The sequence below is a fragment of the Onychostoma macrolepis genome, chromosome 18 (assembly GCF_012432095.1).
Source record: "Onychostoma macrolepis isolate SWU-2019 chromosome 18, ASM1243209v1, whole genome shotgun sequence".
Classification (NCBI taxonomy): domain Eukaryota; kingdom Metazoa; phylum Chordata; class Actinopteri; order Cypriniformes; family Cyprinidae; genus Onychostoma; species Onychostoma macrolepis.
In genome coordinates this window covers 10,432,528-10,915,189 of record NC_081172.1, presented here as the reverse complement: position 1 = coordinate 10,915,189, position 482,662 = coordinate 10,432,528, and the positions used below count along the sequence as shown (strand labels likewise).

General features: G+C 37.2%; 32 protein-coding genes across 57 annotated transcripts; 15 read left to right on the top strand and 17 right to left on the bottom strand.

Moving 5' to 3' along the window:
* Window positions 1-6,642: 6,642 nt before the first annotated feature.
* On the bottom strand, window positions 6,643-16,591 carry si:ch211-216l23.2 (uncharacterized protein LOC565061 homolog). 2 transcript variants are annotated; one of them, XM_058752211.1, is made up of 11 exons: window positions 16,358-16,591; window positions 16,061-16,135; window positions 15,811-15,894; window positions 15,569-15,642; window positions 15,329-15,461; window positions 13,349-13,548; window positions 11,571-11,846; window positions 7,890-8,063; window positions 7,280-7,720; window positions 7,078-7,138; window positions 6,643-6,979 (listed from the first exon to the last, which is right to left on the bottom strand). In XM_058752211.1, the coding sequence occupies exons 2-10, from the start codon at window positions 16,123-16,125 to the stop codon at window positions 7,107-7,109; spliced, it is 1,479 nt and encodes a 492-aa protein (XP_058608194.1). In that variant the 5' UTR covers window positions 16,126-16,135; window positions 16,358-16,591; the 3' UTR covers window positions 6,643-6,979; window positions 7,078-7,106. The 2 variants fall into 2 exon arrangements, with proteins under 2 accessions (XP_058608194.1, XP_058608193.1); XM_058752210.1 differs by having other exon boundaries at window positions 6,643-7,138.
* A 6,223-nt stretch (window positions 16,592-22,814) lies between these two features.
* rspry1 (ring finger and SPRY domain containing 1) lies at window positions 22,815-37,240 on the bottom strand. Of its 2 annotated transcripts, none has more exons than XM_058751712.1 (15): window positions 36,760-37,240; window positions 34,848-35,359; window positions 32,710-32,762; window positions 30,158-30,270; window positions 27,478-27,604; window positions 26,978-27,036; window positions 26,674-26,740; window positions 26,460-26,591; window positions 26,229-26,344; window positions 25,597-25,740; window positions 25,356-25,467; window positions 25,131-25,233; window positions 24,892-25,044; window positions 24,641-24,745; window positions 22,815-23,870 (listed from the first exon to the last, which is right to left on the bottom strand). In XM_058751712.1, exons 2-15 carry the CDS (start codon window positions 35,207-35,209, stop codon window positions 23,774-23,776), a joined length of 1,743 nt encoding a protein of 580 aa, XP_058607695.1. In that variant the 5' UTR covers window positions 35,210-35,359; window positions 36,760-37,240; the 3' UTR covers window positions 22,815-23,773. The 2 variants fall into 2 exon arrangements, with proteins under 2 accessions (XP_058607695.1, XP_058607696.1); XM_058751713.1 differs by lacking the exon at window positions 36,760-37,240 and adding an exon at window positions 36,152-36,260.
* A 988-nt stretch (window positions 37,241-38,228) lies between these two features.
* On the top strand, window positions 38,229-44,643 carry psme3ip1 (proteasome activator subunit 3 interacting protein 1). Its single transcript, XM_058751714.1, has 9 exons — window positions 38,229-38,309; window positions 39,211-39,276; window positions 39,360-39,482; window positions 39,601-39,699; window positions 40,207-40,329; window positions 42,777-42,912; window positions 43,046-43,119; window positions 43,788-43,940; window positions 44,273-44,643. Exons 3-9 carry the CDS (start codon window positions 39,368-39,370, stop codon window positions 44,275-44,277), a joined length of 705 nt encoding a protein of 234 aa, XP_058607697.1. The 5' UTR covers window positions 38,229-38,309; window positions 39,211-39,276; window positions 39,360-39,367; the 3' UTR covers window positions 44,278-44,643.
* A 4,427-nt stretch (window positions 44,644-49,070) lies between these two features.
* On the bottom strand, window positions 49,071-76,999 carry cpne2 (copine II). 3 transcript variants are annotated; one of them, XM_058751794.1, is made up of 16 exons: window positions 76,454-76,999; window positions 71,622-71,824; window positions 69,900-70,079; window positions 69,642-69,716; window positions 69,484-69,555; window positions 69,307-69,390; window positions 69,084-69,173; window positions 68,158-68,256; window positions 67,140-67,223; window positions 66,633-66,692; window positions 58,822-58,955; window positions 58,661-58,715; window positions 57,642-57,693; window positions 57,428-57,561; window positions 50,170-50,406; window positions 49,071-49,597 (listed from the first exon to the last, which is right to left on the bottom strand). In XM_058751794.1, the coding sequence occupies exons 2-16, from the start codon at window positions 71,793-71,795 to the stop codon at window positions 49,490-49,492; spliced, it is 1,638 nt and encodes a 545-aa protein (XP_058607777.1). In that variant the 5' UTR covers window positions 71,796-71,824; window positions 76,454-76,999; the 3' UTR covers window positions 49,071-49,489. The 3 variants fall into 3 exon arrangements, with proteins under 3 accessions (XP_058607777.1, XP_058607776.1, XP_058607778.1); XM_058751793.1 differs by lacking the exon at window positions 76,454-76,999 and adding an exon at window positions 74,043-74,192; XM_058751795.1 differs by lacking the exon at window positions 76,454-76,999 and adding an exon at window positions 73,154-73,237.
* A 538-nt stretch (window positions 77,000-77,537) lies between these two features.
* nlrc5 (NLR family, CARD domain containing 5) lies at window positions 77,538-98,572 on the bottom strand. Its single transcript, XM_058752205.1, has 44 exons — window positions 98,113-98,572; window positions 97,087-97,409; window positions 96,707-96,772; window positions 92,888-94,613; window positions 92,222-92,305; window positions 92,031-92,114; window positions 91,767-91,850; window positions 91,530-91,619; window positions 91,164-91,214; window positions 90,545-90,589; window positions 89,490-89,573; window positions 89,274-89,357; window positions 89,035-89,124; window positions 88,907-88,954; window positions 88,766-88,813; window positions 87,948-88,031; window positions 87,766-87,849; window positions 87,564-87,653; window positions 87,404-87,463; window positions 86,972-87,055; window positions 86,777-86,860; window positions 86,607-86,696; window positions 86,443-86,508; window positions 86,228-86,311; window positions 85,888-85,971; window positions 85,681-85,764; window positions 84,808-84,894; window positions 82,959-83,021; window positions 82,812-82,853; window positions 82,610-82,693; window positions 82,428-82,511; window positions 81,190-81,273; window positions 80,955-81,038; window positions 80,795-80,881; window positions 80,609-80,692; window positions 80,382-80,486; window positions 80,214-80,294; window positions 79,893-79,976; window positions 79,724-79,807; window positions 79,533-79,616; window positions 78,846-78,923; window positions 78,620-78,703; window positions 78,453-78,536; window positions 77,538-78,339 (listed from the first exon to the last, which is right to left on the bottom strand). Exons 2-44 carry the CDS (start codon window positions 97,394-97,396, stop codon window positions 78,267-78,269), a joined length of 5,244 nt encoding a protein of 1,747 aa, XP_058608188.1. The 5' UTR covers window positions 97,397-97,409; window positions 98,113-98,572; the 3' UTR covers window positions 77,538-78,266.
* A 147-nt stretch (window positions 98,573-98,719) lies between these two features.
* Window positions 98,720-104,144, bottom strand: cetp (cholesteryl ester transfer protein, plasma). Its single transcript, XM_058751636.1, has 16 exons — window positions 103,827-104,144; window positions 103,273-103,384; window positions 103,047-103,178; window positions 102,109-102,179; window positions 101,918-102,005; window positions 101,651-101,720; window positions 101,449-101,509; window positions 101,239-101,330; window positions 100,958-101,137; window positions 100,421-100,471; window positions 100,096-100,245; window positions 99,928-99,995; window positions 99,763-99,805; window positions 99,600-99,669; window positions 99,436-99,521; window positions 98,720-99,259 (listed from the first exon to the last, which is right to left on the bottom strand). The coding sequence occupies exons 1-16, from the start codon at window positions 103,954-103,956 to the stop codon at window positions 99,182-99,184; spliced, it is 1,482 nt and encodes a 493-aa protein (XP_058607619.1). The 5' UTR covers window positions 103,957-104,144; the 3' UTR covers window positions 98,720-99,181.
* An 898-nt stretch (window positions 104,145-105,042) lies between these two features.
* herpud1 (homocysteine-inducible, endoplasmic reticulum stress-inducible, ubiquitin-like domain member 1) lies at window positions 105,043-112,658 on the bottom strand. Its single transcript, XM_058751307.1, has 8 exons — window positions 112,293-112,658; window positions 111,843-111,920; window positions 110,730-110,813; window positions 110,200-110,351; window positions 109,976-110,086; window positions 108,751-109,110; window positions 106,198-106,315; window positions 105,043-106,086 (listed from the first exon to the last, which is right to left on the bottom strand). Exons 1-8 carry the CDS (start codon window positions 112,446-112,448, stop codon window positions 105,922-105,924), a joined length of 1,224 nt encoding a protein of 407 aa, XP_058607290.1. The 5' UTR covers window positions 112,449-112,658; the 3' UTR covers window positions 105,043-105,921.
* Window positions 112,659-113,186: 528 nt separating this feature from the next.
* slc12a3 (solute carrier family 12 member 3) lies at window positions 113,187-123,971 on the bottom strand. Its single transcript, XM_058751305.1, has 26 exons — window positions 123,666-123,971; window positions 123,330-123,452; window positions 122,964-123,039; window positions 122,686-122,781; window positions 122,391-122,530; window positions 119,592-119,702; window positions 119,398-119,509; window positions 119,137-119,267; window positions 118,931-119,015; window positions 118,578-118,732; window positions 117,941-118,048; window positions 117,694-117,817; window positions 117,513-117,614; window positions 117,077-117,232; window positions 116,806-116,905; window positions 116,536-116,650; window positions 116,042-116,179; window positions 115,825-115,931; window positions 115,662-115,744; window positions 115,492-115,578; window positions 115,307-115,408; window positions 115,105-115,216; window positions 114,289-114,375; window positions 114,027-114,162; window positions 113,867-113,934; window positions 113,187-113,731 (listed from the first exon to the last, which is right to left on the bottom strand). Exons 1-26 carry the CDS (start codon window positions 123,912-123,914, stop codon window positions 113,590-113,592), a joined length of 3,045 nt encoding a protein of 1,014 aa, XP_058607288.1. The 5' UTR covers window positions 123,915-123,971; the 3' UTR covers window positions 113,187-113,589.
* Window positions 123,972-127,198: 3,227 nt separating this feature from the next.
* On the bottom strand, window positions 127,199-149,417 carry nup93 (nucleoporin 93). 3 transcript variants are annotated; one of them, XM_058752060.1, is made up of 22 exons: window positions 149,281-149,417; window positions 148,545-148,741; window positions 148,314-148,431; window positions 138,886-138,948; window positions 136,977-137,105; window positions 135,122-135,196; window positions 134,192-134,284; window positions 133,938-134,077; window positions 132,741-132,873; window positions 132,334-132,491; window positions 131,953-132,118; window positions 131,775-131,868; window positions 130,524-130,715; window positions 130,322-130,448; window positions 129,758-129,830; window positions 129,614-129,658; window positions 129,250-129,366; window positions 129,050-129,168; window positions 128,095-128,212; window positions 127,930-128,013; window positions 127,568-127,696; window positions 127,199-127,430 (listed from the first exon to the last, which is right to left on the bottom strand). In XM_058752060.1, the coding sequence occupies exons 2-22, from the start codon at window positions 148,721-148,723 to the stop codon at window positions 127,320-127,322; spliced, it is 2,463 nt and encodes an 820-aa protein (XP_058608043.1). In that variant the 5' UTR covers window positions 148,724-148,741; window positions 149,281-149,417; the 3' UTR covers window positions 127,199-127,319. The 3 variants fall into 3 exon arrangements, with proteins under 3 accessions (XP_058608043.1, XP_058608044.1, XP_058608045.1); XM_058752061.1 differs by lacking the exon at window positions 149,281-149,417 and adding an exon at window positions 149,046-149,199; XM_058752062.1 differs by lacking the exon at window positions 149,281-149,417 and adding an exon at window positions 148,834-148,856.
* Window positions 149,418-152,467: 3,050 nt separating this feature from the next.
* mt2 (metallothionein 2) lies at window positions 152,468-153,319 on the bottom strand. Its single transcript, XM_058752434.1, has 3 exons — window positions 153,160-153,319; window positions 152,938-153,003; window positions 152,468-152,859 (listed from the first exon to the last, which is right to left on the bottom strand). The coding sequence occupies exons 1-3, from the start codon at window positions 153,182-153,184 to the stop codon at window positions 152,768-152,770; spliced, it is 183 nt and encodes a 60-aa protein (XP_058608417.1). The 5' UTR covers window positions 153,185-153,319; the 3' UTR covers window positions 152,468-152,767.
* A 3,592-nt stretch (window positions 153,320-156,911) lies between these two features.
* bbs2 (Bardet-Biedl syndrome 2) lies at window positions 156,912-163,519 on the top strand. The gene is made up of 18 exons (XM_058750937.1): window positions 156,912-157,169; window positions 158,288-158,450; window positions 159,024-159,251; window positions 159,433-159,558; window positions 159,641-159,703; window positions 159,808-159,885; window positions 159,982-160,086; window positions 160,306-160,392; window positions 160,475-160,610; window positions 160,688-160,827; window positions 160,913-161,051; window positions 161,652-161,823; window positions 161,987-162,116; window positions 162,223-162,342; window positions 162,434-162,571; window positions 162,640-162,752; window positions 162,834-162,982; window positions 163,129-163,519. Exons 2-18 carry the CDS (start codon window positions 158,334-158,336, stop codon window positions 163,233-163,235), a joined length of 2,148 nt encoding a protein of 715 aa, XP_058606920.1. The 5' UTR covers window positions 156,912-157,169; window positions 158,288-158,333; the 3' UTR covers window positions 163,236-163,519.
* Window positions 163,520-163,677: 158 nt separating this feature from the next.
* Window positions 163,678-168,371, top strand: b3gnt9 (UDP-GlcNAc:betaGal beta-1,3-N-acetylglucosaminyltransferase 9). Its single transcript, XM_058750938.1, is given in 4 exon segments — window positions 163,678-164,036; window positions 165,557-165,647; window positions 165,779-165,992; window positions 165,995-168,371. Coding segments are annotated over 2 exon segments (1,353 nt in total). The 5' UTR covers window positions 163,678-164,036; window positions 165,557-165,647; window positions 165,779-165,874; the 3' UTR covers window positions 167,230-168,371.
* Window positions 168,372-168,425: 54 nt separating this feature from the next.
* On the bottom strand, window positions 168,426-180,055 carry phaf1 (phagosome assembly factor 1). Of its 5 annotated transcripts, XM_058750940.1 has the most exons (18): window positions 179,759-180,055; window positions 179,046-179,182; window positions 178,114-178,196; window positions 177,913-177,996; window positions 177,760-177,803; window positions 177,511-177,590; window positions 177,325-177,419; window positions 176,919-176,945; window positions 175,730-175,827; window positions 175,308-175,420; window positions 174,091-174,224; window positions 173,863-173,946; window positions 173,641-173,723; window positions 173,362-173,405; window positions 173,226-173,275; window positions 173,074-173,132; window positions 172,630-172,702; window positions 168,426-171,757 (listed from the first exon to the last, which is right to left on the bottom strand). In XM_058750940.1, the coding sequence occupies exons 2-18, from the start codon at window positions 179,107-179,109 to the stop codon at window positions 171,668-171,670; spliced, it is 1,305 nt and encodes a 434-aa protein (XP_058606923.1). In that variant the 5' UTR covers window positions 179,110-179,182; window positions 179,759-180,055; the 3' UTR covers window positions 168,426-171,667. The 5 variants fall into 5 exon arrangements, with proteins under 5 accessions (XP_058606923.1, XP_058606922.1, XP_058606925.1 ...); XM_058750939.1 differs by having other exon boundaries at window positions 179,046-180,055; XM_058750942.1 differs by having other exon boundaries at window positions 175,730-175,794; window positions 179,046-180,055.
* A 3,063-nt stretch (window positions 180,056-183,118) lies between these two features.
* foxl1 (forkhead box L1) lies at window positions 183,119-186,278 on the top strand. Its single transcript, XM_058751273.1, has one exon. It carries the CDS (start codon window positions 183,897-183,899, stop codon window positions 185,004-185,006), a length of 1,110 nt encoding a protein of 369 aa, XP_058607256.1. The 5' UTR covers window positions 183,119-183,896; the 3' UTR covers window positions 185,007-186,278.
* A 7,195-nt stretch (window positions 186,279-193,473) lies between these two features.
* Window positions 193,474-212,123, bottom strand: kiaa0513 (KIAA0513 ortholog). Of its 2 annotated transcripts, XM_058751270.1 has the most exons (13): window positions 212,019-212,123; window positions 203,884-204,371; window positions 203,102-203,201; window positions 201,905-201,978; window positions 201,668-201,738; window positions 200,292-200,496; window positions 200,156-200,196; window positions 199,802-199,880; window positions 198,787-198,864; window positions 198,259-198,288; window positions 195,787-195,867; window positions 195,571-195,665; window positions 193,474-195,163 (listed from the first exon to the last, which is right to left on the bottom strand). In XM_058751270.1, exons 2-13 carry the CDS (start codon window positions 204,252-204,254, stop codon window positions 195,114-195,116), a joined length of 1,275 nt encoding a protein of 424 aa, XP_058607253.1. In that variant the 5' UTR covers window positions 204,255-204,371; window positions 212,019-212,123; the 3' UTR covers window positions 193,474-195,113. The 2 variants fall into 2 exon arrangements, with proteins under 2 accessions (XP_058607253.1, XP_058607254.1); XM_058751271.1 differs by lacking the exon at window positions 198,259-198,288 and having other exon boundaries at window positions 193,479-195,163.
* Window positions 212,124-212,902: 779 nt separating this feature from the next.
* ces3 (carboxylesterase 3) lies at window positions 212,903-219,546 on the bottom strand. The gene is made up of 13 exons (XM_058751565.1): window positions 219,384-219,546; window positions 219,007-219,202; window positions 216,706-216,844; window positions 216,430-216,563; window positions 215,569-215,722; window positions 215,153-215,257; window positions 214,760-214,861; window positions 214,491-214,631; window positions 214,292-214,372; window positions 213,830-213,971; window positions 213,593-213,739; window positions 213,355-213,427; window positions 212,903-213,281 (listed from the first exon to the last, which is right to left on the bottom strand). Exons 1-13 carry the CDS (start codon window positions 219,451-219,453, stop codon window positions 213,116-213,118), a joined length of 1,650 nt encoding a protein of 549 aa, XP_058607548.1. The 5' UTR covers window positions 219,454-219,546; the 3' UTR covers window positions 212,903-213,115.
* Window positions 219,547-222,274: 2,728 nt separating this feature from the next.
* Window positions 222,275-301,755, top strand: zfpm1 (zinc finger protein, FOG family member 1). The gene is made up of 9 exons (XM_058750752.1): window positions 222,275-222,744; window positions 259,192-259,335; window positions 267,427-267,558; window positions 281,533-281,666; window positions 293,745-293,847; window positions 293,935-294,153; window positions 295,965-296,195; window positions 296,318-296,545; window positions 296,952-301,755. Exons 1-9 carry the CDS (start codon window positions 222,705-222,707, stop codon window positions 299,318-299,320), a joined length of 3,600 nt encoding a protein of 1,199 aa, XP_058606735.1. The 5' UTR covers window positions 222,275-222,704; the 3' UTR covers window positions 299,321-301,755.
* Window positions 301,756-332,434: 30,679 nt separating this feature from the next.
* Window positions 332,435-344,764, bottom strand: trhr2 (thyrotropin releasing hormone receptor 2). The gene is made up of 4 exons (XM_058751111.1): window positions 344,592-344,764; window positions 341,828-342,557; window positions 339,936-340,362; window positions 332,435-336,130 (listed from the first exon to the last, which is right to left on the bottom strand). The coding sequence occupies exons 2-4, from the start codon at window positions 342,211-342,213 to the stop codon at window positions 335,438-335,440; spliced, it is 1,506 nt and encodes a 501-aa protein (XP_058607094.1). The 5' UTR covers window positions 342,214-342,557; window positions 344,592-344,764; the 3' UTR covers window positions 332,435-335,437.
* A 391-nt stretch (window positions 344,765-345,155) lies between these two features.
* On the top strand, window positions 345,156-374,417 carry zc3h18 (zinc finger CCCH-type containing 18). Of its 5 annotated transcripts, none has more exons than XM_058751109.1 (19): window positions 345,156-345,334; window positions 346,871-347,751; window positions 348,631-348,715; window positions 349,059-349,219; window positions 349,317-349,412; window positions 350,729-350,886; window positions 351,320-351,349; window positions 351,439-351,550; window positions 351,855-352,141; window positions 365,305-365,490; window positions 367,421-367,546; window positions 367,697-367,792; window positions 368,934-369,134; window positions 371,560-371,676; window positions 371,793-371,989; window positions 372,304-372,494; window positions 372,580-372,679; window positions 372,836-372,932; window positions 373,359-374,417. In XM_058751109.1, the coding sequence occupies exons 2-19, from the start codon at window positions 346,882-346,884 to the stop codon at window positions 373,582-373,584; spliced, it is 3,336 nt and encodes a 1,111-aa protein (XP_058607092.1). In that variant the 5' UTR covers window positions 345,156-345,334; window positions 346,871-346,881; the 3' UTR covers window positions 373,585-374,417. The 5 variants fall into 5 exon arrangements, with proteins under 5 accessions (XP_058607092.1, XP_058607093.1, XP_058607091.1 ...); XM_058751110.1 differs by having other exon boundaries at window positions 368,895-369,134; window positions 371,841-371,989; XM_058751108.1 differs by having other exon boundaries at window positions 368,895-369,134; window positions 372,583-372,679; window positions 373,359-374,416.
* A 1,435-nt stretch (window positions 374,418-375,852) lies between these two features.
* il17c (interleukin 17c) lies at window positions 375,853-377,686 on the top strand. Its single transcript, XM_058751925.1, has 3 exons — window positions 375,853-375,983; window positions 376,108-376,358; window positions 376,990-377,686. The coding sequence occupies exons 1-3, from the start codon at window positions 375,978-375,980 to the stop codon at window positions 377,231-377,233; spliced, it is 501 nt and encodes a 166-aa protein (XP_058607908.1). The 5' UTR covers window positions 375,853-375,977; the 3' UTR covers window positions 377,234-377,686.
* A 410-nt stretch (window positions 377,687-378,096) lies between these two features.
* On the top strand, window positions 378,097-395,279 carry tango6 (transport and golgi organization 6 homolog (Drosophila)). 2 transcript variants are annotated; one of them, XM_058751512.1, is made up of 18 exons: window positions 378,097-378,237; window positions 378,666-379,315; window positions 380,161-380,277; window positions 380,377-380,524; window positions 381,236-381,342; window positions 381,503-381,665; window positions 381,852-381,919; window positions 382,032-382,144; window positions 382,225-382,401; window positions 382,981-383,107; window positions 383,451-383,645; window positions 384,003-384,137; window positions 385,530-386,030; window positions 387,014-387,071; window positions 388,475-388,633; window positions 389,901-390,052; window positions 391,852-391,965; window positions 394,501-395,279. In XM_058751512.1, the coding sequence occupies exons 1-18, from the start codon at window positions 378,180-378,182 to the stop codon at window positions 394,675-394,677; spliced, it is 3,219 nt and encodes a 1,072-aa protein (XP_058607495.1). In that variant the 5' UTR covers window positions 378,097-378,179; the 3' UTR covers window positions 394,678-395,279. The 2 variants fall into 2 exon arrangements, with proteins under 2 accessions (XP_058607495.1, XP_058607494.1); XM_058751511.1 differs by having other exon boundaries at window positions 381,233-381,342.
* Window positions 395,280-395,939: 660 nt separating this feature from the next.
* Window positions 395,940-405,777, top strand: has3 (hyaluronan synthase 3). Of its 2 annotated transcripts, XM_058751513.1 has the most exons (6): window positions 395,940-397,278; window positions 397,407-397,602; window positions 399,192-399,611; window positions 401,014-401,643; window positions 402,727-402,828; window positions 402,932-405,777. In XM_058751513.1, the coding sequence occupies exons 3-6, from the start codon at window positions 399,603-399,605 to the stop codon at window positions 403,859-403,861; spliced, it is 1,671 nt and encodes a 556-aa protein (XP_058607496.1). In that variant the 5' UTR covers window positions 395,940-397,278; window positions 397,407-397,602; window positions 399,192-399,602; the 3' UTR covers window positions 403,862-405,777. The 2 variants fall into 2 exon arrangements, with proteins under 2 accessions (XP_058607496.1, XP_058607497.1); XM_058751514.1 differs by lacking the exon at window positions 399,192-399,611.
* A 186-nt stretch (window positions 405,778-405,963) lies between these two features.
* On the bottom strand, window positions 405,964-407,514 carry chtf8 (CTF8, chromosome transmission fidelity factor 8 homolog (S. cerevisiae)). Its single transcript, XM_058751515.1, has 4 exons — window positions 407,388-407,514; window positions 407,204-407,284; window positions 407,003-407,120; window positions 405,964-406,816 (listed from the first exon to the last, which is right to left on the bottom strand). Exons 2-4 carry the CDS (start codon window positions 407,224-407,226, stop codon window positions 406,583-406,585), a joined length of 375 nt encoding a protein of 124 aa, XP_058607498.1. The 5' UTR covers window positions 407,227-407,284; window positions 407,388-407,514; the 3' UTR covers window positions 405,964-406,582.
* A 947-nt stretch (window positions 407,515-408,461) lies between these two features.
* Window positions 408,462-418,075, top strand: tbc1d15 (TBC1 domain family, member 15). The gene is made up of 17 exons (XM_058751449.1): window positions 408,462-408,587; window positions 409,578-409,673; window positions 410,168-410,239; window positions 410,420-410,561; window positions 410,776-410,980; window positions 412,382-412,484; window positions 412,589-412,786; window positions 413,111-413,239; window positions 414,386-414,489; window positions 414,577-414,671; window positions 414,797-414,913; window positions 415,150-415,250; window positions 415,463-415,562; window positions 415,680-415,777; window positions 416,567-416,683; window positions 417,284-417,370; window positions 417,509-418,075. The coding sequence occupies exons 1-17, from the start codon at window positions 408,564-408,566 to the stop codon at window positions 417,713-417,715; spliced, it is 1,995 nt and encodes a 664-aa protein (XP_058607432.1). The 5' UTR covers window positions 408,462-408,563; the 3' UTR covers window positions 417,716-418,075.
* A 146-nt stretch (window positions 418,076-418,221) lies between these two features.
* On the top strand, window positions 418,222-423,149 carry tph2 (tryptophan hydroxylase 2 (tryptophan 5-monooxygenase)). Its single transcript, XM_058751450.1, has 11 exons — window positions 418,222-419,455; window positions 419,881-420,024; window positions 420,168-420,351; window positions 420,436-420,575; window positions 420,812-420,879; window positions 421,067-421,263; window positions 421,383-421,518; window positions 421,607-421,733; window positions 422,038-422,133; window positions 422,225-422,358; window positions 422,441-423,149. Exons 1-11 carry the CDS (start codon window positions 419,219-419,221, stop codon window positions 422,613-422,615), a joined length of 1,638 nt encoding a protein of 545 aa, XP_058607433.1. The 5' UTR covers window positions 418,222-419,218; the 3' UTR covers window positions 422,616-423,149.
* A 61-nt stretch (window positions 423,150-423,210) lies between these two features.
* si:ch211-218c6.8 (apoptosis facilitator Bcl-2-like protein 14) lies at window positions 423,211-425,251 on the bottom strand. Its single transcript, XM_058751451.1, has 6 exons — window positions 425,051-425,251; window positions 424,537-424,685; window positions 424,348-424,440; window positions 424,151-424,230; window positions 423,542-423,805; window positions 423,211-423,405 (listed from the first exon to the last, which is right to left on the bottom strand). The coding sequence occupies exons 2-6, from the start codon at window positions 424,661-424,663 to the stop codon at window positions 423,364-423,366; spliced, it is 606 nt and encodes a 201-aa protein (XP_058607434.1). The 5' UTR covers window positions 424,664-424,685; window positions 425,051-425,251; the 3' UTR covers window positions 423,211-423,363.
* Window positions 425,252-430,509: 5,258 nt separating this feature from the next.
* On the bottom strand, window positions 430,510-435,459 carry si:ch211-242e8.1 (uncharacterized). 2 transcript variants are annotated; one of them, XM_058751894.1, is made up of 8 exons: window positions 435,311-435,459; window positions 434,030-434,735; window positions 433,768-433,881; window positions 433,554-433,667; window positions 432,626-432,817; window positions 432,305-432,461; window positions 431,576-431,764; window positions 430,510-431,182 (listed from the first exon to the last, which is right to left on the bottom strand). In XM_058751894.1, the coding sequence occupies exons 2-8, from the start codon at window positions 434,208-434,210 to the stop codon at window positions 430,981-430,983; spliced, it is 1,149 nt and encodes a 382-aa protein (XP_058607877.1). In that variant the 5' UTR covers window positions 434,211-434,735; window positions 435,311-435,459; the 3' UTR covers window positions 430,510-430,980. The 2 variants fall into 2 exon arrangements, with proteins under 2 accessions (XP_058607877.1, XP_058607876.1); XM_058751893.1 differs by lacking the exon at window positions 435,311-435,459 and having other exon boundaries at window positions 433,554-433,670; window positions 434,030-434,717.
* A 922-nt stretch (window positions 435,460-436,381) lies between these two features.
* Window positions 436,382-438,040, top strand: akip1 (A kinase (PRKA) interacting protein 1). 3 transcript variants are annotated; one of them, XM_058751287.1, is made up of 5 exons: window positions 436,382-436,538; window positions 436,779-436,945; window positions 437,036-437,116; window positions 437,193-437,321; window positions 437,755-438,040. In XM_058751287.1, exons 2-5 carry the CDS (start codon window positions 436,802-436,804, stop codon window positions 437,896-437,898), a joined length of 498 nt encoding a protein of 165 aa, XP_058607270.1. In that variant the 5' UTR covers window positions 436,382-436,538; window positions 436,779-436,801; the 3' UTR covers window positions 437,899-438,040. The 3 variants fall into 3 exon arrangements, with proteins under 3 accessions (XP_058607270.1, XP_058607271.1, XP_058607269.1); XM_058751288.1 differs by having other exon boundaries at window positions 436,394-436,552; window positions 437,193-437,294; XM_058751286.1 differs by having other exon boundaries at window positions 436,395-436,552.
* A 146-nt stretch (window positions 438,041-438,186) lies between these two features.
* Window positions 438,187-455,298, bottom strand: c18h11orf16 (chromosome 18 C11orf16 homolog). 4 transcript variants are annotated; one of them, XM_058751281.1, is made up of 8 exons: window positions 455,222-455,252; window positions 443,167-443,391; window positions 442,478-442,834; window positions 442,230-442,372; window positions 440,399-440,540; window positions 439,793-440,030; window positions 439,123-439,698; window positions 438,187-438,573 (listed from the first exon to the last, which is right to left on the bottom strand). In XM_058751281.1, exons 2-8 carry the CDS (start codon window positions 443,368-443,370, stop codon window positions 438,314-438,316), a joined length of 1,920 nt encoding a protein of 639 aa, XP_058607264.1. In that variant the 5' UTR covers window positions 443,371-443,391; window positions 455,222-455,252; the 3' UTR covers window positions 438,187-438,313. The 4 variants fall into 4 exon arrangements, with proteins under 4 accessions (XP_058607264.1, XP_058607263.1, XP_058607265.1 ...); XM_058751280.1 differs by lacking the exon at window positions 455,222-455,252 and adding an exon at window positions 443,834-444,164; XM_058751282.1 differs by lacking the exon at window positions 455,222-455,252 and adding an exon at window positions 443,834-444,164 and having other exon boundaries at window positions 443,167-443,352.
* znf143b (zinc finger protein 143b) lies at window positions 445,806-452,660 on the top strand. 2 transcript variants are annotated; one of them, XM_058751278.1, is made up of 16 exons: window positions 445,806-445,932; window positions 447,449-447,566; window positions 447,662-447,751; window positions 447,988-448,083; window positions 448,223-448,303; window positions 448,412-448,596; window positions 448,818-448,883; window positions 448,988-449,101; window positions 449,238-449,313; window positions 449,401-449,526; window positions 449,660-449,839; window positions 449,997-450,224; window positions 450,310-450,443; window positions 450,621-450,776; window positions 451,210-451,353; window positions 452,247-452,660. In XM_058751278.1, the coding sequence occupies exons 1-16, from the start codon at window positions 445,822-445,824 to the stop codon at window positions 452,328-452,330; spliced, it is 1,989 nt and encodes a 662-aa protein (XP_058607261.1). In that variant the 5' UTR covers window positions 445,806-445,821; the 3' UTR covers window positions 452,331-452,660. The 2 variants fall into 2 exon arrangements, with proteins under 2 accessions (XP_058607261.1, XP_058607262.1); XM_058751279.1 differs by lacking the exon at window positions 445,806-445,932 and adding an exon at window positions 445,977-446,282.
* Window positions 453,262-458,404, top strand: wee1 (WEE1 G2 checkpoint kinase). The gene is made up of 10 exons (XM_058751284.1): window positions 453,262-454,337; window positions 454,790-454,995; window positions 455,311-455,377; window positions 455,623-455,795; window positions 455,898-456,166; window positions 456,263-456,355; window positions 456,470-456,555; window positions 456,655-456,825; window positions 456,947-457,092; window positions 457,222-458,404. Exons 1-10 carry the CDS (start codon window positions 453,867-453,869, stop codon window positions 457,376-457,378), a joined length of 1,839 nt encoding a protein of 612 aa, XP_058607267.1. The 5' UTR covers window positions 453,262-453,866; the 3' UTR covers window positions 457,379-458,404.
* Window positions 458,405-458,884: 480 nt separating this feature from the next.
* On the top strand, window positions 458,885-477,630 carry swap70b (switching B cell complex subunit SWAP70b). Of its 2 annotated transcripts, XM_058751926.1 has the most exons (12): window positions 458,885-459,108; window positions 459,741-459,881; window positions 463,299-463,472; window positions 464,232-464,459; window positions 465,953-466,099; window positions 466,265-466,373; window positions 467,152-467,333; window positions 469,900-470,007; window positions 471,017-471,183; window positions 474,775-474,973; window positions 475,129-475,225; window positions 475,745-477,629. In XM_058751926.1, exons 1-12 carry the CDS (start codon window positions 458,950-458,952, stop codon window positions 475,861-475,863), a joined length of 1,830 nt encoding a protein of 609 aa, XP_058607909.1. In that variant the 5' UTR covers window positions 458,885-458,949; the 3' UTR covers window positions 475,864-477,629. The 2 variants fall into 2 exon arrangements, with proteins under 2 accessions (XP_058607909.1, XP_058607911.1); XM_058751928.1 differs by lacking the exon at window positions 463,299-463,472 and having other exon boundaries at window positions 475,745-477,630.
* Window positions 477,631-482,662: the final 5,032 nt, after the last annotated feature.

Below are 482,662 nucleotides of genomic sequence, written 5' to 3'. Positions count from 1 at the left end.
AATGAGGCATGCCTTTGCCTCCGTAACAGCGAAAGCTGGTTTCACTCCGTTTGACTGGTAATCCTTCCGTCTCCTATTGCATTTATCAGCTTTAGTGGAGCCGTTTTTTGCTCACTTACCCAAAAAAGGCCCAATCAACACCTCCCAGCTGGTGAAATGAAGCAGAACCGGGCCTCCATTACTTTGAGACGTGATGGATACTTCACAGCTGCGGTCGAGTGTCTGTGATCAGAGAGTGGAGAGACAAACAGCTGTAAAACATGCCCTACTAAAGACACACATTTGCTGGCAATGTTTGCCATTAGGATTTACATGCCGTGTATACTGTATACATACATGACAGTGCAGATGCATCCACAACTAGTGTTGTTCTCACGCAAGGCCTAAGAAACATTTATGTGAAATCTTAGCAATTTGAAGGAGACTGAGGACAAGAATCAGTCCATGTATTTTGTGAGAGTTGCTTTGAAAAGTGACAATAAAACGTTGTGTGACATTAAAATATATCATTTAAAACGGGCATTAATTCTCTTGAAAAAAAAATATAAATCTCACTTGAGTAGCATTTACTGTTCTACCGTGATTATGTCTTTAAAATATCTAGTCTTGTATCTATATTTGGTTTGTAATTTACATTTATCTATACTTGTCCTCAAACACAAACATTATGTCGTCTGAAAGCAATATTATCTCGCCCAAATTGGAGGATGTGCGCAATCTAAACACTTCACAAATACAGATTCCTATTATTATGAAATTGCACTAGGAACAGTAGCTACACTCTGCAAGCCTTCGATTTATCTCCCAATGGTTTATATTATTTTGCGTGAGAAAATGATATATTCTGTTATTGAGGAAAAATACATTCACGCTAGCAATGTGTTCCAGAGAACGAAAACAATTTGTAGGGTTCATTCTGTATTTAAATCGTATTAAACGATGCATTTCAGTGTTTCCTCTATTCAAATGAAATATTCAAATAAAATATAACCAAATCTAATCTGAGAAGAAAATGTCTGTAATAGAAAAGCAATGGATGTTTTGAGGTTTGATAAGCAGAAGGACCATAAATGAAACATTGAACTGCTACGTTGAACGTATGTTCCGTAGGTCTACAGCGCCATCTAGTGGTTAAAATGAGCTCACACTCAGATTAGCGTCGTGTCTCGTAGTTTGTTACTGTTTAATTTTCGCCTCTGTGGTGATTAAACAGTCAAACATATAGCAAAAGCACAAAATGTTAAACATTTATATTTAATTGTGGCATTATCAAGACTCTACCCTTATTTAAAATGACAGGTCACCTAGAAATGTAAATTCTGTCATTGTACTCACCCTCATGTTTCAAAGCTGTATTTCTTGCTTTCCTAGGCGAAATACAAGGAAAAGTTAGCCAAAATGTCCTTTTCCATTCAATAAAATAAATGGTGACTGAGACTTTCTGAACTGTCATTTCTGGAAATTGCTTTCTTTAAACAACGGTGATGTAATAGGTTTTTATATAGCATTGTAGACTACTGTTTTTAAAAGTTCTACTAAAATATTTCCATAAAAAATATATATTTTTCCTCTGTCCATTTATTTTGACTATGCAAGCTGATTTCCGCTCCATAAGAAAAAAAAATCATGGTTTGGTAAATTTGAATTCTGGGGGAATAATAATAATAACGGCATAAAAAGGTAGACATTTAAACGAAAAATAGTAATTATCATGTAAAGTGTTGAAACTATAAGAAGTCAATCGTGACATAAGTCGAAATTTCATCTCATACTTATGATTTACCAAGGGATAATTTTTTTCCTTCTTATGAGGCAGAAATTGACTTTCATAGTTTACTGGCCCTGTTTAGATTTATAAAGTTACTTATTTTTTCCAAACCAAATTACTCCATTCTCATGTTATGTCTCAAGTAGCATTAAATTTGTGATGTTGGGATAAAGAGGAGTCTTTCATTTCCATCCACCAATTGTTAAAAGGAGTTCATATAAGCAGAGTTAGTTACATATCCCCTTTGTTAAATCACCCATAAGAAGAAACTCATAGGCTAAGCATTGTGATGAATTTTTCAACCTCACTATAATACTGAGGAAATTTTCTGATTGTTTTAATGCTGTACAGGTGCATCTCAAAAAATTTGAATATTGTGAAAAAAGTTCATTTTTCCTAGATTCATTACATTTAAAGTAAAACATTTCAAAAGTTTTTTTGTTTTTAAATTTTGATGATTAGAGCTTACAGCTCATGAAAGTCAAAAATCCAGTATCTCAAAATATTAGAATATTTCCTAAGATCAATAAAAAAAAAAGGAATTGCAAAACAGAAAAGTTCAAGTTCTTTAAAGTATGTTCATTTATGCACTCAATACTTGGTTGAGGCTTCTTTAGCACAAACTTCAGCATCAGTGAGGTGAGGAAGCGATCAGCCTGTGGCACTGCTGAGGCACTATTGAGCCTTCAGCTCATCTGTATTGTTGGATCGACTGTTTCTCATCTTTCTCTTGAAAATATCCCATAGATTCCATATGTGGGGTTCAGGTCAGGCATGTTGGCTGGCCAATCAAGTACAATAATATCATGGTCAGCAAACCACTTGGAAGTGGGGTTGGCACTGTGGGCAGGTGCTAAAGTCCTGCTGGAAAAGGAAATCAGCATCTCCATAAAGCTTGTCAGCAGATGGAAGGATAAAGTGCTCCAAAATCTCCTGGGAGACAGCTGCATTGACTTGGGACTTGATAAAACACAATGGACCAACACCAGCAGACGTCACGGCACCCCAAATCATCACTGACTTCAGAAACTTCACACTGGACTTCAAGCAGCTTGGATTCTGTGCCTCTCTAGTCTTCCTCCAGACTCCAGTCCTTGATTTCCAAATGAAATGCAAAATTTACTTTTATCTGAAAAGAGGACTTTGGACCACTGAGCAACAGTCCAGTTCTTTTTCTCCTTAGCCCAGGTGAGATGCTTCTGATGTTGTTTCTGTTTCAGAAGTGGCTTGGTTGCCCTTTTCCTGAAGACGTCTGAGTGTGGTGACTCTTGATGCACTGACTCCAGCTTCAGTTCTCTCCTTGTGAAGCTCTCACAAGTGTTTGAACCGGCTTTGCTTGACACTATTCTCAAGCTTGCGGTCATCCCTGTTGCTTGTGCACCTTTTCCTACCCAATTTCTTCCTTCCAGTCAACTTTGCATTTAATATGCTTTGCTACAGCACTCTGTGAACAGCCACCCCTTTCAGTAATGACCTTCTGTCACTTACCCTCTTTGTGGAGGTGTCAATTATTGTCTTCTGGACCATTACCAAGTCGACGGTCTTCCCCATTATTGTGTTTATAAAGAACAAGAGATACCTGGAATTTATATTGTAGAGATGGTCATTTAATGAAACCCAAATGTAAATATTCTAATATTTTGAGAGACTGGATTTTTGACTTTCATGAGCTGTATCTCTAATCATCCAAATTAAAACAAAGAAACTTTTGAAATGTTTTACTTTACATGTGATGAATCTAGAATATATGAACGTTTGCCTTTTTGAAATGAGTTACAAAAAAATTAACTTTTTCACGATATGAATTTTTTTTTTAGACGCACCTGTAGGCTGGGCTACTTAAGTAACACACCTGTGGCTACGTTCACACTGTCAGTTTTTGGGATTGACAACCGCATTTACTTACAGGTGTGAGTCTCGAAATGTCCCGCTCACACAGCAGCTTCAGTTGCTTTGGAATACTGTCTGTATGAACGTGCAACAAGTCCGTATTCCTCATAGATATGTATACATATGGTAGGCTATTCCTTACCAGTAACCATAGCGACAGTGACCAAAGTAAAATCAAAGATGGCGAATTTGGGTAGAGAGCAGAGCATATTTGAGTCGTTGGGGAGGGTATGGGGGATAAAAAATTCAATAATTTAACAACACTGCGTAGTTAGCCTTGGTATTGTATCAGACACTTGCACTTAACATTATATGAAAATCAAGCTCAAAGGGAGTTAATAATGTTTTTGACCAGAGAATGACGGAGATGGAGTGTTTTGTCTGTCATTAGAACAGCTGTAACTGTTATCTGAAGCAGCAAGTGCATTGCATTATATGCTTTCATCAACTTTTACAGTTTATATAACTTTGATTGTAGCTATATGGGCGCTTAGTTTTTTTTCTTGTTGTTTAATACACTTGGCCAAAATCTCAAATTAAGCGCTTATGCACAGGATATTTAAAACGTAGCCTACACAAGTATATAGACGGCAAATAACTAATTCTTCTCCACTCTTCAAACACACAAAAACATTATCCTTTACAGTCATAGTGTTTGAGTAAAAAAAACGCTGTACTATTCAAACATCAATTATTTATTTACCCTTGCATTGCGAAAAAGCAGAGATCTGTCTCCTCCAGGCTGTGCGCGGCGCGTCAATCTGAATGAAGGCGGGGTGAAATTACGAGGTCTTGCTGAGAGATTGATGATCCAATGGCGTTACGACGTTTTACTGACAAGTTATTTTAGTGCTTGTCATTGGTTTACTATTTTTAAAACTCTCTGATTTAAAATAATAAAAACGAATTATAATCGACTCAATTTTAATAATTTTTCACAACACCTGACTGGGCTAGGGTATGGCAACTGCCATACGCAAACGCCGCCCCTGATTGGGACCCCCATGAAACTAGTGAAAATGAAAATTAAATGAAAGGATTCGATTTTTGTATTAAATTTAGCTCGTTACGTCATATTTTGTTTTTACAGTGTTGCTCATTATAACCAATCACATACAATTCTGTTGAGTTTAGGAATGCAGTGGCCAATCAGAGGCGTTCGGATTAATCATCGCTGAATTTAGTATAGACTGAAACTCGCGAATTCCCTCATCATAAGCAACAAAAGTGCAGATGTACGTACGATAAAAGTAAGAGATTAATTTATCATAAAGATTATAAGAGGAGTTATGAGTGCTTAACTAGACTAACTGTCCTCATTTAGAGTGTGTTCTTTCACTGCATGATTCAGTCTAATAAAATGCATTTAGAATGCTGCCAAAATTCAAGACATGGGGGCAGAAAATGTATATTTAAGCTATATAATTTCATATAGTTAATATCATACAAAGAGTGACATTTTTCACAAATGTGATACACTGATTTTAGCCTATACAACAGTTCAATAAACAAGATTGCCTATTTTGCCAACAAAAATGGTTCCAAACACAGACACAACACTGTTTTGCGTCTCTGAGCAACATACCGGTGTTTAGTTCCTGAATGAATCAACCATTTAAATGGCTCACTAATTAACAATGACTTACTGACACCTACTGGAGGTTTTAATTTCACATTTAAAGTACCTTTTCATTTATTTATTTTTTTAAATAATTTCAAAAATCTGTATTCAACGTTTTAGGATTAAAATATCAAAACATAAGTCCTGAAATTTTACAGGTGTGCGTTTTTACACTTTACAGAATGCGGTTATCACACTCGTAAATAACAGTGCTGTGTGTGAAAGTAACCGTATTAAGGACTCAAATACAGGACTGTTGTCAACTATATTCTGCTGTGTGAACGTGGCCTAACATCAAAGGAATAATTCATCTAATACCCGTTTCTTATATAGGCTACTCGCCCTCACTTTCTTCCGTGGACGCAAAAGGTCAATTTTTGCGTAATATCTTGGTTATTCAAACTCCGCAATAATAAAAAAAAAAATGAATAAAATAAAATTATCATAAATATCCGTATGACTTGTGCACTAAAGCCATTTTTTTTTTTTTTTTTTTTTTGAAGATTTCTGAAGCCATGGGGTGCATTTAAGAAAAATTGTGATGTCCGATTTTAGAATGAATAATTATTTTGAGTCAGATCTTTTCAATGAATCAATTGATCCAGTTAACAAAACTGGTCTGAATGATTTATTTCTGAATGTTACCGATTTGGTTCTGGAGTTTGGAGTTCAGCTCACCAACTTATGGATCCAGTCACAGTGGTTAAAAGCTCATTGGTGGAGAAAATTATCAATAAATTATAATTAAAAATTTAGATATATGTTTGGTACTGATCAACCTTATGATCTATGAAACCTCAACCATATTGTCAAGCATGGTGGTGGCAGCATCTTGCTCTGGTGTTACTTTCCTGGCAAAGAGAAGCAAAAAAGCTTGTAGCCATCAAGGGTAACACATGGAGCCAAAATCCACGAAGGGTGCCAGTATCAGCCAGCCAAAGACGTGTTCAGAGCAGCAACCCCTTTGTTCCAGTACAACAATGTTCCAAAGAATTAAGACTTGAATCCAATCAAAAATTTGTGGCATGACCTGAAAATTGTAGTCAGATGGCACAATCCAATTTGAATCTATAGCAAATTTGCATTCATAAACATGGAATTGTACACAGAATTGTGTCCGGTCAAAATGTACAGTCCAAAAAAAAAAAAAAAAACATTGATGGGTGGTGTCTATCTGAAAAAGTTATTATTAAGCTATTAAGAGTATTCATTCAGTGTAACAGGGAGGGAAAGCTTTCTTAAAGTTTAGGGGCTGGATTCACTTTAGAAATTAAAAAAATCTAAGAACAAATATTTCTAAATTCTAAAAATAAAAAAAATGAGGGGGGAAAAAAACAAAAAATTAAATTGTTCTTCAAAAAGATTAAATGAATTGTATTTCAAAACATTATGCACTTTAATAATCTTTAAAAAAAATAAAATAAAATAAAAATTATATACACACACATTTAATCTCTGGCTCCTGGAGATGAAGAACCTTCTACAATCTACCAAAAATTCAGAAGAGTCTCATATTATTGCCTCTCACCAAAAACTGTATTTTAAATATATTCAATCACTGTACAAAGACACCTCTCACAGATTTATGCCACTGAAAATTTTCATATTTATTCTAAAAATTAGCTTACACATGTGGAAATAAAGAGAACACAACTGAGGCTTTTTCCATACCAGTACATCTTTAAACATCACATAGGATCCTGAAAGAAAACACAGAAGTCAAATTCCTAAAAAAATGTAAAACATAAAACTGACTAAGTCCAAAATGTTAACAAATGTCCCACGTGGCAATACTGGCCTATGATTTAATCAGGTGTCCTGAGAGAATCAAGGAAGCAGGCGTCGTGGTGGGCGAGGACCTGAACATGGACAAAAAAAAAAAAAAAAAGTTCAACAAGAGGAACCAAAAAAAATAAATAAATAAATCTGTGACAGATCCTTCCATAACAATAGTTCTCTAAATAGCCATTATAACAAGAACTTCATGAGAAGATGCTGACCTGTTGGGGCTCCCATATGAAGGCTCCTGAGTGAAGGTGGAGGTGCTCTAGGACCCCGGGGGCCATTCTGCGGAGGTGGTCCACACATCAATGGTGGCCCTCGTGACAAATGAGACCCCGGATGCTGCAATAGTCCTCTAGAGGACGGGAAACCAAGAGGCGTATCAAGCAGAGGAGCACGGTCAAGAAGAGGGGCACGATCAAGCAGAGGGGCACGGGTGGAGGATGGCCCATGTGTAGGGGCTGGGCCTAGAAGAGGTTGTGGCTTGTCAAGACTATGAGGGGCTGCTGGCCCTCTAGATGGAGAACTAAATGAAGAACCGTGTGAGACTGAAGAGGCCCGAGAAGGTAAAAGACTATGGGGGGCAGCTGATCTGTGGGAAGGTGGCTTTAGATTTTGCATTGAAAGCAAAGGAGGTGGTTTCGTCTTGGGATATGAGCCTGGAAACACAGAGAATACGGCATTTAAATATATTAATGAGCATCATAAACAGGTTAAACAAATGAACATATTAAATCATTTTTCCTTAAAGTACAAAAATGATACCCCCAGTACATACATATGTATATATATTTTTTTTGTATTTTATCCTGTGCCCCAAAAACAAACCTAGCAATCCCCTGTGATGGCCCGGGGATGTATCTCCAGACCCTGAGGGTGGGTTTGCCTGCTCTCTCGGTGGTGGTCCAGATCCAGCAGGCAGAAGTGGTGGGGGTTTTCCTAACCCTGGAGGCAGGCTGTTTATTACAGGAGTAACATCACTGCCCACCTCTGCGGAAGTTACTGGAGAGAAAAGGAACAGAGTGGTGGTAAAAAGATAATGTTATAATGTTTAGAAATTATATATTTTATATTTATACAGATTTTATATTTATATATTTTTAAATACTACATATTTTATAACTTACATTTTAATTCTATATATTTACAAAATCTAAATAAATTGTAAGTTTTATATATATACACTGAACAAAATTATAAACGCAACACGTTTGTTTTTGCCCCCATTTTTCATGAGCTGAACTCAAAGATTTAAGACTTTTTCTATGTAATCAAAAGGCCTATTTCTCTCAAATATTGTTCACAAATCTGTCTAAATCTGTGTTAGTGAGCACTTCTCCTTTGCCGAGATAATCCATCCACCTCACAGGTGTGGCATATCAAGATGCTGATTAGAGAGCATGATTATTGCACAGGTGTGCCTTAGGCTGGCCACAATAAAAGGCCACTCTAAAATGTGCAGTTTTACTGTATTGGGGGGGTCCGAAAAGCAGTCAGTATCTCGTGTGAGCAACATTTGCCTCACGCAGTGCAACACATCCCCTTCGCACAGAGTTGATCTGGTTGTTGATTGTGGCCTGTGGAATGTTGGTCCACTCCTCTTCAATGGCTGTGCGAAGTTGCTGGATACTGGCAGGATCCTATACGCCGATCCAGAGCATCCCAAACATGCTCAATGGGTGAGTATGCTGGCCATGCAAGAACTGGGATGTTTTCAGCTTTCAGGAATTGTGTACAGATCCTTGCAACATGGGGCCATGCATTATCATGCTGCAACATGAGGTGATGGTCGGGGATGAATGGCACAACAATGGGCCTCAAGATCTCATCACGGTATCTCTGTGCATTCAAAATGCCATCAATAAAATGCACCTGTGTTCATTGTCCATAACATACGCCTGCCCATACCATAACCCCACCGCCACCATGGGCCACTCGATCCTCAACGTTGACATCAGCAAACCGCTCACCCACACGACGCCATACACGCTGTCTGCCATCTGCCCTGTACAGTGAAAACCGGGATTCATCCGTGAAGAGAACATCTCTCCAAAGTGCCAGATGCCATCAAATGTGAGCATTTGCCCACTCAAGTCGGTTACGACGACGAACTGCAGTCAGGTCGAGACCCCGATGAGGACGACGAGCATGTAGATGAGCTTCCCTGAGACGGTTTCTGACAGTTTGTGCAGAAATTCTTTGGTTATGCAAACCGATTGTTGCAGCAGCTGTCAGGGTGGCTGGTCTCAGACGAACTTGGAGGTGAAGATGCTGGATGTGGAGGTCCTGGGCTGGTGTGGTTACACGTGGTCTGCGGTTGTGAGGCCTGTTGGATGTACTGCCAAATTCTCTGAAACGCCTTTGGAGACGGCTTATGGTAGAGAAATCAACATTCAATTCACGGGCAACAGCTCTGGTGGACATTCCTGCAGTAAGCATGCCAACTGCACGCTCCCTTAAAACTTGCGACATCTGTGGCATTGTGCTGTGTGATAAATCTGCACATTTTAGAGTGGCCTTTTATTGTGGCCAGCCTAAGGCACACCTGTGCAATAATCATGCTCTCTAATCAGCATCTTGATATGCCACACCTGTGAGGTGGATGGATTATCTCGGCGAAGGAGAAGTGCTCACTAACACAGATTTAAACAGATTTGTGAACAATATTTGAGAGAAATAGGCCTTTTGTTTACATAGAAAAAGTCTTAAATCTTTGAGTTCAGCTCATTAAAAATGGGGGCAAAAACAAACGTGTTGCGTTTATAATTTTGTTCAGTGTGTGTGTGTATATATTATATATATATATATATATATATACACACACACACTGAACAAAATATATATATGCATTTATTTATTTATAAAATATAAATAAATTGTAATTATATTTATTTTTGAAGAGGAAGATTTTTAATGTTTTTTGAAGTCTCTTCTGCTCACTAAGCCTGCATTTATTTGATCCAAAATACATCAAAAACAGTAATATTGTGAAATATTTTTACTATTTAAAATAACTGCTTTCTATTTGGATATATTTTAAAATGTAGTTTATTGCTGTGATCAAAGCTGATTTTTCAGCATCATTACTTTCCTGTATAGAAAAGTACAGCTTTCCTGTAGCTCAAATAGTAGAGCATAGCGCTAGCAACGCCAGGATCATGGGTTCGATTCCCAGGGAAAGCAAGAGCTGATAAAATGTAAAAACTGTAACTTGAATGCAATGTAAGTCGCTTTGGATAAAAGCGTCTGCTAAATGTAAATGTACTAAATGTATTACTCCAGTGTTCAGTGTCACATCATCCTTCAGAAATCAGTCTAATATGCTGATCTGTCATTCAAGAAACATTTTATATTATTATCATTATTATCAATATTTAAAACAGTTGAGTACATTTTCAGGATTCTTTGATGAATAGAAAGATCAGCATTCATCTGAAATAAAAAGCTTTTGTAACATTATCATCCAAAAGCTTGGAGTCAGTATAATTTGGGGTATAGAATTGAATACTTTTATTCAGCAAGGATGCATTAAATTGATCAAAAGTTATGGTAAAGACATTTATAATGTTACAAAACATTTCTATTTCAGATAAATGCTGTTCTTCTGAACTTTCTATTCATCAAAGAAACCTGAAAAAAATTCTACTCAGCTGTTTTCAACATAATATTAATAAATGTTTTTTTTAGCAGCATATCAGAATATGATGATGCTAAAATATAATATGAATGATGATGCTAAAAATTCAGCTTTGAAATCATAGGAATAAATTACATTTTAAAATACATTCAAATAGAAAGTTAGTTATTTTAAATAGCAAAAATATTTCCCAATATTACTGCTTTTGCTGTATTTTGGATTAAATAAATGCAGGCTTGGCGAGCAAAAGAGAACGGTTCAAAAACTTTTGACTGGTATAGTAATTTAATATATATTAGTGCTGTCAAACGATTAATCGCATCCAAAATAAAGGTTTTTGTTTACATAATATGTGTTTGTGTGTACTGTGTATATTTGTTATGTCTATATAAATACACACACATACATGTATATATTTAAGAAAAATATGTTATGTTTATACATTAATTATATTTATCTGTAATATAAATATATACATGTAAATATTTTCAAAATATATACTGTATGTGTGTGTATTTATACATAATAAATATACAGTACACACATGTAAACAAACTTATTTTGGATGCGATTAATCGTTTGACAGCACTAATATATATGTGTGTGTGTGTGTGTGTGTGTGAGTGATAATTTAAATAATTGTTCATATAATTATATATATATATATATAATTAACAGATTTGATAATAAATAAACAAAATAAATCGATCAATCAATGTACAATGTGCACTGACTGCATTTTATCAATCATATATGCATCTAACTTCTAAATTATATCACATATTAAAATGTATAATGAGGAGAATTAAGACACACTTATAAAGACAACACAATATGAATGTAACTAGGCCAGGACATGGAAGCATATTCACCTTGCAGATGGTCTTGGCGGTTTTGAAGATACTCAGCCAGTGTGTTGAGTTCCTCTGGGTACAGGTGCAAACCTTCGGCCAGGAGAAAGAGCAGGTGGCGGGTGGCAGAGGGAACAGTGTGGCGCTCCAGCTTGCTGCGTTCCAGGTAGTCCTCCGTCAGCTCAGCCGCCCGTGCCGCAACCTCCGTGGGGTCCAGCACCCGCTGCGAACCGCTCAAGCGCCTGAACTCCACCAACACAAACTCCATGGCCTGTTCTTTGGGCATATTTCGATGAACTGTGGAGAGGCAGAGGAAGGGTCAGCCAGAGGAGGGAAGGGGCTTACATATGGTGCTCAGTGTGAGCTGCTGCAGTCTAAGCAGTGCGCACAAGAGTTCTACCTCATCAGCAACACGCTGCAGTCTGGCAATCACTGCTTAACCCAATTACCACATTAAAATTCAGTATGCACTCAAAAGGACAGATTCATGAGCACACTTGAATATTGGGAGAAGGGACATTTAGCAGAGTAGAAGTTAATATAAGATTGCTTTTAAAGGTTTTTAATATGAGGAAGGCATTGCGCATGATATAACTCATATGCATTTTTCTGAATTCAGTTTTGACATTTGACACTGCGTAATAGCAAATTACTACATTCAGAAAATGCGAGTTCATTTAACATGTTTAAAAATGACTTGTTTGTTTTGTTGTTGTTTTGCTTGTTTGTTTTTTAGATGTGAAAGTCTGGTAGTGTGTGATCCTCAGTCGTTTAGTGTGTGTTCAGTTTTTCTGTGTTTAACAAAGTCGGAAACTGAAACTATTTAATGCCTCGTGTTATAAAATGTATAAAAAGTGTATTCCAGCTTTAAAAATAAAATTAAAAAAACTTACCAGAAAGGTGATGTTTTATAGGAATAAAAGCTTGAGTAATTATATTAAACATTAAACTATTTTAATATTAACAATGTTTTTGTTTTTTTTATTAAGTGGTGGGCATTCATTAAAATAATGGATTTAAAAAAAAAAGAAAGCATGTCTGTTGTTTGAGGGCATTTCATCTATTTTAATGTTATGCTGAGGGTCAAACCCACCATCTTTTTGGGGTTTTTTTTGTTTGTTTGTTTGTTTGTTTTCTTGCATTTTGTGTCGAGCACTACAACTGATACATTTTTGCTTGGCTTTAATGGTGCAAACATTTTTAAATATGTGGATTTGTACCCAAATCTATTATAATAATGTAATTTTTTGTATTTGAAAGTATGCCTAATTTATTCCGACCACTCAAAACTGTTTGTTTATGGAAAAAAAGTGTAAAAAAAAAAAAATTGTTGGAAAATTACAAGCTATTATACGGTTTAATTTGGAGGTATGTCAATTTTGAGATTTGGGAAACTTGTGAAACTGAGATGTGCCCACAATGCAGTAAGAAAGTTGTTTTTCTTTCCTTTTTCGTAAATGTCAGTACATAAATCCCAGACAAAGCGTTTCATAACCATTTCATGACAAAGTATGTTTCTACACAAACATAAAGGTTGTATGCTTTATGTTTTTCAGTTAATATAAATGAACTTTCTTTTTATACTTATATGAGAGATTTTAAAGTGTATTTTCAGAATAGATAAATGCATGTCTTTTAGTGTAGTCACAGAATACTGATTAATGTTTTGTTGTTCATTATGGCAAAGAGTGTAAAAATGCCCACCACCAAGTCAAGGTTGTTTAAGGTTATTTAACTGTTGTTTGAAGTAAATTTAAACTGGTTTTATTGGGAGATAGACTGTGGGAGTCGGAACTTACTTTTGAGGGACTCTGAAAATATGATTACTGTGCACGAGGAGAGTGTTACATTAGTCTGCTCGACGAGAATACATAAGGGGGAACCGTCGGAGCGGACATCTTGGAGGGCCCGCGTCAGGCCTGATTCCACCTGCAGGTAAAGCATTTCCACCGAGAGGCCACGTTCCTGCAAACACTGGCCTATCGATTTGGGGTAATCCCTTTGAAAGAAGAAGAAGAGATCTGGTTATTGAGCACCATGCTTCAGGGCATGAGGTGAGGGTCTTGGGTGTGGCCTCGTTTATATATGCAGAAATTAAAGGGTAAAGTTTTAATGTGCCACACAAATCAATAAACCAACATAAATAGCATTTTAAAACTGTATTAAATATTAGAAAATAGTTGACAATTAAGTTGTTTCATTTGTTTTAGCCAAAAAAAAGCTTGTGTGTGAGAGTCATCAGACTTTGAAGGACATATTAAGCTTAAACAGAATGCAAACGTTACAGTTTAATATTAATAACATAACTTTACACAAATTTAACAGCGTAGAGATATTATAAAAAAAACTTATATTAATGTTTTAACAAAAACTTTGTAAAATGGATCTTAATAAAATGTGAAACACTTCTATCAAACACCTTTATGACAAGATTGATTAATTGGATGGCAAAAATGGGACTGTCTGTTTTGTTTGTGTCATATTCATTGTGTATTAATAAAAACAGAAGTATGCGTTTCCAGTCAAGGAATTTCAAAACTTTCAATTTCAAAGTTGCAGTCACTTTTTGATAATAGCATTGTTTGTGTTTTTCATGTTTTTATAGATTGTGTTTGTGTTTCATTTAGAAATATGGCTTAGATTACTGAACATTTTGAATATCACCACTTCTTAAAGAAGCTCTTATTATTTGGCTAAATAAACAAGGAATGTGATTAAAATTTCAGTTTTTTAAATTTCTGGACATATTTATTCTTTAGGTGAACGTTTTTGTAGGAGGGTGAAAATGTACGGAATAAAAATAAATCAAAAACACTCTTTTATGCTTGAGACCTAATTTTGACCTAATGTGTATTCAACATTTAGGGTAACATTTTAAATGTCTTTTTATTATCTCTCTTTTTTTAGATACGTGGAATAGAAAATTTAGATTATAAAAATCAAATGAAAATGTTTCAAATTAAACTTTAGATCATTAGAGGCAGATCTCTAAAGACCACAATGTTGTATGCAACATAACACACAGTAATAATATGATTCAAGGTTAGGATAAACATTTTTCTTTAAGCAAGGCCACAGGGCATAAACATTTGTGTTTGATTTGTTGGATAAATATAATTTACACAACATACATAGACTTTTTTTTTTCTAGATTAGAACTATTCTTTTTAAATGTTTTATTAATTTATAGACAACATTTAGAGTAAGCCAAAATATTACATTCAAATATTAATTTGAACAGTTATTGATGGATGTTTCATGTTTAGTGTTTTTGTTGTTTGTTGTTGTTTTTGTATTAGCAGTGTAAAATAGTAAATTTAAATTATTAATTTATAACAAAAAATTAAAAAATTTAAAGACTGACAGTGAAATGAAAAGAATAAGAGCATTCCAGAGACTTTTGTTAAATAGTAGTGAACATTTCGAATACTGTAAGTTTGTTGTTGTTGTTTTACTTGAAGGCACAATTAATTCCTTTTTAAGATTTTGGATGATTTATAATAATAAATTATACATCAGAATTTTTTTAATAACCATCAAGAATGATTCTGGATACATATGGATTCCGGATCTTAAACCTAAAGAATCCCATCAGCCTAACATTTAACAATAACAAAGAACATTCACACATTTTCAATAATGTAAGTAAACAAGTCCCATATTTTCACTAAGTGCAAACTCTGGGGGGGGAAAAAAAGGTTTAAAACAGAAAGCAAGTTTCACACAATAAAAACATTTACTGCAACAGAATTTTACTACTACCTGCAGAGTATACTCACACATTCTGGTTGTTCACAGACAGGACAACACAGTCTGCAGGCTGTCTAGCACCATCTCCATGCAGCTGCTGGAAGAACCTCTCGTATATGGCATTACGTTGAACTGTTGCCTCATATTCTTCAGGTGAAACAGCTGTTACAAACACATTTACATGAAAAAGTTGCTCCGAAAAGATGTCTCATAATGGACACAACAGCAGCAGTGAGAAATCATGTTGTTTATTACATTAAAAATCATACCAGTTGACTGATGTGGTGAATGCTCATAGTCTGCAGTGCCAGAGTAGTCAATCCCTTCGCCTAAGCTTTCAAAGCTGAAAATTAAAGGAAATATTGGTGGGAAAAGGTGTTTAGATTTTAGAAGAAGAAGAAGAGAGAAAACAAATGTGAAAATAGAGACTTAAAGCCAGGAAAAGATCAGTAGCATTCCACCGTGTCAACTACAAAAATAACATTCTTCTCTTCTGTCATATTTAACGTGCCTCTCAGATTCTGGATGATCATCTTTTCTGTCCTCCCTCATTGTATATGGTGTTACTCGAAAAGGTCTGGGAGGTTTTGAGACACTGCATGAAGCAAATCAACATGATTATGATAAACATAACACCAGAAATATAAAACGTAGGTTGTGTGTGTAAATCTAGTGAGTTGCCTAGCATGAAAGCGTCATATTAATTCTGAACATATTTATGCAGTAGTTCACAGCAGCCACTATACAGATGTCTCGCATACCTTCCTCCACTGTGTTTTGTTGGTGGTCGTCTTATTCCCCCGGCTTTCTTCGACCACGACGACATTTTATTTCTTCTAAATGAACGGCGTAACAAACATTATCTAAAATATCTTAAATTATAATATCGCAGGACACAAGGCAATTGAGTTTTATGGCCCAGAAAATCTTGCATGTAACGCTACTCAACCATTATTTAAAAAAAAATATATGGTCTATTGTTAAAACAGCGTTTAATATTTGTGACATGTCAAATTATTGTTATGAAAACACTAAATCTGATGCGAAGCCCATCTTACCCGCGTAGATATTCAGTTATAGTCCTGCTGCTCTATAAATCGCGATATTGATGAATTTGCTGATATGTTATTTCATCTCTGACTAGATCAGTACAGACTAAGACTACTTTTAGATTTAAAAATAAATAAATATGTATAATAGTGATTAATTAGAGTTACTGCTAAAGGATTCCTGCAACACACTCGATCGGACTTCCTTTCGAAGAACAAGTGTATTATTTGAGGAAGCGTGTGGCGCCTCCTGACGGACAGGAAGACAAACGACGACACCAATGACTTAACTACCCACCCTCCTCAGTCCTGAGGCTGGAGATCCAACACATCAAATATTTAAGTCACCTATATATATATATATATATATATATATATATATATATATGGCACGGTAACAGGAAAAAATTAATAAATCTACTATGCTCGGTTTCTTTTCATTTATTTTGACAGTAATAAATGTAATAAACAACAGACAGTAGTACAAATGGCTATTTTTTCTAGATGTGAAAATACTAAATATTATTACATTATGTTGTATATATAAAATCTGCAGTAGGCTACATATATATATATATATACATACAAGGAATAAATTCTTGAAATATATTTGATTTAGTTTACAGATAAACGGGGGGCAGTGCGACATGTAACAGCCTATATATGCTGAGTTTCAGTTCATTTTTGTGACACGCTTAATTTGTTCACAGAAAGGAAACTCAAATGACAGAAAGCGACATCTTATTTGTTTTCTTTTTCATTGTGAGTGTACACAAATAAAAGCAGACCTTTACACAGTGATGCATTATTAATAAGACAATAATTGTTTGAAATTGATTCTGCTGGTATAAGGAAACAGTTGAAGTGATCTCGCCGGTGCGCACGCGCGCGGACACACACACACAAAACACATCAGTTTATCAAAATAAAATACAGTGAACCAAAAATCAGCGCGCCCTCCTCTGTCACCGTTTGAACGCGACTGAAGTACAAAGCCTATCATTTAACTTACACAATAAATAATAGTTTCGCATTCAGATACGTTACATCGCAAATATGGAAATATTATGGAATATTTGGATTTGTGCCGAATGAGAGAGGTATGATACACGAGCACAAAGCTCCATTTGAGTGCGCAAGCCTTTAAAGTATACTCCTTTGTCAGTGAGAGATGCGTTCAGAATCAGCACATGGTCACTGTCTAGTTTTTGTTTTTTTTTCAAGCGCGCAACTCGGCATTAGCTGTTCTTCTGCTGGCGGTTATCAAACAGCGTTGCATTACTGCGGGCGCCCCCTTCTGGATTGAGGGTGAATTGCCTGTATTCGTTGTAATAAGGCCTCATGCACCGACCGAGATGTCCCACCGAACACATGTATCGTGCCACTCCTAATATATATATTATATTATATTTATAAATGCTAAATGTAAATATATATAGTAATATAATATAATAAAGTAAATAATTTCTAAAGTTTTTGTTTGTTTGTTTTAATTTTGATGATTTGAGCTTACTACTCATGAAAGTCAAAAATCCAGTATCTCAAAATATTAGAATATTTACATTTGAGTTTCATTAAATGACCATCTCTACAATATAAATTCAGAGTGTCTCTTGTTCTTTATAAACACAATAATGGGGAAGACTGTCGACTTGGCAATGGTCCAGAAAACAATAATTGACAACCTCCACAAAGAGGGTAAGTGACAGAAGGTCATTACTGAAAGGTGGCTGTTCACAGAGTGCTGTAGCAAAACATATTAAATGCAAAGTTGACTGGAAGGAAGAAATTGGGTAGAAAAAGGTGCACAAGCAACAGGGATGACCGCAAGCTTGAGAATACTGTCAAGCAAAGCCGGTTCAAACACTTGTGAGAGCTTCACAAGGAGAGAACTGAAGCTGGAGTCAGTGCATCAAGAGTCACCACACTCAGACGTCTTCAGGAAAAGGGCAACCAAGCCACTTCTGAAACAGAAACAACATCAGAAGCATCTCACCTGGGCTAAGGAGAAAAAGAACTGGACTGTTGCTCAGTGGTCCAAAGTCCTCTTTTCAGATAAAAGTAAATTTTGCATTTCATTTGGAAATCAAGGACTGGAGTCTGGAGGAAGACTAGAGAGGCACAGAATCCAAGCTGCTTGAAGTCCAGTGTGAAGTTTCTGAAGTCAGTGATGATTTGGGGTGCCGTGACGTCTGCTGGTGTTGGTCCATTGTGTTTTATCAAGTCCCAAGTCAATGCAGCTGTCTCCCAGGAGATTTTGGAGCACTTTATGCTTCCATCTGCTGACAAGCTTTATGGAGATGCTGATTTCCTTTTCCAGCAGGACTTTAGCACCTGCCCACAGTGCCAACCCCACTTCCAAGTGGTTTGCTGACCATGATATTATTGTACTTGATTGGCCAGCCAACATGCCTGACCTGAACCCCACATATGGAATCTATGGGATATTTTCAAGAGAAAGATGAGAAACAGTCGATCCAACAATACAGATGAGCTGAAGGCTCAATAGTGCCTCAGCAGTGCCACAGGCTGATCGCTTCCTCACCTCACTGATGCTGAAGTTTGTGCTAAAGAAGCCTCAACCAAGTATTGAGTGCATAAATGAACATACTTTTTTTGATTGATCTTAGGAAATATTCTAATATTTTGAGATACTGGATTTTTGACTTTCATGAGCTGTAAACTCTAATCATCAAAATTAAATTATTACTAAAACTAAAAAACTTTTGAAATGTTTTACTTTACATGTAATGAATGTAGAATATAAAGTTTCACTTTTTGAGATAAGTAAAAAAAATATATATATATATTTTTTTAGATGCACCTGTATATACAGTGGGGCAAAAAAGTATTTAGTCAGCCACCAATTGTGCAAGTTCTCCCACTTAAAAAGATGAGAGAGGCCTGTAATTTTCATCATAGGTATACCTCAACTATGAGAGACAAAATGAGGGAAAAAAAATCCAGAAAATCACATTGTAGGATTTTTAAAGAATTAATTGCTAAATTCCTCAGTAAAATAAGTATTTGGTCACCTACAAACAAGCAAGATTTCTGGCTCTCACAGACCTTTAACTTCTTCTTTAAGAGGCTCCTCTGTCCTCCACTCGTTACCTGTATTAATGGCACCTGTTTGAACTCGTTATCAGTATAAAAGACACCTGTCCACAACCTCAAACAGTCCAACTCCAAACTCCACCATGGTCAAGACCAAAGATCTGTCAAAGGACACCAGAAACAAAATTGTAGACCTGCACCAGGCTGGGAAGACTGAATCTGCAATAGGTAAGCAGCTTGGTGTGAAGAAATCAACTGTGGGAGCAATTATTAGAAAATGGAAGACATACAAGACCACTGATAATCTCCTCGATCTGGGGCTCCACGAAGATCTCACCCGTGGGGTCAAAATGATCACAAGAACTGTGAGCAAAATCCCAGAACCACACGGGGGACCTAGTGAATGACCTGCAGAGAGCTGGGACCAAAGTAACAAAGGCTACCATCAGTAACACACTGCGCCGCCAGGGACTCCAATCCTGCAGTGCCAGACGTGTGCCCCTGCTTAAGCCAGTACATGTCCGGGCCTGTCTGAAGTTTGCTAGAGAGCATTTGGATGATCATATGGTCAGATGAAACCAAAATAGAACTTTTTGGTAAAAACTCAAAATACCAGCAACAGTGTGTGAAAACCTTGTGAAGACTTACAGAAAACGTTTGACCTCTGTCATTGCCAACAAAGGGTATATAACAAAGTATTGAGATGAAATTTTATTGACCAAATACTTATTTTCCACCATAATTTGCAAATAAATTCTTTAAAAATCCTACAATGTGATTTTCTGGATTTTTATTTCCTCATTTTGTCTGTCATAGTTGAGGTATACCTATGATGAAAATTACAGGCCTCTCTCATCTTTTTAAGTGGGAGAACTTGCACAATTGGTGGCTGACTAAATACTTTTTTGCCCCACTGTATATATACAGTATATATATATATATATATAGCAGTGCTGTCAAATGACTAATCGCATCCAAAACAAATATTTTTGTTTACGTAATGTGTACTGTGTATATTTATTATGTATATATAAAGACACACACACAGCATATATTTTGAAAATATTTACATGTATATAAGTTACATCATATATAAATATACCATATTTTTCTTAAATATATACACATGCATGTGTATATACACAAAATAAATATACACAGTACACATGTAAACAAACTTATTTTGGATGTGATTAATCGTTTGAAAGCACTAATTTAATATATACATACACTGGGGAAAAAATTCTTTGATCCCCTGCTGATTTTGTACATTTGCCCACTGACAAATAAATGATCAGTCTATGAGTTTAAATGGTAGGTTTATTTGCACAATAGTGACAGAATAACAACAAAAATCCATAAAAACGCATTTAAAAAATAAAAAATAAATTGACTTGCATTTTAATGAGTGAAATAAGTATTTGACCCTTTCGCAAAACATGACTCAGTACTTGGTGGCAAAACCCTTGTTGGCAATCACAGAGGTCAGACGTTTCTTGTAGTTGGCCACCAGGTTTGCACACATCTCAGGAGGGATTTTGTCCCACTCCTCTTTGCAGATCCTCTCCAAGTCATTAAGGTTTCGAGGCTGACGTTTGGCAACTCGAACCTTCAGCTAGGGCTGTGCAATTAATCATATTTGATTATCATGCGCATCTCGTCAGTAAAGCCGGTTTCGTGATTAGCAGTAAATCGCCATCACCTGCTTTCAGATGGAGCGGCAGTTAATACACAGAGCCATAGTTCACTGACAAGCTAGGCAAGATCGCGTTCAATTATTCAGCCCTACCTTCAGCTCCCTCCACAGATTTTCTATGGGATTAAGGTCTGGAGACTGGCTAGGCCACTCCAGGGCCTTAATGTGCTGCTTCTTGAGCCACTTTGTTGCTTTGGCCGTGTGTTTTGGGTCATTGTCATGCTAGAATACCCATCGACAACCCATTTTCAATGCCCTGGCTGGCTTCAATGCCCTGGCGGTACATGGCTCCGTCCACCGTCCCTTTGATGCGGTGCAGTTGTCCTGTCCCCTTAGCAGAAAAACACCCCCAAAGCATAATGTTTCCACTTCCATGTTTGACAGTGGGGATGGTGTTCTTGGGGTCATAGTATTCCTCCTCCTCCAAACACGGTGAGTTGAGTTGATGCCAAAGAGCTCGATTTTGGTCTCAACTCTTTCACCCAGTTCTCCTCTGAATCATTGGCAAACTTCAGACGGGCTGTACATGTGCTTTCTTGAGCAGGGGGACCTTGCGGGCGCTGCAGGATTTCAGTCCTTCACGGCGTGGTGTGTTATCAATTGTTTTCTTGGTGACTATGGTCCCAGCTCCCTTGAGATCATCCCATGTAGTTCTGGGCTGATTCCTCACCGTTCTCATGATCATTGAAACTCCACGAGGTGAGATCTTGCATGGAGCCCCAGACCGAGGGAGATTGACAGTTATTTTGTTTCTTCCATTTGCGAATAATCGCACCAACTGTTGTCACCTTCTCGCCAAGCTGCCTGCTTGGCGATGGTCTTGTAGCCCATTCCAACCTTGTGTAGGTCTACAATCTTGTCCCTGACATCCTTGGACAGCTCTCTGGTCTTGGCCATGGTGGAGAGTTTGGAATCTGATTGATTGATTGCTTCTGTGGACAGGTGTCTTTTATACAGATAACAAACTGAGATTAGGAGCACTCCCTTTAAGAGAGTGCTCCTAATCTCAGCTCGTTACCTGTATAAAAGACACCTGGGAGCCAGAAATCTTGCTGATTGATAAGGGATCAAATACTTATTTCACTCATTAAAATGCAAATCAATTTATAACTTTTTTGAAATGCATTTTTTCTGGAATTTTTTGTTATTCTGTCTCTTACTGTTCAAATAAACCTACCATTAAAATTATAGACTGATAATTTCTTTGTTAGCAGGCACATGTACAAAATCAGCAGGGGATCAAATCACACACATTATATATATACATACTGTATATAACTAAATATGACTGTGACTAACATTTTCGTTATTGTTCCCCATTTGTATCTGCCTCAGAGTGGGAAAAAAATCTTATTTTGAGAGTTTACAATAACCTTTATTGAACCAGAAAGTCACAATTGTGGGATATAGATATATTCTGTAACTGCAACTTTATCTCACAGTTGTGGCTTTAAAGTCTCACAAGGATGTATAAAAAGAAGTCGTCATTACCTTATTTTTACAGTCTTGAGGTTATGAGGTTAAATTATGTGAATAAGGTAGTCTCAAGTTGTTATGTGAGCATGCTATGGGCTATGAGGCATTATTCAGTCAAAAACGCAATTCTCAACAGATCACTATAGTTTCCATTTAGCTCTTGGGCGCATTTGGATTTTGGAATTCATGCAAATCAGAGTTGAAAGGAATAAATAATGTTAAAGATAACAAAGCCTGTGCAACACATAAAACAGACATTTATTACAAACATCACAATTCAGAAAATGAAAGATTCTTAATTCAATCATACTCTCTTATCTTTGGGAGCGTTGGAGATTTTAGTCTCTGTAACTGCTTCAGAAAGTTCACATTTAGCGTCAGCAGCATTAGGACACTGATATGTGCATTAACCATGGCAGAAAACACATGACATTTCCCCAAACCTCATTTAAGGGATTCTCACTCAATTCTATCATTTTACCTAACGTAATTTGGCTTCATTTATTTCTAAATGGACTTGCATCATATATCAATAAAAAAATACTATTTAACAATAAAAAAAAAAAAAATCACAGTGTCTTGATTCATCAAGACGTTTTGCAATCATATTTATAATGTGGGGCAATCAACCCAGAACAGATTCAAGTACAATCAAGTTGAGGGAGCCGAATAATGGGTTTTCTGAGGCAGGCATGAACATTTAGAGGAAACAAAGTGGTTAAGACATTGCTGCCTTTCTTGCTGAGACTTTAACTCGGAATAAAAAAAAAAAAAATCACATATATATTTAACACATCTGAACAGAGACACACAGCAGACCAGAGCTTGAGGGGAGAGACTCAAAGACAGATCAGTATGTAATGGATGCATTTGCTCCATATTTTATCGGTTCCTGGAAATGCCAATTAAAAATTCCCAGAAGCCATTAAACCTCCTGGCTTCTTCTAAAGCCCTCGGATTGGGGCATCCTTGGAGTGCAACAGTGTAGTTTATTCTCTCTCTTTCTCTACTTTCTCTCTCTTCTTCCCTCCAGTTGTAAGGAGGTTCTACTCCATCCGCCAAAGGTCCACGCTGCCATGTCCAATCCTGAGACAGCATCATGATTTGATTGGTCAGGTTGATCTCTCAGACAGAGGGGACTGGACAGGATGGAAGCTTGAAGGGGATAGTCCACATCTAGGGTTGGTAAGCTGATGTCAGGACACATGGGAAATGAGTCTGACTCTTGTCTGGATGTCTTGGCGACACAGTGGGCACGTTTCCAGCTGTAAGGCACACTCCATGCAAATCCCACTGAAGACATGACAGAGAAGCAGAAGATGACTAAATTGTTCAGCACAAAGAGATGATGTAACCGTAATCAACAATAGGTTTAAATACCCCATGGAGGGACATATTATTAGGGATGCACAGTACCATTATTTCATTGCACATGCTCACTTCTTTTATTTTTAGATTTTTCCCATTCATTTTTTCAACAGGGATTTAAAAAGTCTTTGTTAAAAGATTTATACAGTAAGCCATGAACCAAAATCAATTCCCCTAAAGAAAATGAATGGGATTTTTACTTCCAGAACCCAACTGTTGCACTTTGTAGGCTTCTTATGTCACAGTTAATGAACAATGATTTGCTACTTGCCACTGTGAAATACAATATAACAATAAATATAATGTTACTATGAGATTAATTCATAACACACTGCAATGAAATTCTTAACAGTTGTATTATCTTACTTTGCACATTTTGGCTTAATACATAAGAGTGAAATATAGTATAAAAATGTCAATTGTGTTTCAAATGTCTTAATGCTCAAAGCATATTGAAAATGCAAAGTCGGCAACACCGAAGCTCCAAAAATATCAAAGAAAAATTTATTTATAAAAAATTCGCATAGAGTGTATTGCTGTTGCTTGCTCTTTCTGTTAATGCTCAAAGCAGCAATTGTTATTATGTACTCCAATTCATCCAAGCACATCAATCCTGCTTTCTCGAGCCTCCATCACATCCCTTTCCCCATAAACCCAGTGTTGTAAACACTGACTCTCTATGTTGAACTTTGTACCTGTGCAAACAGGGTCTCAGTTCAGTGTCTGCCATCTGGTCACAACAGAGGGTGCAGCAGTTATCTCTGATGCTAACCTGCTTGAGCAAAGCCAGGCGCCTGTGTCTGAAATAATAGACAGAGAAAGAACAATTTTATGTGCATGAATGGTATGAATCACTTGCTTTAGGATAACTAATGCATTACTCACATCCACATAAGTCACTGATGCTTGGATACATTGGTACAGAAATCTAATAAACGGTGCAAACCTGGGCAGAATGATTTTCTCGTCTGATGCAAGTGAGGCAAACTCATTAAATGTGTTGAATTTGATGGAGGGGGGATGGCGGAAGGGCTTGGCTCCGAAGTTGAACTCACACTGTTGGTAGGACATAAAACTGGCTGCAGCAAAGAAGCCAGACCTAAGACAAGGAACAGCATGTGTCAAAAAGCTCCATAAACATTTTTTTGCATTTGTTTTATGGTGGAGGAAGTGAGCTTTGCTTACGTGGCGGAGGAGAACACCTGCTTCTCAGGAGGCAGCTGGTGTCCGTTTAGATAGAAAATCATCTGCTTTTTACTGAGGTCCAGCAGGAAGCCTATGGCATCACCTTGAAAGCCCAGTGAACACTTATTACAAAACGTTTTTCCCAAAATGATGAAATACACTAAATGTAGGACATCATCACATAACTGAAGAACTTGGGTGCTGAACAGGATGCTCTGCACAAACCTTCTTTCCAGCAGGGGTGGGAGTGAGGTTTACTGCGAGCGTTGTACCAGATCAGCTGCCTGCAGCCATCATACGCACATGAGTACTCATCATCTCCAATCCCATAACCCTCCTGTACAAACAAACATGTTCTCACTACTGAAATTCAAGTTGCTTCATATAAACACTGTACACTTCGTGCAAATATAAGAACATACAACTAAAATAAAACAAAGCCTAATTATCCAAACCAGAAACACACATGGTTAAGAAACTTGCTGTCCTTGGTTGCCCAGCCAATTTGCATGACGCCAGAGGTGATGACTGTGACTTCATAGTACCAAACCCCCGAATCCACACAGAACGTACAGCGGACGCTCTCAAATGATGACGCGTCACATCGTGCCTAATGAGAAAAAAGACCGATCACATTAGACATCACTTTGTAAGATTGAGGGATACACTAATCACAATTTGTTTGTTAATGATAGTTACAATCAGCTATTTTTCCACAATAGATAAAAATGTTAAGGCATGCTTAGAGCTTCATGAGTTGCATGTGAACCATTCACAGAAGTATGAAAAGATGTTTTGTTTATAGAGTGGCCTAACTGGAAGTGAAACTGGTCCTTATCAGTAAGCCTACACAGAATACTGTAGATTTCCACAGAATCAGAACCGTCATCTTTCATATCTCTACAACATTCCTTGTGCCTTGTGTGTATATTTATTTGGTTTTCATTTATTTCCTTATTCGCATTTTGAAAGAGCTTTAAATAAATGTCTTCTATCTTCCAATAAGAGTGTAGTTCAGTTCTGTTGAATACGTCTTGCAGTATATAAACCCAATTAGCAGAATTTTACCCAGAGTTACAATAATGCTTTGTCTCTCACCTCCAGTCCAGTAGGAGAGATCTTGAGATATTCGCTGACATCATTACTGTTCAGCATGGCGTTGATGTTGCTTAAATTGACCTTCTCATAGGTAAACTGGCGCCCCTCTTTAATGACTACAGGCCAAAGAGTGACCAAAGATAAAATTATCAGTGAGACACAACGTACAAGTTTAAATATTAAATACTAAATATTAATACTACATGCTCCAATGCAGTGAAAGATACTCACAGAGGTTATCAAGACTCCACTGGGCACAAAAGCCCACTTGACGCTTCAGGTAGTCTGGATGATCTGCCCAGCACTCCAGAACAGACAGACGGTCACTAATACACGATTCCGACACTGTTAACTTGTTCTCACCTGAGATAAAGACAGGTTCATTAAAGTACCTTTCTGAGAAGCTCCTGATTGAACATTTTGAACTGAGACCAGTTAGACTTACTTGTTTGAGAGAACTTCTCTAAAGCGATGAGAGCAAACAACATTACAGTGGGATGGGCCTCAGAACTCTAGAAGAACAACAAGACTGCTTTAATGCAATTGCTCTTGCAAACCCAAAGGCTATTTCACAGCTTAGTTTCCATAAAGGGGAGGAAGCTTTGTATTATGAATGTTAGAGTATATCTATGTAGCAATTTGAACAATCACTTCAAACGAGGAAGAAAAATCCTGTTTTCCAATATGTGACCCCTTTAAGAACTAATGAGTTAGTCAGTATGTTTAATAAAACCACTCAACATTCTTACCAAACTCTCAAGTAAATACTCCAGAGTTCCAGGGCTGAGAAGCGCAATGCTCGCTGGACCTGTAGACAAGAGTAAAAAGATGAAGTACTCCAGTATTAACCAAATGATTCCTTTGGGCAATGTATTTGACCTTAAAAACAGAAGCACGTATCTTAAAACTGAGAGAACTGGACAGTGAGTGTGTGTGTGTGTGTGTGTGTGTGTGTGTTGCAGCCTCAGCAGAGCTGTCAAATCACAGGTCACTGTGGGAGCCTGCAGCATGCTCAGGCATGACAGGCCTTCACAGACAGCAAACTCAGCTCTCTAGCTTTGGAGGAAAAGACTAGTGCAAATATGATGTAAAATGAGATGCAACAGATCTCAGATTGATTTAAAAAAATAATACAAATCCTAAAATGTAATGCTGCAAGCCTTTTACCCACACTGACACTGTCACTATGGGTAAAAGGCTTGCAGCATTGCTTCAATAAATGCAGTGCGCGTGTGTGCATATCCCTTACCAGCCAGTTTCTCAGCCAGACAGCCCAGGACTGCTGTGGTGTTGCGGTGTTTGGCTGGGATGAGGGCATCCTGACGCGCCACAGCAGCACTCAGATTCAACATGTCTGACAACTTCTGCAGAGCATCCTGACAATACAAACTCTTCATCAATGATTGAATTTTTTAATGGGTCTGAAAATAAATGCACTCAACCAGAAACTAACACACACAGAACAACTGCTCTTTCACCTTAGTATCAGCTGCACTTCCTCAAAATGCAAACAAGGCAATAATATCCTTTTACTCATACCAATATATATTTTTGTTACAAGGTTGTTACTGTCACTTTTGATCAATTTATTGTATACTTACTGAAAAAAAGAATTAATTTCTAAGTATAAAAAATCTTAATGACTTTAAACTTCAGTGTATTTTAAAGTAACAATTAGTGCTGTCAAAATTAGTGCGTTAAAGCAGGCGATACATTTTTTCAGTTTAACGCATTAAAATTAGGCAGCAGCTATTTGCACTAAGTGCAAATAGCAATGGATTCTATTTACAACAAGTGAAAATAGCAGTATTTTTTAAAGATATGCTATTTACACTATGTTAAAATAGCAAGATTTTCTGCTATTTATACTACTTATTGCAAATAGTGGCAATTATCTGCACCTCAGTATTGTAGTACATTATAAAACAGTTTGCAATAATAACGTATTGAGTGTAAATTCTAGTTTTAATTCAAATTATTAAATGGATGCCACCTTATTGGGACAATAAAGCCCTGCCTACCCCTACCCTAACCCTAACCCTACCCGATAGTCTTATTTTCATTTTCATTCATTTTTATTTCAAATAAATGCCTTTCTGATGCAATATGAGATTTGAAAAGGGAGAAAAAAAGTTCGGCAAAAGGCGGCTCGAACTCTGGTCGATCGCGTCAAAAAGCATGCGACTTACCATCTAGACCACTGAAACTGATCCTAGACTACCGTCTTTTTTTAGTGTTGACTAACTCAATCACACGTTAGTGGACGGAGTTAGTATAAATAGCCTTTGCCAACAAGATGGGCTATTTGCACTTTGTGTAAATAGACACTCCGTTAAAATTATTTAACGCCGTTGATGCAGGGGCGGAGCCTGGGGTTGGCCACCCCACTCATAATTGCTACTTCGGTCTCTTTTTTTCTTGACAAGAAGTGCATTTATTCAGTTGCAGAACGTCTTTATGACTACATCAAACCGGAGACGTTTCAGACGTGCACTCCAGCTTCACTTCAGCCCCAGGCGCGAGTCAAACAAACGGGGAAACGGTACTGTACTCGTAACTCACGCTCTTCAACTGCATGCACAAAGGCGCTGGCGCGCGCTGTACCCTTTATCATATCAAATCGTTAAAGAAACTACAACCATGCAATGTCGTGGTCAGTTGTATGTAATGTAATATGTTATGAGTCACATTTAAGAACATGTCTCTGAAATGGTTTTCAAAACTGTCCTGGAGCAGCCCAGCACTGTCTCCCTCCTCTAACACACCCGATTCAACTCGTCAGTTCATTAGTAGAGACTGAAATGGGTCAGGAAAGGTAAAGAGAGTTGTGAGAAAATATGATGGGTGTCAGTTCCCCGTCACGTTCAGCAGCGGCAGCTCTTAAAGAAATAGTAGCCAAAAACAACCTAAAATCCAGCTGCTGTGATGTTTGTTCATCAGGAACAAAAGAAAAAAAAGAGGAAATCAATAACTTTTATAGCTTTAAGGATTCATTTAGAATTTAGTGTTTGCTAACTTTATTCAATTTCTGTTTACTTCTGCTGAGGGGCACAGGTAGCTAAATATGACATTTATTATAGGTTAATGGGTTTGTGTGAAGATTGTTATAAGTTCACTTAAATTAGAAGTTATCTTTAAAGTCTAATAAATGTTAAAACTGATAGCTCTTAATTATAATCTAATGTTGAATAGCTATAGTCAATGGTTACATATTAGGGGAAAAAATTTTTTATAGGGAAATCAGGCTTTCAATCATTAAAAAAAAGATGCCATTAAACAAATATTAAAAAAATATACTGTCTTTATGTTGTTTGTACATTAATTTGAAGATTGAATGTGAAATTATTGCAATATAAAAGTATATTTAAAAACTTTAATGTTAGGTGGGATTAATCGCGATTAATTAAAAAAATGTGCGATTAATTAGTTCTTTTTTTTATCGATTGACAGCACTAGTAACATAGTTACTTCATGGATAATTTAGTGAATTAAATGCTTTACAAAACAAAAATACTTCATATAATTTTTCTATATTTGGAATGTGATGGACCCAAACTAAAAGAGGACATAAGAAATGAACAATAGATCTTGCATCAGTACAAAAAGTCGACGCAGTTGCATAACATCATAAAACCTTAACCTTGAATCTTAATGCTCAGTTAAGCACGATGCTGTCTGAAGTTATAAACTATAAACAGAAATGTTAAACCATTTTTTCCCTTATCAACATAAAATGGAAAAAATAACTGTTTCAGTTATTTGAGGGGGATATCACTCAAAAGCAGCATAAATCCAAATACTGGGGAAATGTTGTGGTCTCATTTTCAAAGTGCTAGCAAAAATGCAGCTGCATTACTGTCCATTAGCAAAAACAGGGGTGGAAAAATAATTTGGTAGTCAATGTTGTGTGGTAATGTACGTGAACTCACTTTGGTGGGCAAAGGGCATTCATCCAGTAAGAGGGTTATTACGGCCGGTCCTAGTGGGTCATCTAGAGGAATTACCCTAATTAAAGACTGCACCACTTCCAACCAGCCATCATCTACAGCGTGAGAAAAAGAGGGACAGAGGCAAAAGAGGATGGGGGAAGAACAAACACAAGTTCAGTCTATGGGACATTAGGAAATGCAGAGCCATTATTATGACAATTCATTCAAACAACATTGAAAATTATTGGTTAAACAATATGGGTTCTTCCAATGGCTAATACTAACATCTCAAGAGCAGATGGTCTATAAAAAAAGTCAATATTATATATGATGATAAACATGAACAAATTAGAAAAAAAAAAACACATTTATTTTACAGAAAACACTCAAAAACGCACATAAGTTGACGCAAACATGATTTACTAAACTCATATGCTCTTCAGGGGGTTTTGATCTCAATCTTGAAGCCAAGAGTAGTTTCCACCTGTTTACTCCTGCATGAAGCTCTTAGCAGCCACCTGACGCCACAGAGTCTCAAACCACAACATGCAGGCTCAGCTCGGAGCAACAGATGCACGTATAAATAAAATCAACAGTCACAGAGGCTTTGGCAATGGCATAAGAAGAGAGGCAGGCTGGCGACCTGCACATGACCTTGCTAAATTATGACCCCTGATTAGAGTCCAGTCCATATACAGACCCAAACAACCCCTCAACATTACAATGGATTTGCTGCAGGTAACATCCATGAGTAATTAAAAAGATATAAAGTAAATTTGTATGCAAAAAGGGCATGTAAACAAACAGCAGCGCACTGCCCTTGCAAACTGGCAAAAGCAGTGTAGCTTTTACTCACTATCATACACAGTGTTTGTTCCTGCAGTCTTGAGGCTCTGAGGGACTTTAAAGCTGCAGCTGAGCCGCAACCCACTCACTTCAGTCACTGCAACAGAACGGAGTGACGGCATGACAATGGCAGCGCAGGGCACGAGCCAAACTTCAAAAGCAGCCGTCACTAATACCCACAGAGCTTCCACAGCTTCCGCTGTTAGATTAACATCCTAATAACTTAATCAGTAGCCAGGGGGTCACAACAAGCTGCACTTGTTCCCCTGATGGAAAAAACAAGCCTGGAACTAGAGAGTCAAGGTTTGGCTGGTTCACTTTGGATAATAACTACATTGTTTCTCCACTGACAGACATTCAAAAGTAGCTACTCATTCTGACTAAATAAAACTCAACAATGAATGTTCTGTGCTTTATATTCGAGTAGATGAAGACGACACCATTTAATGTCACAGCTCATGCACACGCCTGGAGCAAGGAGAAAGTAATAAAGCTGGTGTGAGCTTGTTGTGACTGCACACATTCTCGTCGTGCCATCAGTATTGTCATTCTCCTGTGGTTCCAGATCATTTGGGTCATATTTACGACTCAAGTGATCCATTCAAAACAAATCTATATGGCTCATTTATACGAAGCAAAAATGGCAACATCCAAGCCAGTTAGTTTCAAGCATCTGTGATTTCAAACATTGAGATGAAATTTCATCCCAATCATGAAAAGACCAACCATAAGATGAATAGCGATCCAATCACCTCAGGAGGTGGTAGAGATGCACAATTTGAGGAAAAAAAAATCTAATTACCATTTTTATGATAAAAATTGTGATTGCAATTTAAAATGCAATAAAAAACAAAAGAATTAAAAAAAATAAAAAACTTCAGGTTTGCTGTTCTTGTTTGCAGGGATGCAAGAATTTGCCAAAAATGCTAAGATTGTATCTCAATATGACTATAAAATAATTAGTTAAAAAAAAAATATTTTCATATTAAATACAAATACTAAACAAAATAAGATATACTACTGTTGTAATATTTCACTGTAAAATAAAAAAAAAATAGTATTTAAGAAAAAAGCAGCAATAATAAATTTATTTTACAGTTAGCATTCTTTACAATACTAATATTTGTGGCTGTCTTTAAGGCTGTCTCGAAGTTCTTCATTTTCTAATGTTAAAACAAGTGTTTATTTTAGCAGAAAACCGCAGGGAGCACTTTAGCTTCTCTTTTGTTGACAACAGCAGGTATATAAGTGCTTCTCATAACAAGTTTGGGGTGATGGTTGCCCCATATGGCATTCTCAAATTAATATTATGAGTGAGCCAGTAGATGCATAGATGAGTTTGTGTGGTGCAGAATTTACTGCAAACCAAGCAGCAGCTTGCATGTTAAAGAACACAACGGCGCACTTCACTCCGAAACACACAGTGCATATATTTATTAAATCAAAACAGACTTCGCGATTTGGTAATCCCATTATCCATTTAAACAATCACAAATAAGCCATACAAGACGTGACCTGGGTAAGTGTATATGAATCTGCATGTGCATATACTTTACTTCTTCCAATCAGAATGCCAGCATTTGAATGTTTGTGAGTCCCACAACCCAAATGTGAACAATGGAACACATGGATGACAAAAGCTTTAGAACTCTTTTATATTGGCATATAGCGCAATAGCAAATTTAAACCTTATGGAAATCACTCACCTGTCTCTGCCATCTCGTGCAGTGTGATCATGGAGTACGGAGGTTCTTGGTCACTGAAACACAAAAAGAACAAAAACAAAAGTTAAATGGCAAAAAGTAGAGCAACCTAATAGAGAAAATGTTTGCTGTGTGCCTCATAGCCAGGGTGTAAGCATCTTATTTAGTCCTTGGCTGCTCTAAACATTAGTTATGAAAGCCTAATGGTATAATGGGTGATTGTGTGACACATGACGGATTGCTATTGGAGTGCAGATTGCCGCCACCACTGCTGCTGGGGCTGTTTTGGCTTTAGGGTGTATGCATTCATTTTGCAGACTGGGTCTGCAACAGTAAATCTAAGCAGCGATAGCAAAATCCCTTGAGGTGCTCCTAGAGGGAGCCGGGCCCGATCAAAACACCACCAGAGACATTTAAGCATGGAAAATAAATTTGCCTCTATTCTGCAGTAACGCCGGTGTAGTTCATTTGTCAGTCATAAATCAGTGGTTGGTGGGTAATAGGGGTGATGTTTTTAAACCTCAGACGAGGCCAAGGAAAAGACAGCTATGAGGGTGGTCGAAAAAGAAAAAGAGAGAGTCTGAGAGGTCTAATGCCCCCAGCCATGGGTATCTGACTGCTCTGTGATTGTTGTGTAATGGTCACACAGGGATATGTTCTAGTTAAAAACACTGATTTTCTGCTCTGTACAGAACAGACCCCCCTAATATAAGGTTCTCAACCTTTTTGACTCAAAGGCCCCCCATACTGGCTAAAACATTTGCTCTAGCATAGCAATTGTGACAATATTGCTTGCCTTCAAACTTTATTAACAGAAACTGGGTGTTGATATTAAATTAAAGACAGATTGAATCTTTCATTAAAATCTTTGGTCCCACTTTATATTAGGTCGCCTAAAAAGTAAGTACAATGTACTTATTGTGATAATTTCGTATTGCAAAACACTTCTACTGCTATTGAGGTGGGATACGGGTAAGGTTAGGGACAAGTTTGGTGGTATTGGTAGGTTTAAGGGTGGGTTAAGGTGTAAGGGATGGGTCAACAATGCAATTATAAATTTAATTACAGAAATTAATTTTTTAAATATAAGTACAATGTAAAACATGTACGTACACATTAAGTGCATTGTATCAAATTATTAATTTAAATGTAAGTAGTACACCATAGGTAAGGCCACCTAATATAAAGTGTGGGGGTTAGATTTCAGTGTTTTTTATTTTATTTTATAATATGATCAAATAAGAATTACTGCCCTAACACATTAACACAATCAAGGACAAAGCTGTGTGTGTGTGTGTGTTTCATCAAAACTAGGGTTTCAGGTGAATAAAAAACGGCTGTCAAAGGATGTGGTTGAGCAACCAAAATATATTCCAGCTGTAAAAGAAAAGAAAAGAAAAGAAAAGAAAAGAAAAGAAATGCTGACACTCCCCCTTGTGCCCTTTAGATATTTTTCTTTGGAATCAAAACAAGAACAGAATATTTCATTTTCCTGTAAAACTGCATAATCTGAGATTCTTTTCAGGGATGACTATAAACTATTAAAATATACTGCAGGCCTTGCAAAGAAGACAGTGGGTTCAGAGCCACCAAATGCGATGTACACATAGAACAACTTTTCGTCCAAAGTGAACATCCATCATTAGATAGCAGTAGGCCGGCTGTGTGGGAAGGTGTAAGAACATGTGACAAAGAGGAAGAGTGACTGGCGACTCTGATATCCAGCCAAAATGTTAAAAGAAACATGAAGCTCTCTGTTATCTCAAGCTGCTGTCTTGGGCAATACATTAAGATTAAATGTGGTGCTGTGCGAACGAATGAATAAATAAATAATGGCATGCTCATTACAGAGCTCTGCCAGGCTTCGCCATAAGCTCTGCACATTTAAAGCTGCTTTATTTTAAAAGTAAAAGCTTTTGCAGACAGAGTGGCATCACTGTGGTAGACAACAATACTGGAAAAAAAAACCACAATGCAAATGGATGTTCAATAGCAAACCAATGCTTTTAGCCAAAGATGGAGAGATGTTATTGCTGACGCACAAGTAAACGGGGAACTGAAATTTATATGACGTGCATGATTCATTCCTACAGATTTAATGACAAATCTCTGCAGATCCTCATCATTAAATGTTCACTCACTTGTCAACAAGAGTCCTGATGACAGCCAGCGTGTCCAGTACCAAACCATCCACGTTTTGTTTTTTCCGACGTGGCTCGTGCGGTCCTCGACCTCGCCGGGGCGGTCGAACCGGGTCCCTGGGCCGGCTGCCTCTGGCCTCTGGGGGATCAGACACGGAGTTATCCACTCGCCTGAGCTGCCTGCGAGGGGCTGATCCCTCCTCCACGTCACTGTCCTCTCTGCACACGCAGCTGTTCCCCATGGCTCTGCCGGACGAGAGGCTGGGCCAAAACTGCACTGACTGCAGCTGTTCTACGGTGAGTCGTAGAACCCGCACGAGGCTCCTGCTGGCACAGAATGCAATCCAGGTGGCTACTATCATATCATTGGAAGGACTTTAGAGGGTGTCTTGGTACGGGTCGGGTATATGCGTCGGTCATTGTGCTACTGCAAGCCATCAGCAGCCAGACGCAGACGAGCAAAGCTGATGGTGCAGTCAACACGCATCCTACAGCCTGGGAGGTTTTCACTCCTAAAAAAACATTACGCATCAAATTATTTTCAGTGTGGACAGAAAACACGACAATGCGAACATGCAAATTGTAAATAAAATGCTAAACTAATAAATTCTTGCATGTAGCTTGTTAAAGAATCACTCAAACAGTGATATTAGTCACTGATCTTGGATTATATGCTCTAATAACACCACATGTAATATATTAGTGTTATTAATTAATATTATTGATTTAAAAGTGCATTGCTGATGTTACAATAATATCCAGGTCTTGTCTCCTGAACAATGTTTTGCTTTAAGGTATACAGCAAGGCCTTAAAAAAATTAAACATGTTTTTTTTTTGTAGTAAATTAACATTTTTTTTTTTTTGCCTGCTGGTTACCATCTGTATAAATCACAATTTCACTACAAATACCATGGTTAAACTATAGTTAGTGTAGGCAAACCATGGTTAATTTGTGGTTACCATAGTTTAACTACAGTAACCATGGTTTTTGTTTTATTTGTAGCAAAATTCTAAAACCTAACCTGAAAAAATGTGACATTAACCTAAATATAAATTCAGTTAATACTGACGTTCAATAACTTTATAAAAAGAACATGCAGTACGTATTTAAATATACATAAACTATACAAATATTATTGCGATAGGATATGCGATTCAGTAGTTGTCAGTGTTAGCAGTGGCTAACTAACAGCTAGCAAGCCAAACAACTTTGCAAAACCCCCATTTAAAACACAACAACCCACTCACACATGAATGAACACTGACTAGTGTACGCTTAACACAATCATTGACATTTACAAACCCGCTGAAAGCTTATAAACAGCACGCTGTCATTTCAGTAAATTAGCGTCAATAAACTTGACTCTCTATGGTTGCGTCTCAAACCATAGTGAGCTGCCTACGTAGGCAACATTTAAAGGGCTAGATCATCTATAAATGAAAACTCTGTCACTAAGATTTAAAACTTTAAAACTATTTTTTCTGTTAAACACAAAAAGGAGATGTTAGGTAGATGGCTGGAGACTGACAGCGTAAGCCACCGCGTACTTTCAATTTATGAATGATATTATAACTGGCTCATATAATGAAAGTCAATAGTGACTCAGGCTGTCATTTTGTCTAACGTCTCCCTATTCAAATTTTTGATACGTAAAACGCCGACTGAACCTATACCCAAAAATGCTGTTAATATAATTCCGGTAATGTTGTTTTAAAAGGTAGCACACTAGGTCTTGAAACACAGTCTCTTTTATAATTTCAGAAATTAACGTTAGCAACCATATAACTAGCCACACCTCCAAACAGATGAACAAAACGTCAGTTTAAAACCCTTCTTTAACGTGACACATACACTGACACGTCTTTTATCATTAAATAATGTGGATATACCAGACACAAGTATTTACTCACCCGGTAAAGCGGAGGATTTTAGGTAAATGCAACAGCACTGATCCGTAGGCCGAACACAAAGACTAACGTTAACGTTACACGGGAAGTGTGTGTGTGTGTGTGCTTTACTTCTCAGCGATATGATTCGTATTCTCACACACAACCACTTCAGTAATCAACATTTTGCCGATTCACACACAAAAGCAGATCCAGCCGATGTTTGACAATAAAAGTAAACGGTTGGCTGAGAGGTAAAAGCATAACGACCGGCAGGAATCAGTGTGAGATAGCTGGAGATCAATGAAAGCTCTGTGTGATGTTAGTAATGGGAAGTCCGACTCATTTCCGCGAAACGGTTCTTTTGAACAACTCGTTTCAAAGAACCGGTTCAACTAATGATTCAGCTGTTCCTTTTCGTCAGAACGTAATTGCGTCATTACGCGGTGCGTAATCCGTATCATACCGCGTGACATACACACTGAAATAGTTGTATGCACATATTACTGTTTATCACGTTTTCACATTATGTTCGATTAATAATGAAGTCTGCTGTAGACGAATTTGTTGCGTCCATGTTCAGTTTGTTGTAAACATCAGCTCATAAAAATAAAGTAATTTAGGAACGAAATATAATGTAAACAATACCAAATACTCTTTGACAATACTAAAATTCAATCGCATCACTTCGCTGAAAATGTTTTTTTCCATGTTTTAATAAAATGCTACGCATTAATACCACGTTGATATATTAATAATCAATTATGCTATTACATTAACTAAATTAAGGTATTAAATTAACATTTTTCGATTCTCTCGGCTCACTCATGCCCTAAAGATCCGATCGATCGCTTCCAACCGACTCAGTCCTATTCACGAACAACCATTCAATCGGTTTTTGTGAACCGGTTCAGTCGGTTCATTAAAAAAAAAAAAAAGATATGATTCAAAAAGAACGATTCGTTGTGTGTCGTCCCATATTTCCCTCCAGCACATGATGCTGGACCCAACCCCTCCTAGCAACCAGTAAAACAAAACAAATTCTCCTCAAGAGAGGACGTTGTGTAAACAAATTGCAAATTTTCAAGTAATAAATCCCTTGTATAACATGTCATACAGTTTTTGCTTTCGTTTTGTTTGTGCATGTGACTGGTATCTAAGGAGTCCGCTTTTGTTTTACCGATACAAATCTAGGCATTTCAGATATTGTAACTCTAATAACTTATTCATACAAGCGGGTTCAACACAAAGAAATACTCCAAACATATCCATTTGCTTTTCTATACCATATTACTTAACTGGAAATACTAAATAACTTGAATTACTAAAATTGACTGACAGAACATTGACATTACATAAAATTAACAACTAATTTAAATGTGCATTCGGCTATTACTGTCCCCCTCACTGAAAAGTTTACCCGTAAAGACATGAATTGTACTTTTGAGGAAAAAAATAAACTTTCCCATGAAAACTACATTTCCCATGAGCCAATAGTTCGTGCATAGGAACTACGTGCCTTTAGCAGCTTGTTGCTGAGGGGATCCTTTTACAGGAACACAAAACCGGACTAGGTAAATATCTGAGCGCATTTCCTTCTTGAAAGAATGATTTATTCCTCGTCTCTTTTTTCACTTCGAGCATTATTTGTCTGACATGTAAAACAAACCGATTTTAAGCTTAAATAATGTGTTTTAAACCAGTCGCCGTATAAATACCGCTGCTTTCTGATCCAATGAGTGCGATCAAAGCCTCGCACGCTCTACTTCAGATCAATATCTGAAGCTGCGTTGCTGTCTGTTGCAGAGTAGTATTGCAGTGTTTCTTGCATATATATAAAATAAAGTAACTGAACCGAGTCTCTAACCTTTCTCATCCATATTGCACATATATCATATGTGTCGTTCTATGTGTTTGTTTTGATGTTTATCACAATACTACTTCATGATTTATGTTTTTTATCCTCCACATTCCACACTGACAGTGAAAGTGTTGATAAACTATGGTTGGAGCCAGATTGATTTTTCTTTTATTAATATATTTTGCCATCTCATAGTGTTTCTAGCACCATTTATATGTAGTAAATGCATTATGTCGGATAAACATTTTTCAAATATGTCTTCGGTTTCAATAAGTTTGCTGTTTAAATAGCTAATAGGCAAGAAAATAAGCGACTTGGTTCACTGTTCAAATCCAGCACTAGGGGGCAGTGTTTACCTTTTCTTGTCAAATCTGTCAACATTGCTTAGACAAAAATTTAATTATATTCTGGATCCATTATATATCTCTTGGACTTAGAGCTTAAGTAATATTGTGCTTCACATTTACATTGGCTAGTTAGATGCATGTGTATTTCTGTTTGAAAAGGCATTGATCTTAAAGAGTTTTATGAGTCAGCGTTCATTACTTCTACTTGAATGATGGGTAAAAACTTTTTTTTAATTATTACATATTTTTATTTCTATCTCTGAACAGAATCTACTGCAGATTACTTCATGATCTACCTAAATTGTTTATCCTGATTAAATAAACAGCATTTAGGTAAGTTTTGATGTGTTAAATATATTTTTGTACATATGTGATGATTGCCACATAATAACATAAAATATGCATGCTTTATGTAGGTTCTGCCATGGCAGATGGTGTGGACCTCAGCCGAAAGTTTGTGACAGAGTCTGAATTAGACGAGAAAAGGAAAAAAAGGCAGGAAGAATGGGAGAAGGTCCGCAAGCCAGATGACCCGGAGGGTGAGACGTTCACTTTGTCTGCACCAATCAGACAAATTAACAGCAGGCTTAATGACAGACAATAGTTCCCTGATGCATTTGCCAAGTTTTGACTGTGTTTATTCTCACTCCACCACAGAGGCCCCCGAGGAGGAGTACGACTCCCGATCTCTGTACGACAGGCTACAAGAGCAGAAAGACAAGAAACAGGGAGAATATGAGGAGCAGTTCAAATTCAGTAAGCCCTCATGCTGCTTTCCTCCCATATTCATCACTTTATTTTTGTCAAAAACAGATCTTTCAGATGACACACATCGCACGGTCTCAGGGGGCTTACCTCTCCTGTCTAAATGTGACCTCATTTTGGGGTTTATCTGTCACTGTTTGCGCAAAAACATTCGTGTGCATGCACACACATGCGCTGGTGTGTGTTTGAGCATGTTGGTGGGTGTCTATGAGTGTGAACAGATGGGAGTGGTGGAGATCAAGAGCAGGTCTGTTCTTGCGGGTGCTGATGGGAGACTGGCATGATCTTAGCATCTCGGCTTCGTCTCCGTATCCCTGGTGACAAACCCACTCTCGGTCTCCCTAGCGACCATTGCTGCTCCTATTGCCGCTGATTCCAAGGGCCACATCTCTTGATCCGCAAGCATGGTGGTCATCATTTTCATGATGCTTGGTTCTGTTAGCAGTTCTTGAATCACTAATGGAGTCTTTATAATTCTGTTGTTGTGTTCCTCCACAGAGAACATGGTTAAAGGCCTGGATGAAGATGAGACCAGCTTTCTTGACGAGGTCTCCCGGAAGCAGTCTCTAATAGAGAAACACAGACGGGACGAGGAAGCTCAGGAGATAAAGGAATACAGGATATCCTTTTGCACCTTAAAGCGCACACGATATTACTGTCATGGTTCTTAAAGAATTGACAGAGAGTTTTGCTTTACGCCTGAGTCTGTCTCCACTTTCACCTTCGTTAAGCTGGTGGTGGAAGCTTCAGCTGTCAGGCGCAGTGATGGCTGGTGAAAAGTAAAGTAGAGTTCTTGTACCTTGTTAGTGTACATGTTCTCAAACAAGACAGCCCCTAGAGGAACCCGACGCACTGACGATCCATTGCTGCTTCGACAGAAATTCATGCAGGCTTGGCGAATGGCTTAGAGGTTTAGAAAACAGTCAGTCTGAATGCGTACAGTTTAAAGCAGTTTTGTAGCTAGACATTTTTGCAATGATACCTTGTCAGGCAAAACCTTTCACGTAAATAAGTTTTACTTGATAAAACAATAGAAATATTGTTCAAAATTACTGTGGAATGAATAGGAAATGAGTCAAGGTTGAACTTGAACTTCTTTAACCCTCTGGTGTTGTTCGGTCATTTTAGACCAAAAAAAAAAATGTTTGGAAAGTTTAAAAATCACTACTTCATTATAACGGTACAAAACTCAGAGATACCCCCAAAACCCAGTGGAGTTTATTCGAAAAAGCTAAATGTTCATTTAAAAAATAGCCACACTTCTGTTGTTCGCGGTCAAAAATGACTGCCAAAGAAAATGAATGGGAAATACATGTTTTTGTGTGTACAAAAAATATGTTTTTGTGTGTACAATCTGCAAATAAGCCACAATGCAGAAAAAAGTGCACAACAATGAAGGGGTGACAAACGCAATTATGCCTGAAAACACTGCTCAGTAACTAAGGAATACACAGCACTGAATATTAATGGCTATAAAGACATCTAATGGCTACACCATTGTATTAAAGATGATTTTCTTAATTTTTTTCCACAAGGTGGAATAAATCTGCCTCAATTCAGTGGACTTTAAATACTCTATTTTTAACTTAAATACTGCATTCACTGAAAAACTATATAAAATTATTTTATTTATTTGCATTTTATACAGAAAATAGTACTTAATTTATTTATGAATATAAGTTATATCTATTGAAATACACTCAAAATATTAAAGAAAATACATTATTGAAATGAAATACAGTATATTCATTTCACAAAAATAAAATGATAGCGGCAAGGCCCGTTCACACCGGGAACGCGTTCTGTGTATCATGTCAGTGTTTCCCGCGTTGAGTTGAGCGGTGGAATGCGGCAGCGCGCTGCTGAATCTCCAGCGCCACAGAAAAGAAAACATACTTAACCTGAGTTGTGATTGTGAGTTTGCAGTCTGTTCAATGTGATGCAATGTAGCCCAAAATAACGGCAAGGCACGTCGTTCTGACGAGTTGTCCTCGCGGTGTGCACGCAAACACACAGCACTACATAAAACGATTCCCGAACAAACGACTCTTTTTAGCTCGTTCTTGGATTGAATAGTTCTAAAAGATTGTTTGAACAGTCTTATGAATCCATAGATTAATTGAATCATGTTTTGTATCAGTATCATTGTGTGTGTGTGTGGTCTTGTTTTTCTATCCCTGTGGGGACTTAAACACCAACTAATGGGGACTTGTGTCAGGGTGGGGACCTAATTATAAATCATACAAAATTAGTTTTTTTAAGAATGAAAATTTTCTGTGAGGGGTAGATTTAGTTGTAGGGAGATAGAATATACAGTTTGTACAGTATAAAAACCATCACACCTATTGAGAGTCCCCACAAGGATATCCCTATGTGTGTGTGTGTGCATTATATACAATGAACTATGAAGTCAACAGGTTATACCTCATTAGCTCGATTTTGTTGCATTAAACTATGTCAAACGCTCTGCTTTTATCCATATCATAAAATTGATTTTTCATCATGGAACAGCTGACATAATCAGCAGTGGCATTTATCTTCTGCCAATCAGGTATGACTGTAGATAGAAGGTTGGAGGATGCGTTGTCGTGGCAACTGAAACCTTTCTCAGGGTTTGATAACTGCATCTAAAAGCACTGCCGAGAGCCATGATCTGCAGCATAATAGAGTAATGTGCCCTAATTCTACTGAATTTGCCTCTCGCGGAGGCACTAAACTGTCTTACCTGCAAGTGTGTCACCTTTTTAGGCCATCTGTAAGTGAAAGGAAGTAGGTTTGATTTCTGCGGTGGCTTTGGCTTTTAAGAGCGGTTGCCCTCTTTATCTGATCTTCCTCATCCGTCTGTGGGTTTTGTTCTGTTTGCATGCTGTTGAAGTTGAGGTCATATATGTTCTACCAGAAGTTACTTTAGGTTTATGAGAAAGATTCCGTTTAAAGGGAAAAACCGCATTTGTCAAGTGGCTTACCACAACAGCAGTGGCAGAAAGTTGGTTGTCATGTGTTGCTGTGAAGTTTTCTCATGGTTTAATTGTATGTCCGTGATTTCTCCTTAACCGATGAACCTCACAGCGCTCTGCAGAAACTAGCAACCACTGAGAACCAGAAGAAGGAGGCAGAGAAAAAGGCAGGACCCAAACCCTCAGAGCACAGGACCAGTCACCTGTCTCAGGCCCACCTGCTGGCTGGGGCAGTCAAACGACGCAGGTACAAAAAGCACAAACTCGCCACAATGTGTTTATTTAAATGACTATATTTGATGTATTTAAACCTATAGAAATCCAAGGCTGCATAATCTTTGTTTATAATAATTTTTGGATTCATTTTTGTCTTTGTACAGCTCGTCTCAGTCCTCAGAGGGGAGTAAAAAGCAAAAAGCAGAGGAGTCTGTCGCCGGCAATGGCAGTCAGACAGGTGAGCAGTGTAGTATAATGCTGGCTTTACATAAAGTAATTATGTAAAGTGATTTTCAGAGCATTATTAGAAATGTAATTATATGTCGTACTGTTTTAATTGCTTTTAAAATGTATCAGATTATAGTTGTTAAAAAAAAGGTAGGGAAGTGTTCATAAAAATCCCAGTGTGAAACTAATTTTTAAAAATGTTTTAGGAGTTTAATAACTAATTACAAGTTAAGACACAATGCTGTCTTTTATAGTAGAAATTTATAACTCGACTGTTTGTTAAAAAAACAAAAACACACTATGTTTTATGTACACTACACTAGTTTGGGGTTAGTAATTTTTAAGAATTTAATACTTCAGAGTTTTTTTTAATTCAACATTAATGATAAATAAATGCTGTTCTTTTAAACTTATTAAAATCCTAAAAAAATATATAATTTTATACAAAAATATTTAGCAGCACAAATGCTTTTAAAATTGATAATAACATACAGATTAAAATTGAAAACAGTCGCATATTTCTATACTTAACCAGAGAAAATGTAAAAGTAGTGTAATAGTTACCGTTAGAAACCAGGAGAAATTGCTTGGCCTTGTCATATTAACCTGCCACGTTAGATGTGAAATGCACCAGAGACTGCGTGCGCTCTATGTGCGTGTATTGTTTTGTGTTCTCAGATCAGGAGGCGGTGGAGCCCAAATCCCCCGGTGCGGGCGTGACTCGCTCGGGCGTCCTCCACCTGCCCTCCGCCGCTGTATGCGTGGGCATCCTGCCAGGGCTCGGCGCTTACTCGGGCAGCAGCGACTCAGAATCCAGCAGCGACAGCGAAGGTAGCGTGGACGAGATTGGCTCTCCCATAAAGCGCCACAGGCTCTTCAGATAGACACACTGACAGATCACACTCACTCACTATCACTCTCTCCCTCACCTGTGCTGCCCAAGGCTTGGGTGCCGCCCCCTCGCCTTCTCAGCGGTGCATTACCTAAAACGATTTAGCTCTAGGTATCCGTTATTTAAGTGTTTCACTTTTGGATAAGTCTCTTTGGTTACTTGCTTGACGTTTATTAAAGGCTATAATGTTAACTTCTATTGTGGTTGTTGATGTCTTGTGCTCTCAAAACATGACACTTCCCCCATCCTCCTCATATTACGTTCCATACAGTTTAAACCCCTGGCAGCTTAACCTGGTGACGCACCTTCCCATCTACCCACCCTTGCGGTTTCTGCAGAGCTCTAGTGGCCAAGGGGACACTGACTGACTGACTGACAGCTGTGGATCAAGAAGACATGAAACATTTAGTCCAAATCTCAGACACCATCACAGGACAAAGCAGACATTACGGGCTTGTTTCAATAAGATTAAATGCCTTGATTGAGTTTTTGTTTGTTTGACGTTTATTTTTTAAGACAAAATGCTGCAGTGCTGCTGAATGCTGGAATTTTCATGAACTCTGTCCTATAAGGATATGTGTGACTGTTCGCTGGAAAATAACCAGTGATGACAGAATGGAAAATAAAGGTGTTTCTCATGAAGTTGTGCTTTTTCTTTCTTTTTATCAGTTCTTATTAACATGAAACTGCATTTGAAACGAGTTTTAGTTCAGTAATGTGAGTTTCTGAGTGAAACTGAATATTCAGTGAATAAAAATTAATGGATTGTGAAAAATTTCCATATGAGAATGGAGCCAGGCCTGAATAATTTTGTAGTTAATTGTGGAGAATTACTCCCCTCTTAAAACGCTGAGGTTTTTTTTTTTTTTTGAGGCTGAAGGTTAATTTTGACCCTCAAAGGCATCTCTGTGTATTTTAGTCATGATTATTTTTTAAATTTAGCATTGTTTTATTTTTTAATGTATGAAGAACATTTTTTTTTTTTTTTAATAATTATGTTAATCAGCATTAATAGTTAGATTTTTAAAAGGCTGCAGTAACCTAAAACAATGCCTAAATTGTTATTTGGCTGCTGGTTAAAGGGATTCCAAAAAAAAAAAAAATCTGTCATTGCTTATTTATTCTCATGTCATTCTAAAAGCCATAAGACTTTCAATAATCTTCAAAAGAGAATTTTTTTTTAATTTATTCTCTCGGTTGTTTTTTGTACATCCATTGAAAGCCCAACCGCCCAATATTTTCACGCAGTTTATAGAGATTGAAAATATCAATCGGTTTTATTCCATGTTTTCTGAAGAGGCACGGCCGCTTTATAAGATGAACAGATTTAATTCAGATTTTATTCAACTATAAACATTGATCAATGCATGTATGCCAAACTCAGAAGCTCAGATGTCTTGCTTGATGAGCAAGAATGACATGAGGGTCAGTAAATGATGACAGATTTTTATTTTTGGGTGAACCATCCCTTTAACACTGCAAAAAAGAAGGGGGAAAAGGATTTCATGAATATTTTGTCTTGTTTTCCGTTACAAATGTCTAAAAATTCTTAAATCGAGATACATTTACTTAAGAAGGAAAATTATTTAAAGGGACCATGAACTGCCTTTTTTATTTTGTACTGTTCTGTGAGATCCACTTATACTTTTATAAAGATTTTTACATCAAAAAACATAATTTAGAAGTAAGTTATAGGCTATTTTCTGTCCTGTTTTGACCCCCTCATCAGAACGCTGTTTGAATAGGCATGGCGGATTGTAGACTCAGAAGTAAACACCCACTGCTAGGATTGGCTAACACTTGTGTACGTTTGACAGCCTACATCCTTCATAGAAGGACACTGCTGTGTTTTAGGTTAAAATGCACAAACACTGATATCAAATTATCTGTAATAACAGACAATTCAATAATGATCACGTAATGTAAACAGTTACTCACACATTAGCCCTATTCGGACGGGACTAGTTTTCTAAACTACGTTTGAGTTTCGATTCTTATCACCTGACGTCTGCGATTTTCTTGTACCAATTCGGACGGGACTAACATCTCTGTGTTTATTACAGAGGTGGGAGGGTCTGTTTTGTACATCTGGGCATTTCAGAGGTCACGCGCTCTTTATACGTGCATTGCGTGTCATTCGGATTGATTACCATTAGTATAACAGTTTTACTACAAATACCATGGTGAAGCTATATGGCTATATGGATTAGTTTTCTCAGAGGATCACCGAGTTTGCTGAAAAACAGTAGGTAATTTGCTCTGGAATTATTACAGAGGTTGTGTGAGAAAAACACAGACATGGCAGATTCGGACAGGATTAAAATCACCAAGTGCGCGTGTGAAACACACATTTCTCTGACGACCCCCTGTAAAACTAGTCCCGTCCGAATAGTGTCAGGTCCAATATTGCCGGTACATCATCATCTTTTAGTTTCAATCTTTCTGAAAATCCTGCATCAAATTGTGCCTTGTTTGTAAACGAATCCGCTGTAAAATGAAGTGAACAAAGGACCAAGTGCTTAATTAAAAATAAAGGTGATCAAATAAAGTTTATCGTTTGGTTTCTGCGTAGAACTGCGTTTGCTGCTCTCTTGTTATTTACCTACTACATGCGCGAATCGGTGGGCGGGGCTAAACAGGCAGCGATGTTGAAGCAGGCATTGATCATCTTCTGCAGAGACAGTGTTTAGCCGCACTATTACATCATAAAGTGGCACATTCAATAACCTGTCATTCTGGCAGATTGGCTTCAATATAAACTGTTTTTAGATTAAAGAGAAAGTTTTGAGTTCTGAAACTTACGGAATGTTTTTTATAGCACAATGACCTCCTATATATCAAAAGTCAAGGGAATTTTGATTTCTCGGTTTCCCTAATAAAGTGATTCTATGCTTAAAAAAGTCAAAAATAGAAAATAAAAAAAAAATATATATATATATATATATACATACAGGGGTGCACATAAGTTTTTCAGCCTGGTTCCTGGAGATTTGGTTTGGTCCTCAGAATTACATACAAATGCAATTATTTTATAGTAAACTTAAAAATAAAATGTTAATATTTTTATTATTAACATCATTATTTTTATTTTTATTTTCATCATCTTCAAACGTAAAATCAGCATGCTTTTATTTTGGCGGGTTGCCAACAAGTAAGTATTATGTGCTTCCAGGTTTAGCGCTGCTGATGGAATTGCGTCAGTGAATGAAATGTCACAGACAGTTTTGCTTTGAAAAGGGCAGCGGGTAGCCTAGATTATGCTTTCAGTTTGAATAGAAATCTTATACAGTACAGTTTAAAGTGGTAATTGTGCATTAACAGCTGTCAACCATGTCGGTACGCAAATGCGGTCAACTTATTTGCACAGGGCATTTTTAATTTTTGTCACGCATGCGGACTTGCGGACCACTTATGTGCACCCCTATATATATATATATATATATATATACAGTATCTCACAGAAGTGAGTACACCCCTCACATTTTTGTAAATATTTTATTATATCTTTTCATGTGACAACACTGAAGAAATGACACTTTGCTACAATGTAAAGTAGTGAGTGTACAGCTTGTATAACAGTGTATAGGGTTTAGGTCTGGAGACATGCTTGGCCAGTCCATCACCTTTACCCTCAGCTACTTTAGCAAGGCAGTGGTCGTCTTGGAGGTGTGTTTGGGGTCGTTATCATGTTGGAATACTGCCCTGCGGCCCAGTCTCCGAAGGGAGAGGATCATGCTCTGCTTCAGTATGTCACAGTACATGTTGGCATTCATGGTTCCCTCAATGAACTGAAGCTCCCCAGTGCCGGCAGCACTCATGACCATGATCAGACCATGACACTCCCACCACCATGCTTGAATGTAAGCAAGACACACTTGTCTTTGTACTCCTCACCTGGTTGCCGCCACACACACTTGACACCATCTGAACCAAATAAGTTTATCTTGGTCTCATCAGACCACAGGACATGGTTCCAGTAATCCATGTCCTTAGTCTGCTTGTCTTCAGCAAACTGTTTGCGGGCTTTCTTGTGCATCATCTTTAGAAGAGGCTTCCGTCTGGGACGACAGCCATGCAGACCAATTTGATGCAGTATGCGGCGTATGGTCTGAGCACTGACAGGCTGACCCCTCACCCCTTCAACCTCTGCAGCAATGATGGCAGCACTCATACGTCCATTTCCCAAACACAACCTCTGGATATGACGCTGAGCACGTGCACTCAACTTCTTTGTTCGACCATGGCGAGGCCTGTTCTGAGTGGAACCTGTCCTGTTAAACTGCTGTATGGTCTTGGCCTCCGTGCTGCAGTTCAGTTTCAGGGTCTTGGCAATCTTCTTACAGCCTACACCATCTTTATGTAGAGCAACAATTCTTTTTTTCAGATCCTCAGAGAGTTCTTTGCCATGAAGTGCCATGTTGAACTTCCAGTGACCAGTATGAGAGAGTGAGAGCGATAACACCAAATTTAACACACCTGCTCCCCATTCACACCTGAGACCTTGTAACACTAACGAGTCACATGACACCGGGGAGAGAAAATGGCTAATTGGGCCCAATTTGGACATTTTCACTTAGGGGTGTACTCACTTTTGTGGCCAATGGTTTGGACATTAATGGCTGTGTGTTGAGTTATTTTGAGGTGACAGCAAATTTACACTGTTATACAAACTGTAATCTCACTACTTAACATTGTAGCAAATTGTCATTTCTTCAGTGTTGTCACATGAAAAGATATAATAAAATATTTATAAAAATGTGAGGGATGTACTCACTTCTGTGAGATACTGTATATATATATATATATATATATATATATATATATATATATATATTTCCTTCAGTTTTCCTTATGACTTAAAATCAAAATCAAATGTAGCAAACTGCTCAAAGTGATCAATGCAAAGTGTTCTAAAAGCACAGCGTTGCTTGATCACTTGTTATTTGAAGGTGTTGTTTGTGACTCACTACCAACCTGCAGCAATTTTCACAAGTAAAGCGCTAATCAGATCTAGAGCCTCAGTTCCCAAATCAGTTTGTTTTTGCGGTGTGCAATGCGTGTGCCAGTCATGATTTTCTCAAATGAAATTTATTGACCTGAGTGGAACATAAACAACCGATAAAACTGTACAAAATCAACAACACCACCTTGACCATGGCACCATACAATTAGCACTAAATACAAATCACTACATAAAGTACTCTTTAGCTTTCACTTCTCTTAAAACACAGAAAATGGTAGTATAAAGTTACATTCAGCCCGAATACTGTTACATATTTTGTGACAGACAAACAAATGGCCGTTGCATTTAGATCGATAAGTCATTATATATACTATCTATATATAAACCAATAAATAAAAACATTTACTAAAAACACTTCTGTACAGAAAAAAACATGCACTATGTTCATTGAATTGGTCAAGGGGGGGTCTGTAAACAGTTAGCAGGTTTTTGCAACATGCAGTGTGAACTCCAGGCCTCCAGCGCTTATTCCGGCATTGTGTTGCTAGGCGACAGGCTCCTCTGTTTGAAATACTGTGTGACCTGTTGCGGCAGCTCTGCCAATACGGATTTGGCTAAAGTTTCCTTCGGAGCCTGCAAGAACAACAAACACACGCAATAACATCATTGAGGATGCACATGTTGGCAATAGCCACTTGTTAGATTGTTAAATCCACTTCCATGTAATGAAAACGAAGAAATGGCAGACACGTTCGCTGGCGCGGCAGTGAAAATTGGCACAGTTTCCTTCCACATTCTCTCTAAGCTAAATGAATTTTAATTTCCTCTGAATGGAGCCCAAATGAGGGAGCGCTGCCCGTTCCCTCCTGCTGTTGAGGAAATCACATGGCCCACAGACTGCCCACTCGCACTCCTACTTAAGATTCTGTTTACATATGTGATCCAGGATTGGATTCACTTCAGAACAACAAGAAACTATCCAGAAGTCTGTGGCAACAGAAATATTGATTATATGCGTAAGCTAAAGCCTCTGGGTCAATTCATCTGCATAATATCGAGAGTTTAATGCTGCTCAGGAAAGACTTTTTGACCTGGCACTGAAATTACCATTTTAAAAGAACAGCATCATGTACCCTATGACAACACCCTTACATAACTGAAGCAGTGCAGAATCGAGAGAGGAAATCAGGATGAGAAACACTCACGTTGCGAAAGTCCCTGAATGGGACAAACTGCACGATGTCTCGGACCGCCTCCTCTCCCGTGTAGGATCTGAGCACACTGCTGTCTCCATCCAGAAACTCCATGGCGGTGAAGTCAGCGTTGCCTACCCCGATGATAATGATGGACATGGGCAGCTTGGCGGCTTGAACTATAGCGTGACGTGTCTCGTCCATGTCACTGATCACACCGTCAGTAATGATCAGTAGCGTGAAGTATTGCTGCAGAAGAGGAAAGAGAAACTATAAAAGGAGTCTATGGAACATATATAGCTTTATTACTGTGTTAAACTGTTTAAATATTGCATATACTAAATTTGGTGCCATTCCTGAAAACATCTTGTTAAAACAAAGCAGAGAAAATTATTTTTATTTTTCTGAGAAAATTTAGTTTGTCCATGTAAAATCCACCAACGCAATGCTAGGGTGCTCTGGGTGGTTGCTAGGGCATTGCTAAGGTTATTAGGTAGTTGTTATACAATTGGGGTAGTAGCTAGGGTGTCGCTAAGGCACACTGAGTGGTTGCTAGGGCATTGCTATGCAGTTGCTAGGGTGTGTCTTGGGTTTACGTTAGAGGCCTTAGATATGGAGTCCACAATGCTAGCGTGCTCTGGGTGGTTGCTAGGGTGTTGCTAAAGTATTTGGTTGTCAGCGAGTAGTTAAGGTGTTCTGGGAGGTTCCTAGGGTCTTGCTACATGGTTGATTGGGGTTTTTGGGGGTTTAATTACCCAAGTCCCAACCAAAAAATAGCAATTTCTGTTATTTTATAGGCATTAGATATGGAGTCTGCAATGCAAGGGTGTTGTGGATGGTTGCTAGGGCATTGCTAAAGTTGTTAGGGTGTTGTTATACAATTGAGGTAGCTGCTAGGGCAGCGCTAAGGTATTCTGGGTGGTTTCTAGGGCATTGCTATGTGGTTGCTAGAGTTTAATTTCCCAAGTCAGAAGAGCCATTTCTATGATTTTCTAGGCCTTAGATGTGTGGTCAACAATGTTAGGGTATTCTGGGTGGTCGCTAGGGTGTTGCTATGCACTTGCTCTTCTTTTGGTAAAGTGTTCCAGATGGTTGCTAGGGCATTGCTAAAGTATTCCGGTGGTTGCTAGGACATAGCTAAGATTTTATAAGATGTTGCTAGGGTGTTGCTATGCAGTTGCAAAGATGTTGCCCTTTTCATCATCCACCTAGTGAAAATTGTACATATAATCACTTAGAAAAACACAAGCTTCACGATTTGACGTTTTGAAAAAACCTCTAACCCTTAATTATGAACAACAGTATTTAGCAAGTGCTGCTAATGACAGATATTTCATCTAGCTCCAAATCCGACGGTTTACTCGAGATACAAAGACAGAGAGAAGGAAAATAAGACACAGTGATGTGCTGAATTTCTTGTTAAAGCAGCCACACTGCCTTCCCCCCACACACAACAGGCAGACAGACGGGGAGCTGGAGTAAATGTGTGGAGGGATTTACGCTGTCACTTTCCCTTCCTCCTTCTCTCCGTGGCAGCTCCTCTCTGACAGTAACACTTAGCATGGAGCGCTGCCTGTCTCTCCAGCCCTAATTCATAGACACCATACTTCAATACTTCCTCCAGGAGTCCAGCCCTACTGCTCACACGGAAAGAAGAAAGTTGGATCTGCCACAGCAGAAATTAGACATAAGAACTGGGCTTTAGAGGCTGGTACAAAAGATAATTGGCCTTAAATTTAGCTGGTGATGTGACCTAAATAGGCAAACAGCAGAAGAAACTGTTCTTTATTTTTTCCACTCTGGTGAGATGAGACAGAAATCAAGTATTTACCACAGTATACACTCTCGTGGACAACTAATCTTTGAGTCAAGTGCCTCCAAACAGCGTTGCATAATGAAACACCATTCTAAAGTGTTCCCTCGCCTGCTCTACAAAAATATTTTATCACTTATGCAGTCTATGACTTATTAGTGGCGCTTGCAAGCACTTTAGAACTTTTCTAAGGGATCAGACTTACAGTTTTTAGATAAAACAGGCAAAAAAAAATCCCATAGACTTTTATTAAAAGAGGGACCTGATTCAAATCTAGGCATTTTTGATTTTTTGTTTAACAACTCTGAAGACCATAGCAATCACTTTTTTAAACAACTGGATGTACAATTTTCACCTGGTGAGCAATAAAAGGGCAAAAAACATTTACACAATCATTCAAAAGTTTGGGGTTGGTAAGATTTTTTTAAATGTTTTTGAAAGAAGTCTCCTATTCTCAAAAAGGCTGCATTTATTTAATAAAAATACAGCAAAATCAGTATAACTGCGAAACATTATTACAATTTAAAAGTTTTCTATTTTAATATATTTTAAAATGTAATTTATTCCTGTGATGGCAAAGCTGAATTATCAGCAGTCATTACTCCAGTCTTCAATGTCACATGATCCTTTAGAAATCATTCTAATATGCTGATTTGGTACCCAAACATTTCTTATTATTATCAATGTTTAAAAAAAACAAAAAAAAAAAACATTTGTGTTGCTTAATAACATTTTTTTCAGGATTCTTTGAATAGAAAGTTCAAAACAACAGCTTTTATTTGGATTAGATATTTTGTAACATTATAAATGTCTTCTGTATTGTTTTTGATCAATTTTACGCATCCTCATTAAATAAAAATATTTATAAAAAGAAAATTCTGAACAGATTTTGAATAGTAGTGTATATCAAGAGACACCAAGTCATTTCTAGAGATCAAAATATCATAGAAACTATTTTGAACACCCTAGCAAGCATGCAGCAATGACCCAGAGCATATTAGCATCATAGTGGCAATTTTTGCAGAGGCAAGAATGACTCGTCTTTTCTTGAAAGTGCCAAAATGGATTATGCAAGAGATCACTGGAAATTATTATTAAAAAGGGAACATAAACAGTAGACATTTATTTGGAACAGAAATAAACACAAACCAAGGCCGTGCCCTCTTCCCTTAGGTGTATTATGACCAAATGAACAGTACAGCCATGCGTGACGGAACAAGGAACGAGGCTGTGCCCCCTGCCCTAACCGCCATACTGTATTGCTGAGACACTGTAGGCAACACTTCCTGTAGGCACTGTGTTAGCCTTCCTAAATATACACACTCAGAACATAACGAAGTCACACAAGCTGTCTTATCACTTACCATCCAAATAACCAACATATAACAAACCCAAACCCACAAGATACTGCAGAAGCATGTTGAAAAACAACCCCAATTCGTTTGGATTCCCTAACCTTTACAAAGACACTGTTTGGACAGGCTTAAACGTAGTTAGTATCTGCCAGCTGCTGGGTTTCTTGCGGTACCTGCCCAGGGTCACTAACGGTGGGCTGTGTTTGACAGCGACCTCTTCCTCCCTGCTGTGGCCTCTGAAGTCTGGGCTTTTGATGTGCTAACAGACAGGCTCATTAGTGTCTCATTATCCAGAGCAGAGACACATACTCTGCTAAACTGAATATTTACAGACACATAAAACTGATTGATTACCTCATCAAGTGTTCTCTAGCACTAAATTCACACACCCATAATGCAGCTCTTATGAAACCACATTTCTCCATCTGAAAACCTTTCCCAGCTCAGTTTTTTCCTCAGCTTCAAATGGTCTGTATAAATACGTATAAAATATTTCCGGTGACCTCATGGCCATTCAGTTGTAGTGGAAACAAATAATGACTATAGCACACTTGAGGAGTTCACAAAACCCCTTCTGCTTTAAGAGAAGCTGTGAGCCCGCAGCACTGTCTTCCTCCTACTGCATTAAGGCTCTATTCTTCTCTATCTCTCTTCACTACCCATTTTTATCTTTTAGAGGTGACAGGGTGCAATTAGGGATAGAAAGCGCTCTAGGCTCTCCTGAAGGAGGTTAAATAATAACTACTATTAAGTTTTACTTCCAGGCCTAGTGTGTTTATGAAGTGTGAGTTCAACACTGTGTTCGTCTCATGATCCGGCACCAGAGGAACTGCTTGCGCTCATACAGTTTTGATTGACATGAAATTTTTAATGCATACCAGAAGAGATTGAGCTATGTAAATTATGCATTCATTGTCTTTCCTTTCATTGTTTTATTTTCAGTTATTTTAATAATTTAAGCAGCAGAATCAAATAAGGTGCTCAGTCAAATGTAATTCTTTACAGAACACATTTTGGATAAATTCCAAAAAACATGCCCAGGTCTTAATTCGCCCCAAACTCAAATGAGAAAAATAATTGATTTGCCAAAAGACAATGAAGCATTTTTTTGAAGACAGTAAATTTTTCCTCAAATTCTCAGTGTTTGGACAATCTACTTCTTTTTAAATATATGTATTTTATCATTTACGCTAATACACAGATAAAGTTTTTATCTTTTTTTTAATTGATTTTTGATTTCAGATCATGAATTTATTATTTATTTATGTATAGTATTTCAGAATAGTAATTATATTAATATTTTAATATGAATATTACATTATTAAATGATTATATAATTAATTTAATTACATATATAATACACATATTACATTATATCAAATTAGATAATTTATTTATGTAATATTAATTTTTATTTACATTCTTAAGTGTTCATATATCATGGTTACACATTATACATATTTGTTGTAGAATATTATATAAGGATACATTAATCACAATGCAAAAATACTTTTTATAAAAAAGAGGCTTAATTTTCTTTATACACTATATAATTTATTTGGGCTGCAATATGACCTGGACATGTACTTAACAGGCTTCATGCAACTCACCTTTTAATATTATATAATATCTAATTTCAACTTATTTAGAGATTTCAATTCAATGTAAAAAATTTTCTAATCAGACCATGTCTTGCAAGCTGTCTGTATGATGACTGCACTGGCATTCTGTGTAGCCTTGTTCCCTCGCAACCACAAAAAAGCGTCGCTCCGTTCTCCTTCTCCTCTGAAGCTGGCCTTGCTGCTGGCCTGTACACAGAGCAGACCTGAGGGCGCAGCCTCATTAGTCATTAAAACCCAAGAACAACTGGGAGAAAAGAGAGAACATTTGTTCGCTGAATCAACTTCTATAAATAGCTATAATTGAAAAGGGATTTTAATGGTTGTTTTCCACTGGGCTGATAATAAGAGCAGGAGAAATTGTGCGCACTGTGCTGTTCAAAGCCCCTCAGCAGACTTTGAACTAACAACCGGAGGTACATTTTGTGAGTGGCTTATGGAGCAATTAAGCTCTGCTGAGCCAGGGTCAGTCCTGTTGTCTATTACAAGAGCAAACAACCACACAGGCACACCCATCCTACACACACAACACCAGCAAGACTGATCACTGACTTCTCTTCCATCTGTATACACAACCTCTCTATACATGTAAATGCAGAAAAATATGTCATCTAAAGATGACACCATGATCCAACTTCCTCCTGGAAAGCAATAGTTCCAGTTCACTCAAAATGTAATACTCTGTCATTATTTTCTCAATAATTCTTAATTACACAAAATGAGATGACCTGGCTGCTTTTTTAACACTGTTCAAAAGTTTGGGGTTGATTTTTTTTTTGAAGAAGTCTCTTATGCTCAGCAAGGCTTCATTTACTTGGTCAAAAATACAGTAAAAACCATAATATTTATGAAATATTATAATTCAGAATAACTGTTTCCTATTTTAATGCATCATAAAATGCTATTTATTCCTGTCATGACAGTTGAATCTTCAGCAGCCATTACTCCAGTCTTCAGGGTCAAATAATCTTTCAGAAATCATTCTAATATGCAGATTCGGTGCTCTAAAACATTTCTTCTTATTATTAATGTTGAAACAGTTGTTGAAACCGTGCTACATTTTTTTGGATCCATTTATGAACAGAGGCTGTCAAACTCCTGAAAGCACATAAAACATACCTTAAAAGTAGTCTATGTGATTCCAATTTGGCATATCAGAAACAAAACTTGCTGAGATGGAGGGTTTGCGTTTCTAAATTTGTGTTCCTCCCACAAAACTACTATAGCATTAAAAACTACAGCACATAAGTAATATACTGTAGATTATTTTTATGGTACTTCTATGATGCATGTTTTGAACTTGACACTCACCACCCCCTTTATTTCACTATATGGAAAAAACAGCTAGTACATTCAGCTTAACTTCTCCTTTTGTGCTCCACAGAATAAAGAAAGTCATCATTTTGGAAAGACATGAGGGGGAGTAAATGATGGTGACAGAATTTTTATTATTGTATGAACTTCTCCTTGAATACAGTGAAGCCAACAGTCAGTTTAATAGTAATAGAAAGTGTCTGTTCTACAAATAAACTGAGAGAAAATTCAAAGTATGTGAATGTAAAACATTTTACAAAGTAAGAAATCAGTCTACAGTTGATTAGGTTAGCAATTCCTTCAAAATTGCCATCTTAGAATCAGCTAAAGCCAAGAGGCACTAACAGAGCCACAGTTGAGAGTGCTGAGTTTTTTTTTTTAAAGCAAATTTCGCACACGCTTACAGGAAGTTAACAGAGTGGGCTAAACTTCACAAGTGGAAAGCTGCAGGAACACCCAGCCTGATGAAACACAGACACATTGTGCTATCACGGAAGAGAGTGAGCCCCGGTCTGCCCGCATGTGCCTCGCTCAAATGTTGCACATATCTAGGAAACCGAGGAGCTTTTACAGTTTCCACTCAGCATCTGAGGGGAACACAGAGTAATACTGTTCCTCTCTCAGCGGAGAGATTTGCGTAAAGTGGGTGTGGATCCACTCCAGCCTTTCCTCCTAGTCTTACAGACCAAGTTGACAAAAGTAATGGGATGTAATAAGACTAATAAGGCTTTTAGATGGAGACTTGCTATCTGGTATTGTGCTGAGACACACATACCAATCTGTAACTTGAGGACGAGGCTTTCTGTCCATTTAATGAGTGGCCATTAACTGTTAAACTGCTAAATAGTGACAGGAGGCAAAATGCATGAGACAGTCATTTGCTTTTGCATTTAAAACATTTAGCAGATGCTCTCATCCAGAGGGACTTCCAAAGTGCCTTAGCTTCACATGTGAGACTGCCATGGCCAACAGATGGCAAGCGTTTCAGCTAAATCCATCAATTTATCAGTGTACAAGCTATCATTCAATCCGAACAAGCTAAATTCACTTCCGAAACAGGTTTGGCTTACTATCCCAAGCATTAGATTGCTCCTAGATTAACCAGCTAGACTTCTTTCCTACTTTTCCTCAAGAAAACCCATGATCCTCTCAAATGTTTTGACACTTACTGCTGCAGTGTCCTGTTGGAGGGCCTGGGTAGCGAAGCGGGCCACGTGGTTGATGATGGGGGCAAAGTTAGTTGGTCCATAGAAGCGGATGTGAGGCAGGCAGTTGGAATAAGCTTGAACGATCCCCTCCACACCTGCATGCACATAAAACACCATGAAAGGTACTAACTTAACTTTATCTGTGGATGCCACAGAAAATGTTTGTGTGCCTCACCTGAGCAAAAAGGGTTGGTGGGGTTAAAGTTGATTGCAAATTCATGGGATACCTGGAATATAAAGAGAAAAAAACATCAACAATAACACGTCAGTAGCTAAAAAAACAAAAAGACAACATAAATGGGACTAATACATTTTTAATGTCACAATTAACAGCTGGAGTGCCCTTGATGACCAGCTGGTGATTGTGACATTTAATATTTTTATGACACATACAGTACTACAGTTCAAAAGTTTGGGATCTGGTTTATGTCTTATTGCTGTGCTACTTAATTTTTTGTAGAAACTGTGATACATTTTTTCAGATTTCTTTGATTTATAGAAAGTCTGAACAGCATTTATTTATAAAAGAAATCCATAATTTTGCTCTATTTAATGCATCCTTGCTAAAGTATTAACTTCTTTTGGACTAGAAACTATTGAACAGTAGTGTATATTTCATACAGTATATAAGTCAATGCAATTACTAACAGCACAAAGATGTCTTATTCACAAAACTCCACAGGTGCATTTTCTGGCACAAGTGCTATTTTTCATGTTTCATAGTTTAAGATGTTTGTGTACAATTTCTATTGATCATAGCAGCAGTTATTCATCAATTGATATAGAAGAACACTATAACTGAGCAAATATAGCAAGCAGCAGAGATAAGTGCTAAAAGAAACGCAATGCATGCAAATAAACAGCACTAAAGGCGGGTGCAATTCTTTCCTTGTGAAATCCCCCCCTTAGACTTCCTTGTATTCACTCCAGTGCCATGGCAACGCAGATGGGATGACAGTTGCATAATCATTGGGATATGTGAGTATTATTCATTTTCTTTATCTGCATCTTCTCTGTCTTGCACTTCAAATTCTCGTTTCCATTTCACACTTCCGAAAGCTTTAGCAGCCTTTCGCATTCAATTCCATTTGATTATTTCAAAGGACAATTAGTATGAGATGCACAAAAATAAACACACAAAAATAAATTTACGTGGACACAAATGCACGCACAGTTATGGACACTTTTTCTCACCTTCCAGTCGGGTGGGAGTTGAGCCCCAAATCCAAGTGCAGGAAACATTTTGTCCCTGTGGACATGAAGTGTGAACAAGAAGTGTGATTTTATCAGACACTGCTTTTGTGGCCATATGCAGACCTTTAAATTGTGTTTTTATTAAAAACACTGTTACATACGTATCATAGTCTTGGATGATCTGGCCTACAGCCCAGATGGCAGACAGATATTCGTTGCTGCCCATTGGGTTGATATAATGCAGAGACGACGGCTCCCTGGGGTTGCCATTGGACGCAGTGAAATCGATGCCAACCTGGAGAAACACACATTCACAATGAAATACGCTAATGCGTGCCAACTGGACTGGTGTATAAAAAAAAAAAAATACAAGCAGCTGTTAGTACGATGCATTTCATAAGCTTTTCCCTCAGTTAGTGGGGCATCAAAGCTCATAGCTAAAGGCGATGTTGTTAACACCCAGGGAGGTTGTACCGTCAGATCTGCTCAAGCTGAGATCTGATAGCTCTTGTCCTATGGCAGTCATGAACTAGGAAACATGTTCTCCGACTACATCCTTACAATAAAACATGTTTACCAGTGCAGGGGAGACCCTGTGTCTAACCTTCACACTAGCTAGAGCACACCTAAACACTGGATGATCACTCCCCTGAGGCAGAAAACAGATTAATGATGGGAATGGAAAGGGAATAGGGTGGAAATGATAGGACGAGGGGAATAGGAGGTGACAGAATGAGGGTGCCCTTTATTGTAGTTGTCCTCACATTGCCTGTCATGGCCTCCGGGTGACCAAGCTGTGAAGTTTAGCGCATGAGTATAAACCGAAGTGATGTCTACTATATTTTCTCTGGTGTGGTTCTTACAACTGTTTCTTTGCGGGAGTATCTGTCTTGCAGTAGATAAATACGGAGTCATGGAATATACAATACGCCCTTCACACCGTATTAAAGAGAGAGTTCAGCTATAAATTTAAATTCTGTCATTATTTACTGCCCTCTTAAACTTTAAACTTTTGTTCTTCCGTTGAACAAAAAAGGAGATATTTAGCTTTCCCTTCCATCATAAATGATGGCAGAATTTTCATTTTAGGTGTACTGTTTCTTTAAGAAATACAGCTTAAAAGGAGACAACACAGCTGAAGATTACAATTTGGGTTTTTACCTCAAAAAAAAAAAAAAAAAACCTACAGACCTTGCCCAATTCTCCTCTCCAGAATTTTGCAATATCCTTTGCTACAGCGAGTATAATCCTAAAAGCCCTTTCTCCATCTTCAGTATAAAGAGAAAACATCTCTTCTGAATGCTCCATTCATGAGTCTGTTTGCCCACTGTTGAACCCTGAGCTTGACTGGCTTTATAAAGATGCAGTGGGTACTTGGTAAACAGCTGCACTGAAGCTGCACGAGGACTGAGAACTGAGATCACAGCTGCAGCGCTGAAGAAGATACTAGAAGAAGAAGAATTACCAGCACACTGGATCTTCTAAGAATGATGGCGTGAAAGCAGGAAAGCAGTAAATGACCTAAACCATTAATCTTTGGAGGAAGAAATTGAGGACAATGTCTTCACAAATACCGTCAATAACTGTCAAGTTTAAAGGGACAGTTCACCCAAAAATGAGAATGCTAATATAGGGAGTTAATTGGTTAGCTGAAGTTCGGGAACAGGGCCACGCCCCAAATCCATCGTGCACATTCCTAGCATCCTACCTCAGACTCATCTCAAGAAAACTCTGAGCGGTCCCCAAGATCCGTCCTCTCCGCCAGCAAGATCTACGAACCGAGATCATCATTCGCATAGCAGACGCGGAAACGGAATCCTCGCGAACCTTCTCCTCCAGCACTCAACTCCCGATAGCCCTCCTTCCAGAGCCGAGGTCAACATCAGAAACTAAACCACGGCTCGCCTTCAACGCGCACTTAAATCCAAAGGTATCCAATTCAATCGTGCAGATAACAAGTAAGATTATTCCAACTATATTCAGTATCAATCAAAACTTCTATCAACAAACTTCGAGCCCTCAATACTTCCGGCAACTCCTAGCGAGTCACTGTCCGTCACAGGGGACGTCACGAGGAATTACCCTCCTCAGCCTCGGACAGCAGCTCCCCCTAGCGGCAGGCAGGCCGTATGTCCACCCGCACTCGCTCAATCGATATCTCCCAAATTATCTCAACCTTCTCTTTTCCATACTCACAGTTACTGGGAAAAAAAAAAAAAAAAACATCCTTTCATTCCAACATCTGTTTCTCTACCCTTCCCTTCAGCTGTTTACAGCAATACGGCTCTCAGCTATTTCTACAGATGCCTCATCCAGTGCCCCTAGAGACACTACCTCACGCGGGTCAGTCTGGACTCCTTCAACCTCCAATTCTTCTTTGAAAATTTGCAATTTTCAAATGGTCTATCCATTTCTCCCTCAGCAATACCCTCTCATCCTACCATCTAGCAGCTAGTTTGCTCAAAACCCCACTCACAAACATCCTTTCATCCCAACATCCATTCTTCAATCCTTCTTTCAGCAGTAAGGCTGTCAGCTGCTTCTACAGTCCAGATGCCTCATCCAGCGCCCCTAGAGACACTACCTCATGCGGGTCAGTTTGGACTCCTTCAAACTCCAATTCTATTTCCAAATGGTTCTCCCGCATCAATAGCCTCTAGCAACAAGCTTGCTCAAAACCCACTCACAAACATCCTTTCATCCCAACATCCATTCTTCCAACCTTCCTTCAGCCGTTTACAGCAATATGGCTCTCAGCTATTTCTACAGATGCCTCATCCAGCGCCCTTAGAGACTTGACCTCACACGGGGCAGTCTGGACTCCTTCAACCTCCAATTCTATTTTCAAATGGTCTATCCATTTCTCCCTCATTAATGCCCTGTCATCCTGCCATCTAGCAACAGTTTGCTAAAAACCCCACTCACAATCATCCTTTCATCCCAACATCCATTCTTCCAACCTTCCTTCAGCCGTTTACAGCAATATGGCTCTCAGCTATTTCTACAGATGCCTCATCCAGCACCCTTAGAGACTTGACCTCACACGGGGCAGTCTGGACTTCTTCAACCTCCGATTCTATTTTCAAATGGTCTATCCATTTCTCCCTCATTAATACCCTGTCATCCTGCCATCTAGCAACAGTTTGCTAAAAACCCCCACTCACAATCATCCTTTCATCCCAACATCCATTCTTCCACCCTTCCTTCGGCCATTTACAGCAATACGGCTCCCAGTTTTCTAATGATTCAGATAGTTGCTTCTGCAGTCCAGATTCCTCATCCAGTGCCCCAAGGGACCCTACCTCACGTGGGCCAGCCAGGACTCCTCCAACCTCCAATTCCATTTCCACTGGTCTACCATTTCCCCCTTCCTCCCTCCATCAATACCTTCATATCCTGTCATCTAGCAACAGCTACAAACTTAGCCACAGTGACGCCATCTACTTGGCCAGCTTCAACAGTCCATCACCTTCTGTCTCAGTAGCTCTACGCTCACAAATAATTCAGCCGCAGGTCGTCTACAGCAGTTCAATTTAGGGTCATACAGGAACATTCAATCCTGAACTCTACTGCCGGATATTCGCAGTTTAAACATCCCTTCATGTGAACTTGTGGAGACCCCTCACATCCAGCTTCAGCATTCTCAATTACAGCCCCCCCCCTTAAACCTCAACACTTCTCCACGCAAACTACAGCTTTCTGCTGCAGCTCCATCCTCTCCAGTTATTCCAATGCCAATAGAAATGCCCCTCAGTAAACATTAACCTTTCCTTAAATCATTGACATAGAGGCCGACCAGCATCAGGGAGGCAGGACAGCACGCAACAACCTCAATCATCTGGGCTGCCCCCGTCTAACTGCAGGCTCCTTCACACCTGCTCGTTCTGTGACTGAGCCAATGAGAAACTCCTGCCCTCATAACCCTACGACACCAGCAGACTGACTTGCAAAGCACCTCCGCACTCCTGTCAAGAACCTGATATAGTTGACAGACTACTAGCAGAAGAGGTTAAAAACAGATTCACGAAAGGTCCTTTCAACAAACTTTTTCCCATCATACATATCAGCCCTATAGGTATAACTTATAATCAACTTATCTTCTCCCCATGGCACATACATTCCTACCATTAACAGTATCATCCCAGCCCCAGAATACTCCATGCAATACACTACTGTCGACCATGCCATCAAACTCATTCACTTAGCAGGCCACGGAGCTTGGCTCGCCAAAGCCGATACAACTAATGCCTTCAAGTCTTGCTTATCCATCAAGAATCCGGCAAGTCTTCTGGGAAGGTGCCTATTACTTCACTGTAAGCCACATTCGATTGCAGAAGCAGCCCTAGGATTTTCGACTCTCTTTCGGAAGCTACGATGGATTCTTACCAACAACCACAGACTCCTTATGTCCTTCACCTCCTCGACGACTTCCAATCGTTGTACCTTCATCTGCACCACCATAATAAGGATTTTCACATTAATCTACGTTTTCACCGAACTCTGCGTTCCATTATCAAAGCAGAAACCTCAGGGCCTCGTACTTTCTCTGAGCTAGATAGATGCACAAAGCATCAGCTACAGGACTTCCAGGCCACCTTAACAATGCCATCCGGATAATTCCTCAAGGGAAATCCTTTGCGTCAGATATTCTGTCAAAAGCAGCAACCATCCCTTCTTCTATGACAGAATCACATTAGATAAACATGCAATGGAAATGCGACTCTGATAACAACACCCCTCATCATGGAACAACATTTCTTTATCCATAATGACTACTACATCTCTCATCCCAGCTACATCCAACGATACACTGATGCAACACCCTCAGAAGGCTTCAGCTGTTAATATGGTGGGCACTGGGTTGCTTCTGAACGGCCTCTGAACGGAGTTCAGTCCCCTCAATCCACAGTCAAGAGCAGTCTCCACAGCATTATGAAATATATCCCATAGTCATAGCAGCCATCCTTTGGAAGTAGAAATGGTCCGAATCTACTCATCTGCTCGGACTATGCAGCAGTAGTCAAAACTATAAACAAGGGATACTCACATACCAGGACTCCTCAATCTCATAGCCGACTCTTTGTCTCATTTCTCATTCCAGAAACTTAGACTTGGCTCCAGAATAAACATTCATCCCACTCTGGTCTCACAATAGATCAGAAATCAAACATGCTTCTCAAGAAGCCATTCTTAATTGCCTTGCCCCAAGCACGGTTTCCAGCGTACTTCTCTGGCTGGAACTGTCTCAAAGCTTCCCATTCCTTCTATAAGCTTACTTTCCCATCAACCGACCCGTCCATTCACAACTTAATATCTTACGCTCATTCCTTCATAAGATCCACATGGGCGTTTCTAAACTTACTTGTCAGGGATCAACTTCTCCTATAAACAACCACTGGCTATGATTGCCCTGCTATCTCTCATTGTCACACATTTATGCTAATAAAGGCTTACGAAAACAAGAACCTGCATTAACCATTAAATGCCTGGACTATCTAGCCTCTGCATCCTCTACGTACGATTTACATCTACATCCCGAGCTCGTGCTTAACTCAGCTCTTCCAACTTTGGGGGTCATAAATATATGATTGAGACGGTACCCCCACCCTGAGTCTCTCTGAGCCATCAATTCTAGATGCCCTGATCAACCTGACCATCATCCCATTCCCTCTACCCCTTCATCCTCTTTCTACTCTTCCCTAACACTCTGTTCAACTAACTATTCCAACTATGCTCCAACTTCTATCTATGCTCGTTTGTGCCGTGGTCCTAGTTAGTGAACATTTATTCACTCTCACGCCGTTTTTTTGGTGCATTGACAAGAGAAGTATTGATGTCAGATTCATGAATGAATCATTCTTTTCAGTCAATTTTTTTAGTAAATCATGTTCATAAGACCTGAATGGTTCTGAATGATTCATTCATAAATCAAACCGATCGGGTTCTTAAGTTCAACTCAATGACTCAATTATCCAGTCACAGCAGTTAAAGGAGTAATTCACTCACCCCCAAGACATCCAAGATGTTCATGTCTTTCTTTCTTCAGTCAAAGAAAAGAAATTAAGTTTTTTGAGGAAAACTTTCTAGGAATTTTCTCCATGTAATGGACTTCAATGGCGGCCAATGGGTTGAAGGTCCAAACTTCAGTTTCAATGCAGCTTAAAAGGGCTCTACACAATCCCAGCCAAGGAAGAAGGGTCTTATCTAGCGAAACAATCTGTCTTTTTTTTTTTTTTTTAAATATATAAATTTATATACTTTTTTACCACAAATGGTCATCTTAACCACAAATGGTCGCACTAGCTCTGCGATGCGCATGCACGTCAGCATGCATTGTGTAATCACTTTGGAAAAGTCACGCATGGTTAGCTCTTCGTCTCTGTATTTCGGTTCAAAAAGGTAAGGTAGGGCGAAAAACTCAATCTCATTTTCTCCTCGAACTTCAAAATCATCCGACATCGTTGTTTTACAACAAGGGCATTTGACTTTCATTGCACGTTCGCTTTGTAAACACTGGGTCGATACTTCTGCCTATGTCACGCATACATGATTATGTAACGCGTGAGGTCCAGCTAGTGCAAGACGAGCATTTGTGGTTAAAAATTATATACATTTGTATTTGTATACATATGACCTTCGCTCATCTGAAACTGGTCTTCTAATTGTTCCATTAACCCGTTTAAGATTGATGGGCGATAGGGCTTTTTCTTCATTAGCTCCAAAACTGTGGAATTTTTTACCAATTGAGATAAGGCAAGCTAAAACTCTTAGCATTTTTAAATCTCGCCTTAAAACTCATTTTTTTAGGGTAGCTTTTAATTAAAAAATTTAGTTTTATTTGTTGTGTTTTTGATTGTTATTGTGTATGGTTTTATTTGTTTTTGTAAAGCGCTTTGAGATCTCCATTTAAAGGCGCTATAGAAAATAAAGTTTATTATTATTATTATTATTATTTGTTTTAGAAAATGACCAATCGTTTCGGTAGATAAATTCCTTAAATAAAAAGGAAGTGAACTACTTTAACAACTCACTGGAAGGCTGAGTGAGCTAACAAAACTCTTATGGCTTCAGAAGTTCACTTCTAGGATACTTTTATGATTCATTGGCTTCCTTTTTGAAGCTTAAAATGACCAGTACTTGTTTAATACAACTGAATGGAAAACAGCATGGACAACAGTCAACAAATTTCTTCTTGTGTGTTTTTACAGAAGACAGAAAATCATTCAGGTTTATAACAAAAACTGAGTTAATAGAATGTTCTTTTTGGATGAACTAATCCTTTAATAGATAGGAAAATATTTAAATATAATATTAATCTATAAAGAAAAACTGCACTGGTGAAATCTGTGAGGGTTTATCATAATCTGCAGAACAACAAACAAGCATGCATCATAAGGTGGCGTCATGCAAACAAGATATCAAAATCACTCTCCTTTGTTCAGAGGCTCACACAGCTTCTCTCGCTTTCTCTCCCTCTCTCTTTTTTACATGCCTGTGTCTCTCTCTGTCTTTAGTTTCAAATGAGAGACATGGACCTCTACACTGCAGCACATTGTAACTATAGCAACCTGTGAATTTCACTCACTTTCTGTATCATTTCTTACCAATCACACTGGTGAACGCAATTGAGTCACATAATGGAACCATATATAGAGCCTGCTCAACTGGACAGTGTATGGAAAGAAAGCTTTTAGAGTACTGGATTCAACAAATTTGACTTTAACCATCATTTGCGCTCAGCGATGTAAACCATCAAAAAGACACTTCAAATCTGACACTTTACAACCCTCTTGATTGCATTCTGCCATTGTGTTTTTCAGCTAAAGTTTTTCTCAGTGACAATATATTTTCAAAATCATCTGCATACAAATGATGTTTTTGCATTTTGCATGCATGAACCCCCCTTCCCTCAAATCACTGACAAAAAAACAAAACAGACATTCAATTCAAAAGGTGACGTTATCATACTCACAGTAAACATGAGCTGACAGCCACCCAGAATGTAGTCCAGGAAGGAGTAGTCTCTCGTAATCTAACAAAGGAACGGCACAGCAAAACGTTTTATATTCACATATAAAGATCACGTAACCACCCTTTCACATTCCCTCAAGCTAAAGATTGTAAAAAGGCTGGTAAATGTGAGTTCAAATGGAGATTTAGTGAGAATAACTGAGTCATGTTCTGTTTTAATGCCTGAATTCATCAGTAGAGGTGATTAAATGGTGACGGTGCAAGAGTGACAGGTGTTTTGTGCTGATATTAATACATGTTATTTAAAGAGGATTTAGCACTATTAAACTAATCTGTCCTTACAGCGAAGCCACAATTAAAGGCCTTTATTTGTAATATAAATTTAATTAAATAAGCCGGAACATGGAAGGTGCTTTAATGGGCAAGCAGAATGTATTTATTACTGCTCTTTTGTTGCCTGTGAACAGCGAATGTGTCAACATTTTCATTCCCTTTTTTATTTCCTTACCTTGCATGACTTCATTATTATGACTCCAGAGTTTTTGTAGCTCTTTTTCTTCTGTTTTTTAGGATTAATGCATTCAAACTCAACCTGTTAACAGAGAGCACGGTGTTATTGTCCACTTTAATTAATTCTATATTTATTATAATCAATCTTAATTTATTGTGAATTCAGACAAAAAATATTAATCAAAATACTGTAAAATTGTATTATTTAATAATAACAATATTAATTTTATTTCAGCAATCTTGAATATTTGCATATACTTTGCAGTGATTTATTCAGATTATATCCTGGTCTCTTGATATTAGTAGCTGCAATTCTGCTAATATAATAAATCTGCTAACTCAGAATCAGCTTTTTTTATTTGAACCAATGATAACATTATTTTAAGTTCTCTTGTAAGCAAATTCAAGCTTGAGACAGATATTTCTGTATAAAAGCTAACATACTGCCACAGTGCCTATTCTGAAAAGATAATACAAGTATCAGCATCATCTGTGAATTCTAGTGTGAGCATTCGAGTGAAATGTGAACACAGAGGGGTGACAATCACTGCAGGAGCTCAATTCGTTTACAACATGGCACAAAACACATCATATCTCCTAGCTAAGTTTGTGCAAAAGAATGTCAGTACGTGAAAGGAGCAAAAGGGCGTTTATTAGTACACTAACTCTTTCTCCAGGAGAATATTTACACATGCTCTGCCTAAGTGTGACTGGCGACACACAATGCTTGTTCTGGTAAACAAGGCAACGGTAAAATAAGAGCGATTTGCATCTCAAAAGAGCCAGTTACTCTCTCTGTTTCTCCCTCCCACCTCTTTTCTCCTTTCTGTCTCTCCCTCTCTCACTCACTAATTCTCAGCTTCATTATGCCAGATAATGAGGCATAGCTAGTACTCACATAGTATTCTGGCGCAAGAGTGGCAGGCATTAATGTGAGCCAAGCTATACTTCACGCATTTAGTTCCTACATTCTGGAAATTATGAATCTCTACAGTGTTAATTGAAGGCAAGCCCACCTCCACTCCGTTCTGTGCTTCACTCATCTTGTTAACAGTGGTCTGAAACTCGCCGATGAAGTCATGGCCTCCATCATTGTCGTAATCGTAGCACAGCACCTGTGAAATCACACATTTACTGTGAGTATTGACATGTATGAACATGTTAAAGGAAATGGATGCTGATAAAATATTATAGAATTTATTCTGGGTCATCAGGACGAGATGACATATGAGCAAAAGAAAAATTGAAACTGCTTAGTAGTTCTTTGAATAGGTGAAAAATGGGATAAAGTAATGATACAGTTTTTGTTTAGCATGAAAGAGTTTGAATCTGGTCCAAATATATAGTTTTGGTTTTTTTTCTTCCACAAACCAAGCGAATTTTCAACTGAACAGCAAGTGATCATGCTTTTTTGTTGTATGAATAAGAGACTCAGAGCGACAGAATTTTAAAACAAATGGTCTTTAGAAGCTGCAACCTGATTGGACGTAATGCATTTGGACGTATGCTACCATTCTTCAAAAATCATCCTAATATGTTGCTCAAGAAACATTTATGATTATTATCAATGTTGAAAACAGTTGTGAAAACATATTGTTTCAGGATAGAAGATTCAAAAGAACAATTTGTTTGAAATAAAAATCTTTTGTAGCATTATAAATGTCTTTAAATTATCAATTTGATGCATTCTTGTTCAATAAAAGTATTCCTATCTTTATCAAAATCTTATTTTGAATGGTAATAAAAATGCATGATTTTTGCCAAAGACAAATAGCTTTTTTCACCTAAAATAATCTAATTTCTAAAGCTAAAAATCTTTATTTCATGAATATATTTTCATGTTTATATATTAAATGTTATATTAAATAACCTAGACAAAATTCTACTGGTAATATTCACACACAAAGACTACTAGATAAAGACACACAATATAGAGGCACACCTTGATGTTTCTGTCCACATCTCCATTACAAAGTGAGATTAGAGGCACTGTGAAAGGCTTCCATACAGGATCCAAAGTGTTCTTAATAACCTGAAGTCACACAGACAAAAGGCTATTATTCTCTTTCAGTCTGAAACACAAGCTTATCATCTGATAAAACTGTAGGAACAAAACCGTACATAAATGAGAATATCAGCAACATAGTTTCTATTTAGCATCTCACCTCTGTTCTGTGAACCATCATCCATTTCCCATCATCCCCTTGTTTGTGGAATTCTAAATAGGGATCTGATTTACCGAAAAAGTCCTGAAAAACAGCCACAAACAAAAACATCATCATCCTCTATCACCGAGCGCTTTTTTAAAGTACTTGAATGGTTTTCACAACCTCTTAACTCACCTTTTTATCCAGCTTCCTCCCACACATGTTTAGGGTGATTATTCTGTTGTCTGATAACTCCTGGGCTGCTATCTAGACCAAACGGAGCACATTGTGATGCTCTGCTACAAACTCCATCAATGCATATGTCTGTTATAGTGCATTATCTGGTATCTTACTGTGATGGCCCCCTTCCCTGCTGGCTTGCCATTAGCCAGAATCAGTGGTCGATGTAGCTTCTTATTTGACACAATCTAAAACAGAACAGATGGCCTGATAAACGCACAAATAGAGGCAATACAGAGAGCTAATTTATCATAACTAAGATCATAAAAGCTTACGTTAATTATTTAAGATTATCTCATTACAGTGGTGTGAAACAGCTTATAGCAAATTGATCTGGAAGTGAAAATATGAATATGAAAGTGCTACCATACCACTCCCAGTGTGCAGGTGAATTCGCCCAAAAAGTCGTGTTCGTAAAGCTGGCTGCTGCATTTGTCCTCATCAAACATGGCAAACTTGAGCTTCTGGACCTCTTCAAAGTGGTAATCCACTTGGAATTTTACTCCAAATACTGGATTCAGGTTGTTCACGGCAGTCTCTGTTCGAGCCAGCTGTAATGAAATATAAACGTGTGATTAACAGGATTTACACCCGCTTATGGTGCAAATTCATGCACTCATTATATGTCTTTCAGTAGTGTAATATAAAGTACAAAAATAACTTTTGCAAATTTTGTGAAAAGTGAAATACTAAAAGTTAAGATAAAAGATAGCCCAATATATCAGGCTGGCAAATTAATTTACCAATATTCTCAGGTCTCATGATCTCACTGTAAAATCAAATCAAGAGTAAATAAATCTGAAATTATATTTTTGCATAAAAAATAAAACATATTTTTAGGAAAATAATGATTCTTTGGCATTGTGGCATTATTTTTATGGCACAAAATCCCCCAAAAAGTTCTAGACTTTAGGTTAAACACCATACTGAATTTAATGTGGATGAAAACGAGGCTGTCAGGGATAGACTTGCAGTCTTTAACATGGCATCCATTGTAAAGGTCCAACGTCACATCATTTTTGAAAACTTTTAAAACTGTTTAATGGAGCTTTTGTGTACTGAATTTTTTTTGGCGCTCAGCAATCTGTATGTTGATAAATGCATAAATGTTAAACAACAGTACAATCCATTGAACGCTATATATTTTTATCCCTCCTAGCCTCATTTTCATTCCTGCCAAAATTTAAATACAACACTACTCTGATTAAGGCTGTAATCATTTGTAAAGTTTTTTTTGTTGTTGTCATTTTGTAATTTGTTATTTCTATTACTCAATATTTTCTTATTACTGTAATAAAGTAATTATTAGTGCAATAAAAAAAAGCGTAACTTCAAGGTTTCCCAAATGAAAGGCAGCACAACAGTAAATTTTTATATACAAAATATTCATATTATTAATTATTACAGTAATGAGAATGAGATTATTTTGCATTACTCACAATCAGTACCATACTGGTGGTGTAACAATCATGAACATTAATAACAGCTAGAGCAGAATCTTTGTTTATTATTTATGTAAATCTGTATGTAAATCTATTCATTTATTATTAGCGTTCTTATTTCCTAAACACATCATGTTCTAAAATGCATTTAACCATACATTTTTATACTACAAACACATTCCTTTGTTTGTCCCTTGGTGTTTCCATGGTTACAGTGTGCTGTGGAAGAGTGATTTCATATGCCGGCTTGCCCTACTGACCAGCAGCACTGGCCTGTGATGATTGGACCGCTGAGGGCACAGTCCCATAGAGACTGTACAGACACACGTGTGCTCGCACTGCAACCTATTTTGATCCTCGGTTCATTTTTTTATTCAGCATATGAAGAGATTAAAACCTGTTTTCCTCTGATTTTGCTTCCTACATGCCAGCTATTGCAGCTTTCTATGCTTCCAACTTGTTCTTATGTCCCCAAAGATATCTCTACATATCTGTTTTGTTACAATCCCAATTCCATCTTCTTTTCTTTCATATTCACATGTCAGTCTGCTTTCTATCTCTAACTATCCGCAGATTTTATTAAAGGTTTTGTTATCCAAAATAAATCTGTGAAGGTAAAGTGAAAAGTGAACAATTTTTATCACTTCTTACCTCCACCCAGTTGCCATCCACATCATGGAAAAGAACACAGAAGGGGTCAGACTTGGATGCCACGTCGCGGTCTAGCAGGTTGGAGCCGCAAACGGAGAGCTCTACCTTTGTTACACAGTGCTGGGGCCCAATGGCAGGACCCACGTCAGGGCCCGAGGCCAGAGTATAGGCCATGGAGATGGGAGTACCTCGTCTCCCACACCCTGCGGGCAACAAAAGAGTATTTCTCCACTCAGTATAACTTCTTATATGCTCAAAAAATCATTCATTCAGTAAAAACAGAATCTAATTTGAACCTGAAATAAACAGAACATTTTGAACATTTTAAAGGGGTCATGAACTGAGAAATCAAAATTCCCTTGATCTTTTAATATATAAGAGGTCATTGTGCTAAGTTTCAGAACTCATAACTTTCTCAGTCTAAAAACAGCTTATATTGAAGCCAATCTGCCAGAACGTCAGGTTATGGAATGTGCCACTTTATGACATAATAATGTGGCTAAACACCGCCTCTTCAGAAGAGCAACACCCGGTTCCACATCACTGCCTGTTTAGCCCTGCCCAGCAAATGCAGGTCTACACATAAACCAAACGTTATTTGATGGACTTAATGAACTTTTGTTTATAAACAAAGCACAATTCGACATGGGATTTTCAGAAAGATTGAAGCTAAAAGACATATTGTGATGCCAATATTGGATCCGACAGTAATGTCGCAGACTCGCAACACAATGTAATGTGTGAGTAACTGTTTTTATTAGGTGACCACTATTGCAGATCGTTTGATATGAATGTATATGTGTTTTTAACCTAAATCACTGCAGCATCCATCTGTGAAGGATGTAGGCTGTCAAACATACATACTGTTAGCCAATCATAACAGTGGGCGTTTACTTTCGAGTCTACAATCCGCCATGCCTATTCAAATGGAGCGTTCTGATAAGTGGGGTTAAAACAGGACAGAAAATAGACTATTACTTCTAAATTATTATGTTTTTTGATGTAAAAATCTTGATAACATTATAAGTGGACCTCGGAGAACTGTACAAAATAATAAAAAAGGCAGTTCGTTACCCCTTTAAAACAAAGACTATGACAAAATTAAGTATTTTCAAATTACTTTAATTAAATAATATTAATTTAATTATATCATATTGAAATTCTGCATTTTTAGATTTCTAAGACACTCAAATAAGCACAATTATAATGCTGAGCATGTAAATTGCTTCTTTTTTTTTTTTTTATAAAAGGTCAGGTCTTCCCGCCAGGATAAACAATTTAAAAAAAAAATTTCCCTAAAATTGTTATTATTCTACTATAATTTTAATGCAAAATTGAAGCATTTTCACCAATTGTCTCAGATTTTGGACCCCATTGTATGTCTTAATGTCTGATTCTTTTAAGCAGCAATATCCAAGCAATATTAACACTATAAAACCTACTGTATGATATTTTATGCACATTTCTAAGGCCTCTAAATTACCAACATGTAACAACATTTTAAAGAAATGAATTAGACATCATTGTTTGACCTTTTCTCACAAAAATGACTTGCCCACATGTCTGAGACCGGGATGCTTGGGTTCATTGTCCCCTGGCAAATAACTCCTCAAAAACACTAAACATAAAAACACACTATGATTTCCACACGCATCAGTGCTCGCAGACACGCGCACACAGAACACGAGCATCACACCAGGACATGAGGAATACAGTGAGGGCTCTTGTTGCTTAGATACTGATGTACCACTGTCACTTTCCGTGTTAATGTCACAAATCACAATTAGGCTGTGACCACCATAGACAAAGCATGATGGAAAATGGCTTTACAATCATGTTACATAGAATCCCAGTACATCAACATTAGCACAACTTCTCATGTTAACAAGAGGAAGTTGAACCGATTAAGAACTGTATATAATTTCCAGTGGTGCTGATAACAACTTGTCAACTTTAAAAAAATAATAATAATTACAGTACTTACTGTACAATGGAAGTAAATAGGGTAAATTCTCAAACACTAAAATACACAATAGCAAACAATGTGTGTAAATATGCTTACTAACCTTTTCTCTCTAAAGTTATATTAATTTTTATTTTGACATCTTTGACATGACATCACAAAGACATAAAACTCTACAATGACTGTAAAAATGGTGATTTAAACCTAAAAACCTGAATAATACACAAATTGTGACAGGAGAATTAAAGTTTGTGTTTTTCTAAATTTATATTTACATTTAAGCTTTTAAGTCCTAAAAAAATTGTACCCCATATCTACACTGTAAATGCCTCACTGTAACCTCAACGTTTGATTTTGAGAGAATGAGGGCCAAAAATTATTTCGGACAAACTTGTTACATTACATTATAAACAACAGAATCTTTTCCTGATCAGTTAGCAAATGAGACGAAAACTCACCTGAGTTTCCATCCCAAAACGGCATCTTTATGGCTTGTTCGGATTCTAAATGACCTCTGTATTTAAATTAGCATTATATAGTGCGGTGTTGGTAACCATTCCCAGAATAATGACATGTTCCACATGACTGTGATGTCATGGAAAACGGGATACACAGTCTCAACAGTGTGCGCTTAAATCTCACACCCAGATGAGACACTTGTAATTCCACAAATGAATAATCCTCCACCTAACCTTGCTTCCTAGTTTAATCATTGTTGTCTGGGAATAATGTCCATAAAATCATTCAGAGTCTTATCCTGCCCATTTGAGGTCAAAATGTCAACACTTTGACTTAACCTAAGTGATCATCAACTCAACACTTCATTACTTATCTATCTCCAAGGTTCAGTGCCAGATAGCACACAGCTAGACATTAAAGAGTGGAAAACAAGTGTAAGGCTGTAATCAAATATGGAGTAAATTGTTATGATTTTATTAACCGTTTAAATTAAAGTATTGCTAAAGTGTAATCATAAAGAACAATGCAGACTGTAGTCATAAAAAATTGCAATCATATTTCATTGTTGTACCATGAAAAACTATCCATATTATCTGATATGTATATACGTGTATAAATCTGTTATATTATAACTATTGTCTTGAACTGAACATACAAAATGCACAATACCTAAAAAGTATGTGACAATTATTTACATAGAACTGTTTACATGGAAATATATTGTTCATTATATAGACGTTCAATTTTTTTTCTTCTATAGAATAATTAATAGAAATATTTTAATAAAAATATGAGCTTCACTTCTGCCTAGCCACAGAGATTCCACATAGACTAGTTTGTTTTTGTGAACTGATGTGCTAATCGCAAGTTTAACTTGTATTAAACCCTGAACATTCCCTTAAAGGAAAAAAGATGTTACCTAATAGATAACTTGCAATACTCCACAATAACTGAGATTTAATCTGACTTCCTGTGTTTGTGTGCCAACCCTCCAGACATGGAACATAAACTACCAAAAATCAAACATCTAGACACTTTCCATTTAAGGGACTTTAACAATTACAACATAATTACATAATTTACCTATCATACTGTTGTGAGTCATCTTCATGGTACAACAGATTTAAAAAGTGTAAAACTAGCAGCAAAGGGGAAGATCTAAAGTACCTGATATCAATTTGCTCTTTAATACCAAAAGGTGCAGTAAATAATCTCTTATTAATACTGACAGTAAATTTGCTTTTTGTGATTAATTTGTTTACTAAAACTCTGGGTTAGCTATAGGTTACATGTTCAACTACACATATTTTTGAGAATGTCAACATTGTGGGCTCAAAGACCATTATTCAAGCATCTTTGTGAGTTGAGTTAGTGCTGCAGTTTGAGCATCACCTTTTTGCTCAAGTGTCAAACCACATCTACACTTAAATATTACAAAGCGCAACATCCTGTTGACTTTATGATAAGGTGTTGAGCCATACAGTGTCGAAAAAAGTTTATAATGACTAACTATAAAACAATATGAATGGAGGTTGTGGCATTCTACGTGCAGTTAAAAATTCTCTAACTTGAAAAAAAAGCAAGTGGGTCAATGAAGTGGCGCTCTTTTTGCCTTAATCTATTAAATTATTCAAAATTACATTAAAAATGAAATCATACAAAGAAATGCGTGCACACGTCTCTTCTATGATGAGCATATTTTCAATTTCTGAATTAAAACTCACATTGATTTTTTTTTTTTTTTTTTTCTGTAGCATGAAGTCAACATTTTTTAGGCAGTCTAATTTTCCAGATTAAAAAAAAATAAAATCCCAATGCTTATTTCTTAACTGCAATTAAGTTTGTTTTAAAATATGATTAGTATTTTAAAAATATATACACCAACATGTCTTCAAGGTGCAATGAAAGTACCAACTTTATACTTGGTTACACCACTTGACAGTTTTTAATTCATTAAATCTATATATTTGTTTACATAAATGTTTCAAAACATGTACCTTACAGGGATAGAGTGAATTTAGGTAAACTGGGCAACACTTCTTGGCATTGGTATGACCCATTTTACCTGAATTCATCCTTCAAATATGGCATTTCTAAGAACTTAGCACGTATGGCAACTGTATTTATGAAATATTTCACATTTTTATCATCTTGGACATAATTTCATGACGTAGTCATCTTAAAACGTGCAGAGGTCTTGTTGGTTGTTGTGATGATTTGGTTAAAGCAAAATTATACTAAGCTTTTTTTGTGTGTGTGTGGCTTTTCAGAATGTTTCTTAACCGTGCACACCGGAACTCTTTAGGTTCATGTAACTTCCTTTCAGACGTTAACGTGTAACAAACCCTGCATGTTTGTGAATGGAAATGATTACTTCAGAAAGTCACTGTATAACTCAATAATAACTCACCTCTCGAAGCTCTCGCGCAAAAAGCAGCCTACTTTTCCTCAGAGTCTTCTGTCGTTATTTCTAATGCTGGTGGCAGCAACTCTGCGTTTCAAAAAGATTATGGGTTGTTTGCATTATCCAGCAAAAAAAGATGCCAGTGTATGATATATAAGAAGGCAAACGCCGTTTAAGAAGAAAGCGCTTCACTGTGGTTAAAGCGCGTGCAGACTCGAGAATCGAGACTCGAGCTAACAGTTGTGTAGTTTTCACAGCTCTGAACTCCGCCCGTGTCCACATCTGTCATTACCATGAGCTAGTCTCTTCTGAGCTATGCCACCATCGAAAAGAGGTTAAAAAGAATGGGAAGAAGAAAAGGAATGAAAGTAACAAGCTTGTGGTTTATACGTTTATACATCTTGGTTCTTTTTGCAGAAGAGCACCGGAACGCGCACGCATTGTTCTGAAGATCTTGTGAGGGAAATATTTTATAGATAATTAAATCAAACATATGCACTGTCTACTGTTTCATGCCAGCAAATTAAACAAATTTTGATGAAAAAAAAAAGTCACAGACCATTTCTAGGGGGGATCTTTGATATACGCTTTGAATTGATGTGCTCTTCATTGTCATCATTAGCCTACTGTTGACAGCTATAAACTGGGCGTATGGACGTAAAATGTGTTTTTCTTTCCCTTTTTCTTGATTTTGCTGTACATTGTGTCATCATAGTTACGGGAATGTGTGATTTAATCCAGGTGAACAGTTCTTCCTGATAAAACACAGCAGTCCACATTTACCGTGGTTAAGATTTACCGTGTTGCTTTACTGCCATCTAGCAAAAATACTGCACCTTGCAAGTGTTTGAAAAAAGGGCCCATTTTTAAAATATTTTCCCTTACAAATGACAGACTACCACAATCTACCTGCCATTCTGAAATATGTTTTAATTAAATAATAATAATAATTATTATTATTATTATTATTGACACTATAACTCACTATATTGGACTAAATGTTACATTTTGTGTCTCTATCTATATTCTATTTTGAGATGTGATTAAATAACGGAATAAATAACTATTGTCCAAAATATCATTAAAAAAGAACTTTGATGAATTACCTTTATTTAAATTTAAAGAGCACATAAAAAAAACACAGTAGATAAATAGAATACAAATTTATCAGTGCAGCTATCAGAGAGAATGTTTGTGCGTTTACCATAAGAACTGAGTAATTTCACCTTACCACAGAGTAAACCACATTAAAAAAATAAAATAAATAAATAAATCAAATAAAACAATTTATAGGTGAAAGTTGAATAGATCAAGTAAAATACAGATATAAATACGTAATTTTAAGGAGAACACAACATGGTGTTTTGTGTCCAGGGTTGATAAGTGCATGAATGTCCCTAATGGAGGTCTCTTATGACAGTGTATAAGCAAAGAGCATGACTATGCTGAACATTACAAGAGAGCTGCCTACATGCTTCACTGTGCTAATTAGTCACATTTTCATTGTTTCCAATTCTTGCAAATTAGAAAATCCACAGAAAATGTAAATCTCTTGTAAAGGTAATGCAATTGATTTTTTTTGGGATAGTATGTGTTACCTGCTCTTTCTCTTTATTTATCAGAGCCTACTGTTTCCATTAGATGGACATTAAATGATTCAAGTCCCTGAACAGCTAGAAACTGTGTTGTTGTTTTTTGTGTAATGAATTGCTCTAATGAGGTAATGTGTTCCCCGATGAAATAACTCAATCTTAAAATGTGGTAATAAGACTACAACAATATTATTTACAATATTTAAAAAAAAAACACACACAAGCGGTTAAACTGATGAAAAATTCAGTCTCTGATCTTTCAGATTCTCATCTTCTTTGGAAATTGGGTTCCTCCAGAGTCTGTGTGTAAAATGCAGAGAAGCTCAGCTTTTTATTTGCATGTCAAGCAGTTCTACTAGTTGATCCTTATTAATTACAAATTGTCTGATCAAGAGTGTATGTGCAAGTCATACCTTATTACTTCAATGGAGGGGCATGATGGGAGGCATTTGGCTATCACTGTGGCTCCTGCTGTGGTTATATTATTGGCCTCCAGGCTGCAATCATTAGTATTAATGACATCAGCATATTGTGATCACACTAATAGCTAAACCTTCACAGCAAGCACTCAAGTACTTACTCAAGTCTTTTCAGCTTCGTACACAGGGGTAGAATCTCAGCCAGTGTCCGTGCCAGGCTGTCATCACATGAATTCCATGACAAGCTGAGGAAGACATTAATTCATAAACTAATGGCAGCTTTGCAAACACACACAAATACAAGGACCGGGACAATGCAATGTCTGGGTCCATGCATTTATCAGTCAAACTGCAGCATTAAAAGAAGTCTGAAATGACTTATCCTACCTGACGTCCTCTATGGATGGACAGTGTTTGAGGGATGAGGCTACACCAACCAGATCTGAACTCCCAATCGAAGTCAAACTGAGAGACAAGTAGTGATACTGGTTTACAGCATGCAGCAGTATCTAATATATAATCATGTTACATACCATTCAAAATTTGGGGTCAATAAGATTTTTAAATGTTTCCTAAAATGTATCTTACGCTTACTAAGGCTGCATTTATTTAAACAAAAATAAAATAAAACATTAATATTGTGAAATATTATTACAATATTATATATATTAAAATAGCTGTTTATTTTAATATATTTTTAAATGCAATTTACTCCTGTGATGGCAAAGATGAATTTTCAGCAGTGATTACTTCAGTCCTCAGTGTCACATGATCCTTCAGAAATCATTCTAATCTGCTAATTTGGTGTTCAAAAAACATTAATTATTATCAATGTTGAAAGCGGTTGTGCTGCTTAATATTTATTTATTTATTTATTGGAAACCTTAATATGAATGAATAGAAATTTCAAAATAACATATGAATGTCTTTACTGTAATTTCTTGCTGAATAGAATTATGAATGTCTTTTAAAAAAAATCATACTGACCTCAAACTTTTGAACGGTAGTGCATGTGATGTAAAAATGTATTCATTCCACTTCATATATGTGGCTCTAATGTATTTAGTGTCTTACTGTAGTATCTTTAGTGCCTTCATGCTCATCAGTCCTTCACAAAGAGATATGGATCCTTGCTGGCCAAACTGATTCTCTGACAAACTAAATAAAAACAAAAATGTTATTCCCGTCAGTGACATCTTTTTAAACCAATAGTTTCATCTAAAATTAATTCTTTAATTTTTCACCGTCAAGACCACGGGACTTACTTGAGTTCTGAAAGCTGAGTCAGTAACGGAGCGACTTGTGCTAGTTTAGCAGCACTGGCCTGGCCAAGCTGGTTTTTGGACAGCCTGTGAATACAAAATAATTAAAAATGATCACTTACTTATTTTCCAAGTAATATCACACATTAATAAAATAAAATAAATGTTTTACTGTAGTTTCTGAAGAACTCTGCAGTGGGATAGTGCTGCCAAGAGCTTCTCTCCAGCCTGGTCAGTCACATTGTTGTCTGACAGACTACAAAGAGTTCATCAAGGAAAATTAATTATGATGCAATGAATCCTTTCTTGCATTAAATTCATTTTTTTTTTTTTTAAACTGAACGTTGCTGAATATTTTAAACATTGACAAGTTGGCTTATATATTTCCACCATATTTAATTGTTTTAATTGTGTCCACTAGAGGGCACACTACTATAATATAAATTGTTAAGGCACAGGAAAGGAATAATCTTACTCAGTGCAGTTACCATACCTTAGTTTTACTAATTCAGTCCATGAAGGAATGCATTTCACAAGCTCATAAGTACCATCTCCCATTCGCCAACTTTCCAACCTGTAAACATCAAAAAATGTTATTTTCATATCACCAAACACTGTGGGCATTTGTGTGCATGTGCTTTTTACTGACCACAATACTTACTCAATCTCTTCCATCTGTCTAAAACCTTTAAAAGAAGCCAGTAGACAGAGTATGCCAGTGCCATTCACAAACGTCTCTGATGTCACCACTCTGATTTTGTTCAAGCTGAGGAGAACAACCAACCAAAGTAGAGAAGAAAAAACAGGATGTGCTCTCAGGTGAGTACAGCAGATTACTGAGTACTTTGCTAAATATTCTATGAACATTTCAGGGTGTAAAAGCCTTACCTGAGCCTCCTAAGTGAGGTCAAACGGCTGAAGCCTTGAGCTAGAATGGTTATACCCTTCTCATCGAGTATCAAAGAGTCAAGTCTATGATTGAGAACAGAATATTGAATATAGTATATCTTGTCAGTCATTATGAATGCATTACAAACTAGCCACATTTCTTAAATTCAAGAGTGCATGAGTTACCGTATCTCTGCCAGTGAGACACACTGCACCAGACCACTAACCAGGTCAAACCCTCGAGGTGCTGTCCAACCAGAGCACTGGGACAGACTGGACAAAAAGATATTGGCCAATCAGCAATGTTGCACTCTTTATCGCTGAGAAAAGAATATCAGACACTTACTTGATCGACTTTAGATTTGGCACACTTTGAAGTGCTCTTCCAAGTACTGCAGCTCCATGGTCACCTAAAACAAGCTGGGACAAACTGGAAGACCAGAGGCAAAGGGAAATATTGAAACATGGGAAGTAAAAGGTAAATAAGCTCACAGAATGAAATTACACATAAATAATAATAATAAATAAATACACATAAATAATCTGTGTAAAGATCACTTTAAACTTTAAAAACAACACACCTCAGACTCTCAAATGATGCCGTTTTTGGTAATACTTCAGCAAGTGTTGCCACCTCATCCTCAGCTGCTCCTTTCAAATCAAGACTGTAAAAAAACAGTACTTATTATACTACCAACAGGGTTGCATGCACTGTATATAGGTGTTTCTACATCTTCAAAGACCCAGGGGCTGATTTTTTAAACTGATTTAAAATTATTTTATTTCAGAATTTCTTTACGATGCAGTTATTTTTAGTGTAGATTTTATGAATGAAAATCAATAGTAAAAATTAAATTATAAAATGTTAAATTATAATTATTAAATGTTTCAAAATTATTTTATTAATTTTAAAAAAGTAGTTGCGGCATCATTTCAATAAAAATAAATCAATATCACTCGTGAGCATAATATTTTTATTGTACTTAATTTCCTATTAAGCTTTATTTTTGTTAAATTTTGCAAATAGTATGAAAAAAAATATTTAATTTAGTATATTTAGAATCCTTAGATGCAATGAAATTAGCCCCCACCAAAAATTATTATTACAAAAATTTCCACCACTGTTATTTCTATCACAGAATGGTGGCAAAATTACATAAAGGTCCTGTGATGCATGTATGTTAGATATTATGTAAAAAGTATGTTTTAAAACACCTACATATACAGTATGGGTCATTCTTCAAGTGGGGTGTCAAAATGTAGTGCTATGCATTTAAAATCAGTTTAATATGCTATATCCATTAAAATAAAAGCTTAAGAACATTTTGATTTTTAAATAATTTCAATCAAACACTGGTGACACAGCCACTTATGTGTATGTCATTTTGAAGTAACACCACAGACTATATTGCAAGTTAGTATAGGCTCTGTGGTTTTACCAGGAAAGACTGTAACACCACAGTCAAATCAGCCTAAATTCAGACTTTTCTAAAATGATGATTTTATTAGCATGATGATGATTTCAAGATCAGGGGACATTTAGGAAATATTTATTTATCAAAATTTTGATCAAAATATGTCAGATCTGCAAGTTATCAACATAACACCACAGACACTAATAAAGTACGACACATGAAATTGTCAGAAATTTAGCTAACTTAGAAAATTACTATGCATGCATGGCAGTAACATGCAAACATTTTATGATTTATTGGTATTTCAAGTTTATTTCAACTGTTGTAAAGTAGAGGGACACTTGCCACCGCAAATGAAGAATGACCCGTATAAAATAAAGATGACTGATCTTTGGAACACTTACGTAAGGTTCCTGAGATTCCGTAAGAACGGAATGACAGCAGAAAAAAATTCTGCACCTTTTCGGTCCACTTTGAGCTGAGAGAATCTGGACATAAAATAAAGTAGAATTTATACTAAGGGGGAAAAAAAAACATCTAATAGACAAAAAAAAAAAAAAAATAGTATCAACTCTCATTGGCTTACCTTAAATCCTGCAAGGCATGACATTTCTGAATGGGAAGTGTCAGAAGAGCGAGATGCTGTCCTTCTATGTCGCAGTTATCAAAGCTAAATAATGTGACAAAAGTGGAGTTGTACATTAAATACGGAAAATATAACAAAAATAAGAGAGTGAATAAAAGCATAAAACACAACAAGCTGACAATCAAACAAAAAACCAACACACCTGATGGACTGCAGAGCAGGTGAGAATTGTTCAGGATAATCTCTGTCAGAAGGAAAAAGGGCCAAATTAGTTTTGCATATTTATTTACAATATTTATAGCACTCCATATTCTATGAGCATAAAAATATATAGAATTATCAAACTTACACAAAAATGGATCTAGGACTGGAATTTCCCTCTGTAATGACGCTCATGGATGCACGGTTGACGCTGCAAATATTGGTTAAAAGATGTTTTTAATTTCACCTCTTCATATTTTGACCTAAATGTTTTACCTAATCACTTGGCAATAAATTATTAAGTTCGGATAATTTGCAAATTTTCTAATTTAAATCTGTTGTGCCATTGAACATGAATGTTTGAGTTGGGATGAAATAAGAGTAACATCGCCACACAGGAAACCATTAACCCACATACACCCACAACCGACTCACAATTAAATAAATAAATACATTTGGTTAATTCAAGGGACTTCAAAGAAAGTACCCAGAAAAGCGCTATATAAATGTAACGAATTAATTACATGTAAAGGAATTACGTAATTTAATTACAAAATAAAAGTAATTGTAATTAGTTACAGTTACTAAGAAGAAATGTGTAATTAAATTACAGTTACTTATGAAAATGTCAAGGTTTACAAAGGGGGTTACATCTGATTTTTTTCACACACACTTCCACATACAGATTTAATTGATTTCTTTCATAAATTACAGTGACTGCTCTAAAATATGAAACACCAATGTTTCAGAAGTTTATAACATGCTTGTCTGATAACTGATTATATTTCCTATATGGGTTTATGTATATGCTTTTTTTTTTTTTTTTTTAAGATTAACTGTTTTTTTTTTCTAAGATATTGTTAGATTCTAGTGTTTCCTGTCATAGCTATGCAAAGATTTGATTTCAAAAACAGTATCATAGCTATTAAACTATTTCTTGTTATGATTTTAAATCTGTATTTAACCTCAGAATGATTTTAAAGTAAGTCTGATTTTGTGGTGGCTATGCTTCAAAGGGGACATCGGATGCCCATTTTCACAAGCTGATATGATTCTTTAGGGTTTTCTTGAAATGGTCTCAGTGGTCATGAAAAACAACACCCTTTTTACCTTGTCAAAAACAGCTCTGTTCACAGCAACTCGTTTCGCTGCATAACTCTTTACATGCTAATGAGCTCTGCTCACCCTGCCCCTCACTTTGCAATTTGCAAATAATCATAAAAAATATAAAGTCCTAGACTGGATTCACCCTTGAGTTTTAACTTTTGAACAAAACCTGCCTGGAGTCTGGAGTAAAATGATTTGCGCAGCCAGACATAAACGAATTTAGTGAAAGTGAAGTAAAGTGACGAGTGGCCAAGTATGTTGACCCATACTCGGAATTTGTGCTCTGCATTTAACCCATCCAAGTGCACACACGCACAGTAGTGAACAAACCGTGAATACAGCAGTGGGCAGCCAATGCTGCGGTGCCCGGGGAGCAGTTGGGGGTTCGGTGCCTTGCTTAAGGGTCTCACCTTTTCATGGTATTGAAGGTGGAAGAGAGCGTTGGTTATTCACTCCAAAATCAAAATGGCTTGATAATTGAGACTGACTTTAGGTTTTTGGGGGATTAAAAAAAAAGGAGTGAATTTTTATCATTGTAGGGTGGTTGTGTCCACACACTGCCAAGACACATTTATATGCAAATGAAGATATTTGGCATCCAATGTCTCCTTTAAAATTAAAATATTATAACCTGTAATTATAGTCTGACAGTAATCAGTGTTGAGTACTACTGTAAGGTTAACCCTGCCTGGTTTACATGTTTGAAAATGATTAACAGTTGAAAACATTAGAAATTTAGAAACGTAATCAGTTACATTACTTTAATAAAGTAATTGAAAAGTTACACTACTTATTACATTTTAAGTAGGGTAACTTGTAATCTGTAACCTATTACATTTCCAAAGTAACCTTCCCAACATTGATTGTGGGTTACTGCTTCAGAACCGCACCTGATTTCTTTGATGTGTGGCTGCAAATTTAGGCATCTGGCAATGAGACTGGCAACAGCATTTCCTGTCAGCCACGGCTCTTCAATCCTAGTAAAGACATTCCAAACACATTGTCATCCTCACAATGCATCTGCTATATATTGCATCTGTTCTTTGTTGTTTCTTCAACTTAAGGCACTTAGGATTTTAAGATATGTGGAAAATAAACTCATTAAAACAAATTTCCCACACTCACAAGTTTGTACACTAACAACAGTTCATATACATGTCTTATCGGGGAATTGTCATTTTTCCCCCACATATTCACCATAGTGTAGTTTCCAACAAATTTTTTGTTTTGTGTTTAACATTTTGTGTTGGAATAAATGGAATATGTCTTGCTAAGGCTAATTTAATAGGTAGCATTTTATATATATTAAATAAACACAATTACATTCAATTACACTATTTACCAGACCTTGATTTTTACTTTCGATTCCATATGTTTTATATTTCATATCACTGTTGTCTCAGACACAGCTGTTTTTTGGTAAACAAGTGCAATAACCTTTGAAAATCATTTAACAGGGCAGCATTGTTAGTCATGATGAAAATGATGCATAAGGGTGGCCATAATTTGTGTAAAACTGATGTAAATAAATTCACATAAATACTAAAATTGTTTATTACACTCTTTGTGTAGGCTGTCATTTTATTAGTTATATTTTTTGCAAATATTAATTATATTTTTACAGTGGAATTTCATATTTTTAAATTGATAGTATGGGTCTGAGACAAGGGTAGAAAAAAAGAAATACATAATAAAAATTTTCAAAATTCCAGAAGTTGAAGAAACACATTTTCAAATAAACAGATGTTTTGTTCATTTCTTACCTGATGTCTCTGTGTTGGTGACAGCTACTGAAATTTTTAACAAAATACTCAATCTGCTCAGAACTCAGACCATTATTTCTTAATCTGAGAGGAACAGAAAAAAGCACATTAAAAATGTGCCAAATATGCCGATAAACGCCAAATATCCAAGAAAAGCATCAATGTGAGATCAATCCATAACAATCAACAATCTTTGTAAAATCTTACTTCACAGTTTGGATCGTGGACAGCTCAACCAGGCTGTCCAGTAGAGGGAAAAGGCCTTGACTGTGCAGTGAATTAGAAGACAATCTAAAGAACAGAGGAGCAATCAATGTTTATTTAAATGGTCATGAAACCTTTTTAGATATTAACAGATATGTACAGTTTGCACATCTCTGAAAACACTGATAGTACACAATTAATGGAATAAGGGGATTAATAAGAGGAAGAATCTATAAAACAAAGCACTTTTCTGAGAGGACAAATAAGGAACATCAAGTTTCATTAGTTAAGAAATGTGCAAAACACACACATTACGGTAACATAACTGTGCTCAAATACTCACTCTAATGTAAGTAGTCTAGGGCATCTGTTCACTATTTCCACAAGCTTCTTCAAGTGTCTGACCTCAAAACTGCATTCCCTTAGCCTGCAGTTAAGACAACAGTAAGAGGAAGCTAAACATCAAACCACTTTCACTTTTGACTTGAGTGAATAAATCATACTATTCTCGTGACTCTCTGATTGTGTTTTTATCACACATGTATTCTGGGAAATTACCTAAGAGTTTTGCCGTTGACATGTTCCTGCACAAACTTAATCAGAGACTGATCTTCCACTCCAAGACTAAAGATGAGAAACACACATATAATACGTAAGCCAATTATTGTTCGTGTCAATGAAAAGTAAGGAAACAATGGAAGTGATAGAGTGTTAGCCTTTACCTGACTTCAACTGCAACAACTTTCTCACAGGTGTTCATTGAGTTGACCAAATGCAGTGCCCCGACTTGAGTTATTTGGTTGCCGGTGAGGCTGCGAAGGAGTGCAATAAGTCAACTTTACAAGGTAAATTCAATTACAAGCAAACTCTACATCTGTCACTGAACTCTTACCTCACTGAGCTGGAGATCTTTAGTTTGGGCAAATAGTCAACAAAACATTTCACCCCTTCATCATGGAGAAGGTTATGAGACAAACTACAGTGGAGAAAGAAATAAAAATGAACTGTTTGTGATTACAGGACAGTAAAATACACCAACTTCTATTAAGATGAGAAGATGGAGGTAAAAGAACAGAGGAACACTTACTCCAATTCAGATAGGCGAGGACAGTTCTCCAGTATCCCTGAGAGCTTCTCAACATTGCTTTTGCAAAGTTTATACTCTGTGAGCCTGTTAACATCATAGAGAGAGTCAAAACCTTCAGTTTCCAAAAGTGCAAAGGCCACAAAACAATCAAGAAATAATCTATTACAGTGATTCAGCATTACATTACGGTATCCAGTTTACATCAAAGGCAGTGTAATTTTAGCATTATTTACTATATATACTGTTACAGTATTTATTAATTAATAAAATGAATAATTAATTTTAGTATTTTATTAAGTTTTTCATCTAATATTGAAAATAAATTGGGCAGAGTACTTTGTTTGGGCACTTCTCCAGGAAGACGTGTGCACACATCAGCCAGAGCGAGAGCAAGCACACGCCCAGCAATGGTGGTAAGCTGGCATTACTTACTTGCAAATTGCTGCCTCTGCTTTTTCAGGAACAAACTTGATGAATGCTTCTGCCTGGTGCCTGAGAATCATGTTAAAACCAATCAAGATTTGTGATTTTAAAAGTATATTTAAGAAAGTTAACCCTGGTTTAATATATGTCATGAACTGAAGTAAGATACCTCAGTTCTACAGCTGTGACACGCTGACAGTCAGCAAGAGATCTGATCAATAACAAAGCCCCATTTGTAGACAGGTCAACATGACTTAGGCTGAAAAACAAGAATGATCATCATGAATGATTAGTCATATCAGGTCATTTATGTTAGAGATAAACCACAGTTGTGCTGGAGGAACCAGACTGTTATATACCCAACCACTTACTTCAGTAGTTGAAGAGAAGACATTTCAGGAAGAATTAACATCAACTTCTCAACAGACTCATTTGATAATTTTAGATGGGAGAACCTGTAACACAAATAAACAATGAGGACTAGCTCAATACAGATGATACATGCATCTGGTAAGTCTTGTTTACACTAAATATTTGCAGAAGAGCTACTCACGCAATTTCCAGTAGGTTTTCACATTCTACCAGTTGTTTACACAGCTTGGCCATGTAGACAGGTTTGATATCACTATGGTTTATGCTGAGAAGACAAATGCACTTAAACCACTCTTAATTGTAATGTAGAAACATTCAATTTCTATGAAGCAGCTTTGCAACAATTTGCATCGTAATAAATAAACGTGAATAACAAATTATTAAATAATCACTGCAAAATCAATGTATAGTCAAGTCAAGTCACCTTTATTTATATAGCGCTTTTAACAGTACAGATTGTGTCAAAGCACTTAACAGTATCAAATTGGAGGACAGAGTGTCAGTAATGTATAATGATAAGATTAAACACTCAATTTTCTCAATTTTCAGTTAAAGGCATTTCATTATTGAATTCAGAGATGCCATTGTCTAGCTCAGTTTAGTTTAAATAGTATCGGTGCAATCAAATCGACGATAATCGCTAGAAATTAAGTGTCCCCAACTAGGCAAGCCAGAGGCGACAGCGGCAAGGAACCAAAGCTCCCTCTGTGACAGAATGGAGAAAAAAAGCCTTGGGAGAAACCAGGCTCAGTCGGAGGGCCAGTTCTCCTCTGGCCAGACGAAACCCGCAGTTCAATTCCAACCGCAGCCATGTCAGATTGTGTAAAGGGCTTATCTGATTCCCGTGGTCTTGTCCCGATGAAGCATTTTAATTTATAATTTAATGTATTTGTTATATTTGTGTTTTATTCATTATTTGAATACTCTATTTTTATAATATTATATATATATAGAGAAAGAGAGAGAGAGAGAGAGAGAGAATACAATTGAGAGATGTACCTGAGTTTTTTATGCAGATGTATCCCGGTTACATTTTGGGTCAGCTGTCTTGAATTTATAAAGAACATTTGTTATTCAAAACCAACATTTACATATGCACTATTTTATATTAAGCAGAAATGTCTGCAACTGTTTCAGTACCGTCTGCTGGTGTCAAACCAAAGAACCAACTTTTTCTTTCCATTTTCACTGGTGAGAAAAAGCACAGCATTTTCAGACAGGCAGTAAAATGGTCAATAACTCCATGCTGATTTTGACAAGGTAGTTACCTCGCATCCACCCTCCTCAGGTTCTTCTGGTTACAGAGGGCAGAAGCAAGCATCACCACTCCATCCATATCAACACCATTTTCACTGACACTGTGTGAGCATTCAGAAAAAACATACACGCTTGTGAAAACAGAAATGCACTACAAGTAAATGGAGAAGTTATTTTGCACATGCAAAAAAAATGAGTGTCTGGCTAACTGTCAAGACCAAATGATGTTGCCAAGGAAACATTGGCCTACTTGATCTCCTGAATGATTCCTAGTTTAGGCAGAAGGTCCAAAATCTTCTTCAGCCCCTTGTTACCCAGTGAGTTGTTGGACAAACTGAGAGATGAGAAAAACATATTTCATTTGCACCCTACTTACATGAAGAATTGTGGGGGTATCAACTCAATCTGCTGCTGTAAAGTTATTGACTTTGTAAGTGTAGAAAGTGAGATGCATTTTGATACTTACTCTACAAGGGTTATGTAGGAAAAGCCCCCGAGTTTATTACAAAGGCTGACTACATTGGATACATTGATGTTACACTGCTTTAACCTATAAAGAAACAATTAAATGGGTCATTCCTGTCAGTTCAGAATGTTTGGTTTGGAAAATATTACCCACTGAAACAATGGTAGTGACATGGCAGTCAATTTCATTTTTAATTATAAAAAAAAAGCTACTGCTGCAGCAAAAAGTGTTTGAATGAAATTGTGGTACTTTCACATGCTGACAGAATGTCTGTGAATGGCCTTTCACAGTTTATTCCTGATTAAAATAACTTTTGGTTACACTTTATATTAGGTGGCCTTAACTACTATGTACTTACATCAAAAAATAAGTACAATGTACTTATTGTGTTCATATTGTACTGCAAAACACTTTTGCTGCTATTGAGGTGGGATATGGGTAAGGTTAGGGACAGGTTTGGTGGTATGGGTAGGTTTAAGTGTGGGTTAAGGTGTAAGGGATGGGTCAACAGTGTAATTATATATGTAATTACAGAAATTAATTACAGATGTAAGTACATATAGGTATTTTTAAAAATATAAGTACAATGTAAAAACATGTATGTACACAATAAGTGCATTGTATCAAATGATTAATTTAAATGTAAGTACATAGTAGTTAAGGCCACCTAATATAAAGTGGGACCTAACTTTTTGATAAATAAATATTCAAGTTCGCTCTTTATTTGTGTTTTGCATCACATTTGTCTGTTTTCCATATAAGGAATGATTTGCCTGTAATTGCATAACATCAGCCAACCCTACTACCCTTTTCCACCAAATCTCTGACTCTGTCCTCTAATTCTCCTGAAATATTGCCCAGTGGTGGACAATTGGACTTTATAGACACAATACACCACCTTATCAAACAAAATAAGATGAAAACAATCAGTATTTTATAATGAATCCATAAAGTCTAAAGTTCATTGTTAACTTTAAGGACTTTGTAACTAAGGATTAATTTGTTTTCCTTTATCTAAAAAGAAATAACAACATATTAAAGAATTCAGTACTTACGTTACATTCTTTGGCTCTTCTGTGTTATTCAAATCTGTGTTTTCACTAAGGAAGAGAAAGGGAGAAATAATATTTTGTTGCTTCTTTAGCAGTATTCAAATGTTTTATTGCATTTTAGTTATTGCTTTGAGTGATCACTAAATTGTGCAGTCATTTTAGACCAGGGGTGTCAAACTCAGTTCCTGGAGGGCCGGAGCCCTGCAGAGTTTATCTCCAACCCTAATTAAACACACCTGATCCAGCTAATCAAGTCCTTCAGGCTTATTTGAAAACTACATGGTTTGTGTGTTGGAGCAGGGTTGGAACAAAACTCTGCGTTTGACACCCCTGTTTTAGACTGTACTCAATCAGGTTAAAACAATAAACTTACTACCAAATTAAAAAAGCCCGTGCACATTTTCTATCGTCTAACATCTATGATACTTGATCACTTTGAAGGCAATGCATTACACAGCAGTACTTGGCCAACTGCACATTGCACAGACAAATCGACCACAATAGATGTGCAAACAGGAAATGTGAAATATAAAATACATGATTTGGAGTTCTGGGGTTTTACCCACCCTTTGATAATAACCCAGCTAATAGCATTTTAAGTAACACATCAGTCTGCACTCACCAGAGTTTGTCAGAGCTTTGTGAGAATAAAAGGCTGATGTCTTTATTGGCCCTGTATAGAATGAAACAACTGTGAACATCCTATGGAAATGGACCTAAATGGGCAGGTCATGTGACATGTTCACATCTTTTAGATGTAGAAGAAAATACAACTCAGACTACAATAAATACAGGTCAAAATGTGGAAAGATTAATCTTCTTTTTACTTCATAGTATAGTAACATTACCATTTTAAAGACATATTTAGGGTCACAGCTTGTATGTAAAACATAAAATCAGTCAAGTCAAGGATCTAAACTGCATGGCAAATGTTTTTCATTTTCCATTTTCATTAAAATGTCTTTGACAAGCCAACAAAACAACATACTCAACATGGATTTTCTGAACAGAGGTGCAGGCAGACATTCCCTCAACGAGTGTGAAGATTCCATCTGTGGAGATGCTGTTCTTCCCCATCCTAAATAAAAGTGTAAGAAAAATGAACCAGACTTACTTTATACTAATATTGAGTTTTTAAAGAAGCAAATATCTAAATAAACACAAGAAAGCCAAATCAGTTAACATACTATAGCCAGGTTTTTGAAATGTAAAACACACTACTTACAAGACAGAGACAATGTTGGGCAGTCTGCATAGTGTTTCCGCAATCTCTGTTATACCTTCATCTTTCAAAGAGTTATCACTAATACTGTCAGATAAACAGAAAACATTGACTGACACAAACAGACATGCATGACATATCATCAAGACCACCTAAAGTAACCTTTTTGGAAACAAACTGTGTCCAACTTTGTGATTTCAAAAATAAGCAGAAACATACACCAGGAATGTATTTGAATATTTAAAGCAATCATGTCAGGCCAATTACTTTAGGTGAGTGATGTGTGGACAATCCTTCAAAGCCCTGGCAAGTTTAGCAGCTCCAATATCAGTGAGACCACCACTGATAAAACTGTAAATCAGAGACAAACATAAGCCAGTGCAAAACACACTGCAAGGCAATAATGTGACAAAATGCATAAAGGACACAACGGATACTTTGTTGGATGAAAGACTTACTCTAGTTTCTGCAAAGCCTGGAGTTTACACAGGATACCACACAAAGCCTCTGCAAACTTGTCATCATATTTTCGGCTACGGAAACTTAAATGGATAATATATTTAACAAGCTGAGTACATCAACATGACCAGATTAGAGACTACAAACTACAATGTAAACCATGTACTTTCAACAAAATCATGTATTAGTGTTACAATTCTGGCAGAAACCCACAAGCTGATAATTATTTTGATGTTATGGCTGATGTTTGAAAAATGGTTGATATTAAAAGTCCATACTATTTTGTTTAAATAAATGTAAAATAAAACACCATCGCTTTAAAATGCAAGTTTAGGCAGCAGTATGAAAAATGGATATTAAATTCGAGATTTGCTAAAGATCACATTTAACAGCGTTGTTAAAATATTAGTGTTTTTAAAGATGAACTTCCGCACACATTAGAGGACGGCAAAGGTAATCAAAATGCAAAAATAGGAGAAATTAGCACACATGATTAAAAATCCAATATCAGCCAGTATGAACCGATACAGATAAATTAACATTCAGCTATCAGCTAAGAACCAATATGGTACCACTATATCAGCTGCTATACGGGCTCCAATTTACTACACATATCACGACATACATAAAGCATTTGTTCATAAAAGAATTTTATAGAAACTTACATGAGATGATCAACATTCTTGAAACTAGGGAGGATTTCCAAACAATCCAGATCAATTGAACAGCCACCAATGTCCAAACATACATTCCGATCAGCAGCCGCTGTCACAAATGCTAAAGAATCCATGTCAACTGCATTGAGTCTGATATTTCGCAGTTCAAACCGTGGTCTCGAACCAATAGCTCTTGCCAACTTAACATCTTGAGTCTCATGAGCACATCGACACAGCTCCACAATTTTGGGGCCTGTTTGACTGGTACTTCCTGCGAAACCCATCAAAACTTTACGGACGGTAGCTTGCCGCTTTTGTACCCAAGCCATAGTGCCCTCAGTCCCTTTAAGCTGGACCAAACTGGACTTGCAGGCCTCCGCCGCAAGCCCACATACATAAACATGGAGAGAGTCTGTAAAAACGGATTTTGGATCGATCTTGGTGGTCCAGCGGGTTTTCAAGTTAAGCCTCTTCTTAAGTTGACTCTCGGTGATGTTCTGGCTGGTCATGAGGTGGAGAGCAGCGAGAAACTCCTGCATTGTAAGGTGCATGAAGATGAAACCATATCCTGAAGATCCATCCTCACGAGTCAGTTTCACATGAGACAGTATACCGCTTTTAACACCAAAATCCTGGAGTTCTGGAGACACATCTGTGTCCATGAAGACTATAGTACTTTCCTCCAGTCCTCTGAGGGCTAAGTGACTCATCTCAACAATTTTAGATCTGTATCTCTGCAGCAGAGATGTACCAGACACCACACCACCATTGATGCGTTTGAGGAACGCCAAGAGGATCTGCATGTAGATTTGGGTTAAGGACGTTGGTAGTCGCAGATCAGTTCCATCACTGGAGAACAGATGTTCCATACATACACAGCATATATGACAGAGTCCAGGTACGTGAGACATTGACAAGAGGTGTCGGTTGTTCATCAACAAGTTTACAGCTTTCTTTTTGAGTTCATCTCCTTTTTTATGGAAGTATTGCTCAGCGTATTCCTTCACACCCAATCGGTCAAACCCTTGAAGCTCACAGGTTATGAAGCCAGGGCTTCCAAACATGTCAGTCACATCTCGTGGTCTACAGGTGACCAACACGGTGCAATCTGAAAGGAATTTACGACTGCACAGTCCTGAGAGGAGATCTGTCATTGGAAGAGGTTTGTTTGGGTCATTGATGCTCTCCAGCTTTTTAGGATGCGTAAGCTTGGCACGAAACTCATCATACCCGTCAAATATGAAGCAGACCTTCTCAGGGTTGGAGAGGATGAATTCAAACACTGCATCACTTTGTTCCTCATCATCGTCACAAGCAGGATAGAAGAGAAAGAGTAGTTCTTTCAAGGACAAATCACGTGAGATAAGATTGAGCTGCCGGAACTCCAGCAGGAACAGCAGGTGAATGGATGGGAAGGAGCCTTCAGCCCAGTCTCGACCGAGGCAGTGAACCAGCAGTGTCTTACCAGATCCAGCCTGGCCCAACAGCATGACAACCCTGCTGGTGGTTTTCAAAAGAGACTCAACAGACACTTTATGCTCTGACTCTTCTCCTTCATGATTGTCTAGAGAGGCTTGAGGCTGGATGGTCCTGTCTTTCCCTCGTGGAGGGTTCCTGTGTTTTAAATACACCCATGTGTCTTCCAAACAGATGTCCTTTACTACAGCTTGTGCCACTGACTCATGTTTTTGCAGTACCATGGATTTAAGAGCATCCGTGTAGCTCTGTAAATGATCTAGGTAAGAAAATCAAAGCATTATTACACTCTAAAAAATCCTGGGGTATTTTTTCAGTGTTTAGGTAGTTTTTGTGTTACCCAGCTTATGGTTCAGACATAACAACCCATTGTTAGGTAGTTTTTGTGATACCCAGATCCTGGGTCAGACGTAACATAATAAGTATCTGTGCAATCAAGTCGACAATATCGCTGGATATTAAGTGTCCCCATCTAAGCAAGCAAGAGAGAGCAGCCATCGAATTGATGCATTTCTTCGGTAAAATACAAGTTTGTGTACATTTTTAATACGTCTATAAAATCGTTACTGTACTGTATATCATTTAATTTTATGCAAAGCAACATACAGGAGTGCAGTGTGAGTTACCTAAGCAAGTATCGCATCTGTCTTTTCACGTGATGGAAATGTCTGACGCCTTGCATAAAATAAATTATTTTATTCATAAAGATATAAAGAATATAAATACTTTAAATGTTAGATATGTCCTCAGAGATGTATACTGTTTGTTTATGGGCAGGTTAGAGTCAGTCACAGCATATGAGTAAAACGCAGGGCAGCAATCTAATGTTAGCAGTTCCCCACTGAAAATTAATCAAACCATATGCTGGGTTAAATCAACCCATTATGCTGGGTCAAATAAACAACCCAATTTGCTGGGGAAAATTATTCCAACATGTGTTCTGTCCTATATTTACCCAGCCCTTGGGTTAAAAATAACCCAAATTGGGTCGTTTTAACTCACTGTTTTTTAGAGTGTAGGTATCATGAATTTAAATTGCAGTTCATACAAAAGCCTTAAAAAGACTTTAATCACATTTAAAAATCTATTAATGTTATTGCTTTAGAAATAAAATATTAAACCATGTGCCATCTGCAAACAAATAATGCTAGACATTACCTAAAAACTAATTTTCCTTTTCTGATTTTGCCTTTCCATTTCCTTAACACAGCTTGAAACCTAACTGATTTCTTTGAAAAGTGTTTATGCTATATTTCTTGTGCCACTTGGTATGATATTTTGTTATATATGTTTATATGATTAAATATATGTACAGTATATGTTTTGGGGATGACTAAGTATTATAATGCTGTCAATGACAATGTTAACATTAATAACAAGGTTCAGTTTTAAAATAATCTTTTGATAGTACTGTTCCTGTTAGGTTTATGGACCAACCCTGCAGCGAATGTTTTTCTTTTGATTAATCAGCTCAAAGTAATGCTACAGTTAAAGTAATTTTTGCAACAGATCTTTACAATAGATCAACTGGATTTTGTAACAGAAAAAATTCTACAAAAATAAAATATAACTTATATTATATATATATATATATATATACAGAGCTGGGTAGTAACTGATTACATGTAATCTGGATTATGTAATCAGATTCCAAAAATTAAGTACTTGTAATTAGAGTAAGTTACATTTTAAAATACTCGTAATCAGACTACAGTTACCTTTTTATGGATTACATGATTACATATTATTCACACAATAGCAATAAATTATTCATAATTCATTGATTCTTCCTAATTTCTCTTTTTTATTTTCCTTTCTAAAATAGCCTACCGATTATATACATATTATATATGTATATATAGTGCAGTTTTGTGGACATTCACACAAAGATCAGTCATTAGTCAGGTGGCGATAAGTACACTATATACACTATAAGAAGAACACAAAGAATAGCCTTCTCAGCTGCCATAGTTGCAACTCTTGTTTGTTCAACGCACCACCTTTTCCGTTTAAAAAAACGTTTTGCAATGTTTAGTTGGGGCTGAACGCAGCCCTGACTAGATCAGCCAATGTGCATGCGCGGTATAAGCACGTTATGACTCCAAGTAATATAATATATATATCCAAGTAATAATTTATTGATTTAGTAAAGTAAAAATACAGGAAATATGTTAATTATTTTTGTTTGGATTAACATAAGAAAGTGTACAAATGCAGCTCTTCTCATTGAATAGCTAATGAGTTGCTGTCAGCCGAGTCAAAGTAAATTTAACAGTTGAGTTGCTCAGAGCGACTGCTTTCACAATTAATCAAAATTCAAAATGGGTGTGTGTCTTTAAGAATAAAACATACCTAGCCGTGGACGTTTCACGTGTGGTGAAAGAGAAGAATCAACAGTCTCACATTTGTAGTTTGTTCCTTAAAAGCATAGAAAACAAAAAATGGCTTGAATAATTATAACCCAGAATTTCATATTCATATTTTACATAATAGCTTCTTTTTTTAACATCTACATGATACTTTCACTTTCACTTCGGAGCTTATTTGTAAAAAATTATGCGTTGAGAAGAAATTGTAAAACTATCATAGTATAAACTGTATAGAATATGTTGTTAAATTAAATTATGATTAATATTAAAATTATGCTTTAATTTTAATTGTAAATAAGTACAGTATGGTATGAAGAGGGAAAAGCTTTTAGCATAACTAAAAAAGTACTGAACATTACTCACCAGGTGTGTATCCAGCTATGGACACCAGTGTGGTTTCAAGAAGAAATGGAATGTTTTCACTGTACTGATATACAGTGGCGAGAAACTGTGTACATAAGTTTCGGTCTGAAGTCTTGAAGTAATCTACAACGGCCGAGACACGGTCTCTGGTGTTGGTCAATGACTGTATCTGATCCAGTGTTTTAGATTCCACTAATGCAAAGATCTGATCCAGAACACCTCTGTTTTGTTCGCATAGCAATTCCACCAGTGCACTAGCCTCCTGGGCCACCAGTGCCAGGATGTCTCCTGACCACTCCACCCTCTCCATGCTCAGCCATTAGCTGCGGAGAAAAAATCCTCAATTTTACTTTATAGAACTTTATAGTTTAAACAAAACTTATTCACCACAATATATTTAATGGTGTTGAGTGCTGATCTACACAACATTTAACAAAGCACAGCAGGTTTGTGATGTCGGTGCATGTGGTCCAACACTACATGCTTTGTTTGGCAAAGCTAAAGGCATGTGCATTTCTACAAGTCAGTTCAATAATTAAATGCTGCAAATACTGATATAAATTGATTACTCTTAATATTGACAAGATAAAATTACACAATTTACTAGAGAAAATAGATAGATGTGTTTGCAACAGAGGAGCCATGACAAATTATTGTTCACTATTTATTCTGTAGTAGGCTAAATGCTTTCAGGATGGCACATGTGTTATATTATGTTTCAAAGTAATGTTCCCCATATAAAGAATATCATGCAAAAGCTTTGTTAAGAAGGTTTCTGTCTATGCAATTAATTACTAAAATATAGTCAAATAAATAGCTGTTTTAAAAAATACGTAGCAGCTTGTGTCCATTTAGTAACCTGCACCTAACGACAGCTCCACTGTAGCCACTGGACGCTTTGCGTGAAGGCTGAGCTAATGAATGGCAATGTTAATCAACAACGTGCTTTGATCAAAATGTGAACTCAGAAGAAGCATTTAAAAATGTTCTCTATGTTTATAATATGAACTAGCTAACGTTACTCACCGCTGGTGGCATAACGCATCGGGTCCAGCTTAAGGGAAGAAAATGAAACTAAACTATCCCTCTGGTTTGGTTTCGATTTCTTTTATATGCGTAATAAAAAATACGGATCCTGTACAGTGCGAGACGTTGGAGCGACACTATTAAACCAAACCCGCCAAACTGCGTTAGTGCGTCATTTAAGTGTGTTTTAATATAAAATTGTATAATTTTATCTAACGACGACTGAGCATGTTGAAAAGGTTATTTTTCGGATCCTGTCTATGCAATCACAACCAAAAGCACTTTATAACGAATTAACAGATTTTAGTAATAAATTAACATGTGAATTCAATCAATTTAGCATTTTTGTTATTAATTAAAACTATCTTTGTTATACTGATTCGATGAGCAGCACAATCGATTTCAAAGTGTATGTGACGCGTCAAAAGCACCTTTACATAAAGTTATTCATTGAAGTTCGTCGTTACTATACATTTCATGTCGTGAGAGAGTGCATTTGAGGACAGCAGTGTTGATATGTATAGAATGTTGTAGTCTGCACTCTAGTGGTGATATAAAATCATTGCACCCCTTATAAGGACATCAAGATGTAGTCGGGGAAAATTGCTTTGTATACAATATAATTTAATTTAATTTAATAAAACAGAACAACATAAAAAAGACTCGATGCTTAGTTTTCATGAGTTTAAAAATGTAACTTTAAAAAATCCAAAAGGAAGACTGTAACAGCCCATTTCATTCAGAAGCAAAACAAGTTTAACCAGAAACGTGCAACACATAATTATGTGTGACAGCACCAGGAAATGTTTAATAATGGTAATACAATCTCCACATTGCATTATAGAGGTCATGAGATCATATTACGGTCATAAAACTAGATCATTGTGATTCACACTTTCATATTTACAAAAATTTGAACACTGAACAGCTACACAAAGCATTAAAGTTCTTTACAAGCCATAATGGCTGAAAGGCAGTTATATACTTTTTGTTTATGTGATATATGTGTGCACGTCTGTATGTGTGTTTGCATGAGAAAGACAAAATACAGTCAATTGAGACAAGACTGTCAATTCAGCGTCCTTTTGAGGAATTCCACCAGCAGATGTTGTGGAAAACCAAAATCCAGCCGGACTATCACATACCCCTGTACATGCACAATTAAAGAAATAAAACAACAATGTAACCATTCAAAGTGTTGAAATTATTTTTTGGTACTCTGCTGTATCATATAATGTGATGCATGTGGCCACTGTTAAATACAGATTGACAGTTACCATTGATAACATATTCATGGTATATCTAAAAGTGTCATATACTCACATCCTGAGGTAAAACTTCAGGATTGATGACATCAAAGAGATTGAGTCCCTGTTCATCCATCAAAGCAGTTAATTCTGGCTCCAGGTCTGAGGACAGAGATCAAATATGAAGAAAGGAACACATGATTGACATGCTGACTGCTTGGCTATGGTGGTCAGACTTACATGATATGACTTTGGGGATTCCCATTTTTTCCACAGCCTCCTGAAGATAACTTCTCAAGTTCTCCTCCATCTTTAAGGAGATCATATAACATTTATGCATAACAATAAATTAATAACTAATAAAAAAACATCATAATATAATATAATATTTATTTACTCTCACCTCAGTGGGTCCTTCTGATGTGGAAATGTTTGTTATAGAAATACTATGATGGTCACAAAACAGAAAAAAAAAGTTTAAATCAGGCACTGAAATTTGAAATAATAATAAAAAAAATGTTTTATGTCATTTTGTAGAATTCATCTTCAAGTATCCTTTATAACTTACCGCTCTGCATTGGCCTTCAGAATTAGTTTCTTCTCTGCATATGAGGCATTTGCAACAACTGTCACATCCTGTAATCACAGATCCAATAAATCCATAAATGAATTTTGTTATCTATCTATCTTTCATTTGCTTATGTTAGGGCGTGGCTCATAATGTGTTTTAGATTACTGTCTCAAAATAAAGTGTTGGCATGTCTTGACTGTTCAGTAAGAGCTCGACTCCAGCCACAGTTCTGACAGATGTGCCCTCTGTGGTGGTCCACAAGTGTGGAACTGACACACTCCTCGCTATTAACATCGGACCCTCAGAGGACAGCCACTGAAGAGAAAGTGAAAAGCCATCACACTCCCACAAACACACAGGTGCTGTTTGAAATGACAGTTGGTGTGCTTCAAATGGAAAACATTTATTTGCATGTTCCTATGGCAGTATAAAATGTGACAGTCATTTCCTCCCCCTTGCGGTTTGAATATTGTAATGAGTGTTTTAGTACCTTGTTCAACAATTCAGGCCTGGCTGAGGACAGCTCTGTCTGAAACAGATCCTGCAACAGACAGACACAAGAAAGAGAATATGCCTCAAAACACTTCTTAGTTTTATATGAGGGTTTTTATAGTTATATTAATATAAAACTGCATGGGCAACTCTAGCTCACAAGATTTTTAACTCCCAAACATGTTTATTATGAAAGTTCAAATATAGTAATAATAAAGTAGCAAATATTTATGTATGTATGTATGTGTGTGTGTGTGTGTGTGTGTGTGTATATATATATATATATATATATATATATATATATAATACAGGGGATTTCAATGCAAAAAAAAAAAAAGTTATTTTATTTATTTGTTTGTTTGTTTGTTTCTTCACTTTTGCATATAGATGCACAAACAATTTGCTCACTGTATGCTCAAATGCAAAATATGCAAAAATATATTACACCTAGGCACATAATACACATAAAAGAGGGCGTTAAAAATACCTTTCATAATATAAATGGCTCCGTCCAAGACATCTAATTATTTCATACCATGAGTTCTGTTCCAGAGATATTGCGAATAAATCGTCCATCATGGTGTACAGCGGCCATTAGCGGGTCAAGAAGCCCATCAGAAAACCAGAAGTACAGCATGCGGTTCTCGGTCAGTTGTGACGGGTTAAATATCGAGGTGGTGAGTTCTGATTTCGTATTATTGTAAATAACCAAACCCTGTTCATGAAAAAACAACAGTAACCACATCAAAGGATTTTAAAAATAGATTTGCATTTGTTTGAATGCAGTTTTTAAATATAATATCTTTGTAGTCAGACCTTATGGTATGATTCAATATAATTAGATTTGATGATTGGGGAAGAAGTCACAGAGATATCCACACCAATGTCACCATCACTAAGAAACTGTTCTGTTCAGAGGGAGAGCGAGAGAAGTAGCATAATAGCAGAAACAACCACAAAACCACATAACTGGTTTTGACTGCTAGGCTACATAAAGGAATAGAATATGAGAGCTCTGCGTTTTACCTGCTTGCTCCTGTATGAAGTCTGCTAGTATGTTAGCCACATTGTTTATTTCCTTACAGATCTGTTAGAGAAAGGAAACCCAATCATTTTGTTAAATGACAAGACAGTCTACTAATGGAGTCTAAGACACATAAAATTGAGTACCATTTGAAAAATAAGAGCAGACTTACAGTATATAGAACAACACGCTAGACACACTCACCTGTGACTTCACTACTAACTTCACTGTGAAAGTCACAATATCTGTGAACATTCTTTTCAGCCAGCCAGGCCTGCACAAAGTCAAAATAAAAGCCTTTTTAGTGCTCTTGCAAATGAGCATCACGTACGGATGGAAAATATGACAACTGATCTCCAGGAAGTGTTCTTTACTCATAGGCAAAGACAATTAACTTTGACCTAGATATAAATCAAAAGATATAAATAGTCACTTCTAGTGTGTCTGAGTAATTTGAAATGTTGAACTCACTCTCTGTCTCCCTGCAGGAGCAGCTTCAGTTTGTGAAACGTGAGGTAACAGTCTGATGTGTCTGCAGCCACTTTGCCCTTTCCACAGTCTAACACACAAACACAACTTTTTTCTGAGAAAAGTAGAGCCAATTTCAAGATTAAGTATTTAATGTCAAACAGAGCTATCTAAACAGAATGGGATTCACTCACATAGTTTTGGATTGATGACCAGGTCGATTTGTGACTCTACTTCAAAATCCACTGACTGTTTTAGGTCGAGTCTGTATAATAAAGAATATGGCTATGTTACTTTGATGCAAAGTGACATTCGTTTTACTATTGCGGTAGGAAAAATATGGTACACATTGGTAATTTTTCCTTAAGGTCATAATTTGGACACTTACAACATAAATAGTCTCATTACATTTTCTCATTTTTTATTCAACATAGTTACCTAAACAGATCAAACATATTTAAACAGATCAAATATTTTCTTTAACTTGTGAAAAATTTAGTTTACATTACATAAATATTTAATCTACGTTTTTAAATGCAATATTCTTTAAAAAGCTCATCATTCGATCCCTTTCTACAACAGAAATTCTCACATTACATTTGATCAAATTTTTAAAATGTTGTTTTGTTCAACCTATGTTACCTAAACAGATAAATATTTTTTACTAATGAAAAATAAATAACAATATTTACAAATTAACATTTGGTCTCAACAAGGTAGTTTATATTGAGTGACAGCTACTGTAAATCTAGTGACAATTAGATATTCTGCCAGAGTTTCTTTTTTATGATTTTTGGAAAATAGTTTTATTTTGGACAATAGTGTATTTAATGCTTATTTATTGAAAATAACAAAAATAAATAAATAAATAAATAAAACTAAAACCGAAGGCCAAGAGCCTTCTTTCAAAGATCATTTGTTGAAAAATGTTCATCATTTTGACAAAAAAAGAAAAAAGAAAAATTGTGATGCTGTAACTGGCTGACCATAAGAAACCTTAAAGTTCATACTATATAAACAAAAGATCATAATTTCATTGAATACATACTGTATGTAGAGCACGGGGTTAAACCACAGCTGTGGTATTAAAGAAACCTGACCCTGATGTGTGGTAATAAATAGAAACACTCACAGCCAGCTGCCATAACCATAGTTGATGGTCCCTTTGAATGCAGCAGAAACATTTGAAATGGAGATCCCTATTCCTTCATTCTCCTTCAGCTCAAACTCACTCTTTCCAATGGAAAGGTTATGGATCTCTAAGCTGCGGGCGATGTGGGAAGAAGAGCTTCATAAGATACAAGATATAACACAGACATGGACCACATAATATGTAAACAATTTCAGGAATCTCTTACTTGTGGAATCCATATTTCACCGTCCCAAAGCCTATTGATCGTTGTCCCTCTACGCTGGGATATTTGGCATGTTGAAAAGCGGCCTGTATGACTTCAGTAGTTTTCTCATTCACTGAGGAATCAAGGAAGGGAGATATTTATTCTCAAATCCAGGGTTTTCCAAGAACTACAGGGGGTTTGTGAGTTGATGAGAATAATTAATCTAATTATTTAAAATTTTAATATTTTTAAACGAAAAACAATCAAAATAAAACTTACTAAAAAAGATTAAATATTTTATTTGTTTACCTGAATATTTTATTCATTAATCAGCATCATACAACTATGAACACGTGACTGTGTTGTTAAAATATTAAAATATTAGATTAAAATCTCAGGGGACACTTCAAGTAAATATTTTCTCTTTTTTTGTTGTTGTTGTTATTTTATACCAACAATTTGCAACAGTTTAGTTGCTTTGAATGAATTATGTTGCAAAGTAATGAAAATCAAATCATAATCATATACTTACAAAAATCTGGCTATAGTACATAAATCAATGAGAGTGTACTTACGAACTGCAGCGGCAGGATATGTAAGCCTGCAAACTGCTCCTGTAAACCTGTAGGCAGCGGGAGGATCCAGACAACAACAACTAATTTTGACCAGAGCAAGAACCAGGAGCAGCGCAGCACTCCTCTCCATCTTAACAAATCTGAAAAAACACAGATGAGCTCCTGTCTTTTACAGATATTCAGGCTTCTCTTTCAAAAGAGCTCTGTTTCCATTCAGCAAGTATCTGAGGAGGAGGGACAGATCCAGAGGTAGCCTCAAAGGAAGAGGGGGGTGGACAGGCCTTGTAATGTCTGATTTGCCATGTCCCTCTTCTGGAGAACAAGAGAGAACATGCAGCTGCCCCTGGGGTCGACTAGCACATGTTGCTCAACATTATTGGAGGACAGTCAACAGTGCACAGGGACTTTTTTGTGTTTTTCCGAGCATTCTGTTGTACAAAACAAATAAAAGATATGGACAGTGTGGACAGGAGAAAGCCAAAGTTCATGTAGGTGGACAAGCTCATGAGGAGGTGTAATGTGCAGACAGAATACCCTTTATTTACCTCACCGTTTTAGAGTAGTCCAGTAATTTCTGAAAATGGACACTTATGTAAATAAACAATAGAAATCCACTGGGAAATCATTACCACAGGAAATGGCTTTGGAAAGGAACATGTTAACAAGCCACACGAAACCAGCTCTGATGCTTACCAGATGAGAACCAACAGTCACATTTAGATAAGAATTTTAGCAGGTTGCGATGGGTTTTTGTGTAGTCGAGCTACAATATTCATCAGAATGTCAGTGTATATGCAATACAATGCGTTATTGAATAGTTAAGAAAATTAAAAACACTTCGCGCAACGCCATGTTTACGGATCACGCGCTCATATACATCACAATGCAGACTCAATTTGTAACGCGATGTGTTAATGCTAAACAAAAACGACCTACAGTTGTATTACTTAGGTCTGTGATGTTGCAGAAATCTCACTGATATGATTTCAGGTGGACTATGGTATGTATTTACATGACATTTTAAAATCTAAAATTTCAAGAAGTGTTTTTAAACGAACTGGCAGTTTACGGTTCAAGATTTAAATAAATAAATAAAAATCGACAAATTAATAAGAACAAGCCTTAACTAAAATTAAATCGGGAGAGAAAACAAAAGCTACCCAAACAGAATTCAACACATTTATATTAGACTTTTCAAAGAATTTCAAAGTGAAACTGAAACAAAGAAAATGTGTTTATTTGTTCATTTCCAGGTACAAAGAGGGTTATCTTAATAATGTTAATAACAAAGCTATTTTATATATGAAATGAAATGACAGTAATGCTACAGTGCTTGATAAATACCAGATTAAAGACATTTTTAAGTCTCTCAGAACTATTACTCTCTTAATTTCTGTTCTTTTTGCAGGTACCAAAATGCAGCTCCTTCATGTAAAGAAAATGCTAAATTTAAAGTGAGGTTCACTCGGCTTCTTTTCATCCAGAGGTCAACAACAAACTCTTTGCTGCTCATTGAATTGCAAATTCTGCTCACAAATACTTGAATGCATACCAAACCTCCTTCATAAATATTAACATTACTCATTTCACAGGTGGAACACAATTAAGAATAGAACGTGTAAGCATATTTTACTTGCATAAACACCATTAGCTTCAAAGTGCCACAAATGCATTCTCCCAAGCACACTCCTTCTAGTCATGCACTTAGAACAAAATCAATATATGGCCTTCGTTGTCCATTATACTAGAACCTTAATAAGATAATCCCATGAGTTTAATCCTTGGATCACTCATCGTAGAGCACTTCAAGAAAATTAAGCCCTGTTGACAGGAGCCTATATAAGAGGATCAGGCCAGGAGACCGATATCATTGATTCTAGCCGTTACGGTTATCTAAAGTGCTGTGCAAAAAAATGTCCAGCAATATTTACAACTCCATGTCCAAAAGCTTGTCTATACAGATTGTGAAACCGTTGGTCACATAGCCAAAGGACTGGAAAGTGCTACCGCTTCTAGGACTTGTAGCCTTCGTTTATAATGTCCAGTCTAAATGGTCAAGGACTCTGGAGTCCACTTTTGTCCGACTTTTTCTGGATCAGTTTGCAACACCCTGTGGAGCCTCAGGTATCAGAGAAGCAAAAAAGGCTTTGAAAAACACCCAGGTTGTCCATAGGATGGGTGGTCTAACTGGGGGAACAGGCATTGCCGTCATGGCGGGTTCAGCAACACCAGCATCCTCCACTTCAGCAGGGGGCGGCACCTTCATGACAAAATGAGAATAAATAAGCACATTCACGCCTGCACACTCCACTTATTGAAGTAAAACTAATTATTTTCTAATTTGCTTTCTTAAACAGAAACTTTGACTCACAGGTCCTGGATGTCTGTCCTCATTTTGGTTTTGTTGGTTCTGAATGACCTCTGGTGCTGGCAGATTGTGAGGCCTATCTTGGGGTCTCCGTCTAAAAGGAAACCAGCCTGCTGTGTGTCTGAAAGAGAGAAAAAAGAACCATTAGAAAAGCTACAAAAAGGCATTCAGGCCTCCATGAACTCCATTTCCATTAAAATGACACCATTTATTTAAAAAAAAAAGACAACCAACTCTGCTCATTTATACATTACTAACTCACTAGAGGTGGCTCAGACTGTTTTTATGGCAGGTTGGGTCAAGTTTGTAACATGGAGGAGATAAGATCATCATACTGAACACCCTCAGATCAAGCTAATGCTTGCTGGAGTGCCACGCTACGGTGCCCGGGAGGGGACGTCTTCGGTTAACTTAGTTTTGTCATGGCCACGACATATTAAGTAGTGGGAACGTGATAATATGTCGTGGCCACAAGATATTAATTTGTGGGAACATCATATTAACTCGTGGGAACGTGATATGTCGTGGCCACGAGATCATTTTGTTGAGGTAACGAGATCCTTATGTTGACTTCTTATGTTGAGGGAAGGACATATTTTTCTCGAGTTTAATGTGTAAACAAACCTACGTGACCATAGCAACCCGGGATTATCAGAGATGGATAAAACATTTTTATTAACATTAAACATTTCATTTAATATTTGTATATTATTATTAGGTTATATTAACTTGTTAGGGCTATATTTTTATATGCATTTCATATAAATATAATATTTTATTATTTCCCCTTTCAATTCATGTCATCGCTTTACCTAATTAACGTTATGTATAATTATGCTATTTGCTACCATATATTTTGCAAATACTGTAAACGCCTGACAATTATGCAAATACTTCATGATTATAGGCTATTTATGCCAGTGCGTGATGATAAATGAGTGTGTTGTGTTTTCATTTACAAATAAAACCACGTGAATGATTCATTCCCCAACAAAACACTAGGCAGTAGGCTATAATATTAATAATTATTAATTCGCAGAAAAAAAAAAAAGAAATATGTTAAATTCAACCTTTAAACTGCATTTCCAATAGGCTATAAATTCCAGTCAGCATAATCAAAGCTTTATGTAGAGCATTTACAGTAGGCTTATTTACAAAACTAGTCAGAACGTTATGTAAAGAGATCGAAATGAAGGGAATATAAAAATATAATAATAGGCTAATGATAATAATGATGATGATGATAATAATAGCTAATAATAATAATAATATACAAATATTACGGAAAAAGACGATCAGTTAATGGACACACACAGCTAGCAAGATTGTGGGATGGATAAAAATGTTTTCTTGTAGGTCTATTTTATTTTATGTACTTTATGTAACATTTAGCCTATTCATGATAAACTTAATTCGAATGCTGTTTACGTCGCGTGCAATTGCCTACAGTCCGGTAGCCTATGGTCAATATAATAATTTAATTATGTAATAATTTCTATAATAGTTTCTTAATTCAAAATAAAATATTAATGAATCCCTGATAATCCCGGGTTGCTATGGTTTGTTTACACATTAAACTCGTGGCCACGAGAAAACTAAGTGAACCGAATACGTCCCCTCCCGGGCACCGTACCAAGCACTATTCTGCAGAGCAGTCAAACTGCCACATTTGCAGAGATTCGTTTTTAGCAGTCTGAAACCCTCAGTTATAATAGCTGGAGTTTAACCAAATTAATTCCAGAATGCCCCCAACCGATCTGCAGTCATATACAGGCAGATGTTTTCTTTCTTATCAGAGAAAACCCCATCTACTTCTTCTCACATAAACTACTCATTCCTTTCATATTGCTCAGGAATGCATGTGTGTGAGTTTGTCTGCTGACAAATGGCTCAGAGCTCGAAGTTACATAACTGAGGGTGTAACTGTGTTTACGGACTCCATCGAGAACCTGATTACAGATCCCAAAGATCTGATTGCAGATGACATGGACTATGTAAAACTATGTATTAAAACACTCATACAGAGATACCTGATCTATAATTCAGAGGCATCACAACACAAATGATACAGCAAAACCAAATAGTCTGATTCCTGAACAAATTACTTTTAAGAGGTGCAGCACAACCAGTGTCATCCAATTCCCCAAACAAATGACTCTTATGAACTGATTCTTTTTAGTGAATCAAAACCATACAGCACAACCAGTGTCGTCCAATTCCCCAAACAAATGACTCAAGTTCTTTTTAGGAAATCACAAACATACAGCATAACCAGGGGTGCGTTTCCCAAAAGCATCGTTAGCTAACTATGGTCGTTAGTTCTGTTGAACTCTATTGGTAACGATGGAACTTGTGACCATGGTTGCTTTTGAGAAACGCACCCCAGTTTATTTCAATTTCCAAACAAATGACTCTAATGAACTAGTTCTTTTTTTTTTGTGAACCAAAAACATACAGCACAACCAGTGTAGTCCAAACTCCCAAAAAATGACTCAAAAACACTAACCACAAGTTACTAAATATAATAAAAACATTTGGTGTTAAGCTTAAACTTACAGGTACATAATAACCAGGCTGCTCATGACCAGGATGAAGCGGCTCACGCTGGAATAGAAGTACACGATGCTCAGGAAGACACCCAACCGGGATGCGGTGTACACCCAATCCAGCCAATCGCGGTTCATGTCCTCCTCGTCTTCCATCACAGGCCCACCCTGGGCATTCATTCGCAGATTCTGATTGGCTCCCTCTGGGTTGATGAATGCAGGACCTGGGGCATTCTGATTAGCTGGCAGGTCGTTGATAGGGCCTTGATTGGGTAAGGCCGCAGGTACAGCAGCTTGATGAGGGCCAACAGGGAGTGAGGAAGCAGGGGCGGTCATTGGAGCGGAGGCGGCGGCTGCCATGGCAGCATGACTGAAAGACACATCACAGCATTTAACACAGTTAGACGGTTCATTCGCAGAGTGAACACCAGTTTAATGCTATAGTAGAACTGCACTATTAATCGTAAACCAAAATCATGATATGGCTTTTTAATTCTGCAAAGGTTGTGATTTAATTAAATATATTCGCTGTGTAATTCAGAAACAACACGGCACTGTGTTCTTTTACACGTGATCAATTCATAGTCCAGTGTTTTCAGTTTCTCAGAACAACTTGTTTTACAGTAAATGCTGCGAAAATAACTTGAAGAATAAAGTGCAGTAAGCAATAAAGATATTTATGCTACAAACCAGTGTGTTTATAATTAAATATTCAAGTAACGTGATAAGAAATACCAGTTTGCAATATCAAGGACCATAACGAGCTGTTTTGTAAAGCTAAAAATAACTGGAAGCTATAAATAGTAGTATTGTAATTTTACAGTTGTTATGTACAATCAACTTATTTTATTATCTAATATTTTTTAAATAGTCTTTTTTTATTTTACAGAGAAATACCAGTTTGGAATGATTAAATATTAAACTAATATGATAAGAAATACAAGTTTGCAGTATCAAGCAGTATAACGAGCTGTTTTGTACAGCTAAAAATAACTGGAAGAAATAAATATTAGTACTGTAATTTTACAGTTGTTATGTATAATCAAGTTATTTTATTATATAATATTTCTTAATAATCTTTTTTTATTTTACAGGGAAATATTAGAATAGTAAAATATTTATTTAAAACTGGCCAAATTGTGAAGCCCTACAAACAAGTATTTAAAAATGTTAATCAGAAAAATTGCAGTTTGTGCAGTCCTATAATTTAGTATGTCTATGTAGAGTGTACTTACTATTGCATGTAGTACTGGCGGGCATACATCTGCTGCAACCACAGGAGCTGTTGCGGACTGTAAAGGGAGTACGTGGGGAAAGCTGGGTGGGTCATTGCTGCGGTTACAGACCTGTGAATGAAGGCGAACGTTTAATTAACTAATTTACACATTAACATTCATACATTTTTTTAATACTCATTGCACTGAAATTTAATTTGAAGGATAAAAAAAAAAAAACTCACGTAGATGTGTTAGTGCCAGGCCAGTCGGCATGACCTCGCTGTCTAAGGCCGTCCATGGAGGGTACAGAGGTCACGGATGGTCCTGGAGACTCTGAGCTTTGGCTAGCAGTTAGTGGGGAGGGCTGGGAACTCTGCTGCTGTGTAGATGTCACCTACACCAAACATTTGAGAAAGAACATATTTGATTTTTGAGTCGGAAGACCAGAGCAGGTGCAAGAGACACTATGAATCTTCATTTGAAAATTGCTACAGCATTTGGTTTATGCAAACAAGGATGCAGAAAGGAACAGGAAGTAAGCAGCTGTGTGGTGATATCTCCACCCAACTAAAACAAGCACAACCCTCCCTTGAGAGACAGAAGACCGACACATCTCAGTTCCACTGAACACACTGTAAGCTGATCAAATATACTGCCTTGAAGCTAAATTCAGGACGTGAAAATTATAAACTGAATGTCTGTTTTTACATGTACCACTAAATAAAGTCTTGCCACACAGTTAAAGCCTAAAATAAATAGCAGGAAAAAATACCTTGGGTCTTGCTCCAAGTTGGGCAGCAGGCTGGGGTCTCACAGCACACACCAGGTGAAGAACGGGCTTGGGTTCTGAAGGAACCTGTAAAAAAAAGAAGTTGAGTTTTTCAGTTCTTTTGAAAGAAGCATGTGGTAACGGGCTTTTTGAGGTGGCAAAGACATTCACCAAGGGAGCTATCATTTTGTGAAAGAGAAAGCTTTGGCAGATTGGTAAACCATGTGACTGTCATATTGTTTTGATCTGGAATATATGCGTCTGCTCTGATGGCATGCAAGTCTATCAGATGTCAGGTTTTCAGCATGTAACAATAAATGTCCTACTTTCAAATAAACATCTCACAAGAGGCTGCCAAGTGTGGCTTCTATAAACGGCTTTGAAATAGAACTGACTACAGCACATGGACAGAACAAGATGTGTCTGCGGGTCCACCTATTTAACTTTTATTTAGCTTTGACATATGCAAAGAAAAAACAGCAGTGTTTTGCCAACCCCCTGCCTTTCAGGACAACTGAATTCATTTGCTGAATCTTTTTTTTACCCTGAATTATGTTTCAGGGACACACACAAAAATGCTTTATTTCTACTCTAAATCCAGCCATAAGTGATAAATCAAAATAAAACTATTTACGATTACTTTTGGTAGTAATTTCTGGATGCTGCTACTGGTTATAAAGAGTATTATTTATTTACATTTTTAATAACCTACATAAAATACATATGTATAGGCCTAATAATTAAGTTAAAATATAATTTTTAATGATAAAATAATATATTATTATAACCTCCATAATCTAACAACAAATTATATATAAAAATGTATATGATATTATATATAACATGTATACTTTTAATCATTTAAAAATACTATTTCTAATAAAATTAAAATAATAAGTTTCAAGATCCAGTTTGTTTCTGAGAAATCTATTAAACCTCATTAAAATAAATTAATAATAAAACTAAAAATGCAAATAAAAATAAACTATTAGCTGGAATTCATATTTCACTGTTGGAAGCAGGTAAAGATAAAATACCGTAGCAACCTAAAAATGTTTTGAAATCACTTGTCAACCCTGAAATGAAAGCATCCCCACAGATGGTAAAGTCCCTCACCTTTGAGAAAACATCGTTGAGAAGCAGGTTGTCCTGAAGCAGCTTGCCTGAGTAAATGAGTCTTTGGTCTTTCTCAGCCTGTGAAAATGAGTCCAAATGTCAAACATGGCCTAGAACGTCAGTATACACCATTATATTTATCTTATGTTTGTGAGAAGTGAAAACATTTTTAGAGGAAATACATTCAGTGTATCATCTCTTCACAAAGTTTACCTACTGAATATGCGTCCATGTAATGCAAATAGCTAACTTACACAGTAGAGGAATAATGTGATAAATGATTAATTAACTAACAATATGTAAGCAGTGGAAATTCATCTTGTTTATAGAGGGCAAATGACTGACAGTCAGTTGTTTCCTGCAGCGTTCAGCCATAGTGGAGGAATGCTGACGACTCGCTGGATGTAATCCGATATCTATAGGAAGCATAAGAAACCAATCCAAACCTACCGGGTTGGTGGGATAAACCTTGGAGAGGTGACATTTGAGGTCTTTCACAGTCCAGTCCACGCGAACTCCCTCGATCAGCTGATCGCCGTGAAACTGATTGGGCGTTTTAATGACCAGCGAGATCGTCTCTTTATCCGAGACCTTACAATCTTCCATTTTCGTTCTTAGTCAAACCAACTAGAAATCTATTAAGAAACGCATAAAATATCTGCGATAATTGTCGAAGACTTCGTCACTCGATCAGGCAATAAGGACACGATAGTGAAAGGTAGAAAGGTTCCTTCCTGATTCAAGAAGTTTCAGTCTGCTCATAAGCCATGAAGTATTTGCGTGTGTTGTTTCCAAACACTGTGGCCGCCTGTGATTGGCTGAGACGAGCTCGTGTTCAGACGTGGAGCCTGTCCTGGAGCCCCACGCACTGCGCATGCGCACTGAGAAAAAGCTGTTGGAATTTTTTTTGTTGTTTGCTGTAAATGTTGTGATTGCATCAGATGGGTATTATGACAGCGTCCTATGATTCTATCTACAATTTTACAGAAATATGAGGGTATAATTCATGATTTTAATGTGTTAAGGCACTTTACAGGAATACACAAGGCTCAAATACCATGTTTTTTTTGTTTTGTTTTTTGAATAAATAAGCTTTAGATAAACTGTTATCAACCAGAAAATTAACTTAACCTTAAATTAGCTAGTTTAGACACATAAAATGTCTGCTTTCCAATTAAAATGATGATTTTGGTCTGTCCCATGTTGTACTTGACATGACTAAACTTTATAAATAATTGAAATAGTTCATTTTGATTAATTGCAGATGAAACATTTCATTTCAATGACTAAACAAATTATTTAGGTTTGCCTTAGTGCCATAAAGTAAAATAATAGTCTGAGAATGAACAGATTTAATACATAAGTAGCAATTTATTAAATATATTCAGTAATATTAGAGTTGCCATTAAAAAGAAAAAGAAAAATCTATACATATGCAAATTGTTCAATCACTGAATTAAGAATAAACAGATTCTTGTAACTTAATTTGTGGTTTGGAGAGGAAATTGTTTGAATTATTACTTCTGGAGAAAGTACATAAGATCTAAATCAGCAAACATTTATATTTTTGAATATATACTGAAAAAAAGGTTAAACCATTGAAAACAAACACCCTATTAACATCAAAACAAGTATGAAGCACAATATGAAAGTATGTAAATCTGTCATAATTTTAACATGTCTTTAACAAGAGTTTCTATTCATCTGATGCACGTGTGTGAACAGTTATGTCAGGAAAAGGTGGTGTTCACTGGCAGTACATCGTCAGCACATTCTCCTGATTGCCTCGGACAAGAAGAACTGGAGGTCGAAGGTCACGGGACACAATCTCTAGCCAAGCCATGTAAAGGGAACTGGGACACGCCCCTCTTCGCCCCACAGGCATCGTTCTGCCAAAATAAAATAACAGGTGATTTTAGAACCTCACACAACTTATAGTTAAACTGGTCGATCAAAGTTTTCTTTTTGTGCAGGCCTAATCGAAATGATATCATGGCACCACATCCTGTATGAATAACACTTACACAATGATCAGTGCAGCATCTCTTGAGTAATCTTGAATAACTTCATTCAGGCGTATTTGCCGGAGGGACTGCACAAACATGGGAGAAACATTTTTTAAAATATGATGCATGGCTTACAAGGAAATTAGGCTACGTATCTGAACACCATCATTTGAAATACCTTAGCTCTGAACGTTTCCATTTCTTCATCAGACACCATCCAGGAGAAATCCTTTGTTGTCTCATCGACTTCTTGACCATCCTTTTGGACTGAACTTACTCTGTACGGAGCTATGAGGTCTTCAAATCTTTTAATGCTGTTTCAGTCATTTGGGGACACAAATACAACATTTGTTTTCATAAAAATATACATTCTATTAGTTTAATAGGTAAGTGCAGAAAGTTGTAACAGGAATTGAATAAATTGAAAAAAAAATCTGTACTGCTCAGACTGTGGTTTTCCATTGATGTCCGGAAGGACTTGAATATCTTGGAAACCCAGACGGAACCTGCTGATCAGAGCTTTGAGCCTGTAAATAGACAAATGCAAGCTCTTAATCAACTTTGAAATTTTGAGGACCAATTAAATACATGCTGTTAAAATTAATGAATTCATTAAGATATATCTTTTTAAGTATATATTAATAAATAAATTATATTATTAATATATTGTATGTATTATATGATTAAATATTATTATAATTTTTTTTAGAAATTATGCATTAAATTAGCATTAAATTGATCAAAACTGAGAGTAAAGACTTTTACATTGTAAAAAAAATTTGTTCATCAGAGAATCCAAAAAATACATTATAGTTTTGACAAAAATATTAAACAGCACTACTGGTTTCAATACTGATAATAATAAGAAATGCTTCTTGAGCACCAAATCAGCTTATTAGAATGATTAATATGATTTCTAAAAATTCAGCTTTGCCATCACATGAATAAATTACATTTCATTACATTTAAAATAATACATTTTAAAATAGATTCAAATACAAAAGAGTTATTTTAAATTTGATTATTTTTGAACAATATTACTGTTTTACCTTTTTTTTTTTTAATCCACAATATTACTGGTTTTACTTTATTTTTAATAAAAGAAATGCAGCCTTAGTGAACATAAGAGACTTCTTTCAAAAACATTAAAAAAATTTAACTTTTGGTAGTATATATTTACATGTAATATGTGTAATACAGACATGGGTATTATAAATTGTTACCACTAAAAGTATCACAATTAAGGTTATGCATACTCTTGTTTCTGCTCATCAACCTGTTGAGCTTCACCTCCAACAAACAACCTCACTTTGCATCTGCCCCAGCGCTTCTTACGGGTCAGGAGATAAGGCACTAATAGTGTCAGACCTGACAACACAATGAATTGTTAAAAGACATGTTTTTCCACTATAAAATCTCTAAAAATGAACACATTATTTGTATATCAGTGTAACTCACCCCCATCATCAGAGAGCCAATACACATCAATGGTCTTCTTTCCTTGTCTAGTCTGAAATGCAGTGGTTGGCTGGGATGTGGCCATTAGTTCCTCAGGGTCCACTGCAACACAGGATATACAAATGTTTTGGCTAAAAGATCAACAGCCATGAATAAATTCAGTATTAAAGAGCTTGAATACACACGTGATGTGTCAATTGTGGGTGATGTAGTAGCAGTTGAGCTCCTTGTGTCAAGTGCTTGCTCAGTAGAAATCTCAAACCCTAAATTCACTACAGTGAAAGGAAATTTCAGAAAGAAAAGCGATAAAAACTATAGAAATTTTTTAGAAAGTTAGTTTTGAAATATTCCATACCATGTGCTTGCATTGTTCGACTTATGTCAAGACCCTCCTTCATCCGAAGAACACACAGACCATATTGCAGATCGAATGCATCGCTAAAAACATATGAAATGGTCACATGCCTTGACGTTTCTTATCGGAATTTAACACTGAGGTAACCATATGATATACATACTGCAAAATTCCAATATAGTTTTCAATGTTGCTTGGTTGAGCTTTACGCCAATTCTTCTTAAATCCCATCACTAGGACATTAGGCTTCATCCGACCCAAACCCGTACTCTGAAATAGAACCATCACAAACAGACATTACCAGACTCATTTTGGTGGTACATATTCATCAAATAAATGGTTAGAATATGAAGCGTGGTGTATTATGGGAGATGGGTGACCTGCAGCAACATCTGTACACCGACACGAAGGTCATCAGCCACTACAGTGTGGTAGAAGGACTTAATGCGACGCTTGTCTAGCCATTTTAAATGAGTACTGATTTTGGCCGAGTCCACAGCGCCAGGTGAAGGTCCACCCTGTCAATAACACACAGTCAGTCAGAGACAGCAATTGCAATTTCTAGCCAATGAAATACTATAGCTAAAAAATGTCTCACTTTTTTTAAACTTTTAAATCTGACTTATTTTTCATATATATAATTTCCATATTTAATATTATTTTTAATTTAGGTATAGGTTTTCTATGACTGTGAGAATCCACAATCATAAATGTATTTTAATTTTACATTTATATATTTAAAATATGGTCAAATAAATAAAAAAAATATTGCTTTTTTGTTCTTTAGGTTAATAACATACTTTAAACCACCAAACCACTATTTAGACCATCATCTCTTTTCATAACCATTTAATGTTTCTATTCGTAGACTCACTGTTGGCATGACATTTGCACATATCATCAGGCTCTGGTTCTTGGTGAAGGTGCTGATGAAATCCACTAGGGAAGGACGCATACAGGGAGGCCCACTGAGGACCAAACACTGTGGCCTGAGAAAAAGAACAGATGGAAAAAGTAGGACACAGGAAGAAATGACGAAAATGAACAAGCCAGAATAGAAAAACAGAGAAGATAAACATAAATGGAACATTTTCAAGGGGGCTATTATTGGTATATATGATTGGTGGACATTAATGTTATTCACCTGTAATTTTTAATATGGTCTTCCACATGGTTAAGACCTACACATTGAGACAATGCCATGCTATATGAGCTGGCTTGCATTGATGAACCCCAGTTGACATCTGAAATGTTCAGAACACAAACAATAGTTAAGCACTAAGCGCATGATTAAAGCTTGGCAATAATATACGGGTCAAGCTGAAATGCTCGATGGAATAATATGAGCTTTGCAAGACAAATGATTTCTGACAAAGACTCGTGTCCACAAGCTATAAAGAGTGTAGGTGTCTAACCGGGTTTCTTATACAGCACATATCCCAGCAGGAAGATGACTATGCCGATGGCTATAAGAGCAGCCCACCAGGTTAGGAGAAACATGATGATCACAGACACTACTGCTCCGAGCAAAGACAACCACTTGCTATAAAATCGAAAAGTTGGACGCCAGCCTGCTCACACACACACAAGGAAAATGAGAAAAGCTTCAGTGAGCATCAACATGCATATGGCTATTTTGAGACCTGTGAATTTACAGTAGCATGCAGCTTAATGAGAATACAAATGGCTGAAATAGAATATAAAATTATTTCCGCAAAACCTATTTTGTTTGCATTTGTCACGTTATCAGACATTATCTCAAGAAAACAGCCCTGCAGAGGTTACAGTATGCACCATTAAACCGATTAGCAAAACTGTTAGCTTAACCCATTGTGGCTTGATGTAACTCACCTGGTGAGTTGGTGATGGAGGCATGGAAGCAGCTGAAGTTGATGAGGGCGTAGGAGCAGAGGAAAAAGTTGGAGATGATGGGAGCAATGGTGTTCAACTCAGCTGAAATATATGTTAGAACATTTGTATTTTGAGAGCATTCAAAACTTGCATGGGTACATTTCGATGTTTGGTGGATTACCAATAAGAATGAAGCATATAGCGATGATGTAGGCTAGCAGATAGCTTCTCAGTGGTTCATTATTCTTCCCATAACCCTTCCCGAAAAATCCAATGCCTGGATACAGCTTGTCCTTGCAAAGGCACTATAAAGAAACAAGTGATGGGGAAGGAAAAGTAAGAAGAGTGTTTAAATTAGTAAATAACACTGAAGATTGTTTTGCACTCGACAATGGAGGTATGAAGATGTTTATGGGCTCATTCATTACCTGGAAAACCTTAGGAGCAGATACCAGACAGGCCAGGGCTGAGGAAAGAGTGGCTCCAAAAATGCCAGCACTGATCAGAGGAGCAAACGCAGACACCAAGCTCATACTCTAAAGTGATATATGACAGAAGAACATATCATTTCTGCTAACCCACCAGAGAAATTTCTGAAAATGCCTCACTCGTTGTTTGATGAACGATGCATAAATAAAGTTTTTGTACTAACAATTTCTGAGAACATTATTGAAGACCAGATTTAGAATGAACTTTGAACGAACATTCCATTAACATTACTGCAAGAACGTTTGTTCATAACTTGGGGTGAACCTTGCCAGAACATTCTGAGAACATTCCCTATTAGATGGGTACATACAGTATACATTATCAAAGACTACTTCACTATAACTGATTTGTAGATTGTCTCTGAAAAATCGCTTAGTATTTTCATATGTTTTTGTATTTCCTTTTGTATTTCATATTATTTTTACAACAATGACAACCAGATGGTTAATATTGGGCTGATGGGAACATTTCATGTTTAGGGACTGGATTATACAATATTTGGGTGACATTTTTACATGTTTTCAGTGATATGTTGTTGACAACACCACTCAATGACCATTTAGACATAATGGTCACCTGGTAATAATTGCTGAGTCCATAGGGGCAGGTCTTGTTGGTCATACAGTCAGTGAAGTTCCAACCATAGTTGCAGCCCACTCCCAAACACTCCCCAGACAAAGATGACACAGTGTCATTTATATCACCAGAAGCATCACGCAAAACACAGGAGCCTGGAGGGCATTTAAAGAAAACAACAGGGAAATAACACAGTTGTAAGTGTATGATACAATGGGCCTCATTTGCAAATTTGGTACAATTTGACAATTTTAACAAGACATACATAAAAGACCAACAGAAATGAATAGAAAGAAATAAAATGATAATCAGCAGACATTATCATGGACTTGTTAGGCATTTCTGATACTCACCAATAGTAGCTGAGATAATGAGATATGACACAGTAGTCCAAAAAATGGCCAACATTGTACCACGGGGTATAGCAATATTTGGATCCTATGGGAGGTGGTGTGTTTGAAAACAATAGACAGAAAAACAAGCTTTTAGAGGCTTGAGTTCCCACAAATAAAAATATTTTATTGGAAGATACATCACTAAGACTGGGAGCTCAACTTGCCTTGAGATCTCCAGAGATATTAGCCCCCGCAAGGATGCCTGTAGCTGAGGGGAAGAAGATGGAAAACATGCCAAAGAAACTGCCCTCTGGTCCACGCCAGCCGGGCACAAAGTTTGCCGCAAAAATATCAGCTATTGGGCACAAATTGAGACACTTTATGAGGAACATATGGCAGTGTAATCTGACTAGCAGTGAGAAAATTAGGATGAAGTATTATTATTAGCACATTTGTGGAACATATTGACTGCATTGCTCTCTGACCTCGGTAGCTGAAAAATCCTTTGGCTTGCTTCTGTGGAGTGGCTGGTATGATGGTTCCCACAATGTAACTGGCGAAGGAGACCATGATGACAAAGAAGAACAAGACCTGGGCCTGGGAGAAGAACAAAACCAGTGCAACTATTAGGAGATGAATTAGACAAACTCGATTGAAGTCGCTCTGCTGAGAAACGTACCTTTGACTCCCATTCCATTCCAGCCATTGAGATGGCCAGCAGACAGGTGACAGTAATCACTCCAATGATACGGATATCATTTAGTTTGTCCACCATGCTAACATCACTCTCCTGATGAGCATCAGAAAAAATATGTATCAAAATCATGGTTCAAACATGGAAAGCAGTTACAGTAATTAAAGGAACAGTTTAACCAAATATGAAAAGCCTGTCATCATTTACTTCTGTGGGACATAAAAGGTAATTCTTTTAGGTAACAATTTCTAAGGTAACAATTTCTCTTTCTCTCACACTCCACGTCAAGTTGGGGCACTGGTCTGCTCATTTCAAACAATTGGAAATACTCTACCCACTCTCCCCTATGCAATTACAACTCATTTGAATCTCATGCCATTACTGTAACAGCTCCTATAAAACTCCAGATTGTGGTAATTTACCGCCCCCCTGGCCAAATTCTAGGCACCTTCCTAGAGGAGCTGGACGGGACTGCTGTCCTCCTTCATGAAGGATGGCACTCCACTCTTAGTCTTTGGCAAATTCAACATTCATCTAGACAAGCCTTGTGCTGCAGACTTCCATTCACTCCTAGCTTCATTTGATCTCAAATGCCTTACCACTACTAGCACGCACAAATCAGGCAACCAACTTGATTTAATTTACACACTGCAGATAATATTTTGGTTCAACCACTACATATCTCTGACCATTTCTTCATTACATTTACATTACACTTTGCCACCCGTGTGCCACCAACCCCTTTACCGGTTACTTTTAGACGAAACCTACGCTCCCTTTCTCCCTCCCATCTTTCCTCTGTAGTATCCTCCTCTCTTCCCTCACCTACCCATTTCTCATCTTTGGATGTGAATACAGCTACTGACACTGCATGCTCTACTCTAACCTCTTGTCTAGACGACATTTGTCCTCTCTCCTCCAGGCCAGCATGGGCTGCCCCTTCTAACCCCTGATTATCCGATGTTCTTCGTGAGCATCGGACCAAACTCAGAGTGGCAGAGAGAAAATGGTACAAATCAAATGCTCCGTCGGACCTGAGTAGGTATCAGTCTTTGCTCTCATCTTTCTCTGCTGAAGTCCACATTGCCAAATCCTCACATTTCCACAAGAAGATCAACAGCGCTCCAGACACGCGTAATCTCTTCAGAACATTTAATTCTCTCCTCTGTCCACCACCTCCCACCACTTCTATAACAGCAGACGACTTTGCCACTTTTTTCACAGACAAAACTAGAACAATCAGTAGTCAGTTCTCAGCTCCACACACACAGGACCTCCAACCAACCACATCCACTGCTAATGCTCCCATCTTCTCCTTCTGTCCCCTTACTGAGGCGGAAGTATCCAAACTTCTCCTCTCCAGCCATCCAACAACATGTCCTCTAGACCCAATCCCCTCACACCTTCTCCAAGCAATCTCTCCCACACTCTTACCGGCACATCATCAACACATCCCTCCTCACAGGCATTTTCCCCACTGTGTTCAAGCAGGCTCGGGTAACCCCACTGCTCAAAAAACCTACATTAAACACTTCTCTGATAGAAAACTACAGACCTGTCTCTCTCCTTCCATTCATAGCAAAAACACTCAAACAAGTTGTCTTCAACCAGGTATCATTGTTTCTTTCACAGAACAACAAACTGGACGCTAAACAGTCAGGTTTCAGGAGTGGCCATTCAGCTGAGACTGCGCTACTCTCGGTCACTGAAGCCCTGCGAATTGCAAAAGCCGATTCCAAATCATCAGTCCTCATTCTGCTGGATCTATATGCCTCTTTTGACGCTGTCAATCATCAGATCCTCCTGTCCACCCTCTCATCACTGGGCATCAATGGGATTCCACTTCACTGGTTTGAATCCTATCTCACTGGTAGGTCTTTCAGGGTGGCCTGGGGAGGAGAGGTATCCAAAGCACATCAACTGGTCACTGTGTTCCTCAGGGATCGGTTCTTGGACCCCTCCTCTTCTCCACATACACTACATCACTGGGTCCCATCATACAGGCACATGGCTTCTCCTACCATTGCTACGCTGATGACATAAACATAATCAAACCTCTACAAATAATTCAGAATGCAGCAGTACGACTGGTCTTCAACGAGCCCTAAAGAGCCCATGTTACACCTCTCTTTATCTCCTTGCACTGGCTACCGGTTGCAGCTCACATCAAGTTCAAGTCATTGATGCTTGCATATAGAACAACCACTGGCTCAGCACCCGCCTACTTCCACTCAGCATTACGAATCTACATCCCCTCCAGAAGTCTGAGATCTGCTAGTGAGCAACTCCTCGTGGTACCATCACAGAGAGGCTCAAAATCACTCTCCAGAACATTCTTATTCACCATTCCTGGCTGGTGGAATGATCTTCCCACCCCTATTCGGAATGCTGGATCCTTTCAATCTTCAAGCAACATCTGAAAACTCATCTCTTTCGACACTACTTGACTTCATCCTAAACTTAAAAAAAAAAAAAACTTTATCTTTCCCTTTATTTATTCATCCCCTTGCTAGCTTGTACTTATTTGAACAATGCCTGAGACTTGGCCTCTTCAAGATGAATCGCTTTATGTATTCCCCAATTGTAAGTCACTTTAGATAAAAGCGTCTGCAAAATGACTAAATGTAAATTTAACCAGATAACCAGTAAATACCATTCAAAATTTCTCCTTTTGTGTTCCATGGAAGAAAAATGATTGGAACAGTAAATTATGGCAGTACAATAACAATTTTTAACATCTTTAATTTTCAGTGTATTCTGGTATACTAGTCCATAATCACCCACCTGCATGAGCACCTGTACTGTTTCAGCAAAGCCAACAGTGTGCATGGCTACAGCTACCGCATTAGCAAAAGCAAATATAAGCCCAATCGAGCCTCCTAGTTCTGGACCCAAACTACGAGAGATCAGAAAATATGTTCCACCTGGAGAGAGAAATACAAAGAATACAAAATATCACTGCCAATATCTGATGGTGATTAAATAACAAGACTAGGCAATGTTGCATCCTGAAAACATAATGGCTTCATGTTAGTCAAATCTACTCAGCATACTGTATACATGTATCGTTTATCTTTACCTCCTTTAACCTTTCCATTAGTGGCAATGGCCGATGTGGACAAGCCAGTGATGCCCGTTATAGAGGAGGAGACCAAGATTATAATCCAAGTCAGTCCTTTAAAGCAAAGAAGAACATGTTAATTTTAATAGAAAGCACTGACACACCAAAATACATCACAATGATTTGTAACTTAATAGCCCCAAGGGGTTTTACAAAAATCAAGTCGGGATTTAGCAGTAAAATACACACATGAAAAATAAAGAGATCAAGACATATAACAACAGAGACTGACATACCAATCCCTGCCTGAGCTGTGATCCAGGGAAGCCTCAGGTACAGAATAACACCCCAGATATTCAGCATACAGCGGATCTACAGGGAGTAATAGAATACAGCGCTGCTCAAACAGAATCCATTCAGAGGAACACTTTCTGCTTGACTTTGAGATGTTTGGAGTATATTTTTACCCATATGCAGAAACATACATACTTTAAAACATTTAAAAGAATGCCTTCTCAATATAATAAAATATTCCTCTACTTTTAAAATGTTATTATATGATATGTGTATCAAGTGTGGCCCCAAATACATTTTGGGGTCACTGTTTTTTAATAACATTTACACATCTGGCGTATTTTTTGTGTAATCTAAAATGTTCTTACCAGGACTCCCTGAGCCCATCCAAAACGGGCCGGTTCTGGAGGAGGTTCTGTGGGTTCATCTTCATCTGGACTCTGTTTGTCCACACTCGACTCCTCATAGAGAGGAGGTGGAGAAGGGTCGTCCTAAGAGAAAACTTATATGAGCTAGTGGAAAACATGACTATTTCTTTATGGATTCATGGATTGAAGATTTATTTATTTGAATATATTTACAATACATCCTGAACTATTAAATCCTAATGAGGCTCAGTGGAGAACTCAGTGACATTCTTCAGCATTGTTAATAAGTTTATTTGTGAAATCTAAGGAAAAAGTTTAGTTTTATGTCGTTCCTACCTGTGGGTTGGAGTGTAGCTGAAAGAGAGAAGGTCTTGACTTCTTTGCTCTCCCAAAAATCTCAGTGTTGGTATAAAAGTCATAACTCGGCGGAGTATCCAACGTGTCATATCCAGAAAAGACTCCAGAGCTGCGGGAGGCCACGCTGTCGGTATCATAACTGCTACATCCCCCCAAACTGAACTTACGGTCATCTCCATTGCTCAATGAAGAGACTGAGAAAGGGCTTCTGGCAGTTGTGAGGTTCATCCCTTCATTGACCTGCAGTACTTCCAACACAACTGAATCAACAGCCGTCTGAGTAAAGCGGGGGCTTGATTTGAAGGGTTATATTATACCTGAGCCGGAAGGAACCACTTATGGATATATGATTAGTGTGAGAACATATTCAGAAGCTTTTGTAATGGTCATTAATTCTTAATTGTTGCTGCAGGGCCTTTTGCTTGTACTGGGGCTTGTAAACATCATCAGTACATGTAATGACTCAGATCTCAAGTCAGATATCCTTGACACTGGTTCTCAAGGACAACTGCAGGTTTTGAGAGTCCTGTGGCATGCATAAGAAACAATACATTACAAATTTGGGGAAAACATAGTCAGCTTATTTAACTAAGACAATTATTTATTTATTTTCATATTTTAAAATTTGTTGTGTTTGTTTTTTCACCTCTGATAGTTTGGTAGTGTTTTTTTCTGATAGCAATCAGGACAAATTACAATACCAGGAAAACTTTCTTAAAAATGAACTCTTTATTTTACAGTGTCCTTGTTACATGTCACATGTACTTACTATAATAATAACAGTAAATTATGCATAATTAGGCTACATGCAACCCCATGTTAATTAATATTACTCAGTGCTTAAATGTATAGTTACAGTGCAACAAGACAGCTTAAAATAAAGTGTGACCAAGAAACGATATTGAGTGAGACAGTGTATTTGTCTTGATCAGAGAATTTTCCAACCCGTAGTGACCTTCATTTTAGCCACTTTAACCTGCCAGCAGCTCACAGTCGTTCCAGCTGATAGCCTTTTGCCTTAAGCGTTGACTGATCATTGCAGAAACAGTTCCTCATTAACTAAAAGACCCATGTCCGCCAATGCATGTGACCCAGGGAGCAGCATTGGGTTAAGTAATTATTTCTGCAGAAATTGGTCTGGAAGCCCCAAAGGTGGAGCTTTTTCAGTGTAATTAGTGCAGTTCCTGCAAATGTACCCACAGGTGCTCTCCTTTGAAGCAGATTTTTGATTAAATTTCTATTATTAGACACTGAGAGCTTAAGCAGAAAACCAGCTACTAAATGGTCATTTTGAAATCCTCATGCTGCCTGAGGGGAGCTGTCAGAACAAGGAAGACTGTATAAAGTGGTTTAAATTGAAATTACAATGAGTCTACTGTAGGAAACACAGACAAATTTTCATATTACATAAAATCGTTCTAATAACATTAGAACATTCATTAATAACATTTGAAAGAAATTAATACTTTTTATTCAGCAAGGATGCATTAAACTGATCAAAAGTGACAGTAACAACTTATTTTTTTGAAAAATAATTCTATTTTAAATAAATGCTATTCTTTTGATCTTACTACACATGTAAGGATCTTAAAAAAAAGTATAATTGTTATAAATAAATAAATAAGCAAGCAGCACAATTGTTTTCAACATTAATAATAACTTTTTCTTGATCACCAATTCAGCATATTAGAATGATTTCTGAAGGATCGTGTGAAGACTGGAGTAATGAGGCTGAAAAATCAGCTTTGCCATCACAGGAATTACATTTAAAATATATTAAAATAGAAAACGGTTACTTTAAACAGAAATAATATTTCACACATACTAAAAATGAGAATCTTCATTTTAGTTGTAAAAAGTTTTATTTCAAAGAACCACTGTATTTTTAGTGAGGATAATACATGACTGTACATACAGTATGTACACAGAGGTAAGTTCTGTGAAGGGGATGGATGATTTGTTAGGTAGAGCTCCTTTGTTGGCAGCGGTGTGGTGCCACCCTGGTGTTGTGAAATAGCCGGGTTATCGCGGACGTGTGACATCGGCCTGATTCACAACACCAGCTGCAGCACACACACCTCACACACCAGTCCAGGAGGTGTGAAGATGAATCTTTGTCCTCCAGATCTTCTTCTCCAGGCTCCTAAGCAAAATGAGTTCCTATTTGACACGTATGATGTACTGATGCTGCAAGATTTAATAAAAAAAGGACCAGATTTGTCTTTGAAGAAGAGCTTTTGTTCAAAGGGTGAAATAAAGTTGAACAGCCTGATTGTTGTGCATCCAGTACCTTGAATTTGGGAAAGTGCACTCTAATATTAATGCAGCAGCTCCAGATGCTAACGGTTAAAAATGCAAAGCAGAGCTTAGAGGGAGCTGGAGCAGACACTGCAGCCGGCCGTGACAAAGCCAACACGTCCATCTGTGTGCTCTACGGGCATTTCCTCCATAACCCACCATCTGCTGAGAGAATCAATGTCACACAGACACATTCCTGCTCTCGTAACTCTCTGAAAGGGCTCTAAACACTCCCTGTCCGGCCTCTTGTTTGTGTTACACAACATACATTTTAATGAATAAAGTATGAGCCAACCAAAACAGAGGCAAAAAATATAAAGGCTTCCCTCATGTTTTGATCAATTCATGCCCATGATTGATTCAGACTGATTTGTGAATGAATTGACCTTGTGAAGCAATTTGAATGATTTAATATAAAAGGCTTTAGTAAATTACATTTAGTTACCATACACTGAAGATGAACAATGAAGAATACTTCAAAAGCATTTATTAATCTTAATGTTAATTTCATTATTAAAATCAAAAGTTGTCTGTTAATATTTAATGGACCTGAACTAATAACGAAGAGTTGTATTTTTATTAACTAACGTTAACAGATGAATAAATACTGTAACAAATGTATCGCTCAGTGTTAGTTAATGCATCGGCTAATGGGGACAAACTGTAAAGTGCTTATCTTAAAAGAAACACTTGCTCACAAATCACTAGTTTGTGTTTTACACTACACAAGCTCTATCAACAACAATGTGTAGTCAATAAAATATTTCAGAACAACTCATAACTAGTAAAATGTATAGGTCACTAAAGCAAGCTCTGACTTTTATTAAATTTCCATGCTTTTTCTGGCCACAGAAAGTTTTTCTGTGAGAACCCTGTATATACAGTACACAGATAGTTGATCGCAACCAAATCCACCAAAGTGACTAATCTTACTGTTAATAACATAATAAAGTATACTATTGTCATGAGATGTGCACATTGTTTGCACTGGATTTCATATTGGATTGATATTAGATTTCATGAGTGATAAGCTGTAATAGTGTATTTGATTAGTGTCATATAGCTTTTATATGAGACTATGGCTTTTAAAATGAAATTGATATGCAAGTGAAAAAAGACAGAAAATGCAGGACAAAACAATGTCACATCAAATTAAAAAAACTGGAAAAAAAGAGGTTTATAACATAAGAAATGAAATCGAAACAAAACTGAACTGAATGAAAAAAAAATTTTTTTATTTCAAATAATGGAAAAAAATACAAATATAAGTTGACAAAAGTAATGATGGAATGAGGACAATGAAAGAGAGCTGCTGGAGAAGAGTGAAGGTGGGTTTCAGTTCATTAGGACCTCCATCTGAACCAGTCTGGCATTGGTATCTCCAGCCATGCGATACGGAATCATTCCCGCAAACGTGATCAGAGCCCGGGCTTGACTGCGCAGCAGCTGCAGAGAAAGTAGACAAATGCAGCCGCCGGTGGTCACACACACTTGAGAAGAGCTAATCACAATTAACATGTATCATCACAGTGCGTGTCCAATGTCCAGTTGAATATGTATTTTAATTAGGAAATATGTTTTACCATGTCTCTGTCCTCTAGGGTACGCTGAGGTCTTCCTGGCGTCCCTGCTGCAGCCCCCTTTAGACGCTTGTATTGTGTGAACAGGATATTCATTGTGGCCAACAGAACCTCTGACAAATTGTGTCTTATCTGTGAAAAGATTAAAACACAATGGAGAGAATGTCATGTTAATAAAGGCCTCCATTCTGGTCATTAAAAAAAAGAATAGTTTTTCAAAATTATAGACTAGTTTTGTCAACTCAACCAAAAAGCAAAGATTTGAAAAGACGTATTAATTTGGGGTCACCTGAAACGACACAACAACTTAGCATTTGAAATAACAGCAATTAGGTGATTTATGCTAATGCTTTCAGATCTTTTACCTCGTCGCTGAAGTTTCTGAATGCCGCAACCCGCTCCTCCACACTGTCCTGACTTAAGGGAACCAGCTTTAGCCTCTCAATCACCTGACACAGAATGGCACAAAAATAAAGATTAATACCTGGCAGAATGTGCCGAAGCTCGACAGGGGTCTTCAGGTGACTTACATCGTAGGCTCGGTCTATGTGGCCGGCGTGGTACTCATCAAAGAACGTCATGAGGTCCAGGAGCAGGTAGAAGGTGCTGTCCACAGACTTCTCCCCAGCTATACCGTTAGTACGGTACCTGTGCTCAAGAAATACAAGAAACCATTTGGTGTTCATTGAAACTACAATCTAGACCAAAAAGACATGATGGAGGTTCATTATGGAAGCCTGTTTCTGCCTCAAAATTAAGTAATTGTGACATTAAAAAAAAGAAAAAAGAAAAGAAATAAAGCTGCATTAAAAAAAAGAAAAAAGATAAGAAATAAAGCTGCATTAGCGATAATGTCACAATTGCAAAAAAACAGTCAGTCACTTTGCAAGAAATAAAATCACATTTGGAAAATAGAAATCACTATTATGAGAAACAGTTTAAATCGCAAGATATAAAGTCACAATTGTGAGATTCTGTATAAAGATGCAATTAGGAGACAAAGAAGTAATCGAGAAACAAAGTTGTAATAATGCAAAATAGTCATAATTGACAAACTGCAACTGAGAAATAAATACATTGTGATATGTGAAATTGCAATTGGTAGATATAGTTTCAATTGTCAGTTGCAACTGCAAGAAGTAAAATTGCAACAGTTACAAAGTTGCAACTGGGAGATATAAAGTTGCAGCAGTTGTATAATCACAACAGCAAGATATAAAGTCACAATTGTGAGATGTAAAGTTGCAATTAGAAGAGGCCAAGTCATAATTGAGAGATAATTGAGAGATATACATAAGTCGCATTTGGGAGATATAAAGGCACAATTTGGGGAATATAAAAAAAAACACTGAAATATAAAGTTGCAATAATGAGATGAAGTTCTGTAGTGAGATATAAAGTTGGGATTATGATTTTTTTTTTTTTTGTACTTTAGGCAAAAAAGGGCTTTTATAGTTTATAGAGGTCTGTGTACAGAATGCTCACCGTTCAGCAATAGCCACTGCCATGTTTTTGAGTCGCTCTTTGTTGGACTGGGGCTCGCTGACTTGAGCGATAACTGGACTCAACAATTTGTTCATCAGCTCCAGAACCTTGTCAGCATTCTGATGCAGGAAACAAAAGATGCTTTAGGCACAATCAACATGAGACTAATCAACCCAACGGCACGTCACACCTCATCTTACCTTGGCTAACTCGTACAGTTTGACGGCCTCCTCAAACAACCCCTTGTTCTCTGCCTCCGAGGCTACCTTGGTAATGATGGCTCTCGTGTCTCCGGCAAACTTGTCGATCACGCCGGGCTGAAGGGATTCAAACAAACACTGCTTAGAGCTGAGGAAGACTGAATGCACAATGGTGCTGTCAAATTGCTTTGAGAGCATGAAAGGCCAGAGTGTGCTGCAAAGGCCTTTGAGACAATAGCACATTCTACACAACCCTGTAAGGCCGAGCAAACAAAATAACGAACGAGTCAGTTACCATGAAAGAACAGTGGCATGTTCACTATCTGCAAGTCAGGTGATATTACAACAAAAGCCTCCAACATACCTTTCTGCTTCCATCTTTTTCAAGTCTTCCAAGAAGCATATCGAACTACAGGAAGAGAGTTAGTTATTGACAGATATTATGTAATAATAATAGCAATTAGTATGCAGAAACGCTTCCTCCAACGAGCTCACACACGTTTCTTACCTCCCGACTCTCGATGACTAGCTCGCTGACACAGCGCATGAACATGTTTTCTCCTTGACTGTCCTTCTCATTCCTGTGGCCAATCAGAGAACAGTGATTGTGAGTTTTCACTCAGTGATGTACAGCAATTATGCCATTTGTAGCACGAAAGCAGTTGGGCCTGCATAGGAACGTGTTCGCTTTGTGATACGCGTGCAAACCCCAGAGATAAAAGACCTTTAGAAGATCAACCGTTTCTTTTTGTAACGGTGCCTGTGAGGTCACTTAAAACAATGGGTCGAGTTAGCATCAAATTCAGTGTGCATGGAACAGGTTTAATTATTCATGGATCATTCGTGGAAGGTTCTGAGTTATTCATGACACATTAATCTCTTCTCAGAGAGGGATTCGCTCAGTATTTTCAGAGAAAAAGACATGACTTACAGTTCAGCCACTGATCAAACAGGAAACAAGCTGATTTTAGAACAGTTCTGGTGTGTTGAAGTATAGATTTGCTCCACAGCTCTTTTAGTATGTTACCCTAAATGACCCAATAGCATCAGCTGGGGTAAGGACGACCATTACCGGAGAAAGTAGAAGTACTGCAGGGCCTCTCGTGGGTCTGTGGACTCAAACTTGCGGGTGTAGAGCATAAGCAGCCTGATGAAGTTGAGCCTTCGCACCATTGGAGGATCTCCAGCCTCTTGACTCACTGAGAAAAGACCAGAAACCTCTTTAGAACAGAGACCAGATACAATTGAGTTATCACTTATTGATCAGAACTTACAGAGTTGTGCACTCTGGCCCGATGATTTGAGCAGCAGTTTGAGTTCATACAGCACCAGAGCTACATGAACGGCATGGCTGCGCAGACGCTCCACTCGGAAAAGGAACGCTATGGCCGCCTCAAACTGTGCAGTCAGGAAAAGCACCTGGAAGTACAGGAATGGCTGGTGGCTGGCCGAGAAATGGGACTCACCTGCAGAAAACAATTTAAATAATGCCACACACCTTTATGAGCATTTGGGATAATCCAAAAACCACTTACAGAACATTATCAACCACATATTGGGAATGTGCACATGCAAATGCAGCCAGTAAGGATTTGTAACTTAAGGAATTTGAATGCTTCTTTAAGCGAGTAATAGGTTCCATATAAATCTTCCTCAGCTGTGAAGTGCTTAAATAGGCTGTTTCATTTCCATTTGCATGAGTTGAAATAATCCCCTCTCATTTAAATTGCCGTTAAAACTGACGTCTTAAGGCAGCATTGAAAAGACCTGCTGCGACTTTGCATGGAGCGTAATGGCAGTGCAGCTGGGAGTGAAGGAGTCTTATCAGCAATAGAGGGAGTCTTTAATGTGGTGTACTGCAGGAGCGCCGGCGAGATAAGACTGACTCATCAGGCAGGTGGAAGAAACTAAGCGGATGCCTTTTTAAAACTGGGCGAGGAGAAGTTTAAGCCATGAGAAAACAGCACAATGACATACACTTTTATCTGGGTTAGGCACACTGGCAGAGACTCAATGGGGGAGGGGGGTGCATACTGACTAACTTCCTAGTCTTTCAAATGCCCATTTAAATCTCTTCCTTTAGGACTGGAGTGAATCTAAAGATAAGTGGGCTGATTTCTTGGCTGTATGGAATAATTTGATCTGAGTTTCACGCATTCAGAGAGACCACTTGTTTTAAAGAGCTGAGATTAAGATATACTGCCTGAATTTTGTAACTGTAATATTATTTAATAGTGTAGTCATCTTAATCCAGTTTAACAGAAGCGGCTAGGATTCCCTTGTGACACAGTACATTTTTTTTCTCCAAAATATTCACAATGTGTTTTCTCTGAATCTGATTGAATCCAGCTGAAACCTGTCTGCCACAGAACAGCTCACAATCTTATTTTTTTATAACCCAGTTTTGACTGAGTATGTGATAAATGTTGGAATTTAGTTTAAACGTGAATGTTTCAATTAAATAAAAGTATATAGTATATCATATATATATATATATATATATATATGGTGACTGTGAGTCTCACCATAGTCCTCCAGTAGCTGTTTCTGAAGTTGGGCTAGAGTCATTCTGTCCTGAGGGGAACTGCTGCCATCCTCATCAAAACACACTTGATTTAGCTGGACACAGAACATGGCTCAAAACATTAGTAAAAAAATATTAACTATAACAAACTTTGATATACAATTATGTCTATATCTGACCTTTAGCCACAGGTAGTCCTCCGTCTTATCGGCCACCTCTCCATGATTGTCACCGATGTCGCATTTGCCGATGAGGCAGTAGACCGCACGCTTGTAGGGGTCAGCGCTGTTCCTCAGCACACGTCGGTAATGAAGTCGTAGTTTATTCTCCGTGGCAGGAGACAAACTGAGAAGAACAGTGCAGTTGAATAAATATACACTGAATCCTAAAACAGATTTACTGAATTATTCAGTTTTAAGATTCAAACTTATGCATGAGAGACGAAAAGGGAGCAAGCTGGGTCAAACGCACAAGAGAGAGAAGTAGTTACCAAAAACAGAGGAGAAATAGTCCTCTTAGGATGTGATCTAGTTTTGGGATGAGTGTATGTGCGTTCTCACCGTCGGTCGGGGCTGTTCATGAATTCCTGAAACCAAATCTTAAAGTCGCCCAGCTGATGCTGTGCCCTGTTCACCACCTGCATGGCGGCAGACAGGTCTCCGCAACGCAGGCAGAAATAGATCAGAGCCCACACTGGATGTCCCTCCACCTCGCCGTCCTGTTACACACATACACACGCAGCAGTGTTTATCCTTGGGTCACACTGCGTCCATTTACCCCCTTTTTACTTTCAAGTCTAAAATAAGCAGCTTATTGGCCCATGCAGGGAGAATCCACTGCTGTTATCTAAACTACGGCAAGCCACACTCTGCGCAGTTCACTCGAGAGTATCTGCAGTGAAGGCATCTAGTCTGTATGATGTAGTGCTGCCTGTGCTGTGTGGTGTGGACACGTTCTGCTGCAGTACCTGCATGCCTGGCAACGGGGTCGGCAGCTTGATGTTCAGAAAGCTGCATACGAGCTGATAAGTGCCAGGTACTCCACCCAGCTGAGCCTGGTGCAGATTCCCAAATACAGTGACCATAGTGTAATTTTTATAGCTGTAGAAGAGAGACACAAGCAGTCCATTTTTCTAGTGGATAAAAGTACATACTGGGTTCACTAACTTTTTGACCACTGAATTTAAATGCTTTTCCCATTATCCTGTTAGAACTAAATGTTTTAAAAAATAATATTTTTGATTCAGACTGACTCACTAATGAGTCATTCAGACTGATTTGTGAAGCTGTTTGACAGACTGACTGAAATAAATTGACAAAAAAAAAAATGGCTAGTTCACAAACCTGAACTCCTGTAAACAAGATTTAATCAACCTAAGAGCAAAATCTAACCCATTACTTATTTTGGAGGGGAGCATATAATTGATATTCACAAATTTGAAATCAACTTTATTATTTTTCATGATATTTCCAGGTTTTCCAACAACCATGGGATCCCTAAACATACACTACCATTCAAAAATGTGGAGTCAGTAAGATTTTTTGGCAAGAAATTACTACTTTTATTTAGCAAGGATGCATTAAATAGTTCAAGTTACAAAATATTTTTATTTCAAATAGAAGGCTGTTCTTTTGAACTTTCTATTAAAAATATATCAGTTTTCACAAACATATTAAGCAGCACAACTGTTTTCAACATTAATAATAATTATAAAATTGATAATATTAAGAAATGTTTATTAAGCAACAAATTAGTATTTTAGAATAATTTCTGAAAGAATTATGTGACACTAAAGAAAGTTGTAATGGCTGCCGATAATCCTGCTTTGCCATTTCAGTATTTATCATTTTAAAATACATTAAAATTGTTATTAAACTGTATTTTAAAATTATTTAAAACAAATACATGCAGCTTTGGTTAGCAGAAGAGACTTCTTTCAAAAACATTTTTAAAGATCTTTCTGAGCTTTTCAATGGTAGTGTAACAAATGTCCACAATAAACTGGAAGTCTCTAAACAAAGAATAAATTGTACAACTCTACACTGAAGCTTTATTGTTTTTATTACTTCTTAATTTATAATTAAATTTATTTAAAATCACTTAAAACTAATTCATGTCAATATTATCTCTCTAAACAAAGAGCAAGCTGAAATTTCTTTCTCACCTGTTCTCCAGGAACTGCAGGGCTTGTCTGACAAAGGCCATCTGCATGCCCACAGACACTCGGCACTTCAGCGTGTCCTTTGCTGGCACCAACAGAACGTCTGTCATCTGTTTCACCATGAGCCACATGTCTGACACGTTCTGCAAACACATGCACAGACAACTTTACAGAATCACTATTAAAGCAATCACTCCCCTATATTTCTGAGACAGAAAGCACAGATACACAGTGAAGCCAGGCCGAATGTGACATACCTTATCATCCAGGCTTTCGGCTACTGCGGCACAGAGATCTCCCAGGTTGGGTTGAAGATGCCCATTTACTATCTTCTCATTGAAGATATAGATCTAAATGAAAGAGGGAAAATGCAAATTGAGAATGAAGGTCAAAGACTGACTGCCGTCTAAGGCCGAGCTCTCCATAGCTGAATCTGCTATTATCTGGAGGTGAAGTGTAGGATGATGAAAAACAAAACAAACAGGATGAAAATGTTTAGAAGGTCTTCAAAAAAGAGCACAAAGATCAGGAAGATGACTCCACAGGCGATGTGGCGACACATGATTCGAAAAAAAAAAGGACAAAGGGAATAAAAGAGAGAGATCTGACAAAAAAAAAAGACAAAAAAAAGAGAGAACAAAGGAGGAGAGAGTGAGAGATGGCCCTCCCCTTTATGGATAGATTGGGAGCTTACCCATCATGCTCCGTTCCAGCCAATCAATCTTTTCAATCAATCAAGCTAGGCTTGCAAAACACGACACATTTATTCTCGTGTCTAGTTAAGAGAAAAGCTAAGCTTAACTAACTGAAAAGGTATTCTGATTAACTATGAGCCAGTCTTTTTTTAATTTCATTTAATTTTTTTTTTTAAGATATCTTATAACTAGGATTGCATGATTTATTAGCGTCCAGTTTGATGTTGTCCAATTTCTATGTGATGTTTTAAAAGTACTTTCTACTGGAAATTATAGCATTTTGATGATTGAATTCATGCATGCATAATTGTGTAATAAAGCTTTAATTGACTTTTTAATTATTAAGTTCATTTTTATACTTCATTATACACACACAAATAAATGAATGAAATATACATATCTTTATAAAACATTATGTACAACTATTTTTATTTATTTATTTTTTTTCTTTGTGTGTGTGCTTATGTTGTATATGTATGGCTTTCTACAAACCTGTCGGCTGTAGGCAGCTTCCACACTATCCAGTGCACTGCGTCCTGGAACTCCGACCTCACTCACAAAACTGGGCTGTGGGGCACATAGCAACAGCCGTTAAGGCACAAACAAGGACGTCTACACAACAAGCCCATATTAATATTCTCTACGTGTGTAGGTGTGCATATGTGCGCCTGTAAAAGCGTGGGTTTGACAAGTGCACAAGCTGCGTTTATCTTGGAGAGTTGTTTTAATCTAAATGCAGCGACCAATGTAGCGTGAAGCCATTGTGAAGAACATAACTCACGCTCGAGAGCACACAGCTCAGTGTTGTGAATACACAGAGAAAGAGAGACAGAAAAACCTTAAATTGTATATGTGGACATGAATTTCTCTTCTAAAGAAAAATTGTCACATGTACTGAGAAAGATTTGACATAGATAAAGCATATGGTGCTTTAATTGAAATAAATTTCAACACACAATCTCTCTCTCTCACACACACTCCACAGTAGCAAATTCCATGAACAGCCTGGCAAGAAAGCCACTGAGGCATTGCAGTTTGTGTGACTATGTAGTGGGGAGGGGGCGACCCAGGCTGGTGGTACAAGGAAGAGTGAGCTCCTGGCATAGGAAGTGAACAGCAGGTCACACATGGAAAATTTAACTGCTGTTTAATAATTAAAGCAGCAGGACAGCAGTCAAAAATCTCCTAGAGCACACAAACATACGTGCATTTGTGTCCAAATTTGCACAAACACTACATTCTTCTTGAATCCTTTATAGGAAGATAAAAGGAAAAACAAAAGCATATTCCAAGGTTTCGCCTTCTCAAAAAGACCATCATTGTTTGCCGTACACAGACTATTGTTCCACTTGAGGACATAAAAGTGAGACATGCGTTTTTTTTTGTTATATATTATTTAGAAGAGTAGTGCTTGTCATCTTCAATGTTTGATGTTTCCTACATCCTTCCCTCTTACTCACCTCTCCATTTTGTGACAGCAGCGATGTGAGCGATGCTGCCAAAAGAGCCTTTATTTTATGAATAATACCCACTAAAAGCAGCCAATGTCATCCCATCTTATGGTCACATGACTGATTTTTTTTTTTACTTTTATATGAAGTGAGCATATGAATATAACAATAAATTTAAAGCTAAAAATATATAATTGAATTTTTTTTAAAGTATCAAAGTAAATACGTATATATTAAAATGCTCACAGCATACAAGATAGTATGTCATGTAATATGTATGAAATATAAAATTAAATCTAATATTTTATACACACATTTAGCTTTATAGCTAAATAGCCTAAAATATAGTCTAAATATCTGTATATATACACACACACAAACATAAAACTAAATCTACATATATATGTGTGTGTGTGTATATAGATAGATAGACAGATATTTATAATATATAACCTAGATTTAGTTTATATCAATATATTTTTATTAATACTTTTGGTGATGCTTGTAGTGCATAAATTATTTTAAGGCCCACTAGATGTTATTTTTACATAATGATTTGTCTTTTTTATATATATATAAAAAAATAAATAAAATTACTACAAAAAAAAAAAAAATCAGGTCTAAATGTCCTATTCTGAAAAGAACTACAAAAAAAGCTTTTGCCAGATAAGATTTCACTGACAAACAGATCCAGGACAAATGTAGCCACAGGCTGGGTGTATCACGCCAACAGATCTGAACAAGCTCCTTAGATGCTAAATGAGAACATTTGTACTTCACGGATACGCCACGTGTGAAGTGAGGTGAGTGTGTGCTATTACATATCTTACAAGGGAGTTATATCACATCTATCCTGCGTGTGTATTGTGTTTCATGTGTCGTGTTGTTCCTCAGACCTCCACTTCCTGGCTGAAGTCCAGTGCATCCTCTCCAGCTCCCAGCAGGGTGTGCAACACTCTCTGTTTCACCTGCTCCCACTGCACCAACATAGAGTCTCTGTGGTACTCCTCCGCCAGCAGAAATGTCTGCAAGAAAGACAGAACGAGTGAAAAAGAGGGGACAAGGTACAAATCACACATAAAAGATGTGATAAACGAGAGTAAAACGAGTTGAAACTACAAAGCCTTCAGTGAATATATAGGTTACCCAACATGTGACGCATTAAAAATAGCTAGCGGAGTAAGAAGGGAGCAGCCTGGATCTGGGAAGCATGCTGTGCACAATAAGCGCTAACGGGCACCACTATCTTCACCCCTCCCCCAATTCCACCTCCGAGGGACAAGGAACGAGAGCTGGGCCTGGGGAGACTCAAACTGGGTCTGGACCGCTAAAGCCTGGATGTGTGGAGGCCTCGCTAATGGAACTGTGCCGCTATCTGGGTCTGTCTTCACGCCTACCACCGATTTAGCCCATACCCTGATTGAATCCGAAGACCTTTCGTCTATTTTACTCCGTCCCGGCGGATCAACGTGTGATAATTGCAAGCGTTCTAATTAAAAAGGCTTCTGAACTCTGGAGGAAGAGATTTTAGAATCGAGCGTAATGATGGAGGCAGTGAGATATAATCAGTACGGCGTGCTGAAGTTAATGGCAATCAGGTAAAATTTCAAGAGGAGAAAACGCTCAGGAGGGTTTTGTTTTTACATTTAAATTTAGCAGATGCTTTATCTTATTAAGCGACTTCCAAATGAGGAGAATGGAACAAATTCAAAAGGGGTACTCTGTACTCCAGATGATTTTGCTGGGTCAAAAAAGCCATTAATCATCCAGCAGTTTACTTCATTCTCACTTGGGGTCCAAAATTAACGCTCAAAATGCCCAAATGCAAGTAAAAATTGTCTTTGGAGAGTAGAGTGAATACATTACTCTTCAGTTGGATGGTAATTTTATTAGAAACTGCAGTTGCACATGGTTTATGTCAAATTTTAAGAACGATTGTTTGACACATGCTGATGTAAGTGACGTGCAAGATTTACATAAAAATGGTCTGCTAAAGTAAACTGTAGGATGTTAAGCCTAGTTTTTGCCCATCTCTTCATGTGGTGTCAGATATAAGTGGAATATTCCTCAAAACACCGCAAAAATAAAAATATGAGGAAATAAATCATGATGAGTTGTCACTTTTTTTCTGACAGGTACCATTATAAATGGAGACTGGCTTTTTGTCACACCTATGACAACTAAATAATTGTGCTGTTATAATATATAGTTACAAATCTGTATAATACAAAATAGTCAGTTAATTAAAAAAGGATTTTGGGCCTGCCTGTGAGTGACACAAATTTTACTGCAGCGCCTAAGGACCCAAAACTTTCACTTTTCACTTGTCACATACAGGCCATCTGTGTTGTGAGGGTAACACCTCTTCTTTGGTGAGCAAATTATCCTCTGTCCATCTCTTTGCTGACTTTCCTCCTCCTGAGAGGGTTTGATGACTAGACTGAGAGGATAGATAGATGGGATATTGACCTGGCAGAGAGCAGCTCTCTGCTGAGAGATGGATAATAACAGGTGAAAGGGCCTGTTTTTACCTCACTGACAGTGGCTGAGGAGACAACAAGGGGAAAAGGGGATTTGACCTAAAACCAAAAGAGCTACAACCTCTGGCAATTATCGGAAAGAAACTGTTTTAAAGGAGCTGTCAGATGAATTGCGTAGATTTGAAATGTCTGGGCAATGCGCTGAAGTTTAGCGTTGTTAAAAATCCCATTCCTTTTCTCTACACTGGACAAAAAGACATGGTTTGATCGACTGAGCAAATAAATGTTCGCAAAAGGATATAGAGAGGTAAAGGAAGATGCTCACCCTGCGGCGTGATTCCTCGATGGCTGACAGCAGTGCATTGTCTCTCTCGTTCTTCAGAAAGCCCTGGAACAAGAGACACGGCATGGAGGTTAAACGTACTGCAACCTACTTTCCCCTTTTCTGCATGCAGAGCACACGCCCTCTCTCCCTTTCTCTCTCCTTCCCTCCATACTTCCTCCAAGACGCAAACGCCACAGGCCAGAGATGGAGAATTGCCATCATTATCGATATCGCTGCTAAAAATGTGCTTAGAATCGACCCTGTGCGAGATCGCTCGCCCAAAATGGCCGCTCTCGACTGGTCAGAGCTGGATCAGCAAAGCTTTGGTTCACTACATTTTCGAGTGTACTAAAAGTACTGCGCATTTAAGAAACCCCGCATTCATGCGAACACGTGAACCACGTTCCTACACAAAGAAGTCAATGGACGGGTGTGGAAAATGTGCTTCAAACTGCTTGGTTTCCACCCATCTCCCACTCTCAGACTACTCTCTAGGACACTGACAGTTTAAAAATCACACTAAACCCTGACTAGAATGTTACCAACTGGAAATCATAAAGCACACAGCTGCTTATATCTAATTATGGGCCATCATCATCTAAAACGTCATCTTTGTTCGATCACAGATGGAAAACGCACACATCAGTAGCCTCCAAGGATACACGAGCTACATTTTCTGACTGGATGCCGAGTGTGCAGCTCGAGCAACCTGTATGGATGCACTAGAATGATTGTACTTGATGTACAGCTGGGTAACGAACACTCACACACACCCGCATTCGTTTTGATTAAACAGAGAACAGAAAGATCCAGCAGCTGATCCTGAGGACAGAGAAGTCACTGGAATGACGTGCAACTCACACACACACATTGAGTGGGGGTTGGGATAGGGAGTGGTACTGATGGAAGGGGAAGCTGGTTCTGATGGGTTTGGAGGACCATCAGACCATTGAAAAGCCAATTTTCGAAGAATGGAGAGAAATGCCACCTCTGAACTGGAACCTGCAACCATTGGCTTTTATTATTACAACAAGGATGGAGTCAAAAAAGCATCAGGCACATTTTCCAGGTTTGATTTTTACTGAATATGGTCGTGTCATGAAAAGCACACCGAATAATCGTAAAAGAATGAACACTGTTTTGAGATGTTTCTTTTTAATTCATCAATAAATTCGTTCGATTTTAGAAATTTAGGCACCGATCACCATTCACACCCTTTTTTTTTATCCAAGTCCTCAGGAACGAGTTGAAGTCTGTCCTCCCTTCCCCCCGATGACTCTTTTCCTCCCCCCTCCGAGATTGCACGACCCCCATCACCCCATCCACACTCTGACTGACAGCTGTAAATGAGGATTGATTTATTCTGATTTGGGGAACGCAACATCTAAATGACGCATCCGAACGAAAGAGCCGAGCTGTTGGATATGGAGATGGAAAGTGGGTGGGGGGGAAGTTTAAGGTGTGGGAGCAGCCAACATTTCATACTTAGCAGCGCTATTTCTTGCTCAGTCACCATGCCTCCAACCGCTAGCTACAGAATAGCGCCCCCTTCAGGCATTCACGCTCTGCATCAAGTACCCATGAGCCACTAGCTGACAAAAGGAACACATTTTACATGGATGCATTTGGGTCATGCCTTATCCAACATCATGCTTACTACATACTGTGAAGCGTGTCATCACATATGGCATTTTTAGACATTATTAGTCACATCAAAAAAATACAAAATAAATAAATAAAAAATATATAAACTTCAATAAGAGATCAGATGTGCAATTCATACCAAACTACATGTATGTCTTTTCTGATGCACATTTTAAATCATCTGACCACAGCAAAATAAATGCGTGACTAAAGGCTGCCAGTAAAGCAGCTAGACAAAGTACAGATCACATAGGTTGAAAGGGGAGGTTACCGTACGCCATACAATTAAGCACCATGTATTTCTGGAAGATTGAAGGCGCAGCAAATATTGAGCGAGTTTGATTTGGATAAAAACGGTGCATCACGACAAGCAGAAGACGTCATTACTATATGAAGCACATACATGTTCATTAAAGACACTGTAATGAATGCTACATATAGAATTCATACGTTCATGGTGCACACACCTTGTGGATGTGTATACATTTTGAAATCAGGTATAATGCATTTTAAACAACACATAGCAGGAAATATGACATGGATTGACATCGAATGCTTGCTGTATCGAATGCAAGCTGTATAAAAGACATACATACATGCGCTAACTGAACCCACAGCATTTGATTTAAACTCAAACACCCCTTTCTAGATCTATACATCCATCTCTTTTTCCTTTCTTTCACTTCTGAACAATGAGAAGGAGTGAAGGAACCCCACCCTAACCCCACCACTTCCTGTGTGACAGACAAGTCTTCATCCTCCTCCTCCTCCTCGCCATCTTCATCATCCCTTCGGAGAAGGCGACAGTCTCGTCTTTTGGGCTAAACCGACTGACCGAGGCGTACATACTATAGCAAGCCTGTCGAATGCATGTGCGTGTAGGTGATACTCACTTATGCTCTGGTTTAACCTGCTGGGAAAGTGCTGCTGAGAGGTGAAAGTGTCTAGAAGCAGAGTGCCCGTCCCCTGCCCATACCATCTCCATCTTCCTTGTCCTGCAGAAGCGGGCCAGTGCATTTTTAGGGCGTTTCTGACCTCCTTCACCAGAGGCCCACACTGTCTCTGCCACATGCACTCTTCTTTACCTCAAGGCGGCCCAGTGGTCTGAACCTAGATATGAGCCACGAGCAGGGTTACTGTGGGCTGCTTTATTGTCGGAGGCGGAGCGTACCAAGTCGGCCCAGAGACAAGGGGGGGAATCTGAGGAGAAGTCATTATTCAACCTGATCCATGTGCTTGTTCACCATCAGTCGTCCACCCCTCCTCCTCATCTCTCCTCCAGCATCCCTGCCAGCCTCCTCTTTCACTCTCACTCTCACTCATTTCTTCCTTTTTTTAAACATCTCTGCAGCCTTCCTTTTTCCTCTTCTGCTAGCGCAATGCAATTATGGTAATGGATTCCCCCCCCACACACTCTCCTGATGGCTTTCGACATCCTGTCCAGAAACTGGGCTAATAATCCTCTTAAGAGTCATGTTTAGTTAATGAGCAGAGTGCACTGACCAGAGATCAGACTCTACATGTAGAGCTATTCACGCTCATCCTGCACCTACCGTTGTGTGCGCTTAGATAACACACTCTGGTGCGAAGGCATGGTGCGGGAAAGTAAGTGGAAGTGAGAGTTAAAGAAAAAGAGGAGATGCATCGCCCGATTCTGCGCCATTTTGCTTGGGTAGTGAATCTCCTTCTTGCAGTCCATCATTAAAGCGTTCACCTTTTCATTTACATGATATAAGCTCCTAAGGCATTCCTGCCTTTGTTTGTCTTACTGTTGTGATGTTAAAATAAAATTTTTATTTAGCTTTTATAAAGGAAACACGTGGGTTGCAGAAGGCTGCAAGCTTTCCCACACACGCAAATGCAGAAGGCGAAAGAAAGGCAGCAGACTACGCCTCATCAGCAGCGTGCATTTCCTTTGTCTTCAGGCAGGCAGGCAGCTCGGCAGCCTTATGGAGCATGCACAATATACAATTTACACACACTCTGCCACCAGCTCGCAGAGTCGATGCACATCTGGATGTCTCGGCGCAATTGTAATAGTGCAATTCTGAGCATGGCACCTGCAGCATCTTTGTTTTATTCAGCAGCGGGTTTAATGCGATTCTAAACATCTTTTCAATAGGTGATTTAGACGGCGGAGATACATAACGAGAAGGAAGATGATAAATGGAAGAGCAGTTACACAAGTTCAACAAAATGGAGATATTAAATCTCATAGCCCTTAGAGTCAATCAGAGTTGTTCTGAAAATGCTAGAGATTTTCAGCCACACACACACACACACACATATTCAGACAGGGAGGGAGGTGAGGAAAGTGCCAGGCAGTAAGTGCACTTCCAGTAAGAGCCGAGCCACACTCTGGCAGGCCCACCACAAAAATATGTCTGACAAAAAGACGATGGAGAGGAGGGGGAGGGATAGAGACAGTGAGAAAGAGAAGGACAGAAGAGATAAGCACAGAAAAAGATGGGTGGGGGTAGACGGTTTCGAACCTTCAAGAAGCGAAAACCAAGTGGATCATTACACGACTTGATGAGTCAACAGCCAATTCTCTATCCGCATTGATAACTTTCAAACAAATGAAAAATACATCTATCTTTTGATGGTAAGAAGACACATTCTGTTAAACATTGTCTGTACATTTCGATGGGTGTGGCTGTGTGATTGCCCAGAATCATTAAACTTCTCTAAAATACCTTTTGATTCTGAAAACAGCAAACAATGGTGTGAAAAAGACAACTGATGTGGTGGGCAACGCTTCGACACAGTTCCCAGATTGAGCCCCAACTTGTGGTCCTTTCTGATCCTGATCCTCTCCCACATTGCTTCCTGTCTGCTCTATACTGTTTTACCCAAATAAAGCCAAAATAAAAAAATCAAAATAATAATCTTTTTGTTTTTCTCATACAGGCAACAGAAATGTTCTTGTCTTTGACAGCACTAAAAACACAGATTTGGATAATCACCAGATGAGATCAATGTGTCCCATCCTTATATACCCCACAGCCCTTCAGTAAGACATAAAATGGCCCTTCAGTAAGAGTCATAGTACTTCTTCATCGACACAAAACCACAAAAGTGCTCCTTTTATCTCATATTATTCTGGACATCATTTAGCATTATCATTAATATTGTTAAAGTGGCATTTACTACAATGACTCACTTTAAAACAATCGATACGGTGCCTAAAAAACTCATCAAGTGGTTTCCTTTCAAACTAAAGCATGCTGAAAATAAAGAATATCATATTTTATAACTAAGAAAAGTACAGAGCACTGCTGCAAATATCTGTCCAGAGTCTTTATTTAAGACAGATTAACTGATGAATATTTGACAGTTTTATTTCCAAAATGTGTCATTCTTTTATCAAACTGAAGTAAAATGAGTATCTTCCCCAATACTGTTTAAACTGTACCAAAAGTCGCGCATAACAAATGGCTTAAATGTATATATAAAAATCACTTTGTTGATCAAAATAGTCCCATAGAAATCATTAAAGACCATGTTTGTCATGATCTTATGACATCTGATGATGGACGAGGCTACAGACCACAATAAATGGCATGACAAGAGCAGTTAAGCCAAAAGACTTTAGTTTATAACATTCAAGTGATATAATACTTCCTGTGATTCTGTGTAAATACATTTAGGTCACTACTTTACAGCATTAAAATGTATACATATGGAAATTATAAACATATTTGCCACTTAGGCAGTAAAATCTAATTTGAGCATAGTACAATCGGCTCACAATGCTGTGAGGTGCAAACATGGACAAAAAGCCAGAAGATGACTCCAGCTTTAATTTCATGTGGTTTGTTGACTTCACTGCTGATTCCTGGCTCTAGTGAGCTCACTGTAATTCACTAAACCTATGGTATCATAATGCAGTCACCATAAACACCACCTTTCTGTCCCTCTCTGAACCCACATGTTTTTTGGTGCTTTGTGTATCAAAACAGTTGCAACAAGGCATTAGCAATGCCTCTAAAAATCATCTGGTATCAGCAGCATCCACAGGGGGGCGCAGTAACCACTGTTATTGTTACTGTTTCACAAAGGCATGAACATCATTCAGTTCAAATGTCAATTTTCATATCAGGTTCTTTTCATTTACAATGGCAGCTGTCAGCAAAAACACTAAACTCTTAAGCTGTAATGATCTTTACTGTGTAATTAAAATTTTAAGAATAACATAATGCTTCGCCTGATTCACGTTTTGTCACGTCACGTCTCGTCTCTTGGCCTACAGGCCTGTATTACTCTTACAGAAGCACTTAGAACTGAATTCAATAGTAACCCATTGCCACAGCAAAGTCACACCTTAGCAGACTTACATACTATAATCCAATTCACAGCATGCACTATATCATTTCTAAAAGCTGTGTACTCAGCCTGCCTTCACAAATGCCCAAATCAAAATCAAAACAACAGGAAATACATATGTATGGTACACACAAGAAAGGTTGCACTAAGAAGCAATGATAATATACAAAAACATGAATAGCAGAAAAACCTGTTGCCATTAAGATAAATGCATAGACAGGGATTGAGAGCCATTAGACCCACCCTGTCTCTTAAGCTCTAAAGGCAACAGCATAGTGCTAATTATAAATGGGCTGAGTGTGGAGATTGTTTAAATGTTTATTTGGCTTCTACTGAGGCTGTAATGCAGGATGTCTCATCAAATTATTAAGAAGACACTGCAGAGTACATCACTAACAGGGAAAAGCATTAACTTTAATTGTGCAAAGATGCATTAATTATTAAATTACAGCAACACATTTATAAAATTCTATTTCCAATAAATTCGATTCTATTAATCGAAGGATACTGAAAAATTATCACGGTTTCCATAAAAACATTAAGGAGCACAACAGTTTCAACAATCACAGTAATAAGAAATGTTTTGAGCACCAAATCAGCAAACTAGAATGATTTCTGAAGGATCATGTAACACTGAATTCTGAAGTAATGACTTGAAATTCCTTCACAGGAATAAATTACATTTTGAAGTATATTAAAAGAGAAAACAGTTATTTTAAACTGTAATAATATTAGCAGTATTTTTGATCAAATAAATGCAGCCTTGGTGAACATGAGAAAAAAGTAAATATTACCAAACCCAAACCAAACTTTTGAATAGTAGTGTATGTTTCTGCAATGAAAATTGACTTGTATACCATTAGCATCAAATCTGAACTTGTTTTTAAAAATGTTGCAAACAAAAATAATGAAGATAATATAATGAATAAATAATGAAGATTAAGTATTAGGATTTACTTTTCAAAAATAGTATCTTTTACATGTACTTTGCAAATGATTTCCAATTGAATAGACTTAGGGCACAAATAAAGGGCACATATTATATTAATTTCAGACTGAAGTTTAAAAATACATTTCAAAGCACTTCACAAAAACAAAATTGCAGAGAATACAGCAAAGAAATGAGTCAACTTTTTAAAAAATATTTAAAATTTGATGGATTAGATGAGCAAATTTGTATTAAAATGGTGGCGTAATGCTCCATTTTGCTCTCAGTTTACATGTAAAGGGAGGACAATAATAGACAGCGACTCTAAAAATGTAAAAATAAAAGATGTAACTCGCTTTTCTATTTAAGAAACTCCATCACAACACAATATTTAAGTAAATGTGCTTTGCAAGGCATTTTCGTGAAATGGCTTGTTTCTGTTTATTTCAGATTCAATCATTTACGGGTGGATTTTTACCAGAGGAAGATCAGTTCTGAGTTATGCCAAACAATTAAAATTAAACCACGAGTATTCCAAATATACACTACCAGTCAAACGTTTTTGAACAGTAAAATTTTTAATGTTTTTAAAGAATTATCTTCTGCTCACCAAGCCTGACTTATTTGATCCAAAATACAGCAAAAGCAGCAATATTGTGAAGCAAATCAGAATATTAGAATGATTTCTGAAGGATTTTGTGACTGGAGTAATGATGATAAAAATTCAGCTTCGAAATCACAGGAATAAACAACAATTTTACTGTTTTTGATTGTACTTTGGATCAAATAAATGCAGGCTTGGTGAGCAGAAGAAACTTCTTAATAAAACATTAAATCTTACTGTTCAAAAACTTTTTATCAAAAACATTTAGGTAGGGTTGGGTATCGTTTGGGTTTTTTTCGATACTGGTGCCAAATCGATACTTTTAAAACGGTACCGGTGCCTAAACGGTGCCTGAACTGATACTTAAAAATAATAAAAAATAAATAAAAATGACCAATTAATAATTGGATTGGCCATTAGCACTAAACACATGATGTCTTTTTCATTCATACTGGATGCCAGAGGGCGCCCTCACACATATCCAGTCACAGAAGTAGCGGAACTCATGAAGCTCCAGGAAATCCCCAATATGGACAAATGCATTGCTATGGATGTAACGGAGTAAACAAGATATAAACGTTTTGAATGATGAAACAAATACAATAAACACTCGACTACAACAATGTATAGTTTATCTGTGTTATTCAAGCCATCTCTGGTATTTCCATAATAATTAAGTATATTTATAATCCATTGCCAATCGATGTATTAGTAGTCAATGGGTCATTTTCTGCCTCATTCTGTGACAAGAAGCTACATCAGATCACAAAAGGAAGCATTTAACTGGTGTTGTGGACTAAAAAGGTAATGCTCTCTTTTGTTGGACAACAGGTTTAAAAACATGAATACAAGAGAATTTTAGCTTTAGGCATTTTAATTTAAGAATGTTTAGCTTAGCTAGTTAATGGAAGGTTACCTGCTGCAGTCAGAGCAAGTGTAATTTCTGCATTCACACGCTCCTCGGATGCTCTCATTTCCAGAGTTGTGCTTTTAAGGCGGAATGTGAAAACAGCACGCTCGCGTTACTACAAAGATTTGTTGGACTTGTATTATTAGAGCTTTGGACTTGAGTTCACGTGCATTTTCTCAGTCGGGAAATTATTTTTCACATGAGGTTCTGGTGATGATGCTTCTTACGTTCGTTTTGGAGAAACAAAGGACAAATATTTCAATCGATCGCTCAGGCATGTCACCGAAATGAGGCACCGAAATCTGCGTTCTGATTCGGTTCTAGTACATGCCGGTTACATAGGTACTGGTGCCATATTGGTACCGGGTTTCGGTACCCAACCCTACATTTAGGACTTCACATTGTTACAAAAGATTTCCATTTGAAATTAAGGCTGGATAAGAAAAGTGCCTATCCATCAAAGAAGAAAACTGAAAATAATAATAAATGTTACTTGAGCATAAAAAATCAGCATATTAGAATGATTTCTGAAAGATTATGTGACACTGAAGACTGGAGTAATGATGCTGAAAATTCAGCTTTGCCTTGACATGAATAAATTACATTTAATCAATAAATAAAATAGAAAAGTTATTTTATATTGTAATATTTCACAATATTGTTCTAAATGTAATATGTTTAATAATATAGTGTTATATAATGTTTAACTGTATTTTTGTATTTCTCTATTTTATTCTGCATGAGATCATGATTTTAATACTATTTAAATACTTACAAATCCTACCAACCCCAAACTTTTGAACTTACTGTACATACTTTTTAATGGTAGTGTCCATCCAGATAATTAGAGCCTTTTGATATCAACAGATACCACAGTTCAAAAAACTACTGCAGTGGCTAAATATATGACATTAAACAGCTGCATCTCAATGCATGCAGTAGTGAGATATAAAGTATGAAAATTATCAAATTCAACTAGGAATAAAAACACCCACCCAAGTAAAACATGCACTAACCTGAATATCAGTGTCCTTGACTGGCTCAAGAGGCTCAAATGTAGTGGCAGCACTGAGACTCTCAAGACGCTGAGAGATATGGAAGATGTCAAGACCCCGAGAGCCCAAGAGGATGGAGCTGAAGTTTTAAAAAAAAAATGACAGTACATAAATAATATGCTTACCCAAATGACTTCAAATAAATTTAAGTGTCACGCCAATTTACATACAGATGCCAAACTAAAAACTCACGCTTTTACGTCAGCTGTGTCCTGAGAGGTTCTGGTGAGAGTTCGGGAACGTAGTCGCTCTCCTGCCTGTTGGATCTCCTGTAGGTTTCGCTCAACATGGGGCAGCTCGGACACGGCCTCAGTCTCTGCTGCAAGCTGTTCTGCCTGCTGCAGGAGTTCCCCGAAGCCCTCAGTATCCATGTGCAGCTCCTGTTCCACCTGACAGCAACACAAGAGCATGTCTACGTTACATGGCGATATGCACATAATTTGTAATGAGTATGGTAGTTACCATAGTAACTGTAACTCACAGCAAATTATCACTTCCTCTTGCCTTTACAATAAAACCGAAAGAAACACACTGATTACACTGATAAACCTACAGTTTGAAGGACATTCCATGTTAATTTATTATGACTGTGCAGTAGTAACTGTGTGATTTTTACTGAACTTATTTATTATTCTTAACAGAGTCATGATTAGCTACAATTAATAAAGTCAAATAAACTGTATCATTACATACCCATTTCTATTTTTATTCAATGGAACATATAGAAACACACATAATTAGTACTACATTGAATAAATGATAGCTTGTGAAACAACAGTAGTGACTAGAAACGACTGTTACTTGCTAGCAAGCTAACTTGACATGAGGAGCTGTCGGCAAACGCGTCCCAGACAGACACCTGTCAAATGAGACTTCAATTAACTAGCTATTAACTAGGTAATTAATTAACGCATATGTAACAACCCACCTCCCAGAATGTGAATCCTTAGAGAGGCTATAATAGGGTAATTTCCACTTTAGCCGCTATGCTAAACACAACCCCCTCGTGAACTCCCGGGTTCCATTGAGCGCGCGCTGATTGGTTCAAACTGTTTTTTCCCAGAAGCACGCGCGGCTCGACAGAACTTTATTCAGATGTTTCTGTTTACAGTAATTTATATATATGAGATCAGGGTCCGTATTCGCAAAACATTTTACCTTACTACTAAAAGTTCTCCTAAATAGCAGTAAAAGATTTTAGCTAAGAGTTTTCTCTTAAAACCTATTCACAAAGCTGCTGAGACAAACTTTTACTAAGGAATAGAGAGAAGTCTGAGTAAGTGCGGGGTTGACCTCGTTGCTATGGATGATGTCAGCATGCTTACTAACTATGCACACAGTAGTGATTGGCTGATAAATTAACCAAGATGATCATTTTAATGGAATTTCAGTATTTGACAGAGAGATCAAAATTGCGCAGCTAGCTGATGACACTACGCTGTTTTTGGAGGACAAAAACCAGTTACTAAAAGCTCTGGAATTGGTTGAACAATTTTCTTGTGCCTCAGGTCTAAAACTTAATACTTCGAAATGTGAATTTATGTCAATTCATGATATGGATGATATATTCTTAGGAAGTATCCCAGTTAAAAAAAAAGTGTAAAATATTTAGGAATTCATATCACTAAAAATTCAATCAGTAGACATAATTTAAACTTTTTTGATCAAATGAAAAAAACCAAACAGATCTTTAACATCTGGCTTCAGAGAGATCTCTCATTATTTGGTAGAGTTCTTTTATCTAAGGTTGAAGGGCTCTCTCACTTTGTATATTCTGCTCTTTCTTTATTTGTCAACGATAAAGCTATAAAGGAAATTCATAAAATATTTTTGGATTTTATCTGGAAAAATAGACCTTACAAATTAAAAAGAGAAGTTCTTGCTAATTCCTTTGAAATACTTTGAAGAGATCCATCCCAGTAGGCTTAACCCAGTTAATTAAAAGTCACCTCAAATTCAGTAAAGGCAACAGTGTTTATCCGGCTTTACGTTTGGGTGGCATTGATATTTTAGATCGTAAATGCAATAACAAACATATTTGCAAAATATTTCAGACAAAGAGAAAGATTACTCCAAGAGGGAAATTCTACTGGGGTTCCTTTATAACAAATATAAATTGGAGAACGGCCTGGCTTTTGCCAAGTAAATTTTGTATATCTAACAAAGTTAAGGAGGTTCATTATAAAATCCTTCATAAAATTCATCCCGTTAATTTGTCTATTTATAAATATTCTGATGTTGATGAGTCTTGCTCGTTTTGTGGTTTTGTTGAAGAAACAGCTTCCCATTTGTTTTTTGATTGTGGTGTTACCAACAAATTATGGGTTGACTTAAGCACCTATGTTTCTAACCTTATAAATGTGACCCATACCTTCGTCCTCAAAGAATTTATTTTTTATTATGAAAATCCAAAGCTACTGTTGAATATGTTGTTAATTTTCTTATACTGAATGCAAAATTCTTCATTCATAAGCAAAAGTGGCTTAATTCTCCTTTGTCTCTCCCCCTCTTTCTTTCTGAATTTGATTCTCTTGTTTCATCTCTAAGACTGACAAATAACAAAAAGAGTGCCAAATTTTTTATGCACTATGACAGCTTTTCTAAAATGATGTAATTTTATTTTTACACTTTTCTGTATAGATAATTCCATAATTTGATGTACGCAAATCCAGAATATTCGTTTTTTTGTGTGTTTATTTTTATGTTTGTTCTTTGTAGGAATACATTCATGTCTTGTTTCCCTGTTCTTGTATATTTCTACAATTTTTGCAATAAAAAAAAAAAAAGTAGTGATTGGCTGATAGGAGAGGGGAGGTGTCTCTGACAGAGATTTAATCATAGAAATATTGTAGAGTGCAATATGTTGCTGTATTCAAATACAGGTTTCAAAATAAAATGTCAATTGCCACATTCAAACAAATATTTTAAAATGCAGGATAAATGTCACTACTTAAACAAGTATGTTCAGCTAATTGTCAGCCTCTTACATGTGTGCTTCTCAAAAACAATTAGTGTAAATGCATATAAACCATAGACTGTAAAAAATACGGGCCCAGGTCAGATACAATTTCTGTAAGGTTGTTTGGAAAACCATTTGACTGAACCCTGACGGTGATACACAATACACTTGATCTATGATGGTGAAATTTAATATAGGCTATTACTTACACCGTGAGATCATGCAGCCTGTCAAAGTTGGCATCTGCTTCTTTTAACTAACAAATGAATTGTACCAAAATACGGACGTCATCAGCAAATATATGCCGAGTTCTTTCCCCCCTCTGGTCTAAAGTTTAATTGGCTAGAATTTTTTCTTTTTAAGTGCAAGCTCCATTAATTGTTGAAAGTCGTTGAAATTCATTGGTCACACCCAGGTATTGAAAGAGTTTATTCTATTTTAATAGGCCTTTAGCAGTTGATAAAATCCATTCTGTCATTTTAACCATAATTATAATATGGTCATCATTATTCTTTGCATTTTCCCCCAGCTATCTGCAACCCATCAATTGAATACCATTTTATTTTCTCTCATCACTGTGGTGGTATTTTTCAAATTAAAACAACTGGTCATTATGAAATCAGTTAGAAACACCAAGGATTCGAGATGGTCCTCATTGCAGAACACAAGATCCAGATCCAACTCACATATACCTAAATCTACCTACCCTGATCCCTAAATTCACCCATTTCCACCCCCGTCCCCTGGATCTTTGTTCTGCGGTGAGGAGCTACTGAAGGATTCACTCAAAACAAGGTGAGCCACTTTTTTTTTTTAGCCATTATGCCACTCACAGTTGGAACTAGCTTCCAGTAGAGATCAGATACACCAATGCCCACATTTACATCTAGACTGAAAACACCCATTTAGCTCTGCATTCATTGAATGAGTACAGCATTACATCCTTACTGCTCTATTATTGTTTGCATTCATCTCAGATAACTTTCTCCCTTCACTAAGTTTCTTGTAAAACACTTGTGTATTAAATGTTCTTTACAGATAAACTTGCATCATTAAGATAACACTTTGCAAGATCCAACCCTCTGCTTAAGTTCAAAACACATGTAGGAGTGCACAAATATAAGAAAGCTGTGAAATAAAGCCCCAAACACACCAATAAATGCTGACATTTATATTGTAGACAAAATACATTGCAGAAGAATTTACAGTTGTTCTTTTATAGAGAGCAGACATCTTGTGATAGTCTTAATTTATAGCAGTACAAATCAGTGCGCTGTTTTCCCTCTTTAGCCTTTGTTAAACGATTTTGAAACATTAAACAATCAAAAGATTTGAGAACAACTGGAGGCCATTTATTATGTTGTAAATAGACAACATTCATGCGATGCAAAAACGAAGACGCGTAGAACAGACGAACAAGTTCACATTGTTGTAACCAAACATCACGTCGACCTCCTCACTGACAGCAGCTGGAGCCGCAGGAGTTGCCCTTACACACGCAGCCAGAGGCGCACTTGCTGCAACCAGACGGGCAGCAGGGACAGCAGCCTGTGAGAGAGAGAACAGTTTAGACACCCGATTTAAAAATAAATAAATGAACTCATCGGCCTGTAAGGGTTTACGTACTCTTCTTGCAGGTTGTACACTGGCAATTAGTGCACTTGCAGGTGGTACCACAGTTGCAAGTTCCAGCTATACACAGGAAAAAAAAAATAATTTCACAGCAAATATTAATTGAAAGTGGCATGTTGTTGACACTGATTGCAATTCTATAAGTAACTGGATTTCAAAGTAGGCTACAAAAATTAAATTCAGCATCATTGTAAAGTCAAGATCTAAAACACTTACTCTTGGCGCAATCGCAAGGATCCATTTTTCCTCAAGAGTATCCTTAAAGAGCTCGAAAGTCCGTTAGAAGTCTCGCTTCACTCGGTGTGTGAATGAGTTGATGTGGAAGGTACTGGAGAACTGATCGTGCGCTGGTTTTATACAGCTCTGACTGCACACAGCCGAGCGCAAAAGCCCGCCCGCTCCAGCCTGCACACGGTGCAAACTATCAAACAATCAGGAATCACCATTCCCACCCTATCACATCAATGTGGTATTTATACAATTATATAATAACCATTTCCACTCCACTGGTTGAATATTGATAGCGGAATGCTTATGTGATTAGAGAATTCGATGCTTTTGTATGTTATTTTCTTTTTTGGGAGGTGAAAGATATTCTTCTTTTTAATAACAACTAAGAAACTATTTTGTTAGAATCAAAGAGAACTGTAAAAGACCATATTTTGTCATACTTTTCCGTTTTGGGCTTCTTAAAAGGTTTTAGATTGCTGTAAGAAGGCAAAGTGATACTACCCATATTAAATATTAAAATAAACACGTATTTGAGCATAAATTAGTTATCATTTAAGCAGATACAGGCACATCGAGGGCATCTTTAGAAGCTGTTCTCGGAGAGGCACATTTTGAATTTATGAAAGCTTTATTCTCTCCCGTGTATTTGTTTGTTAACAGTTTGTCAACAATTTTTCACTTTGCACACGGCACTAAAGTGAAACTAACTGTGACGTGTCTGTGTGAAACTGCACGTGCTCCCCCTGTCTGCACTCGGCGAGGATGCTGGCGACACGACAGTAAACAGAAGAATTGATTTGCACTCGTTTGCACTGTCGCTGTTGACCGGGAGTGTTTTTCCATTACCCATCACTTCTGAAAAGTAACGAGTGCAGAGTGTCTTTGGATTTTGGGGGTGAAGATAAATCATTCAAGCATTAAAATACCAAACAAACGCGCATTCAGAACACAATTAGTCTAACTATGCTCACTCAACAAGTGGACGTTTTACATTCTGTGAAATACCCTATTTATAAATAATCTGTCATTTTAATGATTTGTTACATCCAGTGTTGAGGACGTTATTAAAATATAGCTAGCTAAGCAAAACAACCACTGTAGCCTACCGAAAAGGAATGAAAATATACGGAATGTAATTTAAAAAGGAATATATTTCAATATATTGTTATTAAATACCCACTTCAAAAAATAATTCATTCACGAACCAGACATTGATAGAACAGACCGCTGCTAAAAATATTTAACACACTGCTTGTTGAGATAGCGCCAGAAAAGTGTAAGGTAGTAGCTATTGTAAATCAAGTTAATTTACCTCAGTATTGGTGTAATTAAAGTACTAACTGCTATTTTATAATCTGTCATGTCGTTACAAACTTGCATGACTTTATTTTGTAGAAACAAAAAGAAGATATTTTGAATTTTGATAACCAGTTTTCAATGACCTCCAATACATGCAATAATAATAATAATAATAATAAAAACCTTAGACAGTTTTCAAAATATCTTCCTTTACCTTCCACAGAAGGAAAAAAAGTAATGCAGGTTTGGATTGACATGAGTGAGTAAATGATAACAGAGTTTTAATTTTTAGGCAAACTAAATCATAGGATCAGAAGCAGGAAAGTGACTTTGATTGGACTTTTATTTACATTCGACAAACTATTCCACATTTCCACCATTCCATTGGGAAGGTTACAGATTACAAGTTACCCTATTTGAAATGTAATAAGTAATGTAACTATTTCAATTACTGTATTAAAGTAATGTAACTGATCACATTTGTTACATTTTGATTATTTTCTAAAGTTCTAACAAATGTTTTCAGCTATTCATTATTTTTAAACATTTAAACCAGGCAGGTTTAACCAGTAGGACTCAACACTGATTACTGTCAGACTTTCAAAATCTGTCATCACATGAATTAAGATTATAAAAATTTTATTTTAAAGCACAGGCACCACAAATTAGACTTTAACACCTCTTTTTATTTTGAGATTGTTCTGAGGTTAAATACAGATTTAAAATCATAACAAGATATACAGTCATGCCCAAAAATATCGGCACCCTTGGTAAATATGATTAAAGAAGGCTGTGAAAATTAATCTGCATTGTTAATCCTTTTGATCTTTTTTTTTTTTTTTTAAATCACAAAAATCTAACCTTTCATTGGATAATAAGAATTTAAAATGAGGGGAAATATCATTATGAAATAAATGTTTTTCTCTAATACACATTGGCCACAATTAACGGCACCCTTTTATTCAATACTTTTTGAAACCTCCATTTGCCAGTTTAACAGCTCTAAATTTTCTCCTATAATGCCTGATAGATAGGTTAGAGAACACCTGACAAGAGATCAGAGACCATTCCTTCATCCAGAATCACTCCAGACCCTTTAGATTCACAGCTCCATGTTGGTGCTTCTCTTCAGTTCACCCACTCATTTTCTATAGGGTTCAGGTCAGAGGACTGGAATGGCCAGCAGAAGCTTGGTTTTGTGCTCAGTGACCCATTTTTGTGTTGTTTTTGAGGTTTGTGTTTGGATTATTGTACGGTTGGAAGATCCAAACATGGCCCATTATACGATTTCTAACAGAGTCAGTCACTTACTAATTTTTTATCTGTTGGTATTTGATAGAATCAGTGATGTCATGTGTCTAAACAAGATGTCCAGGACCTCCAGCAGAAATATAGGCCCACAACATCAAAAATACAGCAGTATATTTCAATGTACACATGGGGTACTTTTTATCCCTGTGTTCACCAAACACATCTTGAGTGTTTGCTGCTAAAAAGCTAATTTTTTAGTTACATCTGACCATAGAAGCCAGTGCCATTTGAAGTTCCAGTCGTGTCTGATAACTGAATATGCTGGAGTTTGTTTTTGGATGAGCGAGGAGAATTTTTCTTGAAACCCTCCCAAACAACATGTGGTGATGTAGGTGCTGTTTGACAATTTTTTAAAGGTTTTCTGACCCTATTTATATTTCTGTGAAACAGGAAGCCATGGCTGGATAATTTCATGTTCATAATCACCCTGGAGTGCTCAAAATTGTGAATATGAATGGGAATATACTTCAGAGATATTTTACTCATAAGAATTTCTTGGGGTGCCAATAATTGTGTCCAATGTGTATTTGAGAAAAATATTTATTTCATAATGATATTTCCCCTCATTTTAAATTCTTATTATCCAATGAAAGGTTAGATTTTTGTGATTTTTAAAAATAAAAGATCAAAAGGATTAACAATACAGTTTAATTTACCAAGGGTGCCGATATTTTTGGCCATGACTGTAATTTAATAGCTATGATACTGTTTTTAAAATCAAATCTTTGCATAGCTATGTCAGGAAACACTGGCATCTAACAATGTTTTGGGGAAAAAAACAGTTAATATTAAAAAATGATGCATATACATAAACCCAAATAGGGAATAAATCAGTTATCAAATAAGCATGTGTCCTATTCTGTGTCCTAAACTCCTGAAACATTGGTGTCTCATATTTTAGAGCAGTCAATGCAATTTGGGAAATCAATCATAAAATCTGTTTGTGTGAAAAAATTCAGATAACCCCCTTTGTAATCGTTAACATTTTCATAAGTAACTGTGATTTAATTACACGTTTTACCCAGTAACTGTAACAGATTACAGTTACATTTATTTTGTAATTAAATTACGTAATTCCCAACACTGCCCGTCAATGTCTGTGAATGTTTAAAAAAAAATCCAGGTCTTTTCTCATTTGTTGAACAAATTTGTCTAGAATACAGGTGCTTCAGAAAACTACAAACTATTACACATATGATTCGAGTAGCTCATTCTTCATCCCAAACTGTCAGCTGTTATTATGGCCGTTCTGTTAAGTTCTCAAATCAGGACCCCTGCGCGTGCTCACTGCACATCTTGAAAACAATCCTCTCCAAGTTATGGGCATCAGTCTGTCCTGCTAGATAGCAGCCTGAATACACAACCTGGCAGGGCGAACGGCTGCGGTAAGACAATTTTCCATTTAATACAACTCATAAGGCTATTAAAGTGAATGCAATATCAATACGAACATATTCTCCAGCGCAATATAAAATGGTTCTGCACGATTCTGTATAGCTACGCAGAGTTAGCACCCCTAGCTAGCGCATAGAGAATACACTGAGTTGCATGTAGCATGAATCTGGCTAACACATTGATAGCATTTAAATTGTTCGTTTTAAATCCAAACGGCGTGGCATAATTAATGTTAAAGTAGAAAAACAATGTAAAAATTAATGAAAAAAAAAAAAAAAACCCTGGTGAGCAGACGAGTATACTAAAAGGATTAGCAAGAATAGCATGCTAGCAAAAGTGGCTTCATAATGCCGTGACAAGCTGCCCACTGTTGCTAGGCAACGGGAGCCCCATAGGGCGAGAGGCACAGTAAGCTGTTTATTCTATTACCCAAAGAAGGGGTAGTTAGATGGGCTACAGAAAGCCCTAATGAAGCCTGAATGTAGTCTGCTGGTTGGATGTCTCATCCTGATTTAGACAGATAGGCTCTTTAATTAAAAAATTTTTTTAATGCTTTCTAATTATGTGAATGATTATTTGTTTATTTCTTTGTTAATTTGAAAGTGTTGAGCAGCAGATGCTCTAATTTATGCTTCTTGCCAATAGCTAATTTGAAGCACTTGTCTGTCCCTGGTTAGGCTTTTAGTGTGGACCTATGAAATACAACAATCAGCAGCCAATCAAAATTTCAAGTTAATAATATATGTGGGTGAAAAAAATCAACAAATGACCAGTTATGTAAACCCTAATAAAATAATTAATGATCACATGAATCACTCTGTTTAAGCCAGTTTTATTAGCTGTATTAAATTGTTTCAATTCTGTTTGTCATTGGAATTCTATTGCTAAATAACTTCAGGACTGTACTCACAAAGTACATTTCAAATAGCGAGAGGGGCAAACAATTTACCCAGAAAAACTGAATATTAGAAATGAAAAATTTTGATTAAATGTTCAAAACTCTGTAAACTCTATATTCATGTAGGAGACAGTTGATTGTGATTTTCTAGTCTATGCTGTGAATGTTCGTCTAGCCATTATTTTAACATCTGTTTACATTTTTACAAAGGACTTTTTTAGTAACAGATTTGATCTTGCCGTTGAGCTGTGCCACCATGTTAGTGCCCATCTTCACCCTTAAACTGAACCATAAAATTAACCCTCGCATGGTTGCCATTGGAAAATATGATGGTATACACCCATGCCTCACAGCCGCCACACAAGCAGGGAAGGTAAGATAAAAGTATTATATATTGTGTAACAATATATTATATTGCGTTACTCATTGTAATAGTTTTTTCCCCTTGGCGTTGCAAATTTACAAAGAGCATGTTATGTTCAAGAATATTCATGCAGAAAGCTTGTTTTCTTCTATGACGTGCCATTTTTTTTTTTCTCTGACAATATTTGCTCACCTTGGCAGCACAGCCTGATCTTAGCAGTGCCTTGGTTGATGTATTAAATTACAATGGACTTCATGGTGCTCTTAACCATGCCAGTGTTTATAAGGCCTTCCGCTTTCCCCCCAACAATGTTGTTTTCCTTTTTGACAGGCAGCTCCTGTGGATGATTTTATATTTCACAATTCTGAGTTTATATTTCACAATTTTGGGTTGTATAACTTGCAATTTTGAAAAAAGTCAGAATTGTGAGATGTGAGATATATATACTGCTAAATCGCAATTACCTTTTTATATATTTTTTTATCCTGTTGCCTAAACAAGCTTTCGTAGTGTCTTCTTCATATTTATCTATTTGTGTGTTTCCATACATTCCTATTAAGTCTAACTTCTAAACCCATGCAGGTTTTTATCCATAACCCTCACACTCGAGGCCAGAGGCCAACAGCCCACCGGCTGAGTCAGAGTACCCAGGACTCCGATATCTCACTCCTCAATATCAACCAGGCAGTGAGCTGTCTGACGGCTGGTACTCTGGGGCCCAACACCACAGGACACACGCTGCTCGTCGGCTCTCAAACCAACCTGTTGGCCTATGATGTTCATGACAACACTGACATCTTCTACAAGGAGGTAAGGCAAGGTTTATATGGCATGTCTCATATACAATATACAGCTAAGTTTAAAAAAAAAAATCCTTAATTTAGAGTGGATTTCTTAGGTTACTTATATCAGAAGATTAATAGAAAGATTATATGAGTGGTTCTTGTCCAAGCAAAACAGAAATATTTGTTACATGCTTATTGTATAACAGGTGACTGATGGGGCCAACGCCATTGTTTTGGGAAAGCTAGGAGATATCCAGCAGCCCCTCGCCATCATTGGAGGAAATTGTGCTCTGCAAGGTTTTGACTTTGAGGGAAATGACCAGTTCTGGACAGTAAGATCATTTTTATCTCGGTTTTCAAAATATATTTGAAAAAAGAAATTATTTATAGATATACCTTTCTTTTTTTTTAAAGGTCACTGGAGATAATGTGCGATCACTTGTGCTTTGTGACTTCACTGCAGATGGCAAGAATGAGGTGAGGCATTATACTTTTCTTTTTTGCTTAATAATGACAAAATATATTTGTTTTGATTATAAAATAGTGCTTTTATGAATTCACTATACATCACATCTTTTCAGCTTCTCGTTGGCTCAGAGGACTTTGACATCAGGGTGTTTAGAGAGGATGAACTAGTGACTGAAATGGCAGAAAATGAGGTATGGATTATGAAAATAGTCTTGAGACAACGCTGGTTGATAATTGGGCAATTTTGGGGATTTATTTATACAGTTGTTGCTTTCTGTTCCTTTCAGACAGTCACGTCGCTTTGTCACATGCACGGCAGCAGGTTTGGTTATGCTCTGGCCAATGGAACAGTAGGAGTGTATGACCGCACTGCCCGCTACTGGAGGATAAAGGTAGTGTATAGTGTTCTATTCAAACTAAACCCCTTATATTATTTCTTTTTTCATTTTCATTTTGAGAGCTATTGTAATTATGGTTTAAAACCCAGAATATTCTGAAGAAAAAAAACTAAACCTTAATCACTCTTTTTTTTTCTAGAAAAGCATGATTATGCATCAACATAAATGAATCAAAAATCAATTATATTGATATAACTTTTTTTTTTCTCACAGTCTAAAAATCACGCTATGAGTATCCATGCCTTTGATCTTAATGCTGATGGTGTTGTTGAGCTCATAACTGGGTGGTCCAATGGAAAGGTCAGTCTTTTAGCAATGACACTCACAGTTTCCTTTGCAAGGTTTTTGAAGTACTGTTCAAATGAGACGATTTCCTGTCTAGATTGATGCTCGCAGTGATCGCACTGGTGAGGTGATCTTCAAGGATAATTTCTCATCCTCTGTGGCTGGGGTTGTTGAGGGAGATTACCGCATGGATGGACAGATCCAGCTTATATGCACCTCTGTGGAGGGAGAAGGTAAGATGACAGAACTTAATTGTAAATGCATGTTGCCTTTGAAAATTGGCTCATCAAATTTATGTGTCGTCCTACAGTACGTGGCTATCTGCCTGCAAGTAAGGAGATGAAGGGAAACCTAATGGATGCAAGTGTAGAACAAGACCTGGTCAGGGAGCTGAGCCAGCGTAAACAGAACTTGATGCTTGAATTACGAAACTATGAGGAAAATGCTAAGGTTATACATGCTATAGTTCAAATGTTTTTGATGGACATTGATGTACCAGAGACAGTTTTTGGTCAGAGAGATTTGTTTGATTTAGGCTCTTCCTGGTGTTTCTGAGGGAGAATCTAAGATGGGAGTAATTCCAGCCAACACGCAGCTCCAGACAGCCTTGTCTGTACGAAGAGCCACAGAGAGCCAGAGAGCACACATAGAGCTCAACATCTCCACTCCGAATGGTACGGTTAATCCACCTTAACTCTGTTGCACCACTATTCACCCGCACTAACTGATCTTATTATAGTTTTTTTTGTGAAAACATGTTTTAAAAGACACATTAAAATATGTCAGCTCTGATTGACATGTACAAAGCCCCACAAAAAAAAACAAGATATTGTGGTCATGAATAAAGAATTAATTCCTTGTTTTAGATATATTGTGGCCATGATTCAATAGAATTAAAATGAGGAAATAGATTAGTGTAATATAGCCTATAACTAAAACAAAGTAACAAATTAAAAAAACATGGCCATGATTAACTAAAATGAGGCAACAATTAACATAACAAAATATGGCCACGATTTAACAAAAATGAGGAAACAAATGAACAAAACGTGGCCGTGATTTAACTACAGTGAGGGAATGAATTAGTACACTGGCCACAATTTAACTGAAATGAGGAAACAAATTAGTCCAGTTAAAATAAGAGAATGAATTCTTAATTGTCACTGGATCTATTTTTTGTCCTGCATGTCATGAGCTGGGCTCCATAGATGTGAAGTTTTAAATTATGTTCTAAATGATGTTTAAGTGAAATTCTTTGTGCTGCCCTCCTTTAGAAACCATCATCAGAGCCGTGCTGATATTTGCTGAAGGGATTTTTGAAGGCGAGAGTCATGTGGTTCATCCTAGCGCTCAAAATCTCTCCGGCTGTGTCCGTGTCCCCATCATTCCTCCAAAAGACATTCCAGTGGACCTTCATATTAAAGCCTTTGTGGGAGGGAAGACAAGGTACACACACATGTGGAATATCATCATGACGATTGACAAACTCAAAAAATGAGGAGTCATTCAATGTCCAAACATGCTTGAAAATCGGTGGTTATTTTAAGTTTAAGGTGAAGGTATCATAAATCGCTTCTCCTTTTTCTCTCTTCTTCCCCATTTACTTCAGTACACAGTTCCACGTATTTGAGATCACACGTCAGCTGCCTCGCTTCTCCATGTATGACCTTAACGTTGACCCTTCAGCCGCACAACCCACAGGAAAAGTCACATTCAGCATCAATGACAGACCACAGAGGGTAAAAGGACACACTCATAATGGAACTGTGTTGCATGACATCACAAAAAAAATCCTGTATATTGATGAAATAATGTGAAATATGAGGCATGCATTTATGTCTGCAGGTGGTCATGTGGCTAAACCAGAACTTTCTGCTGCCCGAGGGCATTGACAGTCCAGACATTACATTCACCGCACTACGTGGAGGAGGTCTACTGAAAATCAACATGCAGCCTAGTGGAGAGGTAATTTTAATGTTTGTGTGTGTGTGTCAGTATTTGTGAGCTAATTTCTCTTCATGTTTCAAAAATCTCTAACTTATTTTTGCCTCATCAGATCAATCTGAGAACAGATGACATTGATCTGGCAGGAGATCTGGTCCAGTCTCTTGCCACTTTTCTGGCTATAGAAGACTTACAGGCTGAAGCTGACTTTTCTGTCTACTTCAAAGAGCTACGAGCCACTCTCACTGAGGTTAGGAATAGCCATAAAGGTTTTCGAATTTTTTTTTAGCTGTAAATAATGTTTTATGTTCATGTTAGGTGGATGAGTTTCATTCAGTGCATCAAAAGCTCACAGCAGCTATGGCAGATCATTCCAACTACATAAGAAATATGCTGGTGCAGGCAGAAGATGCCAGACTCATGGGTGATTGGTAAGCATCTCTAGTTCGATTAATCAGTTCTCTTGCTTTCTCAGACAAATGTACACACATGAATGATACTCTGTTTTCTAGGAGAAACATGAAGAAACGCTACATTGAGCTGTATGACCTCAACAGAGATCTGATTAATGAATATAAAATCAGATCTAATAATCACAACGCCCTCATTGCCCGGCTAAAATCAGTTAACCAGGCCATCCAAAGGGCAGGGAGATTGAGAGGTGAGTGGATTTTTCTAAGAAGACACATCTGTGGTAGTCAGTGAGTATTCATAGTTTTCACATCACACATATAGGAACATGCTTTCCTCTGCTGTTTGCTAGTTTTTCGTGCCAGATTTATTTACTATATATTATATATTTTTCAGTGGGAAAACCCAAAACTCAGGTTATCACTGCATGTCGGGATGCCATCAAGAACAACAACATCAATGCACTTTTCAAGATCATGAAAGCAGGGACTGCCTCGTCCTGAGGAAAATCTGGTCCTAAATGGCCTTCAAGCACAAAAGTCTGGAATATCAGACCACAGAGCCCTCAAAACTGGCTTGGAAAGTGCCCGGTAACCTGGTGGGAAATGAAAAAGCCTGCATGAGGGGATATATTTGGATTCCAGCCCTCCCTGGCAGCAGTTTTGTGTTAGAGGAATAACTGGGTTGGTCTGTCAGTACTGTAAAGTCTTAGACAAATTGGTAGCCAAAGATACTGTATTTTGTGTACCAAGGCAATGTGTGTGTGGATAAAACCATTGCTATTTTATCTGTATACAAGCAACTTCTGAATTAAATTATTATATAAATGTATCTGTTTTCTTCCTCTGTGCTGTTTAAACATTGAAGCTGAAGCTGATTTGTTTTCCATTATGGAGAACAGAAAAGGGCTGTTATGGGACAAGAGTCTACAAAATTTATGATTGTGCTGCGCGTTCCCGATTCCTGTCCTCGCTCCCAAAAGCGCCTCCAGTTGCTGCGCTGGCATCTGGCGCGCGACGCTTCCAACAATCTCGGAGCTGTCACGTGATCAACGAAAGAGCTTTTCTTTGAAAATGTGTATTTAGAAAAGTCCTGCGCTTATGACTGCTCTACAGTCCTCCGAAAATGGCTGATATGAAGAAAGTTTATGCATTTAGTAACATAGCGCCTTTCAGCGAGCTGGAAAAGTTTGTCTGAAATATGCACGCAACAGTGGATTGCAGCAGCTTTAATAGTGGAAGCAGATGTTTGGATCTTGTTGCAGTGCTGTCTTGTCATTGCTGTGTTGGTACACCTTCATCTGGGTAAGTCTTGTAAATGAAAGTTTGAGACACTGTAAGACAGTTCTAAACAAGACTGAACGCGAAAATGAATGCACTTGAAAAAAAAAGCATGCGCACTTTCATATGTATGCCTTAAGGGTTTAAGCATAAGTTTGCATATTCAACTTTATGAGGTAGCCTAGTGTTTAGTACTTTTAAAAAGATTTTATCCAAAAGTGTAATTATATGTTTAAAGTGAATTGAAGCTGTTTTGAGTTTCGAGGCTCAGAGTTCCAAATAATTACTAGTGTCGTTCGAACTGAACCAGATTTTGTTCATTCAAAGCATGTTAAAAGTCAGTTATATAGCAAATACAGTAAACGTGTTTCTATGTTGTAATCAGTGTTGGGCTAGTTACTCAAAGAATGTAATATATTACTCATGACTAGTTACTCCTTTCAAAAGTAATATTGTTACTTCTTACTTTCTGGCAACAGTAATTAGTTACACTACTAGTCACATTACTTTCTCTTCACGCCCCACAGAAGTTGTAACTGTGTTTCTCCGTTACCCATATACGATTATATTTCATTATGTATTTTATCAAATCACATAAGTTTGTAAGAAACTATTTAATTTTCCAAAAAGATTTTTAATTATAGTAATATAATGTACCACATGCTGATCAGATCAGAGGGATGTGGGTGGGATGTAATGCCAGAGTAAAGCCACAACAGTGTTCAGATCATCTTTTTCAATACAATGCAATACTTCTATCTGCTGAATGTAAGCTTTTCCATATCCCAAGCTTGCCTGCTGCACTGGGGACATCACATGCATGTGCGAGTCATGAATATTATGAAAATAAATCTAGGAATTATTTCATTGTTGGATTTTAAATCAGCGGTGTTGAGGCATCAAAAGTAACTAAGCTGTTTTATGGATGGTAACTAATCTTATTACTGAAATCTTATTAGTAGTTATACTACTAGTTACTGCCCATCACTGGTTGTAATTTATGTGGAAATAATGCTTTAAACTGTTTCGGGGGGTGTTTTAGTACATTTATAGACAGGCAATGACTCACAAAAAAGAAACTCACCGCCTACTTGTGTAATGATGTTAATTTACAGAATGGAACGAATCAAAATTTCCAAGAGCAGGCTTTAACATCAGACTGCAGGACAAATGTCTGACAAACTTAAGGGGAAATGTTTCAAAATAGCCTCTCACAATACTCAGAATCCCTCTCAATCATTTAAGAGAGGATTTGAGCAATGAAGCATTATTTACATCTGTAAAAATAAAGAGGTATTTTGTGGTGTTGACACATTGAATTTTGTTGTGATAGGCATCTTTTTAAAAACTGACTGAGAACTTGGAAAGCAACTTCAACTTTTCTGTGGATATCACTCATGAAAGAGAGACCAGTTTAAGCTCTTTCAACAGTATCAACATTTATTTTACTTTGAAGTGCCAGAAAAGATTTTTAAGTTTGCAAGTTTGTCACAGATATCAGATGTGGATCCTGTTATAAATTGTTTTCGTATCCTGTTTTATAGAAGTATGCGGTCCAGGCGGTTTATGGAGCATAACTTTGGTCAAGTAATATCCTGTGTCTTCTGTTGTTTCGTGACATCCAGGATGACTGTGGTAAGTCATACTCGGACATATCTTACACAATAGGAAATTGACTTTAACAACTGCAAATTTTACTTTAAAAAGACATTTTATGGTTTTATTTTTAGGAGGAAAAACTAGTGCTGTTCCTTTATTTTCTACAGAATCTACTATGGCTGTGAGAAAATCCAAATACTTTAGGAGGAATATGAGACTTCAACAGAATTTCATAGGAAGATAACACTGAAACGTGTCACACCATGAGAAGGGTCTATATAAAGGGAGATGTGTTTTGCTCCCTGATTCTGCTGGTGCTTCTCTTTCTGCTGTTATATGCACATCAAAGAATAACGCCTGTATGGGGGACTTTGCACATTGAACAGGGGCCACCAGCTCAAGACCCCTCCTCAGTGGAGCATCAGTGGGACAGCAAACAAAGCCGATCCCTTCAAAATCTCCAGACATACCTCTTTGCAAACCTGAGGTTCAGATCAAGCCTAAAGCACAAGGACTATCAAAGGTCAAATCTCAAAAAGCACGTAGCAAAGCAAAGTCTAAATTTCGCCAGCCCTCAACGACAGCAAGTCTGCAACCAACACATGCTTCCTTTGACTTTGACGATTACCTTCGAAAGAAAGACCAACGGGACTTCAAGCTGCTAATCGATCAACCAACAAAATGTTCTGGGCCAGAAGGAGCCCCTTACATGCTGATCGCCATAAAATCAGTAGCAACGGATTTTGACAAACGTCAGGTCGTTCGACGCACATGGGGACGAGAAGGTGTGTCCCAGAAAAGCGTGAACGTCAAGAGAGTTTTTCTTCTTGGTGTGCCCCAAAATCAAACAGCGCTCCCCTTATGGGACAAACTGTTGGGATATGAGAGTCACACTTTTCGCGATATCCTCCTGTGGGACTTTGAAGACACCTTCTTCAACTTGACACTAAAAGAAATCCACTTCCTACAATGGATCAATGTGAGCTGTCCCAAAGTGAAGTTTATTTTTAAGGGTGATGCAGATGTGTATGTGAACATTGACAATATCCTGGAGATGCTTGAGGGTCAAGAGATCAGTAAGGATCTTTTTGTTGGCGACATCATTGTCAATGCGAAACCAATTCGCAGACGCAACAGTAAGTACTTTGTCCCAGAGTATATTTACGGCCAGGGGATCTACCCGTCTTATGCGGGTGGAGGAGGCTTTGTCATGTCAGGACACACCGCATTGAAGCTCCACCTCGCCTGTCAAGAGGTGGAACTTTTCCCCATTGATGATGTCTTCCTAGGCATGTGTCTACTGAGGATCGGCCTTCAGCCGACTCGTCACGAGGGCTTCCGCACCTTCGGAATTGTAAGACCGTCTGCTGCACCCCACCTCCAGGTCTTCGACCCCTGTTTCTACAGAGAGCTGATGGTGGTGCACAGCTTGACGGTCCCACAGATCTGGCTCATGTGGAACCTTCTTCATGACCCTAACCTTCAGTGTCACAGCAGTCAGGATCCCACGGTTTTTCCCTTTCTGTGGAGCGACAAGATTGGGAAGAAAGCTAAGAACAAGGCAAAGGAGAAGCTTAGGAACAACGACTATGGGATGAAAGTGTTTGTGGAACATTAACTCCAAGATTATGAATGCACTGTGACTACAATTTAACAAATACAATGAGGGAATGAATTAGTACAACTTGGCCATGATTTATTTAAAATGAAGGAGCAAGTTGTTGGAACTATTTCTTAATTCATGGCCACAATATATTGTTTTTTCCCCACATATCATGTGTGGACTTCCTTAGATGATTGTTTAAGGATGTTGGACTGCTCTTTTCTATACCATTATATCTAATGGTCCTTAATTGTCATACTCTAAAAAGTGATTTGTGCAACTCTTACGCTATATTCCATGTTATTTGAAGCAATATAGTAGCTTTGTGTGAGATATTTAAGTCTTTATTCACTGAAAATCTCTTTCAAGCCAGGACTTGGCTTCAAACCTGGGAGTGATCTGTGTTGACACACGCAATATCTGAATGTATACGAACATTTCAGGTTTGGAACAACATGAAGATGAGTAAATGATTATTTTAGGGTGAACTATCTAAAAGACTGTTGGCAAAATGAAAAAAAAAAAAAACTTGCAAAGGTTCTGTAGATAGTTCTTTAAAAATGTACTTCGTAAACAAATAGTTTCACTGCTGCATCATTCACTCAAACTATTTCTCTATTACTGTAGACCGGGGGTCACCGCACTCGGTCCTGGAGGGCCGGTGTCTTGCAGAGTTTAATTTCAACTTGCCTCAACAAACCTGCCTTGAAGTTTCAAGTATACCAAGCAAGACCTTGATTAGCTGGTTCAGGTGTGTTTGATTAGGGTTGGAGCTAAACTCTGCAGGACACCAGCCCTCCAGGAACAAGTTTGGTGATCCCTGCTGTAGACTTAAGCAAAATGATAAAGATGTTGTTGTATAGGAATCCCAAGGGAGTCGGACACATTTTGTATGCACAAAATGGACACTAATGTTGTGTTGATACTGATATTCTCATGCAAAAAAGTACTGGGTTATGTATCATAGAACAGACTATTACTGTATATATTCTTTAGAAAAATGGCACTATTTATCAAACTGAACAATTTTTCTTTGATTAGTGTGCTGTATTGTTTTGGATGATCTGCTGTCTTTTGGATTAGATTAAAGTGAATTGAATGATTGAATTTGGCAAGTAGCCTGCTGTGAACATGAACATACTACTACACTTTGAGCTTGTTTTAAAGTGAATAAAAAACATGTTTTAAACAAAAGACAAAGGATGCGTAAATTCTTTCCCTCCATATTTATTACATCCATTCTTTAAATATTATTGTTGAACACACTGTAACAGTTTATATGAACAAAATGCAAAATTAGCAGTTAAAAAAATGTATAATGCTTTCAGTAGATTCAACGAGGAAACTAAAATCCAATGGTCACAGCATTGACAAACATATACCAGACCATTCTGATTTATTATCCATCAACGAAACGATTATTGCTTTAAAAACAAAACAACAACAAAAAAATGCCTGATAATGTTGATCTTCCGCGTACATGTTCCTTAAATCTACAGAAGTAAAAATATCTGAGATACAAAACACCACATTGCAATCAATTTAGATACACACTTTTTTTAATCGAGGATAAATCCCATTTCCAGAAATGGGTTAAATGTACTGAATCCACAAAAAATAATCACTTTGGAGGATGAGGAAGAACATACAATATAGAGGGATACAATACATAGCATTAATATGCGCATTACACTGTATGGAGGTTGTCCATTTCTAATTACAATCCTCAGGACGATCATTCATTCATTCATTCCGATGCAAAAATAGGATAAAGTCTGAAGAGGAAACAATACAGCCAAAATCCATTTGATGAAAATTAAGCATTCACTTGCTCCTGGCATTAAAAAAAAACATCCACCTGAGATTGGGCAGGCAATCAGCCCATCAGACCACACTCCTCCTGTAGTAACTCCCTAAATGACACTAAAACAGCGGCCGTGTTATTCCTTATTGACAACGGAGGTTCCAATTGTGCATTTTAAATCTGAAACGGTTTTCAAATCTAACCATATTTCACTTTAAACTCATTAAAGTGGAACTTCACACCGTTTTCAAAAAGTACAGGCTGTATTTTGATAGAAACACCACAACCACTTAGTCAACCCCAAATCATGAAGGGCCATCTACATGTTCTGATATATTTTTTGACCCATAACATTATTTTTTCATATGCTGCATTTTGAACAGAGTAAATTATGGAAGCTTATTTCCACCATGGAATAAAAAAAAAAAGAAAAAGGTAAATGCGACTTTTTTTGAGTTTATCTCTCACAATTCAAACTTTTTCTCCTCAGCATTGCAAGTTTACATCTCACAATTGACTTTTTCACAGAAATGAGAGGAAAAAGTCAAAATTGTGAAATTAAAACGTCACAATTTTTGTTGTGTTTCCATGGCGGAAATAAACTTGCATAGTACTAGCCTTTCATGACAAGAGTTCAATACTCAACGAGTCCGTTTTTCCTTAGTTCCTCTAATATTCAGGTACGATTTTCAAAACAAAAGGACTATAACTATCAATTTAGCTTTACATGCTCAGACATACACAAAGCAGTTTTTTAAACGATTTCATTTACAGAGAAAAAGTCAAGACAGGCTCGGTGGGAGATGAGGCACAATGTTAATAGCATCTTCCTTTTAAATGACCAAAAGCTACAGGTAAAATATATTAAAAACACCACTGACGGCCTTCCAGCGCAGTTAATGTAACAGAAAGCTAAAAACGTCCGAATTAGCCTGAACCACACACTGCAGAAGCCTGAAGGGAGGTGGGAATGACACCAGAGAACTGGAGCTTGACAGCTATGGGTGGTTACGCTGCCAGGCAGCACAGCAATGAACAGTAGTTAGAGGTGAACAAACCATCTACTAAAGTTAAAACGCTCTAGTCATTATCATCAAATCCTCCTGAAAGTGGTCAAATGTAGTCGATTTCATCCAGGACAACAGTGGAGGGAAGCTGCTATAGTGTCCTTCAAGGGATGGCAAAGAAATCCAGAAACGCTCAGTATGTTAGCAGTGTAGGGGAGTTCCAGATGTCAGCTGATCTGTTACGGTACCATTAGGCCGATGAAACAATGAAAACGGTGTACGTTATTTACAGATCTGTACAGACATGGACATGGCTACAGAAAACATCACGTCTACTTACTACGCAAACAACAGCAACAAATCCGTAGAGCAAAAAGCAAGAACGAATGCTTTAAAGAATTAAAAACCAATCAATCGATTGAGCTGCTATGCTAAAAACAATTCAGGGACTGTATGGATCAAATCAAAAGGGAATGTTCTTACGATGTGAATTTAAAATGACAGAGAGCTAACTGTTTCTTCTTTGGCTAACTTTTTGGCAATCAGGCGACAGAAGACAATTCTGCAGTTAAGACTTTAAGATACTGAATAAGGTAAAAGAACTTCACATCTTTGTACTGTGGACAAAAAAAAAAAAAAGACGCCAACAGAATTGACGGCATTCAGCGGGAAGGAGAAACAGCGATGGGTGGATGGCTTTTCTCGCCAGTCAGGGTCGCAACTAGCTTTGAAATCCAGATTGCACATCGTCGTTCCCTCCCCCGCCGTCCTTTCTCTCCGAGACTCGGCAATTAAAACGTTCCTCAGTGGACAGGAGACAATTATCAAGTAAATTAGGTGTATTTTAGTGCAAATGTTCAAAACGAATGCGCTCACGAACAACAAAACAATAACAGAATCAACCATAAAGCGCATGTACGCTATTGAAATGGGAGGTAATCTGTGCTGCTGACTTGGTATGAAATGAGTTTATGAATAGTAATGTATGTATGGGAGCCTGCTCATGTGCCACAAAAACATTTTCATAGCACAGGATCCATACTGTGCTAGCTTGTGCTTGGAACCTCACGTAAATGCATACAAAACACACTCGTCGTTGAATTTTGCTGCGAAAGTTTGTCCTCATTTGACTTTGCTCTCATCCTCTGCTTGTCGGAAAGCAAATGAAGTTGAATTCATGTGCATTTTTGTTAAAGTGTTTAGTGTGCAGAGGAGAAATCGCTTCACTGTTTGCCCTTTGGTGCATCTGGTATGGAAATTTTGGAAATAGAAGGTTAGGCAAAAAAACAAAACACAAATATGTTTGTGTGGAAATGGATCACTGTGCATCCACAGGTATTATAACGATTCTGACGTTGATGCATGTCTGGGTTAAAGCTTTGGGGGCAAAGCCAGGTTTGCACAGTTATCTGGGATCATTAGCAGGCTGAAGGCAGCCTCCACGCTATTATCGGAGGAGACCAAATTGGGGCTTCTATTAAAATGTGAAGGGGGGGAGGGGATGGGTCAGTTCAACTCCAGAGAAACTCCCAGCATGTCTTGCTTTAGCTTGTGTGATGCCAGCAGTGAGTGAAGGCACACTCTGCTGGTCAGTTCAGAGGCTCTGCAGGGCTGGACGGGCACCGTGGGCATGGCGGCTTCCTCAGTGAGTGCTCGGCTCAGCACGGGCCAGGCTACTTGGACGAGGCGCTCCGTAGAGAGTCACAGAAGCTATGTGATTATTCTGCATGACCTGCAACCACAACAACAACATGGAGATGAGATCCAATAGTTAATTAAGCGCTTAGTTGTGTATGAGCTAGGGGTGCATAATATATCAGTACCATACTGGTTATCTGCCAATAATAGGGACTTTTTTCATTTGGAAATTGATAAATCCATTTATATTAAATACTGCAATATTCCCTTAAAAAAAGAAAGTTCATAGTAACTTTAATAGTCTATGCCTATTTCCCCTACTTTTACATTAAAAATACCTTTGCAGTTATCTAATGCTCTCTTATAAATAATATTATCTTGAATAGCAATTTTTTCATACCGTACATTAAAATGTTGTGTGATGCCTAAATTCACTTACAGCACTTAAAACAACTCATTTTAAATGTTTTATTTTTTAAAATGTATTAAAATAAAATAGTGGCCATTTATTGGTTACTGGCCCAAACATGACAATAATTATCTGCTTAACTATATCACCCAGAATTTTGATTGCACTTTATTTTACAGTACGTGTACTTACCTAAGAAAGTACTGTGTAATATAAGGTAACTACATGGGTTTTTAGGTTAGATTTAAGGGTAAGTTCAAGATAAGTATTACCCAGTTATTATAATTACTTTTATAAGCACATAGTATGTACATGTGGAATAGGACTGTAAAATAAAGTGCTACCAGAATTTTAATATCAGGACATCCCCAGTAACAGACAATGATATTTCCACTCAACCGTGCACATAGCACAGCTGCAATACCAAATCTGCCATTTATAGATATTTATTTATTTTTAAAATTAATATATTTATTTTTATTTTAAAAAGCAACTTTTTATACAGGCTGGCTAAGTAAAACAAACAGGACACACACACAGTTGACCCAGTCACATACCTCAAATATCATCCGCTGTAGTCCAAAGCAAAATGTGGAACCAAAAGGGTTGGTGTTGTTTGCAGATGATGACCTGCAGAGCAGTGCACAACTAATCAGTTAATTACATATTTTAAGTATGTTTTCATATGCAGAGGTGTCTGTATGCTGTAGTTTGAATTAAACCATGTGAAAAACCACAGACTTTTTTTTTTATTTAGGCAGTGTTGTTATTTTTAATTAAAACTATTAAAAATCTTTCATCAATTGAAATAAAGCCGAATTAACAACTAAAACTAATAAAAATGACAACAGCAAATACAACTAACTAAAACATAAATAAAAAAAATTAAATATACAAATAAAAGCTCATATAAAATATTAATAAATACTATACTTCTACATTAATAATACTAAAATTACGCTGCATTCATGTGGCCAAATCTCTACCCCTATGGCTCTCACCTGTGTAGCACAACTGGTTTTTCCATGGGGTGTCCTAGCAGCTCCTGAATCTGATCCCACTGAGTGCAAAAGTTGAAAACATAATTAGTACTCACTTAAAAACTGTGTATATAAAGTATGTGTTGACTATACAATGAAGTCCATGAACTCACTTTGCTGTAGGTGGTCAAAATACAGTCCTCACTCTGAGCATCTGCCCCATCTGAAACACAATTTAAAGAATGAAACAACAAAACACCACAGAGACAGGACACAAAAATGATCTAGTCCAGAGAATGTGATACAGACCTTTTTTAATGATGAGAGGAATCTTGAAATCACACCGATGATATCTGAGATGGGAATAAAGGGCAGTTATTCTGATATTCTTGTGGAATATGATACTCAAACCACACATTGCTAAACACTGCAAGCATTATGAAATGAAAATCAATTTTCAATCAATATGCCCAGACTGCAAAACCTCCAGAATGACCTTCCCAACAGCATTGACCAATTGAAACTGATATTCAACCAAACAATGCTACAATACATAATGCAATAAAAGCAGAGAAATGAGAGACTCACATGTTGAAGTTGTAATGGCCAGGGTAGTTGGTGTGAAGGACAAATTTTTTGACCAGGTGGGTTGTAGAGTCAAACAGTATATCCTGAAAGACAGAGAGAGAATAATCGCTCAAAGTTTAAGGGTTCATGTGAACGGAACAAACAAAATCTACACTAACAGCATGTTGTGCAGTAATTAGAAGTAATGTAACTAATGGAGTAATTTAGAATAATAATACTCACCACTCCCAGAATATAATAGTTAAAGAAGTAGTCATTACACTTGGACGGAACTTGCTTGTGAGGGGAGGGTGAATGGATCTTCATCTGAGACGTACAAAAAAGGAAAAGACATTTCAAGACAAACAGAATAAATGTGGAGAGGGAATGTGATGGCTTATTTTTGAGAATGCGGCTTTGCTCATCTTTAGAATACTGTGCAGTGTTTTGTATAAATAGGCTGGTCATTACCTTATCCTCTGACTTGTAGAAGACCTTATGTGGAGAGCCAAGAGCACTCAAAACATCCTGACAAGAATCTCCAAAGTAGATGTTTCTCTCAACGGCTCGCACTTTCGAATCAGCCAACACTCCCGGGCCACATCCTGAGAAAGTAAAAACACAAACAATGTGAAAAAGCAGGGTTCCAAATAGCATATTTGTTTACTTATTTCATTTTTTAATTATTACTGGATCACTAGATATCACTTATAATCTGGATTACAGCACCAAGATTTCACTGTGGACAATTTGTTACTAAACACACGCTGTATTCAAATCTTTGGAATCAGTAAGATTTTTTAAATGTCTTATTCTCGCCAAGGCTACATTTCTTGAACAAAAATACTGTAAAAACAGTAATATTGGAAAATATTATTACAATTTTCTATTTTAATATATTTTAAAATGAAATTTATTCCTGATAGCAAAGTTGAATTTTCAGCAGCCATTACTCCAGTCTTCAGTGTCACATGATTTTTTTTCTTACTGACCCCAAACTTTGAATAGTAAATGAATGTCCTTAAAAATTTTGTTTTTAAAGACATTTTGTTTCCTTTTTATGATAAATGATCTTAATAAGTTAATTTTCAAAAGAATATTATTTATTAACAGTAAAATATTGTTGATAAGCCTATGAATTTTGCTATCCTAAAATGCATGATTACATAGTTGGAGTTTATGATTTGTTTTTCTCTACTGTCAGCAACCCCTATCATAACAGACCTGCAATCCATTTTTGGGTCACAGCCCTCCAGTTGGAAAACACTGAACTATACAGTTAAACTCACACAATACTGATTACCAAGAACATTTCAAAAGAATGGATAATAGAATCTCTATAAACATCTTTGTTAAGATCAATACATCTATGATTATGCCAGCTTTATGGTTTATGCTATAGTGATAAAATAAACCTATGCTGTTTGTTTATGTTGGTGATGACTAACAATCAAACAATATTCAGCACAAATGTTTATTTATCCCAGAAGCACACATTACTTCTGCTGGTTTGCTAAGCACTGCTTAACTTTGGGAATAACATGTCACGATATGCCTTTAAACACAGAAGCTTGCCAGAAAACAGGAAACTGTTGCTCTCATCAACATGCTTAAAATGAATTTAGTCATATGCATGTTTATTGAAAAAATTGCATAATGATGTCTGACATTAGTTTTATGGATAATACCTGCAGTGAGCAGGCGAAGTTTGAGACCTAGCGGTCCCACCCCATCTCTCAACACCTCCACACTCTCTGCATACACATTACCAAGGTAACAGCCCAGAGGCATCACCGGAGCCCTGTGAAGAAATATATAATTTACAATGTTCGCTGCTTGAGGGAATGCAACCCACAGCGTTCTTAACAAGTGCTTAAACTGAACAATCAAAATTAGAGGCCCAAGGTCTCAGACTAAATGCAGATTAATGCGCCCCTGGGCCACATAAAAAAGACAAATAGTCATAATAAGACAATGACTTTGAACTTCTGGGTAGGTAAGTAAACACATCCAATCCATGCTCAATAGTATGCAGCTGTAATCATTCATTAGTGGTGATATAGTGATTTTACTTACACATAAACACCACAAATATCCAAACGGCTCTTACTTGGTTTCTTGAAGGTTGTTTCCAGAGTAAATGTACATCCGTTTGACAGTGGCCCCATGGGGAATCTGCAGGGAGGCCAAGCCATGGGCAAAGTTAGGCTGTCAAGGCAAAACAGCTAGGAGTAGAACACGGTGTCTGTGCAGGTGTCTCTTTTGGAGAAAAGATGCTCACATCATCACAGTAACGTATTTTAGATGGATTCATACACGGGACAGGGTTATTATCATTATCTAAAACTATTGAAACTTTTTGAATTGAAATAAAGCTAATTAAACATTAATAAATTATAGTATAACTATAATAGCATAGAAATAAATCTAGTATAACACTGATATAAGTGCCATTCGTTTACATGCAATAATCTGTATTTATCTGTATGTATCTTACTTTACTTCATAAATAATAAAGTACACTCTAAAAAATGCTGGGTTAAATACAACCCAGCACTGGGTAAAATCTGGACAAACCCAGCGGTTGGGATAAACATTTAACCCAACTGTTGGTTGAAAACAACCCAATCGCTGGGTTTGTCCGTATTTAACCCAGCATTTTTTAAGAGTGTACTTCATGTTATTATTAATATTGTCAATATTTAACTTTATAAGTAATACATACCTAAATTTTATTTTAATGTATTATTTACTTTTACTTCACTACTAATACGGTAGTACTTTATTTTTTGCAATTATTCTACATAGTGCGTGCATAATTATTATGCAAGTTGATATTCTGATCATATTTTTTTCCAAGCACATTTGACCAATTCCAAACCACATCAATCTTAATAGCTACTATTAATTTTGTATTTAATCATTTATAAGTGATATATAATTGTTTTTGGAAGTGAAAAACTTCTTATGTTCAGGTGTGCATAATTATTAAGCAGGTTTTATTTTACAGATAAAATGAGCCAAAACAGAGATTTAACTCAGACTGAAAAGTCAAAAATTATTAAATGCCCATTAGAAATATTAAAAACTAATGCAATACATAAATTGCAATGTTAAGGCATGACCATCGGACAGCAAAATGCTCATTGGGTCAGCATTGTCAGAAAAAAAAAAAACAGGTGGAGAAGAAAAGACACGTTAACTGCAAAAGAATTAAGAATTAAGGTGAAGAATTTGGTGTGAAACCACCAGGAACCCTTTAATCTCCAGTGCCACCATTTTCCAAAACTGCAACTTACCTGGAGTCTCCAGAAGCGCAAAGAATCCTAAAAAAACGACCCTCATTTAATAAGAATAACATGCTGAAGGTTTGGAATTGGTAAAATATGCTTGGAAAAAAAATATGCTCAGAATAACAACTTGCATAATAATTATGCACACACTGTACAGTACTTAGCTTTATATGTCTTTTATTATAAAGCAATCACATATAACAATAGAATAAGCCACATTTTTTCGGCAGTGGGCAGTGAAAGGAAGAGTACACACTAACAAAAAAGTTGAAAATACCATGGAAATACCATATTTATACATCATGCCAAATGCAATACAATGGTTTTACCTGTATTCTTTGAAGTTCCATCTAAATACCATGCACATGGTATCATTCAGTAGCATGAACACAGGGAACGAACCTAGTCTCACCTCATATTTAGGAGCTTCGCTCCATGAGTCCAGCTGGAAAGAGAAGGAAAGCCCTCGGAAGTTCAGGTGGAAGAGCTGCTCGGCAGCATTGTAGACTGGACAGAGAAAACATGAAGCCCACAATAAATACACAGACACTGCAAAAAGGAGTCTGGACAAATAACTGACACATACAACAAATCTCACCTCCTGGATGAGTAGCGCCAAAAGACTGATCAATCTGCTCAATAGTAGGTGCTATTGCCTGAGAGTTAAAATGTACTCCACTGTAATGAACAGAGGAATGCGTCATTTTACATTTCTGTGTCTGACAAAGAAGTTATTAGTAGAAGTCTATATCTATAATATCTAGATTCTATAATATCTTAAAAAGCTTAATTCTGGGTGAAACACTAATGTAAACGATAACTACTGTGGCTAAACAAGATAACTTACCAGTATTTCAGTTTCACTTTGCTCAAATCGTACACTTCAATTACCTGCAAAAACGACACTGACTCAATGGAGATATATTTGCAACGTAGTGTAAGAAATAAACACATTTTAGCCCAAAATCTCTCTCTCACACACACACACGTCATCTCCCACCTTCAGTCTCTGATTGCAGGCGTCAAACAGCAGTTTAATTCCATCCTGAGTCAAGTTGAGAATGAGGTCGTGGCTGAGTGGCATCTGTTTGAGGGAGAGAAATGGGTCAGATAAGGATACAAATAATCCATATACTTTAGTGCTTTAGATAAAAACCTCACAACATAGACATTCATAGACATAATAATGGCAGATCCGTACTTGTTCGCTGTAGAGCACCTGGACATTTTTGATGATTCGGCAGTGTTTCTGTAATATTGAAATGGCCTGGGCCAATGGCATCCCTGGAAACAAATCCAGACAAACAGTTCAACAGCTGTGCAAGGTGTGTAGTAAAAACATGACATATTATTATAATGACATAGGGTAAATAACTTGTCAACGTTTATAATAATTTATTATTGCACGGCACAGCCCAAAAGTAATTTTTTTTTTTACCCAAAAGTAATTTTTTAATAATTTTTTAAAGTTTAATGGTCCAGTCACACCAATAACAACAACGATAACTAACCATAAAGCCTGTCTAATAATAAAAATAAAAAAACCCATAGAGGAATTTCAGTTTAGGAGCGATAAAAACACTGACAGTCAAACAAAATTATTCACATTTTAAAGCGCGCGTAAAGTAGACGCAAATATCGTTAGTCTCGTTATAGTTCTTGAAACGAACTGGCCCAAGTAGTATATTAAAGTTGTTTTTTAATAGACTGTTTTTTTTTTGGCACAGGGTTTAAGATAAATAATTATTAAAACAATACATATATAATCAGAAAACAAACATAATAAGTATGTAGAAAGGAAATAAACTGGATAATATCGGTATCAAATGTCAAAACAAACGCATTCAATGTGATGCAAGATCGCGATAATGCTGATACCATTCATCATGAGGAGTTAAATATATTCCTATTTAATTGGAAATATATTTAATAACTGTAAGATTCCTGTATCAGCCCTAGTGAAACAAAATAGAGGGTGAAGTGAACGTGTCGCAAAGAACGTGATGCAATTATGAAATCCAGATGGCAACTGACTGTAATGTCAAATAAATCAGCTCGTTTTTAAAACGGTCTAGCACTTGCTAATTCAACATGCAATGTTTACTTCAGCTTCTGAACTAGTCTCACACTCACCTAATGCGAATTCCCATTGTTCATTTCCCAAAGATCGCTCAGGAACGACCTCCAGATCCAGCATTGGCGGGGAGAAATTGGGAATATCAACGAGGATCTCTGACTGTGCCAGATCTGAGTCTTCCCTCTCGAAATATCTTGAATAATCCACCGTTAAATCACCAAATCAGTCCAAATATAACGAAGTCGTGTTTAAAAAGCTCCTACACACTTTAAACACAGTTTGAGTGACACACGACACCCCTGACGTCAGATATGTCAAAACACAAGTGATGCAATCCAGCTATCAACGCATTCTTCTGTCACCATGTTTATAAATAACACTATAAAACGAACAACAGATACACACTTATAAAAGGTTAAATAAAGTAAACAAGTAAACCGTATGTCAGTCACAGCGAGCCGATGTCAAGAATAACTGGTTACAGGTTGCTGCTCTTTTACCAACTTCCATAAGCATGAATTCATTCAAGACGTTATTTATCTTATAACAAATATATTGGCGAACAAATGATATAAAACTGCTGTCTGGTGTAAAAAAGAAAACAGAAACACTTTGATCTGACCTTTGACTTACTCCTGAATCACGTAAAACACATAAGCTACTAATTATTACATCGAGCGAAGAAAATTTCGTGTCCGACCAGTTAAATTACATGCATTTAGGCTATTTATGGCAACGATCACAGGCCGAGGTAAGTCACCATACACACATCAGACTATCAGTGCCTCGCACGAGCCTCGCCTGACGTTGTTTTCTTTCTTTCCGATGATTCAACGGCAAGCAAACAGATCACCACTTATGACCATCATCTGTTCATAATAACGCGGACTTCTCCGGGTGCCGCCGTTTCGGTTGTTGGAGATGGCGCACTGTTACATGCAGCTTTATTTTCCAGTGTCTCTGGCGTTGAAGATTCGCTTAGGATGATAAAGAAAGAGCCCCTCCGTGCCAAAAGCAACTTCCATCCAAAACACCATGATCAGCTGATAATTCAACTTCCTATGCGAACGAGATGCATTTCCTGGCGGCAATTTACAAAATAAAAGTCAAAGAGGGAGCGCAGTCCGTAGACTGCAGACCACAAAAAGCCAAGGGGTGAAACACACAGCTAAAAAATAACATAAATAAATAAATAAATAAATAAAAAAGAAAGTTCGACTCGATAGTTCAATCCTGTTGACGTTTCTATGTTGATGGATCACTGGCCAGATTTTATGTGCCATAGTTTGGTGCTTAAAGCAAAATATTAATGTCGGAAGTACTATAAACTGTTTATAGTATTACATTTTTGAACATCGATTCATATCAATTTGCTTTAAATAAATAAAATAATAAATGTAGTGGACCTTAGTCAGAGTACCGTCATATGTAAGTGTTGACAAGCACCAAAATGAGGCTTTTATGTGTCAAGTGTGGTGTGTTTTGCACAGTACTAGGCTACTGTTGAACTTGTCGATTGTTGTTCAGCTGACAAAACATATTACAAAAGACTTTCAGTAAACACTCCATAAAACAGTGCATACCATTGAGTATACTGTAAACCTTCACGGCCTTATTTTCATCAGCATAAAACTCAGTATGGCGTCTAAGGTCTATTAGGCCTACTGTGTTTGTCACAGAGAAAGATAAGGAGTAACTGTTATGGGCAGGGACGAATATGAAACTCTTTACTTTTTCTTGTTCATTCCAGCCTAAGGCTAGATCTGACAGCTAAATCAATAAATTGAGCTTGTGGTCACATACAGGAAAAGCCACACCAATGAACACAGTAATTTGAAAAGGTTATAGATTGAGAAAACTGATAAAAAGCCACCAGATGGCGTCATTTATTGAAAGCCCGGAGTGACTGGCGAGTGCTTTAATAACAGTGCAGGTGAAGATAATACAAAGAGACAAAGTGGTGAATGTCGAGATTAAACAAACTGTGTATTATTATTTATACTCAAAACATGACATAAAATGTTCAAATGATATGTTCCTCTGGAGTCTGACTATATCATTTTAATTTAATTTACGTTTGTCTGTGAGTAGGCCTACTTTGTTCAGTTTTGTTCGTCACCTGCTCATCTGGTACAAATGTACAGTATAGCATACATACAAGGATTCATACAAACACAAAAGTTTGTATGAATCCTTGTGTGTACATAATACATTAAACAAAAATAAAAGAGCCAAAAATATTTGTTGGCCAGATGCATAAAGAGACAATAGAATAGAATAGAATAGAATAGAAGCAACGTTCAAAAGCTGAAGAGTAAGTGGTCTAAGAATTGCATAATAAAATGTTTGGATGAAAATATATATGTGTATACAGTACATTTAAGACACGTTTATAGCTCCTCTTGAACCTTGTCTTGATCATAAGCCAGTATATGTGCGGTACAGTGTGTGCATGTTCTTTGAGAGTTTGTATATACAAACCATGTTTGTTTATTATATGAAACATGCTTTTGTGTGTCTGAGCAAACCCCATTTAACCCCGTATGTGTCCCATTGGGCCTTTTTCCGTAATTAAGTAGCTTTGTAAGTAGTTTTGGATAAAAAGGCCTGGTAAACAACAACTATCCAAATAGAATGAAAGATAAATTTTTCGGAAAACCCTTTAAAAGAGTATGCAATATATTCACATTTGACACAAATTGATTGAAAAGACAGAACGAGACACTGTGAATGATTTGCAAAGCTCTGTGAATAATTTGACTTTCTCTGCACCAATAGCCCAGATCAAAACTCCAATTACATTGTTTGTGGAAAAATTGTTGGCCCTGATTTTATTTATTGTGTTTAGTAACAAACCTTGCCAGTCTGTTTCACAGGGTTTTTTGTTTGTTTTCATCCTTCAGATGGGAACATGATGAATAAAACAAAGAGTAAGGAATTTTAACACATGTTCCTAACGGTTAAAAATAACAGAAAAATCTGTGTCTACTTATACAAACAATCTAAAACCACATTTCTGTCCTTGTTTTGAGTTCTGAAGACAGATTCACTGATGAAAGATTCATGTTGAATGAAGACAACAGATAAAATGTTAATCGTTTTAAGAGCTATCAATAATGAAGTATAGTGTATGAAAAACAAAGGCAATTCATTAACTGTTTGATCAAACACAAAAAAGGCAATGCTTTTGTCAGTTAAAAGCTGAATAAAACAATATTGAAAGTTTAGACGCTCAAATGGCAACACATCTGCGGCATTAAACAATCTCTGTACGTTGAAACCTACATTATCATAGTGGCATGCTGTCGGTGTGTCTGGATTTTTAGTCTAAAACTTTATGAATCACCATCTTCAGAGGGATAGTACAAACTCAGGAAAAACTTTCAAGTTTATCCACAGAAACCTCCAAATGCGTAATGTAATCACAGGCCAGCTGTGTGCACTTGTAAAGTTGTTATAATCCCTCTCTGTCCTATAAACAGGAAAATACATAATATAAAGCATCATGCGTGCATCCACAAATAATACAGTTTATCCTAACGTCCTGCCAAGTTTTCCTTTTTTGGATATCACTGCTCTTTCATCTATTGTTAGCAAACTGATGAAAATTTTATGTGAGGAGAAGCTATATACCATTAAAAATGGTTTTGTACTATACCAGCTGTGGTTGCCAGAACTAAATCATAAACAATTCAGTGCACTGCATATATTACAAGCATACGTGATGCCATTTTCATGTCATTAAAATCATCACTAAATCTTTGTAGTTAGTTATTGTAAAATGCATTGATAACACAGGTGGTTGGTAGACCACATGCTGTGCTAAAGTTAAGAAAAGGTGCACATTTGTACCTTATTTATCCCTAAAGGGTGCATATCAGTACCTTAAAAGTACACATTAGTACCTAAATGGTACATTTTAGTACTTAAAAGGTGCAATTTAGTACCTGTTGAAAGGGTACTGTCCCACAACTCTTGTATCCTTTTTACCTTAGACACACAATGCTAAAATTATAAAATAAAGATATAAACAACAACATAAAACACTCCTGTGCAATGAGGAAAAACTTTTTTTTAAAGATTTTTTAATAAAATCTAAATAAATTAGATGATTTGTGCATGGAATTAGCCTACAATTTTTGTCAAGATATTTCTGTGAAAGTGCATATCATCCTGTAAATTAAGATACAATTATAAAATATGTAAATTATAAGATCATTTCTATTTTTCACTTTTAACATTTTATAGTGCAGAATTCCACAAAATACCGCTCCATTGCGTTACAAACAACCTATCCCCTTACAGATTCATCTGATACAAAAATGTCAAATTAGGCTAAATGGATTTAGTAAATGAATGTCAACTGCGGTGTCCACAATCTGAGTTACAATGAAATGAAGTTATTTTCCTTTACATAGCCTGCTTTGTTTTCTTTTCTAGCAACCCAAAGCAACTCCCAGAAAGAGCTCTGTCATGTTTGCTTGTTCTCTCTGTGCGAGCAACTTTCAGCGTTAAGGGTGGACGTGATATTTCAAACATCAGATCAGTGCGTTTATGTATTGGGTGCCCGGAAATTTTTCCAAATAAACACAGCTTGATTCAACTTGGGTGGGCAGACTTATCAACAGACTAATTCTATAAACAAATGAAGGAATAACCGAGCACACCATTGGCTGGTAGGCTGGGGACACGCGGGGAGAGAGAGAGACTCGAGGCTTTCGGCAATGAAAATTTAATTAATGTGGGTGGGCTGAGGGAACACAACGAGTGTTTATCATAGACAATTTATTTTCCAGCGCTAAGTCAACATAAAACAGCAAAACGGACAACAATTATTTAACATTTTAGACTCATGAAGCGGACACACCGGTGGCGATCTCCCCAGACTGAGACTGTCCTCCGAAGTCATGAGTTTATACCACAGCCCTGTGCCACAGTCCGGCGTGGCTGCGTCGGCTCTCACTCTCTCGAATTCCTCCCTAATCTATGTTTATGGTGGCGAAGTTGGAGGCATCATTCCCGCTTTGGGATTCGCGTCCAGCCGGCAGGAACCTCCGCAGAAACCTCCCTACAGCTACATCGCGCTCATCGCAATGGCAATTAAGAACTCACCGGACAAGCGCGCAACGTTGAGCGGCATCTATCAGTTCATCATGGACCGCTTCCCCTATTACCATGACAACAAGCAAGGCTGGCAGAACTCGATCCGCCACAACCTTTCGCTGAACGACTGCTTCATCAAAGTGCCCAGAGAAAAAGGGCGACCGGGGAAGGGCAGCTACTGGATGCTGGACACCAAATGCCTGGACATGTTTGAGAACGGAAACTACCGGCGACGCAAGAGAAAGTGCAGGACTCAGGAGCCGGGAGAGACTAAAATGGGACATAAAAGAGCCAGAGCGACGACCCTGAGCTCGAAACTTCATCAAAGTGCCCTTTTAGAGAAAGAGTCGCCGCTTAAGGACTCCGATATGAGCAAACGGCAACACGAAAAACATCCCGAAAGAGATCTAAACGTCCAACCACAAAATAACGAGCACGCCTCAAACCCCACGAAAGACTGGTGTTTGGCACCCTCGACCACAGCGGGCGCTAACCCAAGATGCCCGACGCCTGAACAGACCGGCACAGTGTCTCTAAACAATCTCAATGGCACAAACACTGCGCCCTTAAACGCGCAACAAACGCCGGTAGCCGTGATGAATGACACAGGAAGCGCTCAAACTGGAGACGCCAAATCCAAAGAGACGAATGCTCAGACGCACCCACGAAAACCAACAGACAAATCAAAGGAGTTTAGCATAGACAGTATTCTGTCAAAAAAGGAGAACCAGTTCCAGCGAAGGTGCGGCGTTGCCGGAGGAGCGCCGGTCGCGTGCTTGGAGTCGCGCGGTTACGCGCTCTCGTCCTCTCTGCTGTACCCTCACGGATTCCCGCTCTGCTCCTACCTGTCTCTCACCTGTCCTGACAAAATGCTGAACTTCAGAGAGAAAACAGATGAGAAAATATTCTTTTGACGACTCTTTTTTTTTTTTTGAATGACTTGTCGAATCCCAGACTGTAGCAAATAAATTTATGTCTAGAAAATTTCAGTGAATTCAGTAACAGTAACATTCTTATTTTCTGTGTTTTGTAATTATTAATTGCAAACAAAAACAATTTTAAACACATCTATCAAGCATTCAGGCTAAAACTTTTATTATTATTTCTATTACTATTATTGTTGTCGTTATGGAATTCAACATGGGTGGCCACTCTAAAGAACAGTATACTGTACAGTACACTAACAGTAGTTAATTCTAATGATGTGTGTACTATGATCAAGAACGCACTCTTGAGCACAGATGTCTTTGTAAAATGATAATGTTTATATGAGCAAGGGTTTTATGTTCCTCTCAGAGCTTATGACAGATACTTGACAAACTGCAGTGTGCTTGTTCTTGTCCTTTCCTCTACAACTATATATATATATATATATACACACAAAAACTCAAACTTGATTGACTGCTTAAAGATACATTTGTGGAAAAAACTAAAAATCAATTGGGTTGTACCTTGTGCTTTCAATGTAAGGTTCATATTGAGTAAGGGAACTCAATTCTTTAAATAAACAGAGTAAAACCTTGAAATAAACATCTTCAGTTTCCTACACAAAAGAACCTGATATACTATAGCCTATATAAAAAATATCGACTCAAACTGAAACTGAAACAACCCCAAAGAAACCATTTTTATGACGGTGAAATACCAGTAATAGGAACTTACATTTGTGTTTTCATTAATATGTTTTACTTAACGAACAACTGCTTTGTGTGTGTGTGTGTGTGTGTGTGTATTCATGAATGTATGAATGAATGAAAGACCATATGTCATTCATATACAGCAAACTTGTTGCTAGGACTATGCATAATCCTGAACTGTGAAACTAGTCTACCACATGTATTCCTTGCCACCATATATAGCCATAAGTGTTTTTTGAACTCAAAGGTCTAAGCCTCACTGAGTGCAAATCAGGAATGCTTGTGGAAATAAATAAGCTTCCCCACATTCAAGCAGAGGAACTCACATCCACAAGCATTTCCTGTGTATAGGATTCTTTTGGTCAGAAGTGTAAATAGAGCGTCATCCATCTGAAGGTTTGTAGAGAGAAAGAGACTACATCTCTCAATCTGCTGCCTCCATCTGTCCTCCTCTTCACAGATGGGCTCCTTAGATGGAGCAGTCTGCAGGACTCTGCTGGATCGCAGCCCTGAATTTGCCATCCATGATCATTATGAAACATTGCTATCTCTGAGGTGATCTGTAAGATTATGAAAAAAATCTTCTTTAATACTCAGCAGAATTTCTTGTTGTAACTTATATACTGGATGAATTGCATGACTTTTAAGCATATGCCTTTTAGTACTGATGCCACTTTATAAGTAAGAGGTGCAGGTTGTTTAATGTTTATTTTGCTATTTTACTTTTTCTTAATAAGCAGTCAAATGCATACCAAAATAATATCTCATTCTTTTTTTATATTGCTAAAGATAATTGTGCCCTCTATTGTTATAATGTAGTTGCAATGCTCATCTCAATTAACACACTTAGATATTTTATAGGAATAGTTCAACCAAAAATGAAAATTTTCTTAAAATGTAGTCTACTCACCCTCAGGCCATCCATGACGCAGATTACTTTATTTCATCATCAGAACAGATTTGGAGAAATGTAGCATTTCATCTCTTTTTCACCACCAGTGGATGCTCTGCAGTGAATGGGTGCCGTCAGAATGAGAGTCCGAACAGCTGATAAAAGCATGACAATAATCCACAAGTAACGCAAGTAATCCACAAACTGCGTCTAAGTCTATCATTAAAACATATTTTTATTAAGTCCGCTCTTTTCCCGTCTGAATCAGGAGAGAAATATGCACAGATCACACACTCTTTACAAGTGAAAACAGTCCAGAAGAGTGAATTCTGATGTAAGCAGACAACAGGGGATAGACTTTTTTTTTTTTTTTACTGGAGGAAGAACATTATGAATTATGGAATCATATGAGTTAAAATGCCTTAATATTCTTCAGCTCCACAAGATGTTAAATCATAAACTGGAGTCGTGTGAATTACTTGTGATTATTGTGATGCTTTTATCAGCTGTTTGGCACCCATTCACTGCAGAGAATCCATGTAACGCTGAGTACATTTTCAGCAGATTTTCATTCATTTTTGCATGAACTTTTCCTTTAAGATACCAGTCTATGTTTTAGCAACACATTTTCATTTCCATCTCTGCAAAGATCCAGTTATGTAATACAGATGGATTGCTAAATGTCTAACTGCTGGATATCTGGCTAGACCGGTATTTTTTTTAGATCTTTTGGTAACCACAAAAACACTATCACAGAAGGCAAATGTTGCCTCAACAGCTTGAAGTTGATGGACCACAGAGCTGGATGTGAATTTTAATGACAACATTCTCAGTTTGTGTTCTGTCCTTCTCAAGCATTATATTAAAATAAACACGAGAAGAAAGATTATCTTCCTAAGTGTTTAAAGTTAAAAAAAATTCACACCCGAGAGCGGATCGCCGCCTCATTTTCATTTATTTTGACTGGAAATAGAGCACACTTTCTGTGGCCGTAACCACAAGTGCTCTGTGTGAGAGGTGCCAAATGAAAGCATATTGACTATAAAGCAGAATTTGATAAACAGCAGTCGCCTAATTAAAAAACAAAAACATATCTCTGTCACACAAACACAAACATATTGTTTGGCTGACTTGAGGCAATTACTTACTTCTTTTTTGTTTACTGAAAATGACAAAAACCATAATTGAATCAAATCCACAAACAGTTGTTTCAGACCACAAGCAAGTAAAATGCAAAATGCTTTGACAGACCGCCTCGCAATGATTTCAAAATAATTTAAAGGATCATGAAATCAGTAGCCTACCTTTCAGTTTGATACATTTAAGGGTAATACTAAAAGATTGTACATTTTTATGATCTTAAACATTATATCAATTTATTTATTAGAATAATAAGAGAATGATTATATTAGAATAATAGTGGTAATAGTTTACTGTAAAATGTAACAATACTTAGTTATATATAGATAAAGTGATAAAATAGAAAGAAACATTACACATTCATTCATTCACCCACCCACAAGCTGAGAATACACCTTACTTTTTAATAATACATATAAATGTCAGCATGATCTATATAGCTATACAAAAACATTTATAAAGACTGCTAATGTTTATCATTTTTTTTCCAAATAAATTTGACACATGAAGTTATCTGGTGGTTATCACAACAAACCATTTACCCTGAATCCAGTCATGAAGAGGTCAATGAGCCATGGTTCAAAGCTTGGATCTCATTTGAGACAGAACTGACAAGGCCTGATAGATCAGACGGGGGTCAAATCAAGAAAGAGAGAAAAGAAGCCATACTGCAGAAGCGTCATCACCCTTGTTTCATGTGCAATCACGTCTCCAGGCAGCATTAACTCATACCATTTCAAACCGCCGGCATCAAAAGAGTTTTAATCTGTGTGTTTATTATATATTTTCACTCCTAGCGTAAACCAAACTCAGTTGTCCAAATATGCTCTCAACGCCGAGGGAGGGGTGGGGCTCTGATGAAGATTGATGGTCTCTCTGGGAGGAACATTAGCTGCTAATCAAGTTATGTTTCCTGGCTCCGTTTTATACATCGCTATTTGCATGCGAAAAGCACAAGATCCGTGTTTGCTATCAGGCTTGCGGCTTGCGCATGAAACACACTCATACATCCAAGTCAGTGCTGCCCATCAAGATAGCAATGTTAGGAGACACCTTCATGCATTAACTAATCTCTGTTTAATATGAAAAACACTTCCACTACCAACCAAACTTCACAACACTGCACAGTTTAGTCATGTCAAATATAGCAAATTTAAAAGCGATTCAAGACGACACAAAATGTTGCAAAATGTAAGAAAATCGGAAAAAATATTGAAATATTCTCAAATAAATAAAATAAAGCAATAATAACTTATTATTAGCATTAGTTTTTATTATTAATAATGATAATAATAACTAATACATGATCATTTAAGACATTATAAATAAGAATAAAACCAGTTAAATGGAAGAAAAACAACAACAAAAAAAACTACAAATTATATTGAGTTTAAGGCCTAAACATAATATTTCTGCCAAACACCAACATCCACACCACATGCAAGTAATCTTAACTTGAGGTAAACCAGGCTACCTATGATTCCACATGTCCTTTTTTTTTTTTTTAATCCACAAGTGCTCTTTTTATCATAATGTAAATGTTTGACGCTTATTTTAGGAATCTGGGGTTTATTTGACTTTTATGCCCTCATCCAGCAGAGATTCAGCAGTGCACTAAATGCAAGCTTGGTGAGACAAACTTGACGCACGAGTGATCCTCATATCAACCAAATTTGCAAATGACACATGAAAAACACAGATGGACACCTGGTGCTTTGGAGTCAAATGTAAAATTTGCTCTTTGATTTGGAATGACGTCATGAAGTATTCGCTGATGATTGTGTGTTTACATATCTTTTCAGATGCCTGACTGAGAAGCTGTAATAGGAGGTTAGCACAATAAATATCTCTCTCACCCGCACATATGGTCGCACAAAGTAATTGACATGATTACTCATGTGACTCATACCGTGAAAATACAATTTTTGAGGGAATAACAAAGAGCCATTTAGAAATAAACTTTCAAGTGTTGCTCTATGCGCCAAACTAAATATTACACATATAACCATCATCTCAGTGGATTATGCACCAGCTGGCTTGGACATGGTCATTTTCCTCCAGTTTAGCTCACACAAACCAAGGAATTTAAATTGACCAACAGCTGCTGAATGAACACTTTTTATCTCGATTTTCGCAATATTGTCCTTGCGCATTCCCATCTTTAAACCTAAACTAAATCAGTAACGTATATACATTACTGAAGACCAGCAGTCCAACTACAGTCTTTCAGGTGTTTCCTTGTTTAAGCACACCTGCATTTTTCAACTGAGTGGATTTTCTGTTGATTTCAAACAATTCTTTATTTATTGCTTTGGCACCGAGGCGCTTGGAAGGAAGGGGGAAGTCGTGGCCTAATGGTTAGAGAGTCGGACTCGTAAACCAAAGGTCTCGGGCCGGCAGGGATTGTAGGTGGGGGGAGTGAATGTACAGCGCTCTCTCCACCCTCAGTACCACGACTGAGGTGCCCTTGAGCAAGGCACCGAACCCCTAACTCCTCCCCGGGCGCCGCAACATAAATGGCTGCTCACTGCTCCGGGTGTGTGTTCATGGTGTGTGTGTGTTCACTGCTGTGTGTGTGCACTTTGGATGGGTTAATTGCAGAGCACAAATTCTGAGTATGGGTCACCATACTTGGCCGTCTGTCACGTCACTTTCACTTTGCTAACTATGCCAACCTATCATAGTTAGGATACTAAATATTTACTACCAGTCATACAACTTTTCTCACAGCATGCGTTTTTGCTGATTTTATTATGATTTATTACACCGCTCCCTGAAATACTTGATTCTGTCTGATCAATCTCACAACTATTTCCTAACATTCGCCATCGTCCAGCAAACGCAGTCAGCTCAAGCGGCACTACTTTCGCTCGTATCACACCGTGGAGTTAATCTCGTTTTATACAAATTCAACTGGTACCATCGCGCATCTCAAAAATCATAATTATTGTAGTGAAAATCATCAGAGGACTTAAGTATTAACATTACAGTATCATGTTCTAATGTTCGTTTTGTTGCTAGTGCGATTGTTTTGTATGTCATAATGGACTATTTTGTTTTTTTAGCGGAAGCTTAAACATTTTGTGACAAAGTTGTAATTTCCACACACACATCTTAACTATATTACACGGTGAAGGTACACCCCGATATGAATAATATAAAAAAGCTAAACAGTTACACTTGCTATATTACATTTAGCAGAAAACACATCATTTGTGCTCAAATGAGCCTAAAAAGCTAAATAATACGCCTATAAGGATATTAAGAGTAATTTTTAAGCACAATAAATGAGGATTTTATGTTGCATTTATTATATCATGGACCACTGTGTAACTCTAAGAAAGCGGACCTTACAGACAAAAGACAAATAAATCTGCCATTCTGTCTGCTAGTGGGATTATCATGAAGACCTACATGTGTTTCACACACTGCTCATAATGAGGAAACTTTGAGCAACATAAGCCATCCTGAAAACAATCGCTTCAAGCTCTAAGAGCCAGATGTGCCGGCCAAATGTCGTCTGAATGAAAGTGTCTATGCATGTCTACACATACCTTTACAGTTGTGTGTGTACGTGTCTATGAAAGCTCCGAAGACCCATTAGTGTGTGCTTGTGGCCCCTGTCACAGACCACCCGGCTGTCTGGTTCACACTTAACCGGGAGAAACTTGACTCCAGTTTAGCCTCCCAAAGAGGGTTTGAAAAGTGCACTGGCCTCAGAGGTCCACTCCAACTGACCCGACTACATCAAACTGTCTGTAGCCGGCCAGCCAAACATCACACCAACAGAGTAAATAGCATAGGGGTTCAAACAGAGAAGCTCTTTATGAATGCATGAGAGGATGTATATGTGTGTTTATGAAATTCTGTGCTTAAAAGTGGGAAGACCGAGATATTATGGATAAACATAGGACTTACCATCAGGAAACAGAGCCATTTGTGTTCCATTTTAGATTTCAACCCCAGAACATTTTCAGTTTGACGGTTTTTTTTGCAAGAAAAATGTCATGGGTAATTAATATTTTGATATTAATATTAGAACATTTCAACTTATGTGATTTATTTCATATAAGATTTTCTGCTCAGTTCTCTATTAAAAATGATGTAGCACTCTATGGTTAGTAACAATAAATAACTTCTAACCCCATAGTTAGGATAGGGAGTAATAGTTAGCCATTTGAACCCATATTTCTTATCCTATTATTAATTATTAAATGGAATATTGATATATATGGAAGTTACAGCCCTGGTACTGTTAGTCTGTGGTTGAAAATATGATTTCTTAAGTGTATACAGCCCCTAAAGTCCTGTTCACACCAAGAATCGTAGTAAAAAACAATAAAGGTAATATTACTGCCCACAAAAATGCACAATAATGTTCTATTTATAACAATGTTGTCTGCCACTTTAAACGCTCAAGCTTGTTAAAGTCTGGTGGATTTATGACTTCAATGACCTAAATGAACGTCAATGTTTTTAGCATTCATCAGCTGAATTTTTTTCCTTAAATTGATTCCAACAATATCATTCCTCCATCACGTGTCATTATTGTTATAGTTGTGGAATTCCCTATTCTAAAATAATTGTAAGCTTTAAATAAACTATAAATGAAGTTTATTACAGTTGGTGGGAGCAAACAGCCCAAAAATGAAATGAAATGAATGAAAAGTCTGTCATCCTTTACTCACCCTCATGTCGTTCCAAACCTGTATGACTTACTTTCTTCTGGGGAACGTGAAAATTATTCTGAAGAATGATGATAACCAAACAGTTTTGGTGCCTATTGACTTCCATTGTAAAAATGTAAACATTGTAAAAATGCAAACTGTTTGGTTATCAACATTCTTCAGAATATCTTGCAAAAGTTTGGTATTTTCCGAGAAACTCTGCTGACAAAACTTTTGCTGGTAATAGAAATAATAAACGATTGGTGGAAAGCTTTCAATACTTTTGAAATATTAAAAGAGTAAATGCAAAAGTACAAAGACACAAAGTTTCTTGGGGGAGCACAAAACATTTGTGAGGGAACACCAAAATTTTAAAATACAAATGATAAAATATCACATCCTCTTATCTCGTGTTTCCCCCCCATCACCAGGTTCCCTTGGGGGCTCCATATAAATTAATTAAATTACCCATAGACAGAATAAGAGAGAGAAGAAAAAAATTAGTCAAAAAAGACCAAAAGAAAGAAAGAAATAAAGAGTAGAAGGATGTGATCAATCACTAACCGTTCAAGATAAGGAGAGTTTGTCCATTGTTTGATGGGGTCTGGGATTAATTAGCAGTAGTAGAGCTCACATTGTGTGACACCAGTGCTTGGCCTTTCACAGCTCATTACTGTGCGTCCAATCAGTGCAGGCCAGTGTGACCGCTGTTTATTTATACATACAGCCAGCCGTGGCAGCCATTTGGCAGTTTTCTTCACTGGAGAACCTTAAACACTCCCACATTGAGCTGAATCTGCACAGACATATTCAGCAACACGTTATCAGGCACAGAGCGCCATCCTATAACCATCTCTTAATGTTTTCTCAACTGTTTTCAACATTGCTAATAATAAGAAATGTTTCTTGAGCACCAAATCAGCATATTAGAATGATTTCTGAAGGATCATGTGACAAGCCTAAGGCTGCTGAAAATTCAGCTTTGCCATCACAGGAATTAATTACGTTTTTAAATAAATTACAATCGAAAACATTTCTTTTAAATTGTAATAATGTTCACAACATTACTGCATTTTTAATCAAATAAACACAGCCTTGGTGACCATAAGAGACATGTTTTTGCTGTTAAGGATGCTTTCATACTCCACAGTTGAATCTACAATGAGGACTTATAAGATAATAAAAGTAACAAGAAAAGAGAATTATATATATATATATATTTAATAATAAACACTTCACACATTAGAGACAGCTCAACACCTCTCTTGTTGGTTTCCAGGTACGTTCCAACAGGAAATTCAGGGCACTTGGGAAAATACAATGCAGACCACTGAGCTTACTATGAACATAAATTTACATAGACAACACAATATTAACAACATCATATGAAATGCAAAGACCATACTGGATCCAGCACATTCCTGATACAACCGTGCGCTCACGTACAACACATACAGACGCTGAATAAATAAATATCCAACAATCTGACGATCCCTTTAAACCAGCCCATATTTGGCATTCAATTCCTCATTATTCTGTGAACAAAACAATCTGTATTTACAAACCAAATATATTAACTTTAGTTTTTCCTCAGATGGAGGACATATGACTCAATGCAAGCTCTTGTAGACCCCACTCAGGGGTTGACATTCACCTCCACCGATCTACAGTCGAAGCGGAGGGTTATGATTGCCCTCTACTGGCTTGAAATGTAATTGCACAACAGTGTAAGTAGATGGTAAACAATGTGCATGCACATCATGCGCTAAAGACACACAACAACACTGTACGACATCGAAACAGCTGCAGCATGATACTTTCCTTTAACTGACCTGAATACCAACCGCAAGCATTATCCATACAACACTAACACATCTACTGGCAGGGTACACAAACTTATGAGCGCTCCCCCAGAGAGTCATGGGAGGATAACAGCATGCTGACCACACAGGTTTGTTCGCACTAAAATGGGAAGATCACCGCTTACATAAATGACTAAAGGCACTTTAAACCGGGGAAGAGACATAGTTCCAGTCTCCATATATTTTGAGGATGTCACCAACACAATTAATACTCAATTTATCAATACAGGAAGAAGACAACATCAGAAAAGTGCAATAAATGGGAACATACATCAAGAACAGACCAGTAGAGACTTCTGGAGAGCAGATGGACTTATTGATTTTGTTGATACTGATATTATATAGTGAAATACTGATATTGTTAAGACTGTATTTTTTGTTCGTTATTTGTCATTGTATTTGCTCAAAGGCCCCTTTTAGTACTATAGTTCTGTACATAAAAGTAGCAGGAAAGATATATGGAATATTTTAAATGGTGATTTGCATTGTGTTCACCTCATACAATATAAACTCCATATTATATATTATGATGCCTGAAGACTCAGAGCCATATTGCTATTCCAGAGAGTATGTGCATATTTGTTTTTCACATTGTCAAAAATAAACCGTTTTTATATTACAGCTGGACACTTGAAGGATAATGGGATGTGGCTGATCTATGCCAACTATTTTAGTTGCGTTATTCTGTACTGGTGTAAGGATAGTGGTAGGACCTTGGGGTGATAATAGAGGCGAAACTGTGTTGGCATTTGTGGAATACTGATCATCAGAGCTTGAATGGATGTGCTGATGTGGATGGTAGAGTTTAGATGGTTTTGGATATTCACTCTGCAGCCATCTGCTCAATGTGGTCACACAGCAGCTTGTATTGTTCTGAAAAAAGGATAATAAAAAGTGTGAATCATATTTACACATCGACTATTTAATTTTTTTTTGTTGAAAGAATACTTTTACTTAGCAGAGATGTATTAAACTGAACAAAAGTGACGGTAAAGACATTTATAAATAACAAAAGATTTCTGTTTCAAGTAATTCTGTTCTTTTTAACTTTATATTCATCAAAATCCACCAGTTTCCACAAACATATTAAGTAGCACAGCTGTTTTTAAGATTAATAATAATAAAAATGTTTCTTGAATATCTCACAATAGAAACTGTTTTGATTATATTTTTAACAAATTATTATTTTTTTTTTTTTGGAACGGTTCTGTAATTAATGTCACAAATGTCATAATGTTTTTTTTGCAAATTTGGAACAGAAAGCTGAAAAGTGGCATTACCTTCATTCAGATTTCCAATGACTGCCTGTTTCTTCAGGAAGTCATTGCAGAGTTTTTTGCTCAATCCAAAAGCCACCATGTTATGGGTGAATGTTCTGGATAAACAGAAGCAATTATTTATGAGCATATGAGCATACAAAACAATGCCCAAAAATATGCAATGAACATTGTTTTTGTCAATATTGTGTAAAATTAGACCAATGCCATGCGACTCACCCCAGCTGACCGAAAGTGATGTTCTCATTAAATCTGGAGCTATCCTCTTTCTCTTCCTGGGTCATATGACACCACTTTTCTCTGAAGGTACAAAAACAAGGGGTCAAGGTCAGAGGTCACTGATATTTCTCTCATCAAGCATGAGAGACCATCAACACAATATCTTTAATAATGTTAAAGTTCACTCATAAATGTTTAAACACATCACAATAAATACTGGGAGGTTAGAGAGTTAAAAGGTGTAAAAACAATCATATAAAAGAACAAATGTGTATAAGCCATTCATTGGTGCTCATGCAAAATCCAACAAACATTTTAGAATAAGCTCTAGTGAGCAGTCAGCTGTAGCCATGATTCACAATGAATCAAAACAAAAACAAGACAAAGTTTAACTAATAAAAAGCATATGAGCAACACGGAACCACGACATAATTCAGCTCACGAAACAGGAAAAAATGCTCAGGCAACAAATTAATGCATTTTTCCATGTGCAAAATGTTCCTTTCCTAAAAAAATAAATTAAGATCTTACTGGGAAAACATTTTTTTGCCCCTTTCTTACACTAATACACAACTGTATTCTGGTCCAATGCATTTTTATGTTAGTTTTTAGCCAGTTTTATTACCTACCAGGTGAAAATTGTCTGAACACTTAGCAAAGTGATAGTAAAAGTCTCTTCAAGAAGAGATTTGATGATTTGATGAATGTTTTATTTGTAGCACAAACAGAAATACATGTCAAAGCTTAATACTTACGGCTGGGGATTTGAAAGGACCCCTAACGGCAAGTATGAGCACTAATAATAGTTATGCCTGCCACCTCTATTAGTTCACGCTGGTTACAGTTGACATAGCAATGAATAGGCACTTGGATACAATACATTCTGACTGCATGCAATGATACAGCACATAATGCAGGAAAAGTCAAAGAGTGAATAGTGTGATCTCACTGCCCTCTTCTCATTTCGTATAATGTAGATCAGTGGTTCCCAACTGGTTCCAGAACACATTTTTTTACACTGACCCCAAAACAGTCCCAAAATTGTTTATCGTACAAAAGTAAACAAAAATGTCCTCGGTTAAACATTGAAATGTATTAATATTATGGTTTTCAATAATGAGGGCATGTCATGCAACCTGTCCATGCAGGCCAGATGAATCTGATATACCATGCCAATACTGTGTTTGATTGGATGCAAGACTTTTGAAATCAACAACAAAAGCGTGTTCTCTTTCCGTTTTAAAATTACCGTATTAAGTCTATTTATTTTACTATACTACCTGGATGAGTGTATGGTTGTTTTTATTTATTAATGTTTTCCCTGCTGTCAGAATAGATATGCTACTCACTTTTATAACACAACTATTAGTATTTTAGTATTAATAAATATTTTATCTGTTTTTAAGGTCCACAATTTCAACAAAGTTAAAGTTGTGCAATGTAGACAGCGGGATAAAAAAGACAAAGCATTATGCCTAAGGCAAATGTGACCAATATGAGTCGGTGCTTTTTTTGGAGGACCTAGTTTCCTTTGAGTGCTAGTGAAAATGTTATCAGAATGTTACACAACTTCCTGACTGGATCCTGTGCTGAAATATAGAAATATATAGAGGGTTTCACAGGGGTTCCCACTTTTTTTGACCCGAGAATTTTCCAGTCAGTGAATTGCATTAAAAACGATAGCATTTAAATTTCTAGTTAATTAAATATCTTAGAGTGGAGCTAGGAAAAAATTTATATATAATATATACTGTGTATATATAATGTATATATACATATACATATTTATTTTATTTTATTTTTTAAAGAAATTAATCCTTTTATTCAAAAAAGCAACAAAGACATTAAATTGAACAAAAGTGGCTGTAAAAAATTATACTTGTAAGAACTTTATACTTATACAAAAAAACCTATACTTCTGAACTTTTTTATATTTATAAACGAATCCTGAAAAAAATATATCAAGGATTTTACAAAAATTAAGCAGAAAAAACATTTTCATTGATAATAAGAAATAAGAAAAATTAACAATGACTGTTGAAAATAAAGCTTTACCATCAAAGGAATACATTATATTTTATTAGTTATTTTAAATTGTAAAAATATTTCACAAATTACTCTTTTTATTGTTTTTTTTTTATCAAATAAATGCAGCCTCAGTGAGTATAAGAGACATTTAAATATCTTGCCGAGTGTATATTTTGAGATTTTATTATTATATTTGTTATTCATTTCAATTCTTTTGATATTTCCAAGTTTTCTGTGCAGAGTGTAAGTAAAAGGTGGCCTAATTCTGTCAGAGTTACATCTTTATCCTAAACTCTCTCCACTTTCTCCTAAATTTATGCTGTCCTTTCACTCTTTAACTCTCAGTTCATTCTAACTGATCTAACTTTCCCCTCTCCATTTTAATCCTCCTTTTCTGTCTCTATCTTGCAATGTCCAGGGCAGCAGACGGAATGAAGGACAGACCTTTCATCTTTCTCTTCCTCAGCCGTCCGCCTGCGTGAGGCAGCAAGGCACAGGGAGATAAAGGGTTAAAGTCACATGCAGAGAGAGAGAGAGAGAGAGAGAGAGAGAGCCACAGAGAGAAAGAAAGGAAAGAGAGGATGATGAGCAGATGAGCAGTGTGGAAGAGTAAACCATAAGGGCACAGAGAAAGGCTGCAGGACTCATCCAGACTGCAAATACACTGTAAGACTGTCATATGCACCGGGCACTCAGTCACGCACCTCGGCTGAAACTTCTGGGCAGTTTATTTCAACATCACTAACAATCTATCAAACACAAAGTAAACTCTCAATCTCTCCCTCTGGCTTTAACAGACACACAAACAAACACCCAGTCTAAACAAACACGCAATCTAACATGTGCATTAGGTGCCGTGCAAAGTCTGTTTTGTTTAATAGCACGATATATCAGGAGAAAGAGACAAGAAGCACTCTATAAATAGTAATAAGAATTACAGAGTATACTGTGAAAAACCCTGCGATCTCTCACCTCGTGGTAGGGGATCTTTTATTTCTCTCACAGTGGACGGCATCGAAAAATGCTGCGTTCCAAAACCTCAATGTGTGCCTTTTAAAGAAGACAAAGAGAAACAGATGCAACCAAATTAACATCAGCATCTATATGTGGCAAATGATCGGATGTAGTGCCTGAACTATGTTAAAACTGCTTTGGAGATCTTTCAAAATGTCAACAGACAAGTAGATTAATGTGGATTAAACCCACCAGCCTCCTTTCTTGCTTCAGTTTGTCTTATTGCAAACAGATTTTTTTCTTTTGTTTTACAAAAAAATACTTTCTGTGGTAATCTGACAACATTACTGTAATGCAAAAAATACTGATATATTATTTATATAGTGTAAAATATTTTAATCATTATGGTACTATTTGTTTTAGTAAATTGAATTGTTTCCATAACACTGTTACAACTCTTTTCAACATTGATAATAAAAAGAAAGTTTCTTGAGCAGCAAATCAGCATATTAGAATGATTTCTGAAGGATCATGTGACACTGAAGACTGGAGAAAATCCAGCTTTTCCATCACAGAAATTAATTATATTTTAAAATACATTGCATTGCCTTAGATTAGGACCATTTTAAAGATTTAACATCCTGTCATTATCTTCATGACAACTATTTTTCTTCCTATATTTCTATTACCGTTCTATTATATTTCTACTACCGTAAAAAAAAAAAAAAAAAATCATAAGATATATCATAGACATATTATTTAAATTGTAAAATATTTAAATAAAGTATTTTTTGTTGTAGTAAATAATAATAATAATTTTACAAAATCCAATTTAATTTTTTATTCTGGCATGAAATATGTTTAAACCAACTCGAGACACTGACAGGATGCCACAAATGCGGTCCATGAAAAAATTTAAATAACACAAATGTTTCATTAAAATGTTGATTATATGAAAGGATACTTTTCAGAAGCAACTTAAACTGTTAATTTGAATAATTATGTAGGGAAAAAAAGATTACTGACAACCTACCAAATGGGCTGCTGTTTTAGGTGTGTGTACAGGTATATTTTCTCCTCTTCTTTTCTAACCGGGGAGAGAGGGGGGGAAACTACAGGGTACGCAAACAGAGAGGAGCACAGTTAATAACTCAAACACCTACACATGTCTACAGAGACAATCTCTGTGGGTTAAGGGTCTTGCTCAGCAGCAGAGTGGTGGAAGCTAATGAATGGTTTGGGTAACCAACGCAGATTCTTAACCACTAAGTCACATCACCAATATACATAGAGAAAACCTTATGTGAGACATCTAAAAACTGGACGAGATTACCAAAGGTGAGAAAAGACCTGATTAAAAACACAGTTGTGGTACATCGTGAACTACCTGGAGTTTTGGTTTTCTGTTCGGCAGGTTTGTCTGTGTCTCTGAAGAGGACCGAATGAGAACAGAAGAGTTTGTGAGCAGCAGAAGCATCACTAAATAAAAGGGTGAATAAAAGCAATGACAGAAAATCACCCACTCATTCTTTAGGCCCAAGGGTCCTCTCAGTTTGCTCTCCAGACCCCCAAAGAATCCTTTAACATCAGTCTTAGCGGAGGTGTTTTTGAGCAGTCGCTCTGCAATATCTTTCTTCCCAGAGAGCCAGACCTTTCCAGTGCGCAGGTACGAGTCGATCCCCCCGCTGGGCCTCTCTAGCAGCTCTGTGGGAGACAGCTGGGACTTACCTGTCACACACACACATATATATTCATTAGAAACTCAAATGAATTTAATTAAAAAGGCATACTAGGCAGTCACACACTGTGTATATTAGGAGTGGGCACTTTACCATTAGATTTTAATTTAAAGAGTTATGATTTGATTCCAAAACAATGACAACAAAAGGGTTCCAAATCATTAGCAGTGATGCACCACATGATACATAATGCATCTTTGTATACTATTCAATACGAAAAATTGGTCACACTTTATTTTAAGGTCTCGCTATTAACAAACAATTAACTACAACTTTTGCCTCAATAAACTCCTAATTTGTTGCTAATACATATTTAGTAAGGTAGTTGTTAAGTTTAGGTATTGTGTAGGATTAGGGATGTAGACTATGGTCATGCTGCAGAATATGCGCTTTATAAGTACTAATAAACAGCCAATATGTTAATAACAGGCATGCTAATAAGCAACAAGTTAATAGTGAGAATTGGTCCCTATACTAAAGTGTTACTGAAAAATTAATAAACAATTGCATTTTTTTGGTGAATTTATTCAGTGAATCACACTAACGTTCAAAATTTGCATTGTGTGAGATTTTAAATCATTTTTGAAAGAAGACATATATGCTAACCAAGGCTGCAATTACTTGAACAAAAATACAGTAAATACAGTAATATGGTGAAATATTTTTACAATTTAAGGTACTCTTTTCAATTTAGGTATATTTTTTAAAATGCAATTTATTTCTGTAATGGCAAAGCTGAATTTTCTGTAAAAGAACTGAATCTATTTAATAAATATAAATATTCTGTAATGCTATATGTCTTTACTGTCACTTTTGAACACTTAACTGTATCCTTGATGAATAATATATATATATATATATATATATATATATATATATATATATATATATTTTTTTACCCCAAACTTATGAATGGTAGTGTATATGTATCTTTTCCCACATCGCTAGTTTTTATACTAGGTCATAACCAACCTCCCTTGAAAACACATTAAAATAGCACTGTTAAATTTTTCCAAAACAATAAGAGGCAGTGCCAGTAATGTCTGAGTCATTGGCTGTAACAGGAAGTGAGAGGAGGTCTGGGCGTTTCTTTATCAGATTCTAACATTCTACACAAATTCTCAGTATGTTTGCTTAATATTAACGATGAACTCTCTTACCCATGTAGTAATATGTGAAGCACATGGTCATGAGGTGTTTGGCTGGGCCATAATCATCCACCTGGTGACATCTGTCAATCAATCAAATATTGGTCACATGTGAGTCACACACTTGCCACACAATGACTTGCCAAGAGTTCTACAGAAAATGGGTAACTTAGCTTTTAACAGTTGGGTTTGGCTTCCATGTAATGTCAACCATTCAATGTCAAGTGACAATATCACTGATATACTTACTCAAATAAAACAACAGCGAAGGACTGCACCAGCCTGTAGAACGTCTGTTCACTCACACATTTTGAGTGGCAGCGCTGCAAACACAAGACATGGTTATCATCACAACTGTGTTTGTTTCTACACATTCTATTGCATGAGTTCTCTTATCTTTGAGAAAGACTTGAGAATGCGAATGGTACGTTTAGTCAAAATAGACTGAGCTTGATGCTTATAGCGATGTGCATTTTAGGATAACCATGGCGATACTTATTTTTATGTTATGGCAGACAACCAAGAAATGGCAATTATTAAAATAATAGAAAAAATCTAGACTAAATAAATTAAAACACACAAACACACAAAAAAAGCAATGATTTTAAAAGCATCTCAACATTATAATGTACAGTATGAAAAATGGATAATAATTTTAAGATTTCCTAAAGATAACATTTAACAGCGTTATTAAATTATTCTTGTTATTAAAGATGATTTTTTTTTTTTTAATATTGGCAAACATTTTGGTAATTTTGACTGCCAAGTAGTCAAAGAATTTTCAACACATTTTTCAAACAATGGGTGTGTAGTTCAGTGCTTCATAAAATCTTATGTTGCAAAAACTGCATTGCTAAATACATTTGCAACATGTTTTTGCTATATTTAGTATGTGACAGGAAAAATAGGCTTTACTGCTGCTGTTCACAAGTATGGTGCACAAGTATGGTCACACTCTAACCTGTTAAATAGAGGTGAAGAAATATATATGCTTGTTCTCACACAGAGTGGTTTTAGTGTTACTTATATGCTATTAAAGTATTTATTAATATTTTGAATTAGCTTATATTTGTATATTTTTAATATTCATTTTCATTTTAGTATTTTATGTGCTTTTGTCATTTTTATTATGTTTGAAGTTTTTATTTTTTATTTCAGTTTTAGTCACTTGAGTACTTCAACTTAGTTCTTCAACAAACACAATCAACAATGGCAATCATTCTAATTTTCAATTATGTTGTTAGTTTGTTTTTTCACCTCAATATTTATATTTTATTTCAATTATCAAAACTTATTTTAATAGTACTAGACACTGTTTACACACCTCAGGTGCAAAATGTGTGAAAAAGGTCTAACCATCGCCCAAAATGACTATAACTCACAATTAAAAATCAAATGTTTTGAAATTGGAATAGAGTGATGCAGTGATTGTGTTTTCATGAATACCTGCGCACTGACATATTTGGCGAACCACTCCCTGCCTTTGCCGTTCTCTCCAGTGCACAGCTCTCCAAAGTGAGCCTTCTCCTCCTGATCAAAGTCCTCCCTGAGAGAGGAAAAGAGAATTAAAGGAACCAGGAGTAGTAGCCGGAAGAGAAAGACAAAGAGAATGGGATAGGGAGAGCGAGAGAGTACTTGAAACAACAGGAGCAAATGCAAACATACACATCAGTTGACATGTGACTATAATTCTGTCTGAAGCTTCTTCCTCATTCAAGAGAATAGTTCACCTAAAAAATTTTAAATTCTGTCATCGTTTACTCGTTTCAAACCCCTATGACTTTTTTACTTCCATGGAGAACAAAAGTATATTTTCAATACCACAAAAGCTCCAGCAAGGACAAAAAAAGCCTCATAAAAGTAGTCTATATGACTCATACACTATATTCTAAGGCTTCTGAAGCTATACAGGAACAGACTGTAATTTAAGTGCATCTTATCAGTAGCATTGCATCTGTTCTTGTGTGAATGAGATTTGTGAGCTATGGCGGAAATTGTCAAAAGATAAAAACTTACATTTGCTTTGTTCCTCAAGCAAAATTATCATATGGCTTCAGAAGACTTGGAATATAGCACATAAGTCACATTTATGGTGCTTTTTTGTCCTCTCTGGAGTTTCACATCCACTCTAGTTATGAAAGAGAGCAGCATGAACATTCTACGAAACATCTCTTTTTGTGTTCATGGCTGATGCATTCCTTTAAGGTGTAGATTGTGGAGCAAATCACCTTCCGTGGAAGAGCTTTGCCACGTAGGTTTTCATGAACGCTCTTATCTCTGTCTCCTCTGCGTCCTCAGCGCTGTGACTGGAGCAGGATGAGGACCGTCGTGTGCTCGACGGGTGCGATGGGGATTCTGTGTCCTCGTTGTCGCTGTCGGCAGATTCTGTGGCATCACTATCTTCTTCTCTGTGGGGAGTGTGTGTGGGGGCCATTGGCTCTGGTAGAAGGGGCTCCATTGTGGCGTTGCTCGCAGGCTCAGGGACGAGAGGCTCAGATGAGAAAAATCCCACCCCACTGGGAGGTCCAAGAACAGAGGCAGCTGTCCCTTCTGGGGGCGAGTCAAAGTCTATGAGGTTGTTCACCACGGCCCCCTCCATACTTTGTTACGGGGGTAATTCAGTCACTAGGTGAGATATGATGATGTCAGCTAAAAAAAAAAACTCAGAGAGGAAACAGCTGTTTGTAGCTCCACAATTTTTTCACAGCAGCTGGACCTAAAAAAATAACAATTTTAATTTGTGGTTAAACGTATTGTTTTTATTTAATCAAAGATACAGTAAAAACAGTAATACTGTAATATAATATTAAAATTTTAAATAAAATTAAATATTTTAATATCTCATTTGTTTCTGCGATACACAGATGAATTTTAGCAGCCATTTGTATAGCAGCCATTTGTATATTCAAATATTTAGAAATCATTCTAATATGCTGATTTGGTGCTAAGAACAAATTCCTTATAGTTATTGTTGAAAACAGTTGTTCCCATTAATATTTTTGTGGAATCCTTTTTTCAAGATTCTTTGATAACTAGAAGATTTAGAAGAAATATTTCTATTTCAGCATTTTTGAAAATTTTTGATATCATAAATGCATCCTGCAAAAAAATGCTAAATAAAAGTACAAAAAGTACAAATTAACTTTTGAATAGTAGTATATAAAATATAATATTTTTAACATTTTTTAAAATGTATTATATATAATTATAAGACATATACAATTATTTTTTTTATATCAAGCATTCCAAACATTTTCATGAAGTGTAACATTATGGTTGAGTACTTTAATGTCCTCTTTTGTGGTAAACTTCCTTGCAGCTGTGTTTATACAGACTGACCACAGCATGAAGCAACACAGAGTCTGTCAGAGCCTGTTAAAACTGAAACCCATTGCACAGAATCTCAGTGCAAAAGCATGTGTTACTATGAAGCACTGGACATAATATACAAACTCAATCTGTATAATGCAGTGAGTGTTTTTCCCTCTCAGACATCTAGATATCAAATATGGTAATGCTTATTGATTTGACATCATGGATACAATATAATATATTTAATCCTGCCTGTGTGAAAATGCCATCTGCTCCTCATAGAATTCTAAAGAAGAATGACACGTTTCCTTCTCAAACGAAAGGCTAGTTCACTTTGCCCCGACTGTCGCCAGTGGTTTTGTTGGATCAGAGTGTTAAAGGGATAGTTCACCCAAAACAGAAAATTCTGTCATCATTTACTCGCCCTCATTTTGTTCCAAACCTATATGAATTTCTTTGTTCTGCTGAACACAAAATAAGACATTTTGTGGAATGTGGGTTACCAAACAGGTCCCCATAGCATGGGGGGAGAAAATAATACTATGGAAGTCAGTGGGGTCCACAAACAGTTTGGTTGCCCACATTCTTCGAACATCTTTTTTGTGTTCGGCAGATGAAAGTAAAACTGGTTTGGAACAACATGAAGGTGAGTAAATGATGACAGAATTTTCATTTTTGAGTGAACTATCCCTTTAACCTGCTATTTGCAAACCACTTGACTTTACTGTTTTGTCTCAGTATAACTTTTTTTCAGATTTCTTTTTTTTTTTTTTTTGAAATTCATTTGATCTATTATCAGATTTTTTTTTTTTTTTTTTGGCTATTGGTTAAAATTATCCATAAGTGATAACTTGAGTGTTACTACCAACCTAAACCTTCAATGAAAACAATATTTGAATTCTGCATGCAGAAGAACAATCATTCATGCTATACCTGAATAATTTTTACAAGACTCAAAAAGGCCAGAAACTACCCCCTTAGGCTTTTGACAAAACCCTGAGAAATGCATTAGGACTGAGAGGACAGTTACATAATGCAGAGCTGGAGAAGCGTGACTTGGCTGGCATACGCACTCACAAGTGCACACACACACAAACAGTGACCAGAGTCAGAGAAAGTGTCAATTGCTCCCGCCTCTTTTCACACTTATCTTTGAGAAGCACAAGGCAGACAAAACAGCTGTATAGTTAGGGTGAGCGTTAAGACCAATACCAAACTCCTACACATGGCTGCTTCTCTTGCACTTTATAAGTCTGAGCATTCAAGAGGGTAAATGCACATGCTGCAATATTCCTGCCTCCCTGCACTGAAGCACTGCCCCCTCTTTCTACTCCATCCATCCATCCATGCAACAAAATGCCCCTTCATCGTGAGCCTAAGGTCCAGCATTGAGGATCTGCTGTCAGAGGGATGGGACACAGATGAGTTGGTCCACTGGTTTAAGGGACTGAATGGGTTAGGGTTACCAAAGCGGTGCAGTGATATCGGAGTCAGCAGAGCAGAGAGAAAGATAATTACATGTGTGATGAATGTCTCAGGGAGGGAGATATTGGGTTGGCTTGTGTGCAAGGTCAAGTCGGTCAAAAAACTAGAAAACTGGTAAACTAGAACAGTGGCTTTCAATTAGTTTTGTGTCAAGGCCCAGATATTACATTGAATGTCAAGACCCAACACTACTAAACTTTTTATCACACAAAACATCCACAAATGTTAATAAAAGCAAACACTGAAATTAAATTAATAATAAATATAATAATAATAATATAAAAACAATAAATTATAATTGTGTGTGTGTGTATATATATATATATATATGATAGATAGATAGATAATATTAGAAATAATCAATTATATTTACATTTATATGTGGGTCATTTACGTATAATTTACGTATATTTCGACAGGCCCATTTTAAAATACAAAAAATAATAATATCTATTGTAATTGTTTAAACATTAAGAATGTTGTGTACACATAAATTCATATTAAAATTTAAAATTAAGTAATTTTAGTGTTTCATCTAGATGAATTGGCCATAGTCTTAAAAAATGTCATGTGGTGCGACCATGATTTATATTAAAATTAAATAAATTCCTTAACATGCTTAACATTTAAAAGTAAAAAAATGTTCTCAGTAATTAAAGTGTTTAGAAAAAGTATTTGCATTTAATTTGAGTTTTTGTAAATAATGACCTCTTATTTTTGTTCTATAATTTCAGAGTTGCCTTCTCAAATGTAGTTAACAGACTTATTTTTCCTGTAAATTGCATAAAACTGATAAAAATGTTTTAAAAATACCATTCACTTAAGCATACTGTAGCAGTGATTTATATTTCAACCACAGAAATGTGTTATTTTATTTTTAATTTATTACAGTTATTGCTATTATTGGTTGCACCACATGACGAGTGGTTACTCCAAATGACACAAAGACCTTATATCATTAAAAATCTATTTAAAGAGACATGTGTGAAAAGTGCAGCAAGTGGCATTAACTGCAGGCATTTCTTTAGCCCCAGTTATCAATTAGTAATTGACCCTTTGCCGGACTTTGATTAACAAGCAATCTGACATATTACAACGCCGAATCCGTCATTTTTGTCCGACAAACAAACTAGACAGGAGAGTAGATTAACGTCGGTGGACTTGAACTTGAAAAATGGTGTGTATTGACATCTTTTCATGGTTGAAACAAGATACCTTCTGATGTTCATTCATGTTTATTTTGTGCTATAACTAGTAAAGATGAAGAGATGATCGGTTCATGTGGTGCTTGAACTGAAGCGCTACAGCAATCTGTCATGACACGTTCAAGAGCCACAAAACAGTATTTGTTGTTTGAATTTCTTTTAAAAATAACAAAATTTGAACACTGAGACTTTGTTTCATACCAAAAGTAACCAGCTCTGTCTTGTATGTCGGTACATTGTCAGTGTCCTCTTTGCTCCGTGATGTATTTTTCACACCGTGAGAACATGATGCGTGTCATAAAAGTGCCATGGTTTGTCAGACGTAGCAACAGTAACTAAGGGGGGACAGGTCTTTGCAAAGGGTCAATTTAGACTAGTGTGAGGTTGCTGGCTCAGGTTCTGAGATGACAACATGGACATATTTCTTATAGTAGAAAATGACATCTGGAGTTTGTGCTAGACTGCAAGGTCAGAATTAACATGCTGCCTATGGTGAGCATTTATTTGAATTTGCTTGGCAGTGCAATCTGGTAGAATAGATTAAAATACTTATTAATAAATAAATAATACAATACTAATAAATGCAAAATTACCAAACTAAAATTACATGCTCTGAATTTTTTTTGTTTTTGCATTTTTTCTCATATTGTACAAATATTAAACATAAACCGTCTGAAATGACCCAAATTGCATAAAAATCTATTCCAAATCATACTAAAATAAGGTATTTTATGTATATAAACCATAGATTGAATATAAAAGCACAAAAACTGCCAATCTGGGGCATATATCTACAATGGAAAACACTCTGCAGTGGTCACACCACAAGATTCAAATTCAGTCAAAATTTACAAGCACCGAATTGGTCACCTAAACAAAACAAGCTAGCTTCCCACAAAAGGTGACTATGAAATTTATAATGAAAATAAATACTTGCAGAAATAACTTAATATGCATTGTTTTTTTGAGGTCATACCACATGATATCCAAATGTGGTAACTACATATTAGCCGTTAAAAAGGCAATTTTTTTCCTAATTTGAAAGAGACTTACAAACCTGCTTGATGCTTCCATGGGTCCTTAGCAACTTGGTATATGATGCAAAGTCCTATCTTTGAATGGATTTCAACATAAAAGTCCCAAAATGGTAGTTTCTTGATGGTCGCACCACATGATATTTCATAAAATGGAAATCGTCTGACAAAGTTTGTTTGTATATTATGGTGGAAATATAAATACAAATGGAATCAGGCCAAATAGTAAAGAAAATTAATCGGAATAAATTTATGTTTACAAAAAAAAAGAAAAGTTATGGCCGGACGGTCGCACCACATGATATTTTCACACTTTCAATAACAGAAAAATTACAAATAACTAATGTTTTTAAAAAAGTTAAAGTGAGTTCATACATGGGAAAGGTCCTTCATATATATGGCATCTTTTTTATGCATTTAAACCAATTTTTAACTGAAAAAATGCAATCAGACAGAAAATTTAGGTGTCACGTCATTGACCCATGTATTACTATTTAATATTATATTTATTTATATATTCTATATTATTATTATTAACATTTAAAAATATATTATTATTATATTAATAATTGATTACAATTGAAAACACTATGGTAAGCACAAACCAAGATAATCCTTGATGCAAGACAAGTAAACTCAGATTTAACATAGTATGGGTTGTATTTTCATTATTTTCATGAATTTTAAAATTTAGTTTTAAATGGCAACCCATTTGTCTTGTCATTTGCCTAATTTGCGTAGCATCTAATAAGCAAGCAACAGATGCCAAAATACTGTCAATTTTGAGTAGGCACACTACCTTTGACAACAAAAGACACAGAAAAGATATCTCCTCCCTTTATTAATTTATTTTCCCATCATATATATATACACAATTAGACGGTTAGCTGCGTTTAATTATTTTCATTTGGCATTGTTTTTTCCTGCTGTCTCTGCTGTCAGAACTGACCTGTAACCGACCCTTTGAGAACCACTGAACTAGATTACTTGTTTATGCATAACAAGCAAAATGCAAATATAGACTGATTCAGATTACATGCTGGTATAGAAACAAGAAGTAAAATTGAGGATCTGTGGTATAGGGAACAAAATAATTACTAACCATGCAGGATAGTGACATGTTACCAGACAAAAACAGATCAGATTTCGTCTGGATTTAAAAATCATGCAAAAGCTTGCAGAAATCTATATTGGGTGTGAAAAGTTTCTGTATTAATTGTGTGAGAGAGTCTGTCTCTGATGTGAAAATAAGGTCACAGTGAGGTTAATTTGAGGCTGTTTCATTTGCACCATTATGCAAGATGTCCTTCTATTTCCTCAAGGGAAACCTCACTCGTATCTGTCACGGTATCAGATGCTGTGAACTTAAGACTGCCATCTTGTACGATCAAATGCACAGGGCTTGATCAGCTAGCCGCTGACTGATGCCGCACAATCAGACACATAAACAAAGCCTAAATGGATCAATGCTTCTAACCAGAGAGCATCAGATTCAATAAAAGTCACATAAGATTACTCTTTTCCTGAGACACTGCACAGAACACGCAGACTGAGAATTGCTTCTAACAGTGAGCTTTTCATCATTGGCCTGCACTTCAATAGGACAAGAAAAAATGATCCTCGGCTTGGCTGGAAACAAGAGCACTCTTATCTCCAGCCACTAGAGTTTAAAAATATGTAGCAATGTTTATGAGGCCTGCAGTCAAGCTTGGATGCCAGGTTTATCTGACTAACGCTGTTTAATAAGACTCAGTGACCAAAATGCAAAGCACAATGTCTTGCCATATTAAATCACTGGGCTGTGATTGAAAAAAAATAAGGAAACCCCTAACAAATGCTTGCATCTAATTAACAATAACTATCATAGCATTTCATTTTTTATCATATCATGACTTAGGCTACAGGTGACAGTTTAAATACAGGGTTATTGTGGTGAACTAAAACTAAAACCACTATTAAAAAGATTTAATTAAAAGAAAGCTGAGATAAAATAAAATACAACCATTAGATGAAAACCTTAAAGAAAATGAGAAATGTTGCTTTAGCATAAAATAAAATAAAATAAAAAGTTGAAGCACTAAAATTACTAACTAGAAACAAATTAAATTAAAAAACCTAAATAGTAATATTAAAAAAATAATAATAATAAATTACAAAAACCCAAGACAACTAAAAATGAAACTAAAATTACAATATAAAAATAAAATGTAATATAAAATTGTAATAAAACATAATAAATTATGGTATACAAAAATAACACTGGAAATATACAGGTGTTTATATCATAAGCAAACCAGAATGGGGAAAGTGCACTTTTTATTTTGCCAGATAATACATGCCCTGATAGATATTTATTATTTTTCATAACGCTTGTAGATACCTCCAAGTATAAATCAAGCACTGATCCAATCAGAGTCTTTTTTCACAGCACACAAAGCAATTATTCACAACTCATTGAAACACTGTGTGAGTCAGGTGGCATACCTGCAAATGCAGTTCCAGACAGTAAGCAGAAATAGAAAGCTTAATAAACTGAGAAGAAACTAGACTCCCTGTAGCTGCCGGTAATAACATGGATTTCTCTATTGAAAACATCTCACTTCTGCTCCACTGCTTCAGACCTTTTATTGTCTTAAAATAGCACCTGTCAAAATACCATCTTATCAAAAGACAATTCACAGGGTCCATCAGAAACCTTTCCTACAGTCATACTGGTCCAATTTTTAGCCTCCATAACAAATGTATATTTTCATTTGCACTAATTTAATAACCCAAAATGCATCTCTGGTTGCTTGAAACACTGATGAAATAAAATAAGCACAGTCACATCTTTTTGATAACAACTGATGTGAGCATTATTTGGAAATTAGGCATTATAGGCACGCACTACGAAAATGCTGTCTAGATAGGCAGCTCACTAGGTTTTGAGCCATATTCTCAAAGCTCTAATCATTCATACTTTCTTCACACTAGCACTCTGATCAGTTTACTCTTGAAAAATGAAACCTCCCCCTCCACCTTCTTATTGTAAACAACACTGTGCAATCATATGGCACACTTTCATACGGAAAGGAAGGCGGAAAATGCTGGAAGTCCGTGAGTCTCGTTCATTTCGTCGCAAACTGCATTTATGAAACGTTAATAGCTCGCGCATATATTTATACAGGTATCTGCCTGCAGCGAATATCAATAATGATACTTATTTATTGGCACGTCGTATTCATTCGCGCTTCGTACGTACGAAAATTGCAAGATGGACATGACAACTCCTATGTTCTAACTGTTAACGTCAAGTCCCCTGATAAAGTGTTGTCAGATGATACTTACCCTGGATGTTCCAGCTGGAGCTCCGTCTTCCCAGCGCGTGAGATGTACAAGCGGCTCTGAACTAGTCTGAGTGTGCGCATGCGCAACGTTATCAGTAGCGGATGGGGGAATCCAGTGACGTAACCTAAATGACACGTGACTGCACACTGCGTATTTTTTTACTGTTCACGTTTGATGTTGTCAATTGCAAACACCTTCGCATTCGTTTTTATTTGTACTATTGCATCAAACTTTTAAATAACACAAATGGCGATATGGGATAATGTTTTTATATTAATACACACTGTTTATATATAATAATATAACACACACACAAATAAATAAATATATATATATATATATATATATATGTGTGTGTGTGTGTGTGTGTGTGTGTGTTATATATATATATATATATAAAACAACAAAATTTAATAAAGTTTATAGAGCATAAATATAATAAATATTAATATAGGCCTATTCTTTATTTATTATTGTTATGTTTTAAAAATACATGTATGTATTATAGATATTTACATTACATAAAAAATGAATAAATAGTAAATAATATAGTATATAAGTATATTATAAAAAAATCTGAAACTCAGTCTGTACTGAAATACAAAATCACAAGATTTATTATTTATTTACAACAAAATTATGGATTATTTATTGGTAATACTTACTATTTGATATGTAAATAGTAATATAAATTTTACTTTCTAATAAAGCAATCTCAAATTACTTTTGATACTATATTTCGCTATAAAAATAAAGATCAGATTTTGGCTGGATTTGAGAAAAATAGAAAAGTGTGCAGAAATCTTGTTGCAAATCAAGTTGCAAAAGGTTTCCTGGGAACAATTTCACTGCATGGAGACAAAAAATAACTATTTACACACATATGTGCAAATTAGATTTTATTTAGGCTATAGGAGAACCATTGAGTAAGTTCCTGTGGCTCAGTGGTAGAGCATTGCCTTATAGCAGCGCAAAAGGCCATGGGTTCAATTCCCAGGGAACATGAAAAAGAAAACAAAAATGCATAGCCTGAACACACTGTAAGTTGCTTTAAAGTGTCTGCTAAATGCATCAATGTTTGTTAGAGAAATAACTAATTAGGCTTTGTGGAGTGCTGCAAGCTTTTTAGGCAATTCTTCAGTGAAAAAGAGTAGCTTGTCCATCTTCAGACCCTGTCCCTCAGTTTGCTGCAATCCCAGGTTCATGTATTTATTAGTCTTGTCGTACACAGGCCATTGTACCAGATTGGGACCATTTGGTGATCTGTGGAAATGAAATAATGATTTAAGGAGGAGCATCATTAACTAATGCTCTGTCCAGTAACTGATGTACTTACCCAGTGCGAATAAAGTTCGCCCAGTATCCCATGACGGTTCTGCATAGTTGGTTTTCCTCCTCAGTGAGCGTCCCTGTAGATGATAAAGAGTTGATATCCATAACCACTTCATCATTAACATTTTCATTTTCATTTTAACCATTTGCAGTTTCAAACCCCTGTCATAGTAAATTGTCCAGTATAAATGTCCTGTACCATAATAATTTGCCAGGACAAGCAAGTTCTTAGATCTGCATACCCACTTTGATATGGCCATCCCAAAAGCATGCCCCAAACACAAATCCAAGATCATCACCATGGTCAGCTTTCACAAAGCTGGGTCTGAGATCTTTAAATATACTTGGCCGCTGCTGGAACTCATACATATACACAGGCACTCCAGCATCTGTGAAGTTAGGATAAGGGAAAATAATAAAGCAAACCAACAATAAAACATCACTGATGGTGAAATATTGCCAATGAAATCATAACCAACCTCTGTGGTAAGATGCAACCTTAATGGAAGGAATCACCATAAAAAGATCTCCCAGCATCTCAGTAAATGCGTCGCGAACGTCCTCTGGAGTTTTAGCATTTTTTAGGTATTCTTCTGCTATGATTTCATTGACTCCTGACTTCTACGATGACAGAATGAAGGATTACATATACAGCAGGTCTAGTACTGATGGCATTTATATGCAAAGTTGTATTTCTCTTGTTGTTATATACTGTATGTTCATATGCAATAAAAAATAATACAAAAAAATTAATATATACAGCAGGTCTATTCTACCGAGTCTCCGCAATGCTGTTTTGTACTTTATTCACTAGAGGGAGACAAATACTAACAAATTAGTCAGACTGCGTTAATTCAAGTAAATTTATTTGGAGTTTATCTGTTTTAGTTTCTAAATCACTGCAAATGATCTGGAAAGAAAGAAGAAAAGTTGAGTTTTACTCCATCTTTGTTAAAAATGTCCATCGATTGTTTCACTAATTTTGCGTCCATTCCTTTTACCCAGTCTTCTGAGACTAAGGCCTGAAATAAAAAAAAAATAAAAAAATCAGCACATGCATTACTACTTAAAAATAGTCATAAAGTTTAATAGATCTTTTGTTTCATTTTACCATTCCATACAAAAATGTCCGATACTTGCCTGAGTGAGCATCCATCCAAATTCATGGTTTGTTACTCCGACAAGAATTGGAACTTTATGAAAGTCTTTGCTCTTTAGTAACTCCTCTGGTTGAGCTTTAAGGAATTCCCCATCAATTGTTGCTCCAGGGAAAATGTGTTTCTAAGGAAGTCATTTGGTCTAAGAAATTGTTTCATTTTCTTTTCAAGATATATAGAGAATATCACCAGTATTGCATTTTTTTTCATGAACTACTGAAAAGCATCTCCTTTCAACTTCTCTGCTCCTACCTTTTTAGCTGCATCGATGATTTGTTCCTCAGTCAGTTCTTTTATGCATTTGGTCAGCACTTCATTAGAGCTGAAGTCACATTCAGTAACATTTGCTACCACCTGGTCAAACAGATCACAGACAATCAGCGTTTTCTAAACACTGACAATGATTATCTTACATTAGGTATTGTCAATATGCATTTTCAAATTAGGCTGAGCTGAAGCGCTTTTTTTTGTAAAGCTTTAACTTTTTGGGAGGATGTTAAATTAGACAGTTAAGGGTTTATGTATTATGTGCTTTTGTATTTTTTGGTTTATGTGTAAAATTCTTGGCATCTGACATAATTATACAGATTCCCTATAAGGAACTATTGAGCAGTACACATTTATTGTTGTATTTTGGATAAATACCGTGGCAAGCATCAAAGGGTCTTTGACGGCGTAGCCTATCACAGTTGCTACCCCACTCTGAAAGATGGCCCGCTGAAACAGACCCTTGGTCATGGGTGACAATGTCTAAAAGAACATAAGTATACATCTTTAGAACACACTTGATCCTTGCGCTGAATTGTACAGAGAATCTATTAATGGATAAGATCTTATGTTGTTTTAACAACTTGTCTTTCAGCTATTCACTTATTATCATATTTCCAGGGGAAGCCCAATGAGACCGCAAGGAACTTACTTGGAACTTATCTTGTTTTTTAAAGACTCATCAGAAATCATTAGATTACTCGTTGTTAATCATATCAGGCACATAAAAAATTAATATGCAACAATACAGAAAGATAATGAAGATAATGCTGTTTTTAAAAACATTTACTGACCAGAAAAGAGGCACTGATTCCTCCTGCAGACTCCCCAGCTATAGTGACAGACTGGGGGTCTCCTCCAAAACCCTCAATGTTTTGCTGGACCCACTGTAACGCAGCAATCTGGTCTAGGAAACCCCAGTTACCTTGAGCGTTCTTATCTCCTGTGCTAAAACCAGAAGCATGTGTTATAAACCATTGCAGAAGCAGCTTTAATATGAATGAATGAATGATGCATTTATATAGCGCTTTATTGTGTATTGCTGTACACCCAAAGCGCTTTACAATCATGTGGGGGGTCTCTCCTCAACCACCACCAGTGTGCAGCATCCACTAGGATGATGCGACGGCAGCCACAGGACAACAGCGCCAGTGCGCTCACCACACACCAGCTACAGGTGGAGAGGAGAGAGTGTCATAGAGCCAATCAAGTTCATGGGGATTATTAGGAGGCCATGATTGATAAGGGCCAGTGGAGGGAATCTGGCCAGGACACCGGGGTTACACCCCTACTCTTTACGAGAAGTGCCATGGGATTTTTAATGACCACAGAGAGTCAGGACCTCGGTTTAACGTCTCATCCAAAAGACAGTGCTTTTTTTGCCAGTATAGTGTCCCCGTCACTATACTGGGGCATTAGGACCCACATAGACCATAGGGTGAGCACCCCCTGCTGGTCTCACTAACACCTCTTCCAGCAGCAACCTAGCTTTCCCAGGAGGTCTCCCATCCAGGTACTGACCAGGCTCAACCCCACTTAGCTTCAGTGGGCAACCAGTCTTGGGCTGCAGGGTGATATGATACAAGAAATCTGATGTCATTCTCAGGGGACAGACTGCGTGAGTGGTGCCCACTTTCTCCACCATAAATGAATACCTGAAGTATCCTAACATTCCAAGTCGGTACTGAATGACAACCACAACTATGTTCTCATAGGCTGCTAACGGGGATCCATCAAACGTGCAAGCGCCGCCCATGACCAGACCTCCTCCGTGAATCCAGACCATTACCTGTTGGTTTGCATAAATTTCTTTTGTCAGAGGGGTTGGGGAAATCATCAATAAAGCATAATATAATTATTTCTACGGTGAATTTGTAAGTCAAAGTGCTGTCCTCTAGTTTAGATGCGAGAAGCCGTTGTTTAGTACTCACTGGAAGTTTATCTGATTCTGATCTTTGAGACGGAGCGTAAACATTCAGATACAAACAGTCTTCTGAGACTCCTGTTGGTGTGAAATCCAACGCCATTGATTTTGCTACTATAGGCAGAATATCTGGGTTTTGAAGGCATCTAGAATACAGCAAGAGAAGGTACATTGTAAAAAATGTTTGTAATTTTAATGGTAAAAGACTGTAAAACTGATATGGTTAGTATGGCAAATTCCTTAATCATATACAGCGAAATACTGTTATAGATCTATAGCGGGACATTACAGTAAATAAAAAAAGTAAAATACTGTTAAATGTACATATTTTGGAAGTGAAAATGAACAGTCATGTAAAAAACATAAATAGACATGTATTTGTGTGCATGACACTGTATGCACCTCTTACTGTATATTAGTATACCTCAGCTTGTGGAAAGGCTCATTTTGTCTCTTTTACGACCTGTATTATTATGGTGGTTATTAGTAAATTATACAGTTACAAAACAGATTTTATTTCTTTAGATGTAATATTAACATTGCATCAGTTCATGAAAAGTACAGTTCATTTCAGTCCTATATATCCAAAAATGGAATTGAATTGTTTTTACCATAAATTTCACAGGTCTAGTTTTTACTGTGTATATATACTGTATAGGTGGAGTAAATACAGGTGCTGGTCATATAATTAGAATATCATCAAAAAGTTGATTTATTTCACTAATTCCATTCAAAAAGTGAAACTTGTATATTATATTCATTCATTCATTCATTCACACAGACTGATATATTTCAAATGTTTATTTCTTTTAATTTTGATGATTAGAGCTTACAGCTCATGAAAGTCAAAAATCAGTATCTCAGAATATTAGAATATTTACATTTGAGTTTGAATAAATGACCATCCCTACAGTATAAATTCTGGGTATCTCTTGTTCTTTGAAACCACAATAATGGAGAAGACTGCTGACTTGGCAATGATCCAGAAGACGAACACTGACACCCTCCACAAAGAGGGTAAGTCACAGAAGGTCATTACTGAAAGGTGTGGCTGTTTACAGAGTGCTGTATCAAAGCATATTAAATGCAAAGTTGACTGGAAGGAAGAATTTGGGTAGGAAAAGGTGCACAAGCAACAGGGATGACTGCAAGCTTGAGAATACAGTCAAGCAAAGCCGATTCAAACACTTAGGAGAGCTTCACAAGGAGTGAACTGAAGCTGGAGCCAGTGCATCAAGACACTCAGACGTGTTCAGGAAAAGGGCTACCAAGCCACTTCTGAACCAGAGACAACGTCAGAAGCATCTTACCTGGGCTGTGGAGAAAAAGAACTGGACTGCTGCTCAGTGGTCCAAAGTCCTCTTTTCAGATGAAAGTAAATTTTACATTTCATTTGGAAATCAAGGTCCCAGAGTCTGAAGGAAGAGTGGAGAGGCACAGAATCCATGTTGCTTGAAGTCCAGTGTGAAGTTTCCACAGTCAGTGATGATTTGGGCTGCCATGTCATCTGCTGGTGTTGGTCCACTGTGTTTTCTGAAGTCCACAGTCAACGCAGCCATCTACCAGGAAATTTTAGAGCACTTCATGCTTCCTTCTGTTGACAAGCTTTATGGAGATGCTGATTTCATTTTCCAGCAGGACTGGGCACCTGCCCACACTGCCAAAGGTACCAAAAGCTGGTTCAATGACCATAGTGTTACTGTGCTTGATTGGCCAGAAAACTCGCCTGACCTGAACCCCATAGAGAATGTATGGGGTATTGTCAAGAGGAAGATGAGAGACACCAGACCCAACAATGCAGATGAGCTGAAGGCCACTATCAGAGCAACCTGGGCTCTCATAACACCTGAGCAGTGCCAGAGACTGATCGACTCCATGCCACGCCGCATTGCTGCAGTAATTCAGGCAAAAGGAGCCCCAACTAAGTATTGAGTGCTGTACATGCTCATACTTTTCATTTTCATACTTTTCAGTTGGCCAAGATTTCTAAAAATCCTTTCCTTGTATTGGTCTTAAGTAATATTCTAATATTTTGAGATACTGATTTTTGACTTTCATGAGCTGTAAGCTCTAATCATCAAAATTAAAAGAAATAAACATTTGAAATATATCAGTCTGTGTGTAATGAATGAATATAATATACAAGTTTCACTTTTTGAATGGAATTAGTGAAATAAATCAACTTTTTGATGATATTCTAATTATATGACCAGCATCTGTATATAGTAATATAGTGGTAAATAAGGAATTTAGTACAGATATGTTGCATAAATTACAGTTACTTTTATGAATATAGCCATATACTCACATGGATGGGTGCTGAGTGGCATTTCTTATGCCCTCCCATCCCTGTACAGGACCAGGTGCAGCCAGGCGGAGAGGGCCAACAGGTGGCTGGGCAAAAGGAATACCCAAAAACTGCTCCACCACCTTTTCTGAGCCTTTAACTTTCATATATTCTCCACGGACACTGCCATGCTTCAGAACAACCACCGGCCCAGAGTCTGTACAAAAACAAACAGGAATCTGACATCTAACAGCAATTCTTTAATACATATTATTAATTATTTTATATTCCTGTCAAATAACAATACTCCTTCAAAAATGTATAAAATAGATAATTAAATAAAATATTATTTCACTGTATAATGTTCAATATGATTTAAAAAGCAATATAATACTTGCCTGTCTGTACAGGGGCTGTCCAAACAGGTGCTAGGGTCAAGCACAGGCAGAGCAAAACTTCTTTTATCATAGCTGTTCTTTCGTTAAAGACTTATACAGACTAAAGCCTCTCGTGTAATGAAGAGCTCACAAAATCAATCACTCACACAGGCTCAATTACAAAACACTGGCCCTTTAACCTGATCCTATACTTTAACCCCTCAAAAAACAAATACTAACTTCATGAGTACAAAGTGGAATCCCTGTACGAACTGTACAGAAAAAAGAGCCAGAAAAATCCATTCTGTGCATTAATAATCATGATTAGTTTAGAATTTGATCTCTGTATCTCTGTGGTTTGAACTGACATGCTTGCTAGATTAAGAAGATTGGTGAAGTGAACCAAACATATCAAATAAATCAAAATATCAAAGAAAAATTCTCAGCCATTCCCCCATATGGATAATTTAATTTGCCACCACAGTAAATTCTTCTGTCAAAGCAGCTCATGCTGTACCCAGTGATAAAGTGTGTGCTACTGCAGATGGTAAAAGACTGTCACAGAGGCTCAGATTCTTTACAGGTAGGTTAATAATTCATGTCTTATGTCGGTTTTATTGAACAAAGCTACCAGGAAAGCTTGAAGGTTACAAAGCTGAGAAGTTAAAAGCTGTATCCAATGACACTCACTTAGAAGTCAATTTCGTGGTAGTTTTTTTAATAAGCACTTGTTTGACTATCTGTGGTGGCATAACGGTTATCAACCCTCAACCCAAGATCTGGGTTGCTCACGCAAAGATTGCAAGTTCAAGCTCGAGAGTCATTGGTCTAGAAATAGGGGAGGTACCGAGAAGTGGTTGCAAAATAACAAAGAAGGTAAAATGTGGCTGCTGCTTTTGTCTTTGAAATTCATCATAATTTCCAACATAAATTCCATTTAACTTTAGTTTAGATTAGGCCTAATTATTATTTTTTACATGTAAAGTACCCTATAAATCATTACAATATTAATTTATAACTTGTGTTTTTTTTATTATTATTTTATAGGATTTAGAATTAAAAACTCAGACCAAATCAATTCAAGTCAAGACTTGTTTCTTCAAATCTATGTACAGTGCTTATTTGGTCAAATGATTTATTCTATTTTTTTTTTTAAATTGCCTTTATTTCTACATGTCTTTTTATTCTTTAAATTGTTTTATGTGGTAATATATATATATATATATATATATATATATATATATATATATATATATATTAATAAATATAATTTAGGGTAAGGATGGTTTGGACTATGCCCAGCATCCAAAAGACAATTTTATTACTAACCTTTTTTTTTTTTTTACCGGATTAACTTCTATTAAGGCAGAGTGTTCTCCACATTGTAAACAGGTTTGAAATAAATTCATTTTAAATAGGGTGTTCAAAACATAGACTTGTAGTTCATTTTGATTTAGTTTATTGTATTGTGTCATCATTAATTGTCATTATGCATAATAATTTTTCAGATTAAATGTTGAATTCATCATGTTTAATCATAAAAGATGTGATGAACAATGTTCCTCCAACATCAAGATTAACAAGGTCAAACTATTGATCTTGTAAATAGTACTTAATAGTCCACCCAAATTAGCTCTGAACCTTTTAAAAAATCTTAATAAATCATGACACAACACATTTTATTATTTTTTTCTTTGCTATTATTTGTGGTTGCCTCACAGGTTCCAGGTTGTTAACATATGACAAGGTTGATGTACAGTATTTGACTCATATTCAAATGTTGTGGCCTGAGAGGAATGTGTCTACTAAAAGTCAGCTCATTACAACCATGCTGTGAGGCATAAACTAAGCTTTTTCATTGGTCACTAGATGGAAGCAGTGAGTTTTTGAGGAGGCCACAGTGCCAACATCTGTACTAAGGAAACAGTAATAGCATTCTCACTTTTTTTTTTGGTAATTATACTATAATTGAGAGCTATAAATGTAAGAGTTTTGTATTTCACTAATCACCACACAACATTTATTTGGCGATATTGGTCATGACCCCATTTAATGTACACAAATAGAATAGAATAATATTTATGGATTCCTGTGTGAGGGGCTCTGCATTGTTAAGGCAGCAAAAGAGAGTAGAACAATACAAATATAATCAAAAATAATGAAGAATGCAGAATTATATAAAATGTAGGCTATACAAATTATATAAAAAGGAAGAATAATAAAACCTAAGTAAAAAATAGATTTTTGCCACAAAATATTTATTATATAAATGATTTTTTACATAAAAGTACAACAATGACAGTTCATTACTAATACTAATAATAATTCATATCAATAAAATATATTATTAATATTACATAGAATTGTGTTGTTTTTATTATTTATAAATGCTATAATTCTTAAATATTTTAAATTATTTATTTTTATTACAATTATTTTTGATAATATCATTATTATTATTATATATTTTAAATTATTAAAAGGTCCTGTTTTATAATAATCTAATCTATCTATCTATCTATCTATCTATCTATCTATCTATCTATCTATCTATCTATCTATCTATATTCATTCAATAAATGATTCAATAATATTATTTAATTTGATTAGAATGTATTTTATAATAATTATTATTTATAATAATAATAAAAATAAAAATAATATATTATAATAAAGTATAATTATTATGTATATATAATCGTTTATACATTATTTATGCAATAAAAAATTATAATACTGATTTTAAAACGAGTAGTGGTAAATAACCACATTATTTTTTGAATTGCCCATCAAGCTTTTCCGTATATGCTCGCTCATCCTAAAGAAAATTGTTCTGCATGCAAACGAGGCACACATTGCATGCCTTGCACTGATGGAAGTGTGATGTTAGGGGCATCAAGAGCTTGCTGGGAGCGGCGTGCGGCATGGCATCATACGCAAGGGGCGTGACGGAGGCGTGTCATAACATATCAGCGCCACTGTTTCATGTGTCGATCGAGCCCGAGAACTGAGCTCTCTCTGTGCTTCACCGGAGTAGACATAAACAAATCATTAAAAGCTAAAGGTGTAGTTTTCTCCAGCAGCACACGCGCTGTCAAGGCTACATCGGAAGAGTTTATTGTGGCTAACGGAGAGGATAGATCGCTCCTCTGGGAAGACGTCGAAAAGTAACTAAGCCTCACTCGGCCACAGGTAGCTCTTTCGGCTCTGAATATCAAAGTACAGGTCATGCGGGTGTCTTCGGAGGGGCAGAGAGCTGTGATCCAGTGCTGCTATTACTGCTAGTGACCCCGGTGGACTGATCGCTTTTGCCGCAAGCTGAGCAGGAACGACGGAATAAACATGTCCCGAAGAAAGCAGAGCAAACCCCGGCAGATCAAACGTAAGCGTTTAAAGTTTCACTAGTACCGGTGCTGCTGTTGTGAATGGTGACTCGTTGTAAAAAGTGTGTGATATTATTCACATGACTGGATAGCGTTGTTTTTTTTTTTTGGAGCACAGCGTTGTCATGCGTTTAAACAATTTCGTGGAAACTGACAAGATCTTTCTATTAACTCGAGACAAATGGCACGCTCTAGATGTGTGAGCGGTGTGTTCAAACAATCCTGGTGTTTAAATGGATTTAAGACACTCGAAAATTAGAAATGGCTAACGTTACATTTATTTACAACTGCCATAGTAACCAACGGCTTTTAGGACTCGCAGCTCATTTTGTAAAAGCGCGCGGCACATGTCAACGCAGCTGAACAAACTCGCGCTTCATTTTTCAAATCCAACGAGGATAATTGTGTGTAATAAACGCGTTTTATTTTACTTTTTAATTCGTAAAAGTGCTTTCGTCTGCTCCTACCGAAGTGTAACCCTGGCTTCCTGTTTAATACTGTTGTGGAAACGTCACTGTTCTCTGAAAAAGACGATATGAGTTCAGATAAACAGCGATCCGATCCCAGGCGAGATAAGGATTAAAATTGGATCTTTTATTTGTTTTCTGTCTGTGGCTGCACGGAGGCTGCTGTTGCATTTTCCTCCGGCTTTTCAGTTCTCTTTCCAGAGATGAGACGTCAGATAGCGCGCCCAGCTGATCTCTCCACATGATAGTGGATTACAATTGGATCTTTTTTTCATCTATCCATTTTAACCCTATAATGTTCAGTCACCATTAGCTGGTCGTACATTTTTACGATTGCATTCAAGATATTATGTTTTGTCATTGTTTGCATGCTGCAAACTTGTGTGTCTTACACACAAAATGAGACATTTTGAAGAATATCTTGATTGCTGTTTTCCATTTAATGACAATGAGTGGTGACCTAAGACATACAGCCTTGAAAATGATGCAATATAATCATAAAAGTGACTAGCGCTATATCAAGCAAGAGGAGAAACTATATCTTGTCGCTTTCCTGAAAAGTAGCAATGTTTCATTCATTTGATACAATTCACAAAACCAATCAGAATTATTCGTTCATGACTAAAACTGACTTGGTTCTTGAGTTCAGCTGAACTTGTGGCAGCTGTTAACAGCTCACTGGAGTGAAAGATTATTAGTGAATAACACTGTTAGTGAAAAACAATCATGTGACTTGGAATATAGTGCGCTAGTCTTATCAGCCACTTTTATTATACTATTGAGATGATCATGCCATCCGTTTCGAGACTTGACATCTTCGTTCATCATTAATTGTGATTGGCAAAAAGCAAGCAGGAGATTCTTTTGACTTCCAGTGATGAAAGAAAGTCATACAGGTTTGGAACATCGTGAAGGTGAAATAAATTCATTTTTGATTGAAGTAACCCTTAACATTTTGTGGTCGATAAATTCCTAAAGTAAAAATCAAATTCATTGACCCCTGCCTCTCCCTCTCTTTCTGTGAAAGGAACCAACAGTGCTGAAAAGTCGTTTTGCTCTGGTGCCAGGCGCTGTTTCAGTTCTTCATCCAGAAGAGATGCTTTCAGGCGATAAGCACAGTAGCAATATCTTGGAGGTTGAGTTTGAAAGGGCTGCTCAAAAAAAATAAATATTAATGCGATTCAAAGGCAGAAAGCGACTCTTGAATAGGAAAGAAAAATGGTCTGATAAGGCAGCATTAGCATATACCACTGAGTGTAAACGGACGGTATCAAGGTTTGTTTAAGTGACTGGAGAGTTATACGAGCACGTTGGCCAGTAATGCCAATGACCTGCTGACCCATGAAGGCGTTCTCTTAATTGAGATGTCTTATCTGATATAAAGCTATCTCTGGTTGGTTTCTGCAGAACTCATTTTCTTACCTAGAGGCAGCTGCAAACAGCAGAACCAGCGTTACTACTTTAGGCCAGTCATAGCTGATGTTTTGAACAATTCAGTATAAACATTCCTTATCTTTCCTGAAACGTTGAACCCTGTGAAGATTTCATATCTGGTGGCTTTTGAAGTACACATCGCCATCTCCACGAGTCCCCTGTTGACGTCCCATTAGGAGTAATGAAGGTGGAAAAGTATCTTAGATTTGGCGCCAGATCGCCCCAAAGGTGAGTTCCCCCATTACCAAACTCGGGAGCTTGTATGGATGTCACATCGCCCCTCTTATCTCACCTTTTGCGTATGTAAACGTGAAGACGAGTGTGCGATTGCATTGTTTTGTTACACTCTTATTGGAAGGATTACAATCCTGGCCTCTCTAAAAGAGGTATCCGGTATCATGGAAGAATGTGTTGAGAGGAAATATTTTTGTGTGTCTTTTGTGCGTCACTCTCCCAATGGTGAAGATCTCGCTGATAGATTATCCATCCCTCCCTGATGGCGAGATTAGCTCACGGCCTTAGTGGGGCCACATCCCAGGGCTTATATTTTGGCGGTTGAGATGGGAGACAAGATAGGCGAGGCGGCGATCTCTGTGGAGATAGTCCCAACGTCGAGGGGGGTGGGGGAGATTGGGATTATAATTACATTTGGCTGAAGCATTCTCATCTTTGTCATGTTTGTGTTGTTGTTGTTTGGGACTGGCTGGGTGTATCTCTAGATAAGTTAAAAAAAGAGAGAGAGAAAAGCAGATAAGGGGAGAGTAGGATGGCAGGGCTGATAAGGGCTGGGGGAGAGAGAGGCAGGAATACAGAAATGGTAGATGGATGTATACTGCGTTTTAAAAGCAGCTGCCTCAGTGAGATCGCAGGGGCTGATAAGCGAGCCGTTGAGATGATTGGGAGATAACAGAGAGGAGATTCTCACAGATAGCAGCTGAGTGACATCATTCAAACGACTCGGAGGTCGGCGTGAATTATTCATGAGCTCTCAGAATTTGGCGTCAGCGGCTGGAGGATGTTTGAGAAGCTGGGGCCAGACAATGCACTTGTTTGAGTTACCACCTCCTGTACCTTGGGCTTGCACTTTTGAAAGTGTGGACAACTGATGGGATCTCTTCCTGTTTTTGTTGAAAGCGCTCTCAGAGCTTTTGCTGCTGTCAGGTTCAGCAACTCTGGGTCATTTGACCCTGAGGTCTAGTTTAATACTCGGCCAAAAATATTGAAAAGAATGAGAGATCACAGGCTTTCGCACACATATTTTCACACACACACACACACAACGTTGCGTCTTGGTGGTTTTGCTTGTGTGTTTTCCTTCTTTGTTCTGCTTTTAGCTCGATGTGAACTTTTGATAAAGCCTGGGGCCTGATCTCCGGTATAGATAGAGATCGCCAAGTGTGATAAGAGTTGTTATCAGCGCAGAGCAGGCAGGAGCTGAGGCTCTGCTGCAATAACAAAGCTACACGTAAGAACAGCAGGGCCCTGGACCCTGGCAATCAGTTCCAGCCCTAATGTGATTAATGTTGTTGTATAATTAGATGATAGGTGTGAATGCATTTTTTTTCTTCCCCCTTAGTTACTCCCCCACTCTCTTGGTTCCCACCCTTGTGTTTTTCTCCTAACAACCATTGTAGTTGATTAATTTAATTAAAACTAATTCCACATATTACTCACTGTAGATCTTGTGTTAGATAGCATTGAGATGCAAGGTTTTTTTTTGTTCATCGATGTTAATCTGCAGGGTTCATTTTGGTGAAAAACAGTGAAAAAAAAAAAAGTATTCAGCTCTACGCCTTGTGAAAGGAAACAAGAATGTGGCGTCAGCAGTATGGCTGAAACGTTGATTTGCAACGAGATATTAGATACTGAGTGATAGTGGGTGCAATGAACACTGTGAGAAAGTTATAAAGCCTTTATAATGTTTTGCAAAGCCAAGGACGTCTTTCATGATTTTGATAAAACATGATTATCAATGATTTCTGATATCTGATAATCTTTAAAGCAGGTTGTTAAGATCTTCAAAGTCCTGCTTTTAATGATTATTACTTAATAATGCATCTTGTGTTTGAACTGCATGTGCTTATAAGATACTAATATTGTGGTAAAATGAAGACAATGCCAATTATTTATATTTACACAACCCTTTAAAACTTTGGGGACTGTAAGACTTTTAATGTTTTTGAACTGATACGATTAAAACCACACTGAAACCAGTAATAATGTGTTCCTGTGATATAAGCTGATTTTTCACCAGTCAGTCAGAAATCATTCTAATGTGCTGATTTGGTGCTCATGAAACATTTCTTATTATTATCAATGGTGAAAACAGTTGTGCTGCTTAATATTTCTGTAGAAACACTGATGTTATTTCAGGATTCTTTGATGAATTAACAACATAAATGTTATTGTTATGTATATTGGTTTAACACAGATGTTTCTAGTGAGCCAAATATTTTTTATATGTCTCTTTGTTGCTTTCTGCTGACAGATCTTGGTCACTCAGGCCACATCCACATGAAGCCAGAGCTTTCCCTATTCAATCTTTTTTCCCCTTGTCTCAAGAAATATCTGCGTTACTGTTTGTACTGATTGATGCAGCCCATGAGCTCTCCTGATTGGGTGAGAGAGTTTGATCTGTATGGACTGAAAATAATGTCAAAAAGCTGTAACTGTGGATTAGAATTTACCGTTTCGGAAGTGTGTGTTGGTTGCCACAGTGAAAGGAAAAGCTTTTAGGTGTTTTGATGAATTATTGCTCTTTGCTAATGTTTGCGCAAGGGGAAGTAGAGTGAGTTATGTTAACTGAACCCTCAATGACCCATTAGCACTCCTAAATCCTCACTTCTTCCTTTGTTATGTAGAGTCATAAAAAGCTTGAGCTAAAAACTAAATAAAGCAGAAAGTTAAACATTCCAGTGGGTGTATTTAAACTGTCATAAACACCAATTTTTTCTTTTGTGCAGTGTAATATTTGCAAAAGAATGACTATCTAATCAACCACATTTTTTTGTTTTGTTTGTTTAGGATATTTTATGTAAATATATGTAAATTACACTTGATGTCATCTTATACAGTGCTGGCGGATGTGTCATCTTTCTCATCAGCGTACAGTAACTCAGACGAGTGCCATAGAAGTTGTACAACACCCCACCAAATGCAGACATAGCATAAAGTCTTAAACGCATCTGCAGTTGCGTGTGATTGTGGAGCGGCGGATGAGAATAAAATATTAATGTGTTATTAAGGATCCCGTAGCCTCTGGCCCCAATGCAATTAAAAACAAGATGGGAACAGGGCAGTAATCTTTTAATGCACTGTTATCACATAGCATCTTATGGAGAGGACTTATTTTTATGTGCCGTTTTGATAGGAACGGCGGAGGTGAGATTTGCCATCGCAGGAGGGAGATTTTTTTTTTTTTTTTCTCCAGAAGGCTGGTGTAATAGAGTTTTCTGTGCTTTTTGGTTGGAGTTAATGAGTTGCGTCTTAAGGAGAATGGAGATATGATAATTTGTCCGATGTGGAGGAGCTATATTTGATGTGGATCACGGCTAACAGGGTTGATTAGATTGGCTGATTTCCACGCTGAGGTTTGATGTCATGTTCTTTATTTGATGTGCTTAATTGGCATGGTTGGGGGTGTGGGCCATCAATTTGACGTAGTGCTAAGGACATAAAGTTCAAGAGTGACACTATATACTGTTCCCTCCTTTAAAAGGATCAGTACGGATATCTCAAGGGGGCTTTATGCAAACAGTTCAGCTGGGTGTATTTGTCTGAACCATAAGGCCGTAGATTACATCTGTAGGTCACATCCCAATGGCATTCAGGTGAGTTTCTGTCCCAGAGTGTAAAATATAACACTCTGGGATAGTAACAGTCCTCACTGACTTGCTTGTTATGGCTGCCAAGAGCCAAATGTTATCAAATGCAAATGTTAAAAAATGCTTTTCTTACTTAGATTTTTTGTCTTGTTTCCAGCCAAAATATCTAAACATTCTTAAATCAAGAAGAATTTTCTAGACAAAAATTGCCTTGTTCTCATAAAAACAAGTCAAAATTAAGTGAGTTTTTGCTTTAAACGAGCAAAATAATCTGCCAATGGGGTAAGCAAAATAGTCTTGTTTTCTTAGTATCACCGCCAACACAGTCTATCGCAGCAAGCCTAGCTGACAGACTTTTTGTGAGTTATATAAATGTATATACTGGCTAAAATGTTGTCTTTATCTTTATCTGTTATCTTATTACAATTTCTTTTATTATTATAATTGTTATATAAAATTCAGTATTTATGTGTGTGTGTTTTGAAAGAGGTTTCTTATGCTCAGAAATAATTACAATAATATTTTAAAATAATTTTCTATTTTAATTCTATTTTCTATTTTAAAATGTAATATGCCTTTGAATAAATAAATTAAATATTATAAAATGAAATTAAATATAAAATAGTACATAATTAAAAATGATAGTTTTTAGAGTATACATAGTTGTACTTGCTTCTTTCTTGAGACAGAATGGTTGATTATATATCGATTATGGTCAACAATCAATTGAGTGGTCGGTTTTGAAAATGTATAGTTTTGCACATCTCTACTATAAACTACCACTGACTTGTTGTACAATGTGAAAGATAAATGCTGTTTTGAGTATCCCTATTGCTCACGGTGCAGAGAGCTCAGGCTTGGGTGTTATATGCCAGGCAGGAGGTTCTTGTGGGAAGGGAACACCGGGCATGTTTCATAAGGAGAGGCGGAAAGAGAAGAGATAAGCACAGAAGGGCAGCTGGGACAAAGGCCCTAGAAAGAGGAGAGGTTAGACCGCCTCCAGGGAGCCACCCCTGAACAGAGGTGGTCTAGACCAGAGTGGCTCCTCTTTCTGCTCTCACACACTCCACTTGGCCTGCTCTAGAAAGAGAGGGAAGACCGCCAGAGATCAGCCTCAGACCTCTTCCAGTTTCTGTTTGAGAAGTGTAGGCTATGTGTATGTGAGGTGTGAATCAGATCGGTTTGGTCAGTTTTGTGTAAAGCCACATGAAATGTTGCAAATGTTCTGACAATCATGTATTCAGACACAACAATTTCATAGGCGAACTCCCAACAGTACATGTGAATTTAGCAGATTTATAAAGTGTTTTAGCCTTTTGTGTCCTTTTTAATTGGCATAAAACAGTGACATGAAAGACTATATTGTGGATGTCTTGAGGCGATAGTTGACTAGCCTTTGCAATCTATGTTGTTTCTTCTTCTGTGCTATTTCTGTTCATGTTTTTCTTTTCTCACTTACTCTTCTTTCACTTTTGCCCTTTCGTTGATTCTATTGTGAGCCCTTTAGTTGCAAACATTTACTTTACATTAGATTATTTGTTTAACACTAGGGATGCACCGATATTTGCATTGCATTTGTACATTTTTAAAAATATTGGGTACAGAAACCAAAAGAGCATGTATAATGTTAGTTGGTTAACTTCATTTATCAAATAGATACAGTCAAACAAAAATTTATTCAGACATTTCTCACATTATCACAGTTTATTCGCTATAGCTTAGAAATGGTAATAAAATATGACAAGAACTCAGAGTTAAACTGTGTCAGAACAAATTCAGCTTGATAATGTCAGATAACTTTGATAGAAAGGTATATAATGGATTACAATCAACCAAAAATTATTCAGACAGCTGTTAGATGACAATATTTACACAGCTATCAATACTTTGTCGGGCCACCCTTAGCCTTAATGACAGCCGGTAGTCTCCTGGGCATGCTGTCAACAGGTTCATGCAAACCTGAACTTCAATTTTTTTTCCCCAGACTCGGTCTGAATAATTTTTGATCCCAAATTTGTATCAATTTTACTGGTAGTCCACTGTAAGAAGAATTTTTGGTTATAATATGTCACAGTTTGCTTTATTTTGCTATCCTCACTTACTTAAATGAACTATAGTGTCCTGCACCCACTAGCAAAAAAAATTTCTAAATTAAATCTGGTGTCTGAAAGATATTTGGTTTGACTGTATATAATTGTTACTTGCAGTGTTAATTTTTTTGCTCTATGGTAAATCATCTTTAAATTAATAGCATTAGAGCTTCTCCATTGCAGCGGCTCAGTACTGTAATCACGCATTTTGCTGTAATAATGCAGGGAACCACTCGTTATAAATCTCCTAAATATGATATTTTCAGAAATAAAAGTCGCGTTTTTTTCATCTGAAACGTGCTGCGATTTATATTCCAAAGCCACTCTTATAATGCAGAATCACTCATGAAGCAAGCAAAACACGCGTAACACGCTCACGTATTTGTACTGGTGCAGAATGAAACAAGTACAGAACAGCCTAGCGCATTTCAAACAGGCTGTTAGTTTCATTTTCGCCAGAAAGACGTGTATGTTTAAGGTTGAAAATAAATGATGTTTATAGTGAATGCCCCTATAAATTGTCTTATATTTACGATTTAGTTTTAAGCCAAATGATGCGTGTGCTAAGTGAGCGAACATCAATAAAGATCACACAACAGAAGTGCGTGCACGCTCTCTCTCCCTCACTCCCTACCGTTAAGTAACTTGTGCATTGCTTTTGACATGTTCTTCCGACCGAACTACAAACTATCCAGTGATGTGAGAAAGGGATATTCACCCGACGAGCTCGCGCATCTGCGCCGCAGCACGCTCAATCCACTCAGCATGCTTTGCTTAGCACATCAGCTATACAGGCATTAATACTGAATGTTTAACATTAAATTCATTGCATATATATATAATATACTTTGTAGACATCCTTAATCTCTAATAACTCTATTCTGTTGTCGGTGTTTCTTTGTCTGAATATGGCACTTATCACATGCTATGTAGTATCGGCGTTTGGCATCAGGGCATTTTAATGAGTACGGGTACAGGAGCTCAGTATCGGGCCCGATATTGGTATCGGTGCATCCCTATTTAACACCCTTTCTGCAAAGCAATTGGAAAATACCTATAGCACCAAGTTCTAGTAGTTCTTTTAATAATGTTTCCTATTTTAAGCACTTTAACATATCCTGTTTAAACCAGTCAAATACCTAGGGATGCAGAATATATTTGTACCATGGTTATTTATTTATTTATTTTTATTTTGTATTTTTTTTTATCTGTCTCAGTTGACGCGCATTTGCTCTGTTTTTACATTTAAATTGCCTTTGCCTTCATCGAACATTAAAACAAAATTAATCTAATCTAAAATTAATCACAAAATTAAACAATACCTGTTATATTATGTTATGTTTAAATGCCATTTAAAATAGTATAATTTATTTCAAAGTATAGAATATAAAGTATAGAATTGTAATATTGGCCAAAAAGTGAAAATAATTTGTGGCATCTGCATTCCTAGAGATAGCATTGCTTCCAATAAGTAGGTGAGCATTGTCATACTAACATGAAGGTTAGGAGCAGGGCTCGCAAAATTTCAAAATCCCTGGTAGCCCTTCGGGCAGGTACTCTTCAGATTTTGGTAGCCCGAAAATTTATTTAACTAGCCCGAATTACAAAATTACTATTTTATTTTATTATTATTACTATTATTTTAAATATAGAAAATCAGATAGGAGTTTAAATGTCAATCAAAAATATTTTCAATACACACATATCAACAAATATGAAGGAAGGAATTTGATTTCACTATTTACAGGGTATCTGCAGAATTTTAAAAAATATATTTAAAAATAAAAAATAAAAATAAAAAACTAGCTACGTCTACTATGCTGGACTAACTGAGACTTGTCATGGCACTTGTATACTGCTGCACTCTCGATGGTCTGACTGCTTCTGTTGTTCTCATTTGTACGTCGCTTTGGATAAAAGCGTCTGCTAAATGATTAAATGTTAAGGCAATTTATGACCCATTTTAAGAGCTGCACGAGTAAAATGAACACAGAATGAGCGGGGTTGGACAATGTCTATGGTAACATACAGTTTTGAGCCATGAAATTACATGATTTACAGTTCAGATGCAGGTTTTCACAAAAACAAATATCTTATGCAACAGCGTTTCAGGCTATAGACCGTTTTTATGAAAAGGGATCAATCAAGCATATCAATTATTATGTTAAATTTAAAATGTATAAATATTACTGTCTTAATTGTTTAGATTTTTAGAAGGCACATTGACTTTCTCATTTACAACTCTACGTGTTTGCTGCGTAAAAACATGAGTTGATATTTGCATTGATCTGAGCATAAACAGCAAGAAAGGCTTATTGGAAATGCAAATTCATTCTCTGCCACGAAGTGGCGCTTTGAAGTTTAATCCTGCCGTATCACGACTCTTGTCTTTCCGTCCCCAACTGTAAGACCTCTTGAAATTATAATTAAGACATTTCTTATACCATTTAACGTACTTAAAAACTCTGAAAGTGAGTTGTATCAAAATTAAGGCCATAAAAAGTTTTAAGGACCCACGGGAGATCTGTATTGAAGGTAGCCCGCCGGGCAGGCAGTGATACATTTTGGTAGCCCGACTGGAAAACACAATAGCCCCGGGATGTCGGGCTAGCGATTTTGCGAGCCCTGAGGAGGATTGTGTTTTATAAACCTGCAGAGTTGAAATGGGTCATGTAGTACTCCACTGTGCTGTTTAGGAATTTATTGTTTGGTCTGTGTCTTCTATTGAATCCATTTATTGTGCAATCCTGGTCCCATTCCAAAGAACGTTATCTCAACAGTATCTAAAATGAAATCTTACCTGTCAAAGGTCATCATCCATAGGGTCTTATCATTTTGGACAATCACAGAGAAAATATTATCATTATTATGATGATTATATCATGACTTGTTAGTAAGTTACAGGCGGTAATCATTGAGATTTCATGATTGTGGACTTTTGGACGTCACCCGTTCTGTTACGTACCCAGAAAGCACTCTAAAAGTCAAGGATACCTCCTCTCAGCCTGTCAACCAAAGTCCTGTAGACGATCACAATGAAAATATTATCATTACAGAGATGATTATATGATAGGACTGCCGGTATTAAAGCGATAGTCCACCCAAAAATGAAATTATGTATGACTTTTGAATGGTGGCTCCCATTGACTTCCATAGTATTTTTTTCTCAACAGGAACCGAAATTGTTTGGTTCCTCTGTAAGTTCCACAGAGAAAAGTAAGTCATGCAGGTTTGGACCGGCATGAGTAAACAATGACAGAATTTTCATTTTTGGATGTACTGTCCCTTTAAATCATCATTCAGAATGGACTTTAGTCCTCTAGGCCTTCCCCGACCTCACCTTTTCAAGTTTCATTCCGTCAGTCAAAGTCTTGACTTACCAACCCTTTCACGTAAGCCCCTCCTCCATCTCTCCCCCTTCATTTCTGGCCCGCTTTCCATTACCCCAGCTCTCTCCCATCCCCAATATATCTGCCCCCCCCCCCACCCCCAACAACTGTCTCTCTGTAACCCCCCCCGTCCCCTTTTCTCCCGCCTCTTCTCCCCCTGTCTCCAGTCAGACCTCTAGCCTCACTGAACCAGGTCTTAGCGGTATGATAATGTGGAAAGTTGAACTGGCCCCATTACAGCTTGGCTGATGGCAGCGCCGATAAGGTCCTTGATAATGGGTGCAGATAGAGCTGACACAGCGGTCCAATAGCCAGCCCTCTCTCTCCCATTATCATTCCTGCCCACCGATGGGCTCCCAGCGCACTATCTGCTCTCCATTTCCACTCCTGCAACAGATAAGAATGGAAATACTGACTTCATAGCTGACTGATTAAAGTGTCTGCCTTTCTTGATAATACACAGATAAATTATGTTTTTTTTTCTCCCTCTTTCTCTTTTGCTCCTTTCCTCCGTCTCTATCGCTTTCTCTCTCCCCCTCTCCTTCTGTTTCTCTCACTCCTTCCTGCGCTATCTAGAAAGGAGAGGGGCGGCAGGGAGAAAAACGTCTCCTCTGTTAATTTCTCTTTCTTTGTAGGTTTATTTGAGAAGGAGAGAGGAGGAATGGGTGGAAAGGAGGGGTATGTGGGAGAGATGGCGAGATGGTGCGGTTAATAAGAAAGTTTTGCAGGGCGGGGGAGTGTGATGGGGGAATGACTCCATTCAAGTGCCTCTCAGGGACTATTACATTTGGAATCTTGTCGACTGACACTCACGACGCGCAATCACATCGCCATCTGCATAAACAAGCGCTGCCTAAACGCTCGCGCTTGGAAAGACTGGGTCACCCGACCGCTTTGAATATTCGCGCAGGTTTGGCGTTGCTGGAAACGGGCTAGTAGCCGGCTGACCGCTGATTTCTCACGGGCGACCGGAGGAAGTAGCCAGGCAGCGCGTGGGCAGCCCTATCGCTGCTGATGACCCCATCTGTAATAACACGCTCTTCCATGGTGCTTTTTTTATCACCGGTTGCTTCACTGAGATACCGTGCTGATCTAACTGATTACATCCTTTTGTGTACAGTAAACCATGTCCATTCTGTCTCTCCGTTCTTGCTTCTGTGTTTTCCACCCATCCAGCTGTGGATTTTCCTCTCAAGCTTCCTGGATCACATTGCTGATGTCAGAGGTGTGCCATTAATGATGCAATCTAGTGGCGGACCTGAAATATAGGGGGTCCTCCTGCTTTGCCCATAAGTGGTGATGTCATGCACATGTGTTCTTATCTGGGTGGAATCATGGATCTAGAATATAACAGATGTAATCATTTTCTTGATGCCAATGAGTGACGTTGCCTCTTCTTAGTAATTTTATTATTTTTTTCAGGCACCGCCTGATTATCTTTAGATAAAATGTGGCAGAACAGTTCAGAGAAAAAAAAATCAGAGCAATTATTTAAAGTTAGAAAGTGTAATGAAATGATAATGACGTCTAATTTAAACTTAAATATTAAATACATTTAAATTACTATGTAAAGTGTGTGTGTGTGTATGTGTCCCTTCCTTCAGAAATCATTCCAATATGCTGATTTTGTGCTTCAGAAGCTTTCTTACTATTATTAATGCTGAAAACATTTTTTTCAGCATTCTTCGATGAATATAAAGTTTGATGAATAGAATATTATTTGTATGTTGTAATAGAAATGTTTTGTAATAAAAAAACTCGTTACTGTCACTTTTGATCAATGTAATGCATCCTTGTGGAATAAAAGTATTAGCCCCAATCCTTTGAGGAGTAGTGCACATCTGATGACACAATGAACATATTATCTACTTTATCCACCTGTTGAGACTTCACTGAAAATTTGCTAACATGTTTAGCAAAGCGTTACCCCAACAGAATATTTCTGCTGTCCTTCACTGCATTTACTGTCGCTTTTCAATAACTTTAATACCGGAAATTTGGGCCGATTGGCGTTGAAATTCTGTCTGTTGTGCTGTCTAACTCACTATCTGTCCTTCTATCTTCCTGTCTTTCTGTCTAAGCGTCTGTTCTCTGCTTACATAGAGAGCTCACTTAAACTGCTCTCTTAAACAACGCAGTATTTGTTCAGGGCACTGTAACTGACCTTGATAGATTAGAAAGGGTTTTTACTTTCTGTGGGAGTATGAGTGTGTTTGAAATTATTAGTATACGTCTGAACGTGTTGGTTTTTTCCCGCAGCATTTGGTCTACGAAACGGATCAATAGATTTGAACAGGATTTTAAAAAAATGTTTGAAAGCGAATGTTTTGTTTTTGCTCCCAAAATCTTGACGCTCCCTCTGACACGGCTGCGCTCGCACAATCTCTCCAGCCGTGTGTCCCTGTGTGCTGAATTATTCACATTAGCGAGCCTGTAAAAAGCCTGCATAAGGTTAATTTGATACCAAAACCTTGCCTAGATTTTTAAGGGCAGTAGACCTTTTTTTCAGTTGGACTACAAAGAACAGGGAGTGGAGGCGAAGAAGAAGAAAAAAATAACGAAAGCATGATAAAAAGCTCTGATAAGGGAATGACTGCGTTGTGTAGGAGTTGATATCAATGTTATCTATCTGTCTTTTTCACTCTCTTAGCCCTTCTGTTGTTTTTTATGCCTTATCTCTCTCTACCAAAATGCCAGGAACAAAAAGGGAGAAAGAAAAGAAATTACCGTACGGATTATTCATGGGGCCTGCTGATAAAGCGGGTGATGCAAAAATTAAGAATATACGGGGCTATTAGGCTTTTTTTGTTTTGCAGGATTATTTTTTTTTTTTAGGAGGGAAGCATGAAAAGATCAGTTTGTGTGGCTGTATCTCTCTGTATCTGTCAAAGAGTGAGCGATTGGGCCTGAGTTAACCCTTTCTGAGCTGTTTCTCAGTAGACACACACACCTTCATAACACACACACACACCTCAGCGTTTTTAGAGCTGCTGGCCTCTGATAAGGCTAACCTCAGTCTGACCCAAATAAAGAGGCCGAACACAGTGGACAGGCGTGTTGCAGTGGGCGACAGACGTCTGCTGTTGTCGAGGACTGCTCATTGGGTGATCGTTAGGGTGCAGTGCAGTTCACTTCCAGCAAAAAGAGAAGGAAGGGGATGTTCCATGTAACTGACCCTGCTTTACACTTAGAAATGTATTTTGGCAGGCTCAGTTCAATGGCTAATAATCATCTAAAAATGTTTCATTTTGACAGTTGCATTATGACTAAATGTGTCTTAAAGGGATAGTTCATCCAAAAATGAAATGGAAATATGATAGAATAATAGTTATGCAGCCCCTGCCTTATAGCTATAGTTTATAGTGACCAGAAGGTTTCATGCTCTCAAGCTCTAGGAAAAACACACACACCATAAAAGTGATCCATATCATTTGTATAATAAAGTTGTCTAATGAAATATTTATTTTTATTTTTATTTTTTTTTTCTCAGGTTTGTTTCATAAGTTTTGGATCGGTTAGATTTTTTTAATTCAAAATAACTGTTTTCTATTTTAATGTATTTTAAAATGTTATTTATTCCTGTCATGGAAAATCTGAATTTTCAGCAGCCATTACTCTAGTCTTTAGTGTCATATGATAAAGAAATCATTCTAACATGCAGATTTTTTTTTTTTTTTTTTTTTTTCTCAAGAAACATTTCTTATTATTAAAAGTGTTGAAAACTATTAATATATTTTATGGAAACCAAGATTTTTTATTTATTTTTATTTTTAAGATTTCTTTGGTGAATAAAAAATAGAAATCTTTCTTAACTTTATAAAAGTCTTTATTTTTGATCAATTTAATGTGTGATGCTGGAAAGTAGCCTACTGATTTAAATATTGAAAAAAAAAAATCTGTCTGACCCTATACTCATGAACAACAGTGTGTGTTTGAAATGAAGGGTCGTTAATAACAGAATAACATTTTTGGGTGAACTGTCCCTATTATGGATTATTTCTGTTATTCTGATTGGCTGTTTACTGTATTGCAGTTTGTTTGGATTATTAAGTCATATTCAGAACCTTCAATTTATTACCATTTTGGAAGAAATAAAAACAGTAACTTCTGCATTTATCCCTTGGGTACAATAATGTTGTCTCACATCTGAGTGTGGTCCAGTCAGGAGTCTTTCTGTAGAATCCATGTGATCTACACTTGACCCTTTTTAAAAAAAAATTTATTTGAAGGTCAGGTGGTACTCCAGTCCTGCGCCTGCCCGGACGCTTCAGATTTCCTCTTGTCTTTGTGCCTCAGGCTGTTGTTTGTGAGAGCAGCCTGTGTGTGAGAAGATTCAAGTGTATATTTTGGTTGTGTTTAAGCATGTACGTGTATGATAAAATGTACTTTTCCACAAACGTGCATTTTTGTTGGCTTTTAAACAAGTCTGTTTTTTTACATTCTTGATGGTTTGCTTGTTCTGAGAACTGCCCACTTTAACAGGAAGAGACTAAATGATATGTTAAGTAACCAATCACAGTTTTGTTTTTACAAATGAGTGAAACAGCACATTGTGGGGAAAAACACATTCAAATAATGGTGCGACAGATGATGGTGGAAACATTGGTGGAAAATGTGCATCGACATTCTGTCATCTAAGATTCAATTGGATCTGGCCATTTCAGGCAGCCATTGCTTTTTCTATGTGCAATACATATCAGATGCATTATGGCTGGCCTGTACATGTCATTTAAGGCTTTCATACATTTGTTTCTCATATTCATCATGCTGCTTAGCTGGAGACGTTTAACTGCATGTAACTGTAATTTTAGTCTTTGCCTAATGCCTTACTTATTGTATGTACTTTCTATATTATGCTTATGAGTCTGAAACATACTTCAGCACTTTTTAATGTTGAGAAGTCGCACACAAAGGCAATATGCAGCATTTGAGTTTCTGTGATACTGAGCATTATTAAATCAGATTGTGGAGTGAAAGGAATGTATAATCTCTACAAAAACTGTCATTTTAAACCTGTGCTACTGTTAGAGCCCATTTTGATCACAATCGCCTCGTGAATATCCCTTACTTGCGCACACACACATGCGTACGTGCGCACACTTGGCTCCTTTGCCCTTTCCTCTTTGTGCCGTCTATCCCTCCCTCTCTCTGTTCTCCCTCCGTAAGCAGTGAGTCTTGTCTAAGTATTAGTATTAGAGGCAGCAGTGTCCCCTGAAGTAAAACAATCTGCTGTAATCTATCAGTGTGTTATCGGCCCTATCTGAGAGCTGGAGCGAGCCGGGCCGGGGCCATGGCGCCGTGCTCCGGAGCTGATAAAGTTTCAGAGTTCAGCGATGATGAATGTTAAGAAACTACACCCTCGTTAGAGAGGATGTGGACTTGGCAGGGACCATGAAGGGGGCCGCACATGAAAGGAGGGAGAGAAAGGAAAATGTTGGCACCCCGCGCCAGTCGGCAGGTTAGAGGTCAAGACCCTTTTATTACACAGACATTCCTGATTTCCACTTTATATCGCTCCTTCACCATTTCTTAGTCTCTTTTATTTAAAAAAAAAAATCTGAATTTTATGCGTAGACACATAGAGTGTGACAATACACTCATGTCACTATTCGGTTCAATACACTGATCTCACGATATGATGCTCCCACAATACTTTAAACTAAGCCAAAATGTAGTTAAAATAGCATATGATAAACAGTTAACAAAAATGTTCATTTAACCAGAATAGAAATATTTGTGATTCTCCTTATTTAAAAATACAGAATTATGCTAGATAAATATTCTTGCTCGCTGTCCCTGACTACATACATTTAAAAAGTTGTAATTATTGTATGTCATTAAAAATATATTTTATTTTTAATTTATTAATGATAATAAACAATGTGCAATCTCTATTTTTATGTGAATAAACACCTAAAATTAAATCTGCCTAAACTTTCTTTTTTTTTATATATTATTATTATTTTTTATATTATATTAAAATATTTTCCTTTTGTTTAAATTTACTATATTTTTAGAGTGAAGTGTAACTTGACAGTACATATGTAGCTAAATAAATTTTTATTTTTTTAAATAAAAAAAAACTTTCTAAATCTACTGGGAAAAATAGTGATTTAGTTGAAATGATGGTTCGTCTGATTGATTATATAAACCATTTTTAAAATAGGTTTTAATATAAAAATATATAGGGAGAATTGTTTTACAATGTCAAGTGAAAGCTGAAAAAAAAAATTGAATGAATTGTTTTAGCTATATGATCCAGCTCTAATTTTAATTCCACATATATCACTATATCTTGATGATAAAGTTGCTGTCTTAGCATGGCTGTCTTAGCTGGAGATTGAAAGTGCTTATCTCTGCCTCTAATAAACTAGTACAGTCGCTTCCCTCATGAGAAAGTTTACAGAGGACAGCTGGATGTCATCTGGAGTGACTGCTTTGTTGTCCACTGTCATTAACTAACTAATTATTTTGTGCTTGTGAAGAACCAGCTTCTCATATCCAGACTCCAATCCCACAAACAACTGCAGAACTGGACCCAGACCAAGCGCACAGCGTGTCCTGCCCCAGCACTGTCCTCTGGCCCATCATTTCACTGACCTCTCTCCCTAAAGCCAGCACATCAGCTGCTCCCATCTATCAGTCCTTGTGTCATGCCTCAAAGTCCCCTGATGACGATGCATTTGATAAGAGCGAGTACTTAGAAGTGCACAGTGCAAATAGCCGATAAAGCATTATTTTCCTGACAGATATTAAGTGCTTAGAGTTCAAATTTCAGGCTAATAGCTTTTCTGAGTCTTTACTCAAGATTTGTTGTGTGGTGTAACAAAAATAGCTCAGCTCAGTCTTGGGAGAGATGTGCGACGTTTCGTCAATGCAAAAACCTTCAATCTAGTTTAACTAGGTGATAATAGTGGCATATTAGTTATTATCAGCCTATATATGGAGTTTTGTTATTAATTTATCAATATTGGAAATTTAATTGTGACGCTCATTTCTTCAATTTCTAAATTTTAGATTACTTTGTAGCCATCTACCGATCACTTAAAATTAATCATTAAGAAAGCTAAAAATATATCAGTGCAATATTTATTGATTATTAGCCTATATCAGTATTTGATATTTATTTGTGCATGTGCATTTTCCCTATTTTTACAATTAGATGACCTTTGTTTTCGCCAGTATTTGCGTCCTAATTTCTTTTGTGAAGCGTGCATTAAAACAACCAAAAAGTGGGCGCAAATAAACAATGCTAAAAGTGTATACAGTTCATTCTTAGTGAATATTCCCACTCTCATCTGAATTTGACCACGACTGACCTTTTTAAGAGCATGCCTTTCGTTCCCTCCTCGTGAGAAGTCATCTTTGAGTCTCCTGATAAACAGAAAGGAATTCTCAGTCTTAAAAGCTCTTAAAAGACGGGTATACCATTGTGATCATGACAAAGTTCATGAGCGTATAATGGAAGCTAATGTGACGCAGGGCGCGGGTAGCTTTGTTCGCAGAAGTGCAGAGCGTTTAATAGAATCTGATAGGCGTCAGTCCCCGGGCCCAGAGGACAGAGGGGGGACTGCGCGCTCATCAAGGAAGTCTTTGCTCATCAAGGGAGTCAGGCACGCTCTGAAGGAATAATTTGTCAATAATTGGCCGTGTCAGTCTCGTTAGACATTTGATAATGTCCCGTTTCTTTAGGGTCGGCCTGGCAAATATCTCCAATGAAAAGCAGCGCATGGCAGCAGATCCCGGCTCCCGATAGCACCATTAAGGGCTTTAGAAGTATTTTAGCTGAATTCACACAAAGCAAAAATAGATAAATAAATAATGAAAAAGAAAAGTGGAACATCAACTGTCAGGGAAGTGATATGGACTATAAAAATCAGTGGGGAGGGTTGTGAGATAAAAGATTATCCCTTTTTTTTGTCGCCTTATTGCCTCCTCAGCCATCGCTAAGGCTAATTCGCTTACTCAAGCAATAGAGCAGACTTACAGTGCAGATGTGTGTGTGTGCAAGTGTGTGCCCTGTGGCCCTGTTTTAAGAACGCTTACTCTAGCACTGCAGCATCAAATCCACATTTACTCTAAAAGTGTTCAGCACAGGTGTCTGTTTCTGTCATATTTGTAAAGTGCTGGATTTATTGGGGATCTTACAGTAGTTTGAACGTGGGCGTTCTTCTGTCAGATCTCAAATCACTTGAAAAAGCATGGGATCCATTATCCGTTCGGAGAGGCCAGGCATTCCTTTCTGCAGATATGGCGGGAGGTCTATCTCTGAAATATCTTGCAATGGCTAACCTTCATCAGATTGCCCAAAATCCTTGATGACAGCCACATTCCAGAGAACCGCTCTGGTCAGTGGTTGTAGAGATGTCAGTATAGTCACACAGGCTTGTGTACGACCGAATGCATGTTATCGTATGAATCTACGGCAGTGTCGTCAGAGTTTGTGTGAGGTCTGTGAGCTCTCCCCTGGCCGTAGTTTGGGAAGGTGTCCCTATCAGAACAGAGATCAACCTGATATGAGCTGTCAAGCCCTGCTCTTGTTCGCCCTGTGACCTTTCAGTCAACTGGGCCCGGTTTGCATGCACGGTTGCTCTTTCCTTTTTATGCAAATGTACTCTCAGAGGTTGCAGAGAGAAGTCTCGGCCCTGCCTGAAAACTGAAGTGTGTATATTGGTTTTAGTGTGGGCAATATATGAGGCATTGTGTTTGTTCTGTTACTTTGTTGTTGTTGTTTCTATTATATTTAAGGGCCTGGAAAGTTTTTCATAAAGTTTGATCGGTATCTTTTAACTGACCAGAAAATCAGTTAGATTTCAATCTGATATTTGTCTTGATTATTTGCATAGACTTTTACCACAAAATAACTTTTTTTTTTTTTTTTTTTTTTTTAATATATATATATATTTTGTAAATGCTTTAATTGGGTATGCCCTATATTAAAGTCTAAAAAATGTAATGTAAAAAAAAAAAATAATAAAAAGTTATCGGTCATAAGCAAATCTCAAAATTATTATTGATTTTTTAAAAATCTGTACATTATAATGTATTATGATGCCTAAATTCACTTGTATCATTTTAAAAGTTGATTTTGATCTTTTTAAAATTTTATTACTAACTTATTCTAATTACAATATTTTAAGAACAGGCATTTATCGGGTCATAGCAGCAAAAAAATAACTACTGGCTTATCAGTATTGGCCAGAATGTTTATAACGTTGCATCCTTTGCATTTATATTCAATGTTTTTGAAGTCTTTGGAAAGGAATTCAATGCACTCATCCTGCTGCCTTCATGCAAATGTTTCCCAAACCTAGTTATCATGTGGAACGAATTTCATACATATATGTGCCGAACCGCTGTTATGGATTATGGCATTTTCTCGCATTAATAGGAAAAACTATTACAGTCAGTGGGGTACTGAAGTGCAGGAGTTCTTATTAATCAGGAGAGCGATAAGTCTTAAGAGTTGAATGATGAGAATGAGAGGATTGTGGGTAAAGGGTGGGTAGGGAGGAAAGAGACAGACGCATTAATATTCTCTTCCCCGTGAAAGTGTTTCGCAGAAAAAAAAAAGGAAAAGAAAGAAACGAGACATCTATCGCTCTCACCCCATGCTTTTATTTCCTATTGCCTCATCTTAAATTTCCATTATTCACAGCAAAAAAGCCAAGCCAAGCCTATTCACACTCCTCTCTGACACCGGCGGCCCCCCTCACGCACACCCTCACATACATTCACTTCAACCAAACACCATTATTAATCATCCCTATCGGTTTCTTCCATCTCCCTGCTATTTGCTGTTTAATCACTAAAATAATATCAAGAGGGGGGGGTAGAGGGCCCGTTACCATGGCGACCAAATGGAAAAGGTCAGGGTGAGTTTATCTTATCAGCGATAGAGAATGGTTACTAATTACAGATAGGTACTACCAGTGCTCAGTCCACAGGGCCCTGCCTTAAAACACTATCAGCAATCCACACCAGCCTGATATTAAAATTATCTACAGTCATCCACATACACACGCAGACACACCTCATCCTGGCACACATCGTACGAGACAGGCCTCGGCTCTCTGTAATGTCCGTTAACCCCGCTAATTCACAAATTGCGCTTTAAAACTACTGATAAACAGCGTCTATGCTAGTTGTTGAGAGCTGTACTGCTAGCTGTGATTTATGACAAGGCCTAGCATGGATACCATTAATGTTTCACACTAATGGTGCAACCTTTATCAGTTTGAGTAAGTCATCTTCAAATATTTGCTGTATTAGTCTACGTTAATTGTCGTGAAACTAATACCTAACATCCTGACAACAGAATCCTGTTCGCGGGTGACGAGACGTTCTGTTCCCCTGCTAAGAGCCACTGAACTGGCTTTGTAACCACTGAACTATTGACCCAAACTGAAGTGGCTGTTTCATTTAGTTGGTTTACCAGTGTTCTTCTGAAGCGAGTCGCTCTCATTAATGTTTCCTTACCATCATTCGCGGTTAATGACAAACCAGTTGTAATTAGATTTAGTGAGGCTGTGGAGATAACGACGCTAATTAATGGTAGGTGTTTGTGTACGTGCATCCGCACACATAATGTTAAAGCAGTAGGTCCCCCAAACATGAGGATTCTGTCATTATTTACTTTTTCGTCCAGTGAGTACTGAAAATGAACATCGTGGATGTTCATTTTAATATAATGAAAGCACATTAGGGCTGATTGGTGAATAAGTTGTTTGTTTTTGTCAGATCTTTTTGATGAATCTATTGATCCAGATCACACAACCGTTCTGAATGATTTGTTCATGAATCAATGATTCAGTGATTCAGCAGTCAGCTGTCAACAGCTCAATAGCTCAATCGCTATGTCTAAACGGTATAATTTTTTTCTTTTGTTGAGTATTACAAGTAAATTATGGACCCTCTTTTTAATATAATGAAGGTAAATTAGGACTGATTAGTCAAGGAAATGTTTGTTTGAGTCAGATCTTTTTGATGAATCTTTTGATCCAGTTCACAAAACTGGTTTGAGTGATTGGTTTACTCAGTCTAGTTGTATCTGTTAAAAGCTCACTAGAAGGAGAAGGTCCTGTCATTTATTTATTCAAATACTGAATGACTTCCTCCTATTGAATACAAAAATTGAATTTTGTAAATAAATGTAAAATAAATGAATTCTTTTTTGGAGTCTGATATTTTTTATGAATCTATTAGTTCAGTTCACAGACTTCAGTAACCTTTTCTTATTAAAAATACTTGATACTACTTTTATTTAATATTTGAATGATTTTGTGTCTTTTTTTAATTTTGAAAGCTCTAGTTCCAGTTTTTTGTAATGGCATAAAGTTTTTTTTTTTTTTTTAGATGAATTTCATCTCAAGGAAATTCATTGAGAACTTTAACAACTTATTTATGGGTGAGAAATTATGACAACACGTTCCCTTTAAATCTCTGTATCTCTTTGCTGTTCTTTTTGTGTAACTTTTATCATTGTACGTTTTTGTTAAAGAGAGCAAACAGACATGGTCTGTTTGTTCGCGTCTTAGACATGCACATCAGAGTATGCTGGTGTTTCCGTGCACTCCTTCATTTATCATCTTTGACATTTGGCTGTGCTCTCTTTATCTTCCTCTCATCTGAAAAGAACACATTTTTCCCATCAGAAATCCCGTTGTGACTTTTGCGTTCGAGGGGTGGTGATACTTCCTTTCGCAAACGGCATCTCTGTACGTATCTTTCCCGGGCTGCGTTCCCTCGTCTCCCCCCATCTCTTCGTCCCCCTTCTGTACTGCTCTCTCTTTCTCTCAACATGGATGTTATCGGAGGCACTGAGGGCTCCAGTGATGCCCTGCCTCTTGAAAATACCCCCTTTCTTTCCTGCTGCCAGCTGTGAGCTGGTTTTTATTTAACATACCTACTTCATCTACCCTTACCACCCCCACCTTACGTTCTCCATACTTATCTCTGGCACCCTCACACATCGCTGTATTTTTATTTACTTTTTTATTTTGTGCCTGTGCGACAATGGTGAAAGATAACATTTCAACAGCAAATCCTGCCTCTTTCCCTCTCTACTATTCTGCAGATACGTTTTTGTGTGTTTGTACCTCAGATGTGGCACATACGTACATGTACATCTGACCACAGCTGAATAATGTGAATGCATGTGAACAAAAGTCTTTTGTATGGCTTGTGAATTCTTTCAGACGAGGTTCCTTTGCAACGGGTTTGGTGGGTTTAAACGGCCTTAGGTGGTGCTTTATTTTAAAAGGATCATTCACCCAAAGTGAAAATTTTGTCATCATTTACTCACCCTCATGTTGTTCCAAACCTCTGTGATTTACTTTCTTCTGCAGAACACAAAGAATGAAATTTTGATGAATGTTGGTAATCGAACACTTCCATTTCTATGGACCAAAAAAAAAAAATCCCCAAACTTTTCTCAGAATATTTTTTGCTTGCGAGGGTGCTACCATATCATTTGATGTCCCTCATGTGCATCTCATTTTAAGAAAATGTTTAAACCAGTAAATAATCGTTGACATTTTACATGACAGTGAGAGGAGTGAATGGTGCAGTTCTGGCTGATGAAGACTGCTGAAGTGTTTTAGTATGTGTGTGTATAACGAGCCAGTAGCTCACTGTGTTGTCTGTTTTTATGTGCTTTTATGGTGATTAAGTCATAACAATCATATAAGAGCCATAAAGGGCTTTTCTCTGCCTCTTGACAAGAAGTACAAAAGAAATATACACATACACCCACTCACACTACCAAAGTATTCATATAGAAAACACTTAACGTAAGTTTAAATGTAAACTACTATACCATTCAAAAGACTGGGTGTTTTTGAAAGGCATCTCTTATGCTCACAAGTGCTGCATTTATTTGGTCAAAATTCAGTAAAAGCTGTAATGAAAGTCAAATATTGCTTCAATTTAAAATAATTGTTCTAATATATTTTAAAATATAATTTATTTCTGTCATAGCAAATGTTCAGCAGCAATTACTCCAGTCTTCAGTGTCGCATGATCCTAGAGAAATTATTCTAAGATGCTGATTTTGCTGATCAAGAAACATATTTCTTATTATGATCAATTTTGAAAACAGTTTTGCTGAATAATTTCAAGGTACTTTGATGGTAAAATTTTCTGATGAACAGCATTTATTTGAAATGGAAATCTTTTGTGACATTATACAGTAAATGTCTTTATAGTCACTTTTGATAAATTTAATGCATACTTGTGGAATAAAAGTATTAATTTCTTTAAAAAGAATCTTACTGGCCTCAAGCTTTTAAATGGTAGTGTACACATGTTTGTAATGTCCAAATTGTGTTTTATTATAATAAAACGTTGTGAATTATTTTGCTTAATTTGTCGTGTTTTATCGGCAATTCTTACATCTTATTAGCGCATAACTTAGTTCAAGATCACTTGCACATTTGCGTCTTTTTGTGCATATATAAGTTAAAATATAATATTACGTTTATGTTGTATAAATAATAAGCGCTTCAGTTTACTGGTGTTCATTCAGCTCTTCAGCAGCGCACACAGCTAAAACTGCATGCTGCTATTTGAAATGGTATTTATTTTACGATGCTACTTTTTCAAAATCATTATTTTAATAATAATAACCACCACTTTTATTTTGATCAACAATATGGTTTAAATAAAATAATTTAATTGTCGGTGCGGAGGCTATTCCGTTGAATTTATCTATGGCACATTATTTATTTTTTATTTCTTGCCTTGTTTTTATCCAGTAAATTGCTCTACGTGCTTTCATCTCGCTTGTGATTCTTTTGATGTTTGAGAGTGTGCTCTTATTTATTTATTTTTTTTAACATGTTGTCCAGTGACTTGTTTGCATTAAGCATTGTTTTATTTATTTGTAAGGCTGCTTTATGTTTGATTTATGTTGAAGTGTTTAATGTTTTTAATGCTGAGACATTTTGTAAGCTAATCAGGCTCAAAAATTATATAAAAATTTGGATTTAGATTTATCGGCCAACATATCGGTTTTCGGCTTTCATTTATAAAGAATTATCGGTATCGGCCAAAATGTTCATATCGGTGCATCCTTAGTAAAATAAACATACTTGTACTTCAGATGACAAAGTATTTTTCACAAATAAATAAATATTTAATAAAAATATAATTAAAAAGGAAGTAAACACTGTAACTAACAGGACACTCGGTATTCTGGGATGTTTATGTGCATTGGGAATCATATTGTTCAAATAAAGCCAAGGTAACAGTTATTTTACGTACAGCACACAGTGAAAATGAAATGAATATGACAGTGGGAAAATGCATAAAGCGCAGCATAGTTTGAAATCACGAGTTTAAAGTTTGTTGATCGCGCCTTTCCTCGTGTCCGCATTCAATTCTGATGGACCGACCGTCACGCAGAGAACATGCGATCATGCAGGATACAAATGCACACTTCACAAGATCTCACAACTGGATATATAAATGCGTATTTGCTGAATGCTGACGGCAAACGAGAAAGTATTATATTGTTTGCCTTTCTGTTACTAATAATATAAAAGCAATCGTTATAATATTTTTGTATACATTTAATTATTTTGTTTAACAGTTCTGTCTGATTATTAGACAGACTTCTATCTGTATTAGACAGAGCTGTTAACGACGACATTGAACTAGAGGGAGAATGTGAGCAGTGTGTGCTCAGGCGCTGCCGCTCTCATCGCCGTCAAAATAAAAGTCCCGCCTCGAACGCATCGGCCAAACAGAAAAACTTAGCGGCCAATGCCGATATTTGAAAAATACCAAATATCGGCCTTGGTGATATGTCGGTCGACCACTACTCTACTATCTTTGTCAATAATAACTGCCCAGCAACTATTGCTATATATTTACTTGCTTAATGCGTATTCTTTATTCATCAGTGCACAATTACAAATCTTAAAATATTTGATCAAAATCGAATAAATGTGAAACACCTTTGCTTTTGTATTGATATCACTTAAACTCTGCAGGTTGTTGTATGGCCTCATCCTAGTGTAGATCTGTTAATTACAGAAGTAAAGTGTCGTAAACTTTAAACGTCTGTAACATCATATTTTCTTTCTGGCTGCTGTAGTCACCACTCTCTGCTGCTCTTCTTTGGGAAATCTTGTGGTCTTGTGCCTCAGTCTTCACATCCGCGGTGTGTTTGTGTGATCTACCATGTTTAGTCTTTAGTCAGGACTGGAGCAGCTGGGTATGTGTCTGTACGGGGGAGCTGGAAGATCTGCACAACCCTTTGTCTTCTTGAAGCTCAGACTTCAGGGTCAGAGTCTGGATAAACGGTGAAGGCCGTGCGCACGTCTGTGTGTGTGAAGAGTGAGAATCATCATCTCTAGTAGGGGGATGACGATGGATCTGCTGTGTTCTGTCAGAAGAGAAAGTGAATGGCATGATGGAATGGTGAAAAGAGGGAGGGAGAGGAGGATGAGAGGCATCTCCTACACATACCGTCGCGATGGCTGCCTCTCCCTTTTTCTCTGAAGAGTCTCAGAAGCGTTCTGGGTGAAGATGAGTCTTAAGAGGGATCGCTCTCATCCTCCCTCTACTCTTTCAACCCATCCGCCTCACTGACGCATTCTCTCTGACACATTCACTCTTAGATATAGTATAAAACACACACATAAGCGTGCAAACATGCAAAGTGTCTTGGAAGTTACGGCGTCTGATATTAATGTATACTTGTGATATTAGTTTAATCTGCGCTTGTTTCTTTTGTTGGCTCACGCTGCTTTAATTGAAGAAGTTTTCATGGGAAAAGAATGTGTCTGAATATTGCCTCAAGCTTATCCAAGGACAGCTCCTATCAATCAAGTTAGGGTCTGATAACAAATGCAACAATGTCTTTGAGAGGCCATTCACCAGTACTATGAGAGTCTCTTTTACCTTGTTCAGTATTTGATGAGGTGAGTGTCATTAAATAAAATGATATCAATATCTTTTGTCTTTAGACCTCCTTAAAAAGGATAATTCACTCAAAATTAAAATTCTGTCATCTACTTTACGCATCTACTCACCCTCAAGTCTCTCAACACATTTTTTTCTGTGGAACACAAAAAGGAATATTTTATTCTTTTCAGCTAGAACGTGTCCAGTATAGGTTTTCCCTCCTTTTTGTGTGAAGAAATTTTTATTGAACTGTAAGTTATTTATTACAATTTACCAATGTTTTATAATGATAGAAATCCCACCTCAACCCACCTATTATTGTTGTTATTATTATTATTATTGTTATTGTTATTGTTATTGTTATTGTTATTATTGTTATTGTTATTATTATTGTAGCTTAGCAAATAATATATAAGCAGAAATCAGAACATTCCAGCCATCCTATCACAAATAATAAATAAATAAAAATAAAAAAAAACGAAGAAAAATATAATAATATATTATTTATATTATTTACTCATGTATCTTAAAAAAATTAAAATATAATAATAATAATAATTATAATCCAATTGTTTTTTCGCATTTTTAAGTGTTTGGGGTGGGTTGAATGGGATATTTTGCTTGTACATTTACAAAAAAAAAAAGGTAAAAATACACTGTAAATTGCGCATCTGATTTAGTATATGATGCTAAAATTTACATTTTCAGGAGACCTGAATTTTTCATGTGTTGGCAGAAGTGCACTTAAAAATAAAAGTCTATTGGATTGTTGTTGTTATTTAATGTATATAGTGCCCCATAGACTTCTATTGTAAGTGCATAAGTGTTAACACCTATTTTTTCTTTGGCTGACAGATAAGTCAAGATAAAGCTTGTGTTTAATGTAGAATTTGGAAACAATCTGCAGCTAAAACATGAATGTAAGCAAACATACACAGGGCAATGTGTGTGCCTTCCTGTATTACACTTGTATGTGTGTTAACAGGTTGTGACCCCTGCGTAACCCCACAGCTCTGTTTTCACCGATGCTCATTATTCCATTAGACGCGTCCTAGCAGCTGTTGCCCTGACCTCTTGAATAGACAGAGAGCTTGATGCGGCTTAGAGACTCTTTAGCTAAACGTACACGTATGTATGTTTATGTATTGATCTGAACCTCCATTTGGGTGGTGGGGAGGTGGAGAAGTAGGGGTACTTCATACAAAAGAGCTGTTAAATTGTGTGCCAGATAAATGAGCATGATAATGTGATGTCCATATGCTTGTCAGATTCTTTTTATGCTGATTGCACAGTTTCATCTCTCTAGCTCTGTTCTAATCCTAGTGAGCTGCCTATTGCTAACTATTGTTAGCATGTTGTTCAGCTAATAAGTTATACGAAAATAAGTGTAAAACTAAACAGCATGAACACATAATGGGTCAATTTTTAATTGGAGAACTATTTTTTTTTAAATCAGTATTTGTGGTATTGAATTAATTATTAGTACATTAAAGCCCAAAATAGGCCATGCTTTGGTTTTTAAGCATACACAAAGGTACCGTACATGCTAACTAGATTTTTTTTCGTGCATGCACCTTGTTTTTTTTTTTTAATGCTAATTAGTTTGCCCAATTAGTGGTAATACTGCCTCAGCCCATTGTTTCGCTGTCGAAAATAAATGGATAAAACTGAACAACAACAAACTACTTAAAAAGACGACAACAACAACAACAGATTTCTGCATTAAGATATCCGCAACTCTAGTTAAACCGCTACAAAGACTGACTTTTATTGGTCATAAAAGTTGGAATAGAACTACAGGATAGAAATATTGCAAACACTGGACAAGGATGAATCTCAAATGGAGTATACTTTGGAAGCTATGCGATCAGCTATACACGTAGGCATTTGCATCAGAAATTAAGTTTACTTTGGGCTTTACACTCCGTGGCCGCGTATTCAACTTTTTACAATAACAATTTGTTGTTTAAATATACAAATTGAAATGGTTCATCTGCACTGGTGCTTGAACTGTGGCTACAATGATCTGTCACGCCACATTAAAGAGTGTCAATACAACATTTATTGTCTGAATTTCATTTGAGTGATTTACTGGATGGGAGACGCACTACAAATAATGTTTGAAGCTTTGTTCACGTATCAACTGAAAACAGCATAGATTAAATTAATTAATATTGTCAATCTAACCCGAATTTCTCTCAGCTCATCGGCCATCCTGGCCCTATAATGCTGTTTTGGTAGTCAGCTATCTAGGCTTTGTAACATCTTTGTCCTCTCCTCAATTCTTAAGAACATTTCCGCTTTAAATCGTAAACAGAAATTTTCCGCTTGGCTCCTCCTGCACTTGTGTAAGGTGGGGTGAGCGTGGCGCAAGGAGAGAGGAGGAGAGATTGAACTGGGGGGAGTGAAGTTGCCAGGCAGCCAGAGTGGAGACCCTGGACTATCGAAGCCAGGCACGCAGACAAGAGCCAGAAGATAAGCTGCCTGATAAAAGATAGAAAATAGCAGCAGATTTCAACTTTCCCACCATCCAAGATTCGCGGGGAGGAGGGGCGGCTGAATCAACTACTTATTTCATCCATCCGTATCTGTCTTTCCCCACGAACAACTTGCAAGTCTATTGAGAAGGCACGCACACACACACACACACACACACACACACACACGCATTCAGTCTTAGCATTTCACAAATAATATGCACACACTCTTTTCCAGTCCTCCAACATATATCCTGACCTTCAGAAGAAAAGGTTCCTCTGCATCACATGATTTTCATATAACTTGTCCGTTTCTCTCACTCACTCTTAGCTATTCCTTTTCAGTCATTCTCTCATAAATACTCACACACCCCCTCTTTCCTATCGTATCTTTCTCACTCGGCAAACAAACACAGGCACACATGCTCTGATATGAGTTCGTTTACTTGCACGTATAATCTGTTTAGTCTATTTCTGCTGTTCTAGCGATGGGAGGAAGGTTGGAGGGGTGAAGCAGAGATGTGGCTTGGTGCAAGACGTGTGTGTGTGTGGTGAACTACCAGTTGTGGGGTGTTTAGCGTTATCTCTGAAGAGGGAAAATGTGCCTTCTCACCTCTCCAGGAAATGGGACCTCAGCGAGTGTTATGGGCTTTTTTTTTTTTTTGTCATTTGTCTAGATTATTTACAATTATATAGTAAACATACATTACCATTACCAGTTTGGTAAACATTCCTTGCTGAATAAAACTATTTATTTATTATTATTTTATTTATTTATTTAGTCAAAGTCTCACTGACCCCAGGCCTTTCAGTGGTATTGTAAATTTTTCTGATTCTATATTCCATATTTCCGCATATGAATGAAAGTGGTTAAAAAAAAAAAAAAAGAATCTGACTTTGTCATACCAGTTTCCCATACCAATCAGGGAACATTAAAATCATGATTTAAAGGCCTGGAAAAGCCATATAAATTTAATACAATCATAAGAAGTCATGGTAATTTCTATAGTGGATATATTTATGCTCAGCTCTAAAATATCTAATTGGGTGAAAATTCCTCTTTGTGAGCAAAATCTCTATTAAAGGATTTTTTTCCTGTTCATTAAAGGATGGAAAAGTCTCGGAAATTGGCTTTTTTCACTCCTTTCATCCATGTGAATGTGAGTTTTTTTTTTTTTTTTTTTTTTTGTAAAACCACAATCTTATGTAATGACTTGAAATATAATTTTTTCCCTCCCGAAAAAGTTTATACGTGTTGTGACAGAAATAGTAAGACTGTGCTCGCAAGTGTTTCAACAGGGAAAATAGATGTCAGTAGTATTTTTTTTTTTCCTCTACAGGAAGGCTCTGATAAATTGGTGAGAGCAGGTTTGTTGATCTGTACTTGCAGGGGTAGTTTTTCTCTCAAAGGGGCATGAGAAATACCCTCAGATGCACCATTCATCTGTATGGCGAGCCGACCGGCTTGTAACCTTAGAGATATCGTTGCAGACAATCGCACCTGCCCTCTGTGGACACAAAGAACAATTTCCAGAGGAGGGGTAAAATCTGATTTCTCCCCTGTTTGGTGAATCCATCTCTCTGTTTTTATTCCTCCATTCTTTCTCTCTCTTTCAGTCTCCAGCCCTATCACCTCTCCTTGACCATTATCTGGCAGACAGCTCCTGCTCATTAAGGAGTTAATTTTCTTCTCTCTATCTCTGATTAGTATAGTTGAACCTAAAGCACTGTGAATTCTTTAAATTTTCCCTCCCCGTTATCAAAAAGAGAAAAAGGGGAATGGGGGATATTTAATCGTTTAAGTAGTCTTCCTGGGGAACCGCTGCTGCAGTTTCTGTATTTTTTTTTTTTTTCTTCCCAGCAATGTAAAGAAATCCTGCCGAAGCCGCCCAGCTCAGTAATTCAGTTTTTAAAGCATGAAAAAAACGACTTGATGAAATTCCACTATCAGCTCCGAACCAATATGCAAAATATCTCGCTGGAAATCAAATAGCTATTATGTTTTCATTTCCACGTCGGCGTATTTGCTTAATGAAGAGGAGACAGATCAGACCGGTAGAGTCTGCAGGAGGCGATAACCGGGAACGGCTCGCAGCTATCCACACAGAGTGACGCTCCCAGTCAGAGAGAGAGAGAGAGAGAGAGAGAGAGATGAAGAGTGAAAGAAAGGAGAGAGTAATGGGGAAAGGAAAGAGCTTGCACAGGCGAGAGAGAGGCAGAGAAAAGGTACAGACAGTAACGTGATGGAGGGATGTAAAAAGCAGAGAAGGAAGCGTAGAGTGAGAGAAGAAGATAAGGAAATCTAGGGATGTCTTTAAAATGTGCCTCTTTGCAGTGTCCTGGGCTCACGGCTGTTTGATGTTTGACAACCTGCTGACAAATCCACGGCGAGGATCAGTCAGGCCCGTTTGAAGTGCTCCGATGCCCAGCGCACATGAATATCATCACCACACATTATCACCTTACAATAATCAGTCATTATCATAAGTATTATAATCACTCACTCGTGTTATTTGACTGATGGAAATGAGAACAGTATCTTCCTGCGCTGTTTACTCTTTTTATTTCATTATTAACAAGCCTCGTCAAGTATAACTATATTATTTGTTCTGTGCTCGTGCTCGGTCTTAAGAGTTTTTGGTTAATTATTCTTCTTTGTTCTTACACTTTATGTTCATGCTTTGGCAAATACAAAAGATATTGTGTAAATATACAGTAGTTCTTGCAGTGTTTTATTTATGAGCCCCTCTCTTTCTCTTTCTCTCTCTCTTTCTTTTAAATTTTAGTTCAGATTTTAAAGACATTTTACAGATATTGTTTACTTACCTTCATGTCTTTCGAAACCTGTATAACTCCTATCCGTTTATTGTAAAAGGAGTTATTTACAGAAGAATATCCAAGCTTTGTAAATTGAATGATGACCATGTATGGTGAGTATGACTTAAAAATTGGTCTGTTTTTCTCATGTAACTATTGTACGACCTCAAAAAAAGGGTATTTAGATTCTGTGATACTTTTATCCACTTTCATTGTATGTAAAAGAGCAGCATGAACATTCATCCAAACATCTCCTTTTTGTATTGCACAGAATAAGAAGTCAGACTGTCTTTCTTTTATATATGTTTTTTTTTTTAATTGTCCTGTATTGTGATGAAAAATATTCCATGTATGATAAAGGTAAACAATTGACCGTTCGCAAACCACTGATCTGATCTGTCACTGATCTGTCGCGACACATTAAAGAGCCACAAAACGGTATTTATTGTTTGAATTTCTTAAAAAAATGACAATACCAGAAATAACCTGCTCTGTCTTGTCTGTTGGCACGTTGTCAGCTTCCTCTTTGCTCCACGATGTATTTTTTGCTGTGTGAGAATGTGATGTGTAGTGTGAGAGCGGCATGGCTTGTCGGACATAGCAACAGTAACTAAGGAGGGTGGGTTTTTGCGAAAGGTCAGTTGCATGCATAATTCATTAAAAATAACCAGTAATATGCTGTTTACAATAATTTTAGATGTAATATAGCAGGGGTCTGCAACCAACGGCACGCGTGCCAACTGTGGCAAGCAGAGGGATAATCGCTGGCACGCGAGCAATCGGGAAAACTGCATACTGACGTACATTTTGATGTAATAACTTCTCATAGTCACACAGCCTGTTAGGAGCTACAAATACTATTAAAGTGTGGTTATTGGCACAGTGGTTAACCAGAAAAATAAAAAATGACACATGATGCCGAAAAGGTTTCCGACCCCTGTAATATAGCATGTCACACTATGAGACATTAAAAAAAATTTTTTTATAGATACCACCCCACGTACCAAAAAACAATGTATGTTTTTGTGGCAGGCTTGCTCTGTAGCCTTCAATTGTAAATGTATGACTGTGTAAATAATAACACAACATGTATAGAAACACAATATTCATTTAGATTTTGCAGGTTCTAGAGACTCCACTGTGCAAGCTGTTAATTTAGTACAATGATTAATAATATTGCACCGTTGCCTCGCTTTACTCCATTGTGTAAGTGCCTTTTTCTAATTGTAAGTGTTGTCTTGTAAGTGACGAGACACTTATGCCCTGTATGTCTGAAGTTTTACTGAATGAACACACGAGTGCCATTCACTACCTCATTTCACACCGCATGCTGTGTTGGCAGAAACGGAGATGGCACGAGGCTTGGCAAAGCAAGTAAAAGTCCACTCCTGTACGTCAGCGTGTCCGCAGAGGTCCTGCCAGTGCTGCGCAAGCCCCGAGGCTCCCAGCTTATCTACAGCTCCAGCGATGCTGGTGACACGAGTCCCGTCCAGCCAGGCCTCTGTCTCAGCACTCGACTAGCTCATCAATCATTTCAGCACATTTTCAGCTCGCAGATCAATAGCTCCTTTTACCTGTCTGTATATAAACTGATCAGTCTTCTCATCAGCTGTTTTAGTACTGAGAGATCAGTTCGAAATGATACATTTGTGAAGTCTCCTTTTGATTTATGCGGGATGCTGTGCTTTCAAGTGCCCGGTCTAACCCTGAGATCCGTCTAATTAATATTACTAAGAGTGTTTTAATGCCCTTGGCTATGATCAATGTGTGTAGCCACTTGTGCTTGAAATTATAAGTCAGGTACCGCAGTACTTCCCTGAATCCTCTCTCTCTCTCACACACACACACACACACACAGACTCTCACCATAGGCTCCCAGTTCTCCTCGAAGTGTCTTTCCTCGCAAGTCCCTGATTTCCCGATACAAGCGGTGTTCTTTTTTCCGCTGTGTTTGGGCTGTTTGGTAATGTGGTGATTAACGTGAGGGTGAGGAAGTTTGCTCGTTTAATCAGGGCTCAGGTTTGATGTGTTGTCTCTTAGTTTAATCACTGCCGCTAAGCACACTGGTTTGATGTGGACGGAGCCGCTTAATAAAGCACTATCTCCTCCGCCTTCATCAGCTTTCTCACTTTGTTCTGCCTGTTCGAGTGCCAGTTAGAACTCAAAAGTGAATTTCTTTCAGTTCATCTTTTTTCTTTGACAGAATGGGGACTTTTACAGTTTAAGGTTTAGTCCTTAAACATGGACAGAAAGCAAAAAGTTTTTTTTTGTATTATAATATATTATAATTTATATTTTACATCATAACATTTATTATTATTATTATTCTACATATGTTAAATGTTCCAGAGTGCCATATTTTTTTCCTTTTTTTTTTTTTTTTTTTTTTTTCATTAAATTTACTACAAATGAAATTGTCTGCTGACATTTTGCCGATTTAGGCAATCCTTTTTCTGTGTTCAGTTCTGTGAAAGATACATATTATTCCTCGTATAAGATGAAGAGGTTGAGCAGAAACTTTTTCCACACCATTTGATGTCTGCAAGCAGTGATGCGGCGATTTATTCATTTAACCAGAGCAGTAATAGGAAAGAAAATCATAATTCAGACTTACATTTAAACACGAAATGTAATTGGAATTTTAAACAGAGGAGCCCCTTTGTACAATTATGATTAAAGGAAAATTAATTGTATGAAAATGTCGCCACAGATATAGAAAATTAGATCTAGCAAGGCCCGGACTACATTCTAAAAATATGGCGTATGGGATCGATCTTTTTTACTTTTCTCTCTCACACGTCCTTTATTACTAAGGTCCAAATCTAAGTGTGTTAATTTTATCTGAAATTACAGTGAACCATGCAGGCGTGGAAGTCGAAATTAGCCTAAAGATGTTTCATTTACAAAGACAGAAACACTTTGTCAGGGAGCGATTGTTTCCAAGCATTATCTCCGCCTCGTTTTAATTGCTTTGGAAGTGAAATTAACAGAATTAGAAAAATTGCCTTTGCCTTTTTCTACAAGGCTCTTTATTCACGGGTATTGTTGTGTGCTTTGTATAGATTATAGGCCTCTTTGTTCTAGGAAGTGTAAATATATACGCCTCCAGTCACGGCTTTAGCTCCGAACAATCCCCTCTCTGTTCATCACAACTTAATGAAAATTAATTTACCAAAAACTGTGGTAAAATCCAATTTTCCAAGCCCTGGTAATTTTGCGTTAGATGCAGATGCGTCAAATAGTGGGTGTCCTGGTTGAGTTAAGTGCAGTGAGAATGTGCTTTGGTGAATTTATGTGATTTTTCTCAGCTATAGTTTTTCTCATCTTAAACCTCATTAGAATAACAATACGGCTGGCAATGGTTGAATTAACATGCAAACCGCTGTGGTGTCCACTACAGCAGCCCTTGTCTATCACGTATCGCATTATAATATTCTTAGAGAGCTCCTTTTATTTTATGGCTTGTTCTCTCTAAAAATAAAATTAATTTAAACTGATTTTATGTTAAAAAAATGTTTTACACAATTAGTGTTATCACCAAACTTAACCTCCTGGAAAGGTTTTTTTTTTGAAGATCAGCTAATTAAATAGTTTTTTTTTTTTAAAAACACCAACGTTTGGTTATCTCGTCATGGTTGGAAAATGTAAGGTTTTGTTCAACTGCTGCCAACTGGGAGTGTATCGAGTTATACAAATGAGTTAATCATCCTGGCTAGTGATACAACACACACACTCGCACACTGTGTTCATTTACTTCCTTGTGGTCTGAGGCTCTGGGATTTCCAACCAATTAAAGCTGTAAAAGGCATGTAGCAAGAAGGTTTGAAATGAATCAGAATTTTCTTTCTTAGTCATTTACTTTATCACTTTTTATTTACAGAACACCCTACTTCCTTTAAGACATTAACAGGGTATATTCGCATTATCTAAAGCCTCTCAGTTGAGGCTTTGGCATGATATGGGATCTTTTAAAAGGCCTTTTAATGTCAGACGACTTTTATTTTATATTGCTCTTCTCTCTCTCTGTTTTTCTTTGCAGGCTCTATTGGGGATCTTAATGGAGGTGAGGATCCATCTGATGATGTAAGCATGTCAGGAGAGGAGGGCGGAGCTTCAGACCAGGAGGACTCTGCAGAGTGTGACGGTTCAAGTCCACCTTCATTTACACCACTTTATAACGAAGGTGAAATGACGCATGCTAAACCAGCTGTTGTATGAAAACCATCAGAAGCTGCCCAAATGTTCTCAACAGTGTGTTTATGGTCTGACATAACCTGTGTTGTTTTGTGATGAAACAGTTTTAACACTGATGTTTATTGATAACAGTATTACATATCTCGCTTTCATCTGATCACCTGAAAAATGGGTACATTTTTTTTTTAAAGAGTCTTCATGCTCCTTTTTTCTGTACATCAAGCTTCAAAAAGGACAAAAAAATACCATCAAAGCACCCTCCATGAACTTCTGGAGCCATGTGATAGATTCTTTGAAGTACAGACTGAAATTTTTCACTGAAAATCTGCTGTAGCTTTCAAATAAATGTCATTGGACATGCCATTAACGTTTGATGCTGCTGTCCATTCTGGCACAATGCATCTCAAGTAACTGACTACAGAGTTATAGTGTGGAATGAGTCATTATATTAGGTAAGGCATTAGGGCTGGGCAATATGAGCAAAAATTCATATCTCGGTATTTTTTGGCTGATGTGCGGTATACGGTATATATCTAGGTATTTTGTATTTGGATTAAACAAATAAAGTGAATGTAAGCATGAAGGCATATATTATGTGCAAAAAGGGTTAAAATCACATTACATTCTAACATTGTAACATTGCAATCTAAAAACAAAAATAATGCTTTTAAAGCAGAAGTTAAATTTACTAAACTAAAAGTGAAAATAATAAAAAAGCACAGACTAATTGAGTAAAAAGGCTATTTTGATTACCCCATTACACTTTACAGTTAGTGCTATCATACACATACACTTACTTGTCGGTTTAAAATTCTACATATGTCACATTTATTTTCCAACTACAAATATTTCAGCAAAATGTATATTTTAGTCAGAGTTATTGCGCTCTGTCTGTTTGGCGCGCATGTGCGTGGCGGCGCTCGTTCTGAATGGTCTGTGAAGTTTAGCGGAGAATCGCAAATCAAAAACTCACGCACTTCTGACTGCTTTCTAACATTTACAGATGGAGAATATACCTGTGAAATGTAAGTTATGCTTTAAGGAAAACAGCACGTCTCTTGTCAGCGGCACACGCAGCCTTTCTGTCAGAGCCGCTTTAAACTGAAACTATAGGCTACTATATCTTACGATTTTTTTTTTAAAAGCCCTTCATATAAAGCCTGATACATGTAGAGCAAATTGTGTATTATGCACTTTCTCCGCAGCAGTTCAGTCTGTGTCCTCCCTAGATATTTTTTTTCAGATGCGCTCGTATCAAACTACTTATATCAATATTAACGGTATTGCTTCATACCGTATCGCTTATAAAGAATATATCGATATATCGTACAAACTCGATATACCGTCCAGCTCTACAAGGCGTTATATTATACTATTTTTATGCTATTTTTTTTAGCAATAACATTTATATTTGTGTAGTGTTTTTATATTTTTAAACTATATATATTTGACCCTGGACCACAAAACCAGTCTTAAGTCGCTGGGATATATTTGTAGCAATAGCCAAAAATACATTGTATGGGTCGAAATTATCGATTTTTCTTTTATGACAAAAATCATTAGGATATTAAGTAAAGATCATGTTCCATGAAGATATTTTTTACATTTCTTACTGTAAATGTATCAAAACTTAATTTTTGATTAGTAATATGCATTGCTAAGAACTTCATTTGGACAACTTTAAAGACGTTTTTCTCAATATTTTGATTTTTTTTTTTAACCCTCAGATTCCAGATATTCAAATAGTTGTCTCTCAGCCAAATATTGTCAGATTGTCCTAACAAACCATACATCAACGGAAAGCTTATTTATTCAGCTTTCATATGATGTATAAATCTCAATTTCGAAAAATTGACACTTAAGACTGGTTTTGTCGTCCAGGGTCACATATATACATACATACATACATACATGCATACATACAGTGTTTCCCACAGGATTTTGTGAGACTGTGGTGGGTGGACCTCGGTCCCTCTAAGGGGGTTTTAGAGAGAGAAAATTTAGAGTTTTAAAGTTAAATTCATCTATGTGGTGCACTTTGAGAGTTCAAAATTAAGAACTCCAACACAGGTTCACTGTGCAAACTTAAAGAAAAAGCTGGTGAATTGACATGCACTTGAGGTTTAAAGGGGGACTCAATCCTCTTTTTAGTTGTGATATAGTGTCTCAGTCTAAATTACACTCACACCGGTGAATTTGGAAGCCAAACAAATTAGAATATAATGATAATAATAATAATTTTATATTATTATTCCTATGACAGTAATAGCCATATATTGGAAAACAATTAAAGTGTAAAATAAATGAAAGTGAATATTTCACAGGTATATTATTTTACCTTATTCTACAGTAGGGAAATTACAATACTTTTGTCCTAATTTCTACATGTGCAAGCAGGGCCTAAAACTAACTTTTTGCCACATCTGCCATTTTAATCACGATACAAACAAAATTTTCTAGTGACTTGAGAAAATCTACCAGCCACAAATATTTTTTCCTGGCCATTAAAATGTTTTTGCAGTTGCTGCTACCACAACTACTAAAATTATTTAAAAAGAAAATGCCATTTGAAATTAGAACCAACCACTGCATTTTAATCGCAATACAAACAATGATGCTACATGTAGATGTAGCATGAGTAGTTTTTTTATTTATTTAAATTTGATTGTATCATGTCAACATTTGAAGCAAAAACAGAATTGACTGACTTCAGCTTTGTGAAATTATGCTAAAACCTGCATAAAACAAAAGCAGAAGACATTTCACTCTCTGACAGCATTACGCTTATGGAAGAGCGGTGATAAGAGAGAAAAATGCCATCAAAACTTCTCTTAAGTCAGTTCAGAAATAGATTCATATAAACCACCACCGCAATATTTATATTTTTCATCCATCCAAGAGTGAGCTTGCTCTGCCTGTACAATATTTTCTTTGTTTGTGTCTGTTAATTTTAGTCCTTGCTTGCAAGAGATAAAACTATTAACTTTTATTTTGGCGGAAACTAGTTGTGCTTTTATTTTGGCGGAAAATTCCAGCTTCTGTGAAAAGAGGTTTACAAACACGTCTCATTTAAAATCTAATTAAATCTCATTAAAATGTTGCAAATTATGCTGATGTGAAAACAAAACGTAACTGGTGCCTGTTGCGTTCTCAGATGCACGCTAAACTCACAGCACATTCAAAAACAGACTTCACTGTGAACGGAGCCGCTCTGAGAGAAAAAAACGATTACGATCTGATCGCGTGCGCAAAGTGCGCACTTGGCTTTGAAATACACAGCGCAAGCAGGCTAAAGCACAAATAAATTAATGTTCACCTTTTATTTGTATTTAGCCTTCATACAAACAAGAAATGTGAAATCACTGTCAAATAAACATCTCAGACTCACCTTATTAATATTAATATCTTTAACTTCAAACTATAGGCTAACATACACTACCAGTCAAAAGTTTTTGAACAGTAAGATTTTTGTTTTTTAAAGAATTCTCTTCTGCTCACCAAGCCTGCATTTATTTGATCAAAAATACAGCAAAAACAGTAACATTTTGAAAAATATTTACCATTTAAAACAACTGTTTTCTATTTGAAAATATTTAAAAATGCAAGTTATTCCTGTGATTTCAAAGCTGAATTTTTAGCATCATTACTCCAGTCACATGATCCTTCAGAAATCATTCTAATATTCTGATTTGCTGCTCAAAAAACTATTCTTTGAATAGAAAGTTCAGAAGAACAGCATCTATCTGAAATAGAAATCTTTTGTAACATTATAAATGACTTTATTATCACTTCTGATAAATTTAAAGCATCCTTGCTAAATAAAAGTATTAATTTCTATCATTTCTCTCCCCCCCCCACACAAAAACAAAAACATGTTGCTGGAGACGGATTATTATTGAAAATGCAATCTGAATCTCTGCCAGTAGGAGGCGCTTGAGGGCGGTAGAACTAGCGGTTTTCCCCAGTGATGGCTGTAATCTAAGCAGCTCTGCTCCTGAACGCTACTTTATCAGATAAAATGAAAATGCGATCAAAACTATTCTGAAGACAGTCGGTTCCCTTCAGAGATACATTCATATAAATCACCCACGCCGCATTTTGATTTTGAAACTTGCAGTGCTCATGTTTATTCAACGAAGTCAAACGCCACAAATAAATCAATGTATTGCACATTAGTAATGTATATCGAAATATCAGAAATGTGTTTAAAAATCATATCACCGTTATTGAAAAAAAATATATCGCGATACATATTCGTCGCAAGGACAGTCTGGCACTTCTGACTCACAGCCTGTAAGTATGTTTTCATGTTTAAAGAATTTGCCACTGACTATTCAAACGAGAGTTTTGAGCAGTATAGAGTAGCGCTTGTTGTTTGTCATTTCTCCGAACACAAATGCAGCCATGGTAATGTTTACGCGGCACAATGCAACGCGACGTGTAAAAAGGCAGTATAAGTTATTATAATCAGTAATTATGTCCCCACTGAATGCAACAAATGCCTCATTTATAATGGATTTTATTGTTTTTGTCTCGTCGCGCCGGCACACGGCAACACAATTTGGTAAGGGGCGTAACATTTCCGTTACACGCTTGAGGTATTGGGCCAATCACAACGCACTGGATAGCTGGCCAATCAGAACACCCCTCGCTTCTCAGAATGATGAGCTTTGTAAAAATCAACACGTTTCAGAAAGGCGGGGCATAGAGGAGCAACAATAATGTACAGTATGTGGGAAATAATGTGTTTTTTTTTTTTTTTACCTTAAACCACATAAACGCATTGCATTACACCAAATACACAAAATAATGTTCTTTTTAGCAACGTCATATGACCCCTTTAAAATTATTTAAAATAATTCAGACATTGATGTATTTGGTTTGGTTGACTTGTTGCATTTTCTATCTGTTTTTCCAGCCGCACGACATTTAAGTCACATTTTTAGTTAAGATTTCTGTTTTTCCTCTTCTTTTTTTTTTTCCTTCCTTCTTTTAATCTGGAAAATTCCTGTTCTTGTGAAATTGGGGACTGAGGAGATAAGAGCCGGTTCGTTGGCTGCTTTTGATAAACGCATGGAAATTCTGTCAGGTGCTAATCGTGACTAGTTTAGAGATTGCCCTGTTTTGTTTGTGCGCGTGTGTGTGTGCATTTAGACATACGAGTATGTGGTATTCGCAAGTTTGCATTCGAGGTGCTATTTGTCATCCTCCTATTTTCCGGTGTGAAAAGAGGGTCTATGTTAACGTGTTTCTTTAGCTCTTTTTTTTTTTTTCCCTCTATCAATCTCTCGCCCCCACCCCTCGGGGCTCCACTGTTGCCCGGTGCTGCTATTATCAGCCTCTGTAAATCAGCCGTGTTTGACGAACCTGCTCTTTCAACCTGCGATCAATACCAGGTCTTTATCAGGCCAGCAGTGGCTAATAAAGGCAAGCTCCCTTATCCACCATCTGGGAGAGAAAGAGACAGGCGATAACCAACTGATAACTGCTTCAGAAAAACACTCAGCCAGTCACAGGACACACAGTGCCGATAACCACCTGTAAAACATAAATATAAACGAAAATACCACCTTTTAATAATCATTAATGGCAGGGCGGCTGCTGGTCTCCACGTAAAAGGGTTGGTCTGAAGCGATCCGAAGAAAGATCTGATGAAGTCCTCGTCCGTATCAGCAGAGAAGCTGATAAACCTTAAGCAAAGATGGCTCCGTGTTCCCGAACACCTTTTGTTATCTCAAACCCAGTGAGGCGGTTTGATCGCGGGCCTGATCTGGCTTATGTTTTCGCCGAGGCTGAAATAGTTAACTGGATGGAAACATCTTAGCTAGCCCCACTTTGGGGCACCATGTTGGCCTCAGAGATGATACAGTCGAGCCCTTTGTAACTTACAAGAAAAGAACTTGACCCTGCCACGATGATCTGTTTGGGAAAAAGAACTCTCAGAAAATTGACTCTAAAAAATGAGGCCAGCCAGAAAGAATGGAGCAAGTTGGGTGACTTTGCCCTCCAGGTGTGACGAGGGAAGTTGCTGTTATCAGATGAAAGGAGGTTGTTGGGTTGGGGATGCGGTGTGTGTGTGTGTGTGTGTGTGTGTGTGTGTGTTTGCATGTGCTGGTAGACTAAGGAGACTGTCGAGGAGCCAGGATGGTGGCAGCACCCATCCACCCCACCCTCTTTTCCTGATACCTGCCGTCTCTGCTCAGATGATATGGGAGATTATATTGATAATATTAAATGCAATAACTGTGGCTCCAGCTCCTCTCCCCACGCTGAGCGCTGCTGGATAAAATCAATGTGCCATTCAATGTGATTTATAGCTGAAAATAATAGGGCTTCTTAGGCAGGGAGGGAGGCGCGTCACGGGACGGCATGTGCCGGGACAGGCTGAGAATGGCGGTTGGGCCTGGGTGGAATTGTCGGGGTTGACGAGAAGGGCGTGTGTCTGTGTGATTTATTTAATGATGAAGATCTAATCTTCAGCCTGTTGCATTAATAACGGCAGCTCTGACCTGCGTCACACAGACGGACATTTATGGCCGGTATCGATCGGCAGCTATCGCTGTTTATCGCCACGGGAATGCAAGGGTAAACATGCCCTTTGTGCACCACAGATGAGCTGTAATCGAGGTGGGGTGAAGGGGGAGGGAGTTGGGGAAGGGGAGAAGATGAAAAGTGGAGTGTGGGAGAGAAGAGGACAAGAAGTCATGACCGTTTACCCGTATACATGCAACAGTGGCACTCAACCAACTGAAAGAGAGGAGAGACTGCTATCAGCAAGGTGATCGCTTTGATCAAAGAGAATAACTAATCATTGGCATCAATGTCTGGGAGATCTGTACTCTGTCTTTCACACTGATGAAAAAGATCGGACTTAATAAAAGGAAGACGCTGGCCGTCTGTTGGCAGGGGTTTCCAGTTCTCGCTTGGTAAATCAAAAGGGCTCGGGTGTATACTGAGATGTTGTGTTGCTGAATGACACAGGCCTCTCTTTCAGCCACCTTTGATCATCAGAGCAAGACCACCACGCTCATTTGTTGAGTATTGGAGAACTGTACAACATAAAACATGAAACATCACACTCATGATCCAAAAATGACCAATCGTTTATATAAATAATAATTAAAAGGAAAAATATTGATATTATGTTTAAGGTTTTTATCATTTCATGTTTTATGATTTAAAATGATTAACTACCATTTGGAAGTTTTGGACAGTAACATTTTTTGCTTTGAAAGAAGTTAATACTCAAGTTAATAAAGTGATAGATTTTACAATATTTATTTTTTAAATAAATTCAGTTAGAATGCAATGATCAAAACTATTTTAAACACTGATCATAATTCTTAATAAAGTTTCTTGGATCACCAAATCAGCATATTAGAATGATTTCTGAAGGACCATCTGACAGTGAAGATTGGAGACCGCTTTGCCATCACAGGAAAAAATGTTTTAAAATATATTAAAATAGAAAACAGATATTTTTAAATTGTAATAATATTTCACAATATTGCAGTTTGTACTGATTTTTTTTTTTTGCTTTGGTGAGCAATAAGAGACTTCTTTCTTTGATCAGTAGTGTGCTGTTATATGACACATGATAATATTGCTTTAAAAAAAAAAATAATTAAACCAAAATAATTTTTATGGTTAGTAGTAAACCTTTTCTCGCAATCACACACCATTGGCAGCTGTGACAAATGTTATTGTGAAAGTCATGGAAACAGTTTGTGATTAAACAAGTAATAACACAATCATAAAATAAGTAACATACAAAATAATCTCTAAAAAGGGTGACTGGGACTCTCAGCATGAAGCAGATCACTCTAAAGTGGACTAATTTGCAATGACTAACTAATTATTAAATTTTTTCATATATATATATATATATATTTTTTCATATGTATTTTAGCGATCATAATACAAAAACTTTTGTCTGCAGAATGCTGTGATTGACCAAACAGAACAAGTACCCCAGATAATATAGCACAAATTAAATTGCACAAACAAACTTTTTAGAACTGGACTAATAAGTATGTGTGATGCTGTTTCCCTTACAAATTGTTCCATTGGCTTTCCACAGAGCCAAGAACCCACGAGTCCCTGGCGGTGCCGGATGAGAGTGAGGAAGATGAGAAAGGACCAAAACACTGTACAGAAGATGAGGAGGAGGAAGAGGCAGATGGGGAAGGGGAATCCCAGTGGAACGGCCCAGGTCAGTCTCTGTTTAACTGACGCATGACTCACTGGCTCCTCAGGAAGGGCCAGCTGTACTCATACTGTCAGCTTGGCGGCCATGAGACAATATAGGCCAGGACTTTATCAAGTTTCACATTCAAAATAGAAATGATTCAGTCTGAACTGCCTGTAAATTATGGAGTAACTACTGTCATTCTCGTATCACTTTGGTGAACCAACCGTACACTTCCCAACACTTAGTCACTTTTTCTCAGTGCTGCAAAGGTTTACCACAATCCCGTGACATCACAGGCACATCTGAGAATTCAGCCAGTTCAGATAATCTTTCGATGTGCGTTCCATGGAGCCTCATTAAACAATGCTTTAACTGCAGGGTCAGATTACAATGTTATCATCTAAATACTTGACTGGTTAGCTTAGGAAAAACTGGAGTTTCATTTATTGACCACACAATGTATCAGAAATGTAGTAATTGTCCTGTTTTGCTGTAAGATAACCAGTGCAAATGAATCATACTAAGCTGTTTTACCATTGAACACTTTATTTTCTCTGTTTGTGGTACAAAGCAGCTGAAAAAAACAAGAATGTAATATAATAATTATTTATAATAAATAACATTGTATAACAAAATTTGAACTGATGGCATTTTTAAATTGATCCTGTTTGGTTGCCACTGCATGTTCAATCTGGGTCCTGACTAGTCTTTGCTACTGGAAATAAAGAAGACATCTTAGACCAGTCTAAGGTGATTTGTTGGTCTTACCTGGTCTGTTTTGGCCACTTTAAACAAGTTTTCAGTTCAGGTTTTCAACCTTGGTGGGCCTTATTCTTTGCAACAATGTTCCTAGTTGTTCGCCAATGCCAATCACTCTGTTAAAGACTCAAAATTGCAAAAGCATGATAATAAGTATGCATCAACCTCTAGGATGTTTTGTGTGTTATATTCTTGCCCTCAAACCGGTTGTATAAAATCTAAAACATCCTTAGAACTTCAAGACTTTACTGTACTCGCTGTAAAAACAAACTGGGAATCTTTAATATCGGCCTGGATAACGTAAAACGGCTTTTTCTATCGTTTTTCTCCATCTTTTTCTCTCAGGACCACACGGCTGAGCAGTACAGCTTATAGCGATAGTGGGGATCTAGTAGAGTATGACATGATTCAATATGCAAGGCATTTTCTTTATCTCGAATATTTAGAAATCGCCTAAATATGTGTGTCTCCCTGTGTGTATGTGTGTTTTAATTTTTCACGTCAAGGATGTGTTTATTATCGTCCTGTTCCAGCCTGTCCTTTTAACAGTAATTGGAGTGATATTAATTGCTGTGCGGTTGCCGCTTGATGACAGCGCTGGTGATCTGAGCGCGATAGGCTTTTTTTTTTTTTCTTCGCAAACTAACTGCCAGGAGAATGAGGAAGAGGGGGAGAGAGAGAGAGAGAGAGAGAGAAAGAGAGAAAGAGGGGGGAGCAGGAGAGAGATAGGCCTTCTATCAGTACTGGAGCAGGCGCTGCCTTTATCAGGAGCACGATTGGCAAAAGGGAAACTTTGACCGGTCTGAATTTTTCCCTTATCGTCATGACCCCCCCTCACACCACCCCACATCCCACCACTGGTCTCTCCATCACCACTAACACCCCCTGACGAATGCAGACATGCACTTCTTCCTTGTTTCTTGTTGTTTTGGCCCCTCAGCATCAGGAGTGTGTTTGTTCTTGCATTCGTTTAGTGTATGTCACCTCTTTCTTTCCTCTGGGAAGTGAATGTTGGGTTGTATGGAAAAAACATTTTATCTGGGACTGTTTGCGCTCCTCCCATTTTTCACTGTAATTAGTGTAGTTCTGGTGTTAACGACCAGACTGATTCCATTTAGAGAGGACTGAGCCTTGTTTGATGATGTCACCTCCTGTTTTACCTCTTTCTCTAGGGTTTTAGGTGATGGTCTGAACTGAGCTGGACGATGACATCATTGAATTCAATAATGAAATGCCTTTAACTGAAAATCGAGTGTTTAATCTTGTCATTTTACATTATTGACACTATTTTCCTATTCTAATATTGGAAAGTTGCTTTGACACAATCTGTATTGTTAAAAGCGCTATATAAATAAAGGTGACTTGACTATGAAGGTGTAGTGGCAGGCAAACCCATCATTTCTGCATATTTTTTTCAGTGTCTTTGTCATTCTGAATACATACTGAATATATCTCTGAAAGTGTTTTCCTATTTCTGTTTAACCTTTCGTATGTTGGCCTTATGCTTCCTGAAAGTTCTCAGCTGGCAGGTTCTCATCCAATGTCATTCTTATCAGTTTGCATAAAGCTTTATTGTATACGCATAGACAAACACATAGATAAAAAGATAGAGATAGAACATGGGCCATAAATAAACAAGTATGCTTATTTATATGTTCCTTATCAGCTGTAAAACTCACATCTTTAAGAAATGCCAGTATATTGGGCATTTCTTATACAGTTTGAATTCTGTATAAAAAGGAACAGCATTTGAAATATATTAGTCTTTTAGCGTATTATACAACTATTTAGAAGTGTCACTCGAATATATTTTTTGAATGCTTAAAAAAATGTTATCAAAGGATAACGCATATCACAATTCGACGACTTCCGCAATTTAATTTGCACGGGTGGTCTATCCGTCCTTTAAAGCATCCGTACGCAACGTCCGTGGAGAACTCTTGCTTGTTGTTTGTTAATTGCTTCTGTATCTTTATAGAATATTTTTCAGGGTGGGGTTCTGTTGAATGAATTGATAGGCAGTGGTGAGGCAGAAGTGTCAGGAATGGGTTGATATGGCAAAGCAGCTTTTTAATCTATAACGTGTCCTGCTGCATGATATGCAAAATAAATTATGAAGAAAAAAATTATCTTCAAAATGACCTTGCTGGCTGGAGGGTTTGATATTTTCCTCTCTGCTTAAAATTCTTGATATGCAAATGGCCGTCACAGTAATCCCTTCTAGCTGGCGGACCGTTGCTCCTTTTTCCCCTTCTCCCCCTCTTTCTTTCTCTCTCTCCATCTCGCTTTCTCTTTTAGAGTTTCACAGGATGGAATTAGACCTTGACTAAACTAGCTTCGCGTATAACGGTCCTGCTTGCCCAGCATTCTCTCCCCAGCAGCATTCCTTATCCACACAAGTTATTCAAATTACTCCAATAAAGCATTATAATGGCAATGATAATAATGATTATTATTATTTACCCGGTGTGGTGGGATTTTATCATATTTAATTATAAAGGATCGGAGGGAGCAGCGTGTGCATATTATCAGTGGCATTTAAATGCTGATAAATTATTTGCGGGTGCTGGAACTGGCATTGATGAGAGGGCTGCAGGGACGCTGATAGGTGCGGAGGTGTTGGCCAGGTTTTACAGCGTCAGCAGAGAAGCAGGAAAATCTGCATAGACCTCCTGAAGAGTCCTGAGCGCTGGAAAATTAAAAACATATCAGCACAGCTCAGAAAGGGGGAGAGAGTGGAACTAAATTTAAAAAGAAATGTATTTGCAGATGTCAGTCCAATGTCATGAAATGTTCCTGCAAATACATGCACACACATATTGGAGGTGTTGCTGCAAATATATATTTTTTTTATTGTATTATATATATTTGTGAGTGTTTATATTATATATTCAAGTTTTTAAAAATTTAACAGTAAAAGTCATTGCACACCGAGTCCGAAATGTTTGCATGCGTTTTTTCATTTTTTCGTATTCCTCATCCTTTCCTATCCAAATGCTTGCTACGGATGCGAAAACGCAGAAAATCGAACCTGATCCAAATTTTTTTATGATGGACGAACGTTTCGGAGGCAGTGTGTAAACCTGATTGACACACCGTGAGGTCGTTAAAAAAATTATTTTTTAACGTGCGAAAATTTCTGACTAAAATTTCTGACTCCATGTGTAATGACCTTAACTTTTAAAAAGTATGTTAAGTTGGCACCGATAGCCTTGGGGGCAGCGTGGCGACATATAGACCAATTTGGAGTAGACACCACAGTTACGTCACTTGCAGCTGTGCGCGTATAGCGGTGGCAGAAAAACACTGGTAACAAGTGAAAATCCATGGTATAAGAGAAAAAATTATTTTTGTGCCTTTGGGTGTCAGAATCGGAATGCAAATAATTTGTATAGAATACTGTCGTCCAAGACGCCATTTGTAACTAAATGCAACATTTTACGTGACATTTGTAACTAAACGCGACAATTTAAACGGACTATGGATGAAAACGGCTATGATTACTCTACTTTTAAAGTATAAATTTGATTTAAACAATAGCTGTACATAATATTCACATATGCAGTTCATAGGGAATGTATTGTATTAGCCCTACAGTTACAGCATGAAATAATTTTTAAACCTATTACTATTAACAATTTACATAACATTTATGTATTTTATATCATAATTCTGACTTTTTTTCTTGCAAATGCAAGTTTGTCTTTTATAACTTTTTTTTTTTTTTTAACTCAAAAATAGCCAGTTTGTCAATTCTGAGGAAAAAAATGCCAGAAGGGTTATAAACTCATGATTCTGAGCTGAGGGGAAAAGAGAGAATGATGAGTTGTTTTTACTTATCAGAATTCTGAGATAGAATCTCGGAATTGCGAGGAAAAAAGTCAGAATTTTGAATTTGCCTTTTTTAAAATTATTTTATTCCGTGGCTTCCATAGACTGCTATTTGAAAACCACATAGGCTCCGCCCACAAAAACGTCATCACCGTTTGCACACACCGAATTGGTCTATAGCGCCGTTGTGCTACGATCCCGCACCCCCCCACTTCGCTTCCTGTCACTTCTACACTGTCCTATAATAATAAAGTAAAAAAAAAAAAAATGCCAAAAATAAATCTAAAAAAACTACATTTAATTTTAATAAATCTATTAAATATTTTTATTTATTTATTAAGATTATTAATTATTATAATTAGCTATATTACTATTATTATTTACTAATATTTCATTAATACTTGTTTGTCTAAATAGAATCATTTTAGACATTGAACTTGGATTTTTCTTATTTTAGCATTTCAATTTTTTCTTTATACTTTTTGTAAATATTGTATACTAATTTTTTGGCCATTTTAAGGTGAAGTGTGTTTTTGAGTTCTTGCAAAAATAGTGATTGTTATTAAACGGGTTTCTCGAACACTTCCATTGGTTGGACAAAGAGCCCTGTCCCAAACCAGTATTGCTGTGTCAGGCTGATTGTGATTCTTAAACTAATAAGAGTATCAAAGTTTAGATATGTCACACTGGTTACACTTTTCACTGTAAAAAAAAAATCACACTTCAGCTTTAGATAAAATGAACCTAAAAACAATATTACTGTTCAAAGGAGTGAGCAAAATTTAATTATACAGTGTAGCACGTGGTAGTCCTTGTTAAACATATTTATATTGTTCTCAGGGAGACAAAAGCGCCTGCAGTCTGAGGTTTTATCAGACGTGTCTACAACACCCGACTGCAGGAGTGAAATTCACTGGCGAGTCATTCAATCTCATCCCTGGACCCATTGTTTCGCTGCTGAATGAGGAAGCTTAGATCAGAGCGCCGGAGTGTATGGATATAATATCCAATTGTGCTCCGCATTTCAAAGTTAATTCAAAAGATCATTCACAAGTTTATTTTGATCTGCTGTCACTCTCAATGGAAGGGCATTGGTGGCACTGATGCTTTGCTAGACCTTTGATGATCTATATCCTGCTGAACAAAGCTGAATTTCTTTCTTTTTTATTTTTCTTTTCTTTCCTTATAATTTCTTGTATGCCTTTGGGGCATAATTTAGTGGAAACCTGAAACCACTATGTTGGTCTCTGTTCAGACAAATTCAGCTCAGCCTAAACATGCTAATAATCTTGACATGCTGTCAGACTCATAAATTATGTGGTTAGTGTGGTTAAGCGGATTTGGGTTACACATAACAGTTCAAAATAAATACTAACCAAAAAAAGACTCGTACATAAACTTAAAACAAGATTATGATATTATATACACACAGATCTGTAATTGTGTACTGATCATGAATCTTCTGCCTGCTGTAAGAGCTCTTTTGGTTCTTTAGAAAAATAAATTTAGAGAGAAAACTGGAAAGTTTAATGCTGCAACAGGTTCATGGGAAAAAAAGGAGCATGATAGCAGGTGTTTTCAGAGAGCTACATAAAGTGCCATTGTACTGTACAACAGCACCTGGTATTTTGCCAAGGTACCAAACTTAATGTATTTTTTCTTCATTCCTGTGTCGGCGAGAATGTTTTGGCAGCACAGATATGCCAGAATGACAGCCTGGGAAGTTGATGGTTTTCAGTTATTCTGATTATCTTGCCGCCTTCTGCGAACGTTCATTATTTCTTCCTGAGATCCGGCTGTGGTCGTGCTGCACTATGAGGGTCTCGGGCGAAGCTTGTTATCTGAGACTGAGCAGAGCGGGACCAGCGTCAGACCGTTAACTTCCATTCTCAGTCGCTCTCACTTCCCCACGTTCCCCTCTTATCCCAGCACAGCGTGTTCCCCAGATTCCTGACCTGACATGTGGGAATTGTAATTTGTCTGTATCTGTTAATATTGGTTGTATATTGAATATTTAATTTGTGCATGCTCATTTCTTGTTTTTACATTTAGATAATCTTTGCTGCCATCTAACGCTCACTTAAAGTTAATCTTTAACAACACTAATAATTAATAAAAAAAAAAACACATTTAAATCTAATCTTCAGCAAATCACAACATTAATTTCCATATGTTGCATTATAATACTGCATATTAAAAAGTAAAGTCAATCATTTGGAATGTTAAAAGTAAATTTGGGTGATTTTATTTTTGAAAATATAGTATGGTATTTTACTATCTGCAGTTTATCAGTTATTAGCCATATCTATTGGTAACTATTAGCTAATGGTACGCTGTAAAAAAAAAAAAAAAAAAAAAAATGTGTGATTAAAACAGAGAAAATACTATTTCAGTTTTTCTACTTAAATTCCACATTTAATTTGCTGTGTTACCTGCTGTTTCTTTGTAATCAATAGTGAAATTTACTAGCAATTTCTGAGTTAAAACTGTTTCTACATTGATTCTTTTCAGTGTATTGTCCCAAAATGTAATATTGGCATCCCTGCTGCTAGACTAACATGTCTTAAATGCATTAAGAAGTTTGTTTTTGGTTTTTTAGCCACTTTTGGTCATGGTGGGCCAGCACAGCCACTGGTACATGCTTTTTTTCAACATCTGAAAGAAAGTGAAATAAGAAATCAAAATCGGTAATATCATAAATTAACAGTAACCGATGTCTTGAGTTTATCAGGTTATATTTTTACACCGATGAGAGTGGTTTTTTTTTTTTTTGCTCTTGGCATGCATCCTAAACACCTGCAGAATGCTGGAACTTTATTGTGCACGGTGGGCTGTGGGACAATCGTCCCACACTTGTGGTTAAACGGAGCTCAACGGCAACCTAATACACGTCACACGAAACTCTCAGACTGAAACAATTTATATTTAGAAGCATTGTGTGTGAATTACGCGTATGGCTCACACAATGATGATTGACTGTGAAGGAAGGGGCATTTATCTGTAATTAAGAACATACTCTTCCCTCTCTGTCTGTCACTCACTTCCCCTGTTGTTGATTGAGAGGTGTGGGCTTTAATCTAGAGGAACATTTCTCACTGCCGTCCCCTGCTGCTATCTCTCCAGCTGCTCCATGTGGCCCACGAACTGGCGGCAGCAGCCGGGACACTGCCATGCCGATTACCAGCCCTATCAGATGCCTGCGCTTTCCTGCAGTTTCCTGTTTCTTTCTCTGTGCCCCGCATTTCAGTTTGTCTTTTCTCCCTCCTGCCCTATATCTTCCCTCCACCAGGCCTCGACTTCTCTGTGTGCCACTTGCATCTGTCATTCGTAACTTGAAAACAGTTGAGCATTTTTAAATATGTGAGAAATATCTGGAGACATTTTATTTTGTTGAAATGGAGACCTTTGCCACATCTGCGTGGTTGTTTTGCATTGATATAATACCGATGGTTGGATTAAATCCAGTTAAATTAAATATTTGAATAGTTTCAAGTTTATTTCCCTCAGACATTTAGGCATAGACGGTTTCTGATTTCAGTTTGTTTTATGGAGTACAACAAACACATTTTTAAATGGGCAGTGGACTCAAACCATACTTAAAAAATGTAAGCATTTATTGTAAAGAAAGAAACCACAAGGACACTTTTAAAGTAAAACATACAAAAATACTTTATTACCTTGGGACTGGCTGGATTAAAGCAATTAGAAAAATGTTTTGAGAAAAGGTCTAGTATCATTTGTTTGCAGATTCCACTTGGTTTTATATTTTGTTATATAATGCAGTGATATGCATGCATTTTTTAAATGCGTGTTTGCGCCCACCAAAGTCGTGTTTTTGGCATTTAAATTCTCTCAGCCCTGTATTTCAGTGTAATTTCCCATATTTTCTTTTCAGAACTTAAATCCTTACACCGCTATCATCAAAATGTCCTTTTTTTCCAGCCAGAAGGAGTTGCTAAAGTAGACATGAAATAATTATTGAATTAATTATCAAAGTCACATACCGTACAATTAATTTGATGGCTTTTCCCGGAGTCTTTTCCCCTGTCTATGCAGCGAGAATGTCAAGAAACATTTTCTAATTAATTTATGTGTGATTATCAGGACGAGTTTCTGGAAGGTCCTCACTTTCAATTTGTGAAAGGGTAACGGTGGTGGAAGACAAGGAAAAAAACGCACACACACAAGATCAGGCCTGCAGTCATACAGAAGATTATAGAGCATCTATATGGTCTCTTAACCAGAAGACATTCAAATATATAAATTAATTAAATTGCAGCATTAAGGGTGAGAATTAAACACAAAATTATTATCCCAAAGCAATGTATTACCTGTTAAATATCATTTAAAGCCCCCATGAAATCAAAACTGGAGTTTTGTGGAATTTAGTTCATGTGCATTTGCTTTAAAGCTAATTATGTAGGCTAAAATCCTTTTAGAACATATATTTGCATTTAAAATGCACAATGTTTCTCATGTAGGATGACATTTTGGATCCAGTCAAAAGCTACCTAGAAACTAATTTCCCTGTAGAAAACATTTATGGCTGTGATGCAACTAAAGCCTACTGACCCCTTAAAATAAAGAGGAAGCATAAAGTTTATGTTCCTTTTCTGTAGATATCACCCTGTAAAGACTAACAGCACCTTTTTACTTGTCGCCCCCTGTTGGTTTGGGTGAGTGGACACTTTAGTGAGGCTAAAGTTAAACGATCTAGTATGATTCATCATACACCAATTTGTTTTGCTGTGTGTTACAGTCGTTATTCTCTTGATTCCTTGATACATTATCCTGGTCAAACATTATTTATACCGAAATATATTTCTATCAGACCTGCATTTCTGCTATAAACTCGCTTCAACACTTGGTCTCTATGGTGGAATTTAACATATAGCTCAAAGTCTTTATTTGTTTCTCCAGGCGTATGTCTTCAAAGCCACATCTTTGCAGGAGTGTGGAACGCTTTCTGTTTGAGCATAGTTCATCTTCCCTACCCCTTTGCATATTTTATGTTTGGCATCGGCTCTTCTCCAGGCCTTGTGTTGGTCAGATAAAAGTTCAGAAGTACAGTTAAGAGAAATTAGTTGTGTAAACAGTAGTAAATGTCAATGATAAAGTTCTGTTGAAGCTCATCTGATGAGAGTGGCAAGGCAGGTGTCTTATCTCCACCCAGCAAAAGAAGGGTAAAATGGAAATATACGATGCCTATCCCAGAAATTTGTATCTTCTCAACTGAACTCTTTGACCCACGGACGCTTGGGTGAGTTATCAGGGACTGTTTGTTTGAGTGAGTGAGTGAGTGAGTGTGTGTGTGTGTGTGTGTGTGTGTGTGTGGGTTGTTGATCACTCCTGTTGAACTACAGAATAACCACTCCTTTACACACATGCTTGCTGGCAAACACACTTAAACACTCTATTTCCACTCTGTATGGGTTAGGAAAGTGTGGGATTTGTCATTCAGCAGAGGTTAAACCCCACCTATTAGCGTAGGGTCGGAGTGTGGCTCCGATAAAGATTTCCTGTTGTACTGTGTCAAAAAATCAATGGCCGCGGAGCGATCTGCTCATTTGATATCAACAATAGTCTTTTTAAAAATCAATTAGTCCTGATAGAGAAGCCCAAGGAGCCACGGAAACCTGAATGGGGCGACTGGATAACTACATGCTCTTTTTAGCCAATAAAGAGGAGTCACTGGGGCTTTAAAAAGATGAAGTGACACAATATTGTTGTTATGAGAATATGAAGATCTTTGTTTGTGTTGGACTGATATTGAGTGTTTTTCAGGAACATCTCTAAGGTTAAAGCTAAAAGGGAAATTAAGTATCAGACCGTTACTTGTCAAATATCAAAATATATTGAGGGGAGAATTTACTAGGAGTGAATTGTGTTGTTTAATTGAATGCATTGTTTTTAGGGATTCGTTGATATTCAAATTCTGGCTGATACGGTTAATATTTAATAGCCTATAATTGTTTTTGTGGATATTATGGTGACAGACTCATATTTAACTGATAACGGATTACTTCCTGATTGTGCCGTTGAAACATTTTTTGTGAAGCTGCTTGGAAACAACATGTATTCTGAAATGCATTGGAATTGAATTGAATGTTGTGTGTAATAACTGATAAATGGTTGATATCAAAGTTCTATGCTGTTTGTCTAAATGAATAAAAAAAAAATCTAAAATCTGTCATTTTAAATGCTACAAGTGAAATTAGGTATCACAGCGTTATAATGTACAGTATGGAAAATAGATTTTTATTGATTTTGTGATTTTGTTTTTTAAAGATCAACTTTAAAGGAATAGTTCACCCAGAAATTAAAATTTTCTAATTTACTCATCCTCATCCAAGATGGATTTGTTTCTTCATCAGAACAAATTTAGCATTACATCACATGCTCCACAATGGATCCTCTTCAGTGAATGGGTGCCGTCAGAATGAGAGTCCAAACAGCTGATAAAAACATTACAATAATCCACACGACTCCAGTCCATGAAATTATGTCTTGTTAAGTGCTTTATGCAGTCGCCTCTGGCCAAAATATGTGTCCATAATTATCAAATATTGACTGATAACTAGTATGGTATCAATTTATCGGTATCTTTAGTTGTATTGACGTAAGATTTGCTAAAATAATAATACAACAGGTATCGACAGAGACATAATTGCAAAATCGGGGATGTTTGTGTTATGTAATTCTTCAACTGTTTATTGAATTCTTTATGTGCATGTGTGTGTTCACAATTCCTAGTGCCACAGGCCATCCTTTCACTGGATGTTGTGCGTAATAATTACTGTTTTCTCTTCTGGAAGTTTTATTGTTGTACATTGGCTTTTATAACTAACAGTCCGACTAACCATAACAATGGTTACAGAGTAACCCAAAATATCTTTGAAAAACAACCCTGTCATGCATACAAGAAGCACAAATATATTCGTTAAAAAAATTGGTCATTAAATGAGACTGTTGGAAATTTTGGATGCCGCTGATTTTTTTGGTTGGGTTCAGCTGAGTTGAGGTGAATCCTCCTTCAAAGGAAGTGTGTGGCTGTGATAACTCTGAGTATGACTGGTCGCACAAGAACACCCACCGTGGAGTGATTTGTGTTGCCTTCAGGGTGTTTACCACACTGCTGCTGCTCCAGAATTGCTCTTTTGTAGACCGTTTCCCTCTAGTACGTTATTATAGCTGAATTCAGCTTTCTGTTTCTTTCTTTCTTGTTTTGTATGATGGTGTTGCGTTAATGATAGGGTGATTTTCTTTTTTTTATATAGCACACTGGCTGCTTTGGTGTCTGTGGAGGCAGGCGTATTGATAAGGCTTGTGTGGACACTGCCAGTGTGTAGAGCTATTGATAAGAGCTGTGTGGACTCATCGCTATCGATAAGGGTGGCGTACATTTTTGGGAACCGGTCACGCAGAGCTATCGATAAGGTTGATGGGGTTATTGTAGGGGAGTTGCTATGGCCCAACACAAGGGCAGCGTCACGAGTGTGTCAATGTATTGTGTGGGAAAATGGTAGGGTTTTAAAGATAAGACTTCTTGGTCTTTAGAGAGGAGGTGTTTGGGTTGTTCATGAGGGTTATGGTTGTGAATTGTCAAGCAGAAGCCCTCGAAACAATTTAGCTTGATGGAAGCGTGCATCAGCATTGTGTACTTTAACACTTCCCTCTTGTTAAGAATGACCACAGGGTTATACAGTAGTTCTTTTTATTATTTACTATTAGCAAAATTATTTTAATAGATATGCTTAGATTAGAAGACATACAGTAGATAGGAGCTTGGGCTGTGGACGTAGGACACTGGACTTTAGACTGCTGATAGAGGCCCAGCCTGTCATTAATAACACCCCAGCCCAACCCAACCCACCACTGACTGATTTATAACTAATCATTTAATACTACCTTTTAGACAATTGCAGTTATATTTTCTGGTAAGTCTCACTCTGTGCCGTGTTTCTGTCCAGAATCTGTCCCATTCCACCCATGTACCCTTCTCTCTCGCTCCTGTTGCCCTCTCTCTCTCCCTCACGCCCTCCCCCGCTCCACGTCTTGGCTGTGGGAAAGCCATTTTATCAGCGTCTGTCTGTTGTTCTCTGGTGGGGATAGATACAGAGAAGATAGATGAGTGTTTTGACATGGAGAGTGTTAGACAAACACTCTTATCGGACCCAGCACTTTAGCCCGACCCCCAAAAGCGAGACTGGTGGGGGGGCTAAAGGGAGGGGGGTAGTTAAACAGAGCTACACTGGGATGAAGATGCTGGAACGGACTGGAGCACCAACACAGGTTGACCTCCTCCTACTGAAGAAGTTACCAACTGTAGTGAGGACATTTTGAGCTATTTCAATAAATGTATGTAAAATTTAAATATGTAAAATACTAGGTTGAGTGAACGGTTGGCTTTTGTGTCAGCTGCTCCATATCTCTATTTGTGGAGTCTGTGTTTGTTCCTGTGTGAGGCCTGCGTTTGTGACTCACCAAAGCCTTGACTCCCATCACACTGCACTTATCTCTTATAGGAAGTACAGAAGTTGTGTCCAGTGTCACAGCTCGGTGAGCGCCAAACTCCCCCTAGTGGTACTAGACATAGTAGTCCATTTTTGAATTGATGCTCAATAATGCTAAAGACTGAAATAGATATGGTTTTCTGTGGTGTTCAGAGTGGTTTTAACACATTACTGTGTGGTTGCTACAGTAGGTTGTTGCATACTGGCCCAACCAAGTCAAAAGAGCCTCAAAGTAACTATGGCATTCTGGCTCCTAGAAAAGGTCCCTTTGTGGGATTTTTTTTTTTTTCTTTCTTTTACCATTATTATTACTTTTTTCTTCATTTAACCATGTATCAGTCTAATATATATAATATTAAAGTATCTGATGTTATTGGATTTTATTTATTTATTTTTTACATTTAGATTTAATTTTGGCATTACCTAATTCCACATGATCAATTCACCCCTTTTTATTTTTTTATTTAATGTATATTTACAATTCGCACGGAATTCACACAAATGACTTATTATTTTAAATTCATTTTCATTTTTTTATTCACCAGCATCAGTAATAATATTGTAATATGTTATGTCAGAGGTGATGCCTGATTTCACCTCTAACATTGAAAATGATTGGTTTTGGTGTTTTAGTATTATTGTTTTATTTAGACAAAATTGTATAGACTTTTAACAGCGTCCATTTATCAGTTATCGGCCATAACTTGAAAATAATTATCAGCTTATTGGCTTATCAGCTTGAACTGTAATATTGGTGCTTCCCTACTTAAATATAAACAATAGCAGTCACCTTAGCAAACACCACTAAAAAACAAACTAACACTCCTGCTCTACCTGCTTTTAATTATTGTTCTGATGTATTTAAAATCTTTCTTGCTCTGTGTGTAAACAGATGATCTTATGTTAAGCGGCGGTGCTGATGACTTCAAGGTCCTGGCCCTCAGGGACTTGTCAGATGACACCGTGTGGGGTCCGTTTTCTGGCAGCATCCAATCAGAGGAGACCACAGATGGACCTGCCAATGAGGTAAGAGGGATATGTAGGGGTCAGCGATCTATTTGTATATTTGGTTAAGATTCCTATCTCAGCTCTGTTGTGTCATAGCATTAGTTATAATATCCCTGGTAAAAAATATAATTGGTAATATCAGTGGACACGTTACCATATACCATAGACTTGAATTGTATTAGAGTATCAGTCATATTTTGGAAGTGTATCTGATCATGTGATGTCAGCTCTGGGAGAGGTTTCCTGGCTCAGACCATGTCCTCAAACGTTTCGGAGATAACACAGGCCCGTACACACTCTTACACACAGGCGAAGTTCCTCGCTTGGCTGATTTCCATAGAAGATGGATGCATACAAAAATTGCATATGAAGTCGTTTTCCAAACTGGTTTGATTCAAGTGTGTTTAGGCAACGAAATACAAGCATCGTGTGTAGTGTTAAGTAAAACCGGAATGAATTTATCATTCACCTCCTTGGCTAACCTATTAAATTGAGGATGAATGGGCAGACGTCTGCGTTGCACTGATTCAAAGTGAGGAGTATTCCATGGGAGTATGGGTGTATGCAAATGGCAATGCATGTCTTGAGCGAGTGTCATCTTTTTTCCCCCTGAACTGCGCTCGGCCGTTCCTGCACGAGATTGGCTAGACCCCCCCCACACCCCCCAGACGGACGCTTCTCTTTTATCTCAGCGTGGCGCCATCCTCTTGGACAACAAACCCCAGTGATTGATTTCTACTTGATAGGCTCTCATTTCTAAGATTTCATTTATTATGAGAATTTCTAAGGCCGTGCACCCAGCGCTCCCTCCCCTCCCTGCACCTTTCCTTCACCTCCTCCTAATCTCTCTCCCTTCCTCTTTCTCTCTCTTTTTTTTTTTTTAAATCTCGTTATCGAGGCAGGGCTTTGTTGATGATTTTCAGCTCAGAACTTTCACATTCGCATTCTATCGCATTTGCTCTCGCTCCGCTATCTCTTCGTTGAAGGAGTGTGTATCTGGCAGAGATAGTGTGTCGAATCTCACATTCCTACGGCATCTCTCGCCGTCCCTCCACATCCTCCTGAGTCTGGAGCTGCTGGGGTCACTGGGCGTCAGGGTCCGTCCTGTCACGGCTGTGCTTGTGTATTTCTCTGTCTCTCTGTTATAGAGTTTCATCTGAGACATAACGTGTTGGGTTAAAGCAAAGTGGGCTATTTGTAAACACTGAAGTCAAGTATGACATTGTATTTTTTGTATCATAGTTTTCTATTATATTGTATTTTTGTATTGTAGTTTGTAATGTTCAAGATGTTAAGAGAGAAGCTGAATGCGTCATCCATGAAAAACAGATCCTTTTGTATTGATTATCACTTTCAGCTGGCTGTTTTATGTAAATCTTATTATTTGCATCTTTATTGAAACCACCATAACATATTTTATCTATTTGAATGTGTTTTTGATTACTCAAAGACTGAAAAAGATTACATAAACTGTCATTTCGTTGTTTCCAGGAAGTTTTTTTTTTTTTTTTTTTTTTCCTTTTCTATTTTGGTTAAATGATTCTGAACAGATCCATTATCACTGTCACAAAGGTTTTAGCTCCAAAATCTGATTGGATGAGCCACGTTTGAAGCTGTTGTGAAATAACTGTTATGAACACACCTGTTGTTTTTTTTACTTTTTTTTTTTTTTTTTTTTTTTTATAGACTTCTAAAAAAAACAGTTAATGAACTACAGTGTGCCCAAAGCTTATTTGGACAAATAACACACATTTAAAAATATATGAAAGTCTTTGGATTATAGAACAAACCAGGAGACTGTGTGAATTTGAGGGAAACTTATGTACACTTACATCCAGTTCTAACATCCATTATAATCTCAAACCAGTTTGAAGTAATTGCAAGAATTATTAGGAAAAGTGAATTTAGCTCTAGCTGTTTGCTATGGATATTTGTAAGTGTGACTGAACTGTCCAAAAGTATTCACACATTTTTACTAAATATAATTAGGTTTATGATTATTATATTATGTAATTTTGTAATATTATGCTTATGATATTGTGTTAAAATATTGTATACCTTCAAGTAATATTACCTTCAAAGTAACAGTAATATTATGCAAATATTACTCCAGTCTTCAGAAATCATTCTAATATGCAGATAGGGTGCTCAAGAAACATTTCTTAGCATTATTAATACTGAGAACAGTTGAGCTTCTTAATAGTTTTTTTCAGGATTATTTGATAGAAAATTCAAAAGAACAGCATTTATTTGCATTAAATGAACAGCATATATTAAACGTTTTTACTGTTTCCTTCAAATTAATTGCATTCCTGTTGAATAAAAGTAATATTTATTTCTTGAAAAAAAAATCTTTTGAACGTAGAATATTATATTTAATATATTTTGCATGTTTCTATCCTTATTCATATGTATTCATTGTACTGTAAACATGTAAGGACTTGCCATTGATGCCATGATTAGCCTAGTTTTGATGTTTACACGAGCAGAAATGTCAGTCAGACTTTTGGTGTTCAAAAAAACATTCGCTAGTTGCGAGTGCAGAACGACTCCCACTTCCACGTCGCCATTGTTCTTTCCACTTCGCATCTCCTGTTATTTCGTGGAACATCGCCTGAAGGCACGATGGTAGCGGGTGGGGAGTTCAAAGCGTTATCATGCACCGAGCGCCTTTTCATCATGTTTTAGAAACAAGCGTCCCAACTAATCCCCCAATAATCTCTCCAGGAGAACTGCTCCGATAAGCCCCGCCACCCACTGCTCTCCAGCCCACTTTTTTAGGGGAGCCCCGCTCCCCCCTCTCTGCCACCCCACAAAGGACACGTGAAGGTGAGCGCTCTTCATCTTCTCTCTCTTTTCCTCTCTCACCCAACCTTCTTTTTCGCACCACCAGGGTTTGTTTACCCTCATCCCAATCTCTGGTTTATCTACATCTGTCAGTAGAGTGATCTCAGAGAGTCACCCCTCGCTACACATGCTTTTCCCTGAAAGGAATGCATGAATACCCTTAATTATTGCCCCTCTCAATTATCTACATAATGATAAAAGGGGAAGCAAGTCAGGCTTCAAATGGGAGTCCAATTGAGAGCATCACACGTTGGCACCTGTGGACCTCTTGGAGGACTTTTCCCTTCTCTTCGCCCTTAGAAGTTCAGAAATGTAGAGGACTAGGTTGGAACATCAGAAGGCGATGTTCAATGTAGAGAGATTGATCAAAAAATGTACAGAAAATGAGATTTTAACAAAACATGGATGAAGTGTAAAGAGACACGGGGGGCAAGTAATTTAAGTATTTTTTGTCTTTTTCGTTAAAAATATCTTAATATTCATTATTTGATTAATAGTTATTTCATTAATTATTAAAAATTAATCCAAGAAATTTTTTTTAGAATTAAAATTTAAATAAATGTAATTTTTTATTACCTTAATGGCAAATAGGCAAATACCTCCCTTTCTTTTGTATACAGTATTTACAATATATACAGTATATTCTATTGAAACAACAAATCTTACACAATTTTTCTTTTTTGAAAAGTCTTTTATGCAGATTGAATTTATTTGATCAAAAATACAGTAAAAACTGTAATACTGTAAAATATTATTACATTTTAAAATAACAGTTTTCTTATTTAATATATTTAAAAAGTTAATTTCTTCCTGTGATGGTAAAGCTGAATTTTAGTAGCCGTTACTTCAGTCTTCAGTGTCACCTGATCCTTCAGAAATCATTCTAGTGAGATTTAGTGCTCAAGCATAATTTCTTATTATTATCAATGTTGAAAACAGTTGTGCTGCTTAATAGTTTTGTGGTTAATATTTAATATTTTTTCAGGATGTTTTGTTAAATAGAAAGTTCAAAATAACTGCATTTATTTGAATAGAAATCTTCAAGTTTTGAATGTAATTTTTGATCAATTTAAAGCATCCTTGCTTTTTTGGGGAAGCAGCAACACACCTCACTTGAGATATGTGTAAAGACGTTCAGTTAACGTTTGATCGTCATGTACTTAGATTTGCATGCTTTACGGTGGAGAAAACGACAGAGAGAGATATGATGGGTGGGGAGTGGAGAGAGGAAACCTTCCTCTATCTCCAAACCCGATCGCTGGCGGATCAGGAGCCCGCTTTCCAAGAGTGCCTCATTTTCAAATCTCTTATCACACCTTTTTAAGTATCACAGTTTCCCATTTTTACATGTCATTTGCATGCTGCTCATAACACCTGGATGCTGTTTTCTTTGGAGGGATGTGTATGTGGAGATGTGCTGCTATTTGCTTTGGGTTCATACATGTGCGTAAGTGCATTCGTTTGGATGTGTGTGAACGAGGCCTGAAAAAAAGAAAAAGATGGAGAAAAGGAGAGGGGAAAAAAGGATATGTGTGTGAGAGAGGCGGATGAGAGAAGGTTTCTGATTGTTATCGCCCTTCCTTTTCTTCTCTGTATTTTTGGAGGATTCACACACTGACCTCTTTGTTTGGGACAGTATGAACCCCTTTTCTACCCCCCCCTTTTGGGAAAGAAACCATTTCCTGTGGAAAGGAGATAGAGAGAGGGGTAGACAGAGGGATAGGATTGGTAGAAGGGAGAAAGCAAGGGGGATGGAAAAGTGAGAAAGGGATGTGTGGAGAGATATGGAGAGGAATAGATAGCGAGAAGGAGATGGAGACAAAGAGTGTGGCGGAGCATGAAAAGAGGGATATGGACAGATGAGGAGAGGGATAAAGGTGGAGATAGTGGAGAAACAGGAACAGAAGAAGATAACGCTGGAGTAAAAAGCAGAAAAATGAGAAAGAAAGGGAAAGAGGACACTGTTTCTGAAGAAACATACTGTACAGTGGGCGCAGAGTTAGTTTTCGTTTTAGTCATAGTTCTTCTTATGACAAAAATATGTTAAATGAAGTCAATATTGCACTCTGATTGAAGTGTTGTATAATTTTATAACTCAATTGGCCTGCAACAATTCCAGCAGAATTCACGAAGGATCCAGTATAATGAATTCAATGTAATTTATGTCAGAATAGGGGCCAAGATTTCCTGATTATGGTCCTGTTGATTATGTGCAAAATGACAAAACCGTATCAGACTGTCTGAGACCAAATTCTTTGTCCTGTGCTAAAGACTTATTAATTTTCTGTTTTAGAGACCGTTTAGGATGTTACACTACATACAGTGCATTGTAATTGCACATTCTGACTAGCATGTAACGTAGTTCAAGTTCATTGTCTGCACAAATGTAAGTTGTAATAGTAAGTTAATATTGTGGATATCACTTATTCTCATACATGCGCTACCATTCAAAAGTTTTACTTAATACTTTTATTCCACATGGATGCATCAAACCAATGGATGCATGAATGGGGCCTAATGGATAGAGAGTCGGACTTGTTACCCGACGGTCGTGGGTTCAAGTCTCTGGTTCTCTCCACCTTCAATACCACGACTGAGGTGAGACCCTTAAGCAAGGCACCGAACCCCCAATTGCTCCCCGGGTGCCGCAGCATTGGCTGCCTACTGCTCCGGGTGTGTGATCACGGGGTGTGTGTGTTCACTGCTGTGGTGTGCACTTGGATGGGTTAAATGTATAGCACAAATTCCGAGTATGGGTCACCATACTTGGCCACACGTCACTTTACTTTCACTTTCACTTTCTTTTTTCACTTTCAAACTGATCAAAAGTGACCGTACATTAAGTTAGAGTTCAAGTTGAAATAAATGCAGTTCTTAAGAACTTTGTATTCACCAAAGTATCCTGAAACTATTTCTTACACGTTTTCAAAATTGATCATAATGAGAAATGTTACTTGAGCAGCAAATCAGCATATTAGAATGATTACTGAAGGATCATGTGACACTAAAGACTGGAGTAATGATGGCTGAAAATTCACAAAAATAAACTTTAAAATATGTTAAAGTAAAAAAAAAAAAAAAAATGGAAAAAAGAAAGAAAAATGGCAAACTTTTAAACTGTGTATGTACAACAGTATATGTTTAACAGTATATGTTTAAATGATCTAGTCAGCCTACTAGCAAAACAGTTCTGAAAATTAATCATGGTTTTACTACAAATAAAACCAAAAAAAACAATGGCTACTATTAGGGATGCTCCGATCGACCGGCCGGATATCGGTATCGGCCGATAATCACATTTTATGACTCGATCGGTACTTATACATTTGGCCGATCTCACGTACCGTACCGAAATTTGATGACGTCAATGCGTGAGGACTTACATGATGCATGGGGACATAAATGATTTGGCTCCGCAGTCATGTCATTGCCAGTTCTTTGGCCATATTAACCCACTCAATAGCATTAACACAGGCTTTACGCCTTTCAAACTTTATCTGGAATGTCACGGTTTCTGTCACTGCAACTTCCCGATCAGGCGAAAACACACAAATTAAATCGTTTAATCGTGAAAGTGATCTATAATTTTTTGCTGCTGTTGTTGTTAGAATAACTGCATAATTGCAGCTCTTAAACTTGGCACCGGCGCGTCCGGAGAGAGAGAGAAACGGCACGGTTGAATAAAGCGTGTTTGGCTTTAGATAAAAATATTAGAGGATATAGCATATGTTATGCATAAACACCATTTTAAATTAATATTAAAATGTTCACTGTATAAGGAATAATTTTTGTGATTATTTATATAACATTATTACATATGTTATATAAAGCTTGAAGCATCAGAATCGGCATCGGCATCGGCCGATCACCATGACAAGAAATCTGTACTCTGTATCGGCTGCAAAAATCCTGAACGGTGCATCCCTAGTTACTACAGTTAAACCATTGTAACCACAGATTAAACATGGTTTTGCTACATTTAACCATAGTTTAATCGTGGTATTTGTAGTAAAACTGTGGTTATACAAATGGTAATCAATACTCCAAAAAAAACATGGTTAATTTTCGTAAGGGCCGGGGCTTAGCTTTTTCAGTTAGAGCAGATAAATCCCCTGTATTTTTTTTTTTTCTTGGTTATATTTTTGTCAAATTAAAGCTGTGATTCATCTTTTCCATCTCATATTCATTATCGCAGTCAACAAACATTTTTCTTCAGTAATTCCAGTGAATTGAGACAATTAACACTGAGTGGGCGTCTGTTAACTAAGGCTATTTTATGACACACCAGAGCTTTTTTTCCACTTCTTGCAAGTGTTGCATCACAGACAGCTGCAGGATTACACATTATGAGATGCATACTGTCATATCTTGAGCAAACATCTTTTAAAAACTTGTTCCACGGTATCATAATGAGCATTGGGTTTAATGTATTTGCATACTGTTTAATGCGTTAAACATTCACATGTGAAGCATATAGAGTGTGCGTTCCAGAGACGCATAAATGTTTTCTAAGAATGTCAGAAAGACCGGCCTGTTCTTTGACTGCCGGCAGATGAGTTCAGTCAATTTGATGGGTTTTAATTGGCTCCTTAAACCTGGATGGATTTGACTCGAGGGGTCATACTGTAGGGTCACTGAGATATACGGTCATGTTTCTCTCTTTAAAGGAGACGGTGAAAGATTTTTTCCCCGCCGAAATGAGACGTGCAAAATGAGAAACGAAAATCGTCCAAGAATCATTTGCATTCAACTTTTATCAGAACGAGAGGTGGGTGTTTTTAAGAACGATAACGCTGCGAGCTGCACACACCAGGCTTGACTGTGGGAGTGTGTTTAAGGTGTTGTGGTTGTGGTATGATGGTGGTGCACAAGTGTGTGTAGAAAGGTGCATCTACCTCTTTTCCTGATGCCATGCGTGCGTAAGGAGGGAGGGAGGGAGGGAGGGAAGGGGGCTGGTTAATATCAGACCAAATAATTAGATTCGCTATCAGGGCGGCGGCAGCAGTGCGGGGATCAGGCAGATTAAAGCACGGCCGTCGTCATTAATATTCATGAGGGAGCAGGGCTCGGACGAGGGGGCTTAGACTGTTCCTCAAAGCTCCATACTCGGTGGGGCTTAAAGCGCCGCTCTCAAAGTACCCTAGTTCCTTGTGCGTCAGGGGGTGGGGGGTATATTCACCAACGCCAGGGTTATACTCTAAAACATGTGGCGCTCTTCCTTTAGGATAGTCTTCAGTGTATTTTTCACGCTGTTTTTCAGCCACCCACGCAAAGGTGGCATGATGACACATTGCCTGCATTTTCAGATTTGTTACAACAAGAATGCATCTTGTTTTCAAACTGTCAGTCATTTGGCATCTTTGACGCTTGGTTTCAACTCAAGCATGATTTACAAGTAGTGTTATATGATGTTCAGATACATTTAAGCAGGATCCAAAATTGACACTCACAAAGTGTCATATATTCTTCATTTAGCTGGTAACTTTGTCTATTAATCACATTACATGGTGTAAATTGAATTGTAAGAATGATGGTCTGACCCTCATGAATGTGGCGTGTGTAACTGAGGCTGACTATGAAAAAAAAATTCCATTGTAATTTGGATACTGTTCCAAATTATTGGATACTGAAGTTTGTTTTTTTCCCCTCCAGAACAGTTTTTTTTTTTTTTTTTTTTGCATTAAGACACTATTTATTTATTTATGTTTTTAAATACTGAAAAATGCATTGAGATTTTCCCAATTTACCTGCCTTTGGCCGGTGCACTGCAAAAATTGTTTTTAATTAGTCTGTTTTCCAGTTCAATGCCTTAAAATGCATGAAACAAGATAAATTTCTTCAAGCAACACTTGTTTTTAGACTCTTTATTTTATTTTATTTTTTTTAGAGAATGTATATTATATATGTATGGAAGACCGTTTCCGCCACTGAATAAAAAATATAAAAGGTTATTGTGACTTTTTATCTCACAATTCTGACTTTTTTTTCCCTCATAATTGCGTGATACAAACTCGCAATTCTGACTTTTTTTCTCAAAATTGCTTGATATAAATTGCGAGTTTATATTGCGACTTTTTTTCTCGCAATTCTGACTTTTTTTCTCACAATTGCAAGTTTATATCTCGCAATTCTAAGAAATAAGTCAGATTTGCGAGATATAAACTCGCAATTGCGAGAAAAAAAGTCAGAATTGAGAGTTTATATCTCACAATTCTGTGAAGAAAAAAAAGTCAGAATTCGCAATAACCTTTTTTTTTTTTTATTCAGGGGGGGGAAACAGGCTTCCATAGATATGTCTGTTTTGTCTTACTGTACTAATAGATTTTTTCAACACAGAATGCATTTGTTTTCAAAAATAAAATATATGAAGTCTTAATATTTTTATTCAATGTTGTTTAAAATGTTCAACTTCAAGGATGTTTAGAAGATTTAACTGTTGAATTAAACAAAAATACTGATGAATGGACTTTTTTGAAGTGCAAAGCTAAAAGTTAATTTTGCACCATTCATTTATGTCGTTTTCTTTGTTGTTCTTGAGTAAAAAGTGATTCATGTTGTCAAAAAATCTTGAAATGAACAGAAGCTCCCAAGAGCGTCCATGATACTGCACAAGACTGCATGGGCCTGGATTGTACACAAGGAATGTACAATTTTCCACTTGTCACCACATGGAGTTCTGAAGCAAAAACGTTTGCTTTCAAAGATAAACTTCCGATTATGAAATTTCCACTGATGTAAGGTGCCGTTGTGTAAGATGTGCAAGTCACAACAGATGTTACATTTTATAGTCTGGAATCACTTGTGCCACTTAATTCATTGTCAGATGATCATTCTTACAATTCTTTAAAAAGTTATAATTGGAAAAAACATTGTATTAATGATTTGGAAGAAAGTCCTATGCTGTGATGTGACCAAAACTTTGGGCCTCGTGAAATATTGGTCTTTTTCTGCTAGATCTTGTGGTCCTTTTTGCCCAAGTGATGTATCTAGTCACCTGGCCACTTAAAGACTTCTTTTATTTAGACATATTAAAATAAAGACCCGCTCTGATCGTCTTGATTGTTTTGAATCGGTCCTTGTTCGCTATTGATAGTGGGTCATAACCATTTACATCTTCACTTACTCTCCGTGTGCATCTGCACATGCGGATCTATCTGTGTGTCAATATGTGTGTGTGTTTAATTAGAGAGCGCGTTTGTCTGGAAGTGTTTTGTCAAAGGCGAGGGCTGACCAGGCTGCCCTCTCCTTTTGTGAAGCTTAAAGTCGAGTCGTGTTAAATGAGTCTGAAACAAATTAGCAGAAGCACGCAGCACTTATGCCACAGACGGCTCCAGCATTGGGTTTCAAATTAAAACAAAAGGAGCCCTATCTCCTTATCAGCACTAGTTCCCCATGAAATACAATACGGACTGTATCTTCAGGCAAGAACAGACAGAATTAGAAAGAAACCCTTCAGCTGTCCTCCTCTGCGGCCCATCTCTTCCCCTCATCCTCTCGACTGGTGGCTTTTTATCCTCCTTTACACAGTTGAACTAATGTCTTTTCATTTTCTCCTGTCTTTAAAGTTGATTTGGTAGCATGTCAGGGATAGAAGGACTAGTCTCCCCAAGGGCAAGTCTTTAAGTTCGTGTAGCTGAGTGAATGAACGAGTGGGAAGCTTTTCTTAAATATGAGACTGTTGTTGAACTGGCCCTGCAGAAATGCTGCCACCTAGTGGAATGGATCAGTCAATCAATTCTGTGAATTTGAACCTAAAAAAATCAATAGTTTAGTTTATATACAGACAGTTATCAGCTCCATACAATGCCTTTATTGTGGTTTGATTGGGACAGAGTTTGTCAGTTGTTCTGCTGGTTATTGTGAGTGAGAATTTCTGTTAAATCTGACGTTGAATCAGGTGTGTTTCCCATTTAAGCCTATTAACGTATGCTTCAGCTAAACAATGAAATGCTTGTGTGGAAAATTCCAGGTGTGTTTATTCGGATATTTGCCAGCTTGCCTTTGCATACTTCGGTAAGTTTACAGAAAATGGATCCGCTATACCCAAATGATAAACCCCTTTTCAACACTCAGGGTTTCTTGGCGGTTTTCTGGGGGGTTTTCCCCCATCCCCCAACTTCTACCCAGTCCTCCTATACTAGGATGTACTAGGATGTTTTTTTCCTTTTAATGTCTGTGGTTAGAAGCTAAATTATTCAAAACTATTTACTGGTCAGGAAGTCTAGTTCTGGTTATATGATATTGAAAGTTAAAAGAGACATGCTGGATGCTGAATTTTAATGGCATGATATCAGGAAGAAGGGATTAAATGTGAATGTGCTATTTGTATTTCTTTGAACATAATATAAAGCCATTTCTTAAGCTGAAAAAAAAAATGTCACCATGTCTCTCGCAGATAAACAGGTGGTTGTCTCTTGAAAAGTGCAATTCAAAAGCAGTTTTGTAGTGTATAGACAGCGGAAAATTTATGGGAACTGAGGACAGTTAGTTATGTTCAACCAATAAGGGTTTTTCAGTGGCTAAAGTCTTTAACAGACATTAGAAAGCCAGAAATGATTGTATACTATGCTGTAGAATAAGTATTGTTATTTAAAAAATAACAACAATTAAAAAAGCTAAGGTTATTCTATATATATATATATTCTTAAGCTAATATTCATTTAAACATAAAACTACTTCTAATAATAGTATAATTATTTATCTCACAGAAGCTTATTTTATGTCTGCTTTAATGGCAAATGTCAAAATAAAAAAGTTATAACAGAAAACATATTTTAGATTTTTAAATTAAAATGTGGTTTTTATTTTGAAAGATGTTTATTTACCACGTTCTGTGAATGTGAAATTGAATTTTATAACTGAACTTGCATCTTAAAAATAGCGCTCAGGCAATTTTGAAATGAACTACTTGAATATATTTGTAGAGAAATTTTTACATATAATGGATTTGACTTCAGTTAAAGATTTTAAAGCCAATCATTTTAGGAAAGAACTGCATTAAATATATTCCAGCATATTGACAGGTAATTTCATATTTACAAAGATCTTTCATATGTACAAAGGACATAAATTATCCAACTTAAACAGGAAATGATAAATCTTAACCATAAATAGCTTTCGTTTTAATATAACAGTGTCTTTTGTATAACCTCTGTGTTAAATCTGCTGGAAGTGTTGCTCTAAATCCGTCTGTGTTCTTTTAAAATTGCACGGCTGACCTTGTTTCTCTTTCCCTTTGTGTGTGTTTAGAGGCCTGTAATGTCTCTGGAGTGTGAGGAGGCAGACTGCTGGCTCAAAAAGATTCCTGTGACCTCAAGCCCCACAGAGTCAAACTGCACCATCTACAATCAGGGTACAACACCAAAACACTCCCACATGCACCTTTCACATTCACTACGGTATTAGATGGAGACTCTAACAGTGACTGTGTGTTTTACAGGAGGAGAGTTATTCTGTAAGCTGACGCAGGAGCTGTCCAGTGGAGATGCACTTCTTGCAACGCTGTCCTGCTCCGTCGCGGATCAGTCTTCGGGGACTCAGACCCAGAGCGTGCGAGTGAAGGAGGAGCCTGCGTACCCCGCTGCTCTGCACTCTGAGATCCAGCTCCTCCCTCAACAGGCTGGCATGGCTGCCATCTTAGCAACTGCTGTCGTTAATAGTGAGTCACTGCTTGCTAATAAACACAACATGTCTATACAGTTTCTTGCATTTTTATGAGTGTGTTTACATCTGTGATTAGGGATGGTGGGCCGTGTTTGTGCATATGTGCGAAAATCATGACGCATAGCATTTAATAGAGTAAAATGAATTTTTTTTGGACATTAAAAGTTCTTCCCCAAAAAGTACCATGATTATATATATCTTACATGACAATATTATTTTAACACTGTTATAATGGACATGTACCATGATCATAACATATTTATGATCCATAAACATATTTATGAACCATTTATATACCATGGTATATGAATATGGTAATCTTTCAGTGCCACAATGTACATATTTAAAATACTTTGGTATTCATAAGTTTGGGGTCAGTAAGATTATTTTCTTTTTTGTAAGAAGAAATGAATAGTTTTATTCAGCAAGGATGCATTAAATTGATCAGAAATGACAAATCTTTTGTAGCAATGTAAAAGTCTTTAATATTTTGAACTTTCTATTCATCAAATAATCACTGTCCAAAAAAATATTAAGCAGCACAACTCTTTTCAATGTTTTTTTTTTCATTATTATTAAAACAGCAGTTATTTTAAATTATAATATTTCACAATATTACAGTTTTTACTGTATTTTTAATGCATCCTTGGTGAGCATAAGAGACTTATTTTAGAAATGTTTAAAAAAAGCATGCCAACCCCAAACTTATGAACGATTGTGTGTATTAACGTTTTTAAGATTTTATTTTAAAATAAGTAAATACATTTTATACACAATCACTGACCAATATAGTTTTGTATGTTTCTTACATGTTAATTAAAAGAATCACTATACATTTGATTTGGGAACGAGACAAAATTTGAAATTGTGTAGGATACATATTTGTTTGCATTTTTTAAGTTGCTAGATGTTGCAAAAAGGATTTAGAATGAAAAAGACCTTAGTTCAGCCATCAAACAGAACAGGAAAATGTTTTTTTTTTTTTTCAAGTTTGCAATGCCTTAGTATTTTAATATGGAAAAAATGACACACCTTTCACCTTTAAGTTGCTTGTCATTCATGCCCATCGTCAGTAGGTGGCAGTGTTGTGTCAGTTCCAACAGCTGCAGAGTTAATTGGCTGGTACACCCCTCTCTGCTGCTAAACTGCATGAAGAGTGGGAGTGGACATGGACATGCCATGATGAAGACATGAATAATCACTGTAAATAAGGCTAAAGGGTAAAACATGATCAGCCCAACTTTGTGCTTCCCACTGCATTAGCTGGGCTGCAAATAGACAGATAATTGGGATGTGACGGTCGTTGTCAAATATAGTCTGTTCAACATGTGCCCTGACACCAGATCGTCCCGATTACGTGCACACACACTCTTGCGCACATCACAAACTCACTGTGCCCGTTGCCGTGGAGATGATAGAACAATTCTGATTGCTTTTTTCTGATTTATAATTGTGTGTATTGTTTGCGTGTGGTTATATATGCAGTGAGTGCATTACTAAACATTGAACATCCCACTTATGATTAAATTCCTGAAGTGTGTCAGTTAGAATAAATGGGATAAATAGCATATCAGAAAAAAAGCATTACTGTTGTCTGTTAAGTATGAGTTTTCTAACTGAAGTTTTTATTTGTCTAAATTTTATTTGTATTATCTGCACACACAAAGCACAAAAATATGCAACACCAAGAAATGAGTGGATATCCTTCTCTAAACCATCTCTCTGTGATTAACTGATTATCCTTTCAAGATATAAATAGTTTGCTAGCTTTGTTCTTACTTGTATTTTGTGTGTTTATGTGTGCAGAAGACATTTTCCCTTGCAAAGACTGTGGGATTTGGTACAGGAGTGAGAGAAATCTCCAGGCCCATCTTATGTACTACTGTGCAAGCCGACAGAAGCAGCCGACCTCGGCCTCTCCTCCACAGGACAAGCCTAAAGATTCATATCCTAACGAGAGGCTGTGTCCATTCCCACAGTGCAACAAAAGCTGCCCCAGTGCCAGCTCTCTGGAGATTCACATGAGAACGCACAGTGGTGACTTTCTTTTTTTTTCTTCTTGAAATGGGCACGCTTGCATTAGTAACCGTGTGATAGCAAATTATCCGTTATGACTGATTTGTAAGTAAGCGTGTCTTTGTCTCTTAATGTGTCTCCAGGAGAGCGTCCATTTGTGTGTTTGATTTGCCTGTCGGCTTTCACCACTAAGGCGAACTGTGAGCGGCACTTGAAGGTTCACACAGACTCGCTGAATGGTGTGTGTCACGGCTGTGGTTTCATCTCCACAACGCGAGACATCCTGTATAGCCACCTGGTTACCAGTCACATGGTTTGCCAGCCTGGCTCTCACAGTGAGGTGTACTCACCCAAACTGCCTCTGGCTGCAGGTAACAGCTCTAATATCTGAAGTCTGCAGATCACAAACAAATCCAGTGCAAACTTAGTCTCAGTGCTGCATATTGTTACCTCATACTTTTTAGTAATTCTTTAAATTTAAATTTTTTTTAAATGAAATTTCTAAAGCATGTTTAGAAAAATGTATTTAGAAAGAACTATCAAAATAAGTGAATACATTTTATTCATTCAAAGGTTTGTTCAAATCATGTCAAAAACTCAAATACATGTTTACACAGTATACTCACACATGAAATCCTGCCCTTAAAACTTTGTCAGAACTATTCATCAGATCTGCTGACCTTTTAAAAAATATTTTAGACATAAGTATTCTTAATAATACAATTTAAAGGAGTTGTCCTGTATCTGAATGTCTGCCATTTCTTTTTTTTGTGACAGGTTTGAGTCCAGGAGACTCTGGCATTGTTCTGAAATGTCAAGTGTGTGGCTACTCTGCCGACACACCTGCCCTACTTCAGCAGCATGTCCACACACACCTGGAAGTGAGGGTTCCAGCTGAGAGGAGCCCTGTGCCTCGCCAGAGCAGTCCTCCTTCCTCTGAGCTTCCAGAGCTGCAAGAGACGGAGCCTGCTGCCTGTGTGCCCCGACCAGACTCCTCCAGCCCAGGAGCCAATGGCAGCTCGGCCTCTCAAGGCTGCAGTCCCCTCAACCAACTTAATATCAAAGAGGAGCCACATTCAGACTACGAAAATGACTCAAAGGAAGAAGAACAGGCGGGCAGTCCTCAAGGAAATGCTGTGGAGGCAAGCTCATCTCATTCTGCTTCACCTAAGAGCCCCACGGTGGTGGCGGTTAAGACGGAGCCAGCCAGTCCCACTCCAGGTTCCAGTCCCGTACACCCTGGAACTGGCGGTTCAGTTCTCCCTGGAGGTGCAGTGTTCTTACCGCAGTACATGTTCAATTCTGAGGCTGCCATAATGCCACAAGCGTCTGAGATCCTAGCAAAGATGTCTGAGATGGTACACAGTAGGCTTAAACAGGGACAAGGACCAGCAGCCGGACAGCAGAGCTTCTACCCACCAGGCTCTCCTGCTAGCGTTCACAAAGGAGCCACTTGCTTTGAATGTGACATTACATTCAACAACATCAACAACTTCTACGTCCACAAGAGGCTTTACTGCTCCAGCAGGCATCAGCAAGGTGAGGCAGCGGGTCTAATGAAGGAAGGGGCGGTCACATCAGCTGCTCCTCCTGCCGCTCACGCTGCTTCACCCCAGGCCAGACCGGTCAGCCGCGCGGCTTCGGCCTCTCCTAGCTACCCTGACCCTGCCCCAGGAGGCACGGCCTCGGAGCCCAAGTTAGTGGAGGTGAAAACTGAGGATCCAGGGCTGAAAGAGGCCACTTGCTCGTCGTCCTCAGAGGGAGAGGGACCTGGGGCTGGGCAGGCCAGCGAGGGTAGCCAAAGTCCTAGTGGCTCCGCTGAAGACCAAGACGATGATCCCACTCGCACCTTCTGCCAGGCCTGCAACATTCGATTCAGCCGCCATGATAACTACATTGTCCACAAGCGATTCTACTGCGCCTCGAGACATGATCCCTCCAACCAGCGGGCCAATTCTGGTAAGGCCGCCTTCCTTCCCCAACCTATCCGCACACGCAAGCGCAAGAAGATGTATGAGATCCACATGGCTCAAACTGAGGCTTTGGCCAATGCCACTGCGTTGCCGGCAGCAACGAGTCTGGGGGTGAAACAAGAGGGCCCTTCCGTTCCTCCATTGCCCCAAGTATCCACCCCAACACGCAGCTCAAGTCCTGAAGGTGATGGACCCATCGACTTGAGTAAAAGACCCAGACTAAGAGAAAGCCAGAGAGGGGGCAGCATTCCCGCTCTGCCCCTTACTGATTACCACAAGTGCACCGCCTGCAGCATTAGCTTCAACAGCATCGAGAACTACCTAGCCCACAAGACCTACTACTGCCCTGCAACAACCCTGCAACCGCACACTATGGAACAGCTTACCCGGTTGAAGAGACCTGCTTCCACTTCCCCAAAGAACCGAGCAGTGGACGTGCACCCTGATGCCAAAGGGCTTCAGACGGGCAAAACCGCAGCGGTTCTGCATCCATCTGCCCTACCTGGCTCTGAATCCACTCCTCCACATGTGCAGGGACCAAAGACCCCCAGCACCTCCCCAGTGGTGTGTCCTTATTGCCCTCCCAACAGACCGCTGACCTGTGATCTGATGGAGCATTTTAAAACGACTCATGGTCTGGTGCTCACACTACAACAACATCCCGAGTCAACACAGTCCTCTGGAGTCAGTCCTAGTCCTAGCCTTAGCCCACGGGAAGGAGCTCCTCTCACCCCTCCTAAAAAACCAAGCCCTCGGCACCGTAAGGACAGCGTGAATGGCCGGAGCATTAAGGTGGAAGCAACATCTCCTTCCTCACCTGTGCTTAATGGAAGTCCGTTAGAACCCCAGTCTGTGGGGTCTGGTTCTCCGAAAACCGCACCCCCTGCCCTCTCCCCTACAGGAGTAACTGTGTCACCTGTGCCTGAAGCGCTAAGAGAGGTGGGGCAGCTAGGCCACACCCCATTACCCACACTCCTCCCTGAAAAGGCAGGCCTTGCTGTAAGCCACGTCCACACAACTCTGTCCACACCTAAAACACCCCTCGCCTCTCCTCTGCAGAACGGGAACACCCGCTACTGCCGGCTGTGCAACATCAAATTCAGCAGCCTCTCCACTTTCATTGCACACAAAAAATACTACTGTTCCTCTCACAGTGCCGAACATGTCAAGTGAGCCCTCTACCCAGTTAATTCTGCCATTCCTCTCATGCATAGAAGTGCCAATCACGGCACTGCCCGATCAGAGCATGATAGCGGGACTGTTACTAGCCAGATACGGATGTCTTCACGCCGACCGCGTTATCTGGTGTTGTTACTATCGTAACTTATTACACGTTATGGGTCAAGTTTGTATTACACTAAGAGATGAGACTACCTGCACAGAATGTGCCCCACTGACCTATTCCCTCATCCACGCAGATTCTTCTTTCATCTGTAAGTTTAAAAATCTGCTGATGGAAATAACATCTTGCCCTTTTGAAAAAGCTTTTAATCAGTCCTAAGTTTTGATGTTCATTTTAATCAACAATGGCATTGTATATTGATAAAAGATTGTTTGACTGAGCCATTTTTGTTTTGTTTTAAATCGCTGATTTGGGGTTAATTCTGACCCCTAGTGGAGGTCTTTATAGAACCCGGTCTGCAGATTTTTGTCAATACACTGACTCAGAAAAAAAAAAATGGAGTAAAATCTTGAGTAACCCAGTTGAAATTGGTGTCATCTAGTTACCAGTTCAAGTTGAAAGTTTTTGAATGATAAAAAATGTGAAGAAACTATTTATCATCGATCATCCTCATACATTTCATGTGAGTTAAATACTACCTATTTTCTTTTGAAAGAAAGACTTTGTTTTTGTTTTCATACTGTCAAAAGGAACCATTTCAATCTACAGTGTGGTGTTTTTCTTGGTTCTTGCATATGAAAATGTGTCATATTTGAATTTTTTGCATTGATCATTTGGACTTGAGAGGAAATTCTGTAAGTGTTGGTCTAGTAAGGGAGAAGACGGCACACACTGTACTGTCTCAGTATTTGGTCGTTGCTTCCAGACAGACATTTTCCATCAGATGGATGTGCATTACGGATCTAAGGACTGTCTTGGGGTTTTAGGGTTTGGATTTGTCTGGAACAGTGTAAGATGTTTGTTGTCTCTAGTCACCAGCTCACCTTGCCGAATGCAAAACTCACTGATTCAAATCCATAACCCTTTTGACCTGCTGAAAAAGTGCCATCTGTACTCTAGACGAACCGTCATGGACATGCAAAGAAAAGCATGTTTGTTTGGTCTTTGTTTCGTTTTCTTTTTAACCTTGAAATGAAGTATAGCATAGAATAGATTCACATCAATGTCTTGCACACTGCTGAATGATGTTGAAGGCCACTGAAAGCAAGAGAATTTGAAACTGACTCATTGCTCGTATTGCTTCTTTCTTAAACTGGCAACCCAGTGTCGCTCTTGTCCTTCTCTCGTTCGCTCTGTTTCTCTCTCCCTTTCAATTTTGCATTCTCAATGATGACTCAGTGATGTTTTATGCTCATTTACATGTGCGTGTATGTTGAAAAGAACAGCGTCATGCAATCTATCCTCCTGTGCAGGCTACCTTGGCAAAGCCTTAACAAAGACTCTTGTCAATATGTCTGAAACAACGGGTCACTTTCTTCCACAATGCTCGTCACTCTCCTCCACTAAGTGGACTTTGTGTATGTTACCAGTGGTGTTTCCCATTTCCTGTGTTACAAAAAAGCAACCTCAGTCGTCTCTGTGGTAAGAACAGAAACGAGTGCAAACGAGAACAGTTTAAATTTCTCTATGCTGTTGTGGGTTTGAAACGGTGCTGCACCCGTCGTGAACTCGCACAGAGGCGTTTACAATTCCATTGTTTTATCATTTAGCGACTGTCGCAAGTCCAAAAGACCAGTGCTGAAAACCTTTGACCTTTCCAGATCCCTTTTCTATTGCACTGTGTTGTACAAAAAATGCTGAATGTTTTAGTTTTAGAAGCTTTTTTTGTATGTATTTATGTTTTTACAGCACTTTTCCTTGTCCAAACCTATCCCCGAAGGACTTAATCGTGAATTTAGAACATTCTAAAACAAATGAAAGGTAATTATAATACTTTGTGAATAATTAAAAATGTTGATGGAAAAATAATGAATGTCAACCTTTTTCTTTGTTTTTTGTTTTTCTGTTTTTTTGTTTTGTTTTGTTTTTTTCAGCTACAAAAAGTTCCACTACACACTTGTCCAAACTATGCATGGGAAATAAAGAGTCCAGAAGGACATTCAAAGTGCAAGAGAACTTGTCGTACTCTTCTCTCTCTAAGTAGTTTGTAGACTGTGATGCAATACACATTCTGCGTTCTGGGAACTTTGCATAACATTGTTTTTTTATGAAGTGATTTATTTATTTTTCTCTTTGGCTCAACCATTTGACACAGTGTTTGTATTGGTGGCGTATTTTACTTTTATGTGTATGAGAATAATAATCAAAGGGATAGTTTGCACAAAAAATTGAGCCATTTTAATTTTTTTTAGTAAAAATATTTATTTAGAAGGATATCCAGACTGCTTTTTCTAGAGTGTTTTTTGTTTTGTTTTTTTACACTGTGAAGTTCCACAAAAGCAAATAAAAGCTCATTACAAATCTTCTGAAACCATATTTTTAATGTATAGTGCAATGTATAATTTTGAGTCATTATTAACTGACTGTCTTGCTGTTGAATTTGCTTTATTGTGCTTTTTAGAACTGGACAGTATAGAAAAATCTCCATCCACAGTCCAAAGATCAGCCCTTGAATAATTTTTTTTAAAGAATACTTGAACAGTTTTGAGGGATCTTTCTAATACAGTTTTTGTGTCTGCTAACAAGAAGCGCATATCAGTGTTGAAATAATGTTCTGTTCTACACTACAGACAGCTTATAAGCAAGTTCACATCAATATTTACGTTCACAGACTGAAGGTTGTTGGACAAGTAAATTATTACTCATTTCCCCCCACTCTTTGGCCAATATTGTGTTTCGTCAAGCCTTCTTGATTTAAAAGTACTGCTCACGCAGCCATTCCAGAGGCAGCATGCTTTTACAGCACACTCACTAAACCCGAGCTGTAATTATCTGAATAAAGCAAAGCTTTCTTGACTTAAGTATCAAGGCTATTCCGCCCCTGCTCTTTAAAAAGACTGTACCTGTGGATTATTCGTCATTGTGACTTCATGGCTCACTCTTGTAAACAAAAAAAGTATCTTGTTTTTTTGGGGGTTTTTTGTATCTCTTCCTGACATCTCATATTTATTCAAGGCTCTGTGCTTTTATTTTGTCATCAATGAGCCTAGGGAAAGATCTCTGAGGTATTTTTATGATACAAATTTATTGGTGAAACTGTGTGGAGAAAGAAAGAAAGGCATGATGTTTCACAAAATGAGCTTTAGGGAATAAACTGTTTCTTTAAGATTTGAATAATGAATAACTTGTTGTCCTGAGGGAGCAGAGGGCAATTTTACCTTTCAGCTTTCATGGTCAGAATGAATGATATTTAATGAAAAGGTTTTGTTGAATGGTATTTAAAATCCATTAGGTGTTCTAATGGGCGTAATACCTCACAAATTGTATGGTGAATTCTTAAATTTTCCATTTCTGCATAATGATGCACAAATCCTGCTAGAATTGAGTTATTTAGCATATCCCTGAATTGCAGAAGTAGACAGGTAACAAGACAAGAGCTCATTTGTAGTATAAAAACCTTGCTCCTTAGCTCATTGTGAATGTACAAAGCGGCTTTATTGTTCATAATCCAATAGTAGAATACAACTGTTGATCTACAAACACTCATTTTCAAGGGTTAAAATATTCTGATGTCTGAAACCTTTTAGTAAAGAGTGTACAAGTATTTGTTGCACTCTGAAATGATTAATTCAACCGTTTTCAACTGCATTTACCAGGTCATAAAACATACTGAGCTTGATTAATTCACAGTCAAGCGTGTCTATAAAACTGAATAAAAGGGTTAGAGAATCATGACCCAGAGGTCTCCTCTTTAGGGACAATTACAAGAACCTGACATGTTTTTCCTTGCACCAGTTTTTAAAATCTCATTTAAGATTCAGTTAACGTATTTCCCATTTATCATAGTTGTGACCCACATAGATCTCCCTTAGAACAGAGACAAAGAGTGAAAATAGAGTCTGTCTGTGCAAAATACACTAATCAATAAAGAAATATGAAAACAAAGCTCACCTGTAGTGCAAGAATGCAATTTAGCACAGCATGTAACAGACAGTGATGATTATAATCAAGTGGCACATATAATCAAGTGCATGTTCATGAAGGTCAGATTATCTTTAGGTGGTCATAATTCACGCTTTTAGTATCTGGTGGCGCTTCTTTTTTCCTTTTAGTCATCTGGATGCTGTAAAATGGCACAGCCTTTAGTGTGACAGCTGGCAACGCAGATAAAGTCGATGAATGCAATTTCAGATGCTGTGTATTCTCGAGCCGGTTTCGAATTTTCCAAATGGCTTTTCAATCATGTGTCGTGATGTTGCTGTACCTGTGTCTGCCACCTGTCTGTCTGCACGGGTTAAACCTTCCAAAAAAATGACATTAAAATGGAGGTGCTGTTTTGAGTGGCTTTGGTAACGGCAATCCAAGTCAGGTGGTCTATTATTCTGAAGTACCCAAAGCAGATAGCTGTCCACTTCGGCATCCTCAATACACATCAAGCGTCAGATCTTCTGCAACCTCCCCTGGCCTTTGCTGAGCTCATCTCCGAATATGCTTTGGCACCACTTTATTTCATCAGTGTTTTTCATGACTTCAGGGCTGACAGCAATAGTGGAGATGAACAGTCATATCCTTGCCCGTGGAAATGCTCTTTAACGTTTGTTACAGCATGTTTAACAATAAAAACAACAACAAAATATCATAATTCAGCCTTTCTTGCACTTCTTCACTTTTTATTTTCGCACTCATTCTCTAACCCTTCTAGGCTGGAAGTTTAGTGATGGGGTCAGTGACCTTTTTATTTACAGCATTGCACTATTTTCTTCCTTCACTTCCCTTTTCAAAGCAGCATGACACATCAGAGCTTGCACTGAAAAGCACTGAAGAAACTGGGATGAGCGTGTTTGAACAAGTGGGGCGTGCAGATCTCAAGATAAATGGTAAATTGTCCCGCAATGTTAGGGAGTAACTAACGAAAATCTAACCACGTTTTTCAACAGTCACGGTAGTTGTACATTGTATATGCAACATGCTGTCTTAAAGTCGAGCGAACTGAACTGAAGTAATAATTAAACACATTGGACTAAAATGTTTATGCTTTTTTAGCGCTGGAAACTTCGATGAATTTTAGTGAATCGGTTCGTTCGGACGATTCATTTAAATGAAGCGGTTTAAAATACGATTCACTGAGCAATGACGCCACAGCCGCATTTTACGCCTTCTCTTGTTAAACCAAATATCATTATAGAACAATTTGACAAAAGAATAGGCCTAAAATATTGAATTAAATGCTGTAATTTATTAACTCATAAAATTATCGTCCTTTCTAATGTTAATCATACTGAGTGTAAACAGTCGTTTTCAAGGATCTTTGACTTTGGTGTAACTTGATGTTCCCTAATTGGGATTTGTCAGTTTTGTGTCCCAATGCTTGCTGGCTTTTACTTAAAGGGTTAGTCCACCCAAAAAATCGTTCCAAACCCATAAGACCTCCATTCATCTTCGGAATACAAATTAAGATATTTTTGATCAAATCGGAGAGCTATCATAATCAGACCCTGCATGGACAGCATGGTTACTACCAAGATCAAGGTCCAGAAACGTAGCAAGGACATTGGTAAAATAGTCCATGTGACATCAGGGGTTCAACCATAATTTTACGAAGCTATGAGAATATTTTTGTGCGCAAAGAAAACCAAAATAATGACTTTATTCAACAATTCTTGAATTAGAATTGTTGAATGAAGTCTTATTTTGGTTTATTGTGTACAGCAATACCTTGGGTGATGTTATTTGTAACAATGCATCATTGAGCTACAATACTCATTGCTGATAAGATGATTAATTGGTATCAAGAGTGAATAATTGTGAAAGACTGTTTTGAGGTAGAGACTAATGGTGTTAAAGACACACCACCAGACAGTCAGCTCCTTAACAACCAATCGTCAACAATCCTAATGAGTTGTAGCCTACTTTATCAGAGGCACATAACTGACGAACCTTTCTCATGAATCCTTTCAAGCAGCATTCAAAGAGCTGTTATAATGAGCATTATGGATGAAAATGTTATACTACAAAGGTGCTATCAGCTTCTAAGGTGTCTTACCTCTTGACATTGATAAACTAATGAACTGAGCATCACGCCAGGTGTGCACAAGTGATCTGAATGTACTGTCTACATAGTTCTTCTGACCTCTCTTCTTGTTATCTTTCTTCTGTTCTAGATGTATTCTCTGCAGGCAGACATAAAAGTCAGTGATGCAGAGGAATGAAAAAAGCTATTAAAACAGTAAAACCGACCACGCAGTCGGCAGGAGAGGTGAGTAGTCCTTTCTTGCAGTCATCTTAAATTGCTGGTTTTAATGATGGTCTCTACAGGAGTCACCACCCTGATCAGATGATTCATCTACCCGAAAAATAGGTAGAACCAATAGTGTATAGACCCCCTAGAAGTACACCATTTGCAAGGCCAAACCTTGTCCTCTTGGTCTCACAGCAATTGACAAAGTGTGAAAGAAGAGGTAAAATCAGGTGCAATTATATACAACATATTGTGATCAAATGGATACTGGCAAGGTCAAGGTATCTGACCACCGTCTGAGGCGCTTGTGAGTCACTCTTTCCTCACAGCATCTCTCATTAGTCCAAACACACATTTCTAAAAACACCTTTGATTCTCTCACTCAGCTAGAGATCTTTTACTGTCACACTATGACCATTCAAGTCCTTTATCGCCATGTGATACCATATCTCTCAGGTACAAGAGCTGAGGGCTAAGTTAACAGAGCTCAAGTTTAAGTTCAACTTATATTGACATTTATGAATTTAGCAGATACTTTTATTCAAAGCAACCTACAATGAGCAACAAATAGAATGCCAACACTGTAAAAATTATTTTTCAGAGTTGTAAATAAAGATTATTGGATTATATGCTTTTCAAAAAAATAATACTTGAGTCTTTCTACTTCAAAATTTGATGTTGAATTCAATTTGTTACTTGCCGGTTTTTTATTTACTATAATTCTTAGCAAAATATTGAAGTGTTTTTGACCACATGGACTTTTCTCAGTACATTTTAGTTATGGGAAAAATCAGTGATAATTTTTTGCAGAAAATACAGGTGCATCTCAATAAATTAGAATGTCGTGGAAAAGTTAATTTATTTCAGTAATTCAACTCAAATTGTGAAACTCGTGTATTAAATAAATTCAGTGCACACAGACTGAAGTAGTTTAAGTCTTTGGTTCTTTTAATTGTGATGATTTTGGCTCACATTTAACAAAAACCCACCAATTCACTATCTCAACAAATTAGAATATGGTGACACGCCAATCAGCTAATCGACTCAAAACACCTGCAAAGGTTTCCTGGGCTTTCAAAATGGTCTCTCAGTTTGGTTCACTAGGCTACACAATCATGGGGAAGACTGCTGATCTGACAGTTGTCCAGAAGACAATCATTGACACCCTTCACAAGGAGGGTAAGTCACAAACATTCATTGCCAAAGAAACTGGCTGTTCACAGAGTGCTGTATCCAAGCATGTTAACAGAAAGTTGAGTGGAAGGAAAAAGTGTGGAAGAAAAAGATGCACAACCAACCGAGAGAACCGCAGCCTTATGAGGATTGTCAAGCAAAATCGATTCAAGAATTTGGGTGAACATCACAAGGAATGGACTGAGGCTGGGGTCAAGGCATCAAGAGCCACCACACACAGACGTGTCAAGGAATTTGGCTACAGTTGTCGTATTCCTCTTGTTAAGCCACTCCTGATCCACAGGCAACGTCAGAGGTGTCTGTACCTGGGATAAGGAGAAGAAGAACTGGACTGTTGCCCAGTGGTGCAAAGTCCTCTTTTCAAATGAGAGCAAGTTTTGTATTTCATTTGGAAACCAAGGTCCTAGAGTCTGGAGGAAGGGTGGAGAAGCTCATAGCCCAAGTTGCTTGAGGTCCAGTGTTAAGTTTCCAGAGTCTGTGATGATTTGGGGTGCAATGTCATCTGCTGGTGTTGGTCCATTGTGTTTTTTGAAAACCAAAGTCACTGCACCCGTTTACCAAGGAATTTTGGAGCACTTCATGCTTCCTTCTGCTGACCAGCTTTTTAAAGATGCTGATTTCATTTTCCAGCAGGATTTGGCACCTGCCCACACTGCCAAAAGCACCAAAAGTTGGTTAAATGACTATGGTGTTGGTGTGCTTGACTGGCCAGCAAACTCACCAGACCTTGTCAAGAGGAAAATGAGAAACAAGAGACCAAAAAATGCAGATGAGCTGAAGGCCACTGTCAAAGAAACCTGGGCTTCCATACCACCTCAGCAGTGCCACAAACTGATCACCTCCATGCCACGCCGAATTGAGGCAGTAATTAAAGCAAAAGGAGCCCCTACCAAGTATTGAGTACATATACAGTAAATGAACATACTTTCCAGAAGGCCAACAATTCACTAAAAATGTTTTTTTTTTTTTTTTTTTTTTTTTATTGGTCTTATGAAGTATTCTAATTTGTTGAGATAGTGAATTGGTGGGTTTTTGTTAAATGTGAGCCAAAATCATCACAATTAAAAGAACCAAAGACTTAAACAACTTCAGTCTGTGTGCACTGAATTTACGAGTTTCACAATTTGAGTTGAATTACTGAAATAAATGAACTTTTCCACGACATTCTAATTTATTAAGATGCACCTGTATATTGTTCGTGGCACAAGAGCGGTGCAATGATATTTGTTAGTTATGGACGTCATCAGCCATATATCCAGTGACTTTCAACCCTGTAACATTACACCTCAAAATATTAGTAAATGGGCTTCCATAAAACTTGTTTTGAAACAGAAGTTTTATGTCAAACTCAATTTGGATGATTTAAGCATTAGCAGAATAACTGAAAACTATTTATTTATTTACTTATATACTGTATGTGTGTGTGTGTGTGTGTATATATATATATATATATATATATATATATATATATATATATATATACTTTTATGATTATTTGACTAGTTCAGCTGGCCTCCCAATCTGGCTTGGGTTGTTTTATTTTAGTTTGATTTTAGCATTAGCAAACTGATTGATTGATTTGATTTGATTGGTTCGTTCTCTTTCTTTCTTTCTTTCTTACTTTCGTCAAAAAGTGCTTTAGACATATTACTGGAGTTTTACAAGAGATTGATTATTTTCAACGTGAATCCTGCTCTCATGTACGTTCTCAGACAGCTGTGACTCATAGTCCTGTCATGTCTCATTATTGTGTGTACAGTGCATAAACCCTCACTCCTACACAGGGCACCTGCAGTTATTACCTGGTTTGCCTGCTTTCATTAACCAGTACCTGCTTTAATCCCCTCAATGCTGAAATTGATGAAATCATCAGCGCTAATGTCAGTAAGTTGCCCTTTTCTCTTACAGAAAATGCGGAAATATATATATACTTTTATGATTATTTGACTAGTTCAGCTGGCCTCCCAATCTGGCTTGGGTTGTTTTATTTTAGTTTGATTTTAGCATTAGCAAACTGATTGATTGATTTGATTTGATTGGTTCCTTCTCTTTCTTTTTCTTCCTTCCTTCCTTCCTTCCTAACCTTCCTTCCTTCCTTCCTTCCTTTCTTTCTTTCTTTCTTTCTTTCTTTCTTTTAAAAAAGTTTTACTTTAATGGTAAAAACAAAAATACAATTTGCTGGTTAAACTGGTTCAACTGGCCTCCCAATCTGGCTTAGTTTGTTTTTAGCTGGGCAGCTAAAAGTGCCCAAAACTCCTTAAAAACACAGACCTGCTGAACCAACGTAAACCAGCAAAGACCAGCAACATGCAGTTAGCTGTTTTTTGTTTTTTTTTCAGCAGGGTCTACGGACCTTAAGAGGTAGTTTATTTTATGAAAGGCCTCCAGTGATGTTCAAAATCAATCGCCAAGAAGCGATTGGCTTCAACTGTTTTTTCTGATGATTTTTACTTGCATGCTTTACTTTGCATCTTGTGTTACTAAATGTCATTACATTTACATAACATTTACAATGTAAATTACATTTACTAAATGTAAATGTAAATGCTACAAATGTGGGATTTTACAGCGTATCAGACGTATCATTAGTTGGTTAATGAAAATAGCAGATGTGTAAGGACGAGAACACTTGACAAACAAGATGCTAAATTAGAACAGCCAGACCCCAGTGACGGGAGATGTTATGTTGCACTCACTCCATATTGCACTTAAGTGGACATTAACTGATCATGAGTGGTGATGTTAAGTGCAACTAAAATATCAAATTGCCCATTGGTGAGGTGCTTGATGCTGTGCCTTGCTTACTGGAGTGATGTGTTTTGACATGATGTGTTCTTGTGCTTGACACATTAACCTGGATCGGACAACTCAGACACAAATCTACCTTCAGCATTTCAGGCGTTGAAGAAAAGACCTTGTTATTCAAGAACTTTATACAGAGCAGGCTTGAATCTCAAATGATGGAGCAATTAGAGGAACAGTGTTGCTATATTTGTCAGATCACAGAGCCTTGATCTCACCTCTGAAAGGATGGATGGTTGCTGTTCATAAATACAGCTGAACTTTACCCTCAGAGTCCATGGCTATAACAACTAATAAGGATAAACCGAATATGTAATTTTATGTGATTTGGGTTGAATAGTACTACAGCCAATAAGCATGTAAATCGGGTGTGAGGCTTTGACAGCGCTGCCCTTTTCTGCTTAAAATGCACAGCTCTTTCAATCTGTGAGATATTTATGTATTCATTTGGCAGATGTGATATCTTTTATGGAATTGAGGAAATGAGGAAAACACAAGCCAATTACCTCATAAATGACCTCAACATCCTTGAAAATTGTATATCATTTGCTAGATTCTTCTCAAATGTTATCATCAGTCAAATTGTATGTTTATCTATAATATAGTAGCTTATATTCCAGTGGTTTTCAAATTTTTATGCCAGAGACCCCAAATATGATGATGACCTTCCTCAAATATAAAAGGCAGTTTTATGAAAACTCAATTTATAAAATTTTTCTATCAAGTTAAGTAATAATAGAATTAATTGGTTATTTATTTGCTTGCTTACATTTAATTATTCTGAAAAGAACAAAAAGGCTTTTTGGGTTAAATGATGCAGGGTACTGCACTGCTAATTTGCTGTCTAATGTATGCAGATCTGCCTGTTCCTTCCAAAACTGAGGATGGATGGCTGGATGATTTTTGAAAGGTTAACTAATCATTCACACTTATTCTTTTTCTTCATGAATATCATTAGTGACTAATAATTTCACATAAATTATGTCATGGCAGCCGCACCAGTGAGAGCTAGTAGACTGACTATTGACAGATGTCTATTAAGGCTTTTATTGTATTCTCTAAAAGAGAATGTTAAACAAAATGTGTTCATAATGTTGTAGAAGGAAGGAAGACATGTTTAAAGCAGTCACGGTACTGTTGGTTGTAAAATGCCTCCGTAGAAACGTGGGAAAATGAGAGGGGAGATAGAAAAAAACTCTGAACTATTGTTATAGCCTGAGCCAAATCGAGTTGCGAGCTACAGTAGATGCTTTACTTTGAACTGCTTGATTGGAAAATTATCAGCCTTAAGCAAGGCCCGCTGAGCTCCCAGGGCTCTGAAGACCTCGGGGTCTACACATTACATCTTCTAGCGAGGAAGTCTCTTCAGAGCGAGTAGTCAGGGTCAGATGTGAACTCGCAGGCTGGAGAGACTCTAGCACTTAAATACATCTGGCTGTGATTAAAAATGAATGATACAATTAACATGAACAATGCAATTAACTCCCTTTTATCTTATATTCTTACTTTATATTTACTGATGCTTTATTCAGTAATAGATTACTTAGAAGGATGATTATGATTACAGTCTTTGAATTCTTTTTTCAATCGTCACTTATAATTGCATTTTGATGCTTGATCCTCGCCATCTCGTATATCTGTGCCACCCTTATATACTGCTCCAAAATGAAAACTACTGTGTTTTAAAAATGTCAATGGCCTCAGAAAGTATTTAGACAATCAAGCACGGCAAAACTTATATAATAAATACAAATGATCTGTCTCTTCATATATATCTCTATCTCACCCAAGGCTGCATTTATTTGATACAAAAACAGTAAAAATAGAAATTTTGTGACATATTACCATATGTGACCCTGGACTACAAAACCAGTCTTTAAGTGTCAATTTTTCACAATTGATGTATGGTTTGTTAGGATCGGACAATATTTGGCTGAGATACAACTATTTGAAAATCTGGAATCTGAGGTTGCAGAAAAATCGAAATATTGAGAAAATCGCCTTTAAAGTTGTCCAAATGAAGTTCTTAGCAATGCATATTACTAATCAAAAATGAATTTTTGATATATTTACGGTAAGAAATTTACAAAATATCTTCATGGAATATGATCTTTACATAATATCCTAATGATTTTTGTCATAAAAGAAAAATTGATAATTTTGACACATACAATGTATTTTTGGCTATTGCTAGAAATATACCCCAGCGACTTAAGACTGGTTTTGTGATCCAGGGTCACATATGTACTATAGTACTATATAATTACTGCAGATCCTTTAAAATTCTCCTAATATGCAGATTTGGTGCTCAAAAAACATTTTGATTATCAATGTTAACAGTTGCTTGATATTTTGTGTAAACCTTGATACTTTTTTTCAGAATTCTCTTGTAACAACATAAAAATATTCCTGTACAGTGAATAAACGTAAAAGTGCCTGCAAAATGAAAACATTGTGTATGCGTTAAAAATGTGAAGCTTTATGAAAAATTCCAAACTATGTAAATAAGGTAAATATGCCCACTTTTCTAAAAACACCATTTACTGGAAGGACTTTCAAAAAGTGCTTTAGACATATTACTGGAGTTTTACAAGAGATTGATTATTTTCAACGTGAATCCTGCTCTCATGTACGTTCTCAGACAGCTGTGACTCATAGTCCTGTCATGTCTCATTATTGTGTGTACAGTGCATAAACCCTCACTCCTACACAGGGCACCTGCAGTTATTACCTGGTTTGCCTGCTTTCATTAACCAGTACCTGCTTTAATCCCCTCAATGCTGAAATTGATGAAATCATCAGCGCTAATGTCAGTAAGTTGCCCTTTTCTCTTACAGAAAATGCGGAACCAGCCATCAAATGCTCTCGCTCTCTCTCTCTCTTTTCTGCGGTTGCCATGGCAGTGAGTCACACCAAGGCGTATCTTGTCAGTAAGCTCAGTTGTGCTTTCACATGTGTTGCATAGTAGTTGTAATCAGTACCTGAGTGTTTTACCTGCTTTTAACCTGTTCTAACTTTTGGTAGCAAATCCAACAGATTAAACCATTCAACTTTGGTTTAGTTGAAATTATTTTCAGTATATTTACTTGGTTTTGTTTTTATGATTCAGCCATAAAGTAGGCCATCTAAAAATGAGTCTTTTCAAAATTGCTAAATGACCGTTGCCCTTTTTGGGCTTCAATGCACAATACAGTAAAACTCTCATTCACTTGCTGACTTGATTTTACCCGCTTTATTCTGGATCTTAATGATGTGCACCAGTTGAAAAATGCTGAATGCTGTGTGAATTTGACATAAATCACTAGTAAATTGTACCATGAGAGCTCTTACAGTCTACAGGAATTGGTTTAAAGAGAAAGTGGGATGAGAGTAGATGTGTGAAGATTGATTGAGGGGAGATGAGTCAGCCATGAACCACAAAGCTGAGATTCATCAGTATCTCGAGTGTAGATTTAGCTGATGGTAAACTGCATTGGCCTTCAAGGATGATGACGCTCTTAAACTATGTGCTGTCACTTCTGGGCGAGTGAGCAATTCAACAGGAATCCTGAGAACTCAGTTTTGAATTAAAAGGAATTCTTGGCCGTAGACGTGTCGGATGCATCCTCTCTCTTTTTTTGTGCACTTTCTTTCATTTTCCTGTCCTCTTTCTCTCTCTCTCTGTTTCTCGCCCCCTCCAAGTTATATTTGTTCAGAGACCCGAGGTCATATACAGAAACTGTATGCTGGCAGGCATGATTTCACCATGCTGTTCCTTTTGGCTCTGTTTGTATGACAGAGAACAAATCAGTTGTAGTAGCTATGCAGAAGATCAGGGATACAAGATACACAATAAAGAGATTACTATAATGCAGACATGGCAAGTCATTCTAATTCTACAGCAATATACTGCTACATTTTTGGAAAATATTTCTTATTATACAGCAGCTAGTTCCAGTCCTCAAACCTGAATCCGGTCTGTGCATTAGATAATTTTTCTAGTAGGTGGCGACAAGTGACTTTCTGTCTTTATGAGTGAGTCGTTGAATCAGTAATTCAACCCGATTGCTTCAAAACACTGTATAGTTTAGGAATGAAGCACCACTATTGTGTGTTGTTTGTTATTGCAGTGGTTCTGCCGTGGCTTTGTTTAGAAGTACCTGTAGATGTAAGTTACTCAGTTTTAACGTACCGTTTATTGAACTGTTGGATAAAAGCAGAAACGACCCAAGCCACATTAGTTATTTTTTTCCTTACTTATAAATAAATAGTATATTTATATATACGCTACTGGATTTTTAAATCGTTTGAAAGAATTCACTTATGTTAAGCTATGCTGCACATGTTCGAGTAGAAAATACAGTAAAAACAGTAATACTGTGAAATAATATTACATTTGAAACAATCTTGTAAAGTTTAATTTGATCAATTACTGCTTAATATTTTTGTGGAATCTGATCGTTTTTTTAGTTTACTGTTACTTTTTATTAATTTAATGGGTGCTTGCTGAATAATGATAATAATGAGAAATCATGTGACACTGAAGACTGGAGTAATGGCTGGCAAAAATTCAACTTTGCCATCACAGGAATCAATTACATTTTAAACTATATTCAAATAGAAAACAGTTATTTTAAATTGTAATAATATTTCACAATATTACTGTTTTAACTATATTTTTCCATTAAATAAATGCAGCCATGGTGAGCAAAAGAGACACAATATATTATTTATAATGTTATGTATAATGTAAAAAAATAATACATATGTTAATAATGTATTCTTCAAAATAATATGTATTTAAGCATATTGTTTTTTTTTTAAATTGTAAAAATGATTAAAAACTCACTGACAGCCTAGGAGGTTGGTCTCAGATAATAAATTTTATCAGTGGCTGTGATTTTCTCTGAAAGACTCATATCATAATTAATGTTTTTCTGTCTAATTCTGCAGCCTTACAGTTGCGATATATTGAGTCACAATCATGACCAATATCTCGCCAGCATGTTACGCGGGGCGTTAGGAATGACATCTCCGCAGTCTGTCATTGGAATATCTAATTAACAACATAAAGGAGAGAAGAAAAAAGAGGCCATGACGACCAGGCTCTTACAGATAAAAACTCATTTTCATTAGGCGCAGAGTGACATGCAATCTGGGAACGGCCTCGTGTGAAAAGTTCACTGATAGTCGCTTCGTTTCATCCCTGTTTCCATCTCTGGAATTTCTCCATCAGTTTTCTGCCCATTTGCAGCCCATCAACGCTCCCTCACGAGACATTATTAAAGACGATTTGAGAATATCACACAGGTTATTATCTGGCTTGTAATTACGGAAGCCTGCTCCTCAAAGGCTCAAAAGATTCGCCACAACATTCTCGTGATTTCTCTTGATAAAAAATAATTTAGACTAAATAAAGTCTGTGTAATTTGTGTATACTTCCTTTTATTAAAATTACTTGTCTCTCCATGGACCTGCTTGTCTATCAGCGAGCCTTTGCCTCCCTCCGTTTTGCTTTTGTATTCTTGATCTGTGTGTTTATTTGACATCTGGATGTGTGTCTGATTTTGTTATTATATTCAACCCCTCTAGATATACCATCCACTATTTCCCCAATGACTCAGCATGTGGTAACGGCTCAATGGCCCTACAGGCAGCTGCCACTGACTGGTCATTTCGTCCGTCACACTTCACTACCCCGGCTACCACTATCTCAACTTTAAAGGTCACTGTAAGTTTATGTGTTATACAAGTAGTCAGGCATTTGTAAGTGTCTTTTTTCTGACTGTCAGTCTAAAAGTGTGCGTATGAGAATAAAGGGACCAAAGGCTCTCAGATCTTGTCATCCTCAGACAATTGAGCAGTGAATGTGTTTTTGCTGGTCTTTTGCTGATAGGAGGCTTGAAGGAACAGTTCACCCAAAAATGAAAATTCTGTCATCATTTACACAATCTTGTGTCACTTCAAACCCGTTTGACATTCTTCCGTGAAACATAAAAGGACATTTTTTTTTTGAATGGTTTCGGTCGCAATGTTCCATTCAAATAGTCATCATGAGCAAGAGTCTTTCAAGCTTCAAAAAGAAAGCTTGAGTCCCTGTTCATTGTAATTGTATGGGAAGTCATACAGGTTCAGAACAACATGAGGGGGAGCAAATAAAGACAGAATTTTCGTTTTTGGGATAAAATGACCAAAGAATATCTGCCATACAGTGGTAATATTTTCTAAATCTGGAGGCCAAATAATGTCTTTTGAGAATCCTACAGGCCTCTATTAGAAACTATTGTCCATTCATGTGCTCTACATGGGGTCTATTATAGGAGACAGAGATCTGATTATGTTTTATTTCTTCTGCTGTTTCTTTTCCTCCTTGAATATGTTTCCAATGCTTATAACAAAGATTAGGGACATTCAGCCAAAGCATGGAAGGGGATTTAAGGTTTGCAATTTTAAAGGGGTCACATGAAACGTTAATTTGCAATTATGTAGATAAATGATGGATGCTCATTTAAATGGATAGTGCAAGCAGTTATTTTAATGCTGTCTCAAATTTGCATGATTTTCTTTTTTCCATAGACCACAAAATCAGAGTCTGGATGTTGAAAGAGTATCTGGATGTTGGTTTTTGCATACTGTGAATGTGAATGGTGTGCAGGACCTGTGACGCTCCATAATTGACAAATAGGCGCCATGAAAGTATGTTGTATTCATATATTGTATACTGTGATTAGTTACAGGCACTCGAGTAATTTTATGGTCTTTTTTTGTCATTGTTGGAAGAGCTTGACAACCCCTGATTCTGTGGAAGAGGAGGGTTCAGATTTTTTAAGTGGATATATTTTAATAGAGCCATTTTTTTGGTCTGCAGTACATAAAGTGCAAAGCGCTCGGGAGGTCAAGGATTTCCTCTTGGAATGAGCTCTTCAAGTTTCCTTGTGTTCGCTCTGACATTTTCAAGTGTCAAGAACATCTTTTCTATACTGGGTTTGACTTCTGATCCTTTGGGAGTCTTGGACCCATTATTCTGTCAGCTAGGATTTTTCAGGGAGTCGTTTTATCTACAGGGATGGTGTTGTATCATTAGGTTTTTAATTAATTTGTTGATTATTTTCAAATATTGTTCAACTTCAACTGTACTCCAGTCTGTATAGTTTTAACTGAGCTTAAGGGAACACATTACATGTAAATATGTAATGCTGTATTTACATAATCACCCTTCAGAGGTTTGGGGTCAGAAAAAAATATTTAATTATTAAATTCATACTTTTATTCGGCAAGGATGCGTTAAATTGATTAAAAGTGACAGTAGACATTTGACATATGAACTGTTTTCAACACTGGCATTGGCAAATCAGCATATTAGAATGATTTCTGAAGGACCATGTGATACTGAAGCCCAAAGTAATAGCTGCTGAAAAAGTAATTCCAGATTTTTCATAATATTTAACTTTATTTGATAGTAAATTTCAGTGGGCAAGTTTGGGAACACAGCAAAGAAAAGCAAACATAGCCTTTAGTTGGAACATGAGATGTTGCAGATTTACGCTGTGTGTTGTGGACATCTGCCAAGCATTTCTGTCTGCCATACGAGGTTCTTCTTTATTCCTCACTCATTTTTTCCCACTCATGAAGTCAGACATATGAGAAACATTTCCTATTTGCTCCAACATTTTGTAGATAAATGTTTACTGGAAAATGACCAAGAAATGGGAGGTACATATAATCCTGCCAATCACACACAATGATAAGTTTACCTCATTCCCTCCTAAATTTATGTTTCACCCTGTCCCCTCCACCCAAACTACCACCATTGTCTCTAATGACAGACAGGAAGTCACACCTCTTAAACTTTTCTGCATCCCTCGTGTGCATTATGTGGTCCAAAAAGTATAAAAAACGTGATGATAGTTCTTTTTTTTCTTTTGCATTTTTATCATTTAAAACACAACATTTCATTACAAATGACATTATCATAACAATTTAAATGTTTAAAGAGCACTTTTTCACTACTACTATTTAGAAGATTAGGGTCATTATGTTTCTTTTCTTGAAAGAAAGTATTCTTTTACACTTTTACACTGCCTTGTTGGCAGAGGCTATTTACACTAACGCAACAATACTGAGGTGCAGATAATTGCCACTATATGTAATAAGTAGTATAAATAGCAGAAAATCCTGATATTTTAACACAGTGTAAACAGAATCTATAGCTATTTTCACTTACTGTAAATAGCACATATCTAAGAAAATACTATTTTCACTATAGAATCCATTGCTATTTGCACTGTGTAAATAGCATCTATCGTTAAGAAAATATGCTATTTTTGCAAATAGCTGCTGCCAATATTTTATTCAGCAAAGATGCATTAAACTGATCATAGTAGAAACTAAATATACTTTAAATAAATACTGCTGTTTTGAAGTTTCTATTAATCAAATAATCCTGAAAAAAATATATATATATTAGGCTAAGCAGCAAAACTGTTTTCAACACCGCACTGACATTAATAAGAAATGTTTCTTGAGCACCAAATCAGCATATTATAATGATTTCTAAAGGATCATGTGACACTGAAGACTGGAGAAATGGCTGCTGAAATTTAGCTTTGCTCTCACAGGAATAAATTAAATTTTTAAAAACAGTTCATTTAAATTGTAGTAATATTTCACAATATTTAGTTTTTACCGTATTTTTCATCAAATAAATGGAGCTTTGGTAAGCATATAATATAAAACATTAAAAAATCTTGCCAACCCAACTTTTGAACAGTTGTTTTTTCCACCTTTCTCTCTTTAAAGAAATAACAAATTTGTGTAAAACCTGATGATCGTGCTTTCCAGCATGATTTGCGAAGTGTCCAAAGTGCATGCTGTGCTTCGGTGGAGGCAAGTACATCCTTTTCTTTCAGTTTGCTTATTTGACTAGTGAGCTAAAAATAGTGCTTATGCCTAATATTAAATATTTCTCATTCATTTTCCATCACAATGTTTTTTTGTGTAAAATTGTTCAGACTTTTCAGCATGGACTTTGGGCCTCACTGTATATTTCTACAAAGCTCTAAAAACAGCAATTTTCTCAGAGTAAGCTTCAGACTTTGGCAGACATGCCAGACATTTTAAAATTGAGACATGTTCTCAAGAACTAACAGCTATGTTTTCTCTCTGTAATAGTGCAACGAGATAATTTTTTGGTTGTCTTTTCCAAGATATTGAGAAAGGTGAACCGTTCTTGGGGTTCGAGGTCCCAGTGAGGTTTATTTTTCAGTAAAGATTTGGTTTATATTACCTCTTTCACCTCACTATTCTGGGATACAGTATGTGTTCATGTGTGCGGTTATATTCCAAAGCCACCATGACCCTGACTCTCCGATAACTAAAGAATGGCACCCCTTCTACTTGCTGTTCTTCTCCCCTAATCATAGCCACTTTCTCTCCCTGTCTCTTTTTCTCTCTTTCACCCATTCATCGATCAGCATGCTGTCTCTGTCACCGATTTCCCTCCATCTTTTCAGCCACTCAGAGTCAATGCACATGCTTTGTCTCTCCGCTTTTCAGAAGAAGCAGCTCAATCCCCAAATCAATGTCCTCACTATTCTTTCAAATGCTGGGAATTTGTTTTTCATGCATCTCTCCTAGCCATTTGATGGAGCCAGAAAGGGGTGTTGGATGTCGAGGGGATGCAGAAAAGGAAAACAGAGCAAAAGAGACGTCTTCTGTGGAGAGCGAGAAACATAATTGAAGTACAATTCACAAATAGAACACTCAGAAAACTGCTGGTTTTATCGCTCTTATTGCTGTTTTCTTGTCTGGCCTGTTTGAGAGAGTGGTGCGACACACATTTTAAACTCTGAATAGCAGCCTATCATGCTACAATGGAATATTTTGTATGGATGTAGATGTAGATGAATCAGTTGTCGTTTCATACAGATTGAAAAGCATAAAGCCATTATGAACAAATGCAACAGTGCAATACAAACATAACACAAGATTTCCGAAGGCACAGTCTCATAAGAAGAGGGAATGTTGTGTTGTGGGTTATTACTAGAGGTCAGAGGTCACTCCTGGTGTAGAGGACTATGAGAGAGACCCTTCTGGAACAGAAATCTGATGGCAAAGGTCACTTTAATAGCCATTTCTATTCCCCTGGCAGGAGCACAGATGCAACAAGAACAACCAGAAGCTTTCTCAGGAGTGCAGTTGTGAACTAACATGAACTCTGTCTGTTACAGTTTTGTTGCTCACAATGATGGACACTATATGACTATACACTGTGTAGTCCTAAAAAAAGTGATTTACTATTACCCAGTGGCTATTTTCACACATATTTCTGTTCAGTGCATTGCTATGGTTATCACTACGTCAATTATTGCTATTTCAAGAGTCATTCCCCAAATTTTGCTGAATGTATGTGAAAAACAAAAATTTTATATAAATTCTGAATGGATTAAATATAGTCTATAGGAAGCATTTAAGGTGCGCTCCCTTTATAATCACTAAAAAGCTGTCACTCATAGTTCATCACCATCTCACAAAGTTCTGTTATAATCAATGAAGCTGTCTACACTTCGCAATGAATCTCTTATTTACATCATGTTTACACATTGTTATAATCATATGATTATCGTGCTTGCAGAACTCAGCCCTGGACAAAAACTCTGGCGTTTCAAGCAGTGAGCGGATTCTAATTTCAACACCTCTGATTAACCATTGCTCTCAAGAAATCGACGAATATGTCTGTGATTAACTACGTTGCTCAACGCTGTACAAACACAGTGTAACAAATGGCCATGCTACCACCTTGGGTGTGCTTTTTCAATTATTTCACTTCTCCTTATGTTCCTTTTGTTCATTTATTTATTTTACCTGGTGATACTTTGTTGTGAGAGTGTCCCCACTCCAGGGATGTAGCTGGGGTTTGCGGGGGTGTAAATTGCACAAATATATAAACAGAACAAAGATAGAAAATAAACAATGATTTTTTTCAAGATTATTGGTGTTCAGGTACAGAAATCGAACAGCATTACATTGTCTTCACTGTATAAATTAAATATAGACTAATTCTTGTTCAAGAATTCAGTCAAGAACAGTGAGCGATTTTCTCTATTTTTTGGATTATCATTAGAGACAAAGACAGCAGTTAGTAAATTAGGCACGGTCATTTTAAGAGAATGCGTGTATCCAATATAACGATGCACGCTCGATTTCTTTCTCAACTGTTTAGGTTCAATTAAGATATAACAGACAGTTTTTCGAGGATACTCAACAGGACAGGTTTTTCGACATGTTGGTATGGATTTGTCCATTCAAGCGCAAGAAGATGCAAAGCGCAATTAGGTGTTCACGGGCTGTGAGACACTGCTCTCTGTGTATGCACTGTGCGCACAGAACACACCCCGCCGGTGTTGAATTAAGCTCTTCTGCGTCTCTTTGCACTTGAATGTTTAAATTGGTGAGGTGGTTACTAGTGTTCGCTCGCACATTTGTATAATATTTTCTAGATATGGCTCTCAAGGTAACAAACTGTGTTTATATCTCTACTATCTATGTTTACACCCTCTTTCTCTTTCTTCTCTTCATCTTTCTCTTCCTTCCATCCATGTCTTACTATTTTATTCATTGCCCCACTTTAATCCAGGCAGGTCGACTCCATAAAGAAGCAGGTGTTGTACATGCAGGACATTCAGCTCACGTGGAAGGGGCTGCCATCGTATTTATCCACGCTCGAGTGCTCAGAGGAGCCGATTGCACACAGCAAAAGAGACGAGGAAAATTGCTCATGACCCAGATAATCTGGGCCGACTCTCTGACAGGGCCTAATTTAATTACAGGGCAATTAAAGATCAGTATGAAGCAGCAAGAGGCTGGCCCCACCACAGAGCTGATGATCCCCCTACAAGGCATCTACCTGCTGGCATGACAACTACTCACAAGCATGATGCATTACATGCTGCAGGAGACAGTTTACTCCAGAAGCAGGTGATGTTTTGAGGTTAACGTGGCAGGCAATTTAGCGTTTTTGTATAATGCCATTTCATTTTCAAACTAGATTTTTAAACGCATTCATCATGTTTAAAGTCACAGAAGCCTCCACACAAATGAGTGTTAGCTCACAGTGTAAGCTGTCGATACACATTATAGAGGGAGGGGAGAGACACCACCAGATTGAACTCTCGACTCACACATAAAAACAACCAGAGCGTATAAACAATGGTCATAACATCAGACTCTAGCACTGAGCCATCATTTTTATAACATCAGCTCCGGGTATACACAGATAAATGGCAGCAGTGCTGAGCAGATGTGTTTTCTGCCCCTTACAACCATCAGCATATGTTCACAAATAATCAGAGTTTACTAGATCTACATTCAGAGGAATACACTTCTCTGTGCTTGGTTCTTCTTTTTTTGTATTATTATTTTCCTAACTAACGAGACAGGCAGTGAAAACCCCCAAATGAGGCTGACTTAACAGTAGGTGTCATTGATCTGTAATTACTTATAGTTGAATTGAGGTGCCCTGAGCTCCCCAACAGCCGTCAATCACTCTTCTCACCTCAACATCTCCTGGGGGCCAGAAGGAGGATTTCCTCCAGAGCAGAGCTGAACCGTGAGATTAAGTGTGACAATTTCCTTGCCGCCACAGCGCAAGGGCTAATCCATTTCCCATCAGGAATCGCCAGGAGTGTGTAACATTTCTTCCAGAAGGATCACAAAACTACCATACACATGTGCTGCCCACAGATCTGAGTCATATAGATCTTATAGATGAACTTATTTTGATTCACAACAATGAGTCATACCACATATTCGTATGTGTGTTTGTGTGTGTGTGTTTCAGAAGTACCCGAAAAGTGCCAGACACTAAAGAATGCAGGATTTAGTGTGTCTCAGGAGAAAGCATGACGCAGACTGAACTGTTTGAAAGTTAAGCAGGGCGAACAGCATCACAACAACATATCTTCAGAAGTTAAAGTTACATTTTAGTGGAGATTAAAAAACATTTTAAGCCTTTGTCACAATGCACTGCATATATATAGACTATAAAAATGGGAAGAATTTCTTAGGTAAGTCAGAACTACTTGCAAAACTAACTGCATAAAATTGGCTTAATTTGATAATAATTTGCAGGCTCTATAATTTAATTTCCAAGTGAGTTTCATCTAAAAATAAATAAATAGAAAAATAAAAAATTCAGCCAAGACTTGATGATGATTTATCATCAAGTTATTTGTTGCTGAATACCATTAAAATCTTGACATTGCCAGTTGATTATGTTTAGGCTCATGTCCAGTCAAATGAAAATAAAGCGCATATTGACTTTTAAAGAATATTTATTCAGTGTTTTCTTCTGGCACAATAATGTAATATCTCTGAATCATCATCATTTGTGGACTTGTGGATTTTTTTCGTCTATTAAATTGATTAAGTAATTACCATATGGACATGAAATACAGATTTTAGTTTAAATTATTTCAAAATAAAAAAGAAAATAATTTTAAAAAAAATTGCCCATTACAGTGTGTAAAACACTGCAACAGCATTACAGTATTATTAATACTGAACTCCTCTGAAGTCATTTTCAGTACAGTTGATAACTAAGCAAGAAACGAGAGCGAATCCGCAGTGATACGAGAGACATGAAAGCATGAAAGCCCTCTGATATACAACGTTGCAATGAACAATGGCAAACATCAGAAAATATGGCACAATTTACTAATCGATATCTGTACTTACATTTAAATTAATAATTTGATATAACGCACTTATTGTGTACATGTTTTTGTATTTATATATATTTAAACTGCATGTAATTACATCTGTAATTAATTCCTTCAATTATATTTATAATTACACTGTTGACCCATCCCTTACACCTTAACCCACCCTTAAACCTACCCATACCACCAAACCTGTCCCTAACCTTACCCATATCCCACTTCAATAGCAGCAAAAGTATTTTGCAATAAAATATGAACACAATAAGAACATTGTAGGCTACTTATTTTTTAAGGCCACCTAATATGAAGTGGGACCTCACTATAATATATATATATATATATATATATATATATATATATATATATATATATATATATATAAATTTTTTCAGTAACTCTCAGCTATGCCTTTAGAGACTCAGTCTGAAGGAAATGCTCAACAGGAGCTACTAATGTGCTGTCCTGAAGCCTTCCTGCATTTTTGCAGCCTCTGATGGATGTTTTTCTTTGTCTGGCTCTGCTAAAGGGCTCTGGAGGTCGTCTTCCTACTCGAGACGTGGTTATCACCACTCCACGGGCATGCAGCTGTCTTTGTGCCAGTGTTTCTGCCATGTTTAATTCATAGAGCCAGTCTGGCATGTGACTGCCTTTGAATAGTTACACACGACACTAAACCCTGAAGCACTACAGCAAGCCCCCACAATGCACTACTACTCTCACTTGCCGTGTTTTGATATTTTCATCATCTCTCAAAGGGGCGTCCTCATTCACTAAACCCATTTTTTTTCCACACTGCCTCACAAAGTTCATTTTTTTGCTGATTAAAAATTAATTGTGGCTTATGGAAGGCACTCGTGGATGTATTAATATAAATATTATACTAAGTGCATTGTTTTTTATCATTTAATGATTAACAGTGTGCGTCATTTTAGTTAATCACAAAAAACGATGTACTTCTCTTAAAAATAAATTTAATTGATTTCCTTTTTCAGGCGCAGCGGAATGTTCCCATTTGAGAGATAAAATGTGAAAAACTCTACTCCAGTGGGAAAAGGGTTAGACTTGTTTCCATGGCTACTTGTACATTACTTTTTACAAGGTCCCGTGTGCTATACAGGTTCAGCTGTTTAGTGCGTGTGTATTTGTTCACTTTTTATCTGCTTTTTTGCACTCAAATATCATCAAAACATCTGTCAGGATCGATGCACTGGACAAAATATATCCAGACGTCTTCTAACAAAACGCAACTTACAGTGTGTTGACATTCAAGTGGCTCCATGTAGCAGAATGTCACATGGGGTTTTCTTAACCTGCACACAGTCCGTGACTAAAGTAACCTTGTCTATTGCCATGACGATAAACACCCCCACAACCTGTCCACCCCTTGCGTTTGTCAACCTGTGGCTAAATCAGTGTGGAACAGAAGGTAGGCAGCAATCACATCTAACTTGCTGTGACAAAAACAAGCTAATGAATAAATCATGCGGCATGCCACACAATAGCTCAGTGCTGCTTAAAGGATGACTGGTTTATATGTTTTTTGTATTTGACTTTTGCTGGTTATGCTTAAATGGCTACAAATTATTTTGTCATTTGAGTATAAATCACTTGGTTGGTTTGTTCGAAGCATTAAATTTCCTTCTTGTTTGTCTGTCAGCAGTTTAATATTTAATGTCACTTCCTTGTTGTTTTTTAGGTTACGAGAGCCAATCTCATATTTAAAATATTTCTTTGCTAGACGCCTAAAAAAAGCGGACAAAACTACTGCTGTGAAATAATCATCTAAGTTTTAGTCCTTCTAGACGTCCTATTCAGATTTCTTTCCTCATTTTGCTCTAATAGTTTTTCTGTGAAGCTGAAAGGTAGCATGCTTTTAACCTTTAATGCTTTTGCTATATTGCAAGGGCTCTGAGTGCTTGTCTGCTGGAGATCTATTCTACATTGTTATTTAATTGCTATAGACTTAATAATTCCTTCCAGTCCCTGACATTGCAAATGTACCGAGAACATATCTGTATAATCAGACAGTATGAGATCATACGACTGATCCAAGCTGCCCATGTGAAGTGCTCTTTTTGTTTGTCTGTACTGGGTTTGTGTGTACACCATGTGTTTGAAGTGCTGTCCTCCCTCTGTTGTCTAACAAAGCACATGTATCCCCCAAGCTTGTGTCCTCCACATTTAAAAAACAGGCTCTCAGCTCACCCTCACAGTCTTTTATTCTTCCTACACTTTATTTAAAATTACCATACAACTCATTGTCTTGCCATCTACGCGGTTGTTGTGATCCATGCACGGTAATCCAAAACAGATCATTCAAGTGTGGACATCAAACGAGTGGACCTTGAGCTCAAGAACAGGTGAGCACTTTTAACAATTGATATTTTATTACTGTTACTGCCTTTCAAGGGATGAGCAGGTGCACTTGCGTTAGGCCTGAGAGGAGAGGTCATGTTATTTTTTTGACCTCTGTACAAGTGCACACGGTACAAGACGTCCACCAATATCAAATTTTGGTTTCTTTTTCTAAAAATGGCCATGGGAGCAGCTGTAAAAAATTCAGTTTCAAATAAATGCTGTTCTTTTGATCTTTCTATTCATCAAAGAATCCTGAAAAAATCAGTTTCCACAAAAATATTAAAAAGCACAAATGTTTTCAACATTGATAACAATAAGAAATGTTGAACACCAGTAAATTCAACATGATCTCATGATTAGTGGCTCAAAGTATCTTTTTAATTCGAAAAATTGTTATCGTCTTTCATCTCTGGCCATTACATTTGATATATTATTTTTATAATCTCAATAAAATGGTAATGTTTAAGTTTGGGGTAGGGTTAATATAGCTAATATATCTAAAATATAGCTATACAAGGTAAAAGTGCAACTACACAAATACTGTATCTTTATAATATAAATATTTGTAAATATTCGATTTTTTTTTTTTAGCTGTCAAAATGCTATAAGTTGACATGTTGCCGTCCATATTATACATTTCAGCATTTACCTAAACATACAATTTCAGGGCATTTTACATGAATTTCCTCTTTTCAGGAAAGTTTGTTTCTGCACTGCTGCGTTCCATTCAACTCTGAAAGTTGGAACTTCTTACTTAGAAAAGTGCAATTGTGTGGTAACCACATGTCCGATTTCGCAAAATGCGGGGGTTTGACATCACACAAGCACGGTGGCGCCCAGGGAGATAATGATAATGATACGCAACTAATGATACACAGCTAACGATAAACATTCACTTCTTTGCGAATGAAATGTATCAATTAGTGAAAGCTTCTACAAAAGAAAAATCTGTTTGCAAATACTTGTGTGTGAATTACTGTAAAATAGTTTTTTGTTGCATGTATATAAAATGCGAGCATAATTTACCCTCTGCAATTTGAGGAGGCATTTTTGTTGAAAATGAACAATTGCTAAGCAAATTCTGCCATAGAGATTTGTTTCTTTGAATGTCATCATCTCAGACTTCATCAGAAGTTGGAGGTACCTAGTAGGAGCATCCACTGAAAAGGCAAGCTTTTTCGCTGACTAGGCCTTGATTGTAATTATGGGAACTGATCAATACAACTGATTAGAACAGGAATGACCAAGCTTTTTTTTTGTTATTAAATTACTATCGTCTCGCCTCAAGCACTAAACAACAGACTCACTGTCAAGCTACACATCACTTTCATTTGCCAAACTCCTCGGCCCAGCTAAATTATCAATGTCTGAAAGGTCATAGCCGTTTTCTTACAGAAGAAGGAACATATGTTTAAACACAACAACACACCCACACGCCTACACACACACACCGGATATAGAGGAAACACAGCCGCTGTGTGATCGCTGTAGTATCATGGCCAAGCAGCTCTGGCATTCGGCACCCTGCGGAGGCTGGAAAGGATAAATTAAGTTGCGCTGTGTAGAACCTGTTCACACTGACATGCATGAAAACACCGTGTTAACGGAGGGCAGGAATGCCTTCAGTGATAATGAGGACAATAGAAGAAACACTCGCTATACAGTACATACAGCTCCTCAGAATCCTACACACATCATGACTGCTGTAATTAGTATAAGAATCTCACATACAGTAGGGTCCAAATGTTTAAGACCACATTCAAAATGAAGGATTTTCTCAGTTTAACCTGGAAATAAAGTTTTAGGATTTTGAAATAATTAAAACCAAGAGAAATGGTAACACATTGCAATATGGTCCCATTAATTAACATTAGTTAATGCATTAAAGAGGTCCTATTATGCTTTTTCACTTTTTGAATTTTAGTCAGTGTGTGTATGTTTGGGCCTAAAAACATCTACAAAGTTACAAATCTCAAAGTCAACTCCAAAGGGAGATATTTCGTTTTTAAAAAAAAAAAAAGCCTTTTCAAGAACTACAACGAACGGCTCGTTCGGACTACAAAGTTGTTTTCCTGTATTTGTGACATCACAAAAATAAATCCCGCCTATGGAAATTTGAATGGTTGGCGGGAGAAAGCTTGGTTGAGCACTGCACCTTTCAAAATCGAAACCCGGTGCGGGTGTTTTTATATCACTGTATTTCTGAAGGAAACCGACTGTTTTCAGAAAATTTTGGATGTCATTTTCATTTCATCTTGCATAATGTCTGATAAAGCCGCGTTTGTGAGCGGAGCTCTGCTTTGTGTACAGCGTTACCGGGGAAACCTCGCTCTCTCCCGCTCCAACAGCGCCTCCCGCTGGCAGAGAATTAATTTGCATATATATATGCCGCCACAAATAGTGTAAATCTGTGGGACTATGGTATAAATAAGTTCAACTGTATAACAGTTTCACTGCAATTCATGTTATAATGTTAGAATTAAAGAACAATAAACATATTACCGTTGCACTTATCTGTACATAGTAAATGCAGTTATTTTTAAGCTGTTGTTGACTTCCTATCTAAAACGTGATTTAGCCACAAAAAACCCAACAACAACAATAACATTACCACTTTAATATGTCTTGCAATATCCGTGCTTGCAAAGGTTCTGCACGATGCTCTTGTTCAATATTCTCGAGGTCTGGATTGATATGGCAATGGATGTAGAACATGGTCATGTAGAATATGTGTTTTATGAGAACTAATAAACAGCCAATATGTTAATAGTCATGCTAATAAACAACTAGTTAATAGTGAGAATTGGTCCCTAACGTGCTACCAGAAATGTTTATGATTCTTTTACATTTTGTGTAATAAAAATGCTTTAATGATTTTTTCATTAAAATTGTAAAATGCAGAACAGAAGCAGTGGTTCTAGACTTTTGAATTCTACTTTTTGGTCATTGATATAATTCACTGATGTAGTAAAATATGGAAGGTATAAAGCAAATCTTACAGCTGCCATTTGGTAGATGAAGCCGCGACAGTTCAGTGTAGTAATTGAACCTATTTAGAGCGAGATTGAATCCTTTTATTGTGTGATGTCTCTTTCTGTGACACTTTTAGCTCAATAATTCTCAGAGCTACTGTGTCTCTTTCACTCCTTTATCCCTTTGCTAAGATTCGATCATTTCATCTGTGTCATGGTTAGCAGAGAGCTTATCCACACAGTCTGATCTCCCACCAAATCCTGAGCTTTTCTACCCAAAGATACGAGCAATCTGACAGGGCGAAGACTTTAGTGAGAGCAGGAACATGTGATACTTGAGTCTGCAGATATGGCTTCTTTGAAAGAGCACCATCAAAACAAAATCATAGACTTTTTACCCTTGAGTTCTTTTTCCTTATGTTTCTGACTGTCAGACACAAAAAAATATAGGTTATCAGTCTTGCTGTGGTGTTGAGTCGTTTTGAAAAGGGCAGCATGTTTCAGACTTCAGAAAAGGGCTGCAAATATCACTTTTATTTCTCGTGGGTATCTAAATCTCTTTTCTGGAAGTTCTGATTAGTCTTGTAATGAGTCTTTTGAGAAGAACATTACAATGCCTGTTAGATTTTATACAACAGTTAATGCTGCAAGTTAGCATTGTTTTTATCAATCCGCTTGTCTGTTTGCTCATTCCAGAGGGACTGACAGTATTAATATTGGTATTAGTAATCATTCTGATTTGTTCAAAAGCACTGATTCAAGAGTAGCATTATGTTGTTGTGGCTTTGTTTGGATCTATTTTCATTGGTGAGATAAAAATAGAGAAAACAAATGACTATTATATTAGGATCATGTTTACTGAACTTTTATACAAAAGCATGCACACTTGTAATTACTCTCTTTTGCTTGTGTGATATTGCCCAATTTTATCCTGGATTTGAGAAAAATATGGTTACCATTTATTTCATTTCATTCTACTATTAACTTTGCAATTACAGTACATGTCAACTAACTCTCATAAGAGTATTAGTAAACTGTTAAGTTAGGGTTAGGCTTAGAATAAGTTAATTTGTGCTTGCAAATATATTTCTGCTCAGTAGAATATCTGTTAGGGGAGCATCAAAATAAATTGCTAGCAGATATTAAGCAGACAGTCTACTAATGCTCTACTGACTGTTAGTTGACATATACATGCAAAGTTACGTACAGTTAGTAGAATATCTGGACTTTCTAGTACTGGACTAACAAAATAAAGTGTTACCAAAAGTATTTTCAGAAGAGACCACTATAAGGCCTTATCTTCTTCTACTGTATTTATTTAAAAGACATGATTAAGAACAAAAATGATTCATCTGTTTTTGACTGCCAGTGAATATCAAACTCTGAACTTGCAGTAAATAAGTGTTTTTCAAGATGAAGAAGAGAAGCTTTCAGGTAGGCGGGAAACGAACATGTCAGAAAGAATGTGAGAATTAGTTTCAATTAAAAATATTCATACGATATGACTGAACTGTGCTACTTTAAAAAGGTCAGTCCAAAAATATTCTGTATTGTAATTATTATATTAAAAAATGACAGGTTCTTTTTCTCACCTCCTTAGTGCAATTTAACAGACAAATGACCCATTTCTAACAAATTGCCTGACATTCAATATATGAAATAGCAGAAAAAACCTCACCACTTACCACTTTTAAAGCTTTTCTTATCTTTTTAGCCTACCTTTTCTTTAAAATAACATTTTTGTATTGAAATATTACAGGGTGTAGTAAGAATTGATGGTATTAGTACTCAGTCACATATGTATATTCTAATGCGGACTTCACAGAAACTGAACAGACTGTACTTCGTATGGCTATTATATCTTGAGAGCAAAATGTATAACTTTTTTTTCTAGTTTGAAAGACTCAAAAACAAAAATGATTGTAATATAATAGGCAGTGGGCAGTCAAGATCATAGCCTTCTCCTCCTGCAAGAGAAAGTATTTGTTTTCAACAAACGGCTTTCAGTGATGAAAGGATTGGTTCGCAGGCACCTGACATCATCAGCTGGATCTGTGAACTAATGCCATCAGAGAGAGAAAAGAAGAGAGAGCCGAAAATGAGAAGAAGATGGTGATAAGCAAATCTGATGAAGTGTTTCTGCTTCCCGTTCTGAGGAACTCATCTAATTTTATCTGTCCATCTTCTCCGTCAAGGCACAGCACTTCGGCTCGCTTGCCCGCCACTCTCTCTTAGAGAGAAAATCTGTTTTCAGCTCTCTATGGAAATGACTTTTGACAGTTACTCATAAGTGGGTGAATCACTCTCCCGAATGAACAAAAGATGGCACAAAAAAAAAAAAAAACGATTTAGATCTAACCCTCATAATGGATATGTGTTATTAAGTTTTTAATATTAAGCGTTTTGAAGGCCAAGGGCCCATGGTGGAAAAGCGAGGGCCGCTGATGAACATGACTCTGTCGGCAGCCTCATCTTGTTGAATGACACCTCAGTTTTGAAAAGATGGCTTATCAACACCAGGATTGGCACCACTGCACCTGGCCGGAAATCCATTCTCAGGGGCATCTTATCTTCCCCGGCTACAATCCTCCAATCTAATCAAGCAAAAGTGAAGTGAAAAAGAATGTAACCCTAGCAACCGGCTGCCAAGCTACCTGCAATGCTTCATGCAAGCCATGTTGAGCCAAACATTATCATAAGATCGCTATTTTTACCTTCTAGAAATGTTAGAATATCTGCATCTTTTGCATATCGATTGGACAAGGGAGAGTGTGAGGCATTTCGAGAGTGTGTGTGTGTGAGTGTGGCTATGTGCGCTGACCTTTAAGAGGAAACTGCACAGCCAATAGCTCACGTCCCGCAAGGATAAACACCACGCTTAAAGTGCACCGATTGCTGTGCAATTCACTGACAGGGAATACAAGAAAACTACACAAACTTTTTATATCAGAAAGAAACGGCTCTGTGGTTCTATAGGGGCTGGTGTTGTTATTCTAGTTCAAAAATACATTGAAAATCAGATTCAATTCATCCAATTCACTTGAATGAGGAATACGCTTTCGATATCTTTTTCAACTTCAGTTTAAAAAAAAGAAAGTGTGTAAGTGATGTAAAGATGATCGAGTTTCTGAAGATCAACATTTTGGTGGGAAAAAAAGAAAACATTTATATGGAATAATCATTTAAGATCAATAAGATACATTTAGAAAATGTCTAGTGGATATAAGCCTGATTATTTTTTTTTTTTTAAATGTCATTATCTGAAAATATAGTAAATGTAGTGGAACATCATTAGTAACATAATCACACCCTAAAAATTTGATTAGTCATCATTTAGTAAAAGGAACATTTTGATGTTTTTATTTTAAAAGGTTTTTTTTTAAAACAATGTATTAAAGATGGTCAGCTGAAAGAATTCAGTATGAAACATTTGATGAAATATGTATTACAAATGCTACATTTCTAAGACCGTTTGTTGTAAACTACATTTTTGAAATATTTCTCATTTTTATCATCCTTGTTTGTCATTGACTCATATGTAAATCCTCAGAATTACTACACCTATGAGCTGCTATCGACTCATTCGCTTCATATTGCAGTTCCACCAAAGCTGTTGAATCCTCAAGATCGCATACAATGTGAAATCATCATTACTAGACTTTCTGCAACCAGTAATTTTTTTTCTCCACCAGGACATGTGGCAGCATCAACACGAATAAATCAACAACTCATTAAAATTCTGCACTTGTATCCAGCTTTAATTTTCACATAGGTTGCCAAATGAAACCAGAAAGGAGAAAGAAATGTATGTTTTTTCTATTTTTAAAAACAAGCAGAAACTGAACATGCTCACAGATCACTTGCACATAACTCTGATTTCAACTCGCAATTACAATCTGAGCAAACACAGAACGGGCTTCAACTCAAAAGCAAACAGAAGCTTCATATCGCAATACCAACACAATATCAACCATGGTTTTCAAAATAGATTATGTATAAATAGCAGCTATTAATAAAGCTCGCTAGGCTCACAAATTGGAAATGTCTTCTTCTGCAACACCAAGCGAAGCATCAGCCTGCAGAGGAAATCCACTCCTGGCACAGAAACAAGACTAAAAACCGCAGCAATCAACAATTGCGAAACATTATGAGAAAGAGACAAGCGTAGCCTAAAAACTCATAGGTTAAGCATAATACATTTCTTCTTTCCAATGTCTCTTTACATTGATGATATAAACCCAAAACATCAAATTATACGCAGAAAATGAATGAACATATTTGTATTAAGCACGGTACATAAATGTCATATTCAACTGATCTTGAAAACAGTGCTTCAGTGCGGAGCTGCATTCTTCTCCAGAGCAACAACAAAACACTTGAGAGAGCAGTTAGACTTAATGGCGTACTAAAATAACAACACAGGGTTCACATTTCAACTAAAAATGACTATCAAAGTCATGACAGCATCAGAAAATCATGATTTATAACAGATAATCACACCGATGTTGAGTATTACATGGTTCTGCATAAACACAAGGCATTAAAACACATAAAATAGCACTTGCTAAACAACAAAGTGCTTTGAGAATATGCTTCAGCTCCACTGCTTTCCTCCGGGAAAGATATGTTCTGTTTATAGATGATTTATGGTTACATCTGTCCGCTTGCTTCAACAGAAACCATCGGCTCTGTTCTGCGCGGAAGATGTTTCTTGCGCTCCACATAAAAAGATGAATAACTGCACCTGACAAATGGATGCCTGGCTTCGCTCATCTTCCACTAGGTTGTAAATGCAAGGTCTAAAAAGCTCAGACATGCCTCTGGGCACACAGAACTGGTTCTGTTTATTTGGGCTGGAACAAATGGCCAGGCATTAGATCTCCACGTACTGTGGAATTCATCCAGTGATGGCAAATGTTGGCTGTGGGAAAACACAAGTGTGTCATGATGCTTCGGGCCTTATTGGTGGACAAAAGCATTTTAAATGGATCTTATGCCCCGTAGCATCCTGAATGTTTTTAAGGGATAACTCGTCTGTGCTTTAAAAGCAAGATGAGGCTTGTTTGTGTCTCCAAACTCAGTGGAATGAGAGACAAAGTGGGTAAAAAAGTTTTGTGTTGAGAGAAGACACATCCTGGAGCGAAGTCTGCACAATTAATTAAATTCAAGTCGAAATTGTGATATGAGCTTGTGTTATTATTAAAAGGCTGATATTTTAATTAAATATTTAGTTTGTAGTTTGAAAGTGAAGGAGCCACACTGTTTTGTGTGTGTCTTTTTTTTTGACTTGACTGGAGTTCACTTTTGGGTCAACTGAAAGAATTTGGTTCTTTTAAAGGAGACTCAAGTGTGACCGTATGTAACGTGATCCAATGGAAGTACTGACAGATATTTTCTCGCGTATTTTGATGTATATTTGAATGAAACAGATTATCAAAAAAGATAAAACTCTAGGGCGGGGACAAAGGGGCGGGACTTAAGCGGACTACGTGATTGTAGAAGTTTGTCGTGTCACTGGAAGATTGAGATTCACATTTTGGTGAAAAATGATGAGGTAAAATGAAAATAAATAAATAAATAAACATGCATGGATGAATCATTCACAATAAGATCAATGAGATACATTTAGAATGTCGATAGGATTAATTTCCATTTCAACAGTAATTATTTATATTGGAAGCAGATTTTTTTTTCCTAGTATACTATGAAATTCAGCTGGGTCTAATCTTGTTTTGGACTCCATTGACTTTCATTGTATGGAATAAGACTTCGTACATATTTTACGAGGTAGCTAATTCGTACGACCTCACTCGTACAAATTCATACGATTTTTGCTAAATCATATGTATTTTACGAGTTGCACAATTTGTATGAATTTGTACGAATGACCTACACCTAACCCTGCCCTTAAACCTAACCGTACAAAATAGTATGAGTGAGATCCTATGAATTTGTCCGAATTAGCCACTTCGTAAAATACGTACGAATTGGTCGAGAGACAGCGTTGGAATGAAGCATTCTTCAAAATATCTTCTTTTGTGTTCCACATAAGTAAGAAAGTCATACAGGTTTGGAACAGCATGGGGGTGAGTGAACTTTCCCTTTAAGGAAAAGCCCAGTTTGAACTTATTGGAATGCACTACATAATTTTTTACCCAGATTTTTGCTCTGACTTGCAGTCTGGAAGAATTAGCAATAGTTCTGTCGAAGGCTGTCAAACATGTTTGATATTTTGAGTTGATTTTAGAGCACACATTACTTTCATTTGTCATGCATCTCCATATGAGGAGTATGCTTCTGCATGTTTTCTTCAAAATGTCTTGAAAGTCTGGTGGCTTGTGATCCTCAGTTGTTCAGTGTATGATGTCTAGTTTTTCCTCAGTAACCCTTTACAAAGTCGGCCAGTGTATGATGCCTGTTTTAAAATTAGTCTATATTTTTAAGCAGCAGCAATATGAGATGTTAAATGTTTCTTCAAAATAATATGTTTTGTAACAAATCAGTCAGCCCTAGCTGAAGCTCTAGCAGTAGGAGGCATGTGATGCTGGTGCTGACAGCCAAATGGTTCCATTTGTAAATTATGAGGAGAGAGTGGCTCCAGTCTTGCCACCTCCACTGAAGAGTGAGGATGACGCCTGTAAATACAAGTTTTGAATTCCAAGATCCAGCTTTAAAATGAACAACCAGGCTCTATATCGATAAACCCTGCCACTTCAATGAAATATGTACAGTATGTAGCGGAGTGATCTATACAATGCTGTGATTTAACTCTGTGTCATTCTGTTTGGCTTCCCCCACAGTAGATTCGAATACTTCGGCGGCTAGCTGTGTCTGCTCTGTGTTGCTCGTGTCAGCGATAGTATCCTGAGCAGTATTATCGCTTTCCTCCATTATTTTCCCATTATCATTAATCTTGCTCATGTCCACGTTCTCCACTGTAGGCATCTCTTTGTCAACTGAGCTTTTCAATTCGTCTATGTTGCAGTTTCCAACTGCGTTTTTCTTGATGCTTGGCTCAATCTCATTTTTTACACCATCACTAATTAGCTTGTCTATATTTTCCTTGTTGTTCTCCATGCCTTTGTTTGGTTTCTCAGGAGTGACTGAACTGATTTTCTTAGGTGTGCCGTTGGTGTTGTTGCAAAGTCGGGGGTCCCTTCCAAGGCTGTATCCGCTCTGGAGCATGGAGAGCGTCCGCTGGTGCACGTCTTCTCTATGGCAGCGGTACAGCCCACGGAAGGCTGAGCGAAACTTCTGGGACATCAGGTTGTAAACAACAGGGTTGATCGCGCTGTTGGCGTAAATGCAGGTCCTGCAGAAGAGCAGGAACCAGGCATCCAGGTATGGCGTGCTCACGAAGGAGTTAATGAGAACCAGGGTCCTGTATGGCATCCAAAGCAGGGCGAAGAGCACAACCACCACTGCGAGCATCTTAGTGACCTAAAGAGGTGAGAAATGATAAAAGTGGCTCTTTGAGGATTTACATATATAATCACATATGCAGCAATGGACTTAGGTTCAAAGCATTCTTAGTACCTTCTGATTGCTTCCATAAAGCTTCCATATGAATTCATATCACTTCCTTTTAAGTATTTCTAACAATCGCAGCAAGCATGTTCGTCGTGGTCACATATTGTACTATTTTTCATGCCATTAACAGGAAGTCGTTAACAGTGTGAACAGATGTTCATGTGCCAGTTTAACATTCATCTTTTGAATATTTTCTTTTAGCGATATGAATCTTGAATATTTTCTTTTTAACAAGTCACAATGTTCGTATAACGACATAAAATCCTGACTTTTGTCAGGCTGTGCATTTTCAAACAGTGACAAACAAGAAAAACTTAATTTTCTTGTGCAGAAAGAGAAGGATGATAGCAGTGCTTAAGTAATTTCTATTGTTTATTTTTAGTCTATTCTGTTCACACTAAAAAAAAAGTATAATGTTACAAAATATTTCTATTTCAAATAAATGCTGCTTTTTTTGGTTTTTACTTTCCATTCGCCAAAGAAAACTGAAAACAGTATAATAAAATGATTTCTGAAGGATCATGTGATATTGAAGACTGGAGTAATGACTGCATTTTTCTAATAGCTTAAATGAGCTATAATGTAACTATAAATTCATGAAAACATGTCTACTGGAAAACTGTGGCTTACTATGTTTTATTAATAGTTTTCAACTCTTTATAACGTATGTGTTCAAAACCATCATAAGGTCACTTTAACAATTTTGAGGAAACATCATTTTTGTCGATAGACCATGCTTATATTAAAATCTGCAGAATTCACAACAGTGTTCAATACACCATAAATAAATAAATCAATAAAAATATTTATATTTTCAAGGCATAAAAACACATGTACACGAACAATGAAAATAATATGTGTACTGACAATGCAGCACTTGCATGTTTTTTTTGTTAAAGCACATGTATTATTTAGAAAAATACACAAACAGGCTTAGACTGAGTGCTTTGAATTAAATTAAAACTCATCCTTGTCTGAATCTCAAAGAAACAATTGCATTTTACATTATTGTAGCATTAAAACAAATGTAGAAGTCCAGGGCATGCAAACAGAGGGAGTGGTAGAGAGAATGACGGAAAGAGACAACAAGACGAGACGCACTCAAACATCTTCCATCAAACATCAGTCAAACATCATCTTTGCCTCCCCGGTGACGGTTAACAGGCAAACACTGCTGAACCCCTGTGAGAAGGGTGGAATATATCCACACCATGTTTTGTCTGTCAAAGAAAACAAAGCAGTCCTCCCTAGTGTGTCCTCGCTCATTTCAAGCGACAAATACATACTAAAATTCGTCCCATTAACATTCACACGGACTCCTGTGGGGTTCGAGCGTATTCATTGTCTCACGCTAGAGATAGACAACCGGTGACGGAGACCTTCAATAATAATGACAAAATTGTCTGCACAACAAAGCATCTAATTGAAGCCGCGTGAGGCTGGGAGGAGCTCCTTTAATTAACAAAGCAGGAGATAATGACTGCATGACTGGCAGTGACAATTTGAATATGCATTTGAAATATCTGGTTATTGTGATTGCTTATCAATGGAAAACAAGGTCTTAACACAGCACAAACAAAGCCGGCTGCTACTCATGATTAGGTTAAATAAAGGGGAGCCTCTACTGTAGTGATGACTTTATCAGATTCATAGGAGAGATAACTTCACTCAACCACCGCGGTGGCACAGGCATCTTGAATCGTATTGAACTTTATGAAATTTGCAGATGAAGTGATCAAAGAGCTGGAGGTGCGCCGTAACCGAGGTACAAAAGCGGAAGAAAGGGAGCCACTCTTATAACCTCAAAGAGCATAATCTCCAGGAGTATTAAGCATACTTGAGTGAACATCACAAATCATATTATGCAAATGTTCCGCTCAAGTGGGGCACTCTTGAATCTTCAAGATTTTGATCTGAGGCGAACGCAAGCATCTCTGCACACACATAAGTGCACTCGTGGTAAACGCAGGGACATGTGCACGTAAGGTCACTGAATGGTCTGAATTGCATGATATTATCCATTCTTATCTGCTCCGAATCTATCATTAAATTCATTAGATCTATCTCTCTGAACTATCGTTAAAGTCTCAGAACTCAGAAGTATAAGTTTATCTGTCAGGGTTATTATAATTAACTAAAACTAATAACGTACAAAATGTATTACATGAAATTAAATAAATGTTCATTTAAGTAAAAAATGAATATTTATTTTAGTTTAGTTATTTTTTTATTTATTTAACAATCAAGAAAAAACTATATAGACAAAAAGACTAATAAAAATGACAAAAGCAAAATGATTACAATTTTGACTAAAATTAAAATGAAAAAGGAAAATATAACACTAAAAAGTAATACAAAAATATAAAATATAAAAATATTTTAAGAAAATAATAATAAAAGTGTCTTGGTGATACTAAAATACCTGGGTAGTCAACTGTATATATATATATACTGTATATATATAGCAGCAGTCACTGTCAACTGTGTGACCGTGTATATTCATTTTCATTCAGGGCAAAAATCTTCTGAAATTCTTGGCCTTTGCATGACTTCATGCATTTTGTTTTCTCACTGCCTGCATCATATCTCTAATGTCTATGATCTATCACAGAGTCTATTATTCCAGAGTCATAACACAGCTGTGGCTGATGTAGGGACGGTAATGTAGAACCAAACACCCTGATGGCCCCTAATGCCTCTCTTCTGATGAGATAGATCCTGTTGATCTGCTTTATGATGATATTCTGCCATTAGGTACACTTTCACATAAATAATAAGCTCAGATGTTTGGTCTGCATCCATATATGTGTTTATTTGCACAAATGAAGGTGTGCAGAGATATTATTGTGCTTTATACAGAACTCCAAACCAAAAATGACTACATTTAGAAAACATTTAGTATAAATTACTTCCATTTTGATGCTATCAGTAAACGGTGTTGGTAATGGTTCCAAAATGTCACCCAAACAGATTTTTTCTTATCCTAAAGTACAATTAGACCTCATTCACTACATAAAAATCTGCATCTTTAATTAAGCATTGTCATATAGACAGCAAGCCAATAAATAGAAAGGTAACATTCATTTAGAATCAGACAAAGCCGAAAAATGAATGTGGCTTCTGATTGAGTGACTCTGATTCAAACCTCTGACTCGCTAGCAGATTCGAAGCTGTGAATTCTTTTGACTGAATCATCAAAAAGAATCAGTGACTAAGAGTCATTTGTTCACAAATCGGACACCAAGGTTTGTGCTGTTAGTTGTTGCAGTTGATAAGTTTTACGACTGCCACCAAAGGCAGCTAGGTATCAGTTACTGTAGTTATCTTTTCAAATTTTTATGCAAAATTCTAGTCACTTGGCTTTTACAAATTAAGATGCAACCAAGTAAAATATAATATTAAATAAAAGACTGACTTCATTATCTAAATATTGCCAATTAAATGTGTCAGTTACTTTAAATAGGCTGCTATTTTAATCTCCACCAGAAAAATATCGACACATTCTTCTCCTCACAAACTGACATTTAGTAGAGTGAAACATTATTCTCATAAAAAAGAGAACTGACCTTTCAAAAAACAAATGTGAGATAATAATCATAAGGCACGGTACTGGAGGGAAGAACTGCCGCCTCGTTTGCCCTCAACTGCAATCTCAGTGGATATCAAAATGTGGAATTAATGTGGAAACTGTCTAAACACAAACTTTTGCACACACACACAAGCACCTGTTTCCGGAAGAAAGCGCGCTCTTTGGGCGTCCCTGACGACCCGCTTTTCCGGTGTCCACTGGTTCTTTGCAGCTCCTCCTGAGAGTGGGGGCGGTAATGGTACCTGAGACTGGTGGGTGGGGCAGAGGATTCAGGTAAAGGATTCGGGCGATGAGACCGTAAAGAGCAATGGCCAGGAGCAGCGGGATCACATAGAAGATGGCGAAGTCGATCAGGTAGATGGGCAGGTAGAGGTCTCGAGAGACGCGGTAGCCACACTGAACACGACCATCAGGGTTCACCTGGATGTCCACCAGGAACAGCCAGAGCATACAGTATACACAGGTGAATGCCCACACCCCGGCAATGATGCGTTTGGCTCGGGATACTGTACAGACCGTTTGAGCCCTCATTGGGTGACATATAGCGATGTATCTGTGGAACCAAGAGAAAATAATAATGTTTATTATTTAATAAAATATATTTAATATATTTATTTAAAGTATTTCTTACTTAGGAGTCACACTTGTCATTCTCATCAGCCATAACAGATTCGTTAAAGTAATATTTCCTTTTTAATATTTTGTATTTTGAAGGGATTTCATGGTACTAGACAAACTCTCTTCAAATGACTGCATGACTCTCTCTATGCATCATTTATTTATATATAAAATAATACAAATATTAAGAAAAAACATAATACAAAATAAAGCAAAAGTATTTTGATTGGAGCCATCTGGTGGGAAAAATAAAGAATATCAATAACATGGTATAACAGGTGCATGTATAAGCCTAAATATAATAGTGTTGTGTATTCTCTAGTTGTTCATAATTACTTATATTAGCTTTAACATTTGTGAATATATATATTTAGACATTATCAAAGACTACTTTGTCAAGGCTATTTGTAGATTGTACCCTAAATATTTGCTTTTTATTTTTGTATTTTTCATTTATTTCCTTCCTTTTTTACTTCAAAGATAATAAGTTTGACAAATTTTTAAGACTATATATTTAGCCTTTTTTGTATTTATATAGTAAGTGCCACATACTCACCAAGTTTCATACCATTCCAATGAAGTAAAACCTTTATAAAATTCAAAATGTAAACTGTTTGCTCTAAAAAAAAAAGGGTTTAAAGGGTTAAAGGGTTAGTTCACCCAAAAATGAAAATTCTGTCATTAATAACTCACGATGCATGCGCAAGTTTTCCCCAGAACGTAATCAACATAATCAGTGTTGTTTACGTTCAGAAGAAAACGTGTACATGCTAAACGTAAACAGTGCTGATTACGTCGATTACGTTCCGGGGAAAGTGCGCGCATGTGTCATGGTACTCTCCAAAGTGGCGGAAGGTGTTGACTCAGGGAGAAGAATTGTTGAATAAGTTATTTTATTTTTGTTTTCTTTGCGCACAAAAAGTATTTTCGTAGCTTCGCAAAATTGAAGTTGAGCCACTGATGTCATATGGACTGTTTTATCGATGTCCTTACTACGTTTCTGGGAACATTTCAGTTGTGTTGTTGTCTATGCATGGTCAGAGAGCTCTCATATTTCATCAAATATATCTTAATTTGTGTTCCAAAGATGAGCAATGGTCTTGCGGGTTTGGAACGACATAAGAGTAATTAATGACAGAATTTTCATTTTTGGATGAACTAACCCTTTAAATATTGATATTTAAAATGCTGAAATCCTCCATAGCAAAAAAAAAAAAAAAAAAAGTCGATTTGTTTGTATACCTAAAATAATGAGCCACAAAAACTACCATTCATTGTTAGAGCATTTATGTTATTATATTATCTTCATATCATTTTACTTATTTTCATATTACAAAACTATTGAGTCCAGCTCTGAGCCATTTAATCTCAGTTTTATGTTACTTCATTTTAGGTCTTACCTCTCCACAGTGAAGGCTGTAATCGAACAGGAGGATGCATTAATACCAAGGTACTGAAAGTAGGTGATGCCCAAGCACCCAGCATGCCCATACACCCAGGTGGCCATCAAGCTCTCGGAGATATTCGGCAGACCCGCGGCCACCAGGACCATCAGGTCTGCCACGGCCAAGCTCACCAGATAGCAGTTGGTGGGTGTACGCATGTGGCGTGTGGTAAGAACCACCAGCACAACCATGATGTTTCCCACTATGCCCACACCACACACCAGCAGCACCAGGAACACAGATACCGTCTTATACTCCAGGGACTCGGACACAGCGTCCCCAGACCCAACCAGGGAGATGTTGGTGGGGGTATCCATTCTGGAGCTCACATTTTCCTGCATGATTAGTCCTCTTGATGTGAGTATTTACATACAAGATGTGAAGAAACAGGCAGAAATCAAATTGGTGGTGGAGAAAAAAAAAGCAGAATATAATCTTTTTGATATTCAAAAGATTGAATATGAAAAAAAACTGTCTGTTCAGTTCCAGCTTTTATTGATGTTCTTTTCACTTATTAAGTATGTTGTTTAATTTTCTTGGCTTCAACAGCATAATGATGTTCATCTGCTGACCGCAGCCCATTATTTCTTCTGTAACGGTATCCTTCCATTAAAAGCATCGCATTGAAATCCAGAGGCTAATTTTTTTTCCCACATTAATGCAAGCGTCCATCCAATTGATCACTCTGGAATAAAAGATTGCAGAAGTCAGCAGGGAAAAAGCAAGTCTCAATCACTGTTAAGAGGATTTCATAGCCGTCTGTTAATTACTAAATAACAGTCCATTTCATCTGGCGCAAAAAGATAAGGCGTACACTGAGGTGGGAGCATCACATATTAAAATAACATGATGCAGACACAGACTTCCTATTTGTTCTCTTTACAAATATTCCCATAACACTTGTTCTAGTAAGGATTTTAGGAGACTTCCTCTGAACATTATTGAGACAGGATGAGAAGCTTTTAATTATTCAAATGAGACATTTTAAGTGGTGCACAGCCATAAGTAGGGAAAATCACAGAAAGACTTGCTACGCAGCTGCTGTTGCAAATGGCATGTTTAATATCCAAGGATCTTTAAATCAAATACAACATTCATATTGTTTTTTTCCCTACACATTGAATTATCTTAGAAATCTTCGAATTATCTCAACAGCTCTTTTTACGTGTATATTTCACAAAAATAAACCAAATGGTAGAAACGTCTGTTGTATATTCAGCAAGAACACAATGTTTACCAAAAATATTCTTTGATAACATATTAATTGTAGTGTGAAAATTGTGTTTTGGAATCCATTAAAGCCCCTAAATGGGGCCAAGACGTTGTTCACAGGAGCTTGAAAAATCCAGACATCTGTTGCTCTTTTCAACCGTCTCTTTGCCTTGTAAATAAGACTGCATTGCCTCGCGGGGCTTCCCTAATAAATTGAGGTGGACACGATGAGAAAAGTAATTTAACTCATTCCCGAATTCCCAAACCTGCAAAACCCTGCTCGGACTTCATCTTACTCTATTTCATATTCCATTATTACTGCTCTGGCAGTGCAGATATGTACGAGAGCACTGCGGTTTCCAATCGTGTAAACTGAAGAGGTGTGTGTGTGTGTGTGTGTGTGTGTGTGTGTGTGTGTGTGTGTGTGTGTGTGTGAGTGTCCCTCAATGTTTATTACGCTGTCTTTGCTTGAATAAAAAAAAAATATATATATAGTATAAAGTAAATGGCAAATAATAATGAGTGGCTACACCTGTTTTTCAGAAGCACTACAGTATTTGTAACATCCATCAGATTTCTGCTGTCACATATATAAAAGAGAGCTCTTCCTTTTCTTTCTCTGAGCTTGATTGGATGATGGGAGATTCAGACGTGCTGCTATGAAACGGGCTGTCATTCACATTTGTTTAGCTCTCCTAATTGACTGTATCACTACCAGAATCATAAATCAGTAGAATGCACTCAAAGGCAAACAGCACGGCTGTGTCCCAAAACCTACTGATCTGCCTACCTAGACTGCATTTTGGAACGCCACAGGCTGCTTCCAAAATGGTACATGCCTAAAACCGCTGTCTAGGTAGTTATCTCACTAGATTTAAGACTCAACCTACTGTCCGTGCGAAAATCACAGTCTGTCTTATAAATTTGCACCTGAACAGGAAAGCAGACGTTTCATTAATACATCGGAAATATTCATAATTCGAGTAAAATGAATAATTTAGAGTTTTGAAAAAAAAATTTAAAGCAACATTCCATTGTTTAAGCAAGTTGTTAAAGCAACATCCAGTTTGCAAAATATTTTGGCGCCTTAAAAGATTGTGAATTTATGAACCTCTCGATCTAGGCTACAAAAAAATAAAATAAGTAAAAAATACACGCTCAGCTTGAATTTTTATATCGCAATATTACAAACGTTCAATTATATATTTTATAGAATTATATAAACGTTAGTAAACATTAGCACCGATCTTCTACCTGAGCAGCTTTATATATTAAAATAGACTTGAACGAAACAAGCTAGAAGAATTTCAGTCTTGTAAAACGCGCAGCTCTTTAACCATCTTGGTAAATACTTAGCCTATAAATGCATATTATACACACACACCTTTGTCTTCAAAAATAACACTTTTAGGAATGAAGTTCTGATTAAAGAAATTACTTAAAATTAGCGTATTACAGGAAACTGACATCGATAACTTCTCAAGGTAGAGAATAAAGCGTCTCCTACCAGACATCATTCTTGTAGTTTGGAACCAAAACAGCTCTCGTGCGGTGTCGGCTGTAAACCCCAGATGAAAAACAAAATGCACTGATATGAAGTATTTGACATGACGAGCAAATAATCTGATCTTGTACAGAAGCGCTAGTAAATGCACTCTTAACTGTAAGTCTTCTTAACTGTTGGTCCCTTCATCACAATAGCGCCCCGTAGTGGGAGAATCTGCCGGTAATTCAGGCATGTGTCGAGTGATTTGAGGCACACTGTATGCTGTAATTAAAGATGCATTCACAAAATGTTCTAACCCTAAATAAACGAATATTATTTTTGAGAAATGTGTATAAATGATGATACGTTATATAATTTTATCATTTGCTCCTGTATGACCTCAGTAGGCTATATAAATATTGTCCCCGTGTGTATGAATGTATGCCTCAGTATATTTGTGTATTGAATATTGAATATATTTATTTTACGTGGTTTTCTAATAATAATTTAATAATATTTCCATTATTTTACTTGCTTGTATATTCCATGCAACGAAAAAAAAAAAAATCATCTGGTCGCGCTTTGATGACGTCTGGGTAATGGCCGCTCTCACTGTGTAGTGCAGGGTTTATGAATTTCTCCGGTAGAGAAAAATAAGAACCCCAGACAGATCGCTCATTGTTTGACCACAGTCACCCCAAGGAGAGAGACCGGGTGACTCCCTACACTGAGACCCTGTCTCCCGAGACTCTGTGGTTTGAAAGGTGACCGAATGTGTTTTAATACGCGATGTCCGTGTGTTGTGCAGGAGGGAGCGCTTTATTGTTGCATGAGATTTTAGCCAGTGTGCATCGAAGAAACATCGTGCAACGCAGTAACTCGTGAATTTAGACTTAGAAAGTAACGCATGTGTTATTTAAGCTCAAGTCTTGGCGTTTAAGTGGCGCGATCGTTCGGAAAATGTCGGAAATGGTGTCGTTTTCTAGTGTGCGGGCAGGATTCGGGCCTGTTAGCCGCATCGCCATCAACGAGCTCTCCCGTTAAAGATAAAGCGGCTAGTAAGACATGTGTCGGTCTCCCTCTCATGAATCCATTGCCTTAAATCTGAGAAGGTAAACAAGTTCCAGATGATTCAATGATTGGCCTTTGTGTGGTATGGAAGAGTTTATGTTTATGAGTTTAAGTTTTGAATGCGGTTAAGCTATTTTACGTTAGCAGGCTAATATTGAGGTGGTGTTATGGAAGAACTAGTAGGGTAATTAATTCGTTTTAATAGGGATTTTGTTATGAAAGTGTACCTTTTATATAAATTCACCATTGTATAGTTTTCACCTAAATACCATTGATATTAAAATGATTGTTTCTACAACAAAAACTGTTAGCTTTGTATGACACTGTCATTCTAAAATAAATAGTGATAAGCGTTTAATATGTGAGATATCAACCGCAGTAAAGCTTATTTTCGGTCATTTTACAAACGGTATGAAATTTTTAATATTTGAACAATGTTAACATTTAAAAGCTTACAAGTACAAATAGCTGTAGTTGTTTTATATTTGGTTTTAAGTCAACCCTCAGGGGTCCAGCATTGACTTTATCTTTTCATATATATATATATATATATATATATATATTCAGATGCAAAAGCTTCTAAGTGCCATCTAAAATTTTCACCTAAAATGAGCACTTTTTAAAATTTTTATCAGACTCCTGTGTTTAGGTTCAGTAGTTTTATTCTAATAGCAATGCATAGGTCCTTTTCAATGCAATTAAAGTGAAATAAATATAGGAGCCTGATAAAAATGCTCATTTTAAAAGAAAATTTCAGACGGAGCTTAGAGGATTTTGCATCTGAACTCTACACACACACACACACACACACATATATATATATATATATATATATATATATATATATATATATATATAGTTTTGTAAATTAATACATTTATTAATACTTAGAATTACATTACTTAAAAAAAGATCATATGCCAAATATGAATTTACTAAATTTGTTGTAGGCAGTGTTTTAGGAAGCTACTGGTTTTAGGATGTCAAAATTTAAAATATAATTGTAAAAGCATATTTTAATGGAAAAATCTGTTCTTATCTTTATAAATGTTATTTTTTATGTATTTGTTATTAAATATAATTAATGCTAAAGTATTTAGTAGATTTGTTATGAAGGTGTTAGGTTTTTAAGTGTTTTAATTATTTAGAGTGGGTCTTAGAAGGTGTTAACTTAGACTTTCCCCCTATTCTGTACTAACTGTTTGGCTGATATTAAATGTCTGCTTCAGAGTTCTTGCTGATGGATACGCCTGAGAGCCCCACCCAGTCCCCACAATCTCCTGAGGAGGAGGAGAAGGGTCTCTCTGACAACGAGCTGCTGGAGTCGCCTGAGTCTCCAGCAGAAGTAGACAAGGGAGTGTCAGACAGTGAGCTTTTGAATGATGATGAGAATGAAGTACAGGAGGGTGGAGGAGACTCAGACTTTGAGGATGGAGACAGGGTAGCAGCTGGACGAGAAGATCCTGAGGAGGTATCAGACTTGGAAGACTACAAGATGGACAGGGAGGAGAGAGAAGACATCCACCAACAAGACCTCGGTTTGACGGTCCGAGGAAGCAGACAGAATGCTAGCCAGTCTCCTGAGGAGGAAATCCTTGAGACGCCGAGATCACCTGATCCTGACTCGCCAGGGCCAGAACACGAGCGACCTTTCACCCCAGCAGAAGAGGAGGAAGGTGAGGCAACCACCAAGTCTGGCCTTGGCCGTGCTGAGCTTGAAGAAGAGGATGATGAGGAAGAAGAGAGGAGGCGGCGGAGGAGGGCGGCGATGGTAGTGAGTGATTTGAAGGACGAATCTTCTGTGTCCAGAGATCTGGATGAACATGAGCTGGATTATGATGAGGAGGTTCCAGAAGAGCCGAGTGCTGCTGCTCCTGAGGAGGATGAGGGAGAGAAGGGTCCCGCCGGGGAGGATGGAGAAGATGAGGAAGAGGATGATGAAGAGGAGGAGAAAAGACGGAAGAAAAGGGAAAGAAAACCAATTTTGCCCCCAGATAAAGACACACCGCTAAGAAAATCTGAGGACTCGAGGGAGGGAGGCAGGAGAGATTCGTTCCGTGATAAAAAGAAAGAGGAAGATGATGGAGAGATTGATGAGGGAGAGATAGATGTAAGTATGTTGAAATCATTTGTGATTAGCATATGATAATAGGAGCTGTTTGATCTCAGCCACTGCAGAGCAAGTAATGACATTTTTTTTCTTATGTTTTATTTTTTGCTGATAAAACCATTGCTTTTTAATTTAGTAGTCTGTGTTTTTAATTTGATGAAACCCAAGGACATTTGTGTAAGTTTATTTTGCATGACGCAGAGAATTTATTTTTATGACCAGCCCACAACAGTAGAGGGAGCAATTGAATGCAATATCTTTTTTTCTAGAATGGAAATGACACAATGCTGCCAAATCAGAAAACATAATTACAATATTCTATCACATGATCAACTAATTTTATACTATGTAAATAAAGTATGTAGTTACACTACCATTCAAAAGTCTGCGAAAAATGTCTGTTGTTTTCACCAAGGCTGCATTTATTTAATTAAAGTTACAGTGAATAGAGTAATATTGTGAAATAATATTAAAATTTTAAATAAATTTTCTATTTAAAAACATTTTGGAATGTAATTTTAATTTTCAACATCACACAATCCTTCAGAAATCATTTTAGTATGATGATTTGGTGCTCAGATAGAATTTGAAATTGAATTTGGCTGCTTTATATAATTTTTTTTAACCATGATACTTTTTTCAAGATATTTTGGATGAATAGAAAATTAGAAAGATCAGCATTTATTTGAAATATTTTTTTTAAACAATGTAGAAGTCTTTACTTTTAAGTCAATTTAATGTATCCTTGCAGAGTAAAGTATTAAAAAATCTTATTGACCCCAAACTTTTACACAGAAAATCACCTACCTTTGGTGTAGAATAAAAAAAAAATCCAGTCATTATTAGGTGCTGTAATGAGTTTTTCTGTTAATTCTTTAGGATGATGATCTTGAGGAGGGGGAGGTGAAGGACCCCATGGACAGGAAGATCAGACCCCGACCCATCTGCAGGTTTTTTATGAAAGGTAGTTCTTCATTCATGTGATTTCCTGAATAGTTTAAATCTGCTGATACAGCTTTTCTACATATCAAATCTTGTGTTTATGTAGCCCAAGGCAATTATTTAACAATTTACCTTGATGATAACATGCTTTGAAGTTTGATAAGCCTCCCATTTACTTTGTTGTTCAGCGTGTGCCTAAATTTCAACAGTAGGGGGAGCAGTTGAATGCTGTTTTTTTTCTATGAGCAAATTTGTATTCAGAGCACATATTCCAAAAGCAGTGGATGGTTTTGATGTCAATGCTTTTTTTTAAACTATCAATATATATTTAAATATCGCAATGGCTTCTGTCTGGTCTCTTGCAGGTAACTGCACCTGGGGCATGATCTGTAGGTTCATCCATCCAGGAGTCAATGATAAAGGCAACTACTCCCTTATCTCCAAGCCAGATCCCTTCTCTCCTAACGGAGCACCTCCTGGAGGAGGAGGAGGTGGACCTCACCCCCTCATGCCTGCTAACCCCTGGGTATACATCCTTTATGATTCATTTTCTACTTTTTTTTTGTACCTAAATTAAAATTGTTTAAATTTCAGTTCAACATTTGAATCTTGTTTTCTTCCAGGGAGCCCCTGCCGTAGAAGAGTTGCCTCCTCCTCCACCTCCCCTAGATCCTCCGGTGGAGAGCGCCTGGGAAAGAGGCCTTAGACATGCCAAAGAGGTACGGTCATCACCACCATACCCGTTTTAAAATTGTTTTTGAGTGAACAATTAAAGGGGTGGTTGATTGCAATTTCACTTTTTTAACGTTAGTTAGTGTGTAATGTTGCTGTTTGAGCATAAACAATATCTGCAAAGTTGCAGCACTGAAAGTTCAATGCAAACAGAGATATCATCTTTTAAAATTCTGGAAATTTAATGCCTACAAAAACGGCTGGTAAGGGACTACAACGAACTACTTCCCGGGTCTGATACGTCAAGGACCCAGATAAACCCCACCCTTGGGAACATGTAAGGAAGGGGGCGAGGCCATGCTGTGCTGCTTTAGAGAAGAGGAAGAGAAAACTAGGGGTGCACGTAAAAATCTATTCATATATGAATCGCGATTCTGTCTTCTAACGATTCTAATGGATTCACAAATTTCAAAATTAATGTTCTAAAACAGCCATTCTTAATACTGTTCCTCGCATACATTTTCACATAGCAATGAGAAGCGTTATACATGGACGCGTGTGCGGTTGCCGTACTGTATTAAAGCTTTAATCAGAATAAAACCGTATATTAAAAGCTAACATAAGCAGTAGCATAATAACAGCGTATCTAAAAGTATGAGACAACAAACATACCAATAAGAGCCGTGCTTGCACAGGTTCTGCGCAATCCTGTTCACTAATATTCTCTGTGTCTCAATCGGGCTCAAATTAATAAGGAATATAGACGACGCCATTGTTTACAATACAACCGGAGCACATGCCGCTGAGCTGCGGGGCGGGACATTTAGACACACACTCGGCGGTTTAGTGAATCACAGCCAACTAACCAATCAGAACCCATCACGTATTTCTGAGGGAGTGGCTTCATAAAAACAGGAAATAATCGAGGCGTTTGTCAGAGAAGGGACAGAGCGGTGTGGAATAAAGGTAAATTATATGAAAAATAATGCTTTTTTAAAAAAACGAAGCATGAACACGTTAGACTGCACCCCATAAACACAATCAAGCCTAGAAAATAACCAGTAAACCTCCCCTTTAAAAAAGTTCCATTTCTAGGTATTGTTATACTGTCTATGGGTTTTTTGAGGGGAACTCATTCATTCAAATGAGTCTGTAGTGTGTTCTGCAGTGGTTTTGTGATAACAAAAAAAAGGGTCCGCTTTGTAACTGAGACAAAATGTTATATGTGTTTTGATACTCATGCTATGCTAAATACGATGCTTGCGTTACTTCGGGGAGGATGTGTTAGACAAGAAAGGTTACCAGTTAATTTGAATAATTGAGTGCCTTGATCCACCTTTTTCCAACTCAAATGTTCCCTTAGGTGTTGAAGAAAGCCACCATCCGTAAAGAGCAGGAACCCGACTTTGAGGAAAAACGTTTCACCGTAACCATAGGTGAAGATGACCGCGACTTTGACAAAGAAAATGACTTCTTCAGGGAACGCGGCTATCGTATCACCAGAGAAATCCGAGATGCTGGGTACGAAACAATGACTTATCAGGAATTTAATCAGAGTTTAAATCTCTTCCATTTGTTGCCTTTGTTTCTGCTGGTTCATGAAGTTCAAATGTGGTTGTGGGCGGTTTACATACATAATGGTAATTGTCATCCATCTAAAACTATTGTTAAAAGCATTTTATTAATTCTTATGCATATTAGTTTCCATGACCTAGTTATATTTTTAACTACTATGAAGTTTTGTTCTTGGAAAAAATGTATTTGTCACTGCAGGACCATTTAAAATGGCAAACAAAAATGCACAAATTGTTGATCCATTGCAGCACCCAAAATATACATAGTTTCTTATTAATTCATGTAAATTTTATCCTAAATTATTCTTGTTGATTGAAAAAGATGGACATAAGCTCTGACCCATACTGTAATGTTTTTTTTTTCTCTTTCTGCATTGCAGTGATATTGAGTTCAGAGATCCAGGTTATGGGTGAGTATCGTAAATCAATTGCCCCTGAAAATGCACATATTAACTTGTCCTTCCCAACTGTACATTTATAACAACTATTTCTGTGGTAGTGATCCGTATGGCGACCCATACTATGATTATGAGATGGAAGCTTTTTGGCGAGGAGGCCAGTATGAGAATTTCCGAGTGCAGTACACTGAGACCCCACTGCCATACTATCCTGTGAGTACATACTGATGTAGTGTACAGCTGTTTTACTGATTTGTTTACTATTATATGTTCCAAAGAGCTTTTATTAGAAAACTAAAGTGCAAAGTTACTGATGCTGGGTCTTTTAAATGTTTACAGTGTGCATGCACATGATGTGTAGGCCAAATTATATAACAAGAATTACCAAAATATGTTTATTATACAAAAGTAGTTGACTGTTCAGTGCTGTATTTCATCAGAATGAAGTATTCCTGAGAGACACATGCATGTATTTGTTCTACTGAACAATTGAGATTTGTTTTATTGTTTGCTTCAGGAACGAGAGCGTGAAAGAGATCCACGCGAGCGCCACCGCGAGAGGGAACGGGAGCGTGAGAGAGACCACCGTGAGCGGGAGCGCAGACAGAGAGAGCGAGAAAGAGAGAGAGAGCGGGAACGGGAGAAGGAGAGCCGGCGCAGGAAGGAGGAATGGGAGAGGGATCGTCTGAAGCGGGATGAAAAGGAGGGACGGCCTAGAGAGCGGCCTCCCAGAGAGCCACGGGAGAAGAAGGATGAGAAGGAGAAGCCGCTTAAACCACGTTCACCCACGAACATGCCACCCAGGTGAGTTTAAAGCTTCCTGATTAACACTAGTCTCAGTCTGCTAAGAGGTCACATACCGTCTGATATATATTGCACGTTAAAATCACAAATCTGGCAAAACATGGCAGTTCCAATTTGAATGCCCAGCTGCTACGCAATTTTGGGGGTGTTCAGGTTTTTAGTCTGTAAAGACATTTTCTTTTAAAGTCTGCTGCAGTGAATGGACTTGAAGTGTGTGCTGCTGTTTGTGAAGTTTTTGTTCAGTTGGTGCTTGATTTAGGATGGAAATTCTGACCACAAAATCTACATGCATTTCCACTAATTATTTCGGTGTTGTCTATGCAATCATTTACAGAGACTGCTGCATTTTAAAGTGATTTAAATTCTCCTTTGTTGCATGCTGCTCTATTATTGTGATAGGACAAATTCAGACTAAAGGCCGAAGTATACTTAGCTTTTGAAGTATAGTCCATTTGAGGTCTATGCTCTGTTTTTCTCCAGAAGTTATAACCGATAAAAATGTCTTTGTATACCTTTTAAACTAAATTTGCTGCTGTCTCATAACCCTCTTACACAAGTGCTGATCAATGGCTCCTCTGTTTTTTGTTGTTGTTGTACCATCTCTTTAGTTTTGTTTTCGGCTGTTTTGCCACCTTGTGAAACGACTGATTAGTGCAAAACCAAGTTAATGCGCATGTGCAGCCCCCGCGTACAAAGTATGTGATGCGAGTATTATTCAGGTGACAACATTCAATTCAAGTTCAAATCAAATTGTGAGGTTGAGGAACTGAGACGTAGAAATTTTAGCGATGTGTCTTTTATAAAGTAAAACTAACTAAAATAAACTGGATAAAATGTAGAAAAATAATACTTTAAAATTTTTGTTGTTTTCACCTATTAAAAGTGAGTACATTTGCACAAGGTTCTTCATTATAGTTGCTGTATCTATTTTAGCTGTATATTGGTATGTTACATTTTAACTGTGAATTGAAAACGCATCTATGACCCAAATTCACACTTGACTAATTCTTTGTGGAAAGCATTGCTGGGTGACTGTTCTTGCATTAGCACACTTCAAGTTGCAAATTTATCACTCGTTCTGAATCTTCCGGCATTTTGGTCTTTCCTGACATTATATAACAATAGTCTTCTCCTGTTGGTATTATTCCCCTTAACAGTAATTTCTTCATTGCTGTTTCGCTTGCATAACCAAAGACTCAGATTGCATATTTGATTATGGTTACTTTATGGGAAATTTCCAGGAGGATTGTATCTCATGGCCACACCAGTGCTGCGCTTTTGACCTTCTACGTCATGTCAGCTCTCATTTTTCCTAGATAAAAAAAAAGAGATTCGCGTTTCATTAATTAAGCCAAAATCCCATACAAAATGGACAAATTTCCGGCTCGCTTGTGTTGAGTAAATGATTCTCAGAATTCCATAAAAGGTGAAATGCATGTGAATATGTCCCATGATACTTGCATGGAGTCATTTACCGGGCAGTGTAGGGAGAGATTCACACCTACATGATTTGTTTGACTTCAAAGAAGAACTGTTGCATCTCAAATTTCTAGACTTCAAGTCATGTAACCAATTTCGTGTGAACAGTTAGGTCAGCTTGAAACGATGCATGATCATACTTTTTGCCCTTGTGACTGATCTATAAACAGAGTTTCAGTTCTACTGAGAACTTCTGATGTGGTTAGTAAAGCTTTGTGTTTCATTGACAATGCTGGATACTCAATACAGCATTGTTATTTGGGACCGGTCTTCTAATGGGCAATAATACTACCTTAGCACAACTCGTATTCAATAAATTGTTAAATTACATTATATTGGTTCCAAATTGTTGTTAATGTACATGATAACTTCACCTGAATTTTCTGCAGCCGTTACTCCAGTCTTCAGTGTCACGTGATCCAGAAATCATTCTAATATCCTGATTTGGTGTTCAAGAAACATTTCTTACAAGCATCAGTGTTCAAAATAGTTATGCTGTGAATACATTAAACAGTTTTTATTCAATAATTTTATACATTAATATATGCATATAATGTAACGGTTTTCAATTTTGATAAGAACCATTATTAATAACTGAGCCCCTATTCAGCATATTACAATGATTTCTGAAGGTTTATGTGACACTGAAGAGTGAAGACTGGAGAAATGATATTAAAAATTCAGCTTTGCTATCATTTTAAATTACATGAAAAAAAAAACTATATATATATATATAAATGGAGAGAGAGAAAACATTTGTTTTAAACTGTAATATTTTTTCAGAATATTACTGCTTTTACTGTGTGTTTGATAAAATATGCAGCCTTGATGTGCATAAGACACTTCTTTCAAAAACATTAATCTTCATTATTTCAAACTTTTAGTGTTTATTTTTTGTTTTTGCTTGTGTAGCCTGCCTGACACAATTTTAGCTTAATCAATTGGCTCAACCACCTAGAGTTTGGTATCTCTTAGACTGACAAGTTGAAGATGGGAATTGTACAGGAAAAACCTGTTTTAAAGGGCGTTATTTGTTCTCTGTGGTATGGATTAGCAATTATTTTATTTTATTTTATGTGTGTAATTGTGCAACATGATCATACATTATCAGTGTGTCAAGCAAGGACTTTTTCATTTAATATCCTCAGGAAACTTGTGTGGAAATAAAACCTCTGCAACAAGAAAATATTGCATGATTTTGGAATTACTGCATTAGCTTTGCATTACCTGCATCACTGGTGAAAGTTTGATCATTATGCTAACTATTGTAACAAGCTAATGTAAATGATTCAGAACACTTTATTGTAATAGCAATCACGTGATCATGAAACAAGGGAGTTTTTCGACTTTGGCAAAGGAATGCAGGAAGGAAATCATTAAAGCACGGCATGAACCATTTCCCAGGTGTGGTGAACACAAGCGTGTGAGCTTAGATCGATGCTGTTTGTTCGCAAACAACTCCCTGTGACGTTGAGAGGTGTGTTATCACCATTTCAGGCTTTACCTGAATGTGTTGGGTCATCGCTACTCAGTGCTTTGATGTTTAAGATCATCCTGATTCGTTTAAGGAAATTGACATTTGAAATGGCAATAATGGAATTGCAATGGCATTTCATAACTTTGCCAATGGCTGAAACTGTACCTAAATACTGCATTTGACTGATACTACACTTGAACTGATACTGAGGGGGGGTATGAGCAAACCCTCAGTTCACGATAGTAGTAAATGTTTTTCGCAATAACTTATTAACATATATATATTTATATGTGTATATATATATATGTATATATGTGTGTGTGTGTGTGTGTGTATATTAATATATTAGTGCTGTCAAATGATTATTCGCATCCAAAATATAAGTTTTTGTGTACATAAGGTTGGTGTATATTTATTATATAGCCTATATATAAAGACGCACACATACAGCATATATTTTGAAAATATTTACATCTATTTACATGTATATATTTATATTCATATTAATTATATCATATATAAATATATTTAATATATAAACATAACATTTTTCTTAAATATATACATGTATGTGTGTGTATTTATATATACATAATAAATATACACAGTACACACACGCATATTATGTTAACAAAGACTTTAATCAACGATCGATTAATTGTCGATAAGAGATGCAATCGATTAACGCTATCGATGGTCGATTAAGCAATTTCAGTTTGGGGTGCGTGATGCTTATGCACAAAACACGTGCGGTAGCGGCTTGGTCTTTTGAGAAAATAATACACTAATGTACAAATTAGTGTTGTCAAAAGACCCTGTACTTCGGTACCAAGTCGGTACTAAAAAAATGAAAACGTCACGGTACCAGGTTTTTTTAAGTACCAGTGGTTTCGAGTACCCGGTCAACCCGGTTCTTGATGCGTACGGCCCTATGATCTCCGCAATTATACATGATGTGTATATATATATGTGTGTGTGTGTGTGTGTATATAGAGCTGCACGATTCTGGATAAATTGAGAATCACGATTTTTTTTGTCTCGAATTGAGAAAACGATTCTCCCACGATTCTGAACTAAACAAAATAATGTGTGACAAAATATTATTGCTGCAGTCTATGTAAGTGTTTAATTTGAATGAATTACTAAACATATATATATATAATTTTTTTTTTTTTTTTTTTTTTTTCAATAGGTATTTGGGATACAAAAAAAAGTAATGCTGTATACATAATGCCTTGAAAGCATTACACTGTAAAATAAGTTATGGCAGCATGTTTTTCCATTACTTTAATATATGTTGAAGATAGATATAGATATCTATCTTCAACATATATTAAATACACCAATTTTTAATATTAAAATTTAGGAAAAAATGGTTTGAATGAATTATTCATTGACTCGCTCATAAATACTTCACTTGTTTTGTTTATTAATGGATTAATCAGCGTTTTTGAACAAATCTCTTGAAAAAAGATTTTTAACAGTCACTAGGTGGCAAAACAATGCAATCGACACATTATTTTAAGTGCCAGTTACTTTCAAAAGGGGATTAACTCTATTTTGATCGCTACCATAGACATCAATGACTACGTTTACATGCGCACGAATAATGTAAGGATTTAATCTCATTATGATGTTTACATGTCAAGAGCAAAGCTCTTCACTCCCGTTTACATGCAATTTCCATTATTCTTATTATTCGCGAGTTGTACTTTATTTTCTTTTTTTTTTTCTTCTTTTTTTACTGCCTCACGTACCCCACTGCACAGCACAAATGATGGACTCAGAAAGAGCACGTGTGTTACTGGCCGCTCTTTTAATTTAAGTCTAATGCAACACACTTTTGTATGGTTGTATTCCATGCTTTGGCGCCATAGAAATGTGACGGCAATTCGTTTGCTTACGCTGCCGTCGCGTTCTGCTCGCCGTTTCTGGATGAGGGTAAGGAACAGAGACTGGTGGCAGCGAGTTGTGTTTTCCCGAGAAATGCGATGCTTTCTTCCCCGCCATCGTTTCTAATCTGCGTATTATTACAGGTGTCGCGCCATTCATGTCACGAGCACATGCGCACTTTGGTCAGAGCGGCAATAGGCTACTCCGATTAAGGTGTTTACATGCCTGTACATTTCGATTAAAATCGGTGTACGCCACCTATGTTAATACGATTATGCTTGCTCCGATTTAAAATAATGCGATTAAGCTCATAATCGAAGTATTGCGTTTACATGAGAAGTTTAAATCGCAATATTGCTAAAATCTCATCGCATTAAGAGGGTGCATGTAAATGCTAATGTTTATATATGAACTGCAAACTTTCATCCCAGTATTTCATTTAAATATATATATATATATATATGTATATGTATATGTATATGTGTGTATATATAAAGATAATATAAAAACTTTATTTTATCACTATATATAAAGGTTTTTGCACCCTTCCTGTTTTTATTTTTTGCATATTTGTCACACTTAAAGATTCAGATCGTCAAACTAATTTTAATATTACACAAAGATAATGCAAGTAAATACAAAATGCAGTTTTTAAATGATGATTTCATTTATTAAGGGGAAAAAGCTGTCCAAACCTACCTGGCCCTACGTGAAAAATTAATTGCCCCCTCCTATTAAATCATGAAAGAACTGTGATTAACCACATTATTTTAGAAAGCTGAGTTAAATTTCACGAGCCAAACCCAGGCCTGATTACTGCCAGACCTGTTGTATCAAGAAATCACTTAAATAGAACCTGTCTGACTTAGTGAAGCATGCTTAAAGAGCAACACATCATTCCGCGATCTTAAGAAATTCATAAACAGATGAGAAACAAAATAGTTTACATGTATCAGTCTGTAAAGGGTTATAAAGCCATTTCTAAGGCTTTGGGACTCCAGCGAACCATGGTCAGAGCCATTATCCACAAATGGAGAAAACTTGAAACAGTGGTGAACCTTCCCAGGAGTGGCCGGCCAACCAAAATTACTCCAAGAGCACAAAGACGACTCATCCAGGAGGTCATAAAAGAACCCAGAACAACATCTAAAGAACTGCAGGCCTCACTTGCCTTAGTTAAGGTCAGTGTTCATGATTCAACAATAAGAAAGAGACTGGGCAAAAACAGCATCCATGGGAGAGTTCCCAGGCAAAAGCCATTGTTGACCAAAAAGTACACACCGGCTCGTCTCACATTTGCCAGAAAATATCTTGATTATCCCCAAGACTTTTGGGCAAATATTCTGTGGACTGATGCGAGAAAAGCTGAACTTTTTGGAAGGTAAGTTACTATCCGTTACATCTGGCATAAAACCAACACAGGATTTCATGAAAAGATACCAACAGTCAAACATTGTGGTGGTAGTGTGATGGTCCCAGGACCTGGGACCAGTTGCATGAAAGTGATTTAAGTAATTTGATTTAGGGTTATCCCTGAGGGGAAAAAATTCCCTGAGGTAAGGGATATCTTTAAAAGTGTTGCAACAAACGTCTTAACTATCACCCTTACCTAAGTGTTTATACTAAGTGTTTCACGGTAGTTCCTGGCAACCTAAGGCAATGGGCGCCGCGGTTGCTATAGTTACTACATCTCACAATAAACATAGATATGTATATCTCTGACAATAAACAGAGCATAACGAAATACAAACCTAACATGAATCAATAAACGAGCGCTGCCCGTTTCTGCGCTGTTTTGTGTACAGTCGTTACCGAGGAAACCGCTTTGTTTCTAAAGTGAAAGCGCATCCTGCTGAACAATGACGGAAATGTTAATAAATGTGAAAATTAACCCATGTTTTGATGCTGCAAACACGCAGATTTGTGAATGTGAACAGGTGGATCGACAAGTAGATAATGCATTATAAAAATCTAAACAGTTAAGGCATAATTACATTTATATTGTTACTTAACTAATGTAGGCTAATAATTGATTAATAATTGTTTAAATTATAATAATTGATACAACTCATGTTTTCTTAAAAAAATATATAAAATTTTTTTTGTGAAAACCTGGAAGTCATGCATTTTACAGTCATTTTACAGTTTAATATGTTACCACAGTCATTGCCCTACTATGCTTATATGATATTTTATTTGTGCAGGTCTTAAATGTCTTAAGTCTTACATTTGAGCTTAAAAATCTTAAAAATACTGCGATTAAGATGACTTTAAGGGAGCTGTTTTGGTCTCTTAAATTTATCAAGGTGAAATAGTTACTAAGGACTTTGTAGCAACGCTTAAGGGAACACTTAGATAATTAAGGGGAATATTTAATGACAGCCTTAAGGTTCCTTTAAGTTGACCCTTAGGATTTTTCTTGCAACCCAAGTATCACTAACCTTCCCTTAACCTTATAACTAAGGGATTTCTTAGCTTAAGGGCTTTCATGCAACCGGGCCCTTGGCGACTTGCCATAATTGATGGAACCATGAATTCTGCACTCTATCAGAAAATCCTGAAGGAGAATGTCCGGCCGTCAGTTTGTGACCTCAAGCTCAAGCGCACTTGGGTTATGCAGCAGGACAATGATCCCAAACACACCAGCAAGTCCACCTCTGAATGGATAAAGAAAAACAAAATTAAGGTTTTGGATTGGCCAAGTCAAAGTCCGGACTTAAATCCAATTGAGATGCTGTGGCATTAACCAGTCCTTTCATGCTCGAAAACCCTCCAATGTGACAGAATTAAAACAATTCTGCAAAGATGAGTGGGCCAAAATTCCTCCACAGCGATGTGAAAAACTCATTGCCAGTTATTGCAAATGCTTGATTGCAGTTGTTGCTGCAAAGGGTGGCACAACCAATTTTTAAGAGTTAGGGGGCAATTAATTTTTCACATAGTGCCAGGCAGGTTTGGACAGCATTTTTCCCTTAATAAATTAAATCATTATTCCATGCTTTTTGTATTTACTCGGGTTATCTTTGTGTAATATTAAAATTTGTTTGATCTGAAGTGTGACAAATATGCAAAAAATGTAAAAAACAGGAAGTGGGCAAAAACCTTTTCACATATTTCATATATAAAACCCAGCCCTAACTGATACTGTCTGTTATACAAATGTGTGGATTTAACAAACTTTAATCTTAATTTGATCATTTTAAATGCTTTTTTAAATTAATATATTTCAAGAAGTACTAATTAAATCACATGTAATTGCATATCAATATCTGATGGAAAAAAAAAACCCTAATTGATTTTGACAGAAGAAATAGTTCAATGTACATTACAAAATGTGGCTTTAAAAGTTAATATACTGTTTATTTTCATGTCATTGAACATAAGCCTACAGTTTATAATCTATTTTGTTAAAGTATTAATTGTGTTAATGTTTTTTTTTTTTTATTCCATAAAACCCCCTTTTTTTTTATCACAGCTTCTTTTTTCCCCCCAAAAAAATGTTTAAATTGCCAGTCATAATTTGTCATTGGGTTTATTTTGAAATATGCATTTGAGTGATTTTTATTTTTTATTTATTTATTTTTTTTTTTAAATGGAAATGTATTTTTATGGAATCAGGATTGTCCAAAGTTGTGGAGAGGCCAGAAGAGGAATTGATCCTGGTTCTCTTTTCCATTGTGTCTATGTCTGGTATATTCCTCTGTGTCGCCCCCTTCATTGTTATGTATTGATCTTTTGTTCTGCTTCTCCTTAATTTGTATTATTCGGCTGCCTGTGATATTCCAGACTTCACTATAATGTCAGGGCATTTTGAAACATCAGTTGAACTGTTAGATGTCGTGCCCTGCGTGTCTTTGCTGACCTAGCAGTTATTCTGTGGTTTTCACCACCGTGTACTGTACGCTGACTTTCATTGTCACGTTTTGTGTACTTAGACATTTAGACGTAGAACTGGAACTATGCCAAGCCAAGAATAAAATTAATGGGAGCGGAAATCAAAACAAACTTTTTTTTTTGTTGTTGTCCCGTTTATAGCACAATAGTTAAGTATGCCGCAAAACAGGTTATAGGTAGAACCCTGTTTATTGTTTGTCTGCTTATGACGGGCGGCTCTTGCAATACTGGAATTATGCTTTAGCGTCAGTTTTTATGTTGGCTTTGTAGGTTTCATCATTGTACGTCACAAAGGTGATACATTCAGAGAAAGGATGAAATGATGAAATGACCGGTATTTTGATTTTGGTTTGTTCTTTGTAAACAAGTCATTTCAGAAAGGGGTTGTCCATATAAAAATAGCTGAATGTGTTCATGCAGTTAGTTTAAAAACATTTTAAGAAAGCAAATTTTTATTTTAATTTGTCGTATTTCACAAAGCCTGTGTGATCTTCCAAGCTGCTTTGTTACAGCCTGTTTTTCCTTAATGGCTTTCTTCCTGTCTGAGTCTGATTTTAGTACAGCACACCTTTATAACCTGCTCATGGAGGTGTGACTGAAAGTTACATCATCGGCTGAATGTCTTCCAGGAGTCGAGTTTCAGATCATGCCGGTTCCCGTGATAAGGAAAACAGTGCAATGACTTCAGTCTTAAACTGTCTTGACTAGTTTTCCGATATTCTCTGCAGAGATCAGATGTCATGATTAGAGATGGTTGAATTTTTCTGCAAGCATGAAGCAATACACTCAAATATCTTTTCCGGATAGATTTTTTAAATATTATTTTTAGACACATGAATAACAAACGTTATATTTATCCTTTTGTTATTACAAATGTCTCTGCATCTGCGTACTTTACTGGAATGAATGTCAATCTTGCATTCATTTTTAAAACTTACAGATTTATATGAATGAATGAATCATTTACTGATGATGGAATCATTCTGTATCAGTCAGAATATAATGTAAGTGTGTAATTTTTAAAGAGATTCTGTAGTCACATTTTGAAGTCTTAACTCATAAGTGATTCTTGGAAAGGCCCGATACAGCTCTTAACCTCTGTTAGCTGTGGTTTACCCAGGAGCTCCTCTTAAGGAACTTTCTGATTTAGCGCAACATGGATATTTAGCATACTCTCACTGTGAAAAATGACAACAAGGGCATCCCATCACATAAACGAGGTTAAAAGTCCGGTGTCTTCCTGTTGACAGTATACTGGGTTTGATGAGAGAAACACCCGGGCTGTTTGACACGTGTCCTATGGAGCGCTGGTGAAATATGTAAATCTTTACGTGCATGCTTACGTTTGTAAACATTCCAGATGATATTTTGGAGCTGTTATTTTTCTCCTGATAATGCATTTGACAAAATGCATTAAGCAAGCTTGTGTAGAGCTAATAAATTAATAATGTGGTTTACTTTTTTTTTTTTTTTTTTTTTTGTAAAGAAAGTAAACACTTATTCAGCATTAAATTGATCAAATTTAACATTAAATGCATTTATAATGTAACACAAGATTTGTTTATAATAAATGCTGTTCTTTTGAACTTTCTATTCATCAAATTCTGTAATGATGTATCATTATTTCCAGAAAAATATTAAGTAGCACAAGTATTTTAACATTTGGTGCGTTTACATGAACCCTCTTAATGTGATTATAATGAGATTTTGACAATATTGCGATTTAAACTTTACGTCATGTAAACGCAATACTTCGATCTAAATAACGCGATTAAGCTCATAATCGTATTAACATAGGTACGCCGATTTTAATCTAAATATACAGGCATGTAAACACCTTAATCACAGTATTGCAGCTCTGACCAAAGTCCACATGTGCTCGTGACATACATGAATGACGTGACACGCACCTGTAATAATACGTAGATTAAAAACGATGGAGGAGAAGAAAGCATCGCATTAGGGGAAACACAACTCGCTGCCATCATGTCTCTGTTCCTTACCCTCATCCAGAAACGGCGAGTAGAACGCGACGGCAGCGTAAGCAAACGAATTGTCATCACATTTCTATTTCGCCGAAAAAGCGTGGAATACAACCATACAAAATTGTTTTGCATTAGCCTTAATTAAATTAAAACAGCGACCAGTAACACACGTGCTCTTTCTGAGTCCATCATTTGTGGTGTCCAGTGGGGTATGTGAATAATGGCAGTAAAAAAAATTAACCACAAATTCTTAGCGACTAATAAGAATAATGGAAATGGCATGTAAACAGGAGTGAAGAGCTTTGCTCTTGACATGTAAACATCATAATGTGATTAAGTCCTTACTCTGATTATTGGAAATAACCGCATTATTCATGCACATGTAAACATAGTCAATGATAGTAGTAATAATAATAAGAAGAGATGTTTATTGAGCACCAAATCAGCATATTAAATTTTTGAAGGATTATGTGACACCAAAGGCTGGAGTAAAAATTTAGTAATATTTCACTAATTAGTTTTTAATCAAATAAATTCAGCCTTGGTGCAAAAATCTTGCTGGCCTCAAACTTTTGAGTAATAGTGTGTGCAGTAATTTTAACAAATTGCTAAATAAAGTTTGTAATCAGATTTTCACACAATTAAGAGTGTATTCAAGTATGACTAAACTGATAAAATACTTTGAAGCATTAATAAAAACAAAACATTTGTCTTTTTATTTGGGGATTTGCCATGTTACTGCTCTGCATAAATCTCTCTTCACGGAATGATCCGCTTCCTTTTTTCCGTACAAACAGGAAATTAAAGGTGAGCTCAGATTCCACTTCTAAAAATAGTTTATAGTTGTCTGTACTATTTTTAGGTACACTGCAATACTTGCCTGAGGTTTGTTTACTCTCTGACATCACCCAAAAGGACATTCCAGGTCCTAGGCTAGATCACGTTACTCATTAGAAGGCATACTTTAGTATACATGATGTGGAATGCCCTGAGTTTAACTAATAGCATAATGTGATGATCTTTAATTAACCCAAGGATTAATGAGCAACTTTTTCAAAAACTCCCAAACTTAAACTTTTGTCCAAACGGCTTTGGTAGACAAGGAATGTCCAGAAAAATTAAACTTTCATATGGGACTACCGGAGGGCCAGCTGGTCAGGTGATATGACTGCCAAGGTCTGCTCACTACATTTGATGGGCTGAATGTCGTGAGGAACTTTTTAGACCGAGTCTTATTTAGCACAGCTAAAACCATGCATATCCAGATAAAATGAACATCCAAATCCATGAATATCCACAAAATTGAACATCCAAGTGGGATTTTTGGAGAGCCAGCAATAACCAAGAATATTAAGGCATTATTTTGAAATATTATTAACAGTTCTCAATGCTTGTTTGAACTGAAGCACAGGGGAAATCTAGGGCTCTTCTAAGGGAAACAAAGATTATAAACTAGATACCTAGTTGCGAGAAAACAACTGTTTACTTAGTCCGTCGAACAGGAATTGTGTGGGAAACATGAGGTAGTTTCTCCGTTTCATTCATATTACCTGTGTTTTCTGGTGTGGTTTTTGAATGGTAGCCAACTGTTTCAAAGTCATTATTTAATTACTAAACGTAACCTGAGAGCACTATATTTCCTGGTGCAAATAAGGTGGGCTAAAGACAACAATGATGGTAATTTAGTAATTCAGCGTAAAGCTAATACATTTTATTTGAATAACAGCTGACTGAATCAGGTTTTCAAGTTTATGCAAGATCTGCTTTGTGGGAAAGTCATGCATAATTTTGGGTAAGAAGACTTACATAATCTGAAGTGATACAAATAAAGAGACATTTGACACTACTTATGAGAAGTTTGTTGGCAGTTCTAGCTTCCTGATGAACCATTGGATGACTTCCAAAGTCTGTTAAGAGGATATAGTCTGCTGCCTCCATATTAAATTACTTTGTTACACTACAGTTTACTGTCATTAAAAAAAAATATCATTATAGCAACTCCTCCCTGTGAACACTTCACTAACTAGCAGTAGCATGGCATCTGATGTTAACATTGCTTAATATTGATACCTAATGGTGATTTGATAATGTCAGTTGCCCTGCGTATTTTTGGGGGTTTTCTATTGTTTTTCAGGAAATGAACTGGTATATTCTTGTTTAAGGAAGACTTGTGCTTCTGTTGAGTCTAGATGAAATGGCGACAAATCTATGCTGACTTTACCGTGTCAATGACACCGCTTCTTTGACAGAGAATGTGGAAATTCTACCTGCAAATTGTAAACATTTCACTTTCATTAAGAGAACTGCAAATGTTAAAGCTCTTTAATAAAGGAAATAGGTCATTGAGATGTTTGTCACGTTAAAGAAAGTCACGCTATAGGTGCGTTTTTTTTTTTTTTTTTTTTTGTTCTAAATTCCCTTGTTTTTCTTTTCAGAGGGCCAATGGAGCCACCACCTAAGAAGGAGATGGTCCCGTTGCCCAAGAGGCCAGATGAATGGAAAGACCCCTGGCGCAGGTCTAAATCCCCTAGGAGAAGACCTGGTCTCATGGGCTCCCCTCCACGTGGCCGTAGACGACACAGGCCCTCTGGATCTTCAGTTTCCCTTTCCAATTCATCTAGGTAAGATACCTGCTATGGAACTATTGAGACATTGGTGTCATTTGATAATGGAAACTTTGCCTGTGTTGCGGTCCTACTCACCCTGCTCCGAGCGGAATTCGAACCGCGGTCTCCGGCGGGGGAGGCGAGCACTCTAACAAGGAGGCTAAAGGCCACGGCCTCTAGCGTCAGTCGCTAGAGCGCCTCTTGAGGTCAGAGGAGTGAGGTTTTACCTGCACAGCACTTACCTGCTGGCCTCTGCTACGCTCACCCCCCTAAACCTCTCTCCCATCCGGGTCATGGCACCAATGTTGCGGTCCTACTCGCTAGAGCCCTGCACGGGCCTAAAATTTAGGCCCTAGCCCGGCCCTGGCCCGAGACGCTCAGGCCCTAGCCTGGCCCATGTCCTACAGCTCATCAGAATTCTCGGCCCGAGTCCGACCCGAGCCCATCTTTTTTTCTCCCTTCTCCCAAAACAGCTTATCTACTACTGTTTAAGCTATTAAAATAGTTCAGTTTTGTATGAAATGGCTAAGTGATTGTATTTCGTTTCGTTATTTTAAGTTAATTTAGAAAAACGTTTGGAGCATTTTTTTTATTCGTTAAATGTAAGTTTTTGTTTTTTAAAGTTACGACCGAGCGGCCAGCGGCAGACAGCGAGTTGATCATAGCCTATGTTTGATCAATTTAGCTTTCTCAAATCATCACGATTTCTTTAAAATTAAATTTATAATTATAAAACAGCTCCACAATGTTAGTTTAAACGCTTGACCTAGATAAATGTGCACTGATGCATATCCAGTAGTTTGTGCAGAGAATGGAAGCTGAAGCGCACTTTACTGGACGCGCCAGAGAGATCACTTGCTTTGGAAACATTTCGAAATACGCTGTCATGTTTGCTCATAAAGGTAAGAGTAAAAGGCTACGTTGTTCGGAACTGTAAAGGGTCTACTTTTATTTGTGTGCACTCACAATATCAACAAAACATGCTTTTATAAAATAAAGAAGAAAAAAAAGCAGTTTCGGTTTTGAGCAAGCGGTGCGCTTCTGAAAAACCGAAACACAGCATATACTTGCCTCACTGACTTGATAAATATAGTATCTATAGAAAGCTTTGAATTACTACTTTAAAACGAAATAATTCGAATCGAAAACAAAAACTCTTTCATTATAAAATCCCTAAAGATGCATTTCTCTCTAAAGGCGCATCCAGTGAGGAGATGGCAGTCAGGATCATCATCAAATGCATGGCTGATCAAAAATGCAGCTTTTCCCGAAGCATTGGGAACTTTTTGTAACTCCACGCTCCAACTTCTCCCTGATGCTCTGCATGGTCACTTGTATGCTAATGTGTGCGTATATGCGTTGCGTATTGCTTAGGCGATGTATAATATTTATAATATAATCAGTATTTAATACAGTAGCCATGTGTGCTCTGCGCGTATATGGGCACAATAAAAGGAGAGAAGCTAAATGAGCCCGAGTCCGACCCGAGCCCGATCTGTAAAAAAAAAAAATGGCCCGAGCCCGGCCCGAATGGACTCAGCATGTCGGGCTCCGTCAGGACCCGACGGGCTTGCAGACCTCTACTACTCGCCCCGCTCCGAGCGGGATTCTAACCGCAGTCTCCAGCGTGGGAGGCGGGCACTCTTTGCCAGTTAAATGGATAGTTCATGACAAACCCTCAATGTTGTTCCAAACCTGTTTGACTTTTTCATTTAGAACATAAAACGATATTTTGAGAAAAGTCTCTTTCATTGAAGTCCAGTGTTGTTTTGGACCCCATTGACTTTCATTATATGGATGAACAAAATCAGTTTAAAATACAAAGAAATACAGGTTTGGAACGACAAGTGGAGGATGAGAAAATAAATGAATTTGAATTTTTGGGTGAACTATTCCTTTAAGCTAAGCGTTGATGCTTTATTTATACATTTCTCCAATTTTCCAGGTCTTCATCCCGATCCTCATCGTTCACGGGTTCTGGCTCCTCCCATTCCCGATCTCGTTCTTCTTCAATGAGTTCCTACTCAAGTCACTCCTCTCAGCACAGCTCTTTCAGTGGAAGCCGCTCTAGGCAAGATATCACAGTTCACGACAATATCTTGATTTGCCATGCTAAGTTACTGTAATGACTTCCAGAACATTCAGTATACTACATTTATAATTGACTGGCTTTTACTGTGACTGTTTACTGTTACTGATAACTTTACTTTCCATTGTCTAGATCGCGATCCTTCTCTTCCTCACCCTCCCCGACCCCCTCAGCACAAAGGAACACTAATAAGAACAAAGCTGAGCAGCCTCCCGGTGCATTGAAAGGGTAAATACACACACTCATGCTCTCAAAACACATTTGGTTTATACACTACTGTTCAAAAGTTTGGGGTCAGTAAGTTTGAAGAACTTCATATTCCTCAAAGAATCATGTTTCACTAATAAGATGGGGGGGGCGATACCGATACCAAATCAGCTTATTAGAATGATTTATGAAGGGTCATGTGACTGCCATCACAAGAATAAATGACATTATAATATATATCAAAATAGAAAAACTGTTATTTAAAATTGTACTAATATTTTACAATGTTACTGTTTTCACTATATTTTTGATCAAATAAATGCAAACTTGGTGAGCATCAGAGGACCTGTTTACACCTGGTCACTTAATGTTTTTAGTGATCGGATATCTATCTGAATTGTTAAATTGGTTCCATTTACACTCTCTGCAAAAACGGATTAAAATCCGATCTTCAATTCCTGCACTATATGCATATTTAACAGTTCATGTCACAAAAGCAACAGAAAGCAACACTGCATTTTATTCATCATGAGCTAATTTCAAGATCGAAGACTGCAATAGGAGAAGAGCATGGCATTAGCACTCGTAAAATAGAGTCTCAATACTTTTAATGAAGATGATTTTGTGTTTAGCGTCTGCGACTTACTTTCACTTTCATTTGCGGCTGTTTGTGATTCGGATTTCTAAAGAGATGCTCAGCTGCTCATCTGCAGTGATGCATGTAGCATTATCGCTGTCATATCTGACTATAACGCTCTCACATGTTTATCATTTTAACATTTTGGGAGAAGTAAAATTTACATGTGGTTTCAACAACCAGGTGCATTTCCGCTTGTCCAGTTTCATCTGGAATGTGTCCCAGACCACCTCCTGAAGTGGTTTGAGCGATCGTATTTTGTATTTAAATCAGTCTTGCATGAAGTGACCAGGCTGTAAAATAGCCCAGAGACTTCTTACAAAAACATTCAAAAAATCTTACCAAACCCAAACTTTTGACAGTATACTAGTCTATATCAACACAAGCTTTAATGTTTAGTGTTTTGCCTATTTCAAGCTATAGTTGTCAGTACTGCTCTTCTCATTTACTCACTGCATGCACATGCAAATGCGTATTTTCATTCAGCCACCCATTGAAGCCTGGTGCACTGCCCCCTCCTCGCAGGGAGAAAGGACCCCCCAAAATGATGCCCAGCCCCTCGTTGCCTGAACAGCCAGGGAAACCACCCAAGCCAGTCACGGAGGTGGGAAAGCCCCCCAACCCCCGTCCAGCTGGACGACCTCCTGGACCCAGAGAGCCGAGAGAACCACCCAACATGAGAGAAGGTCGCAAGAAAGAACGTCAACAGCACAACCCACCTCGCAGGTACAGCACACGTGTTACGTGTTCATTCTGCCACTGACACACACTATCGCTCTTTGTTTGGTCGTTTACATGGATCATTCACCCAAAAATGAAAATTCTGGAATTATTTACTCATGTCCTTGGAAACTTTTTCACATTTATTTATTTTGTAAAATGCTAAGGGGATTTTTCCCTTCTCCTCATGAGGTGATGATGGCTAGGATTGTCAAGTTCCAAAATGACAAACAAGTCATAATAGTGTAGCAATAGTGGTCTTTTTAACCAGGAGAGTTTGATGCCTGTTTGAAAATGGTTATATTTGCAATCCCGTTTCTGCTAGTGGCATGTTAAGTGGTGAATAATGACTTAAATGTACTGTTTTCTTGAATTCAGTCTGTTTGTCACACAAAGCTTGAAATATAGAGCAGGAATCCATACTTTTGTATTTTTATTTTTAATTCATCTTTTAAATATTATATTTTGCCTTTTTTATTTATTTATTGATTTAATCACTTTGTTTTCCATGGAATAAAATGTCAAAGGGATTTGGAATGACATGAGGGTTAGTAAATAGCAGAATTTTTTCTTTAAGGTTAAGGATTGCATCACCATAAGAGCTGGAGATTTTGGTTGTGGCTTGATAGTGTGCTTGTGTTTTTGTTTAGTTTTTTGTGGTTGTTTATTTGACATTTGCGTTTTGAGTGTATTTGCATATGACCCATTACCCGATGACCAGTGTTCTGTGTTTGTGTGAGTGAGTGTCTAGAAAGGCGCTTTTCAGCACAGGGAAGCAGCATGTGACACAGTTCTGTGATCTCTAGCAGTGAGAGTGAAGTTTCACTGTGGATGTGGAATACCCTGCGTGGGTGTTCAGGAAAATCTCCTGTCCCGCTTGTTATAATGCTTCAGAACAAAGAAGCTTTTGTGGACTTATCATAGTTGTCATAACTGTCATTGGCATTTGGCCAGATGTTGTTGGTATTTAGGAGCACATCTGATATAGACAAACCTTTAATATTTCATATTAATATCAGTAAGTTTTTATTTATTTATTTATTTTTAAGGCAGTGTGGCTGTTGCTTGCCCATGCAAAACTTGTAGGTTGTTGCGCTGCGGTTGAGTATTGTGGGTGGCTGTTAGGTGGTTGTTAACCGGCTATGTCTACAAGATTTCTTTCAAAGAAAATCACCAATCACCATTGGTGATTGAAGCATCGTTCATGTCTGTTAAGGACATGCTACACTGAGAAGTCACCGAAATATTCTGCAGCCCCTTTGTTTGGATTTATATTTTTGTGCACGCTGTCATTTTGAAATGCGAGGATCATGTAGAAACAAGTCCTGTAATGTTGTATTAGCTCTATTAGACAATAGGGCGAAGGATAAACCCTTAAACAATTAAAAAAAATAAACTCAAGATAAAAATAGGGAACACTATATGATCATTTCAGTTGGCAAGAATTTGGGTGTGTGCTTTGCCTGTAAGGTTGTTCAGATTTTCTCTGATTGAATGCCAGCTGTCTGTACTTTCACTTCACTCTGTCAAGGCATGTGATGTTTATTTTTCACTTTTTTTTTTGGTTTGGAAAGTCTCATATTCACTAAGGCTGTATTAATTTGAGATATATTCAAATATAGAATACAAATATTTTTTAATATAAAAAGTTTGTAATATTAATTTTTTTTTTTACACTTTATTTTTGTTTGTTTGTTTTAATTTTTTAAAACATGATTTATTCCTGTGGTAGCAAAGCTGAAAATCAGCAGCTGTTACTCCAGTCTTCAGTGTCACATGATCCCTCAGAAATCATTCTAATATGCTTATTTGGTGCTCAAGAAACATTTCTTATCAATGTTGAAAACAGTTAATATTTTTCTGGAAACGGTGATGATTTGTTTCAGGATCTTTGATGAATAGAATGTTTTAAAGAACAGCATTTATTTGAAATAGAATTATTTTGGAAGTTTGTAGTGATGTACTATAGGGATTACTCTCTGTAGATAAATTTGCATTATGAGAACTGGTTTCTGTTAAAGATTTATATTGTATTGTCCACAGTTATTATCGTCAAAGGGGAACATCGGGCTGTGACACAGAAGAACATCAAGTGTGACATGGATGCTTTGTGTTCTTCCCTTTGCTTTGGATTTTTCACTTGCGGATTTGTAATGACAACAGAAATACTTTGTGGTCTGAATGAACCTTTTGAAGCTTCATTATCAGATTCATTGATTCGATAACTGTTCAGATGGATTCAATGAAGGATTCATTAGACTGAACCTAACCTATAATCCATGAGTTTCTAAACGATTCATGAAAACAATCAGTTCTAAAGAGTTGTTCATTCTTGAAGTCCACTAATTAGTGACACTAGTTTCATCTACAGTGTATAAACCAACATTTTATTATTTTTCTGTTTCTCTCTTCCCGTTTGTTTCTCCCGCAGGCGAACAGTGAGTGGCAGTGTAAGTGGCAGCAGTTATTCTGGCTCCAGCTCACACTCAAGATCCCATTCCTCCTCCGCCTCACTCTCCCGGTCTCCTACCGGGTCCCACAAATCTAGGTATGCAATGCACAGAGACAGACGAAAAAACAAATCCATCTTTACCTGTTCTCGTAATTTAAAAAAAATCAAATGCAAATATCATGGTATCACAGATTGTCTGTGTGGTTTCACAGGTCTCTGTCGGTCAGTAGCGTGTCGTCTGTCTCATCCGCCTCCTCTAGCAGTAGCTCAGTCAGGAGCGCCGACTCTGATGACATGTACGCTGACCTGGCCAGCCCCGTGTCCTCTGCCAGCTCCCGATCACCCACTCCAGGCCATGCCCGCAAGGAAAGGGGCCCTCCACGGGACAAGGCCCCTAACAAAGACCGAGGTACTGTGGCCTTGTCGCATAACACTCCAACAGGGCGGTTATTGTGAACTAAAAATGAAACTAAAAATCATGAACTGAAATGAAGCTTCTGTATAGAAATATTGCTATAGAAATAGCTGCTGAACTATAACTGAAATAAAAATAAACCTGAACAGAAATATATAAAAACTTAATAAAAATGAGAAGCACATAAACTGAAATAAAAGGAGAACTGAAAATGTAAAATAACAGCAAGTCAAAATATTACAAAATTCTTTAATGTTATATAAATATTACTAAAATAACAGTGCTGTTTTGTTTGGTGTGCCTTAAAGGAAAACCGCCAAAGAAAGACGAGCCTTTCAAAGATGAGCGAAAACGAGTGGACCCCTCCGGTCTGCCTCCCAAAACCAGCTCCGGCATGCCTAGATCTGGAAACAGGGGTCACCCCATGCACCCGCCTCCTATGGGTCCTCCCGGAGGATACGGCTCTCACAAGGACATCAAACTCACCCTGCTCAACAAGGTAAATGGGGGAGGTGTCGTTACGGTCATGTAGCTGCGCTGAAGTGTACGATGGTTGAATGACTTCTTTATTCCTCTTTGGCCAGCAGCAAACCGACAGGGGCAATAGGAAAAGGTACTTTCCTGCCGATAAAGAGCGACCCCCTTCACCTCTCAGCAAGAGGATAGCGCTTTCGCCTGACAGAGGTAAACAACATGACACGGCACATTAACTGTCCATTAGAAAACCCCTCTAGAAAAACGGTTGTGGTTAAGCTCTTTGCTCAAAGGATGTCCGGATGTTCATTCAGATATGCACCTCGCAGCAATCTCCTCAAGCTTTACTCTCTGATATCTCCATAGGTCGAGACAGGAGGATGCCTGGTCGACCCTCGCTGTCCCCCAGAATGGATCGGCCCAAAGGACAGGGTCCTCGGCCCATGCCACCACAAGGAGAAAGGTACCCACTGCCACTTTCTTTTCAGTCACACTTTCTGAATATCCCTTCAAATATGTGGTGATTTCCAGTAGTCAATTGATATGTTCATGTAGGGAAAAATGTTTGAATGAATTTAAATTTGTTGATTTGATTTGTTTCCATGAGAACTATTAACTGCCCTTTTTAATATGGGTCTGTTTGTATAAATAACAGAGAGATCTCATATTCTGTATGTTGAGTAGTGATTTATTATTAATCTAGCTTTTATAATAAAAATAAAAGTAAATAAAAATCCCCATGTTTGTTTGGCATTAGTTCCCTTTTTATGTGCATGGTGGATCAAGGTGTTTTATAACAAAAGCTTTATCTCTGTGTGACTAAGACTAGAGATTTAAAAAATATCCCATGTTTGTAATTCACTCGATTCCTTGTATTTTCTCTCTCAAGGAAGCGTCCTTTATCTCCACCACCCAAGTCTTCTGGGAAAGGTCCTGCTGCTGTGTCTGCAGGTAAACCACCTGCTCCAGGGACTGGATCCGGTTCTGGCTCCGCTTCTAGTTCCGGATCGGGCAAGCCGAGCAGCACCCTTTCTCGTCGCGAGGAGCTGCTGAAACAGTTAAAGGCTGTCGAGGACGCCATAGCCCGCAAAAGGGCCAAAATCCCTGGGAAATAATAAACCTGGCGTCATCCAACTTTTGGGACATCTGTTTTCTCGACGCCCAGTGTTTGCCAGAAATGGGAAATGGTCGCTGTTCTGAACTCTAAGGGCATAAATGTCCTAGGGAAAGGAGACTGCCGTTACATTTCTGCTTGTTTTGCCCTCAGAGAGAGGTTGTCTAGATTTTATATTGATGTGATAAAGTTGAGAAGTGGCCCTGTTCACTTGTTTGTTTTCGCAGGAAGATGGAATCTTTACTGTAGTGTGTCTCAAAGATAAAAAAAAACTGTACATTCAGCGCACATTTTTGCTCTTCATCCTGCCACAATCACTTCTCTCATATTCTAGTTGCTTTATCCCCACTCCTGTTATTTTACATGGTGCGTTGCGGTGTGACAGACGTATGCTTAAACCAATTGGACCATCCTGGACGCATCTGCGCATTTGACGTTGGTCCTGCTCAAAGAATCTGAAACTGCCTTTTCATAACCTTACAGTTAGGAAAGTCCACTTTAACCAATGAATTTGTCTATCCACCACCACATGTTTAGCCGTTTTTCACAATGTACAACTACAAAGTCAGGTGACAGAATACCTGTTGCTTAAAGTGTATGATTCTAGAGAACCAATGACAGTGATGTGAAGTATTGCTTTTTTAAGATTCTGCATTGTTTCCCCTAGCTTTTCAAGTGAAAACCTGCATTTTATTTGTCCCTCATTTTTAGTTGAAAGTGTGAGAGCCTGCAATGGGGACACCCGGAGATAAGGAATAATTCCGTCTTGCTTTTTGTGACAGAAAAAAAGCTTCTAAATAAACTATTTTGATAAAGATAAATCTGTTGAAATGATTCCTCTTTAATGGAAAGATTGCATCTAATGGAAGACTTTTCCATCTGTGCATATATGAAGGTCTGATGCTCTACTTTGTTTCTCCAGAGCACGTGCACTGGTTCTTGTGGGTTTATTTTATTGCTTAATCCTGTTTGTTGATCCATTATCCTGCTTGGAATCAATACCTACAGCAATTTAGTGATCTCATTTATTGACGGCGTTGGAACATTATTCATCTTCCCTTGTTTGTGCTTTTATACGTCATAAGTTGTAGGAGTTAAGTAATCTTTAATGCTCTTCGATGATACACCCACATTCTTTCATGTCATTTTAAATGATTAAGCTGTCTAGATTTGTACAATTAGTGTTGTGCACTTCTGATTTTGTGTCAGTGTAGCTGAATATAATACAAATTACATATGACTTCAAACTATTGGGTCATTGTATAAAAAATTTAGTTTATTAATAAATATTAGTATGTTAAATAATAAATAGTTACTTCAATACTAAAAATATGTATATGCCGATTATTACCATTTCTTTCAGAATGTGAGTGAAATGAATCGTCACTGTGTGACTGATAGTCAAAATCATCAGTTTCACATTCTCTGTAGAATGTATAGAATTTATGCATGATGCTTAGGGGACTCCTGGGGAGATGTTTTTCAGATTGGCTGATCTGATGATGCTGGGAAATTCACTTGGTCACTTGGTCCTGTCCCGTGATGGCAACCCCACAGGCAGCCAAATCTACTATCAACTGCTCATTTTAGTTAATGAATGACCTGTTATTGAGGGCTCTTTTGTCATATCCAAAACATCCAGGGGGCTCCCACAATTTATCTCCACATTTACTCTTCCAGGGATTTGAAAAGGTCACAAAATGCTCAAAGAAAGGGGAATTTTCTCCATCTGAAGCAGAATATTGGTGATACCTCTTCGTGTTAAATAATGTTGTTAGTTTTTGGCTTAGTGAAATGCAGGGTAAGTTTGGTAAATGTTTTGTGTGAGTGACAGATTTAGGGGTTGTCTTGCAACACTTCTCTTTAATATTAATGGGGCCGTTAACTATGGGGACTTACATCTCCCCTTTCTTATCAAAGAAGACAATGTAAATACTGCGTTTAATGAATGAAATCTTTTACTGATTACTTCAGGATCAGGAAAAAAAATTAATAAAAATGGATTACTGATCATATGAGAGAATAAACTTCCACTTGCCCATGCAGATATCACAGATCCTACCCTGAAGTTTTTCATTTGGCGAAGGGTTTCATTTTACAGACTGATTAATAGTGAAAAGACAAAAAAAAAAAAAGTGAAGTTTTTTTTTTTCCAGGTAGCCTGCAATATAATGCGATTGTGTATGTAGCGCTTCATTTGAAAGAGGAAGTACGGAAGTAAATATTTATTACTATTTCCTCATACGTTCGGATTTTCCCTGATGATGGATCGGCTACAACAGGTATAAATTCGCGTAACCAGTGCAGAAAAAGTATAAAAGTCAGGCCCGACACAACCTGAGCACTAAACTTGAGCATCACTGCGAGTTTTTAATAATAAACCTTGAACAAATTATGTGGGTAAGTAGAAAAAAAAAAGTTTTATGTACGTAGGCTACATATTTTACGAAATAATGGATATCTTAATGTATAATATGGTTTTTGCGCTCTGCTTATTTTGTCTATTTATCTGTTTATTTTGCAGTCTCCGCTGTTTTTTGGAATATGTTTCTTCTTGTTGTCGGAGAGCATCGTGAAAGGAAAGAATCTGGGATGTTTCAGTGAATGTGAACATGGGTTCAGCAAGATTCACAACAAGCTACTTCAGTCTTTGCACCACCCACACAGACACCATCCTCTCCGGCGCGTCCGGCACACGGCGAACTCCTGTGAAGATTTCGTTCGGTCTTCATCTGCAGCGCTCAATGATCGCTCACTGTCCCCCTGGCGGATAAGGTAGATATAGCTCTCGAAATCACGCATTTTAACAATACCATAGAAATCAGAACCCTGCAAAAACCTCAGCAGCAAATTTACCCTACAGCGAGGCATTGCAGATAACGTAATCGAACCGTCCTTCCTATGATCTTAAACATTTATTGATTTAGTTGTTTGGCTATTTTGCAGTAAACTTCAAATATATTTCATTTGATGCTTTAATATAGACCTTCATAAACAGTTTAATATTGTATCGTCGTTTTTGTGCGCTGCGTAGTTGCCTCATAAGAGTTTTATAGCCTACTTCTATTTTTCTCTCATTTTCAAAACCTTTTATATATATATATATATATATTATTTTTTTTTGCTTCAAAAGAAAGTATGTAATGTTGCAGTTAACCCCTGAAGCTGGCTGTGTGTAGCCTATGTTTTTTTATTAGTAAGTTTATTTTGGAAAAAAAATGAAGCGGGAAAAGGCCTTCAGAATCAAGGCTGTCGAAAGCATTATGAGGCATGTTTAGTAGGCTAGTGTTTAAACAATAATACAAAATCATAAAATAAAACGTGTGTAAATGTGATATCTAGGCTATTTAACCAATTTCAGCGACTTGCTACATGAATAATGTACCTTTGTCCCTTGTATTTTCAGAACAGTGGAAAATACAGACATGTATCCCTCCAAATACGAGGAGGCAGAGTGTCTGTGTGATGGATGTATCATTAACGGGGTTGAAAATAGGACCTACAACTCAGTGCCTGTGAAGCAAACTCGCTTATTCCTGAAGAAGGTTCCTTGCCCGTCTGACCCGAAAAAATACTCCTTAGAGTATAAACTTGTGTCAGTGACTGTAGGCTGTACCTGTGCGGTGCCCAATTCAGTTCCTCAGCAGTAAGAGGGGATAATACTATATAGACCAAAATTGTAGAGACGTGTCTCATGTACCATGTCGTGTTTGTTTTAAAATGCAATTTTTGAAAAGGTACTTACATTGTTTGATATGCTTATATTTATAAGCTGAAAGGTTGCATGTGTCACATGGTTTATTTTTTAAGCTTACAAACCAACAATCTTTCTTGAAAGGAAGATGTATTTGTATTACTGTAAAACACTACTTTATTTAGATTTTATTTATTTATATGATAATAACTTATTTACTATTTATTTAACTGTTATTATGCAATTATGCAAATATGTGAACTTTTGATCTTGCGCCTACCTGTCCTTGTTTGAATCGGGTGTGAAATTCAGCTCTGTCAGTGACAGGAATGGTTATATTAAGTCTGTTTCAGTGATAACGATAAAATGTATTTGTATGTTTTTTTCCTCAACTTTGCATTTTGTCCAGATGGTATTATGTTCACGTTGTGTAAAACAAAAATAAAGTCTATGCTGATCTTTACTCATTCATTTGTCCTTATCTGTAAATTCCTCTGTGGGTACATTTCAAATGCACCTGAATGATATTTTACCACAGAATGAATGAATAAATAAATAATAGCATTCTTCTGAATACGGTTTTGCAAAAAATACTAATATGGCCTATTAGTTAAATTAAAGTGTTTATAAATTATGGTAGCATTTGTTTTAGTGCCTTTAAGCAGAAGTATAATAGGCTATAGTATAATAACTAACCTCCTTTGACATTACAGAGATTTCCTTAAAATTTAAAATGTGGATGATAATTGTCGTAAAAATGATTGGCAGTGTAATATATATAGAGAGAGAAAGAAAGAGAGAGATGGGCTTTTAATTTGTCGGACTTTTATTTTGAAAGACTTCTACCGTACCACGTTAAAGCAGTGCGACAAAATATTTGTAGACAACACATTGCAGTGTGAATGAAAATGACCACAGCACTAATAAAGTCTCTCAGTATATTAACGAAACCTATTCGAGGTAAGAAAAAATATATGACAATCGTGGTAAAAAGTGTCAAAGCACAATTTTCTGTGTTGTTGGCTAAAGTCAGTCTAGTGCAGTCTGGCAGAAACATGAACGTTACTCGCAGTCGCATGTTAAGAGAAAAAAAATATTATTAGCTGCTTTCTCATCCTTATGTTATTCCAAAAGTGTATGACTTTCTTTCTTTAGATGTCAGGCAGATATTTAGGTAGGTAAGTAAGACTCGGCTCACTGTTAACTTTTCAGAATATATTATATATTTTCTATAACTTAACAATTGAATGTTGACTGTCATTCTGCCCAACATCTAATATTCTGCTTCACGTAAGAAAGGAAGTCATGCATGTTTGTGTGATATATATGTTTTGCACATTTTTTAAATAGTGATTGCATGCAATGATGGACGCACACTCTTTTTTTAGAGGCTCAATTGAGCGATGTTCAAAGCACACAAACAGCCCTTGTGTCGGCTCTCCAGAGGAACCTGTCAGAGCTTCAGGAGCACATGTCTGGGGGTGAAGTGCTGGAGGAAGCCCGACAACTTCTGGAGGAGGTCAGAAAAGACATCACATGGGTGTGCAGTGATACGGATGACCTAACCTGGAGCTTTGTCCAGCAATGTCTTCTCTTATTGCTCTGCCTGGCACGTCACCTCAACCGCCTCCTGGAAGCCTTTCACCAGAATCCTACTGCACCAAATCCTGCGACCCCTGAAGCAGCTCCACCGCTTCCTCCAGATGTTCTCAGTGTGGCCCAGCAAAAGACACTGGGCACTGTGCTGCAGTTTGTGGTCACACTGGGTCTGTGTCCATATTTAGCTCCTGGTGTAGGGGTGGCCCTGGGGCTGCGCTCAGCTTTCGGGGCAGCAGTGGAGGGGGCAGTCCGACACGATGTGGCCCCTGCAGGGGAACGGCGTTTACTTAACACCACTAATGTGCTTCTGGAGGTGTCTGCACTGTCATCACTAGCAACACCTGTGTTTACACGCCATTTAGGTGACATCATGGCAGCTCTGTGTCAGTTAGCATATCGACCCCAGCGCCCTGAAGGAGATGGTACAAAGAGCAATAAGGTAAAAATACACAAATATTTAATCCTTTTTTTGACCACTTTATCCTATAGTCTCACTTTAGGTCTGGGGTTTCTAAAACCATGGAAAATCTGGATTTATCAGGGAAATTTAAAATTGTTCCAAGACTGGAGAACAGTAATGAAAAATGTTAATTTTAATAGTTTTAGTTAACCCTGAATTAGAAATATATATCAATGAACAACTTATAAAACTTAAAAGAAAGTTAGAAATGTTGACTTGGCAGCTAACTGAAATAAGTTTGTTAAAGTACTAAAATGACTAAAACCCAAAAATATAAATAGTAACTATTTAGCTAAAAACTAAACCAAAAATAAAATAAAACTATCTCAATTCTTTTTGTTAATTGAAATAAAGATTAATATAAAAATACAAATATTAGATGAAAAACTGAAATGGAAATGAGAAATGCTGCATTGGCAACTAATTAAATTAAAGAAATTTAAGTTGAAGTACTAAAATTAATAACTAAAATTATTACAAAACTAAAACTGAAATAAATATAAAGGCTATAGAGAAATAAAATGAGAAAAGGAAACGAACTAAACTTAAAATATAAAAATGAAAGCTAATTCAAAATATAAATAAATACTATAATAGTATATGAATATTACTAAAATAACTTATTATAATAACTAAATTATATTTAGAAAATTATAAAAATATAATTTTAAAAAATCTTATGCTATAAGAATGATAGGAAAACTCATTGGTATGATATCAAAATTCAAAAAGTAGGTTTGCAAATCCTGTAGGTCACTCTTTCATGTTTCATGATGGCCAAAGCTAAATGTTTTAACAATTTCGGCCTTGCTTATCTACCACAGGGGTTAACGGTAGAGGAGCGCAAGTCCTGCAAAGAAGCACTCCACAATCTTCTTGGGAAAGTGTATCAGCCAATCGTCATCAAAGAGCTGCTTGTTCTGCAAGGGGGTCCTAAACAGGTGTGTTTTGCCCACTATCTTCCTGTATTCTTTTCTGATGTGTTAGTGTTTGTGTGACTTGATGGAGGCATGTCATGTGTAATCTGTGATTTGCTGTAGGCATCATCAGGTTCCAGAGGTGGAGGCAAGGCTCTAACTCAAGCTCCCGCGTGGATGAGACGACTGTGCGGACAGTTGCTTTCTGACAGGTTAATGCAACCACAAGGCGTCCAGGCAGTGGTGAGGGCCATCCTAGAGGGGACCGGAGGTAAGGCTGAATTGAAGAGATCAGATGGCAAATAAGTTTTTAGTAAATTTCAGGAATTTTTTTGTTTGCTTTATTTGCTATTATTAATTTAAATGATTAATAAGAACATTATGCCAGCCATTTATTTTGTTACTGACCTCAAAACTTGTTTCTACACTCGTTCAGTGATGCAACCCAAATATAGTATATTTACTAAAAAATGGTTAAAAATAATAAATTTTTTAAAACATTTAAAATGTCTATAAATACACTTTTATTTACTTTTTTAATCATTTATGACTGTTACACATAATTGGTAATCTATTTGTCCTTTATACCTTATGCATGATTATAAATACATTTGCAAATACATTGCCACCGGTGTTCCTGCTCTCATTTTTTTGTTGTCCACAAATTTTAATGAAATGCAATATCCTGGAACTGTGTCCTGTCTCTTCCGACAATTACCTCCAGGGTAGATGCCTGGGTTAGAATGGATAGACCTAAAAATAGGAGACATGGCAATGAGTGTGTTTTGCATATTCTGTAAACAGCACAGTGTCAGCAGATTCAGCCAAGTTATGGAATCATAATTTTTTGAATGGTGGTGGAAAACATGTATATTTTCATCCAGTACATGACTAAAAATTCCCAATGTGTTTCCAGTGGATTTATCATGTGATTTGATGTGGTTTTCTTTTTTTGCCCGTGTTTCACATTTCTGACCAGCAGGTGGCGACTCTGACTGGAGGAAATGTGATGCTGTGGCCAAGATCCTTGCCGCCTGTCCTCAACAGTCCCTCTCTGCTGAGAGTTATTACAGTCAAGTGTGTCCACAGGTAGTGCATTATTGCCATAAAAGTGATTTAAAGTTTTGTTTGGTTTGCAAAACATAGTAATAGTCATATAATAACAATGTATTGTTATCAGTTTCCTAAAAATCTATGCAGATCGTCTAAGATTGACTCTAATTATGGTATGTAACGTCACTGGATTTAGGTTGTTGAGCTTCTGCATTTTAAAGACAAGCTGACTGCACAGCAGTTCCAGAGAGTGGCCACCAGGGCGGCACTCATCATGGTCCAAGATCGGCCTGAATTTGCACGGCGATTCCTGCTCTTTCCTCTTCTCTCCCCTCTTCACCACTGTGCAGAGGGAACTGGTTAGTATTTGTGTTAGGAGACTGGTTAAGCATTCTTTAGTGGCTGATTGATATAGGTTGTTGTGTTCTGACTGAGTGATAAAGCTGCATCAAGTTGCTAATGTTTGTCTCAGTACACAGGCCTAAAATAAATGCAAAGCATGTAGTCTTTTGAGCACTATAAAATTAACTGATAAGCTTTTGCAGGAGATGACCTATCCCAGGATGTAGTGCAGGAGTGGGAGCTGACTCGCTGTATTGAGGATGTATATAAAGTAAGCAAAGCATTCTGTATTGCTTAAGTACGATATCATCAATTATATTAAGTAAAAACAATGAAACTGCAATATCATCATTTACATAAGAGTGGTGTTTCATTCTGGTCAGATTTGTGTGGTGGGTAACAGTCCATCAGAAGTGCTGCTGAAAGCTCTAGCAGATGTCATCTCAACACTGTTCAGTCTCTTTTGCTTCACCAAACAGAATGTATCTCATTTACGGTCAGTGCGCATTCTGAATTTATGGCTGAAGTATTTATAAAACATTATATGTTTGGACTAAAAGTGGTTGTTCCTTATAGCACATCATGTCAGGAGATCCTGATATGGTTTCTGTCTCACTCAGAGCACTCGATTGCTCTTTCGCAGCTGAAACGTCTGTGTGGACTGCTGGGAGAAGTGAGTGGAGTCAGACACAGCTTTCAGTTCTCGCCTGGCAGTGAAGGAGGGGCCAGACTTACAGTCAGAGAACCTATCAGGTATTATTAACTGAGAATCCAACAACAATTATGTACTGTTTTGTGGAGAATTGTAATATATGAGTCAGGCTACCTCGATTAGCTAGATGCCTCTTTTGTTAACTCCAAAATAAACAGAGAGCTTTGAAACGAACAATGCATGTTTTTAAATGCTTAGTGATGAATTTGGATTTCAGTAACTTTGTGTGCATCTTATTTGCTTTCTTTAAATTAAGCATGAATTATAGGATATCAGTAAAAATTCAACCATCAGCTACCCTGAATTACCCTTTCCAAAATGTGGGCTTAGCAAGTTTTTAAAACTTCTGTAATATGCATAATTCTTTCATGCACCAGATCAGCATATTAGAATATTTTCTGAAGGAATTTGTGACACTGAAGACTGGAGTATTGAAAATACAGCTTTGCCATCACAGAAATAAATTATATTTTCAAATATAATTCACAATATTTTTATTGTATTTTTGATTAAATAAATGCTGCGTTGATGAGCATAAGAAAGCTTTGAATGGCAGTGTATGTAGCAAAGCTTATCAAATCATTATCATTACCTGTCTCTCTTTCTGTGCGTCTTGGCAGTGATGAAGAAGACGCCCTGTATGAGAAGGTCTCTGGTGAGCAGTGGAGAGTGCAGTGTCTGGTGCAGTTATTTGGAGAGATGAAGGACAGTGACCTGCCTGGAGAGTTTTTTCTACTGCTGCTGCAGGTGCTGACCCCTTGGTTTCCAATGTAGCTCAACATTTGTAACTGCTGCTCCAAACTATAACACATTAGACAAACTAAAGCTGTTTTTTATGACTCTAAAGCAAAAATTGGGGCTTCAAGAATGCCTCAAAATGTAGACATTTTCTAGGAAACAGTATCTGCTTCCTTAAAGATTTGGAATTTTCATTTTCAGAGTTCTCTAAATAAACTGACTTTTGTGGATGCTGTGAAAGTGGTTTGAATTTGAAAGTGGATGCTGAGATCACCAGATATTTTTTTTAGCATGCTACACTGTGGTGAAACCTCATTCAACATCTGATATGCCTGTTTCGTGCTGTTTCTAGGATTTAACTGCTGTGGCTGCTGAGCAGGAGGAGGTTGAGCAGGAAGTGGACACCTCACCTATGACCCTGCTGGAGTTAGAGCAGCACCTGCTGGGGCGTGTGAGTGGACATGGACAGAGACTGGCTCTACTGCAGGTGTTGGCCATCATGTGTGAAGGTCTTCCATACACACAGCTGCTCCGCAAGCCCACTCAGGTGTGATATAGAAGAGATTGTGCAAACAATGTTATTTAAGCATATGAAACGATTCCCTCTCTTCTCTTCCTTTTAAAATCTTTTAAGCTGTTTTATCATTTTGTTTTTTCTTATTCGATTGAGGTTTTAATGGGGGAAACATGGGCCATCTAAAAATAGAGCACATGATTTCCTGGCCAGATCTGTTCCACTTAACTCACAACAATGAATATCTTCGCTGAGGGTTATTTAGGACACCAGTATGAGACTCTCTTGGCACAGTTTTGCTATTTCATCAGTTGTGCTACTTTATGTAGTGATACTAAGAGAAGGTGTGACATTTATATGCCAGCAATACATTGCTCTTTCTGCATACAGGTGGTTGGGTTCATAGTATCCATGCTGCAGAGGGCATGTGTTAGTCTGGAGCGTGGCACTGACAGCCCAGTCGAGAGTCAGACTCTCAGTATGGGAATGGGGCTTGTGGCCACTCTACTTTCTGGAGCTGCTGAGGTAGTGTATTATTATACATTTTGCTGCTGCCCTTTGCTTACTCTACTGTGAGAATTTTCCTAGAAAAAAGCAGTTTGCTGCATTTTTGAAGAGCTGACATCTTGCAGTTTAATTCTGCATTTGTGACCCCGGACCACAAAACCAGTCTTAAGTTGCTGGGGTTTGTAGCAATAGCCAAAAATACACCGTATGGGTCAAAATTATTAGTATATTAAGTAAAGATCATATTCCATGAAGATATTGTGTAAATTTACTACTGTAAATATATCAAAACATCATTTTTGATTAGTAATATGCATTGCTAAGAATTCATTTGGACAACTTTAAAGGCGATTTTCTCAATATTTAAATTTTTTTGCTCCCTCAGATTCCAGATTTTCAAATAGTTGTATCTCAGCCAAATATTGTCCGATCCTAACAAAACATACATCGATGGAAAGCTTATTTGTTCAGCTTTCAGATGATGTATGAATCTCAATTTCGAAAAAATTGGCACTTAAGACTGGTTTTGTGGTCCAGGGTCACATTTAGTCCAGCAGTGTTGCATGCTACACTTAGTCAGAAACTATTGTTAACAAAAAGGTTCTATTTTTGTGTAGTTATTACATATGTAATTTTTATGACTGCATATTAATTGAGTAATTTCATTTGAAAAATGTGAAAATTTGTTTGTCGCACCACAACATTTATTTATTTATTTTTTAAAGAACTGCATAAAATTCGAAAGGTAATTCAAATGGTGAAAAATGTAAAAGAAACACCATACTACTCTATACTTGTAATTATATACTTTATATAGAGTTAATTTGGTGTGATTAATTATTTGAAAAATGCAAAAAAGGCAAAATAATAAATAAATTAAAAATATAATAATAATAATAATAATAATAATAACGATGTTGAATAATATTCATTTGGAGAGGTACCTAGCAACATTGATGTCATAATTAGTAATTAACGAATCGGCATATTATTAAATGAATCTGGTTTAAAAATTGCAATAAATTGACAGTCCAAATTTATGCGCAAATTTCAAACTGAAATCTTGATTTTAAAAATCTTGAAAAAATGGACCCTCTAACACTAGCATTCTCTATTCTTTTCCAATTCTATCTACTTGTTTTCTTTTTATTTATTAAAAATAAATTAATTAATTAATAAAAAAACCTTGCTACGTGTACTGCGTTAGACTAACCAAGACTTGTCATACTAGCATTTACATATTATTGCTCTTTTGTTGGTTTCGATTGCTTCTATTGTCCTCATTTGTAAGTCACTTTGAATAAAAACATCTGCTAAATGACTAAATGTAAATGATGTTGGAAAAAAATGTTTGTGGACCTTTTATGTATTATTTATTACCAATTTGTACCTGTGTATATCTTCTTTCAGCTCACTGCAGATGATTATTTGTCAATGGGTGAACTGTTGCCCCAACTTGAACAGATTTCCCAGCAGCATCCAGAGCCAGTCATCCAGGAGCTGGCGTCTGATCTGAAAGCCACTATTGCCACACATGGAGCTTATCGCCCTAAAATTGTCCCCAAAACAGCCACCCAGCACAGTCCTGCTCAACCTGCGGGCCACAGTTCAAACTCCCAACCAGCTTGTACACAGTCATCTAGAGTTCTTTCCAGACAACAGGACCACTCACAACCAGTCTCACATCCCAAACATACAACAGACTCTGGTGTAACACCTAAAGTTAAGACAACTGGAGGAATACCCAATTATGGTATTTCTGAACCCTCATCCAGTAAAGCTTTCTCTGAGTGCCTGCTGGAGGCCTGTGACCCGGATGTGCCCACTCGAGCTGTAGCTCTGCGTTCACTGACCCGCTCTGTTAGAGATGGAGACAAAGAGGCATTGCAGAACAAGGACAAACTACTAACAGTAAGTGAGACAGTGTGTATATATATATATATATATAAAACACATATATTCACATTTTCCTGTGACCACACATTTCTATAAATATATAAAATTTATTTATTCCTGTTTACCATTTCCAGTTCATCTATTACCGTTTATTCTAAATGGCTGGTGAATTTTCTTTGCATTTAGTTTATAAAAAATATTTCCTCCTTAGTGTTTTTTTGGGTCATTTTGAGTTCTAGAGTTGTGCTTTGATGCCAGTGATCATTATAGTATCTGATAAACACTTATTCTCCCAGTATGCATTATTCTCTCTGATGCTAAAAGCCAGGTGTCACGTACACATCTCTCTTGGGGTATGCGTAGACTTTTCCCTGGGTGACACTGTTTATATGGGCCAGTGATTTTCAATGTTCCTCTTTCTCCTGTGTGCTGTTTCTGAGGGTGGGTGAGGGTCTAGACCATGTTTTATAAATGAGGTGGGATGTTTGGTGTGTAAAACCTCTAGCTTGAGGGCGCCTGAAGACTCCCATGGGATCTAGTTATGATGAGTGGCTTTGCAGTGTCTCATCTAATATTCTCTGTAATAAGAGCCTCTTCTGTGTCCATTGCTTCATAAATACAAGCAATTCACACATAAGCACGGACACAGGCATCACAACTGTGACAACACCCAGTAATCCAGTAATATATGTGTACCTCCGGGAAGTCGATTAAGTTTTTTTTCCCTTCCCTTTTGATGCATTCATTATGTTTTGGAAATTTATTTGAGTTATTCTTTAATTCTCTCTCAAGTCATACCACTTTACCTCACGTGAACTCATTTAAATCTCTTAAATCCGCAGGCCATAGACATGTTTTAATTTGCATTACTGTAAACGTGCTGAGAGCCGAGCTAATGGCTCCTTGAAAAACTGTCAGCGATAATTAGACGAAGGAATTAATTAACTCTGCCCTAATTCTTTACTCAGCTTTCACTGAATTATTTCAATGTGTTGCAGCTCTTTCTAGAAAACCTGGAACATGAAGACTCCTTTGTGTATCTGTCTGCCATTCAAGGTAATTCATTGATTAGTTTAAGAAAGAAATCAACCTGAATTCCTTAGAAATTCAACAAAATATGACAATCACACCTGCATTTGCCAAAAATTTTTTTACATGTCTATTGATGTTTTTTAGAAATTAATATCAAAATTTGATTTATTTGTAGCTGTGATGGTACATAATAGAACAGCTTGGTTTTGAGTGGTTGAATGACTTTTGTAAATGGAGGCGTAAAGCACAGACATTACATTGACCTGATTTACTTTGCCAACAGAACTCACTGTCAGCTTTACCTCGGCACATTATAATATGTGTTCAGCTCCCACGTTACTCGTTCTTAAGGAATACAGACATTCGGTTAAACCTTTCACTTGTTAAATGACCAGACCTTTGCTTTGCCATAATAAATAGAAAACGCATCCATTTCCTGAGCTCATCAATGTAGTCATTATGGTAGTTCTTATGTTTTATCTGTTAAATCTGAATAGAATTTAATACATACTAAATAACTAATAAAACAATTATTTATATATATATATATATATATATATATATATATATATATATATATATATATACTACCATTATTTTTTGGATATACATTACATTGATCAAAATTGACAAAAGGTTTATGTTGTTACAAAACATTCTATTTCAAATATATGTGGTTCTTTTGAAGGTTCTGTTCATTAAATAATCCTGATAAAATGTATCATGGTTTACACAAATATATTAAGAACATGTTTTTAATATTGATAATAAAAAGACATGTTTGTTGAGCAGAAAATCGGCATATTAGAATGATTTCTGAAGGATCATGTGACACTGGAGTAATGGCTGCTGACTTTAGCTTTGCCATCACAGGAATAAATTATATTTTAAAATATATTAATATAAAACGGTTATTTGTAATTGTAATATTTCATAATATTGCTGTTTTTGCCGTGTTGTGATTAGTTAAATGCAGCCTTAGTGAACATAAGAGACTTCTTTTAAAAATATAAAAAATTCTTCCTCAGACTTTTGAACAATAGCGTATATTGATCAGCAGTTGTGGAGGATTTTCTTTGTATATGTGTCTTTCTCAGAAATTACTGGATCAATCTCAGGTTATTTTAAGAACAGCCTTGGGATTTACAAGAATATTGTTTCTGGGCCAGCAAACAGATTTAGAGTGATCTATTTTGGGTTGATTAGCTAAACCAGCTGTGTTTGGAACCAATATGATTGCACCTCTTGTCCATAAATAGTCATACAGGACCATCTCGACCCTTTTTATCCCTATTGAGGAATAGCTGAGTTAAGGTTTTAATGCTCTGGCAGGCAGCCTGTTGTGGTTTTTATTCATCCAGTCTTAAAGAGGATCTGTCAGACGTTCAGTCTTTTTTCTAAGCTGTTGTTTCGTTTTTCTGTTTCAGGGTTGGCAGTGTTGGCTGACTCTTTTCCTGAACAGATTCTGCAGAGACTGCTGGGAGAGTATCAGACCGGGGCGACTGTCGGTTCCCCCAAAAGGGAGCGCTCCCTAGAGACACGCCTCAAAGTGGGCGAGGTTTTAATGAGAGCCAGCAGGGCCATGGGTGAGCACAGTCACTGTCTGTCTGTAGTCTTTCTTTCTTTCTGTATTTCTTTCAAAACACTTTCTTTTAATAAACATGCTCCATTTCAGGACCTGTTTGTCAGATCTGGGCAGTGCCGTATCCTCAACACAAGTGTGTGGTTATTCATTGTGTCTCGAGATCATTCAGTCTGGGTCTGAGACATGTCGTCTTGGCCCGGCTCCTTAACGCTAACAGACCGAGCTCTGAAAAAGCCCAACAGCTGCTACAGTCCGCTGAAACCGCACAATGAATCTCACAGCTCTGTCACATTCATAGCGCCTTCACACACAGCAGGGGGCATCACACACTTCACTCGCACACTTGAGCTCAATTTACATTTTCAGCCCATGAGTATTATCTAATGGGACACTGATTTCCTGATTTTCCTCTGAAATCCTTATTTTTGTAATAACTAAATATCTAACCACAACATACTGTTTCAAAATGTACACATCCAGTCCGTAATTTAAAAAATCCTTTTCCTGCAGAAGTGTACCTCTGGTTTCTAATTAAACCTGTCACTTAATAAGGGGCTTGGACAGATGGCCTCAGTTAACAAGAAGCACAGGATCAAAGAAGTGTATGGTACACTTTTTCTTGCCGCTTTCTTTTTCCTCCCCTCAGACACTTTATTTTTTTTCTCGTAGATCCCCAGCCCACAATAGCCATTAAAGCTCTTTTAATCTGTTTAGAGGATTGGTCAGCTGAAGAAGTGGACATTCATGTCTGAATAGGGTCCTGGCACATGGGTTCTGGAAGGTTTTGTAATATCTCAAACAGAGCCAGAAAAATCAGCTGTGGATAGCAAGACCCTCTGGACCCACCTGGCAGCCATTTTAATTGCTTTTGTCTTGTTTTATCCTTATTAATTTCCTATAAAGAATGCTAATTCCTCTTACACTAATACCTAATAGTGTGAGGAGGAGGCCTTTTTTTTTTTTTTTTTATCGGAGTCCTTTTCATATAAGCCAAAAAATCCCAGTTTAGTGACTTTGCTCATGCTGTAGGAACGTGCTTTGGACTTTCTCAGACTTTCACACTGAAATGAAGAGATTGGAAGAGGAGTGGCGACTTCAGCTTTGTGTTTGTGTGTGTGTGTTTGATGTGTGTTCAGACTGGAGCTCTCATCCAGTGCACTGTATGTGTGGTATTAGAAAGAATTTGTTTATTTTTTATTATTTAAAGACTGTATGTATTTATATATTGGTAGAAATAAAAAAACAAAAACTTGTCATTAATCTTTTAGGTGATCTTGCTCCACACTATGGCCGCCCTCTGATTGGTGTGTTTCTGAGCGGCACACGAGACGAGGACAGTAGTGTGCGTGCCAGCAGCCTCTCTAATTTGGGTGAACTCTGTCAACTTCTCAACTTTTCCCTCGGACCACTGGCGCAAGAGGTAGTCCCACTCTAGAATTCAAAACCTAATAGTCAAGACAAAGAGTCAAGCTGATGAAAAGCTGATTCTGTGTGTCATTTAGTCTGTAATTAGTTCTTTTTAAGCAGACCCCCAAGGCTGCTTCTAGTCTGATGTCATCGTTCTCTTTACTCTGCACAGCTGTGTGTGTGTGTACACATGTACGTCTCTCTACACATGATTACCACGTCTAGTGCTGAGATCAGGATTTCTGCTAGTGCAGCTGGGTGATAGATGGATGAACCTGAACTGCATCAATTTCACTGATTTGCTCTTTAAAATCAATTTCTTGACTACAAATCTTAATGTAGCAAACGATTACGCATGCTCTAATTTAAAAAAGCACTGTAAATGAAAATGTCCCATTTTTAGAATCTTTACAATTCAAGATGATCACATTTTATTTTTAGAATTTGCAATTTTAAACTGAAAGCGGTGACAATATTTGCATACTGAATTATGTTTGGTTTTCTTTCTTGAATTCATTTGCATTCTAAATTGTGATTGTGATTTTTAAATAGTGACTTAATTTAAAGCCGCCTGTAAAAGTGGCACAGAATGTGTTGATTATGCGTTGTTGATTTTTACACAGCCAACAGAAAAGCGGAAGAAAAATAATGCTTTTCGTTCATTCTTAAAGGGATATAGTTCACCCAAAAATGAAAAGTCATTAATTACTCACCCTCATGTCGTTCTAAACCCGTAAGACCTTTGTTCATCTTTGGAACACAAATTAAGATATTTTTGATGAAATCCGAGAGCTTTCTGACTCTGGATAGACAGCAACAAACTACCACATTCAAGGCCCAGAAAGGTAGTAAGGACATCATTAAATAGTCTATGTGACATCAGTGGTTCAGCCTTAATTTTATGAAGCTACAAGAATACTTTTGTGTGCAAATGTAACAAAAATAACGACTTTATTCACAAAGCGATTCAAAAAATCTCTTAATTTGTGTTCCGAAGATAAATGAAGGTCTTTACGGGTTTGGAATGACATGAGGGTGAGTAATTAATGACAGAATTTTCATTTTTGGGTGAACTATCTTTTTAAAATCTCAAGATTGGTATTTTTACTCTTTTTTTTTTTTTTTTCAGTGGCTGATGCAAATGTGTTTGTGTAGCATTTGTACAGTTCATGATTCAAATGACTTGTGAGCTGGTTAATTTGTTAAATAATTTGTGAAATATACCCAAATAGATCAGAATTTAATCAAATTGATTTGAGAACTTGTGAATCAAGAATCAAATCAATCTGTATGGATACCCAGCCCTAAAGTACAATGCAACTATTTTTATGCAGTAAATCATAAAAGCTTATCTGAGACTTTTAACATTATACTTTTGCTGCCTTGCAAGCATTGATATTTCCTTTAGGAAATGCAGATCTAGTATTCTTTAAAACTTGTGCCAATATATGAAATGTTTGACTGCTTTGCACAGTTGGAAAGCAGTTTGTTTATTTTTTCAGAGCTTGTACATACGGTTGTTGAGAAAATCTACTGTAAGCGGCTGAGCTGCAGCAGTGGTCTAGAGATCTTCATGAATAAGCATCTCTGTCAGTGTGACTAACTGGGCTGCTTATTCATGAAAGAGCCCGTCTGCAACAGGCTGTTCTCCACCGTCTTGATGATTAGCCTTCTGCAAACCCGTGTGCATGTGTTTAGACCTCAATCGACCCTCTGCATTGACATTAAGATCAACTAGTACAGCATTGCAGATCTTTGCGGCCTGTGTACGTCCTTTGTATTTGACCTCTGTTTGTGTGCTGGTTCCTGCAGCTGAGCACGTGTCTCACCGCCCTGATAAAGACGGACAAAGAAGCAGAGGTTCGAAGAGCTGCGGTCCACGTCATTACTCTTGTTCTTAGGGGCCTTAGTGATAAAACCACTCAGGTGAGTGTATTTGTGATCAGTTAATCATGAAATTTTGTGATTTGTGCAGTTGCTAGTATTAAAGGAATATAAAAGGCTTTTTGTATGCATATATTTTTTAAGTACAAGAACATTGAAAAAAGTTGGAAGGTAGTGTAACTTTACTCATGCTAATTACACCTGTGTAATTATGTAATTTATTTAACATTTATTTGGGTTCTGTATGATTGCTTTATTGATTTTCTTTCTTTTTTTTTATTAAATTAAAAAAAAAAACAGACAACATATTCAACAACATGTTTTTAACTTGGAATATTCCTTTAAAGGTGTAAAATCCCATCTCTGAGTTCAAATCATTAATGTGCAAAGACATCCACTTTTTTCAGAATAATTCTGAAAACAGAAAGACATTCTTTGAGTTTACAGAATATGTCTTGTTTGTGAGGTTATAGAGTAGGTTGTTAGGTCTGTCGATCTGGTGTCATCAGATCAACACGTGTTTAGTGGGAGGAATTCTTCCAGCATCTGGACTGATGAACAGCAGCTGTAATTTTCTGCTCTCTTATTTAGAGGTCACCTGCTGTAAGACAACCAATGCTCTGTCTAATCATTACTATCAGCAGACACCCTTGTTCCCACGGCCCTGATCACTTTCCCAAAGATGGCTTTCATTTTGGATAATAGCTCCTACAGGTCATTTGGTACATGATGAGTAAAATGAATACATCTAAGCCATAGGAATTTTATTTATTTTTTTACTTTTTTCAGAAGAAAAGGTTGTCCTTGGTCATACAAAAATTGTCCCTGCTATGTAAGAGTGTTGTTGCAAAGACGTAGTTGAAAAGTATTGATGTCCATAACATGAACTGTTCAGGATGAGGTAATAAAATTGAACTTGCAGGGTTAGAAGTTTGCTTTGAACCCTTTTATAAAGTATTATGTATCACAAGTTTAGAGTTAGAGCTGTAACTGTATTAACCAATCAGAGCTGTGTAACCGTACTTGGAGTCTCTGATCCATTGGACTATTAGCAACCATCTTTAACAGATGTTTAGCCTGTTGTAAGATCATATAAATCACACCACTGACTGACTTCAACGTTTTATTGATGATAAATGTTTTTGTTTTTTGATGTTGTCAGCAGACTTGGCAGTTAATTGCCATTCAAACTTTACAGACTACAGTTCTGTTCTTCCATAATGCAGTGTGATAATCATATTCTAGTTAACTTATTTAAATATATTTTGTGTAGTGTAATGAGGTATGAATCACAAGAATGCCATAGGAGATATGAAAGGGAGATATTTGATCTTTGATACCGCTTATGTTAAACATAATTTTCCTCTAATGGAATGATTTTAAACCTTGATAATTTTATCCAAGTTGTCAGATTTGTCCAGCTTTATTATTGTTTGAGAAAATTAAAACTAACTCTAAATGAACCCAAATAAATAATAAGTAAACAATTACTTACTTTAAATAATTACATTTTAACAAAGTCAAAACAAAACAAAAAAATATAATACAAATAATACAATTAAATTCAGAAAATATATATGTATTTTTCAAATTGTTTTATAAAAAAAATATATTTTTTTTTAAAAGTAGCAACGCTTCGGTCCAAGACCTTCATCAGGCAAACGTTTAAAAAAAAAAAAACTGTGTGCAGATCTTTTTTTCCATTTTTTTTTTTTTTTTTGATGATACCCCTTGATCTTGCACCTGGCCAAGATATTTTCGGATATGCGTACTTTTACCCTTATTTTAAATTTTGTTTTATACAAAATTATATGTTTTATTTTTTTTGCAATAACATTCCTCTAGATAAGTATTTATTGAATTTAGTTGGTAGGTTGACACACAAAATGTGTCAGGCTGCTAAATCTTCATCTACTTTGCCCTTTTACTACTTGACTTTGCAGCGCATGAAATTTTTTGGGGGGTTTCTCCACATAAAACGCATCTTAAACTCCCACTATGCACACACATGAACTGATCCCAGTGACCTCAGAGCCGACTGAACTGGTCACTGCTGCTGCAAATGACCTTTTGATACTTTTGAGACCCTGATTTACAGCTCCATTGTCCACCCTAGTTAGTACCCTGAGTCTTGAAATATTTGCACATGCACTTTATAGGACAGGATTTACCAGACAGGCTCAGGCGGTTGTGTCCCTTGCATGCACCTTGGCATTGGCCTGGGTGCAAAGTCATATTGGTCATCACCGTCTGTTGGGTTTCCCAGGATGCAGCTTCACAAAGGTCCTTCTGGTATGAGGAACGGTTATTACTTGGTACAGCTGTTGCAGTAAGTAATGAGATGGCTCGTCCAGGTAAACCATAAGTCACAACGCCTGGTGTCCTTTTAGTGTGAAGTTAAAACAGCTGACTGCTCACAAAAGCACTCTCCTGCTGTGAAGAATAAGGTCAAGAGACCATCTGCCTCATGAGACACATACTGTACTTCTTCGTTTGTTCTTTTTCCCACATTGAGTTGTACAGTAAAACAGTACATCTGCTTACTAAGTGTTTTTCTCTCCCCTTCTGCTTTTTCAGGTTCTTGAGGATGTTTTATTGGAGCTGTATCGGGCTCTGAAGAGGGTGGTGCGGTCGGATCCAGATGAGGTGGCCGTACTCCACGCTCAACTTGCTCTGGAGGAGCTGGATGATGTCATGAAGAGGTTCATCTTCCCTCAGCAGAAACTTGAGAAAAAGATTGTGGTACTTCCTTGAAAGCGCTCGAGGACTTACATAGCCTTGTTATAGACAGAGGATTTTGTCTTGGATTTCCACCATCCATTAAATTTATACTAGTAGTAATTCAAAGATTTATACATTTCAGGGTTTTTCTTTCTTATAATCATTTTTCACAGCTATATTTTTATACCCAAGCCAAAAAAAACTGTCTTAGCATTGATAAACTAGCATTGTGGCTTTTGTTATGTGGTACACTGAGGTTAGAGGGCACCACAAGCTATATATCTGTGTAAAGAGCTCTGCGCTTGCTGGTTTTCTCTCTATACTGCACTGGTGATAAAATGCCTGTTTGCTTTTTATCGAATGTTTGTGGAACATATAAAGATGGCTAGGTCATGACATCATTGTGAGATACGACAGGGCAATTAGTCATTCTCCTAAATTTTCCCCCTCTGCACAATACTGAAACTTTTTGTTTTGTTAACCGTCTCTATGGCTGCCTGACCTCTTGGGTCTGCACCAAAGCAGAGCTGGTTAAATACCATATAAATACAAATTTTAGCATTTATGCTAACTCAAAATGTTTGTTTGGTCATGAGGTGCCTCTGGAATAAAATAAAAGTGCTTATTTTTCCAAATATTGTCTAATGTGTTTATATTATTCTGTCATTAACGGTTTCTTTTTCCCTTTGCTAGGACTGTTTTAAAGTCAGTGTAAGCACACTTGAATCTTTTGAAGTCCATGGATATCAAAACTGATTGGTAACAAACATTCTTTAAAATGTTTTTTGTGTGTGTTTCACAGAATTCAGTCATACAGGTTTGGAACAACATGGAAGTGAGTATATGATGGCAGAATATTTATGTTTGAGTAAACTATCCCTTTAAGTATTTCTGAGTGAAGCAGGAAACAATGTAGGACAGGAATTTTGGGGGCGTTCAATAACAATGGAGCCAGACTGAATGAGAGTTAGCTAAAACAATGCCTAAATGCTGCAGTTATTACATTTTGAAAAAAAAATAAAAATGCACAGATGAAACATTCACAAGACCAGTAACGCTCTTTTAGAAAGTAAAAATTTAGTAGACATCTAAAGGCCAATTTAGATTTCATGTTGACCATGTTTACGTTAACAATGCATTTTCTGTGTTCAGAAACTTAGAGAATAAGGAGAAACCGGGATAGATATCATTCCTAAACATTTGAATAACAATCAAAACAAAAAATCAGAGGTAGATTGTTAAACTTTGTGTCCCCTTTTTTTTTTTTTTTTTTTTGACTGTGTGTAGCACCTACAGCTCTGCAGATACTTCCGAAGGATGCCAACAATTGGAAGTATCCTTGATCGTTTTAGTCCAGTTTTAACATTTTATTTTGGATTGTTTTGTGACTTTGCATTAAAAACCAGATCAGAGTTTATTCACTGTTTTTATTAAACACAAAGAGGAAAAAGACATGTTTTGGGCCTTCTTCAGTGTGATACAGTAAACTACCATGTTGAATTGCATTATTTTGTGATTCTGTCACAATGCAATGCAGGCTTTGCGAAAGGCAGTTATTGATGGATAGAGCAGTTACTCTATGTATTGGTGTAAATTATATTACACCTGGCAGTAAATTTCAGCTGTCTGCAAAGCATGGCAAAGTAGGGATGCTCAGTTTGCCTGTAATATAAAGCTTATATTGCAGCCTTAAAGGCAAAATAGCAAAAATGAACAGCCTGTTTAATTCTAAGAGTCAGAGAGAATGGATTTTGTCCACGTTTTGATAAGTCAACTTTTTTTGTTTTGTTTATTGCACTTGTATTTAAAGCCATATTCAGAATGTGTTGGCTAATATAATGGCTGTGTAATGTTCAGCTGCCCGGTTGGAAGTCGTAAACTTTGTCTTCGTGTTTCTGCAAAGAAACCTCACAGGCTCTTGAGGTGTCTCTTATAATTGCATCTCTGGTTAGGATCCAAAGACGTTTCCACAGTAAGGGGTAAATCAGTGACGCCGCTGCACAGCACTGAAGCCAGGCCGATGGAGAGTCACACTTTCACCTTCCTTCCCCACAGCCGCCATAATAACCTTCCCACAACTGCTACTCAGCCATGAAAGAGCCATTACGTTAATTACTCCTCCTGCCACGCAGCAGAGTCGGAAAGAGAAAGGGCGTGAGCGTGTTTTACCTGGCCGGTGAATTTCGGGGGGACCGTTTCGAAAACAGAGCAAGTTTTCATTGGGTGCCGGAGGAAGACACAACTGAGATTGGAATGTTTGGAGATGCCGTGGATATTGATTATGTCCGATCTTGCTGCAGTCTATCTTTCTCTTCCTTCTCTCGCAGATCTCTTCATCAGCCGGTGTTGGACCTGCAGGCTGCCAGCAGGAGGGGTGCAGGGAGGGGTGATAGATAAATAAATAACCCAATAAAGGATGCATTGAGAGGGTGTGTGTGTAGCCAAGAGAAGAGGGTGCCTGCTCAAACAGTCCCGAGTCTTGTTGAAGGTTGGCTGCACTGCAGAGCAGGGGGAAAATCACAGAGAAGGGACCTTGAAGGATTTCGGGCTGCACTGCAGAACGATGCCACTGCAGTACAGCACCGACACAGAGGCATGAGGTCCACCAGCGGACCCCCAGCCTCCTCGCACCAGGTGAGAACTTAATTCACAGCTGATAGCAGAGGCCTTCATGCCTCGGGAGGAGAGGGAGGGAGAGACACAAAAAGAAGGGGAGGGAAGCAGAGGAGGCGGAGGGTAATGGTGCTGTATTTTTGGAAAAGGGATCTCCTGAATTAAGTGTGGCTGGAATAAAGATGTAGTGTGAGCAGGAGGCTGAACAAGGACGGTGCTGTGCTCCACTGTGGTGGAGAGGAGCGGAGCAGACGCCTGGCAGACACACACTCGCACACACACCGGCTCAGAGAGACTGAGAGAGAAAGAGAGAGAGCCCACCGTCACAGCTGTGGGGCTGGGAAGGTAAGAGACGTTTAATTCAACTTGAGTTTCATCTTGTGTCTGTATGTATTGTGGGAGTGGATGAAAAATGAAAGCATGCAGCTTGAGAGCTCTGTCATGTGTTCATTGTGTGGTTTTATGTGTGTGTGATACTAAAATTGAGAGAGAGTCAAAGCATGGAGTTTTTGGTTGGGTGGGTAGGTGTGTTTTTGCACAAATAGGCTACTGTAAGCTTGTGTTTGTACGAGGTACTAAAAAAATCACTGCTGCATTAAATAACTTGCAACAAATGGTTATGGATAGCTTTTAGTATTGAACTTGAGAGAATGTGTGGGATTTTTAAGATCTCATATGTGTGTTTTTAGTAATTAGAAACTTAGTTCTAGTGGAATAAGGCCCTCTGTTTCTTGGCACCCTTATTAGTGAGTAAATAAGTGGGCAGCAGGACAGGGTAAAACAGGAAAGCTTCAGAATTTGTGTTTTAAGGGTTGTTGCCCGATTAAGGAAATTGACGTCTGTTTAGCTTTCCATGCCATCATACAGTACATTGACAACACAAGGTTTCTGGTTAGAGTTTTGAAAAATGCTTCTGGAGTTTGTCCAGTTTGTTTGGGACCAGAATAATGAGCAAATATTCAAGATTCACCCCAGCACATAATTTAAAAAAAGACTTGGTAAATATTACATGTGAGTTCAATGCGTTCAACATGCAAATCTGATGTGTTTTATTAAGTTTGATTTAACATTATTTGCTGGGATAATGTGCAGAATCATTTTAATCCTGTTAAATATTTGTATGTAATAGAATGTGAACATTAAATGATTAAAACATGAGTAATACATGACTCTGGGTGTTTTGGATGTTGGATGTGAGAGGATAGGTGCCCCCTAGTGTTTTATTTTATTGTTTTCTATTATTTCTACACTTTTCTCTAAAGCTCTCAAATTTAAATGTTATCTTTATTAGTTTCAGTGACAAATAAGGAGAAATTATTTAAAAGTCCTGTTAAAAAATGTGCCAAATGTAATTTAGAAATGTATTTTTTTTTGTTTACATGGTGGTTGCCTTTTTGTCACGTGACAAAACAGCTTGCCACATTCACTTTGATTTGTCATATGAACGTTTTTAAAATATCAATAACATATTTATTAAAATATTATGAAACATTAACGAATGTTAACAATATTAACTTTTTTTTATATAAATATTTTTGAATGTCTTTTTTGAATTTAAAAAGTATCCGAATTGAATTAATCAAAATTTAAGAAACTGAAGCCATGTTTATCATAAAAGAAATGTATTCAAGTCATTTACATTTGTTAAATGAATTATATTTTTAATGTATTTTTGAATAACTTAATAGATCCAGGGCAAAAAAAAAAAAAAAAAAAAACATAACATCGCTGACCCATTACCAATATAGCAAGCCAAGACATATCATTGAATAGCTATGACATATGACTGTGGTGTGGAGAATGCTGTTTAAAAAGTTTAAACGTATTCTGTATCTGACAGTCTCATTTGTTCATTATTTCAATTGTAATGCACATTAATTCAATGTATTGGCACATTCTCAATTTACCCAAACACATCATGCTCTCCCTTCCAGCCATTCATCTCACTTCCTCTCACCTGCTGCCCTCCCTCTTCAGTCCTGGTGATTCCCAGCCCCCCTTCATTCCTCTCCCACCTCCTCCCTTTGTCAGTGTCCTGTCTCGCATCCAAAGTCCTCATTCTATCTGGACCACACCTGAGAATACAGACTATCTCAGGGCAAGAAGCTTCGGCTGGTCACCCCCATACCAACCTGCAATGCACCTGTGATCCTGTCTGCTTCTGTCAGGGCTGAGAATGCATGATTACCCATGATCATCCCCAGCATTACTCACAAGAGAAACAGACCTGAAAACAACGTCCTGCAGCTTATGGAATATAATAGATTTATTGAAGGCATAACTAAGGATCTGAGATAATTGAGCTCACATGGACTGATCTCCACCTGGGCTGTGAATATTTCATCATGACAACAGTGAGTAACCATTGACCTCTGACCTCTTATATTTGCCGAAAATTAAGATGATTAATTTTCAGTCGTTATATACAGGCATACACTGTGACATACAGGGGTTATGCAGAATGCAATGCAGCAAATAAACGCATTTGCCACTAATCTTGGTTGCTCATCCTGAGTTGATGTAACAATCCTAGTGATCAAAGGCTGTAGTTTGAACACCTTTCATCACACATATGGTTGTGGGTTTGTTTCTAGTGTTTGGAGACTGAGTGATGGTTTGTGTCTTGTTTGACATAGGGCTCTTCTTCACACCCATCCCTCTGAGAGAACAAGCCTCCGGAGGAAGATTCCCTCTAATTAGGGTCAAACATACCACTCTGTATCTGCCTGCTGTCTCTATCTGACCCTCAGGGTCTATACGGTCTGTCTTTGTTCACATCATAGGAAAATGTATAGGACAAGATGAGAAGGGGATAAATCCATTATAGCGCAAAAGCAATATTTGGGATTTTTGTCTGTTAAAGATAAACCCAAATTGCTAATGTGAAAGGATCAGTTATGTGTTTCTTGGAGTTATATGACGTAAAACAGCTAAGTACTGCGCTGGCGCAGCTGTAAATAACTGTGGGAACAGTCAGTTACTGTGGAGGAAAAATCAACAGCCACTTCAGTGGAAGTCAACGTTATTTCTGCCGCTCTTCTCCATTGCGGTGGCTGTTATGATATAAGGGCACTGAGTGAAGCAGCTCTTTCTTTCATGAAACGGGGAGCAGGAGGCAATTGAATGAATGAAAGGGGGGGATTGTTCCCTCGTCTGGGTGCCACTGATTACCTGCCAAACTCAGCCTAGCCTTTAATTAAAGTCATTAACCTGAGAGAATGAGGGAAAAAAGTGAGAGACAAAGAGAAAATAGAGAGAGAGAGAGAGAGAGAGAGAGTGAGAGTGACTGAGAGAGAGTTTCACATGGAGTTTGTAGTATTGTCACAATGTCAGTTGTTGCCAAGTTTTTTTAAATCCATTCAACATTTTAATCGTTCTAATAATCTGTGAATTTCACAAAGCCTGTCAAATAAATGCATTTATTTATTAATAAATAAATAAAGGTATACATCATGGTAGTATTTGATTGTACAATTTATTGAAAAAAATGTTTATATGAGATGATTTTCATATAACATGTAGTGATAAAATATTATTATTTAATAATTGGGAATAATTACATTAGGAATTACAAACAAACTCAAAAGTACAACATTACATAAATGCATCAGATTAAGTTTGAAAAAGTTTGTGTGTATATATATCATTTTTTTTTATACTGGGGTACTCGTGTCATCATGAGATTCACTCTAATTTGAAATAATTAATTATGTTATGTCATTATGTTCATTATGTTATCTTTTTTTCTCTTTTCAGATGCCCTCTCGCTTTGGCACTACGTTGCGGATCTTCATCACCACTCTATTCGCGGCAGTGGTGCTTTTCGCTATCCTACTGGCTTATGTGACAGGTTACCAGTTCATCCACACCGAGCAGCACCACCTGTCTTTTGGCTTGTACGGTGCCTTTCTGTCCCTCCACCTCCTCCTGCAAAGCCTCTTCGCCTACCTGGAGCACCGGCAAATGCGTGGCCCCTCCAGACCCCAGCACCTGCGGCGCACTGTGGCCCTCTGCATCGCAGCCTATCAGGAGGATCCGGACTACCTTCGCAAGTGTCTTCGGAGCATTCGCCGCATTTCTTTTCCCGGGCTTAAAGTAGTGCTGGTGGTGGATGGGAATAGGCAGGAGGATGGCTACATGATGGACATCTTCCAGGAAGTGATGGGGGGAGTGGAGCAGACAGGCTGTGTGGTGTGGAAGGGGAATTACCATTGCGACGGGGATGGGGGAGGAGGGAAAGGCGTGTTGCATGCCGAGGAGGCTGCACGGGTGGCCAGGGTGGTGCGAAGCTGCCGTTATTCCTGCATCATGCAAGAGTGGGGTGGCAAGAGGGAGGTCATGTATACAGCCTTCAAAGCACTGGGAGATACTGTGGATTACATACAGGTAGGTCTTGACCCCACAAAAACCTAAAATGTAATAAAACGTAAAGAATCCTCCCTGAATAAATGTTCACACAATAATACAACTAAAATAATAGGAATAAAGAACATCCATTCCAGACATGCTTGCTTGTTGCTCTCAGAAGGGCGAATGACTTGGGGCCAGATTTACAAACGCCAGCGCAAACCGTCTTTTGGCATTAACATAGTACTGTCAAGATTTACTAAAGACGCGCAGTGAAGAATTAGCACTGAGAAGGCATGGACAATTATTTTTGCGCCTGACCTTATTGAATATGCATTTGTAGGAGTTTCCCTTTCAGATGCAAAATTTATGGGAGTATTAATGAATCATGCAACACGGTTTATTAACATTTGCGCTCGTCAAATTACTGGTATTTTCGCCATTATTTAACGCCTCAAAAAAGCATGTCTTAAACTATTTTGCTGCTGTGTGGCAAGTAGACATCCGCACCTGATGAGCGTCGGCTCTGCTTATTTGCAACTACGCTAATTTGTGCTGCACAGGGTATATTGTGTTGGTCGATATGTAAATGAGATGTTGCGTCTGTGTTCTTTAATTTGCACATTATCAGTAAATCACTTTCAGAAATTTCCATGCCCATTGGCACTGTTTTGGAATTGCACTCCCGTGCTAATTTACATTTTTTAGTAAATCTGGCCCTTAGACTTTCAAAAACATTGGGTTTTAATATTGGTGAGCCAACCATTTACTGTCGCTCTTCATGAGTTCCCTCAATGTCACTGTAATCCGAATCCTTGCAGAACTGAGGTCAAAGATCAGTCTTCTTACCTTCACCTGTAGTCCTGAGCACACCTGTGCTGTCATCAGCCTTTCATTGTTCAACATATGACTGATATCTTTAGAAACAAAGATGACCTTGAAACATCTGTGAGCCAATGTTTGTGGTGCCACTAGTTCTTTGCAACAGTCCTTGCATTGTTCAGACAATCATTGCCAACATCAGCCTCACTTGAAAAAAGGGAAACAGTTGTATATGAGTTGAAGTTGCCGAGAAGTATTCTAAATCATTGTATATACAGTATCTCTTGGTTTTGTTTGCAGGTATGTGATTCAGACACTGTACTTGATCCAGCATGCACCATTGAGATGCTGAAGGTTCTAGAGGAAGATCCAGAAGTGGGTGGGGTTGGAGGAGATGTTCAGGTGAGAAGTTTGCCTATTTTATGTCACTTTCAACAACGGAGACATTTTCCAGCAAGTTTCCTCTTTATAGAACACCTACCAAGAGTTCCATTGTCTCTTTCAGATTCTGAACAAGTACGACTCCTGGATCTCCTTCCTGAGCAGTGTCCGTTACTGGATGGCTTTCAACGTGGAGCGGGCCTGTCAGTCTTACTTCGGATGTGTGCAGTGCATCAGTGGACCTCTGGGAATGTATCGCAACTCTCTCCTCCAGCAGTTCCTGGAGCCCTGGTATCACCAGACCTTCCTAGGAAGCAAGTGCAGCTTCGGAGATGATCGGCACCTCACCAACCGCGTCCTCAGCTTCGGCTACAAAACCAAGTTCACGGCACGCTCACAATGCCAAACCGAGACCCCCACGCAATATCTGCGCTGGCTCAACCAGCAGACTCGCTGGAGCAAGTCTTACTTTCGAGAGTGGCTCTACAATGCCCTTTGGTTCCACAAGCACAGCCTCTGGATGACCTATGAATCTGTGGTCACCGGGTTCTTCCCCTTCTTTCTGGTGGCTACAGTCATCCACCTTTTCTACCGAGGCCGGTTGTGGAACATCTTGCTCTTCTTGCTAACAGTCCAGCTGGTGGGCATAGTGAAAGCCACCTATGCCTGCTTCCTGCGGGGTAGGCTTGTCATGATCTTCATGTCACTGTATTCACTACTTTACATGTCAAGCCTGCTGCCTGCTAAGATCTTTGCTCTGTTGACTATTAACAAAGCAGGTTGGGGAACATCAGGCAGGAAAAAGATAGTGGTAAACCTTATTGGTGCTGTGCCTGTGACCGTGTGGGCAGCCATACTGCTCGGTGGCGTGGTTTACACCATTTACTGTGAGGTTCAAGAGCCCTTTAGTGAGACAGAAAAGGCTCTTCTCATCGCAGGCACCATTCTCTATGCCTGTTACTGGCTTATACTCCTGGTGCTCTACCTGGCCATAGTGGCCAAGCGCTGTAACAAAAGAGAGGAACAGTATCACCTATCCTATGCCGAAGCCTAGCATGGTCTCTCCAAAAGACATGCTCTCTACATGCTGTCAGGGCTCATTTGAAATGGCCCCGTCCTTACCTGGTGCTGCAATCCTGGTTATAATTATGGATCATGTCTAAGTCCAAGAACGTCGGTTGTTAGATGGTTATTTTTTAGCTATGTTAGCTAAGTTGTTAGCTATGGCTACTTGAGAAGTTTTAAACCATGGGGTTTTTATGAGAGCCATAATTTACATAAGCTGAAATCAGGAATGGTGCTTCTCGTGATTTTAAAGCACACAATAAGGAGGCGGCCGGCCAGCCAAGGTGGGAACAAAAAGTTGAGCCAAAGGTTAGTGTAAGAGTGGTAAGTTAATGTAATTAAGCTGACAGACTCATATTAGGTTAATAGTTTATTTTGGTGCTTGGACTTATAACTCTATAGAATGTGAACTGTCGAGCATAGACAGGTGTGTGCCAACACTTGAGGAAACCTGCGTAAGACACTAAGCTCGCCAAACCCAGTCAGTATTTTAATGTCCTTTATCTGACAATCCAGCATAATTCTGTATTTTATCATAGTGGTGCTACCCATACTTTTGTGGGGTAACATGATAGATAGAACCAACAGTATTTAAATGAGAATTTTATGGTTCTCCACAAAGATTTACTACACTGTACATGTTTACAGTTCAAGAATATCAAGTAACATCCAGTTCCAGTGAAAAGGATAATGTCAGGCAACCAAAGAGGATTTTCTGGAGCATCTAGAATGTTTTGTTCCAGCGAGGAAAGATTGATCACCAATTTGTATTCCCATTCTCCTTTTACCATTACATGATAATGTTTTTTTATTATTATTTTCATTATAGGTGGTGACACCAGTGACATAACTAACATGGACAGTGATACTTAAATTATTACATTTTTTCCCCTCAGTCTTGACAACTTCAAAGCATAAACGGTGTTACATTACATGAAAAAGATTTTCCAGTTATACTGCCTGAAACTTTACACATTACACTTTTGTTTACAGACTTTGAATAGCATTTTTAATAGTCATTTTCTATTGAGGTTTATAATTTAATATTTCATTCATGCCTCTCATGTTAAAAATGATCTCAACAGGTAATGAAGCATGTAGACTTGATGATATTTGCTGCTTTTTCTCACCCCAAACTAATTATTGATAAAGTATGTGTTAGCCAATTCTGCATGTTAGCCAGATGTTACAGAGTCTGACCACCTTTGCAAATTCTTACGACCCTTTCCTGTAATACATAAACTTACTATATTATTCCCATTAGTTTAAGATGTTCAGTTAGCTAGAAAGACAAATACAAAAAAAGTGAACTTAAGTAACTTATTTATGGTATGCAAAGTTAGGTGGTTTTAAAGATTACTATATATATGAATCAAAGGTGTACAGTGGGCTGTTTTTCCACCCTCAGCCCACCCATGCAACAATTAGTAGATTTACTTCAGTAGCAGTTCGCTGTGAATGCAAACGCTAACTTTTTCTGCTCCCTTCCCCCCAAAACACACATTAAACTCTGGCAGAGATCTAAACACTGAGGCTAGTGTGCATATGTGTGCAAGTTTAGAGAGAAGCTTTTGCTTGTGCATTACATGTGATAACTGTGTCTTAACAGTGAACTGCTGTGGACTGCAGCGTCCTTTAAGGCTGCAAAAATAAGATGATGACTCTGATGACACAATGCAATTATGAAACCAGAGCTATATCATGTTTACAATCAAACTTGGAATTGCATTGTTCACATTTGTGTGTTTTCAGATTTTATGCAATTCAGTTGTAGACTGGGTGCCAAACTTTTAAGACTGATATGCTCCTCAGGAACATAGTGCGGGGCTTAAAAATTATACTTTGACAAATTGGGTTTAAGCAATATACAAGCGGTAGAAACAGAGCCACATTTACAGTGGGAAAAAAAGTTTTGCTCTGCTGTCTGCCAAACACAGCCAATTAATATGTAGATGATTCATTTTAATTATCAGTAAAAACTAGCTCATACATTTTCGAGTTTATTGTAAAGTAATATATATTTTTGTAATGTAAAATTCAAAGATATTTTAAACATGCAAGAATCCTGACGCATTTTCCTAGGAAACTTTATTTTATGGGAAACATGTTAAGTTATTTTCATAACACTGTACAGATTAGAGAATAATAAATTATTCACAATCCATAATAGAAGAGGTTAAGTGTTTTTAACCAAAATGCACAGTTGTTTTACAGATCGCCACTGGCAGCTTACGTCTACTCACAAAATAAAATATTCAAGTGTTGATGAAACGTCACCATTTAGTCTGTGTGTCACAGCTAACCTGTACTTCCACAATGTACAATACCTAGAAATGGCCATCATGGTCTTTTTAATCTCACATGAACTTTACATATTATGTTTTATGTATTTATGTACATGCATTCTTTAAATTTGTACATTTCCCATGTAATTATTTTTGCAAACACTTGTAACTGATGTTTTGATACAATAAACTTCCATTCAAAAGAGAGCATTTTCTTTCTTTTCTGATTTTCAAATTCACGTTAGGCCTATTACTTACATTACTTAGAATATTTGTATTTTGTTCAATGTTATTGTCAATTACTCATTCCTGACAACAATGCACAAAGATATCAATCCACCATTCAAAACAACATTTATATTCACATTTAGTTACAAATCTAGAATTCTGTGCTGATCAGTCATTCTCTGATATCCGAACATAAGTTATACCTTCTTTGGCACATTAGTGATGATGGGTTTGGGTCGGGTTTTAAAGATGAGCTTCTTTTTGATGAGGGCGAAAACAGTGTAATATGTTGGTTTCTCTTGGTTGGTTTCCATCACTTCCTCTCCATCCTGAGGGAGTCCAGAGTGCTTCATCAGAACAGCAAAGGGCTTCTCCAGTTTGACCTGTTTGCCATAAAGGATGTGATGTCCGACTATTAGCACCGGTAGACCCTTGGAGAGAGGACAAGTCAAGAATTTACCATAGGTAAATAGATTAATATTAGTGTTTTTCCATTTGATATGTTTCCATATTTAGTCCAAACTGCCTTCAAATAGTGTGGAATAAAAAGTACTTCATAATGTACTGCAAAAATACAATTTCTTCTCTTTATTACTGTCTTTATACTAAAGACAAACCTCTTTTGTATAGTGCAGGTCTCCCATCAGATTTCCTGCAAGTCCAGTATTCTGTCTGGACACCATTTCTCCCTGAAGCTCCACCAGCAGCCATTCAGCTGGACCTTCACCAGCTTTACTGCAAAACACACCGAAAACCGTTTTCAACAAGCACTTTTAGATCATGACCTGTAAAAACATAGCTTAAGTCTTCGCACCAACCTCGAGATGACTATTTGAACCATTCCTTCATCTGTTTCCTCTGTGTCAGGATTTACAAATCGCAAAATTCTTCCTGCTCATCTGAAACGTTGACAAAAATAAACAAGTCAAATATTACCTTTACTCCACAACTGACTGTCTACATGAATGCACGGAAATATGCTACATTCATAAATACACTCACTTCTCAGATCCGTTGTTGTGCATGATCATGACAGTAGCCCCTCACAGGTTTCCCGCCAGTGCGAGTTACATTTCAAAATAAAAGTCTCGCTGTGGTGTGAACCAGTAGAGGGCAATCGAGGTTCGTCTGCAAATATTGTGGAGCCAGTGCATTGCGAAAGCCTTTCGTAAAGCTTGCCTTTTTTTTAGGTGTAGTTAATAATTTTAGTTTTTTTTCCCTCAAATTTCGTTAATTGTTTTTGAGGTTTCTGACAAATTAATTCAGACAACTAATACAATAGTCTTGTATATGAATTTTGATACAATTGTTTATTAGAGATTGGAGACTAACGATACAATTAAAGTTCTTACTCTGTCCAGAAAATATAACATACATAAAGTAAAATATATGTCTGTTGTACCCAATATTAGATGTAATGTGAGTTTTCCACTAACTTAAAGATTTTTATGATTCCATATTTTTATAAAGAACAACAGTAAAGCTAAGATGACATTTCTGTCTGAAAAAAAGATAATACATAATAGTTATAGCCTATGACTAATTTTTGTTGTAAGAAGTAGGCCCTATATCTAGTCGATTAGTATGCATATAAATGTATATGTTTTGTAACTGTTTCTTCTTGTTAAAAATCTAATTAAAAAAGATGACTCTCAGGAAAACAAGAGAAAGAAAGGAAAATAAAATGACTCAAGGATACTCAAGAAAACACAACCTAGACAAAAGAAGACATAAACTATTTATATTTCCCAATTATACAACTTACAAATACAGAAAAACTCGATAGCTTTTTCAGTTTGTGATTTCACTCGGCAACGTCACGAAGTTAGAATTTTTGTTTGTTTGTTTTTTTAAAGTAAATTAACAGGTAAATATATAAATATAATATTACTAAAGTATATAAATAAAAAATTATTAACACGAAAACAAACGAAAAAAAACTAAGCTAAATGTAAACAAATGTGAAGCGGTTTCGGGGCAACCACTGCAAACCTCTAATAATGATGATGATGATGATTATTATTATTATTAAACTTATAATTAAACCTATTATTAAGCGTTTTGAAATGTGTGTGTGCGCATGCGTGGCGTTGGCCATGCGGAAAATGACTCGTCAGTGTTGTTGTGGACCTCTGACAGGCACGTGAGCGGTGCTACGTCGTCTATTTAGCAGTCGACATGGCGGCCACAACTCCTCCCAAGGTACAGAGCATGCAGTTTTCTAAGTCAATACACGGTCAAAACGACAAATAGCTCAATTTTACCGGTGTTTTTAGGTGGGTTGAGGCGTAGATATTCTGTTTGACTAGCTTTTTGAGCTGTCGGTGCTGGGAAATAGATGATAGACTGGTCTGATAAACTGCTGTGTTTAGCAACAGTTAGCCTGGCTGCTAACTCCCAAACACCCTGACATACAGCTGATAAAACTGCGAAAAACACGGGTGTCAGAAGAAGCGTTTACGCTGCCAGTTACGGCACGACCGCAATTTTGATCGTATTTGGGCCGTTTAGACAGTAAAATAAAAAAAATCACCGTTGTGTCTGTGCTTAACTAGTGTTGAGTCATGAGCTGCCTGGCAGGTTAATGAAGATCATAATCTAGATCAAAAACATGTTTTGAGTTGCCCGATAGACCAATAGTTTATCATCTGATTCAGGTGAATTCAGTCCATAAGGAAACTAGCTTTCAATATTTCCAATTCTCATAATGAGCTATTTCTTGGCACTACAGAACTTCATCGTTTTCTCGTGTCTGTTATTTATGCATGAGCAAGTACCTTTACCACCAAAATGTTTTGATGGTTGAGTGACTTACCAATTACATCTACCAATACTACACAGATTTAATATGGAAATCTTAACATGAAACTATGTGCAATGCTCAAGTGGTGCAAGTTATTGCAAGGTTGTTTTCCAAGGGTTATTTTTAGTTTTGCAGTGATCAGTTTCATGTTTTTTATTGTAAGGGAGCCTACAAGAACATTCTGTTTGTGTCAGTATGACAGGAGCTTTTTGCTCCTTAAGTTCAAGCCTCAGGCTGCAGACTTACTTGCCTTTTAAGGCACAGGGCGCGGAGTACCATAACAGGATCTTGAAATGTTTGTTTTAGTGACCTATTTAGAGAGAATAATATCTCTGGTCACTGTAAATCAAACTGTATAATGTTCTGGTAACACATACTTTGTTTTTCAGGTGGTGTTTGAACACGAGGGAGTCTTCATTCACTCATCCCCAGATGAATCTGAGGATCAGGATTTAATATCAGGGTTCCTCAGGATTGTTGATAAGGTATGGATTTTGTCAGTTGCTTTATTTCTTGCTATTGACATTATTTAGATTTAATGAGAGTATGGTTTTAGAATTATTATGATTTACCTTAACTGGGTCATTGTGACATACATAAGCTGTTATACCACATTCTTGTGTCATTGTTAGGACAGCTGCTCACGAAACATTTCTTCTTATTATAATCATTCATTTGAATAAAACTGTAAATTTTTTCAAGATTCATTGTTGAATAGAAAGTTCAAAAGAACAACATTTTTGTAATATTAATAGTTCACGAAAAATCATCATTTACTCACCCTCAGTTCCAAACCTATGAGTTTCTATTCCTTTAAGATAGAAATCTGGTGCAACATTTTAAATGTCTTTACTATCACTTCTGATCAATTTAATGCTTCCTTGCTGAAAAAACAACAACTTTTAAAAATGTGTAAATGGTAGTGTATCTGTCTATCAGTATCTCCCAATATCTCTAATATTTTCTTCTTTAAATGTAGGATGGTGAAACCCTTGTGGAATATAAACCACTGGAGGATGCAGATCCCTCAAACATGCTGTGTGCCTGCAAGGTTTGTTAGTTCATTCATAAATTATGCATTTCCTGTTTCATCTGTGAGAGTTTGCATATTAATGTTGACTGTGAGTTCAAATCACTTCTGCAGTTCATCTGTGCTCTGTACTGGTATTTTATGATTCTTCATAGTTCTGGATAAGGATAACCTGATTTTTGTTTGTCTGATTGTGTGAAGGACTCCAGCTCAGTGGTGGAGTGGACTCAGAGTTCAGAAGACAACCCTCACCGTCCTATTGACCATCAGCTGAGCTATGAAACAGAGTGGGACATGATCAATGCTGTTTCATTCCGGAGAAAAGTCCACGCACATGGAGATGGTAAACAGTTGCACTTCTATAGGTCAAATGTGGTTAAAATGCTTTAAAAATCAAAATTGCTGTCACTATGCACTTTACTCAGTACCTAACATGTTTCAGCATGTTATCTTGTGCATCAGTCAGTGAATTATATGTCTGGTACTTTTTTCCTAAACCAGAAGATGGAAATCTGTAACAGTAACCAAGATTATAATTTATTGTCATATTGTCACAGGTGGATCAAACCACACTAATGACCGGAACAAGTGGGCCTTCTCTTTTAATGTGTGTGACCTCAGGTCTATCACAGTCAAATGTGAGGGCTGGTCATACATCACTTTCCGCTTGAAGGATGGCACAGCACTGCCAGCTATTCATTTCCACCAGGGAGGGAGCGCAACATTCCTGGATAGCCTGAGGAAATCAGTTCAGATCAACGAGTAAGTGAAGTGTCAAGGGTTGATTTAGTCTAAATAGGTCAGGCATAATCTGTGACTCAGCTGTAGGCAAATATTGCGTAATATCTATTTCAATATCATTCTATTTATGAATTGTTTGCCAATGCTGTTTTTATTGCAGCATAAGCCCAGTAGAGTGCAGTCATGAGTTACAGACATTTTATAAATGATTTTGAATACATTATAAACAGTGCTGCACAGAACCCACACACTTATTTAATGTATTTCTGTGCACGTTGTGGGGTTAGATCCATGGAATGATTTTAAATTCGGGTTAAATTATTGGAAAAAATACCCTGTTACCAGATTTGGTGCCAGGTTAACTAACCACTTGCGCCAACTTAAACCCTTTTTATTAATGGGAGGAGAGTATTTAAATGAGTCATACAAGGTGATTTACTAAGGTTTGCGGTAGTTTACTACCATTTGCACTATTAATTAACGCCCAAAAATGTCATGTATTAACCCATTTTGGTGCAAGTGTTGTTAGTAAATTACACCTTTCTCTCCCCTTCCACTTCGTAAGGAAAGTTACAACAGCCAAGTGCATGAAGTGGCCAAAATTTCCTTTCCTCCAGGGTTCAATGTTTTTGCACTTTTTCTTTTTGGTATTTTCAGTGTGAACTCCTCATTCACACTATGAATACTAAAAAAGGCATAGAAAAGTGTGCTATTTGAAATGCACCTCATGTCTTTTTGTTTCTGAGAGCATTAATAAGCATATTAGCTTTTACAAATTCTTGTGTGGACTGTCAGACATCTTCCTCTGAATGAATATGGCTTACATTTTTAATTCTTCCTGTTTTTATCTTAAAAGTGACCCCTGACCTTTTAATTCACTAAATACCACAGGCACTAATATTACTCTCTGTGACTCACAGAATTCTTTATCCAAAGATTTCGTCCTTTAAAACAGAACACATCAAACTGTAACCCAATCTGCATGCAAACGAGACGGAGTATCTCGGCACCTTTGAGGAAGTCTAGCATGTGTTCTGTGGCGAGAGGCCGAGAGCGTGATTCATGTAAGGTCGAACAGCAGCTGTTCGTTTAGAGTTAAGGCTTTATGAAAGGGACAGGAAGACACTCTCCCCTGCGTTAAATATCACACCAGATTAAATCCACCAGTAAGCACGCTGATTTCAGTGCTGCCGAGGAAAAGATAGCTGTTATTAAAGTTCTTATCTGAGTCTCCATAATGAAACATAGGCTTGGCTTGGTTTGCTCGGCTTCTCCCGTCATTCAAACCACAGAGCGATATGGCCAGTTATGTCATATGTTTACAATTCAAATACTTGTTGTTATTTGTACTCTTGAAATTATTGATGGTATACTTTAAGGCTATACAATGAATGTTAATATAGTTGTTTCTGTCTTTTAAAGGAGTCCTGATGATGAAAGTGTCTTGATTGTCAGCACCTACAGCAAAACCTTCTCACAGTCCTTTGAGAATCTTCTGGATGATACAAACTATGGCTTTGTACAGGTTTGTGATTTACAAAATAATTGATTCGTAAGAGTAACCATGTAAAAATGTTAATTTATGTGATCGAAAGTAGTCTTCACACTATTATCTCACTTTCCAACCAGAAATTCAAGAAAGATCCTTATACAACAACGCTGGGTGGCTTCTCTAAAGTCACAAACTACCTCTTTGACGCGTTTCGGGTGCCTGAATTAGAGTGTCACCAGCGGCCTTCTGAGGAGGTGGCAGATTTGTTGGGAGAACTCATTCCTGGACTAGAGATTAACCAGCAGGAAGAGCCTGGATTTGAAGTCATCACCAGAGTGAGTGCAGATCTAATTGCAGCCCAAACGTTGACTTAGGCTACGTTTACACAACAACGATGTAGTCAAAAACTTGCATTTAAAAATTTTTGTTTGTTTTGTTGCACTTTGAAACCCGTTTTCAAAATTATGCGTTTTCAGTTCCCGAAACGCCATTGTCGTGTAAGCGAACAGGCAAAATACACAAAAAGTTTCCCGTTTTTGGCTGAAAACGTTGTCATGTAAACGGCCCCTTAGTTGAGTCTAGACACAGACAGACTATATGAGCAATCCTGTATAAAAAATACTGTTATGGTAAATTGATTTGAGGTGTTTGTGTTCCAGCTTGATCTGGGACCGAGGCCAGAGGTGCAAAGAAGGGAACCAGTAACAATGGAAGAATGGGCAAAGTATCAGGACTCAGAGGGAATAATAACCAACGTACCTCACTTAAAGGATTTGATATTTAAAGGGGTAAGAAATTGCTTTGAATATCTTCCTCTAGCTCATTAATCTACCTACCTACCTGACCCACAGGATATCCTTTGTCTGTTGCTTATGCTGTTGTGGTCTTCTAACACTCTTCCCCTTTTTCACTGTAGTCTTCAGCTTCTCTTTGCTTGTGGTTTTGTCACCTTATCTTTGACCTTGTTTCTCCTCTTGTTAACCTTTGTGGTATATTGCAAATGTTTAGGTCACAAGTTCCTTTTTTTTTTTACATGATTTACCCATCTGTCTTTGTTCTGCATCATAAAGGAAATCACTTACCCTACCTAACATTTACAAATGTGTTACAAAGTTAAAACGTTTTTACACATCAAATAAATGTTAGGTAGGGTATGTGATTTCCTTTATGATGCAGAACAAAGACAGATGGGTAAATCATGTAAAAAAAAAAGGAACTTGTGACCTTTCCACAAAGGTTAACAAGAGGAGAAACAAGGTCAAAGATAAGAAAACGTTTTAACTTTGTAACACATTTGTAATTTATTATTGTGATGACAGCTGAATTTCCAGCAGCCATTACTCTGGTCATGGGTGTCACATGATTTTTTTAAAGAAATCATTCAAATATGCTAATTTGGTGCTAGTTGTATCAGGGTTTCCAAAAATATGAAGCAGCACATTTTTCTGGATTCTTTGATGAATCGAAAGTTCAAAAGGACAGCATTTATTTGAAATTGATTTTTTTGTAACAATGTAATGTCTCTTCTTACACTATTTATCAATTTAATGCATCCTTGATGAATGAATGTACTTAAAAAAAAAAAAAATCTTACTGACCTTGCTGAGACTTTTGAATGGTACATTGTTTCACTCATTCTACATCAGTAACAAAGCATTATAGATGCATTAAAGGTACAGCATTTCAGTATCCCAGTCTGATACATTTGGGTGGATTTAAATATAAATGCAATATAAAACACTACATTTTATATGTTCAAACACCGCGACTTGATTTGGAAATGAGACAAGTCTGAGACGAGCTTGTTGTGGTGTCCTATTTTTCCTGTGAGTTCTTGTCCACCTCCTTTCACCTGTTTAGACATGTTTAGTAGACCTGTTTTTAAATATTTCAGAGGATGTAGCTTATCAAGGCTGCTGATTTGTTCTCAACAGGGTCTTTGCCACGCAGTGAGGAGGGAGGCCTGGAAATTTTTGCTCGGCTATTTTCCATGGAACAGCACTCATGAAGAAAGGAAGCTCCTGCAAAAGAGAAAAACGTATGTATGTTTCAATCAGCGTTTGATTTAAAGCTCTCTTCTTATCAGATTAAGCATACATACGATCATGTGTTCATCTATCAACAGTGATGAATACTTCAGAATGAAGCTCCAGTGGAAGTCAGTAAGCGAGGAGCAGGAAAGGAGAAACTCAAGGTTACGAGATTATAGGAGCCTTATTGGTATGTATTTAATTACATCACAAGTTTTATTCTTTGGTTGTTTTAAAAATGTTTTCAAGGTATATTTCCTTGCACCTTTTCATTACCTGAATGAAGCTCAATTTGTGGTTGTTGAATCTCTTTAGAAAAAGATGTGAACCGAACTGACCGAAATAACAAGTTTTACGAAGGCCTGGACAACCCTGGCTTGATATTACTACATGACATCCTGATGACGTACTGCATGTATGACTTTGATTTAGGCAAGTGACTACACGTGTTTGAATCATCGTTCAGTGCAGCTTCTCTTAATAAAAAATATCATCTACTGTTACGTAAACTCCCATGCTGATACCTTGTTTTTACCAATCATCTGAAATCCTTTGGTTTATGTCAATGTGATTTTAATTGCACATTCAATTATTTAGATTATGGATAATCTTAAGTGCTTTTTATTGTAGAGATGCTTTTATTTACCCAGTTTCCTGTTTCTGTGCAGGGTACGTGCAGGGCATGAGTGATCTGCTCTCTCCCATTCTCTTTGTGATGGAGAATGAAGTGGATGCCTTCTGGTGTTTTGTTTCCTTCATGGATGAAATGGTAATGCAGTGTGTTTATTACAGCACATCTCTCTTTAGCACTCTTGCGTCTGCTGTGTATGAGAATATTTGGCTGCATCAATAAAGCATGTTTCTGTCCTCACGCTATTACTGTTGTGTGCAAGCACATTAAATGGATCTAGTCAACCTACAAATGGTTTACTTGTAGTTGTCCAGGAGATTTTTTTTTTAAATCACTCATTTTTGTCACAGCATGAAAACTTTGAAGAGCAGATGCAGGGGATGAAGACCCAACTAATCCAACTCAGCACTTTGCTTCGGTTGCTAGACCTGGCCTTCTGGAACTACCTAGGTAAGATACCCAGAGGAAGACTTATTAGAAATAGTCTTTTTCATTAATGTTAATATTTTAATTCTGTGACCATTAAGTAGCCATTGTGTTTATTTATGTGTTTATTTGATTTTACAGAGGCACAGGATTCTGGGTACTTATATTTCTGTTTTCGCTGGTTATTGATCCGATTCAAGAGAGAGCTACATTTTCAGGACGTCCTTCGCCTTTGGGAGGTGTGTAATAACTATCCGTTGTTGTTTTATCTTTTGGATACAGATATGGCCATCTGTACCATTTCTCTGTTTCACAGTACAATGTAGCCATTGCCTGTGATAATTTTGATAATACTTGATTAAAGTGCCCCTATTATGAGTCATGAAAGGTTCATATTTTGGTTTTGGGAGTACCCAACAACAGGTTGACATGCATGCAAGGTCAAAAAACACTTTCATTTTCTTATAATATGCATTTATTTTTACCTTATTTGCTCAACGACTCTCAAACGATTCGTTCAACGATTCATTTTTCTAAACCCCTCCTTTGCGTGACACTAATCTGCGGTGATTGGTCGATTTCATTTAAAGCAGTGTTTGTGAGTGCTTTGTGTACAGCCGTTACCAGGGAAACAGCTATTTTTAACACTCTAAAAGCTGCCCCTAGTGGCGAATAATTAATTTGCATTTTCATTCAGACCAATGCAAAAATCAAGTTTTCCCAGGTCTGCACGCGCACCAATGGGCAGGCAATATGCTAATGTTTCATGTTGACGACAACATGAAACAGCTTGGGATTCGTTTTAAAAACGACTCGTTTCAATGATTCAGAGCTGACTCTTTCTTTTGAGAGACAATAACTTTATACACGGTGCACTTTCAGATTTAAAACTTTGCAGGATGTTTTCATTCACTTAGAGCTGTCTTACTGCATGAAAGGTAATTTTCAAAAATCCATAATAGGGGCACTTTAAGTGTTATTTTGGCATTTGATGTAATGTTTTATTCAATTTATATTTTCTCCTTCAGGTCATGTGGACCAGACTGCCTTGCCAAAACTTTCACCTTCTGGTGTGCTGTGCCATTTTAGACTCAGAGAAACAAAAAATTATGGACAGAAAATATGGATTCAATGAAATCCTAAAGGTTAGTATTAACTGTATCTTACAAACTACCATTCAAATTTTTTTTAATTACAATTTTGAAATGTTAAATTAATTCTTCAATTTAGCAAGGATGCATTGATGTTTAAGAACTTTTATAATGTTACAAAATATTTAAATTTAAACTTTCTATACATAAAAAAAAAATCCTAAAAAATATATATATTATGGTTTCCAACAAATAATATTACATAGCACAACCATTTTTAACATTTAACAAGACATTTAACAAGAAATGTTTCTTGAGCGCCAAATCAGCATATTAGAATGATTTATGAAGGATCATGTGACACTAGACTGGATTAAAGACTGTGGAAAACCTTTGCTAAATTACAATTTAAAATATATTCAAATGAAAAACTTTTTTGAAAATGTAATAATAGTTTACAATATTAGTTTTCTGTATTTTTAATCAAATGCAACCTTGTTGAGCATTAGAGACTTCCATGAAAAAAAAAAAAAACATTTAAAAAAAAAATCATACTGGCCCTAAAATCTGAACTGTTTTGTGTGTATCAACATTTTATAACATACATAAATTAGCATGTAGAGAAATTGTTCACCTATTATGTTTTCTTTACAGCATATAAACGAACTCTCCATGAAACTGGACATCGAAGAAATCCTTAGCAAATCTGAAGCTATCTGCATGCAGATAAAGAATTGTAAGGTATGTCCTAAGCATGATTGCAGATAGTGGGGTATGTGATCTATAACACTTTTTTTCTTTTTTCTTTTTTAATCAGTATTATGTGATTTATTTTATCCCATTAATACAAGTTTTGAATCTCTTCTGATTCCCTCTAAGGACTTGCCCCATTCAGTGAGCGAGATTCTGGGTCTCAACACAGTCACTGAACTGTCAACAGCTTTAGAAACCAGTGAATATGGAATTCTTGAGTCACCTCAGACCTCACCAAGATGCACACACAGACAAGATCACGTCGTCTCAAACGGCCACAGCCACTTAAAAGAAACAACACACAACGGCTGCAAAGTAGCCTTCATTTCTTAGTGTACAGCACTACAAGATGTATATTACAGATTTTATAGCCCCTGTATTCCAGCAAGATGAACAGGATTGGGTGTCATGTAGATATTTGCTACCAAATGCCACATTGTAAAATATCCCAGAGAAAATATATGAATGTAAAACTAGGATCCAAAAGGATCCCTAAAGCATTATTTTTGTAATATCTTGTACCATATTGTCTTTCATTGAAATAATCATTCCTTCTCACTGTATTGAGAGAGTTTTCATAATGTTTCAGAGGTGGGGTATCCATTGTTGAATATCATATATTTTTTGTTCTTATCAGTTTGCCCTTTTCCTAAATAATTCAGATTCAAATTAAAATCTGTCTTCCTTCCATTAGATTGCGAGTTATATTTATATTATGCCTTCTGGGGGTTTTTTTGTCCAATGTCCAATGAAATAAGCCATTTTGTATTATGCATTACATTAATTAGTTAAGAGTACTTTATAATTAGTTGGTCACCTTAGATAAAAGACCCTCAAAAACAAAACAATTTAACTATCTTTTTGAGAGTTAAAGGAGAACATTTGCTTGGCCATATGAACCAAAATCACTAGTTCCAACTGGCATGTAAATGTGGTTTGAGATTCAAAGTCTGTAGTCTTCGTTCATTCGGCCCACCATGACATTTGCAGATGAGATGGAGAGACGGTGAAAATACTGATTGAGGATGAAATGTCTTTTATCCACTCGTAACCACAGCCCACAACAAAGACACACCGAATCGACTTCCATCTCTTTCATTTCCTGTTCCACAGGAAATTGCCTCAGAGGGAGCTGATAGCTCACTGCTCACCACAGTAATGTTATCTCTCTTCTAGCTCCCTTTCATTAAAGAAACGGCAGCATTTTGTGAACTCACAAACATGCACTCATTCACCAAAACCCATAAACATGCATCTAGGGTCAAAAGGCAGCTTTCACAATTGCTCTCAATCCATTTTGCTTACAATGATGTTTACATAATGCTGGCATTTAAGTTCATATTTTATCAAAATTAAGGTTTTAATCTCTCTACATTTTTTTTTTACATGTTTTTTTTATATTGAACATGTTTCTGGGTGATAAACTGTGCAAAGGCCTCTATTATCTTAGAAAAATTGATGGGTGGTGTTTGCTTTTATTTCCGTCTCTTCCAATCGCTGTAAAATGAAGCCCCATTTATGGAAATCTGAATTATTTTGCTCTAGATTCATTTCTCCTAGAAGGTGAGATGAGCTTATCCACTTCAATCAGGGCTTGGACGTGTCGACATTTCCTAATGGAGCAGCCATCCCCTCAAAAGCTAATATGAGCGATTGCCTGCCCCGTGAGACAGTGGCCCTTCTCAACGTCATTCTTCACAGTATATAATCCCAGCTCTGATACAGCCGGGGGAGGAGTGTCAGGTACTGTGGCACATGCAAGGAGCTCTCGGTGATCTCTGAAAGGGGCAGCTTAAGGAGATATCGTCGGAGACAACAGCACCTTCGCCGTATGAAATGCAGGGAAAGAAGACATCTCAAGAGACAACAACTATGTCCTCTGAACTACAAACTAATCCGAAGGGGCCCCAGACAGCCCCTAAATCACCCGTTGGTCTTCTTAGGAAGAGAGGTCAGGAAGCAATTCCAAAGATGCAACCTGCTATGATGATGTTCTCCAGCAAATACTGGGCTCGGCGAGGTCTATCTTTGGATTCAGCAATGTATGACCAACAACACCTTGCAGCCTCCATGGTGAGTACTGAACAGTTTTGATGGACCCTCTTTTGGGCGCCACATCCGATATAGTAAAATTTTTGGAATATGGGATATTTACGCTGGAAAATGTAATTAGTGGCCATTGGTGAAATCTAATTCAATGTTTCATTACAAAATTCTATAATATACTGACTGAAAGCCTTGACAGCTGGAACTGGGCACAGTGATGTAACACAATATTTTGACATTATAAAAAAAAAAACTGAAGTTGGTCAAAGGGAGTTAAGGTTAAAGTGTCTCTCAGTTTAACTTCTCCTTTTGAGATTGTTAATTACCACCCTTTCATGCTAGACGCTTGTTAATAAACATTTTAAATGACTTTTTAAAAGAAATAAGCCTTTATCTTAACCCGTTTGTCCATCTTAAGAGTTTTATATTCACTAAGCAACACCTCCACACAGCTCCGCAGGACATCCTTTAATCGGATAGATGAAAGACCCGACAAAGAAGAACCAAAATCCACTCATGACCTTGGGAAATTAGCAGTGATTTTCTCTCTGAAGAATGAAGTGGGCTGTCTGGTGAAAGCGCTGAGGCTCTTTCAGGTTAGTGAACATCTCATCTATTGGTGGGGTAGATTAATAGTGCATTTTAATAAGTATATCTAACGCATAGTACTTATTTAATAGTCATTTTGATAGACTTTTGATTGAAAGCAAAGCGACATCCTGCCGTTGTATGTTTAAAGGAGAAGCGTGTGAATTTGTCCCACATCGAGTCTCGGAGATCCAAGAGAGTCACCAATGAGGTGGAGATTTATGCAGAGTGCAACTGCACAACGAAAGAGTTCAACGAATTGGTGCAGCACCTGAAAGTCCACGTCAACATTGTGTCATATAACACACCTCAACACGTGTGGTCTGCAGAGACCGGTGAGCCAGAACTCAGAATAGTCATTGTAATTATGTTCTGGCTTTGTGACAATGTTACTGATTCATCTTATGTATTTATTCCAGACTGTTTGGACTGTGTGTGCGTTTTGGGTGGGTTGCCAGATGGGGAAGGAATACCATGGTTTCCCCAAAAGATCTCAGAGCTGGACCAATGCTCTCATCGAGTGCTAATGTACGGCTCAGAACTGGATGCTGACCATCCAGTAAGTAAATCTGTTTAGTAAATATGTGTAATAGCTCAATGGTGGAGTGAATGAAACCTCATCCCAACAACAAACAATATATTCTGTTTACTCTTGATTTTGTAATAAGGTTCTATACATTAATATTCCATTATGCAATAGCTAACATAAAATAGTATATTCTGTAAAAATTGTTCATGATGCCCTAGTTAAAAATGAAGCCTTATTGTAAAGTGATTCTTTGTTCTTTGTTGCAGGGCTTTAAAGACAAAGTGTATCGGGAAAGGAGGAAGTACTTTGTGGAGGTTGCAATGAACTACAAATTGTTAGTATGGATTATAAATTTATTATAAGTTTATATTCTTGTGTAGTTGATTTTGGGGTTTTGTAGGTAAATAGGTAAAAGCAGATGCATAATACAGTTACAGAAATGGAAACAAAATGAAATTGAGGTTTGTTTTTCTTTTCATTTCTTGCTTAATATTAATCGGAATTGTTTTTTGTCTTTTCAGTGGGCAGCCCATCCCACGGATAGAGTACACACCAGAGGAAGTGAAGACATGGGGAGTAATTTTCAGAGAACTTACAAAACTCTATCCAACTCATGCCTGTCGCGAGTACTTAAAAAACCTCCCTCTTCTCACAAAGCATTGTGGGTACAGAGAGGACAATATCCCACAGCTGGAAGATGTGTCTCGATTCTTACGAGGTAAAAAAAATGTTGCATCAAATCACATCCACACAATTCTACTTGCATTATTAATTGCATTCATTCAATTCGAACGTCTATACTGTTTAATCTGGAGGCTTTGATTGTGAACCTTGCAGAGAGGTCAGGGTTTACCGTACGACCTGTAGCTGGATATCTGTCACCACGAGACTTCCTGGCTGGTCTGGCTTATCGAGTGTTTAATTGCACTCAGTATATACGTCACAGCACTGATCCTCTCTACACACCAGAACCGTGAGTATAAACAAACACCAATGATTCTTATGTAGAAAACAATTTTTCTTCATCACCTCTAAACTGTAAACTGTTTTTATGTCCTCAGGGACACCTGCCATGAACTGCTGGGTCACGTACCGCTCCTAGCCGATCCCAAGTTTGCTCAGTTTTCTCAAGAGATTGGCCTTGCATCTCTAGGCGCTTCAGACGAGGATGTGCAGAAGCTGGCAACAGTAAGTGTGACAGCAGCTTATTGAATTCTTAAATGTCATCTCAAACTTGGCTGGCAGTCAATACCGAAATAAAAAGGTCACTGAAGTTTTTCATGGCATAAAGTTTGATCTATGGTGTTGAGTCACATGCATTTGCATTCAAATCAGATCACTGGCTCTGTATGGCAGACTTCAGTGAGAGACAATCAGATCTGGGTATAAGGTTTTTGGTGGTCTCAATATGAGTGGGTATATCTCATTAGGGCCTTGCTTCTAAGCCTTTGCAATATATGCAATAAACCACTGTGTTTTATTTTTTTCCCAGTGCTATTTCTTCACAATTGAATTTGGACTTTGCAAACAAGATGGCCAGTTGAGAGTCTATGGAGCAGGTCTTCTGTCTTCTATTGGAGAGTTGAGAGTATGAAGCCCTTTGTAATCTATATGTAAGCACCTTATGTATTAAAATGTCAAGTTTTTAAGTGAATGAATAATCTTCTTTGATTATGCAGCATGCGTTGTCTGACAAAGCAACAGTGAAGATGTTTGATCCCAAGACCACATGCTACCAGGAGTGCCTCATTACAACATTTCAAGATGTTTATTTTGTGTCTGAGAGTTTTGAAGAGGCAAAAGAGAAAATGAGGTAAATATCCATTCAGTCAAATGTAAAATTGGACAGTAATCCACAATTCATAATGTCAATTAATATTGTTCCTTCTAAACAGGGAATTTGCCAAAACAATAAAAAGGCCTTTTTCTGTCTACTACAACCCATACACCCAGAGCATCGATTTACTGAAGGACACCAGGAGCATTGAGAATGTGGTTCAAGATCTACGCAGTGACCTAACCACTGTCTGTGACGCCCTTGGAAAAATGAACACATACCTCGGTATCTAGCTAATCAAAATCATCAGTGCTTTACTGTAGAATAAAACTGCAACTGTTTTACATGATTCAATTTAAATTTCATTAACACTGTAACATCTGCAGTGCTGTTGATTATCTGGGCCAAATGTCCATTAGTCTTGCCTTGTTATGAAGCTGTATGCCACACAAATTAAGGTGTGAAAGATTGCAACCATAGTCATAATATGGCATTCAAACATTCAGTCATCATAACAATGTTTTAAAGTGATATTCAGGAAATATTGGTATTATTAGAAACAACAAATAAAGGAGCAACAAAGCAAAAGAAAGGATTTAGTATCTATCAAGTCTTTGCCCCTAATGTTGCGCGTAAGACTCATAGCAAGTGAAGGCAGTTGATATGTACAATTACAGATGATAAAAATAAAATTAGCTTACATGTAAAAATCACTAGGCGCTATTCTGATTTCAGTGGCATTCTGTTTGTAAAGAGTATGTTTGTGTTGCTTATTTGTTGCTGAAAAGCCAACTTCTCAGTCAATAAAGCATTATATTTTAGCATTATATTTGGCCTGCTTTTTTTTTTTTTTTTTTTAAAAGTGTGCAGCAATGAGTTAAGAACACATTTCATTAGTAACACAAAATTTTATTTTACATTCAATTTATCTATAAACAAGTAGATATTTATAAAAAGGTATTTATAGATTTATAAAATATAGATTTTATTCTATTATAGTCGATAATATGTAATCAAAATCATCCATTTCACAGTATCTTGTCAATGGACCTCTTCATCATCATCGCCAACAAAGGCTTTCTCCTATAGTGTGTCAGAGATGACATATAATTAGTGTGTTGAGCATTATTGTAATTATTTCATTCAGTAAGCTGCATTCATTTCTAGTAAACTGATTTATTTGAAGTAGGTTTTTTTTAACTGGTGCATAAACTCTCACCCAACCACCGTGCTGTTTAACCCAGGGAGCGAAGTTCTCCTGCAGGTACTGAGCTCCGTATCCCATGACCCTGTTCATGGGGTGTAAGTCCAGGGCTTTGAGTCTGCTGGTGACCTCAAAGGCCAGGGCGATCTGCTCACGTTTTTTTCTGCTCTGCAGAAATTCTGGCACACTACTCGTGATGAAGGCTTTAGTCAGTTTTTTAAACAAGTCGTAAGAGAAAGTTTGCTGCAGGAATCCTAAAAGCTCTTGGTTGCAATGAATCTGAGAAGGCAGAGGGGACATTTAAGCTTTTAGGACTACAAACCAAACAGCTTTTTTAACGCTTTGATGTGACTCTTAAATGAGTTATAGTATTTTATAATTGATTTTCATAATCGTGTGACTCTTTAATGAGAATTATGGTATTTTATAATTGATGTTCATAATATTTTATCACATGTTTTCCACAGTTTTAAACGGAAACCCAATTTGGTTTGTTTCCACCAAGTTCCAGATATCAAAATAAGTACATTTGTATTTAATTAAGTGGATTATCCAGAACTACACACTAAACCAAAACTAATCAGTTAGTAACACTACAGTCTGTAAAGAGATCATGATGATTACCGTTTCATTCAGTTCGTCCCCTGATGTCTTCAGCAAGTCAACAAGCCTCACTATTACATCTGAGTTAGCCTCTTTCGCAACTAGGACAGACCACAATTACAATCTGTATAATCAATAGTGTTATAGAAGATAATATTTCAATGACTTTAAGTTATTATCTGGTGATTGTGTTGTGTAAAACAGACAGTACACTTTACCAGGACTGTCTGGCTCTAGTCCTTCATCAAAACAAAGTCCGTTGTCTGCAATCTGAGCCAGTTTTTCAGCCACATCACCAAATCTCTCATCACCTGTTTTCAACAGACATGACATTGAAATGAGAATAAATGTTATAATCATCTCACAAAGAGTCACAGATCTCAAATACAATATCTCTCTGGTCTGACCAGATTGTGCCTCCAGTATACAGGCACTTTGCACCAATCCTGGGCTTGGCTTCCTCCTCTTCTGGCAGTATGTTTCAAGCAATTGATATTCATCACTACAAGTTATTAAAGGTGAGTCACCGTCCATCACGTGAAACAAGCACTGGCTTCTGCAAATTAGATAAAGAAACAGGACATTTGACTTTTTATGCTGCATGTCACATCCGTCAAAAAACGTAATCAAATCAAATCAAAATGAATGATGTGAATTTATTATCATTTCATATCTAAAAACACTTTAACAGCACTGTTTCAGTTTGTAAACCGGAAAGAGTTATGAAGCAAACGTTACAGTTTAAACTTTTCACGACGTCACGGATCATGTCTAACGTTCCTCTGACCGCAAATTTCAATACAAAACGCACATTTCCTGCTTCTAATTCTAGTTTAATCGGACCACATAAAGTCTATTGAATTAATGTAAAAGCAATGTGATCTCTTATTAACTTAACAGAAAGTAAACAACAAAACCTACCGGGAAACGTAAAGTTTTCCTGAGAGTTGGAGACTGAACACAAATTACGCACGAACGTCAGTATACTTGCGACGTATGAAGTTACGTGCACGGACTTACGTACAGCTGTGACTGACAGCTGCTTTCATTTTCTTTTTGAGTCATCTTTCACATTGTTGTTTATGTTAATATGCATGTTCATAATAAGCTAAATGATCATGACGCCTCAACTAGCCAATGTTTATAAACGTATTATTTTTGTACGGAGTGTTTATTTACACTGAGTGCAAATAGCCCGTCTTGTGTGATTGAGTTAGTCTAGTCAACACTAAAAAAAGATGCTAAATCAATATCAGTTTCAGTGGCGTAGATGGTAAGACGCATGCTTTATTTGACGCGATCGACCCGAGTTCGAGCCTGCCTTTTCTCTCTTTTCAAATCTCATATTGCATCAGAAAGGCATTAATTTTAAGTAAAAATGAAGGAAATAATCAAAAAGTTGAAAATAAGAGTATCATCTGAATTAAAACTATAATTTACACTCAATACGTTATTATTGCGTACTGTTTTATAATGTGCTACAATACTGAGGTGCAGATAATTGCCACTATTTGCAATAAGTAGTATAAATAGCAGAAAATCTTGCTATTTTAACATAGTGTAAATAGCATCCATCGCTAAAAAAAAATATATGCTATTTGCACTCAGTGTAAATAGCAATTAAATGCTATTTGCACATAGTGTAAATAGCATTTAACTGCCATAAATAGCATTTAACTGCCATTTTTGTATGCCTATTGTTATATAAGGTTGAATAAAAATGCATCAAGGCCTACTAACAAACTTACACAAATGATAGTCTATGAGTACAAATACCTACCTTTCTTTGCGATTTGTCTGCAAAACTAAAAGTACAGTAAGAACCAGGTAAAAAATAATTGCATTTTAGTTACTAAATTCATTTCACAGTGTTTATCAGTAAAAAGTTGAATTCACTGGCAAAAGACAGTATTTAAAAATTAATTTAAAGAATGTAGTTATTAATATTGTGTCTTGGTGTGTCTTTTTATCTTACAACTTTAACCCTATGAATATTAAGATAAAGGATAGTCAAATAACCTAAACCATAAAGTGCTCACCCGCCCGCAAGTTGAAGCTCTTCAAGAATGATGTAGAAGACTCCCTCGTGCTTATTTATTGGGACTTATTTTATTGGTTACAATATAAAGCAGTTAATGTAAAAAAAAAGAAAGAAAAAAAAACTTCAGCTAAACTGAAGCAGCAGGGTTTCAGGTATCCTTTTATGCTTAATTCAAGAAGCATCTAAAGAGTACTTTACTCCTCAGTCACTTTATATTTATTTTTGGGCAATTCCACTTGTATCTCATTCATCAACTCATCTCCTGTATGATCCAATTTTTCTGTTGTTTGAGCATCAGTCTCTGTAAATCATGTCTGATTCACCGGAGGTCCTTCCGCTGTCGCCTACGCTCTTGTCTTCTTCTCACTTTTCAACTTCTTCGTTATAATCAGTCTCACCTCCTGCACCTCTGCTTGTGATTTTAACACCTTCTCTTCTCCCCCGTGTGCGCTCTTGTTGACCTTTGTGTTTATTTGCGAACATTAACTTCATGAATTTACTTTTCACACTGTTTGCTAATTTCATCCTGTTCTACATTCTAAACGAAAGGAAGTCAAATACATTTGTGTACTCTACGTCAATATCATTTTGAGTATTTATATGTAGTACTCTCTTAATAATAAATGAGAGAGACAGAGACAAGAGTTAGTGGTTTCCCAAGCGGTCCTCTTTGTTGTCTCTAATATACATTGTATTTCATTAAGACACTTTGAATCACAGTAGTCATCAACACATATAAATACTTAAATCAAATCACAGTAAACAAATAAATAGATAATAATATATACAGAAATGTTGCAGATCTTCCACACATCTGGATTTACTCATAAATATCTCAGATCAACTAACGTTACTCAGGTAAGTATTACAGGTAACGTTAGTACGCAAACGACTCATATAAACTTCTCTATGAAACAGGTATTAAAATTACACAATTACACAAATGATCAATTTAAACAAATTATTAACTCATTAAATCATGTAAACTGTAGTTTGGCATTACATTTTAATAAATTTAACTAACCTTAATAATAAATGAGAGAGACAGAGAAAAGAGTTAGTGGTTGCCCAAGCGGTCCTCTTTGTTGTCTGAGGATGCGCTGCAGTTGTCACGGTAACTCTACTCTCTCTCAACTGCCACCAGGAATTCGGAAAATGCAGCTGGACTGTCCAGTGCAAACTCATTATAACACATTAAAGTAATTTCAATTAAACTTATATACACATGTAAATAAAAATAGACATACATATATACATAACAAAATATACACAAATAATTGAATATTTTTATGACACAAACGCTACGCAGCAGGGTGGTCACATACATATTCAAGCATATATGCAGTAACTTAAAAGCAAGCAGTGTTGGGGGTAACGCATTACAAGTAACATGAGTTATATAATCAGATTACTTTTTTAAAGTAACTAGTAGTGATGCATTACTTTTACATTTAAAATGAAATATATGAATTACTTTTTCTAATAATAATACATCTTAGCTATTTTGTTTCCCCATTTATTCACTGATTTCTCTCCTGTCCCTGTGTTGAGAGAAATTGGGAGTGATTGGTGTGAAAGGGCCAAAAATATAACTTTTGAGGTTTTTGTTATTATAAAACAAATAAGCAAGCCCAATAATGCAATTAGTTACTTTTTTTATAGAGTAACAATATTGCAGTGCATTATTTTTAAAGGGATAGTTCACCCAAAAATGAAAATTCTATCATTAATTACTCACCCTCGTGTCGTTCCAAACCCGTAAGACCTTTGTTCATCTTCGTAACACAAATTAATATATGTTTGATGAAATCCGAGAGTTTTCTGACCCTGCCATAGACAGCAATGCAACTGACACGTTCAAGGCCCAGAAAGACATGTAGGACATCGTTAAAATAGTCCATGTGACATCAGTGGTTCAACTGTAATTTTATGAAGCTACGAGAATACTTTTTGTGCACAAATAAAACAAAAATAACAACTTTATTCAACAATTTCTTCTCTTCCATATCAGTCTTTGACACACGTTAATGAGAGTAACATGACGCATGTGTGTGGTGTTGCTGACGCAGGACACAAATTAAGATTTTATTTTTATTTTCACACAAAAAGTATTCTCGTAGCTTAATAAAATTAAGGTTGAACCACTGACGTCACATGGACTATTTTAACGATGTCCTTCCTTACTACTTATCTGGGCCTTGAACGTGGTAGTTGCATTGCTGTCTATGCAGGGTCAGAAAGCTCTCGGATTTCATCAAAAATATCTTAATTTGTGTTCAGAACAAAGAAGGTCTCACGGGTTTGGAACGACATGAGGGTGAGTAATTAATGACAGTAATTTCATTTTTGGGTGAACTATCCCTTTAAAGTAACTTTCCCCAACACTGAAAGCAAGCAAAATATCAACTAAAACAATACTATGCATAATTTACAATGTAATAATCTAACAGAAGTGTTTTTATATGTCATATTTCAGATAAATAAGCCATAATAGAAACTTCACTTTGGATGCTGTACGTCTCGAGTCGTTGTTTGTTTTTTCTCAGCATTCTTCTTACAGCAGGCTAGTTGTTTTGCGAAGGACAAGTAAAACACAGGCCCGATACAGGTCCCAAGACTGGGAAAGGTATGCATCAGATTCGAGATTAAACAGCGTGTGTGACTGATTTCTTCATCCCCATCCTTAAGTGTGAACATGTAAGGGGCAATAGCCAGGAGAGGTCCATAGATAACAGCTGAAGGGATCAAAATCAGCAAGGCATTCTTTAGTGCTCTGTTTTTTACAGATGACCCACCTCTTCCACCAGTTTGCCCTTCACCTGGACCTTTTTTGCGGAGAACTTGCACAATGCCTGTTAGACACGCCAGCATTACGAGTAAGAAAGCATCAAGGGTGATTGACAAGTACATAGCTAATTTAGGGAGCCTTTCTTGATAGGTAATCACTGCAATGCCTAAAGTGACAATCCAAATTAGAGCCAAGCAGACAACACAATACTCCCATTCATTCCCTAGTTTCATGTAGAGAACTGGATGTGCTGCGGCCAGGTATCGCTCCACACACATGCTGGTCAAGAGAAGGGGACAGCGGATCAGGTTGAGGATTGAAATGGCCTCTGAGCTGTCCAGTGCGTTCAGTCATAGAAATGTACATATCAAAAGGAAGACTGATACAGAAGATGATGTTCAGCACGGCAAGATTAAGCCCCAAAACTTCAGAGGGTGATAGACCTTTCTCACCCCTCGCAGCCATAGCATAACCACATTAGTTGGAAAGCCCACAACAAAAGTTAACATTTCTAATAATCTTCATCATTGCACTTATCCACAATGGTAAGAAATAACAGATGCATGTCGCTTGTAGCATCACTTGTATAGTTGTTTCCATTTTATGTCATGTTTGCCATGTTGACTGAGCGCTGTAGAGAAATAACAAAAGAACATTGCTTGTAGTACAAAAACATGGCAAATAAAATGAATTAAACTCTCAAATGCATTTAGGTAGATGCTTATGCATGCATTTAGAAAATAAAAACTAATTTTGTGAAGTATTACAATTTAAAATAACTTTTCCCCCTGTTTTTTTACATATTTAAAATGGCAATTTTCAGCAATCATCATTCTGGTGTCACATGATTCTTCAGAAATCATTAATTTGCTAAATTGGTGCTCAAGAAACATTTATTATAATTATTGATTTAAAAACATTGCTGCTTAATAATTTTGTGGAATCCATTTTCAGAATTCTTTGATTTGAAAGTGCAAAACAACGGTGTTTATTTGAAATAGAACTCTTTTGTAACTTTATACTATATGTCTTTACTGCCACTTTTGATCAATTCAATGCATCCTTGCTGAATAAACATATATATTTCTTTAAAAAAAATCTTACTGACCCCAGACTTTTGAATGTATTTAATGTATGCAGACACATACCCACACACAAATAACTAAATGTATAAACAATTTAAAAATATCAGAAGCAAGATGTTAATAAAATAAGCAAAATAAGTTGTGAAAGTGTTACTGAATATGTTGAGACATTAAAACTGACCTTTTCTTGCTACGAGATCACTTTAATTGTTCACCGTCCTTTTTCTTCTCTCTTTTTTGACAGATCTTAAATATATCAATCCTTGTTCTGCTGTGTTCATGTAAATTAAGTACAATTATTTGAATTTCTGAGTTGGTTCATTGAACGTATGGTGTCCACCACCCAATGAAAATGAGAGCTTTTTTTTTTTGTTCTTTTCTGATTTCGAAAAACCCATAAAGAAAATTTTACACAAATCGACAAGGGCGTCCAGACTCAATTAAGGACACAAGAAAAATAGACTGACACAACAATTTATTACAAATAAATCAGTGCGATAAAGTGCAAATTTTACAGTTAGGTTACAAATGGCTCATTCTAACCAATTGTATATATTGCTGTTTTACAGCACATTATGAATGCAATATAATGAAAATGGGTTGACCACTGCTAAGAACCAAAACAGAAGATTTTGGCTATTGTTCAATTTTATGTTCATACAATACAACATCATCAAAACTTCTATTTACATTTAGGTTAAATTATGTATCTTTAATGTTATCAAAGATCTGACGAGAATAACCAGGTCCACCTCAAAATGGAATATATTTACAATATAGCAAATATTAAAAGACATCATCAACATTAAAAATATCAAAGTGCTTCTGGTTATACCAACCAGTTAAATCTGCCCACACATCTGTGCAATGTTGTCTGTACTGTTTTGGCCACATTCAGTGCTGCTGATGAGAAAAATGACTACTGTTTCAGACAAGTCTATGGGTGGGTGACAGTAGGAGCATGTGGGGTCTTGTTTTTGGGAGGTGTAGAAATCTGTACATAAACTGGGGTGTTAGAAGAGGTGGAGGGGTTTGGCTCAGTTTGAACCCTTTGGAAAACAAGGGCCGGGTAGATTTGGCTGTTGGCGTGGTATGTAGGGTATGTGCTATGGGGGCTTCTCAGCAGACTCTCCTGACTCCTGTGTGGAAAGAAGTAGAGAATTCTGTGATGCACAAAATCGCAGAAACTGAATCACATCTTACAGTATGTCTTATGGCTTCATACGTCCTCCCACGTATTACATAATATTAAAAATGTGGTGCGGTTGTAGAGAGTGGGCTCAGGTTGTGGGTTTCAGTACACGTAAGTGGTGTATTGTGCTACAAATATAGGCAGAAGTTCCTGTTGTATTCTATTTTTACATTTTAAAATGTAATTTAGTCCTGTGATGGCAAAGTGCAATTTTCAGCAGCCATTACTCTAGTCTTTATTGTCACGTGATTCTTCAGAAATCATTCTAAAAGTTGATTTGGTGCTCAGGGGGCATTTCTTTCATTTCTTTAAAACAGAAATGTTTTACGATTTTCCTTACCTTTCATACCCTCTGTTCTCATAGGCTCTGACGACCTCTGAATAAACGGGACTACCAGGAGGCAGCGGTCGGTCGAGACGCTGAGACAAGCTGAAAAGTTTAGGTGGAGGGAATGCCTCCCAGTCTATATGCTCTCTCTCCAACCAGGATGGGCTCCTCCGAGACCTAGAGCTCCGTGTTTCTCTTCTCCTGAAGGTGAAGACAGTACCACTACATTTAGTATAATGATTGTTTAAGACTTTTATAATGCATGTTGTCTCTACCTTTAAACATAATCATTATAACTTTAGAACACTGCATATCTGTTAAAGCCTATAATCAACCAAGGATATATAAAACTCATGAACTGCTAGTATTTGGACAATTTTGTACACTTGAACCACAATTAAAAATGCATAAGTTTAATTACATTCCATTAAAAAAAAAAAAAATCAAACAAGTGTAACCTGCAAAACAATTATAGTAAACCTCTTCTCATGATTTAGATTTTTTGTTACAGTGTTATACATATAAGTACTAAGTAATATTTATTAACTACATCATGTATTTACTATATGGCTAGGTTTAGGATTAGGGCTGGGTTTAGGGTTACTTGCATGTAATTATGCATATTTAATTGTTATTATAGGCTAATAGTAAGTACATGTAATGCGTGTAACAAGGACACCTTAAAATAAAGTGTTACTGATTTTTTTTTTAATGGTTATTTTAAGGATTAAAGTGACTAACCTGCTTCTCCCTGTCCGATGCTTTTCCTTCTTTTTGCTCATGCGCTCTTGACAACAGCAAACAATGAAGCAGACAGTCATGACAAGAATGACCACCCCGCTCACAACAGACACCAGTAAAGCAATGCGAAGTCCCTGGTCATTCGGCCGAGGGATACCTGACAAAAAAATAGGGTTTGTTGCACCAGATATGATGGCTAGTTATATATACATAAAATCATATGTTTGCATACATCCAGTGGCTATGGAAACAATAATCAGGCATTTTTTTAATATTAGGATAATTAGGATGATTTCTTTGAATAAACAATGTTTGCCGTACTCTCACAGACTGGCAGGTAGCTGCTCCAACGAGGGACACCTGCATGTAGGATGCATGTGATTTTCTCATGGCCAACTAGCTGGTAGCCCTCCTTACACCAGAACACAAGCATGGAGCCCACAGACACCCCTGTGCCGTGCTCCACGTAGTATGATCCTCGTCGTGGGGGAAGCACAGAAATACACGCAAGTCCTGGAGGAACACATGGACACACATAAGTGTAGATAAATACAATCAGGCTTTGAATATTTTATGATGTGTTAAACTGTGATTAAATAGTACATTGACTCATGACACATGGCTGAATTTATTCAGTAAGATTTCAAATCCAATAAATGCATTATCATGAAACCCTCTGAGGAAGTGACTGCCACTGTATCATTCCAGTTCCAACATTCTTTGCATATGTTATAGATTATTTACTTCTGCATGCATCTTGCTGTCACCACTGCAGACATCTGTTTCCTTTGCAGCGAGACATCTAACGCATCTTTGTATCCGATGGTGAACCACAGAGGATTTTCATTAATGTGTACATGTCTGTCTTCTATTTGCATAATGCTCTGAGAGTATATGTTGCTTTGTATCTGTGCCAGCATATCAGTGACTGACTGTCTTCCCTATACAGCCTCTTGCCCATCCAGGCTCACTCCAGGCTCACTATCAAATCCCCCCAGTTCCTCCCCGCTTTTGCAATAGCAACTGATTAAATAAAGATAAGGCCCTTTATCAAATATTGATTAATTCCACACAGTTCTCTTATTATCAAGTACCTGTGAAAGTGCACTTAGGCCATCAGCTGACATGTCAGACGTTTTTGCACACAGGTGAGGAGAAATTGTATATATGAAGTGCTAAAAGTGTCTGTCTGTCTATCTGTCCGTCTGTCTGACCTTGTGTCTGCTGCATTGTCTTCAGTTGTTTGCACCTGTGTTGTTGCTGCTGGGTGGATCTGTAGAGTCATTCTGGAGTTTTGGAGTGGTTGATTGTGCTTCAGTTGTTGCATCAGAAGTGGTCATGAGCAGAATGGAACTCACTGAGGCTGCTTGAATGTGGAGAAACCATGTTTTTAATTTGATTTTCATACATATTTATAATCCATAGAATGTACATAAATATATACATAAAACCTCACATCTTACCTGTCTCATTGTTGCTGGAAAAATCTGTAAATTTAGTTGGATGTCCTGGATTGATTGGTTGCTCGACAGTTATTGAATCAGAGGTTGGCATGAGCAGATTGAGGCTCACAGAGGCTGCGTGAATATGAGGAAATCACATAATCAGTACACACAAAACAAGTTCTATCATCTATCTATCTATCTATCTATCTATCTATCTATCTATCCATCTATCCATCTATCTATCTATCTATCTATCTATCTATCTATCAGTTGTTCTCACCTGTGTTGTTGCTGGGTGGATCTGTAGGTTCAGTCGGATGCTCTGGATTGATTGGTTGTTCGTCAGTGGTTGGATCAGAGGTGGTCATGAGCAGATTGGGGCTCACTGAGGCTGCGTGAGTGTGGGGAAACCACACCATCAGTCCACACACAACCCACATCAAGGACCACGCTGATGTCATGATCAAAGGCCCCCAGGGGCCACAGGACAAGGATCAAAACAGCAGATATGTCCTGTGGTGATCACAATACTCCACGTAGCGAGCTAAACATTGCTGATTATAATCCATTCATAGTGCCAGAAGGAATCTCACAATTAGCTCCTTTTCCTTGAGGTGTCTGTGAATATCCAAGCTCATCCAAGCTTATGCCCATAGCTCCTAACAATGGCAGATTCTTCTCTGTTTCTCCTGCTGTATTAAGCGAAGGCTTCCCTGTGTATGTACACAGCATCTGCTCTGCCTGTCCGCTCACTGCTGCTGTTATCCTACAGCATACAGTGAGGCAGTCAAGGCTCTTACATAACATGAAGTGCACGTGTGGATGTAATTTTGTGCACTCTTAAATCCCTGATCTCATCTCTCCAGTAACTCGTGCACGCTCTCTCTCTCTCTCTCGGGACAGTCGAGGGTGAATCAGGGCATGTGGCTGTGTGCATGTGAGTCTCTGTCCCATATCTGCAGAGAGAGGGAAAACAGAGCCACAATCTGCAGGCACACAGCATATTATATATTTATATAGTCAAATCAACATGTTGACTTATAATGCGTCACGATTTCTTGTGCACCCCAAAGCATAATAAACGTGTGTATCAACGGAGTGTGTTGCAGCAGATGGTGTTTGTAGATGGCACGTGGACCTAACACCAGTACGGTTGAATGAATTCTGTTCACTTGGATGAGCACAGTGGGATTCAATCTCAATGCAGAGAGCCTGTTAGACTGCGTGGGAAGTGTAAGAAGGATGCTATTGGGAGGTTTCCTCACTGCATAGCACTGAAACCTTGGTAACAGTGTCAAGATTTATATATATCAGTATTTACTCTTAACAAGTTCAGATATGATGCATTCAGTGCTGGCATTTCCTCTTTTGTTTTGTTTGCCCATCTATGGTCTGTCTTCCTGTAGAATGCCTTATGAATGTTTGATAAATCAAGGAGCAGTCACAGGATGGAGACACAATCAAATAACAACAGCTTTTGTCAGAGTTTACATTTTACATTTTTGACTATTGGAACACTGATTTGTTGTTGATGCAGTATGCTCTATGCTGTGTTACTCACATATCAGATGTCCTGATGGCACACTAGTCAATCAATCACTGGCCATGGTTGTCAAAACAATTACTAAGCATCTGCTGTAGTAATCCTCTCAAGCTTTAAGATGCTTCCATGTATTAAAATGTTTGGTGAAAAAGGATTAAAATCTTGTGAAGATGCTCTCAACCTTAAAGATTCATTTAATATGCACCCGCTCTATGTGCAAAATGTATAATTTTTTTTGTTTTATTTTTTAGCATAAAGTAGTCAGGTCAGTCATTTCCGATGCGATGTGCTGTGCACTGAATGGAAAGCATCTATTTATGAATATTAGCAGGGCAAGGTAGTAATAATGGTGACATTAACACAATTAGCATATAGATCCTACCATATATCCATGATTTATCCACAACTCATCTTCATATAGTATTGCATTCTCATACGGAGGTGGATTGTAAAATATTAGATTTGCTGGGTCTATGCTAACTTGAGATCTTTAAAAATGTCTTCTGGGACCTGTGTGAATCAAATCCAATGATCAACATTTTTTGATATCTCTGTTTCCGCTGAGAAACGTAAGGTATCTTTACACAGTCAAGTTAAGGCTGCTCTGTGCCTGCTCAAAATTCTGTCTAGACTTAGGCTAATAAGGCATATTTGTATAAATGCATTAATGCCACCTCTGAGCAGATTTTAGAATAAAGACATCTAAATGCCACTTCAGATGCACTTCTGTGCCTTCTTTGCAATCTAAATTTGGTGATAGACATACACTATAGTCATAAATATGCACAGTAAATTAAATCAACACCGCCCATATGTAGGCTACACCAAGCAGTGTTGACCGGGGAATTTACTGTGTGGCGAATAAGGTAAAAAGTCACATGACTGAAACAGAATATGTATTTTAAACGGAGATTATTCAATATAAAAATACTTTTGACAGCTTGAGTGGTGGCAAAACGTACACAATATATTTTTCTAATATTTATATTATTTAAAAACAAATGTAGATTTGTAGATTTAAAGTGAAGATAAAAACGTTATGATACTGGTGTTCTTGCGTGTCGCATTTTAGCCACGGACAAAAGACTTCATTACCCAGCAACCCGTGGGAAAGGAGGAAATACATTTCAACTTTCACTTTCACGCCCATCACTAACATACGGCGGCAACAGTTTGGAATTATTGATTTGAATGCGTTTATAGAGTTCAAAGAGCAAACAACGAACATTTTGGGCGTCGTTGGGTCGTAAGTTTTGAGTTGTGAGTTTTAAGATGCAGACAAAATATCAAAGTGTTGTCCATATGATTGCCATACGCTTACAATTTTAGAGAAAAACAAAACAAAACAAGTTAAAACAGCTACTTTCCGCTTCTAAATAGTTTTCACGAATGCAATTACGTGCAATAATTCTTAGTATTATGACGCCAAAGTTGTGACAATTGTTTTGTGGATATGATATGGAATGTCGTTCATGTTCGGTTTCAGTGCAGTCCAGGACGCTTGTGTACATGGCCAGTGAATCCTGGTTGGAGTCTTCCCTGCGCCGTTCCTCTAAACTTGGGCAGGAGGTGTTGGAAAAAGCAAAAAGCCGGTCTGTAAGCTGCTCAAGACCAAGACCACCCGTGCTCGATCACAATGAAAGGAATTCAGAGGTGTGTAGACTCAATTCGAATTGGTTTGATCACTAAATAAATGATGCCCATGACACAGATGCTTTAATTTTTCTTCCCCCTGTGTTACAGAGAGACATTTTACATTCAAACTTGGACCATGCTTTTGCAAAAATAGTGGAGTACATGTCAGAAACTACCAGACAATGCAAGGTGAAAATGCTTTATTCATTTAATTAATCTGTGTTGAGATTTGAATTAGAAAAAACAGCCTGTAATTCTTTAACAGAAGTTTTATGAGACTGTGCACCTGGCTCAGCCCAGTGAGCGAAAACACATCTGTCGCTACCATTCCCAGCAGATGTTGAGGACTGCAGACCAGAAACAGAATGCAAGTGCAGCCATCAAACGAGACATTGTAAATATTGACCTTGACAAATATATATCATACTTTTTTGCCATTGTAGGGCTTTTCACACTCTAAATAGATTACCCGGGGTCATTTTAAACCTAGGGTTTATCTTGCTTCACGTTTCACACTTCTCATAATTTACCCGGGGTTAACGATTAATCCTGGGTATTCGTATGCTGACATTTCACACTGTACATTCCTAAACCCTGTGTTAATGTTCTTACTTGCATATTTGCAGAATCCGTGTCATTGATTGGACGAATGCAGCATGCAACCTGTTTACATGAAGCCCTACATAGGCTGTTGCAACTTAAACCATAAAAGCATTGTTAAAAAGTTTATTTTGAGCAGATGGGAACCATATTTACCCAGGCCATAGGTACTACATTTATTCAGCAAATCAACTCTTTAAATGGTTTATCTACATATTTGTTTAAAGGGCTCATCAGAACCAGAGGATTTCCTTATTGAAGTGTCTCCAGGCACCTATTCCATCACAGCAGCAATGCAGGACACAAAGGCACAGACGAAAACTGTCCGCATCAACGCTGGAGAAAGCATGAGCCTTACATTCAACCTCTGAACCCCACCTGTGTATTAAATGGGTGAAATTCAGTGCCTTAATTCAGGACTTGAGGACTTGCACTGAAATTGCAACTAAAACTAAATGCACTGACTTTGACTCTTCTTGATATCTTGTTTTTTTAGTATTCATAAGTGTTATTGTTTAATACTCAGGAATATTTATTCTTTTTTTTAATAGCAATCATGAATATATATTGAGCCATAGAAGCCATAATGAGATTCTGCCGCAATACAGGATATACATTTTATTTTACTTTGTTTATTCTTTAAAGTTTTAATAAAGTTTTGCATGATTTTACATAATATAGTCTTTAGTGGTATTTAATTAGTACACCAACCATAGGATGTTTGATTCACAAACAAATACTATCTCTGAAAGAAAAAAAAAATCAGCAAAAGCTCACTGACAATACTCATAACACTCTGAACTTTGGCTGTGGAACTATCAGTTTAGTTGGCTTTGAGCTGATTGCTACAGCTAGTGGTGACGGTGATAACTTTTGTTCAGTTGATCCAAATATTTCCCTCATATTAACTCCTCGTTTTGGTGAATCAGGAACCAGCTTAAATAAAGAGCTGTGATTGGTCATCATAGAGTTATCTGTAAAGCTCCCAGAATTCCCAGTGTCTCTAGGCCAAGAATGGCTGACATTTGGAGACCTGACTGCTCTCCCTGAAATACCAAGAACAGTCAGTGAGTCAGTACAAATGAAATATATTTTGTAATATTATTTGTATTTTGCGGCACTTGTATTAAGACCAAATGGTTCTAAACAACATTTAGTTTGCCTGCACACTTTTGTACCATGTACACTATTGTTCAAATGTTTGTGGTCAGTATGATTATAATTATTATGGATGATAATGATTTTTATTGATTATACAAAAATACAGTAAAAACAGTAATACGGTGAAATCATTCTAATAATTCTGATCAACAGCTGCGTTGCATAATATTTTGATACTTTTTTCAGGACTTTGATGAATAGAAAGTTAAAAAGAACAGCATTTATTTGAAATAGAAATCTTTTGTAACATTATAAATGTCTTTGCTGTAAATTTTAATAAATGGAATGCATCCTTTCAAAATAAAAGTATCAATTACTTTTAAAAAATACTGACTTTTTTAAGTCCAAGTCAGTATTATAAAAAATACTGTGTTTTTATTATTGTATTGTATTTGTTCATTTCGATGGCTATATCGTAAATATTTTGTCATTACCTGGTTGCATGTGCTGTGGTTCTGCAGAACCCATTTTCCAGTATCTCCAGGCTGGTCTGGTCTCAGGATGAGTGTATGGTTTTCTCAGGCAGGAAATCTCTGTGTTTACTGACCGGCTCACCAGTTCTGACCTTGAAGGCCTGTGTTTTCCAGCTGCAGTATCCTCCTCATTCTCAGAGTCAGAGGTTGATGATGAGGAAGATGAAGGCACTTGTGTCTGTTGAGAGCTCTGTAGTTCTTTCAGTTGGAGATCAACTTTACTCTCCAGCTCATCTCTCCTTTGTTTATTCAGTAGTGGAGATGACATGAACATTGGCCAGCATCTCCTCACTAAACAGTGGCATGGTGGAATGGAGGACAGACTGTGGTGGTTGCACCGGTGACATGGAAATTCAAAACAATTCATGGTGCCGCAGTGGGAAACCCTGGAGCAACATGGCCGGGATGAATAATGCTGGAGGTCTTTGATAATTTGCTCATAACGAGAGGCTGGAATCCATACTGCGAGCTGTTTGGGGACATGAATTGTCATCCCGTTCCAGAAGAGAACTTGGAGTCCCAAAAGACCTTCATCACCTGTTATGAGACAACACATCTGAGCCATTTTCCTAGGTTTATCACTAATATGATGCTCACAAGTATTGGTTCAAAATTTGTATATAAATCGTACTTTTAAGCGGATCTCTTAGCTCCATCCCGGAAATTACCCTTCCAGGCCCATATTGTCTCATGTCTGGCTCCCATGGTGCTAGAACGGTGTCTCCTGGTATGATACTGTGCCTATGTGCACTGGCTAGACTAACCATATCAGGCTGGCAGGTTTGCTGAACTGTATTTAATGTTTCCATAAAAGTATTTCCTTCAGATCCAAACTTATCAAACTCCACCGTATAAAGATTTCCTCTGCCCTAGAGATAGACAAGAAATGTTTAATAAATTGTGATTATACATCTGGATTTGAACTAACAATTCAAAATTTCAATTTGAATTGAAATTCTGCCTATATTTAAAGATATGCTATACCTATCTGAGTAATTTTTTTTTTTAATTTGAAATAAATGAATACTTTTTTTTCAGAAAGGATACATTAAATGGATCAAATGTGACAGTAAATACATTTATAATGTTACACAGTTCATAATCAATGTTACATGTATCAAAGTTTCCTCAAAAATAACTGGTTTTCAACAATAATAAATGTTTTTTGAATTTCAAATCAGCATATTAGAATGATTTCTGAATGATCATGTGACACTGAAGACTATATTTTCAGTACCTGATGTATGATTGTCCCCAGGTAGTAAAACCCATCTATCTCTCTTCTGGCTAACACACGGCAACCAGGAAAAAGCTCAGCACCTCGCATTACCCTTGCAGATACACATGATACTGTACTAAAAGGATTCATAGGGGAACACCTGTAAAAACACCATAAATAATTACATTGTGGGATATACAGTGGGGCAAAAAAGTATTTAGTCAGCCACCAATTGTGCAAGTTCTCCCACTTAAAAAGATGAGAGAGGCCTGTAATTTTCATCATAGGTATACCTCAACTATGAGAGACAAAATGAGAAAAAAAAAAAATCCAGAAAATCACATTGTAGGATTTTTAAAGAATTTATTTGCAAATTATGGTGGAAAATAAGTATTTGGTCAATAACAAAATTTCATCTCAATACTTTGTTATATACCCTTTGTTGGCAATGACAGAGGTCAAACGTTTTCTGTAAGTCTTCACAAGGTTTTCACACACTGTTGCTGGTATTTTGGCCCATTCCTCCATGCAGATCTCCTCTAGAGCAGTAATGTTTTGGGGCTGTCGCTGGGCAACACGGACTTTCAACTCCTCCAAAGATTTTCGATGGGGTTGAGATCTGGAGACTGGCTGAGCCACTCCAGGACCTTGAAATGCTTCTTCTGAAGCCACTCCTTCATTGCCCGGGCGGTGTGTTTGGGATCATTGTCATGCTGAAAGACCCAGCCACGTTTCATATTCAATGCCCTTGCTGATGGAAGGAGGTTTTCACTCAAAATCTCACGATACATGGCCCCATTCGTTCTTTCGTTTACACGGATCAGTCGTCCTGGTCCCTTTGCAGAAAAACAGCCCCAAAGCATGATGTTTCCACCCCCATGCTTCACAGTAGGTATGGTGTTCTTTGGATGCAACTCAGCATTCTTTCTCCTCCAAAAACGACAAGTTGAGTTTTTAACAAACAGTTCTATTTTGGTTTCATCTGACCATATGACATTCTCCAAAACCTCTTCTGGATCATCCAAATGCTCTCTAGCAAACTTCAGACAGGCCCGGACATGTACTGGCTTAAGCAGGGGGACACATCTGTCATTGAGTCCCTGGCGGCGCAGTGTGTTACTGATGGTAGCCTTTGTTACTTTGGTCCCAGCTCTCTGCAGGTCATTCACTAGGTCCCCCCGTGTGGTTCTGGGATTTTTGCTCACAGTTCTTGTGATCATTTTGACCCCACGGGGTGAGATCTTGCGTGGAGCCCCAGATCGAGGGAGATTATCAGTGGTCTTATATGTCTTCCATTTTCTAATAATTGCTCCCACAGTTGATTTCTTCACACCAAGCTGCTTACCTATTGCAGATTCAGTCTTCCCAGCCTGGTGCAGGTCTACAATTTTGTTTCTGGTGTCCTTTGACAGCTCTTTGGTCTTGGCTATGGTGGAGTTTGGAGTTGGACTGTTTGAGGTTGTGGACAGGTGTCTTTTATACTGATAACGAGTTCAAACAGATGCCATTAATACAGGTAACGAGTGGAGGACAGAGGAGCCTCTTAAAGAAGAAGTTACAGGTCTGTGAGAGCCAGAAATCTTGCTTGTTTATAAGTGACCAAATACTTATTTTACCGAGGAATTTACCAATTAATTCTTTAAAAATCCTACAATGTGATTTTCTGGATTTTTTTTTCTCATTTTGTCTGTCATAGTTGAGGTATACCTATGATGAAAATTACAGGCCTCTCTCATCTTTTTAAGTGGGAGAACTTGCACAATTTGTGGCTGACTAAATACTTTTTTGCCCCACTGTATATGCCACGCTGTAATCATTTATTGCGTTTTTTCTGTCTTTCAAAACTTACCAGCATGGTACAGAACAGACACAGCTTGTGCAGTTGTAGTATTGGACCTGACTGAAGTCAATCAAGGACCCCGTTGAACGCCATGGGTCCTCGGAGTGTGATGGCTTTTGAATCATGTCATCCGTTGAATGCAACAAACTGAGCTGTTTGACATTTTAAATCATTAAATGAAAAAAATAAAAAATAAAAAATAAAATAAAATCTGGATGAACAGTATACACCATACAAACATTGATTCAACATCTTACCTGGTCCACATTGCCAGCTGAGTTGAGCGTCATGACATAACAGCTTCCTCTAGTGGTGCAAGTGATGCACTGCAAGAAGTCTGATATGTCAGTGTTCATGGGAGTCTTGTCAGATATGTAAAATGTATTCACAGGGCGCATCACCAGGGTTGATACTGAAGCTAGACATTGTGGTGGGTTGTCTGGGAGACCGCTGGTCACCAAATGGACAGACTGACAGGCAGGGTCAGAGAATGCTAAGGCCAGTGCTGAGTGGAGGTCTCTGCCAGGACTTGTCTGTAATGTGTGGATCCAGCTCAAGGCTTCATAGACTACATCAGGAGTGCAGGGCATCATGTGAGAAGACCATGGTGTTGACTAGTAAAATATGAATAGATTTTAAAAAAGAAATAAATATAATTTTTATTAAATAGCATAAGTCTAGCATCTGGCAAGACTGGCAATCCATCTAGCGTTTCCACCCGGAATAAGCAGTTTGAAAAATGAATGCCTTTTAAAAAATTCCTATTGAATTTGATATGACTTTTGAATGTAATAAACTCAATAAATTAAGATAAAAAATTAATTCTATTATATTGTATTTAAAACTTATTTTAATAAACCAAACATATAGCATAATCAGTATTGAAGACAATACTGCATGGACAAATTCATTTTTTCCCCCCCAGAGTGATTAATTGTAAATTCACCTTGTATGAAAAGCTGATAATGTTGAAGAGCGAGTCTCTGAGTGAAGCTTTAGTAATCAAGGTTTGAATAATAAGATTCTTCACTAGTCCCAGAAAGCCATTCATTCCCACAGAGGAGTCCAAAACAAAGGTGACATTTCTGCCTTTACCCATGAACAAGAGTAGGTCACTTTGGATGTGAGACACCTGAGGTATTGACGACATTGTCAAGTCTGACAGAATAATCTGCAACACAATTGATTTTGCTCAGTTATTGTTGACTTAAAGACCAATCTGACTAGCTTCTGGTAACACAAGTAGCTTTTTTCATCTTTTTGGATAGTAAGCAAATGTAAGAATGAGAAAACACACACACACACACACACACACACATCTGGTTTGCTATCCTTGTGGGGACTCTCCATAGGCGTAATGCTTTTTCTACTGTACAGACTGTATATTGTATTGCCCAACACCAACCCTACACCTAAACCTACCCCTTACAGGAAACTTTCTGCATTTTTAGATTTTCAATACACACCATTCTGTGTGATTTACTAGCTTGTTTACCCATGGGGACCTCAATTTAGGTCCCCACCATGACACGAGTCCCCATGAGTCTGTGTGTATTCAGGTTTAAGTCCCCACCAGAATAGAAAAACAGGTACACACACAAAAGTATTCATACCTTCCTTGATTCCAAGAACACACTTGAAAACTGTAGCAATTTTTGTTCTGAACCTAGTAATGATCCACTGAACAATGATTCCTGTCTCTACTGTGTACTGAGGTTGCCATAGTGAGCCACTGACCAGCCTTTAACTATTATTATGTCATTACATCCATCTAGTGGTGACAGAGAGCATCTGATGTGCACTTGGGAACAGGCTTTAAAGGGATAATTCACACACAAAAAATGAAATTCACTCACCCTCAAGAAATTTCTTTCTTCTGCTGAACTCAAAAGAAGATATTTTGAAGAATGTGGGTAATCTAACAGTTTCTGGTCAGACTATTTCTTTTTCATACTATGGAAGTCAATGGGGACTATTGGTTACTCACATTCTTCAAAATATCTTCTTTTGTGTTCAGCAGAAGAAAGAAATTCATTCATGAGAACAGTACAATTCATGAGTACAATTAATTTTAATTTTTTCAAATCTGTATGCATTTTTTTCTTCTGTGGAATATAGCAATATACAGGAATAAACCGTTTTAGTAACCATTGACTTTTTTGGAAACATTTAAAAATGTTTTTATGTTTTGTTTTGAAATGACATAAGGATGAGTAAATAATGACAGAAATTTTATGTATCACATGCAAATTTGCTACTAAAACACAGCTATATATGTATATAGGCAATAAATATTGCATAGTAAGTACTTTGGTTTGAATGTTTGTTTATGATTTTATTTATATGTTTGTATGATCCACTCTACAGGCACTAATTTTATTGAGGCTCTTGAAATGACTTTTACCCTCTATTTATAAATAAGCATTCTGACAGTAGGATTATTTTGGGTTCAAGAAGTTGCAGCAATAGTAAAAAGAAAGGGTGAAACTTTGGGTTTGACGAGAAATGCCATTGAATGTCATCCTACACCAGAAATTGGCACCTGAACCTGATTTCAGAACCTGAGTGCTCAGAACCGTGACAGGCTTTCAGTCCAAAAATAGACTCATGTGCTGTCATCTCCTCTTCCACAGAAGCTGAAATGTGAAGAAGACACTGAGGCAAGAAAAGCTGATGAAAAATACATGATGCTTTGGAAAAAGGACATAACTGTGACAGATTAAAGAATATTGCAAAAGTAGAAAGGCAGCCCTCTGACATCACAGAGAAAAAGCCTCCTGCAAAAATAAACTTGATACACACTGTATTGGAATGCACACATATCTTATATAAAACTTAAAACTGGACTGTTGTCTTTAGAACCTTATATGTCAGATTATTTGTGCCAAGCGACATCCCTCATGTTTTATTGTTCAAAATGTTCTCAGAAATTGTCTTATTGAGCAACTTTAATTTTTAATTCTTTAAAAATATATTTAAATATGAAAATATTTTAAATTTTATATTATATTTAATTGTATTTATTTTTAAATATTTTCAAACATTACTGTAGTATTGCTTTTATTTTTGCATAAACATCATACTAAAATGAAATAAAAATAAGCAAGAATAAAATCTTCATAATTTTAAACATAATTTTCCATATTCTCCTTCAGACAAACAGAGAAGTCTATTCCAACAGCAAAAGTTCAAGCCTTTCAACTGCACTGCATTGCCCATGCATCCTCACTCCAGCCATGACATAATGCAATTCAAAATGGCTACCAAGCCTTCCGTGACACACTGTAAAAATGTGCTGTTATAAAAACAATAAAACCACTGGTCACGTTATGACGTTCGAAGAAATGTACACAAAACCCGCCGCATCTATCCGCCAAATGAATATGTCACGGGCAAACACTGCTGTGCTAGATTTGCTTATTCACGCTTGAACAATACACCCAACAGACCCGAATGGCGTCCCCAAGGTGCCCCTGAACATGAATTTCTGACAGCACGAATTCGCATTGACTGGCGTTCAGCCAATGGGAGCATAGACATAATAAATACGTCTATGAATGGGAGCGCGGCACTAGTCTGCTTCAGCCAATCACATAAGCGTATGTGGAGGAACTCTTCCGTTATTCAGGTTCTGGGGTTGTATTTTCTGCATAGCGTTTCCTGCCCTGGTGCATGGTGGTCGAACGAAGGGATTGTTGGAAAATTTTCGGAGGTTAGTATATAAATGTGTTTTTACCCAGTGTGCCTTATTTCCTCAGACGCCGCTTAGCCGGAGAGCGCGGCGATGGAAGTGTGGTGGAATTCGATGTGGGATGAAGAACGAAATAAAATAGTGAAAATGCATCGGAAGCGGTGTTTTATTTATTAAAGGCAGTTGGACGGAGCGTTGTAATCGGTTGCAACATTGTAACGTTCCGATTGTGATGGTTAAGTTACCGCAGCAACTAGTTCAGTGTGGGCTAACGGTCGTTCCTTTATGTTTAAACGCCTTTATAAAGGACAGTATTGCTTTGCGTTAGTTTCGGGGATGGCATAGTTACACGAAACTCAACGGCGATTATAGTATGTAAACATTAGGAAGCGGCTGAAGTAAACCGCGAGCGTTTTTGTAGCATATTTGCTAACATGTGAGTTAGCATGACAGATGTTCTGTCAAATAATAAAACGAAGGACTTATGAGCAACTTTAGCCGGGCTGCCTTTGCATTCCTGTCTAAATATTTATATACTCCTAGCGTTATTATTTACAAAGTTGTTTTGTTGCTGTTTGGCTAAAATGTAGATAAATGATGAAATGCCCGTGTTAGCACAATATTTTTAATTCGGCACATGTGCCGAATCAAAAAATCAATACAACATATTCTATGGCAAGCTGTTTTAACATTTCAGTTATTCCACAAAATAACAATTGTCTATTTTTGTATTGCTAGTACTTTTATAAAAGTATTTTTAAAAAATAAATAATATTTTAATAGTGACAAGTAATATTCCGTTACTGGTGGAAAATTACACTTTTTTGGGGGAATGATGAATATTAACTTTTGATTAGTAGAGATTATAGTTGTTGCTGGTGGTATCTATTCTATTCTAATGGATGCTAGAATATGTTCCAGTTGGTACAAGTAACAAGTTGTTTTTGAACTATAACATTGACTAATCTAATGAGATGAGAAATTTTACAAGTAAAGCTGAAAGAGGTACTAGTAATTACTGGAATTTATGCAGTAACTAGATAAATAATTCCTAGAAATGGGATAGGTACCTGTAACATTTGGACTAATACTAGTTGATGTCTGAATCACAGATACATAGTCACAACACAGTTACAATACAACAATAAAATGAATAAATAAAGTATTTTTAATTTAGATTAATTTCAAGAAATGCATATTAAAATGACTATATAGGGTGCAACATGACCAAGTACAGTTCTAAACAGTATAGTACTGTAGTATTAACAGTACTAATATTAAAAAATCAGGCTATACAGGAGGAGTACACAAGCACAAAACTATTAATAACTATAAGGAAATAATATCGTCCCAATCTGTGTTTGCATTATGTAAAATGAATATTGTTAAAATAAATTTAGGGACATACGAGTAGTTAATGGACTGTCTGACTTGTAAAATAACAATGAGAGTACTGAACAAACCCCCAAAAATCAAGGCCCTTGATTGCCTCTGGGTTTTAACATTAAATATTTAATGGTTGTTGGTTGGTTTGTAGAGGCAGATCATGCTCTTAGCCCAGGTGAATCGGGACACCCAGGGCATGGAGTTTCAAAGTGTGGACGGGGACCCGCAACAGGTCACCCTTTGCCTAACAGAGGCAGTAACAGTTGCAGGTGAGATGGATGGATGGGTATAATATCTGTGCAACAGTATTATATTTTGTGCATAGTGCAATGTAGACTCATAATGGGCAACTGTTACTACACAGATGACAACATGGAGGGTATAGACACGGTGAGCTTGCAGGCCGTGACTCTGGTGGATGGCTCCACAGCATACATACAACATAGCCCTAAAGGTACTGCAACTACACACTTAGCATTACTTTTGGCATTAAACTATTAATCAGGTTATGCTTCTGACTGACTATTTCTATATGGCATAAATGTAGAAAAAAAAATATACTATGACGTTTTATTCACTCTTTTGAAGTTGTCCTGTTTTCCATTTAGCATACAACAAATATTGTGTAGTTATAAAACCTGTAGAAATTTTCTTGCTTGGTCACTATTCAAATCTAACAGCATATAATAGTTTCTTTCACAGAAAACAAAATAATGGAAGGACAAGTGATTCAGCTGGAGGATGGATCTGCTGCTTATGTCCAGCACCTACCAATGTCTAAAACAGGTGTTTCATATTGATTTCATTCTGATACATGGAGCTTTATGATCTGTGACTGTCTAATTGCATTAGATAAGACACAGATGACTTCTGTGTTATAAAGACCACTCAACATTTGCCCTTATACTTTAAACTTATTTCTTAGGTGGAGAAGGATTGAGACTAGAAGATGGGCAAGCTGTGCAACTGGAGGATGGAACAACCGCTTACATTCATGCTCCCAAAGGTCTGTCTCTAAAAATCTATATACTATGTATTGTGTGTCATACAGACACAAATGTTGGATTCATGATTTATCAAATTAGTAAGTGTCAATGCGTTTAATCTTTTTTAGAAACATATGATCAGGGCGGCTTACAGGCTGTTCAGCTGGAGGATGGCACCACTGCATATATTCAACATATGCCTCAATCCAACACCATTTTGGCCATCCAGGCAGATGGTACTGTAGCAGACTTACAGACAGAGGGCACAATTGACGCTGAGACAATCAGTGTGCTGGAGCAATATTCTACAAAGGTTAAGATCATGTCACTTATTCTGTTTTCTTATTATTTATTGTGTGAGTTTATATGGCTTAGTTCCCCTTTTATGACAGAAATTAATGTGAAATGGAATGCTAAACCAATTTACACTTGTGTATATACTTTGTGTACTGTATATGATGTTCCTTATGTTAATTTGAATCATATTACAGTTCATGTTAGCTTAGAGGAAGTGTTTTCTGTGTGTGTGTGCAGATGGAGGCCACAGAATGCAGTACTGGGTTACTTGGTCGAGGAGACTCTGATGGTGTGCATATGCAGGTACTGTCTCTACTGATACTATTTCCTGCATTTATTAAATAAGGAACTTATAAAATGAATACTTTGAATGTTCATGAAGCAGTGACCCACTTTTGTGCACTTAGATTGTACTGCAGGGTCAAGACCGGTCACCTAGAATCCAGCATGTTGGGGAAAAGGCCTTCAGATGTGAACATGAGGGATGTGGAAAACTCTACACTACTGCTCACCATCTGAAGGTGAATTCATGCAAGACAGAAGAGATACAGTACACACTTCACAAAAGTTTTGTGTTCGGATGTGTACATTTGTTTACATGTGTACTGTAGTAATTTATCTACTTCTGAACTCATGTGGTTTTCGAAATATTTTTAGGTACATGAAAGATCGCATACTGGGGATAAGCCATACATTTGTGAACATATGGGTTGTGGCAAAAAGTTTGCAACAGGTAAAGATTTTCCCAAAAACAGTTGTTGTTTTTTTTCGCTTCCAACTTTTTTGCACATGCATTATTTTTCTTTCTGCTGTCTTCAAGGGTATGGTCTCAAGAGTCACGTCCGAACACACACTGGAGAGAAACCGTATCGCTGTCAGGAGCTCAACTGTCTCAAGTCTTTCAAAACCTCTGGAGACTTACAAAAACACACAAGAACACATACAGGTGTTTGTCATATTTAACTGGCCTGTAATAATGGTTTCATCTCGTTTAGAAAATTAAGTTGTCTTAAAAGTATTTGTAAAATTTGTCTGTTTTTAAATTAGTTGTTTATGTTGCATAACTATTCATTTTGTAGGCGAAAAACCATTTAAATGTCCATTTGAAGGCTGTGGGAGATCTTTCACCACATCCAACATTCGTAAAGTCCACATCCGTACTCACACAGGCGAGAGGCCGTATTACTGCTCTGAACCCAACTGTGGAAGGGCCTTTGCAAGTGCCACTAATTACAAAAACCACATGAGGATTCACACAGGTACCTGTCCTATCTGCTCTAACTGCTTCCAACATCTAATAAAGCATAAATTTGAAAGAAATCAGAAGCTTTGAGGTTGCAAGCATTTTTTCCCCTACAAAAATAAGGTATAATATCTTACCATAAGCTCAAAGTTTGTTTGTCTCATCATATTCAGGTGAGAAGCCTTACGTCTGCACTGTTCCTGGCTGTGACAAGCGTTTCACTGAGTACTCCAGCCTGTACAAGCACCATGTAGTTCACACACCCTGCAAACCCTACAATTGTAATCACTGTGGAAAGACGTATAAGCAGATTTCGACCTTAGCCATGCATAAACGCACAGCGCACAATGACACCGAGCCCATAGAAGAAGAACAAGAAGCTTACTTTGAGCCCCCAACAGGTCTGTTTACTTAAATCGCCATCTAGAAATATGACCATCTAATATTAACTAAAAATCTTGAATTTTGAATTTGCATCTTTTTCAGAGGCTATTGATGACCCTGGGTTAATGTACACTCCAACAGTGGTGGAAGATGACTCTGGGTCTGAGCAGGTATCAGGATCAGAAGTCATGGGACAACAGCATGTGGCACTCATATCTCAGGATGGCACACAACAGGTCAGTGATGACCTAAATAAATTCCCACAAGTCCTATATTGATCACATACAACATCATCAGGACCTATTTTATTCCATACTGTACTTGTACTTTGTAGAACTAGAGTACAATCTGTGAAAAGGTGGTGAATATACAGTTATTTTCCAGGTAAATACTTTTTGTCTTTCCCCTCTCAGGTTCTGACTCAAGCAGATATGCAGGCTATGGGAGGCACAATTACCATGGTAACACAAGAAGGAACCACCATAACCATCCCAGCACATGAAGCGATGCTTTCCTCAGGAGGAGCACATTCTGTTACTATGGTGTCTGCAGACGGCACAGAGGGACAGGTAAGTGTTGTTACTTTAAGGAATAGTCCACCAAAAAATAAAAATTCTGTCATTTACTTGTCCTCATGTTGTTCCAATCCTGTTTGAATTCCTTCCTTCTCTGGAACACACACACACACAAAAAGATATGTTGAAGAATGCTGGTAATCAGTTACCATTTCAGTATTCCATTGCATTTTTGTCTATACTATGGAAGTCAGTGGGACCACATACTGTTTGGTTACCAACATTCTTCAAAATATCATTTTTCTTTTTCCCACAGAAGAAATAAATGCATATAGGTTTGTTACGACATGAGGATGAGTAAAAGATAAGTTTTCTGTTTTGGGTGGACTATCCCTCTAAATAGCTTGCATTTTACTGAGGGACTCTAATACTTTACTAAATACACACAAGTTGAGCTTATTGTGTAAACTTTTTATTTACATTTTAGGTGGCTATTGTGACGCCAGATCTGTCTGCGTACCAGACAGAAGAGGGGGAGCTTGTACAAGATCAGGAACAGCATGTGGTTTCCACAAGCCCACACCCAGTCACACTGCTGGCTACTTCTAACGGCACACACATAGCTGTGCAGGTATAGAATATATACACACCACACACGTTATGGAATTTCCTCTCACAGTCACATTAACATGCTCAGTTAGGAGGGGTCGCAAAAGCTTAAATCATGTGTTTACTTTGCCTGAAAGTACATAATAAAACCTGCAGTTAATGCCATAAACCTTTAAACCCATTTTAAGGTGGGAACATGCAATTATTCTCAAAAGACTAGACTGTTTGTTGGGGGGTTGCGACCTTCTTTCCATTAGGTGTGTGTTTTTAAGATGTGTGTTATAGATGTAGGTCTCAACTGAATTTGTATTGTGGTACTGTAGGTCTAATGTTTGGAAACTTTTGAAATTAAATGCACTATGCATTTCAGCATGATATAAATTATATTAAACTAAGCCAGATCAAATGTATTTGATACACAGCCGGCATTCATTAAAAAAAAAAAATGGATGTAACTGTAAACTTAAAATTGAAGTATACAAAATCAAAGTCACCAGTTGTATGCTCTTAATATCTAAAATCGTGGCTTCTAAATAACACTATTTAATGAAGCATTGATTATTCTTAGTGTAATAATAACTGAAATCAGTAGTAGATAATGATCTAATAATTATGATTAGTGATTGCATCACTTGTCTTTTTTGCACTAATGGACAACTAATTGAGCAAACTGGTCTAGTCCAATCAACCTGGTATTGGTCTTTACACCGATGTGCCGTTCAGTTCTGATTAATGAGCCCTCATTGCCAACAAAGAGTAAGTGTGTTGTTTTTTTTAGAGGAGGGTGACCCCGTGTTTGGTGGGTAGTGCCATTAAGCAAGATTGACAATTTTGAAATAATTTGTTGTACTGGATCTGTAAACAATTTTTATTAGATAAGTTTTATTAATTTTTTTTTTCATGTCCCCCTCTTAGCTCAGTGATCAGCCCTCTCTAGAAGAAGCCATCAGAATAGCATCAAGAATACAGCAAGGAGAAACCCCAGGCATGGACGATTAACTCGCATTGTACAACTTATCACTGTGAACTAAACGTCTCAAGGGTGGGTGAATGTGTGTGTGTGTGTGTGTGTGTGTGTGTGTGTGTGTGTGTGTGTGTGTGTGTGTGTGTGTGAGTCCAGGTATAGAAAATCTGTCAAGCATCATAGTTTTTCATAATGCTGACATCATGATCGCTATATACCAAGAAGATATTTTTGTGTGGATATGTACATAACTGTTTTAAAAGTAGAGTTTTTCTGTATATATTTGATGATGCTATTTTTTGCAAGCTGTTAAGAAAAGGTCTTCAATTATGATTAAAAAAAAGAAGAAAATTATAATTTCATTGTATTCTTTGACTTAACATCACCCAATGCAGAGTGCGGTTTACAGATTTCAGTGTTTCGGTTTGGAGCACAACAAACATAAACTTAAAAAAACCCTGGTTGCATTCATTTTATATTCACCATATACATTCTAGGGACTTTCCAGACATGATGGGGTTTATGTACAATACACTAAGAGACTGGAAAGTCCCATTAATAAGTTGATGTAAAAAAAATCATTATTAAAACTAAGACTGCTTAAGTGATTGCTACTGTTAAGGGACTGCCAGTCACTGAAGCTCTGCTATCAAAACAAATCCATGTGGCTAATTTACACTACCATGAAAACACTTATAAAAAGATTAATCTCATCAAATATAATACCATTTAATTATTGTAATGTGTTCCTGTGTCACCAAGAACGGATTACAATGTAGAATGTGAAAAACTATCTTCTCTAATGCGTTTCACTGAGCAAGTGCAAAATCAAACGAAACCATTATGAAAGAAAAGCATTCGCGCCAAATTGAGGTCATTTAGGGGGGAGGGGCTTGCTGACGTAGCACCTACAGAACCTCCTATCTTTTAAACTTTGGAAGTCGGCGCTCATTGGTACATACCACGTCACATGACCAACGGTCGCGGGAAGACTTTGACCACGCTTGTTGGTGGGAGGAGTAGCTCGCCATTCAAACTAGTTTTGTAAACATTATTGTCTAAAACGACACGATTTTGAATGCTTTGACATGTTTTGAGAGTTTTATCTTATTTCGGTGTCTTATAAATCGCGTAATTGCTATCAGGAATTTTTTTTTTTTTTCTAGTCCTTCAGATATCAGTTGGAAGTTTGTGGAGCAGCCATTTTTTCACCCGAAACGTCGCCGTGGACGCTGGTTAATACGATTACAACATCGTTATCAGTTTTTATGCGACTAAACTGAACTTGTTTGGACTTGTCACGGAGATATCGGTCAGCGAAAGAAGATATTTTCCTCGGATAATCTGAAGCAGATAAGTTGGGAATCACATCGCCGTTTTTCTGGACTGTTCATCAGCGCTCGGGTTGTTGCATTGCACGGCCAGTATTAGATATGTTTATCTAAACTAACGTTACATAATCTCTGCCTGATTTGCCAGCCACTTGGGCTGGTTTTTATAGTTTTAAATTACTTACTTTGTGTTTTTTATTAAGTTATCCTTTTACAAAAGCTGAACTTTTGCCTGGAAAAATGAGTTTCGTTACACGGAGGAACGGCAAGTCTCCAAATCTTAAACCCGTTCGCCAAAAGTTGCAGTTTTCGGCCAGTGACGGCGAAGAAGACAGCATTGAAGACGCGAACAACAGCACCGGAGCCGAGTCGGGCTTCACGGAGCTGGACTCGCCGGTGTCCGTGCGGCGCAGCAGCGATAAGAGGCCGATGGACCTGGGCAGCAGCAGCCCGCTCAGCCGAACCAGAGACGACGACGAGTCCTGGGACGAGGAGGGGTTCGGCTCACCGTCTCGGGCAAAACCAGCTTTTTACATGAAAAGCTCTCCATCGCCAAGGAAAAGTCCCCAGGCTTACGACAGTTCACCTGAGAGGAGTTACATTCACGATGACATGGAAGGATCCAGCTCTCCTGTCCCGGACTGTCCTGATACACCACCCCATAAAACCTTCAGAAAACTCCGGCTGTTCGATACCCCTCATACTCCAAAGGTTTGTAGTCACTGATATACAAAAATTGTAAACAGAAATGGTATTTTCTGTTAACTCAGAAATTTGTATTTTGACTTCGGTTCTACTTGTACGCAGAGTACATTTTTTTTCGCGGTTTGTTTAAATATACGTTATATATGTTTTTACTTTTTATTTCGAAAATAAACTGAAGTAGTTATGATTTGAAAATCAGCTCTGAGCTATTACTAGGTGGATGAGTTCACCTAGAGTGACCCAGATATTGGACTAACTGTACAAAGTTGTGTAACAACAGTGAATCAGTCTATTGATACTAGCACATCATTACATCATTGAAATGTGTAATGTTCTGGCTTTCCCCGTTTTTGTGTGTTGACATGAGTCAGTTTCTTCTGCTTTGATATTGGCTTTAAGAATGCGTTTTAAATGCTCTATAAAATGAGTATTAATTATGCATATCATTGTGTCTGCAGAGCTTATTGTCGAAGGCCAGGACGATGGCATCGACGAGCCGGAGAGTCGCCCTGTTTAAGAATGTTGATTCCACAAGTAAAGCCTGTCTGGACGGAAGACGAAACCAGACACCCCTAGTAAACATCAACCCCTTCACCCCGGACTCCATTCTGGTGCAATCATCGACACTACAACGAAACAACAGGAAACGAGCACACTGGAATGAGTATGTTGACCATAGCTTAAACATGTCTTTTCTAGCCTTTCCTCGTGCTTTTTCTTTCTAAACAAGTTACGGACTGCCGTGATGTAGTTTTAGTAGAATTAAACACTATGGCCATCTTGGACAGGTGTGGGACAGGTTTGCAGAACCGTTCGTTAAATCCGTTTACTAATGCTGTTCCAAGACACAAAGTTGGCGAGGAACCAGTTCCTCGTGTTCGCTCACTCACCGTGCCATGTGCTTAGTCAGGCCTCTCTGCTGCCCTCTAGTGTTTGATGTGTTTACACACCCTTTCTAAGAATGTCTCCTCTTATGTAGCTCATGTGGAGAGGACATGGATGCAAGTGATCCTGAAATAGAGGATGAGCTCATTCCGCCCTCAAAGGTAAAATTTAATTAACTTTTTATTATTGACTAGTTTTTATCTACTAAAACGGAAACATAACTTTTTATATCAAACTGTGGATGTTCTATATGACAATGATTGTTATTTGATCAGTTCAGGTCAGGTTCAGCCAGGATTTTAAGCTTTGTAACGCTTATGGAATGAATTTTGTAGCATTCCTACTCTGCCTTCTAGTTAAGTACTACTTTATTTTTGTGTTTAATAAAAACTGATATTTTCCACAGAGGATCACAATGATGGAGAATAACATGATGTCCAGATATGCGTCTGAATTCCATGAGCTGGAGAAGATCGGCTCTGGAGAGTTTGGTTCTGTTTTCAAATGTGTTAAAAGGTTGGACGGCTGTATTTACGCCATCAAACGTTCCAAAAAGCCCCTGGCAGGCTCTGTGGATGAGTAAGTGAAACATAACATCTTTTTTTTTAATACTATTATATACTTCGTAACACTAACTATTGAATGGAGATTCTTATTGCTTTTTATTTATTCCTATGAAAGGCAAAATGCACTTCGTGAGGTATATGCACATGCAGTTCTTGGACAGCACCCCCACGTTGTGAGGTATTATTCTGCTTGGGCAGAAGATGACCACATGCTGATCCAGAATGAGTACTGCAACGGAGGAACCCTGTCTGATGTTATTGCTGAGAACAATAGACGCATGCACTTCCTTTCTGAGATGGAGTTGAAGGATCTGCTGTTGCAAGTCTCTCGTGGACTCAAGTACATTCACTCTACAGCACTTGTTCACATGGATATCAAGCCAAGTATGCATATGCTCGTTACACCCTTTAAAATATATTTTTTAGATGGATTTTAGAGTTGTAATGTTGTAACTTATTTATTAACTTTATTTTTTTCAGGCAATATATTCATTTCACGTAAACCTGCTCCTAGTGTAGAGGAATTTGAAGATGAAGAAGATGGTCCCACCACAAGAGTGGTGTATAAAATAGGTAAGATATTCATGCCAATCAAATTACATGCCCAGATGATTGTAACGGTAACATGTTTTATACAGATTTGGCTTTATGAAGTGGATGAGATTTTGATAATGTTTTCTATATCAGGTGATCTAGGTCATGTTACAACGGTTACCAATCCACAAGTTGAAGAAGGTGACAGCAGATACCTGGCAAATGAAGTTCTTCAAGAGGTATATACTATTATTTATTCTTGCTCTTAAAGAAATTCCTAGCAGGTCGCAAATGGTCTGTGTCGTGCCACATACTAATTTTGCAGTTTTTGCCCACAGGACTACAGTAACCTGAAAAAGGCAGACATATTTGCCCTTGCTCTGACTGTAATCGGTGCCTCTGGAGCAGAGCCCCTTCCTACTAATGGAGAAAAGTGGCATAAAATCCGACAGGGCATCCTGCCCCATATCCCACAAGTGCTTTCTCAGGAATTTTTAAGCTTGTTAAAGGTAAGGGTTCTACTACAAATTAATCTCCTAAACTTTTCACTAGTGCTTTCTATTTCTGATAGATCTGCATTGAATGGTGTCTTGAACGTTTGATTAAAATGTGCATATATCTTCCTGACAGCTTATGATCCATCCTGACCCAACACGGCGACCCTCAACCTCTGACCTCGTCAGACATCCTGTTCTTCTGACTGCTTCCAGAATGAGTGCTGATCAGCTGCGTGTAGAGCTCAACGCTGAGAGATTCAAGAACGCACTTCTGCAAAAGTATGATATATTCTTCCATTTCTAGGGGGAGATTTCAGGCTAGATTTAGAAGCATTTTACTTATTATAGACCTATCAAATGCTATTTTCTGAAATTGTAACTGAAATAATTCTGGTTTTTGTTTCTCAGGGAGCTAAAGAAAGCTCAGATGGCAAAGGCTGCAGCAGAAGAGAGGGTTCTGTCCACAGACCGTGTCCTTACACGTTCCACAGTGCAGTCCAGCTCCAGAGCTTCTCGAATCATCGGGAAAAAGATGAACCGTTCTGTTAGTCTCACCATTTATTGAACTGAACCCCAGACAAAGGAGATGACCAGTCTTAAGTGGGAACTACAGTGGTGCTTATCAAAGACTTGGGCACACAGACAGTTTTCTCTGTAGCCAGAAGGATGACAAAGACTGTTTTGTGACTTATAGTGCTTGTACTGTTTGGTACAAGTACCATGGTCTTTACTGAAGCTTGCATCCTTCTGCATTGTATAGGCACTAGCATCTGAGTACATAATGCAGATCTGCCTTACCATTTAGGTTTGCCTTCTCAAAATCTCTTGACAGAATTGCCTTAAGATGGACACATTTTTAGTATAGTTCTGTCTTCCTAATCTTTGCTTTAAGTTCCGTAGGTAAGGGTCAGAATGGTCTCCCTGCACTTGCTTTCTCAGAGGTGCAGTGTTGCTCTTTACCAAATGGGAGATGTGTGCCCCTATTGAGCCCTGATATGTGAATGTACCAGATCAAAGATTTGTGCACCTTACTGCCTGTGAAAAAATGCCTGTTGGGCCACAGAAGTTGGGGCTTGAGTTAGATTGCCATTAAAATGAGCACTTTGGAGGCAATGGTGAGCTTGCCACAGAAAGCCTGCTGCTATTCATGTTCGTCTGTATCCAGTTAGGGTTGGAAGATTTTTTGTTTTTGTTTTTTTACTTTTAAATCATTTTATCCTTTCAAACAAGCAATATTTCATAATCTCATCAAGCTCCCGTAACTTTTTTTATTTTGCAGATTTTACATCCAGCCATTTATTTTGCTCTGTCTAATCTTGTCAAATCTTGAATTTAACCATGTGACAAACCATGCTTGAAACTGGAAGCAAATGATGATTTAAATGTACATATGCCTTTCAAATCTCCAACCCTGTTTGTAGCATTAAAACAATCTTTGTCCAGTTCATCTGATGTCCTTAGTTAATAATGTATAATTCTGACTTTTGTGTTACTTCAACTACATTGATAGGGTACTGTTTAGATTCTTTGGTCTTGTTGATCCTCAACTTCTTTTTGTCTGTAAATACGTTCATTTTAATAAACTGTTTTCACCTAAACGCGCCTGGTTTGTTTTCTATGAACTTTAATAGTATATTACTTTTGAATGAGGGGGTCTTTTTTTCGCTCAGTACTTTGGGGTCCAGTCGTTGTTCGTTTCACGCAGCCCGCCGCCTAAACCCGAGTTAACCTGTATTTTAAGCGATATTTGAGGTTTAAATCTACAGTAAGGTGAAAAAATGCATTCCTCTTTGTGGATGTAGTCGCATTCTGACACTAAAGCGCTCAAACAGGTTACTGTTTCTGTGGTTAACCTCCGGCGACTACAACTTCAACTTCCAGTCGTTAGAGATTAATTTTGACTTGTGATCTACCTTTGCGGTTACTGAAACTTTGTAAACACAGTTGAACACGAGTAGCCTATTATGTGAATATCTTTTCGTTGTGGGAGGTTTATAATGTCTGGTAAACGCCTAATGATGTCATAGATTCCATCGAAGTCCTTCAGCAGCACGCGCTCATCGCTGAGTGGTGCTCGAGCCGCGAGTTCTGTAGTTCTGGTTCTAAAGTCATGTGACCGCTCCATTGTAAAACCTCATGAGAAAACGGTTCACATCAAGTACGACGCCAGTCAGTAGCTCAGAGACACTACCTCTCAAAATGGGACTAAGGGACGAGCTCCTCAAGGCAATATGGCATGCGTTCACAGCCCTGGATGTGGATAAAAGTGGGAAAGTGTCTAAGTCACAGCTGAAGGTTTGTTTTTGCCACCGAATTAACGTTCTTGTTCTTTTAAGTTTGGGCACTGGAGTGTAAACTCTGTTTCAATGGCTCAGTGCAGGAAATTCTTAGAGTTTAAGGATGTATGAATGATTGTAGCCGTACTGAATGTAAATGTAAGAATGTTTCAAGTGACTTTTTTTTCTTTAGCATTTCAAACTAGTTTCGAAACTTCAAAACTGCTTCTGGTGTCTTATTGTAGTGTGTTTCGGATGAGGTGTTCGATAATATATAACGGCAGCCTGAATAGCTGCACACCTTTAGTTATTTTCTAATCCTTCCCAAAACGTTGAATTTGTTTAAAACGTGTATTTTAATACATTCAGATGAAATGAAGGAGTTTTGATTTGCTAATTATATCAATATTTTGTCTAACGTCTTAAGTTATAAAGATAAGAATATAAGGAATAGTTGTATAATGGAATATTTGTATGCAGGCTCTTCCAAAAAATATAATGAACACAGAAAATGAGTGCTATGATGAATTCTGCTGAAAATAACTACTACTAAGTTTTTAAGCACTGAATTAGATGATTATTCAATTTCAATTTGCATGAATGAATTATTATTGGATATGTTTTGGTGTTAAACTCATTGGTGTCTTTCAGGTGCTTTCCCATAACCTGTGCACAGTGATGAAGATCCCTCATGATCCTGTAGCTCTAGAGGAACACTTTAGAGATGACGATGAAGGTCCTGTTTCCAATCAGGGATATATGCCTTACCTGAACAGGTTCATTCTGGACAAGGTAAGCACATTTGTCGTTGTCCAAATAGGACTTTTCAGTTGTCAGGATTTTGAGGATTGTGGGTCCTTTGTCTCGGGACAATATATTTGAAGTATTACTTAATATTTATATTCGTCTTTCTCTGGATAAAATGTATGTAGACTGCATTGACAGAGAGAAAAAAATGTTTTTGATGGCCATTCTTCTTATAAACAGCTTGTGGTTTTACATGCTGAGCTTTGCACTTTTTCATAAATGCTGTAATTCTTTTATGGATGTTCATTTTCTCATGTGAAAGTTTGTCATCCTAATGGTAGACTAACCCCAATTTGACTAAAACAACTGATGCATTTACTGTAGATCTATTTAAAGTAAATGTTAGATAACATATTGAAAGTCTTCCGGGCATGAGAATCTGTTTCTTTTTGCAAGATAAATGATGTTGAAAGTAACATGGAAGAACTGCTTTCTTTGTAATTTCTCATTTTCTTGTGCAAAAAGGAAACAGAAGGAGGGAAGAGATTTCACAATGCACCACAAAGCATTCAGTTCTGGTGTATAAGAAAAAATAATTTGTTGCTGAAAGGTATTATAGGCAATGTTGAATTTTAGTGCTTACAATTCCTACAATGGAAAGGCAAATTATACCCTTTAACTATTTTATGTTTGTCTGAGGTCGCGTGTTTAACACACTTTGGGGATTTACATCACTAGCCACGTATTGTCAGCTTTCTCTGTTTACACTTGTATAGTTGTGAGTGACCTAACACACACTCCACCCTGCTGCAGGGAGACCCGCCTTTGCCCTTTCTCTGCCTTCCACTTTGACTCTCAGCCAAGCAATTTAACTTCTGGTCAGTGGGAAAAAACAAGTTACAGTGCTTAACTTGGTTTTACACTTATACATTCACACACATGCTAGCCATTGGCTTCTGTCTGAGACGGTACACTAACAGCTTAGTCACACATCTTACTTCTCGTTTTAAGATGATGCATGATTGTGATTTTTGGGTAAATTATGCCCCACTTCTTTCTCACCCTTTCAGCTCTCTTGATTCCAGGAATGCATTGTCTGTAAAGTGCTCTGATGTCAAATGTGGAACAAAAGACTTAGACCCACTCCACAAACACAAGACCAAAATAGAGTGATGCTATTAAAATGGGCTAGTGCTTTGTGACCCACTTCTTTTAATACGCTGTGTGGTTATGCTCCAGTATGACATGCTGTGACCACCAGTATGATCAGTTTGAAAACGTGTTTGTTTCTCAGCTATGTTTAGATGGTTAGATGATGGTAATAATAACATGTCTAAATGACAAGAAACATACACTGTCTTTTAGGTCAGTAAGATTTATTTATTAATAAAATAGTTTTATTCAAGTAATGATGCATTAATTTGATTTTAAAAAGTACATAATTGTTACAAAAACATTCTATTTCAGATAAATGCTTTTTTGTTGTTGCTTATTTATCAAAGAATCCTGAAAAAATTGTATCACGGTATCTATAAAAATATTTAACAACTGTTGTAAAAATATATTTTGAAAAGCAAATCAGCATATTACTTCTGAAGGTTCATGTGACATTAAAGAGTGGAGAAATGATGCTGAGCTTTGCCATCACTGGAATAAATGACATTTAAAAATATATTAAAATGGACAGCAGTCATTTTAAATTGTAAAAATGTATTTTTGATCAAATAAATGCAGCCTTGATGGGCATAAGACTTTTTTTCAAAGACATTAAAAGTTTGAACAGTAGTGTACATTGCATAAGATTTGTCAAAGTGTCTATCTAGAATGCTTGATTCTTATTGGTCAATGGCAGCGTTTTACAGTTAAATAGGTTTTAATAATCACCACTAATGTGAATAATTGACTCAAGCAATTCATTTCCTGAATGTGCTAGTTTACTCAGCGCTGTCTTTCTCCTTGCATAATAAAATACAGCATTTTAAGTCCATTTATTTATTTTCCAAGTATTTGTGTAAAGTAGGATAATGGACAGGCGACTTCATCCCTTTCTTCTTTGTTATATTAAATAGTTGACTTCATGTGACTTCTAGCTCACAACATTCAGTGATATTTGGTTGTACAAGTAGGTCCTCTATAGCTAGAAATTCGAGAACTGATTGCATTAACTAGCTGTCAGAGTCCATGAAGTCTTGCTCATCCCAAACACTTCCTACAGTAAAACGTAAGACTTTCTCACCCTCACGACCCCTCACAGTCAGAGAAACCATAAAGCAGTTATTCACAGGCGTGATAAAGTCTATTTATGAATGTGATGGAGCCTGAGCTCCACTGAATACAAATGAACAGCTTCATCTGGAGAAGAACAGAGGCTCCACTGGCCACTCAGGTCTCCACAAGGCCCCTATTGTGAGCCTCCCGGAGAAAGCCGGGGTGCGATGGGAGGTGCGTGTGCGAGCGAGGGATGAAATCTGGCACATATACTTGTAAAGAGGAACTGCCATTTCAAAACAAACATACTTACACCACTGCAACCAAGACGGCGATTGAGTTGGTGGATTACGGTGACTGTTTCATGAGAGTTATCTGGTCTCTTTTGTTGCAAATTTTGCTCCACCAGACAGAGGACTATAAATAGTGTTGGACTATGATAGTTCATTTGAGCAGTTCAGCTTCTTCTTGTGGTTTGGTTTTAAAGTATGAATTCATAGCAGTGAATTAATTAGAACTCAATTTAAGCCAGCTGTAGGCTTAAGTTGTCATTTGCAGTCACAGATGAAATCTGCATGTTTTAAGTGCTTATTTCTGTATAAAATATGTGGAATTCTGTTGAATTGATTGAAATGTGATTTTTTTTTTTTTTTTTTTTTATTTTTATTTTTTAATTGGAGATGAAAGGATAAACTACACAAAACATCTGAAAACCAAACATGCAACATTTTCAAACAACAGTCAATAATATTTAGAGGCATAATATGCTTTTTGATTCATATTAAATAATGACTGTAATATGTGTTAGAGTAGGTAGACTAGCTTCCGTTAGTACTTTATAATTTAAATTTTGCCATTTGAAGACATTAAGTTTGGGTTTGCTAAAATGTTTCGCAGTTTTCCCAACAGAATGCTCAGCACTAGTCAGATGGGCACTGGATGCAAAACTGTGCCCAGAACGCTCCAAAAGTATCCATGGGAACTCTAGTTAAGTACTGGGGGAAAAACATGTCTTATTTGCAGTGTTGTGTGTGCCTTGAATAGGTTTCAGGCCTTCTTTGCACTTGTAAACCAGAATCAGGACATTTTGTTCATTTTGATCTGTATATCAGATTCAATTAGTGTTGAACCTTTCTAACATTTTTTTTATTTATTATTGTTGTTTGGCATCTCCCCGTTGTTTTTGCATTTCTCAGTTCCATAAGGTCTCATGAGGACATTTATTTATTTATTTATTTATTTATTTTCCTGCAGGTCCAGGATAACTTTGACCGAATAGATTTTAACAGGATGTGCTGGACTCTGTGTGCCAGAAAAAACCTCAACAGAAACCACCTCCTTATCTCAGATGATGATGCATTTAAGATCTGGTGCATTTTTAACTTCCTCTCTGAGGATAGATATCCACTGGTCATGGTCTCAGAGGAGGTGAGGATAACTATATCTTTGCAACTAAATTTTACAAAAAGTAGCAAGAATGCTTGGTAGAAACATTTGCAAAGTGATGCAAATATATTCAGTAAAGGTAGATGCAGAGATTTGTTTTTATGATTTTCTGTGACTTTTCCAGTAGTTTGTGATCACTAGATAACGGTTTTTCTAAATGTAATCATGTAATTATGTAATTGGACACAAATAGCGGTTCCGTTCTGACAAAATATTTTAGACATAACAACAACAATTGGTTTTCAGCAAAACTTTTTATTCATTACTCATTCAAAATTCCTCTATATTTCCATATATTTTTGGGAGCCCTGTAAAAAAGAGAACAGCCTTTTTCAGACCTCTTTTCATAGTGTAGTTCCCATTTCTAATCTCCAATGATATTTTTATGCAAACAAGATTTTTTATTCTTTGGTACTTCTGTTTTAAAAACTTCTGTTTTGTTCTTCCATTCTGATTATGATTGTGAACGGTCTTTTAAAAAGGAAGTTGTCAGCTTGTTGTTATTATATGTGACTGTGAGATTTTTTTTCTTATTAAAGAGTGAACTATATCAGGATTATTATACTTACTCTTAGTGAAATCAGAGCAGTCCTTCAGTCATTATGTGTTTTTCTGAATATGCTGTCTATGTTGTTGCACAAGAATAACTAGCATCTACTAGCTCGGAAATACATGCAGTTTTCTCATATTTAAATGTATCATAAATGATTGATATAATTATGTTCATGCTCTCACCCTCAGATAGAGTACTTGCTTCGTAAGCTAACAGAAGCCATGGGTGGCAGTTGGATTGAGGAAAAGTTTGAAGAATACAAGCTCCAGCTGAGCAGCAAGCACCAGTGTCTGAATGTGTGGGAGGTGATTGAGTTGGTGGGTATGGGTCACTTCAGTAAGGGCATGGACCGCCAGACCCTCTCCATGGGCATTAATGAAGTGTTCCAGGAACTTATTCTGGATGTGCTCAAACAGGTAAGAGGAGTACAGCTCCAGTATAATAGATACAGTACAGTACACGCATACATACAGGGTCTAAAATTTACTTTTTTGCCATGTCTTCCAGTGGCAGTGAATTGAGAAAATCTACTGGCCATAAATACTTCTAATCAGCCATCAAACTGTTTTACTTATAAAACGACTCTCTCGTGATGATCTAGTGTTCAACTCCAAAGGGAACACAAATGCTTTTTTCCTCGTATTATCATTTTGATGGCGTAAAAGAATATTCCGCATGACAGTACATTTTTCCTCTCATTTGGCAAGTGTTACTTTTGAACCCAGCATACGTATGTACATTTTATTATTATATTACAGACAGTTGTTCATAAATTCATAAATTTATATTTGCCTAGTGAAATACAATTTAATATATTTATTATTTTCATGTATTTTAAAATGTAATTTAGTTCTGTGATGAAGTTATTTTAGTCTTCAATGTCACATGATCCTTCAGAAATCATTCTAATATGCTGATTTGGTGCTCAAGAAATATTTCTTATTATTATCAATGTTGGAAATAGTTGTGCTGCTTAATATTTTTGTGGAAACCAATACACTATTTTTCATTTTATGAATATAAAGTTCAAAAGAACAATATTTATTTTAAATCTTTTGTAACATAAATATATTTGTTACTTTTGATCAATTTCCTGAGTAAAAGTATTAATTTTGTAAAACAATTGTTACTGACCCCAAACTTTTGAATGGTAGTGTGTATCAGATATTTAAGCATATTTTTTTATTAAATATGTTCAACAATGAGCAATTAGTATGTGAATATATGAGCAGAATTGTATATTCTTTTCAGCACATTCATTGAGCACGTTCTTTTTTGAATGAACGAGGTAAATCTGGATTGAGATAATCACTGTGTTTAATTCTTCTGGTTGTTGTCAAACCTGTTACAATTCCATTTCCTCATGTTTAAGAAAGTAGGTCATACCTGGAATGTTAATGTCTTAACCACCATGTAGCCTATGCAGTATGCATCTGCTAATAATAACCTTTATTAGACTGACTTCAGCCTTGATATGAGCTGCCTGTGTTTTGAAGTCTGTATGTTTTGGAGATCTGAGAGCACTGTGAACAAAGCACACTGGCATCAGTGTTGTTTTCTGCTTTGACTATGAATGAGAGAGAGAGAGAGAGAGACTGGTGCCAAGGCCAGCTGTGCAGCCACAGTCAGGATCAGATACAGATTAACTAAGTCATAGGAAACTGGTGCTTAAACAGGATGCAATACTTGTATGGCGTGAAATGCACATTTAGCCTTAACAAGGCCTTAGGAAAAAATAATATGTGAGTCAGCATTCAGGATCCAGACTTTTAGCACTTGTAGCAGTGATACAGAATTACTCAGAGATAATTTGAGGAGCAGGACTCACCGTTGTTTCCACGTGTTGGCTCCACCAGCAGGAAACTGTCAACTGAACTGCAATGTGACTTGTTCCTTTGACCTGTTACAGGGTTACATGATGAAAAAAGGCCACAAAAGGAAGAACTGGACTGAACGGTGGTTCCTGTTGAAGCCCAACTTAATATCATACTATGTTAGTGAAGATCTTACAGAGAAGAAAGGAGACATACTACTAGATGGAAACTGTTGTGTTGAGGTAAGGGCTCATCAAAGAATAATTTTCCGTAATGATTTATTCTAAATATTTCAGCTTGGCTTTTACTGTAAGGAACACTAAATGTGTCATTTCTACGGTGACATCATTCTCATGGATACATTTCCTTTTCCTCTTATTGTGATGACCTCACGCATTCCTCTGCAGTCCTTACCTGATAAGGAGGGGAAGAAGTGCCTTTTCTACGTCAAGTGTTCAGACAAAAGCTTTGAAATCAGTGCCTCCGATAAAAAGAAAAAACAAGAATGGATTCAAGGTGAGATTTGAATCATCCCGATGATTCATTCTGTTGTGGCTTTCACGGTCAAATGTTTGTTTACACTGAAATTACATTCAGTATTCACATTCACACACATTGAGTGTTTTAGCATGGCGACTTTAAGGAAACTCAAATATAACACATTTTAAATAATTAGCAAAATTCCATTTGTTATTTCATAATTTTGATGATTTTTTTTTAACATTTAATGAGTTTTAGGACAATATTACAGAGAAGAAAAAAAAACAGTACAAAAGACGAGATCAATCTAATGATACAATAGATAAATAATAATAAATATGTTTTCAAAAAGTTGTAAATAAAAGTGTGGCATAGGAAAACAATAAAAATGCACAATCAGTATGATACAATAGAATTTAACTGAAAAAAAAAAAAATGTTAGAACTAAGATTGAGTCTGCTTCTGACAATGTTCCCCGACATATTGCTTGAAAGGGCCCCAAGCTTTATTAAAATGGTTAGATGAGCCTCTTATAGAATGTTTGAACTTTAGAAAAAAAAGAGGATGTCACAAATGCATTGTGTTGGAGTGATGACATCAATTCTAGTTTTGAAAATATTTCTAATAAGGAAGATTTGTCAAAATTTATCACAGGCGAAATAAGTCTCTTATGCAAAATATAATTATTTAAATAACCATTTTCTATTTGAATTTGTATTTTTTTTTAACCAGTGTTTAGTACTGTATATATACTGCATGTATTGCTTTATGTTCATATTAAAGTATATAACTTCTGTCCTTTATGCCCACTCAGCTATTCAGACTTGTATCACACTCCTGAAGGTGGGACGTCCAGCTCCACACCACGAGGCACGGCAGAAACGGCGAGAGTTACGACAGAAACAACAGGCTGAGCAGGAAGAACTGGAGCTGAGGATGAGAGAGCTGCAGACGGCCAATGAGAACAAACAGAGAGAGCTGGAGGCCATGAGGAAGGTCTGTAATGTTCTACAACAACAGCTGCTGAGCTTCTAATCCCTGTGTTTCTAGCAACTCACACAAACATGTCTCTCTCAGCACATTTAGTGGAAATTGGATGGTTTGTCACATTGTTACTTCTACATTTTAATATACAGAATATGGCTGTTATTTGGTGATTTAAAAAAAAAAAAAAAAAAAAAAGCAATCCATTCGAGATGTCACCATGTCAGGAAATACAAACTGTTGGACTTGTAGAAAGACTAGCATTTAGTCATGCATGTGGAAATGGAAACAGCATTTTTACGATTAAAAAGAAAAGATAAAGTGCTGTTGGTATTGGAACAAAACTACAAACATACCCCCTGTGAACGGCAGTTTAACGAGTGAAACAGGAACTGTCTGTTGCCACACTGACCATTCAAGAAAGTGTTTCCCCAGGAACCCATGGTGGCTCTTTGTAATCTTTCTCTGCTATTCATGAATTGTGATTTCACTGAAACTCTCATCTTCGATTTCAAGTACCACCTTCCCTATTCATGGCCTCTACAGAAACCTGTCAGCAGAAGTTGTTTCATCCCAAACGACCTATAGTGAAGCTGGAATTAGATTAGCTCAAGTGTGTGGTTTCACACCCTATATCGAGATGTGGATTGAGCATGTATGTGTGAGAGTTGGGGGCTGGGTGAGGAATTGTGGTTTTGCATTTAACCCTTCTTAACCTTCTTTCATCTAATTTCTCGTTATTCTGATTATCTTTTCCGGTTGAGTGATTTAATATTGTTAAATCTGAGTTTATCCAGGCTTATCCCCAATGAGTTTTGTCATCGGCAAGTGGATTTAAATCAGTAAGATAAGCATGACTGTGTTACAGATTCAGCACATTGGTTAATCTACAAAAATTTGTGAGATCTTAAGGGTCAGCACTCAAATGTTGAGTAGTGTGCAGGAAAGGGATTTGTTTGTCATTTCTCTTCGTTTATAGACTTTACAAAATACTAAATTAAATGTTTGGCATAAAAATATAAACCAGTAATTAAGACTGGATTCTTCGACTAACTATATGCAACAATAATCAAAATAAACAATTTGAAAACATTCAAAAATATACTTTACTGAATACGTTTTTAATCATTTTATATTAATTAAAAAAAAAAACAATATATAAACACCAAAAAACATTAAACGTTTAGTCACTTAAATGTGTTTTATATATATAAAAATGCATTTAAACATCTAGTCGAACAATCAGGTATTAATTATTGTTTTACTTTAGGTCGATAAATTCAGACAAATCAAAAACACATTTAAACAGTGTTTTATATATTTATTAATATACCTGCATGTATAGACTTTAATACTACAGTACATTTAGACATACAAATATAAACCAGTAATTAAGACTTGATTCTTTGACTAGATATTTGTTTATAGCAATATGCAAAAACTACAATAAACAAGTTAAAAGTATTCAAATAAAACAAAATTATGCTTGACTGATTTTGTTTTTCATTGTCTTATATTTGAAAACATTATATATAAATATATAAAATATATATAAAATGTTAAAATACATTAAAAATGTGTGAATTTCTGTACAAAATGAAATTTAATTGGATGAATTGGTCTGAATAGTTCAGAAAAAGCAACAAAAATGTCTTTGAAAACCATTTAAAAGCATAAAATATTGGCATAAAAATATAAACAATAATTAAAAGATTTGAATCTTTGACCATTTAAAAGAGTATGCCATAAAAACCACAAATAAACTGCAAAGTCTAACAGCTGACAGCTGATTACAGTAAATTACACAAAACACAATATTCTCTGATAGAAAACCCGTCTGACACAGTACATATAGTGTTAACTGGGAACAATCATTTGATTTATGCTGATGACAAGTTCTCATTGTCTGATATAATTGTGTCTGAACTGTTGTCTGCATGGAGAACAGTCCAGCATTGATGTGTCAGTGCCTCTCCCCCATCCCCTAATACATAGCAGGACAATAGGTGCCTGGGGAGAGAACTAGAGAGGGCCGTTCCAAACCCTGAGGAGTTCATACTAAAACAATACCTGCCCTGTCACTCAGCACGGCCACCTGGGATCTCACACTGACCTGCCATCTGACCACAACCATACAGAAAGTGATTGAGGGGTGAGATTGTGGTCAGCTGTGTTAACAGAGGATACTGTTGTTCATTTGCATTTAACTCAAAGATTATTTGGTTTCTAATTAAAACCTGTTGTGTTAAAATAAAAAATATATATCACATACAGACAAAGTGTGATTTATTTTTTTTGCGCATTGTGTAAAATGTTTACGGTTGTGACGGATGTGTCAGGTTTAGTAGTTTTTTTGTCTTTGGTTTTCTGAAAGGCCCCTGCTGTGTTGAAGTTTGCATACAAAGTTCTATTGGCCGTAATCTTGATGGTTTGAACACTTGCATTCTGGGTAGTGGTATTATGATCCAATGGGAAAATTTGCTTGTTTCCTCCTTTTATAGCCAACTTTTTAAATCCAGTGCAACATGATGTGTTTTCTGATTTCTTTACAAATGAAGAAAGTCTTTGTGTTGCACAGAAACTGGAGGAGGCCGCAGCCAATGCAGCAGAAGAAGAACACAGACGTCTGCAGACCCAGAGCGAGCTGCAGGATCTTTACCGGGTGGAAATGGAGAAAGAGAAAATGGTAGTTGCTTACTCTTTAAACTTGGTTGGTGACTGTTTGGCTAGCATATTGTTAACATGGCCTTTAGCACTGACTCTTCTATGCCCTTTGATATCACGTACCTAGAGAGGTTATTCTGACCAATGAGGTGCTGGATTACTTCAGCTCCACAGGTCCATATTTGGAATATTACAGGAAGTATGCTGCAGCATAAGTTCTGCTTTCTACAGTTATAACTGGAAACATGGAAGCACAAAATTTGAACACAGTGTCACATAAAACCAAGCAGTCTGCACTGATATACTTTTTTAAAGGGATAGTTACTTAACCTCTTAACTGTCACCGTCCACCCTGTTTACTTTTACAAGTTTACTTCACTATTTTACAATTAAATCCTGCTCTAATCATGACAAACTATATATCGTTGGAAAGGTCTTAAGACTCCTAAATAGGTATTTTACCACTTTTTTTGTTAAAATATTATGTAGGAAAAGTAATAGATTAATTTATGACAAGAGTGCACCTGAAAAATCTACATCATAACAGGAGTTCTGACCTTTGTCACAGAAAGTCTTCTTTTTTGCCTTTTTCTCTATCACGCTTTAGAAATCATAAGAAATGATATATCAGTTGAAAACTTAAAATCTCAAAATTCATCCTTTGAAACCCATTTTAAAATCAGACATTGCATTACCATGGAAATGGTACATCAAAATCATGTTACAAAATGTTTTCATTCATGAATTATAAAAATTTAAGTTTGGATAGTGCACTATAATGTCTATGTTCAAAACTGTGAGTGACAGTTAAGGGGTTAAAAATGAAATTTGTCATAATTAATCATTCTAATGTTGTTCCAGACCAAACTTGACTCTCCTCTGTGGAACACAAATATATTTAGATTTTTTTTTTGGTCCAATGAAAGTCAGATATTCTTTTGGCAGCTGAAACATTCTTTTAAATATCTTCTTTTGTGTTTTGCAGAATATAGAAAGTTAAAAAATATTATATAATTGTATGTGTGTTTTAGGTGCGGCAGCAAATGGAGGAACAGGTGGCTCAAAAGTCCAGTGAGTTAGAGCAGTACCTGCAGCGCGTACGAGAGCTGGAGAACATGTACCACCGTTTAGAAGAAGCACTGGAGGAAGAAAGACAGGCCAGACAAGATGAGGAAACTGTCAGAAAACTACAGGCCAGGTAAACATATTTAAATCATGACAACTCTCTGAATGGTCTTAGCATGTTAATGGATATGACAATGTTAATGCATTTGGTGTTGGCTCACTAGATCTTCTATGCATGCTGCTGCTACCAGTAGATACAGACACGCTGCTGTGAGCATGAAAGATGTGCAGTTGCTGCTGCATGAATACATCAATTCTGTAGAAGATCTAGACATGTGGAGCTGGGGGAGGTGGAGGGTTTCCGAGAACTCTGCAGGACAACTAATAGCAAACAATGAACCAGACTATATTAGCATAAGATGAAATTTTTAAAAGGTTATCAAAAAGGCAGTGACCAGAAGTACTAATATTTATTGTGTGTGTGTGTGTGTGTGTGTGTATAACAGCACACACACAATATATATTTATACAACAGTTCTTTCTGGTCCTCAAATCTGATTGGCTTAGAGTGTTTTCCAGGAGTGCGATATTCTAAACGGAACTCCAACCATTTCACTGTTTGCATCACTGCGCTTGCAGTATTTCTCAAAGAGATTGTCATGGCTTTTTTTGACTGAATTGCCTAGCAATTTTTATGATGGCTGTTATTGTTGTTTATTAAATATTATTATTCAATAAATAATATTATATATAAATAATAGTAGTATTTAACTATAGTATTTGGTATTGAGAAACGGTGCGTGTTCGGGATGGTGATTAGTTACATTGTTCCACCATTAGATGGTGACGAGACTTTTTATGAGTGAGTCAGCAGTAAAGACTTTCGTATTGAAAGAGACTGAAACAAGGTGGTAAACAAGGAAGTTATTTTTACTTTCAACAACACAAGGATGTTATTTTTACTTTCAACAACAGCTTGTAAGACGCACCCAACAGTTCTAAAGTGACGTTTTCGACACAACGTCACTACGAAGGGCGATAAGAGTGGTCCCACCCGAGCAGAGCCACAGCGGGTTTTACTCAAAATACTTCCTTTTCCCAAAGAAAGGGACTCAAGCTCTTCGTCCCATATTAGCTCTGCGTGCACTGAACAAATACTTGAAAGTACAAGTTCAGAATGCTCACTCATTCTACACTCCTAAAATAAATGTGACAGTGCGATTGGTTTACGTCGATTGACCTGAAAGATGCATATTTTCACATAAAGATATATGCACCCCACAAGAAATTCCTGAGGTTTGCTTTCCTTGGCGTGGAATACGAATATCTGGTTTTACCATTCATCTTGTCTCTCAGCCCCCGAGTGTTTGTAAAATGTACAGAAGCATGGGATTTGGGATTGGTGCTTGATGCCCTTTCCATGTCCCCATTTGAGCCGTTGGACAGGGTTGTTTTCAAAATATTGTCATTTAAGGCGGCACTGCTGATAGCTTTGGTTTTGGCGAAGCGCGTAAGCGAGATTAACGTGTTTTCAGTGCATTCAGCGTGTTTGCAGTTCATGTCTGGGGATGCAGGGGTAATTCTGAAACCTAATGCTGCATTCATGCCCAAAATAGTTAATGCTATCATTCCTCTTGAGTTGAGAGCCTTCTATCCACCACCTTGTGCTTCATCAGGACAGCAAAAGTTGAATGCATTGTGCCCAGTGCGTGCTTTATGCATTTATACAGAAAGAACCAGAGGGTTCAGAGAGAGTGATCAGCTGTTCGTATCTTGGACGAAACTTCGTACAGGGAAGCTGATTACTAAGCTATCACTATAGCGTCTATCGCACTGAATAGTGGAGGCGATTTCCAGTAAGGGTCTTGTGTCCCCACCTGGTTTACGTGCACACTCAACAAGGGGAATGTCAACTTCATAGGCTCTATTTAAAGGAGTCACGTTACAGGATATTTGCGAAGCGGAGAGTTGGACCTCACCGCACACATTTGCAAGGGTTTATAAACTGGATGTTACAGCTCAAACTTCAGCACATCCAGTATTGAGCGTAGGAATGTGAGTCACGAGTCATTACTCGTTCAGCCCCGGATGCGGTGATTGTGGTTGGCAAGAGACTTCAAGGCAGGCTATCTGGCAATACGGGAGTTAGGATATCCCATAGTGAGACACCGAAACGTAAGCTTGAAAGAAAACAATAGGTTACTTGCGTAACCCCGGTTCTCTGATAACATTAAATGAGGTGTCTCACCAGATCACCCTCCTTGCTGTGTGAAGCGAGGAAGAAGTGTGCTTGTTTTGAATGTCGTAGTGACGTTGTGTCGCTCCCTTTATACTGAGCGGTGGGGAGGCCACTCCCAGACACAATGTCACATCTGCCAGCCAATTGGGGCTGACGTAATGTAATAGGGCTTCTGAGGAATACGTGGAAGGGGCGTATCCCATAGTGAGACACCTCACTTAATTCTATCGGAGAACTGGGGTTACGCTAGTAACCTATTGTTTTCAGCGGACTTTCAAAATTTGCTTTGCTTGAGTAAGCATGACAGTTACAATACAGTTACAATGTTTTTTTCATTTGATTTAGTCAAATTATTTTGCATCAAACACAATCCGCACGCCCAGAAGCTGCCGTAACTGACATAGATTTATAGAAAATTACCTTTTTTGTCACTTTATTAAGCTTTAAATTACATCTCAGATGACAAGGGATCAACTTATAATCATGTTTATATTAATTAGCCTGTGAAATCATTCTCTCAGATGGCCTGGGTATTCACAGCTTATATAGATGGAACACCACTGAGATATATAGAGATATATATAGAGATGTGGCAAAGCAACATATTATTAAACTATAGACACACCGTTACAGCACAACAAAACTTTCAGAGTAACTTAGGTCATGTGACACCTGGAACGGGGCAACCAACAAAAGGCTGTCCGTTTCCTTGTAAGGTAGGAAGTTCGAGTAGCGTCACAAACACATGAGGATGTCTGAGATGTCTGTTCAGGTCTGCAGTTCCTGTTCCCTGTCTCACCCCACGAAACTCTCTTCCTGTACTTGTGCTGACCCATCACCAGCTCATCAATTTACCCAAACTCACACAAAATGACACAATCAGCTCTATCACAGCAATTGAATTCCCCTCATTTATTTAGCTTCTAATGGCTCGCAAATGTCATTCGGCCACTGTTTAAATAATTAAGTAAATACACACACACACACACACACACATTTTTATGTATATGTATTTGCTTTATACAGTCTATTTTAGGTCACCTGTGAATTTATACAAGGTAAAAAGTATATTAAATTTATTTCACATTGCATTTGTAACTATCAGTGCTTACCAGAGTTGTGAGCCATTTAGAATGGTTTTTAACTTGTCATGACCAAATTTGAATGTTGGCTTGACAAAGCCCCGTTTAAAGGTTTTTAAAAAGTTTATAAAGGCTTGAAGTTTGATTATTAAAATTGTTATTTAAAAATTTACAATATAACTGCTTGTATTACATATTTGATCAAAGTCACAATTTTTTTGAGGCACCTACTGTAACACAAGAGATTGCGACATAGGATTTCCCATTTTCTCCTGCTACTTCTCTGTCTGTCTCTCTCCTGCCCGTCTAATAAAGATCTAAAAAGCTTGTAAAAAAAAAAAGAACGTAATATCATTTGACAATGTTTTTTAAATGTGAGCATGTGCATCTGTGTCTGCTGCAGGCTGCTGGAGGAGGAGGTATCCAAGCGTGCAGAGCTGGAGCAGATACACCTGTATCAACAGCAGACCATTTCCCAGACACAAGCGGAGAAACAGGAGCTGGAACGAGAGCGGCTGGCGAAGGAGAGCGCTTTGCAGTCTGCCATGCAGCAGCTGCAGCAGCTGGAGGCTGACAGACGGGGTGCACTGGAGGAATACGAGGTAGGACGCTAGAATAACATGGCTGGAGGCTAGTTATGCTGAAGTTGTGATCTTTGTTGCTGTGTAGATTGCCATCTAGTGGCTGAATAGAGCAATGTGCGCAGTCTTAAATATCGGTACCTCTGATGGTGAGATTGAATGTTTTATATGAACAGGAGGTGATGAAGAAACTAGCAGATGCTGCTAATAACACAAAGAGCTGGAAGGACAAGGTGACTCATCATGAAGGACTCATACGGCTCATTCAGCCAGGTGACCTACTCTTCTCTACTCTTTAATTATTTTTAAGAATTGTATTTTTTAATTTTAAGCACTTTTATTTAACATTTATTTACCAGCATCTAATCTTTTCACAAATGACTGCCATTTATAGGTTAAGCCTTATTTACATCATTCATTATAAAATATAATAAAATGAAACAATGCATCTTTATGAACCCATTTACACCAAATCTGAAAAATCATTCTGCAATGGTCCATCATTTTTTTTAAATACAAAAAAAAAATGATGTTGTTGTATAATTAAAAAATACATTTATTATTATTATTATTATTATTATTATTATTATTATATTAGCATTAATGTATAATAATAATAAATTATTATTATTATTTACTGAAAATCAAGCAGCATTAAAAATGCAGTTGACTGAATTAATGATTAATTTCTTCTGCTCATAATATTCTAATTTTGTGATTATGTGGATAGAAGTGTCTACTGAATGAATTAATATCCATTCCTTATTCATCTTGTCTGTTATGTCTTTTCAGGTCCCAAGTACCCTCAGAAAATCACAAACTGGGGACCTGCAGCTTTCACAGAGAAAGAACTGAGTCTGAGAGAGAAAGACTGGCAGGAAAAGAAAAACAGGCCTCCTACACCCCAGTAGTGTGTCCAGTCTGTAGATCTGCTGTCCTGTTAATACACGTTACTGTAGATCAGGGGTGTCAAACTCAGTTCCTGGAGGGCAGGAGCCCTGCAGTTTAGATGCAACCCTAATTAAACACACCTGATCCAGCTAATCAAGTCCTTCAGGCTTATTTGAAAGCTACATGGTATGAATTTTGGAGCAGGGTTGGAACTAAACTCTGCAGTGCCCTCCAGGAACAGAGTTTGATACCCCTGCTGTAGATAGTCACTAGTGAAGTGTATATATATATATATATACTGCCTCTGTGGGATTAGCCTCGGACCACACTAAAACTGTAGGCCACTTGACTTTACACAGTAAAGCTGAGCCTGGCCTCATCTGAAGAATTGTCTCACCATTCCAATATCTACTAACATTCCAGTGTCATTTTGTCCTTTGAAGTGATTTTATACTTTTTTTTTTTTTTTTTTTTTTGTATGATGTTCTACATCTTGTGAATGTATTCATTTTGGTGCATTTCCACCAAAGTAATGGCAGATTTTTCTTCCCTATAGTTCATGAGTTTTAAAAAATATTTTTTTTAAAGTAAAAAAAATAGTGAATAACATAACTGACCAAGTAAATATTGTGGAAAAAAAAAAGTGTAATTATGCATGCATTGCATTGTCATCTCTAATTTAGTTTTTAACAAGTATCAAAAATGTCAATTTTACAAATTTAAATAGTAATAAAGCATGCAAAATGGACTAATAAATCATTTTGTAATTAATACTTGTGCTAGAACAATTGACATTGCTGGAACGTATATAGCAGTTGTTCACATACTGTAAAGGCAATCTCATTCAAGGAGACATGACTGCAGTATTAACTAATTTATATGCTCAATTTATTAACACAATTGTGTTTTTACTGCAATTTATCTGTGTTTTTGGGATTATTCAGTTATGTACAATACCGTACCAAACTGTTGTTTGCCTTAAACTAATGTCCAGATTTAAGCCTGAGACCGTATTGTTTGTCATTCAATAAAGGCATTATTTAATAGTTGTAAATGATTGGTTTTCAGGAGTAATAAGAGTAATTTTGTTGAGTGGATAGAAAGTGATGGTGGATTTTAAGGCCACTAGGGGTCGATAGATCGCTGTCTTTTTACTGCTGCTTGTAGAAACAGTTGGGATATTAGGTGCGAAGGAAACTTAAAATGGGTTTGAAGGGGACATGGCTATTATTTGAAATGTTTAGATGTAATTTATGTATTCATAATTTATAATTTAAGTTTAAAACCAAATAGTCTAAACTTTTATAGTGGAATGTCACGATTATGTCAGTTTCAAAATGTACTCAAAATTGTATTATTGAGATGTATTACATATAATGAAAGATGATGGATCTTGAAAGTCAAATTGTGAATGAGAGGGGCAGAAGACTGTATTAACTGGTGTGTGCATAAATGTGTTCCTGATCAAGCGTGACGCAAGGCTATTAAAAAGGTTGGCCACCTTTCAGGCCACCATCATTCTCCATGGATATGATAATTGGATTCCTGATACACTCACAGTTTCCATAAACTATTTCTGTATAAGTAATTGAAAATCGCTCGTAGTCTAAACAATCAAAGCACAAATTTAACTTTGACTTGGTGGAATGAAGATGTATCGTTAGCTTAATTTCTCAATGGGGAGCAATGTATTCAGATAACAGGGAGGAAATTGAATTTCTTATTTAGCATGCTTGCTCATGTACAGGATGGAATGATTAAAATGAGATTGGAATTGTGATTATTTTAAGCTGTATAATTGAGTTGGACTAGAGGTTAATGCTGCTCTTACCTAAGAGGACGACATATCAACACTTGTACACACTAAATTTGTACCGCTGCCATTCTTGTTCGGAAGTGTCAGATTTGTGTTATTAGGCACAAGGGTCCATTTGTTTTCCATGAACTCATCTTGTGAAATTTTAACAAAAATTCTTGGCAGATATTAATTTCTAGTGCTGAGTGTCATATATGGGTAATAGCAAAACTTAAATAATAAAATTTAAAATACTAAAACGTCATTGCTAATAAACAAAAATAATGTGATTATTATATTTATAAAAATGTACATTTTTAATATATGTATTTAAAAATATTTTTTATTATCATAATTATTATTATTTGATGTGCTTTTTTGAGTGTTGCGTGACATATGGATAATAGTAAAAAAGAAAAGAAAAACATGCCTACATTATTTAATAAAAAAAGACCAGTCTGTGCTAAAACACTTTTATATGTTAATAAATAAATATATAAATATTTATTCAATTTTCTAAAATGTTATATAATATTTACAAGAATATATATTTAATAAAACTATACATATATTATTTAAAAATATTTATTCTTATTATTATTTATGCTTGTTTTGAGTGCTGTGTGTTATGTATGGGTAATAATAAGACGAAAGTAAAACACACTTGCATTGTTAATAAAAAAAGATCAATCGGTGCTTCAACACTTGCTGCTCTGGTTTAGTCAGATTAATTATTGCGTACATGAAGTTTATGTAGGCTACAGCAAAAGGTGAGGGCAAAAGGTGCACCGCATTAATATCTTATGTAACACGTCCAGCTGTGCTTGTCATTAACAGTCTAACTGACAATACCACTTAAAGCTGTATTTACTGCTGAGACCGACCTACTGACCCCCAGGCCCGTCCAACAACCTCCAAATTTTGCAGTCAATTTCTGCTGAAATATTTTGGCTCATTAACGTAACCCGGTCCTCGCGTGCGTTCTCACATGCAATCAGATATTTGATGATAAAAGCAATATTTATTTCAACTACGTTCCCCCCCCAGGCTGATCGATCGGCTCAGGCGAAAGACGTCATTAGTGATGTAAATGGGCGATTCTCTGCATTCCTCCAAATCTATCTGATGTACATCCAGAAAAAAGTGCTGCATTTATTAAAAAACGAGCACAACAACAGAATCATTTGCAATATCGCAGCCCACACTTAAGCATCCATCATCATTTGCAGTTCCGTCACGGACTTCACGTCTCACCACTCGACACTTGGAAAAGCCTGAGTTGATGAAATATCTTTTCAGTGACCTTCAAAGTTATTTATATATTAAAAGAAAAATCTAATGATTGTGCAAATATCTGCATACTACGTGAGTGACGGAGAGCGAGAAGCAGGCTAGGGGTAAATGTGCAGTCCAGATGCACTAAAGCTTTACACAACGAGACGGAGGGTCATTAACGGCGGTGCTCACGAGGCGGTGCTCCGGATGCGCCCCGCTCCCCAGCAGCGCCTGTATCCCATCATTCCTCTTTTCAAACTTCCTTGAATCCATCAGCTCCGGTTTGGGGCCTTCTGCGCTAGCGCAACATTCCAGAGAAATGATGTGAAACAGAAATGCATCAAATTCCTGATCTGGAATACATCGCTGGGTTATGCCTGTCCGTGGCCCCTCAGTAGATACTGTAAAAAGGGGCTCTGGGGTGTCCACAGAAAGGCATTTTTACATCTGCGCTGTGCGAAGCTGCTAGCACCTCTGGGGAGCCATGTGTTCAGTTTAATTCTTTGAGTCTTTGGAATGTGTGAGTGCTGTAAAAGTCGCAGCTATCTATGGAACTGATTAGTGGCTTGTTCTGCATTGATAGTCTGCAGGCATTTGTTTAATCTATTAAAACAAGGTCGAAATAAATTACAGTAAAAAGATCCATAAAGGTTACAGTTCCAAAGAGATTTAATTGAACTCAGGTTTATAGGATGATAATATGATAAAAGGGTCATTTTTTGTAATCAAAGCTGTACAGAGTAAAAGTAAATGACCCCCAGCACTGCACACATGCTGTACATGCACCCCAATGAAGAAACTGTCTGACATGACCTGCTAGAGCTGATGACATTTCCAGTGTCGGTCCGGTCTAAACAAGCTCTGACCGCCCCAAACCACCCTCTACCAACACTGGTTCTTGCTCTGGTCTATAATAAGGATGGGTCAAGAGTATTCAACTCACATTACTATTATAAAGTGTCTATTTTCGGTGAATCAGATGAAATGTTAAGGTCAGATATATTTCATAAAAAAATATAATGCTATAAAACAGTATGAAAATATTAATAAAATATTTATATGAGGAATAATGATGAAATATATATAATTGACATTATTTCTCATTATTATAATGCAGTAATGAATTTTTTAATGTATGCAAATTTGATGCATTTTTAATGCTTTTTATGCATTTGAACTTTTTCCATTCAAATGATAATTTATCCATATTTTCTGAATTTATTTTTAAAAAGAAATGTGTATTTCTATTATGCATTAAAATCAAGACATTTGTAATGTTACAAAAGATTTCAAATAAATCAAATAAATGTTGTTCTTATTAACTTTCATATTCATGAAAGATTCATGAAAAAAAAAAAAAAAGTCATACTTTCCATAAAAGTGTACAGCTGCAAAACATTTCAACATTGATAATAATAGGAAATGTTTATTGAGCACTAAAATAGCCTATTATTACAATATTACAGATTTTACTGTTTTTTATATATATGCAGCCTTGGTAAACATAAGAGACTTTTTAAAACATCCAAAGAATCTCACCGACTAGTGTAATTATGGAAATAAAGCTTCTAATATCTATCTATCACGCAAAGAGAATTTATATCAAGACTATATAAATACTAAGATTTGTTAAAACTAAAAAGGCATATATTCTGTTGTTTATTTTTTGCACGTTGCAAAATACATTAAATGTGCTGAGCAATGATTAGATACTGTAATAAAAACAATTTAGACATATCCTTTGCTCATTTTCCCCAGTTTCTTGACCTCTTCCTGAGGCAGTGGGCTAAGGTCAAGAACAAGCCTCAAATAATTTTAATACAAACCTGGATAATTTTTTACAGGAAACTCAGTGGGATATCGAACCCCTCCCTTTCAATTGTTCTCTCAGGTTATAAATACGCTCACTGACCACCTCGACCTTTGTGAAGCCGTTTATATAGAATGGAGACTCAAACAACACAGAAGAAGTTTCATAATGACAGACAAAAAGTCTACACCACAACTCTGATTCATTTTTTTCTCTCTCTCTCTCCCTCTCGAGTCCTGTGGGAGCATGGCGTGAGTAGGGCAGAGTGGACTTGTGCATCTGTTTGAAATGCTGGACGTGCCAATATGTTGGAGGGATTTTTTTTTAGACACAGTCCTTCCTCATCCCAGTTCCTCTTCTTCTTCTTCTTCTTCTTCTTCTAACACAGAGGAATGTAAGGAAATGAGCAAATATAAAACATCAGTGCCTCCACAAAAAAATGTGAACCACCCCCCATGGATCTAAACCCTTTCCCGCCAACTCCTCACAATCTGTGTCTCCTTATAATTCCTCTGGCTTCGAGACGTCTGGCCTGGTTCAGGAGTCTGGAGTTTAACCAACATATTGTTTACCAGCATCCTTCTGCTGAAATTTACATCGAAAATAGTATAAACGAAGAAAGACAGAGGCACAAAGGGACTATGAATTTGTCAGGGTCATATTAATGGCACTGGAGTAGAGCATTATGAGATAATTATGAGTGAGTCGATGTTTTCCAATTGGCAAGAATATTTGTTTTAGGGATAAGGAAAGATTTAACAGAGATTAACAGTTAAAAAGTATGTACACGTTTTATTTTTGTTTTACTTTTTTTATAATAATAAAGACAGTGAATTTTTTTTATCTAAGAAGATCTTTGCACAAAACAACATTTTGCACTTCTATTGCATTTCATGCAAAACAATAAACAGGTTAAACAGGTTACTATGGGTTGCACAAATCGCGTTTGGCACATAAAAAAACAGACCAGCCAGATTTTGATCAGTATAGAAGTACTATGCAAAGTTTGTTATTTTTGGATCAGTCTTAATGACCGGTAGCAGACAGATCCATCTTTCTTGGCTGGAGACTGGAGCTGAGCATCGTGACCCAATATCTGGAAAATGTCCGACAGGACACGTTTAGACAGCCTGTCGCCCTTGTAGAGGGACACAGAAATGGGAGAAAAACAAACAAACCCCAAACAAATAAGGATTCACTCACTGGCCCATTAATTTAATAAGTGACAGAAGCCTAAACAACGAAATGAGGACGTAGGTGGTGACTGGAATATGGTAATACTTCAGAGTGCTTTGCTTGTGATTGTTTAGCCAATTCCACATTGTGCACAACATATACAGCTGATTACAGAGTGAGCAAAAGTCTTGTCTTTTTTTCTACCAAGAAGACACAAGTTAAACCTGACAGAATCAATATAATCTAGTTTGTCTAGAGCAGTGATTCTCAAATTTTTTTTTTTAAATCTAGGCTTCTTAACTGTGCACAACAATATTCAAAGGCCCCATGACTTTTTCAGTTTTTAGTTATTTACAAGATAAGGATTTCCAGTAAATTCTTGGCATAACTAGGAAAATGCATATTCATTATAAAAATGCATATGGAGTTACAAGTTTGACTTCTCCAGGTTTAGAAATCACACTTTTAAAATTACACTGCCGTACAAAGGTTTGGGATCAGCAAGATTTTTATGCTTTTTAAAGAAGTATCTTTTGCTCATCAAGGCTGCATTTATTTGATCAAAAATAGAGAGAGAGAGAAAAAAGCACTAATATTGTCAAATATGATTAATGTTTCTATTTTATTATACTTTAAACTATAATTTATTCCTGTGATGCAAAGCTGAATTTTCATCAGCCATTACTCCAGTCTTCAGTGTCACATGATCCTTCAGAAACCATTCTGATTTATTATCATATTCTGCATATTCAAAATGGAAATC

Bases quoted from the DNA above. Each gene is read 5' to 3' on its own strand.
- si:ch211-216l23.2 (XM_058752210.1), bottom strand. From the start codon at position 16,125: ATGTCGTCGTGGTCGAAGAAAGCCGGGGGAATAAGACGACCACCAACA. The intron at 15,895-16,060 runs GTATGCGAGACA...TGCTTCATGCAG, and splicing joins ACAAAACACAGTGGAGGAAG to TGTCTCAAAACCTCCCAGAC. The intron at 15,643-15,810 runs GCACGTTAAATA...TTTAATTTTCAG, and splicing joins GATCATCCAGAATCTGAGAG to CTTTGAAAGCTTAGGCGAAG.
- rspry1 (XM_058751712.1), bottom strand. From the start codon at position 35,209: ATGATAGTAGCCACCTGGATTGCATTCTGTGCCAGCAGGAGCCTCGTG. The intron at 27,037-27,477 runs GTAAGGGATATG...TCTTGTCTACAG, and splicing joins TCTGGCTGAGAAACTGGCTG to GTCCAGCGAGCATTGCGCTT. The intron at 23,871-24,640 runs GTACAAAGTTCA...TCATGTCTTCAG, and splicing joins CTGAGACCCTGTTTGCACAG to TGGGATTTGCATGGAGTGTG.
- psme3ip1 (XM_058751714.1), top strand. From the start codon at position 39,368: ATGGCAGATGGTGTGGACCTCAGCCGAAAGTTTGTGACAGAGTCTGAA. The intron at 39,483-39,600 runs GTGAGACGTTCA...ACTCCACCACAG, and splicing joins CAAGCCAGATGACCCGGAGG to AGGCCCCCGAGGAGGAGTAC. The intron at 39,700-40,206 runs GTAAGCCCTCAT...GTTCCTCCACAG, and splicing joins TGAGGAGCAGTTCAAATTCA to AGAACATGGTTAAAGGCCTG.
- cpne2 (XM_058751793.1), bottom strand. From the start codon at position 74,067: ATGCCGTTTTGGGATGGAAACTCAG. The intron at 69,717-69,899 runs GTATGGTAGCAC...GTTCTGTTTTAG, and splicing joins TCACCTGCACACTGGGAGTG to ATTGTGTCAAATAAGAAGCT. The intron at 69,174-69,306 runs GTGAGATGCTAA...GTGTGACTTCAG, and splicing joins TGATGGTTCACAGAACAGAG to GTTATTAAGAACACTTTGGA.
- nlrc5 (XM_058752205.1), bottom strand. From the start codon at position 97,396: ATGGAGAGGGTGGAGTGGTCAGGAGACATCCTGGCACTGGTGGCCCAG. The intron at 90,590-91,163 runs GTGAGTGCAGAC...TCTCTTCCTTAG, and splicing joins CAAAGCTCTGACAAACTCTG to TGAAAACACAGATTTGAATA. The intron at 88,032-88,765 runs GTACATCTCTCA...TTGTCTTCTCAG, and splicing joins CATCTGCATAAAAAACTCAG to CATAAACCATAGTGATATCA.
- cetp (XM_058751636.1), bottom strand. From the start codon at position 103,956: ATGGAGAGGAGTGCTGCGCTGCTCCTGGTTCTTGCTCTGGTCAAAATT. The intron at 99,806-99,927 runs GTAAGTTATAAA...TGACCATCATAG, and splicing joins CTGAAGGCCAATGCAGAGCG to TATTTCTATAACAAACATTT. The intron at 99,260-99,435 runs GTGAGTATATGA...GTGCATGTACAG, and splicing joins CTGAAGTTTTACCTCAGGAT to GGGTATGTGATAGTCCGGCT.
- herpud1 (XM_058751307.1), bottom strand. From the start codon at position 112,448: ATGGAAGATTGTAAGGTCTCGGATAAAGAGACGATCTCGCTGGTCATT. The intron at 109,111-109,975 runs GTAAGTACACTC...TGTGTCTTTCAG, and splicing joins CGCCAGTACTACATGCAATA to TCATGCTGCCATGGCAGCCG. The intron at 106,316-108,750 runs GTAAGTTTAAGC...TCTCTCTTTCAG, and splicing joins AGCCTGGTTATTATGTACCT to ACACACAGCAGGCTGGTTTC.
- slc12a3 (XM_058751305.1), bottom strand. From the start codon at position 123,914: ATGAACCTCACAACTGCCAGAAGCCCTTTCTCAGTCTCTTCATTGAGC. The intron at 119,510-119,591 runs GTACGTTTCTCA...TTCTTCTCCCAG, and splicing joins GAATGGAATGGGAGTCAAAG to GCCCAGGTCTTGTTCTTCTT. The intron at 116,651-116,805 runs GTGAATAACATT...TCTTTTTCTCAG, and splicing joins GACCATATTAAAAATTACAG to GCCACAGTGTTTGGTCCTCA.
- nup93 (XM_058752060.1), bottom strand. From the start codon at position 148,723: ATGGATACTGAGGGCTTCGGGGAACTCCTGCAGCAGGCAGAACAGCTT. The intron at 130,716-131,774 runs GTGAGACTCACA...TGTTTTCTGCAG, and splicing joins ACAGCTACTGGAGGACTATG to GTGAGTCCCATTTCTCGGCC. The intron at 128,213-129,049 runs GTGAGCATTCTG...TCTTGAGCACAG, and splicing joins GCAGTGGCTATTGCTGAACG to GTACCGTACTAACGGTATAG.
- mt2 (XM_058752434.1), bottom strand. From the start codon at position 153,184: ATGGATCCTTGCGATTGCGCCAAGA. The intron at 153,004-153,159 runs GTAAGTGTTTTA...TCCTGTGTATAG, and splicing joins TCCTTGCGATTGCGCCAAGA to CTGGAACTTGCAACTGTGGT. The intron at 152,860-152,937 runs GTACGTAAACCC...TCTCTCTCACAG, and splicing joins GTGTACAACCTGCAAGAAGA to GCTGCTGTCCCTGCTGCCCG.
- bbs2 (XM_058750937.1), top strand. From the start codon at position 158,334: ATGTTAGTGCCCATCTTCACCCTTAAACTGAACCATAAAATTAACCCT. The intron at 159,886-159,981 runs GTATGGATTATG...TGTTCCTTTCAG, and splicing joins CTGAAATGGCAGAAAATGAG to ACAGTCACGTCGCTTTGTCA. The intron at 162,572-162,639 runs GTTAGGAATAGC...TGTTCATGTTAG, and splicing joins TACGAGCCACTCTCACTGAG to GTGGATGAGTTTCATTCAGT.
- phaf1 (XM_058750939.1), bottom strand. From the start codon at position 179,109: ATGCTGGATCTGGAGGTCGTTCCTGAGCGATCTTTGGGAAATGAACAA. The intron at 178,197-179,045 runs GTGAGTGTGAGA...ATTTGTTTCCAG, and splicing joins ACAATGGGAATTCGCATTAG to GGATGCCATTGGCCCAGGCC. The intron at 177,804-177,912 runs GTGGGAGATGAC...TCGTTTTTGCAG, and splicing joins CCTGCAATCAGAGACTGAAG to GTAATTGAAGTGTACGATTT.
- foxl1 (XM_058751273.1), top strand. From the start codon at position 183,897: ATGAGTTTATACCACAGCCCTGTGCCACAGTCCGGCGTGGCTGCGTCG.
- kiaa0513 (XM_058751270.1), bottom strand. From the start codon at position 204,254: ATGGAGGGGGCCGTGGTGAACAACCTCATAGACTTTGACTCGCCCCCA. The intron at 200,197-200,291 runs GTGGGTGATTTT...GGTCCTCTTCAG, and splicing joins CCCTTGGGCCTAAAGAATGA to AGACACAGACAAACCTGCCG. The intron at 195,868-198,258 runs GTCTGTCCTTCA...TTGTACCTTCAG, and splicing joins GAGGAAGAGAAAGATGAAAG to AGAAAAGTGGTGTCATATGA.
- ces3 (XM_058751565.1), bottom strand. From the start codon at position 219,453: ATGATAAAAGAAGTTTTGCTCTGCCTGTGCTTGACCCTAGCACCTGTT. The intron at 216,564-216,705 runs GTGAGTACTAAA...GCAAACCAACAG, and splicing joins CAGAATCAGATAAACTTCCA to GTAATGGTCTGGATTCACGG. The intron at 213,972-214,291 runs GTAAAACTCAAC...CTGTCATCGTAG, and splicing joins ACATTTTTAACAAAGATGGA to AAGTCAGGAGTCAATGAAAT.
- zfpm1 (XM_058750752.1), top strand. From the start codon at position 222,705: ATGTCCCGAAGAAAGCAGAGCAAACCCCGGCAGATCAAAC. The intron at 222,745-259,191 runs GTAAGCGTTTAA...TTTTCTTTGCAG, and splicing joins CAAACCCCGGCAGATCAAAC to GCTCTATTGGGGATCTTAAT. The intron at 267,559-281,532 runs GTCAGTCTCTGT...GTGTGTAAACAG, and splicing joins ATCCCAGTGGAACGGCCCAG to ATGATCTTATGTTAAGCGGC.
- trhr2 (XM_058751111.1), bottom strand. From the start codon at position 342,213: ATGCAGGAAAATGTGAGCTCCAGAATGGATACCCCCACCAACATCTCC. The intron at 340,363-341,827 runs GTAAGACCTAAA...TTGGTTCCACAG, and splicing joins ACAGCCTTCACTGTGGAGAG to ATACATCGCTATATGTCACC. The intron at 336,131-339,935 runs GTGTGTGCAAAA...TCACCTCTTTAG, and splicing joins CCGGAAACAGGTGCTTGTGT to GTCACTAAGATGCTCGCAGT.
- zc3h18 (XM_058751105.1), top strand. From the start codon at position 346,882: ATGGATACGCCTGAGAGCCCCACCCAGTCCCCACAATCTCCTGAGGAG. The intron at 350,887-351,319 runs GTACGAAACAAT...TCTGCATTGCAG, and splicing joins AGAGAAATCCGAGATGCTGG to TGATATTGAGTTCAGAGATC. The intron at 351,350-351,438 runs GTGAGTATCGTA...TTTCTGTGGTAG, and splicing joins TTCAGAGATCCAGGTTATGG to TGATCCGTATGGCGACCCAT.
- il17c (XM_058751925.1), top strand. The intron at 376,359-376,989 runs GTAGATATAGCT...TTGTATTTTCAG, and splicing joins CTGTCCCCCTGGCGGATAAG to AACAGTGGAAAATACAGACA.
- tango6 (XM_058751511.1), top strand. From the start codon at position 378,180: ATGAAAATGACCACAGCACTAATAAAGTCTCTCAGTATATTAACGAAA. The intron at 378,238-378,665 runs GTAAGAAAAAAT...CTCTTTTTTTAG, and splicing joins ATTAACGAAACCTATTCGAG to AGGCTCAATTGAGCGATGTT. The intron at 383,108-383,450 runs GTGCTGACCCCT...TGCTGTTTCTAG, and splicing joins TTTTTCTACTGCTGCTGCAG to GATTTAACTGCTGTGGCTGC.
- has3 (XM_058751513.1), top strand. The intron at 401,644-402,726 runs GTAGGTCTTGAC...TTTTGTTTGCAG, and splicing joins ATACTGTGGATTACATACAG to GTATGTGATTCAGACACTGT. The intron at 402,829-402,931 runs GTGAGAAGTTTG...TGTCTCTTTCAG, and splicing joins GGGTTGGAGGAGATGTTCAG to ATTCTGAACAAGTACGACTC.
- chtf8 (XM_058751515.1), bottom strand. From the start codon at position 407,226: ATGGTTCAAATAGTCATCTCGAG. The intron at 407,121-407,203 runs GTTGGTGCGAAG...TGTGTTTTGCAG, and splicing joins GTTCAAATAGTCATCTCGAG to TAAAGCTGGTGAAGGTCCAG. The intron at 406,817-407,002 runs GTTTGTCTTTAG...CCTCTCTCCAAG, and splicing joins ACCTGCACTATACAAAAGAG to GGTCTACCGGTGCTAATAGT.
- tbc1d15 (XM_058751449.1), top strand. From the start codon at position 408,564: ATGGCGGCCACAACTCCTCCCAAG. The intron at 412,485-412,588 runs GTTTGTGATTTA...CTTTCCAACCAG, and splicing joins CAAACTATGGCTTTGTACAG to AAATTCAAGAAAGATCCTTA. The intron at 414,914-415,149 runs GCAAGTGACTAC...GTTTCTGTGCAG, and splicing joins CATGTATGACTTTGATTTAG to GGTACGTGCAGGGCATGAGT.
- tph2 (XM_058751450.1), top strand. From the start codon at position 419,219: ATGCAGGGAAAGAAGACATCTCAAGAGACAACAACTATGTCCTCTGAA. The intron at 420,352-420,435 runs GTGAGCCAGAAC...TATTTATTCCAG, and splicing joins CGTGTGGTCTGCAGAGACCG to ACTGTTTGGACTGTGTGTGC. The intron at 422,134-422,224 runs GTATGAAGCCCT...TTGATTATGCAG, and splicing joins CTTCTATTGGAGAGTTGAGA to CATGCGTTGTCTGACAAAGC.
- si:ch211-218c6.8 (XM_058751451.1), bottom strand. From the start codon at position 424,663: ATGGACGGTGACTCACCTTTAATAACTTGTAGTGATGAATATCAATTG. The intron at 424,231-424,347 runs GTAAAGTGTACT...GGTCTGTCCTAG, and splicing joins ACTAGAGCCAGACAGTCCTG to TTGCGAAAGAGGCTAACTCA. The intron at 423,806-424,150 runs GTAATCATCATG...CTGCCTTCTCAG, and splicing joins GGGACGAACTGAATGAAACG to ATTCATTGCAACCAAGAGCT.
- si:ch211-242e8.1 (XM_058751893.1), bottom strand. From the start codon at position 434,210: ATGACATCAGCGTGGTCCTTGATGTGGGTTGTGTGTGGACTGATGGTG. The intron at 433,882-434,029 runs GTGAGAACAACT...ATATTCACGCAG, and splicing joins TCCACCCAGCAACAACACAG to CCTCTGTGAGCCTCAATCTG. The intron at 432,818-433,553 runs GTGCAAACAACT...GTGTTCCTCCAG, and splicing joins ACCCAGCAGCAACAACACAG to GACTTGCGTGTATTTCTGTG.
- akip1 (XM_058751287.1), top strand. From the start codon at position 436,802: ATGGCCAGTGAATCCTGGTTGGAGTCTTCCCTGCGCCGTTCCTCTAAA. The intron at 436,946-437,035 runs GTGTGTAGACTC...CCTGTGTTACAG, and splicing joins ACAATGAAAGGAATTCAGAG to AGAGACATTTTACATTCAAA. The intron at 437,117-437,192 runs GTGAAAATGCTT...ATTCTTTAACAG, and splicing joins AAACTACCAGACAATGCAAG to AAGTTTTATGAGACTGTGCA.
- c18h11orf16 (XM_058751281.1), bottom strand. From the start codon at position 443,370: ATGTCGTCAATACCTCAGGTGTCTCACATCCAAAGTGACCTACTCTTG. The intron at 442,835-443,166 runs GTGAATTTACAA...ATATTTTACTAG, and splicing joins TTATCAGCTTTTCATACAAG to TCAACACCATGGTCTTCTCA. The intron at 440,541-442,229 runs GTAAGTTTTGAA...GTGTTTTTACAG, and splicing joins GTCTGTTCTGTACCATGCTG to GTGTTCCCCTATGAATCCTT.
- znf143b (XM_058751278.1), top strand. From the start codon at position 445,822: ATGTGGAGGAACTCTTCCGTTATTCAGGTTCTGGGGTTGTATTTTCTG. The intron at 448,597-448,817 runs GTTAAGATCATG...GTGTGTGTGCAG, and splicing joins TGGAGCAATATTCTACAAAG to ATGGAGGCCACAGAATGCAG. The intron at 449,527-449,659 runs GTGTTTGTCATA...TTCATTTTGTAG, and splicing joins ACACACAAGAACACATACAG to GCGAAAAACCATTTAAATGT.
- wee1 (XM_058751284.1), top strand. From the start codon at position 453,867: ATGAGTTTCGTTACACGGAGGAACGGCAAGTCTCCAAATCTTAAACCC. The intron at 454,338-454,789 runs GTTTGTAGTCAC...TTGTGTCTGCAG, and splicing joins ATACCCCTCATACTCCAAAG to AGCTTATTGTCGAAGGCCAG. The intron at 457,093-457,221 runs GTATGATATATT...TTTGTTTCTCAG, and splicing joins AAGAACGCACTTCTGCAAAA to GGAGCTAAAGAAAGCTCAGA.
- swap70b (XM_058751926.1), top strand. From the start codon at position 458,950: ATGAGAAAACGGTTCACATCAAGTACGACGCCAGTCAGTAGCTCAGAG. The intron at 459,109-459,740 runs GTTTGTTTTTGC...GGTGTCTTTCAG, and splicing joins TGTCTAAGTCACAGCTGAAG to GTGCTTTCCCATAACCTGTG. The intron at 475,226-475,744 runs GTGACCTACTCT...ATGTCTTTTCAG, and splicing joins CATACGGCTCATTCAGCCAG to GTCCCAAGTACCCTCAGAAA.